At 40.6% G+C, this 570,312-nt stretch overlaps 11 protein-coding genes and 1 long non-coding RNA gene across 23 annotated transcripts; 4 read left to right on the top strand and 8 right to left on the bottom strand.

The window, feature by feature from the left end:
- Window positions 1–1,677: 1,677 nt before the first annotated feature.
- On the bottom strand, window positions 1,678–45,061 carry ctbp2l (C-terminal binding protein 2, like). 2 transcript variants are annotated; one of them, XM_026178441.2, is made up of 10 exons: window positions 43,222–45,061; window positions 21,591–21,745; window positions 17,717–17,861; window positions 15,014–15,220; window positions 8,960–9,174; window positions 7,497–7,627; window positions 5,736–5,863; window positions 5,171–5,288; window positions 4,795–4,869; window positions 2,416–3,482 (listed from the first exon to the last, which is right to left on the bottom strand). In XM_026178441.2, exons 1-9 carry the CDS (start codon window positions 45,044–45,046, stop codon window positions 4,806–4,808), a joined length of 2,988 nt encoding a protein of 995 aa, XP_026034226.1. In that variant the 5' UTR covers window positions 45,047–45,061; the 3' UTR covers window positions 2,416–3,482; window positions 4,795–4,805. The 2 variants fall into 2 exon arrangements, with proteins under 2 accessions (XP_026034225.1, XP_026034226.1); XM_026178440.2 differs by lacking the exon at window positions 4,795–4,869 and having other exon boundaries at window positions 1,678–3,482.
- A 10,134-nt stretch (window positions 45,062–55,195) lies between these two features.
- LOC145430384 (uncharacterized) lies at window positions 55,196–95,986 on the bottom strand. The gene is made up of 3 exons (XR_013910949.1): window positions 95,669–95,986; window positions 94,685–94,807; window positions 55,196–55,335 (listed from the first exon to the last, which is right to left on the bottom strand). It is a non-coding gene; the product is annotated as an uncharacterized LOC145430384 (long non-coding RNA).
- Window positions 95,987–134,938: 38,952 nt separating this feature from the next.
- Window positions 134,939–142,583, bottom strand: LOC113028284 (matrix metallopeptidase-21). Of its 2 annotated transcripts, XM_080305429.1 has the most exons (16): window positions 142,335–142,583; window positions 141,809–141,880; window positions 141,638–141,721; window positions 141,451–141,547; window positions 141,240–141,314; window positions 140,308–140,382; window positions 140,118–140,201; window positions 139,902–139,987; window positions 139,751–139,823; window positions 139,581–139,629; window positions 137,680–138,587; window positions 137,011–137,150; window positions 136,764–136,905; window positions 136,373–136,630; window positions 136,111–136,283; window positions 135,032–135,671 (listed from the first exon to the last, which is right to left on the bottom strand). In XM_080305429.1, exons 2-16 carry the CDS (start codon window positions 141,869–141,871, stop codon window positions 135,366–135,368), a joined length of 2,613 nt encoding a protein of 870 aa, XP_080161555.1. In that variant the 5' UTR covers window positions 141,872–141,880; window positions 142,335–142,583; the 3' UTR covers window positions 135,032–135,365. The 2 variants fall into 2 exon arrangements, with proteins under 2 accessions (XP_080161554.1, XP_080161555.1); XM_080305428.1 differs by lacking the exons at window positions 139,581–139,629; window positions 139,751–139,823; window positions 139,902–139,987; ... (5 more) ...; window positions 141,809–141,880; window positions 142,335–142,583 and adding an exon at window positions 138,709–139,508 and having other exon boundaries at window positions 134,939–135,671; window positions 137,680–138,601.
- Window positions 142,584–142,602: 19 nt separating this feature from the next.
- bccip (BRCA2 and CDKN1A interacting protein) lies at window positions 142,603–147,034 on the top strand. Of its 2 annotated transcripts, none has more exons than XM_080305430.1 (7): window positions 142,603–142,879; window positions 143,163–143,237; window positions 143,325–143,405; window positions 144,329–144,418; window positions 144,536–144,723; window positions 145,324–145,492; window positions 145,685–147,034. In XM_080305430.1, the coding sequence occupies exons 1-7, from the start codon at window positions 142,739–142,741 to the stop codon at window positions 145,718–145,720; spliced, it is 780 nt and encodes a 259-aa protein (XP_080161556.1). In that variant the 5' UTR covers window positions 142,603–142,738; the 3' UTR covers window positions 145,721–147,034. The 2 variants fall into 2 exon arrangements, with proteins under 2 accessions (XP_080161556.1, XP_026034221.1); XM_026178436.2 differs by having other exon boundaries at window positions 142,611–142,879; window positions 145,708–147,034.
- Window positions 146,730–154,135, bottom strand: dhx32a (DEAH (Asp-Glu-Ala-His) box polypeptide 32a). Of its 2 annotated transcripts, none has more exons than XM_026178435.2 (11): window positions 153,567–154,135; window positions 152,757–152,950; window positions 151,157–151,529; window positions 150,828–151,067; window positions 150,650–150,743; window positions 150,145–150,294; window positions 149,392–149,583; window positions 149,069–149,209; window positions 147,455–147,645; window positions 147,180–147,367; window positions 146,730–146,937 (listed from the first exon to the last, which is right to left on the bottom strand). In XM_026178435.2, the coding sequence occupies exons 1-11, from the start codon at window positions 153,825–153,827 to the stop codon at window positions 146,739–146,741; spliced, it is 2,223 nt and encodes a 740-aa protein (XP_026034220.1). In that variant the 5' UTR covers window positions 153,828–154,135; the 3' UTR covers window positions 146,730–146,738. The 2 variants fall into 2 exon arrangements, with proteins under 2 accessions (XP_026034220.1, XP_080161553.1); XM_080305427.1 differs by lacking the exon at window positions 153,567–154,135 and adding an exon at window positions 153,079–153,233.
- A 2,654-nt stretch (window positions 154,136–156,789) lies between these two features.
- On the bottom strand, window positions 156,790–231,918 carry adam12a (ADAM metallopeptidase domain 12a). Of its 2 annotated transcripts, none has more exons than XM_026178433.2 (23): window positions 231,500–231,918; window positions 220,760–220,881; window positions 215,962–216,035; window positions 194,072–194,150; window positions 189,045–189,121; window positions 186,863–187,049; window positions 180,124–180,189; window positions 179,463–179,534; window positions 178,892–179,061; window positions 177,813–177,897; window positions 176,136–176,284; window positions 169,676–169,853; window positions 165,681–165,770; window positions 165,306–165,501; window positions 165,105–165,213; window positions 164,381–164,579; window positions 162,827–162,904; window positions 161,102–161,210; window positions 160,742–160,880; window positions 160,369–160,483; window positions 158,999–159,259; window positions 157,091–157,266; window positions 156,790–157,008 (listed from the first exon to the last, which is right to left on the bottom strand). In XM_026178433.2, the coding sequence occupies exons 1-23, from the start codon at window positions 231,603–231,605 to the stop codon at window positions 156,939–156,941; spliced, it is 2,907 nt and encodes a 968-aa protein (XP_026034218.1). In that variant the 5' UTR covers window positions 231,606–231,918; the 3' UTR covers window positions 156,790–156,938. The 2 variants fall into 2 exon arrangements, with proteins under 2 accessions (XP_026034218.1, XP_026034219.1); XM_026178434.2 differs by having other exon boundaries at window positions 160,742–160,877.
- A 2,512-nt stretch (window positions 231,919–234,430) lies between these two features.
- On the bottom strand, window positions 234,431–250,550 carry c8h10orf90 (chromosome 8 C10orf90 homolog). Of its 3 annotated transcripts, none has more exons than XM_026178428.2 (11): window positions 250,381–250,550; window positions 249,495–250,262; window positions 247,601–247,664; window positions 245,292–245,383; window positions 242,167–243,388; window positions 239,713–239,865; window positions 239,263–239,387; window positions 238,722–238,893; window positions 237,774–237,837; window positions 236,721–236,808; window positions 234,431–234,974 (listed from the first exon to the last, which is right to left on the bottom strand). In XM_026178428.2, the coding sequence occupies exons 2-11, from the start codon at window positions 250,074–250,076 to the stop codon at window positions 234,936–234,938; spliced, it is 2,601 nt and encodes an 866-aa protein (XP_026034213.1). In that variant the 5' UTR covers window positions 250,077–250,262; window positions 250,381–250,550; the 3' UTR covers window positions 234,431–234,935. The 3 variants fall into 3 exon arrangements, with proteins under 3 accessions (XP_026034213.1, XP_026034215.1, XP_026034217.1); XM_026178430.2 differs by having other exon boundaries at window positions 239,263–239,381; XM_026178432.2 differs by lacking the exon at window positions 237,774–237,837.
- A 2,306-nt stretch (window positions 250,551–252,856) lies between these two features.
- dock1 (dedicator of cytokinesis 1) lies at window positions 252,857–449,700 on the top strand. Of its 2 annotated transcripts, none has more exons than XM_026178424.2 (52): window positions 252,857–253,067; window positions 277,322–277,405; window positions 277,724–277,764; window positions 277,901–277,956; window positions 278,752–278,848; window positions 281,638–281,786; window positions 282,390–282,525; window positions 284,607–284,764; window positions 285,017–285,098; window positions 285,601–285,736; window positions 286,894–286,966; window positions 289,500–289,579; window positions 290,966–291,091; window positions 292,570–292,694; window positions 295,548–295,646; window positions 296,079–296,151; window positions 301,075–301,178; window positions 301,749–301,932; window positions 315,902–315,999; window positions 317,667–317,756; window positions 318,529–318,629; window positions 318,722–318,850; window positions 320,695–320,803; window positions 325,467–325,537; window positions 326,976–327,082; window positions 333,607–333,734; window positions 338,549–338,644; window positions 388,234–388,335; window positions 390,112–390,206; window positions 404,526–404,604; window positions 405,583–405,683; window positions 410,873–410,931; window positions 411,577–411,725; window positions 413,479–413,564; window positions 413,844–414,000; window positions 414,681–414,721; window positions 415,077–415,167; window positions 417,759–417,878; window positions 419,063–419,152; window positions 419,881–419,985; window positions 425,368–425,509; window positions 427,254–427,335; window positions 429,273–429,357; window positions 432,084–432,170; window positions 433,541–433,717; window positions 435,600–435,683; window positions 440,857–440,994; window positions 443,147–443,289; window positions 443,761–443,959; window positions 446,016–446,190; window positions 446,836–446,987; window positions 448,818–449,700. In XM_026178424.2, exons 1-52 carry the CDS (start codon window positions 253,025–253,027, stop codon window positions 448,911–448,913), a joined length of 5,610 nt encoding a protein of 1,869 aa, XP_026034209.2. In that variant the 5' UTR covers window positions 252,857–253,024; the 3' UTR covers window positions 448,914–449,700. The 2 variants fall into 2 exon arrangements, with proteins under 2 accessions (XP_026034209.2, XP_026034207.2); XM_026178422.2 differs by having other exon boundaries at window positions 289,440–289,579.
- On the bottom strand, window positions 346,162–377,852 carry insyn2a (inhibitory synaptic factor 2A). The gene is made up of 4 exons (XM_026178426.2): window positions 377,349–377,852; window positions 365,669–366,902; window positions 359,048–359,119; window positions 346,162–347,205 (listed from the first exon to the last, which is right to left on the bottom strand). Exons 2-4 carry the CDS (start codon window positions 366,895–366,897, stop codon window positions 347,022–347,024), a joined length of 1,485 nt encoding a protein of 494 aa, XP_026034211.2. The 5' UTR covers window positions 366,898–366,902; window positions 377,349–377,852; the 3' UTR covers window positions 346,162–347,021.
- A 13,756-nt stretch (window positions 449,701–463,456) lies between the features above and the next one.
- Window positions 463,457–465,401, top strand: foxi1 (forkhead box i1). The gene is made up of 2 exons (XM_026177688.2): window positions 463,457–464,240; window positions 464,520–465,401. The coding sequence occupies exons 1-2, from the start codon at window positions 463,643–463,645 to the stop codon at window positions 465,053–465,055; spliced, it is 1,134 nt and encodes a 377-aa protein (XP_026033473.1). The 5' UTR covers window positions 463,457–463,642; the 3' UTR covers window positions 465,056–465,401.
- Window positions 465,402–485,124: 19,723 nt separating this feature from the next.
- On the bottom strand, window positions 485,125–487,148 carry clrn3 (clarin 3). Its single transcript, XM_026178277.2, has 3 exons — window positions 486,772–487,148; window positions 486,130–486,315; window positions 485,125–485,992 (listed from the first exon to the last, which is right to left on the bottom strand). Exons 1-3 carry the CDS (start codon window positions 487,001–487,003, stop codon window positions 485,715–485,717), a joined length of 696 nt encoding a protein of 231 aa, XP_026034062.2. The 5' UTR covers window positions 487,004–487,148; the 3' UTR covers window positions 485,125–485,714.
- A 1,102-nt stretch (window positions 487,149–488,250) lies between these two features.
- Window positions 488,251–552,133, top strand: ptprea (protein tyrosine phosphatase receptor type Ea). 4 transcript variants are annotated; one of them, XM_026178415.2, is made up of 22 exons: window positions 498,373–498,674; window positions 519,390–519,644; window positions 534,855–534,932; window positions 535,542–535,632; window positions 536,111–536,184; window positions 538,283–538,327; window positions 539,548–539,684; window positions 540,557–540,647; window positions 541,946–542,022; window positions 542,164–542,200; window positions 542,308–542,405; window positions 543,999–544,118; window positions 545,211–545,374; window positions 545,676–545,811; window positions 545,962–546,111; window positions 546,954–547,047; window positions 547,238–547,314; window positions 547,442–547,576; window positions 547,795–547,920; window positions 549,857–550,008; window positions 550,151–550,286; window positions 550,413–552,133. In XM_026178415.2, the coding sequence occupies exons 3-22, from the start codon at window positions 534,860–534,862 to the stop codon at window positions 550,485–550,487; spliced, it is 2,088 nt and encodes a 695-aa protein (XP_026034200.1). In that variant the 5' UTR covers window positions 498,373–498,674; window positions 519,390–519,644; window positions 534,855–534,859; the 3' UTR covers window positions 550,488–552,133. The 4 variants fall into 4 exon arrangements, with proteins under 4 accessions (XP_080161176.1, XP_026034200.1, XP_026034204.1 ...); XM_080305050.1 differs by lacking the exons at window positions 498,373–498,674; window positions 538,283–538,327 and adding an exon at window positions 488,251–488,383; XM_026178419.2 differs by lacking the exons at window positions 498,373–498,674; window positions 519,390–519,644; window positions 534,855–534,932; window positions 535,542–535,632 and adding an exon at window positions 535,797–535,946.
- The last annotated feature ends 18,179 nt before the right edge of the window (window positions 552,134–570,312 follow it).

The raw sequence follows: 570,312 nt of genomic DNA, 5'->3' as shown, positions 1-570,312 counted from the left end.
AAGTTATGTTGTAAAGGCTCAAATTGAATATTTACATCTTGGCCATCATGGTGCTTGATAGTGGGGCTAATTTGGCCAAGAAAATTACACATTCAGGACAAGATGGGCCCCACATTAGCTTTATCATCATTTTTAACTCGGACGTGGGCCGTAATTTGCAACGTGCAAAACAACAGTTTAGACAAAATTAAATACAAATTTTTATTAAAGTTTAAATTTCTGAATAAGACTTTTAATATTAATTAACCTGCAGGGTTCTTTTTGTAGCCAAAGAGTTTCCCCCTGCTGGCAATATGAAGAACTGCAGGTTTAAGGTACTTTTCACTTATGTTCCATACATTCATCTTTTATATACAGTCTGTTATTTTACCCCCTCAGCAGGATTTTGTTTAAAACTTACAGAATTACTAGATCAAGAGAGGTTTATAAAAACAGACCTCCCCCCCCCCCCTCCCCTTTAAATTAATTGTTCTGGGACTAAACAATGTGAGATTGTTTTTGTTTTTCATTCAATAAGAAGTTATTTCTTGTAGCCCCAAATACTGGATTTCATTCTATTTCAGTATTGTCTTCATCCCCCCCACCACCACCAAGTATTGGGGCTTTACACTTGTGATAAAGCCCTGATATTGTGATTTTTATTTTATTTTATTTTTTTCATAATTATGAAATATACACTTGCTGATCACTTTATGAAGTACACCATGCTAATACCGTGTGGACTCTTTTTTTTGCCTTCAGAATGACCTTCATTTTTCATAGCATACAATTAAAATTGTATTAGAAACAGTGCTCTGAGATTTTGATCATATTGACATAATAGCATCACACAGTTGCTGCAGATTTGTTGGCTGCACGTTCATGCTAATCCATGATGTGACTCTCCCATTCTACCACATCTGAAAAGGTGCGCAGTGAGATCTGGTGACAAGCACAGCAGATTGTCACATTGAGAAACAAGTCTGAGAAGACTTGAGCTTTGTGATATAGTGTTATCCTGCTGGAAGCGGCCATCAGAAGATGGGTATACTGTGGTCAGAAAGGGATTGAGATGGTCAGCAGCATTACTCAATAATAAATTGGTACCAACAGGATCAAAAAGTACCAAGAAAATATCCCATCACTCCATCACTGATACAAGGAACGATGGATCCATGCTAGGAATTTGGTGTTATCATCTAAATGTTGCAGCAGAAATCAAGACATGCAAACCAGGCAACATTTTTCCAGTCTTCTTCTTCTGTTGTCCAATTTGACAAATCTTCAAATTGTAGCTTCAGCTTCCTGTTCTTATCAGACAGACACAGCACGCATGTGATCTTCTGCTGTTGTACGCCACCTGCTTCAAGGTTCGATGCGTTGCGCTTTCAGAGATGCTCCGTGCACGATTAATGCACTTTCACCCAGAGAAGTGCCACTCACCTTTCTTCTCTACTGTACGGGGAAATTCCCAGTAGATCAGTAGTTACTGATATACTTACTAAAATCACCTTTCTTCTGCATTCTGCTGGGCCTTTGAAGGCCAATCTTGACTGTACATGGCTAAATGTGATTATTTTCTTGCTGTGACATTTGCTGAGTTAACAAACAGGTGTACCTAATGAAGCGGCCAGTGCATGTACATGACAAGGGAGTAAACTTGTTTTACATGAAAATCAAGAAGTCAGTACAGACGGCTGGTTCTCAGAATCGTATCTTTATCTTTTTTTTTTCTCTTTCTTTTTTTTTTTTTATTTGAACTGCACTGAATGCTAAATGTTCACCTTGTACAAGAAACAAATACAAATACTCACACTAAAAACAAAAACATACTGCTGGCTGCCTCTTCTGCTATTGTTGGGACACTAAATAAGAGTTTCAGCTATTGCTCTTACAGAGTACAGGATGCCCCAAAGAACCTGGCCTTCATTAGAACAAAGGAAATATTAAGGAGCAGGTAGAGAGGGGGGATCACATAGGACTATGGTTATAGGAACATTTAACTAGGCAATACGAAGCTAACAGGACTCCTCAAAACTCTTTAACACCAAAAAATTGTGTGAATGTGTCCTTTTTATAAAAATACCACGATGGAGAGGATGATGGAGAGAAATATTCAATATTCAGACGAACCAGATCAGTCTTTGTGTTTTCTTTTTTTCCTTTTATAGACAATTATTTTGCGGGGGGGAGGGGCGGGAGGAGAAACAATATCTGCAAAAAAAAAAGTGTTATTCCTGAGTCATTAAGAAACCATGCTGAATTTAACCCTTTCCTGTCTTCAGTGTGAAATGTGCTCACAGAAGGGACTGGGTCACCATGTCTAACAAGACTGCCATTATGATTAGTTAGCCATCAGACGCTTCTCTGGAGAGAACTGGATGCATCGCTGAGCTTTTAGGAACTAAAAGTACAAAATAACTTCTTTTCAAAAGCTTCAGCTGCAGTTACGTGTTTAATGAATGGCTTTACGTTAATCACCAACTGCTTTAAAAAGTAGTAAGTTGGAGACACTTAAAACTCAAAAATTCTCACACTGTGTACAAGTGCCCTCTAGTGGTGAAAAGCTGGTACTCCAGCTGTGACAGGTGTCAAATGTACCACTGCCAGGAAAGGGTTAAAGCCCACTTTTGATTACTATAATTGATGAACAATCTTTTTCTTTAATTTGATAAATATATATAAGCTGATAATCCATTTTTAGTCATTCACACTGATGATAAAAAGAAAAAAACAATATTAATAATAATTCTCTTCTGAGGCATAATTGGGGGCCTAAATAACACACACTTGTTACACAATGAGGATTGGAGCTGGGTGAAGAAGAGGCGGGGAAGATTAGGAGCGCTGTCAGGGGTCATACGATCCAGTAACGTATGATGCCAAAGGTTTTTCTTTTTCTTTTTTTCTCTTGTTCAGTTGGTGTGTTTAGAAGTGGGCTTACATTTCCCATGAGCTCTGAGGTGGGTGGTACGGTGGGGGCAGCTGAACAGAGTCTCATCGGGTAATCCCGGAGCACTAAAAACACTGGACTCTGTGTCCACAATCATAGGCATGTCCCAAAGAAAGACAAAAATACATCATCATCAAAGAGTAAAGTCGGTAACTGAACCCAAAGAGACAGAGAGTAAAAACTAAAAGGGTTAAAAGTACAAATTTCCCGGAACACTTCTTTTGTTCCCAGTTGCTGGCTGGATTTTTAGCAGGCAGCCGCTTGTGTCGTTTCACTGTCTCTTGGTCCCAGTTGGTCAGTTGCTTTGATTGGTTGTTTCTGAGTGTCAACAGGCCGGATGAGATGCTGCCGTATGTATCCTTTCTGCTGCTATTGCTCGGTGAGGTGCTCTCTAGTGTCGCCGTGTTTAGAGGGCTGGTTGGGCGATGGGGCCTGGGAGGGGTGTGTACCAGAGGGCAAGGTGTGGGCGATGGGCACCCCACCAGGCACCATGCCCTCTAAAGCCCCTGGGATGCCGCCCGGAGCCACTCCAACCACACCTGGCGGGTATCTGGGGAGGGAAAAGGTCAGAGGTTAGTGGTGCCGACACGAGCCTAACCCCCACGTACAACCGTGAAAGACAGGATTCTGTGCAAAGACCTCATCATCTAGTGAAACTGCTGCTTCTTTTCCACCTTTTCAGGAACGTGTTTAAGAGTTACTTAGCTTTCAGGCTGAATTTTCAGATTCAGAAAGGTCCAAATTAATGTGAATAAAATTGGAATTTCTTGTCGTTTTAATATGTCCAGAAAAATATGCAGCCAGATTAGACTAAACATGAAACAGGTGCAAGATGGGGAAAGAGAGGGAGACTCAACAGATGGCCAGACAAAAAGAGTTTTTGCTGTTTACTAACTTTTTACACATCAAACAATTTAAAAAAGACATTAATTACTTCTCTAAGATCAGAACCAAGTTGCGGAAGCTACCAGGCTTTAATTTCATAAAGCTAGAAGCAACGAGGGAGCGGAGGTAGAGAAGAATCCATTAAACTTTGGCGTACATCTGGATCACATTCCTTAAAACAGGACGTGGGCATTGGTGGAGCATGAACTCTCCAGGCGATCTTCCTGTTTATAGAGATTACATTAATCAACATACTTTGGAAAGTATTTCTTGCCTTGCTTATTGATTTGTTTCTTCAGCTTAGATTAAATATGAAACTGTTTCAGTTTCATTATGGTAATTAAAATAAAAAGGCAAGATACTGTTTGGTCTATAAATGCACATAATCTGCTCATAGCTCGTAAAGTTTTAGTGCCTAATTTAAAGATGATTGGGTCATAATTTGATATAAAAAGGAGAAAACACAATCCTCTCATGAAAGAAGCAGCACATGTTCTATTTATCAATGAGCCACATTTTTCTTTCCCATCATTTTTCTTTTATTGTTTTAAAAAAATGCAGTTATGCAGTTATCTTAATACTTCCTGAAACACAGACTTCCTGAGACTGTTTGGTGGAAAAGAGCTAATATGTCACATTAGTTAGGGGGGGAAATGGGTGTGGAAATCACAGTAAAATCCATCAACCAGAGAAGGAGAAAATAGCTGGAAAGAACATTCCCAAATACCTATAAGAAGGAAACCACGAAGCATGACTCCATCCATGGAAGTGCACCTCAGTGGTTTCATGTCATGCTTTCTGTGACACTCAAAAACCCACATTCACTGCTACCCATCTCTATTCTGTGTTCATTCAAACAGGTAAGTGCTGAAGGGGAACTACAGGAGGGACACACATCAGGTGAGCTCAGGAGGTGAGAGGGTCTTATATCCAGGACCTCCAACCGGAGGCTGTTGGCCCCAGATGATCGTATTTACCTGGTCCTGATCTAGGCATTAATTTTGTCTTGGGGGATGCCGGTTGTTACGCCTGGAAGAGTTTGGTTCACTTGGCTGCGTGAAAGAAGCACATGGAGGTGGAAATGCTGAGATCAAGAATGGCGAAGAGTGGGACAATGTGGACAGAATTTATTTCTGCTGCTAAGGGGAAGCGTTAGCGGATGAGATGCTAGGCTCTACAGGAGTGGTGAACTAACCTATAAAAACCACCGATCTATCAAGACATCTTTTACAACTGTATAAAGGCGGAGCAAACGAAGGAAATTGCTCTAGTTTATGATACTTTAGTGTAGCTCACAGGTGATAAAACTGTTGTTCTTAAAATGAAAATAATGGCTGTATTTTCAGTCCTTACCTGTAGGCAGCGCCATTATGCTCAGGGTGAACGCCTGGCTGATCCATGACCGCCCACGGTGCCGTAGTGACAAAGAACTCCTTGTTGACGCAGTTTCGTAGGCTGTCAGGGATACGGCCTGTCACGAGACACGCGTTCAGCTTAAAAGAGCTGCATAAATCTAACACACTCGAAGGCTACGACTTGTTACAGGGCATGAGCGGCCAGGCTATGCAAAGTGTTAATGAGTTCAGACTGACAAACATATCAGGCTTAGATACACAAATGCAAATTAGGACCATTTAACAATCAGTTTTTTAAATTCTTTTTTTTGGCCAGGGTGGCGGCAAGGCCAGCCCCCGAGAGCCACTCTGTGTCGTGAAGCTAAGGATAACATCAATTAAGAGGTCCAGATCTAATAAAGGCTGCCGAGGGTCTATTGAAGTGGAAATGTGACATCTGGGAAAGAAAAGACGTGCAACAGGTCACGCGGGAGACTGCACCGAGGCGCGGGCCTCCATAATGAAGCCGTGGATGTTTAGTTTCGATGGATGTTGGACAACAAAATTGAAACGCGGCGGCTTACCGGTGATGGCTCTTCGGATCTCGGTAGCTGCGGCCTCCCTCATTTCCAGTGAGGCCTGCTCGCTGTACCAGGCTGTGTGTGGCGTGCAGATCAGGTTTGGAGCATCTTTCAGTGGGCCCTGAGCAAAACTACAGCACACAGTCAAATTAATACAGTATGCACATTTTCTCCAACAAGCACATGATGACAGAATTATATTAAAACTAACATCAATAACAGGCTGTACCGGATGTTGTGGAGGGCTTCACTAATTAACTTATAAAGAAATACAAACGTAGAATTAATTATTTTTATTTTGAGGCCAATGACAAAACATATTCTTGTATATCAAAACCATCTGATACTGTAACTATTTCTTTTCCTTTAAAAACTATTTGTGTACAGTTTACATGACAGTTGTCTGGAAATATGGCCAGTGGGGTAAAATGTCAGATCCTGTTATTCACAGATGCCACCATCTTCTTCCTGCTGCTTTGATACTTCCTTTCTGTCAGCCTCTTTCCTCTCAGGAGACTCACAAAAACAGATCAGCATCAACTCCCTCCTCCCCCTCCATCATCCTTGTAACACCTAGCCTGGTTCTCTGCGTGTAAGCTTTGCAACGCGTCAGCAGCGTCCTGAAATCGGTGTCATGCCGCGTGGGATGGAGGTCCAAAGTTATGAAACGCTCCCCCGTTGACATGCTGGGTTAGCGGAGCATGAGTTCCAGATTCATCGGGTTCAGTTTCAGCCTTCTTGAGCAGCCACTCAGCTGAGCAGCTGTCCAGAAATAATCAGCCTCCAAACTCTCTGACTGCCCCCGACGCGTGAACAACACAACACCAGTTACCCGCTGAGACGGAAAACACGGATCTTAGGATGGTGGAGAAGTGGGACGCGTACCAAGCTGTTTGCCTTCTGATGAAAGCAGTTCATAGCTCAAAGCTAAAACACGGTGTCAAATCATAAGGGGAACAGGTGAGCTTTGGGAAATAAATCTGAAATTATTTCATTTACAATTATTTCAGACTGGTTACCCAGTGTCACCAGTATAGTTCATGATGAAGCTGTTACCAGATTTTCCAATTATTCATATCACCAGTACTTAACTGAATTAATTTGTTTATAATTGACAACAAAAGTAACAAGTGTCAAGATGTCATTTGAATAGTTATTAAATCAATTCAGCAGTACTTGTAACTCATTCATTCATTTGCCAAAATGAAGAAATTATAGATTTATTGATTATACTTCAAATTAAGCTGTACACTTTCACTCTTAATTAGCTGATTGCATGTTATGACACACTTACTGATGCCTTTTCACCTAGTTTTGGCCTTTCACCACTTTGCCCCCGGCACTTTCTCACGAATAAAGCGTAAGGAAAAATGTCCAAGAAGGTCTGTTTTAATAATCCTGTATAAATATGGTCTTTTCTTGGGTTATCGTTGTGTTTGGATACCAAAAAATGGAGATTATTCACCTCTTTTTGCACCTCTATTCAAACTCAAGCATACACCTGTACCTTTAAATGTTTTTAACTTGCTCTGACAAGAATAAATCCAGCTCTCCATCTCCTCAATTCTATTACACACAGGGCCCTGAAGGATCCTTTTAGAAGCACATGATTTCTCTTTTATCTCATTATAACTATATCTGCCATTGTTCCTGCCTGTCTGTCTATCTCTTAAAGGTTTTCTGTTTCTTTGTCTTTCCCTTCCTACACACCCATCACTTTGCTTGCCTATATCTGTCCAGGATTTGGCACATGTGTGCATTTACCTGAAGGGCTCGGTCTCATGGACGTCTAAGGCAGCTCCGCGTATCCTTCCCTCCTTTAACGCCTGGGCCAGAGCTTTCTCATCCACCAGACCTCCCCGTGCAGTATTGACCAAGAATGCACCCTGACGCATCTGTAGTGCAAAAGGCATGCAAACACAAACAAGTCAACACTAGGCACAGATGAAGCCAGCTTTTTTACAGCTCATGTATGGACTTTTGTGTGTATGCCAGCCTGGCAGGCAAATGAATGTGTTTGATCTAAAAGAGAGCATCAATCTGGATTATATGTCTTAAGACATATTAAACAGGACATAAATTGAGAAGAAGGAATAAAATGGTGACATCTCTGTTTCACCTGACACCTGAAAGATCTAGGAGACAGAAAGGCAACTGGGACAAATGCTGTCAGATGTGGGATATAGAGCAGGCTTTGTTCAAACCAAGGAGATGAAATGAAGGACGAGGGATGAGCTGAAAGATGAAGTAGCACCGCCACCCCTTGCTGCTTACCGGGGGGGGGAGAAAATAAGGCACAACAAAAAGTGTATGAGGGAGGAAGAAGAAAAAAATCAAATGAATATGCTCAGAAGAAAGTAATCCCTTAATGTTGACAAAAGCTGAAATCCAGGGGCATGAAAAGCCTTTACGCTGGCAGGCAGTCTTTTATTAGGCCTTGGTGGTTTTGACACACAGAAAATACACAAACATGCACACACACGTTTCCACTTTAAACGCTAAGAGCCACTGCCAAATTCTGGGTGAGGAAAGACAGAAAAGTGTTCTTTCATTGCAGCACTTAAGAGGCAGCTGAGAATCTTGTGCTTTGGAAAAGACACAGAGTTAACTGGGTTAGGCTATTACCCTACACCCACTCCTCTTCATCTCCTCACATACTGTAACTCAGGAAGAATGGAGCGCGAGGGACAAGACAAAGAGAGAGAGAGAGTGTGTCACAGTGCGGGGTGATATTGACAGAAGGAAGATGCGTCCCCAGCTTGTGCAGTTCCTCAGCTGCCCTGCAGGTGTCACCCCAGGCAGTGCCTCAGAGTGCAGTTATTGACTCAGAGAGCAGCACTTTCCCCTCACACTGTGCAGCCTAGTCGATATATTTGCTGTAGCCGTGGGCTGGCACTAATTGCATTTGACAGAGCAAAGGAATGAATTTGTGTCCAGCTTTGGTGGAGCTTAAGATAAAGAGCAGGGAATGTACAGGCAGGAAGGCTGCTGCTGTTTCCAGTCCTTTTTTTCTTCTTCCTGCTTTCTCTTTCTGCCAGATATAATGCTCTTTAGGACAGACACTAGGCTGACAGAGTAATAATATACCAGCATCTCGACTTGTCTACCTGCTAGATAGCACCGCATTAAGCCCACATCAGGTCACAGCTGTTCAATGGGATGTTCAGCTCTGTCTGGGTGACACGTGTGCGGGCGACGCGTGTCTGTGTTTGTTTTGAGTAATGCACCTGTTTGATGGTGAAGTCGTTGATGAGGTGATGGTTGTGTTCGTTCAGGTTGCAGTGCAGGGAGACGCAGTCGCTCTGGTAGAGCAGGTCCTGCAGGGTGTAGACGCGCTGGACGCCCAGCGAGCGCTCCAGGCCGTCCTGCAGATAGGGGTCGTAGAAGATGACGTTGAAGCCGAAAACCTTGGCTCGCACTGCAACCGCCTGGCCCGAACGACCTGGGGACACAAACAAAGAGTTTATAAAGTTTGTCAGCGTGCTCAAAGACACAGAGGGATTTCTCGTACGTTAACAGAGCGTGTCTTCTCCAGAAAAAGCCAGGCAAGTTCAAAAGTTGCACTGTTAAATACCAGTTCACTGATCATTTACATGTCTTGTTAACTATTAACTCTTTAAGTAGTCTTCCGAAATAGTTCTCCAGGCTTCTTAAAGGACATTCAAAGCTCTTCTTTGAATGTTGGCTGCCTTTTGTTCTGTTCGCTGTCAAAATAATCCCACACTGCTTCAGTAATGTTGAGGTCCGACCGCTCCATGGTTTGTGTGTGTTTTCTATCCAGGTATGCTTTTACTGAATTGGCAGTGTGTTTCGGGATCACTGTCATGTCACAAAATTAAACTGCTCAGATGCCTTCCAGATGGTATTGCATAGTAGCCAAAATTTGACGGTACATTTCTGTGTTCATAATACCATCAATTTTGACAAGATCCCCAACACCACTGGTTCATCTTGGTTCATCATACCATAAGACCTGTTTCCAGTTCTTGTGTAATTTGTCATATCTCAGCCTTTTCTGTTTCCCTTGCTTAAGTCTTCTTGACAACCACCCCTTCCATTGAGACCATCCCAAAAGGTTGATTCTGATCATCTGGATGTAGCGTTTTCAGTGGGTGAGTGCACGATGACTGAAACTAGCACCACTGAACAATGGGCTGGGAGGTCAGTTGTTGATCAATGGTCATGAGAATTTGCACATTAATGATCAAGGAACTGACCTCCCAGCCCATCGTTCATTCAGTGATGTTAGTTTCAGTCATTGTGCAATGCACTGTTTATAAGGTTGGGGAAACCTGCAGTCAGCTGAGACTGAAGAAGTCACTTGGTTGAGTGACGAAATGTTTCTCCCACTGAAAACACTACATCCAGATTGGGATTTACTTACTTGGATGATTGAGCATGCATCAAGACGTATTAGACCATCTACTAGTTTGTAGACATGTATCAAAAAGATGTAGGACGTAGAATTGCGTCCGCAGTGTTTTCTATCTAACATTCACACTCCAGTGAACTCATTGGGTTCAGTATCTTGCACTCACAATATCATTATGCAGAGGAGGACCAGGGATTGAACCATGAATCTTCCAATTAGTATGGGAACTCCACAACCTTCTAAGCCACAGCCATCCACCACTCTAACCCTTTGACGACACACTGCAAACAATGCAGAGATATAAGTTTTTGTCTTATAGCTCTTCAGAAACCACCTTGCCAATCCAAAAAAAGGGGGGAATAGGTTTTATTATTGTGATAGAATACTATTGACAAACTGCCTAAAGATACAATTTAAAATGAGTTCTTTGCTAAATTGAGCACTGGCTCATCCCCTGATTTGAGTGCTTTTTTATGCTTGAATGATAAAAAAAGAGAAAATAATCAAGTACAAGTTCTGACCTGAAAATGAGCGAAAAAGAAGCCAATGTCTAAAAAAAACTTCACAAAAAATAAACCTTTCATTCTTCTAATAGTAACAGGATGTCACTTGAACATCTTTCATGTTGCAACAGCCTTTTCATGTCGGCTTTATTATATTAAAGTTGTGAAAAAGGCTACTTTTAATATCACTAAGGGAAAAAAGGCTTATGATGAAGACAAGGAGCTATGATGAAAAAATTAAAAAACAACAAGAACAAACAAACAAAGGGCCTCATTCACCGTGTGTGCTTTTAAATTTGTGCACAAAATAAGCACTCAAACAAAAGTCAGGTTTGTGGATCGTGCAAAAGCAGCCAATTTTACTCTTACTATCGTGTGCACGTTAGAGAATCACTGTAAATCAGCAGGTGCACGCACGTTACTTGCAGTCAGCATACTTCCGTGGCCCCATTTTTCTCTATATAAGGAAACGTGTTTGCCTAGAGGCGGATCACAGAGAAAGCTGTGAAGCTGTTCTAAGAGAAAAAAGGTCACTTAAGCAAAAAAAAAAGTTGTGGACTGAGGAAACATAATGTCTAAGGTGGAAACTGGAAAGACACACCAAGAGACTCGGGTTGCAATCACTGAAGCGGTAAATACTGAATCCTTGACGCACAGACCGTGACTTAGATATAAGAAAAAAGCTTAAGATACAAGTTTATGGAAAAAGGAATAACCGACCAGATTATACAAACATCCGTAAGTAGGACATTGTTGAAACAGTGGCGAGGTGACGGCGATGACGTCCAGCAAGGATGAAAGGCAACGGATTTGTGTTTATTTTATGTAATTGGCCACTGCCTTAATAAATTAAAGGTTTTTTAATTGTTTTAAGTCAGTTTTAACCTGCTAAGCATTTAGTTAAAACATGTATGTTTATATTTTCTAAGTCTGAGGCAGCTCTACGTTCGTTTGCCGTGCACCAACCACTTCAGGCACGAAAACACGGATGGATCCCGGATTTGTGAGTAAAACATTTGTTTGTGCTGATTAGGCACACGTTTGTGCAAACACACTGTTTGTGAATGAGGCCCAATGTGAGGTGAAGTTGTGAGACAGTGAATCAGAAACTGAATGTGCAGCATTCGAGCCTCTCCCTCTGTCTCTCACAGCCATTTGTTGTGTAGGATGCGAGTATCCACTCTGTTGGCTGGAGACGCCAGTTTCTGCTCTGCAGCAGCAGCTGAGAGAGAGAGAGGGACAGAGTAATGGAGAGGTGGATGTTGCTGCTCGTAAAAAGGATCGATAAGGTCCTTTACACTCTCAAGGTCCCCTCTTTGTGATCGAGCATTATATCCTGCTCTTACACTCCACAGCTGAAGAGAATCACTCCTTCTCTTCTTCTCCTTCAATGTCAGCCGATAAGAGACGTGCAATGCTAAAGACCCAGATATAGCTGCAGCTATCGCACAATAAAACTACAAATTTTGCAATGATCACAGTTGCGCACTTTACTTTTCTTCGAGTGATTCATCTGTCCATTTCTTTCTGCTAACGTTACTTTTCCTAATTTTCACAGGCCACGTTTGACACAACACAGAGCGTGGGTGTGAGCTGCTGTAAGTGCAAGCTAAAAAAGCGATGCAGACAGCAGCAGTAAAGGAATCAATTTTTTAAAAAGATTTTTCTTGTCAGTTTGAAACAGACCAGGTCATCCTGCAGCTGCAGTACGATGTGATTTACTAAACCTTTTGGAGCAGCTGTGGAAAGTTGGATCATCACTTCTTCTGCAATGATTTCTTCTGCCTCTCTGATTGTTGGAAAATGTCTGCAAAGAACTGGGTTTAAAGAGAAACTAGATCTACACAATCTTGATTTACAATGAGATCAGTTAACAGCTGAAGTTTTTGGCATCTAAAAATACCTCTAACTTTGTTGCACTGGGAAAAAAAGAATTTGTATTTTTTTTGTGCGGATTTTTCCTTTAATATGTCAGCTCCTCTGTCGTCTCTATTTCTAAGCCTCGCCCTCCCGTCCCACACTTATCAATGCCACATGCAACGAAAACCAGGGGGTCTGCCACCCACTCAGGTGGATCTGAACATTTTGATCTCTGTCATTTCACTCTCGACTCGGCAGCAGATGTTTGCTTTGCATTGCAAATTTTTCTGCTGACAAAGGTTTCAGATTCTGCAGTAAAACACGAGGCTGAAGCACCAATTCTTGAAATCAGCCCTGTCTCACCCAACAGTGAAGAGGCAAACATGGTGGCAATTGGCCAAGAGGTCAACGTTTTTTTTTAAAAAACATTGTTTCAAAAGTCCTTGTGCACAGCAGGCAGATTATCTCTGTTTTTACAAAAGGAACCAGGCGACATCACAATATCACTGGAGATATTTTCCATATTCTGCAAAGAGATGCAACAAGTGCAAAATCCAATAACGTGCAATACGGTTATTTGTTCTCTTTAGCTTTCAAATACTTGTCAGTTGTGTCTGTGTGCAATTTGGCGCAGGCGGGTAGTGCGCAATCGTCTGAAAACAGCTGCCTGCTTCATGTGGAGATGATACTGATCATAGTGGTGAGAGTGAACTAAACCTAATCACTCAAATAAACTGGTTTGAGTGATTAGACTTTTCACTGTGAGCAACTTCAAGATGGATGTAATGGGATTCTGTTAATTAAAAATTTAAGTGAGTACAGTTAGCATAGAAAAATGTGCAATTACCAGAGGCTGTCAAAAAGTCCTTATTTACCTTGCGATTGTGTCTCTTAAAACATGGAAGCATAACTTTGGCGGTTGGATATTCAGTTTTTATGTTTCCTTGACACATAATCGGCTAATGTTGCAGAAATATGTGGGAAGGATTAGACTTGGGTAATGAATTCCAACATTTTTTCATCGGTCCTCATCTGCATCTGCTGCAGTATCAACACTGTCTTTGCACGGCTAATTTGATTTGACCAACTGGAAATGCTAAATATGCAAGTGGAATTTTCTTTGTTTTGAATTTGCTTTGAGACGTTTCAAGAGAAAGTAATTATACTTGTCTGCAATCACTTTTAGTATAAGATGCAACATTTAAAAATATCATTTTTAGGGGAATATAATGTGTTAAAAATGTTGTTTTGCATTTAGTAACTAAAATGGCATTTCAAGCTTATCACACTGAACCCTGATGATCATTTAAGCCTTCATTCATATAAAAATGCTGATTAAAGGTATCTTAGATGTCTCTTCCCAGACTAACATATTCCCCAAATTCCAAAGTTGAAAATGAGTTTTTTATCAGATCAAATTTAGTTGATAGGATTATCCTGGATATTTACTGGAGGTAGATAGGCAGACCACAGCTACTTGGTTACATTTACATATGAGAAATAACAGAATAATTCACAACTAAAAGGCTTGAACTTATTTTTGAGAAGAAGATCAAATGGTTGGTTGTTTGGTACTTCAAGTCCTCGAGTCTACTGTCACCCCAGAGCTAGAGGGTTTTTTTTCAGTCTGTGTATTTGCCGACAGTTGTGCAGCTGGCTGAATATGCAGAGTCCTAGAAACCAACGCCAAGAGGCCTTCGATGTCCCCAACCTCCCACTGACAATGGATATTGTTTTGGAGACAGCTTGAGCCAGAAAGACCAGCGGAGGAGGCTGGAAATGGGAGGACTGGATGAGGAAGGGAGAGACAGGGGGGAGAAATCTTCCCTGCCAGGACCCGCTGTTCAGGCACAGTTAGTCCAGGCAGCTGTCTGGGACCTGTAGAGGAGGAAGGAGGTTGTGTGTTTGTGTGTGTGTTTGTGTGTGTGTGTGTGTGTGTGTGTGTGTGTGTGGGGGGGGAGGTGTATGTGGACAGAGAGATAAGGTGGCACTCAGGAAAGGCTTGTGAGAAGACAGAGCATCTGTCGGCCCGGTGATGTTGTGACAGGGCAGAGTGACGCACAAACACACACAATCACCACTAAAACAGGTGCAGAGAGGGAATCAAGTCAGAACACACACACACAAACACACAGAGGAAGAATCTAGTCTGCCATGAGGCCTGATCATGGCAGGGCAAGATGTCGAGGGACCGTGGTGACAGAGAAGAAGAGTTGAAAACAGAAGAAGAGAGTATAATAGAGATATAATGGTGAGCATTAGAGCAGTGGGATGAGAACAGTGAGGCAGAGAGAGGAAGTCAGCCCGCAGGGAGGCGAAACAGACAACCTTGAGATAATCTGTGGGACGGGCAGAGGGTGAAAAATAACCTTATCAGAGCAGGAAAACAGAAGGCACACTGAGTGGTGAGAGGATATGAAAGCACAAAAGTGGAAGCAACGGAAGGGGGAGTAAATTAAAAAAAAACATGATGAAAATAAGAGGAAAAAGCAAGAGAAGGAGCCAGAAAAAGGCTAAAAGAGGAAAGCGAATAACTGAATATTCACCAAAACCGATGAGACCCAGGGTTTCGCCACGTATGCGGGCGGCACCGGATGCCACCTCCCGGATTTGCTCCACGCTCTGGACTCGCGTGCCCTCCCGCAGAGCCTGGTAGAGCCAGGTGTTCCGCCGGTAAAGGTTGAGGATGTGGCACAAGGTCGAGTCTGCCGTCTCCTCCACAGCTGCCGAGGGAATGTTGCACACGGCAATGCCTAAAGATAGAACAGTAAACACACACAAGGCAGAAGGGTTGAAAAGCACATTAAAGACGTATGTGACACGTGAAATATGAGTACAGAGGGAGATTTTATTGTCCAGGGCGAAAAAACCAACATGGGTCACTATGATTTCTGATATTCATGGTCAGCATCTCAAGGGAGTGTGAAAATGACATCAGAATATGTCGGCTTCATTGGAGCGTGACCTCCAGCACGCATTGCAGCCGAGGATGAAACAGACCGGTGGATTTGGTGTGCCGGATTGATGTTTTTCATGTACCAGTCAGTCTACATTCCAACACTCGCTTACGGTCATGAGATCTGGGTCATGACCAAAAGAGTAAGGTCACGAATAAAAGCAGATGAAAATAGTTTCTTTTGTAGGGTGGCTGGGATCAGTCTTGGAGATAGAGTGAGGACCTTGGACATACAGAACCTGCTAGAGAGATTATACATCTAGCCTAGTCTGGGAATCTCAGGATCCCACAGGAGTAACTGAAACGTGTTGCTGGAGATAAGGACGACTAGAATACTCTGCTTAGGCAGCTGCAACCCCTAACCTCACTTTAGACAAGTAGAAGATGATGGATACGTGAATGGATATTATGTACTATAACACAGGTCATATATTATAAAAACTTCAAAGGAAGCTTTTGGTCCAAAAGTATATTTTATTATATTTACCCATATAGGGGTGATATCTTCTGTAGATCTTCTGGGTCGGGGATGAGTTCCTGCCCCAAGTGGAGGAGTTCAAGTATCTCGGGGTCTTGTTCGCGAGTGATGGGAGAAGGGAGCCGGAGATCGACAGACGGATTGGGGCTGCAGCTGCAGTAATGCGGATGCTGCACCGGTCCGTCGTGGTGAAGAGGGAGCTGAGTGTAAAAGCGAAGCTCTCAATTTACCGGTCGATCTACGTCCCTACCCTCACCTATGGCCACAAGCTGTGGGTAGTGACCGAAAGAACGAGATCGCGGATACAAGCGGCAGAAATGAGCTTCCTCCGAAGGGTGGCTGGCCTCTCCCTTAGAGATAGGGTGAGAAGTTTGGCCATCCGGGAGGGGCTCAGAGTAGAGCCGCTGCTCCTCCACATCGAAAGGAGCCAGCTGAGGTGGTTCGGGCATCTGACAAGGATGCCCCCTGGGCGCCTCCTGGGTGAGGTGTTCCAGGCATGTCCCACCGGGAGGAGGCCCCGGGGCAGACCCAGGACACGCTGGAGAGATTATATCTCTCGGCTGGCCTGGGAACGCCTTGGTATTCCCCCGGATAAGCTGGAGGAGGTGGCTGGGGAGAGGGAGGTCTGGGCCTCTTTGCTTAGGCTGCTGCCCCCGCGACAGGCCAGAGGAAAAACATGAAAAGTTGATAATGGTGTGAACTGATCCCTTAATAACTTGGGTTATCTTTAATTAGGTCTATATTTGGGCAACGTAATCAGTATTCCAAACATCACCTGCTAAACGTCAATAATAATATGAAGATACACACGTAAATATGTAAAGTCAAGATCTTATCCAGTGCAGTGTTCATAATTTTGTTCCTTTCAGCCGATATACAGGCCTGACCTTGTGGTATTACCTTGCCGTTTCCTCCAACAACACAGACTACTTTTTTTTCTCTGTTCTAACACTTAAGCACTTCTGCCTGCCCTCATTCTCCTCCTAATGTCCTCATCTCACTCTGTATCTCGGAATAACAGCGCAGTCGTCTCTAGACAGCAAAAAATAGACCGAGCCTGCTCAATCAATGGCCCCTTTTTTCTTCTCCCCGAGAACAGCCGTCATATCAGCGCCGCCTTCTCCAGGCACGATAGCTTTTGACTCCTGTGTTGCAAGGCAGAGCGCCTTCGGTGAGTGGGTGGCAGTTAGACACAGTATCTCATATTGGCAGGGAAATGGCAGCTTTGTCAACTGTAAGAGCTTTTTGAGCCACCAGCCTGCTGATATAAGCCTGGGTGGTGTTTCAGGGAGAAAACTGAACTCTTCTCCTTCCCCGTGTGTCTTTTACTCTGTCTCTTTGAACATTCTGGCTCACAGCGGGATGTCTGCACTTCATCTGACTATTTATTCAGCCTTTGATACTATTCAGAAAAAATCCATACAGTAAAAACAAGGAAACGGTATACGTGGTATTCGAAGTAGTCCGCTTTAGGGACAACGACTATTAGCTCTATTTCATCGCTGCTTTTCTTTTAGATGGTCAGTCCAATTTTAACGCTGCGATGTGATGAATCTTCCCTTCAAGATTCACCTAAATCTGATTACAGGCACCTGAGGTATCGTTTGTCATTAACAGGCAAACAAACGATCAAACAAGCAAATCAGCAGACCTGCTCCCTCACAAGAAATCAATGCGACGCAGGATAGTCGTATCAAAGGAGCACAAAACACATTAGAGCTTTGCTCAGATGTAGAAAAAGAGGCTGTTACACGAGCACAGATGTGGAGAAGAAAATGATTATGATTTAGTAGCCGCTATTTAAAGAGTTCATACCCAGCTCTCCAGCAGCCTTTATGTCAATGTTGTCGTAGCCGCTGCCGATGCGGATGATGATGCGTAGAGCTTTGAACTTTTCCAGGTCCTCTCTGGTCAGGGTGATGGTGTGGTACATCATGGCACCCACTGCCTCATTAAGCACCTGCAGACACATGTATTCATAAAATTTTGCATGACACAACTGAATGAAATGCTTTTCCCTCCTTAATCTGTGTCTTCCGTTGGCCAGTTTACTCGTTTGCTCATGCAAAACACGGCTATTAAATCCACTTGGGGATACAAGAGCTCATGACAATCACACTGTCGCATTCCTTTCAGAGATGCTGTGAAAATCACACGCCTGCCGTGACTTCCGACATTTGTGAACATTATAGATTTCACATCGAGGGGGAACTACAGACATCACATGGCCGCGAGCAACACTGACACATTGTCCATTTAACAGACCTGCACTGGAAGTAGAAACAGTCATTATATTGTTTTGCGGGGGCTCAGTTCTGCACGGTATTCACAATTGCACCAAGAGCGTTTACGGACACAAGATCTGGATAAGTGACTGGATAGAGAGGTACTGATTGCAGGATAAGCCTTATAAATTAAATAGAATAATAGAATTAAAATAGCCCCATTACAAAGAAAGTAACTAATTTACTACCCAGACTGTACCGCTCTGTATTTCAGGCTTCAAAATTTCCCGATTCCTGGGAATGTATCCCGCATTTGCCCTAGTAGCTTGTGTCTCCAAAAGTTGATTCTATTCATCTGGATGTAGCGTTTTCAGTGGGAGAAGATGAACAGAATCAACTTTTGGAGATTTACTTACTTGGATGATTGAGAATGCATCAAGACTAGTAGCTTGTGGTTATTTCTTCCAAATGTTCTTACCTGCTGTACTCATGCATTGAGTAAAATTTTAGGCTGCGCAAACTCCAGCTTAAAGATGCATGTCAGCTAAGTGTAAGTGAAAGTGGTTGTTACTTATTTTAAAGCAGGTAAAGGTCAAAACTAACTGTGCTTTTAAACAACCACATGGTGGCGTTGTTGAATCTACCTACCCAAAGACAATCCATTCAAGTTAAATAAAAAAGAATAAATAAAAACAATCTTAAGATGTACCAAGTGAAACATTTCCCAAAAAAGTCTGAATTCTGTCACCTTGGACGGGGGGGGGACAATCACTGTGAAATGCTGCTCATGCTGCTCCTCTGCCACTTAACGTGGACAAGGTGACCTGGCCTGTGATGTGGATCTAAACTATTCCCCTTCCGTATCAGCCCCGGCCCCTGTCAGCGCCTAAATAACAGCTCTACATTCACCGCCAGCCAAGCTGCATTAGCTTTCCTGTGATTAGTAGATTAGCTCTGAATTTCCATACTGCTTTTATTAGAGCAGTGTCCTGGACAGGCCTTCCAGATATTAGTTCAAGGTTAAAACACTCCTTACACGCACATGCGCGACCGGCCAAAATGCACACATACATAATTGTCTCCCTCTGCGCTGATCCTGAAGGTCTTGTGTTGTTTTTGAGCTGGGGGAAGGAATCTTCTAGCCTGATTGTAGTTGATGTTAATGGAAACTCTGACCTCAGCTACATCCCCCTCTCCACTGTAACCAAACCCTTCTCGCTTTAAGGATCTATCATTTCTTATGACGCCTGGACTTTTCTGACAAGGCACAAAGCCCGTGCTTCACATTTAGCCTGGCTGAGCAAAAGATAGACTGTTTCAAGGGAGTTTTGATTTGGTGATGTGCACACTGTAGTGCACACTCCTAGCTTCTAGGAGGGGGACTTTATGGCAATGAAGTCATCCCGTGAGTGATCCGCAGGGATGTTGTGCTGCTCAAACTGTTGCTTCATAAAACTACAGACTACTTAAAACTTCTTACAACGAAGGTGGCTTAGCATTTTGCAGGACAGCGTCACAAAATACTGTGAAATATGTCATAACACAACAAGCTCTGACCCCACTGGCCATTGTACCTTCAAAATCCACTTTAGCAGTGCATCGATTCCACAAAATCTTTCAATACTTCTAAAACAAATCCGTCCACACGAGATGTGCTGATTTTACAGAAGACTACATGCCAGGTCCAGCCGCTTAGGTCAGAGGGAGGTTACCAGTTTTCCTGGTTGCAGCCTCAGTGCTTATCTAAAGCAACGTGGCTTCTTGCACATTTACCCCAGTCCCCCACCTAAATAGTGAAATAGCAGCAAGAAAGCAAAAAAAGTTATGTCTTAGTGCCAAAGAATAAACAGATGTTAACCAGTATGTCCACTAAACTAGTCTGACACCTGGTTCCTCCAGTATGCACCTTAAACTGTTTTCGTGCAAGAGCCTGAACCTCCTAAATGCCCCCATTCATCCTTGTGTGTGTGTGTAACAGATAAAGCACAGCATTTAATATGTGAATGTGAATGGGTGAAGTACTTTAACAACAGAAAAGTGCTATAAATATCTATATAACCCCATTTAGGGTTTATTAAAGGATTTACTGCTTTGAAAATTTATTGTTTCTTATAAATGGAAAATAGTAAACATTTGCTGATATTGTGAAGACTTTCTATTCACAGTTTAACTAATGACGCGAGACGACAACACGCAATGTATGGCTCCCCCCCCCCCCTGCATTTTAGAGATTGAACTGTTAACTGAACACAGTATCATAATTTTTCCATCTATCATCTTTTAGTTACATTAAGAGTCATTAGCTGCAAGCCCCAAGCTTAACACCTCTTTTGGATGATCACAGTCAGGCGGCGCACAAAGTAATAGGCCAATATTGACTCCCTGCCATATGGGCTCTCATCCAACTTTTACAAGCCACATGTGGTTATGAGGCGCGACGACTGTGACAAAGACGAGGGATCAGAGACCTTGGATTATGATGCTGGAGCGCAGGTGCTGCATACAGGATTTGGTCTCACTGAAGTGGTATTGTAACTTGATCTTGATTGGTATTTGCCTGTGTGCTTTATTGTATCCCTATCACTTGAGAAAAAAGAGGATTACCAGGTAGAAGACTTCACATAACCTTAGGCAACTTTCATATTCAATCCTCGGCCAATCTTTTCCATAAGATTTTTTTTTTTTTATTGTTGTCTAGTGTATATGTACGGGAGTGTGGCAGCTGCTGTCCGCCCTGACAACATTGAACTGAAACACCCAGAGTTATCAACACTGCATCTTCGCATCCATGCTGCAGAAAGCAGAGATTGGACATTTTCAATCTATACCGCCCCTCTGGGTATCTAGACTGCAAGTTATTATTGCAAACTGCTGAATATGCTTGCGAGGTGAACATTACAATCATGTTTTTCCTGATAAGGCAGTGTTAAAACAAACAAAAAGCTACCCACTTTCCCCCCTTCTCCTCACCGCCCAAGGTCTTTGATTGAATTGATCTCTATGCAAATGCTTCTTTTTTAATATGTCCCATTTTCATAAAAACAGCGCGATGGAAGATATAGCAGCCCTCACTCTGTCTGCAGATGAAGAGATAGCACTTGGGTGATACCCATTTCTGTGGCCATATATTGTTTTGTAACCACGGCGCTGCATAAAAAGCAATAAAGAGCCTCTACAAGCCAATGTAATTACACCGCATCCCCGCTGTACGAGATTCTCTATTAGAACAATGGCACTGATATAGGCGTTACAGTCAGTGCTACAAAGTGACATTAAATCATAATGAAGCCACTATATTTTAACTGGCAGGTGTGTATGAGGCCAATATAACGCACTTCACATATCAGCGCTATAGAAAAAGGAAGAGGGAGATATGAGTGACGGGTAAATTCCGTCTCTCCATCAAGGTTCAGCTGCGATGTGGAAGACACTGAAAGTGAACTACGGTGCGTGCGTCTTCCTACCTTCTCGTGGATCTCCTGCGTGGACTGAGCATCACAGAAGGCAACGGTTGCTAAGTCTTTAAGGATGGGCATCTCCACGGTGCAATCACGCCCGTCCAGCAGGGCCACCAACGGGCGGGGATGCATGGGCCCGTTCATGATTTGAGGCCGAATACCTGGAGAGATACATTCAAGAAGAGGAAAGATTATTTTAAACAGAAAAGGTATTAAGAAAATCAGGAAAGATGAAATCCAAATAAAATATAAAATGTAACTATCACTAAATTGCAGTCTTCACTCAGTTAATCAACACTCAGATAACAATCATCTGCTGTGTGTATGCATGTGTGCACTTGTGTGTGCTGATTAGGATGTAGCAGGAAGCGGGGCTTCTCCGAACTAACAAAAGTTGCTCAATAAATCAATGCGCCTACTCAAGACTGGATTAGAAGACGGGCTCACTTGCAGGAATCCTCTGGGTCTGGCTCTCAAACGCACACAGAAACATTTACATACACTGACACAGATAGGCGAATGCAAGCAGACAGAGTTTCACACAATCATATGAAGGGGAACAAATTCCCCTGTGTGCATACTGACACGCACACTTTGGTCGTTCTCTTTTACCAGTTAAAAAACGGCAGTGTGAGTGGAACCAGCTGCTGTGGAACAGGGGTGAAAAAAAAGAAGAAGAAAAGAGAAACACTGTGAGGACACCTTTAGAAATGCCTCATAAGAGCAATGCATCATTGAAATGAAGAGCATTGGAGAAAACGCTACAAGCCTGAAACAAACTCGGAAGCGACTCGCAGCTGCACTTCGGCACACTTGACAAAGTGCGTGTCGTAACTCGGGTTTCTGTCGCCGCTCGGCTCTTTCTCCTCTCCTTACTCGCTACTTTTCTCACTTGAAGTAAAATGAGTCAAGAGAAGCCGAACTCCCCAGCGGGATCGACCTTCTCACACATCCCACTGAAGAGGACGTGTCGCGCTTCGAAGACAGACAATTACCAGCCCCTGCTTCATACAATGTTAACAAGTGAGGAGCATCAATATTCATGCTTCCCTCAGATGCTGGCCTGTGGACGGAGAGACTTTAGAAGAAGCAAAACTGCTCCTTGCTAAGAAACAGCATCGCAACACTGCACAGGTCACCATATTCACCCCGACAACAAGATCCCCTGCGGATGTTTCCCTGTGACTTCACGACATCACGTTTCTTATCTAGGTTTGCTGCTAAGATCTGTATCGGGATGCTCATGCATGACCTCACTCTGTGCACGCACTAGTGTATGCATAGCTCTCAAAGTTATCCTGAAGATTACAATGACGCCATGTGATAAGGAGCAGGGTGGAGAAAGGGAAAGGAGAGCAAAGGTGGAGGAGGTCTCATTAGGGCAGTGCTCTTTGGGATTACAGCACACAGCATTGGGACCGATATAGGTGAGATAAGGAGATTTAAGATGAGATGTGTGTGTGCACAAACAAGTTAAAATGCACAGTGAGAAAAACAACAGGTGGGAGGGGAGGAGGGGGGAAGAAAAAGAGGAGCGATTCAGAGAAGAGTGAAATTAAAATGTAAAACAAGGAAGCATAAAAACAGACTAAACACTGCCTGTTAGCTTAAAGAGCTCCCAGGAGACTTATCAGGGGAGAAGGAGGCTGAAAGGAGAAGGAACACATAAACGACAGCAGAGACGCAGAGAAAGCCCAGCTGACAGAAAGCGAGCAGTCCAGCAGTGTAGCCTCTTAGGGCAGGGGGGGAGGATTGTAGCAAAGATGTCGTCTCCGTGCGCCTTCCGCCTGTTGTCATGGTGATCACTTAACAGGCTTTGGCTGCCAGTTTTAATGCACTTTATTTTTGGCACCGCCGGCATCTGCGCCATGAGTTGGGGTCGGAGGCGCAAACGGCCGTATCCACCCCACTCTTGCGGTGCAAAGGGCGGAGGAGATGTTTTCTCCCCTGACATACAGACAGCCGCCTCCTCCCCTCTCCCTCCGCCTCCTCATCTCAAGCCTTCCATCAAACGCCTCCGTTGCTTCCTACCTCCTTATCAGGCTCCCTGTTCAAGACAGCTGACATGACGGTGGGAAAGGTGAGGCTTACCAGCTTGGCTGTCGCATCTGTATGTGACAGCTTGTTGAATATTAATAGAGGCAGCTGGTAAAGACTGGGCAGCAGTGGTCAAAAACATCAACACCAAACTGGCGAGGGTGTGTCAGAAACACTCCACGAATGGTGGTTGATCGATCGAGTGAAACAAATGACTGGATTGTTTGTAATGTCATTGTAAACTGAACACGTCTGGGTTTTGGACTGTTGAAAGTTATGTAAGAGGCCAGTAATAAGTCATTTCCAAATACTTTGGCTTATTTTTCTTCCCAAAAATCACACAAACTCTATTCAAGCTTATTCTATTCAAGATTTTCTTACATGTCCACTAGAGGGCAGAAGAAAACATCTCACAACTATCAATAAAAGTTGTTAACAAATAGTCTATCATAGGTGGCAACATTAGGATTCAGCAGATGTATTTAGTTGCTGATGAGCTTTTATTCTTGCTCAGAGTCAAGGTGCAAATGTGCACTAAAGTAAAAACAATAACCTAAAACAGGCTAAAAACTAAATGCCACTTGTTACTTGTCACTGATTCAGAGATATGAAGAAAAATACTGATTATGGCTTCTCCCTGCTTCATCCTACCAGTGTGTACTTGTATCTAACAATTATTGGCGCACAGTGTGTGTGCACGTTAGAGAAGCTGTAGATGAAGCAGTAGGAGAGAGGAGTGGTTGACAGGCTGTGTGAAACCCTTAGGCAGAAGTTAGATAGGCTGAACTCCATGAATCATCCACCGGGTTCCTCTGACCTTTCAGTCTCTTACTCAGTCTCTTAATCTCCCTCTTGTCGACTTCTTCCTCTGCTACATTTTAAAGTATCGTTGGCACTGTTGTATTTTCGCAGATCTCTCCCTGTATGATAGCATCTTCTGACAGCTCCTCTTTGCTGCCGATGTCTAGCCCTGAGTGACTGTTTGCTCACTGCGCATCTCATTTTCTTTTTCTCCCTTTTCACATAAATTCCTCCCCGACCTCTGCTATCATTCCTCAGCTGTCTTTCAGTAATCACTGCCCCTCCTTTCTCTGTCATTCTTTCACCTCAACTGTCATTTCTTTTCCTCCATTTTCTATTCCGACCCTCAATTCCAGTTGGTCTGTCTGTCTATAAGCCGAAGCGCGCATGTCCTCCTGTGTGACAGATTGATTCTTACACTGTTGATTTTGATGGAGAGGATATGATATATTCAGGCAGGGAAAGCAGGGAGGTGACAGGCAACACTCCCTCTGTGTTAAATTGACAGCAAGTACATCAAACCAGTCTCAACCGGAACCGCTGGGTTTGTCAGCTGCACAACACCACAACACCCGTTTCTGATAGGTGATGCGTTCATGACACCTTTCTCACCACCTCTTTTCTCCGTGGTGATACTCAACAGCATCCCTGTGCTCTGTGCATCTATAACAAGTCTGTACCAATCTAAATTAAGTAGAATATAGAATTGTGTGTGTTTAGATGTGTTCATACATCTGACAATTTAAAGCTTCATATTTAAGTCACAATAATGGATGGGGAGTAATAGTCTCGTAACCAGGCAACAACGCCCGGGGCTAGAAAATGAGGGCAACGCAGAAGTGCCTGAAAGTATCCACTTCCTCGAGTGTCCACTCGAGGCTGGCTTCAAAAGCGCTAATAAACTCTCGTGTTAAAATAAACATGTTCACAGGCTGTTTCAAAAGACAGTTTTCACGTCAATAGTTAATTTTCTCCTTCGTAACATCCTTGATATGAGGGTTTCTGTTTCGCCATCTTGGTTGCAAAAAATGGATGTGATGAGGAGGGACGGGTCTGGCACCCATTAGCTACCGACGTGGGATTGACAAGATGATAGCCAATGTGGTTTCATGACATTTTGAAATGTGACATGAAAAAGATGTTCAAAATAGGAATAATTTTTTACTCAATCTACAGGTATCGCCACCTGGTGGCAGCAGTTTGTAAAGGGTCTCTTTTTACTGCCTGAGTGGTGCCTTACGGGGTATTTTTCATGTAACCTTCTTATTTTTCAGTTAATGTACATTTGAAAGTACATTCAAGAAGTCTGGTCCTGAGAATTCATAATGGGATTTCATCAACCAATGAGGGATGGAATGGAGTGACTATCATTTATATACAAACTATGCAAATAGTCGGGGTTTAAAAAACTTAACATCGATCTAAAGGCTTTTTGGCTTGCAAATTATGGGTGAAAAGGTAGTAAAAATCCCCTCTAAAGTGCCATAAACTAGAATAATTTTGTGCTTTGAAGCCACCAGCAGTTTTCTCAAGATTACGATTTACTGTCAACCTCCAATTTATCTTTTATCTCAGCATGAATTTAACTCTTTGGAACAAGACAATCTCAGTGAGAGGCACTGCAAGCCTTGGAAACAAGCTTTAACCTCCACTGTGACAAGCACTCTCTAAGCTCACTTGTTTTAACAGCTGTGCAACACCTTTTCAGAGGCAACAGGCAGGAGTAAAACAGCATTTTCAGCAGGTCTACCATGTTCTCTGCAGGTTTACGTCCTGGCGCCTTGGCAAACGCGGCCGCTGGCCACCTGACTGCAAACAGCCAGAGGATTTGAACTGAAGCATGAGCACAGACTTTCATACGGTGCACCAAATCTCAACAAATGTGTTAAGTGAAGGGCAGGGGATTGTGGAGTATTGGAGGTAATGTCAGAGCCGCAGGAGGCAGAGTGCTCTTAATTTCACTCACTCCTCCATTAATTAATCTCCCTCATTTCCTTTCCTCCTAGTTCTTGCGTCCTCTGCTTGCCGCTTAACTGTTGCCAGGCTGCAAATGCATGCGCGTGAGATGTTTAGGGATGAATTAATTTTCTTTGAGGGGGGCAGCTGCTGTTGTGGGTTTACCTGCCAAAGGAAATAATGCATGTGATGCATGTTCACACGCATACACACCTCCTGCTGTGGTGTAATATGTGTAATGATAGATTTGGGGCTGTAACTAATGATTTTCTTCATTGGTGATTAATTATTTGATTTTCTTCAACTATTTAATTAATTGCAAATCTTCGACATGTCAAAAATTAGCGACATAAGTGACATTTTCTTATTTAATTTAACCACTAATCTAAAAACATTTAATTTACAGCCTGATAGATACGACACTGTTCTGTACAGGTATCCATGGTTTATCTGCTGGTTATATTATTCAATTAAATACCTCTGCTTTGTGATTACTATACTTTTGGAATGAAACTAACACACAAACACATCTAAAATAATTCTCCCTGCTAAAAGCACAGACATATTTATCATGAGGGCTCCAAGACGCTGAAAGACGAGCCTTGAAATGATTTTTTTTTAAAGACATCCATGGCTGCTAGATATTATGTTACTAAAGTCTTTTTAATTCCCTGTAATAAAATGTGGGGGCTCAGTTAGCGGTCTAAAAACAGAACATTTTTCTCAATTAGATTGCACACCAGTTGTGGAAAATGAGAACTGGGTCACAATGGAAATTATTTTGGAAATCTAGGCCTCCAGTAAAAAAGCTTAAAACCACTTGATGTAGATTACCAAACTTCATAAGATCAGTGTTTTTCCTCTTTCTTTTTTTCCAGTAATCTTACTCAGTATTTAAATCTGTATTTAAATTCTAATCATTCCTTTAGACAAATACAACCCTAACTCAGTCCGGGCTGGAGGCTGCGGTTTCTGAGCCAGAAACACTTAGTCAGAGTCTGGCAGCAGGAAGTAGCAGAGCGGCGTACCGGGAGATGAGGCCAGTGTTTCCATTATGTGGTGAAGGGAGCTAGGAGTCTTATCCTACCACTGGCCTCTGCTGCTGGTGCTATGTTGCCTCCAGTGAGGGGAAGGGGGACTAGAGGGGCAACGGGGAAATGAGAAATTAAAATCAAGAGAAGAGCAGAGAAACAGAAGTCACTTTAGTGCTAATGAGAGACAAGCCCTCCGCCATACTATAATCATCTTCTGCCACAGGTTACCTAGCAACCCCAAGCTGCTGTTTGCAGGTGGCTCCATCTCAACAACAAGGTTGGGTGGGGGTTGCTGCTGACCGCTAACTGTTACAGCCATTTACTGTGCCACCCTGAGCTAACACATGACCCATATACTTTCCCTGCTAAGCCCAAAAGGAGCAGGCTGCGTGTGAGAGGTGGGGCATGTCGATGGTGGCGAGAGAAGGGTTATAAAATGGTCACGTAACGCCTGCTTTACATGCGCGCTTTGATATTAGAGATTAGATGAAACTTTATTAATCCCTCGGGTGGGTTCCTCCGGGAAATTCAGTTCCAAACCATATGAACATGTGGTTTCATTTGGACTTTCCCAGGCTGGCAAAATAGTTGACAATCTACCTTTACGTTTAGCGGAAACAGTTGCCGTTTAAATAATTTAAACACTCTAAAGAAAATATGGAGGCATTTTGACAAGGATTTCGTTTTGATTTAAATTCAAATTACAATCAAATCATTGCTGATTTTCTTGGCAAAAACGATTCTACAAATCATTCAGGTCACATGCGCCACACAATAAATCAAGACTGAATGCCTTTTTTGGCTATTATAAAAGAAACATGTCACTCGCAGTGGATTGCTTCAGCTGTTCTTAATTAAAGATAATTCTCCCAGAAACTTGCCAAAAAGGCCAAACAAAAGCCTACTGCTGTAGTAAATCTCACGTCCTCACTGCAAATTGGCATCTCTACTGTGAGTTAGGGAAAAAATGAAAAAGTTTTAGACAACTCTGAGAAGAAAGTTGAATCTTTTTTTTTTTTTTTATATTAGTGGAACAATCTTGTCACGATTGTCTCTCAGGTTTGACGTTCCGGTTAAAATTTTCATGCAAATCATATTAATAATTTACTGATTCCCTACATAACCTGACTTTAGTCACAACCCCGCTGCTTGCATTTCCTAACAGTACATGCCAAATCACCCACAGAGTGCAAAACAGCATCAACCAAAATAGAGGCCTACAGTGGTGCACACACTATGTAGGCCAACTTTATGTTACAAATGTTTTACAGGCACCGAGAGGCCAGCATGTATACCCTATACCTGACTATAAATACTACTTTTCTTTTTGATAAATCTTATAGTTATGGCTGGATCAGGTGATGCTTACCCCTCAGTTACACTGTAATAGACCTAGGCTGCTGAGTGCTTCCTATGATGAACTGAGCCTTTCTTCTTCACTCACCTCTTTTCACTTTTATACCACTCTGCATTTATACAAGCAACTGAGGTGATCTGCTAGAAACCAAAGCAACTAAAAGGAGGTTGCAGTTGCAGCCAGTTGGGCAATACACATTTTTCCCTCATGACTGATAGTTAAGGTGGGCAATTCTTGAGCAATGTGATGTCACATGAGAAAACTCTACAGAGGAAAGCCAGAGCACATAGGATGGTCTGCTGTGTACCAGATGCACTTTAATTGGTAACAAATTAATTAGGAAGAAGATTCTAAACCACATTCATGTTCAACAAAAGGCCTTCAAACCACATTTCCATGCTGTAAATGTTCTTGTAGAGGAAAAGGTTGCAAAGGCAAAGTGAGATTTTTATGAAAACGTTGACATGAGGGTCGATAGTATGTAACTGGGAGGTAATGAATGGGACAGCAAACCTTGGTGAACAGCCAGGAGGTTGCTGCGAGGTAAAGGAGAAGCTTGCTGTGCACAGGTTACAGTGCTGTTAGGTCAAACAACACTTTGTGTTCCTCACTTAAGTTTCCCTCCATTTCACATGGCGCTTGTACTTTTACTTACGTGTGCACATAAAACCTGTCTAGAACACACGCAGACCCAAAGTCTGCCCGTGACATCACGAGGTCATTGCATGAGTTGTAGTAGTTGAAGAGAGCGGGTGTGGAGGGCGGGCATAAGCACCCTTTGTTGGCAGCCTCCTCCCTGCCCTTCCCTCCCTTCACTTCCCCAAAAGTAGCACACAAAGGCCACTTGTCCTCCGCTGCCAGTGCCCCACCCCTGTCACCACCCGGCTGCCCGCCACACCAATCCATCCCCTGCCAAGAAAATGAGCGCACGGCTGTTTTAAATGGTACCCTCTGTGTGCACTGGCGGGCCGGAGCTCGCACTCCACTGCGGGACAAAAGCGAGTGTCAACAGCATCCATGGCAGAACCACGCCGGACCTCCCATTACCTCCCCTTCCTCTCTCTTTTTCCCGCTCTTTTATTCTTCGGCGTTGCCCTGAGCTACAAAGTGCAACTCTGAGCCCAAGACTGCAGAGGCAGCAAAAACCTAGTAAGCCCAGTTCAGCAGCACAAGTAACAGACCCCGAAATGACTACTCCTTACCGGGCACGCAATGCATCCACACACATACACACACACTCTAAAACACTGCTCCCCTCCTCTCCTCTTACCCATACTCCCTCTACCCCTCCCCATTCACCTACTTCCCTCCCACCTCCCACATGCCAGACTTTATTAGACATCCAGAAGAGAAAACAGGAAACATGCTGCTTGCCTGGAAAATGTTGTCTCCACATTATTCGTTTTTAAAGGCTATGCATCACAGCGAAAGCAGGAGATGACTGAGGCGAGTAGGGAGTGGAAAAAACAAAAAACACAAAAAAAGGAAAGTGAAGGACCCTCTGCAATCATCCATGGAGGGTACCCCCCCCCTCCACTTCTTCCTCTTCTCCTCCTCCTCCACTCCTCTAACCCCCCTCCCCCTTCCCCTGGAGTTGCTCCTCTCGGTCTGGCCCTGTTGGTGAGGGGAAGGGGTCTCTGCGGTGCGGGCTCTCACTAAGCCCCTGGCTGCATCATCTTTAGTCCATGCCTTTGAGGGCAGGGAGAAAAGCACCATACACCCGCGGCGTCCTTATATGCACGCTTACTCACACACGCTGAGGTCAGAGCTGATGATCGGATGGTAGCAGGACGGAGAAAGACGGGGGCAGGAGCTTTTGTCCTTTTCTCTTTTCCTTTTTTAAATCTCCCAGGAAGAAAAGGCTGCTGCGGTCGGGGAACGCAGTAGCTGGAAACTCTCTCGCTGCTTCCTCTGCTGTCAGCTGCGCAACATTTATTCGCTTTGCGTGTCTCTCTATCGCTCTCTCTCCTTAGCTTTTTTTCTCCTGCCTTTGTCTTAGCAGATAATAAACCAGAAGCTGCAGAAAAAAAGACCTTGCATCGGGGAAAAGAGAGGAAAAAAAAAAAGATCTGTCTAAATCAGACGTGCCAGCTTGGACATACAGAGCTGGACTCTCTGGGCTTGCACAATTTACGGCTGTGTTCAGTTCACTTCACAGGATCCACACGCATAACACACTCAAGCACAATTCCTCCTCCCTTTTTTCCCTCCTCCTGCCTCTCCACTTTTTTATGTTTTATTTCTGATCTGGACTCCATGGTGTTTTGAGAATGCCTGCCCCTTTTCCCCCCCCCTCACACGCACAGACACACACACTGGTTTGCTCCCAGCCTAAGCCTCACCTCCCTTTCCCTGCTGATTATTTGGTTTCCTTTTCTTCTTTTCTACTTTCATCTAGACCTTCTCCCCACTCCCCACCAAAAATACTGAACATGCACACAAACTCACTCCACCCTGATATTTTGGGGGCTTACTGGAAAAACATTGGGGAAGTGACATACACACTCATACCGCCTACCTCCCTTTGAAAATGCACGCGCACACACACACACACACACACACACACACACACACACACACACACACACACACACACACACACACACACACACACACACACACACACACAAACTGCAAGAACAATGCAACATTCAAGCCACTCCAGCAACAACATTACAGCTGTAGACTTTGCTGTTCTTCACACCATCAGGGAAGTCATCAGAGCCGAGCGTGTTAAGTTCACAGTTTGGTCCCTGTAGGGGAGAGCTGACAGATCGCCTTGCTGAATGACTGTGAGGATGAGTGGCTGTAAACACCCTGTTTGGAATAACAAAGCAATCGGAGCCTCCCTGCTACTCGCCAGAGCACGGCGACGAACATACACATAAACACACGTGCACGCACACCGTCAGCTGCGTGACAAGCGTGACCAATACAGCAAGAGTCCGGCACGGTCACGCGCCAGAACTGATCATCACTCACAGTGAAAGCAGAAAGGTGAAACAGCACAAGCAGTGTCCATCTAAGTGTAAAGCTACTTCTCTTTTTTTGTCTGTGTGTAGGACCATGATGTATATCCGCTTAAAGTGTGTGTGCTTGCTCAGGTAATTATTGGGGCTGTTGTATCTCAGCTGCAAGAGCCCAACAAGCGGAGACATGACCTGTCATCCGAGCTACAGTCTGCAGCAATGACACATCTGAGAGAGTTTGACCATCAAAGGCAGTAGCAACCCACTTCCTGCCAGCCGGCCAGACATGCTCACACTCCTTATAAAGTGTGGGGATATGGCTGCCCCTCTGATCTTTCTCTCTTTAATAATATTAAAAAAGCTGGGGTGGGGGTTGTCTGTCTGACAGCAGTATATTAACACAAGAATATCACAGAATCCCAGAAGAAAAATTTTTGGGTTAAAGCAGGGAAGATGCAGCTGCACAGAAGCAATAGGCTATGCATGGGGAACCACTGGCCCAGTTCAAAGAAAGCGAGATGTGCTCCAGCACTCGTCCAAAAGCTGACGAGCATGTAACGACATGCTTATTTGGAAGAGGCGAGTGAAGACTAGTGACGACAGATTGGCACTGCAGCATCCCATCCCTGCTCCCCACACCATTTCAGTTTTGCTGCCCAAAATGTATTTAATTGAAATTCTGACCAAAAAAAACCTTAGCGCTGAATTTCTGAAATATTCAGTGCGATAAAAATCTTAAAGTCAGATTTAATCAATTCCATTTGAAATCCAATTTTTTTAATGTCTACCGATCTTTATTTTAGCCTTTCATTTTTCTCTTCACTTTACACATAGTAAACACAGTCTTTGTGTAAACATAAGTGATCAACCTACTCTCAGGTGCTTTGAGTTGCACAAGGATGTAAATCTGGGTTTTTATATTAGCTGCCTCTTTAAAAAATTAGTGTGGCTTTCTACGGAAAAAAAAAAAAGAAATCTGTTAAATTTTAAATCAACCACACTTACAAGAAAAGCAATAGTGCTGCTTTTCCTGGGATGCATAATAATACTTGAGGTTTTCAGTCTACACTCCTTCCTGCTGCATGGTTTCTCTGAGCGCCAACCTTTAGCATAGTAAGACATCAAGGGCAGCGTTCACGCTCTGGAAGACCCAACAAATGTTCCAAGCCTTCTTACAGTCCATGAGAGGGAGCCTTCTTCTTTAACCAGCCTAATTATACTGTGTGCGTCCTTTTAATGTAAGCGCTAGAACTTGGCTTCTGAGAGCACAGTGGATGTAGAGGCCCGTTAAATCCCCCTAAAGCAGTTAAAGGGATTTTAAGAAAGTAAGTGGTAGAGCGAGCCAACCTGCCGCTTGGAGACGAGGCTTGAGCTGACCACATTATGACCAGAGGTTCAGGGGTTCATTTCAGATGCTGGACTTGGGTCAAAAAGAGGTTCAGCTCCACAGCAGTTAAACCCCAGAGAATATCACCAGACAGCTTTTACAGTACGTTTTTCTTGCTTTGATTTTTTTCTCCTTTTTAAGAGCTAAGTGTTGGTGTTCTATTTTTTATTTTAGTTTTAGTGGTATCAAGAGTTTGTGCATTCTTTAATGCAATTTTTTTCTAGCACACTGTAAGACCATGATTTTCTCCTGTACTGTACTTCTACTTATGCTTGATCTGCTCAAAAAATGTCCGCAGACTTTACGGAACAGTTTTCCCAATGAATACTGCTGGCTTCCACAGAGTGCTGAGCATCACAAATTTAATTTACCATACCAGTGGGGTGAAGAGATTTATTTCAAAATCTGTACTAATATAGCCACGAGTATCCCAAAAACACTGTGACTTTTAAGTTTACAAATTGCATATCTTGATTCTCGCTGGAATGCAATGTTAATGAAGCAGACAAGACCTTTTTTTCTTTTCATTTCAGCTACAGGTTCAACTACAACTACAAGCTCTGCAGGTAATTACAGTCACTGTGCACATTCGTGAGTTCAGATGTAGCCAATTCATTCCAATAATCAGAAAATCCACCTAAAAAAAAGATCTAATAAGCAAGAGAATCTATTAGTTACACAAACAGTGGAAGAAGAAATCTTCTGGGGACCAGTGGAGGAATGCAATCGTTATTATAAAATACCTCCAAATCACAATATTCAATATGTTTCCAAAATGAACATCTGGAACAGCTTTGTGGCCAAGGTAACTGCAATAGTAGGGAAAGGTGTTCTTCATGGAGTAAGGAAGACACACAAATGAGAACTCACATGTGTAGGCTACAACAGCACTACATTCTGATTGATTCTACCTATAGAATAAATGACTGCTAGGCTGTTATAGTCTAACAAGTGGCAACATTGTATGCAGTTTTGTCCCGAAACATGAAAAACTATGCGAATTTTTTGTGTCATTACTTTTTCACTTGGAAAGACTCAGTGAAATTAAGGCTGAAGGCAGTTTTGTGAAAGTAAAAGTTTTATTATAAAGCCCTGCTTGACTTAAATAACAAGAGGACAAAAGGAAAAAAAAAAAGAATTACGGGTTGCAAGATTTTTGGTGCAGCGGGAATTGTGTGACTTTTTCTAGTTGGGCAGTCTTTGAGTTCCTCCAGCAAGAACAGCGTGCCTTGGCAATTAATATGTTCTGATAACACATTCAAAATAAATTAGCACAAGCGAATAAAATGCTCTTCCTTCTAGCATACACTCTCAGTGCATCAGGAATGTTTTTGGCAGTAAACTGACTACTGCAAACCTCAGCAGACTCCACTTCCCAAAATTGTAAATCTGAAAAACTAAGCCCTACAAACATGGCTTAAAAAAAAGTCCACACCTTTCCATTGCTAACTTTACACTGCATGTCTTTAGTAAATCCCAACATGTTTTTTTATTCCAGAAATGAGCTGGCACTGCCACAAACCTTTAGTAAATCTGTCCCTTATGAACGCATTGTCTGCTTGAATTTATTATGTGGGGGAAAAAGACCAAAGCAAACAAACTAAGTCTTCCGTTCAGACCAATAAAACAATTTCAACCCTCATTCACAGGGAATCAGCAATGCAAAATAACTTTAGCCAAAGATCATGTTTGTTCACTTCACAACTTAAAATGAGAGCTGAAACCTCTGATCCCACCCAACCAAAATATCAGGATGATCGTAAAGCCAGTCACCATGCAACATCAATATATGGGTGATCTTTAGCGGTCTGGACATTCTTCAGAGGGAGGGAAAGAGGGCAGTATTAGTTTAATTTTTGGTGATGCAAGTCTAATTTCACTGCAGTGAATATTTATTTAGGAGGCCCAGGTTTATCCACTGGGAGGCACCTGCCGTGACAGTGGCAGCCAGGGTAAATAACCCCCCAGGCATGTATGCAGACACACAGATACCCACAAGACCCCCCACCCCCTCACCGGCGGTCCAGATAACAACCCTGAGTCAACACTGCCTCTTCGCCTTTGTTTTCTCTGCCTCCCTTCCTCTCTTCCCCTCCCACGTTCAAGTCCCTGCGGAACTGCAAGGACCGGGGCTGAAAAGATGCAGGGATGAGGGACAGAGATAGTGAAAGAGAGAGCAAAGGCAGAGAGAGAGTGTATGTGTGAGAGAGAAGGGCTAAATTACAGCATGGGAATGCAAATGAGTGTATTTTATTTGGGGGGAGCCAACGAGGGCAAGCAGGCTTTATTTTCCAGGCAGGAACAGCCCCCCCGTGGCCTGTGGATCAGTTGCAGCAACGGCTAAGAGAAGAAAAACGAACATTCTCACTCTGTCTCTTTACTTGGGGAGGAATAAAAGAAGAAATACAACAAATACAAAACCCACAACTCTCAGAGGCTGGTGCAGTCATAAAATAAAATGATATTTTTCTATGCTCTCACGCCACCTCCTCTTCCCATCCCTCCTCAGCTCACTCCTTCCTGCACCTCCTCCACCCAAAGCACAGACACTAAAGTTGCTGAAATATAGGCACGCAGCCTGACCAAACACACCACTGCCACCACCGCCACCTCCCCCATCTGGAAAAACAGAGTGAGAAAAGTGAGCGTGTGCAAGAGCGATGAGGATGGAGGAAGCAGGCTGAGCCAGCAGCAGGTGGTCTCCAGATGTGGTGGCTCTGGGGACAGGCCACTCTAGCGCTGTTAAGGGCGACTCAGAGCTCCATCCTTCCCCTTTTTCCTTCCATCGCTCCTCCTCCCCTTTCAGTGACAGGAGCCATCTGGCCTGGCAGAGAGAGTGGAGCACAAAGTCCCAACCCTCCCAAGTGTGGCCCCTGTGTGCCACTCAACGGAGTGCACGAGTAAATAAAATGCATGCACATACGTGCACAAAATACCTCCTGCCTACCTCCCCCCAACCCCCAAAAGCTGTCACATGGCTATTAACCCATCGAAGCTGCAGCCCAGCTGTGCTCCATTACGATAAATACACTGGGGTCATGGGGGTCCTGTCAACCAGGAGTCAGCCATCAGATACTATGAGGTGTCCACTTACAGCCTTTTAAAGCTCACTTTGCTAAAGAGTTACAGCCATTTTCATCATCATAGCCCCCCCCGCTTCATCGCACTACACCCTCTGAAAAGAAACTCCCACCCACCTACTCATCCACCTCCCTCTACCATGGCAAATGATATTTTACACTTCCTGTGGCAGCACAGACCTCTTCCCCACAAAATATAATACCCTGAAACCTACTGTAACCGGAGTTCGCATTTTGGGCGCACAATTTGACACCTGGAAAACCTGACACCTTAAAGCCACAACGACGTTCCCACGCAACTTGTACGCCGTCACAATTGATGCATTTCACTCAAGCTAAAACACAATTACCCAGAGGTAACGGCGTGTTCCCAAATATGAGTTTAAAGCAAAAAAAAAAAAAAAAAGAGGCTTTCCTGGAAGACAAACAATTTGACTTTCTCTTTTTTTCATGGGAAAATAAAATATCTTTCTTCTCTCCAGTTGTCAGTCATTATGACTCTGTTAAGAACTGTTGCTCATAAAAAATAAATAAATAAAAGCCGTTTGAACCCCTGGCTGTTTCCTGTAGGAACATTTGTAAAGCTTGAGAATACCTTTAAAAGCATTCCTGCGTAATTGTCTGTGCTGCAGTAGAAATCAGGAATGGAGGAAAATGGACCAAAATGAAAGGAAGCAAAGGTAGCAGCCAATGGGAGCAATGCAGGGTCAGCGCTGCCTGTTCTCTCAGGTATTACTGAACAAATAAAGCACTCCATCTCCTATTAGTGTGTACAACATAGGAAACAAGGGATGAGGGATTCGCTGCTGAGCAGATTATTTTGGTTTATTTGTTATTTTAGCATTTGCTCTATGGCAGTAAGGAGGATGTTTCACATCTTTGTCCTCTGGAAAATCAGTATTCACTTACTTTTTAGGACGGCAAATGGGAAACAAAAATATTCGACCGAATTTTTAATTTCTACCTATTATCCCTGCCCATTACAAATAAACTCACATGGGAAATGTTCTGAGAGCCTCTGCTGTGTTTACTGGCAATTGTGCTGGATGAATGGCAACCGGTAACATGGATTTGCAACACGGGCAGGAGATCAAACCACAGGACAAAAGACTAGCCCGGAAGACAATAGAGAAGCACAGAGGACCACATGGGGAACGAATGACAACTGATCGATCAGGATGACCACAACCGGCCGAAGTGCAATTTTTACTGGAAGAAAATAGGCCTCACAACAAAAAAGGTTAGTACATCAGCTAGGCAATGAGATCACCCACTATATGGTGGTCAGAGAAACAAGTTCTTCCAGGAAAAAAAAGAACAGAGATTACTGTTACACCTTTAAAAAAAATCCTGTTGCTTTCATCTGTCTTCCTAGGTTTTATTCTTCATCCTCTGTATTTCTCAGTGTCTCTCCTCCTCCCTCCTCCCTGACCACAGACCATGAAAGAAGTAAATATGTGCACGAGGTAAAGCAATCGGTTAACCTTTGAAATACCCTGGCAATGAGATCTGCCTCTCTTTACTCTTTTCAGTTGCAAAAAAAAAAAAAAAAAAATCGAAGAAGAGGAGAAAAAAAAACACAATGTTGGCCACCACTTCAGAGGGGATATTCAATATCCATGAGCTTTTTCATTTCACACTGATGAATAATTCAGGGTGACCTGCCCACCACTGAGTGAGAGAGAAAGAGGGGGAGGGATAAAAAAAGAAAAAAAAGAAAAAAGGAGAGAATAACTGGGGAGGTATGCAGAGGTAGTTGTCTGCTTTAGTGGATGCAGCTGTTCCTCTGTGACAAGCACAAAACCAGTCTCCTCCCCAGCTGCTGTGGAGAGAGGAATAATATACAGCGGAATTGACGACAGATAATTGGGGAGATTATATCAAAGCGCTGCCATTCTTGCAGCACGAGCAGCAAGCGCACGCCGTTGCTATCCTGTAAACAAAACTGCCATGGGATGGGGAGACTAGTAGAATAAACATGACAATGCAGTCTCTCGAAATAGCCAAATTATTCTTCCCACCAATCATAACAAGTCATCAGACGAAGACCCACAAAAGCTGGAGAAAACCCCCCGCACATACTCACACTGTATGCATCGCACCATCGCAGTTACCTTTAGCACTGAGGACGACAGCAAATTGATCACCACAAAATAACAGAAAATTCTCTCAATAATGAAAAACACACAAACTTGAAGGGTAATTACAGGGTAATTGCAGAGTATAAACAAAAACTTGTGTTGCAAACCCGTAATACTTAAATAGGCCTATTGACAGTACTGACTGGCATTTATCAGCAATGCAGAAGAGCGGCAACATAAACTTTGTGTTATTTCGGAGCAGGAACACCTCTGACCCTGCGCAGAGGTCAGCTGCAACTATCGCACATATACGCACAAACACACACTCAAACACTCAAGCTGTCACAAGCAGGGGGAGACCAGCTGTTCCTCATTCGCTCGAAGGCTCCATTCCCTCCACGGGTTGGCTGGCTTTGCAGAAACCATTAATCCCTCTGTGAACGCAACCGATGGTTTGGAAAGATCAACCATGAGAAAACACAGAGGGAGGGGTGAGTGAGGATGGGGCTCGAAAACACTTTTTTTTCCCTTCAATTTTTTTTTCTCTCTGAAATAAATACTGAAGTGGAAAAATAGATTTGTCGTATTTCCTCGGGGATACAAACAATACGGATTTTTAATGGAGATGGAGCAGCAGACAGTTCATGTAACATCTACCAGGTTTTAAAGGAAACTGGAGATACATGACAGAGAGACTGCAAACAGGCAAGTGTCTAAGAATCCCAAAGTTACTGTGAAGCACACAGGGTAGGAAAGTTTCTTACCGATTACCACCGATCATGTGTTTTACTTACTACAGAACAAATTGTCCAAATGTTATGAGTTCATTCAGTTTGTTGCACAATTATTTTCAATAAAATTACAGGTAATAAGCACAAAGGCTACAATTACTACACATTTACTCTTTTATGTGAACAAAAAAGGGAAAAAACTAAGAGTTAGCACTGAATAAATTGCTCTGCAGCTTTAAAGTAGTGAGGGTTTGGCATGTGCGTGATTATAAGGCGTTAATACAAAAGCACATATAGATGCTTATTACAGCTCCACATAATAACTTCGTACCGACGATGTGTGAGCTGAACCTTCTTGTCTGTCTCCCTTCATTCATATCAGTGGGATTAGCGAGGATGACACACTGTCAGCAACACGTGATGCTTGTATAGTAGCATGCACAAACACATACATGTGGACAGCAGGCTTCCACCTCTCTAATTCTGCGCCTATTCCTGCCTTAATCTATTAGCCCTCCACAATAATAATGTGTAACCCATAATTGCATTAAGAACAAGCAAGGAAAGGGTAAACATGCAGTTCAGCCAGGAAGTATTAGGAAAGTTATTTTTGTGTTGCCTTAACACCGCAGGGCATTTGAATTTAAAGAAAACGGAGCCTGGATCATACATGTTTGCACATACACATACACATCAGAAAAACAGACGTTTTCAGCTGTGCTCCAGTAGCTCGTGATGTGCCTAGTTTTTAAGTTAGCTGATATTTTTTTTAAAGCAGAGCTAAAACAATTCTACTGCAACACTTCCTGACGGCACTTTATATGTATAGTAGATAGTGCTAGTAAAAGGAAGAGAGAGACAAATAGAGGAAACTTAAGGTCTTGTCTCTGTGTCCTGCTGTCAGCTTCATCACATTCAGCCATCCTGATGAAAATGAGCACTTCCTGCTGTTGAGAGACGGGCATCTGTTGTCTGTGTGCATGTGTGGCAGCATGGTGGATTGTGCCAACCTCGTTCATTGTTCCACCAGCGCGCACACACACAGCCATATATCGTAATGCATGAATATCTGGAGTTATGCATGTGTGACCATGTTAGCTATAAATCAAAGCGCTTTGCTCCCATAGAATCAAAACCAGAGTGGCTACGCAGGAAGACAGACGCTACCTTGTTGCTAAAGCATTTGCAAGTACTAGTCTAGGGCCAAAATGACACACAGGGAGTTGTTTCTTTCCACCTAGCTAGGGGGAAAAACATGTACGAGTGCACAGTGAAATCAACGTCAGACACCTGAACACAAAGCAGTTTAGCCAAGGACAGCTGAGTGCACATTAGGCATGCATCCTCGTGAATGTCCTTCCAAACACAGGCAGGGAAATTAAAATCCCATTCAGGCCCCCCATGGGAACCATGCACTGGAAGGTTGCATAACTGTCAGCCACAAACAGCAATGGTTTCCTCTCAGAGGCAAAAAAAAAGGTGATCTGCTGTGTTTTGACTACAACCTGGGCACCGAGTGTGTCACCAAGAGAACAGACTTATTCAGGTAAACACATCAACTGACACATCCCATATGGCTATGAGGCGCTGCTGCCAAGTTCTGGTCTCACTCCTCCCTGTAAGTTACAAGCTCTGCTCCCAAAATATACCCCGTCTCCTCCCCACACTGCCTGCTAATTCTCCAGCCCAGAAAAGTACAGCTGAAGATGTTCTGCGGATTATCTCCACAAGGAAACCACGTGCAAGTGTCCACCTTTGTTAATCTACTGAGCACGCACACAATTCAGGCTACAAGCCAATCGCACATACAGCCAGGGAAATGGCTCTTCTGCTTCACGTGACACTGAAAGTTTCACCCACCTGTGCCGCTCTGTGGGATGCCACTGACGGACAACTCCATGGCCAATGCAAGTGCTTCGAGGCCCTCTCCCTACTTAAGGTTGAAGGAAATGGTGCAACAGAGCTTGACTCAACCGTTTAATGCCATTATTAACACTACTTACAGCTTTAGCCAACCAAGACAGCGCCCAGCGGAGAGGAGGCAGGGCCCTCCCACCTGCACCTACATCTACATAAATATTTTAAGAAAGCACCGATTTCACTTCTGCTCACGTCTTTGTTTTTACAACTCTCCTTGGAGAATAAATTTGAATTTAATGGTACGATAATGTAGATGCCTTCACGCTATGTGTAAACGTCCACTTTAATGTGAGACGATGAAAAGGACAGTGCTTCGTATTGGGAGGATTTATTCAGGACGTGTAAAAGGAATTACGTGTCAACTTTTCATCAATATGCATGTTTTAACATAAAACGCCATGCATGTAATGCGAGAGGCTCTTCACAGATATACAAGCGCCTCTGCAGAAAAGTGACTAGCAATTTCTTGAGATGTACACTGCTCAGGGGGAGCGGGTGGGTAAAAGAAATGGCCTACACCGTCTTATTGTTTTCACTCAATTATCTCTGCAAAAAAGTAACAAGTTTAAAAAAAACTAAATGTGTAACACTGAATGCGGAGCTCCACTTTCCTGTTTCCTTAAATGTGAAGATTATCTGCCTCTGATTACCACTGAAACCTATGTTGCCTGGCAACACACAATTAAGAAGTACGCTTTCCGATCAGCAGCAAGGGCCGCCCATTATCAGATGAAGTTAGTGAAGCAACAAATGTCAGCGCCATGCAAATGAGTTTGTTTGCTAAAAGTGTTATGGGTACGTTCGGCCGTCGCCGTGACCTTGGAGAGACGCGTACATTTCCGCGAAACTGCGAGAGGAACCCTCCTGCCTCCCCCACATCTCCTTCTCCCTCTTCTGATTCTCACACCTCGCTTCTTATTTCCTTGACAACACATGAAGGGAAGCCACTTCATAAAAGTCATTACTCTATAACAAGTGCAGCGGCCCACGGACCCATTAGAGAGGCCGGCAAGATACAGGGTTACACGGCTGAAAACAAGGTTAAAAGATTTAATTCCTCCCTAAGCTCATCAGCTCTCATCAGCCGGGAAATATATCAACTAGTTAGAAGGAGAAATCAAAATAAGCTGAGATGATGCCTCATTGGAGAATTCACTTGCAGTATCTGGACATAAAACGCTACCTCACTACTTGTGTTAGCCTTGTTTGAGGCCCATTAATAACTGTATTTCCGCAGATCTAAATATAAAAGCACACTTAGGAAAGCTCCAAAAACATATTAATTTAGTAGTTATTTCCTTAATGGCTCTGTCACTATGAAAAAAGCTATAATGAAATTTCGAAATGAACATCAACTGCTGTTTATTAGCAGTGATTTTACAATCTAAACTGTATACTGCTTCTTGGAGCATGTTGGAAAACGTGTACAATGCAGATCAGTGGACATTTACTTAATAAACTCAATATATTAGTTAAATTTGAGTTTATAACAAAAGAAACACTCTTTTAGTTGCGCTGCACTGGAAGCAGGATTTGAGTGGAAGCGTGGAGTCTATAAAAACAGTTACCTCCTATAGTCGACGCAAATATACATCCAATTAGTGTAATTGGATTTGAGGCGGTTAAGCCCCAGATTAGGAGAGAGTGCAGCGTAAAATAGAATGACAGTAGCTCTGTATCAAGGAAATAAACTTTTACATATAAGACAAGCTTAACATTGATGCAATTCTGTCACTTAACTCACTCTGTCTAATATCTTACACTTAAATAATCAAAAGTGTTTAAAATGTGCTTTCTAACTTCACCAAATCAAGTGCAGGCAACCTTGAAAAGCAAAACGGAGCTGCAAACCACTCCAAAAGCACATTCGTGCCTGAAAATAATTCTGACCAACAATTTTAAAAAGAAATAGATGGAAAAAATGTTGACCTCAATAAAAGCAGTGCTGCTCAAAAGAAATATTTCAACTTGATGATGAGACAGGATCCCCTCTGGCAAATGACACAACTCTCTTGCAATACATGTATAAATAGTTGCGTAATTCAAAAAAGAAGACCCCTCCGAGCATAGCTACTTAACTTGTCAGATGCATCTTGCATGCTACTCCTCCATTCAAAAACACTGTCAGTGTGATTTTTTTCCTAGTATGCCAAAATCCATGTCAAAATATGTAGAACTAATATACAGAAGAAAATTATTACCAACTTACAAAAAAAAAAGGTTATTCAGCAATAAGGATGGAAGGTTTGCATAAATTAATGAGAAAAGTGAGGTTGGACATTACTTGTGTCAGGTGTAGTGACCATGGTTGAGACTATGACAGGTGGACCGGTGCGGCGTCCCACCATCTTGTTGTTGTTAAGGTTTTGCGCTTGAAGAGTGGTGGCAGAGCTGACGGGAACTATGGTACTCTCAGGAGCAGCATTGATCCCCTTGCGGAGAAGTTGTGGGCTGTGAAGGGGGCTTGCTGCTCCTACAGGTGATGCTGGGGGAAAGTTGGGGGCTCTCTTCATCAGTTCCATCGGGGAATAGGAGCCAGAGAAGGTTTTAGGTGCAGCTCCAGGGGTGCCTGGAGCAGGTGGAGGCTGGTTTCCGAGAGCAGACATGGCAAGACCGGTGTGGGCATTATACATGGAGAAGGGTCTTCCCTGAGTCACAGCACTGCTATATCCTCCAGGGCTGACTGGAAAAGCTCCAGGTGCCAGCGGCCGTGCTCCTGGGTAGGTGGTGGTTTCCAGGAGATGTTGGGAGGGTGCGCTGCTCGGTCTTCTACCCAGAAATTCTCCCATTCTAGGGGAAACTGTCTGGACAGTGGTGGGAGGTTGCTGCATCAGGTTGGGGTCCATAGTCAAACCCTGGGGCTGCACGTAGAGGTCATTGCGATGGCTGAAGCTATTAGATCGGGCACGTGTTGCCGTCCCAACTGTCTTGCAACTGAGCACCACTCGTGACAGAACACGGGCCTGGGCCAAATTAGGGGCCACAGACCTAACATCATGGTCCTCCATCATCCCCAGTGTGGAAAGGGAATCAAAGCCATGTTGCAGCAGAAGTGTAATTGTGCTTTCAGCCAAGCCTTCCCCTCTTAAGAAAGCCAAGAAAGCAGGGTCCACCATCTTCTTAGGGTCTGCAGCACTGGGTTGGTGAGGAGGCAAGGTGGAGACCATTCCAGCTGTGGCAGCCACCATGGCTGAGCTGGGGTCATAGTTTGGATCATAAGGCAGCCTCTGGGAGGCTACAGCTCCGTAAGCCCTGGGGAAAGCTGCGTCCATTCCCTGAGAAGCTGGATCCACCAATGAACTGGTGGCAGCTGGCTGAAGGGGATCCAGGCGCAAGCTGTTGATACTGTTGTAAGTTTGACGAGCAGACAGCGGTTCAGCAGCGTAAACAGGAAGCGGGGGCTGAGCCCCGAAGATCGCAGTAGCGGGAGAGCTGCCACCAATACGCTGGACGTCTGGGATCATCTTAGATCCCAGAGTTTCCCTGTACAAACGGCTCAGCTCATGAAGCGGAGGGGGAGGTGGTGGCGGAGGAGGCGGGGGAGGAGGGGGAGGAGGAAGAGGCGCGGGTGTAGGTGTAGAAGCAGAGGCCAGTAAAGAGGGTGTGGCTCTTGCTTGTCCTTGATCCCAGGAAGACCTAACCCCCCCAACGCTGGGCCCATAATGCAAGGCTGATCTGGTGAGCAAGTGCTGGTTATCCCTGTAAAACCCAGACTCCTTAGGTGGATGACCAGATAAGGTGGCGTCAGTGAGGTAATAATCCTGAGGTGGTGCTGAGGCCCGGCCTGCCATTAGCTCCTTGAGGTAGAGACTGCTGCTTAGGTCAGGTACAGAGGTTTTCTTCAGTGGTGGCTGCCCATGCTGGTCCTGCTGGATCTGTCTGTATAGAGAGGAGTGGAGGACTGGATCCCGTTTTTCCCCAAGATCTAGGTGACCGTGAAACCAAACGTCTCCGTCTTCCCCACACAGTGCAGAAGAATTTCTACACCCTGCAATGTTACCGCAGTAGTGACAGCGACTTGCAGCCCTATCGTTCTGGCCTTCACTCCATTCAGGACCACGCTGGCTCAGAGAGCCACCAAAATACGACTGTTCACTTGAGTTAGGCATCAGTGAAGACAATAAAGAGGGCAGCTATAAAGGCGGAAAATAGAGCCAGGTGTTGTATTTCAACTCTCCAGTTACACTCAGCCCCAATCAAAAGAGAGGAACAGAGAGGAAAAAAGGAAAGGTGAAGCAGGAGGTACCCTTTTACCTGATGTGCAACCGAAAGCCCCCCTCCCCTCTCAGTCTATGCTATCATGTAGCTCCCTGCTGGCAACCTATTTAAATAATTCAGTCCTGGAAACATGAGAAATCTGTGGGGAGAGAGGCCCAACATGATAAAAACACAGAAAGAATACAAACACACAGAAAATTAACACACCTTTAGGTTGCAGCTCTGCTCCATTCTACTGCAGAGGTCATGCTTGTGCTGGGTATCACGGTTACTTTCCAAGCTAAGACTGAGGGTGAGAAATTGGGGTTAAAAAACACATGCTGGACAATGGCAGCAGAATGGAGGAGGGGACAAGGCGAACTAATCCACTGGGGGTTGATGCACGCCATTGGCAGGCGTAGTCTTCTTGTCCACTGCGTTTGCCACAAGGGGATTAGCATCAAACTAAAACCTGCTTAAATCCACTGCCCCTTGTGACATCACTTGAACTAGATAGTATACACAGCCAACATACTGCTGATACCTCTGGATGTGTTTATAGAGAGTAAAGCTCGAGTGTTTACCGCTCACCTCTCCATTGGCTTGCAGCCGGTATCCCTCTGGGCATTAATGGATCTTCCCAAAGGGACAGAGGAGGTTGGGGATTGACATGGTGTATTTCCCTTAAGAGAGGGGGAGGAGATGGTTACAGTGTCCAGTCACACAAGTACTACTGTGGGCCACATTTTATTTAGTGACTGGTAGAAAACGACAGGAAACCACTGGGCAAGTTGACATATATGAATGCCTATAATCAGCCGTGTTCTAATGATTGTTTTCGTCATGACTGATTTATACTACGATGAGTAGTGTCTATATGGTCCTTGTAATGCATGATCCTAGAGACACCTACTGCAGTAGGCTGGTGTGTCAACATAATAGTATCTCAACTGTGCACAAGGCACTGAAAGAACATTACAGGTGTGTAGCAGAAATCTAAATACGTGTGAACTGAATTAGTGCATTATTACATGGTACTAAGCCACTATATCTATCAGTTTGTCAGCAGGCATTCTGGTCAATGTGAGCCATCACAATATCATCTGTGCGCGTCATTTTTATCCACTCACAGAACTTACACTTTGCTACTGCACACCAGATGCGCAGCAGAGCAGATGTGGCTTATGAGATGTCACCATCAGCGAGATAACTGCCAGTGTTTACTTGCTGTGATAAGAGCAATGCAAACAGTGGCAGGAGGAGAAGAAAGGAGCTTTGATAAGTGTCTGATAGGAAAAAAGGCCGATAAAGTGAGAGGCTGCCAGTTTTGACTTTACCTCGAAAACAGATAATGTGAAATAGGACAAGGAAGGAAAGGAAGGGAAAATGACTGGACTATACCGAATAGATTGTCACATCTAAATGTCTATAGGATTGTTTCTGTTCTGCGTTTTACCCATCAATGAAATAGACACCTCGGGTTTAAAGGAATACCTTTTGCTGCAAGTCTCTAGTGACATCATCTGGATGCTTCTGAAGCTAAGACACTGAGACAGCGTGACTGAGACGGGCTAAATTTATTCCAGTTTAAGACTAACAAGAAACTGCTATAATGCTGTGTCTCTTTATGTTGTCCCACTACCTGTCAAACCGCAAAGCCAAATGCTAGAACCGCCTTGTTTTCGACTCCAGGCTTAAATGATGCAATAGTGATAAAATATCTAAACAAAACCAAAAAAACAACAAGAGAATTTTTAATTATGGAACATCTGAATCAGAGAGCATTAAGTAGGTCAAACAAAGAAGAAATCAGAACAGTTTTGTTTCTGCCTGCAGCTCTGTGCAGCGCATGATGTCGCACATCTGAAGAATGCTTTCTTTTATTAGAGGTAACCCATACCTAGCAATTTCCGTGCAGTGATTTCTCAGTCCTGTACTCTCAGGTCTGAGTCTCCCTGCGCCTTTTTGTCAACTGTAAAACACACCATTAATCACTGTGTTGTATCTCTCTGCGGCGATCGCAGACAATAACTTCTTTTAATAAGCCCCTTTCAGGGCTGTGTGTCACTCAGTTCCCGCTTCCTGACAAAATATTAATAACAATAATAAACATCTCAAGTACGGTCGGACTGGTGTTGCTTACAACGAAACAAGGACGTGGCTTATCATATCTCCCGCAATCTATTAGCAAAAGAAGCTGTGGTAGCAAATTCATCTTGTGCATTTTCCCTGACAAGCCTTTCTCTCACGAGAGTTGCTCCATAATTAAGTGAGCATACTACACTGCACTCATCAAGCAACAGGGATCCTGTGTTTGCTTGTATGAATAATACAATAAAGGGAAACTCCAAATTTAAACACTGGATATGTGGTGAACGGCATCAAAATTAATGCCAAAACCTCGGCTTGCTAGCTCACAGCCAGTCATGCGGCTCTGTGAAAGATCTCTAGGTACAATGTGTTGAACAGACGTCCAGCAACAGTCGTGCCTTTGGAGCAATCTGGCCATCTTTCTAGGGCACAGGACGCTAACGGCGGGACTTGGCAGGCAGTGCAGGCAGAGATAGCTGCAGAATGATTTAGATAGCTGCGACTCTACAACTGCTGATCCATTAAACTTTCATAGGGACTTCATAAATTAAAACCATGACTGGAAGAACTTGAAAATTCTACTCAATTACTGTGATTGTACAGTATATTAAAGTTTTAACGAGCCTCTGGGCCTTTTCTCACTCAAACACAAGTGCAGGCAGGAAGGAGGGGCGATGAGGAAAGAAAAACACATGGTACCAATTCTGGTCTGATGGCTTTCAGAGGGTTTACATCTGCTGTGTTATCAAGACGCTGTCCTCTGCCTCTTTACCACCTCGCATCTCTGCAGTGCACGGCTCAGCATGTTACAGATTTCAAGGATGGGAGGAACGCAGGGCAGAGAGAGAGCCGCTACAGGGCAAGACCTCAAGTAGACTTGGTGAAGCAACTGATTAGAGTTTTGTCTTCCATTTTAGCAGGTTGGTATTTTCCATCTTTGCCTTGTGCACAGCCCCACGCTCCGCCTGCCTATCATTATCAAGCCAGTGGCCCATACTGCATCACAGATGGGGCAGACAGAAGGGAGAGACGACAGCCCGCTTGCATTTTGGAGCTGCAGCTGAGTGAAAGAAGAGGGAGGGAAGGAGAGAGCAAGAGAGAGAGAAAATGTAATTTTTCTCTAAGTCGTTGGTGAAAAATGATTTGGAGTTCGGCTAAATGAAAGAGCGCTTTTTGTAGTTAAAAGCAGAGATGTGGGGGAAGGGTGGCAATATTCGTATGCGCTGAACGCTATAGAAGGCGAACGTTATTTATTTTCTGTAGTGTTAATGCATAGTGTATAAAGGTCAGTACGTCTTCTGGCACTTTTTATTTAAGAATAGCCGCAATCTATGTTTCATCTCCCAAGATAAGCTAGACTACTCATTCATCAGTGTCTTAGACAAGCAGCTGCACGTAATCCTGATAAAACACCTATAAAGAAATATAATGCAACAGATTTCTTACCCTTAGTGATTAAAATTTTAGCTATAAAGCAAAAGGAGAAGGACATAAGAATTACAGCAATTTTCAGCCAGTGGATGTGTTGTCAGTGCTGCAAGTGATGCCAGTGCTAGCTAAAAGAGACTTCTGCGGTAAATCTTTGTCGAGCCTATAGCACCAACAGTTCACGACACCATTACCGGCATTCAGGACTTTGTGTGGTTTTTAATCTGTTAATTACCTCATGGTTGTGTCACAGTGTTTTATATGTGGTACCAGCCACAATAGGAACAAATAAGATGCTTTTCCCTCCTGGGTCCTCCACTCTTTTTTGGGGGGTCATTCCCTTACGTACATTCCAATAATTGCAATTTCTGCAATCCTTCTCCAGGACATATTTGAGTCCTTATATTGAGATAATCATTCCTGTTCTCTCACTGACAAATTCAAAAACTGCAGCAAAAAATTACTTGGAAATGCACAGAATGAATCGACGGTACTGAACAGGCCAGTCGAAGCAACATGTACTTACATTTCCAGGGAGGTGCATGCTACCATGTAGGATTTCAGAGATGTCTGCGATGTACCTACAGTGTAAATTCAACATTTAACAAATATAAATCCACTGACAGGCTCCAGCCTCGCTACAACAGCCTTGCACTGTCCACTTTCTGCTGTGACAAAACAAATTTCCCACGTGTGGGACTAATAAAGGTTATCTTATCTTATCTTATCTTATCTTATCTTATCTTAACCCTGAACTGGATAATGGGTAATAAATATGGACTATCCTGTTCAATTAATGTACTAAGTGAGAAACTATATAGCATATATACTGTACTACTTGAAAGCATGCCACAGCTGTAGTCTAAAAGGAAACATATTCTAAGTTCAAAATTAATTTAGAGTAATCAACTGGCAATAAACTGGCAATAAAATATAAGAAACGATTTTGACACCATTCCTGGGATGGCAGTCCTCAATCCTCAATGCTATAAATTCATTGATTCATTCATTATGAATCAGCCAACAGATATATTTTTAAACCTTTCATTCAAGCTGTATCGATCGGGTTCTAGTTTAAAGAAAACGGCCACAAAATAAGCTTCATTGAATAATCAGTTAAATAAAAGATCACCAAAAATATAGTTTTCTTAACTGGTGACTCTAAGCTTCTCTGAATCAGTAAAGCTGGTAAGAACACCCAAACAGCTAGTTACATGACTCACGTTATTTTTCCTCAAGTGCTCAATCCAGTTCAAAGTTCACACTAAACAGATTCACTATAACAGTTATGAGCAAATGCAATCAGAAACTAGAAAGAACAATTCTGCTTCTGTGTCTGCAGTACTACTTTTGTTTTGCATCTAATAAGGATAAATTATATTCCTAATTATTCCACCATAAAGTGCCATCATGTTGCACAACATGAATAAAATGCAGATGCTGATAAAAACATTATCTGACTAGATTAGAGCGGCACTAATCTAACCCAGAGGGAAAAGAGTAATGCAGTCTACAAGAAAAACAACAATCTTTGCAAAGAAAAAAAAATGGATCAGGAGCAAAACTGTCCTCCCTCCCAGCCACTCGGCCCAGTTGCTGCAGAATGATAAACATTGGTTCAGCTCAAATTAAGCCGAGAACATGAAAGGACCTGAGGCTGGGAGGAACATGGGCCGTGGCAGATCACTCCTCATCTCTTCAGATGACAGAAATGAATCTCTCCACCCCTGAGAGAGAAAGAAACAGAACAAGAGAAAGAGTGAGAAAGAGAGATAGAAAGCATCTCTCTATTTCTCATAAAGCCGAATTAAGGCTGATGCTTCCCAGCAGCTGCTTTGATTGAGCTAACTAGCAGCTTTTGATAAAACATTTGCAACCAGCTCCCTGCCTTCTTATTTGCAGACAGGCCAGATTATGCTAAATACATATCAAGGACTTTAATGGCTTAATCAGCCTTGTCATCTAGCCACCGGGTTTTCAGAGATACAGCATATGTGATCCCACTGCCATAAATGCTAATATAAAGACAGCCAGGATGAACAATTTGGGAAATGCTATAATATAAAAAAAATTACAATTTGCACCTTGCGTGGCAACGAGAGCTGACTTGGATATGACAAGAGGTGTATTTTAATGTTGGGAAAACAATGGAAACAAAGGCAAAGGCTCTGTTGGACAGTGCAGAGAGAGTGTAGTCTCAGCAGACGTTTTCCAAAGAGGATGTTCCAGATTTTCACTTGAAAGAGATTGAGAAGAGACAGCGCAAATCATGGCTTCATCTGGTCTGTATCTGTTTGCCAACTGCGAGTCTGGTTGAAGTGTGAACCTGGATTAAGATGAGTTACTCCAGACAGTAGCCAAATAGGTCCTGTGAGGCTTTTACCTGCGTGTGAAACCAAAAGCAGCAGATCGCTTCATGTACGCTTTCTCCTTGCTCAGAGACAATCGCCATAGCAGCCTTATCACTCCACTACATGCAATCAGTGGGACAACTCGGCCTGGTCACTGGCTCGTGAACAAATCACAAGCTGTCTCCCCCCCCCCCCCCCCCCTTTATGCCCTCACAATAGCAACCAGGGGACTGATGCACTGATCCTGTATGACGGCCATCTGGAGATCTTGTGTGAGTTTTCACGCCGGCGTGCTTGTGTTTGCGAGTGTGCGAGAAGGAACGTCGGCAGGTAAGCTCACCATGAAGCAGCTCTGCATGCATCACAGCAACACCTGTTACCGTCTCTCTATGCGTCTCCTGTGGGCTTTGCGCTCAAGCCAAGCAGACAAACTGTTGTTCCCTCAGGAATGACTAACTACCTCAGCTGTCTGATTCATGCAAATTCAGCAGCTGGATCTGGACTGCAATGGTAATCAGGAAGTTATTTCAACCAATAGAAAAAATCCTCCTGTTACTTACGACTCACCTTTAAGGTCAGGTGATTATTAAAGAACTATTGTTCAATTTTATTTTTTTGGGGGGGGGGGGAAGAGAGAACTTTTATAAGGAAATCTCCTTGTTGTGCTGTGTATTATAAAATTTATTTGTAATTATAGCCCATAAAAAAAACTTTAAGGAAATCTTGGAAATTTCATTGCTTCATTCATTTATTAGTTAAAAAAAAGATTCATAAGGCTGTCATGTTGGTTTGCTGAGCAGCACTAAGAAAACTGCTATCACTGCTTTGTCCAAAGGAAACAGCTTGTGATCAGCAGCAATCCTAGGTAGTGAAAAACCTCCATGTTAAAACAACAGTTCAGCAGGGGGTTATGTACTGTATTGTTTCTTGGCTGGGATAAGTGACTTCCTGGAGTCTTTGCATGTTGACTGGCAAATAGTCCTGGCCAAGAAATCTCCGCAAGTTTTACAGGTGGTGAAAGTTGATTTGGGCAAAGCAAAAGCAGCTTTCCCCCCTTTCCAATCTTTATGCTTAGCTAAGCTATCCAGCTTCTGGGGGCAGCTTCCCAGTTTGGATTTTGGAAGGCAGAGACTCCCTCTCCACCTTCCCTTATCCCTTAAGAATGCTGCTTCAGGCATGTATTTATATGCCACCACTGCTTGTCATTACATTTTGTCTTCTCTCTCCTAAAGTTAGTTTTTTTTGTCTCAGTCTCCATTTGTTCTCCCTTTCCCCCCACTTCTCTTTCTGCTTAACCCCCCATTCAGCCATGGCAGATGATGGCCCCGTTGAGCTTGGTTCTGCTGTTTAAATAAAGCATGTGGTAAAGCATGTAGCATGTGGTATGAATCTTCTCATGTAACTCTGAGTGCAAAGGGAATAAACTTGCTATTGACACCTCCCCCCCACCAAAAAAACAAAAATATAAATTAATTAAAATGATTTGCCTGTTCTCCAATTCAAGGTCATCTTCTTGGGCAGCACTGCACCATGTATAACGTTGATGCTTTCGGGGTGATCGTGGCTCAAGAGTTGGGAGTTCGCCTTGTAATTGGAAGGCTGCCGGTTCGAGCCCCGGCTTGGACAGTCTCGGTCGTTGTGTCCCTGGGCGAGACACTTCACCCGTTGCCTACTGGTGGTGGTCAGAGGGCCCGGTGGCGCCAGTGTCTGGCAGCCTCGCCTCTGTCAGTGCACCTCAGGGTGGCTGTGGCTACAATGTACAATCACCAGTGTGTGAATGTATGGGTGGATGACTGGATGTGTAAAGCGCTTTGGGGTCCTTAGGGACTAGAAAAGCGCTATATAAATACAGGCATTTACCATTTTACCCTGCTATTTTCAGATCTCCCTGTGAAAGTCCCCTATTAAACACTTTTCACTTCTCTGTCAGGGATTTCATCATGGATCTACAACTTGCGCACAACACAACAGACATCAACGTCTGGGTAAAACTAACCCACCTGTCACGTCAGGGATCATCACTGGTGATCAGCGCTGGTTCTCCTGCTACAACCATGAGACCAAACAGCAGACTTCTTTACTAGAAAAGCCGGATATCTGGTGCATAAGATTAAAAGCACAGCCGGGAGCGTGCTTATTAAGACATGCACTGTTATTTCATCCCCCAGGGTCAAACGGTCAATATGGAGTTCTACCCAAAGGACTGAGTTATTTTCTATTGGGTGCTTTGAAAAACACAGTATTGTAGCCAAAAAATACCTTTGCTCATCAGCTGCCCTATATATCAGATATGCCTCCCTGTGACTGTCTTTTCCCAAAAATAAAAATTCAAGTTTGACGCCCCAGGTTTTAACACGCTAAAGGAGGTCCAGAGTGCGAGTGGTCAGCAGCTGTAGTGGAAGTGGGCAAGCACTGCCCTAAGAGCAATTAGCCAAATTTAAGTCAGGTGTTGTGTAGTCAAAAAACGTTATGATTGCACCTCATGGCATTTAAAATGTTGTTTTAAAACTCAGGTTCTCCCTATTTCTTTCTCTCTCATTAAATTTTAGCTGTCAAGATAATACAGAACTGCATACCTGTTAGTGTAGTCAAAGCTATAAAAACAATACTATTATTATTAAACTTGTAAAACTGACTAAATAAATAATGAAGGGGTTGATTTCGTGATGACTAGTTATTCAGACAACTTTTTTTTCCAAAAAAAGCTTGATTACACTCGAGAAATGCTGAACTTAAAGATTTGCTTTTATTGGTTCAGGGTTGTAAGGTAATTTCCTAATGCCAGTATATATTTCCAAATGCTACATCACAGACAAGGTTTCTTGGTCCTGACTATATGCTGGAAGTGTGGCATATGTCCTTCATTTCATGTGCATAAAGCTGAGGTGGTTACATCATGCTGCAAAACAAATATACTGGCACTGGGGGTAATGGTGCGTCTAGCTTCATTTTCCAGCACTGCAGTCATGTCTGCCTCTCTCTGCGCTGGCTCCAGGAGGGCCTAGCAGCTTAACAAGCCTCTTGGGGACCCAGACAGCAGAGAGGAGATGATTTTACCTCAGGACACAGTCTGACAGACCCATACGCACAAACACGCATGCACACACACATACACACACAACACAAAACACACGCTGGGCAGTCAAACAAGTGGATTTAAAAATGCACATTCACAAGGCTTCAGATACAGTTTATACACCCACACAAAAACTCATATTCCTTGTTGCCTAGGCTTACTTTGTAGCTATGCGTGCAGCAGGGGGTTCCTCTTGTATGTTCAGGCCTTTCAATACAACACCACAGCTCTATAATCCACCACCTAAAGCTTAATAATCACTGCAGTTCATGCTGTAAAATTGGCTGCTTTTTAACAGGCGTGACAGGATGGAAACCATTCAATCCCCTGCGGTAATCTAACTTGAGTTCAGATGTTTAGAGATTCTCCTTAACCATAAGTCACATAACAGACACTCCTACACAAACCAACCACAGCTCGCAGAGAGGCCAGAGTAAAGCAGTAATTTCATTTACATCCACTAGATGAATGTTTGCTGCTGAGGTCAACATTCATAGACTGGTTACTGTAGTATCTGACATGTGCGGCGTGCCAGCAGAAAATTATAGCAATCAATAGGCACTGATCGCCGATAGGTGCTAGGGTTTTGCTAAGAACAGCAAGAATAGGCGGTCAATGAAGACAGAAGGAAAAACATAAAAGTGAGGATTTATTTTCCAAAGGAAAGCAACAAGGAGATGCACTTAGCAAGAATTCCATTCTCTGCAGGTCAAAAGAAATGCAGATTTTGAGGTTAAACCCAGGCTAAACCTGTATTCTAAAAATGCTCACTTTTGACCAAATTGAGGTCACTTTAAACCTCAATATGTAGACCATCAAACCAGGATTTTGGTTCAGCGCAGCTCCAAATATAAAGAATCATCATCACACCCAGTTGACACCCAGTCAAAGTTAATTTACAGCAAAATCTGGAGGCCTGCTTGTACGTACTGAAAGTAGCTCTTGAAACAACAAAAACTGGCGCGAAGGTAGAGAGAAGAGCAGTGCAGGAAAATGTGAGTCGGGAGTGCAAAAAAAGTTTAAGATGGGTACATACACAAAACTTTACCTTCACAGATTCGGTCCAGTCGCTGTCTCTTCACTTTGTGTTTGTCAGTCAGGGACATGGCGTCAAACGCGGCACAGCACAGGACGGCAGGGCTCTGCTCCGCACAGCAGGGTATCTCTCCTCCTGAGCCACCAATACTGACAAGGTTCAGACTCCTAGTGCACTGTCAGCACTACTCCCCGGGGCATACCGCCTCGGCACATACACCTACACAAAAGGCACAAACACAAAGAAACTTGGCTTAAAGCAACGCGGGCGCACACAGACACACACACACACGTAGTTACTGTATATACACACATCATTGATGTAAAAGCACCAAAAAAATCTCTGACACAGGAATGCATTAAAGACGCCTTGACTACAAAGTCCCACAGTCTTCTTCACAAAGAGTCTGGGAAGCTGCAGGCAATAGATATACAGGAAATCAGTGAATCACACAGCTTCACACACATGCACTCAGACACTGCTGGTGACAAAGTGCTCCATTTGCTCTAAAAAGTGACAAAACTTCAGTGCTCTAAAAGCTCCACTTTTCCCCTGTTTGAAGTGTGTTTTCTTTCCTTGACAAATACTCATGTGAAGCTCCATCTAACTTGTCACTCATCACATTTCTTATTGATCACTGTGACATTTGAGGTATCTCAACTCAGTCTACTTCTTCCCTTTTTTTGCCGTGAAAGTTTTTCAAAACAAAGCAAGCGCAGAAATGCTCAGTCTGACGACAGTCGATGTGAAGGAAGCTGATAAGACTGGAGAGGGGAAATTTATCATCTGATAAAGTGATGTGTCGAACCTGAAGATGGACTGTCATGTAATGACACGTTCAGACCAATAGAGGGTAGTTAGAATCTACCCAGAGAGAAACACATGTTCACATCCACACAATATGAAGCCAGATGATTACTGAACTTCAAATAACTTTAGCTTGGCCACGATTTGGCCTTGCACACATAATCACAGTTGCCATTTCAGATAAAGAGAAGTTTGTAACTTTGAGCTGTCTGAAAATGTAACCCGACAAAGCCTTTTTAATTCGCTATCACTCACAGACATGCAGGCAATTATTTGTACAATTGCATCTTTGTTACAAAGGAAAGCGGGGAAAAGCATCTGAGTCAAATGGAACTAAATTATTGCAGCACAACAGGGATTAAACGTTCTCTCTCTCAAAACACTCATATCCCACATTGTGCTCATCCAGGACCAGAGCCTGAGGCGCCTTTGCTCTCACAAAGTGCTGAGATCACTGAAATATCTCTTTGTGTCAGAAAGCATCACAGCAAAGTCATTACACAAAGTCTTCATAGGTCCTGTGTGGTCAAATATCGAGGGTAAAAAACACGAGAAGGGTGAGAAGGTAAAGATTTCATATGTTGTGAATCTGAGCCGACCTGTGCTATTCATCAGAACTGGCTATTCAAATGTGAAACTACATGCTACTGTGGGTGGTGCTGAAATGTGACATTATCAGGACACCTCTGCACATATGGGACCATGCAGAGCTATCACACCAGGAGGTATAAAGACTTGTATGCAGCCTTTCCTTGAGGAAAAAATCCTCCACATGTTCCTATTTAAGCGTACATTGCCACACCATTTTGTCCCCTCTAAAACCGTTTTCTGTTTATAAGCCTCCTTTAATGATTTCAGTTCTTTCCCTTTATGGACTTATGGGAAACCTAAATGCTTAAAGATCTTTAGCAGGTCATAAATGCAACAACATACAACCTGGATAAAGAAGGGTCCATTAAAAATAATCCATGCAGAGGTGGAAAAGGCTAATCATTTTCCTGTTCAGCTGAGTAATCTTTAAGTTACTGTCATGGCAGAGAAAAGAATGATTTTGACGAGAGGAAGCCGCACACAAGGTTACTTCCAGGGTGCCTTTTTAACAATATGGTACCCCGGCTGGAGTATGTTAACTGCTGCTGGAAGGCCTCACCCTGTTACTTCATTTCAGTCTCCTCTCAGTCCCTCCTCCCTCTCCCCTTTCATCTGTCCATCTCTCTGTAGTGCCGCTGCCTCTGAGGTCTCTCGCACAGAGTTATCAATCACCGGCCCTTGTTCCAGGGCCATCCACTTGTGTGTGTGTGTGACATAAAGAGTGAGAGCGACAGAGAGGGTGGGAAGTTGAGAAGAGGAGGATTCACAGAAGCTAACAAGACCCGCACAGAGGCCAAACCTTCCCCATCTATATGCCTGTTTCTTTTCTGTTAGACAATCAACTATAAGCTGTGGTTTGAGAACTGTTTCATTTTCCAAAAAAAAAAAAGAAGAAAAACTCACATGAATCAAGAGTTCAATTTCTCAATACTATAAAAGAAAAAGTGAAACAAGCCTGACAGTGCAGCCAGCAGTGCATGAGAGGGTATTTAGGCAGGAATTTTGCACACTCAATTCAAACACAAAGGTCATATACATGAATCTTAATATTTAAGAGCTATTAAAAGTCAGATGATCGATAAAACTCCCCCGCTTGCGTGGCCACAGCTCACTGAAAGGGAAACATTTGCGCGCGAGACACCAAAACATTAAATGAACGAATCCATATCTGTGACAGCCGGCTCTGTCTCCCAAGGATGGCTTCACCCGTGAGCACAATCACAGTCTGCAAACTCTGCTCAATGTCAGGGGCACACAGAGATCCCTGTCAGAGTATGTATGGTACGCAGATGTGGGGGAAGGGCAGTCAGTTAGCGGGGGTTTCGAATACAGCACAAAGACAAACAGTCTCAAATGACTGATCTCGTTGTAAAGTGATTTATGACAGAAGAAAACACCAACAAATTAATAAGAAAAGGCCGTCTCAGGACCCCTTCATTTTTTCACACCTCCTAGTATTATTACAACTGAAATAGGGAGATTGTTTGCTAAGCTTAAGCATATTTTTAAAGTTTTATGCAGCTGCTGGGTGCTGAACTTTTGAAGTTTTAACCTATAATCCATTATTATTTTCTCGACTTAAATTTAATTTTTTATTCAATGTTATTCTTTTATCTGGCTCATGTTATATTAATTTATTAATGTATCGGTTTAACAAAGTTAAAGGTTACGTGTTTTTATCACACATATGTGAATAAAAAAGTAACACATATGCTGCCATAGATATGTTTAGTGGTTTTAATACCATTTAACTTCCTGAGTTGGCACTGACATAGGGGGCGTGTCTAAGCTTAATCTATGTGCAGCGGCGCAGCGATCAAGCACAACGTTAATGACACAGACATGTGAAGTCAATAACTCTGATCATCTTCCTAGAAGGACTCTTTGGTCCTCGTGTGGCTATTAACCTTCACATTTATATGGAGGCATATGTGAGGTTACAACAGAGAGCAGGTGAACAGTTTATAGACACCGCATGTTGCTGATGACAAGTCATTGAATTGAGCAATAATGCAGGTGGTATAATGGAGATTCGGATCTGTGCAATTCTGGTTTTAGTTATCAGAAAGATGTATATCAGATCAGGAAGTCAATAGCCATGTGACTCTCTAAGCCAATCGTCTGCCAAACATATGACCTCTATTTCCTTTAATGTACTGAGGAAGACCACAAGGCTGAGACATAAAGTAAGTGACATCATTTGGTTTTGTGGCTTTGTTTGACCTTTTTTTAAGGCAGAAGAAACTGTTAGGTGATCTTGTGATTGGCATTTTGCGCTCTACTTTGATCTTTTATTCACCGAACAATTAATTAACACATCAAAAACCCAACGTATACAGTCATCAATAATGAAAGCATTAATTCTATTCTGTCCTGGTTATTCTCCACCCAACATTGTGATTTTAACCATAGGAGGATGTGAAAAAAAAAAATAATCCAAATTAAATTCATTTGTTGCAGCATCATCTTGTAATGCGATGAAATTTAATGATGATGAAATAAGAAAATAATTTTGCTTTGGTAAATAGATATGAGCAACGTCCCTGACCGACTTTCATTAGATAGCAATAATTACATGCTTTATCAGACAGGGTGGGGGTGTACAGACTGAGCAAAGGCAATCTCACACTGTCAAATGAGTCACTCGAGTTACAGCATCACTTCATGTGTTGACACAGATCAGTGTGATTAGAAAAGCTTTAAAAACAGAGCACACAGGATGTTTTATTTTAAGAAAGACAGAAATATATTTAGACAGGCAGGAGTAGTTAAAAAGCTAAACTGAAAGCTAAACTGAAGGTTGGACGGTATGAGAGTGTCTGAGGATGAGTTTGGGAGATTGAATAATTAAAAAGGTCAGGCTACCTGCCTGCTGCGTGTCGCTTCACACACGCCGGCATGCACACTCGCGGTTCTAAGAGAGACGCAACGCACAGTAGGACAAAGACTGAAGAGAGACATCATTTGGGGGAATGATCATTTTCCCTAGAACACAGTGCAGTTTGTGAACTAATTGGGTGAATCCATAATTAATTTGCTGACATTAAGCCTTGGGGTCTGCTCCAGTAAGGCTTTACTTTCTAAGGATTTGAGCAAGTGCTAGTGAAGCCCTGGGCTTGCTGCTGAAGGGGGAGTCTCTTTTTTCTTCACCAGACAGGTTCTGACATTTATATATCTAACGGTGATACATTTCCACAAACGTCAGTTAATGCCCGACAGCGTGGGGATTCATTTATTGGGGATTTTCTCAATGAAACATTTAAGTGATAGATAAATCCAGAAAATCCACACTCAGCATGTTTCCAATCCACATCAAAAGCAAACAGGCCTAGGTTTTATTTCTCAGGGTCAAAACATGAGAGTTTTCAGCCACTGACAATTGCATACACTGACTCTTAATGCTTAGACTAAAATATGATAGCTGCTGAGACTTCTGCTTGATTATTCTAAAACAACAAGTTGCACTTTTTGTCTAATTTGTCGGTCAATATAACTCACTGGATGCTTCAGATTAGGGCTGTTATAATGATATATCGTTTGTTTCGCGGTGTCTCAAAATAAACTGTTTACGGCAATATTTTTTCTCAGTTTTGATGGTCACTGTAGTGGCTATATTAATTTCTTAAAGTTCTCTATTTCTCTTATATTTATTATAACCACACTATGGATGGACAAGCACCTGTTTTTATGTTTTGTCGTTAGCAACAACGACGGTAACACCATCGCGTCCGCTTGTTTATGTACCACATAAACCTTTCACAATAAAGCTCAAGATCCTGTTGAGACTTTTCAAAATAAACTGAATCACGTGAAAGAGCAGATTATTTATGGATAAGAAGTAAAAAAAAGAGCCGCCAGGTGCTAAAAAATAAACCTTAGACTCAAACGTTAGAACAGGCTTTTCCCCGCAGCACGCCGTGTAATAAATACTCACAAAGAAAACAGCGGCTGTTACAACTTATGTCTAAAAATGTATAGTTTCATGCATCGGTTAAAACACTCGACTCCAGCTACATGACGCGCAGCTGGAAACACTTCCCACAAGACGAGCTGCCCGAGATTCACATAATTTACAGAAAATGTTACATTTTTATATCGTTATCGGGATGATAGAATTCTTATATCGGGATATGAGATTTTGGTCATATCGCACAGCCCTACTTCAGATATAACAGTTGTACCTGTTTAACTGTTTGTTAATCCAGATTATCTAATCAGCCAATCAATGGCAGCAGCTTGATGGCTTTACGCATGTAGACATGACAAAGATGACATGCTTTAGTTCAAACTGAGCATCAGATTGGGAAGAATACCCAGACTGCTTCAAGCTAACATGAAGGAAACAGCTACTCAAATAATCATTCGCTACAACCAGACTATGCAGACGAGCGTGTAATGTTGTGGGGGATCATTTCTTGGGAAACCACAGCCTCCTTACTATCAATCAATCAACATATAACTGCAACAGCCTTCCTAAGTATCGCTGCTGAACATGACCACACAGTACCCATCCTCTGATGGCTGCTTCCAACAAGATAACACACCATGTCACAAAACTCCAATCATTTCAAAATGGCTAACTGAATATGACAATGAGGTCACTGTTTTCAAATGGCCTCCCCAGTCACCAGATCTCAATAGAGCATGTGATGCTATCATGTCAATATGGACCAAAAACTCCAGCAACTTGCTGAATCTCTGCAATGAAGGATTAAGACAGCTCTGAAGGGAAAAGGAGCTCCAGGCCAGAACTAGCAATGTGTGGTATTGCATATGTCAGAATTATAACAAAAAGTTGCTCTAGTAACAAACCAATCAGCGATTAGTTTTCGGTGCTTATCTATTAGACCTGAAACCATTATTAAATAAAAATGAATGACAAACAGGAACAGAATATTAATCCAAATCTTCTGATAATGAAAACAAATGGAGATCGCAGCTCATAGTATTTGTAATTGCTTTAAAAGGATTCCCTTCATATGGCACTCGTTTTCTCACACGAGCTACTGCACTTACTTGATTGAAACAAGAAATGAGCCTGGCACATACATCCCACAATTGTTTATCATGTCTAATCCGATAAAGATCCAGATTACAAACTTGTGAACATTTTCTATTAGGAAAAACAAATGTGGAGACTGCTGAGGCTTGGCACAGGTACACGCTCGTAGCTCTTTCTAGTTTGAGCTGATTTCAATATTTGTTTAGTAATTATGACGAAAAATCTTCAACAGCTGCTGCGGTTTTTTTAAAATATAAAATAATAAGACGCGTGGTGCAGATCTTCAATGATTAAAATGAGGTACTACAGGATTAGATGGGAATAGTCTCTTGATTTAGAGTTGTTTGAATTGCATTATGTAACTACGAACCCATCCACTGTTTGGCAATCTTTTATAGTCAATCGATACACATTTTCAGTATCTGGCAAAAACACAGAAACCACAGTGAAACAACAAGGATTTTATCAATCTTCAAATGGAATGAATCCGGACAATGGGGTATTGATTTACTTTTGATGATGAATGAGTTTCTGAGTAAAAAAAAAACAGCAGTGAGAGGCAGTGTATTTTATCTGTATTGAAAGGATGGTTAGAAAGTTAGATTATCTAACTGGTTATTTTTAGTAAGTTGCCAAATTATGTCTCATACAGAAAAGCTTTATGTGATCTTTCAAAAGACATGTCAAATACAATTTAAAGTCTGTATTTATCTTAGTTTCTTTCCCAGCTGACGCTACAATTTCAATGCAATGTCTCAATTTGAGCTCTGCGAGGATCTTTGCCAAAACAGTAAAAGCACAAAATAGCAGCTTTAAGATAGAGTTGGACAACTTATGCAGTTACTTCTCCTGACTTAATTTCCCTGTGGAGTTTGACAGGAAAATTGTGAGACGAGACAACCGGTTCAGGTTATCTGACAGTGTGCAGCAGGAAAACGCACAGCAATATCCATCCCTCTTACTGCTGATTCCTATCAAAAGCTGAAGCTCAGCAAGCCTCTTCAGAGACTCCGAAATGAAAACCTCCTCAAAGCGAGCTAAAGTTCACACTTCCAGCCAAAGAGGCACACTTCACTTGGAAAAATACCTCTATCCTCTCAATTTCCTTTAGAAATAACAAACACTAGTCTCAATGACAAGGTTGTTTACTATTGAAATCTCAAACCATTATTACCCCCTTGTTATTTTCTTCAAAAAAGGCCTGTGTTTTCCTTCCACTAGAGCCCCCTTTGAACAATGGAGACCATTTTTCCCTTTCAAATGCTGGAGTTCCTCTAGAGGTAAATCTGTCAGCAGTGGGCCAAAACAAAGAAAGAGAAAACAGGAAGGTGTGGACACCCTCCAGCACCAGCCCGGCTCAACTATTAATATCAACTTTCATGCCTAAGATCCTCAGCACCTCAGGCTGTGGAGAGTGTGATTTCCATGAACCAAACAAGGCCTGTGACAGCGTAGGCAGGTGACAGCTTGACACTTATATTTAGCTTGGTAAGCATGCTAAAGTGAATGCCTTCAGACTCCAGAATTGTTGAACTACTGCTATCAGTAATGAAAATTTAGTCTCAAAATGTATTCCACTGTAGCCCACCTTGTGCTATTTACGTCCAATCAATAAAATCTTGTTTCTCAGTGTTCCAAAGGCTGGGGTTATCAGCACACAGCACAGCCAGAGCCAAAGCTGAAAACACTTCCCAGTACAGGAAAACGCCTGCAGCGTGCCAACCTGGTGAGCAGAGGGAAGGTGTGGCCTGCCTTGTGAGGGTGAGGTAAGAACTGCACTCACCACCAGCCTGGTGTCAGTGAGAGGCCAGGCTCCGGCTCAGACAGCCTGCCAGAGTCCAGCCGGCTCAGCCTGGCTCCCTCTGGGTCCTTCCAGGAAGAGCCAGCATGATTCAGAGCTTCCTGATCCAGGAGAACGAGGTTCTTCCACTCCCCCAAGAACGTGCCCATGAACACGCCACACACCCACACACCCACACACACACACACACACACACACACACACACCCTTCTCCCTGTGGACGATGAAACCGCCAACTCCGTGCTGTTCTTGGGCTTACATTGGGTGGAAGCCAAGTCAAACAACATGTTGATAAAGTCCAGAGCAGAGTGGTGAGAGGAACACAGAGAAAGAGAGTGAAGGGTGTGCTGCAGCAGACATGAGATTCACACTGCCATGAACATTTACGGATGATTCCAGATTGTCGAACGTTTTGTAGTTTTGACAATCAATTTGTTTGGTAATGTGTTCAAAGAAAAAGGAAAACCTAATTGCTGAAACGTGGTAACGTGATATGTGTGGCCAGGAAATTCATGTTTTAAATCAACTCAGTCATTCACGCTAACTGTAACATTACTACAAACCCTGTGCACTGCAAACATCCACCACTGTATAAATACTGACTTCCTAGTTCACCTGCCATCTGATGTATTTGGCGCACACAGTTTTCACCCACTGATTAAGTGGGTTTGCTTGCCATTTATTATATCATCTGACTGATGTTATACGTTATATAACTAACATCAGTGATGCTCATAACTACAAAAAAACTCATGCATTGTAATTAACGGATATTTTCCTTTAAATGCAGCATCAGCAGTGTGGTTTGTCTGCTCCCACAGCAGTTTTACTGGCTACATTTTGGAGAACCACAGCCAATAATTGACTAACAGGAGAGCTTTTCATCCGAGCCCCCTTGGAAGGGCTTGCAACACAAGGTTGGCCTACCTCTCTCTTTACCACCACATCCTATCATTTCAAGCTCTACTAATATGCCATGCTTCAAGGGACCAAGACTGACAGACACACATACAGACACACACGGCTCAGTCAATTAGTACTGGCCCAACCTTGCAGCTGAGAGATAAATGGTGTAGAGTCTCAGCAGGCTTTTGCGTGAAGCTGTGCTCCTTGTCCGCCGTATGTAGAACAGCTCTCTGGAGGCAGGCTAGCCGCAACGCCATGAAGCGATGCGGCAAGCGCAAGGCTGAGGAGGGCCTCAAAGTGCTCAGGCTTGTATTAATATATGACCACAAGGATTCTGAACTCCCTAATCAGAGCTAGTCTGAAAAGCTAGAGAAATGAGAGGTGGTGAGGTTTTCTGTTGGGGTGTAAAGCTCTGTACAGAATTTCAGGTCATTCCACTTACACCTCATTAACCATTTTTATGTGCAGTATGCTTATAACCCGTCTACTGCAAGAGATCTAATGTAAGTGACCAAGATGTTTTTTGGGGGGTGGAGTGGGGATGAAGACGGCAACTCAGACTGCATTTACACTGAGCCAGCTAAATCTGAAAATGCTGTTTAGCGTGTGTAATAGTGGGTTTTTTGTCCACATAACGCATGCAAACAAGGTAACATCTACATTTGTTCTTTTTTTTAGTAAATACACAAATCCCAGCCATCATCTAGTAAAGAAATTCTGCTCTCCTCATCTCATTGTTCTCATTTACATATATTCCCATCTTCTGTAGCGAGAGCTCATCGAGAATAAAATTGTAAGTTTATTAAGGGTTCGTAAAAGCTGTCCCTGCTCTGCTGCATTGCATCAATCAAACATCAGATTTACGATTTTCTTCAGTGAGGACAGGAAAATCCGCTTTTCCTGTCTTGAAGAAATGTGAAGTCTGTGGGGTCCAGCTTCATCTAACTGAAAGCTCCACCACAGTTTCGGTGTAATCTTGAAACTATCAGGTGGGGATCATCTGTTCTTCAGTAGCCACACTTTACCATTGAAAATTTCCAACAGGCTTTATGTCATCAGATCATTTTAACATAGCTGATCTCACACCACAGCTACTGCTTACAGATGCCCGTTTTGAGCTGTGGTCATAGCAAGTTTTAGTCAGCTCATTAAAAAACCATAGCACTTTTGAGTGGTTGATCCCCCATTTAAAATTATTTCTTGGGCATTTCAAAACTGCTGACATCATTTGATCAATTTTATCATTCTTTTTTTTCTATACACAAACACCTTTCTCACCCCGGCTCAACCACATACACAAATCTTCATAGCAGCACTCAGTCCAGAAGGACTCTCAAATAAGAAATAAAGATTGCCATTTCTGCACAAAATTTGTCAATACATGCCCCTAATGTGTATTTCATTTTTTGTGTTTAAGAAAAAAACAGTGTCCTTAATCCAGTGAGCTACAGAAGTAGGATTAGAAGACTTTCATTCTAGAAGAAGGCAACATCTGGCCAGTGAAGCCAAAAAACTCTTCCTGTGTAAAAGGCGGACTAAGGGTCCCAAACATGGTAATCAACCAATCAGAGGAATGGAGTGTCAAGGATTAAAGATGCATTAAAATAACCAGTTCAAATGTTATGCAGTTGTGGACAGGAAAAAGACAAACTTCTATATCTGCGTAAATATCAAAGTCTTGATGGAGAATAATGAACCTTATGTAAACTGTAAACTGAATGAGTGGAAGGCAAGCAAAAGATAAGACTTTGTTAGTATTATGAATAACCCCCCTGCCACCATTCCTCGTTAACGATGGCTGCCATTTTTCAGACATTCCTTTAAAGTACAGTTCTGACCACCACATTTGTGCATCTCCAACACATACTGGATCTCCTCCATTATGTCAAATGCTGACATTGAATTTCGTTTAAGGAAGAAGGTCCAAGAAGCCAAATTTGGCAGGCAAGTTGTGACTTAATGTTGTGTTGTTAACAGGTGTGCAATTTTCCCTTAGAGGCTGCCGATGTTACAGCAGAAGTCTGTGTTGACAGACACATTCATGATGCACGACCCTGATCTCCTGTTCGTGCCTCTTTAGGGCTGGGACACTGAACAGTGCTGTCTGGTTGGCTGGCATGAAAGTTAATGTTGTCTCTCTGTGCAAGGTCAGAGATAAATCCACAGATTCACATATGCAAGTGGTAAGAACAGAGAGATTTAAAAATAACAGCTATGCTGGAAGTGGTCCAGAAGTGCACAAAGAGACAACCTTGAAAGGGAGCTCTGCAGTCAGATGGAGTCACAGGAATGTTTAAATATTACCAATCACAATAGCTCAAACATGTGACAATAGGAACACCATGTGTGTTGACTTTCAAAAACACAGGTGACCACAGACTACAGGACTTCCTAAATTCTCATGTGAAATTCAAGCTTCTGAGCTTTCCATGGACCCACTGGAGACGTTCGTGTTGGGAATAACAGCAGGAGATTGTCTCAAGCAGCCAAGCTGGAGCCAGATGGAAAAAAAAGTTTTTCAATGTATCCAATCTGCAGAATGTTTGGTAAAATATCCATGTCTGAATGAGAAGAAAGATTGGTGCATGCAGAAGGGCACGATAAATGGAAAAAATGGGTTGTTAGCTGTAATTATTTTAGTGCGGACATGGTCTCAGTGGGAGGTGAGCCTGAGCAGAAAGTCCAGTATCCACTGATGTAGTAAAACAGGTGGATAAGCTGCATTATCTGTAACAAGATTACAATCCTTTTAAGACCCGACCCATCTCAGTAACAGGCGTTTCCCCCCAACTAGTGCATGCTGACATGTTATATATGGCTCTCACTCCCCACTAACTTTTCACAAGATGCCAATCCTATCAATGCACACACACACACACACACACACACACACACACACACACACACACACACACACACACACACACACACACACACACACACTTTTAAATCAACCTCCAATCCCAGCAGGGCGGAGCACATGCAGGTGTTGTGTTTGTGTGGGAGCATGAGTCCAACCACTGACAGCAGGACAGGGAAACACACACAAATGCACAAACACAATCTCACGCAGCAAGGTGAAAAATTACAGCGGGGAGGTACGCATGGCCTGGCGGATTAACTGCAGAATAAAAGTGCTGATGGGCAACAAAAGAGAAAAAACAGCTATTCATCACCCTGGCACAGGATCAAACTCACACACTTCTCAAATGCCCGCCTTGAGTTATTGTACAGCGTGGCTCTGGTGGCAGCTCCACAGATAAAGCTGCCCTACCTGAATTGATTAGAGTGCAGAAGCATCCACTCTTTCCAAAGATGGAGCATGTCTCTGCATCTCCTCAATACTAAAGTGCGAGAAATCAGTTAAAATGCATTTAATAGATAGTGTGGGATTTGTTTTTTTTTACTTTGTGTGACTGCTTTTAGGAATCATCAAACATGTGGCTGCATTGTAGGAGCTCTCACGAACAAATGCAATCTCTACGGTGTTGTCGCGTTTCTGCTGTTCCTGCATTTCTCTGAAGCTGACATGTGAGAAACTTAAATCATATATTCCATATCCAAACACCAAACCTTAACCTCAATCCATATAACCACCTCTAAAATAAAGAGAAATAACAAAGACAGATAACAAGCAAGTGCTTGATGGAAAAGCAGGCCAGCCACTCAGCTGAAACAGCTAGAGAGAGAGCTTAATCAAAGTGGTAAATGCTTCAAGTCAACCTTGTAGAAAAGAACTAGTACGTCCAGTCTTTGTGAAGGAGATCCAAAGCACTTGCACAAGCTTCAATTTATTCAACCCACTAAATAAATATAAGTTTAAATCTAGGGGTAAATGCTAAAGAATAAGCAGCCACAAGACTAAAGTTGGGGCAATGAACACTACTACAATGCCAGGGCAGGGGCTCTACATGCTGCTATTACACAATATATTTAAACACATGTATAAAAAATATGAATGTATTTATATAACCAGAGGAATCCTTTCAAGGAACTTTTCAGTCTACTAGTTTCTATAATATATTAAAATGTTGTACACCACTCTCTAAACCACTCACAATTATTTCGCTGCGGACAACTACAAGTGACAAATAAAGGCTTATTCATAGATGCTTCAGCTACTTGACTAATTTTCTAGGCACTAACATAAACTGAAGAGAAGTTTGGCAAACTTTACACTGCAAGCTGCCATCTGTTACAGTTAAGAGTCGCCTTTGAAAGACCAATCAAAGCATAATTTATCAACCATCAACACATCAAAGGCGGCCAGTAAACCACTATTATCAATATAATGTCATAAGCTTTATCTACAAATTTAGTATTAGTGTTCCGCATTTTAAACGCATCAAGTGTAGGATGAAAAGGGTACATAAAGATGTGCATATCTCTGTATTAGTGCAAGAAAAAGTCAATGAGATCTCCTGAGAGTACACAGTCCCTAACACAACGGACGAGGACACGAATCATGGCATTGTATTTACACTAAAGTCACACTGACCACCTCATCATTTAGGTCAGTTGTGCTGTCTGAGCAGCAGTGACACAGACCTCATGAAAACATACACAAAAACAATTTTTACACTGTTTAAAATCTAAATCGCCATCCCACAGATGTTTGGGTTTTTTGTTGGTATTTTTTTTTATAAGGAAACCATTGCTGCCAGAGATTTTTTTTTCTTAATCAGGCATGAGAGTTGACAGTGGCCTCCATTTCAACTCACTGGGTCACGGGGGTCGTCACGCCTTTTAAAGTGCAGAAAAGCCCTTGTCACTGCGCTAGGTTTCTCTCCTGTCTGCCACAAAATGTCTCCTGACACAAAGCCCTCGCACTCGTATCAGTGCACTCCCACAGCACTGCCAACAAATGTGACCTCCTTTTTCCCTCCCACTGCTAAAGTAAAACAGAAAAAAAAAACTTAACTCACCCCTACCTTGCCAACTGAAATAAAATAAATGAAAACAATGTGCTCTGCAACTCTGCCAGACCACGTAAAGAAGTAGGTTTTTTTTCTCTTTCTGCTAACTCCAGCTCGAGAGTTTCCATGTAAAAGTGAAGGTGACGGCTTCGACTTTATATTGAGTTGTGTTCAAGGCCTGGGGGGAAATGCTTTTCAGTGTTTATCTTTGGCTGGCTGGTCTTAGCCAAGGCCTCTGAAACACTGCAGAAACCCAACGCTGCCACTGCTCAAACCTGAAGGAAAACAAAGCAGAGCTTGCAAAGTGATGGCATGCCTTTGAACACAGAGTTACAAATGTGCAAAACATTTGTTTTGGGTTTTTGTACCAGATTGAGATTAATTAGACCTTTCTGCTTGAGCTGCACTTGTAATTTCAGATGACTTAATTGAAATGTCAGAGCAAAATGCCTGTTAGTGTAGTTTGTTAACTACAGTTGTTTTTCTTCATACACGCTCATAATCAAATGATTTTAGCAGGGCTCAGCTATTCACTTAATTGTTCCAGTCATTTATCAAGCACACATACCAAACATTCATTGGTTCCAGCTTCCCAAATGTGAACATTTGCTGCTTTTCGTCATTTTCTTTTCACTTCCTACCAACACAGAGAACATCTTCTCTGACAAAACATGCAAGTTAAACACATTACATTATTCTGCAACCTTGTGCTCAACGTATTTCACATGTTAACTGCAGCTCTACATTTCAGGTACTTCTGTATACACTATGTGGTATAATATGCAAACAATGCCTTCTGAGGTGTGACCTTATCCATCTGCTCACAAAAGCATACAACAATCCTAGAGCACTAACACATGCCACCCCCACACACCACACACAGAGGTCTGCCCAGAATAAATAAGTGCACACAGAGCAGGGCCCCATTGCCCTGCAGAAGCCACTTCACCGGTTGCTTTAGTAGCCAGCATTTCCCCCCGAATTATAAAAGCACAAGGCTTAAGTCAGCAGGGAGGTTGGGGAGGGGTTGGCCCCTTGTGGGGATGACCTTAGTGAACTTGGTGATGGGGGGTGATGGCAGGATGTGACCGCAGGGCGAGGACCAGGAGACTTTAGAATGGAGGTAGGGAGAAAGATGGAGCGTTTGAGCGTACTGGGCTGTTGTGCTGGCATCGACCAAGCTTAGTGGTTTTTTTTCCTTGCTGAAAAGGGACACAAACTGTTGAAACTGCAAGAATTACTTGCTGAAGACGGACACTCTTTCACCTAAATTAACTTCCAAAGAGCTGAGGAGAGGAGCTGGGGGTGGGGACAGTTTGTAGAGTAGGTGACAGGCAGAACAGAAGTGTGTGTGTGTGTGTGTGTGTGTGTGTGTGTGTGTGTGTGTGTGTGTGTGTGTGTGTGTGTGTGTGTGTGAGTGAGGAAAGAGGCTCGCAATCTCTACAGAGAAAATGAACAAATCCACCCCACACTGCATCTGCATCACAGTGAATGCATGAAACGCATGAATTATTGCACAGAGCGGGTTGAATTAACTCAATATATCAAGCCAGGCCAAATAGTTCAGGGGTGAGGGGCTGTGTGCCTAAGCTGATGAGGGGGGGAGGGGAGTGCGTGTCATAGGGAGAAAGAGGAAAAAATAAAGTAACTCAACATTTCTATCTCCACTCATTAAAGTCAACCACTTCTCCCTCTCCAGTGCCATAAAGCTGTCAAATGGATCTCTGATTTATTCTGCCCTTGCCCAGGCTCCTGTCCTAACTATCGCAAGCCTCCAATTAATTTTTTTTTGTTGCTCTTCATCCCTTCCTTGTAAATGTAATGAGATTGCAGCACTGGAAACTGCTGACTCCTGTTAATGCACAATTCCTTAATAATACCGAAAGCTGGCCGCAAAAGCAGAGAGAAGATTCATGCTCACCCAGTAATAGCATTTTAAAGGTGCAGTTTTGTCAGGGATGTAATTAGCATTATTCACTGCAACATTTATTTAGTTTTTTACATCTGAACACTGCAGACTGACCAAAAATTCAAACTGGCTTAAGTAAACACGGAGTGTAATGTATGAAAGACTCCTTTGTGACAAATACAATTCTAGATGCCATCAGCGCTGCATCCATTTGCCCACCTACTCTTCACCCACTCAGCTGCTCCTCTTAACAGAGACGGATTTGATTTAGCTGTGAGCAGCTGTCAAGAGAAGTCCAGGAAAAAAAAAGAAAAAAATGTCACTATTTATAAGAGGTAAGATAATGAGGGGATCAGATAAGATAAAAAAGATTGCAGTAATTGCATTTGGCCAGAGATACTGTACAGCATCCTAACCTGCAAACAAGGTCAACAGCGCAGGGCTAATTGAGTCAAGATTTTAATTGCCCTAATCATAACTTTCAGGAATATCCAAAAAGAGACAACCGCCTACTGGCTGTGTCGATTGGTGCGATCCGAGTTGACCGTTATGGGTGGGCTGCAGGTGCACAGCAAGAGGTATTAAATAGAACTGGTCAAAGCTGAGCGCAGCTGGCAGGTGTTGGTGTGGAGGGAGTTTATTACCCTATAAACTATCTGAGACAATTCACTCACACTGTCTTCTGTGGGCAGCAAAAGCCCCGATTCAATTACTGCTGAACCTCAACACGGAGAGCCCTAAGAGACCGGTGAGGCTCGACTCATTGTTCTTCGTGTCACCTTCCTAAGCAGAAAGTACAATGCTGAATGCTCCAACTCGGCTGAAGAGAAATGAAAGAAAACTCCGCCAGTTGTAACCCAAGACACGAGCATACCTCTCGGAAATCAGAAGATTTGTGTGTTCACATGGGTGACTAATAACCCTTTTGTCTGCATAGAAAGTAGACTCGAGCAAGCTGCTGTGATTGACTGACATGTTTAGGACAATTACAAGCTTAAGGAAGTGAGCGTTTCCTGCTTGTTTTGTTTGTCCTTTGTTTGTGTACATGGAGAAGATTCATTAGGCCTCTGCATGGAGGATTTGAGGTCTGCGGAGCGAGAGGGACCCAGCCCAATTGAAGCATGTCAAATTAGGAAGAGAGGGAAAAAAAAAATCAAACCACTGCTACTGGGACTCATTAGAACCTCAACAAACAGTATTTTGTTGTGTATGTGTGTCTGCTTCTGTGTGCATGTACTAATAAAACAGAGGGGTAGCGTTGGCTTGTGTGGGGCTTTTTTTAGTTGTTTTCATCATAGTTTGTTTTACGAGGCACCGAAGCTGAGAGACTCTCCAAACAACTTTAATGAAAGTGAGGATCCAGCGGTCTCGTGGGAACAAAAGCGCTAAGAAAGAACTCCAACAGAATAACCGACGCACTGCGAAATTAAAAGCATCAGGTGACTTCAGGAAAATACCCAAGTTTCCTGGCTTTGAAAAAACAACAAGGACAGACAGAGTCACTGATACAAAGCAGTAGCCTTTCAGTGAAATGCTAGGCTGGCTCAATAATAAACATCTCTAGATGAGGTAATCAACGTCAATCCTTGTTTAAACATGGTGGCTGTTCTGTTTTCAACACCTGTGTTTCACTCAGCGTGGCTCCTGGCTATTTTGCACGTTTATAATTAGATAAATGTGAAGTGTGTTAAACATTTCTGCATAATAATGTGAAATTATCACAAAACATTCTTTGTGTAGCACACACGCTGATATACACATGTACCTTTTTCAGGCATTTCCTTAGCAAAAAAGGAAATATACTCCTTGTAATCATAGAAAAACTGCAGCTGATGCATCTTTAGTACCCATAATGAAACAGAATAGGCAGCTAAGACGTACTTACGAGAGGTACTTAAATTATATCCATCACATTTGGATGATTCTAAGAGTTACTGAGTGCTAAGCTATATAAAGTGGTAGAGTTATATGGAAATGTAAAAAAATGTAGGCCTCCACCCACTCCTCCCACGATTTTGTTGTTACATAAGGAAGCAAACATAGGGAGGAACGAGTGAAAAAGACAGCAACTACAAACTTTTGGAATTCTAAATGTTTTTGAAGATAAGCTAAAGAGCTGCTACAAGACTAGCAGTTAGCATAAAGTGCAGCTTCAGCATATACACTGTTTATAAAAATGGCCAGTACTACCGTGATGTCATCCTATTATTTATGGACCGATGTCAGCCTTGACTACCTTTTTTCCCTGTTTTTATCGAAAGTCACCATGTTTGAAAGAGCGATAGGAGTGATATGTTTTCAGGTAATGCTAGCTAGCTTGATTAGCAGTTAGCAAGGCACATCCTATAACTATATGGATGCAATTAACAGACACAGATATCTAAGTAGTTGCATTAAATGCTCAAAGAAAGCATTTGATATAAGTTAGCTGATGTTTCTTTGGCTTTAGTTGGGCATTTTAACATAGGAGACTACATTTCTCAAATTTCGGAAAAAACGATATATTGCATGGTGGTGCAGTGGTTATCAATACCGCCTCACAGCAAGAGGGTACAAGATTTAAATCTGCCAGCCGGCTGGGTCCTTTCTCTGTGGAGTTTGGATGTTTTCCCTCTGGAGGAATTCCTGGGTTCTCTCCAGTTACTCCTGCTTCCTCACACAGTCCAAAGACATACATGTTAGATTCCAAGATGGCCCTAGGTGTGAATGTGAGTTTGAGTCAGTGCCTGTTTCTGTGTGTTACCCCTGCGTTAGACTGGTGTTCTGTCTGTGGTCTACCCCACTTCTTGCCCTGTAATAGGTGTGACAGGCTCTTACCCCCTAAAACCCTGAATTAGATAAGCTGAGGAAAACGGATGGAGGTATAGCTATACAGCTTACGTTCCAGCACAGTCAGTCCACAGCCACAGAGACAAGTACAAGTCATCACTTGCTCTCTCCACCACTGCAGTTGGGAATTCCAGATGGCTTTAATGCTACAACACATTCTGCATTAACAAAAGCTTTTTTTTTAATTGCCGCAGCACAACACAAAGTTACCCTTCTTCTGTACACTCAATGGCATAAAACAAACACACTATTGTGCCATTGTTTATAGCAATATTCTTGCTGATAATGAATGTAATCTGCACCCTGCTGTCTGAAGTGATTTAAAGAGAGGTTTAAAACTAACAAAACAGACTAAGTAGACCTACCAGATGATTTAATGCCCATGCAACTAGTCACAGAGCGCAGCTGTGAAAGTTAAGAAAGCTGAATAGCTGCAGGGGAAGAGAAGTACTTTAAACATTTACAGGAGTAAGTCAGGGTGCACCTTTCCGCCTAAGTCGGCATCGTGCTCTTTACAGGGGCCGCCAAGCATGGCAGATATGAGACTTACATCTAGAAGTACTTCAGCCTCCTGTGATGAGAAAGTGAAGCCAAATTTACTATTGAATGGGGAAGAGGCATACGCTGCCCCATTGATCTCTGGGGATCCTGGGAGGCTAATCTATCCTAAGGCATTTTAAAGCTGTGCTCACTTTACACAGTAGCTGCCGAACAACTCCCACAACCTCAGTTACTATCCAAAAGCTTACCACTGCAGACTTCCCCCTTCTCTACAGCTCTGCTTTTGCTGCACTCTGTGCAAGTATACCTGTGATATCTCCCCTCTAAACCCAGAGAGGCGTGGCATTTCCTGTCCCTGTCTCACCTACTTACCCCTGCCCCTCCCTCGTATCCCTCTCCCTCATTCCTTAGATCATTTCAAAGGGCCACGCAGATCAAAGCTGGTCCTTTTTTTTTGGACCTGGACAGGAATGGGAGATGTATTTAGTTAATCATTTATTTGATTTAAAAAAAAAAAAAGAAAGGAAAAAAAAGACCCCACCCCTTCTCGCCCATGCAGTTTCTGTCTTACCACTCATTTTTCCCCTGCTATCTGCATCCTCCTGAGGCCCTGCCTGCCACCTCTCCAGGCAGTTTTTAATATGCAGAGAAAATAAGCTGGCCGTTCTCTTCAGGCAACGGATGGGTGAAAGGCCTAGGGAATATGGTTCAGCTACACAAGAACACTCGCTTCTGATGGATTAACCCTTCCCACGCTGAGATATGAAGCAGTGTCTGAAAATTACCTAGCTGGGACTGAGTGTGCGTAACTCCAAATGACAGACAGATACACCATTAGATTTGATTTAGGTTGTTTGCTGTGCTGCATTTACAAAGTGTACTTACTGCTTTTACTGCTTTGCAGCAAAGCCAATAATGAATCCATCATCTTGAGCTGTACATTGTCAGTGATAGATATTATCAGCTACAGACAATGTGAATCAGAGCAAATCATATGTATGGAGTGGTTACAATACAAAACACATTCCTCATCCTGTGCTAAATCATGATTAGTGTCAAATACAGGTGAACAATCTGTCTTTTGGTCTTTCTCATCACATGCACGCACACACACCTCAGCTGACCGGCCTCCAGCAGGAGGGGTGACCCCGTGAAAAAGCTTCATCACTCTCTGCCCGGCAAATGGACTGTGGCCTGAGGTAGATAATGGCATAATGAACCCACAGCAGCCTGGAGTGACATTTTTGGCCATGGGCGGCGAGGAGGTCTTAGATGGAGGCAATGAGTGTGCAAACACACACGCACACAAAGGATGATGACGTGTCTGTAGTATCCATCATTCTGGCACTCTCCTAGTTACCCGCTGATGTGTATTAGCTGACTCCTAATTCGGTCTCAAGGCTTAAAATGTTATCATGTTTTATAGAAGAGCTTTAGCCACGATATTAAAATAAAAAAAATTCCAAGTATAAAAAATGTTCACATTTTCCGTCATTTAGTAAATAGGGGAATATTTTGACATTTTGTTAAAAGAGAAGGGCATCTCAACTCTCACGTATAAACAGTAAACCACAGGTTGGAGATGATTTGCTCAGCCTGTCTGTCTTGGTGATGCAGTTATTTTGAAGCTTGTATCTAACGAACTGGGAAAGAGCCAGAAGATAAAGACTGCATGAAAAAAAGAAGCTTTTTTTGGCCTTTCAATCCAGAGTGCCAACGTGATAAATATTACAAATTTTCATAACAGAAAGCCAAGAATCTGCATCTTGGCTATGATGTCAAATAGATACCCTCACCACAAAACAGCTGAAACTGGAATGAAATCCAAACGTAACCCCTGATACAAACGATCTGTAAATATCTGTATAAAATTGATTTAATTCATAATATAAGTCAAATCTACAAGAAAGCTTAAGATTAAGCATTTAAATTACACCTAATTGGAGACCATTTATATAATTTTGTGATCTAAGAGATAAAATGTAGACAGCAAGAGACTGATAATATATAGTCTGCCAAAACCAAAAGCGAAAGAAAAAAAAATGCTGCTTTGCTCAACATCCTTTCAAAGTTGAAGTGCATTTTCTTGGGACCTGGTTCATTCTCAGCTCTGCTGTACAATAAATGATTGACAAGTGTTCTACTTTACTGAGACATCAACACAAACCCTTCTAGCACCTGCTCAAAATGAACACATCGTATCCTGCTGAGCTGTCATTGTAATAACCTTCACATGTTTTTGACATGTCAAATATTAATAATACCAGCATTGAAATCTCTGAATACATAATCATTGACATTCATTCGCCACATTTATTTAACTTACTGTAATTTTTAGAATGAAACGTGGCAAATGAAAATATCTGTTAGTACTTTATTTTGGTTTTATCGTCATTTTCCGTAAAGAATACAGCTTTAAATATGTGAGTTATATTATATGACCAAACAGAGGTGCACAATTAGAGATGTTGAACCTAGTGTAGCGTTTAGCAGCCTAATGGCCTACTTGACATTTGACAGCAGGTATTCTGTCAAGTATTCACTCTACTTGTTGATGTAATCTCCATCCTTGGTAGTGAGATAAAATGGAGCCAAATACAAAGGTTGAATCATTTACAGCTTCTCTGGCTTAACGTACCACTTGTGTCTGAGCTTTAGTTATAGATGACGGGGAGGCCATATCATCTCACACAGCCTCAGAGCCCCTGCTGTCTGTGAAAACAGAGCTGGCATGATGTAAGCTAAAGGTTCCCCCCTTTCTTCCCCTTTCACTGTCTGACCTAGATGTGTATGTATGCATGCACTGGTGTGGAACTGTATGTGTGTGAATCTGCACTGGGTGGTCCAGTCTGATTTCGTTGTACACGCTGACTGTGAGCTAATACTTTCTGTCCGATTCACCTGGGACGTTCTACATCTTCTGCGAGCCTTGGTTGGTCTGTTCTGAATATCGAGAAGAGACATGAGAAGTGGACCCCACGCAGGGAAGAGACGGACGGAGTGTAGAAGAGAGAGCAAATTAAACAAAAGAGACAGGAGGGAAGAGCCCAGATGAGCCGTAGAGTATAGTCGGTCAGGCAGAAGTGGGCCAAGCTGGTGTTCCACTCGTGAGATGACACACATACAGACTGCTCCAACTGACTAGAGACAAGCCTTGCAGTCTACCTCTTCCTTTTTCTTTTTCCCTTATACAAACGCACATCTACAGATTTCAAATCCCAGGGGTTTTCAGGGCTCCATGCTGATGTTGAGAAAAATCAAGCTGACTAAACAAGGAGACAACTCAATTTAGGTGGGATGAGAAAAGGTGTGCCATGCCACAGGGTGATGCCATGAAATTATATGCTCTTATCTGACAAAGCTATCCCAACTTTTGCTTCCTCAGCTAAGCGGGAGCCCAGGGATGAAACCAACTAGCCTGCTTTTATTATCAACAAATCTCCCATTAATTATTCAATAAGAAGTAGACAACAAAAGAAAACTATTATTTAAGCTTCACTAGTGCACATTAATATGCATATTATTTAAAAAGAAGCAGAAAATCTTCCCTTTTTGCAGAGTAACAAAGTGTTAGGCACATTTGCTTGCTAAATGCTAATATCTATAAACAGATATCTGCATATGATTATGCAAATCTTTAGACAAGGGAGACGATTTATAATAGCGGAGGCTTTCTGGTTTCCATTTGCAGCATGCTTGCTGTGTGGGTTGTACTGACCAATCACACTTGAGCAGTCTTTATTTACATTAAAGTAAGCAATTTGTACTTGTTCTTGGGCTTAAATGAGAATGCATTTGGTATTAACATACACATATTAGCTTTTTTTTAAAAACATTTTTTAATGTATCTGCCTTTGTCAACAATAAACTGTGAACAAAACAGCTTATATCCATCATATATCCTCTGACTAAACTGAAAACTCTGAAGCAGCCTTGAAAAAGTCAGTAAACTCGCTAATAGCTTTACAGACTGCCTTAATGCCAGTTAGCATAAACAACAAACAACCAGCCAAACTAGTGATAATTATTTTCCTGCCATTTGACCAATCCCCTGCATGGTAATTAAAAGCCAGAATAGTAAATACTTTCAGTGATAACACTGGTGAAAATCAGCCTATCATAGCATCCACAAACAGTACCGTGCAAAAGTTTTGACTCACCTTTCTCTTTTTTAGATATTTTATTGGAAAAAATAGGAGCAGCAATTTATAGAAACATGTGCAAACATAGATGGAAATACAGCGTATATGGCAGAAATAGAGTTTGTATAATTCTAGAGGGCTTGAAAGTCTATCCATTATGCTTTTACTACAAAGGCAGTGAGTCTGGGTTCATTGTCATGCTGAAAAATTAAGCTGTTGCCAGTCAGACACATTGAAGATGGACCAAAATTTGACAGTACGTTTCTGTGTTCCATCAGTTTTTATGGCTGTAGACACTCCCTATTCTATCTCTCTCTCCTGACCTTCTCCATACATAAGGAGGATGATTTGTATATTGGAGATTATTTGTATCTGTCATCTGAAATGACCCAATAAAAAACAGAACATACTGTAACTCAGATGCATGCTTTAATTTCAAAACTACTGCAGTATTAACAGTGGCCCAGTAGAGGTCTTGTAGACAGAGTAGTATCACAGCTGAGCAGACAGTAGCATGCAGCGTTTGTTTTATCTTTATGATAAGATGCCAAATAGTTTGTTAGCATTAAACCTAATTAAAAGTCTCCTTAGCATTTCTAAGTATATAAAGTAAATTGGCATATTCATATTAATTTGTGCTTTATTGTTAAAATCAATATTGACTCCAAAAATCGAGTGTTTGATGGCGCCAATTAAAAGCTAAGACCCGAATGTTATCCATGCACGATTTTATATCATCTCAGTACAAATGCAGGCACGCTTTTTTCTCAGCCATTATAGCTCTACATGAGAGCAGAAAGAATACGAGGTACTGAGGCTGCTTAGTGCAGGTCATGGAAGCAAAGAGGACAATAGCCGCCTCTTAGGCACAGGTTAATTAAGCCATTCAGAGGGCGCCCGTTTTGAGCCTCTGCAGGTTAATTACAAAGCAATAATGACAGGCAGCCAAGTTGATGTTATGCAAAGCAGACTGGTTTAGAAAAGTTGCGCTGCAGTGAAAGCGTGCTTGTCAGACTTCCCATGTATCCACCTAACAGGTCGCTCCAAGTCAGGACTCGTGTAAAGTATCAGATTTTTCTGTGCATTTGTGACCCTCCTCAAATGAACTACTAACACACATTAGAGGATGTCAGTCTAATAAACAGGATGCCAAATTTAGAGTTTGTATTTGTTCATATTTTCAGCAAAAGCCACAAATTTGATGTTCAAGTTTTCAAGGAACATAAAAAAAGGCGGGGACATTCACTTCACAGCTGGAAAAACATGAACAAGAAGGTTAAAGTGGAATGGGTCACTCAGCTTGAGCATGTCAGACAGTCACAAATCAGCACAACAAATGGCAAAAAGTCAACAAAGCTGCTCTATCTTTGACACAGATGGAAACAACAAAGACGATGTGATGGGTTAAAATGATTTTTTAACAAATATATAGCGTATAAATATCTAATAAGGGTCTAACACTCACCTTTTGTAAACTTGAAAGGTGGCTTTAAAAATACTGGTGGGAGTTCAGGGTACTTACGACTGACTTCAACAGCAGCCCTAAAATAACTAATAAGAAAAGTTATTAAACTAACCTGAAACATATCTGGGCATACTGTGTGTCCACAAGAAAATACATAATCCACTGTTACCTAACATGTAAAAGAGTCCAAACAAAGGCAGAACGTGGTAAACAAGCCCGCGATACCACAACAACAAGGCAGTGTGGCTGCATTCCCAGCAGACTTACTACAAAGCAACAGACACTACTCGCTCCGACCAATCCCTGAGATCAACTCCTGGGTGGTACAACCAGGAATTGGGCCATTTGGTTTCCAAAAGCACCCAGTCCAGGCCCTAATGGAGCTGACTGATCACATTTCACAACAGGGCCAATGCAACCAGCAGAGCAGAACAAGGACCTGAACAAGGCAGAGCTAGTGGCCCAGAGCCCAGAGGCCCACTATAAAGACCAAAGGACACTGTGCTGCCTGCGGCCTGGAGAGCAGGGAGGGCAGGAAGGGACCCTAACTGCACACAAACCTCTTTCAGACACTGTAACTAGCTTTAAGTATTCATTTAAGTCACAGTTTTGCAGCTTGCAGAAATAAACTGTCACTGAATGTGTCTGTATCCAAACGCCCTTTGCGTAGACGTCATGCATGAGTATTGTCATGGGAAAAACGGGTTAATAAAAATACAAATTTGAAGATATGACATGACATATTCAGCATTGCCCTATCTTTTAATGGTCCAATTGTTTATCTCTTCCAAGCTGGACGATGCCACACCTCTCTGAAAACTTTCCATGCAAATCCATCCGGACCTTTTTTAATAATCCTGCTAAGAATCAGACAAAAAAACAAACACAACACAACAAAGAAAAAAAACACACAAACACACACTGAATCAGAAAAAACAAATATAACCGTAACAGCTCACAATGTGTGTATGATTTTATTTTAAGTATTTTAAGTATAAGAAATCATGGCATTCAGTGGCATTCAATTCAGTCTTGAGCTGCAACACAGTCAGAGCCAATGTGAGACAAAGTGGCTCTGAGACCAAAATGGCATGTTTACATAATAATTGCATATATAAAAAAGGTGGCTCCACTCAGCAGCACACGCAGAGAGAAAACAGCCAACAGATGCTCGGATGGACTCCTGCGCATACACGTGCTAGTATACACAAACTAACAACCTCATCAAAACTCTCATAATGTTTCCTCTTTGCAATTCTGACCATAGCAATAAACAATACAGGCAATTTCTGGAGAGGAGACACGCTTCTCAACAGTTACAAACTTTTACTGCGATATTTGAAACCATTAAAGTTTTTTTTTCGTCTTTTTGCCTAGCAATTGTTTCCCCATAAAATTAACAGACAAAATTCATTTACCAGCTTCCAACGCCGAAGCGACTCCCTTACAGCAGATAGCACGGAGTACACCTCTCGCTCAAAGATGACAAACACTGTTACCTTGACAGAATGCAAAGAGGAATTTCCCACTAGGAAGAAGAAATAAATTTTCAGTCACAGATAAGCAGATAACTGTCCTCAGCTGGAAGCTGACAGTCAGGCTGTTTTGTTTACCTAAGAAAATGGACTCACGGTGAACTTCAAATGAACCAGATCTAATGCAGACGCACCCACAGCAAGTTTATAACAGACAAGGTATGCTGAAAAATAATGGACGTCAATCATCCCAGCTAAAGAGGTCCACTAACACGCTGAAGCAGGTTGAGCTACATCAACAAACAGATTCTGTTATTTGTACACATAAAAAGAATATAATTGGAGGAAAAAAGGAAGCCCATTTATGTGGATTCAGGGCATGGAGGTCATAGCTTGGTAAACACAAGCCCCATTAAAACTTGTTTTTGCAATGAACTTTTGTTCTCTGGAGATGCTGTGTGAAGATTCATGAATGTTCACAACAATATATATAGTAAATTCATGGTTTAACAGCATTTATTAATTAAACAAGATAAACTGTGTACTTTCAGACAGTAAAGTACTTTTATTTGCTTGTCAAGTAAATAAGACACAGAAACTCCACAGCAATGCTATTTGTAAGAGAATTGTAAGACCTCAACCGACAATTACAAAGACTGGCATCCACAGACAGAATCACCAGGCATCCATCGTGAAGTTAATCCAGCCATCAGCCATGGTTTCATCCATATCGATGAGAGATATTCAATAGTTCTACTAAAATATTTACTCAGATCCATTTTTAGTTTATTGTCTTGTGATGTGTTTCTTATTATCTCAGATGCAGTATTTACATACATATCTGCAGCGAGTTGTCTGCCAGATGCAAAGACCAAACACGTGCTTTTTGCATTTGGTGGTATCTCTGTGGTTAGGCTGTTGCAGAACCAAAAGAAGAAGGTGACCTAAGCTAAGATTCATGAGAACGTTATGAAGTATATTCATAAGAATGTACTACTGAGGTATCTGCACTGTCTGTAAAAACCCTGAAGGAGCTATAAGAAATAAACCTCATGAAAAGTCATTAGGAGGGTTTAAAGTTATTATTATTTAAAGTTGTTATTGCATTTAAATAGTAGCTGTTATGTCTGTTAAGTCTGAAATGCACTATTATTCAAACCCTTAATTGAAGTCTTTTTATTTAACAAGAAAAATAAGGATGAGGCATTACATAGAAAAAACAAACTGAAACCCTCCTACACTGCTTTAAGTGCTTTAAAGAAACTAAACACAAGAAATGCCAGATGACAATTTCAACATCAGATACGCTGCATGTACTTTCAAGATTATCTAGTAATAAGATGTGAAGCTGAATAAGGTCACAGAAAAAATAACTAAGAAACAAAGAAAACAAAACAAGTCTTCAAATCTTCTGACAATACCAAATCATTCATTCACAGTGTCATAAGAACTATGTTTGATTGTAAATGCAATTTGCATAGATAAAGTGCTCTTACTCATACATTAAAAATTAATACCAGGGAAAACAGCAAAACCTTCATCTTGCATTCACTGTTGCATCTTTTATCAATTTAGTACACTTTTATTCAGAGTTGGTCCAATATGAGCTTATTCTGGCTATTGCTAGCAAATTAAAGTTACGCTATCTGGACACAACTATTCATCACCAATGGGAACATATGCTATGAAGTTCCCCGTGCACAGTTTTTGTGCTGATGTTAACACCAGAAAAGGTTTCAAACCTTGCAGTTATTCAGTCAGCAGCGTGTTGGCAACTTTGACGCACCACACCCTTCAGCGCTTACAGACCCCAATCTGTAACTTTGCGTCTGAGTTGCTGTGGTTGCTAAAGGCTTCGACTTTGCAATAATACCACTCACAGTTGACTTATTTATATTTACTTATTACAACGATGGCATCCTTTTATAGTACCACACTTAAATTCAGTAAGCTCTTCAAAACTATTTTTTCACAAATGTTCCTAAAGGCAGACTGAATGGCTCGGTGCTTGATCTTATACACCTGTAGCAGCTGGACTGAAGGATAGAGATCTATCCGCTGCAATTTTCTTTTCAGTTCGAAGCACTATAACTGACAGCATATACAAAGAAAACCCAACTTTTCTTCAGTTCTAATGGTTTTCATGATAAAAGAAATGATTCAACTTTACAATTTCCCACACACTGCAGTAAGTTGCAGGATCTACTCTCACTTACATAATTGAAAATAAAACTAGCTGTACACCCGACTTTACCTGACATATTTTAGCTTAACAAACAAAAGCAGGTACAACAGTTATTTGCATTGACATTGACCCTGTTTTGACCCATCTCCGCAATTTTCCTTGCAACTGCATTGGTCTTTTCACTGCTTATACCAAGGCTCATATCGAGCTTTGGCTACTTCAGATTTAGCCACTTTCCTTTTGCTATCATGTTCAAACTGGGCATGTTCAATTGGGTGAGGGTGTTTAAGTCTCTCAATAAGGTTGCTTCATGGCTACAGCACACAAACAATATGTTAGCATATAGCCGTAACTGTGTGAGCAGCTATTTTCTGCATGAAAACGACATGCATGAAACAGACCAGCTCATAATTGGACATATGTGAGACTCACCAGGCAATCTGGGCCAAGCACACGGAAAATCGGCCGATCCCGACCCCTGGCCGGTCGATCAGTGCATCTTTACCAAAAAACACCAGAATTCGCAAATAAAGTAAAAACAGTTGATTTTACTTAATATATAACTAGAATTCTGTTAACATGATACAAGATATTTGAGGCATTTCCTGCACCAAAGCAAGCATAGCAAAGACACAAGAATGTAAACAACAAATTAATGCTTTGCAGCCAGTCACTGTTTTAGGCAAGAAAATTATGACAGGGCTTAGTCACCAGCTGTCATCCTTTATGTTGTCTTTTTGCCTCCTTAATTGCATACTTTATGCTCCCATCATAAAAATTACATAAAACACTAATTTAGATTAGTATGGCCTTAGTATTTCATAGCAGGAGACACTCAAATCTACGCCATCTAATCCAAGTGGGAACAGTAGGAGGCGTTCTTTCTAGAACAGGAAGCAATGACCCGTGATGGTGGAGGTGCCACTCTCTGTAGGAAGTCGCACATTTTCTTTTTCCTCCTTAGCCTTACCTCCTAGTGATTAGAGGAACATCTGCAAACACCGACAGTCCTCTCTGCTTCCCTCTTCATATTTTACACAAGCAAACTCCAGGAATCATTACCCAACATGAGCTCATCATTAGCACATTCATAATTCAGTGTAATGGATTATGTAATTGCTCCATTAATCACGGGAGCCACCCCAGCATACTTTCCTATGCGTTAGTTTAATTATGGGCAATGCTTCTGTTAAAACAGGTTCTGTTTGCAGTAGCTGATTCGAAAAGTCTATTTTCTACTGTGGGAACTTGTGCAGGCTGCAGTTTAGAGACAGCATAGAGTTCTTGTGGTACGCCCGCAGACAGCTCTTCAATAAAATGTGTCATGGCAGGAGGACACAATGAAAAAGTAGGCAAAAGGGCACATGCCTTTCAGGAAAGCAGTTGTCAAACTCAGGCATCACTTAAGTCACATAATTTACTGGCTTTTGCAACCTGTGTGATAAATATTCCAGTTATACACGACGGCTGGAAGTGTCTGAAAAAGATTAAGACACGTAGACATGGAGGTACTTGTCATCTGATTCCAGCAGCTGGCATGACTTGTGAGGACTTAATCCAACAGTGTCATCAGCTATTTGTCAAGGAAAAGAGATAGGGGGCTCTGCATTCCCTCCTCTGTACTATTGTTGGAATCTCAATGTGAAAGTCTGGCTACAGTCCTTTAGTTTGAGTGACATTTGGCTATCATCACCGAGGGACACTTGGTGTATTTCGGTCATCTCATCCTTATTAAAAAGGTCAGTGACAGGCAGAGCTCCCTGTGCACTCGTAAGTGCGCTGAGGGCTGACAAGAAGTAACAGCCTTTGTTGGGGGGGAAAAAACTGCTGTTACATAACAGAAATCACTCTGGATATACAGAAACTGCAGCATACTTATCAGTTATTTTCCTTGTGTGCTTTCTTCCCCCAGATTGTACTCGCAGTGATGTCTTTCTTACTTTTGCTTGCAGAGAGAGCGCAAGAGTCGGAAAATTAATATGTATTTTATACTGCTGCATATATGGTCCAGAATAAACCTCCAGTCTAAATAGGACCTGAGTGACTGGTCCTTCAGTCACTACCTACACAAAACAAACAACTAAATGGTTTGTGGTTACTGTCAAGATGCTGGCAAAGCTTCACAAGGCATAAAGCCTCCTGCCAATAACACCGCCTGAGCCAAACAGAAAGACGGTGAGAAACACACACAGAATAAAAGATGGCAAGAAATGTTTTTCCATTGTGAGGAATACACATGTAATGCTTGCGGGGGAAAAAAGAAGCTTAGGCATTCACCTTGCTGAACTGACATTTAAATAAGCAGGAGCCATTTTCTTCATCAATCTCTGCATCCCTCCCCTTTCTCCTGCTCCCTCCGTGCCACTGTAATTTGAAGCTGTCACAAACAAATCCCTCTCGCAGACCTTTCCAAATGTCAGGTTTTCGTCAAGCTCCATGACGGCCTTCAAGAATCAGACCCGCGGAAACTTTTGTCAAGAAAAAAAGAAAAAAAACAACAGAAAAAAGAAGCAGCAGAGTTCAAGTACGTATGCATATTTATGGGCATTCACAAATTCACTCCTCGCAGAGTTACCAGAGCAGGGATGGGACAGAGCTACTGATCTGACAGTCACTTGACTCCACATTTTACAAGTATTGCTCGGGTTTTGTGCTCGTTCTGTGTCACAGTTGAGAAAATACTAGGATTTTATTTATTTTTTTCTCAGGCCAGCGGGGTTTTTCCTGGCTCACAATGTGCCCTTGGTGGGTGACTATACGTGGTATTTGCCCTGCAATGAATCTGTGTTATGTGATAGAAATATATGCATTTCTCTTTTTTGTAACTTTTCTACATGATAAGACAAAATGATCCGAGGTCTGTCTTTTGCAGAGATTATTAAAATAGCTGAGTCTTTTGTCCTCTTTGTCAACCACTTCTAATTTCTCACCAGGGAAGGCTTTTTAATATCTGGAATTTTGGTACCTTTGCCCTTTAAAGGCTCGGAATCGTATTATTATTTTTTATTAACTTTTTAAAAATTCATTCAAATTTTTTGGAAACAATGATAGGGGGGCAAAAAGGCAGTTTTGACTCCAGTCTGCAGTGGCTACGCTAGAAGCCCAGAAAAATATGTGATTACCCTCAGAGACTAAGTTTTACATGTGTATAAAAGCACATGTGCACTGCATGCCATTTAGGAAAAGTAGAAAAAAGAAAATATTTAGAAACAATTCCCCAAATCCCATAATAAAAATAATAATAACCATGTAATTACACATCGCTGAAGCTTCTTTTCAGCAACTGACCAAAACTAAACAAAATGGGGAGGTTGGACAATCTTCATAAAGCCTGCAGTTTGTTCAGGGTCAAAACATTTGGAGGAAATACAAGAAAAAAGTAACAAAAAATACTTCCTTCAATAACAGACAGACATTGCACAGAAAGCTTGGCACAGGTCAGCGTCAATTCAGCAACTATATATTCAAACTGCATCATTTTAATAACCTCTGACACAAAGAAAGTTAACAAGAAACTGTTATCAGAGCGTGCGAATGTGCGAGAATGAAATGAGGGGAGAGCAAGACGAGCTAATCAGCTCTCGCTCTTCAGTGGCATTTCACGAACTCTCTGCTAGTAGTTCAACGTGCACAAAATGAACCCCGTCATCAATAAGTGAGCACGCTGATATAGCACGAGTAGATCCAGGCTCCTTCGCCATGAGATGGGAGGAACATCCTATAGTAAAAAAAATGGTAAATGAATTTTGAAGATGAACTGCTTAAGGGATAAAAAGTAGCTTCTTTGAATATGGTCATAGTAAAAAAAAAAAGAAAATCTAGAAAGGAAAAGAAAATTACCCTCCCAGCATGAGTTTCTGGTATAGCCCGAACTGTAACATCTGCCTTTCTTAAGACATAGATCCTACCTATGAAAAAAGCTCCCCTTTCACAGCAGCATGTGCAAGATGCTGAGCAAGTAGTGGTGATGGACAGCAACAAGGACTTAAGAGAGGTTAGAGCAGGCAAAGACGAGAGGGGAAAAAAATCTTTCTTTTCACTGTCAAGACGTTTTACTGCCATCTTCTAATCTATGCAATTGCAGTTGCACATTGTGTCAACATGTCCAGAAGGCCAGGCTGGTTTGGGATTTTTTTTTCTGCCACCCACCCCACTCCTAAATTTTTCCTCTTCGTTGCCTTGCATCAGGCACAGGATCTGAGGCTTTAATATGGTTGCCAGTGAGGCAACAGCCATTTAATAACAATGCAATAGTTCCTCACAGCAGTAGTCCAGTGTCGCTCATACACCCCGCCGGGTGCAGATGGTACATTGTCTGTGATTTACGAAAACATTCTCCTTTCAGAGATGTTTTTCCTTTCTCCCCAACACATCCGCTGCACCTTTTGTCAGCAATATTTAAGTCTCTTCTTGATAGAAACAACACACTTTTTGTCTGAAGCCCATGAAGTCATATTTCGTAACAGGTCAGCTAAAGTGGCTACCCCCAGAGGTGATGTGAGAGTGCATGTTTGTGTGTGCATGTCTGTGTGTGTGAGAGTGTATGGTTTAGTAGGAAGCCTCTCACATTTGCCTCAAAGCCTCCCGCAGTGGGGGACATCTGGAGGAGGCGTTGCCGAGTAAACAGAGAAAAGAAGAAGAGTTCAGGCCTGAAATATCATCCTACAAGGACGGAGCTGGCTTTCATTAACATACAAAGGGGGGAGAAACGGTGGTGGAGATTTATTCAAATCAAAATGGCTAATGTTGCCATAAGCCAGTCACCTTGCCAACTTACCCTAAAACTCATTCTTTTTATCAGTGCCCCTTCCCCTGACTCACTGCTGAGAGCAATTAGGGCAAAATTTGATGAAAATGACCAGTAATTCAGTGTAAAGAAAAAAGCTTCCAAGTAACCATTTCACAAGGTAGATGTTCATTATGAGCCAGCAGGAAAGAGCCTCCTCTTAATAGAGTGCCAGCCATAAACATCCCTCATCATCACCGGGCCTGCCATTTGATCTCACCTCTGGGGATTCTGTGCTGGGCAGCTTCATTCATTTCTTCTGTGTTTCACTGTCTGTTTACTCAGTAATGGACTCTGCCCAGAGAGTTGTTAAGGGGAACAAAGTGAAAGTGCCCGACACTCTGCTGTGGCGGTGATTAACGACTGAATTAGAAAACAACTCCGGGTCACCTTCTTTAACATTGTGATGGATGATCTCTTGCGAGAATTTGATAGCAATTGTTATAGGTGTGCCAGAATCTGGATCACAGGCGGGGCAAAGCGACGGTGCGTTTACAGTGCGGATCAACTTTTCCACGAATCTGCGAGCGGTAAACACTGTGCTGTAATTAACAGCTAAATGCAATAAAACGAGGCTTTCATAGTAAGCACCTCACTGATGAGGGTGCATGCAATTGTGTCCACCACTGTCTGTAAAGCTTTAGTTAGTGTTGCCCTACTTCAGCTGTGTATATGCCATCTCGCCTGTCACAGGCAGTTTACAAGACTGGGAACGAGGGTTGCCATCTGTCCCACCTCTATGGGGTGCACAGAGGGACGTTTTGCACAGTTTTGGCATGCCTGACTTCCCCTAATGCTGCACAAATGTTTAGAGACATTACATAAGCAATGAGACCTCCACTAGCATGGGGGAGGGGTGGGGGTGTGGAGATGGATATGTGCATTAGAGGACAAGAAAAAAGCCAAAGAGGAAACAAGATAAGAAAGTGTGAGACAGCAGCCCTGGTCTTTTCATTCTTCTTACCAACTGCACTTTCAGACATATAATAGCGCTACAGGGCTACATTGGCGTTGCTATAGGGTGTATGTGAAGGGTAAATATGAATAAGTGCAGTTTGAAGGCATTTGAAATGCCAATACCTCACATGGGGTGTTTTTCATACCATCAAAGCACAGCTGCAATACTTTATACCACAAAGTATCTGGTAAGTGACGTGTTCTACTGTGTTTGATAAAAGCAGTGTGTTGCAAGATGTTGAAATGCACTGTCTCAAAAGCGGGGGCAAAAACAATTTGTTTCAGAGATCCTACAAACAAAAGCTTCTTAATTTCCCTAATATGTTAAATGCATCAGCCAGCGCCCTATAATAGCATCAGCAACAATTCCCTAAAATTAGGGGGGTGAATGCTTAAGGATAGATCAAAAGATCAGATCTAATTCTTTATCTGACTGTAGCTGAACTTGGAGAGGTAAAAAAAAAAACTCACACAAACAACAAAAAACAAAATTCACTGGTGATACTGACGCCACTTACATTTATATTTTGCAGGAAATTGAGAAGGAGAGGAACAGCAACTTGATGCACAGACCACTGAGCGCACCCCTGCCAAGGAGAGGTTTAAAATACTACAACATGTTGCAACAGACAGCCTAAACTCGCTGTTCCCTACTCATTTTACAGCTCATTATACTCACTGCCCTCACTGAAAGCTACCTAAGGAGAGACTGGGAAAGAAATGCCCAGCTATCCACACGTTAAATTTACTCAACCCACATCCGAACTATACACAGTCCACACAGGTGTACTGAGCTGCGTCTTTCACCTCGAGCATCTTTTGTCCGCACAGTGTATCACATTTACATCCCAATTTAGAGAATGACCCACATGCTGCTGATTCCATTTGGACAGAAATCTTAATCTAAGTACCAAAACTGAGCAGCCCCAGTGTTGATGTACTTCAATCACTGATGTTGCAGCATGGCAGTAATGAGATGGTGCTACTTACCCTCACCCACCCACTCACCCACCAGTATTACACCTCAAACACTCCCTGCAGTGACCTCAGTTGCTGATTTTATCACTTCCTTGTATTGCAAACGTACTTCAAGTTTATCTGTGTTAATGGTGCCATATGAAATGTGTACATATCTATAAAGACATCTGTATGTATAAGATGAGGCAATGCAATACAGTTTCATTAACTGGGCTGATATACAGATACACACGGCTAAGCTGCAGATGCTGTGTGATAAAGTGTTGGGTACAGCATGCTTCTTAGGCCGACTCGCTGCTGTTCTCATGGTGGTCCCCCTTCCTTCGTAGCCTGCCCTGCAATTGATAACGTCCACTAATTTTTGTTTTTCGGGAACCAGCGCCCATCGTGTGATTGCGCTTTTTTGGGTGTGTGTTCTGTTATTTTATATTTAAGCATATGTCTGTCTGTGGTTGTGCGTGCTAGCATGTGTGAGAGAAAGCTCATTTTCTCTGCCGCGCACCAAAGGAATAACCTCTGAATTAGTATTCAGTAATGAGACAGGGTGTGGGAATGATGGTGAATTTGTAAGCACGCACCATCTTCCCTAATTCCATTTAGGAGTCCTGTAAACACTTATAAATGCAGCAGATAGTTACAGCAGCACCCCCCCTGTCCTCCCCTCCTGCTTTCAGCTCTCATCAGGCTCGCACATCTCCAAAGAAACCAAGGGCAGGAGAGGAGGAGATACTGCAAATCACATTATGGGACATGAAATTAATCCAGCCTCCCCAAACATTTGGCCTTCACACAGTTTAACCTTGAAACTGCTTTTTACTTCCTTGCATGAAGACTTTATAAAAAAACCCTCTGTCACATCCAAGAGAGCAAGCCTGACATTACAACAATGGCGCTGCCGAGGTAATAATTCAATAGGATCCTTCACCGTGCTGATGATATGTTGTAATTTCATTTCACTTACGTCTGTTTCATATTGTAATACACAATTGAGTAGGGGCACTTTACGTCCCAAAAGACCACTTCCTCCTAAGATAATAAAAGCCTTTTGTGCTTGCCTTTGAGAAATCCTTGGTGGATTATGTGAGTGCAGATTTGGGAGCACATCAATTAATATGCATTAAACGAAAGTGTATTAAGTTATGAAAAAATAATTAATAACTCTAATTGCTGTAGTGCTGCTTTGCCAAACGACTCATACCTTAATGCTAACAAGATGGTCTCTGACACGGCCAACAGGGGCCAAAGTACAAGCGCTGCGTGACCTTTTGCACTGCTGAAAGACAATGCACCTACACTTTATTACACGGGCACATCGCTCTCCCCTGATACTAATGTAGAGTGGTGCAAGGTAAAAGCACAGAGTGGCTGTTGCAGTGCATCCACTCCAATAACAGCAGGGAAAAAAAACTGCCAGCCAACTCAGAAGCCACATGAGGTTCAGCCTTACTAGTTTCAGTCAGAATAAAATACATCTGTTTGTGTTAGCGAATACTGTAGATCTCTTATGCACACCCTATCGCTGGATCTTGTCCCTTTGTATAGTACAGAGAATAGTGCTGGCACAGGGTTCCACTTTCCCCGTTACCACGAAAAAGACATCCACAGCTCCAATTATCCTTTACCCCTGTGTAGCTCTGGAGAACACAACTGCTGCTACTGTCAATGAAATTATAGGAAAGGGTGGGGGTGGGGGTTGGTTAGCGATGATAGTCCCCCTCTAACCACACCCACACTGAACACACGCGCTCTTCAATGTGCGTAAAAGTGAAGACTCACAATGCCTTAAGAGAAAAAGCAAAGAAATGGGAATGACAAGTAAACTATTTCTTTGAGATATCTTTTCAATACAGCATTTCTAAAGGTGAGAGGAGTTTTCAAAGCATGAGATAGTACCTCTTGCTGAGTAATGACATCTCTTGTTGCCGTGAGTAGCAAAGACCTTGTTTCCAAGTTCTCTGCTTTGACCAAGAGCAATCTGGGGCCGGATTTACCGTCTCGGTCAGTTTCTACGGCCACGTTTTTCACAGCAGAAAAAGTAAACATTAAAAACACTATCCCAGCTTTCAGCTAAATCAATCTTCACTTTGCTTGGAAATAATGAGCACGTTGAGCGAGCTTCAAATGAACACCGTTGCTCCCGGGCTCGTCAGCTCTACGCAGTCACATCACACAGGCACTTTTGAGGAACGCAGGAAAAAAAAGACGACTAGTCTTAGCCTTCAGAGACCAATTAAAACACATATTCAAATTGACCTAAAAGAAGCGTAATAAGGCATTCGTTTATGGTGCTGTCCCATACCCATGGTTTCACCCGTTTTTAGATACACTGCAATTGTTTTCAACCCTGACAAACAAATAATCTCAGCAGAGTGGAAAACTGAAAAAAACCCTCTCCCATCTCATCTCTGCAGGATCAAAGACTACATCGAGATGTAGCGAGCACGTAATTTTCACACAACATGCACACAGGCTCATTCAAAGGACATGAAGGCAGAATTTACCAGCTCTGTATGCACAGCATGCATACATTAGTTGATTCTTATTAAAGCCCACAGTGAACATTAGATCAGCATCATTACTATCTACAAAGAAAATACACTGAAAATAGACATCTTGTTAGCTTCACAATTCAGCAAATATGGGAATTACACAGCATGGTGTATTAAATGCTACACGTGTCACTATAGCACTGAGCAAGGCAGCTGCAAATAATCAGTTGTTTTATCTACTAAAGGTCAAAATAAAGAAAAATGCCAAATGCAACTTTCCAGCACTTCAAAATGTTTCCCTCCACCCAAAACCAAACACATTCCATTCAAAGAAGGTTTAAAACAGTGAAAGAGTGACATTTTCAGGGAAATTTTCTTCCAGTCTACTAATTAATTAAAGCAATAGAACCTATTAAGAAAACAAACTTGAAATGGAAATGAGACATTCAGGCAGCTCTTCAGCCAGTCAGAATTTTAACCATGACATATTTGGCAGCACAGCCCAGCGGGCAGGCTACGCAGCAACTCTAAAACATGCTCCCTCTCCCTTCCACAGCACTTCTTGGGAAGCCGCTCTCATAAATCCCTTCTAATGGTTGCTGGCGAGGGAACTTTTTAACACAGAACTTAGCAGCCACTGTTATTCACCCATATAGCGAGAGTCTTGGGATGATGGATGGTAATAAATATTGCACGGGGCTAACAGAGGTCCCCTCAGAGACGTTCAATTGCCTTGAGTGATAGGGTGCTGCTCGGCAACACAGGAGAGGATGGCAGAGGGCAGGCTCTTCACGGGGTCGGCTAACTGAGTCTGTTCAATTTCCTCTGTGGAAACATGACAGGTCCCATTCTAAATGATAACACTGACTCACAGTGTGGGAAGGTGAGCCTAACAAAGGGTGCCTTCTGCAAAAAAATATGTATCTTAACGTATGTGTAGCGATTTTATTGGTTATGAATGAGGAATTGATCCACTGTGGACCAGGAGTAATTGTGAATGTAGAATACCGCTCTGTGTTAGGAGCTCTTTCCTGCTGCACTTTTGCAGTTTATCGTTTTTTTCCTGACAAGGGAGCTCTGTTGAGCTGATCTGCCCACCATCTTAACTGCTTCCTTGACAATGGCTGACAACGGAGCAGATGTCCAAGCTGCACACATCTGTAACAGTCTGATATTCCTTAAGGCGCACACGCCCCCCTCCCTTCTCAGTCAATACATGCACAGACAAAGAGGTCACCTCTTATTTAGCTTGCAGTGATCTAATTATTTACTTTGATTATATCAAGCTTATACTTTTTCTTTTGGTGTGGGTGCTGGATGGAAATTATCTTAGTTGACAAGAATTAATTACTGACGATGATGTTTTTAATGATGAGCGATAAGGAATTGGGATAACCCCGGTTCTTCATTAATCCAACACGTGTCCTGTTGTCATATTTTCAGAGTAATCAGTGAATTAATTAGTCCAATAATATGTAAGAATACTTTAGTGGGTGTAATTAACAAGTTAACACAAGGCAATTAGCAGCTCATTTATACGCTGCCTGCACCTAAAGGTGGCTGTAAACAGAGGAAGCACTTTCTTTACTACTTTTTTTAAAGTTTACCCAACCAGAAGTGATACTTTATTCCAGCTGCAAATAACAGCTCAGCAATTAAAATAATATACACTCACCTCTATGTAAAATACAGCTAACTGATTAAGAGCAGGGACTACAGAAAACAGCTCATTATTCTCCTCTAGCGGTTTTCAAGTCACATCGTCTATGGGATCAAGAGAACGCCATCCACTTAACAACTGTTAAGTTAATCAGTTTCTAAAATCTTACTTTTATTTGGCAAACTGCACCTCTGCAGCTCCACACTAAACCACCAAATCCTTTCAGGTGAGTTTCCTCGGGGCAAAATGTCATCAGATGCAGGTGTTTGATCTTCTATCTATTTGCGGGGCCCTGCAATTCAAAAAAAAGTTTAAGGGGCCCTCTGATCCTCCGTAACCATGCGTAACAGCTTATTGCAAAGCGTCTCCAAAAGAGGTCTTAAAATGTGTGCAAGGACACAAACACGTGAATGGTCAGTGACATTGTGATGCAGCAAATGTACTCCTGTTGGGATGACTTGTGTGCGTGCGTTTTGCGCGTGCGTTTCTCTTTCTTTCCTTTTTCTTTTTTGTTTTAAGAGACACAGACTGAGCAGCGAGGAGCGCTGAAGATTACACAGGATGACGTCTTCTACAACACTATTATGCCTACAAAAACTCAGTCATTCGGATCAAGCATGGGGTATTAGAGGATTTATGAGCAAATAGTCTCGCTGGAAAGCACAACACAGCCTGTACAACTCCACAGCCATTCAACAGACACTCTACTAATGCACTTCCTATTTTCTTTTAACCGACACGCACTCCGTGAGGGGTCTGGCTGTGTGCAAAAACAATACACTCCGCATGCCTTTGCCGAACAGCTACCTTTCGCCATGTAAAGGTGAGGAACGTAAATGTCAACACTGTAAGGAGGGAAACGCGGTCCGGTCGTGTCCACATTTGACACAGCGTGCTATATACGTGGTCAGAAATAATTTCCCTCCCGTGTGTACAACCCACCCCGACCGACCATTCCCCCATCTTCATGGCGCAGTAAGGTGGACACACATGGTCAGAGCCGTATGCGGACCCGAAACCCAACGGCGGCCAACTCTCTTTTGAACCCCCCTCCTCACCACCAACACCACCAACACCACCATCCCTCCTCCAAAACTGAATTACACGAGTTAAATCTGCACGGCTGGTGTTGCTTCTGTAAATGCAGTCTTACCTGGATGAATGGTATCAGATAGCAAGTTGAGAAGCCGACTTTTTTTTTTTTTTTTTTTTAGGCACACGTCGGCGGCAGCATCATCCGCTTCGGGGACACGAAATAAGATTTGGAGTAATTCTGATTCCACCTTATTATTAATCCTCCGCGCGCTGCACGAGCGGCTTCTCTCGCGGGCTCTCTCTCTCCCCCCCTCTCTTTTTCTCTTTTAGGGGCAGGCGAGAAGAAACAACCGGATAGAGAGGAGTGATAGCCGAGCAGGGAACGAGCTACAATGTGTTGAAGCGAGTCCTTGTTTATTCAAATACGACGGAGCATAAACGCCGAGTAGGTGTCTAACTGCTTCTCTGCTTTATTTTACCTCTCTCTCTCTTTCTCTCTCTCTTTGGCTGTAGTCACACTATGTCTAACTCTCTTTTTTATAAAGGCGGGGTCTTGGGTCGTTTAAACCAATGACATAAACCAAGAAGAAGAAGAAGAAGAAGAACACCCCCCCCCCCCCACCACCACCACCACAAACACACACACACACACACCACCGTCTCTCTCCCCCCCCCCTCTCTCTCTGTTAGACACACACCTTCCTCTACCGCGGTGAGCATAAATGATGCGGTCATTTTTGGTTTCTTCCTCTGGAATGACCGCATCTCTCTCTCTCTTTTTAAAAGAGTTTTTAAAACTGAGATAGTTTTAGTTTCAGGTGAGGAGTGCTTTTCTTGGGGAATGCATGCCTTTTTTTTTTAATTGTGATGCTCAGAGCATTGAAGATAAGTTCAAGAACTCTTAAAAGTTAACTATCTGATGTATTGCTATATGTGGCTTTTTTGTCAAACTTCTGCTTCTCAGTTCTTAAAAACTGTACCAACTATTATTATTTTTTATTTTTTTTATCACTGTGTTGAGGCTATATTGTTTTTAAGTATAGTTCAGTTTCTCTGAGCTCATTGTTTTGGTTCCGTGGCCTGCTGTTATTATTTTTCTTTTATTAAAAAAAGATGATTTCACCTTTTATATAAATCACAGTAGAGTGCTAGTCAATTCAATGCATGTTTAGTTTTATAGTACCAAATCATATGATCAATAATATAATGCAATCTTTCAAGATTCGGCTCAAAACTAAAATCTGACTCTGTTCTGCACCTTGTCTTTTATCCTGTCTTTATGAGCCTGGTTCTGCAAGGGATTTCTTCTTGTTGAAAGGGAGATTTTTCTTCCCACTGTCACCAAGTGCTTACCCAAAAGGTTGTTTTTTGGAGTTTTCTCTTTATTATTGAGAAATTACAATATAAAACACCTTGAGGTGACTGTTGTTTTGATTTGGCGTTATATGAATAAGACTGAATTAAATTGCTCTACCCTGCATTTTCTAAGATGATTCCTTAGAAGCAAGCACTTTGCGACAGTGGTAAGGAAAAAAACTCTCTTTTAACAGGAACAAACCTCTGTCCTGCAAAAGTCTGAACCAATAGTAGAATAAGAAAGGGGTGGTTCAGGGTTCAGGGTCACCTGATCCGGCTTTAAGTATAGTTGCAGTAGCTAAAATTAAGCAATAGGAATAGGGCATTGACCAATGGGATCAAATCAAACATATTGGAATCATAATCTTAATCACTTAACAGCACCACCACAACACTTTCATCTCACTGCTCTGATCAGCGTTGTTTGGTGCACCACTCAGCCTTTTTCATTGAAAAGTTACAATAAAATCCCTGTAAAATTCCTGTCTTTCGCCAAATGGCAGAGAAAACCAGCATCTAGCCAATCATGAATAGTTTAGGAAGTTCTTTGCCTTTTATCTTCATTTTAAATCGCTGGCACGTCAAATCTCAAATACTTGGCGTTAACTGTAAAATATGCCATAGCAGTCAGTTCTGGCTGTTGGTCTGCCAGTGTTGCCTGAGAGCCAGATTATCTGTGTGTGGTCCAAATTTCAACTAGATGCGATGTCTGAGTGCACCGACCCCGACTTCCACTAACATGGATGACAAAATGTTGCATGCCTGTCACATAAATTCTACCCAACTTCATAGGGTGATAAAAATTTTACAAGCAAATATGTCAAAATTATTCTTTCTTTCTCTCCATACAATGCTACCACACAGAATTATGAATGTACCAGCAGTGCTTTAGTCTGCAGTCAATGTATAATTTATGGAATTGCTTTAACATACTACTAAGATGTTATAGGAGACTGTACAAGGCTGTGATATTTGTGTTTCACCCCATTACATTGTACCGATGATTAATGGTGCTCTTTAGTATGGATCACTGTGGGATGCTGCTGACTGAAAGCTCATAAAACAGCACAGCCAAGTGAGTAAAAGGTGAAGGAAGGGTAAACCTTGTAGATCTAAGGAGAGACACACTTAGATTTTTTTATGTTCGCTCTGTGTAGAGAGAGCGTTTTTACAGAAAAGGAGTTGTACAAATCTCAACAACCCAATATTGATTATGTTAGGAGTTCCTTTGCTTTCTCTAAAGTGATTATTCTGCAAGTAGTGCCGTGGCTTTTGTAAAGGCAGAGAATTTAATTTAGTCCTAGACATGGTTTAACTGTGCTGTACACTGGACTCACCCATGCTCAATTGATTTGACAAGAATATACAGCAAAGAGCACGTCCCCAGTTTTTTTGTGAAAGCGTGGGGCGCATGGAGGACAGCACATGATTGATTTTTACTATCTTTTTTTTTGGAACTTGTTGCACAAACGACACACATTGATTCATATGATTAAACCATGAAGAGGTTGCCTCTGATAAACATTTTGAACGCTGCTACAGATTCAAGAAACCACAATGCATTTCTATATCTCATTCTCAATCTCATTACATTACAGAGCAAGCCATTTTTTTTTAACTTTCCTATTGCTCTATTCTGCCTGACCTCCCTTCTCTATTGGTCTCTCCATCAGTGATTGCCCACCTTTTGTCAGAACACTGGCTATATGTGGGGGCTGGGCAGCTTATAGCACAAGAAGACAAGAATTGAACCGAACTCGGTGAGATAATTGGAAAAACGGAAAATGGTGGCAGAAAACTGTGACTATTTTATGATATCAGATACTCCATTTTCACACTAAAGGAAGAAACACATCTACAGTAGTGCCACTTTGGAAATCCTTAATAATTTTCTATTTTTCCTTACAAAGCTGACCTGAAAACGTTTCGCACAAGTTGCAAAACAGAACCCAGTTAATTAAAAATGACAAAGTAGTGGTGTTTTTACAGAAAAACCATTGAGTGTTATTTATCTTTCTAACCCACCTTGTTTCCTGCAGCAGCATGCCTGTAGATCGCAGTTGAAAATTATCTTAATATGAGGTTCAAGTATAAATATGAGGCCTCTAAAGAATCCCTAAAGTCTGTCCTTCACAACACATGTCTGTGGAAATGTATCATGGCCCAAACAAAAGAGATTTCAGAGAACCTAAGAAAAGGAATTGATGCTCATTGAGCTGGAAAAGGTCACAAAACCATCTGTAACCATCTTTGGACTTTGCCTGTTATGTATCACAATCAGACAGATTGTGTACAAACGAAGGAAATGTGAGACCATTGTTACTCCCCAATAGCAAGATCTAGAACAGCCTCTGACATGCTGCATCTGAGCCATTACAGGTTGTTATCATAGATGGACAAATGAATTGTGAATTATATATAATTCTAAAGGAAAACTGCTCTCGAACTGAATGTCAAAAGAAGGTGAGTCATGCAGCAACCATTAGCACAAATGTTGATCCTGAAAAGTTTTGGAGCGGCGATGTCAAAGTCCTGTTCTTAATTTAGAATAAATGTTGAGGAAGTCCCCGAAGCAAGCAGTTTATGTGAGGAAGCTCACCGCCACATCACCAGTGGGCTAAAATTCTTCCAAGCCAGTATGCAAGCCTGATCGACGGTACTGGAAACCTTTAATTCATTTGTCTTTGTACTTTACTTACTTATAAGAAATGCTGATGCCTTAAGCCATATTTATGCAGAAACATAGAAAATTCAAAAGGATTTACAAAGCACTGTACTACATGGCTGCAAAAACATTTACAAATAAATGACAACCCACTGCAAAACGGCATACAATAATCACAAGCAGCTAATGTAATCTGTATATAGAAGCAGAAATCTCTTTAAATCTTCCATTCCCACTGCTCATGCTGCATGCTCTCTGTTTTCCTTTGTCAAACTTAAAGTTAAATCAGAGCCAGCAATAAGATTTTATTGTGCTCTTTTATCATTTTAACAAAAGAATCGACAGCCTCAAGTCAAAAAAACACTGGAGGGATGCACGCTATCAGATCCCCTTTAAAGCAACATTGTAAACAAATAGGAAAGTGCCATGTTACTTTTTTTTTTTATTGCTGAACATGCAAAAAACTGTGATCTGCATTTCACATCGAATCCACCACTGCATCAACATAAAAGATTGGTGGAGATCTGTGGGGAGTTTTGAGTACTGGAGGAATTTATTCTATGCTGTAAGAAGAGGAGGTAGGGTTCAGTGTAGAGCCATATCAGACCTTCTCATGTTGAACCCTGAACTCAATCTCCATACTCACAAATTCACATGCAGAGTTCATGGCGAGTCCCCTGGAGAGCTGTGCAACATGCTATCTACACTACGGTCTCTGGAGACACACATCTTTCAATCTCCAGATGAATTATTGAAGGCACACCACCCCCACCATGTTTTTTACATCGGTTGGAATTAGTTGTTGCTCCAGAGTACAAGGACCATGTTGCACTGGAGGTTCGAGGGGCGAATTTATTTAAATTTCTTTTTCCTCATGTTGTGTTTCTAGTCATCCCCCCCCTCCTATATTTCAGTTCCCCTCCTATGAATCAGTTGCTTTCCCTTGGTACTTTACTTCCACCTTGAAGACTCTTTTCAAAAGGATTTTCCCCACGTACTCAGCTCAATTGCAATTTTCATGCACCTGCTCATCGCCACACTTTCCATTTCTTGGTAAGTTATTACAGTCTGATTTCTCTGTTTTTTTGTATTGGTTCTTTTTTTTGGTTGAGTTGTAAAATATATTTATTATCTCTAATGAATAAAAACAAATCAATAATAACATGCACGGCTGCCAAAGCATGCCCCAGCACTTGTTTAAGTTGCAAAGATCAGTATGCATCATTGCTCCTACATGCTCAACATATATGAAGGCTGCACCACGCACCCACCCACCTACAACCTCTTTTTTTTATTTTGCTAATAAGGAAACAGGGCTTCACCATGCAAGAATAAAGAGGGGGTGAACGGCTCAGACCCCCAATGGGTCTCCTTGAACTTGTGAAATAGGATTGACACCACTCAGAATGAGCTCACCATGTAGGAACAGCAGACTGAGCCCCCCCAGGATGCTAAGCTGATTCAATTCCCCTAATGATGTTTGTAATTTAGGAGGCTAATGACATGCACTATGAACTGGAAGATTGTGTTTAGGAGATGCCTCTCGGAGTCAAGTGTTGCCTTGGCGAATGCCTCCTAAGAAATTACACAGAATACGGGAACAAATTACAGAGATGCCACAATTTACATTTTGGGACTTTGATACATGGATTACAACAAAATTATTTATAATAAGTTATGATGTAATTTGTGAATAAAACCTTTTTTTTTTTTTTTTTTCATCTCTTTCAAGTGTGAGTCTGATATCCTTGAGGGGAATCCAGGATTAAGTCATATAAGAAACTGAAATATGCAGATATTTGCATTTGTACATTTTCTTGCATACGTTGAGTGATGTTGATAGTTTGATGACAACTTCTTGCATACCTTAAAGAATCTACTGTTATGCTTAGACTGAAACTGAAACTGAAATACGCAGACATGTAGTTTTCAGTGGTGCAAGATCCAAAAATGCTGGATCATGAAATTAAGCTGAAATTTTCTTTTCTTCAAGGTGGTTAAAATACCTTTGTGGTCTGACCCAACTTATTTGTTCACATCAAATAAAGAAAAAAATCACAGTCTTAGAAGTCTCTGTGACATATTGAATGAACCCAGTGTAAAAACGGTACCCCGCCCCCTTCTTTAAGTCGGATTTTATGGCCCAATCCGAAGTGTACAGTTTTTACTTTGCAGGTCAAGACAACAGCATTTTCTCATAAACAGTTTACATTTTGTGGCATCGGTGCTAAGAGATCCAATAGATCTTTTGTAACACCCCTCCCCCCTCTCAATTTGGCTTTGTGTACTCTAATTCTGCTAATTTGGTGTTTACCCTTTGGGTGTACTGAAGCTTACTTCCTGTGTGATGAGGATGTCTGATTTTTAAAGATGTTTCGCATTGTCTATAGATCGGCAAATACACGTGCACGCACGTGTCCTTGCGTGAACACGTGCGTATATCTAAATGTGTGGCAAAAAACATTTACGCCAGAGCAATCACACAGGAGATATGGCGACAGTACTCAGCACGATGTACATACACAACATATTGATATGATTACTCCACAGGCTGCTCCCTTTGTTTTAGGCTGGTCATTAACAACCTATTTGAAGACTTTGTCAATAGGTGCCAAGACAACAAGAAGCAACATCGCCCCCTCCGTGCTCGACACCCCCCCTTCATCCACTTGCCTTTCTTTTTTCTCATTAATATGGAAATGAGCTGCTTATTGTTGTTAAAGAAAGGGAAGAAAGCTGTCATGTCTTTGGTGACAGACTCAATGGATGTGTTTGGATTGCAGGGTTTGCTGTTTTCTGAGAGCATGTCTTATCTTTGTTTAGGCAGCGAATCAAAAATGTAAACATCACTTCATTAGCATCTGTCAGGAAGCTTAACACTATGATTTTTAATGCATGGCTAAACCTCTGAATAGGCCTTGTTATTCTGTCTCTTCTTTTATCTCCACTTTTTGTACTAGTTAATTTCTCAAAGGGAAACTTACTTAATCCTCTGCATTTGTTCGCAAAAGCTGTATTGTGTAGCTCTGCTTTCTCCTTCTGCTAGAACACCATTTACTAGACTTGGGTTATTGTACTTTCCCTGTTGGCTGGTGATCGCTTTTGGCATTTTTTTCTCATTCAGAGATCAAAGAAATATTCATTTTCTATTTCAGTCAGATGAAACTCCAAAAACGAGTTTTTGCTTTGAAAAAACAAAAGAAAAAAAGAATTAAAGAGAAATTTGATGCACTATTCTTAACCTTTACATGAGATCAAAAGATTTATATTTTATCCAATCACGGGTGCTATCAGCATCCCACTTCATCAAGGCTTACCCCACACCCAGCAATTACTTCAAGTGTACCTGCACATTGTGGAGTGATATTATAATTACTAGGACAAGACCGAAAATAGTCAAGATTAGGTAAATGCAGCTACTTATCTCAATTAAGGACTTTGTTTATATCTAGATTTGCCCGTTGCAGGGTTGCATACGCATCAGAGCTTATTTTCAGTTGTGCAAAAGGATTTGACCTCCTCAGGGACTCATCAGCTGCTTGTTTTCGCAGCTGCAATCTTCTAGATTTCATCGCTAGGCTGAAGCACTTCTCAGATTGAGTTACACTGTTAACGAATGCATGCTCAAAGTCAAAGTTCTCCCCACAAAACACTGTGGCATACAGATAGCTCCTGAGATGACAGATTTACACTAGTAAATGTCAGCTGCTCCTTGAGGAAGGTGTACTGGATAACGGGCTGCGGACTCCCTTGTGTAACAACCACTGGGTAAATCTGTGAGTTTAAATCCAACAAAATTGACAAAGATTGTTGATTATGCTTGTCTGGGAGAGTGATAGAAGTGTCAGCGTTGTCAGATGCAATGTAGTTTAAAATTTTATTGGAGTGTATGAAGGAAATTGACTCAAAAATAAATGAACGTGAGGGGAAGAGGATATATTTGTAACACATCAGGGTATATTCAAAACAAAAAATATCATGGTCAGACAAAAGAGAAGCCGTGTTCAAAAGGTCAGTGATATCCATCTATCCATCCATCCATCTTCTGACAAGTCAATGACCATCTCCAGTGTCCACTCTCTGTCAGATTGTTTGCTACATTTGAGTGTTTAACAGGCTCTTCCATGTGATTTTCTAAGCCTTTTAGTTTTTCTTTGCGTTTCCCTGTTTCCCAGCATTCCCTGTTTGGTGGAAGAGTGGCTTCTTCATCAACTTGGTCCTCCCTCTTTGAAATCCTTCACTGGAGAATTTAGCGGATCACCTCACCTGCCTGCTCACCTTCCTAAACCTCTTTCTCAGAATAAAAAAAGACCAATGCTCAGGCAAACTAAGCAAGCAGTTAGCTTACTTAGTTTCGATCTCAAACATAATCACCTGAAACATTTCTACACCCTTGCCTGTGGACTCACCTGCATGGGCCTACCTCTCGTCTCTCTCAGTGGATACTGTACCTGTGAATTGAACTGTCCCCTGGGATCCCATTGGCTGACATCTCAATCTGCATTTGCTTGTTGTTGCAAATGACTTCATCTGCAGTTGGTCTTACTTTAGAGTCCACTTTGCTTTATTGCCTTTTTGCAAATGAAAGTTGGAGCCTATCCCAGGTTTCACAGGGCGAGAAGTAGCGTACACCATAGATGGGTTGACATTATTTTCTTATAGTTCATTTTTAAACAGGCAATTAAAATGCCACTTGTGCTTGCTGTGTCTTGCTGAGCTAAAGATAACGTTTCAGTTAGCAGCATAACAGCTTTAACTTCACTCGTAATTAAAAAATATTGCTACGGCTTGGTTTTTACACAAAGTTGCAAAAGATGGAAGGAGCAAGAAGTCCTAAAAGTAACCACGTTTGCATGAGTGGGTGGAGTTCCAATTTTTTTGCTAATGCTAATTAGCTAGAGATGTACGCAAACTCCATTTTTGTAAACAAATCCAGACAGCAATTTCGCTTACCTACAAACACAATTCCTGTCTGGACTATTACTACAATTAACTGCACAACAAGCTGTATTATTGAAAAATTGAATATATAAAATGTATAATTGAATCAAAAGTGCCCCCAAATGCAACAAAACCACAAAAAAACTTGTGAGGTCCGATTCTAGAGTTAGAGCTAGCAGATATAGCCTTCTGTCAAAGCTTCCACACTCTTACTTTACAGAAGACTATGCCTTATAGTATAAATAGGTGATATATAGTTACAAATAAAGGTTGAGTCACCTCCTGTTCACATGTCAAGAAGGGGAACATTAAACATAGAGAACTAAAAATAATTCTTGGACAAGACTGTGACCTCATTTTTAGCCTCCTCATGTAAAGGTGTGAACGTTAGTATTGAATTTTCTTTGCTTATGCTTTTGGAGGGAGCTTTAATCAAGAAGCCCAAAATTTTGGGGTGTTTTAATGTTAGCTTCATTTTTCAACTCACGAGGTTTCAAACCTTTTCTTTTTTTCCTCATTTTTTTAGGTTCTTGCAGAAACAAGATAGAGCTTATGAGTATTTTATTATTTACTACCATTGTTCCAAAACTTAGATATATAAGTTATATTATTTATAATTTACCCATGCTCAGCGTAGGAAGAGAATGAGAAGAAAACTTTAAATATGTCTGTATTTTTGACCCATGCAGGTGTGGTTTTTTGAAAGAGACTGCAAAAACCTTGCACAAACACGAGACAAATGTAATCATTGTCTCAGTAATCAGAGATCTGTGGCTTTGTCACATTTGAACAAAGAATCAATGAATCAAGACTCAAGCTGCCATCCTGTGAAAACACTGCAGTGTAGCACAAGTGCCCTCTTAGATTTTTTTTATCCTCTTTTAAATCACTTCAGGTTTTTGTTGCATTTCTAATTGTCGATTCAGAAATTGTTCCAGTTGTTGAAATGCCTGCGTGTGAAGCAGCGACGAGGAGGGCGAAGGGATGAATGTACATGTAATGTTTTTGCATTTGTTTTCCTCTATCCATCTCCCTTTTTGTCAGGACAGTTTCATTTCCATGTCAGTGATTTATGAAGGGAGATAGGAGAGAGCCTGTTAATGAGATATTTCTCCTCATCTTCTCATGAACAACAACATGTCAAAATAAAGATAAAAAAACAACAAAACTCAAATGCCTGCCGGGGGAACAAATTAGGTCTTGTGGCAATACTGCAAAAAAAATGCTTTTCCAATGTATCACTCTAAATTCAAAAACATCCAGGCATCCTGTATTTGATGCACATCTTCTCATTTTGAAGAATTGGACTGTAATTGAGCCTTATTCCATTCCAAACTAGAATATTTTACCTTAGAAAAATACTTAATGCCTTCCTGCTTACCACAAAACTATAAAACATAGTAGAACACAATGCTATTTTTGGATATTGCAAAAAAGCTCGAAAAGACACACAGACACACACACGTGCCACAATATGGCTGTGATTGTACAAACAAGTCTAGTCTAAGAGGTCTTTTAAAATGGAGTTCCAACTTGTATATGAAGATAAATGAAGAGAAAACAGGCACTGCTTCTTCGATTAAACTGACTGTGAGCCTGCCATCGTTTTTGCAGTTTTCCTGGAGGTAGAATGGAGTGCCTCAGATGCTTGCGGGTGGCGCTGACAGAATCTGAAGTGGGTCGTCCACTAACCTCAACCCCCTGGAGTACCGTGGGTCTGGGCCAGAGCGGAAGGAAGCGGTGTCCTGCTGAGACGTAGAGTCTGGTCTAGAGGTAATGGGCAGAAGGGAAAAAGAGCGTTGCCTGTGGCGTGGCACAAAATGAATTACTGCCATCTTTCTGCTCCTCTGCTTCACAGTCAGAGTAGAGTCTGGAGGGCCAGATAACAAGGGCACAGAACCACAAACTATAGCAAAATGGAGAACTGCCCGAGAAAAAAAATAAATAAAGCTGTCTGGCAGAGTTAATATCATGTCACTTATGATGATTTGGCTGAACGTATGATGAGGTCATTCTCATTTCAGTGTTAATGTCGGCCTAGACTGTAGTACAGGGTGGTGGCAATGACTGGAACGTTTTCTTTTATTTCTCAGCTCCCACTCTTCTCATTTAGGTTAACACGCCATGGTATGAATCTTTTCTTTCAGTGGTGTGTTACGGCTTTTGGAAAGAAGCAATAAGACGGCCACAGAATAAAAGGAAAAAGAAAAAACTCCACCAAGCACACATAGCTAGTTTAAGCATAAATTTCATTCCTGGATTTCATGAGTGCAGCTTAAGTGTCTACAACTTTTTTTTTTTTTTTTAATAAACACAAAAGCCTACAAGCAGTCACATTTCAGACTGTATTCTCTGTGCCGGAAAATAGCTGCTGCTTTGTTATCCAAAAGTCCAGACAAGTGCGGTGACCCTGAGACCTTGCTGCACTATGATTTGAGAAAACACATGCAAGCAGGCAAATTACAAGCAAAGTGAGAAAAACATCTTCTCCGACGCTTTAACGCTGCCTTTAGGGGAACCCCTCCCTGCTAATTCAAAAAACACAACTAAATAAAGCAAATACCACACACAGGAACAGGAAATGCTATTAGGCCAGGACACAGTTTCTGCCATCTGGTTTTAGATTTAAGTGACTTTTTAAGGTGCCACAACGACAAATGTGTTTGTCACCTTTTAGTGCCCCTTGGGGGGGAAAAAGCCTGTTCCTCTGTATGCAGGTTGTACTTTCTGTATTTGCATGTGTTTTCTTGAGCTGCACTGCGTTAAGCTTGAACCTGTACTTTAACTTGTCACTTATATTTTATAGTTCAGGTTCAATATTGCACTCAAATCAGTGATTTTTTTTCCTTTTGCACAATGCTCGCGCTCATATTCGTCTTGGTAAGACAGCATCTGTGGGGTCATCTAAGTAATTTCCTATAAACATGATTTTAATTTCCTCTGGGATCAATACTCCACCATCATAAATCTGATGCTCTTTGATGCTCATTTGGTCTGCGCAAGTATAGTCTTCTGCCCACTGGATTTGTCTGTTGTGGTTAGTGTGATGTAAGATGATATGTCCAACCTTAAGAGCATCCTGAAGGGGAAATACTCACTAATATAGCTGATCAGAAAGGGAAAAGGTTCGTCTGGTCTCTGCGCAGCTTATGGTTAAGCATTTGATCTTGCACATTCTTTTATAGACATCAAATCTTCCAGTAAATTTAATCTAAGGCAGACACAGAATCAGTGAATCAGCAGAGACTTTTCCATCAAAACCAATCCTGCATGTTTTTGGATTTGATATGACTAGCCAATGTGGAGGGGGGGAAAAAAGTAGGCAGGAAAAATGGGTGCATAATTAGGTCAAAGCATTAGGGAAACTGTTGAGTTGCATTTTGATTCATCTTGCCTTGCCCTGTTTGAACATGTCACCTGCATGCAAATGATTTTCTTTCTTCTCTACCCAAGAGGGGGGGAAAAACTACTTGAATTCATTGATGCCATTGTCTGTTATGAGATACAATCAATCTGGTGAGTGGGTGGGGAAGCAGGATGAGGGGCCCGCGGAGATTAAACAGAAGCCTCACCACGGATGTTCCAAAAACAAAATAAATCCATTCATCCAATTAGGGACTGCAGATTTTTTACTTTTATTTTTATTTTTTAAAAGACACGATTTGGACGAGTGCTTCTCTACTAATTTACTCTCCGCTTCGATCTGAATATCCTAATAGACTGGACAAGATTACAGGCCACATCAAAGTCTGCAGGACGTAGAAACAAATAAGCCAGAGTGACTAGGTTGTGCCGCACAAGCTGAAAATATGTTAAACTGCGTACTCACAATTTGCAGCTGGGCTTATTTAATGAATCCTTGCAACGTGAATCTCAGTTGAAGTTAGAAAACTGGAAGGATTTTTCAACTTTTTAACATAATTATCTATGTCTTCACACTTTTATGTCATCTCGTATGCACTGCTTTCATAGACAAGACACACTATGCAGTCTCTGCTATTCCCCCGCCTCGATCCGTCTTTCTCCGCTGGGAATAAAATGAGTTGAGCTGTTCAACTTTGATTAACACCCAACGTTCCCCCACCCTGCTGAGTAACTCCCCCTGTTTGATGAATCTGGCCCTGTTTGTTTTCCTGCTTCTCCTGGTGTATGATGCATGACAGTACTCCCCCTCAAAATGCAGCTTTATTCCACACGGAGGAAAAAGGAGGCAGAGGCAGGCAGAATCCCCCCCCTCCCCTTTTTCTTTACACAGAAGACCTAAAAACCTTGTGAAAAAGAAAGGACATCGCAGAGATGAATACCACTTTCTGCAGAGGCAGAAGAGTGGCTTTTAGTGGCCATTTCTGTATCAAAGTGATCTACTGTATGTAGAGAAGTAAACAAGAAATATATGGTACCTTGGAGGTCTGGATAAACTCTTAACCCTGGAGGTGGATTGCATCAGGTGGCTCACAGACACACAATGTCTCATAATATTATACTCTTCATTCTGTATACTGTGAGCCATTTATATATGCCTTTTACCTGCCTATCAATACAAAAATGGAAAGTGCCTTAGGTGAATAATTTCTTTATATGAGGAAAAAAAACTAATGGCGGCCCATTTCAATGGCTTTAGACTCACACGTACTTCAAATGTAAGATACAAATGAATAAATCAATGAAAGAACACAGCTATAAGGTATTTTGAGAAAGATAATTACTCATAAATAAAAAAAACAAACTCCCCAAATTATCCATGCATTTTCTTCTGTTGATCCAATTCAGGGTCACCGGGTCCATCCCAGCTGCCACAGGGTGAGAGGTGGGGCGTGCCCAGGACAGGCTGCTAGTCTGTTACAGGGCTGAGACAGACAACCAACTCACATTCACACCTATGGACCATTTCTAATCATCGGTTAACCTAACCCAAATTAACTGCATGTCTTTGAATTGTGGGATAAAGCTGGAGAACCTGGAGAGAACCCTGACACGGGGAGAACGTGCAAACTCCACACAGAAACCCCAGTCAGATTTTTTGTTTTTTAACTTAACAAAAACAAAAAAAAGATGATTAGAATCACATAGCATGCAGCACCTTTTACCCAGAGGACTGTAGGGGCAGTGGTGCATGTAAGAAGGGGGTCTAGGTGCACAGTGAGTCCTCTGATGTCATGCTGCTGGTAATATGTCCTGAAACAAGAGGAGAAATATTGCTGCGCTGTCACTGCAGTGTCAAGCCTCTCACTGCAGGACTGATTTCGCTGACACGACGCATCCTGAAAAAGTGGCAACTCAGAGCTATTCCCAGCAGGGCTGAAATATGCCCATGGAAAAAGGTGGAGAACACACTGTATATTTTACTGTACATGTGAGCAATAGTCACTAACTTTCATCCCTGTGACGCTGTGCTGCATAAGCTTCCACCAGAATACAATAGGCAATAAGGCAATTAGAATAAGCCGTGCTGTGTGTCTTTCCAATGAGCACCCCCCCTCCCTCCCGCCTCTGTAAAGGAGCCAAGCAGAGCCACCATCCAGAAATCAATGAAGCGCTCCTCATAAAGGGATTGTCAAATTCAAGTCTGTGCAATTTGTTTTGTGATAACTCTGCAGGCTCATGCATGGAATCAATATGAGGACTAGTGGAAAAAAAATGGAGAGGAGAGGGGGCTGAGCGTGTATTGATTCATACTCAGTAGCATTAAAAGTACAGAGTAGAGGAAGTGTTAACCTTGGGTTGTACGCACATTTAGATCAATGTAAAGTTTATCTTTCACTGAAGTGTAGGCAAATTTAGTTTCCCTGAGAGGATAAAAAAGAGAGGACATGTCAGTAATGCCAACCACTTTTGCCCTGCGACTTGACCTTCTCGTACGCTGTTTTTTAAAACCCATAAATCACAGAACAGACTTGGACAATTGGCCAGTAATTGTGGTTAAAAACATAACCTGCAGAGCTGGCATTATAAAACCTGAACGAGCTACCGAAAACAAGTCTCCAGGCAGGAGGTCATCATCTAAATCTCCTACTGAACTCACTTCCTTTGTCTGGTTTGAATTTCTAATGACCGCTTGACTTCTTGAATCCATCTGCTAACATGCAAGGTCACAAATATGCTCCCAGATTAGAAAATGAATATGTAACAGAGCGCGTTAGGCCTGTCTGTATTTATTATGCTTTTATGCTTCATGTAACATATGCACAAAGAGGCCTCTTGTGTATCCCCACCCACCACCCCCCGGAAACACAACATTTTCAATTTTTATTTTATTTTAGCTACAGTTCGTGTTAAAGGAAAGGACATATAATACATATACACTGAAGTAGGTGAATGTCGGTTCATATCTTCTCTGGTAGTCAAACATTTTTTTCATGCTTACAAGGCATGTCAGTGTGAAGGATATAAGTCAATTAACCCAAAGGACCGCATTCTTGCTACCTCCTCCCCTCATCACTCCATTAAAAAGAAAGCTGCAAAGAGGAATAGCAGGCAGCACTCTCGCTTGTGGAAAATCATTACACAATCTAAGAAAGAATAGAATATTCTGTGCCCAGGCTTGCCTCCTGTTATTGCACCATTAATAACTTTTGCTGCTGCCAAACAGACAACACCAAGCTTGGTTAGAGAGGAGCCGACTAATGCAGTCAGTAAATTAAAACCATCGGTGTTCGTTTTCATAAAACAGACCAGTCTCTGTTGTCAGAGGTTGCGCCCCCCCCCCTCCTTCCCCCTCACCTCTTCCATCATCCTTCTGTGCAATACATCTATTTGCGCTGTATAGTTTTTGAAAGAATTACTGCATTTCTCATTTCCCACTGAGCAAACAAACCCTTAGAAGTGCACTACACATCAAGCTACTTTATGACCCCTACGCAGGCTTTAAGTTGGCAGGAGGAATGAAAAGTTTTCATCAGAGAAGGTGAAATTATAACGTGGGAAAGAGGCTTGTCTCACAGAAACACAAGAAAGCCTTTAACAAATGACACTGTACCCATTTCTGTCAGGGGCTGCGACGACGAGCACAATACGCTCAAGAACAATTCATCTTTTTTCTGTTTTTTCAATTTTATAATTAAGACTTTGTAATTAAATAAAAATGCTACATAAGACTTGCATCCCATTCGCGCTATATGTTCATATGTTCAGTTTAATTATGTGGACCCTATAGCTACATTGTGATTTATGGTTGTTATAGAAACAACACTTGTTCCAACAAGGTCTTTGAAATTAAATAAAGCAGGCTTATGGAAAATACACTAATATGCAAGCGGTTTATATGGCCTTCATAAGAATTAGTGCACAGATTAAAGAGTGGAAAGGTTAGATAATATGAACATGTATATATATATATATATATATATATATATATATATATATATATATATATATATATATATATATATATATATATATAAAATTTGCCCTAGTTGTGTGTCTTGTGTGTTAGTGTGTCAAAAATGAAAGCTAAAGAAACATCAAGAATGCAACCAAGCAAAATTTTGCAGAGAGACCACAACTCCTAATCTGTGAAATTGGATGAATTTAAGTTGCCTACAAAATGGGATTAAATTGTATTGGCTGTAGTTTACTGAGAGGGGGGCATGTGTGAAAGGAATGGATACGGATGTTACAGTATTAAAGAGGCCCCCTTATATTTCACCCAGGAAACACTGTGGAGAGCATCCAGGGGGAGTCAATGGGCTCAGGGAGGCTGGAGTGCCAGCTCAAGAGAGAACGCTTAACAAAGGCTGTGTGGGAGGGCTTCTCTACAGTGTACGCTCATGAAGTGGACCATTGTCTCAAGTTTTCCCCCAACTGCCAACCCACACGTGTAGTCACAAACCTACCACCCTAGATACACCTAATCGCCATGAAACAGCCTGCGTTGTCATGGCTAGACGGTCCTCACTGATCGTCTTGCCAATTTGTTGTGGTGTTTGTGTGTACTATGTCGTGTTCTCCTCTCCATCCTGGGCATGTGTTTTTCTGCTGGAACATGTACTTCCGGAAGCCGTGGCACGGAACGGCAGTTGACCGGAGGGGAGTGTACTCAGCTAGAATCATCGCACCTGTGCAGAATTACCTTGCCAGCGTAGACCTATTTAACGGGGCGATTGAGTCGCAACCAACGCTGGAACGTTGAACTAAACCGGGTAGCGTAGTCATGATTAGCATACCCGGTTTGTGAAGGAGAGGACGTTTCGTTATTGAGCGTGTGTTTTTTCTCATCTGCCTCCAGGGTTCAAGGATTGGAGGAGGAGCCGGCACCAGGAGTTGTTGTGGATTATTACTGCACTGTCACTGTGAGGAGAGGTCGCCGTATCACTGCACTGCCCTTTTTTGGATTATAGACTTGAACTGTTAACTCACTTTTTTCACTGTAAATAAATCCACTGTCATTCTGCAAGGAGTCTCGCACCTGAGTCCTTTAATCCAATTCACCATGACAGAACGTTCCAGCCAAGTGGACTCAGCGGACTCGGCACCTTGGCGGCGCGAGCTGTCGCTCCAGGCGGCGCTACTAGAACGCCATGAGAACATGTTACAACATTTCTCCAAGGAGCAATCAGCGCTAATCCAGGTTGTGACAGAGCTAAAAGGTATGTTGCTATCTCCACCTGGAGCTGCTGGGGGGCCTTTACCAGTGCCACCTCCGATCAACGTCGCTGCTGCTTGCCCACTGCCCCCCTCCCCTCCTCCGCCACGGCGTGAACATTTGTTGCCAGTCCCAGAAAAATTTTCCGGAGATTTGGACAAGAGTCGGGGTTTTTTAATGCAGTGTGCCCTCACGTTTAGGCAGCAGCCTCAGGCTTACGCCACTGATTGTTCTAAAATCACCCTGATGGTGGAGCTGTTGACAGGTCGAGCCTTGCAGTGGGCACAAGCGGTCCTAAACTCCCAGCCTCAGATTTCCTACACTGATTTTTTGAGCAAGTTTCGAAGTGTTTTTGATAAAGGAACTAACCCTGACAGTGCGGCACATAGGATGTTTGTTTTGAAACAGGGCCGGAGGAGTGTCGCTGACTTTTCGGTGGATTTTTGGATTCTTGCTGAGGAGACTGGTTGGGAGGAGATGGCGCTCCGGGGAGCTTTCTTGAACAGTCTGAACGAGGGACTGAAGCGTGAGTTGGCTTCCAAAGAATTGCCTAAAACCTTGAGTGCGTTGATTAATTTATGTATTAAGTTGGACGATCACCTTCGGGAGTTCAGCAAGCGGACACCGGGAGGCGCTGGGTGGCGGACTGGATTACCGGCCCTGGAGTGGAAGGGGACGGACCCGCGGTCAGCGGAAGAGGAGGAGCAGCCGATGCAGTTAGGCGGAGCACGGTTGAGCTCCACAGATTGGAGGAAGAGACGCCAGACGGGTGAGTGTTTTGCATGTGGGAAGAAGGGACATTTTGCTGACGCATGCCCCTCTCGGGGAAACGACCAGGCCCGTCAGTAGCTGTGGGAGTACTGACGGGTGCGACCATGAACGTTGCTCCCCATCTGAGTTGTCCTGCTAAGTTGGTTTTTCAATCTCACACTCACCAGTGCCGTGCATTAGTGGACTCTGGAGCTGAACAAAATTTTTTGGATGAATCGCTCGCTAGGCAGTTGGGCTTCCCCGCGGTTCCTCTCCGGGAGCCTCTTCAGGTTTCAGCTCTTAACGGCAGCCCGTTAGCGGCAATAACCCATCGCACTGTCGATCTGACTTTAGTTCTTTCTGGTAACCATGTTGAGAGAGTTTCCCTGTTTCTGTTTAAAGCCCCCGGCACCCCTTTGGTCTTGGGGTTCCCATGGCTCAAACAGCACAATCCGCAGATCGACTGGGCTCAGGGACGCGTGACAGGCTGGAGCGAGTGGTGCCATGAACATTGTTTACGTGCAGCGGTGCCCAGTTTAGTGCCCCTAAATCCGGCGGCTCAGGTGAAGGCACCCGATCTCTCAGCCGTCCCTCCAGAGTACCACGACCTGGCTCAAGTATTCAGCAAAGACCTAGCAGTGTCTCTCCCGCCTCATCGCCCTTATGATTGCGGGATAGATCTGCACCCTGGCGCCCCATTACCCACCAGCCGGCTTTACAGCATCTCAAGGCCTGAACGTGAGACGATGGAGCGCTACATTACAGACTCTCTCGCTGCCGGCTTAATTCGCCCATCTACATCCCCTTTGGGGGCTGGATTCTTCTTTGTACAGAAGAAGGACGGGTCTCTCCGCCCCTGTATTGATTTTCGGGGCCTGAACAAGATCACCGTCAAGAACAGATATCCCCTCCCTCTTCTTGTCTCAGCGTTTGAACTACTCCAAGGGGCGACTATCTTCTCCAAACTCGATCTCCGTAATGCATACCACCTGGTTCGTGTTCGTGAGGGGGATGAATGGAAGACTGCGTTTAACACCCATTTGGGGCACTTCGAATATCTGGTCATGCCATTCGGACTCACCAACGCCCCCGCTGTCTTCCAAGCAATGGTTAATGATGTGCTGCGTGACTTTATTAATCATTTTGTGTTTGTCTATTTAGACGACATTCTCATCTTCTCTAAGACTCGAGCCGAACATGTGAAACAGGTGCGACTGGTGCTGCAGCGTCTGCTGGAAAATCGACTGTTCGTCAAGGGTGAGAAATGCCAGTTTCATGTTCAGTCTGTGCCGTTTTTGGGGTTTATTGTGGAGGAGGGGCAGCTACGAGCCGATCCTGCTAAGGTGAAGGCAGTGGTGGAGTGGCCCGAACCCAAGACGCGTCGAGAACTGCAAAGGTTTATTGGGTTCGCCAACTTTTACAGGAGGTTCATCAGGAACTTTAGCCAGGTGGTTTCTCCCCTCACACAACTCACTTCTCCCAAACTGCCCTTTCTATGGTCTAGTTCCGCGCAGCAGGCATTTGCTCGTTTGAAACAACTGTTTTCCTCTGCTCCCATTTTGATCCAGGCTGACCTCACCCGACCATTTGTGGTGGAAGTGGACGCATCGGATTCGGGGGTAGGGGCCGTTCTCTCCCAGCGGGTGGGTGGCAAGCTGCATCCATGTGCCTACTTCTCTCGACGGCTGACCCAAGCGGAACAGAATTACGACGTGGGCGATCGGGAGCTCCTCGCCATTAAGCTGGCCCTGGAGGAATGGAGGCACTGGTTGGAGGGAAGTGAACACCCCGTTGTGGTTTGGACGGACCATAAGAACTTGGCGTATATCCAGGCAGCTAAGCGTCTTAACGCACGTCAAGCCAGGTGGGCCTTGTTCTTTACACGTTTCAATATCACTATAACCTACAGACCAGGATCACGCAACACGAAACCCGACGCTCTCTCACGCCAATTTGCACCACACACGGATGACGGAGAGAAGCAGAGACCCATTCTGCCCGCCACTTGCATCGTGGGAGCTATCACATGGGAGATCGAGAGGATGGTTAAAGAGGCCCAGCAACAGGAGCCGGACCCAGGGACGGGCCCTGACGGACGACTGTTCGTTCCCACAACGGTCCGGGGCAAGGTTATACACTGGGCCCATACAGCAAAGTTCTCCTGCCACCCTGGTAAGAACCGCACCGTGAGTTTCCTGCGACGTTTGTTTTGGTGGCCCTCTCTTCTCAGGGATGTTCGGGACTACGTTGCGGCCTGCCCTACCTGCGCTCGCAATAAGACCCCCAGTGCCCCCCAGGCCGGTCTCTTGCACCCTCTGCCAGTCCCCAAGCGCCCCTGGTCGCATGTTGCTTTGGATTTTGTCACTGGTCTACCGTCGTCATCAGGTAACACGACCATACTAACTGTTGTAGATCGTTTTTCCAAGGCGGCGCACTTTGTGGCGTTGCCCAAACTCCCGACTGCCTTAGAGACGGCTCGGCTTCTTACCGAGCATGTTTTTCGGTTACATGGGATTCCACAAGACATTGTTTCTGATCGGGGCCCCCAGTTTACTTCCCGGGTCTGGAGGGCGTTTTGTTCAGGACTAGGGGCCCGTGTGAGTTTGTCTTCAGGTTTTCATCCTCAGACGAACGGTCAGGCGGAGAGGGCGAATCAGGAGTTGGAAACCATGTTACGCTGTGTGGTTTCCTCGAACCAATCCACCTGGAGTGACCAGTTGGCTTGGATTGAGTACGCCCACAATTCCAGCACGTCGGCAGCCACTGGTGTGTCTCCGTTTGAAGCGTCGCTGGGGTACCAGCCACCATTACTTGCCATCACTGAAGGTGAGCTGGCCGTTCCCTCTGTTCAGCATCATATGAGACGCTGCAGGCGGGCGTGGCGCGCCACCAAGGCGGCTCTGTTAAGGACGACGGCACAAAATAAGAGGTTGGCCGATCGTCGCCGCACTCCGGCCCCTGCCTATCGTGTTGGACAGCAGGTGTGGCTCTCTTCCAGGTATATTCCCTTACGAACTGAATCCAAGAAGTTAGCCCCGCGTTTTATTGGGCCCTTTTCGATCCAAGCTGTGTTGAATCCGGTGTCTGTTCGTTTGGCCCTTCCTCGCAACATGAGGATTCATAATGTGTTTCATGTTTCCCAGGTGAAACCGGTCCGGACCAGCCCTTTGTGCCCGCCTTCCAGGCCCCCGCCGCCCGCCCGGGTTGTTGCCGGCGCTCCTGCTTATGCCATCACGCGGATTATGGATGCCAGGCGTCGCGGTAGGGGCTTCCAGTTTTTGGTTGATTGGGAGGGGTATGGTCCGGAAGAGCGTGCTTGGGTGCCGCGGTCTGCGATTCTGGATGGTGCTATGGTGAAGGAATTCCGCCGCCGGCACCCTGACAAATTTGGTCGGTCGCCGGGAGGCTCCCGTTAATGGGGGGGTACTGTCATGGCTAGACGGTCCTCACTGATCGTCTTGCCAATTTGTTGTGGTGTTTGTGTGTACTATGTCGTGTTCTCCTCTCCATCCTGGGCATGTGTTTTTCTGCTGGAACATGTACTTCCGGAAGCCGTGGCACGGAACGGCAGTTGACCGGAGGGGAGTGTACTCAGCTAGAATCATCGCACCTGTGCAGAATTACCTTGCCAGCGTAGACCTATTTAACGGGGCGATTGAGTCGCAACCAACGCTGGAACGTTGAACTAAACCGGGTAGCGTAGTCATGATTAGCATACCCGGTTTGTGAAGGAGAGGACGTTTCGTTATTGAGCGTGTGTTTTTTCTCATCTGCCTCCAGGGTTCAAGGATTGGAGGAGGAGCCGGCACCAGGAGTTGTTGTGGATTATTACTGCACTGTCACTGTGAGGAGAGGTCGCCGTATCACTGCACTGCCCTTTTTTGGATTATAGACTTGAACTGTTAACTCACTTTTTTCACTGTAAATAAATCCACTGTCATTCTGCAAGGAGTCTCGCACCTGAGTCCTTTAATCCAATTCACCATGACATGCGTCCTCTGCACATCGGTGAACTGTGCCCATTTGCACATGCTAACTGTTAGACAGTTTGAACTTAACCTCGCTAAGTGCAAGAGGGCTCATACTAAAGCTCTTAAAAAGACACTTTGAGAGCACAAGGCATTATTCTAGATCACTATGCCTGTGTGCTGTCTGAATAATGGAGGGTTTGGCAGCATCATTTGGAAAATGGTGGTATTTTCCAGTGTTTGTTGGCTGATGTTAAACGGGAACTTAATTTTCCTGAGAAATAGTACTACTCAGCCTGTGGGCACAGCTTTTTTTTTTCTTTTTCGTCTGTGTCATCTTTGCTTGGACTTTATAGACACATTTTTATGGAAAGCCAGTGTAACAAACAAAAATGTATATTTAGGAAAGTGTAAGATCTTTAGAGCCTGCCATTTGGCGCTCGTGACTAAAGTTAATAGTTTCACAGGTAATTTAATTAATCAGCAGCTTTCACTGTTCACAGCAGTTTCAGTGGAAACTGCTAACGGTGTGGTCTACTAATCTCCCAAAAATCAACAGCACATCTTTCATTAGGAGGCAGTTCTGTAAAAACACATGCATAGACACACACACAGTACATTTCACTTCTATTGTTCTGTTATGGAGGGAGAATCTATATCTAGGTAGACTAGGAGCAAATTTAATTAATGACTTTGGTAAGTTCGACTGGCTAATCAATTCAGAACACAAAGCTAACACAGAAACAAAGACTATGCCAAAAGTTCAACATCTTTTTTTTAAAGCACCCCCAAATACTGATGTGATACAAGCAACACGTCAACTGAGCATCATAATTTGTAACTCTCCATGCTTATTAGGTGGTATCTCAGGCATTATTGGCTGAAGTAATTAACTCGAGCCACCCAAGGGTAAAGGTGTTCATGGTACATATGAGGGCTAAGCCAGCCAAACTGGGGCTAATAATGAAATCAGATACAGTCCCGGAGTCGGGTCACGTGCCGCCAAGCTTGGTCACGGCTTGCGAAAAGTGTCCCGTAAGACAATTAAAATGCTGCATCAAATAGTGAAATCAGCCAACAGTAATTACTCCCTGCTCTTTAATGATACAGCTGCACAGGATCATAAAAGGATCATTTTGCGTAGTTAATTCTAGGAGCTTAAAAGTGAAAATATAAAATCATATTTTCCTCGGTGTAATTTTAAAATGATTATTCTCACAATTAGCTAATGGTATTAAGAGATTGGAATCTCGACAAATGGACTTTGTCTGCACCCCTCTTGTGTTGTGTCAAAAAGAACACCGGTATGGGCATTGACTTCCAAAAATAATGAGTTTCTCTCCTGACTTGATAATTGAAGATATAATGAGGAAGGGAGAAAAAACAGGGAGGTGAAGAGAGAGAAAGGAAGTGTGTGTGTGTGTGAGTGTGTGTGTGTGTAGGAGAAAGAAAGAGTGAGAGTGCCCCATATTTTTTGTAACAGCCCTGGGGGCTGGGCACATACACCCCCAGCATTGCAACCTACTTTTTACACCCTTTCCTTGGGAAAAAAAAGGCCCAAAATGCCCAAATCCAATCTGTTTCTTGTGACACCATTGTCATTTTCACTCTGCGCCAGCTCTGCCACTTCCCTAAATGTGCGCCTCTGTCTTGTTTGTTTGCATGTACTAATGTTGACTGTGAGTACATAAATTACTGCTAAGCAAACATGTAGACATGAAGCAAAAAAGCAGATAAACAAATCGTGAAACAAGGGGCAGCTTAGTCATACGGTAGATGTATATGAAATTTCCTCTGAGCAGCTTCAGAAATGATTATTTTATGTCTCCACATGTATTCTTTAATAATGCACTTGCTGATGTGAATGGTTTTTCGCTTAATATGAATGTTTTATCAGCTCAATTCATATGAGAGACATATAAAAGTAAAATGATTATTTTTTTCCCCTTATTGTTATTTTTTCTCTCTCTCTCTCTTCCTTTTCTTGGGGGATGAACCTCCATCACACTTATCGCTTCTGTATCTGCATTGTAAATTAAATTGAACAAGGGCACAGCATTAGGATGCAAATTAAAGACCTTCAAAAAGCATTCAAATAATGATAGGGAGTAGAAAACCAAGGGGGCATTTAGCAAAGTATTGAAGTTTTGCTTGGCTGCCTTTATGAGGCCCTCATAACCATATTCTAGGACTTCTGTCAACATGTTGATAAAATGTATTAGTCTCATTTACAAATGTTGTTTTCATAGAGAAGGTGCTGCTTCCAACCAAATATTGAGTCATTTAAAATAATTGTTTGTTCCACAAATTGCTAAATTTAATCCATCAGCACACATCGGCTCCTCCTGCTGCAGATGATTTTCTGCCATTTGTTCACAAGATGACATTTTCACTGCTAGAATTTCATACAGTGTTCATCTCAGATACAATATAAAAACATATATATCATCCTTCGTTGTGAATGATGTTTCTCGTGTCTTAATGACAGAGCATCTGCCGACTTTTCCTGTCTAGCTTTAACAAACTGTTCCTTATGGGTGGATTAATATCAAACCATGACAAACATATATACATTTTCGGGGTTGTTAGCAGGTCTGGGATCATTTATTGCAGCAGTTCTCAGTTGGTTTCCAAGAAGCCAGGGGCACGTGCAACCGATTGCTTATGGGGTCCTCAAAAGAAGTTTTCATAGATCAGAAAGTAGAGCTCCGATATTAAAATGGTTAGATCTACAGATTAGCTTTGCGCAGGTGTGATTAGAGGGCTGATTGTGTAAAATGAAAAATTCTGTTCACAAATATAAATCCATTGCAAACAATGTTTTACTGTCAGTGAACAGCTTGAGTTAATGAAGGAAAAGAGTCCTCTAGTAACTTTATAATTTATGTCTAAATGTCTTTTTCATGATATAAACAGATACATATTGCGTAATGAAGGATCCAGGGGTAGTAATGAAACTCAAATGAGATTTGTTGCAGCATGAATTTTGTGCAAGTTGTGATTTATTGTTTTAAAAAACCCATTCCACGCTCTCCTCGTCTCTCCGTGTATGTGCAGCACCTTTTGTTTACTGCAACTATCATCTCTCTGTCAATCACGCTAGATTTATGTTATTTTCAGCAAACACAATAAGCTCGAAAGGCAGAGGTAGAGTCGCATGAGAAAGACAAAGCGTTTCTCTTCTTTCATCTGTTCTCCGTCTTTATCTCCACCTCTCGGCATGAAAGAAATTGCTGCCAGCAGGTAACACATTCAATTAATCACCTTATTCTTAGATACAAGTAAAACATGTATTCCTTGATAGCGTAGATACAATTCGATACATCTAGATATTCCGAAAGGCACAATTCTGCATGCAAATTTAAAAAAAAACAACAAATCAATCTTAAGCTCTTTTTTTCTGCAGAAGATGTGTAGTGCTTTAACAGGCAAGAGAAGCAATTAAAAGCTGGCAGAGGGTTAACTAACACCCAGTGGAGCAAAATCGATGAGCGGGCATCCTGCTTGAACTAATCACAGTACTGAGGTGAAGCCAGCCAGCAGACACGAAAAGTACAGGAAGCAATGACAGGGCTAATGGTTTGGAAAATGCTGCTGATGAATGAGGAGAAAAGGTTGTGACTCTGTCTTTACCCTCGTTTATTTACCTTGCTTCTGGGCGCCATTACATCTTGAATATGATACCAAAGCGTTTTTGGATGACACGGCGTGAAGGATGGTTAGATGCCTGGATAGATGGGTTAACATGCACTTTTGAATGTCAGCTACTTTTTACTTATATGAACCAGTGACACTACTTGCCTTGCAGGTAGTGCTCAAGGAGGCTGGCAGCTGCTTTTGTAGACATTAAGTCCAACCGTCATTTAGACAAAATGTCTCAATACCATTTTCTTGAATGTCTTCTGTGTAAATTACTGCTTACAGCCTGTGAATCACTTTTTTTTCCCTTTCACTCATTTCACCGAGTGGCATCATCTATCATTTTGGGAGCAATGAGCAAGCTAATGGAACCTCTCAGCATTAACAAATAGGACCACTGAAGAATGCGCTATTTGTATCAGGTCATTGTTTGATCCATAAAAGAAAGGAAAAATGATGAAGGAGCGGTAAGGGTGGGTGTGTGTGTATGCGTGCGTGCGTGGGGGGTGGAGGGGTGTTTAAAAAAAAAGTCTTCGTTCCCTATTGAAGACAGCAGTCTTGGCAAAAGAGTAAACAATGCAGCCCTGCATACAGCTTGGAGACTTTATGGAGCCATCTCCATGGCAACCCCATTTTCTAGTCATATCTTTAATGAAAAGGTAATGAGAGAAACATAACAGTCCCAACTTCATTACCGGAGTAAGATTCAGTAATAAAAACTGAATCAGAGCGTCTGTCATTTGAAGGAGCAACAACAGCAGCAGGAGCAGCAGGCAGCTACCAAAACACACTTTGGTCATCGAGAACGAGGAGACACATGCCTGTTCTGGTCAGCTGCTGATAAGGAGACGGGGGTCTCATTTCAGAGTCATCACGTCTTATTTACCTGCGTTACATTAAAATGAATTTAACTTTTCAAAATGTGTAGAGTCTGCCTTTGGCTTTATGGTCACACATAAGTTGCCATAAATTGTGCAAAAAGAAACAAAACACTCCCCCGAACAAAGTGACATTAAAAATGTCATTTTCTTGTACAAAATATGTTTATATTAAAGCAGATTCAATTTCAATAAGAATTATATCTGAATACCAGTTTTAGTCAGAGCCTGTTCACTTCCTGTTGTCCCATTGTGCTGAAAATGTCACAAGTTCAACAGGAAATGATCATGGACGGAACAAGATAGTTACATTTTTTTTTAACGTTTAAGGTAATTGTATTGATGATTAGATGCCAGAACTGAGAGCAAACAATGCCCTTTTGCCTTATGTTTTTCCTGAGTTCCTGAGTGGACTCACGTGTCAATAACATCATCTAGTCCCCATCCCCCTAGCCTTAACGGTATAACTCCAGCCTGAGTTCCTGTTTCTCTGTAGGTAACAAAGCAATCACACACCTCCAGCCCACCTAGATGGGTTGTTAAGCGGCTTGCAGAGGGAGCAACATTGTAGGCAGATGCCTCCTATATGAGATTTTAACAGGATGAGCAGAATTTAGCTGAGCCATCAGCTGTTGTGGGCTGGAATTGAGATCAGCTGATGCACTGGGAATGTGGGCTGAGCTTATTTGTATATTCTGGGTTAAACAGTGGATTTATTTAATTTTTAATTTTTATTTTTTTACAGCTGCTGTTGCTTAAAAAAATAAAGCAACCCAAACAATATATTTGTGGGCTTAAATTAGACTTAAAAAACTGAGGAGAATTCACAGGCTGGTGAACAAAACCTCTCATTTCACATAGCTAATGTGAAGAAACGCACGAGTGTACTTTTAAATATAAAACAAATCGTATGCCACTGTATAAACTGTAAGAACGATTAAACTTAGAAGGTAAAAACATAAAAATCAACGTATATATGAAATAAAAAAAAACCTTTTTTATATTTCAGATCACATTTCTCTTTCATACATTGCTAAATGTTCATCAAATGCATGGCTGCATATGAAGCAGTGTAAAAAATGCATTTTATGAGGGCAATGTGTTTTAGTACTCCTTACACTCTCATTACATACATATTTGACAGAAAGGATATTACACACGAGTGAGTGGAGGCGTGGAGTCGGGGGTGGATCAAATCCTCTTGGACAGTCTTTGCATTTTTACACCAGTCTGGGGATCGCCTCTTTGCATTTTACCGAAAAGCTCTGCATTCGTTTTGTTTGTTTAATTGGATATGACCTCTGGAAAGGGGTCGCCCTCCAGAAAATGAGATGTGGTCCCCTTTTGAAAACCCTGTGAGGTAAATATGCGTCACATTTGAAACCGTGTCTCACTGCAGCAGTTTACCTTGTCGTCCTCTCCTCATTATCACAGTAACCTTGTGATCTGGCCAATTTTTCAGTCGTAATGATGCATGATATTCTGAAAGTAATTTTAATCGGGACCGGGGAGATCCAGCTGCCAGGTATCAAAGTCTTTGGCTGCCTTCAGCAATGCACTCGAGCCATGCGAAGTCCACCAGTAGCCATCCTTTCTCACCTCCTCCCCCCACAGCCCTCAGACATCTTCCATGCATAATTAGGTAGAGTCCTGTGAGAATAGCGAACATTTTTTTTTTTTTAACCAAGAGGAGGATTTTAAAGAAGCACAGTGTAATGTATTATTGTTTCAACAAGCAGTGGTCCCTGTTGGAGCCAGATACTAAGACAGCCCTGACAGATCCCTGACATAAAATCACCCAGATTTGGCATTTTGTCAAGCACTGATGCGATGTATTCCTACCATGCTGCAATTTAAATTTAACAATCTCTTCTTGAGTGCAAGCAAATGCTAACTGGGGGTTATACTGGAGTCAGCTGAATGATAAGTCGTTGGTATAATAAGAATAATGATTAGAATGACTACAGTCCAGATCTCCTATGAATACGTTTAAGGATAATTGCGCACAGTAACTGGACTACTGTGTTTACAAATGCACAATGACGCCAGAGACAGGACAGTCCGGGAAGAAAGAGTCTACAGAGCAGCAGAGGGATCCGTTTGCATGAATACATTCTTTCCTCATTGTCCTCTCAGACAGGAGGATCATTACTGGCTGGACACATGCTCTGGCAGCAACAGCCTTCATTATGATGCAGCAGTTGACACAGGTTTAACAAAGAGAAATTTGTCTAGCATTTATTTATCTGGAAGAGCAGAGTCTGGCACAATAATGCTGGCAATGGTTATACCAGGCTAAGGTGGATAGACACTCAAGTAAGTTGGCAGTGGCTCACAGTGCTGCAGCCTCCCCTTCCCCTTCTCTCTACCATATCGCCCTCTCACACTTCCCTCAGGTGCAATGCTTTCTCCACCTCGCACATCAAAGAGAAGGCTACAGAGTGAAAGGCTAAGGCGCAGCGTGGCACACAGTTCATCTTCTGTTGCATCCCGTTTTCGTTATTCATTTTTAAATTTGGATTTTTCTTGATAGATTAAAAATATTGGTTTTTGTCCAAAATTTCATCCGCAGCAAGATTTATTAATTAATTTTTTTTATATCATTAATGATTGAAGGCAGAGAACTTTTTCCTGGTAAAAGTCTACACTGAAGAAAAGCAGAATTGACCTTCTCATCTGTGGGGAAGGTGTGTTTATTAAGTACTGAGTTTTTGAGGTCTATCTTCTTCCTCCCAAGCTTTGCTGGAAGAAGAGGGTGGAGTGTTTGGCTCGTCCTTGACCTCCCTGTGAACCAAATCCACCAGGAGTCTGTTGCTGAGGAGATTAAAATCAAGCAACAATGAGGCACTGCAGGAGCAAAAAAAAGAAGAAAAAGGGGCCAGTGCTTCCTATATGTGGCACCAATCTGAAGCTGTGGTGTTTTAACCTTTTTTGCTTGTAAAAAGCCAAATCTCTGCTTCTGCTATGACAAGTTCGGTTTCCTGTCGGAGCAACAAAAAGGTCAGCTCCCCCCATTTTTTATTTATTTACGGAGACCCAGGAGGAGATAAGAGATACGTGTGCTCTGTATGTCTTTGAGGCATCATCGCAGTGAACTGTGGTATCTGTCGAACATCCAGGGAGTGCTGTGAGTGCTGCACCGTCGTCTTATTACAGACAGCAGGTGCAGATGGTTAAAGGCAGGTGCTCTGAGAGAAAAAAAAAAAGAAAAGCAAGAAGAAGGGGGGGAAAAAGAACAAGCACCTGGTCCCTCTGTTGTAGCAGTCTGGGGCTGCTCTCACTATGATTAGCTTTGTTTCTCCAACAGAGCGCAGCAAGGAACAAGACCTACAACTTCATTAGGGCGGAACACAGCAGCCCTTCTTTTGCTTTTGTCCTACACTTGACTGATCTAAGTTAGGATAGTGTGTCGGAGAAGATCAGCTTTTTATTATGCGCCACAGCTCTATCACAGGCATCATACCTCTTGACAAGAAAAGAGCTACAATCTGATGCATGTTCGATGCTCTGACTCACAATGAGCGTGCACCGATAAAACCCTTTTCTGATTTTACAAACACCAGTGCGGAAAGAGAGAGACAAAGCCCTCAGAGCTGACCCGACAAGCAGATCGCTCCTGCAGGAGTTTGGCTGGGATTCAGTGTATGATTCTGACCCTCTACTGACTTTGTTGCCATTACAGGTGGTGAGACTCAAAGCAATGCCCAGGAAAATCTCTATAATTACAGACTCAGGATACTGTAGTGTATCTTCAAGGACGAGCAGAGGAAATGATTGCCGTACAGTGTTTGTATTGTCAGAGTTTGTATGCCCGCAGATTTGCTTTATTCATGGCCTCACTTCATCTGCCAGCCAACCATTTAATAATTGAAGGAATTATCAGGCCAGTGGATCCAAAGCCCCTCAGAAATGTGTCATGCCCCTGAGCAAAGCCTGCAGAAAAGGGGAGGAAAAAAATGGAAAGAGGGGCCTTCTAATTCAGTACTCTGTGTGTACAACTACGCATAACAAAACCCTGCAATGTTCCACCTACATACAAAGACACATGCACACAAAGTTAAAAGACAGAGGTTGATGATGCCACAAATGGCAAGCTTTGACTGGCAGAATATCAATACCTCATAACAGCGGGAGCCCATGCATGTCAGATAAATTTATGATTCCCTCCAAATGCTGCTCTCCTATTTTCCTCTGCATCAAAATGGGTGTTTTTGATGTAGCTAGATTTCACCATGCAGTTTGGCTAGTGTCCCTCATACAAAGAATGTGACTGACGCAACATTAATCTCCAAACAAAGACACTGGCACAACTACTCCACACAATTTCAGGGCTATGAGGTGGCAACGTCAGTCTCGATTTCTCACTGCTCCTTCACAAGCTGCTCCACTTTCTCCGAATTCTCATTTAGATCAAACAAAACACTCCAGAAAGGAGGTGAAATGGTACCGTTTAAATCCGTGACACACATGCACACAGGGGACCTCCTTCTCATTTTCTAAACAGAGTCGTGGCAAGAACTTTTAAATTTGCCATAATAAGGTGTGACCTACATGAGAGTGAGCCAAAGCCCAAACTCCAGCTCCCAGCAAGATTCCCGTCTACTGAGTATTCCAAAATGTAATGCATGAACATTAAGGAGGAGAGCGCTTCTCCTCTAAGACATAATTCTCTCATGGTTGACACACGACACTTCCTGGAGCATAGGTTAGAATATACACCGCATCCTTCAAGGCGAAAAGCATGCAATATTTATTTTATTGATGCACTGTTTGGTACATTAAAAACACGTTACCGACACCAGCCAGAGGTTGTAACATAATATAATCTCTTTGACAGTGACATATGAAATACACCCCTTAGCTGACATTCATGAATAATGGCAGCTGTTTGGAAAAACTCTGAGGTTTATTTTCAAATAGGTTTCAGTTGCAATGCTGCAAAACAGCTATCCTGCTGTTTGGGTTTAGTGAGTAGGTGCTAGGAAATGCATCTTTTATATATTGTATGAGCGCAGGACATTTTAACACGTGTTTAACAAAAAGAACAGGAAGTAAGGGAGGAAGGAAGGATGGAAGGAGAAGATTTTGAGATAATGACGACTACACATTTACTGACAAATTAAAAACTAGAGACTTAACATTGCAGAGATATTTCATCATGTGCAAGGTGCTTTGTGTTATTTTTATGGCAGAGCTCCCTCAGAATAGAATCTCTGGGTTAAAGTGGCAGTCGTTCACTCTTTCCAGCGTCTGTGTGAAGGGGTAGTGTATTCTGCGTGGACTAGGGGCTTCGTTAAGGGTGGCAAGCCCAGGGAGTGCTCCTGAGGCAGCTGAAAATGAGCCGAAGCACTACCAAGACTAAGTAAGAACATACCAGCCCTTTGCTCACATAGCTGCCAATAATTTTCTAGCTCCAGACCATAATCCTGTAAAGGTTACGATAACACTGGACTCTATAGATAACTTGTGACATCTGAAAGTGTTCCTTTGGCAACATTGTAACAACACAGATCGAAAGTTACAAGAAAGTGGTCGGTGAGATTATCAGAAAAAATACCTGTTTTACAAGAGACATTTTTCAGTTATCAGGGTAAGTAAGAGAGAAGAACTGCTCAAGTATCCTTAAGGGTGAGTGACAGTGAACCAGCATCTTCAATGCTGGGATACTAAAAACTGAAGCATCCATCCATTCACTTCTACTAACCAATTTAGTGTCAAGGTTGGCCTGGAGCCTATCCCAGAGGTCATAGGGCAAGAGGCAGGGTACACCCTGGACAACTTGTTAGGGTGTACCCCAGTAGGGTGTTAGCTAACTCAGACACAGGGACAACCTTTCATGCTCAGAGTTACAGTCAATTTAGAATCACTAGTTAATCTAACATACACATCTTTGGACTGTGGGAAGTCAGAGAATCCAGAGAAAACCTATCCAAACACAAGGAGAATGTGACAAGTCAATGCAGAAAGGCCCCAGCGAGCTAGTGGATGTGAACTCTTAGTAGATGATGATCATGAGGTAGGGCTGGGTTGGAAAGTGGCATGCAGATGTATAGCAATTGCAGGGAGTTGCTATAACTCAGCGATCCCCAACCTTTTTTGCGCCACGGACAATATTTTAGGCCCGACAATATTTTCACGGACTGGCCTTTAAGGTGTCGCGGATAAATACAACAAAATAAAACTAGTACCGGTACTGAAAAAAAGAAGATTTATTCATAATAGACGTGAAAAGACCCAGGAAAACCGAGTAAACGATAAAAACGATAACAAAATAACGCTGAAAACCGATAAAAACTCTGAAAACCATACATTTCACCCCTGAGCCTCAACTCTCGCGGCCCGGTACCAAACGACTCCCGGACCCGAGGCCTGGGGGTTGGGGATCGCTGCTTTAACTTAAAACATCTATCCAGTGAACCATCAGCCTGGGTGGGCCAGGTAGCAGGAACTGCAACTCAGCTTAACTTCTGTGTACGTCTACAATGATATGAGTGACTTTTTAGTCACCCCATTTAATGTTTTCCAACCTAATTTTAAGCTGAAAGTGAAACCTGGACACAAAAACAGGACTGGCATGTAACACAAAGTGTAGCAACCTTGTCCCCCTGTTAAATTCAAACCCAGCCATCATTCCCCCTCCCCTGAGTTCCACCCCATCTGTTCCTCTGGTAGAAAAGTGAGGCAAGAGGGGGAAGGAGGAGAAATAGGGGTTGGGGAAGTGAGGTGAGGATAAAATCAGGATTCGATCTTCAGATAGAGGAGGTACAGATGATGGTTAAAAGGTGGTGGGTGTTTTGCATGTGAAAGGAGCAACAGAGTGAGTGAGGAGGAAAGCCAAAATCCAGTTGTCAACCACTTGACAAATTGCTTGTTTGGTTCTTCTGAATGTGCAAGTAGTCTTATAAGCAGATGTGGCTGTAAAATGACTGGAGACAATTTTGTTGACAGGTTGTAACAACATCACACCATATTTTGTGTGAATGTGTGAAGCTGGAACTTGTGATCGCTGTAAAATGAGGACGTTTGAAACCGAATAAAAGAACTCTGCTGCCGCTGATGTAGCTATCAAAAGGCTTTCGGTAACAGCAACAGTGCATAACTCCTTTCGGACTAATTAAACGTCTGGTTTCTGCAAAGGTTTAACTTATCAAGTGTACCAAGCAATATTAGTTTAATTTCAAGAAACAGTGTCTTCTTACATTTGATCACCCACACTGCGATTCTACAAATGTTAGTTTTCAGAGAAACCACTTTGTGTTGAATAAATACTTCCAGTACAAAAAAATCAGCACAGCGAGATTTTTTTCCTCCTTTAAAGTGCATCTTGAATATACAATAAAACACAAAGATAGCTCAAGCATTAGGTGTTCTTATCTGCCTCTAGCCCAGTATTCAGACTGCTTTACGTTTCTTATTTCCTCCCTTTGTTTGTCTGCCATGGCACGCACAACTCCTGTCACTTTCCCAGGCTTGTAAATGAAAGTGGTGGCCTGGTAGTCACTTCTGTGCGGCCATGCATAAGAGAACCTCCTCCCTCCCCCCTTGACCTGCAGTTGCCACTCAGACTGACATGTCTTGTTTTGTCTCCAAAATTCCTCCTTAGCCAAAGGTCAAGGTTCAGTTTGCAGCGGGTGGGAGATTCCCCTGCCACATATGGAGGCAAATTAGCGAACTGACTGGATTTGTTGGGAAGGTTGCTTGTGGTATGACAAACATATCCTCCTCCACACTCACAGTATTTGTTTATCAGGTATTTAGTCAATACCTAAATTCTGCATTATGCATGAGGCTACACAATACTTAATTACACTTGCATGATTTGGATTCCTCATTCAAATTAGGCTGTTTGATACATGGGGTATTCTCTAGAGAAGATTTGTAATTACTGTACTATTTCTATTTGGCATAGAAACTCCTGCTTGCATGTATAAACAAGAAGAAATGTGAAGGCAAAGATACTTGTTCTGCCATATAAAAATATGGTTTTAGTCCACACTTACACAGTTTTCAATCACACAAATGGAGTTTCTTCTTCTCCACAGTATAATGAGAGCATGAAGGCTTGGGTTTATGAATTCAACATCCTATTTACCTTTCTACTACATTAAAGATCCTTAGCGAGGAGCACTTTGCGCCAAACTATTTGATGATAAAACCTTTGAAATAATGATTTAAATTTGAAATTGAGAAGCAGTCGCAAAGGATTCAGTCAGTATTTTTCTCTTTTGAGCCAAACTTCTTCATCTGGGGGCAAGAAGAGAAGCAGAAAGGATGGACGGGAGGAAGAGAGACGTGTACGAGGACATCTGTGTGTGTATGAGTTTGTACGTTTTAATTGTAATGGGGGTGTACATGTGTATGCATTTGCAAAGTCAATGTTTGTGAGCATCGCCGTGCATTCCTGTGTGTAGTTTGTCTCTTGCCGAGTGCTTGATTTTTTTGAACCACTGTAAACACACCAGAGCCTTGTTAACGATGCCACTCAGAGTTAATGCTCAAAACAACTTTCAACTGAAAATCCGCTTTTCAGGAAAGTCTGAATTCCACGCTTATTACTGCAGAATAAATGCTGATCCGCACTCCACCTCAACGTGGCGTCGGAAATCTTTGGCAGAAACTACAAATTCCCTTTTTAAACATAGCACAGAGTGTGTGTACACCAGGTAAACTGTATTTCCATAAACTGTCATTTCAGGATGCACTCTCGCCCCACGCACGTCAAAATTTCCACAGTAGGTTGCTGACAAGGGGTGGGGGGGACATTTGCAGTACGTGGAATAAATCCTATCTTTTCTTTTTCTGCTGTTAAAATATATCTGACATATTCAAGGAGTGAAAGAAATGCAACAGAGACATGCATCCGCTACCAGTAAAACCCACAAAGATGCCTCAAAAAACTTCATATGGATGCTGACAACAGTGCACTGTGTGTTGAGGTTGCCCTCTGCTGGGCTCTTTTTTGCAACTTTGGAAGATAAGTTTAACTGCTTCAAGGCACAATATAATGTTACTAGATTAACATTTTAACAGAGCATTTACACCAGACTTCACTTCATAGAGGGAGGTGCTAAGCTATAGGCTGCCGAAGGTGCAGAACAGTTTGACAAAGATTAAATGCTGGCGTAGATGCATAAGTAATTGGAAGGATGGGAATGTAAATACCTCAGAGCAAATTTATTATTATCAGGAGATTGACTTCTTGCTCTTATTGCATTTGCTGTTTAGAATAAGAAGAAATAATAGCTTCATATTTTATTCTGAAAGTTGTTGTGTTTTTTTTTTAAATATTTGCATGTTAATAGCTGTAAAAAACCTATTCAAACTACCATAAGAGCCCTCAATCAATCATAGCAGTGTACTTATGATAAGGAGCACAATTCCGCTTTTGTATGTATCCTGTGGAGCGTCGCCTTGACTTTGAGAACAGATTAATAAAAGAAAACCTGCCCGGAAATGAATAGGTGTGGAGCCTTTGCACATTGCATTGCCTTTGTCTTTGATTTGATTGCTGTCACACAATGCTTGAGCTATTTGATGTCAAGACACCGGGAAATTCGAAGATTTGATCACAAATAAAATCAGTGAAGAAAACTAGCATAAAAATGATTGCCTATGATTTTCTGATGATTGTCTTATTACAGATTTGCTATGTGAAAAGTGACTCCGGAAATCTCCCTTTGTGTCGGATAATTGGTTTAAACAGTGTTTAGACCTTTTAATTAAGTAATAATTATTATCATACTTAAGCAGCTTAACTGTTGTGCACTGCTTAAAAGTCCCCAAATTATATTTATAATATACAATTGAGGTTTTTTTTTCCAGATTAATAAAACCTAAATTATTTTGGATCAATGGATCATAGTTACTGGTAAATAAAAAATCACTGATGTGCATTTATCTATTTCATATTTCAGCTGTTTTCAGTTTTAATTCCTGAGATGTTGCTTGATAGATTAATTGATAATAATATGATTAATCTGCAAAATAATAAGAAATACAAGTTTTCAAATAAATAATAATAGTAGAATAAATAGATTAAGCAGATTAAACCTGTACTTGAGCAAAATACTCAGTTAGTACTGAGCTATCATCCAAAGGTATTAGGTACTGTAAGGTTAAGCAGATAAGACTAAAGGGCATAGATCCCAAAGAAGGCACAAAGCGCACACACAACAGAAGGTAAACAGACACTCTGACAAAGGATTGAAGGGAAGGGCAGGGCTATGAATACACTTAAGGGTAATAAGGGAGAATGGAAACAGCTGGGGAAGAAGAGGCAGGTGAAGTAAATCCATAAATAATGATACAGGATGTAAAACAGAAGGTAAGACACACAAAACAGGGAAACTCAAAAGGTAAAATGAAACTGCATTTCAAAAGTAAGAATAAAGAAGCTTAAACTTACCCCCCTCCCCCCCAATGGAAAACAAACAAACAAACAAAAAACCCATAAGAAAATACTATACAAAAGCTCAAAAGGTCCATGACAGCAATCAATACTTTATCATTATTTTTTCTAATCAGGCTACAACTTGGTGAGCCTTTTGTTCTACAAGGGAAGGTGGTGAATTGGACACGAAAGATTTTTGGGTGAATTAATATAAAGCCCATTTTTAAAGAGACTGTATTTACCATTCGCTCCAACAAGATGTGACATTTGTTATTTTTCTATGAACACACTAACAGTGATAAAATTCCTGCACTCATTATTAATTCAACCCCAGACACGGGACAGCAAGGATATCATTAAAACACTCACAGACAAAAATCTCTACATTTAAATGCAACACACAACCTACATGCAACAGCTTGTTGAACTAATCCCTTGACAAATGCAAAAACACATAATTGTATGATCCTCATTTGAAATAACACCAGAAATCATTTATTTCCATGTTTTAAGAAAAAAAATCCCTTGGAGACATATAAATAAGGCAACAGTATTCAAAGTTATTTTTATGTCTTGGAAGAGTTTGGGGATTTTCAGTATATGGATGTGCTGCGGGAGTTTCATCCCATTCTCCAGTTTCTAAAGTGCCTCCCATGTGAATTGCAACGACACAGGTTTTTGTATTTCTCTGGGGCTGCTGCAGCTTCATCAGCATGACTGATCTCATTTATCATAGTCGCATTCAAAGAGGCCCGAGGTGTAGGGAAGGGAGTTTCAACGGCAGTACCATCAGTGCAAAAGCACAGATCAGTGAGCTGCTGGGGACCATATGAATGCATGAATAACAGTTTGTATTTAGGATTTTGCTGCATGTGAAATTCCAGGATGGAGGAGGTGTATGGTGCCTCATAATGGGATAAACAAACAGATCAAATGGCTGCACTGCACTGCATCATCTTATGTACTGAATTCAACATTCCTGTGTCCATATTTTATGCTGAGATTTGCAGAATAAAAGCTGATTTTATTCAAACAACAATACCCTGGGTATATGTAAGTGATTTCTCTTGATTGTTAATATTACAATATAGTATTTTAATAAATACTATTTTCTAATTTTCTTTAACTTTGCGTTTTAAATATGAAGTTCGTGTTTATAATAATCACTAAAATGTTGCCTAATCCTGTTAAATCACAGAAATCTCTTTAATCTTACAAGAAAAAACAAAACATTATCTCAAAAAACAAGCAGAGGTATGAGCAGACAGAGAAGCTCCTTCTATAGCTGTGTGAGTACACTCATCATCCCATGATAACCCTCTATGTAGCTCCACTTACCGCAACATTTTGTTCCTTTGCTTGTAATTGATTTCTACTTTAATTTATTAATATAGCCTATAGAGCGCCTACAGCACAATGCTAGTTATCTGGGGCCCACCAGGAGCCTAATCTCTTAAGATGAGCTGAATTAATAAGCGTCTTCAAGTAACATATTGATTACAGAATCAATGCCTGTTTCTTTGCATCATGCTCAAATCATTATTATAAAATATAACAGTATTGTGGCACCTTGTTCAATCGTTTTACTTCAGTGCGCATTTCAAAAGGCTTTCTTTTGATTGATAGTGTGTCTTACATAATGAGAGGGCATTCAAAAATACGATGTCTCGATAGTTGTTTTCCACCACCTCCAGGTTGTTATTGATAGGGGTTATCTGATTCCCTCAGCCAAAAAACCCTATTGTAGTGGAAGAGTTGCTCTTAACTTTTAAGGGTTTTTAATAAAGACGAAGTTTCATGGCTTCCAGGTCACTTCTTTCGTTCTTTCTTTCATGCCTACAGGCAGATGTGGATTTCTACAAGTATAATTTACAGGAATTGAGAGTTTCGTACAAATATAGAATTATCAAATCATCCAGTCGTGCCAATAGGGACTAGTACATATCTACACCTCGATCATCAATCTAAGTTGAGAGAATAATGTTGTATCCCTTCCAGGCACATACTGTACCAAAAAGAAACAATCCGAGGATACAAATCTGATGTCTTTTTTTTCTTCAATATTGTTACGTCAAAGGAAAGATGCTTTCAATCTGTAATTTTACCCTGAAACCAGCTCTTCCACTTTGAGCAAAATTCTATTTTTATACACTCATAATACCACAAATCTTCTTAGAGGTTTTCTTAAGATTACATGTGACATAAGAAGTCACTTCACAGTACGCACAAGCCTGTTTTAATGTTATTTTGCACATTTGCCATTTGAAAGCATTTTCCTACACAGTGCACTTACAGTAAGCACATCAAATATCATTTTGAGCAGCTCAGCAAAACATTTATTGGCTTTATCTACATTATACATACATGTATTCTCTGAATATCTCAATAATAGGAAGTCCTTTAGGATTGTTTTTGTGGCAGAATGCATTCAGCACTGCTCCGAAAAAGAGAAAAGGAATGAAAGAGCAGCTGTTACATATATAAATAACACACCTCGGTGAAAATTAGCCAACAAAATTCAAAATTGTTGTTGTCTCCTAGAAATTAGACAGTTATTGCAGCTTGACAATATGTGTACATAAAACGAAATCAGTAGATCACATATGCAAACTTTAGCAAGCTCTATCACATCTCTGCTGCAACACTCTCAGCGGGTTAGTTTGAGTGCAGTGGGATGAACATTGCAGATATCAAACCAATGCTGATCCACCTCCTTATGTGGCAGCAGGCCATTTCGTGGCAGAAAGGGCCGTCGCCAGCGATCACGACTGCCCACTACTTGCCAGAAGCGTATGCCCTTGAGTAGAAAGATGGCATTGTGAGTGTAGGAGAAGTAGGCAGCGTCAATGTTGCCATCTGGATGGTCTGTGTTCACCACAGGAGGGAAAATGTCTCTGATGTTTTTTGGGAACCCTCTTGCCAAGTTGTTGGCTTCCATGCTGAATGCATACACCTGTTCAAAGAGATAATTGCTCTTTTTTTTGTTATGCAGAAATCAATTCAATTATACAATGCAAACAATTCACAGAGGAACTTTAGTGCATTTGTTTGCTTGAAGACATTCCCTCATAATCCTAAGAAACAATTAATTAGCTTGGGTTTTCTCCAGGACTCTGCTTTTTATATCTGCATGTTCTGCTAATCGGTATTGCTAGATTGCAAACCACAGATGGAAACAGTTTGATTAATGACCATTAAGCCTAAGCCACATTTTAAGTCTAAATAATGTATAATGTATAATGGTCTGTGTGTTTTAATATCGAACCACATCATTCCAGCTTGTCATTTAAGCACTTCATGAATATTTCCTAATTTACTTTCTTACTGAACCTCATGTCTTTGCTCTTGTATTAGTGTAATAATATCTGACAGCCAGGTAATATTGCACTTACAAGATTGTTTTTAAAGAAGTAGATGTGGGAGTCCCTCCTGTCATAAAAGGCTGTGTCAATAGGACTTGGCACCCCTGGGAATCCTTCAGAGATTAACCTCGGATAATGGTGGCCTTCAGAGTCTTGTCCAAACACCTGGTCGTTCTCACTATCATACCTCCAGAACTGAGTACCTGTAGATAAATAAGTTAATTACATTTTCACCAAGTATTCATTTGTTCACTAACTCTTTTCAAACAGTATAACTCTCCACTTAGTGTACCTCTGAAGAAATATACAGCATCTCTTCTCCTGGACCAGACATGGACATGTGCATCTACTCCATCCATTGGGATCCCATGCCAGCCAGTTTGCAGCGGAACTGGATCACCATAACGCGTTCTATTATTTCTGTTCTCATACAGCCAGTACCAGCCATCTCTCATGAAATAGGTGTTAAAGCGGATCACCACCTCCCCATAGGGTGTCTTCTCCTTTCTGATCCAATCAAACACCGTGTTGAACCGACCTTTACAGCCTCCTGGTGTCAAATGCAAGCACAACAGGTGGGGCAAAAAAAAGGGTTTGCGTCAGACAATTAGGGCAAAAATACAGCAAAGTGCATTTCTCTAAGAGTGTATAAGTAACCACTAGATGGTGCTGTAACCATGTACCATAGAGTTGCTGTATAGCTTTTCTGTCCATCCAGTCCATTTCAAAGCTGGACTCCTGCGGTAGATAGCTGGGCTGCATTATGGATCCGGGTCTATATATGTGAGGTAGACCCAAAACATGGCCAATCTCATGAACTGCTACCTGAACGGGTTTAATATTTTTAAGGCGTTGTTAGAGCAATGCGTTGTTAATCACTGGAATTATTTCAATCTGGCAGTTCCTTTGATCGTGCGGTAATATAATTACTTTGAGAAGGCTGATTCCACTGCCAACATTGGGAGTTGTGAAGTGCTCATCATCATCAAAGTGTATATCACCCAGGAACCAAGCATGGGCAAATTCTTGACCAGTGCCATCGAACTTCTGATTACATCCCAGATGCCTTCCTATGAAAGAATTTCACAACGATGCAATATGTTATTTGGCACAAAAAGGAGGTACAGTGGAAACATTAATGATCCTCTTCAGACATACATACACATGACCCTAAGAAGGGCCAGTCTAAGAAGACTGGTGGTGGTTTACTTAGTTTTTGTGTTTAATAAGCCTCATTAACAGATGTTTTATTAGTCTTAAACATATATGTGGCCAAGGAGATAACATCCTTTAACTTTTTTATCCTGAAATGAGAAATTAACCTTCACAGACTAGTGATGTGAAGGATCAAATCTAAACATTCCACATTTTATTCAGAAAAATAGTGATTTACATATCCACCTAACAAGTGAAAGATCCCCAGTGTCATCTCAGGAGAAGACACAAATCCTTTTGGGGTTGTGTCAGGAAGGGCATCTGGCATAAATCTCTGCCAAACCAGACATGCGGAGCTACCTGCTGTGGCCCCTGTGAATAAAGGAGCAGCCAAAAGTAGCTTTCATGCTGCAATGAAGCAAATAAACATTGACTAAAACCCACCTGTACCAAATCCCAGCCTGATGTCAACATCCTCCAATGGGGCATGTGTATCCTCCACAAATTCCAGTGGCGACACCTCACTCCACATCCTGAAAGCCAGTCTGAAGATATATCTCTGGTCGTCAATAGTCAGCTGGCTGCTGTAGCCTTCTCCTATCAGCCTCCAGTTTAACACCTTCTTGGAAAAAGCCATGTGGCCAGTTGGAGTCAAATCTCTCTTCCGCCTGCTTTTGGATATGAGACTTGCGAGAGGTTCCTTCTTGCGTCTCACTGCTTCACTCGGATGCGCGTTCGCACTGATATTCCCCGTTTGGCTGCCCGGTCTGCTGTCGTGCGAGCTGTTTAGGGAAGTGATCTTTAAAAGCTCCGTTGTATAATTCATGCTGGTGTCATTGGAAATGGCTGTGAACACACCGTCTGTATCATTAAAATTTAATATGTTGTCTTCAGAGAAATTTGCAGTACCTAAAGAAGTGCCACTGATTATGTCACTTGCTGTGTTGTTCCTGTTGGTCTCAGTAAAACTGTCAGTGGTACTGTTTTCAAAATCAAAGTCACCACTGCTCTGAGGTGCTGTAGTGATGACAGGGATGGTCAGACCAGTCTCTTTATCAGGGACTCCACACCTTGGTTTGTTCATTGCTAACTTGGTGGCCTCATCAAACACCCCTGTAACAGGCAGACCTGAAACCCTCTGAAACTCTTTAAGTGCTGAAATAAAGGCTTGGTTCTCATTTTGACGGTTATAGCCCTGCTGATCACCAGCTCGATGAGCAGCCCTCGAGTAAGACGCTGAGGTTCCCTCCTGGATTGTGGCTTGAAGATCGTCGAGGAAGTCACCACTGAAAGAGGTGTCTGAATCCTCAAACCGAACCTCCTCCCAGTTAACTGGCTTGAGGAATCCATATCTAGAGAGAAATAACTAAAACAAGACACGGGTTACATTAGACAAATCCTGTGTCTGGTTAAATGGATGCTGACGTTTGAGAAACACAGGAAGTCAAAAAAGAAGAAAAAAAAACAATATACCTCAGCTGTGTACTTGTCTGTTATAGCCTGAGCTTTGTGAGAATTAAGTGTCTGTGTATCAGAATGATCCCGATTATGGAAAAGTTTCTCTGCATCAGTTGCGCTAATGTTGGTCAAAAAGAACATAAATATCAGCTGGATTAAATTCAGCATCGTGTCCTTTAGCGGTGTACTCCCAGGTCTATATGCAAGATGAGATGATGACGAGTGAGGAGCAACGCTGCTTTATAAGCAAATCCTTTGCTTCTCCACACCCCTCAGAGGTGTGACTCTACAGATGTAACCTGCTTTCTTCACCTCTGCGTGAAAAGTAAACTTTTACAATCTACAACTGCTCAATTTGACTCTTTCTCTGTGGTTATGTTATACAAGCTTCAGTGGTTTTAAATGGACTGCAGCTGATCCGTGGAAAGATGTTAAAACCTTCACTTTCATGTGGACAGTAAAAGACAGGGATGACCCCTGCAAGCACTGTGTTGAACAGGAAATAAACACACAAACACACACAAGCAATTACCACAGACAAAACCTTCAATATTATCACAATGATTGCCTTTTATTTTCTCAGTCATTTTCTTACATCATATAAAGCTAATTATAATTTTATCTTAGACTTTCCTGGCTCTGGTGCTGCAAAAAATAACTTTTTTCTTTCAGTGCAAAAATAGCAGAATCATGTGTCCAACAACAATAAAGATGAGCAGTAAACCAGTAAAATACACAAATAACAGTACATATTTACATGTATAATAACAACAAACACCAAAGATGAGGCAGGTGGATTTTAAAAGCTGGTCACTGCAGAGTTTTAGCTATCGCTATCGCCAGGTGTTCAGCTGTTGGCTTTTCTGCAGTGCAGCTGACACAAAGGCCTTCTGCTGCTATTGCATCTTGTGTAGTAGGCCCTATGGCTGCAAACTGGAAACAAAGACATTTATGTGAGTAAAGCTCTGTTAAGCACTTCAGATTCATGCATTATTTAAATCTATCTGTGTATGACTGTGAGGAAGATGCACCTTTATTTGAGTCAGCTGTTCAGCCGAGAGCCTCCGCACCACTTCAAGGCAAAACTTCACTCCTGATGGACTGAAGAAAGCTATGCTTGCTGGAATGCCCTATAAGCACACAAACAAATGAACAGCTGCTATATTGAAACAAATAAATAAATACAAGCAATAAGAATGACACTTTACCTGCTCTTTGAAATAGTTCTTTAGATTTTTCTCCAGATTGGGATGCTCTGCTGTTTGATAGACAGTTAATGTCTCTAGGGGCACTCCTGGAAACAAAGAAACAGATCCCAACAGTGATAAAGATAGTGCAATTATTATTTTATAATTAGAATAATCCCAATGGGAATTTTATCACCTTGACTTTTAATTGTCAGGCACAACAGGGGGAATGCTTACCATTTTCCCTTAAAGCCGTGGGCAAGACTTCCCTTTTGATTGAGCCACAGGGGAAAAAAAGCGGTGGGATATTGGTGGCCTCTCCTATGACGGGAATTATACGTGAGATCATATGAGTAATAAGAGCAATCATAAAATTACTATTAAAATTAAACTGTGAGGAATGTGAGACTCCAAATTTACGCCGTACGTTCAATAATACGTCGTGATAGCACCTCTGCTGTCCCTGTGTCCTCTCCCAAAGGGTTCAGACCTAGATTCTGTACTGTATGGGATAAAAATCATGAAAAGGAAAAAAATTGATAAGCTTTACAGTAATGTGGTAAATTCTTGAACCACCCCACATTTATTTATATTTTGCTAGAAAATGGGAAATAGGCGCAGCGATGTTTTTAAAAGCAGAAAACACTAAAAAGACATTACGGTCTAGTCTTTTCTAAGTTATCTGCTATGTGTAGACACAACAATTGTTCATTCCTTGACTTGGGTGCATTTTTTTATACTTGATGCATTCATAGGCCAGTGTTAAGTGGCTTAACAACCAAACCACATTCCTCTGAAAATGGCACAGTACAAAGCCTGGATTGAAAATAAGTGGAAAAACCAGCAAATGTCAAAAGACAAATTTGAAAGACTTTCTGAAAGCCTGGATGAGTAACTCAAGAGCACTTTGAAGAATTACAAGGACGTCTGAGTCCTTGGAAGTAAAATACAAAGAAATGAGGGTGGCTCAATACTTTTGCACAGTCTGCTAAATACTGACATAAGAGTGTGGCAGAGAAAACACATTCAATCGTTTCAACTAATTCAATAACTAAATTAGAAACTCACTGAGAGACTCAAAATAAAAACCCACTGTCAAATGTTACTGAAAAGAAGAAGCTAAAGCACACATGTAGAAATTGTTGCACCTGCTTGTTTTGTAAAGACACAGAACAATCACTAACGACAAACTGTCACTTGTGTATAACAAATGGCTGAAGGTAGACAAAGCATTTCACACATCACTATGAGCACCAGGTGCCCGACACACTCTGGTGCAATTAGCACAAGTTTACAAGGAGCTCAAGACGCAAAGGAGGATTCTGGGAGAAATTACCTTTGTCCATAGATGTGACTCACCTAATGAAGCGGTGGCCTTCCCAACCACATAGATGGACTTGGTGTTCCATTTGTTTTTCACTGCTTTGTGCCATTCTCAAAAGCACAACATACACTGGGCATTACAGAAATGTACTACACAAACTTAACTTGTATTTTTAAGATCTTTACCAAAAAAAAGTCATTTATATCAATGATATACAGAAGCTTGGAGAAAAGTAATGTTTATCACCTTCCCTTCTTTCATCCTCTTCCAAACACATCCTTACAGCCTCCACTGCTCTTGGACTGGTAAATATGAGCCCACCGTATTTCTCTGGTTGGAAAAGCTGGAATAAGCAACAAATACATAAATCCATTGAATATGCAAACTGTTAAAATGAACGAATTAATGAAAGGACAATGGAACAACAATTTACCTTATCTGTCAAAGTGTTTAATGACACAAACTTAAAAGACAGCACCGGAAGTAGGGTTCCTTTATGTCCTCGTGATTCCAGCTCCTTCGGAGTGAAAATAATAACTGTTCAACTGACAAATTTTAAGAAACTGGTTAAAGGTTAGTTGATTTAACTGTAAAGGGCGTGTACCTTAATATAGGGATCAGGTCCAGACTCTCCATCTTTTGGTTCTTTAAGCAGCAATACACGCATCTTGAAACACTGGATTATTAAAATAACAAAGATGGTTAATTCCGAACAAACTAAGGTAAAATAGGTTTACTAAGGTCTGCAATAATGTAAAGTCACAGGCTTAAAGCTACAAAAACACTGAGGACAGTGGGTGTGAAGGCACTTTAAGCAACGTTACACCCTAAAACGGTCACATGCTGATAAGACTGTTGTTGAGTCATGATCATAAGACTGTACATGAACAGCGAATAAATTAAGCGAATGGGCCATTTTAGTTGAAAGTGTATGTTTAGTGTCTTCTTCCGTAAGAGTGTTCTTGTTTACCCTAGCAAGAGACGGTGCATGACAGACTATCTACGGTAGCCATTAACAGAACCTGTCTGTGATAAAGTGTGATAGAAGCGAATATTTTATCCGCGTATAGCTACAGTGACACGAAGTACAAACGGTGAAAAAGACGAAATATTAGGCAAAATTTATGTACCTCTAGTGTTCATTCAGACTTTCATCATCCACGGTCGAGGAGGGGAGACAGAACACTGTCTAATTTACTAACCTTGTAAAATAATCGTATTACAAGTAATATTACAAGAATGTGTTTATTTAATTTAAAAATATAGTATCAATAATTTAAATTAATATCTACTACACGTGACAAAGAGTTCGGGGGCATCTGAATTTATTTTCGTCCCCGTTTTATAGAATGGTTTATTCCATTTCACCAACAGGCGACAAGCCGACATTGAAGCTCTGAATGTGGATTTAATAAGCGGCAAGCCGTGTATATGTGGAGCCATAATGGCGGCTTCAGGGTTTTAGTTTCGTAGCTGATAGTTGCTAGTCTTTGCCCCGCCCACTTAGTAGACACGTGTGTTTTAAGTTTGCAGCATGGCTTCATTGGCTAAGAAAAGGGCAGTAGGTTTTGGTGAAAAACCCGAGGAAAGTGACAACAGCTCCGATGAGAATCCAGAGGAGGAAGACGATTCCGGAGAAGAGGACAGTGAGGCGTCAGATGAGGAAATTAATGAGGTAAAAGAACAAACACGTCTTAGAAGGGAGGCATGGCCTTGCTAACTAGTTAGCTAAGTCAGCAGTAGGGCTAATGTGAACGGGAATGCTCATGAAAATACTTTTTTGGTTAATCATGTGAGAAAAGAAATAACTAATATACTAGAAAATGTTATTTCGAAGATACTGTACTTGAATACGCTGTAATAAGTTAACCCTGTGAAACTCATATCGGAAAGTTTCGCACAACTAATCAGAGAATGGGTTACAATAAAACTTGCAATTACGACTTCTACGCTTTCAGGAGGTCGTTGTAGACTTTGAAGCTCACACCATCTCAGACAATGACTTCAACGGCATAAAGAAGCTGCTGCAGCAGGTTTGGGTTCACTATTGTTATTTCACGTTTCAAATACTGTGTGCAAGCAGCTGTCACTGACGTCATTTCTGTTATGTTTGGATCCAGCTTTTCTTAAAAGCTCATGTGAATACATCAGAGATGACAGACATCATCATCCAACAAAATCATGTTGGAAGTGTCGTCAAGGTGAGTAACTCGGTAGTTAAATATAAAAAGGATTTGTTCATTATTTTTGTTTATTTCTCCAGTTTCAACCCAAAAACAGCTGTGCTCAGAAGTTTACATACATGATCAAGGAAATATATGTTATGAAAATTTGGGCTTTCAGTGATTTCTTTGAACTGTTCATCTTAATGCAAACTATGCATACTGCACACATCTTAATGACTTAAAAAAAACTGCATTTGGGAGTGCATGTTTGAATTTCTTTTGGAGTTTTATTAATCCAAATGGGATCAGAAGCAAACATGAGGAACCAAAGGGCTGAAATATATACATACATTTATTTACATTTTTGATTAGGGGTGTTGAAGGTTATACAGTGTCTTGACTAGATGAGGCCAAGGCCTATTTATCTTATTTGTAATCATTATTTACTACAACTGGTAGTTTATTTTTAACAGCAATACTAGAGCAGTTATTCGAATGTGGGACTACTTTGCCAACATCTGGACAAAGACTTAAACTGTCACCCTGAGATGAGTTGTTTTGAGAGTTGTTTTGGATGTTCAGGAACCACCAAAGTTCAAGCCGTGAACTGGAAACTGCTGGAACACCAGCGTCAATTCACTGTCCACAGAGAATCCTTTGAACCTAAGAACACTATACCGGTACTTTCAAACATGGTGGTGGCAGCATGATGCTCTGGAGCTGCTTTTCTGCTAACAGCATTGCTACATTGTACAAAGTGGATGGCAACATTAGGCTGGAATAAATTCAAATTTGTGCACCAAAGTGTTTTCTTTTTTAAAAGATTTATGTTGTGCAATCATTCCACCAGGAAAAGGAACAGGGAAAAAAATCATTTAAAACCCAAGCTTGATATTCATGCTCATTCACATTCATTTCTTAGCAGCTGTTTATTTACTTGTCTCTCTACTATGCTCCAGCAAGCTGAGGTGCCCGAAGACAGCGACGATGATGACGACCCAAATGAAGTGTTTGGCTTCATCACCATGCTCAACCTCACAGAGAGAAAGGTCAGATGACTAGCAAACTAAAACGAATTAGTCTTGAATGGGCTGGAATATGTCAGTGTTTTTTGTTTTGTTTTTTTAAATATAAATTGTCATACCTACGTGTGGAACTGTTCACAGGGTGTACAATGTGTGGAGGAGGTGAAGGAGCTGATTGTGGATCAGTGTGAGAAGAATGCTTCTCATATTGTGACAGAACAGCTGGAGAAGATCTTTAATGATAACAGCAAGCCTGTGGGGCTGCTGCTAAGTGAGCGCTTCATCAATGTGCCTCCACAGATTGCCCTTCCACTGCACAAACAGCTCCAGTAAGTTCTGCTTTACCTTCTCATTCCATCTTTAGTGTTTTGTTATTGGAGTGAGAGCAGGTAGAAGATGGTCAGGATGGTGTTTGAAAACATTGAAATAAGACAGAACATGTGCAATACTTTGCAAATCTTATAAATCAGCATTTTATTCACAGTAGAATGTATGAAATATATCAAATGTTTAAACTGAGACCTTTTTAGTATTGCATGAAATATATTAGCAGCAACACATCTTAAATGTTGGGACAGGTCCATGATTACTATAGTGTAGGATCCCCTCTTAACAACTGTTGAACATCTGGGAACTGATATTTACCAGTTAACCTAATTGGCTATAAATGATTCCAGCTTTTTCTTTTTAATACCACTTACTTTTCCACCTTTTTATTGCTCTCATCCCAACGTTTTAATACATGTTGCGGTCATCAAATTCAAAATACTTTTTTATTTTATTTATGAAACATTTGATGTTTTGTGTTCTATTAATAAAATATGGTGGTGAGATTTGGAAATGATTCCATTCTGTATTTATTTTTAATAAAAACTAGGAAAAACATCCATTTGTGTGGGTTAAAAGATTTTCATGTTACGGTCCTTTAGGGAAGAAATCGCTGAAGCTCAGAGGACAAATAAGCCCAGTGGGAGGTGCCACTACTGCCTGATTATCAGCAAGACCTGTAGAGAAGAGACCAAGAGCATCCCAGCCACAGGAGGAGCTCCCAAAGAGGAATACATGTTTGTCAATGCAGAGGAGGAATTCTTTTATGAGGTAAAGCGGGGGGAAAAAAACCTGCACAGATTTCAAGGTTTTAACTAAATATTTATTATACACAGGGCTACTTACTTAACAGTATCTGGGTAATAATACAGCATTTCGTTAACTCATGTCAAACTTCAGATAAATATTTATTTAAACAGCCATCTGATAACCTATTCAATATATTTATACTCTGATTTCAAGCCTGGTCCGTGTTTGCCTTACAGCAAGCCATCTTGAAGTTCCACTACACAGTCCAAGAAGAGGCAGACTCCTGTTTAAGTGGGAGGTGGTCATTTACGGATGTGCCCATGAAGCCTTTTAGGACTGTGATGCTGATACCCACAGACAGAATGCCTGCCATCATGGAGAAACTCAAAGAATATCTATCAGTGTGACCTTCACAATAAACCAAGACACCTATGGACACAGTGACAGCTTTCAAGCTTCTGAAAAACATTCAGTATATTCAATTTTTGTACAGTTGACTTTAGGAATGCGTGTATTCATATTTAGAATATGTAGGGCGATAGTTTACCCATTTTTAGAAATTTTAAAGACAGTTTGTACAAATTGTAAAGACATAGGGAATAATCGCATACTTGAATACTGGAAGAAACTACATGCAACTGCATATCAAAGGTGTTTATAGGAAGACTTCAAAATGAGATGAGTTTGGTGTTAAGTTGTGGTAAACAGAAGAATGGGAGTAATGGCTACAGAGCAAATGAGTGGTATTGTAACACTGTAGGTATGTGGTTTTTAACATTCAGCTACGTGTTTCATCCCTTCAAGAGCAGACTTTCCTTGATGTACGTTCTAAGATAAATGAGCAAAGCACAGTTATTCTGAGCAAGTTGTTTCATACGTATTTCAGCTTTAAAATCAGATCCTTGGATGTGAAGGTATACTGGCATTTACAACTTTGCATAATAGGGAAGTACATAGGAGACAAATTACTTTCTGCTCGAACATATTTTTTTTTGCCTGTGAGGTATATCAAATGACAGTGCGCATAAAGTCCACACCTAAGCAGTGTTGCGGAAAACCCCCTCACTCATTGTTTTTAGATCACAACTATTAAACTGCAAACTTTTCTATATTTACAGCACAGACATCTTTGCCTTCTCAGCACTGTAAGCACATTGGGTAGTACACATGAGTAATTTAATGTAATAAATTAAGCTTTACTGTATTAATTATACAAATGTCTTACAAGCATTCATGCATTTGCAGTCTAAATTTGTGATTTTTCAGTTTACTGAATCATACATCTGTCATACGTCTGTGTCACTGCTGCACAGCCACTGTTTACGTCACCACTTGTTGTTGCAGCTTCCTGTTTCTTCTCTTTGCGGTTTTTGGATCCCTGTGGGTCCAACATGTCTTGCAGTATATCTTTGCTTTCGCTAGGGGGCAGATTGTAGAAGAAGTACAGTGGTGCAATTTCAACGAACCTAAAAGAGAAATTTGAAAACCAATATTAAATGTAAAACATTTGTGTCAACACAAGATATTGTGTAGATAAAGAGATTAAAAATATTCAAATTAAAATGAGATCAAATGGCTCATGCTTACTGCAGTAATAAACATGTTTGTTTTACCTCTGCACTACACGACAGGTAATCCTTGAGACCTCAGTTCTAATCTGTACACAACTGTTCTGATGGGGATTTGGGGTAAAAATCAATTGACTTACGCTTGCGGGGAAATTTCCGAGACTATTCTCATGCAGTTTTCTGAAAGGATGTACTCATTGAAAACAACCCACTCAGGCAGTCCCAGCTTGTGTGACTGAGCCCCGTAGCAGGAGTGTGGGTGCACCTGGGCCATGTGCTTATGTGCAAGAATGAAGTAGTTGCCTGATCCGTCCACATCTCGAGCAATCTGGGAAAAGAACAGGCCTCGTAAACTTGAACACAATTGAATTGCTGGAGGTAAATTCATTGATATTGACATTTTGTTTTTCTGTACCTGCATGAAGAATCCAGCCAGCAGAGCTCTTTTGATGTTGTGAGTGTTGGTCTTGGTTCCAAAGGAGGGTTCAGAAATGGGGAGCTCAATTCTGTTCAGTGTGTCAGTCAACTCTGATCTAATGGAATCGGCTGTCCTCAACGCAGAATGATCTAGAAAATAGTCCTGGCACCACTTTTCAGTAGTCAAATCTGGGAGAAAACATCATGCACAGAGAGAGAAGCGCTGTGGTCAGCAGTATTTACGTCAAGTTTCTATCACAGTAAAAACAGTTTAATTCCTAATGCCTTTTAAATAGATCAGATTGAGTGGAAAAATGACAATGTGGAGGTAATTAATTAATTAATTAATTCAAGAGTATCGTAATATGATTTACTAAAATTTCAAGCAGTTTGCCTCTCGGAATCGAAAGTTTGTTCTTGGGCTTAAATGAGAATGCATTTGGTATTAACATACACATTTTAGCTTTTTTTAAAAACATTTTTAATGTCTTCTTTTAACTGTTTTTTGCGTTAATTTTTAGAATAGATAGTTTATTCTGATCCATCTGGTTATAATTCTTCATGAAACTGAAATGTAACATCTGTCCCATAGGATAACACATTCTTTGAATCTAGTTTTAATTTACCACAGTAGAGAACAAAGATCAAGTCATCAGTTATTTCATTAGGTACACCTGTTTCACCACCTGCTCATTGATGCAAATACCTTAATTTATCAAATCACATGGCAGCAGCAGCCCAATGCATTTAGGCATGGTCAAGGTGACCTAGCTGAAGTTCGGAGCGAGCATCAGAATGGGGAAGAAAGATTAAGTGACTTTAAATGTAGTATGGTTGTTATACCTGACGGGCTGGTCTGAATATCTCAGAAACTGCTGATTTTGCCAAAATGGGGATTTTTCCACACAACAATCTCTAGGGTTTACAAAGAATGGCCAAAACAGTAACAACAAGTGAGGGGCACACTGTTTCGACCTGATACAAAAGCAACAGTAACTCATATAAGCACTTGATTCAACCAAGGTATGCAGAAGATCATCTCTGAATGCACAAATGTTGAACTTTGAAGGAGCAGAAGACCACACCAGATTTAAGAGCAAAAAACAATTGAACTAAATTGCTACAATTTGCACAGGCTCAACAAAATTGGACAATGGAAGACTAGGAATGTTGAGTCTGTTAAGCTTTGGTTTCCGCTCTGAAATTTGGATGGCATAAACACCACGAATGCATTAATTCATCCTGCCCTGCATCAACAGTCCAGGCTGCTGGTCTAAGGGATATTTTCTTGGCACACTCTCCGCCCCTTACAACCAATCAAGCATCATTTAACTGCCGCGGCCTACTTGAGTATTGTTACTCACCGTGTCTATCCCTTTATGACCACACTGTACTGGCTCATTATCTTGGCTGCTTCCAGCAGGATAATGTTCAAATAAATAAAGCTCAAATCATCTTTAATCTGTTCCTTGAACATTACAGAGGAATGTTTCCAGCACCTTATTGAACCAATGCTATGAAGAAATAAAGCTGTAAGGTATAAATAATGAAGTGGCTGATGAGACTTATCTCTTGAAGAGAATAGATTGGTTCTGTTCAATGACAGTCTTACATTGTTCTCTCTGGTTTTGTTTGTAGGCGTTGTAGATGTTTATGAGGGTGAAGTGATCTCCTTCAGGGTGCTGGAACTTCCTGTGACACTGGACTGCCTCGTGGCTCATGGCAGCAGGCGGCTCCACAAAGCAGCTTGGTGCTAAAACACAACAACAAACAAGGTCGACTTCACTGAGAGAAACCACTCTCACCAAAGAGCATCAGAAACTGCAGATGAGCCAATACTACGCTGTCCACCTGGTGATTCTACAAACCAGTCAAAGGATCCTCACTTGTAACTAATCTTAAATTCTGGAATGGGAAAATGTAAAACGTACGTACCTGACAACATGGCTGTGATTGTCAGCATCTCACTCACACAGTCAAACTCGCAGGATGCTAGCAGCGCTTTGGCCATCTGAGGTTCCAGAGGGATTTCAGACATTATGATGCCAATTTCAGACAAGTTGCCATCATCGTCTAAAGCTGCAAGGTAATCGAGCTCCTCCAGTGCCTGCATGAGACCCTCTGGATCTGCAACAACAAATGGAATATTTTAAAATTTCACACATTTCATTGCTATATCTATTAAGGGGGATAAAATATCAACAGCAACTTGTGTCATCTGAATAATCAAAGACACACTCATCACAAATCAAATGCCTTCGGCTTTTATTTCTTTCCTATAGAGAAAATATAATTTATATAGCAAGTGCCTTTTGTCCCACATTTTCAAAAAAATATTACAGCACTTTTGGCATGGACTTCCTTTTCATTGTGCTCGTCTGGCACTGCAATACATGAGACATGTTGTGTAATCGTTAATGAGCTGGCCTCTTCTGTTCATGTTAGGGTGGGTCAGAGCACAGACAATGGTTAGTAGCTGGGCTGTCAGCTCAGCTAAGTCATGGATGACTGGGCTCAAACAGCTACACAGAGCCCTTCCTGAGTCAAAAACCTCCCACATGCGAATCTTTGGCTTGGGTTGTGAGAGAGATGCTGTTAGTGGGAACCAGTAAAAACTAAAATAAAGAACAAAACTTCTTGTTGTCCTGCATGTGTTCCAGTGGCAACACCTCTGGACAGATATTTTACCTGGTCTGTCGATGAAACTGCACTGTCCAAGGCCTGCTATCTCCATCCTTTTGAGGAAAAGAACTGTCGGTGTAATGTTGGACTCCAAGATCTGTGGGGAGTTCTCTGCAGAAGTTAGGCTTGCTTCTGGATACAGGCAGAAGCATTTACCTAGAGGAAAAAAATCAGTAAAACCGTTGCACTTAAATTTTGTGTTTGTTTATTTTGCTTTTTTTAAATAATGCTGGGAAGTTTTTTCTTTGGCTTTCTTAAGTCCAAATATTAATTAATATTGTAATATGTCCAAATCTGCAAGTATGAAAATTATCCAAATGAATGAAAGGATGATAAATTAACCAGTCTGCTTTAGTCTTTTCTGTTGTTTCTAACCCAAGAAGCATCAGATTTAGTTACCAAAGATGGCAGCTTACATTTTTTCAAAGAAGAAACTTTTTAGATAACTGCTTTAAGTATTGCCAAGTGAGGAGATGACATGACATTATACCATATCAGATCGTCCTTATACCTGATGGTCCAGACAGCTGCTTGCGAATGTCTGCCTGGCATTGACTGATGGGTTGAAGGACCTCTGAGCTAGCTCTTACTCTCGGATTGTACACCTTTACATAAAAGTAAAAACAGTGCTAATTAATATCAGAGGAATGCTCATTTAAGATTGCTACATCACTTTGGAATTAACTTACCATTTTCTTCTGGACTCCTGTGTCAATGACAAATTTGACAGACTCTGTAGCCCACCATGCATCCTCACCTTGACGGGTACTGAGAAAAACCTTTCTGGACTTTGTGGAGCATGACTGCTCAGGCAGGACAGGAAGTAGCCCTCCTTGGCCTGAGCACAGGACTACAAGTACCATTTGTCCCAACTGTCCACCCAACCTGGTCCCTTCTCTTTGGAGTATACTATAGGCACAGTGGACCTCCTGCAGGAGGTAGTGGGAGCGAAATTTAAACCAGATCACAACAGGCATTAGCACAGTCAAAGAGCTGTTTGAAATATAAAATCTTTTACCTCAACTGAGCCTAAAAATACAAAAACATCTCCACCCTCTTTGGTCCGATGGATCTCCAGCACGAGTCTCAGTGTTGAGTAGAAGTAGTCTTTGTTGCCGTTGTTGCTGTGCACAACTTCAGCAGTGCATGAGGACTCTAGACTGATATGCAGGACACTGCCATAATGTCTCAGAAGCTTGTCTGTCATGGGCGGCACAGTGAGAACCACCACCCTGAGCTCAGGCCTCTGCAGCAGGATGTCCTTGAGGAGACCCAACAGAATGTCTGTGCCAACCGTCCTTTCATGGGCCTGGTCAATGATTATGACCCCGTAGTGCTCAAGAAAAGGGTCAGACATCATCTCTCTCAGCAACATATCATCAGTGCAGTACCTGATAAACCAAAGTGATCAGGAGGGTTAATAATAGAGGTTTATAAAACAGGAATAAGATACGGTCAATTTGCCACCATTTTGCTTGAGCCTGTTAGTTAAAAGTACACACAGCACAGCCCCCCCCCCCCAACACACACACACACTTGGGAACAGCTAAAACCCTTTTAAGTTTTAAGTCTTAATTTTTTTGCAGCTGCTGATTTAAACATCTAGCAGTAATATTATCTTTTATGTAAAGTGGATCTCTGGCTGACTGGTGAGACCAGTATTTACCCTCTTTTAGCTCCCTTTCATTTCTCCGTGTCATACTCCTAAATATTATCTGGCTCTTTAGCTTTACACCATGCTGTGAAAATGATGCACATATTCTATAAAATAAGTGAGAATAGGGGTCATTTGCACATGGCACTGTAGGAAATAACACTCAGAGATGATCGTTTCTATTACTAACATTTACTTGATTAAAACTAGATCATGTGCAAAGCCCAGCACAAGTTTCAAAAGCAAAAAGTGTTTAGTGTGCATTGATATATTAGATGCAGTACTGTGCAAAAGTCTTGAGCCATCTTTCATTTCTCTCTATATATACACATCTCATTTTACTGGGAAAATGGATAATAGGATACTGTAAAAACAGAGTTTGTACATTTCTAATGTGGTTAAAAGTCAATATTTGGTGCAACCACCTTCACTCTTCTACATACCCTGAACTCTCTCAGTCAAGCTTTCACGTCATTTCTTTAAGTTAGCTTCACAAACAGTTCTCCAGGCTTCTTGAAGGACATTCAAAGCTCCTCTTTGGATGTTGGCTGCCGTCTGACCCTTAGTATCGACTAAGGGTCAGACGCATCTTTCAAGCGTTATGGCAGGTCTTCTTAAAGATTTACATATCTTTAGGTCTACCACTTCCTCTTTTGTCCTCCACTTGTCCAGTTTAATATTGCAATATTTCGGAGGATTCTACTACTGAGTGTTTGACATTTGGGACAATAACATAACATAACAAGAGTCGTTGAATATTAGGCGCATAATTTCCTTTGAACTGGTCGACTTTATTTAGATCAAGAATGAGCTCTGTCCTTTGTCAGCAGTGAGCTTCCATCAATTAATAAGGAATAGAGGAAAGGAAAAAATTTAAGAATGAAAGGGGAAATTTGTGGATTATATTCAAATGATAGTCCACTGCTGGCAGTGAAATAGACACAGTAAGAGCTCATTAACAAACCTCAAAACAGTGTCAGAGGAGCAGCAGGTCTCCAGAGGGATGGTGTAACCAACTTCATGGCCTATGTTGACGTCCATTTCATCAGCGACACGCAAGGCCAGATCTACAGCCTGCTGTTTGCCGGTCTGAGTGCACACAACCATACCATGCTGATACTGGGCAGACAGACAGAACTCTGCACACCACTGAGGGATCTGAAAGAAGATCATTGATAAAAGCTTAAAAAGTCTTTATAGTAAAATATGATTCAGGACATCAGTACTACCTCAAATATTAAACAAGAGAATGTTTTCTACCACATCAGCTGTTTTTTCTCACTCACAAGAGTCCTTTTCAGATTATCCCAACAGCTTTTGTTTGAGCACACAGCAAAACAAACTGTGACAGGAGATATCCTATGCTATTATCGCTCATAATGCAAAACTGCTTTGGCAGCATGTGTCGGCTCCAGCGGATCAGGGCTTAGCAGCTGGAGGTCCCCTAACACCCCTGCTGGAGCCTTTGTGCAGACTGATGGTCAGGCAGACAGGAGTTTACACAGCTTCACAGTGACACAACATCATCTGCTGAGCTGGGCAGCTTCTGTTCACACAAGCATGGCAACACTGAGTGACAAACGGTAGTCCTAAATATATCAAATCGCAGGGAACATTGGATTAAGCATGTGTAATTTATACAATGTAGGTTATGCTCTGGTAAACGCCCCATTATTATGAAGCTCCACATTCATCCTGTACATAAGTCCAGGTTCATAAATTGAATGTAAAAATTTCCTTACTAAAATAATAATAACACTGACTACACTCTTACCTGTGTACTCCTGCCAGTCTTTGCTGCCCCGGACACAATAACCAACTGGTTGTTTGCAAGAGCATCCTCAAACTGACATCTGACCTTCCACACACTCAGAGTTTTCCTCTCCTTCAGTAACTTGTAGTAACGCGAGGAAAAGGGCAATCCATCGAACTGATTTAACTCCAGATCATCTCCAAATCCAAAAGTGTCTTCTGCGGGACTTTCTTCACGGTCAGGACAAACGTTCGGCTCTGCCAAATTATTTTCCTCCCACATGACATACGGGTTTATCAGGACTAGTGCGCATTAAGTTTTCTTCTTCCACTCCAACTACAGGTCCATTCTTCTCAAATCGGAAGCATAGAAAAACAGACTGTGTGCCTTTCCATCTGGCGTTTAAAAAAACAAAAATCCCACGCTATGTTCGCGTATTTGGACGGAGTACAAGGTGAGAGAATCCTTTTGCTGAGGCTTTTGTTTTTAATGTTTTACTTAAAGCTGTTCAAAGTTCGCAGCTGTCCACTTTGGAGCTTGGTGCGCGCAATGTCCATCGGTGCGTAATTTCATCTCAGCGTGGTTTCACACGTGTTTTGATTTGCGTAGAGCTTCACATGCACCAATAAGCACGTCCGAGAGACTGTCATAATCGCCTGCATATTATCATGAAATCACGTGTAAAGCAGTGAGGACACTTATGGCGTCGTTGTTGCCACCAGTAACAATATCTCTAAAAATATCTTTTCATGTAACGTTGAAAGGTACAAGCTCATTAAAGTGTATTAGAATTTCAGCAGTAGTCAGCAGGCTGTATATAGATGATTATTATTGTTTTTATATTTAAATGTTAGCTGGAATTCCATTTTTAACTTTATTTAATGTTACAATTATATTCTTACATAATTGGCGTTCATTTACAAATCACCTTACCTTTATCAGAGTAATAAATGAAACTATTTCAGCTCCTGATAAACAGCAAATCTGTAAAAAATAGAGCTAAAGCTCCTGAGAGCAGCCAAAAACAGATATGTCAGTAATTTTGATCATTATTTAAAGCTTTTAAACCCAATGTTTAGACACTTCACTGAGGTGACACTACGTCTCACCCACTGACAAATAAAATGTGACTAATTAGAAAATGCTGGCTGAGGCTGATTTCAAAAGCTCATCAGAAACATTTGTCTTCGTTAGCGCGCGGCCTCAATTTCTTATCAACAAGAGATTTCCTCCCCAAAGTTTCCTTTCAGTATCCTTTTAATTACACACAACCACTTAACTCCACCACATCACTGCAAGCGAATCCTGATAGTAAGCAGTTCTATTGATTTAAGCCTTATTTCTATCCCCTATGGAGACCTTGTCAAATTGCTTTAAGAAAAAGGCTCACAGCATTAAAATGAGATAAGCTTTTACAGCAAGTATGAAGCCTTAGACTTTTCTGAAAATAAATGCTGCTCTAAAATGTTAGATCACCCTTATTATAATGTTTATTATTTGAAATGTAATTTAAAATTGGTTTATTAAGCATAAAAAGTGCCAGAGGGTTCTGACACTGAGGTTTTGAAATGTGAAGCTGGATGAAATCTTTTTGTATTTACACTGGCTCAGGCTTGTGGAATGAACATGTCATTGTTTTTTTCAGTTTTGAATCTTTAATTGATGAGTTCAAGTGTCGCCTGTGTTTCTGTGAATGTAATAAAAAAAGCATAAAAAGTCAATAACAAATGTTTTCAGTGTAAAAAACAGGTTTACTAATACTGATTGTTTAAAATACCATGATCAGACACAGACACTTTAAGTGTTTTTTTGTTTTTGTTTTACATATGATGCCTTAAAGAACAATCCTTAACAAAAATTCTCCATGAAAAAAATGTGCTCACCTGTAACACAACATACAAAGAACATACAATGTAACATACAAACAGGTCTCTATTAGGCATAGACAGACAGCATTGAAAAAGCAAAGTAAATAAAGCAATGCATGTAAAACTAGTGCATTATTATAAAGAGTATCAAAAGTAACAAAATTCTATCCATATCAGTTTTTAGCAGACATATTTGTGAACAACAGCGGTGCTCAAAGGAAATGTTGCTCATTGTGGATGTATATATGTATTTATATATGAAGCACTGCAATCCAGCAAAAACATTAAGTAAACCAAAATGATAAAACAGTGTTCATTTTTTAAAAGATTATCTAAAATATGTAAAGTAGAAATGTTAAAAAAAAAAAAAAAGGAAAACTAAAAAATGAACAGAAGCCCAGATACACTTGAGTGAGTCAGCATATACTGAGTAACCATTAAACATCATTTCTGTGGCAGAATGAAATCTAAAAATGTTTTCTTATCAAGTAAAACTGTCCTTTCCAGTTAGATAAAAACATGACTTAAAATGCACATATGAACACCGCAGCCAGACTTTGGCTGTTTACATGCGAGGAACACCTTTAAGCAAGTCATCAGTGATTCCATGATTTAATCTAGTCCTTGGTGCAGCAAGCATAGAAGGGAAAAAAAAATTAAAAACACACATGACCTTTAGCAAAGCAAATATTTCAGATAGGTTTACTCTTTCTGAGGGATACTTTCTTGATCTTGGCTCATTTTAGATCTCTGTACCCGGATCCCTCAAGAGTGCATATTGGGCCTTGCAAATGAAAAGGAAATGGCAAATCAGTGACATTTCACAGTTGAATTTGTTACCTTTCCGTGATAAAAATGACGAAGAAAAAGGAACAGGCCTGGATTTCATTTTTGAGCCAAGAAACGACCCGTCTTCTTGATTGCAGAACGCATCAAAGATCTGTTGTATTAATATCACAATCTCCTTTGCTGCAGTTGTTTCAAGCCTTGTCAGATGGCCCAAAGTTGCTATGCAGAGCGTTACCCTTCAAGAAAACCCCAGTGGATTAAAAAAAAAAAAATACTACAAATGTTGTTTGATGCTCCCATCTATCATTGCACAACTCTTTTGAAATTCTTCACTTATGACGCAAAACAAAACCACAATGTAAAGGGTTCCCTTCATTTAAACACATTCCACAAAAGCGTCTCCGTTGGCACAATTTCACAGATCGCTCTCCTTCATAAACGTCGGCTGATGTGAAGGCGCGAAACGAAAACAAGTAATTCAAAATTCAAAGTTGCTACCATGTCTTAAAAGTGTCTGGCACAGTGCACTGCGTGGCAATAAATACTGAATATAAATACTTTACATGTACCTGAGCTCAGACTCGTAGCACCATTCAGAGACAGAGCACCAAAAGGGACACGGCAGGTCTCCTGATTCAAAACTCAGAGAAGCCACCACCTTTTTAAGGTTTTTCAGAGTTTTCATAGTGCAAATCGTTTCAGTCTTATCATAACAATGTCCCTTCTGGCCAAAATCTCAGCTGCTGTATTTGACGTTGGCAATAATGCAAGGCTTTGGTAGTGTTGGGGGGTGCTTGGGACTCGGCCTAGAGGAAGAGAAAAGTGGAAAAAAAAAGTAAAAAAAATGTTTCAGCGAGTTAAATATATCCAGGTAAGGTTTGAACCCACCTGTTGAGGTGTGGGATAGGACGTGGAGGTCTGGGTACGGCAGGCACAGGGCCACAGACACTAGGAGGTCCTTGGCCTGCGGTTTGGCTCTGCTGAACAGAGGGACTTCGCACCAGTCGAGACCCCCTTGGATCAGCAGGTAGAGGTTTCTGAGGAGGACTGGGCTTCTCCAATTCCTATTAAAGGACAGACACTTTTAAATAATGATGGAAACTCACCACCAGGTGGCACTAACAGTCAGATAATTATAGCCAATGCCTGCTTTTCTTTGAGCTTTTCTTTGAGCTTCTCTTTGAGGCGCCGACGCGGTCTTCTCTAACCAACTAATAACAGGAAAACTATCATGCTGTTTAAATCTTCTCTAGAATACAGAGATCATGATTCATTCCCTACTCTTCTCCTGGGCTAAGGAGACATTTCCACAAACACCACAGAGAGAAAGGATCAACAGGGATGAACCTCAGACCTCACACACCCACAAAACAGTCTGTCTAAAACCCCGCTCACTTACTCAGGTGGAGCTCTCACATTTAACAGTGCTTCAAAGCCCGCAGCAGAGAGATTTCACTCATGACTTATGTTCTTTGTTAACATCCTGGAGCTGCCAAACAGCTGCTAAAGATACAGTTGATGAAGCCTGCTGCCAACAGGAATCACTTTGCCATTTAATAGGAGCAGCTGAGAGGGCCTACTTCTTAAAGTAAAAACAGCCAAGAGCTTCTGTACGCCACATTTTGAACAGGTGTATGAGCTTTTATGAAATCGACGGGTGCTTTTTAAAAATTCTCCAGCAGTCAATACTATATATTATCAATCTGCTTTTTAGAAGATGTTATCATGCACGCTGTATTGTGCTTTGTGTCTCTGTGTGTTTTTTCTGGCATCTTGTGCAATACACAGCATTTGTCACCTATTGTAACTGTCACCTGGAAGACATTTGTTATATGATTAAATCTTTGTTTTCTCACGTTGTTATTTGTTTTTTATGTATATGGTAGTTTCAACATAAATACATTATAGATATTTAATGCAAAAAAAGAAATTCGGCAGTATTCCTGGGGTCGCTGGGGTTCAATTATGTTCAGTTTTCTTGATCAATTAGTAACAATGGATGACCTTTATGCTTTTTCCACAGGCAAAGGTGACATTTGCAAACGTTTTCGATAATATTCAATGTTACAGAACCGAAACATAAAAGCAGCCAAGGCTGGAAATGAATGCCGACAATTTTTGTCTGAGATCCAACCTTGTTCATCTGAGCCTGAAAGAATCGTGCACCAATGATCTCCAATCAGTTTCTGTCTTTTTAACAACACTCAAACACTCAAATCATTTAGATTGGCTCTTTTTACTTCTGTCTCTTTGGGCTTGAGTACCTCCAAGAGTACAAATCAAATCAGTTTAAAGTCAAATAAGAATTACTATTTGGCTTTCTGTTCCTCTCAGTTTTGAAACCCTGCAATGCCATAACTAAAGCCCATGCAATAACAGTGGCAATAAGTTTGCCACCCTGTGATATTTGTACATACTTGCTCCTTGCAGTTGCTGCCCTCACACGCTCCCCTCCTGTGAGTCTGGCTCCATTTTTATTATTTATGTTGTGGTTTTTGTTGTAGAGCTCAAGCTTTGCTTGGATGGCGCTAGCTCCTGGGCTAACCTCGTTATTTTATGTGACTGTGCATAACTGTCAACATGCCTCTGCTTTTATAGCACACGAAAGAACCATGAAAACAGTCGACATCAAAAAACAGCAATTTGAAAGTGCATCGAACATCATCATTTCCCCGGTTGGGTATTACAGGCCTGGGTAGCGAGTAAAAGCTCCCCAGACACAGCGGTGGCGAAATTACAGTAAGTAACATCATCGAATAAAATGTTTCCAACTGAGGAAACAGGAAATTCACTCACCATGACCATCCTGCAAGAGTTGTGGTGTGATGCACTGTGAAATGACGCCCCTCTGGGTGCGACGTGGATGTGAGGTGGAGGGGCTCGGTGAGGAGGAGGGACTGGGGGTCTCGGTTGCCCAGGGCCAGGGGAGAGGGACACGGTAAGGGAAAGAGGGACTGGGTGGCTAAGGTGAACTGGAGGGCACTGGGGCAGTCTATGCAGGCTGTGGGGAGGGAAGGGGGCCGGTGGGAGCCCCGCCTCTGGCCCTCGGTGAGGAGGCTACAGAGAGATTAAAGTTGAAAGAGTTTGTCAGAAGAGAAACCGTCTGCTTCCTATCAGAAACAATCATGATAATCTCCTCGTCTTCCTCTGCTGTCCTTCCTGATGCTTTCAAAGATACATAAATCAAACACTCCCACTTAGTTGCTCTCTATTCCCCCGAGTCGACATCAGGTGACTTCATAAAGGGAAAAGACCACGACTATCCCATGAGCACTCGCTTGGGCTTCTTAAAAGATGAACACAGCTAAAGAGCCAAAATATGAGTCTTGCTTGATATTTAAACCTGTCCAGATGTGCACAGCTTAAACACAATATAAGACATACAAAGGCAGGCACACATGCATTCAGGCGGCAGTTTAATGCAGCTCCCAACAACTGGAAAATGACCTCACCTGCTCTGTGCCTACATCAAACAGCCTTACATCCTCTCTCTTTTTACCGTTGACCCCAAATGAAAACCACATGCCACTAACTGAAAACACCAATCTCATGGTAATGCACAACAGCTTACTCCACTTGTGTGCCACCCTGCAACACAAAAGGCTCTTCTGACACAGTTTCTCTTATCCTTCAGCAGCCCCTAACTCGATCGATCACGGGTCACTTCCCATTACAAACTAAGTCAGGGCAATAATGTAGGGGGGGAGGTAAAGGCATACAGCGATGTAGGCACACAAGTACAGCAAAATGCGGTTTCTGCCTTGCAATTACGAGCAACAAGATGGCTTTAGAAGTCAACTAAGCAGCTGCATCAACATTCTTCATGTGCAGATGAATCAGTTTCTCTCTTAACAGACAGTTGTTAATGACATGAAATGTATTAGAGTGCCTGAACATGCTGCTCGCCACAGACTCCATTATCACAACCTCCTCTACAAGTCCATATGGAAAAGGATGATTTAATTGGATTTGAATGAGCTGCCATTTGTGTGAAAACAGCACGTCAATCTAGTTGAGAATGATGTGCGCTGTCGAAACAGCTGCGGCATTCCAGGAAAAATAAAACAGCAAGGATAATCTATTGCTCATCCTCCATTTGTCAGAGCCACATCTATTGGTGTGTATGCGATCGGCCGGTCAAAAGCAGATGTGTGCAATCTAGTGACCTTGAAGATGGTGGCACTGTGAGGCAGAGGCGGTGCCGGTCGGGATGGAGAGGTTAAGCTTGCTGATGGAGGCTGGTTAGGAGCTGTTGGTCCACTGATTGCGGCGCTTACTGATCTGTAATATAAAGGAGAAATTATATATCTGTAATTAAATACTTTATTATATTAATCATACACCAGTTACAATAGTAATATAATTTAAACTGTGCAATCAAAAGTAAATTCACCACTGTAATTGGATTCACAGTGTGACCAATCATAAAGACTCGCCCGCTCAATGGCACCTGTTGTTTTCATTTACGGACCTTGATCTGTTACAAAAAAGATGCATTATATCTAGAAATCATTCCACTATTACGGGCTGAAAACACACCTGATCTTCTCTATTGGATTTTTTTTGCTTGTAAATAGAAGTCTCAGTAGAGTTTTTCTCTTGATGCACATGGTCAGACCGGCACCCAGGACGACGAGTAGAGCTACCAGAATGCCCACTGTCAGATTCCCATTGTCTGCTCAGAAACACACACAAAAGTTTTGGGAGTATTCTCCAAGTTTATTCCATTATTACTTCAGAATTTCAGGATTTCTCACATGGAGTTTGTGTCTAAACATAAGTCCACAATTTATTGTATATTATGGTAAAAATGCTGAAAAATGACACTCTGAAAACCTTTAAATTTAATGACCTGAAATGTAATAAATCACTCCTGTGGTGTAACAGCTACTGACTTACCTGCTTGCCTGATCGGACCACTGTCCACACTCCCACCGAAACCTGCCTTGTCACAGAAGGGAGGCGCCCAGTGAGCCTCACAGTGACAGTTCTTGTTGTTATTGCACACCTACAGTATATTAAAAGGACAGTTAACTATTATATGAGACCAAGCGCCCCCCTATTTTTAACACCTTTTACACTCCATACATTTATTATGCTGCTTAAATTTAACAGGTTACAAATGAGTTATGTTTATGCAAAGGGATGCAGAGTGATTCAATACAATATCATAGTAAATTTCTCAATGTTAAAAAAAAATCTCAGAAATTAGAAATTGAGTTGCCGAAAAAAGAAGTAGTAAATTTTCATTTACTTTACAGCAAAGTAACAATTTCTCAAATTTAATACGATAGAATAAGTAAATGTGGGATTTTTGCTTGAGATATAAAGTGGCAGAAATAAGCTTCCTCTGAAGGGTGTCTGAGCTCGCCCTTAAGAGATAGGGTAAGGAGCTCAGTCGTTCGGGAGGGGCTCAAAGTAGAACTGCTGTTCCTCTGCATTAAAATTACCCAGCTGAAGAGGTCTGGGCATTTATCTAAGATGCCTTCTAGACATCTCCTAGGTGAAGTGTTTCGTGGAGATTCGGGACACACTGGAGAGATGTAATCTACATCTCTCTGCTGGCTTGGCAATGCCTACTGAAAGAACTGCAGGTAATGGCCAGGCAGAGGGAAGTCTGGGCAGATCTGCTAAAACCGATGCCCTCCTACACCCATGACCCAAATAAGCAGTCGAAAACTGATGAATGAACAGATGATAAAATCATTTCCATTCTTTATGTGCCGCATGAAGCAGACAGAATCGACCAACAGCCAGCCCTGCTAGGCTCCGCGTAGCAAAAATGTCTGGTATAAAATTCAGAGCAGACCCTTTCTCTTAAACCACATTTTTATAATCTCTCTCTCCCTCTTCCTGTCGTGCAGGAATGGTGAAGTCTAAGAGGATTCCCTATCTGAGTAATATGGAACAGGTGAGGGCCTCTCTCCAAGGCAACATCTTGATCTAATCTGTACATGCAGAGGTGCCCTGTCTCTTTTTATTTCAGCAAGTAAAACATTCCTTAAAATTTCATAGACATGTCTTATGGCGCTACACAAACAAATATCGCTGTATAACACCCGGACACGTTTCACTTTAACAGACAGTCGCAATTCTTTCGTCTGTATGCATTTGATGAAAGAGCAACTTAAACAGTCACAGTCACAGCCAAAGCCTCTGGGCTTCACCAGGAAATTTAATACTACAAAGCCATACATTTCATCTCTAACAGGACCACCCGTAGACATTTGATGGGTGGCATTTAAGAAAAATCTAATCTCTATTTTCCCCAGCTCAAAGTCAGACTGTGTGTCATTGCTCCGAGGGTTTGGCCAAACAAAGCCGGGCCTTCAGATTTCAACAGATTTTTCGGGACAAGGAAGACTGCCTGATGGTATGATGAATGACCCTTTACGCAGAACGGAAATGAAATCATTATGTCTAATTGATTGAACCTTTCAGCATTCAGAGTGATTGATTGCAAGGCAGTGTAATGGCTCTCTAGCCAGTGTGTACTGGGCATTCTGAACACATTACAGCCCAAACGAGCTGATGTGAAGACGGAATACGGTTTGTTTTAGGATTGACAACTATCACATCGTTTTTTTTCAAACAGCGAAACAGGATGAAACGTACTGTACTCACCCCTCGACCGCTGCACTTGGCCGAACAATCGTGCACACCGAAAACACTGACGTTCTGGCACTGACGATTCAAACACATCTGAAGCAGAAAACGACACGAAAAATCAACAGTGTGAGCTCAAAAACAATGTCAGTAAATTTCCAAACCCTTTCATTTTTAAGGTAAAAACAGATAGAGGCGCTATGCCCTTTCTTTTAATTTGCTTCTGACAGGCACTTCAGCGGTAAATCAGTATAGCATGAAATAAAACGATGTCACCACTGACGGGAATGTATCAGAAATGTATTATATGTCTCCTTAAAGGCACCAGAAACAAAGAGAGTATAGCACAGCAGAATGTGAAGATGAGCTTGGCAGCAGCGGGCACAGAATGTAATGTCTTTGCAGATGAGGGCGGAGGGTAGATCCTCCTTAAGAGTCGAGGCTCATAGAGAGCTAAATTAGACTAAATGGACTAACTGTATCAGCGAAATGACCAATGGCTAGATTGATGAACACTAGGAGATGCCAAATAGACTGAATAATGTTAAGTCAGTTAAGAGTCTGAGCCAGTGCAAGTCTGAAATGACAAAAGGACACGGCTTAAAGAACTCCTCAAAACATCTTAGTCATGGCCTTTCACTCCACCCCTTCTCCACTCTTATTTCTCAGCAATAAGTTTTGTGTTTATATCGACTTACAGATTAGCATTGGTGCTATTACTTTCATATTTGTTTTTGTTGTTATGATTTTGAACCACGTTTTCTCTGTTTTTGTCTCTGTCTGTAGTTACAACCCAAATCAGGGACTGCAACCTATCTAGGCACTCTTCCGAATTATACATCCAAAGAATTGGGACGCAGATTCAGTGTGCTTCCTGTGTTTTACTACAAGCCACTTCCTGTTTTATTTTGGTAACCTTTTTCCATGTATGTCTTTTGTGCTTTTTTCACAGCATGTTTATGTTGGATGGAGTTCTCCACCCTGACTGGAAGTTAATAAGCACTTCTCCTTTTCCTTTTTTGGTATGTACCTTAACGCATACATTTTTAGGACAGTGGACCAACCGTTTTTCACATTCAGTGGTTTGATTTGATGTTATTTCATTTCTTGATTACAATGATGATGTTTAATATAAAAGAAAATCACCCTCTCTTTCATTTATAACTGTTCATTAAAAGATCTACCAGTTCTTTCACTGGATAAAGCAAGCCATTTAAGCTCCATTCCCCCTTTATATAGGCTACATTCTTCTGATTGACTGGTCCTCACAAACAGAAGGTCTGAACTGCAGGTAGGTGGGAGTGCTGTGCCCTTGAGATGAGAGTAGACAACCTGTCTGAAACTAATCTTTTAGAGCCTTCAGAAGTCTGAAATGTTGGCCCATAGGGATTATCTGCACATATGCTGACCTCATTATTAAACATGAGGATCCATTGTTGTAACAGTATATATGAACGAAGATATGAAAAGCACAATAGGCATCTTTCATGAACTGCTCATAGAAATAGCAACATCTACTTAATCATAACTGATAAATGTAATGAGACTGAAAGCACAAGCCTTAGCTCTCACCATTTCATCTCCACACTTGGTTCCTGTCAGGACCAAGCCAGGATCAGGCATGTCATCACCCAAGTAGACATGCGTACCTCGGCACAGTATTCTTCCCCCTTCCTGAAGGGGTATGTTGGTTTCAATTGAAACAGCGTTGGTGCCAATTACTGGGCGATTAGCTCCTCCTTGACACTGGATTTTGCCACATTTTGCATCTCTGTAAACAAACACCAAGGGGAATAACAATACAATAATTAAATTACATGTCACTGTTTTGTGGATACGAGGAGCTTTATTTTCATTTTCATCTTTCTCCTTCTGTCCAATTAAAGAAACTGAAGAACAGGCAGCTCGTTTACGCCGTTTCCAGATCACAACTGAGATTTTAGAGACAGAACTTGTTGCATTACATCAAATGACTCTGCAACCCTCAATTAGGACTCCAACTAATGATTATTTTCTATCATCTAATGGATCCGCTACTTGGGGGGAAAAAAGCTTCATAAAACTGAGACACCAATCTGGCATTTTTGCTTTATTTTTCTTAACTACTGAGAAAACTGTGTCAGCCTCATTCAGTCACACAGAGTGGTGCCTAGCATTGAAAAAGTGCTCCTATTTCAATGAGGTATATGCATTTTTTATGAAATAGGTACAATATGCTTTATGTTCCTAACTGCATTCCATAAATCACATGCTATTGAATACATTCACTAGTTTCTATGGCGACATCAGGACTTACCGCACTTCACATTTGGCAAAGGAGCCTTTTGTGTCCTTGCCACAGTTGCCATAAGGGTCTCCTGCTGAGTTGACCCTTTCAAAGCAGATGCCTGGAGCTGGCTTGGCTCCTGCAAGATGCATTAAACACATAAAAAGAAAAAAAATCGCAACAATTGTTGAACTGTTGAGTGTGACGCAGCAAGGGGGATTTTTCACGTACCGTGGCCCCACAGTGTTATGCACTGCTGTTCATGAGTCTGACAAATGCCATTATAACAGTAGCCGTCCACGTTGTGGCAGCCATGGCCATCATGAAGGTAGACGTTGGAGGGACAGTGAGGACTGGTACCGGTGCAAAACTCAGGCAGATCACAAGAGTTGCTGGATTCACGGCACAGTGTGCCTGATGGCTTCAGCTACACGACAACAAAGACAAAGACCCACAGTGAAGCCCAGAGAAATGTGAATTACGCCAAAAAACACATTTCTACTACATCGGATTAAAGGATGTCAAATCAAGTTAATCAGAGAAAATAACTTTTTTGTAAGATGTCTGTAAAAATACTTTGTACTGAAATACTATAACACATATTACCTGACAGTCCTGGCAGCACTGTCCATGTGCACAAACAGCATCTCCTTTCAGAGTGCAGGTGGTGGCATTGCAGCAGGGATTCATACATTCCTTCCGATGGAAAAGAATAGTAAAAGAAGACAAGCAGAGAAAGGAAAAGTAAATAAGAGGGAACAAAAGTGAAGAAGAATTAACTCAGCACAAAGAGATCATATTTCACCCCAGAGCAAAAACTCAAATTTTGTTATCAGAGGGGATGCAGCCCTAGCAGGACTGTGTAACGTAGCAACTAAAAAAACCTGAGTGAAGAAAGGAAACAGCAGTTTCTAGGTTTCGAAAAACATCTGACAGGATTTTTTCAGACCCCAGAAACCATGTTGAACTCAATAGTAAAATGAACAGGAGAGAATGGTATTGTATAGCGCTTTTACTAGTCCCTAAGGACCCCAAAGCGCTTTACACAACCAGTCAGCCACCCATTCACACACTGGTGATGGCAAGCTACATTGTAACCACAGCCACCCTGGGGCGCACTGACAGAGGCGAGGCTGCCGGACACTGGCACCACCGGGCCCTCTGACCACCACCAGTAGGCAACGGGTGAAGTGTCTTGCCCAAGGACACAACGACCGAGACTGTCCAAGCCGGGGCTCGAACCGGCAACCTTCCAATTACAAGGCGAACTCCCAACTCTTGAGCCACAATCGCCCCATTCCCTGAGAAAAGAAAAGGACACACCCTGCAGAAACCCTAAATAAGCAAGCAAGTGCCAAAATACTTTTTTAAGTTAGCATAACGCTCAAGAATCCAACTAAGACAATGTCTGAGAAGATAACAAAGAAAGACGTAAGTTTAAATGAATGAAACTTTAGATTATATAAACACAGACGATGCTACTTTACAAGCAAATTGTAAAAGACTGATTTGCACAACACTTCCACAGCTAATAACTCCACTTCAGTTCAGGCAGGTGTGACAATAGCAATCAAAAACTTAACCCACACTCTGCTGCCATGATATAAGGCTCACTCAGGTATTCTTCGTATTTTCAGATGCAATTCTTCTGAATACAAATGTAAGCAATCTACAGTAATTACTTTGCTTACTAAACTGGCTCGATAATTTAAATAGGCAAAGGTTATCTTAATTTATATACAACTATTTGGAATATTTATGTGAAACTTCAGCAATCAACATTCCAAACTGCTCACTTTTTAGCTTGAGTAAAAAACAAACAAACAATCAGGTACATATTTAGTATTGATAAGCCAAGCACTTCTGCAAGGAATCTATAGCAGCCTTAACTCTTCTGGGAAGGCTTGTCTTTCCACAATGTTTAGGAGTGTGTTCGTGTGAATTTTTGACCATTCCTCTAAAAGCCTCTCCTCTATTTCATCCCAAAGCTGTTCTTTTGGATTGAAGTCAGGACTCTGTGCAGGCCAGTCAAGTTCTTCCACACCAAACTTCCTCATCCATGTCGCTATGGACGTTTGCTTTGTGCACTGGTGCACGGTCATGTTGGAACAGGAAGGGGCTGTCCCCAAACTGTTCCCACACTACACTGTTCTTGAGTTAATCTGAAGGCCACGGGAAGTTTGGAGGTCTGTAGCTATTAACTCTGTAGAAAGCCTCAGCACTATTAGCCTCAGCATCCACTGACCCCGCTTTGTGACTTTACTTGGCTTACCGTTTTATGCCTGAGTTGCTGTCATTCCCTGTCACTTCCACTTTGTTATAATTCCACTATTAGTTGACTGTGGATATTTAGTAGTGAGCACATTTCACACCTGGACTTGTTGCACAGGTGGCATCCTATCATGGTGCCATGCTGGAATTCACTGAGCGCCTGAGAGAGTACCTGCCTAGGTACTTGATTTTATACACCTGTGGCCATGGAAAAGATTGGAACACCTCAATTCAATGATTTGGATGGGTGAGTTAATACTTTTAGCAATAACGATTATGGTTTAGAAAAATTAAACTCCATTTGACAACTTTTGTGAGGCTGAGGCATTTCGGTGAAGACTGTACAACATCCTGAACATGAGGTGTAGGGCAGACCCAGGATATATCAGAGATATTAAACCTATTAGTGCTCCCCTGGAAAAGCTGCAGGTGCTGGCCAGGGACAGAGAAATAAGGGTGTCCACCCCAGACATAAAGCAGAAAATTGATGGATGGATGGATGGACTAGAAAACATCTGTGGCATGGTTGCGATAGATCAAAGCGTTGTGGAAATATAACCTCACTTTAATACACATTTAAAACGATTTTGTGAGCTTTTGAAAAAGCCTTTGCCAAAAGGAGGTTTAAGCTCAGCATACAAATATGCCCTTTTTTTTAAACTATGGTTATAAATTTACAGGCATCTCCAACTTTGTCCAGTTTCCCAAGAACGTTCCAGGTGCAGATGTGGAGGCTGATGAAAAAAAAAGAGGGGACTGTTCCCAATCAGTGCATTAATTTAAAAAAATATTTTAATCACGCACTTTTAGGGGCAGCTATAGATTCCATTCCATTTATCTGAAATAGAGCAGGTGCGATACGATGACTGACATGCTCTGTTTACATTTTTGTCACTCAGCATGCCATCACTTATTTCATTGCTCTGGTTGGTTTAGGTCACTTAGATAGCATCCAGAGGCATTTTGGAGGGAGAGAGAGAGAGGGCAGATCTACAATAACATTTCCCATCTCACTGTTGAGCACCATCTGTTTCCTGTTAGCCTCTATCGTGACCCATGCACCGCACCAATCAGTAACACTGCTTTCCAATACACATGGAAGCAAGAATTCAATCAAGACTCAGAATATACGATATGCACTGTGTGTGTGTGTGTGTGTGTGTGTGTGTGTGTGTGTGTGTGTGTGTGTGTGTGTGTGTGTGTGTGTGTGTGTGTGTGTGTGCTTGTGCATATATGATCTCATGCAGGTTGTCTGGACCCCCGAGGGTCAGCTCTTTTCCTTTTGCCATTATAGTCTGAATATGCTGCAAGAGTTGGGAGGAAGTGGATGGATGGAGCTGGCAGGGGACACAGCTGATATGATGGGCCTTCCAAAACTTCTTTCAGTCTGAAAACCATTAAGGGCCTTTCCCATGGTCCCTGGGGCCAAAAAGAGGCAGAGAAGTCACGCTGAAAAGAAGTAGCCAGTGATTGTGAGGAGCAGGACCCAGAGTTTTTAATGAGGCTTTTTAATGGCGGAGAGGGGTGCTGGCTGAGAACTCTGATCTGGCCTGAGTTGGCATGACTCTGCTCAGTTTTGTGGAGAGCTTTATTATTGTTGCTGGCTCAGGTCAGCGGAGCTTATGTTAGCGCTTTGTTTTTAAGGACAAGGCCACTTTCAGTGTGACCCTGACTGAAACTTGAGCAGCTCACAAAAGAACTCATGGGGCGCAAAAGCATAAACAAATTACAAAAGACAACAAGGCGTTCTCTCATTTAGGCTATTATGTAATTCAAAATATCCCTCTAAATCACAATAGATGTCGCCTTCATATTTCATAATTCGATAAGCAGCTCGCCTCTGCTAATTGTCAGCCGAATCACGATTATCTGTTTTATCATCCTGCAGTTGTAACAGTTGGCAACATGCACTTCCATTAAATATGTGCATGCCAATGCAGATTCATTTAAATAATTCACTAGTTGACAGTGTGAAACTGTCAGCAGTGCTTCTTCTCAGTGTACTGTATCACAATTAGACATCAACCCTCGCAAACATGTCTTCTTTCCACTGATTGAATTAATCCATACTCATATCTTTAACCTAATTATCAGAAGAATGTGTTTGCAATACAAAAGCTTTGTGCCATTAGATTTGAAGCTGAGGCGAACTACTAGTGTCAGGGCAGCACGCCCCTCTAGCATGTCTCCTTATTTAATTTGATGTAGAATGGAAAACATAATTAACAATGATTTATGAGTAGCAGCTAAGAGTTTTTGGCAAAAGCTGCAAGAGACCTGAAAATAAAAACATTTTTTATTTTTTTTATTATGACCTACAGCACCCTCACCTCCAGTTCTCCACAGTCACACTCCTCTCCCTCCTCCACATAGCCGTTGCCACATTTCTGCCCACCATACAGCACTTTGACCTCTGGCATATTGAAGAGACACATTCCAACGCCTTTTTCGAAACTAGCCGTGAGGTCCTTCCTGCTGCAGCTGCTGAACACCGTAGGAAAAGGATACCTGCGAGTGAAGGAAATGTTACGTGAGTCACACAAATAGAGAGAGAGAGCAAGAAGACAACTGAGATCCCCCCACGAGAGCCCTCTTTAGTCTAATGTAATCAGGGCTAATTGCTGCTAATCACAAAATCAATTAACCACTAGAGCTCAGCGAGCTCTCCAAAGTTCCATCAGCATATGAACAGCACAGGGCCCCTGTGACTTCTCTCTCCATGGAGAGTGGGAGATCTGATTAGACATATTTTATGAGAAAAGGATTATGAACACTCAACCCAAAAAGTGCTTCCTCTGCAAGACGTACAACACCCATAAATTTAGGAGGAATAGGGGATTGTGTGTTTTTAATATTGTTTTTGGAACAGAGAGAGAGGGTGGTCTGCTCCGTGGGGAAAGCACTCGGCCCAAGGCTGTGTCTGCCAAAAGCTTTGTTAAAGACCTCATGTGGCTTTATTGAGCTTTTCTGTGATAATATAGTGCCTTAGATGACAGCGTCTGTGTAAAATGTGCATGAATAAGTCCAGATTGTATCTCATTCTTTGTGACTCCTGATACAAAAGCACCATATGAGATTTTTAATACTCCACTGACACAATAAAACTCAGCACAAAGCTGGAATGGATGAATATATACGTAATCTTCAAACTTATATCAGTGCTGTGCTTCATAGATAAGTACATGCATGAGACAATTCGTGGATGATTTGATACCCAAATGTCTCGTTCAACCGGTGTGATGAAGGACCCTTGAATTTTTTTTAAATGTACATTCTCATCAGGGCCCCCTCGACTCTGGAGAGACCCGCCTGAGATAAGCAGATAAGTCTCACTGAATAAGTGACCTCTTTAAAAATCACTTCCTCTTTTATGTGAAGCCATCTCTCACAGTCTCAGTTTTCCATTATTCTCTTATCGTTGTCTTTCTTCATTGTTTATTGTTTCTGCTCTATTGCTTTTATTCTTTTATTGATATTTATTATTTAAATTGTCATCTTGTATCTTGCATTTTGCACCTATCCCCGCCAACTTCACCGTAGATTTATCTTGTTTTGTTGGACCTTAATGATCGGCTTTATTCTGCTTTCTTGCTAGTCTGTAAAAGCCCTTTTGAAAAAGGGTGTCATTTAAATAAAATGTATTATTATCGTGCCATTTTATTATTTATGCCATCAACACTAATGCTGACCCTTTACCACCTCTGCCACCCACGTGCCTGTTCGTGCCTGTGGCTTTAAAAGCCTGATTTTCTTTCCTTTGCATGGGAAAGAGAGACCTTTTCTACCATATAAAACACATCTATCTTGAACCTGGCCACAGCAGCAACGTGCTCAACAACTGAATATTATAGACACAGTCAAACATGAAATCCAGATTAGTAAAACTTTACTGGCATTAATTTGATGATATTTTTATGTAATTTTTAAAGGTTTTTCTGGTGGATTGTTGACAGGAAATGTCACAACTGCAAACAACCCACAATTCTTCACTTCACTGAGGTCAGTATGAATGTAGTAGAGCTGTTGAGACCTACTGGCTGTATTGCACACAAGCTATAAAACACTTACTCTTTGGAATCTTTGACTTCTGAGAAGGAGAAACGTCTGTGTAACTTAATGCTGGCAACTCTTTCAAATTGTGTTTCCCTCTGATTGGGTTTTCACATCTAATACAGCTCTAAATATGTCATGACACTTTGTGAATGTTTGGCACGGCCTCATTCTTGGCTTGTCTTTGATTTCCAACATGTGCGGAGGCGGCTTACATCACCCCTCGCTGCTGACCCCCCCACCCCGTTCGCAGGTTGCATTAGGTAAAAGTGGGTTACCTCGAAGCAGATCTCCAGACATTCTGGATTAAAGCAAAAGATCAGAGTGGCTTTGTAATGAAATGAAATGGTGAAAGGAAAGAGCATTAAAGACAGCTGTAGTAATAACCATAATTGTGCCCTCTTTCCCCCTCCTCCTCCTCTCTGATCAACAGCTGTCAAGACTGCTGTTCAACAAGCAGGGCACTTCCTTAGCAACTGCTGTTGTTGATTTCCTCCTTGCCCCCAAAGCCTGAGCCAAAATTGCCCGTTGAAAAGTTGAACCCCCTCCTTCGTTGCATTCATTCAGTTTCCATGAACTCAGCCCTGCTCTTCAATTACCAGCCTGTGCAATGCATGACAAAACTCTCACGTCCGTCTTTTTTTCTTTTTGTAACTCTTGAGATACACGAGCTGCTCAGGGATCCAGCTGTTCTTTATGAGAGGCAATACACAAATAATTGGTATAGCCTAACAATCTGGAGGTAGGAGGAGGAATAATGACTGTGAAAAGGCAGAGGCACCAATGATTTACAGTGGATGGCATTTAGCAGCTGCAGTCCTCAGGGTTAGCAGGCCATTGCCAAGGCCAGTAATGGCTGGCACATCTGGTGCATACGGTGAACTGGAAATGCTGAAGACAACCACTCATCGTCTCGGCCAAAAGACCCAGTTTGACTCAATCTTGTTCCCAGCTGATCCCATTCTTGTCTTGGTTTAAGTCGAATTGCCTTGCCTTTACGACAAATCTTTGTTCCGTCTTATCGAACTCAATGTTTCCCACCCACTCATGCTCTAATTCCAGTATAGATTGAATATTTTTTGTGCTCTCTGGTTCATCTCCGACTTATAGTCAGTGTTTGACAGTTGGCTCCTAAGCTTCAGAGGTCCAGCATTTGATGGTTGAAAGAGAGTACAAAACAATCACTGACTACAGTGTAGCAACATCGATGCAAATGGAGAGAGTGGGGATCGGTCTATGATAAGGAATAATTTCTGCACAGCGCACAATACAGAGCTGGAAGCTTTGCTGCTCCAACAACAAGGTAGATAAACTGTGACATTTGTTTGTGTTTGTTTGTTTTGTTTGAAGAGGTGAATGAAGTAAGTAATCTTTAAAGGAAGATATATCTGACAAAATGTCCTGCCTCCCTACATATTTCTTATTAAAACATAAAATAACCAACACACGAGCGTCATCTTAATATGAGCGTTTGCTGTAAACTATGACCTTAAAGCCAAACCCTATTATACCAGTGATTAGTTGCAACGTATCACATTAAAATTCAGAGAGCTGTTAGACCCAAATTTAGCTCAGCGGGGCTTTTTCCTCACAGCCTTTCCGTCCTTGCAGTTCAGATCACAAAAATTCAATTTATACTGCATCTTTTCAGCCACGAAACAGCGATGAGGTTATGAATCAGATCTTCTGCAATATCCAGGGGGAATATTTTTAAAAATACCAAATTAGTCTATTACTGACATACATTTAGGAAGACCTAATGTTCTGGCACAATTGTGAACAAAGAAAATTTGAAGCTGAACATGACAACTGACGAACAAAACGACTGCTGCTTCACCAGATATTTCATATGGATTTTTACAGATTCCTTAATGCAAGTAGAGCCCGAGCTCTAAGCGATGCCATTAGGTCATATGATCTGCTGTTACTCCTTGATGCCATGTCAGCAGGGCCTTGTTGTAGATACTGAAGAGCACTGTTTTCCCCACGGAGCCAATTAAACAAGGCACACTAGTGAGTTCCTGTTCATCAGTGGGGCATGAGTCACATTTCCATGGCATGCCTTTGACTCACTTTCTGTGATTTCTAATTATTTAATGACAAAACATATATATCAGCTTTGTATTACAGTCATTTTGCAACACACTCTCTTTCAGAACATATCAAGGACATGCATGCCCAGAAAATCAGTGCTATCTGCATATACCTAAGAGCCAATATGTTTTAGCTAGAATGACATGTCAGTTTTTCTAAAATTATGAGAATCATTCATCTTTTTTATTTTTGAAAACCAAGACGCTCTATCCCATTTTGATTTGAGCCAAGCTGCTGTTCAGTCAGAATGTAGTCTATACTCTCTTTTTTCATTCTCATGTCCTGCACACCCTGCTGTATGTTTTATGAGCTCAACATCTTACTTTATGGCCCTTGCGATAAACAGCTTCCATCCAGAAAGCTGCACTTTCTGAATGAAAGCACAAAAACCGGTCAATAAACAGTAAACCAGATCATCAAACCTGGAGCTCGGACACAACGGAATAAAATGGAAGAGGACTGGAAGACTAATGCACAACTGTAGTTTCTGCATTAGTCTTTCAAAAACATGGATTTCTCATGTTTGTGCACACACACGCACGTGCTCATATGTCCGCAAAAGAGTGATGAGCTCATTTGCTGTGTTTGTGTTTGTGCGTTTGTCGAGGAGATATAATCTCAAAGGATGAGAAATACCAGCGTGTTCTCATTTAGAGCTAATGGGTGGATGCAGAGATGGATAGAGAGGAGGACGCAACAAATGGCCGTGACCAGTGTGAACAGGAAACAAGCGGTCCTCTGTGCAGATGTGTAGTTGGCACTGGGTCAGCTTGCAGTTTTATTGCCCGCCCCCATCATCTACCCCACAAACACTCTCTACCCCACAGTAACAATGACAAACTGGATCTCATTATCTCCTTTGCCTTATTCCTGGAGCCACAGCAAGGCCAGGAGAGTCTGAAGGGCACCCGTATATAAGCAACAATGTTCCTGTGAACCTACAATTACTCTGTGCCATTTAACTAAAACAAAAGAGACTTATGAAAAAAAAAACGGTACTCGTGATTGACTGAGTGTAGGCGAGCCTTGCCAGTACTTTCAATTACAGAATGGAGGGGCTGATAATCAGACAGGCATTTGTGCCAGTTCTTTCCAGAGCAGGCCTTGAGTAGAGGTGTGTAAGATAACACGGTTTCGTAAAAATATCTGATTTTCTCTCTAAAAAGAAAAACAGAATTCGGGTAATTTTAGCAAAATGTTTGTAGAAATATAGTGCTTTTAAGCAACTGCAGGGGCCTTGAACTGGACCCATGGGGGAAACTTTATGGTACTGACCTGGAATAAATAAAGAGGCAGAATGAGAGAATGTAGAGTTCCTAAACATCCTTATTTAAATGTATTGGTTCCTTAATCCTGGATTAAAAAGCAGGGCAGAAATATTGAGCAAAGAGGAGGAGTAGAGGGGATTATTTTTAAAACCAAGGACTAAATAATTTATTTCTTTTGTCTGCTATAATAATCAAAAAAAAGAAAAAAAAGCAAACAGTCTCCGTGGAGAAAAACATGCTAAATATTCATGTATTATTTAATTTGCCTTTATTTAAAGTGTGGCACAAACACCTTTTTTCACATTCAGAGAGGTTCATCATTGCTACATGCAACTTCAGATTCAAACAGTAAGGAGAAGGTGGTGGGTTTTGCCTACATTAAAACTACCGTTTTCAGGGGTCTTCAATTATTTACTTGGGGCTGCTAAGAGATTTTCCAGCATTAAAGTTGCATGTATATCAAAGAATAGCGTCACTGTAACTGTCTGTGAAAAGGGGAGAGCCAGACGACAAGAGGAGGCGAGCAAAGGAAACACAAAACCATTTTATTTCTACTTCAACAAACATTTCTTTCCCTTTTTAATATATTCACTCTGTTGCCATATTTGGCAAAGACCTTGACCAGGAATACCCTCAATCAGACTATAATGTAAATCTACACTTCTTAAGACTCGGTTGTTTTCTAAGTCTATAATAAGGAATACTGTTATGGTGTTTTTCATGGGCTTGGGCCAAACCAAATAGAGAGGGATGTTTCCAGCATAAACACCAGTCGGAGGCTCCCACAGACCACAAGGCCTTGGCTGAAACAGACACCCCAATGTTTCTTCTCAGAACGTCCTCTGCATCTGCTGGGTCTACTATAAGATGTCAAGACTATGGTGAGCAATTAGATGTAATTGAGCTGTTGAATTTTAAGCCATTTTGTCACTCAGATACTCTTAATGAGCAACTTTCTTGTTTCCACATGTACAGTACACATCTTTAGTCTGCAAGACATCATCTGCATTATGTCAGGGAATAAGTCAGTCAGTGTCTTGTGCTGTCACGGCCATGCACTGCCACTGAACTACTGGCTTCCCATTCGGAGTGAGTCATATTGCCTTGGGGCATTAGCACAGCTGTTGAATCTGCCATAAACCCAATGGCCCAACAGTTAATTGGCATAATTTGCTTACTGCTCAGCAAACAATAAATTACAAGGGAAGAGCATGTGGAATTATGTTTACATAAGATCGCAATCAGGGTTTTTTGATGACACTTACTGTACTTAATGAGTACATTAATTTAAATTAGTGATAGTTTTATATTATAATGATGTATTTTAGATGTGTGCCTGTGTTTTTTAAGATGGGGTGGAGCTGAAACTGTGACTCACCCAGTGGAGGGAGTCATGATGCAGCCTCCACGATCCACAGTCACTCTACAGCCGCACCCCCGTTCTGGCGTGTCATGGTTCATCCCAAAGTTGTGTCCAAGCTCGTGGGCCAGAGTGACTGCAGCACCCAGGGGGTTGTCTGAATGGTCCTGCAAAAGAGATCAATCACAAAACGTGCCGTCTTACCTCATCTCCCCTCAAACCTCTTTACCTCGTGATTCAGAGCTATCTCTGTATTTCCAGGCTAGGCATGAATCCATGAAGCAATATCCATTATTAAATTTGCTCAGTATACAGATCTGTCGCAGCAACAATAGCAGAAGCTAATTAAGAACAGACGTTTCTGATTGCATTCTCCGAGGAAAATACCAAATAACAAAAAAATTAACGCAAGCCAAATTGTTGTTCCCCACAGGAGCCACTGGAGAAACATTACTCAAAACAAGTGAGTCTAATTGCATATTGCCAAGATTAAACAAACAATTCTGTTGAATCTGTGCTTATCAGAGCATTTCGTCTGCTCGACACTGAGGCACAGAAATGAGCTATGAAAGCAGACTGCGGGCTGTCACCTTCAGCTCGCTCGTCAAACTCTGACAGAGGCAGATGTGCTGCTTCATCTTCACAAATAAAGACATCCTCTCGGCAAATAGGTTGGAAGACAAAGAAAAACCAAACGGCCTCGGTGAAAATCAGACACTCAATTTTGGCAGGACAGAAATTAAAAATAGACGGTGTTAGCAGATGCACAGTAAAGATGAATCTACAGTGGCACACAGAGTGAAACCTGATGTTTGCTGGGGATTTTCTGCAAGGTGTTCAAAGCATTAACCCACAAAGAGGGCATATAAATAATATACAGTAGATGGCTATCATGGATGCAAAGCTGTACATGTCAGACCACCTCACTTTTGGAGTCTCTCGTCACAGCACGTTATTTTGTAGCACTGTGCAAATCAAGCTTAGGCTGCTGAACTGCTCTGCTGGGGGCTTTTGAAAGAAACAGTCAGCTATTTTGAGTGCAATCCAAATGTGCAGCCCAGATTCATGCAAATAAGTTGGATTCTGTTTCCTGGAAAAACCCCATTCAGACTCATTTACCAACAGATGAGGCTGAGGAGCTCAGGAGGGCACGTCACGCAACCGTCTGTGCTTCGTCTCACCACACCAATGAAATGAATATGACATTTAGGGCTGGTGAATTGAGATTCCTCATGTCTGACATGTCTAAGATTTAACTGCCTGGAGAGAGAGCAATGAGACCCACAGGGAAAGCCTAACTAATGAGTTCAGAGGTAGCTGGTAAATGAAGAGACACAACCCGGTCAAACACGGTCATCAGTGGCTGGGGGTTAATCCCCATTTCTACAGCCTTAAGTATGTGTGCATACAGTACACAGTTCTATCCTAATGATCCACTCCCTACTTTACCATCTGCAGGACAAGAGTGAAGAACCATCTGGCGACCAAACCTAACCAGCCAGCCAGGCCTTTAAGACTGAAATAATAGGATGACTTGTGCTAATGCAACACATTAAAGTTCTGTAATGATTCATTATTTATGACTTGCATTTTCATTCAGCTTGTGATCCCTTAAAATGTATTAAATGCGATTCAGTGGCGTTTCCCATGTATACCCTCCTCATACCCTTCTTAAAAACACACTTATTAGCCTACCATGACGATTCCTCCTGACTGCTCCGCTGTGCACATACTCATGATGGGTGCCATACCAATGGTGGTTCCCTGGAAATACACCCCACTGAAAATGAGAACACAATGGTTACTATATTGCTCAAATATGCAGCCATGCATGTGTTCACACTTCTGTCATCAAAGGCGCCGTTGAGGATTTCTGACCACTAGCAATATGCGGCGTTTCCTGTAACAGAAGATGATGTTTTGAAGACTGCTGCGGGTCCACCAGTGCAAATGTGCTCTGGCAGCTGCATTTCAAAAACATATATTAAGGCTTTCATACAAGGGCAGGAAGCATTTCATTTGCTTCTAATTTGTCGTGAATGCCAAATAAGCTAAAGCTTTATTCAAAATCGGGAGCATACGGCCAAGTTAGCAGCTGTGTGAAATTATACATCACCTTAGATAAATGCCCACACATCTCAGCTTACAGTTTTAAGTCTTTTACTGACAGACCAACAACTACTGTAACACTGCTACTGTTAATATCTTTCCACTGACTAAAAATGATATATTCGTTAAAAAATTCCACCTCATGTTTCTGTTAACATTTGTTTCACTGGCAGCTGTAACAGAGCCATTGTTCTCTGAATGTTTTCTTTTTTAGCCGTGGTTGTTTTGTTAACATTCATCTACCAAATGAGAGGGGTAACAACTGTGTAAAGACCCAAACACCCATCATGTCTCCTTGACAGCGTCTGTGTGGCTAGCATCTACCCACATACCGTAGGATGGGTCGTTCTGTAACTGGTGGACAATGTAGGCTATAAATAATGGTTAAAAATGACCTTTTACTTTATAATTTTGTGTTGTGTATTTAAAAAAATCAAATATGTTGTGCGCTACGGGTTTTGCAGATGTTTTAAAAGGTGGGAGTTCAATTTTTTGTAGTCATGTGTTTATTTTAGAAACTCTACACCACCCAGTAAACTGGGTAGCTCCAAAGAATAACCATCAACTGTACTACTAAGCATCTTTTGTTTAGTTGCGAATAAAGAAAACCTTTCATACAAAGGATTTATCCTAAACACAGGCATTGCATCTCTATGCTACAGTACCTGATTAGCTGGGCGTTGTCATGTGGCTTTTGAGGCAACAGCTTGACCTTTCTCCAGTCCAGGAACTCGTGCAAGGTAGTAAATGGGTCTTGGGTTATGGGACACTTGTCCACATCACTCCACACCTCCAGCCCCACGAGAGCCACACGGATATTCAGAGCCCTGTAGAACTAACAGTTTGGAGTCGGAAGCAGGGAGAGGGATGCGATTATAGATGTGTTTAATATTTTTGCCACTGTCTTTACTGCAAATTACCTATTAACCACAAATGCTATAGAAAAAGTCACTTAAAACCGAAAGTGGCTCTGTATAAGTCCTTAAATATTTATCAGCGTATGGCTCTCCAGATGAATAAATCAGCTTTTTGCTTCTGTTGTGTTTAACAGCCACCCACGGCACAATCTATTAAACTGGCTGCATCACAAAATGCCCAGCCAAGTTATGAAATTGATCATCCATTCATAATCCAATCAACCTCTGCCCGCAGGTCGGTCAATTCTCACCAGGCTTAATGTGACCTCTAATAAATCACAATCCACCACTGCATTCCCTCTTTGGATTCAATTGTTACCTTGTCCACGTAATTAGCAATCTCAGCCAGCCGCTGCTTGACTTTGTCCATGTCCTTGCCTTGCTTCTGAAACTGAACAATACAAGTAGAGAGAATGAAGCAAAGTGCTGCCCTCTTGAATGCTTATTACCCTCAAAGATAGTATTTTGGACATATCGCATTATAGTGTAACACTGTATCAGTTGTAGAAATGTCTTCATAGGGTGCGCTCTAACCCCCATTCTTGCCACTGCTGCTGTAGCTGTTATCATCAAAAGGCTCCTCGGTAAAGGTTATGCTGAAAAGATAACCTCAACTGCTTTGTATTATATTCAGAATTTATTCAGGCTCTAAAGCATGTGACTTTGACCCATGTGTCTCAAACTAGTGAGAAACTGTTTCTTCTTTTAGCTTTCTTAAAAGGTCTAAGAGCCCACATAAGGAACGGTCTCATTTGTGAGTCAAGTGGTCAGTGATGTATGCAGCAGGATGTAGATGGAGCTGGAGAGCGAATTGGGGGAGCGAGTGGACGCATCAGAGCTGACACAAAGGCAGTGGTGGCACCTTCTTATCTGTGTCTCAAGAGGAAGGAAGCTAGCTTGGGATCTGGTCTTTGAGCCTCTTTACTTTGGAAGTCAGCAGGAAGATGAAGAGGATGATGAGACGTTTGACCTCTGCTTACCTCTCGGTTGTCAGCCACAATGATCAGCTCCACATACTTGGTTGTAGTCTGGGCATGGCGTTTATGCTGCAAGAGATAAATGAAAGGGAGTGGACAGGCAACAGTTGGATGGAAAGCAGAAAAGGATGAAAGATGGAGGAACAGGAGATATGAATCCAAGAAAAGAAAATGACAGAGGAGGTGGAGGGTGCAAATAACAAAACAATAAACCAGGGGATGAGAAGAAAGGAGTAGGAGGAGAGGGTAGAGAGAGAAGGATGTTAGTAAGGAGCACTTTACTGCAGCTTTCTGGAAAGGGCAGCCTAAATTCAGCAGGTGGCCACTGGAGATGGCTTTTCACCTGAACTGCACTCTACACAAAAGGCAGCAGAAATGAAAATCAGCAAAAAACAATCAGCTACGCTTCACATCTGACCCAGTAAGAGCCACTAAGGTCACACAAATCTGATAACACTCCAAACGAATCGCTATTGCTTGTTTAGTGCAGTGCTGCATGGTCTGTTGGCACACAATATAAAGAAATGAATAGATTTTCTCTATAAAACGTAAAAAGATTTTTGATTTGCTAAATAGATATAAAATAAAATTTTCAGACAAATTTATGGGGATTTTACCAGCTTTTTTTTTTTTTTTTTGCACCCAGAGGATTCTCCCCCAGATGGTTATTATAAAGAATGCAGGTTTAACCCTCTGGGGTCCAGGGTATAATTGGCCGTTTTTGACTACTTTTGATTTTACCTTTATATTTCACTTTTAAAAACTGTTTATCTTGCCTTGTTTGGAATCATTATTTTCAGCACAACCTCAAATATCTGAAATTGGAGTTCTTTTTTCATTTTGACATACTATATTAGCACAATTGATCTAAATTCAGACAAAAAATTTAAAATCTGAGTAGAAGAAAGGTATATTTTTACTGTAAAAACCGCAAACATGTCTAATGAATCATTTTCATAACTTGAAATGCAAATAGAAATTGCACAATTCTAAAAATTATGCACAAGTTTTGCAAACAACAAAGTTATATGGTACTATTTACCTAAAAATACAGCCAAGGCCTCAGGCGTTTTTATATAACCATTTAAAACTATTTACAGAACAATCAGGTGTTCTGCATCAAATAAGAAGGCACACAAAATATTTGTGCCACTCCAAAAAAAGAGTTTCTGTCCATTATAAGACAGAGGAGAATACCACAGGCCTTAATCCTGCAGGTCTGACTGTTGTCAGACCTGCAGATGTATCAGATGTATCAGGTGTATCAGTCCAGTTTTCCACGCGCCGGCGCGTCCGTCGACCCCAGAGGGTTAAGTCACTGGGCAGGGAAGCTACACCCATCGTTTATATACAGTATATTGAATATTCAGCTCTTTTTTTGTGTGGTCAGAGATTGTGAGTGTTCAACCTGTTTTGAATAGACAGGAAAATGGTGTGAAACTAAAATGAAAATTTTTGAAATAATATCAGTTACAGCAGCGAGTATACTTAAGACACAGCATCAAGTCTTGTGCCACCCCTGATTTCTTTGTGTTTTGGTAGGAAAATGAGAAAACAAAGTACAGCGACTTATTGAAACGTTTATAAATGTATATGGAAATACAAAATATAAGGAAAAAAAGGCTTAAAAATCAATATTTAGTTGATCACCTTTATTCAACAGATGCTGGATCAACGTTTTCTGACAGGTCTTTGTGGATTTCTGAGAGCAGTAAATACTGCTGTAGATTGTTGTTTAGGTCTTCCACTCCACTCTGCCCAATTTTCTTAATGTTTTTAAGGACAGACTGCACACCATGCCCAGATATGCCAAGTTTTTGGCTAATAGCTCCTTGGGAATCACCTCATTAATACAAAATGCTACTTTATGTCTGTGAACCTATATTCCTTTGGCATTTTTCATAGATTGAGCTAAAGAAAAAGAATACAAATTGTGTGTTTTGTGACAGGCTGCTAGTAACAAAATGCCTTAAGAAATGATCTCTGTTATGTCTAGACACAACATTGGAGTCATCCCTTAAATTAGGTGCAGTTTTTAATGCTTGAATAAGCATTAAACAGTACTTGAGTCTGACTCCTTGGAAGTAAAATATAAAGAATAATGGCCTGGCTGAGGATTTTTAAAGGTAAAATTGTTATTGCTAAAATTGTTAGGCTGACATTTTAATACTAAACAGGAGTGTCCAGTCCTATTTAGGTTATTTACCATTACTGCTGATTAGCAGTAAATTGAAAAACATTGAATGGAATGTCGTTAGTGTTTGGGCATAAATTGGTTCATTAAAATTTTGATCTAATATTTATGAAATGAAACTTATAAAATCACCATTGTGATGATGATGCAACTTCTATAAATCCAATTGTAAAAGAATTCACAGCCTGTGGTCACAAAGTACATACTGATCACATGCTTTGGCATCAACTATTTGATACAACACGCGGCGCTACAGTCTGTTTCACCTGCATATAGGTACACACATGCACACAATCTTGTTCTTTCCACTCACACACTTGCAGATCCTGCGAGCTAAAGGTTCTGACTTCACACCATGGCCCTCTTTCAACCTGAGCCTCTTTATCCTTGCTGGCCTGGCAGCTTGGATCCTCTCTGCTCTTATCTGCCTCCTCCATAGATAAGCCAGGATGGGCAAGTGTGCTCTAAATACACCCTATGGTGATTAAGTCTCTAGGAGGCCACTGGGGAGGAAAAATACACACAAATACTGTTCTTTCAACTCAGTGAAGAGCAATGTTGTTCTGGAGGAGAATCCAGTCAGTTAGAGTCATAGGTCTAAATGTACAAAAGATACTTTCTAGCATCTTTATCAAAATAAAACTGAAACTGCTATTGGAAGAGGAAAACACTGCTAATCTAAAGTGGAAAACAAACCTGTTATCCTATTTATAGCATCTATCTTATCTAACATATATCTGGAAAATCTGCACGACACACCCTTTATTGATGAAACTTCCACTGGTGTGCATAAAAAAAACTCAACCTAGATAATCAACCTATAGGTAATGGAGTGAAAGAAGGATGCATCTACAGGGCAGCAGATGCCGATGTGGTATACACCCTCAACCTACCAAAGGAGGTGATGTGATGTCTGTAATTAGTTTAGGCTAGCATGTATAAGCTCATAGTTCTTTAATATGAATTAAAGCACACTTCAGACATGACTCATCCATGTGCTATGATCTGTTTCAAGCATGAAAGACAAGACACTCAAATCATGGTCATTATGGATAGTCACATTTTCAACATGGGTCCTTGTTAGAATTCATGTTGCAGACGTGCTGTTCCTCTCAGCAAGCCATCATATCTCTCTACCCTTTTCAGCCTCATCTGATGTTCATCATCTAAGGGCACTCTTGTCAACACACCTTTTAATCTTTAGACCCTCAAGCAGGGTACTTTGCAGTTTATCAAAGCTACAGTGCACACCTCTGTGCCCCCGTGTAACATGCTGAGATGAACCTGCATGCCTTCTGCTAAGTACAGCAAATAAGGCTTTGTGCTTTTTGATGTACTTCTTCTCTCTTTGCTACACTAAACTCTGTTTATTACCATACTCTTTGCTATATTAACAAGACTGCTTGCTAAGCTCTTTCGCCATTAGTTAGACATTGATGTCTAAAACATTGTCTCCTCTGTTTTCACATTTTTAACTTGACAATGGGGTTGCGACATTCGACATCCTGATGAATAAACTACATCTTAGTGGAGATGATTTGCATTCTAATTCTGGCATCTCTTAGCATATAATGAGTGTTAGGGACATAGTGCTTTAAATGAGAACATTTTGATCCAATAAAACAAATAAAAGTTCATTTTTCACACGGGTATAATCCATCTGAACTTCTAAATTGCGTTGTTGTCAGGGTTTGTTCATTTGTGCTAAATCTTTGTACTCCTCTTAAGATTTAAGACAATGCTTGCCACTAAAGCCAGCGCTATAATCATTTGCAGATATCAAGCTCTACAATAAAACATCAGAAAATCCCTAATACCGGAGAAATAAATAAATATAACAATGTGAAAACACAGGATGTTTCAGTCAGTATACCCATATGTTTGGTCTGCGTCCCACACTGATCTCAATGAAATGGTTGCAAAAATAAAAATCAGTTTTAACTAAAGCCCTGGAAAGTCCCTCACATTTTTTCTGCATTATGATTTTAGTATGTTTGCTTAGCCTCCAACTGGAACATCTGTTTCATCTTATGCACCACCTATATCCGAGTCCTTCCCTGTACTAATCTGCTTAATCAGCCATGTTTGTCCACTCCTGCTTTACCTCACCCCAAAGATAAAGATGACTGGAGTTTATGTTTTTCACTTATCAGTGCTCATCATCTGTAAAGCTTATGCTTTCTGAGGTTAGAAACTCCCCAGGGCCGTGCCCCTTGTGATTTATCTCTATGCTCAGTGTTGTAGCAGGGGGCAGAGTGGGATGGGGTTTCTTAAAAGCAATCTCTTTAATTCTGGATGGTCCTGCTGGAGGCCGTAAGCACAACCCAGCAGTTTCATCTCACATTAAGAGCAAATGCTATTGCTAAACAGCGAATGTACTTTTTTCACAGGCTTTTTTTTTTTTAAACTGCTCTCCTAACACACTCCAGAGCATCTGTCAGAACAAGTACCGGCTTCAAAAATATATATCCTGTCACTGTTCAATTCTGCATTTTATATTCTCTGAAGTCCAGAAAATCAAACTGAAATATTTCTCTCTAGCTAGTTGATGCAGCTGGTCATCTTTACATCTTTTTCAGAGCCTCACGTGATTATAATATCATCTTAATGCATAAAGAAAAAACAAAAAAACAAAGTGTTAATTTCTTACTGGGAACTGTAATGTTCTCTATGAAACAGAGAGAGTTTTGCCTGTGGTAACTGCTCTGTGAAGACATATTTAATAGCTAACTACTAATTTTAGCATACTGTCATAACCATCAGTCCCATAAAGAGGCTGCACAAAAGAACTTGAGAGACATTTTTTAAAGGGGTTAATATATCATAGAGTGCTATGAAAAAAAATCACCTCTTATTTCTATATATTTTGCTTCCAAGGAGCCAGACTTCTTTAATTGTTTAAAGTAGTCTTTAGCAACAGTTCTTCAGGCCTTATCAAAGGTCTTTTATCTCATCTAAACATTTTGCTGAACCTGACCATGTTCAGAAAAATGTACTTAACACTGACCTATGAATCATTCAAGCCTAAAAAGGCTTGAACGGACTCAACCATGAACCAGGATGAACCAGTGTTGTGTTTACACATAGCAGACAACTTAGCAAAGAGCCCATTTTAAGTTTCTTTCCATTTATTTGGTTGAATCTACAAAAAATGCCAAAGATAACACAATTATCTTTGATTTTCTTTTGGACCAATAAGGTGGTTCCCCAAAAGCTATTAGCTAAAAACTTATATCTTGGCATGGTGTTCATTGTGTCCTCAAAAGAATTTCGGGAAACTGAACCAGTGGATGGCAAGTGAAGCAGTTTCCCACAGCAGATGAACCGCATCCAAAAGTCATGTCATTAGGAAGGGAAAAGAAATTTAATAAAAAAAGACCTGATACAAGACCTAAGAAATGCATCTGGTCGTTTAATTAATCCACATACTGTTCACCAAAGCTTCATCTGAAATGATCTCAGCATGAACAGTTGCTGTAAATAAGCCATTCTAATGGAAGGAAAACTGAGAGAAAAGTCTGAGGTAGCCAAATCACACATTAACTGCACTGAAAATCAGTGGTACTATGGAGTGATGAATCTTTATCGGGAAGTTAGAAATATTTTGGTTCAAATTGTCTTCAATATTGTAGAGCGGGTTAGGAAAAGGTACAACAATGAGTGTCTAGAAACAAGTTAAAAACATGGCGGAGGCTCTGTCATAGTTTGTGACTGCATTTCAGCCAGTGGTGCTGGAGATTGGAGGAAAATTGGTGGAATTATGAATGCAAAAAAGTACCATCAGATTTTGATCCACCATATAATACCATCTGGAAAGCACTGATCCCAAACACACTTCCAATGCAGTAAAAGCATACCTAGATAGATAGATAACACACACAATGGAAAAATACTGGTTATTGACTGGCCTCCCCAGAGCCTGAACTGCAATATATTTGAAGCAGGGTGGGATCATCTTGACAGAAAGCGGAACAAAAGGAAGCCGACATCCAAAAATGAGGTTCGACTATCCTTCAAGAACTCTGGAGAGCTTAGACTAAACATTGCAAGAAAGCTTACCTAAGGGCGTTCAGGCTATGATGAAGAAGAATGGTAGTCATACTAAATACTGACCAGAAAGCTCACTAGAACTGTACAAACTCTGGTTTTGCCTTATATACTGTATTTACATGTGTTCCTATAAATCCCATTTTCCCCAAAAAACATAAAGAAATTGATAGTGGCTCAAGACTTTTGTACATTACTAGATAATTTATCCAGGTATAAATAGTTAGTCCTATTAAAGCTACGTCTTTAGGTTTCACTGAAGTTAAATGTTTAAACTACAAAGAAGGCTGAAAGCTAAAACTTTTTCTCTGCTCTGCCTGATTTTACGATCTGACTTATTTGGAAAGGAAAGAAAAAAGACAGGTTGAAAGGCCAGGGATCTAAAGTTCAAACCATGACCCAGTCTGAGAGTGTACCTTTGTTGAATGAAAATAAAATCACATACTACATACTGAGAGTTTACTAGCTGTAGAAAAAAAATATGTGTTTAATAATCCTTACCCTTGTGCTAAAAGCCTTGAATGGGCTGCCGTCTGTGTGCGCAGATGAATAGGTCGTGTTGAAATCATGGCCACAGGTGCCAGGAGCAAAATTGAGGTGTTCAGCTGTGTAAATCCAGTGAGTCCCATCAGAGCGATCAGCACATGGTTCCAGTACATAGGATCTTTCGCCAAGAGATATAAAACCCCTGCAGAACGAGGAAGAGGCTATCAGAGGTGCAAATATCGACAATGCAATAAAAAATAATCAAACGTGATGACCAAGATGACATGTCATTAGCGATGAGTGTACCCATTGTGCATAAGCTGTAAGATTCTGTAAACCTTGCACAATGTTCACAATCACACAAACTCGTGCTGAACCAACTCCAAGCCTGACTGCTGCAAACACAAATGGGGAGCTATTTGTCTCTGTGAGCAGGTCAAGAATTGTGTAGCTTCCTGTCAAAACTGTTCTGGTGATCTGTTATTATTATGCAGACAGGTTTAAGAATAACTGAAATAAATGAATAAATATCAAGACTGAGGTCAGCAGAATGAGCTTCACAATCAGGCATATCCCTCTGCAGAGGGTGTCGACATCTGGCTGCTTCATGAAAACATTCTTGATTGTGTCCAGTGATATTGCTGCAATCCTTACTCCTCACTGACATTTGCAGTGCGCTTCGACAAGACTGAAATCCTCCACGTGCCTTAAAAACCTTAATGAATGTCAGGTTTAAAGATTTGCAACAGTACTACATACATGGGGTTTTACCTTGGTTTGCATGGTTTGCAGAAAATTCAGTATTTACTAACACAAATTAAGCAGCCTGAGAGGTTTTAAACAAACCAACAAATTAGCCATAATCTAAACCATTAAAACTTGGAGTAAAGCCATTAATGCATCATAACTATTGGTTGTAACTGTCCTCTTTGCACAGACAAAAACTTGTGCACAGCCCAAATTTTACCTGGAAGCTGATGTGTGCAGCTAAACTGGGAGCTTGTTTAAAACTTGGCCAATGCTATTAAGAGTTTTCGCCCAAAATGTACCACTCCAGCTTCAACAGTTTAGTTGAGGGGGTTAGAGGTGTGGTGTACTCAGAATATAGCTATCCACCCCAAGTGAATTTAGTAGTGGTTTATTTCTAATGACAGACATTAATAACGTGTTCCAATATGTCATTTTGGGCATAATAGGAAAAAGATAAATTAATTATTTTACTCTATACACAAAATATAATAGTGCATCTTTTTAAATAAGACAATACTCAAAGAACTGTCAATTACATCATGCTTGCTTTACCATTGTTCTTCCTTCAAAACTTCAAATTTGTCAGTATACAAGTTGTCGGCTTGGTGCTACTTGCTGCAGGAGAGGCTGGATCTTTGGATGGTTAGAGGTTAATCGGTGACAAATGCGGCCCCGCCCCCCACAACACTGAATTGGATGAGCGGGAGAACATGGATGACGTCTTATTTTTGTGTATTGGACATTTTAAATATTTCTTTCTTTCCTAACATGTTATCTATTGTCATCCAGATATAAAATATGCTGACGTTTCCATTTAATAATCCAGAGCATTAAACATAATATTTACATATTTGCTTTTAAGCAAAGCAGAATGCTTGGAAGCTAAGGCAGGATTAATTTAAACATTATAATATAGTAATGCTATCCAAATACTGTATACTAAAACATCAACCGATATTACCTTATTATTATGAGGGTATTACAATTTTATAACTATGTGAAAATTCAAACTCACAGACATTACCTTCTTATTTCTAGCAGCTTATCAAATTGTTACCAAGCTATTACGCTAAACTACGCTGTTTGTTACCCTACTATTACCACTTTATTACTCAGATGTAATAGAAAACTGCTACTGAGGGATTTTTGGCAATGTGGAGAACAAAAAACAAAAAAACAAAAACAAATTAAAGCAATCAAACTGTGTATAGAACATTATATTATGATAAGCAATTTTGCATATTTGCATATTGCATTTTATGCATATTTTAAGTGACTTTAAATCTACACTATGTACCGTTCTAGCGACACCTGGCACTACAGTATAAACTTTTACAGGTCCCAAAGCAGAGAGATCAGGGTTAGCTTGTTGAATGTATCACTAAGCTTTTACACCAGTGGTGTCATGTCAAAAAATGGGAAACAAACTAGCGCCTGGCACACTTACTTAATCCCAGTGCAAGTGCTGAGGCTCACATCCGAATTGTCATGACCCTCCACCTTACCATGGTAGTAGCAGTTTGCCTGAGGGAGCACAAAACAAACAAAACAATAGGATTTTAAACTCAACACAGAAGGAATAGAGCAGCAGCGTGTGAAACAAAACAGGCGTCGGGTTTTAAGCAGAGTTCACCCCAATCAGCCCCAGGTGTTACACTGTAACTGTGAAATACGAGTAAATTAACTATAAGGGAATAGTATTTTGCCAGCTTAGCAAAAGCCATTCCTGCTCATCACCACAGGCTAATGATGGTTGAAATCTGAGTTCCACATTTCCCAGCACAAGCTTTGCTTTCTGCCGTATTCCCAGGTACCCACTTTCACGGACCACCTGTCAAGCTGCAGCAGGGAGTAAAGAAAGTGAATTAAGCCTGTGTTTATTGAACAAGGCCTAGAGGGTGTGGAGGAAGCGTCTGGTTTAGAGTGAAAACAGGCCTTCTGCTACAGCTAGACAGCCTTGCTCAGGTGAGGTCCTTCTGCCACCCTGTTCTGGAAAACAAGGAAATGTGAGTTTTCCACCCCACTTTGACTGCCTCTAAATATAGAGTTCAGGCAGTAAATTTGGATGTCTGGCCTTCTTCGAGGTGGTTACTCTCTATAGGCAGCTGAATTTGCATGCCAAGTGTCTCAGTGGGTTTCTGGCATTAAAGGCAATCCTTGCTTAATACTGAATCCCAGCACTTTTAGCAGTAATTCTGTTATGATAATCCAATTAATATCACACTTCTCCGAATAGCTAGAGGAAAAGGGCTTACCAAATAGCATCTTTCAGTCTTACCATCACCTTAATTTTGGTTGACACATGTAAAATGCACTCAATCCCTTTAACTACATTCATGAATATTTCATATGCAACTAACTCTTTAAGAGGGGTTAGACGCAGTGACAAAATCACCATGAATTATTAGGTGTAAGCATTGTTTTTCACTGGGCTTATAAACACTGAGTTGCAAGGAAGCATCTCATGAATATTAATGTTGTTCAATATCTATTGGGTGGAGGTAATTTCTTTTCTGACATGTTATATGCCAGTTGACGAGTTGTTCTGCTGCCTCCAAAGTATTAAAAAGACAATAAAGATGTGAAACACTATGTGGATAACTCTCAATCTTTGCATTCAGGTGTTTTCAGTCCCCATGGCCACAGGTGTGTAAAATCAAGCACCTAGCTAGCATGCTTTTGGAAACACCTGCGAAAGAACGGGTCATTCTTCACAAGTATGGCACTCTACTAGGATGCCACTGGTGCAGCAAGTCGGCTCAGGAGATTTCTTTTGTTTCTAGATATTTCACTATCAACTGCAGTGCAACACAAAAACTGTCCACTGGGAGTTTCATGGCATTGGTTTCCATGGCAGAGCAGCTCCTGTAGGTGTAAAGCGTAGGTGGTTCGGTACTTTTGTGCAGCGTATTTCACAAGAGAAGTGGACCGAAACCTTGGAAACTTTTATGCGGACACTTTCTGATGGTGGACTGGACAGAAAAGAGAGCAATCCATTATAGTCGGGCAAAAAGGTGCAGGGACAGGAAAGCACATTACATGAAATATGAAATTATAGTTTAGCAGAGAGGAGTAGGGCTGGATTTAGTACACTCAGTTAATGCTCGCACCTCATGTTTCTTTGATGAGATCATGACTATGATGCATTGATATAAAGGATATGAATAGACTTTTTGTTCCTAAGGTTTCTGCAGGAAGACAGGAAAGTGCTTATGCATTCATATTTGAAATACAGAGGATTAATAACCAGAATCCAGATTATTGTGGGTGGAAATCCTGGGTGTGAACATTACATTGTTTATTATAACCACAATCTTATTATTCTGTTACTGCTTTAATAACCATGGAAATCATTCATATTCCCAGTAGATGGCTTTTGTTACATGCTATGTATTTATTGGATTGTACGTGGACTTAGATTTAGTGAGAAAGGGAGACTGTGTAAAACAGATAATGGGAACGATGGTGGGAGAGCTGACTCATACTCAAGTCACTCCCAGCAGTACCTTGCCTTTGACACAGAACTGAACCCACAAGATCCCTTGCCCAGATCACTATATCAGTCTCCTCCCTGCCGGCAGGACAAATAAATTAACTACAGATCAGTCTCGAATGATCTGGTTGTTTCCAGTAAAAAGATCCTCCCATGAAGAACTGGCTGTGGTCATGAGCGAGGAATGAGAGAAGGGACGGAGGTCAGAAGTGTCCGCACTTTTAATCAACTACTGCAGACTCCACAAAAGTCTCCACAAAAGAAATGCAAACATGAGGCAAAATGCCACATTCCTGCGTCTGGCTTCATCCATTCTCCCAAATTTTTATTTGTATATCGGCTGTAGTCACACAAAACTTGTAACATAGACATTTATTCTTTATTTTCTGTGTGTCATTTTTATTGTTATGATCATTGTTACTCTTTCTGTCCACATAAACATTATGCAGCTTTTATAATTAATGGATAGCTATGGAAAATGGGAAGCTATTTATCCACCCACAGCTGCGGACTCTGTATCTCACACTCCACTACAACTCCTTCATTGTCTTTGTGCTCTGGAATGGCAGCAATTCTGATGAGCTGGCCAAGTCCTGCCAGGGATGACCCAACTCTGGTCTCGAGTGGAAAATCATTTTGCTGTGTGGGTTGGACGTTACCGAATATAATAATCTCATCTTTTTGTGCATTTCAGCTATAAGTCTGCTAGGCCTTTTACACACAGACCTCATAGACCGTTTATTGTTATCGAAATGAAAATGCAACGTTAAATTGCTTTCCAAACTGCTGATAATCAAATCCCTGAAATCAAGCAAGCTGGTGGCAGTTTTATTTCATAGGGACTGAAACTGCTCCTCATGGTTCAGCAGCATCAAACTCATTCATTACTCTGTGCTATAATAGCCTTTCTTTTTCTGAACCTCAAAAAAAAAAAAAACCTTTTCAAAAGATGAATATTTTCTTTACATCCATTTGTAATATTTTAGAGTATTTATGGATCCATAGAAAATTTGAGAGACCGGCAGCATTTAAAAGCAGAACAAATGTTGCTGGAGAAAACCTATTTGAGCTTAATGAATATGAACAATATTTATTACAGCACTGAAGCCAAGAACAAAGAAGGTACTTCAATTCTATGAGGTTTCATTTGTGCCAAGAATATGTTCCCAATCATGCCTTCTGTGTCGGATATGAAGAAACATTTATTTTCTGTTTTTAATACTGACTGGCCACTTTATTAGGCACACTTGTTCAACTGCTCGTTATTGCAAATGTCTAATCATCCAGCCACAACGGAGGAGCTCATTGCACTTAGGTATCTAGACATGGTCAAGACAAACTGCTGCATAACATGTTGAACTGTGAAGCAGATGGGCTACAGCAGTACTGGGTATCATGCATGTCTGCTAAGAACAAGAAACTGAGGCTACAATTTTACAAACCACCGGACAAAAGGAGACTGTAAAAAGATTGTCTTGTCTGACAAGCCTCAATTTCTGCCGCAACATTCAGAATTTGGTGTACACAACATGAAAGCATGGACCCAACCTTCCTGATATCAACAATTCGTGCCGATGATGGTGTGTAATAGTGTGGGGGATATTTTCTTGGAACGCTTTGGGATCCTTTGTTGACCAAAACCATTGATGCTGACCATGACTACAGTGTACCTAACTTCTGATAACACACCATGTCACAAAGCTCCATCTCGAAAATCATTTCTTGAATATGAAAATGAGTTGCTTGCATTCAAATGACTTCCATGAACATCAGATCTCAATTCAATTGAGCACCTTTGGGATGTGGTGGAACAGCAGACTTGCATCACGGCCAACAAATCTGCAGCAACTTTGTGATCCTATCGTGTCAATAATGGACCAAAATCTCTGAGGAATGTTTCCAGCATCTTATTGACTCTGCAGATTAAGAATTAAGCAGACAAAAGGAGGCCCAAGGCTGTATTAGCAAGGTGTATGTGATAAAGTGGCTGGTGAGTGTTTACCTCAGTTGTAGCAAAGCTGTTTGACAGATTGTCCGGCCATATGCTCGCATAAGAAAACATTTGTCTGTGTCAGTGCAGACAAATTCATGCTTTGCTCTGCTGTTTCGCATGTAGTCCTGACTGTTATTTGTTGTGCTGTTTTTCACATCACATGCACGTTCAAATAATACAATCAAACCACACATAGTCAACACAGCCAAGTGAGAGGAAGTAAAGCTGCACTGACAAAGAAAGACGTTCTGTCTGGTGATCACTAGACACGCTGTGTATCTAACGGTCAAAATATTTTAGTCACAGCTGAAGTAAAGTTTAAATTTGAACTGGCAGACAGTGTGTTCCTCATACGGGAGCATCATGCAACCAACCAGAAGCTTTGCTTTTCTCTATGTAATCCCTTTATGTCTAAATTGATTTCTTCATGGTTAACATTTACAAGTGATTTGTTATACTTTAGAGATATATTTTCATATCTATATATTCTTAATTTTCAAAGTGGGAAACTCATGAATGCTTGATAGGTGCTTAATATTTCATGGTCACTGTGGCTTTCAGATTGCACCTAGATGATCACCAATTCAATCTTTCTTAGATTCCTTCATAACAAACAATTCTTTAGGATTTGTTTTGATCCAATCCATTAAAAAAGAAAGAAAGATCTGAGCTGTTGCCTAAAACAGAGTGCATTTTCTGACCTCTATCTGCCTTCTCATTTCATCAAATATGAATCTGTCGGCTGAAAATGGCCCCACTCACCTGGATTGTCCTCTATGTGCGCATGACTGCACAAAGTTTCCTTTACTTTCTCACGGACCCTAATATTAGCACAGCGAAGGAGAGTCTATCCAGAGGAAGAGTTTCACAAAAGGTCAACATTCATATGAGCTGCTGGGCAGGTAACATAGAAGAAAATGTAAGAATGTTCGAAATTCAATCACTTTGTTTTGTCACCCACAAACCCAGAAAATAAAAAGAAACATACCGTGAAGTTGTGAACGCCTGTGACAGCGCTGCCATCTTCCAGGTAATGGGTTTCTGTATAGTTACTTGCAAAGAGCCCCCTAGAAAGGATAAACAAAGACAACAAACATTCAGCTCTGACCCTTGGGGGCTTCATCCAAAAAAACAAAAAATCAATCACAATGTCTTAAGCCATTCAACCACAGCCAGACCTGCATGGAAGATAAACAGTCTGATTTAAAACTTTAAACTGCTTTAGGATAGCATAAATTGATTCGAGAAGAAGGCATGAAGGGGAAAAAAACACATTCAAAAGAGGCCGAAGTGACGTTTTCTATTAATTCACTTTCCCAACACCATGAAGACGCATTCAATATCAATCAATAACTCATTCCATGTGAAATAAATGGCACAATAATTAGTTTACACATTGCAGACAACAGCAAGTCATGAGTTGATTTTTTTTTTTCTTTTTTTAACGACTGGGAATAAATAACACTGTGCTTTAAATGAAGGAACCATATAGGTATAACCACACTTAATAAAAAAATGAGCAAAAAGTATAAGTTAGCACTGAGAATAAAAATACAGATTCAATAAAATGAAGAGGTGTATTGAGATACTTGTAAAACTCAGTCTACCATCACAGTTCATTTATTTTTAACCTATAAATTAAAACCAAAAATAACCTATGACCCAACAGTCATGCTAGTTTAATGCTTCAGTGTAAGTGAGTCCTGCATGTTTTACTATTATCAAGACATTTTGCCTTTTAGAGGATTTTTTATCATAAAAGAAAAGCTGTTACCAACCCACTTAATATTTTATAAGGATTGTCTATTTGACACAAAGACGGGTAGAAAATACAGGATGGAATTTGATTGTTATTCACTGGAAACAGAAGAAATTGCAATAGTGTGGAAATGAGGAACCTGCCACCTTCTTTCCTCTAATTTTGACAAAGCATCTACTTACAGTATCTCTGTCAACAATAAGGCTACATGGCTGGTAGCAAACTCAGTTTACATTTCATTTATGTTTTTCAGTCAAGTTATAGCTCCTGGCAGAATCACACAGACATCACACATGAGTTGGTGAAGTCATATTTTTAAGCCTAACTTGAGAATTTTGGTCCTAATCACCATTAGGACAGCCAATAAGCGATTAGCATATCACTAGTTATAATGATACGCTTGTTATAATTTCAAATATGCGCATCATATTTTATCATATAAGACTTAAATCTGGTGATTGGGACCATAAACTATTTATTGAGATTATAGATTAAGTGAGAATTTCTCATAGACTTCTACGCAGTTTGACTTCTTTTTAAAAGCCAGAGCCCCCTACTGGATAACAGAAAGGATGCACGTTTAAGGCACTTTCACATTGGTCATCTTTAAGTCTATGGTTATTTTTTAGCATTAATGGCTCTGTGGTATAGTGATTAACATGTTTGTTTTACACACCTAAGATGTCAGATTTTGTGGAGACATTAACGGTTATGTTTTGTCAAATCTATACATTTTTAAAACACACTAAAATGCAGCATTTTGATTTTAGATGCTTTGTGCTGTTCCTAGTAGCTACTTGTAGAATCAAAGTTTAAGTCCAACTTCTCTTGAAACAAAAACCCACAATCCTAAAGAGCCTCCTGTGGCCTTTATGAGCCAACAGGGTGAGATTATGGCATGAGTACACCAGATAACCTCTGGGTTGTGCTCTCCTCTTACCGCAAGACAAAGAAAATACCATCACAGCCTTATTATGATGTTGGCTGCCTTTCTCACCCCACCTAGAGAGGTTCCTGAGCACTAGGCTTTTCTCTGGTGGAGGAAAGGATACTCAGCTGGGGTGCTGTGGATCACATGCAGAAAGAAATCAATGAGCCAAAAAAACTGTGTGCACCCCCTCCTGTGTTGATGAGAACATATCTCCATTTGTGCTCAGTATTTGTGCAAACAAACATGAGAGTGTCCATGTACTGTACATACAGTGAGCACATGTGCTGTATTACTCTCCAGGACATTAGCAGATGCTTGGCTGGTGCTAATCCACAGCAGAGGAACAAACCTCAGCAGGCAGCTGGATCCTCTTACTGACCTCACCACTGACAACCCAGCTGGGAGTTTCAGCTGTAACAACCCGGGTAGGGGGGTTATTTTGTTTGGGAGCTGTCAGCATGAGACACAATGCTTCCCCACCCTCCAGTCCTCTACAGAGCCAATGAACTGGTAATAATCACTAGATCAAAGCGAGGACAAAGAGGAGAGAGCCAAATAAAATGATGTGTTTCTACAGTCTTAATTAGGTCTATGCACTCAGTTGAACACACGAGTTCAACATCTGCCCACAACAGACAATATGATGTGGTGAATGCGCGTATGCATTTGCCTCGCCGCTTGAGTGTTGGCATGAAAAAACATGTTGCAGACCTCCATGTGTCATCCATATGTTACGTTCTTGTGGCTTTCGATGAATAAGCGCAAGGGAATTAGTGGTTTCCTAACACAGGAGAATCACAGGAGAAATCCTTTAAGGGTTCACTCACTGCAGAGTGTAAGTAACAGAAAAGTTAGGACCTAAGCTTACCAGACTGCTTAACAAAGAGAATAGTCGTTCACTTTTGAAGTACTGTAGCCCTTGATTTATACTCATTTGACTCTCTCAGAGTTCGGAGCATCCTTGACCGCAACAGTGAGGATCATTTTTAAAACAGAAGCTGCTCACAATTCCATTTAAACACAGAGGGAATCCAATTAATATCTCCAAATAAAGACAAGCAAGTTTCAGCTCACATCGGTTTCATGCAACAATACATCAACAACAACAAAAAAAAGAAAAGAAAAGAAAAGAAAAAAGAAAGAAATATACAGTGTGGTCTGAGATTGGTTACAGATAAATTACTGGACAGGATCTGCTTTTCATTAGTGTACAAACTATAATATCAGCTGACAGCTATGATTGGCCCATATTTGCCAATAAAGAAAGACTTTAATGTTCAAGCTGGTGAAATCTTTTTACAAAGAACATTTAAACATTTAAACACAGCTTTTTATACACACACACACACACACACACACACACACACACACGCATACACATACATATATATATATATAAACACTCGCCTCAATGTACTTTATATTGTAAGGTAGACCCTATAATGAAAAACTCAACAATCATATGACCCCCTGTAAGCAAGCACTTTGGCAACAGTGTGAAAGGAAAACTCCCTTTAAACAGGAAGAAACCTGCGGCAGAACCAGGCTCAGGGAGGGGCAACCATCTGCCGTGACCGGTTGGGAGTAGACGCAACAGTAAATGTGAGATTAGTAGGCTGAAATGCCAGAGAATCAGAGAATGAAGGTGGGTTTTGAGCCTAGGCTTAAGAGCAGAGAAACTGATTCCACAAAGATGGAGCAGTGACCGCAAAGGCTCTGTCGCCTTGTTGTCTGAGGGGTGCCCTTGGGACATGTAAGAGATGTGTACCAGTGGGTCTGAGAGACCTAAGAGATTAATGTAAATCTTATATCATAAGACTGATGATATAAACTGGGGCCTATCCATTATGAGCATGAAAAAAAATCAGTAATATCTTAAACTGAATTTTAAAATGGACAGGAAGACAATATAGCTATGCCACGACTATGATGTCCCCATATGCTTTTGCAGTCTTGCTGCAGAATGCTTTTGAAGAAGCTGCAGCAAATGAGAAACATGGGGAAACCTAGTTGCTTTTTCCAGACCATGAAAAACAGAAAAGATTTCTGTTTTGTTATGTTTCTTAAACTGATAGTAGCTATTTTTGACAACAGAACAAATCTGTTTATTAATGCAAAGCTCATCATGAAACTAACACCCAGAGCATGAGATGAAATGATCTAAACTGCTTAGTAACCTAACCTTTAATGTCTGCAAGTATTTAGTATTTTAGTATTTATTTATTTATTGTCATTGTCAAGAACAATGAAATTGCGTTTGGGGCTTCCATACAACCCAAAAAAAAGAAGAAAATAATAAATACCCCTTAAAACCCAAGTGTACATATTTAACCCAGTGTGACTCCAATGCAATAAGACAATCCTTAGCAATAATGTTCGTAGAAATTCAGACAAAGACCTGAGACTGCCTAGTAGAAGCTACAGGAAATATAGCGAAGATAATTGTTAAAAATGATCATCATTGAAATGAAAGAAGATGTTATATATCATAATATTAAGTGGAAGCAGATACAAGCTACAGTGCACATGCAGATTCGCTAAAGGGGAGGGTCTGTCTACTAACAAGAGTATCAGTCTGAGTTTAGCATCTTGGATAATTACAAATTGACTCCAAGAATCCTAATCAAACTGTTGATCTTAGTGATGTTTTTAAGCTTTGGCTTTTAGTTGGAAGACCTATATGGAGATATGGAAATGTTTTCTTCTTCTATATAAAAAAGTAGTAGTTACAATAACTTAGATTTGTATGCCAGGTTAAAGGAGGTCGAACAGGTACTGACCGGCCAGGGAATTGAGGGATTTCTAAGTGAGAAGAAGGATGTGTGACTTGACCAGGAGCCAGCATGGGGATGATATGTTGCCAGATCTCTCTGCATATTAGATTCTACTTTCGGCTGCTCTCTTTAAGGTTGCCATAGCATCCTCCTCTTCCTTTTTCCGCAGCCAATAGTAGCACAGTTTCCACTGGCGACCTGTTGGCCAACAGCACCAAAGGCAGTCATTGTTAACCTGAGCCCAACCGATCTGGTAGAGAAATCTCATATTCTTATGATCAGCGTGTTTAATTTAGCTACGATTTTACTCCACATGCCGTTCCTGATGAAACCCTCTTCATCTACTTGGACTTTGGACTTGTACTAGTAGCACACTGGCTCAACACAAAAAATGTCACCTGATATATCAACAGCAGAATTTTCTTGCTCCCTAAAATAAGTTGGAAAAATCTAGTATTGGTTATCATGAACAACACGGATGAAATATTACTGCAATATCAGTGGAGTAATTTTTTTAAATGGTGCTAGCAGCAGGAATATAAAGCATACATGATGCAGTGGAGCAAAGTGAAGTGGGAAAATTCTGTTTTAAAATGGGTGTAACTTCGGAAGATATCAGCGTAATATGCCTAAGTGCTAAAACTAGGACTGTGAATTTTTGTCCCTCATTACTGACACAAAGTGTAAGGTGGGGATTTTTAATCAAAAACTGGAGAAATACAAGAAAAGCATAAACACTGTATGAACATAAGAAGGTTTTGTAGTAAAGAGACTAGAACATAATAAAGTGCTAAAAGTAGAAGAGCACATAAGAAAGATCTTTAATGGGTTTTACAACAATGAGTCTTCAAAGTGCAAAAAGCCTTCCGCTGCATGTCACCCAGCTGACAATACTTATGGGTGCATCTAATCCATGCCAAGCAATGAACCACCACCCAACTGCATTAAGTGTCTGAGCCACTCGCCCTGCGTGGCTGCAGCAGCAGCTCACTGTTTATCAATCAGCGCAAAGTTAATGAGGCATAGGCAAATGGAGAGAGAGGAGGGTCACGCCCTCCCATTTAAAATGCATTACCCAGAGGACGGGCTTCCAGCAGGGCTCTGCTTGAGTGACAGGGAGTCAGCAATGAGGGAGAGGCGCTATGAGTTAACAAGTTTTCATGTTCTGGCTATTAAAGCTACAGAATCAGTCTGAAAATGCAGGCAGCCTGAGAACCAGACAACCACAAAGGCTCAGCGACTTCAAAATGGGACACAGTGCGAGGCAAAATATCACAGACTTTGTGCTACATCGACTTGTTTTCAAAACACTCAAACCAGAGATGTGTTTGTTAACTTCTCTGCATCTGTTCGACAGGTACACATAATTACAACTGTCATGTTTTTACCTTGTCATGCTGCATCCATATAACTTTCTGAAAGAAAATGCATTAGGTGAGGATAGAGTTGGATTTGCTTGTCAGTAGTTTTGACACTGCAGACAGAAAGACAATGAAGTCGCTTCACACTAATCCTGAATGCCAGCAACTAAATGTCACTCCTGTTCTTTCTGCATTAAATTATATATTTTTTTTCTATGTTGTATCTCTGTTCGGCGTTGTCAGCCTCTTCTGTCAGGATATACACAAAGTCTTATATAAAGGGAATTTTTAAATAGAGGACTAACCTTTCAAACACATTCCTGGTTGGAAATGTAACTGAGAAAACACGAGGCTTGCTGACCAACAGTGATGTACCAATAAATTCCACATTTTTGTTGCATGCGGTCTTCTTCATCAGGGTTTCTTCTGCTCGCATGCCAGGGGTCTAAAATGGGGAGGTATGTGAGGTACATTAATTGAAACAGACTTGATGAATCGGTGCCAGAGCCTAATCAATCAACAGGAAGAGGGAGTCTCATTTGTGGGTGAAAGCTGACCTCAAAAGAAAGGTCCTAAATGTCAAACATTCTGCTTAGAAGTCATGCTGGAGAAAACATTTCAGAGTTTTTATATGTTAATGAAGCACCAGTTTTTTTATTGATTATGACACACAACTGTAGACTTGTACTGAAAACTTGTGATGTGATTATGGCAACAACTAAATGTCAAAGCATACAGGCAAATCGAGAGCTGAGCTAAAGTCACGCACAAGTTGTTAAAAAAAAATACAGCAAAATACTGCGGAGAGAAGACTTCAAACTGTTTGGAGACTTTTGATAAAATCTTGGAGAAACAACAAAAGTTGAGAGTGAGAATTGTTCTTGTGAGAAAGGAAGGTTTTCCTGGAAAACCGTTTTTTTGGATTAAGAAATATGGGAAAAGCGTTCCATTTGGCAAAATACAAAACAGTCTCTTTTTCAGTCAGGGATGACAAACGCTCTTTTACTTCTCCATTTAGTTAAAGCAGCCAGTATAATTAAGCAAGGAAAAGGAAAGAGTAGAGTAACTTCCCTTTTTGTGTTACATGAATTCAATACTCTCAACTGACTTGAGAAGACTACGACGTTGGCAAAACAAGCTGAATTTCCCAGTCACAGTCTCCGATATGTCTCATTAAACTCATTAAACTCAGACAACCTAATAAGAGACTTCTGTAGAAATCAAATCCTGGAATTTACTATGATAGATGAGAAGTGAGGTTTTAGGCCTCAGAAGGGCAAGTTGCTCTAAAGCTCTTGGAAACCAAAGTCTCTAACGGAAAGTTATTTAGAACAGATGTAAAGATAAACATTTAGAGCAAATGAAATCGCCATCAAAGAGAAACATTTCTCATAAAACTTAATCTGGGACCTCCAATTAGTACATTACATTTCAACTGAAAGACTTGTGAGGGATTGTGGGAGTTATAATGTCCCACTGCTTTTATGTGGCAAATGGCAAGAACCCAGTTTCACTTGGAAAAAGTCAAGGGAAAGTGGGATTGTGTGCATGAAAAACTACAGTGCAACTCCCTCAACACCACCAAAAAAACCTTGTCTCAGTGTTAGATTTTCTTTTTCCATGAACAAGTGAAGAGGGCCAGTCTTTCTGGCTGTGATGTGTCTGACATCAGGCGGTGTTGCAGGCTGGTGCCAAGTAGAGCAGAGAAGCATGAATTTCCCCTACTTGCCCTGTACTCAATACAACTCCTAACCTTCATGAAGCATGTCATGAAGAGAACCACTTGAGCATGCCAGCCAATGATTACGGCTTAAGAAAGGGGGAGGAAGCGGAAAAACAGAAAAAAGAAATCAACACGGCTGGTATTAGCTGTGTTTATATAGCCTGCCGTGTTCAGTAGAGAGTTAAGATGCTGCACAGTGCTGCTCCTGGCCTCAAGACCAATGCTCCAGCAGCAAACACGACAAGGTAAGAACCAAAAAATGATTGTGTCAAGAAGGCCAGTTGCCCTCCGGGTACAATAAGAATGCTTATCCTATTCATTTCTACACCAAGCAGGTCTCTTTGGCCTTCATCCCAGCTTCACCACATCATAAGAGCCTCATTATTATTCTTTACACCTGTGTAGCATCCAGGGGTGGTTAATTGGTCAGCAAGATGGTCAAACAGAAGAGCCATTAGCAGCAGTGGCATGCAATTATTGCAGTGACTGTCACCTGGAGATTGATGTGGTTAAGTCCAGGCACGCCCCGTGAAATCAATAAAGTGTCATTTCTGAGCAATGTCTGCGTGATGGATTATTCCACAGGATCCCAATTAAAGAAAGGGAATGATGAATACCACCCCAACAATAGATGAGATAATTGGAATTAGGGCAGAAATGCAACACGTATCTTTGATAAAGTGTGAAGATAATGATCCAGACTAAAACTAATAAGGAAAATAATTGCAGAAAATCCTTTGAACATTTTCAGTTTTAGAACAGAATGAGACACAAACCAAAAGGTTCACTGACCTGTATTTAAAAAAATGGCCCAATGAAATTAAGTTTACTTTAACTGTAAAAGTTACTTTTAGCTGCTCTATTGTTACAGGAAAACTACAGCGATTAGCTCCGCATGTTTGATTTAGAACAACCCTAAAGGAGATTTGTGCCATACTGGAATTGAACATGTGACCTTTTGCTTGCCAAGCATGTGTGTAAACCATTACAACTGACCAGTACAAAATTTTACAAACCGATACCAATGTTTGGTATTTTAACCATCTCATATATAGGCCGAGCTTTATTTTTTTCCCTTTCAGACACACGACACATAAACAGATTTTCCCAACATTTGTCAGCATGGACAAACTATGCAACATCAACACTCATAACATGGCTGAAGAGTGTTTCACACATGCACGACGTTTCATTTAATAGTTAATAGTTATGAGTCAGGCTCTACTTGTAGGTAGGAAGACGTGTTTTCTATTGGCTGTACAATGCTACATTTGCATCCTGTTCAGATTCAGAAAACACTGATGCAGCAGCTCTGTGTATTTACTGTTTTCACTAAGCCGTGGTTCAATGGGAAGTAATATGTATTAAAAAGATATCTGTATTAAAATTTGCAGGCTAAGCAGCAGAGGGGAAAGATTTCTGGGTACCAGAAACCTCTTGGCTTCTGTTTGTATTTTGAGCAGTACTGACCACTCACATTAAGGCAGGCTTTGGCCTTATACGGTTAAATAGTCCGAATGCAATTCCAAAGCCATCTCTATTGTCTGGCTATCAGTTTATTTTTTAAATAAGTAAATACAATGACTGTAGCACAGTACAGGACAGATAGTCTTGGCCTGGATATCAGTTATACATTTTCTAGAAATCCGATGGCAATAATGAAGGCGCTTGGCCATTGCCCCCCAGAGGCTAAGTCATCAGACCATAGCTGATGGGTTCCAAGATTGGGTGTTAAGTGGCATATACCTCAATATTCCTGTCTGAAATGCATAAAAAATATACGGTTAATTTCCTCCCAGTTGCACAGTCCTGCGTCTTCACATAGGTGTGCTGTAAAATTCAACTACAAACAGTCTCAAGCAGGATAACTAGGAGAAAGGTTCGACTTTGATTCAGATGTAGTCTGTTGTTTTTATGCATCCGTTCTCTCTTTTGTCTCTTCATCATTTGTCACTTGTTGACATGTAACGTCAAGACACATCTGGCTCTCATTTGTTTTGCTTATGCCACGGTCTCTGTCACCCAAAAGCCTTCATGCACGCGCCAAATGGAACAAATGGTATCTATGACAACAGCCACCCGGAATATTAAAATCACCCGCTCAGTCATGAGTTCCAACGAGGCAAGACTCTCTTATTTCTCCCAAAAAGACATAAATAGTCATTTTATTCCTCATGATACTGCTGATCCCAGAGGGCTACGGAAAAGTAATCACATGTGACTAATTAAAGGCAACTGATTGGTGCGGTAAAAAAGACTAAATGTTGCACTTCGGGTCGAAAATATATATGAATCTTTTGTATTCGTCATGACTGCAGTTAAATGAGTGATAACAACCAAAGGGAAACTGCAGGAAAACAATTAAAAATAGTCTTTTATTTTTCTTTTCTTTGGCATGGGCCAGTGACATTGTTATCTGAAACTAATTATGTCAGGTGCCTAAGCAGCAGCCTCTCCAATTGCCTTTGTTGCTGTGGATCAGTGGAGAGGAGATCCTTCATCCTGCTTTCTACTCCCATCTGCCCCCAGGGCTTCTGTTCCTCTGTAGCAGAGACGGGGCCTCTGCTCTGCCGCTCCTTCTCCCCTAGGACGAGCTCCCGTTATGTGTCTGCATGCGGGGGTGTGGGAGAGATGGAAAGAGCGTGTCCCTGTTTGTGTGCAGTAATGACTGTATGTGTTGGTAGCTCAACATGATTTATGCACATCTATGTGGTAATTTGTGTGCATGCGTCCATGTGTGCGTGCGAGTGTGTCATTTCACATCCAGGCATAGCTGCAGATTGCGCTCGTGTTCCACACACAGCAGGCTCATGGCTTATAGATCATGCAACACATTCTTTTCCTTCAACACTATCAGCAAACCACAACACTTTCTGCCCGATTTCTAAAAACTACTTATGCAGAGCATCCTGCATTGGAAAAATCATGAATGAATTATAGAACTTTAATGTTTTTCCTAAAAACTCCTCTGAAACAAAATTGTCAAAAAGGAGCCAATAACAGCAAATTACAGCCAGCTGCATTCACTGGAACTACATTTTACCACAGGAACAGTTCCCATAATAGTTCTTTTCAATTAGATCTACAGGTTATACAAAATTAAAAAAGGACAAAGCTGCTAGAAAATGTGTTTTCCACAATATTGTGTGCACCACAAACAAAATTTAAGATTAGCTGTTTCGTGTTAAAACGGAAACAACTATGTAACAGACTGATATTGCAAAATCTGGACTAGAAAAATGAGCAAGAAAATCAAAAAAGTTGTAAAATCTTTTTCTTTTCTTTTTTTTTGAGTGAAACACCCCTTTAGAGATTTTGCAATCCATGTCCTTTTGTGTTTTGCAAAACCAGGAAATGATAAAAGCTAACAGATGGAGATGGATGCAGTTTAATGTATATTCCCTTCTGTGAATATATTCAAGTGTAAACAAAAGGCTTTATGTGCAGTTCCAAAACAATTAACTGTGAAACAGACTTTTGTCTGTTGTCTACATCATTTATTACTTGGCTTTTTCTTCTGATTATTATGTGGGTGAAAACCAAGAATAAGAGGAGATACCGTGGAGAGGTGAATGCAAAGTCATTTTCGGGATGGGTCAAACAAGCAGACTAGCTTTGAGCATTCCCATCATTTCCAATGTTTTGCAGGGAACTGGCCCAAGGCACAAAGCTCATGCATCTATATTCACTGCAACCTTGTGCTTTGACTAATGAGCGACAAGGGAACTTCAAACAATCAAGCCTATCATTCTTTTCACAAGGTAAATGCACACAGAAAATAGGAGCATTTCATTTAATTAAGCCTGTCGGTACTTGTACAACCACATAGTTTTCGTGCCTTTCTCCTCTGCCGTGCATTCCCTTAAGGGAAATCAAACAATTAAGACCTGAATACAAATGTACTCTCCCTCCCATCCTGTTTTTCACCCCTCTGATATCTGTCAGTGAGAGAGATGTCTTCACTCTGTCTAGAAAAAGTGATGTATTAAAGTGGGTTTGCTTATACACTGTGACCCTGGGGTCCTTTGCAAGATTAAAGCTACAAAATTTAAGTTAGAAGAGCGAATAAGCAACTGAATTATCAGCAATCTTTGCCAAAAGGTGTGGTCTTATTTTATGTCCATTTTATTAAGCGATCTTACGTACAGCAAAGTATTCATTTATCTTTAAATGGACAGTTCGCATCAAAATCCAATTATTTATCAAAGTATTTTCCCTCTGGCCTCTGGTGCTATTTATCCATCAAAGTTGTTTTGGTGTGGCTTGTTCAGTTTTGGAGACAGCGCTTGCCTTGTAGGGCTCATAGTACCTATTACACATTTAGAAAAATCAGCAGCAATGACGCCAGAGGTCATTACTAAAGAAAATCTTCAAATCTTGCTGCCAGCAGTTTCACGTAGGAATTATTTTCTTTCCATACACAAACCAAAGGAAGTGTGCAGATAGCTAACATTACAGCTTATCTGAGGGTCAGCACCATTAATGTTGTACATCCTGTCATGCTGTCAGTCTCTTGTCACAGGCAGATGGACGCTTCCTTCTGCAAAGTCACACAGTTGGTGCAGAAAAAAGAAAAAAGAAAAAGTTGTTTTCTGCAGCGAATACTGATAAAAGACTTTATTGTGTCTCAAAATCATTTTACCCCGTTTGTAAGGTTGGTTACTGATTTTCCAATAACGCCTTACTGAATCATCCATGGTCCATTGATCATTGGGGGAATAATACTCCTGTATTTCAGGTGACGCACGCAGGAAGTGGAACATAATTGGCTCTAAGACACTGTCTGCAAACATCCCATCACGGAGCAGAGCTTTCAGATGAAGCACACAGCTGGGATTCATTCATTTTTACAACATCAATGACCCATTAGGCACAAAGAAAGGGAAAGTATACCAGATCTGCCACCACACAAATCACTCATTTATTACATTTTAATCGCATTTGGAGGAAAATCAATCACAGGAGCAGGGCCAGTCAGACTCATAGAAACTATGAGGTCATGATTGAGACACTAAAATTATTTTGTTTTTTAAATGTTTCATAATTTATTAATTAATTTAACTTGGTCTTGTGTGAAGTTTGCATGATGTTACCTTTCGCATTCATTTCTCCAAATCCATTGTTTTAACTTGCTGACTGTTGCTTAACTGCAAAAAAAAAAAAAAAATTGCAGGGAAAAAATATAAAGGATGTTCTCTCAGTGTCCTCGATGATATTTCCCGTCATTAGTCAGCAAGTGTAGTTTCCTGCTTAACCCTATATGAATTTACAACCTGCCTTTGACCCCTTTTCTCAGAAACGCTGCTGATGATTTGAAGGAAACTGTGTCATGGAGTCCAGCTTTGATTTCATTGGGTCCCTGCACCCCAAAGCAGTCCACAGCCTCTTTATCAAACCCTAGCAGCTCCTATTGTTGTTGGCAGCTCACTTCTCAGTGCTTGAGGGATTGGGTGAGAGTGAGTGAGGAGGAGTACAGGGGCCAACCAAAGGAGACCCTATCGTGTCCCATACGCCAACAGGGAGTTATCAGAGAGACAGGAAGGCTGGTACGAAAGATGAGGGGGAATTGCCTTCACAACCTATCTGGCAAAGCAAGAACACCAGAGATCTCCATTTCATTCACACATCCTCCCCATACTTTCTTTAACTCCCTGTGTGTCCACCACAACAACCTGGAGTCATACTGTTAATGACGAGTGGGATGTGAAGCCAAAAGCATCTGCTTTTTGCATGACGTGTAGAGAGGGGTTTGCTATTTGCTCCATGTCCTTGACTTTCTTTGCACCATTTCCTTTTATCACTAAGCTAAATTTAGTGATAAAAGAGCTATCTGAGCTCTAACTCCTACACAGGTTTCCCACTGCTACTTGTGTAGTCTTGAAGTTTTAAATGAGTCAAAAAAAAAAAAAACAGGACTGGAGAACATAAAAAAAAAAAACTAAACTAAACAAATTACCACAAGTTTCTCAATAGACACGCTACCTTGTAGGGCAAGGAAGAGAAACTGCTGCTGGTATTTTTCACTGCTAGTCAACTGGAACAAATGCTGTTTTTGCTTTTCATTCAGCATTCATTTTTCACAAGGACTCTGCTCTGTCTAAACATGTGCAAGGCAGCAGAAGGGGGTGAAAAAAAAACCCTGGATCAGCTAAAGGAGACGGCCAAAATCCAACCGTCTGACTGATGACCACACGTGGCATCTTCGCTCAGCCAGTGACCCCATACACAAGCAAGACTGGTCAAAGGAAGGTCATTGGACTGTGAGAACGGAGAGAACAGGATGGAGGATGAAGTAAGGAAATACAGTGAGCATTCCCACCCAGCTGACATTAACTCACACTGTAAAACCAGCAAATCTGTTTGTCTGTCAGGAGGAGGATGGAAGCCAGGACTATAACTCTCGGGTTGCATATCTTCATGGTCAGCAGCCACAAAGGTCAAAAACTTTGGCTGCTTTTGTTTGTTCTCTTTGGCACCCCTGAGCCTTGAGAAAATTAGATTTCACTAGAATTTATGAAGACAGTTTGCTTAAGTAGGTGAAAGGGAAAAGCTGTGAAGCAGAGGTAGAAAGAAAAACAGATAATTAGAGGCCAAGAGAAGAAAACAAACAAAAAAAGATAGATGCATAGATGAAGAAACCTGGAAAAGTAAGACTAAAGCTAGCTTTTGTACTAAAAAATCCTCCAATTGTGCTCTAATAATACTCTATTTTTTGCATATTGCGAATTCTGTAATCAAAGATATTTCTAATGATTTCTGGCTGTTAAGATTCACATGACTGCATCTTACACATTTGCAAACACTACCAATGTGGCATTAACTAAACATTTTCAATGTGTGACAGTCATGGTGACAATGTATGATCAAGTGAATAAAGAGCCCAGGCAGACAGACCTAGAGACCACCGGTCACGAGGGAAAAATTAGGATTCCCCAATAAGTTGTAAGTGGCTACTTAAGGATGATAACAGTCGCAGAAGGTTAGGTCACTGGATATTTTGCATCTTATTTTTTAAATATATGTTCTTCAGAAAATATATGAACTAAACTAGACCTGAACACATTAACAATAGGTGTCAGTAAATCTTCCATTTTCAACACCATTTAAGTATGAAATGATCTTAAATGCTAACCTTGTTAACCTGGGCATCTGTCTAAATGTTAAGAGTTGCCCAATAGCCATATTAGCCAACTGTAAATAAAATAATAACATCCTGCACATCTGCAACATTAATATAAAGTGATAATACAACATCATTTGTGTCTACAAAGTGGTAATAGTCCTAGATTATTGCCGGATTTTTACCTTTACAGAGAGATCATCTTAACCCTGGAGAACCCATGGGGTCAAATTTGACCCCATGGTTTCCCTAGAAAACCAATGGGGTCGGCTCTGACCCCATGGGTTCTCCAGGGTTAATTGTCATATTACCTATTGGTGCCATTTAAGCCTTCAGTACATTTGTGACATGAAGTTTATGTGCAAGTTCAGTAAGAAAGATTTGCATTCACTGGTTCTCTCGCATTCCTGAGTGTTCAGGCTGATCTAATCTTTACATCGCTTCCACTTTCCCATACTGTCAAACTCAATTCTGCCGCGATCACTCTGGCCAAGTCATTTACTTGCCCGTCTTCTGCAACTCATTCAACCTCAGTTCTGCCTTCCAGACTTTGATTCGTGTGGCCCCCTTCATATCCTGATCAGCTGGAGAGTCATGCCTCCACCTGCTTCATCTCCGCCACCGCCAGCATCTAAACTCTAGGGGGTCCTGTCCTACTTCTTATCATTGTTGGAGTCCAATCTGCTATATAGCTTTATCTGAGTTTAATCACCAAATAATTTATTGCTCAAATGCTGTACTTTAATAAATTAATCAAAACAAAAATGTAACTATGCTGTTCAATAATGCAAGACGTAAAAACTAATATATGCTAATATATCTGATGAAGCTATGGTGCTGTTAAACAGGGCTGAAATTTGATTAAGCTGATACTCAGGGGACGTGATTTTTCATCACATATTCACAAGATGGATGGAGAACTGAAAGTAGAAGACACCTGAGATGTGCTGAAAATTACATTATACTTTCTTAAATGTTAGAATGCAATTGCATATAGGTGTGAAAATAAAACACGTGGCCTAGTCTATATTTAACAATCCCTTTTGTTCATTCATTTTTATTTAATCTTATCCTGAAAGATGTACTGGAGTCTGTTTGAAATGACAGGCTGGCATTTACAGGTAAAATCGAACAGGTTATTGTTAAGACTTTCAATTCATGGATTAGCTGCAAAAGAGTCATACAAAACACAGGATCAGGGCTGTCTAGTATTTTACAATTCATGTATTTCCAAAACCCTGAGCACTACACACAAGCAGCATTCAGAAAATCTTTGCTCCTTTGTACGGGATGGCGACTAGTTAAAAGAAACCAAGTTTTTATTTTTAAGAAATGCTCCCCATCCATCATCTGCAATCACCAAGAGACACCAAACCAGATTGGTCCAAATTTAAAAGTAGAGGCATCTTTATTATTTGCAGGAGCTTCTATAAGTTCTTTAAGGAGGAGTGACGGCTTGTTCGCCAGAGAGAAACTGCTACTTTCAGAAGGTTTCAGCTGGCTGTGTACTTGATGGTGAGAGGAGGGGGGCTAAGGAATAGATCTACCAGCTGGAGCCTTGAGACCCCTGTGGTCTATCTGGAAAAATGCTCCGGGTTTAGAGCAAAGGACTGAAAACGTCCCTCACAACTTAGAAAAGTGTCCTTTGCTATTGTGAATTTTTGTTTTGACATTTCAAAATCACAGCGCTAAACGGTCTACATGTAGAGTTGAACCTTGATAACTGAAACTCCAATTATTCCAATTCCAGGGGGAAAACTACAGTATATCAGACACAAATGACATCTTAAAACATAGCAAATATCAGCCTTTATTTAGATGTCATGTACATTTTAGTAAGAAAAAAAAAAGGTGACAAAGAAACTCGAGAGGAACAAGGTTGCATTTGGTGAATGGTCCCAGTTCTTGTTGCACCTTGAGCTTTGAAGTGAGCTTACAGACCGGAGTGAAAGGTTTCAAGATCACCAAAACACACATATACAGAAATAATCATAACAAAAGCCCGTTTCATTTTCTTTTTCCCCATTCTGAAAGAAGAAACAAGCTTTTCTAAGACCTTTCAAGTGTAACTTTCTAATTAATTAGGAACATTGAGTCCAAGTTATTAATTACAGCTCTGAGCTTGAAAATAATTGGAGCTTCTGAGAAGGTAATTCAAAAGAGGGAAGCTCCTTCCAAAAAATTCCATTTTGAAGGAAGTAGTTAAAAGGTGCAGGCTCTGGAAAAGATGAGCCTATTTCCAAGGCTTGTCTTTGAAACTAATGAATCACAATGTATCATGGCCTTGCAGCCGCAAGGGTAACAAGAAAGGTACAAAGGCTAGTTAAGCTTCAGTGCATCCTTCGCTGAGAAAAAGGTTTCCTGGTTCTGAATGAATTTTAGACTATAGTGTGTTTGTGTGTTTCAGTGATAAAAGAAAGCTCATGTATATTTCTGTCTATACATGAGACACATTCTTTCAAAAAAATACATTTACTGGATCTATGCAGCATTAACAGGAGGGAAGATGTATTTAGGTATCGCCTAATGAAATTAAATTCCACCTTACTTTTTCACACTTTTGTACCGTAGGTAGCAATAGGGAGAAATTTAATAGGTTTTCAGTATAAGTGCTGCTCAAGAAAACTGGTTATCACTGGGTTTCAATCACTGGTTGTTGGCTTAGCGGGACACAGTCTTTTATTAGATCAAATCGTCACCTGAGCAAATGCACAGTTCGTTACGCACACAAAACACTTCAGCAGACAGACAGCAATTTAAATGCACATAAAGATCAAATCTAAAGTCAATCAAGTCACGGATGAAAATTCATCGCCGTTCACTGGCGTTGGAATCGTCATCGCCGCTGATGATGTCGCCCGATTTCATTGGCTAAAAATAGGTTTTCTTGTTCATCCCTGAGATGATCATTCAGGGTGATGCATTAAAGACTTAGGCCAGCATAGTTTAGGATTATTCTTTCAACCTTTACCAGGGGGGAATAAAAAAAATACAGTGTAGGAGCTGACTATAGTTACCCATTCATCTGTGCTGCAGTGAAATACAAACTGCCAAATATTGCATCAATCATTAAAAAAAAGAAAAATCACCTTTAAGAAAAAAGTTGTCATGGAGAAAAAAAAAAAAAAGAGTATATCTGCAAGGTGCACTCAGAAACATTATCGTTAAGATGTCGTTATTTCACACATTCTAGTCTTGTATAAATCATAATGAGAAAAAAAATAATCCATGTCGTTTCATGTATATACTGGTGAAAGATTTAATGCTCTCTTTGTCTCAATCTTAGCTCTATAGCAAGAGCGACGATTTGATACACATGAGCATCTTTGGTTTTGATGTTCCTTAAACAATCTGTGTGTGGCTTAGACGAGAACAATAACACTTATGCAGAGTCTTTAGCCTTTTGTTTGTTCAGCTCCCCAGGAGAGACCCATTCCTAACCGTGTTTTCAGTGAGACATGAGAATGTCTTCGTTGAGAGAAGCAACAGGTCACAGGCCAGCAGTGGTCCAGTCCAAGACATGGAATCAAATAACATCTTAACGTCCAATACGCAAACTAGGACAAACTGTGTCTGGACTCTGTCTCTTTTGTTTTGCCAAGCACCAGAGTGATAGAAGAAGTTTGCAGCCAGGAAACATTTCCTGTCTGCCCTCTGTCCAGGGAAAGGGCCAGTTTTAGGATTGTGGATCTGCATCGATGTGTGCTCCGTTGTGATTGTTTGTCTGACAACACAAAAGACTCCAGAAGATGAATAGCAAACCTCCAAGCACATTATGCTCAAGGCTATAAGCCATGATGAGCAGCGAGAAACCTCAAGCGAAAGCAACCAAAAACATTCTCCACCCAGCTGATGAGCCCCAGGCTTTCTTTCAGTCTCTTGCAGTCCATTTAGAAAGGGAAATATGGATGGAGAGCATGCTGCCTGCTTAGCTTGGGACTCATCTTGATATGCCTGGAGGCTTCACATTCAAAGGCACAAAGCAGCAAGAGCTGCTATAACAGCTTGACCAGAAGTGGTTCAATACGCTGAGGTCAAAGCTCAGTAACTGTCACAACTAGACTAAATGTGCATAAGCCTCTCTCACCCAGCAAAGGCAAGAATCTGAATGAATGCTTCAAACAGTGACAAAGGAAATGAGAACAGAGAGTATATGCAATAGTAATGAGATATATACAGTAGTATATGCTGTGCATTCTGTTTACTTTCCCTCTGAGTATTGCCACAGCCTGTAATTAAGGTCTTTAACCTTCTAGTAATAAGAAACAAAGACAACACCAAGTCTCATTTTGACTGTCTCCTATTAACAAAACCGATCCAAGAAGACGAGTCTAGGATGCCTAGTGGCATCTCAACAGCCAACCTCTTTGCAGTAAATGAAACAATGTGTTGCTTCATCATGTTCAACTGGAGCTTTTAGAGTCAGAAAATGTGGAATGATGTACACCCACCGGGCAAATAGTGCGATCACTTAAGCTTGCAGTGCGATACTCATCTGCTGAATATGCATTTCACATAAAAACAGATTATTTTTCACAGGTGGGAAATGTAAATCATGTTCAACATCTGTATTGTAGGGACTTTAATTTGTCTGCAGCGGGGGATGTTTAAAATGTCTTACCACTGCTAATATTATTTTAGATGGAATCCCTCTGCAAGCAATACCTGCTGGATGTTTCAGTGACTTGATCCACATAAAAATTTATTTGATGTGCATACATCCAAAAGCATAATCTAAATCAAATAGGTAGCAGTCTGGAGCTTATTTCATTCTGCTTTCATTTCTTTTTTACTTTACATATTTTAGTTCAACAGTGCGCTCGGGCAGCAAGTTTTTGAACTGCAGTTAAAAGTGCAAGTTCACACATTGACACACGTTGACATTTTGCTCCAGGCGGCAAGCGCCCTTTCCATCCTGACAACAGGCTGCTTTGTGAGTGTGTCCGGGGATGTTGTAGGAATATCTGAAGTCGGTGTCTCGTGCTTCCGCAGCCCTTAATGCCAAAGAGCAGACACCAAAGCATTTTCCGTACCGCCGCGCACAACACATTTCAAGAATCACAAAGAGTTTTCATCATGTTGCAGGCTTTCCAAATGTCATCAGTGCCACAGACACTACGCAACTCACCATCACAGAAACACCAGAGATCCTCTTAAATATTGACTGAAACTAATACAGTAATTGAAAATGACAAGGTGCCAGTTACAGCTGCATTTTTTAACTATACACCAGAGTTGTTACCGTACCGTTGGCTCAGTTGTGTCTAAAGGTTTGGGTTCCTGGGCTAACACCTTAAAAAAAAAAAGGATGAAGATATACGTTATATGTTTTTAATCTTTAAGTGAAAAACAACCCGGTAATAGTTGCAAAAATGTGTTTTTTTGACTTAAGTTTTGCAACACGTATTTAAAAAATGTGAAAGAAAATGCATTTGATGAACTTTGTGAAAAAGGCAGCAACCGCTACTCTGTCACACAGATCACGTTCACCTATCATTACGGCTGAACTGATCACATTCAGCCGTGCAGTGAAACCTCAATCATGTTTTGTAGCCAGCAATATTTATTAACAGATTTCTGAAAAAGAAAAGAAACCCCAAAAATAAATAGAGAAATCTGGGTGCTTAATTCAAATCTCTTCATCCTGGAACATTTTTTTTCCCTACCTCTACAGATGTCGGCTGTGTTTGAACAACTGGGTTTCATCAGCGACGTAGAGCCAGTCTGCCAGCAACCTCAGACAAGAACCTTCACTAAAAGTCAGCACAGCAGGTTCTGTTCTCGCTGTCGACACCGACCAAAGCCAACACACTTATCAACACGTCTCTTTCAACTCATGTCCTTTGTGTGTGTTTTGTCTTGTCAAACATATATGGCATTAAGTAGCTATTTTTTTGATGAAGTATTATTTTGACTTGCGACAGAACACTCATTGATAGTAATTAAACCTTTTTCTCGAGACTTGCTGCAAGCGTTGACAGTACATTGTGACAGATTGGTATTTGGAAAGCACGGAGGTTTGTTTGACTAAAGTCGTTCCATCATGCTCAAGCTCATTAGAAAGATCTAGATTGCACCTCTCCATCATCCCTGTTTGTTCCTCTTGGCTATGGCTTTGAAACTAACACAGGACTTTACATTTCAAGCCACAGGACAATGATGGCAGTCATACCGAATGAAAATCAGATGGGCGATGTATGAGAACGTAAGGTGTTTCCACTGCTGCTGGTTGTGGGAAAAGCTTTGTTTCCATTTTAAAATGAAATATAGCGGAGGAAAATCTGACAATCTGAAAGACAGCTTTGCAAAATCCCCACCTGTGCAAAGCATGAATATTCAACAGGAAAAAAAAAACGAGTGTGATTTCCAATAAAAAAATATTTTCAGCGCAGGCAGCCATAAAAATTGCTGTAGCTAGTGTTGAAAGCTTTGTCCCACAGTTTGCAGGTGGAATTTACATATATTAAGTCTGGAAAACAAGTGAGATTCATGGCTAACGATGGTATAAAAACCCTTTCACACTCTCTCTCAGCTTCCCTCGCCCGCTTTCTCTCCATCACACAGACAGCTCTGCTTGTTTCTGGTTGCTCATGTGTGGCAGCAGGCTGGATGGAAAACATATTGCTCCATCAATCACGCCCCATCCTTCTCAGCAGTACGCTCAACTCCGACTGTCTGAGGCCACATTGAATGAGTCCTTCTGTAAAAATGCAAAGATGACAAATATTCCTCCTAACACTTCCACAGCTACATCTCTGTCAAAATCTATCTCCGCCAATGACCTCATCTCTTTCAAATGATGTTACTCCTCCTCGCCAGTCCCTTAACTGACATCATGTTGACAGTATCTTAATACGCAGAGCGCTGGGTGTCTGCGGTGTTCAAACAAAGCCTCCTTCTCCCCCGTCTTATGCCAATAGATCAAATGAAAAGATAGAGGGAGAAGAAGGAAGAAGACGTCGGTTTTCATCAGTCTGGCTGATGCTTCCAGGAATTTCTATCTTTCAAGTCTTTGTTTCAGCACACAAAAAGACTCGAGCACAGAGAGCCCTGGCATGCCCACACCACAGCGCAAAGAGACACTTCCTCCCTCTCGTTCTTTGGATAGATCCCCAGTTGTAGCCCCTGGGCACCGCATATGCCACCTATTTGTACTCCAGAAACCACGCAGTTGTAAGCTAAAGGCATGTATGAAAAGAGGGACACTTACTCATTTTTCTCTAGAGCCAGGAGCAGCTGTTCACTTTCCACTTCAATCAGGAGCTTCAGTGATGCTGGGTGGCTCTGAAGAGACAACAAGCAGGAGAGGAGATAGGAAAAATTAATTCTGGACTCTCACACACAGATTTTTGATTGAGGGAAGACTTGTTGTGACACTTGTTGCTGTTCGAATGCCGCAGCATTAGTTAGAAAATAGCTGTGTGGCAGTATAATGAAAAAAAACCAACCCCAAAACACGAGAAACTTTACTCCAATCAGAATGAAACTTTGACTGAACCACCCAGCACTGTGAGAAAGGATGCAAGACGACTGTTTTCAATTGATCAGAGGAGTCGGAAATCCTTACGAAGCTACTTTGTATCTTAGAACAAGAGCTGAGAGGATTAGCGTTATGCTTCTATTGCATTTGACATTAATCCTGCAGAAACCCATGAGTGTTCACACCCAATGAGTTACAACACCGTGCGTCTCTGTTAGAGTCAGATGAAGGGTCATATATATCACTTCTGTCAGTCACGCTGTGCAACAAACGTGCCTTCCTGTCTTCCCTCCGCCCCACACATGCGTGCACACACACACACACAACCTCTCTCTTTTAGTGTGATACCCTCACTCATACACACAAGCACAAAAAAAGAGAAATCCTCCTCTGCCTCACATTTTCCAAATTGCCAGGGCAACAACAAGCACACACAAACACATTTGACGCATGCAGCTCAATCTGGGTCAACTGCAGCAAAGAGCACTTCTCTGGGTTAAGTCATCCATCACCCCCCATGAAGAAGAATGTCTAGTGGATCATAAGAGGATGTGGAAGCAGAACACTTAAGGTTTCAGGCAGTAATATTGTCTGTGGGACTAAACCTTCCGCTATTTTCTGCAAACACATTTTTCCAAACACATGGTTAGGCTTACACTATATAATGGGTACAACCATCATTGTCTTCAGATGAATTACAGATGATGCAGAGGATATTTGGATTTGTTACTAGGCAGTTGCACTTAAATTCGCCTTCATGGCGAGTATTCATTAAGAAATATTGTGGCACCTTGATCGTTTGGTTAAGACAAAACAAAATAATGCACAAATGAATTCAGTCAATAACACAACCTGGAAGCTTAGCTCAGCTTTGTGCTTTTATGTCTGCTTGCAGCCACGTACTTTGTTTGTATAGTCTAGGATTATATCAACAAACTGAGCCAAGGAGCCCACATTTCAAACACTTCATCGATGTTCCAGCGGGTCATTTAGCGCTTTCTTCCATTCTCAGATGCTGAATTCGAACAGCTGTCTGTGCTTGAAATATTAACATAAAGAAATGATTATGATTATGCTGACTGTATGTGATCCAATTCATTTAAATATATTTTACCTGACTGCTGTTCCTGATCTGTTAGTAAGTGATCTGTTTTTTTTTTTGTTTGTTTTTTTTAAATTCACTTCAGATTGCATCGAATTTAAATGACTCCTACACTGAGACTATCTGTTAAATACACAAGCAATGTTACTTGTCAGATTACATTAATAGGAGATGAAAAAAAAAACTGTCAAGATAGTTAGGCTAGCCAAAAAAAAAAAAGAATATCATATTCAGTTGTGTTTCATAGTCAGTTTTGCAGAGACTTGGTTGGAGATCCAGCAGCGAGGCCCTGGGCCATGCACTGACAGGCTATGTCATCTTACTAGCCCCCAGGATTAGAACAACCAAACCTAGCACACAGATAGGTCTTAGGCCACCGAAGGTTCTTATCTATATCAGATATTATTAGGTCAGCCATGTTGCCTTGCAGTCACCTAGCAACAGGCTAAAATGACGTTCCATACACTTATACTTAAAAAGAAAAAAATCAGTTTTACGTCGTTACAATACCATCTCATTTATATCTACAAAAATCTGTTTAAGGCTAAAATAACTCATTTTACTATATAAACAACTCTGGCCACCCCAAGTTTTTACTTTTCTCAATCTGATTAAGTGTACTAGTTTCCCAACAACACAAACCTGCTAAACAATACTAAGCAATACTGTAGCATGGGTACTAGTGAACTTACCTCTGAACATAGATTACTGCAGAAAAGATACCTGTGCTAATTTAGTTTCCAGATCAATTTGATTCAAATTTGAATCATTTTGAATTTGATATGATACTGTTAATAATATTCTGCAGCACATGCAGAGTATGCATCATAGCTCCAGATAAGTATTCAACATAGCATTTCTACACATATCAGTTTACTACAGAAAGCATAAATCATTGCAATCAGCATACAATAACACGAAAAATACTAGGTTCAATATTACTGGCCACCTGAAATACAGATTTTTTTTATTGAGCGTTAACAGAAACAACTGCTGTGCAATGATGTGCTTTAACTTTGGAATGCTCAAACCTTGTAACAACAAGTTACAAATGAGCGTTATCTTCCACTTTACACACGGTATAAAAACTCAAACCAGGGTTTGGAGCTGTCACTTAAGTGAGCATGCCAAAACCAAAAGAAATCAGTTTAGATTTTGTAAAAAGAATTGTTGACGCTCACAAAGCAGAAGATAAATATACTAAGTTATCACAGTGTTTTCAAGTGTCAAGAACTGGAGTGAAAAGTATGATCAAGAAATTGAAAGAAAGCCACAAGCCTGGCAGAGGTAGTAAGAGGTTGGCAGTGAAAGATTTCAATGACTCTGGAAAGAAAAATAGTGAGATATGTGACTAAAGACCCCAGAACAACTGCCAAGACACTAGTGAATGACTTCAGGAGTTTTAGTCTCAAAGTAGACAATCACAAGAACACTGCACAAGAATAGACTGAGCTTGCAGACTGAGGAAAAACACAACACCACTTCTGCAGAAGAGATCCTTTCAAGGCAGACTGAAGTATGCTAAGGACATTCTGAAGAAAAAAATATGCATATTTGAAGCATGTTCTTTGGTCAGGTGAGACGAAACTAGAGCTCTTTGGCCATAGAAATGCTGATTATGTTTGGAGAAGAGGAGTACAACTAGAAGAATAGTCCCCAAAGTGAAACATGGTGGTAGAAGTATTATACTGTGAGGATGCTACAGTGCATCTGGAACTGGGAATCTCTTCAAGGTGTAAGGAATCATGAAGAATATGAACTAAAACTGTAAGCAATCTGCAGCAAAAGTGAGTCTGGATTATCACTTTGTCTTTTAAAATGATAAAAATAGCCTACACGAAGCCCTGACTTAAATGTCACTGAAAATCTGCAGGGTGAAGGTCCATCCAAGAACACCATCAAATCTGGAGGAGCTTGAGAGTAGGACAAAGAAGAATGGGCTTGGATTGCTCAGGAGGCACGTTCGAGACTTGCTGAAAACTACAACAGGACAAAAGGACTGCAGACTGTTACCCAGCAAAAAATGGAGGCACAAATAACATCACAGAGACTAATAATTTTGACGCTGGTAGTCGTTGGTTTTTGTAAAATCGTTTAGTTTTTGTATGGTAAAAAAAATAATGGAAGCATGCAAAAATATATTGGGATATATGGAAAAGCTGTGTTAAACTGACCCCAATGACCCCATCATTTTGCCTTCCATATAACTTTAGTGTACTAGGAGTCGAGTTGCACTTTTGTTTTTTTGATAGGTGTCAGTTGATCCTGAGACTTTGAACATTGGCTGATTTTTGTATTCATTTTCAGACCAGTTCCTCACCTCACCATTTAAAAGGAATGTACTTTTGCTTTTTAAGGCACTTAACCCTAACCTATGAATTATTCAAGTGTAAAAAAGGCATGCAAATCAAGGGATAAACAAGTGTTGCACCTACACATAACAGAAAATTTAGTAAAAGAAAAATGTTCACCTTTAGGCACATTGAATTTATTAAAAAATAAAAATAAAAAAAAGAAAGAGAATAACAGTTTAATAGGCAAAATTATGATTTGTGCACCATTAAGGTGAGCTATCAGCCACAATGTACAGGACAAAATAAGAAGTTGGAGACCTAAAAAATTATCCATAGCAGATAAACTGTGTATGTAGTCATGTCCTTAAAAATGAGAAAAACAAGTAAAAATCAAGAAAAGACTCAACTCTGACCCTTTGGAGGAGTGCCTGTCAAAAAAACATTCTTAAAGACAGAAAATGGAAAACAAAAGATTGAGGTATGCCAAATTAAACAAGAAGTGGACTGAACATCATTTGAATCAGGTGGTTCAAATATTCTCAATATGGAATATTGGAAATGTAATTTTTCAGCATGACAGTGATTCCAAACATATTGCCAATGCAATAAAAGCATACCTGAATATAAAAAAAAAAAAAAAAAAAACACACACACACACACAATGGATCACTATCAGTCATGGATTAGCTTCCTCAGAACCTGGACCACAATGCATTGAAGCAGTGGTAGATCATCTTGACAGGAAAGCAAGTAAACATCCAAAAAAAAGCTTTGAATTTCCTTCAAGAAGCCTGGAGAACTATTTCTGAAGACTTCTTACCTAAGAGAGTTCGGGCTGTGTTGAAGGATAAAGGTGGTAATACCAAATATTGACTTTCAAGGTTGTTAAAATTGCACAAACTCTTGTTTTTGCCCTGTATATCATTTCCCATTTTCCTAGCAAAATATAAAGAAATGAGATGTGGCTTAAGGCTTACACAACACCATATATAAAAACACACCTAGGTCACAGGTGACACAGTAATACTAATATGCAAAGACAATTGATCCACTGTACGATGAACAGATGCTGAAAAGTAGACGAACAGTAAAATAAAAAAATATAAAAACATAAACGGCTACTATTGTCCACCTGGGATTTGAGCTGGCTGATTGGTTTCCAGTCTTTTCCAACAAGCTGAAGAGGTACTGTAGTCCCATAGTGTTTCTGCCTTGCTGTCGGTCTGTGTGGAACAACAGTGCTCGGAGGATTTCCTATAAAAGAAAATATAAAAACCAAGTGAGAATGCAGAGAAAACTTCAAAGTGTTCTTTATTCTAAATTCTCTCAGTATCTGCAAAAAAAAGAAAGAAAGAAAGAAAGAAAGAAAGACAATGTCCACATTGTGTTCTGTGTTCACAAACTAGAGGAACATTTTCAAAACTGATTTTCTTCAAACAATACTGACAGCGAATTCCTCCTCGCTATTAAATCCTGAGCCTGGTGTTCATTAATAGCATCAGTCAGAGCACAACCTGACAGTGGAGCTGCCTTGTAATATAAAGTGTCACTTCAACAGAATCACAGCGTTTGTATATGTGATGACTTTTCTGCACCACAGCGTGCAATTAATGCTCCCTGAATGTATTTGTTTTTCATAGCTAACAATTATCTACGCTGACAAAATTCCATTTCCATTATATCTAAGCTGTTCCCAAACATATGTTTGTCTTCTTTTTATAGACCATCAGTAGAATGGAGCCCCTCTCCTCTGCCATAAAGACATAAATACAACAACACTAAATGGCACTCTCAGACATCAAGCGATGAAAACTGTTAACTTGTGGCAAAACCGTAACCACCCACTCTCACACTCGAGCTGCATAAATCTCCGTAGTTCTTGACTAATGGAGAGTTTTGAGCGAAGACGGCTTGACTTGCTGCTGCTGCTGCGATAACTCCTAACACAGGGCCAGTGTCCAGAATGCAGCGCAGGGATTAGACGTAGCTTTGGGGCATTGTTCCCAGCACGCTTTTATCTCCTCTCTCACTGTTCTGACAGGGTGTTAACTGAGCCTCCGAATGGCTACAACACTTGGGGCGCTGCTGTATTGCCAGTCATTTAAGAATATATCCGTCTCCAAATCCAATACTCACGTCCCCAAAGTGAGCCGACAGGAAACGGCGGGAAAACAACCACTACCCGAGCAAGTCTACTACCTTTAAGCAAGACAGAAGCTGCAGCTTTTCTAAATAGTACATTATGAGCACGTACTGAGCCAGAATGCAATAGTGAGCCTCTGGAGGACACTGCTAACAGGGTTCCTGCAGTAATCAGCTCCCCGCATTGGGGAAGTTATTTTTCAGCTTGGGTCTCTTACTAAAACAGCAGGGGTTGTTAGAACCATTTGTTTCAGAGCAAACATACTAAATCAATTGTTTGCTTGCTTTCTGTTTTCTCCCAGTGATACTCCATTGAGCACTTCCAAACAGCAGAGAGACAGATTTAGTTTGAGTTTGATGTCAGTGCGTTCGTGGAAAGTTATGCGTGTGGTCGGTCTGTGCATAATATTTTGAACTTGAAACTTTACTCCATCTTAATTTTGAATAACATTCTAAGCACACATAAACATAAAGCAAACTCAAGGGAATATACTCATCCTTGATTATTATTTCCAGCAGATTCAAGGCGCTTCTTTTGAGGTTTCTGTCCCCTGCTGTCTCTCTACACATGACTCACCCATCTAAATTGCTGAGTCTGCCTATTATCCAGCATTAGTAAGCCAGGTCAGGCACAACACACCCCAGCTGAGCTTTGTTCTGGTTACCCTCTGAGGATACCACCACTCTGGAATACATCACAGACCCATTCCAGCTGATAGCAGAGAGCCAGAGGTGACCTGCTCAGCAGTTTCTATGCAACTTCATCCTGATGATGAGAAGCAGGCTTGGGCAAGGACGGAACGGCATAATACACAGAACAACAAGAGAAGCACTCCTACTCTAATTAGTCCCAGAAAACCACACTGTCTGGGGGAGGTGGACATGCTGAGTAAGGGAACAGATGACAACCTCTAAGGAAGGTATGGACAAATAAACACAAGAGACAAGGGGGAAAACTGTGGAAAGCTTTGACAGAGAAAGGTCAGGTTCACATTGTGGTTAGCCGATTTTTGATTTATATTGATGCATGAGCCTCATCATCTTTGGAGACGAGATTCACAACCATACAGCGTTGGGTTCCTTGACTTCAAAGTCCACAAGTGAATAACCCTTTTGCAAATGTGGTGTTCTTTGAGGTTTAATTCCTGCTTTTATGAATGGCATTATATTAGTGGAAATAGTCTGCAGGCTCATTTCTTTTCCACATGCTTGAGAAAGACATTAGGTAAAACTGAAGCATGACAGGACTGCAGTGTATGCAATGTGCAAGTGACTTTTGTTAGCTGGAATGTTATAAGAGCCACTAGAAGCATTAAGGGAGCGGTAAAAGTGGCACCAGATCCCAATGCCTTATTTATATACTCAATAACAGAGAGTGTAAACAGGGGTCTTAATAAAGCAGAGTTTTGGCCATGTTCACCTTCCTTTATGTTCCAGTGTACACAATGAGAGCTTGTACCACTTATATTGCCTCAATAAAGTCAATGCTAGGTGAGAGGTGTGCCTGTGTACTGAGAAATATGACTGTGTGTGTATTTGCCTGCGGGTGACAGAAACGTGATACAGATCCGTGACTGGATAAAGCAATAATTCTGGCTTTCCCTAGCAGCGTTCTTAAGAAAAATAACCAAAAATCTATTACATACTGAGCATGTGTAGTCAGTGTTTTATTATTTTACAGAGCATTACTGTGTTTGACTGGTTGATGGAAGGTGCAGAATATTCACTCTAAGAATAAACTGAGCGATTTGTGGCTCAAGTGCACCAAAGATTTGAATCTGGGATAAATTTGACTCTAGTTCCCGACCCTCAAAGCACAGAGGTTGTTTTAAAAAGTTTTTTAACAAGACTTCGGTCAAGGATTGCTGACGATTCTATCAATAAACCCTGTTGAGAGGAGGCCAGAGTAGCTGGGGAACACATGCAAACTTTATATCATGCACAGTTGATCCAATGACAAAAGATACTGTACTCAAAACTGCAGATTCAGTTTCATTATGGTGCAGAAAGAAAAGTGCAAAGCAAGCCTGTAGGGTATCTTGTGGCAATCCATCTAAAAGACAGATATTTCAAGTTTAAAGTTAAACCTTTTGGTAGTCAAGTCAAAAATATTCCCCCGCTAGAGACAAAAAAATATATCTTTACAAAATTTCAAAGCAATCCATCCATCCTATATTTAATACCTTTCAATTTCCAACTGTAGAGCCATGCGCCCTCCAGGGTTCTAGAAATCTAAGGAAGATCATTGTTTGTTTTCCTGCTGCATTGATAATCTTAGGGACCCTTGAGCAGAAAGCACTGATTTATTGATCTAGAGCAACAGAATCACTGGTGCTAAAACTGGGCAAAAGTCTGGTTGTAAAATTTGCACTTTTTAACATTTTGGCTTCATTTATGCATCTCTGAAAGAACAGCCACAAGACCAGTTTTATCCTAGACATTAAAGAGTCTAAATGTACTTTTTTCCTGATGCTGTTTCACAGTGAAGCATTTCTTGGCATTGTCAGTGCTCCTAAAAGAATGCTTTTCCACAGCCTTTGAGCTGCTGGCCGCAGGGAACAGATGACCTTCCTCAGTTCTTAGCAGATCTCAGACATATTCTTACCAGCCTGTCACAACTCCAGCTCTTCCCTTTTTCCTTCTATCCATCACACTAAAACAAATCAACACAATTCTTCCTCTTTATTATATCCCAGAGCCCAGTTGTTTGGAACCACAACTCTCTCTTTGACAGACAACCATATAATAATGTATTCATAACAATTGTGGTTTTTCCAACACAAATGGCATGCTGTTCTTTTTATCTGCGTACTTGATGAGGCCGTGCCCCTCACATGCATGCAGGTCCTCACTGAGATGGGATACAGGCTTCACATATGTGGATACATCAATCAAGAGCAATCCAAATGACAGCCATTCTTAGCCTGATGACTGGCACAACAAAAGCCCACAAGGACACACTCCAAAGTGACTTTGACAGCAATTCTCTCCGATCTTGAAAATGTTAAGATTTGAAATGGGAAAAACAACGCCTTTGACAGCCTCAAGGAGACTCTTTGACAAGCAAAACCCCATCAACGGTACAAAAACAAGTGAAGAGGACACATACATCCACAACTGTTTTAGACAAGTTTATAGTGGTGTGAACCAAGCAACATTAACTCAAGCACCATAGTGTCAAGTACCATCTGAGCTCCTTGTCCTTCACACCACTACAGTTTAGGCAACACTGAATGCCATAAATCAGTGCATAGTGAATAAGCATTTATGTACCAATATAGATTCTACTTGTATCAGTGATAAGTTTCGTATTTCTACACAATAAAGATAAGGAACAGCAGGAAGAAAACAATCTCAGTCTAAATCTGGAAACCATATTTCACTAGGATTGCAAAGTGGTAATATTACTCATTACAAAAACATGGCTCTCTCTGACAATGTAACAACACCCTACGTTTATGCAACCTCTATGGTATACAGTATCCATCATTTTGCCTATATATTGCATTAAACATTAAGCATTACTGGTATCGCTGGTCCTGCTGTGGAAGCTGTTCAGAGGGGCATATTGGAACAGTAGAAAATTAAAATTCAAAAATGTTCTGCAATTTGTAACCAATTATTGCCCTGAAGCTTATCTGCTCTGCCAAAACTGGCATACACACACAAAAAAGATTTATAGAGTTGATAGACTTTTTATAGGCAGCATAACCTGTAGCTCTAGGCTGCTGTTAATCGTGACATAACTTAAAAATCATTAAGGCTTCTACTTTTCTACTTTTGTCCACCAGAGAAAGATCCAAAATCTGTAGAGATAGCATTTTTTAGCACTGGTAACTTCCTGGTTTCGGTATGTAATTTCACGAGTAGGGACCAAAAACATTTAAACGTGCTTGGTTGCATGCAGATCGAAAGTCCTGCTTTTATCTGACAGTTCAGCTTAAATGTGTCTTTATTTACAGTGTGAAAATAAACAATGCAATGACTTGACACATGGAACAGGAAGTCTTGGAACAGATTTACACATATCTCTTGGCTACCCTGGACCCCTGAAACACTGGCCAATGCCCCCAGAGGCAAAGTCAACAGCAGAATCAACTAAAATGTCTAATGTCATGTAAAGTAATGAAACATTAGCCCCATCTTGAACAGCTACTGCAATAAAATTTTGCTTGACTATTATTCTAACAGTAGTAGTACAAAGTAATACAGTACAGGGTGTATTTAAATGCTTGAATACTTGCAATGGATTACTTTTAAACTGCCGTATAGGTGACTTAACTAAGACTACAATGGAAAAGCAAGAAAATGGACGTGAAATAGGAGCATGTGGGATTAATTAATTAGAACAGAGTAATGAGTTCAGTCGACCTTCTGCATGTGGAACTATGACACAACATGAGGGGGGGAAAAGCATGAAAATGTCATGTCCTTGGATCCATATGGAAATGTGTTCTTGATAAAGCAAATCAAATAAAAAGAACACTTTTTTTCTGCATCAAGAGCATGTGTCCGCAGATGCTTACTGTCTTTAATCAGAGCTCTGACTGGATTGGGGACACGATCCAGAAAAGTTTCTAAGCCCAAAATTGGTTCTGACATCAGGCCATGGGGCAAGAAAGAAGAAGAAAAAAAATTGGCTATTGTTCATTTATTAATGGGTGATTGACAAGCATATCACGAACTCAATTTATCCCCAATCAGAGTGGGCAATTTATGCTAATTCAAAGAGAATGGGAACAGAATGATGAACGATACATCGAAAGGAAGATCCATCAAGTAGACACTTTTTCGTAAATGACCTTGACACTCAAAAGCACTGAACTTTGATCGTGTTCCTTATCTCTTTGAGTCCTTGAAGATCTTCTCTAGGTCCAGGGTGAATTATTATCGTGGCATTACTGACTTTTTTCTAAGTTTCTTTTATGCGTGTCAAGAACAAAAAATGCCCATCTCAAATTCCAACAGTCCAAGATGAGATCAGACTGCTTGTTGTGGTTAGCCAGCTGAGTAAAATCAAAGCATATTCAGAATTAATTCACATTTTTTATATTCTCTAAATCGTTCCAAAAACAAAAATCAAGACTGGCTTCTTTTTTTAGGTTCTCTCATTTTCGTTGTAGAAAGAATATCCCTATCAGCTGAACAACCGCCCCACTTTGAGCTCTTGAAACTAAGGACTGTCACTATTGTCAGGCTTTTTCTTTGTTTTGTTTTTACACTAAGAAGCAGATATAAATGCTAAAAGTAATTGGTACTTGGATCCACATGAAAAAGAGAAAGCCAAGAAAGTGCCACATTTCAAAAACAGGCCTTAAGATCGCGCTCACCACTTTATCGACAAATCCTCTGCTTGTTACCTGTAATTTGTTAGTGGAGCCACAGCTCTGAATTCATAAAGACTGTTCAGCAAAGGTGAAAAGTGCCTGGTAATATTGGCTCGACTCCACGGTAAACACTTCACTCAGTTGGGGGGTCATTATGTCAACACCCAAAGGGTTGCATTAGGGAGCATAGAAACCTGTATGTGACATCATGGTAACAGGAATCTACACATACTGGAAAACAGGGCCTCCTTGAATTAAATCTAATTAGGTAGCAATGTGTCAAGAGCCACAGCAACGTAGGCTGTTAATGGTTGTCATTAATGGAGGATACATTTTTGGGGTGTATATTTAGGGTCATAACCAAATCATTTAACACTAAGCTCCCTCTACCGGTAAATAGCTCTTTTGTATGCTCTCTCTCTCATATACTCAACTCATTTACTGTCACACTACCCTGATGTCAGCACATAATTACTCTATGGGAAATAGATGGTCCTGCAGCAAAAATTTCCCCTTGGCTCAGCAGGAGGTTAACTCTGTCTGAGAAACCAGTGCTGTTACACCTCCGGCTGGGTGACAATGTTACCCTTCCTCCCTCCCAGTCCCTCCCTGCTGCATGGATTGTGCTTGCTGCCTGGTTTGGACGCTTTGCCTCAGCATCGAAGGTCAGAGTCAGGTAGCTTTTAAAGTGGAGCTGCGTGAAAGCTTGTTAATATGGTTCCTGTGATAGATTTCATTTACAACTCCCTAGAAGACCTTTCTGCCATGGGAAGCACATGCCTGGCGCACAATCAAAGCCGCCTAACAAGTCATATAGCTCAAGGATTACAACAGCAGGGACTGACATTTAAGTGTTTGACGAAGCCAAAATAGCTCTGGCATGGTTATTTGATTAATCAATTAGCGCGTCAACAGAAAATAATGCAAATCAGATTTAAATATACATCAATTCTGTTCATGTAACTAATTCATTATGGCAAAAGTGCAAAACATTCGTTTTTTTCTTGGGAGGTTTCATGAAGGGAAAAAGTCATTACTAAATCATACTTGCTCTTGTGCACTCAAGTTAGTAATTTGTGCACACACACTCTTTTGACATTCCCAAATACAAATGTGAGGATTCACATAATTATTCGTCGTATCAGTGTAATTTGTACAGCTTTTGAGGTTTTGTCACACAGAAACAATTGAAGGTGTATCAAATTACAATTTTAAAAAAGGTGCTACTATTTTCTTTATTATATGAAAACCAAAAACAACCAACCCAAACTTTTAACAAGGCTGGACTGGTCAAGGTTGTGCTTCAAACTGTCTTCAGTTTGAAGCACATAGGAGCATAGGTGCCACAAGGCATGATGAGCTATAGTCTGTTGACGGTTTTACACCCATGCATCATGCCTTTATTGTCATTGTACATGTACGGCAACATTATGGATGCTCCTAGCCAACTGTGCAGGAATAAAACACAAATAGTAAGACAGCAGGAATAACTAACAGGAGAAATATATACAATCAAGACAAAGTTACACAAAGTGCTTCGAAGTAGTGCAATGCACTTAGTCTGAAAAGAGTCCGTATGTGAGTGGCCTGAGTGATGTGGGTTACTCAGACCACGGCTCAGATTGGTGAGGTAAGTGGGCAGAGGCGGTGTGTGGGGGATAGTGTTTTTTAACAGTCCGAATGTCACAGGGGAAGAAGTTGCTTTCGAGTCTGAAGGCGTGGGATCTGCCCAGAGGGCAAGGGGTCAAGCAGGTGGTGGGCGGGGTGCAAGGGGTCACCTGTAATGGCCCTGCTTTTTCTGAGACAGGAGGATCTGCCAATGCCCTTCAGAGGTGGCAGAGGGAGGCTGATGATTTTTTAGGGCAGTGATAATTACCCTCTGCGCAGCCATTCTGTTCTCAGTTGTGGCCCAAACACCCAGGCAGTATGAGCGCTAGGAGTGCTAGGAGTCCAGCAGCAGCTCCCAGGTTATGTAAGATAATTTCTAGTATGATTTCTTTCTTTTTTTATAGAGTAATGTATATAATAACGTGATGTTTTTGGGGTGAAATACTGATGGGGTGGAACTTGAATTACCACGGACAGATTTGACACTGGCAAGACATATCACAGCCAACTGACCTCTGACCAAACAAGGGAAGACAGACTCTGGGAATGACATGCTGAGTCGAACTCTGACCTGTCTGGGTGTGAAAGCCAAACGAGAAAGTCCAGAGCCAGGATCAGGTTTCAGCTCGTGTTTTAAACGTTTGCTGGAGAGGTCAAACAAGTCCACGGCAGATTTGAAGAAATTAATGTAACACATGTAGGGTCAGGCCACATGAGCACAGTCCAGATATTTTCCCTCTTATATACAAATATCCCCACTGCGGAACGACGACTGGTTGATCAATCTGTCTTGATGCACAACTACAGATCAGCCAGTTCTTCTTACCAGTCTCCTGGGTCTTAAATATCCTGAACAACTCATCTGGAAGAACTGAATCCATTCGTACTGAGAAGATACTAAATGCCTTAGACCTGAGATGGGTCACATCACGGTGATAATGTCACTCTAGGGGAGGACACTGTTTGCTAAAGGAATTTTTTACTACAGTCCAAAAATATATTCACAGCTCAGCTTTCGTTTGTCAGAGGGTGCAGCACGCAAGCTGCATGCAGCGCTCAAGGCAGAGGCAGTCATGTTGGCCGAAGCAGTACATCTGGCTCGTAAATACTCACTGACACTAAAATGTGTCAACCAATGGGAGGAAATCATTCATAAACGATGCCCAGCCAGGACAGGAACATGCATAAGACAGACAGGGAGAAAATCGACATGAAAGTTGAAGGAAGGGTGTCATTAAATATGTATGCAAACACAACATTGCACTGAGTCGCTCCTTCAGCTGCCTTAGATTTGGATGAAACCCACAGTCTAGAGACGAAGTAGAGCCACATGAAAATGAGCAGTAATTATCCTCACTAATTATGCTTTGCATTAAGTAAGGCTACAACTAATTACTTTCATTGATCACAAAAATTATTTTTTGCACAACTTGTCCAAGAAATCATGAAGAAAAAGAACCCCTCTCAAGTTTAGAAAGTGAAATATACCATCTTTGTTTTGCCTGTTTTGTCTGGTCAGAAATGTCTTAATGATTAAAGGGACCACCAAAATCATGGCTGCAAACTTTTTTGTGGGTTGTAATGAAGAATACCCTCCATCAATTTTCCCCATCAGCCCAAATTACTTAAAAGCTGGTAATATTCTGCCGATACAGACAGTCTCAGACTCTCACAGACCGATCAACTGACAATGATGGTTTTCGATGAGCCCGGCCCCGTGGGAAATGCACATCAAGGCTAACGTCTGACGATGATGAACTGTTGATGAATAAATGAACAACTTCCTTATACTTCAATCCCAGTCTCACACATTTGCCCTTCCTGGTAATTAATTCCCAGGATTCACACAGTGAGTGTCGTGACTGTCAGTGTGTTTAGAAGTTACTGAAATGCAGCTCCTCGACTCACCACAGTTGCAATTTTATTGTGTGTGGCATCCTTGTTGAATCTCACCTAGGGCGTAGAATGCTGGTGACTCAGATGACACGAGCCCAAAGGCTTGCAGTCACAATGCCAGATAAACAAACCAACAAACAAACAAGCACATACTAGTATATAAAAACAACCTGACTTCACATTTGAACATCTCCTCAGTACAGCCCCTTTGTCATGCTGCTGCTGGGAACCCATACATATAATTCAGGCTTCATAAAAGCTTCTCACTTGATTAACTTCAAATCAACTATGGGCTTTTATTTTTAAATTTAACACTAGAGAAACCCTGGAATTGAAAAAGTGAAGTATGCTTAAAGTGCCTTGAAGTATGCTTTTAAAAGCACCAGCAAAACGCCAAAAGTGTTACAACTGATTACTAAAGAGACTTTCAGCACCATCAATTATACAGCAGCTCCTCTTTTTTGCGGTACACAGTGGGTGGACTTGGAACAAAAAATAAAAAAAATCATGTTCTGCTGCTCACACATGGAGAGAATGAGTGTGAACCATGAATTAAGCAAGTTTTTGTACTTGAAGATGTATCCCTGCACCCCAGCATGTGTTACATATCTGTCGGTCTGATGTAGCAACTAACAGCTGCATATATAAAACACGATGTATCCCACGCTGCCAAAAGGGAGACACGAATGAAGAACAGAATGAATCGGAAAAACATATACACAAGAAACACAGTGCATATAGACGGATGCTACAGGGTCATTTAAACTGACAAAAAAAATAAAGCTTTTTCTTCGCGTTTAAAAGAAAACACAGGAAAATAATCTGCTACTTTTACGCACGGACTTTCAGTATACCCTCCCTGGTAACATATGGCAAGACCCCTTCTTTCCCCTTCTTACCTTTGACAGATTTTAAGAGCATCCTGTCACACACCGACAAAGTGACAGTTAAAGCCTGAAGTGCTGTCAAAATAACAAACTTCACACTCCAGCTCTCGGGGTTCATGATGCTGAAGCGTGGAGGGGGACTAGCCAACTGTCTTTCACTGCAGCGCAACCATCATACAGTTCCAGTCCAACAACAGCTGATGTGCAAGAGCCTCCCCACAAATGAAACGACTTCCTGAAATGTGATCAAGTATATGACCGGTGCTTTAGGAAATCCCAAAGACAGCTGATTCGAGTCCACTCACTTCGTCCCCATTCAAAGATGTCCAAGTGCGAAGCCGCTCGCGCGTAAGTAAAAACTGTGGAGAGCGATGAAAATATTGACAAAGGCACGAGCCGCTGCTGTCTCTCAGTCGCCCCACTGGAATGACATCAATTCCACAGCAATTACTGGCGAGGAGTGTTGTCTTATGAGTAGCGACCATGTGCTTCAATGATGCGCTCCGCGAGGTCCTAAAGCCACCGCCAGGGCACACAAATGGCAACCAGGCTGTCAAGTTAGACGCAAAAAACAAGCAATTTCCGGTCCCATTTTTCAACAAGAAGGCAACAGTTCCATGGAGAATAAATAAATAATTTAGGGCAAAATCGATTCTTTTGATGGAAAAAATTTACTGGATTTATATCCTCAAGTTTCATTTAAAGCCATCCTTTTGAACACAGTGTGTTCCAAAAGCTACAGCAAAAACCTGCATGAATCCAATTTAACCAATTTTGTATGCATTTGTTAAAGCATAAGTCTGGCAAGTGCACAGGCTGAGAGATATTATAAGGTTTTATTTTGAAGTTCTTAATTATCGTGAATCATCGGCCCCCATCTCACCCTAGCATCCTCTTGTGTCACCCCAACCCCCTGCATCTTCTCTGTACTCTTCCTGTTTTCCTCCTACCTGGCAGCTCCAACCTCCTTTGCCCAGTTTATCCACAATCCATCCCCCGCACATGTCCAAACCATCTCAGCCATGCTTCTAACTTTGTCTCCAAACCGTTCAACTTGAGGTGTCCCAATACTCATTTTTAGTCTTGTCAGTTCTGGTCACTCCCAACCTATTGGGACTATTATCTTTCTGTCGCAAATCGCCCCTGACACTGGTCCCCACCCACTCCTACCTGCCTGCATTCTCTTCTTCACCTCTCTTGCCCACCGTTCGTTGCTGTAGACGTAGACACCCTTTTATTCTGAAGGTAAACCAGGTTATTTCATTCCTCTTTCCTGGTATTCCTTGATCAACTTCACCCAGGGAGCTTAACAGACCAGCACACACTAAGGCCACATTTGACTATAGCCTCCCTGGGAAGGTGTTATAAGGTAAATCAATTACTTGTTACTCAGCCAGAAAAAAAACCCAGACTCACTCGTGCGCATGCCACAAAAAAGTGGTTTTACTTCATCACATTTACATTTTAAAATGCCAGAAAGCCATCTGATAGACCCAAAGCGCTCTGCTCAATTATGCTTTTCGCGATGTGCACTCTGCAGTGCGCCGCATCGGGTTGTTTAGCATTTCAGGTAGGGCTCCAGCATGCTTCCAGCGTTAAGGCTTAAGGTAAAGTCACTGCGCCGTATCCACTTGTTATCTTAACGCAGTGTGAAAGCATACACCCTCACACAGAAACCTCTCAAAACTCTGCCTCCAAGATGAAACATGGAAATAAATGAATACTGAGGAGCACTCTGCTTGCTTTTTAAGAACCAAGGGGTGCTTGCAGAGCAGGGCTCTCTGTTGGTGCTAGAACAGATGATTAATGAACGTCCTTCCATCTTACCTATGCAACAATGAGAAAACGATTTTGGGAGAAACAAAATGGAAAAGAATTTCACTTCCCAAAGCACATTTACAAAAGTTGAAACACAAAAGTTGTTCAGATATAAAACACATAAATGTAGAATCAAATAAGAGTCAGTTGATGTGTGAATAATTTCATAACGGCTATTTTTATATGCACACACTCAGTTGCAAGGGTAAAATAAGGTAATCTTTGACTAAGGCCTCATGCATGCGATCAATTATCTTCTTTAAAGAACATCCATGGTACACAAGTGTCCTTCTAGTCTCAAATTATTATCATTGTGCACCATGAATGGTGTTATTAACGCACTCCCACTGTCCAAATACACCCACACATGCAATTGCACAGACATGAAAATAGGTTTATAAAAATAGTAGCAACCATCTGTTTTCTCTACACACCAATGAAAATTACAATGGATGAAACGACTGGACTACGGAGGAGCACAAACCTAAAGACAAATGAGGAAAAATGACAATTGAGAGTAATGAGAAGGTCTTCTGCTCTGTTGTCTGTTGTTCTAAAAATAAATATTGACACATTGCTTTACCCAGAATCATCACGTTGTTGTGCAACACCCCTCGCTCACTGCATATTCATTCTGGATCAAAACACACAAATTTGAATATGCAACAGCGAGGCTTGGTCCATCATGACACAATGACAGAGACAAAGGCTCCATTCAGTTGAACTGTCCATTAACAGGGGGGGGGCTTCCACTGTAAAGAGGTCACATTCCTCCATCTGGCATCGAATGGTGGCAGAGCTCACTTCACATTTCTTTCAGCATTGGATGTTAAATGAAGACGACGGATAAAGACTGTCCCGGATTGGACTGTGAAGCATAATGGATGATTTTGTCTTACATTGCTGCTTCACATCACATGGTATCATGTGAAAGTGACTGTCAGAAGACGCCACTGCTACAGTGAGACGCTTGTTCTGCATCCAATTACATGGAGTAGTCTCAAAACAAAGGCAGCTTGCAATCAAGTGCAAACAAGACAACAAACTGCATAAACAGAAGTTAATCGAAACCATATCGGCGAGGCTGATGTTTGATTAAAACCACAACAGACTGTCCAGACATGATTTCATACTTTCGACCTTCAACAACCTTTATTTGAAATTGCATACCACAAGGGTGGCTAGGACAACCACGTGACAGAGCATAGAAAGGTCATTTAAACAGCAGGCACTGCTGATTTGAAGATGTTTCTAGAATCCATAAGGACCGTGTCCGAGTGTGTTCACTGCTCGCTTTTCAAGCAGTTTTAAGCAAGCACAGAAAGACATCCTTACCAGATTTGCATAGAAGAGCAAAAGAATGAACAAATATGTAATTGGATTTATCTGTGATAAGGTCACATAGTGAGATATGCTGATTTTGCTTACTACATATTGTTTGATCAGGAAGTGCAATAAATTTGCATTAAGGTTAAATGTCTTTTTTTTTACTTTGTATGAGAATATATGTTTTTAATCCACATAAGAAGACAGGTTCTAGAAAAATAATAAACTAAACTGACAAAGGGCAAAGTTCACTGTCTCAGTCTTTTATGCCTTTCTCTACATCTTCATCCATGTGTTCAGTTGTTTAGTTGTTGCTCCTTTGAAGAAGTTGATCCAGCAGTTTCTGTAACAAGAAAACACACAAGTGGCTGACGCATATCACAAAATAAAGGCTATATACAGACAACCAATCTGGTCCATACAAAAGTCTCCTAGCATGCTCCTTAATTTTCAGAGGTCATGTGCAGAAACAGGACCGATTCCTGGTACATGGCACCCTCTCACCCAAACTGTTAAGCTTTCCAGCTCCTTTTTCAAGACCCGCTGGATCTTCTGGCATCATAGCCCTTCTTCCCTGCATTATCTGCCACAGCAGCAGTGTGGGAGGAGCAGCTGTGTGTGGGCACCCACTCTGTCTGCAGGCTCGGCTGAATGGTGGCACTGCGCTGTGGATTTCTCTGCCACTAAAGGGCCTTTTGTTTCATGAGGAACACGGGCTCATACACTCAGCACAATGAGACTGTTCACAGTCTCTCTTCATAATGAGAGGCAGGGTGTGGGGTGCAGGGTGAGAAAGAGAGACTACAGTTCCTCTAAATCAAACTCACTTCTATAGAAGGTCAGAATTATTGACTATAAAATGGCAAAAAAGGAATGCTCGCTAGCAATCGCTAAACATGACAAATATGCCTCTGAAGTGCGTTTTTTAAGATCGGGTTTTCTCACGGAACCTTTTGCAGGCGTGCAAGAAAATAGAAAAGTTAGGCAGCATCGCCCTCTAGTGGAAAATAAGTGTAAAGGAAAGTTTAAGTAATGCAATGGCGTAAAAAGTCAGTCTATTGTAGGTCTCGCTGTAAACAATCAGAGCAGACATTTAATTATGTAAAGAATTTTTTACATTGCTACATGCTTGAAGCTAGTGCTCTAAAAACTGTATAAAATTGAAAGGTAAACCATTTAAAAGTAGATATTTCTCCCTATAGCTGGATTTTTATTGCAACACTGAATATTTGGTGGATCATGCAATAACTAAAGTGTAATTTTCTACTTCAAAACAAACCAAAACATTGTCCAGATCTCCAAAAGCAAATGACAAACCTTATCAGTAACTGTGGGTCTTTTTATCTGTTATAATTTGATATTAGGGCCCCACAATGTGATATGCCCCCTGATATTTGCATCAAAAAAGTCCTTTAAACTCAGCCTCGTGCGACCCACTCAAATCCATTTTTTTCAGCTAATTATAATGGATTACGTGCCCACTTTACTGCATTATTTTCAACAGCGGCATCGTTCTGAAGAGAGACAAGGGTGCATTATTAACATAGAAACCCTTAAGTGTTTGTCATTACTGCAAAAATGTTTCACTCTTTCCAAGGTTTAATTGAGCTGTAAGGGAAAGGTGTGTTATTACTTGCTCAATTGCCTGTGGGTCATACATGCTATTAATGTTCTGTTCAGTGTCTCGGGCAGATAACTACCAGACAGGAGTTATTTGCTTTATTCTCCATGTTCAATGATTTGATGACGTAAGTTCTACCTAAATATGTGTTTGTAACAACGTCTGGTGCTGATATTTAATGAGATGACAACTAGAATTAGATGGTTTAAACTCATGTTAGGTGGAGTTGTCTCATTAACTGATCATCTTTTATTTGCCTATTGTTGTTATCCACAAACTTTAAAATGTACTGTTTTACAAAAAAGCAGAAAAAAGTAAAGCAAGTTGTTATTTTTTGGTTAAGATGTCAAATTACATTTATTCTCTTGCGTTCCTGAACAGAAATCAAGTCACTTTGATTTTTAAACATTTTTTTTAATTGATAGATTCATTTGTGATTGTTTTGTGAAAAATAGGTAGAGGATTTACCTTTTTGTAAAGCTCAGCTCGATATCTGTTGTTCAAACTGACCTCCCTCCTTTCTTCTTCTTTTTGTCTCTTGAGATCTGCAGGTGTCCTGTACAAAAATAAAAATGGTGTTTTAGATCTGGAATCTGCGGTTCTCAAAAAAAAAAAAAAACCTAAAACATTTATTAGGAACTATATTACTGTGCAAAAGTCTTGAGCCACCCCTTATTTCGTCATCATTTGGTAGCAAAATCGGAAATTTTATTGAAGATTTACACAAACATGTGCCACATTGGCAGCACAATAGCATAGTGGTTAGCACTCTGGGTTTGAATCCAACATCTGTCCAGAACTTTTCTGCGTGGAGTTTAAATGTGTCCCTGTGGGGGGGTCACACTTATATGCGGGTATTCTGGCTTCCCACAGTCCAAATATACAGTTAGTGGGGTAAGGTTAATTGTGATTCTAAACTGGTCAAAGGTGCGAATGGTTGTCTGTTGCTCTGTTTTGACCCTGCCACAGACTGCCAACCTGCCCAGGTAGGCCTTTACTGCATTAGCAGTGTGTTTAAGATCATTGCCATCCTGAAAATGAAGCTGTTTCTAACTAGACGCTTTACAGATGGTATTGGTTTTTTGGATCAAAATTTAGTGGGATGACATAATTTGACAAGATTCCCAACCTAAAAGCACTGCCTGCAAGCCAGAGCCTCCACAGGCTTTTAGTAACAAAGTGCTTCAAGACACAATTCAAAATTGGTTGGCTAAGTTGGCTCTTATGTGTCGACACTGGTTTATTCCTCGAAGGTATACCTTGAAGCTTCAGTGATTCATAGGTCACTGTTAAGTGGCTCAGCAGAAATATATATACATATATAAATGAAAAAGGGGTGGTGCAAAAACATCTGCTCAGTATTTATGTATATAACTATGTCAGCTTGTTAATTTTTTGTGAGTTTGCCAGGAAAATAAGACAAAGCCTAAGGAAAAAATGCTCAAAATGCAGGAGTGATACAAGCCTAAAAAGTAAAAGCATCTGATAGTGAGCCAAAGTAAAAACATAGATGGCGCTCACAGCTTGGATCTGGGCTGCATGTCTTTCCTAGAAAATGCTCTTTCTCTGTGAGTGAAAAGGTTACCTAGAAACACACACACACAAGGGCAAAGCATTGCAGTCAGTCTTTCTTTTACACAAGTTGGAATAGACAAAACACTTCCTTTTTGTTTGAACATAAAAAATGTCACATTGAATTTGAACATATAAGATTATCTTTTTTTAAAAAGTATGTAACCTTCTCTTTTTGTTTCTTAAGGCACTTTGCACCATCACATTTGCACCTGTCAAATTCTGCAGGGCATTTGTAATTACACCACTGATCATTTTGATTTCTCAGCTGGTATTTTGACATTTGTGCACCTTTCTGTTGTAGCCTGTAGAGGGCAGAGAGAGCCATAAAATCTCTGCTAAGTCTTTAAAACCATTTATTTAACATCTTACTTCAGGTTGCTTTTATTATATTTAGTCAAAGTTTCACAAGGTGTGCCACTTTCTGTTTCCAAAATCTTTAACTACATTCAAAAGAAAAGAAAATGTAATAAAGTGTATCAGGGTGATTTACTTTAGGATATCAGTCTGTTATGTAATCCATAAGATGCATGAAGCTACTTTAACATTTTATCTATGTTATTAAACGTACTTATCCAGGTTTTTCATTTCATAATTTCAATTAAATAATTCCTGAAGAAGCTACTGCAAAATCTTAATGTAATATTTGCTGGTTGTTGTTGATTGTAGTGGATTTGGAAATATTTGTAGATATTATTATTAACTTTAATTAGAAAAGAAATATTTTCACGAATTCAGAAAAACAGCACTGACTGACAAACACCCCTTTGCCCCCCTTTTTTGTCTAAATCTGTATCCGTGTATGATTAGTCGTGTGGCAAAAAGCCACTGCAGCTGCACAGAAACAATGGACAGTACACTGGAGACAAGAAGTGAGGCTGGCTGCTAGTGCATTACCGTTCAGAGAGGTAGACCCAGTGCTGAGAGCTCTCCTCTGCCTGGGTGCCTTCTCCAACTGTGGGCCTACTGAATTTGACAGTTTCCTTCTCTCCTGTGCCTTTCGCTCCAGCTCTCGCACTCTACCTTGGGAACGACTAATGAAGTCTGGTCTAGACCTCTGCAACGCGTCCTGCCAAAACCACAAATACATTGCTCTTCTTGAGAAAACATTTAAGCACAACCCTTGTTTCAAACTCCCCGTGCACCTGAGCATACACGGTGAGGCATGTCGTGGAAAAAAAACCCCTAAAGCCAGTATAAATATGTCATTCTTTTTTGTTGATATTGAATTGTATTACAGTGGTTTCTTTATATTGTTTTTGGAACCTTTATAAGAAAACACTGGCTAGTTTTGCCTTGTGAGTTCTGTAAACCTAAAACAAAAACTCTTAGGAGAGGAAAGTTACTCTGGCTGGTTACACTGTGGCTCTGGACTTTTCATTTAGAAAATGAAATCAATTTCTCAAAATTGTTTTATTAGCACAGAAAATAAACTCACCTGAAGAGAAACAGCTTCAGATGACTGTTCAGCATCTAGACTCAGTGGAACAAATTCAGCATGAGGCCGGTTGAGGCGTCGGCTGTGATTAGGATGCTGCTTTGCACGCTCTCCCTCATCTGTCACTATCAAGACAGAGGAAATCAACTACTTTGGGTTTTCATGTACACATGGCTTAGCTTCACATGCCTGACTGCAATGCACAGTTCCTCAGGAGCCCCCTGGGTCTCCATGACATATTAATTACTGGAATGAACCAGGTTGGCATAGTATGTATAAGTCAAGGAATTTTACCATATTAGTATTGATAAAATTAAGGATGTATAGGTGTGGGGGGAAAATGTTGAACCACCAATAGTTTTACTTTATTGTAATGAAGATAAATGCTTTATACAGTGAGTATTATGAGTATATATATATATAATTAGAGGAAGAGAGAAGTAATAATACCAGAATTTCCCTGGGGTGATGCAGTGGAATCCGTTTCAGAATCGCCACTTGGTTTTTTCTCCTTACTAAGTTGTCTTTGGAGTTTGATATTTGCTATGATCGCAGCCGCATTCAGGGCAGTCACTTCCTCTGGAGACTGTTGGGAGTGGGGATCTGAAATCCAAAAGGGCTTTGATGTAACTGAAGAGTGAGTAAAACATTGACAGTGGCTGTTTCGGAGCTATCATTCCTGTATAATATCCTGCCTCATTTGGTGGTTGACTGTAACAAACGTTGAATTTAAATGATGTTGCCTAGGGCCTTGTAATTAATTGATGACACTCTTAATGAATGTGATTAAAGAATAATTAATAATTTCACACAGAGAAAAGACATCATGAATCAAGAAACACAGTTGCTCAGCAGAAGACTCCCTGATCTTCTTACTTATTCACCTGGATATTCAGATTTTCCAAAAGATAGCTTCAGCTGAGTCTTTTAACAACTGCACACTGTGAAGACTTAACTTGAAATTTTGAGATTTTTGGAAAATACACTTATTTGCTTTTTTACCAAGAATATTTTTTGGATCTAATATAATGCTACAGGCAGAAAGGAATTAGAATCAGTGTGAGGACAAAGCTTTTGGCTCGTATAGATTACTTGTAACAACTTTAGCTTCATTATTCAAAACTTTAGTGGTAATATTTATCTAGTAGTAGTATCCATCTCTCTGTGTGCATACAGCACTGTGTAAAAGTATTGACCCACCAATCATTTCTTTATCTTTTTCTTCTGAGAAGCCAGAGTTTTCTTGTAATCTTTTTAAAGTGGCCTTGCACAATAGTTCTTTCAAATGTTTTTCTTTTGACATTGACTGCTCTTCACTCACTTTCAGTCCAGTCCTTGTGGGCTTTTTTTGCTTTTTTTGTTTGTTTGTTAAGTCACTTAAAATTGATCTATTAATCATTCAAGGATTAAAAAATACACATAACTCAATGGATAAACCAGTGTTGTGTCTACACATAACAGACAACTTAGCAAAGAATTAATTTTGAATAGGATCTTTAGGCAATTTGTCACTGGCAGGCAGCCTGTCAAAAACACAGTATTTCTCCTTTGTTTGCTGAAGCTATGAAAAATGACAATGATAACACAGTTTGACTGGCATAAAATATTATTTTTTGCAACAACAAGATATTCCTGAAGTGCTGCTACCCTAAAACGTACTGCATTACTTTTAAGTATGTGTAATTACGTTTTTGAATAACGACTCCTGACACTGATCACAACAAAGAGGGGAAATACTTCAACAAACATGCACAAACATTGGACCCACAGCATGCAATTAATTTGCATGAATGTAATTTATTTATTGCTGCTTAGCAATGGTGGTTACTTGGAGCCAGTGAGATCCCAACGAGAATCGATAAGAAAATTAATAAGGAATCGCATTGATAAGTGATATCAATAATGGAATCAGAATCCCTAAATTCTTATGGATTCCCATCTCTAATCTTGACAGGTAACAGAACAAAATGTGGCCAATATCCAAAGAAGATCTTTGAATGCCCTTCAAGAAGCCTTGCAGAAAACTCTTCCAGAAGACCACTTAAAGAAATGACAAGAAAGCTTGTCTGAGAGAGTTCAGGCTGTGCTGAAGAATAAAAGTAGTCATACGACATATTGGCTTTCAGGCTTGTTACAATTTTACAGACTCTCTTTTTGCCTTACATCCTTTTTTCCATGTATGTTGTTAAAAAGTCACTGCACCTATTTCCTATTTTCTGAGCATATAAAGAAACGGTGATGGCATAAGACTATTGCACAAAACTGTAAATATGACAGAAGGTGAGAAAATGCATGTTAGATCTATTTTAAAGTAAGCAGAAAACTTTTAAGACTTATTTTGGGCACCCAGATGGCCCGATCACAACCTGATTAGCGCAAAGAAACACATACAAATAGAACTGCTGCATTGCAGGGCTTTAACGCCAAACCAGATTCTAACACATTCTAATACCTCATTTTCACCATGTTTAGCAGCTTGTGATTTCCCTTCCTTCCCTGTGCTGCCAGTGAAAAGGGGGCAGTAATAGATTATGCATGCAAAGGCCTGCGTGGGAAAATGAAAAAAAGGTGAAAATGAGAATGCATATCTAGGTGCTGATGGGCACCTTTGCGTCTAGCTGATGTTGCTCGACACAGGCGAAGACATCTTCCGTGAGTGACAATTGGGCTCGTGTCAGCAGATCAAGAAGTAATATCATTGCAATCTAATAATGCCTATAAAACATCAAAAGTGAAAGACTGTATCAAACCTAGGCGGGTGTGTAATAACTTCAAGCTAGAACACACAAATGGCACAAAGGAAGTGCATATTTAGACATTGCCATCCTTTGAAAATGGAGATCAGAGACTGAGGGAGTATGTGTGCTGACAAGAAGGCTCCCAAAGTGGGACAGAGAAACCTACCCGGGGCCTTGATGAGAGTCAGACTGGAGGACTCTGCCTGCAAAGTGCTTCTTGGTAGAGGCAATCTTTCTTTTTCACCGGCCTTTGACTTGAGTGTCTCTGCCACAAGCTGACCTGGTCTTTTCACTGCTTTTCCAGGACTGATGAAACTATTGTCCGAGTTCAAAGGGTTGACATCAGTTTCTTTTGGAAGTCCAGCGCTCCATTTCCTGGCAGATGGTTGTGTCAAATTCTCCTTGCTTGTCTCAGTGTGTCCAATCACATTGCCATACCAGCTCAGTGGTCTGTGCAGCCTCCCCGATCGCTGTCCAACAGGCTTTGGAGAAATCTCTGAGGATGTGGGTGCTGCTACACCAGGAGGGTTGTTTAGGAAAAGGCTCAGTGTGGATCTGTGCCGCGAGCCATTTTTCTCTGGATCTGAAGTATATGTATTTGGTGCTGCAGAGTTTGGGATAAAATTCAGATGACAATAAGAAGGTTGTTCATTATTTTGTGAATGATTTTCCTGACTCCATGTGTTGTTGCCCATATATGTTCCCTCACTATAGCTGTGTCTATACTCTGGGTGTTTGGCCCTCAGTCTGCCTGGACTGTAGCTTTCTCTGTGTTCTGTCACTTTGATGATGGTGGCCTTCCTTCTGTGGACCACTGTGTCCAGACCATTGCTTCCCGGTGGTGTCCGTGCTGTGTTTGTGTTTGATACAGGACTTGAAATCACCCTTTTCTCTGTTACTTTGACTATAGTGGCTTTCCGTTGCACTGTTAAATGCCTGGAGTTTGGGTCCATGGGCTGGTGGTCCAAGCTGTTGCGTGGAGAAGGAGACTCACGTGACTGGGAAGAGTGGTTGCTGGTATCAGAGCCAGGTAGACTAGCTGTTCTGCTCACTTTTCTGGAGGAGATGGTGATGGAGGAGAAGCCAGGTTTGTTTTGAGGGATGAAGATTCCCACAGCGGAGTTTGTCTGTATGTCTGAAGGTTGCGGACTATAGCCTGTTGCAGAAGTTGTGCGATTCAGCAGAGGATGCCTGAGGGCCTCTGTGCTGGCTGTTTTCATCAAAAGGGATTTCCTATTAGGGTCTGAGTTGGTCCCTGTGGGGAGCTCAATGGTCTTACTGCCTCCAGGGAAAGCTGACACCCTGTTGGTATTCCAGCCCCTTCTCAGAGCTTGCCAGCCGACAGGTCTGTCCCCTTCATTAGCAGGAAAGCTAGGCTTTTCTGGCACCTACAGCGTGTGGACAAATGAGATTTTATGTGATAACATTTTTTAATTATATATGAAAACCCAGTCCTACCCTACTGTTGTTGATGATGTCTTATGGTTAATGATTTGTCATACATCAACACATTAAAACACGTGCTTCACATTCATCTACATTCAGTCTGTGCTGCTGCTTTTAAGTGGCATATGGAGAAAATGAAACATAACTTGGCATAAAATATTGACAACATGACATCTTTCTAATATTACATTTCAACAACAGGTCAACTGTCTTGTCTTTCTTCAGGGCTTTGCTGTTTGTTCTTTAGTCAGATGACTCTCCCCATGCTTGACACACTAAATGCCCCAGTGGCAATGGAAGCAGCAGCAGGCAAAGCCAGCATACAGCGTGACTTATCCCTCACAGAATAACAATGAGACTCTATCCTCAACAGGCGAAAAGCAAAGATTCTGGTCCTTAGGCTGGAGCATTCTGATGGTGTTTATGGAGCATGGAGAAACACTGATATGTCCCTCTTTTAAATGATAAGACATATCTCCCTCGTTTATCAAAGGTGCATAAACCATAAAGGAGTTTAGCCATTTCAGTTTTCTTTTAAGGAAGTCCACACCACTGCTTTGACCATGATTTTGTGCTGTGTTTGTAAAGACTACCTGTTAAACTGTGTTAACCTTGGTTTCCTTATGACATTACTGTGCCTTCTCTCTTCTGTAGTATGTGCTTTTGTCCTCTGTGTTCTTTCCCTTCCTGTATTTTCTGCAGGTTTAACTGAATCCACAGCTTCATGTTCCTGATTTGTTGTTATGGGCCTAAACAACCTGCTGACTGTTTCTACCTATATTGTTTGTTGTATCTTTGGATTTCATTTTTTTCTTTGCTTCCCCCTCACTCTAACTAGTCACAGCAGATGACACCTTCCCAGAGTCTGGTTTAGCAATAACTTGTGGCTTCAGCAGCCAGAAATTTCTGCTGAAAGGAAGTTTTTATTTCTCCTCACTGTTGGCAAGTGGTTTCTCATAGGGGTTTGTTGTGCCACAGGATTATTATCTACAATGTTGGGGAGTTTTTACCTGATTTGAAGTGACTATAGCGATTGCACTCTATGGCTGAATTTTAAGGAAAAACAAAACAATTTGCCAGAAAGAAAAAGCATCTAGCACAACTTTATAGATCCATAGAACAAAGAGATCACTTCATGACATTCATTCTTAACTTTGTCTTGATCAAGTCAGATACTATTTGTAGACTGCAACCATTTCTCTCTCTCTCTTTCTCTCTCCTTCCACTGTTCCATTTATTTGTCTGTTTTTAAGCTCTAGTTCAATAAATTAGCTTTAGAAATCCTTTAAGGGATTAATTCTATAATCTAGTTTCTCCTGCCATTAGAAAAAAATGTTATTTATGTAAAAATGTTATTTCACTTATATGTCAGGCCTAGTACAGTCTTGCAAGAGATCTTGCGAGAGATACTTCCTGGTTAAATAAAGGTTAAAAAACAACAACAACAATATCTATCTATCTATCTATCTATCTATCTATCTATCTATCTATCTATCTATCTATCTATCTATCTATCTATCTATCTCTCTCTCTCTCTCTCTCTCTCTCTCTATATATATATATATATATATATATATATATATATATATATATATATATATATACACACACATTGCTGTTTGTATATAGCCAATCCTGGTTAGAAATGGGAGATTCTGGTTTAAGCAAAAGAGCAAATGTGAGCATGATAACAACAACAACAAAACTTCATTATATAAAAAGAAATACCTTGCATCTCCAGCCATAAATGGGCCCAATAATAACAATCATCATCATATCCTTCCTTTGTAAAACTGTCTCCTAACCTATGTGGTACTTTATATTTCAAAACCTGCTATCAGTTACCTGTTTAATAACAGGAGCGCCTTGATCAGGTGTCTGCCACGTCTTCACACCCAGAGCAGTGGCAGCGACGTGACTTCTCTCCACCTCTGCATCTGTGTATCAAGGCAAAACAAATGATCCACTGTCACAGTCTCTGCAACACATACTCTCACGTCCTAACTCGCCCGCACTCTCTCTCTCTTTCTCTGTCTTTGCCACACACAAACATGCAAGTCATCCATTCCTGTGACTGTAGAGCAATGTTGACACTGTCAATAATTGACACTGGCACAGCAAAGTGAATTTAGCACCACCCCAGAGTCACTTGTCTCCTTACCCAGGAGACACAGCAACTTGACTGGTCTGCCTCTCAGCCCTGACTGCCACCCTGACTGCGTTTCCACCTGCTACTGTTACCATGGTAACATGCTCTCACTTTGGGATAACCCTTGTGCGTGTAATCTGTATTGGGTTTCTTCTTTTTTTTCCGTTTGAGGGAGAAAATGAGAGCGCAGGTGAAAATTGCAGAGCTTTGCAAACAAGACCTAAAGACAAATGTCTTCCGACTTCCTAAAGGACTTTGGCCCTTCTAACGCCTCCTTTCACCTGCTTTAATCGTAACATAGCTTTTTTCTGTCTGTAGAAAGCCCCCACCCCAACACCCTGAAAAGCTTCTCTCATTACCTCTACTAGCTGAGCTCAAATTGCCATTTCCCTGAATCAACAGCTGACCTTAATATCCCAGAGGAAAATAAAGAAGCAAGGCCATATGGCAAATACCCATCTGGAGTTCCCGCCCTCCCAATTTATTCATCATCCTCATGAGTTTTATCGAAAAAGTAAGTGTGAGCAGGGTGAAAATTAACCACCCTGTCCAAACACGAAGGCCCTTGAAGCACACAATCCAATTTTTATTATCATTTGCTCATTAACACCAGACCATTTCAAGTTTGTTAAATGTGACTTTTATGGAGGCAGAGGGCACTAAATGTCTGCAATGAGACCTCAGCTCTGATTAAAACTATTTCTGCTTGTTCTGTTGTCAGCAACAACCAGAAAGAGAGAGAGAAAATAACGAGAAATACATTTTCTAGTTCCGGCGCAACTGAGTTGATTCTTATTGGAATAACTGCGATTTAAAATTCATTTGGTTTCAGGTGTGAAATTGTGTACTTAAATCCACTGGCGGCTGAGCAAAAGTGACTAGCAATAAAACAAATTTGGATGCAGACCTTCATAGAGATAGTTGTTTCCTGTTTCAACTCACTGGTGGTGATTGATGTTGAGTTCAGCCATTGTGTGCACCTGACTATTTATTATTTTGTTCAACTGAACTATATTTACGGATTATTTAATTGAGAGGTAATTATTATTGTTTTCAGAAAACCTTGGGAAAAGCCATGTGTTAAATGCAGTTTTTCTAGAAAAAGTATGTGTTGCACAGAAATTATAACTAAACGGTAAATAACAGCTGGATTGTGAAAAGGCAGTCTAACCTATATCAAAGACTATTTGAAAATGGTTAATAATAAAAAATACAAAATGTCATGCCACCTTAATCGGCACAGCTTAATTAGGCCTTTATAAGATATTAATGAGGTTTACTTATCTTTGAAAATATGCTGTCTATCGAAGTCATGAATGGATTACTTTGATTTCTGAGCCTGAGCCCTGTCAGGATAATCTATGTATAAACAAGAACAAGGCTGAAAGATCAAACCTCAGATCAAATCCAGATGGAGCTAGATGTCATGCTCAAAGATTAACACGGCCACTTTTCCAGTCAGTCAGCATCTCTCAGTCTTATCTTTCTGCCCTTTCGTTTCCATGCCAGCCCCTACCTCTTTTTCATCAGCTTTTCAGGCCTAATAGTGCCCATTTCCTTTGCCTGCAATACTGCCAGAACACCGTGGCACAACAGTCACGATCAGTTGTTCTTGAAATTGACTTTGTTTTAGAAGATGTCGTTTAAAGTGATCATCCAGCCAGTCGGTGTGGAACATTTGAAAAAGGACAGGGGCAACACTGCTGCAAGGAGCTGATTACAGGCAAGTAAACTGTGTGGCAAGTCAGCCCTGAAATAAGCTCTTGTTCTCCTCCTAGCTAACCCAGCCCCTATAGTTACCCTATGACCATATTTATTATGCCATTAATTACGTTTCTTGGTGACAGACAAATAGCCTACTCTTTACATTTTTTAAATCTTTTATTTTATGTATGGTTTTCAGTTATAACACTTGCATAATGTATAGATTTGCATAACTGAATTTTGTTTTACTACACTCAGCTGAAAGCCCATCTGTTATACAAGTGGCAAATTGCATACGTACTCTGTGCCTTAGGTGTTGCTTGATTCTTCTGAAATGTTGGAGTGATGGGTTGTTTCAGTTTCAGCTGGAAAAAGAAAGAGTGTGGCAGAGAAATTACAAAAAACTACTATTACATTAGTAATAACCGTCTTGGACAGTGGTTCTCAAACTTTTTACATCATTCCCCACATGGCACGAAGAAATATTTTCAGCCCCATCTAAACAAAACAATGACAGAAAAGCCTAGCATGACCTAGCATAGTTCCGCATGACCTTTCTGCCAGGTAACTTGCCCCCCCACCTTTAAGAACTCTGTGCCCCACCAGTGGGCCGCACCACACACTTTGAGAACCACTGGTCTAGGAGTACAGATTTTTTTTCGGTCAGTGTTTGATACATTCAAAAGAGTGGGAAAAGGCAAAGCCCCATTTTTGAAGTGTTTTGGCTGCTAGCATCTTAGCTTTTCCAAAAGAGATGTTATGTCAGGTGGATTTTAATCTGTCTGCACTTTGATAGGGTAGTTCAGTTCAGTTTGATTTATATCACAACAGCAGTCCCCTCAAGGTACTTTATATTGTAAGGAAAAGACCCTACAATAGTAGAGAGAAAATCCCTGGTTGGGGGGCAATGGGAGGAAGATGAAAAGAAAGCCAGAGATTAATATTAACTAACAATTTAAGTGAGGTGTCACTAACAAGGAAGACCTGCTCTAAAGCACACCCACCTTTATTGTCCTTCTGGATGCTAATGGTGGCCAAAATGTTCAAAATGTGCATCATGTTATATTTAGTAAGATTTCAAACTAATAAACGACACCATAAGCTCAACGGGAATATATTTACTGGGAAGATGATCAAAAAAACGGTCTGTTTTCCCCATAAACTTCCCAGATTTATTCTCGTTAGCAAAAGATTTGCTTCCAGTGGCCATTAGAAAGGATCCATGTTTAAAGCACTTCCAAAGTTGCTTATGTTTTCAGTCAAAGAGGCTATGTCTATTTTTGTATACTGACTAAGACCTGCATGGTAAATACGATGCTATCACAGCAGCCAACTTCTAGCTAACAGGTTTTCTCAGAAAGACTGAAAAGGGAAAAGGTATAGCTAGTCCATGTCTGTCCGACAATATCAGGTTAGCTGATTCCTCTGGTTTTCAGTCTAACTGGCACCAAAGTTAGTCAACCAACAGCCATGAGAGTATCTATTTTCTTAAATAAAGCACATCTCCCTTAAAGTTTTAAGTTTTAACCACAATCATTCAGAGCTTTTTTTTTTTTTTTTTTAGAGTGGAAACAACTGAAAATATAAACAACCTCATTTTGATCAGTCAGGAGTCTAGGAATCTGCTTAATGCATCAGTTCAGTCAGATCTCTACAGCACACCAACTTATCAATTCAAAGCCATATTATCAGATTACTGATGCTCCTATTAAATTATTTCTGTACATTGACTTGCTTCTCTCTTTGGGCACAGAGCACATAGCTCCAAATGAGTCGTAAACCTTTTGAGAATGCACTGAGTTCCTGCAGAGTAAGCTGTTTTCAAAGGATGCCAGAGCGCTGCCTTCTTCCTGGGTAACAGAGACTTGACTACAAATGGCTCTCTGTGGCACTCTGTGTGTTTTACTCTACAGTGCCTGCCACAAAGCAGCGTCACTTTCATGAGCATACACAACACTAACATGCAAAAGTCCCACAATTCAAAATGTTGCCAAAGCCAAATCCAAGCTAAATCTTTGCCAGTGCTTGTTTTAGAATTGTGTTACTCTAACTGGTTTTCCAGAAAGGTGCAGAGTGCAACTGCTCAAATTCTCTGCATTCTTCAGTCCTCACTAATTTAACTGCAGATAAAAGAATTTCATAAAATATTCTATTGCCAAATGGGTTTTTTTTGTACCAGGTGTTATGTGTCTTACATGGCCGGGAGCATGGTCCAAAAATTGGTTTTGGTTGCAAGTGTCTGCAACCATCATCACTCTTCTTTGGATTGGCAGCCATCCAATTTTGACTGGAGAAAGATAACTAAGTTCGGCTTGTTCCTTTTCTGGAGCCTGCATGATATGGGCTCTCTCCCAGCTTCCTCTGCGCTCCGGAGGTGAAAAAACCCCAGTCTGGAGGGACTCCTGGCTGCCCAGCGAGCTGTCACATAGGCTTGAACTCTCACATGAAGATGAGACCCTGCTGAAAGAGGGAAAACCCGTGTGTCTCCAAGCACGTCCAGTTGGCTCTTTGTTCAGAACAGGCATGGATGTTGTTCGGTCATTGAACCCTCGAGCCTGATTATGAGCTGGGGCTTTAAGTTTGCTCTGCATAGCCTGCAGGTGCTCTAGCCAGCTGTCCAGCTGGCCACCTTCAATGGCGCTCTGGGGCCGCGGTGCACGTGGTGGATGAGAAACAGCGGGCCCTTCTGACATCAAGCTCTCCCAGTAGGACTCATCTCCTGATCTCCTCCAACCTGGAGTCCTCCTTAGGTGGGCAGCTGGCCTACGGAGAGTCATCCCTCTGCAGCTTAGGTTACCACTCACAGCTCTCAAGTTTCAGCTCCTCAACAAAAGCCGTTTACTGTGGAGGTATTAATGAGAAACTCCCGGCTCAAGCCAACTTCTTGACAAGAGTCATCCTAGAAATGCACTGCAAGGAATCACCAGTTACAGTAATGATCAAGGTCATCTTTGTCACAGTTCCTGTTTTGAGAACATATGAGAACAATGTTCAGAATTAGAGTTTCAGATATATTATTTTAGGTTATAAGACTCACAACAGTTATTATCAATTTCATTCCATGATGGTGGTGTTACTCACCAGTCAATGACGTACAGTCCTTTTTCACTTGAATCCAGTTCTTCTCACTCTTTAGTGTTTAGGAAGTAAACACTGCCTTTGTTGATATAAAGTAGGTGCTAGCGGGTACTGTCTCCACCCAAGCAGCAAGTAGCAGTATAAGGGAATGTTTGGAGGACAAAAGAGTTACTGAGCACAAGGGCTCAACATCCAATACACAGAGGAAGATGGGAAGAGACAGAGGGAGAGGCGGGCCGAAAAACAAACACTTGTTGATGTGATGCCTGACGTAACAAGAGCTCCATTTAAACAAAGTTAACATTCATCTTGAAGGGATTAAACCATCTGATTTTAGGTTACAGCAAGCCAAATACAGTATTCAATATTTTAAAAGGCAAACTTCCTGACATTCAAGAGTCCTTTCAAATGATAGAGCATCACTAATGAGCAGATTATCCATGTTAATCCACGACTCACTTACTGCTTTGGCAAATCCTCTTTGTTCAGTTCCCCCTGTTTCGTCTCTTCCCTGTGATCTCGTGGTTGGTGGCTGATGATGAGGCATTGCTATCCTCAAGCTTCTATCCAGGCCATGTGACTTTAGCAAGACTGTCTTAAAATGGCCCAGTGTTTCTTGGGTAAGTAACTGTGACCCACATGATGTCACGCAATGCACGAGAGAAGAATATTTACAAGTTGGGAAAACTTGCTGGGAGAAAGATTTTGCTTCAGATTTTATTCAGGGGCATGTTTAATCTTTAAACACAGATCTGCAAAGATGCAACTTCTTCCAACAACAAAAAACAGAAAAAGAAAAGAAAACTGGCACCCGCTTTGACATTTAATGAATTTCACTGTTCTCGGTGGATTACCAGTCCCTACATGGCTTTCAAAACAACTCAGTATCACTGGGTGGAATTACATTTTCCAAATGTATAAAAAAAAGACAAAGATAAGACAGAGATGTCATGTCTATCATTTGCAATGGCCTGCTTTGAGGGAACGTTTTTAAGCTGAGAAGCCGCATGTAGAATGAAAATGCAATGATTTGAAGCAATTTGCATAATTTTGTCTGCTCAGCCTGGGAGATAACACGAAAACAAATGGAAAAACTCAACTGAGTAAAAGACAGAATTTGACCAGATAGACGAAAGGCAACTTTTTTCATAGGCGAAGAAGTCTGAAAGCGGCAGCCCCCTCTGCTGGCACGACTTTAATATGACAACCTGAAGAGGAGGGAGAAAGCAAAGGGGATGGAGAAAAGTGTTTGTGGGATAGTGAACCGTGGGAGGGTCATCATAAGTTGGGAGACTTGTGCATCTAAGAGTAGGATGCATCAGTTGTGCAGAAAAGATAAATAAAGCTGAGCAGATTCGAGCGTGTGAAGCAGACGCATCACTTCTGTATCATCTGTTTAGCACCCTCAGCTTTAACCTCCTAGGACCTGGCGTCCACGTATGGGGACGTCACATTTTGGGTTATTTACACCAAAATACTGAATTTTGCTCTACAAGGGCCTGGTATCCACTTATGAGGACATTATACTGCTACTGTTCTATCACAATTTTAAATGAATATCCTCATATGTGGCTCTTATTTTTTATTAATAACAAAAATAAGGTAAAAATAAATAAATAAATCTGGTAATTCTTTGTTTTTACATTCATCGGGCCCCAATGTGACCAAATATCAAAGACAAATTAAAAATGCATGCAGTGGAAGAGTTCGGGTCTTAGGAGGTTAAGAGGCCACTTCTATTGCTTAATTCGGCGCATTGCTACTCAGAAATCTCACGGTCGCCTTTAGCATTAAGCGCAAACAAGGAAGGAAACCAACGCTGACCACATGTATTTTAAACCTGCGGTCGAGTCAATCAGATGAATATAGTGTGTGTATTTGTGAACGTGTTTTACCTCAACACCATGCACTCTAAGGTCAAAATAAAAATAAAAAAGTCTCCCAATGCTACAGTCAACTATTAAACGTTAGGACTGCAGCATGTTTAATTTGTGCGTTTATTCTATTATTTTCAGTGACTCTCTAAAGCACATGAAGCACTTATTTAAACCTGACACAAATGGATGTTACTATCACTATTAGTGATATTATTATTAAGTTTAGTCTTCTGTAGTTATCATCGCATTTATTAATTCAGTCCCCTGTTGGTAAAGTTGATTTTCTTATAACATTTGCATATAGTAGTCTTCAGATGGCTTTTTATAATGTTGCATTATACAATTAGCAAATTTTTTATATTAACATAAACGTTGTAGCCACGTAATGTGGATATTGAAACAAAATAACAAAAAATAAATTAACATCAACCTTGAATTATAACTACTTTATGATATAATAATACCTCTACGCCCTTGCAGATTAACCTGCAATCATCTAATCATTCATGCAGCTCAGTAGTCATGTAGCAGCGTCCGTCACAGCACGACCAGCGCCGCGAGTTTCACAGGACGCCTGCAGGGTGAAAAAGTTGTGTTCCCTTCCTCCCCCTTGCGGAGCGTCCTGTCACTGGTGGAAAATGGCTGCTCGGAGTATCTCCCCAAAGCTCAGAGAAAACTGAAAAAAAGAAGTCTACATTAATAACAAGAGGTCACGTCTGGACCTTTTTTAACAGGCAGAGCGACAACTCGAGGAAGCCTCGACACTGAGAATGTCTCGCTGGGTGCCCACTAAAAAGGAAAAGTATGGAGTTGGTACGTAAGAAAACTTGCATGCTCCATCGCTAGCTCGCCCTAGCTCTCTGCTCTCAGATTGAACAAGTTAGGGAAGATTTGTGATTAGAAAGCGAACGGCTGAGTTTTTCCCATCCGTGGGGTTGTACGCGGGATCTCGTGGTCAAATTTGCCAAAAGCTAGTGGAATGCAAATATTACGAGTGGGGAATGTGCCAGCTGGTTTGCATGAAATGCAAAACAAGGATTGTCTGTCTTTTGTGAGGAAGAGGACTGTGTGTGTGTGCGCGTGTGTGTGGATTGGGAATTGTTAGAGGCGCGCCTAGTACGGCGGTGTTTCCTGTGTTATGGGGCCTCCGCTACAAACTAACTAGCTAGTTTCAGGCTACGCTGGACTTGTAACTGTGAAGTTTGATGCTTGCTTTTGTGTTTTCGTCTTCTGTACCAGGGAAAGCCTTCGCTGTTAGTTGCTTATTGTCAGCTCATCTAAGAGTTTGAAACCTGGCTGAAGAGCATTGTGCCGTTTAGCTTCCACCATCTCCTTTAGGGGGGATTTACTCAACAGTATCGAACCTCGTCGCAAAAAGTAACTGTAACTATGAATGATATGCAGAAAAACTTAGCTTTAAAGGGAAACTGCTACAAGGGCTGCGTTTGCTATGTTTTCCTGTAGGAAAAAGGCTTGATCAGATACATCCAGGAGATGTTAGAATTATATTACTGATATGTTTTTTGTCTTTGTTTACCAGGTTTACCATGCTTTAGGCACTAATATGCAGCCTTTAAAAATGACACTAATGGCACAAACCACATCTTTTCACATGTTTACTTTTTGGCTTTAGATACATTTGAATAATACCTATCCAGGTGTGCAATATAAAAAAAGAAGTGCTTTGAAATTTCTTTGGTAATTCCACTTGACTGTGGGATGGAACAGGGAACAATAAAAATAAAAAACCACCATGAGGAAGTTGAGGTAAGATGAAATCTGTAATGCACAGAATATAAGAAAAGAGTTGCATGACTTGTTGAGTTTTGATGGATTAAAGTTGCTCATTGTGCCACAGGACAGATTTTTTCTTTAGAAATCTTTCATTTTAGCCTTTATTTGTAAGGACAGTGGAGAGAAGATGGGGAAGCTGGAAGAAAACCAGGGGGAAGTTGCGTTGTAAATGTCCTTGGGGGCGATTTTGAACCTGGGCCTTGCATTTGGGCTGCCTGGGCTTGCCCAGTGAGCCAAACCAGTGCCCCAGTTTGTTATTTTTAATGTCCCACAACATACTGAATTACTTTTGGCTATGTCCATTAGTGGGACTGAGGGCTTGCAGCTGTATGAGGGTTACTGAAGCTGACTGATGGATGAGTTCAGCCAGTTACGTGAAAGCACTATTTTTTTGGTCCGTTTGAAGTGTGACAAGTTTACAGTTCTGATGCTAATGCTTGTCTGTTTAGTCACAAATATGCAACGGTTCTTGAAAGTTGAGATTCTTCAAAAGCCATGGAGAAAATTCTCTCAGGGTTCAGTGAATGCAAGAGTGGATGAGTCATTAGTAAAAAGAGAAGCAGCTGCCACCTCACTGCTGCACAGTATTGGTTGGGTGCGCAGCCATTGCACTTTTAATACTTTATGTGTTGACCAAGTAGCACTAATGAGCAGTCGGTGAGACACCTTATGCTAGCAGCGCTCACTGAGGACCTATTTCTGTTTCAGCAAAACTTTTTTTTTTCTCTCACACCATTTACTACTCTCATAATGGTCTCACTGCTTTGTTTGTGTATGTGGGAAAAGTGTCTCCTTTTGTCTTCCCACAAAAGCATTAATAATGAATGGCACTGTCTTCTTGCATAGAGCATAGCAGTGATTACGCATGTTTTTGTCCTCATACTGGTCGATTCACGTTACAGTATTTATGCAAGCAAGTCTTTGTATAAAGCCATGTTAGATTTGTGTCAATAATAACCAGAAACAAAATAAATCTTTGTTTTTCTCATTTGTTTTTGTTTTTCGGTGTCATATTGCATAGCTTTCTGCTCATCGTTATGCTTCACTGCGTGGAAAGCGAAGCACTTCAAACCTGGAACAAAACCAGAGGAGCTTTTTAGTAAACCAGCCGTTTTTGTTGCATGTAAAACTTAGTAATATATTAGTAATATATCCGTGTTGGGTAATGATAATGTGTGGGTTTCTTAAATTTTATAGCAGTATGGCTCTAGTCTCAGGATCAGCTGGTCAGTTGTTTGGGCAGCACGCTCTTATCGTCTTCTTGGTAACAAGTGTTACTTTGGTGATGAAAAAAATGCTACATCAGTAGCTTTACAGGATTGGTCCATTGTTATTGTCAACAAAGGGGAACAGATGATTTGCGTTAGGGTTGAGGCTTATAGTGTGAACACATCTGAAGTGGCATATTTCAATGTGCTTGTTCCTCCAGAGTCTGTCAGCAGCAGCAGCAGCTACACCCACACCAAACTGGATGTGAAGGTGTTTTTAAAAACTGAAAAAATGATTGTACAACAAATCTAATGCTCGGGATATTAAGACCATTAGCAGAAAGGTGAATCATTCTTCATGAATATACATGAAAATGATTTATATACTGCAAACACTAACTTTTGATGTCTTTTTATCATTTAGATAAAGTGGACTCTTTATAGGTAACATTGTTAAGACATTACATTACAGAAAATTCAAAAGTGAGTCTTTAAAATGTTAATTTACCAAGATAAAGTTAGACTACGCCTTTATGTGGTTCGAATTATACAGCTGATCTCTGTTAATAAGGTGAATGTTTGCTTGCAGAGGTTCCAGGTTACTGTCTGAGGGCACTAACATGTCCTCCTAAAAGGATTGTGCACTTAAGAGTTCCTGCTAAACATATGTAACTAATATAGTGAGCAGGGAGCAGCTTTGTAAGCCATAATGTATGTTAATGACTGAGTGCCTTCACTTCCTGTGATTTCTTTCTTTTGAGTATTCACATTGTACTAACCTGCCAAACAAAACTTTGATTTCTCGTCACCTGACCTTCAGTTGACTAATGGACCCATCTGGAAATAAAAAAGGGAGGTGTGGCTCAATTTCCTGTGGCAAGGTTAGTGGCCTCAGAGTGAAGGAGTTTATCCTTTTAAGTTTTATTCTTTGACTCCATTGCATCCATCTCAGCATGCAGCAGAGCAACCTCATCTTCAGCTGTGCTTCAACCTGTGTTCAGAGCAGTTTCTGCTCTCATCTCTGCTACAGTTACCATAATTCTACCTTAATTCTACCATAATTCTCTGATCTCATGGTAATAAATGCCAACACTACAGGTCATTATCACAAAGAACAGTGACGAAAAAAAACTTTTCTATGAAAGAATTAGGTGTCAGAAGCTTCAGTAATGCTGTGCAAATCGCATCTTGCTAAGCAGAAGTCGTAACTTCACATATTGTAAAATATAACATTTTACAATAGTGCAAACATAGTGCATCCATGGAAACACTAGGGATGATATACATATACATATACAGATGACCCCCATGCTGCAATAATGTTGACATTCTGGCTTTGGGGAGGCCAATCCATCACTGCCAGTGTGCATGTTGTGTTTTTTCTATCCAGGCATGCTTTTCCTGCATTAGCAAGACGTTGAAGAATGAAAAATGAAGCTATAGTGGATCAAAATCTGATAGCCTTCATAATCAAACGGATTCTATGAAAAGGACAAAACCACCAGTGTTTTCTTATTCTCCCCTCGTCCAGTTTCCTCAGATGTTTTAAGGACACTCCACACAACGTAGACTAATAGCTCTTGGGGAATACCTGCCTGTCATAATGTATTATCTTCAACATTGTTCATAGATTCAACCGAAAAAAAACTGGAGCAAATTATGTGTTGCTTTTGACAAATTGCCTAAAGATACTGTTTAAGATTGGTTCTTTTGTCTGTTATGTGCAGACACAACACTGGTTCATCCCTTGAATTAGGTTTTTTTATGCTTGAATGATTCACAGGTCACTGTTAAGCGGTTTAAAGACAAAAAAGAAAGAAAGAAATCCTCTGACAATGGTCAGATGTAAGGACTGGACTGAAAGTGTGTTAAAAAGCAGCTAATGTCCAAAGAAAAACCTTGTTGCTCAAGACCACTTAAAAATGAAAAGTCTAAAAAAAAAAAATGACCAGAGGCTCAAGGCTATTGCAGAGTATAACTGTGTTTCTAGTCTTAAATCTTTTCTCCACTTGTATATGGACATAATTTGGGGCAAAACTCCTTTTTGATTGGACCTGGTTGTACTGTGTGTAAGCACCTTGGCTTTATGTTAATAACGCCTCTAGAATTCCCCCTGTCTCACTACAGGCAGCAGAGTACATAGCTTTTTCTGTTTCTTGTAAAGATAACGATTGCCCCGAGGCATTAGATTAACTTCCTTCTTTAAACAATGTTTTCAGCTTCAGCGGCATTTGCAGAATGCTGCAAACTTGCCTAGACGTCACTCAGCTGATTAGACTAGTTTTGTGTTTTGTTTTGGGTTGGTTTTTTTTATGATGGAGTGAAATAAAAAGAAGTAGTAGAGTTACGTTTTGACCCATGCTCATACTTAAAAGAGGAGAAAGGTCAATCACTTACATTTATATCTCATTTGACCCTGAGCTAATTTTCAGTACACAGTGCTTTCCTTGTCAAATGCCAACCAGCCCAGCATAAATTAAAGGGATGAGGAGTTCTGAAGCCTAGTTATTCTGGTGGCATCTCGAAAATGATTTAACATGGCCCTAGGGAAAGGTTGTTTAGCTGTCTCCCATTTCTGTGATGAATTAACCGGAAATACTTTTTGATGCTAATTTCAAGGGTTGTCTCATTAATTCTGTTTCATCGTGGATGTTTCTGTTCCTTAAGAGAGACTTCAGAGGGTTGCGGTTCTAGAAAGTTAACCAGGGAACACTATGGAGGACTATTTACTGGATTCACACATCACTTTTGAGAATTCAGCGCAAATGGTGTATGAAAGCATGCGCTTTCCTGAGAAATGTTTTCCACGCGTTGATGCTTCTCTTTTTGTAAATTAACTCTTAATCTAACTTAAGAGCAGTTCAGAAAACGAAGCAGAAACAAATGCATGTGAACTGCAATTACTCAGCTGTAGGTTTGGTGGAAAAGGAAGTGCTGATTCCTGCAGGTTAGATTGCACGCTTACAGAAAAGGACAAGTGGACACATAAGCCGCCGAGTTCTAAATTTAAGCTCTGGTGGGGGGTATGACTGGTATAGCTGAACTGTTTCGTGGAAGATTGACAGCCTTAGATTGCTTTTATTTAGAATAGGTTAGTGACAAGTAACACGCTTGTGGCAGAAAATAGAGATGCAGTCGTTGTGTACGAATTGTCATGCAAGCAGTAGGACAAATATGGCCTCAATTAAAGGCTAGTTTGGGTTGCTTCATGAATAGCAACCATATGTTTTAAAATTCACTTCTCATATTTTACTCTGCTTGCGTAGCCCTCGCTGCGGCTATTTGGTGTGAAATATATATAAAAAAATCCTCCTGTTTTTAGCTGTTGCAGTCATTTACATTCCATTTAAGAAACGTCGTTCTCACCTTTTCTAAAGAGGAAAGTTCTTTGTGGTAAACCATCTATACATTGAACCGTAGAAGTTCATTTGGCAGTGTGATGCCTTCTTTATGTCTCACCTATCCATTTGGCAGCATGACCAATGTGTCTGCGTGTGTGTGTTGGGTTGTATGCTAACAAGTGTTTTTTTTTTAGTTTTTTTTTTATTTGTGCTGACTCTGAGGAGTGTGCAACTAACTCTCTCGAGCAGTCACCTGGAGACTGAATACTAAGCTAACACCATTAATTCCAATTTTATGAGTTTGTGCATCGTGCTTTCGGATTATTTGTTTTCGTCTGCATGCGGAATGCAGAATACAGCCTCCACCTGGGACTTCATCCTGCTGAAGTTTTTCTCCCCATTTAATACAGCTGTACTGCATTTATTGAGCTGCCCTACAGATCTGTAAACAGAACATCTTCCTCTTTCTGCGAGCCAACTCTACCTGGATGTCCGCAAAGCTTGAGGCTGCCAGTTAGATCACACTGATGATTCATATCTGGTTTAGGTAAAGCGTTTCTCCCAGTAGGTTTCTGTTATTTGGCTTTTTGTAGTATGCGAAGCTTTTTGACCCCTCCCACCCCCCCCCAAAAAAGAAGGTGTATTGTTCATTGACTCTATATTTCCTTAGTATTAATTAGATGATGTTACATAGCCAAATCTTTGCCCATCATCCTCTTGGTTTCTCTTTGGAGGTCAGTACGACTTTGCTATTGTTCATTCTGAAAGGGAATTATATATTAACTATGGCTCATGCTGCCTGGTGAGGCAGTTCTAATAGTACAGCCCCCAGTGGCTTGCTGTGAGATGGTGGATAAGACAAATGACAGCTGGCCTATTCAATCAGTGCATAGCTAAGTGGTTCCACGCTATTCCATCTTGGCTCACCAGCGAGACAAAGCTAGAGCGCTTCGACGTCTTGTTTTAAGTGTTGCTGTCTTTGGGACGGCCCAGTTGAGCGGAGGAGAAAAAGTGAGGTTGGGTAACGTTAACCTTGGATTTACACACATCTGAATTTTTTCAAATTAAAAACGTTTTTCAACTTCTATTTGTACTGATTAACACGTTTGAACTTTCCTGCAAGTCTTGGAGTTCCTGTGGTGAAAATGAAACGAGTGTATGAATGTGATGAGTCAGAAATCATCAGCATCCTGTCATATTGCCATTTGCCAGTGTGGTTCAAACTGTATTGACTTGTTCTGGAACCTCTGGAGAAAACAGATGCTCACAAATCATCACGATGCCTGTTACATATACCTGTTTGTCAAATGTTACTTTGTTATCCAAGGACGCAAAGACGTCTAGCTTAGAGCTGTAGTCATCGGAAAGTGTTTCATAAACATTGGTAGATATGTCCGTTTTCAGTAAGATAAAAACAAACTTCCTTTAGCTAAATGTATGAACACACCCATGGTTGCTGAAAATTTTGAATGCCATTGGTGATAGGAAAGTTACATTTGTGGAACATCACATTTAAATGGCCTATCTGTATTTGTATCTATGTAAACACTTAGGAAAATTGCGTTCCTTTCATATATGGGTGCCCTGGTCACATTTCCTCAAAAGTTACTCCTGTGTTAGAGTTTCAGTGAGGCTTCACACAGACTTCCCTGTGCATTTACATCACCTTTTTTCCGTAGTGTCTTGTCTGCACAGGCACTAGTGCATTCCACTGGTAATACAGCAACTACACGTGTCGTTCAGACAGGCTCCATGCTCACGGTCTCCACAAGTGATTAGAATCCTGGATTAACTAAGTCTAACTAACATTTAAGTGTCAAAGAGTTTGAATAACTTTTCATGCATGTCGGAGAGTGCAAAAGACATTAAGTTGCTGGAAGAGCATAATCACTGATCATCTTTCATTTAGCTTATGTTTTTTTTGGTTTCAAACAATTGTCATATTGTTTCCTGCCCTCCTTTTAACTGTTTCTTTTTTATTCTGTCTTATGCTTTACTAGTCCTTAGGGACTAGTAAAGCGCTATATAAATACAGGCCATTTACCATTTACCATTTTATGCTATTGCTCTGACCAACTGTGAAGCACTTTGGTCAACTTTGTCTGTGAAGGTTCTCAGTCATCCAGGTCATCGTAGTCAAAGGAGCTTGCAAAGAAAAGCGTCTGGACTTCTTTAAGTTGCTTGAAGACGTTTCACCTCTCATCCGAGAAGCTTCTTCAGTTCTAAGGTCAAATGGTGGAGAGTCCCAGATATAAACCTAGTGGGAGTAACCCCCCACAGAGGGACAAAAGGACCCCCTGATGATCCTCTAATCGCCTGAGCCAAGGTGTGAAACTGTGAAATTATTGACCACCTTACATATCACCGCCTTTACCCAGGGGATGCCATACCCTGCATCTATGGACTTCCTAAGATCCACAAGGAAGCTGTCCCACTCAGACCCATAGTCAGTAACATAAACTCAGCCACTTACAAGATTGCTAAACACCTTGCTACCATCCTCGCGCCTCTCGTGGGGAACACCCCACACCACATCAAGAACTCCACCGACTTCACCGACAAGGTCCAGAAACTTACCCTGGATCCAGATGAAACCATGGTGTCCTTTGATGTAGTCTCTCTTTTCACTTGCATACCCACCACGGAGGCCGTGGAGACTGTCAGAAAACGACTACAAGAAGACAGCTCCTTGGAGGACAGGACCAACTTCACACCTGATCAGATCTGCACACTGTTAGACCTCTGCCTCACCACTACATATTTCAAGTACAACGAAGGCTTCTACAGACAAAAACATGGCTGTGCCATGGGCTCCCCCGTGTCACCTATTGTAGCCAACCTTTACATGGAGGAAGTGGAAAGGAAGGCTCTTGGCTCTTTCAAAGGGAGAGTACCCAGCCACTGGTACAGATATGTGGACGACACCTGGGTCAAAATCAAGACACAAGAAGTGGAATCCTTCACTGCGCACATCAACGCTGTGGATAAAAACATCAAGTTCACCAGGGAAGACACAAAGGACAACTGTTTGCCTTTCCTGGACTGTGCTGTGCACATTGAAGAGAACGGCAAACTCAACATCGAAGTTTACCGGAAGCCCACACACACGGACCAGTACCTCCTCTTTGACTCCCATCACCCTTTGGAACACAAACTTGGAGTAATTAGAACCCTACACCACCGGGCAGAACATGTTCCCTCTAAGCCTGAAGGAAAAAAGAAGGAACACACACATATAAAGGAAGCACTCAAAACGTGCGGCTATCCTAAATGGGCGTTCTTAAAGTCAGCAAAGAGGCACAGAAAAGAAGACCAGACACCAGCGAGGGAGGATAAGAAGGACAGACGCAACAACATTGTCATCCCCTATGTAGCCGGTGTATCAGAGAAACTCAGGAGAGTTTTCTCCAAGCATGACATCCCAGTGTATTTCAGACCCAGCAACACGCTCAGACAGAAACTGGTTCACCCAAAAGACAAAACGCCAAAACACAAACTTAACAATGTGGTGTATGCTGTACAGTGCAGCGGTGGAATGCTCAGACCTCTACATTGGAGAGACCAAACAGCCACTTCACAAGCGCATGGCACAACACAGAAGAGCCACCTCCACAGGACAAGACTCAGCAGTCCATCTGCATCTTAAGGATAAAGGACACTCTTTCGAGGATGCCAATGTTCACATTTTGGACAGAGAGGACAGATGGTTTGAAAGAGGAGTGAAAGAAGCCATCTATGTCCACTGTGAGTGACCATCTTTGAACAGAGGCGGGGGTTTACGACACCAACTCTCTGCCATCTATAATCCAGTTTTGAGATCCCTTCCCAGACGCCTTAACGCCCACTCACATCCTGGGCCATCTGACCTCAGGAATTCGCATGATAAGGTGGGGCCAGGTTTCACAATGAACATACCCGAAACTCTGGCTGATTGGGACCCACGCTCAGTTTCACACCTTGGCTCAGGCGATTAGAGGGTCATCAGGGGGTCCTTTTGTCCCTCTGTGGGGGGAAACTCCCACTAGGTTTATATCTGGGACTCTCCACCATTTGACCTTAGAACTGAAGAAGCTTCTCGGATGAGAAGTGAAACGTCTTCAAGCAACTTAAAGAAGTCCAGACGCTTTTCTTTGCAAGCTCCTTTGACTTTGGTCAACTTTGTTGTATTATTTTGTGCTATAGAAATTGATTGATTTGATTTGATTTTTGCCCTACTGTTGTAGTATAAATTAAATGTGTATAAAATACTACTTTAGGGTGAAGATGAAGGCAGAGTCTCTGACAAGTCACATGCTTCATTAATGACTGTAAAGTGGATTTTGGCTAAATGAGCCTGAAAAGGACTTTCATGCTCTTTGTTGAAGTTCATTATGTATCAGTGCATCAAAATACAGCTCACAAGCTTGTCAAAAGACAGTCTTGTTGGGTTAATTGGTGATGGTCAGTTGGCTGTAGGTGTGGGTATAGAAGTGTGTGGTTATGTCCCTGTGCTGGATTGGTGACCTGTCCAGGATTTTTTCCTGGTTCTTGCCCCATAACAGCTGGGAAATGCTCCCGCAGCCCTAGGATGGATAATCTGTTAAGAAAATGGATAAACTTTAGATTTTAGGCTAGTTTTCTTCTTTAAGCTACAGTTTACTAAATCTCATTGTTTATAGATGGTTTCCTATAATTGCATATAGGATGTAACCTCTCTTTTTGTCTAAGTCACTATCATAATATAGTGACTGTGGTAGTAAAACTCTGACGGCATGCATTGCATGTAACAAATTTCCATGGTTCATGTTTTTGCGTGATTACTTGTTCCGTGTATTTCGTGGTTATGACCCAATTAAAGCCACAAGGATCATTAAAGGAGAAGTGACCTATGCCTAAGCTTTAACATACCGATTAAGCCAGAATAGTGAAGTATTCGATGTCTGAAAATGGTTTATGGTTTCACTCTGCCTTGACTTTATGGCAACCGTTCAGAGGCAGCGAAGACGTGCAAACGCTCGCTGCTGAACATGTCTGGATTCATCCTTCGGCTTGGTTACATAAACAGGTTCTCCACCACACTTAGGATTGATTGTGGACATGCCAAGCAGCATGTGCATTGTCTGAAAGGAGTCCTGCTGTGCTGCTTTGGCTAGCTTGACAGATGGTTAATGGTGTGTAACACATCTGTTTGAAACAAAGGTTACTGATGTGGACATTTGTTATTACATCATTTAAATTCACTTGGCTAAAATTAATATAGAACATAATGTATAAAGCATTTATTTGCCTCAGTTATTAACTGTATAAGAAATCAATTCAAAGGATTGTCAGGGATTTCCACAAGGATATTTAGTAACCATCTAATGGGAAATATTTTGACTGTAAATGCTTTGGCAGGTCATTTTAATACCACTATTTAGTTTGAGTTTCTTAATAGATATTAATATTTAAAATGGCATTTTCTTAAGACTAATCAGTTTTTCATTGATTTTCATTCAATCCTATTATTCACGTTTTATTTTACATATTGAAACCTTTATTTTTTTTCTTGACGAACTTAAATTAACTTTAAATATTTTCAGAAATGAAGTATTTGGAGTATATATGATATATAATATACATATTTATACTTATTTCAGTGCTATTTTTAAATGTGTTCCTTATTTATTACTCTTGTCTTACACAGAATCTTTGTTTAATGATTATTCACATTTAATAATCCATCAGCAAGAGTGGCTGACATTAACAAGATCAAGAATAATTAGCATATAGGTGGACCGGCATGGCTTTGCATACTCTAGGTCCTATTCAGAGCCTACATGGAGCTTTTCAGAACATTGTGGACATGTTAGCTGGGGACTGTCATCAGGTGGCATCGCAAAAACATGCTGAGCAACCAGTCTGTGGGCTACTGGGTTAGACTTTTAGCTTAGCCTGTGCTGTGGACAAGACAGAAGCCTTAACATACAATGAGCATCTTTTTTATAAAGTGAAACAGTGTTAAAATACTGAAAACCATTGCCGTCTTTCTTATGCTGCTTTTTTGATCATTGACTCAGGATATACGAACTGCTTACATATACGTCTGTCTAGCTGTATCCTCAAAGTGCTTCATTTGGTTAATCAAATACTTACAGAAATGGATGCAAATGCAGTACAATCAATTTCACATCACTTTGTTCTACCGCAAAGATGGTCGACAGCTCACTTTACTCTGGGTGTTAGAGCTCTGTTATTGTGTAAAGCACAACCTTAGAGTAAAAATTGTAATAACGCAGTATGATAGAGCACGTGTACTATTTTAGCTGACATCCACATTTGAGCATTTGATTTTATTGTGTTGTAAATATGTAATTTTGATAAAGAGCGAGAGATCTTTAGGGGTTTAATCAGTGCCAGGAGAAGGACTTTAAATTGTGAAATTCAGGTGAATGATGCGATGGCCAAATGACACTTTGATTCATTCGTCTTGTTTCATTTTTTAAACAAAAGGAGACAGAGTTGTCAGGTACAGCAGTGAGACATCTTCATCTAACTCCCTAAAGGTTGATCACAGAGTAGAGCTGCCACTCACTGAAATCTCAAACTGCCTCCAGGGCCCGCCAGCATCTGAGCTGCGAGGTTCTGGCTTTATCAAGTATTTAGCCAGACACACACACACACGGGTGCACACATGCACACACACAAAAGACCATTTCATCAAATGCCAGCCATACAGAAAGGCTCTTTTGCTGCAAACCCCAGCCCGTTTGCAACCACAATCAATGCCTGACACCTCCATTAGAAGCCTGCAAAACCACCCGCGGGACGTTTTAAAGGTGACAAATGCAACATTAATATGAACTGCAGCTGACATTAATGCTAACATTTTTTATAACCACGATAGCATCGGAGATGCTGAGCATTGTGATTTTCACCATGAATGAATCCCAGCGTCTGGGATTACAAGTCTCAAAGCCAATACACTGTAATCACTCGAAGACTTCACTCTGAGGAAGTTATTTAGGTAAGATAAATATGTTAAGTGGAGAATGTGCTTTAGCTTATGAGACTTGAACAGCTTGTATGTTGTATGTGGTTAACTTAGAAGCTTAAGATAAACACTGTCTTTTGAGATGCAGGCAAGTGAGTTCTCTCAGGGAGCTGATCCTTTTAGCCCATGCTTGACCCTCTGAAACAGAGAGGTCATTGAGTGTCAGCTCACCCACTGGTAGGCTGGCACATCCTCGGCTCAACTGCGAGCTCTACATTCTGGCAGGATAAAGCCTGGGCTAGAGTGGTCAGATGTTAAGAATACTCAACACAAACTGAGCTGACAGTCTTGCATTTACTTCCAGTTCTTTCCTCTACTTTTTATTCCCAGACATTAAACCTCGTTTTCACAAAACAATTGTGCTGCTTATTCTCGAGTTTGCTTGAAAGAAACGCTAATCTAATAAAATTGCTAGATTTTAAATGCGGCTGAGTGTATTTGAAGTAAAACCTTAGACGCAGATGTTAGTAGCTCGTAACCAAAGTGACAAAAAACATTAATGGTGAGCCTTAGTGAGGTTTACTGCCTTATTTGTAATGGTTTTCTAATAGTTGTGGTTTTATTACATATTCCCACTGTGATTATTAGTGTAGGGAGGTGATTTTACTCAAAACAAAGACCACCTCGTTTAACATGATAGGCAATAACTTTAATGAATGGTGATGTAAAACGGATTTGGCAATAATTGATAAGAACTACATTGATTGCACAGACATCGTCGTGCATCGTCTACTTTGGGAAACACCAGTTGCAGCAGTCTATTGTGCACCGAGCTTTTCATGCTGTCTTATGAGTTGAACGTGGTTACGAGTTGGTCCAGAGTCTATACAGAGCTTTGCAGACTGGAGCAAGAAACGGGTCAATGGGCTTCTCTTGCTTGGTTCCTCAGCCAACTGCAGCACTTTGAAGATGAACAAAGTTTAACACACAAAGTGCTGAAGTCAGATGAGAGTTAAAAACAATGAAAGTATCCAGCGCAGCCACTGTCTGTACTTTTCGTGTGGTTTTATCTTTCTTTATTCCTACGTCTCCCTGTTCTTGTTCATGGCCACTTTTCAGCCAGCTTTTGACGTGCGAGCGTGTTGAGCCACGTGCAGCAAAACCGAATAAACCTTTCATCACAGAGTTTCAGATTTTTTATATTGTCTATTTTTTATATGTTTACCTTTATTTTTTGATGATAGACTGCATCCACCTCTGCTGCATGGTGGATACCAGTGTTATACAAGTTAGAGAGGAGTTCTGTCATTCTTCAAAGACAGTTTTTTTTTTTTTCTTCAGCTGTCCTTTACTGAACTAAGGGAGTTGTCTGGTTTTAGGACTGTGCTTTGCTGGAATATTCCTCTTCTGTCAGGCTCCCGGAGACTGGGCATTATTATGTCAGCTAGTATATTTATCCAACATCCATAGTGCTCTTACCTTTTGCACTCAGCCAGCCCAGTATCATCACATTTCTACCTCTGTGCTTTGTTAGGACCATTCATCGGCTGTGGCAGCCCACGCTAGGTTCAAACCAACTCCATCTGATCAGAAAAATTCTATCTTTATCTCATCTGACCAAAGAAAGTGCGTCATTGGGCTTCTTTTCATTTTCTTTATGAAAGCTTAATAGTGCCATTTTGTAGCAAAGAACAACCAACCAGTTTATTTCCTCAGCAGCCATCCAAAAAGCTGCTGTTATGTAATGCCCCCCACACTGTCTGAGCTATCATCGAAACTCTCATTGATAACATTTCCGTTAATAACCCTTTTGCAGAGTCTTGTTTTTCGGAGCTGGATTATACAAGTAGCGCATTGTTCATGCTGTAAGGATAATAGGAGCCACTGCTGCTCTCACTAGTGGGGCTAGCGTTTCTTCTCTGCCTCTTGCTAATTGTGAAAAGGTTTCAGTGTTGAATAGGCCGAGTGCTTCACTATAGCTGCAGATGCTCCTCCTGTCTGGCTGACGAGGCAGCGGGGGGGTGGAAGCAACCAAGGTGGATCTGGAGAAGTTTTTCTTCTGGAGCTAACGCCACGTTCCAGACACCTGGGAGTGGCATCACCTGCGAGTTGGAATGTTCTGGAAGTAAATTTGGAGAATGGTTCTTAGCAAGGTAGAGCCATTCAGGTATCCCTAGCAGAACAGAGCAGTGCTTCTTTTTTGGTGCTTAAAAACACTGCTGCAGCACTTTAATACATAGCTTGGTCAGCGCTTTCTCAGCGGCTTATTTTACGACTCACAAATGTACAACAGCGGCAGGACAGAGTAAAAGTTTTTGCAGTTTTACTGCTCTTTACGTTCAGTCAACTTGGGATACTTTGGGCAGCTTCAACTATCTGATTGGGAAATCCAACTGGAGGTAGTGTTCCACAGAAAACCTCTGGCTGGGAACTCGGATATTCAGGCTACTGACTTTTTCAGAAATACAGAAATACACTATAATTGATGTGATTCTTCTTATTCTAAGCGCAATCAGAACCTGTCGTCAGTCACACAGAAGGACAACAGGATTTTAAGTGTTAAGTTTTAGTGACAAAAACGACAACTCGAGTGTCAAATCCATCACACTGAGTAATTGTAAAATGTGTGAACACTCAAAATGTTGTATTTTATCTCTACTTTATACAGTGTGTGGACCAAAAAAATAACAGCCACGCTTCTGCAAGCTTTTTGGAGTGATGTTATAAATACCTCCCCTACTCATGAAACCAACCATGCTTAGTCATTTGTGAAGCCATCACCTTTGAACATCCATGTAACTAGTGAGATAGTGAAAGTGGATAAAACAGGGTTTTGAAAATGTGGCAACAGAACAAACTATTTTAAATACGCAATGCATAGTACAAGAATTTGTGTTCGGATTTTGCTTCAATTGCTCCCTTTTTATAATTTAAATAACGTAGTAGCATAGCTGTTCATAATTTCATAATTAATGATGATCTTTTTTAAAACAAAGCTTTAGACGTCCTGTTATAGCGTATCCACATATACAGTACATCAAATAGCTTTACAAATAATCTGGAGCATTTTAGTCAACACTTTCGAATTTGGAAAGTAGGTTTACTTTGTTCAGCACTGGTTGTTTAATAATAATAATAATAAACTTGTACACTGTGTCTGCTCATTTAGAAAGTATTGCAACCACAGAGCAGAGTGGTCTGCTGGGTGACTAAACCCGATCCTTGGGTGGAGCTGGTGGTTCTGTGGATTATGCTGGAAGTTAATTGCGCTCATCTTTTCCAGCAATTTAGCAGATAGAATTTTCGGAAGCGCGCATGAACTAAAGTACAGCATTTCTACTTTCTACAGCTGAATGTAGGACTGCAGTTTCTGCTCATTCACCAGTCACCTCTTGAATATTCCTCCTCTGCAGGAATGCTTTTTGTACGAGTAGTTGATGTTTTGATGTTAGGAGTTAATAGCAGTTGTTTAGTGTGTTCTGATTTTCTGATTATCTATTGGAAATCCCATTGTACTGATTTTATGCTGATGTGAGCTCTGACTTCTGTTTTAGCAGAGCACAGCCTCATGCCGGTGATTATAAATAACAGTGTGAAGAACAGGTTGTAGGCATTTCCTGTTGCGTGTCACGCATATTTGTGCTCTGTTTGCGGGCCCAGATGCAGTGGCTAGTATCTGGTGACGCACTGTTTCATTTGCTTGTCAGTGAGGTGAAGTCACATTTTTTGCTGCCAAAGAGGTTTGAAAATAAACTTGATGATTCAGTTAGAGCGTTTTCCAAATCTTTGAAGGTAATTATACATCATCAGGATACATTTCACAAGAGATGTAACACAGGGCAGGAAACAATTAGCTATAGCTTGTTGTGCAAAAAACAAAACAACTTTGTGGATTGTGCCAGTTTACTTCATCTGTCTTTGCTTTAGTGTGGCTAAGTGGATGGAATAACTGCTATCCTGTGATCTCTTACAGTTGTTTAACAAGTGATTTTTGATGTTACTGTCCTTGATAAGCTGTAAAAACAACCTGTAAGTGCTTCCATTGATTATTCGTTTAAAGGCTCCTGAGGCATATGTGCAAAGGGCAGGAGGGTTTGCTTTGCAGAGGTGTTGCAAAGACCACTCTGTTGAGAAGCCCTGTGCAAGGCTTTACTCAGCGCCCTGTAATGAGCTGTGCTGTGCTCTTTCCCTGTTGTATTGGGAAGATGATTTTCAATTAAAGGAATAACTTGGCTCTACAGAGGCAGTGGATGCTGAGTTATCAGCCTGCGTTAGATTGCACCCCAAGGCCTATGTTGGAGCTGGGCACATGGTTGTAAGCGCTGCCAAAAGGTATTATAGCTCTTGGCATCCAAAACTGGCACAAGTGCTTTTCTCAGATTGTTCTTCCCTTCACCTTACTTCACTCTTCATGCCACACACCCGTCCACTTCCCCAGTTGTACATCGTCGCAATTTTTTACCGTGTTCTGTTTCTCCTGCTACCCCCTTTTTAACACGGCATTGTTAATCTTCCTGTAGTCAGAAACAGCATCAGTATTTCCTTCTTGCCTACTGGAAGGGCCCTATCTATTGTGATACAGTAATATCTCAAGTGGCATTTCCTGTTGATTTCCAGAGGGAGTAAAAATGTGGCTCTAGCACGGAGAGAAAGACCCGGGCCTTTCCTGTTTCCCAGCTTAACTGCTGTTGTATTCATTTCAGGTTAGTTACAACAGTGTTATCTTATGTTTCGAACTGCTGATGAAGCCTAATGACTGCTGTATATAATTGGGCTCAAAGAAAACAGGGTGATTTTGTTGGTATTTCACAATCCTAAGATCACTGTCTGAATTTGCCCCTAAATTAGAATCATCAGGCTTCTGTCTAAATGCCTAAACCTCTTATTAAACCCTATTAGTGAGGGACTTGAAATTAATTATCCTGTTTTCCCTGCTTTGTATGTCACTGACAAAGCTTCTCTCTCTGTCATTTGATTGTTATAAAATGCTGTATAGTTGATTGTCTTCTTTCTCAGTGTATGCCACTGAGAGACCGAATGCATTTCACTACCTCAGCCAAATCCCACTATATTACAGTATATTTTAATACTTAAAGGTTTCTATTTCACTTCAATGAAAATTCCTCTAATTGTCTAGTGCTTGAAATATTATTAGACTCCCTTATATGATAAGGCTTTAGTTATTTGTTATAAGTCATATCTGCACAAGGTTTCCAGAGGGTTGCCAGTTTCAAACTAGCTGCACTTCTACCAGACTCAGAAATGTTTCTCTGCTGCTGTACTGCATGTGCACAATAGATTGAGCCCTTCTTCCTCACGCACAGCATAACAGCTGTGGAGAGAAACTAGCATGGCTTTAAATTACTGCAAAGGTGACACTTGTATAAAGAAACAACATATACATGAGCGCTCTCAGCATTATGACTATACTGTTAATATTCCCCTTTTGACTTAATGTGCATTTATTTATACACAGACTTGGTTGAGACTAAATTTGAGTGAAGGATGTTGACCAATAGAAGTGGCCTCTCAAATTAGGACTTCCTGTTTTGTTTTGGTTTTTTTTGTTTGTTCACTATTATTATACTACTCAAGATAGATATCTTTGTGTATTGGAAAGGCGGTCAGACGAAGCAGATTTTTTAAAAATAACTTTTTGATTTCCTGTTATTTCATAACATCAGTGTATTTTGTCGCATATATGTTTGCTTTTGGCCTTTTTTGATTCCCTTTAATGCACTCAATAGGGAGGAAATTAGAGGAAGGAATAGATTGGTAAGTCCAGGCAACAAAGGCTGAAGGCTAGATCTGAAATGGGGGGGCCTTGAAGTTTACAGTTAGCACTTTAATCTTCAGTTTGCCAGAGCAACCCCTTTCCTACTGTTTTTACAAGTTGTGGACAAAACACTCATACACCCATCAACTGAAGATATTGAGCGTAGACATTTATGAGAGATAAATACATTCAGAATTTTTGTGTTATTCTTGAAGTGAATTTAGGAATGCTAGAAGGAGGCTTTGTTTTTGCACCATGTGTATACAAGTATGTACATGTAAACACGGTTCAAATTCCTCCCACTGACTTTTCATTTTTCTCTAATTTTAAAAGTGGCAGTAACTTGCCAAGAAAAGTCAAAGATTGGGAAACTAGTAAACAGATGTAAATGAAGCAGGTTTCAAAAAACAAAACAGTCAAGGCAACGTGCTGTGAAGATGGAAATGGAAATGCTCGAGCGTATAAATAATAAATTCTTCTGGCTAAAATGTAATGAAAACTTAAATGCTATTCTGTTCACACGAAAACTGCCTTTGAGCCATTTTTACTTTTGTTATTTAGAGTTATTTGCACATTTGGTACTAGATTGAGACTCATTTGTATGCTCTAAGTCACTACTTAGAACAACCGCTTCCTTTAGTGTGTATTATTGTCAGCCTTGGTGAAATCAGACAGAGGAGCTGCCGCAGAAGTCCACAGGTGTTCCAGAAATGCAGTACAAAGGCCTGGTCCTCGGCCCCTTCCCCCAGACTGGTGCTCTCCCCGTTACCTTAATAGCACATGGCAGGTCCCCGAAGAATACCTGTGATCTCTGCTGCAGCAGTGCTCGCTCCAGCCGACTGCATCTCACCACCAACTGGGCTCGTCGGGAAAACACAGCAAACACCTGCAACAGCACCTCGCTCGGATCATACTCGCCCATACTAATGACTACACAAGCTTGATCTGAAGGCATGCTTGTTTTCGGCTCCTGCCATGTCCTCCAGGACACCCCGTGTTCTGAAGATGTGTTCACAGAAACAATTTGTATGCAAGATGTTGGACACTGAACCAGTTTCTAGTTTCTAGTATTTGAAATCTTGCTTTAAACTATTACTATTACACCACCAATAAGACATGTTGATGTTTATGCAAATGAACGACTATTTTCTTTTTAAATTTGGCTGCGTTTGATGCTGAATATTATTATTTGAGGTCTGGTATGTCTCATTGTGTGCACTGAGGTGATGCTTCACAGAAACTTGAGTTGCATCAGCTTTATAAGGTCAGATGTATAATGTAGTCTGATGCTTTTAGCTAGTAAGAGCTGTGTCATTTTACATTCAGACCACTTCAGTTAGTCTGGAATGGTCATATATATATATCCTTCAGAGACTGCGTGTGTTTGCGTGCATGTAAAACCCCTCTCTGCTGACTCCTCCGTCTTGCCTTGGAGACCTGTAGTGCGGCAGGAGTATAATAATCATCCTCTATTCAGTCCTGCTGCCTGGAAAAGGTTATTCTTAGCCCACTGTGTGCTTATTAAAGTGCTCTTTATTCATCCCGATTGTCATGCTCAATTTCAGTGTATATTATTGTTTTCTCACAGTCCACATTTTTTATTTGTATTGAATGTATTTATAGAAAGTCTTTTTAATAGATAGATGTTATCACTGGTGCTGGGGTGATCGCTGTAAACGTAAAGAGATTTGTGCCTGCCATTCTGGGCCTGGGTTAGGTTTCTCCAGGTGTTCTGGCAGCTTCCCGCATTCGAGAGATGAACACGTTAGGTTTTTGCTGTTTCTAAATTGTTGATGTATGTGTGAATGCAAAGGTGCCACTGTTATCCCTGTCACTGGACAGTAGCAGCACTAACACCTTCTGTTAGTGAGAGGTACACAGTCAAAAGGAAGATGACTTAAAGGTGTGGCGCCATAAAGAGAGCTACAGTGTCCTCTTTCAGACAGTAGATGAACTGTGGCGCTGTGCCCTGGCCCAGTATGAAATCAATCATGAACTTATTATTTTAACTGTCAATTGCGTAAAGCTACTCAAGCAAAGTTCAAAAATAAAAAAATACAGAGCTAGAAATGTCAATAATAGGTCCACTTTGAACATGACAGAGGTCGCATTCTTTTGTCAGAGAACACAAACTTTCAAAGTAAGGAAGTACAACCACTAGTAGGTTCCAGTGGGTTTCAAACAATGAAGTATGGAGCCCTGCCTAGTTTGTCATTGTTGCCACTCAAAACGACTCGCTGGAACGATTTGCTTCACATTCTTTGCTAATTATTTGGCTTCTCATGCTCAAAAAGGCACAGGAAGGGACTTGCCTTGAAGTTAACAGTTGATTGTTGAGAGTAACATGATAACTAAAGTCTGCTAGTTGTTTAGTATTTGGTTTATCGAATCTGGATGTTATGAAGCTGAAACTTACTACAATGGAACCTGAAGGCTGTGATTTATTTCCTTTTGCACTTACTGTTTCCTGTTTGGTTGTGTTTAAGTATGAAAAACTACTATTGTAGTTTTCATTTTCTTTTACTTTACACAAACTAATGGCAGTTTAACCCTAATTATGTTACAAAAATTGGATAAGTTCCTGGGGGCCTTTTTATTCTGAAGTTGCACATTGACTCCAGTGCTGTATAATCCAAGCCCTTCCAGTGCTGAGAGCTGCCTTATGCTCCACACTTGTCTTTCTCTGTTGTCTGGGACTTCCTGGCTGTCTCTCTCTGTGGGCTTACAGCCCATGGGGATTTTACTCAAAACATCAAGAGGCTCAGTCTCTTCCCACTTTTCCGTGCACTTCCTTTCCCCTCTCCTTTCAAACCCCTCCTTCCTCAGCATACTGTGTTATCGTTTGAGTGTAATGGTATGTTGTGCTTCACGTGGATTAGTGCCAGTTATTAGTGAGTCCAAAGTGTAGAATTACAATCAGTCCAAATTTTAGACGATGCTGCTTATAATTGTGTAGAGGGCGTAGACTGCTGGCTAAGTGGAGAGTTCTGTAATCTGATTCCTCACTTGTTTCCTATGATGATAACGTTCTCCGAGTTTGCACAGCCTTATGCACAACGTTATGTATGGTAATGAGCCCCGTCCAAATGATGCTACTGTTTATCCCGTTCCCAGAAAATCATTTGCATGCCACACTCTAGGGAGAATACGGTCCACTTCCCCATCCTCTTCGTCTTCTTCCTCTGATGGATTTTCTCTTCCTCACTGCTTCCTAATTGACATCAGATTACTCGAGTATGCAAATACAGGTTTATGAGTAATCAGAGCTGTCATTTAGCCGCCCCCCCCCCCCCCCCCCCAATCCTCACGTGACAAGAAGCATTTTAGTTTCTCTGCTCAATTGCACCATCTTCTCTCATGTCAGAGTTTGATGGTCGTCACTCAGTCAGCATCTTCCCAGGGTGTTGTTTGTGTTCATTTTACAATTGTACCTCTTGCCCAGTGACGATTTTGCCAACTCTCTAAACTCTATTAAACTTGTCTCATTGGCACTGATTATAGAGTTCTCATTTACTGATAAAATGTCATGCTTTATCTTTTTATTGGAGCGGTTCGTGTCTTGTTTCTCCCTCGGATCACCTGCTGCTCGTGCTGAATCAGCTGGCCCTCTCGCCTAGTTTTAAACAAACATACATATGCAGTTGATGGCTTTACAGACGTTTCCAGCTACTCTTAATGATAGTTTAATTGAGCGCGCAGTGCATGCGGAGTGACTGGGCTACTCTGTGATGCCTCGACACAGATTAATCCCACCTCCCTTTTTGATGTTTTGTTGCTTTCTAGGCCTCTTGGTGCCTTTTGTATCTCAGTGTGGTACCATTGAATTCATTTCCTAGGGCCTTTGTTGCTCCATTGTCAGCCCATGGGTCATGTTCTGGTAGATTCAGTGGACTCGTTGGATTGTTCTGGGATGCGCAAAATGCACCGTGGATATGCACGCGTACATGCAAATACACACAGGCCTGAATCAAATGGGTACACATGCGTTTTTATGCTCTCTAGATGCAGTGAGGTTCTTTACTGCATGCACTGTAACGATTAAGGCTGCGTGCACATGCTGAACGTCTGAATTTGTCATTTTCTCTGCCACATTACCTCAGTGCTTTTCACACGTTTAGAGTATTCGTTGCTTCTCTGCAGATATTTTATTTGCCATGTGCTTTGTGACAAATGAATAGCTGAACAATATAATCACCAGCCTCAGTAACGAATATCACATCCTGACAATTAAGTGAGAAGCTGGTTTGAGTGGCAATAAAGCGGATACGCATCTCCAGCCAGCTTCGGTCCAAGACAGTGGGGTTAGAGTGCCTTCCAAAGCAGGTGGAGATCCAGCTTTGAAAGGTGTCATAGATCCAGCAGGTAGGGAAAACATGTGACAGAATAGGACAGGACCAAGGGGATTGTTATAAAATGTTCCGACTTATATTCTAGCTGACACACATACTGCTAATTTGAACTTTGCATAATCAAAGCTGCTTTGTAACTATGATCTGGCATAAATCACTAATTGTGTTCTTTAATGCTTTTACCTTATACAGAATAAAAAATCCCAATAATATCACAGTTATCATTAATTGCAAATTATCTGAAAATGACCTGGACTTTCCAGAAGTATTTAAATTGCTAACTGACTGTTTTTCAACATAAAAAGAGCTAAAATGCTGTGTGATAGTTTAATGAAGTACAGTGAACTCTTCAGATGGCAGGTAATTGAGAAAGGAAATGGTTGATTCACTTGCTTCACCATCGGCATGCTGGGAAGGCTCCAGTGCCTGCAGTGAGGGTCTATTTTAATTAAGCAGTCACTCACCTCTGGAAACCTTTGTTGAAGCACCTCGGTGTGCCTGCTCTCAGCAGGACATGCACACGTGCCTATAGATGCACACAAACATGTGTCTCCACAGCCCCTGTCAGTTTACTTTTTATGCAGTGTGTGTGTGTCTGTGTGTGGGGGGGTGGGGGGCAATTGTGCACTCTTAGACAGACAGGTGCTGGGCTCGGCTGTTTGACAGTGACATATTGTTTACTGCTCACTGAATGAGAGAACAAGTGTCAACAGTCAGGATTTTATTGTCTTTATAATTTGACCTTGACATGTTGATGGAGCTCTGTGTGTGTGTGTGTGTGTGTGTGTGTGTGTGTGTGTGTGTGTGTGTGTGTGTGTGTGTGTGTGTTGGCACTGGATTCAGTGGCTTTAGAGTTAATAGCCTGCGCTCTATTGGTTGACTTCAAGAAACGAGTCCTTTAATGTCCTAATTGGGTATAAAATAGACATTAGATAGGAAGATTTACTTTTGCCAAGCTGATGTTATTTTGTTGCCCTACAACATATGTTTTCTGTTTTCTTGGAAGCATTGGAGACTTCAATAGATTTGTTGGAAATTTCAAAGGATCTGTGATTTGCTTTTTGATCTGCGTGTTAAAATGTCCACATTCGTTCTCTTGGTCTTTTAACATTCTTTTTCTTTAAAGTTGCATCATACAAATCATTTCAAACTTTGGTGGTTACTTTATTAATCATTACACATAACTGAATAATAACCGGTAGAACCCAACACAACTTTTTCTGTTATAAATTCATATGATTTGACAGGTTATGTTTGTCATTTTTCAGACAATTCTGAGAGCACTGTATATTTTTCTTAACATATAAATCATCTTCTTGTTGTTTGAGAGCAGTTTAAAAAAAAATATATATATCAGGAACACCATAAAGTTACTGTCATCATTTTTGTTTTGGCATTATCCATATTTATTGGTTTGTTTTCAGTAGGTGGGAAAAAAATGTGTTGATATTACAGCGTTGAAGGTGCCAGGCCCAAGCATCACTGTGTTAGACTGTGTGGGTGGACATCCAGTATATGTGTGATGCCTCTACTACACATTGCAGTGGCACACAATTAGCGCCACAAGGGAGCCAAACACTTTATTGCCTTTTTCCTCCTGCTGTAATATCGCCTCCTCTTATATTGTCTTCTCTCGTCCTTCTCCAGCAATCTATAACTACGATGCCCGGGGAGAGGAGGAGCTGTCACTGCAGATCGGAGACACAGTGCACATACTTGAGACATATGAAGGTGAGAACAGGCTTACTGATGCCACGTTTAATCGGAGCTGACACGACAACATTGGACATCGGCTTTTCTGTCAAGTTTTTGTACATTTCTAAGAATCAATTGTGTGATAATGATATTTAGTTGCTGTAAAGGCAGGCGATAGTAATCCCAGACCCATGAGTTGGTCTGATGTTTTGCATCGTGGAAGAACTGTTATTTCCTTCTTTAGTGTCATCCTTTATTTAAACAAAAGAATGTTTAGTGGAGCAAACTGTGATTTGTTTTAGGAGGGTTTTTTTCTCCTTGTGTAACATGGTTTGTAACCGTTCTCCTTATTAGACTGGTACAGAGGCTATAGGCTGAGGAGAAAATCCAAAAAGGTGAGCAAAAAACTACATTTTAAACACTTAAATTTGCTACTTACACATTTGAACTTTACAACTTCAGTTTTTCAGTTCTTCAAATGCTCTTTCGGCTTTTACACTTACGTCTCTTTTCGATCTCTTTCTCTTCCAGGGCATATTTCCCGCTTGCTACATACACCTGAAAGAGGCCACGGTCGAGGGCAGCGGGTCAGTACTGCTAAGTCAAATTTCTGAATGCTTCTTTATTATATTATATTTATCAGGAGCAACAAACAGTGTTAAAGATGGCACCAGAGATCAAACAGGAAGCAAGTATATAACAAGTTTTTTAGTTGATAGACCTGCTGAGAAAATTAGGGACTAGATAAAGTGCAAGTTGTTTGTAGACACCCTCGGAGGTTGTTTCAGTGGAAAGGTCTGCGCTTGATGTGATGTGACATGTGTGTTCGCTTTGGCACAACTTGCGACGCTGTTTTTGTTTTGGTCTGTCTTCTTTGATTTCACCAGCACAACACAAAGATGAAACCCAAACTTCAGAATCTTTGAATTAAATTGAGAATCTTTAGGCGCTGATATGTTTTTAATAGTTGGATTTTACTGATATAGTATAAGGAACATGTATGTGATGATTACGCTCGACGCTGAAAACTCTCTTCTTCTCACACAACTTGTCCGTTTATGAATCTTATACCTATGTTATACTTTGTGCGTCCTTGACTATTTAATGGTCTACTTGGGTCCAAGTGATGACGTGACTGTGTGGATTTATCCACCTGTTACAGCTGCTACAATACAGCTAACTGAGAGAGAGAACTTCCAAGAGAACTCCGAGCAGAATGGAGTAATATAACAAGAATACCTACTTGTCCATGCTATCTGCAGCTCTCTTTGTGTGTAAGGGAGTATAATCCTGGCCTTAATGTGGAGAGGAAAGGGCAGACGGGACACAATCACTGTAAAAAAAAAAATTAAAAAAAATAAAATCATTCTTTGTCACTGCAGGCAAAAGGAGACAGTCATTCCCACTGAGCTGCCCTTGGTTCAAGAGGTTACCACGACACTGCGGGAGTGGGCTACAATATGGAGGGACTTATATGTGGTAAGCCAACCTTTGCTCCTCCAGTGGAAACACACACACATTAATAAAATGATAATGTGCATTATTTTATGGTTTATTTGCCCTTTTTTGTGTTTATTTCTATTTCACCAATTGTTTTTTGTCATATTTTCATGTTTATTGGTAAATACTATTTGGAGGATTTCCTGTAAAATACAAAAAATCTATTATTTTATGCTGACTCAGTGGCTTTAACAGATTTTTGCTTGTAACCAGCTTACCTGGACTCACTTGTATCTATAGAAATAAAAGAAAATGGGTAAGAGAAAAACATAAAAGTATAAGACTATAAAAGAAAAATGGAGCCACTGTGCCGTCACCTATTGGTTAGCAAAGCCCTGTTATGAAGCCATAAACACAGCAGTTTGCTTGGTACCAATAAATCCCCAGCCACACAGACCTAGAGGCCAGTAGGTGACCCCTACTAAGAAAAAAAAGTGTATTTCCCCAACACCAACCCCCTAGCAAATTGCACTTAGAATTTCGTCATTTAGCAGTCGCCGTAGGTCACAAGAACTTTGTGTGGTTGCCAGGGGAACATTCAGCAGTTTCCTGTTATCTTGCTGTTTTAAAACTGGACATGACGACTGAAGTGTGCATTTAACTGAAAAATTGAGGGATGCTGAGTGCTCAGATGCTAGCAACTTATCACATGGTGAAACATTAAATGTTATCGTGTTCCTAGGCTATAACTTATAGGGTGAAGTGATGTTGTATATTCAACATGAATCTAAACCGATTCAGTCCATAAACTAATCTTGAAACTGTTTACTAGGGCGATAGACAGGGCAGGGCTATCCTTCCACAGACTTCTATAAAATCGGTGTTGTTTTACAACAGGGGTGTCCAAACTTTTTTCACTGAGGGCCACATACATAAAAATATAGGAGGGGCTGGGCCACTTACTAGAAATTAGGTATATAACCTTAACTTTAGTGTATTAAAGTTAGAAAAATCACTTAAAAGTGGTCGAATATGTTATATTGTTGAATATAATTAAAGACGAAACTGCCTTCATCACAGCTTTCCATAAATGGATCTTTATTGATTTATTCAGAAAAAGCTTTGGTAGCTCATTCTCAGAACAGCAGCCTCAGATTTCTTCTTAGACAGAAGATTTACAGCACAGAGAAAAAACAACAAAGGGGAAAATGGGACGGGTACATTTCAAGTTTGTTATTTAAGTTATTAGGCTTAGCAACACACCTATTAACGTTCGTTTGAAACCGTTATCAACATTAACAGACTGAACTGGACTTAATAACAGGAGTGCATATATTTTAGTAAATTATTCTGGTGAGTATCAGCTGCGCTGGGTATGTAAATCGGGCCATCCAGCTGCGGTGCTGATCGTATGCCACTCGTGCCAAAAATCCGGACAAATGTCACTTGATCAAGGAGCAAATCTGCATCAGATGAGATCAGCTGACTACATGTGCGTGCGCTGTGCACAGCGGTGTGTACTCTGTGTGTTAACAAGAAAAGCGCATATAAGAAAGTTGTGCGCAAAAGCACGGTAGTGACAGAATTGATGCGCATTATTGATATTTGAAGCATGTGTACCTGCACATTAACACACGGGTACTGTGGAATATATGTTTTTACTCACCTAAAGCGCTCGTGCTCTCGTCCACTCCCCGCAAAAAAATAGCAGCTGTGCGGCGTCTGTGGCATCGGTGCTCTCATCGCATGCGATGGTGTAAAAATCAAAAGCACAGCTTTATCAGACAGTTGCAGTTTAATGTTGGCTGACGAGTCTTCAATGCGTTGCACAACCGTATCTCTGGACATGCTGACGTTGTTGAAGTCCTGCACTTTTTCCGGGCACATTATTTCGGTGACTTTAACGAGGCAGCGTTTTATGAGGTCTCCATCTGAAAAAGGCTTGCCATGTCTTGCGATGAGTTGGGCGACCTCATAGCTGGCTATTGTAGCCTTTTCCTGGACCTTTTGAGCACGAAAAAAATACTGTTGCTGACCACGCAGGAGAGCTACCCTGTGCTTTAATTTCTCCTCTCGCTCAGCACCAGTGTAGGATGCATAGGCCTGATGTTTGGTTTCATAATGACGTCGTACATTATACTCTTTCATAACTGCCACAGTTTCAGTGCAGATCAAACAGACACACTTCCCCTTGAATTCTTTGAAGAAATATTCGCTCTCCCACCGTGTCTGAAATTTTCTGCATTCACTTTCTACCTTTCGCTTCTTTGGTTCTGCCATGTTTAGTAACTTGGGGTACATTTCTTCTGTGATTGTCCTTTTTGGTGGAGCAACTGCCTTGATCAACAGTAGCTCCCCCTGGTGTTAAAACTAAGAAGTGCAATACACTTAAGCAAAAGTTGAAGTGCGGGCCATATTCTATTCTATTTATAAAATTATTTGCGGGCCAATTAAAAATGGATCGGAGTTTGGACACCCCTGTTTTACAACCATGGGAGTCGCCCTCTAGTGGTCATTACATTTGCTTCACTTTTTATGCCTGGAAGCTACATCCATCTTATATATACAGTCTTTACATGACTTCTTTAATAAATAAAAGTTACATTTAAACTAAAATAAGTATATCAAAAGTGTAGAGACACACTTTCAACAAACATTGCGGATACACAAAAAAGGTTTTTATTAAGTCATCATCTTCCCTGCCCTGGCTGGTGCTTATCACCACATTATAGCCAAAAACTGAGGTGCAAGTTTCTACTAGAGTTCAAACTTTTTTTCTTAGCTTTTCCTAATGTGTCTAAGCTGTACATTGTTGTTCTGCCTAACAGGGAGACAAGCGTGAGATGTTCAACTGTGTCCGTGACATGATCTACGACCTCATCGAATGGCGTTCACAGATTCTGTCCGGCACCCTCCCACAGGACGAGCTGAGTGAGCTCAAACAGAAAGTCACCTCCAAGATAGACTATGGCAACAAGTGAGTCTTCAGCTGTGAGAGTGTTTTATATTTTTCCTTCTCTCCCTATGGCTTATATCCCTTTATCCTCAAATCTATCCGGAAAAAACAAGTCTTGTTGGAAGAGGTCAGCAGTGTCAGTCAATAGAAAATGACAGGTCATCACTTAGCTTGAGAACAAACTGATGGGGTTTAGCTTCAGCAAACTGCACTGTATTCCATCATGAAATGACAGCTCTTGCACTATCTGCAGTGGGCCTAGAAAATCAGTTGGAAATGAAAATCGTGAAGCTCTTTTCTGCTCCTGTGATGAAATTTTGAACCTTTGGCCAGGTAGAGAAATGAATTTTCCCTCAGAAGCAAGTAGTGATCAGCTGATGAAATGCAGCACTGAGTATATGTAGACATATACTGTTGTTTTTTCTGGCTCCCCTGCATAGCAGAAAGATAGGTTTCGAAAGAAAACAGTGGAGCCGAGGTTATGAATATGAAGTAGAATTTGGGCAGGAAATAAGGTGACAGGAGTACATGTTTATAAATAAAATGTGTTGTTTCCTTTCTGACAAATGCACACTGTCTTGGTGGGTCTGAGCGCTTGTTAACTCTACCCTCTATTTATGCAAGGTACCTGGATCTTGATCTGGTGGTCAGAGACAAAGATGGGAACATACTGGACCCAGAGCTCACCAGCACCATCAGCCTGTTCAGGGCACACGAGGCAGCTTCCAAACAAATTGAGGACCGGATCCAAGAGGAGAAGGTAAACAGACAAACTCAGTAGAGAGAAAAACTGAATATATTACTGTTATTTGCTTGTTGGAAAGACATTTAATTTGCAAGTTTTTCGATTCTGAAATTTACTGTTGCCAACTTTGTGACTTTTCATAAACCAGCAGCAGCTATTTTTTAAGTGGCTAGCAAATATAACAAATCCAGGGAGTTTAAAAAAAACAAAACACTTTTGTTGGTATGTAGTTTAGCTGTCCCGCTTCTGATATCAGCAGAAATCAAAGCACAGCACCAGTATCTCTAGTTAAGTCTCATTTAGCAACTCCTAATGATTATTATTGTTCTTGTTCAGCACTACTGAACCTCCAAGGCCCAGAATATGGTATTTGGGACAGCTCTATTATCCAGATACTATATCAAAGCTTAGCAAATGCCCATTAGCGCACAGTGTGAATGAACACAGATCACATCATGATCTTGTTCCTTCTGCGTCATCGAATCTCAGCTGGTCAATCAAGCACGATTATAGTGTTTGCATTAAAAAAGAAATAAAAACAAGAAGGGTAATCACAGATTTCCACAGTAAGGACATCTGACAAAAGTTGTTTGGTTTTCTGTGCAGTTTGGGCACAGCTGTTTCAATCTTTCTTTTTATTACTTACTTTTTATGTCACTGTAAAAGATGATGAGCTGGTCTTCTGCAATAATATCTGCCATTCTTCATCCAAAATAATATCTGTAATTTTAGCCACGAAATGGCTAAGATTAGTGGTGATGTGACTTTAGCTTCCATGGTACACCCCTTTGGTCCAGTCTCAACTACTAGATAATCTTTACTGATTCAGTTACCAGTAGTTTTTGTGTGCCTTAGACCAGCGGTCCCCAACCCCCAGGCGTGAGTCGTTCGGTACTGGGCCGCGAGAGTTGATGCTTGGGTATGAAATTTATGGTTTTTAGGGTTATTATCGTTAACACGGTTCCCCTGCGTTTTTTCCCCGTGTTGAAGTTGTGTGTCTTATTTTGAAAGGAATATTTCCGCGTTACCATAGCGATTAGAGAGCAATAAGGAGCAGAGAGGAGGATGTTACTCTCAATGTTCAGGAGGACGCTGCTAATAAAGTTACACAATTGCACAGTGAATTTGTGTTTATTATTATAATTATAAAATACCACAGTTTGTGTCTTGGTCATATAATTTTATTTTGTTGTATTTATCCGCGACACCTTAAAGGCCGGTCTGTGAAAATCCGCTGCTATAGACTGTTCACCTGAAGCGGATGTTTCACTGTATCCAGTACCTCAGTTAATGACAAATTACAGCGACATTCCCTGTGATTTGTGTTTATTGCTAAAGTGTGCGTGTGTGTTTTGATAGCATGATAAAATGCTAAACTAAAGGGGTTAACATGTTAAACACATCAGCCATTGGTATGATAACACTGTCACTGCCTCTTTTTAACCCATTGTTTTACCGTTCCGTTTTCCAAAAAGATGACCTAAACCACTTTGATTCAATCTGCGATGGGGTTTTGGCATTTGAACAACTTTGGATTAAAAGTAGGACAAATTGAGCCAATCCTGGTACACTAAAATGCTTGATTTCTTTAGAAAGTCAGGAGCCGTGCCAGATTCCCAATCTATTTTACTTGGCTTATCAGTGGTGTGCCACACCTGAATGTCAGTTTGCAGTATGTAGGGAGTGCCAGCCACTAAGTGCCCTGCAGTTATGTGGTCTCATCGTACGTGACCTTTCCTTTGGAGGTCTTTAATGCATATGGATGGCCAATAAGAAAGTGTCCAGGTCAACACGATGAATATTAATGACGTGACCGCAGCATATTTTTGAAGGACGCTAGGGAATAGGTTCTTTTACTGTATATGCAGTCCTGGAGATCAAGTAAATGTAAAGGCCTTTTTATTCAATGTGAAAGATATTAGGAGCTTTTTAACTTGTTAGATTTTTTTTGTGTGTGTAAAAAAACAAAAACCAACCACAGTGGCTAGTTTTAATCCAATGTACAGCTGGCATCAGCACTGTTTCTCTCTCAATACACTGCTGCGCATGAACAACGTGTGATACTGCTGATTCCCCTCCGTTTCTCTGTTTCTCAGTCTCAGAAGCAGAATATTGATCTGACGAGGCAAGCAAAGTTCGCTTCCACGCCAGCTTTCGCCCTCTTTGTGACTCTGAAGAATGTGGTGTGTAAGATTGGCGAAGATGCAGAGGTGCTCATGTCGCTTTACGACCCAGTGGAGTCCAAGTTCATCAGGTAAACCCTTTCATTTATTCACGCTTCAGGATTGTGACAGCAAATTATTGTGTTGAGCTGCTCAGCTGAGGAGTGTTACATATGCCTCCAGCATTAGTCAAGCAGACTAATGTCTGGATTAACATTCAAGGTTCTGTAGCTCTGAAGGAAACTGATGTTAATGCTGTTAATCTCGGTGTCTGAATTCACTGTATTGTTTTTGTTTCACCTGTGAACGTCATGCTCCTCCCCCCTGACGTCTCTCCCTTACAGTGAAAACTACTTGGTAAAATGGTCAAGCTGTGGCCTAGTAAAAGACATCGACCAGCTTCATAATCTGCGGGCAGTCTTCACAGTGAGTGTTTGGATGTGTAAATGCATGTGATTATAGTGTGCGCACACTCGCCTGTAGTTCACTGTTTATTCAGCCATGTTACGAAGCACGTGCGAGCCTGTTTGCAGAGCCTGTATTTGTTAAGCTCTCTCAGAAAGAGCCCAGCTTTCTGTATGTATTTACTAAGACCTCTATCTGATGGACGCCCAAGGGCAGAAGGGTCAGTGTGAGCCCACTGGGAGGACTTTCCAAGGTTTGGAAAAATGAATCTGTGGACACAATCACATATGTTGCTGAAGCAATTTGCGGTAAAATGTTTGGCTTTTACGTAAACTCATTTTCACCGCAGAAAGTGCTATTAATCGATCAGATAAAGGCTGCTGTCAGATGGGGCTTTAAATCCAATTGTGTTTTCCAGAGGATTTTCATCCCTATGTTGTACAATCTGATTGAAACAGCCCGGGATTTGTAGTGACTCTAAGGCGCTTTGTTAGAACTTTTTTTCTTCTTTACACCTCTTCAGGACTTGGGTAGCGAAGATCTGAAGAGAGAAAAGATCAGCTTCGTGTGTCAGATTGTAAGAGTTGGACGGATGGAGCTACGAGACAACAACACCAAGAAGCTGACGTCAGGTCTGAGAAGACCCTTTGGAGTGGCAGGTACAGAAGACAGCACGGAGACTTCATGATAATCTATTGTTCTAAAGATCTGCGTGAAATAAGCTGCTCTGTATAGAGCCCCGGCTTTGCTTGAATATCATAATGTGTACCAGTTCTTGTTTTGCATTGTGGTAAAAGTAAGTATTGTGCCTTGCGTGGCTGAGTAAATATATTTGGGTAAAATTGAGAGGTTTCCAGCTAAATGAAAGGGGGGGGGGAGAAAGTTTTGATTTATTGCCTGTTGGCAAGCTGCCAGGCGTATCGTAAACTAATTAGATTGCCATTTTGCCCACAGTTATCCAACAGAGAAAATTACGCCCCTCTCTTGGTGTCTTTTTTTTTTCCTTTTTCCAGTGCCACTTGAGGGGAAGGTAAATGACAGCCTGATTTATGATGGCCTATCTTTAGACATCATCATTATTTGCCGCTGTACACAGCGTGATGGAACGCTTTTTGAGATTCGCTCTTTTTTTAGGCACAATTATAAAGGTTTGCTGACTCTCACACAGCTAAGGTGACCTGCTGTAAACTTTGGCGTCAGTGTCATTTTTATGTTTGTGTTATCTTTAGTTGGTCTGTCCAACAGACAGACTTGAGAATGCATTTCCTGTTTCGTCGGCAAGCTCTGCTGTCAGGTTTTTCCGACTCAAATGCCTGCATTCAAACGCGCAAACAAAGCAAACTGGAAAAAAAAAAAAATAATCATGCGTCTTGTTGTAAAGAAGGACTCATCATTCTAGCATCTAACATAATTCTGTTTAATATTACACCATGAGGCTGCTACTCGCATCCTTGCGGTGGTATCTTATTGACATATTGTGATAACTCTACTCAAAGCCGTATGCTATGTCACCTTATGATCTTCCTGTTCATTTCGCTGTAACAGCTATTTAAAGAAACTTCATTTCATATTTAATCATTGTTTGTTTTAAGCTTCAAAAGGCTTGTGCACATCGTAACCACTACTCAGATTTTCTCCTCACAGCTCAGCCTCTGACTTAATTAGTGCTCATCAAAGAAAATCCCAACATTGGCTGAGACAGCTTTTACCCCCTGATGTGGCCCACCATGCAGTTTTCTGGATCTCTTTCATAGCCACGCTACACTCTGCAGGCCTTGAGAACGTTTTAACCCCCACCTCTCTCCTTTTTCCACAGTAATGGATGTCACTGACATCATAACAGGCAAAATGGACGACGAGGATAAGCAGCACTTTATCCCATTTCAGCCGTAAGTGCATTGTGCTGAAGCACAAAATAAATCACATTTAACATAGAGGTCCTTTAAGTTTTGGATAAACTTGCCAAAAAATAAATAAAAGAAGCAAGACTGATACATTTTATGGCTTAAAATTTCATCCATTATTTTAGGTATACACTGTATATCCGAAAAGGTAGTGTCGTTTTTCTTTCTACAAGTTTTGTCTCCTTGACGCCAGATTAGAAGGGGTTTTAAGACTGTAACACTCCCCTATTCCCCGCTGACTCAATTAAGGCAATCTCATTAACTGCTACCATTTTTGTAGGATAGTGTAAAGAGGCAGAGCAACCTTTTTTCTTAACGTGATTTCCTGCATAATTGAAATGCCTCACATTCAGGCAGTTTAGCTTGCTGATCACCTCACTTAATGGGCTTATCTGTGAGCATAAATCATGGAAATTAGAGGAGGTTTTACAAGGAGTTATTTATGTCCAAGTGTGAATAATTGCCATTCAAAAACAGAGCAAGTTTTGAAACAGAAGCTTAATAATGTGTTTTCAAGGAAGCGAGGGAGCCGTTTAGAGAACGTGACACAGTGGTGTGATTTAGCTTCTGGCAGCCAAACAGAAATTTAAATAGGTTAAATTGGCAATAATCTTACAGACATTAGATTTGAGACTCAATTGAGTTGTTGTAAAAAAACAAACAAGCTGTACTGACATGTCAATTCAGTAATAAACGATAGTTGAGTGGCAGGAAAAAGAATGACAGCTATTGTGAGATACTGAAATTGACGGATATTCTCTGTTTTAGATTAATGATGTTAGCCAGCCAAGTCCCTAATTTAAAGGCATCCTCTTGGGCTCCAGGAAGTTCATATAGTGACTGGCCACTTTATTAGTTACACCTTGCCAGTATCAGTTTAGAAGCCCTTTTGCCTTATTCTTAGTTGCATAGGTTCATCAAGGTGCTGCAAAATTTGCATGATAGCATTACAGTTTCTGTAGCTTTGTCAGCTACACATCCATGATGCAAATCTCCTGTTCCACCACATACCAGAAGTGCTCAACTGGATTGAGATCTGGTAACCGTGGAGGCCAAGAAGTACAAATAACTTGTTATTTTCAAGTCATTTGAGCTTTGGGGCGTGGCTCGTTGTCTTGTTGGAACAGCCATCAGAAGATGAGTACACTGTGGTCATAAATGGACGGAGATGGTCAGCTACAATACTTGGCTGTGGTGTTTTAGCGGTGCTCAGTTAGCACTAAGGAGCCCAAAGTGTCCCAAGAACTTGAAACTTGGATACAAGGCAAGATGGATCAATGTTTTCATGCTGTTTACACTAAATTCTGACACTGCCCTCTGGGTGTTGCAGTAGAAATTAAGACTCATCAGATCTGGCAGCAACAACCGTGTCATGTTCAAAGTCTCTTAAATCATCTTTCTTCCCTGTTCTGATGCTCATATTGAATTTCAGGAGGTCGTCTCGGCCATTTCTACATGGTTAAATGCACTAAGTTACTGCCATGTGTTTGTCTGATTAGATATTTGTATGAACAACCAGTGGTGTAACTAATCAAGTGGCCACTCAGTTTTGACATTTTGAAGGTTAAAGGTAACATAATTTTAGAAATGCAAATTTAAGTCAAAATCTGTCTTTTGGTGGTTGTTGTACAATGTTTGAGTGAATTCAGTGTCTGAATGTGCAAATGTTTGTTGTTGCTTATTCATCTTCCTTGCTCGGGCTGATTTTGGTTTAAGATGGGAGACACTGAAAACAGTGCGAGGGGCAGAGATTCTTTATTGCTTCCTCCGTGCATCACTACAGTCGTCTTCTCCATGCTCATCTCCTTCTGCTTGTTAAGAAGCCTCTACACAGCAGACGCCATCTTTGCTCACAACACACTTTCCTGTGACAGCTGCCACACATGTGGTGCCTCCCAGATCACATCTGCTACTTTTTATGCTCTGTGCATCAGCTGTTTCAATGAATTTGTTGCCCTACGGAGTACAAAACATGTTATACTTGGTACTTATATTTGAGTGTTTTTCTGATGCTAAGCAGAGTTTGTTTCTGAGATTGGATTTTTTCTGGGGTTTTCTGGGGGGGGGGGGGGGGGGGGGGTTGCATCTTTAAAAATAAAAGGGAAAAAAACCCAACCAAGATCAAACTTGGGAAAGTCAGCATTCACTCTGATACTGTTGCTCTATGGATACTGACTGGACTTAATTTCCTAAATGATCATTTTTCTTTGTGTTTCTTTCATGACCCATCCTGGCTCGCTGTTAACTGCTAACAAGTGGCTTTGTGTCTGTCATGGTATTCGCATCACTCTTCGGTGTGTCTCTCTTTTCTCTCTGTCTGTCCCTCATCCCACTCCCCTTCTTACAACCATCACTTTATGGCTCTTCCTGCCCCACTCCTCCACCTTCTCCTCTTCCTCCTCCTGTTCCTGCCACCTCTCCTTCTCCGTGGTGTTTGCCTGGTGTGTACGTACTGCAGGCTAGCGTTGGATGACGCCATTCGCCACAAGCAGCTGAACATCTCCCGTTTTTCACCCAGGGTGGCAGGGGAGAATGACTTCCTCCAGACAGTCATCAACAAAGTTATCACCGCCAAAGAGGTCAATCACAAGGGCCAAGGTACAGTGCAACAGTTCTGATAGAGGAACCGAGGCCAAGGAAGAAACTCGCCTCACTACATCGGGCGTTTGTACACTTTGTACAGGCGACGGAAAAACTGTTATAAAATTATTATTTCTTTCTTTTATTTTCTTCTTTCATTTAGGTTTCATTTAGTCAAGAATTTTTCTTTTAATTCAAAACATCAGAAAAAAGCCCAGTTTTCTGTCAAATTGTCCTTGCCATCGTCACCTCACATGAACCAGGAGAAAAAAATCTATTTTATCTTTTGATTAAATCAGATGCTGCTAAAAATCTTTTTTTGAAGTCAGTGCAAGCCTTATTTTTTTGTTTTAGATCTTTTTTTGTACAAGGTACTATTAACCCCAACATACTTGCAAGGCAGTAAAACTGTTCCACTTGCTAATGAAAAACACAATTTACTCTTAGCGCTCACACCATAAATTACTGCTCACACTATAAATAGTCGGTCTCATCGCCAGGACTACAGTATCCAAGCGATCCAGCTGTTAATTAAGATGTTGAGACTTTTGTGAAGAATGGCGCTTATCAAGGACTCGACATCTGTGCTGAGAAGAACAACCTTCACCATCTGAGGGATTTGTGCTGCTGAGGAGGGGAAATAACATGACAGTCTCCATGGTGTTGTCACGCCCAATGAAGACGTACTTGGATAAATGTCAGGTCTGCCCTGACCCTCGCTGGGAAGAACAGTGGAGTACTCGCAGCAGCTGTTTCGGTCATGTCCGCATATCAAAAGACTTCCAGCTAACCTAGTGAGGGATTTGTCACTCATAGCAATAAGGGGCCCATAAAGTGTAAGTGAATAAAGTCTCTAAGGTTCACAAGGACCACTCATTCTTGTGGCCTGTGAACAAGGGCACTACAGACTGCTTTAATTTGATCCATTCAGTCATTTCTTCTTCAAAGCTGTGACTCTGTGGGTCTTTTTTTTTTCCCCCCCCTAGAGAATATTAAGAGTGAGTGAAGCCACCTTTAAATGTGCTTACAGAGCTGAAACTGGCTTGCCATGCATTTTGGAAAAAGAGCCAAGGATTTCTCCCAATCAGAAGAAAGTCAGAGCAGCTACTGGTGTCAGATTGTTTAAAAAAAGAAAAAAAGAAAAATTAAAAGACTTGGTACAAACAGATGAAATGAAAACAATATAGACTATAAATAGTTCAGAGATTTTCTCTCTAATACAATAAAACCGTACTTGTGTCGTAGCTTTTAGTCACAGCAGCTTATCACACCCAACTTTGAACCAAGCAAAACGCACAAAAATGAATCACTTTCCCTAGAGTTGATTCATGCCTCTTTACCTGTCTCCTCATGACATACTGCTTTACTTGATGCCTCACTTCCTTTTCTTGTTTCCATTACCAGGCCTGTGGGTCACTCTGAAGCTGCTTCCTGGAGACATCCATCAGATAAGAAAGGATTTCCCTCACCTTGTGGACCGATCAACAGCCGTGGCTCGCAAGATGGGCTTCCCTGAGATAATTATGCCAGGTTTTAAAAAGCTTCCCCTTTGCTGCCTGCCTCAGAAAGTTCCCTGGCTAAATGGCTGAATGCTTTCAGTGGGGTTCATAACCCTGTTACAGAAAAAAGTCAGGATTCAGTGTAAAATATAAATAAAAACAGACCGAAATGATTGAATCCCCATATTTAATTGAGAAGCTCGACAATATTTAATAAAAACATTTGGACGAGGGCAGGTGTATGACCGTCTCGCATCACCTCTGATATTCTTTTTGCGAAACACCCTTAAAGGATTTTTAAGACTGGCTACACATTTCATATTAGAGCAACATTCTTCCTTGATATAAGATTGGAAGCGACTCAGTCTGAAGCCTCCTTTGTTGTATTTTTCATTTCACAGTTCTTCAAATGTTCTCAGTTGGTGACAGGCCAGGACTGCAACCCTGTGTCTCAGACAAGCTGTGATATACTGTGCTTTCTCAGCATGGCGCTTAACTGATCAGGTCTCCAATAAAGCAAAGCGATGCACAATTGTATTCCTTTGCTGCCTGTCAGAATTTACTAATTGTAATATTGATGCTTTGTAGCTGATGGAGTAACCTGAAATTAGGCTCACCACCATGAAAAAGACACAATGTGGAAGGTGACACGTCCAGCTCCAAAATAGATTTTTCAGCATTAATAGTGCTTCCAAAACTTGTACAAGTTGTGCATTAGTACACCCTCATAGCATCATGTGCACTGATAACATGCTCTCTTCAAAGAGAGACGAAAGGCTTTCATATTTTTATTGGTCAGATCACAAGACAGATTTCCATGTCACCTCAATACATCATAAATGAGCTCTGGCCCAGAGAAGGATCCGGTTCTTCTGCGTCTTCTTGATATGTGATTGTTTGCATAGTGGAGTTTAAACTTGCATCAGTGGAAGCAAGGAAACGATGTGTTAACTCACAATGGGTTTGCATTTTTAATGCAGTGCTACCTGGGAGATCCCAAATTCTTAAGTTGTTGTAGTATTTCCCACAGAGCAGTGAGCCTTTCCCATAATACTCTTTTTATACACAGTGATGCTACTAAATAATTTAATGAATTGTCATTTTTTTCACCCAGCAGGTGTTTTCTTTTAAAATTTTCAGTTGTCCCTGTTCAGTTTATAAAAAAAGGGGATCAAACTCAAAATGAACATTTATTTAAAAGTATTTATTTATAGTAGTAGTATTTATTTAAAAAAAAAAGTAGTTAAATATGGGGTTTAATTGATTTGCAAATCAGTGTTTTGTTTAGATTCCTACTTTACTGAAAACTGTTGCAGTTCATAAAATATTTGTAATACAGAAAAAACCCAAGACATTATTTATTTAATGGGGCAAAGTCAGTCATACATATAATATCCAGTGTTGCTGTAATATTAATATTATTGAAAAGGATAAAACTGAAGCCCTAAGAAGCGTCGAAGCGTTGGTGGTTTCTCATTTCTTGTTTTTGTTTTTCTTTATTTCCTAAAGGGGATGTGCGAAACGACATCTACGTGACTCTGGTTCAGGGGGATTTTGACAAAGGGAGTAAGACAACCCCCAAAAACGTTGAGGTGACCATGTCGGTTTATGATGAGGACGGCAAGAAGCTCGAGGTACGACCGAGGAATGTTAACCTACTGCTTTGGTATTTTTCCTGTGCTCTCAGCATTCAGGACACGAGTGCTGTAACCAAGTGGTTTCTCAGACAGACTGTGATATTACCCGGCTTCCTTTAGTCTCACACTGCTCAGCACTGCGCTTAACTGACCAGGTCTCCTATAAAGAAGAGTGATATACAGGGAAACTGTATGTCTTTGCTGCTTGTCAGGATTTACAAGTTGTAATATTGTTGCTTTGTGGCTGATGGAGAAGCCTAAAATTTGGCTCACTACCATGAAAATCAGCCGTTGTCAGAGCCAGTAACAAACTCAGGCATGTGGACAGGCAACGTGGGCAGCATAATGATGATGTGAAATCAGCATTTTTCTTCTGGTATAATTAATTACCTTTGCTAATGAAGTTAGAGGGATCATTTCTCCCCTGTCTAATTGTTTGTAAGCAAGCTGTCTCAAAATCTGTATTTTTTTTAATGCAATCTGCAGCGCTTGGTAAAAAAAATCTGTTAATTAATCTTACATCAGAGGAATAATCAATTCTTGAGTAGCTTCTGCTTATAAATTGTATTTTTATAGAATGAGGATTGGAATCTCATGTGCACTTGTTGAGTTTTTTTTTTTTTTTTTTGAATACCCATCAGAATATATAAGATGCATAGATAAGCTGTTACACCTACAAAGCAGATCATTTGGTCTTGCAGGGAGGTGCAAGTATGACATTTGAGTGAAACCAACACTTAATGTAGGTGCAAGCTTATTCTAAGAATTCTAAATATTAGCAGTTGTTAACCTCAAACAGCAGTTGAGAACCTACCCCATATACACTACTGACTTCTTAAAGTCTATTCAAATATAAGAAGTTAACAGCAACAATACAGGTAACATCTGTTTTCTAGTTTATTGTCAGTTACTTTGAATTTGATTTGAATTAAGTAACTTAACTTTTGGATTGGCCTTTGGTATGCTGTGCGGCAGACTTATTGCAGATTTGTTTTAATAAACCACATCGACTTTAATCAGTCATACCTAAATTTTAGCCACTGACTGAGTCATAACCCTCGATCAAGTAAACTGAATTTTATACAAATCAATGCAGCCAGGTATGAGAGAGAGACTTTTCGAATTTGTAGCGCTCGATGAAGCAAAACTGTGTGTATTTTAGTGAGAGTGCGATAAAGAGAGATTTCTCAAATAGATTAGGGAAGCATATAAGACATAAAAGACATTTATATAGTGTCTCAAGCTTTTTAGAGCAGAATGGTGGTGGAAAATTGTACCATTTCCTCAAGTTTCACATTTTTAGCTGTTAAAGTTTCTTTAGAAGAAGGAAACGCTGCAACTTTTTGAAGCAAGAACCTAGTATGAGACAAATACAGCTATGATAAGCTGAAGCGGATACAAATTTGATGTGTGAATTCCCACCCTGTGTCATTATGTTTTGCTGAAGGTCTGTGTTCAAGGCTGTCTGAGCCTTTGCGGTATAATAAATAAAGTCAGTGACAGTAGAGAGCAAAGATCAAGAGAGATCGATCCTATCTAGAAGTGTTGTCACCATGTTGCTGTTGCATTGCAAAAGCTCCCTTGTTGCAAGAAATGCAAGAAGTGGTTAAATTCTTCCTTACCCTTCATGGATTTGATGGGCTGAAAGTCTCTTTCTTGATAATGAAACTTGGTTTTTCGACTTTTATTCCAAAATAAAAAATGTCTTGTTTTCATTTTAAAGATGTATATGTATGTACTAGGCACTTGAAATAACTCTCTCCTCACACAGAGTTTTTTAACAGGTTAAATTTGTGGGTTTTGCTTTTTGTGTGTTTTTTTTCTTTTCATTTCTGCCTCCCTCAGGCTTCTGATCCTCTCTATTCTTCTCTGTCCATTCTTCTCTTTCCGTGTGACTTTCTGCCTCTGGTGTTTGTCATCCTTCCTCTTTCCTCCAAATCCTACAGGATTTGTGGAGGCTGGACAGTAACTTTTTATTACCTTTGACTTTGATTAGCACCCCTCCAGAACTTCTTCTCACCTGTAGTTAGACCCTAGCCACTTTCACCCTCTGTGAAATCTGGAGCTGTCAGAAACCCTGGCCACTTAGAGAAGGAGCAGCACTGCTAGAGCTACCACCTGCCCCCCAGAGCATGGCTGGGGGAGATGAGGTCTGTTATTCCTCATAATTGCTGGTTGTCAGAAACCATTAGTGTAGGAGTATTTCAGCAGCAGTACACTAGCAGGCCAGGGAGTCAGCTGGAGTAGTGGGAGGAAAGAGGTAGGCTGGCTGAACACAGATTGATCGGAAACAAGGCGTGCGCACCATCCGCTGTCACTCCATCCCTCTTGGCGAATCCTCAAGTGGGGCACGTAGTATTTTACATACGCACCCTGACCTGTTGTAGAAACGCAGCGGACCCGCTAGGAAGACCAATTTACACGTTTGGATCCATCAGCACCAGCTGGTCTGCTTCCCTGCTCTTGGCTTCCTTCCACGTCCTGCTGCATGGGAGCCACTGCTGCTCCTTCTTAAATAATTAATTTCTAATTTATTTCTTATTTCCACAATGCTGTCATGAGATTGACAGGCAGCACACAGGTGCTCATGCATAAAGCGCATCCAGACTTTTAAAGGCCATTCTGCTAGATTAAGGCTTTCTGCTCCAGGGGCTCTGCTTTATGAAATAAGTGCTAGTCAATTTTCCACATACTGTGAGCGTGCCAATATTTTGACAGAGTGATGATAAAGCAGTTCACCCATCACAACTATAGCACTTTATGCGAACTAAAAGCTAAGCAAGGATAACCAGATAACCAGTTATATTGTCTGACTACCTAATTGCTCTGTGTCTTTTACCTTTTATCTAGAATGTGATCTTTCCCGGAGCTGGAGATGAAGGGATCAATGAGTACAAGTCTGTTATCTACTACCAAGTAAAGCAGCCCCGCTGGTTTGAAACGATAAAGGTTTGTTTTTCTGCTTACTTCTGCCACTTAACGGTTTTTTCTTTACTCTTCTAAATCATTTTATTTTACCTTTACCTTGATGCCATCCCCTTCATGTAGTTTCCAAAGTTTTTTCATTACGCCGCAGGCTTTTATTGCCAGTAATTTCTATCACAAGACTTTAGTGGCAAATGCGGTGGTGCAAAACTGTATAGAAGAGTGAAGTTATTCATCACACTTAAAGAAAGGCAAACTTTCTCTCAATTCCTGAAATCCCATATAATTATATAGCAATTTTTTGCAAAAGTGTTGCAACATGTGAGCTAATTTCTGTACAGCATAAAATCCATGAAGTTTAGAGTTCACTCTGATTTCAGTTTGTCCTTATTTTCTGTGAGTGTGTGTGTTTATGTTCCTGGCTGTCAGCCAATCCTCTTCCGTCCTTTGTCTTAGGTTGCTATTCCCATTGAAGACGTGAACCGGAGCCACTTGCGGTTCACCTTTCGTCACCGCTCATCACAGGACTGTGAGTATAAATGTCAGCTTGTGAATAATCAGTTTTTCAGATGACCAACTGCACAGTTGGCTCCTAATCTATCCCCAGCAAATATAATGGAAGATATCCAAACCAAGCAGATGTGTTGCACAGTGATAAATACTTTGAAGCTCACCCTTTGTCACATTAATCAGAGGTATTAGTCTGTCCCCCGCACAAAGCAGCGTCATGGAGTGGCTTGTCAGAGACTATGGCTGGGATGTGAAAAATGCCTGAGGGGACATATTTGTTTATTGGGACCAGTGTCTAGCTGAATGCAGCCAGCGTTGTACGCCCTTCTGTTTTCTGTTTTATTTACACCCTTTCTAATTTTCGGGGTGTAAAGGTCAGGGAAGCCTGGCAGTGGTAGTTCTGCCAGCCCATCTGCCTGCCACATGGCAAGGCTTTCCTACAGCCACAGGAGTGGTGCAGGAAAAAGGGTTTGGGGAGCATGACAGGTGTATACAGTATATACAAAGCAATCAGCTCAAATGGCACAGAAGGCAGAGCAGAACTTGGAGGACGTGAGGATTGGAAAGTATACCCTTTCGCTAATCTGCAGCTGCTGTCATCATCTACTTCCAAAATCCTCTTGCTTTGTTTGCTTCTCACCTGCATGCAGGTGGTTTGGAGGAAATTGCCAGGTCTCAGAGCTCAACGCTGGCTTATAATCCACTTGGAGAGCCTTCTTGTCATGCTCGGCACCTTGCTTCTCTGGAGACTAATGCTGTTACGAGACATGCCTTTGAAACTCTGACTTGCGGTTATCTTGGTGTAACGGTTACTTTAGAAACTGGCTCACCTCAAGTGACTCTGGGACTGCAGGGACATGCTGATTCCGCCAAACTTCAACTTTTCTCTGACAATTGACAATAGCGACATGTTAAAAAAGGTGTAATAGCTGGATTCTTTGGATTTGTGCATGGTGAACTGCTGCTGCTGGTGAATGTGCTTACAGTATAGAGACCAGGGTTTATTTTATGTTGGGTGTAAAGGTGATATTCCTATGTACATTGATCTAATTTTATCCATGTTTAAGATTGTATGCATCCGTGCAGGCATGTATTTCTATAATTTTCTGACCAACTTCTCTCACTGCCTCACTGTGTACGACTTAAATTTTCATCTCAGTTTGCAATAGATTGCTTTTAAGAGCAGAATAACACCTCCTGAAACTAGCATATTTGCACGTAATATCACAGACATACCGCAGACCGTACCAGAGGTCTGATCCAGATCTAGAGAGGGCATTAAGGGAAAACTCTAAGCTCGATAACCCGAAGAGTGAAGAAACTCATTTTTCATTTCACAGAGGAAGTTAACGTAAAGTCTGGGTCAGACTCTCTGAACCTAATATGCTCAATGAAACAAATCCTTACTCATCCACTCTTGCTGTGCTTGAAGGAACTATCCAACAAACCGTTAGATTTTCTCGTTTGTACAGTCGATATCAAAGCACATAATAGAATTCATTAATTTCCAATGTTTTCCATCCTTTAGACACGTTAAGATCTCATAAGACTACCTTAAAGATAACTGTTTTTGTGATCTGTCATCCATGTTGGCCATAGACTGCAATCTACGGTCGAGTCTCACTCAGATCAGAGTAAAATCTCTCTTATATTTTTTTCTATTACTGGGAGTGTCTGAGTTCAAGATACTTACTAGATTATCAGCCAGTTTCTCTATGCTGAAAACTTTAAAGTGCATTTCTATAGTGATCACTGTTTTAAATCTTTATGACGCTTTGTTCACTGATCCGTGTTTCACGTGTCTAATCCTTTGCCATACTGTGATTGGTTACAGTGTGGGAACATTCTTTATATACTTAAATATGCCATTTGGGAGATTATGTGAATATTTTTGAGCATGCACTGGGTAAGGTAGTGCTGTCCACCCACAGTAATGTGTGCTGTGTAGCCCAAATGCAAAAGCACAACTGCTGCTGGTAAGTGAGAAAGGGTGATACATTGGGAAGCTTATTTTCCCCACTTCAAACATCAGCAGGAAAGGTTCATTTGCATGCGTTGATTATTGACCATAAGTACCATACAGTACAATACAGTTTTATTTGTATAGCACATCACATCAAAATAAATCAATTAACAAAATACAGGTCAGGTACTACCAGTAGCACAGACAGAAGCGAGGCACTAATAGACCAGAAGAGTGAGGTAAAAATAGGTATCGGACCTCAGTTCAGAAGGAAGGTCAGTTCATAGATACAAAATATCAACTAAGAAGTTAATTAGATTAGGGGGCACTAACTGGTTGGGAAGGCCAGGTTAAATATGTTTTCAATTGTGATTTGAAGGATTGGATAGAGTCTAAGGCACGAATAGTGGGGACGCTATTCCAAAGATAAGGTGCAGCTGAAGCACAGGCACGATCGCCTCTGGTCTTCAGCCTAAACTTAGGTTGGGCCAGGAGTAATTGACCTGATGATCAAAGCGACATAAGTGTGTGTTTATCAGTTGAACAGCTAAAATGGTACTGTCCAAACCTGCATTGCTCTTATTAACCTTTTAAACTCTTTTTTTTTTTTTTTTTTTTGTGTTGACAGTGGCTGTATGACTGTTCTGCAAGTGTTTTTGATATAATTATTGTTATATATAAGGAGCAGTGCACATTAATTAACATGAGCGTTTAGGTCCATTATGTAAATGTGCCAGATTTAGTCATACAGGCTCATTTTAATACACATACCGTTTCAGATTGATGCCACTAATAGAAAGAAACGGAAAACAAAAGATCTAAGGTTATCTAGGCACATATAAGGGATCGAAACAGATGAATGATAAAACAAAAAACACATCAGTGGACAATCAGTGAAAAACAGCGACGTAAAGTGATATTATTTTAGACTATGACAGTATGTTGCGCTGCTCAATAAGAAAAGACTGACTAACAAAAGCTCTTTTTCTAAAAGATACTGTATAATCGCCTTTAGGAAATGCTATGCTGTTTAGAGATGTAAAAATAAACTCTAGCATATCATATTAAATTTAATATGAATTTGATAATACTTATGATTTTCATTTAAAGTATTTAAAGGGAGTACAAGCTCGCTAACTTGCAAGCTATTGATAATCAGCTGTCAGCTGGCGCAACCTTAACCTGTTGCAGGGCTCCACTGATGATCATACATGCACTTAACTCAGTGGGAACAACCTGGTTTAATTGTGTGGTTTCTAGCATACCTATTACCTGTGCTATAATCAGCCACTTTCTTATATTAATATTAATATTTGAAAGGGTGAACAAAGATGGAACAGCTGTGTGTACGGGCATAGATTTTTGTTCCTTAACCTCTCTACATGTGATTAGTTTGTGATGAAAAGCAGTGCAGATTTAGGCTGTCAGGCCTTTGTATTGCCTGCCTGCGCTGTCATGTGGCCGTGTCCTTCCTGCTTCCTTCGATGTGCTCCTAGCTAGAGCTGAACTTTAAGGGGATACACAGAGTGACAGAGCTGCTCATCAAGACCACTAGTGGAGCTCATGTGTTCAGTATCTCAGCCCTCTGGTTGAGAATTAGGCCAGCTCGAACACAGTGCGTCAGAGTAGCACTCTAACATTGTCAGGCCTCATCAGGCTGATGGCTGCTGTCACAGATGCTGCCGTAGCTGTAAAAGATTCCTGCCATCTTTTCACTTTTGTTTCATCTGTCTTTATGCCTCTGCTTCGTGAGTCAGGTATGCTTTAAAATGTGGAACAGTTTAGTCAACTAAATTTGAAGTGACAGCCCACCTTAAGGGGGAAATTTGCGAAACTTGCACACAAATCGGACTTCGATTGGTTTAAAGAAGTAGCTCTGTCCTGAAAGTGACCTTTTTTGTCCAAATTAAGAGTTTTCAGCTCTGTGCCCTTTAGGAAGTCACTAATACACTTGGTATTATTGGATGGCATGCCTACAGTGTTCTCCCTCCACTGGTTCATCTCAGCCTAGCAATTATTCACCGGTGAGTTGCGGGCAGCAAACCAATGAGGGGATTTATGCAGATAGAATGCAAGATATATACTTCGATGAATCACGTCTCCCTGCGCGTAAATCCGAGCTTGTTGATCCGCAATGATGATGTATGTGGCCCCATCCAAAGTCCCGGTTACAGGACAAAGTCGTAACTCTCTTCCTTGTTTATGCAGCGCTTCCACTCAACATTCCCAATCACACATGTGTCTGCACTTGCACACATAAACCACGAGCATCTTTCCTCCACTCTTACAGGATTATACAAATTGGTCACAGCTGCAGCAGAGCACAAGTGCAAGTGTTTATTCATTTGATAACAGCAAGTGTACATTAATCCAAAGCCTGCCACTTGAACAATATTCCTTTTTGTAATTAGCAGGTTTTTTTTATTTTATTTTAAGGCACATATTGTTATATAACAACCAACTGTGATTGCATCTCCCACGTCCCTCGCATTATATTATGCACAAGTCCTTCAAACCTATGCATAATTGGTCTCAACAGTCGGCGCGTGTACATTTGCTTCACTTCAGGGTGAAAAATAAACAGTTCACGGACAGATGCAGCCATAGCATTAATAAAGACATCAGAGGGGAACAGTAGTTTCTTGTGCTAACTCAGGAGCTGACTCAGGGAGTGTAGTGCTGAGGTTAGCGTTTGGATTATCACTTCTTTCAGACTGCTGGTTTGTTAATGACTTGTTGTAACGTCAGCAGTGCTGCATGGTTTACTGCAATATGATCTCTTTTTTGTTCCCGAAGACGAACACTGTTCACATAAGCATATTGCACACGTACGAAAGATGCGGTGTGTTTTGTTTTGCAAAATGAGACAAAAAGCAAACGGTACAAAAAAGCGAACTGTATATATGAACTTAGTCTCAAACGTAAACACCAATAACCAAGTTGTCTTTATTGCTTGCGTGTTTCTTTTTCCTTCCACAGCCAAAGATAAATCGGAGAAGATATTTGCCTTGTCTTTTGTGAAGCTGATGAGGTATGACGGGACCACTCTGAGGGACGGTGAGCATGATCTCATCGTGTACAAGGTAAATGTAAAAAAACAAAACAAAAACATCCCATAAACACACTTAGTCTTTGTTTCTTGCTGCCTACTCGTCAGACAGCCCGCTGTCCTTGTGAAATGACCATGAAATAAGTTGTAGGTGAAAAACTGCCCTATTGTATCGGCGACTGTCATCATAACAGCCTGCCATCAGTGCTTTGTATGTGAATTGGGTAGCTGGTACACATCAGCCCGCACAAGGAAATGAGAGTACTTTCCAATTAAAAACCCTTGCATAATGATACCTCTGTGTTACGGTGCCCATTTATGTTAATTAAAAAGTTCATATGGGAAAAATCAATCTTGTTACATTTGTCTTGTCATGTTTTCTGGATTGTTGTTTTCGTCAGTCAACCCTGCATTTGGAAATGAATGATATTTTTCTCACATGCAACAGCTCGGTAGAAAAACACACAAATTGTTTTGTTGATAATATATATCAAAGGGAGATCCATTAAAACCACAGCTATAGAATGCAACATTGTTTTAATGTGTACACAGTAATTTGGGGTTTCTACCAATAAACTGACTGAGACTTGTTCTCTAAAACCAGGCGGAGGTAAAGAAGCTAGAGGACTCTTCTCTGTACCTAAACCTACCTTCCACAAAGCTGGAGATGGAAGAGAAAGGCTACTCCACCACTGGAAAAAATACCCAGACCCTGGGCATCTGTACCATCAGCAAGGATTCCTTTCAGATTTCCACCCTGGTCTGCTCTACCAAACTTACCCAAAATGGTAACAGCTGCTATATTTTAATGAATATTTGTCTCTTTTCCTGCGCAAGTTGTTTTTTTAAGCTAAAAATTATGCTCTTGTGGAAAACGTATCAAAACGTCAGTAAACACATGGAACACAACTTAGATATTATATAAAAAAATGAAAGCAGCTACTGTGACATTTTGAATCCTTAAATTAAGCTTTTTTTTATAGTCGCTGTCTTTGTCTTAACCATGCCATCCATATTTATATATTTTATCCTTTATTGATCTCTGTTTTTCACCTAATTGATTTGCACTAGCTTCACATAGTTACCACATAGTTTCTACTTTCCCTGCTCTTAGTCTCACAGCGAGCACACCTCCCTGCACAAACGCATCCAGCGGAGCTGAAAAGAAATGTGGGGAAGTCAGTATAATATTAATTGAGTTCAAGAGAAATTACTTTATCTTAATAAAAGCTTCCCAACAACTGTTAAATCAAAGAAAACAGCACTGAAAACAATCAAGAGAGAAAATGTTGTCATTGGCGCGTTTCAGTCTGGACCACTGTTTGCGATTAACTCGACAACTAAAGCAAATAAAGGAAATCAGTTGACTGTTCTTGACCCTCTTTTCATTAGATTCTTCCATGCTATGGTAGCTAACAACTGTTGCACTTTCAAAATAGAATTTACATAATTAATCTTCTAGTAGAGCTGAATAAATAACTTCCTAATTAAAAATAATGAATCTAGTTAGTTGTTTATTCCAGTGTGAATTGGCTAATCCGTTCCTGCTGCCTGATATACAGATATACTCTCACTGGCCACTTAAAGAGGTACACCTTGCTAGAACCCCCTTTTGCCATCAGAACTGCCTTAATTGTTTGTGCCGCAGATTAAACAAGGTGCTAGGTTTTGGTCCATAGTCATATGATAGCATCACACAGTTGCTGCAGATTTGCACCTTGCACATTTAGATGTGAATTTCCCATTCCATCACATCCCAAAGGTGCTCTACTGGATTGAGATCTGGTGACCGTGGAGGCCATTTGAGTGCTGTGAACTCACTGTCATGTTCAGGAAACCAGTTTGAGATGATTTGAGCTTTGTGAGATGATGTGATATCCTGCTGTAGGAGTCATCAGAATATGGGTACACTGTGGTCGTAATGGGATCGACATAGGCAGCAATTGTCGAGTTGGCCCAAAATGTGCCAAGAAAATGCTTCCCATGTCATTATATCATCTAAAACAGCAGTCCCCAACCTTTTTTGCGCCATGGACCGGTTTATGTCCGACAATATTTTCACAGACCGGCCTTTAAGGTGTCGCAGATAAATACAACAAAATAAAACCAGTACCGGTACCCCCCAAAAAAGATGTATTCATAACACACGGGAAAAGAACCAGGGAAAACAGAGTTAACTATAAAAACGATTAAAAAAACGATAAAAACCCTGAAAACCATGAATTTCACACCCGAACCTCAACTTTCGTGGCCTGGTACCAAATGACTCACGGACCCGGGGATTGGTTACCGCTGACCTACAACATCCAGAACCATTGATATAAGGCAGGATGGATCCATATTTTATGTTGTTTACCATCCAGACAACACTTTCTCAATATTTCATAGTCCAGGTATGGTGAGCATCTGTGAAGTGCAGTCTCAATTACCTGCTCATGTAACAGGAGTCGCATCCAGTGTGATCTCTCCTGTTGTGGCCCATCTTCTTCAGTAAATTCAATGATGCTCTTCTGCATCCTTTGGTTGTAATAAGCAGTGATTACTGTTGTTACTGCTTCCTGCCTGTCAGCTCAGAGCAGTGTGGATATTCTCCTGACCTCTGCCATCAACAAGGCATTTTCACCCAGAGCACTGCTGCTCACTGGATAGTCTCTCTTTTTGAACCGTTCCCTGTAAATCCTAGACGTGGTTGTGTTGAAATCCAAGTATGGAAGCGGCTTTTGAAATAGAGCCATGCCACGTTGACAGGCACTTAAATCACCCTTCTTCTTCATCAATCAGATACTTGTTTTGAACTTAAAGAGGTTCTCTACACGAAGTCCTCATGTTTAAACTATTGGATTGCCACCACCTGATTGGGTGCTTAGATCATTTGTATTAACGAGCGGGAGATCAGATGACCTAATGAAGTGGCCATGAGTAGGTTTTACTGACCACTGCTCTCTGATCTCTTCTTTCTTGAGGTGCTGTATAACAAAAGTAGCACACATGAGAGAAAATCCTAGCGACGTATGTGGATTTACTTTTGTTGTAGCACAGAGAAGTACAATTCCAGCTTGATGAAATGCCTGCTCACATCAAACAGAGCTCTCACTGGGGGGAGGAAGGATTTCTTTACTGTATCTTAGCCAGGTAGACCCTGAATTTTGAAACCACCGATGGACCGTAGCCTCTGGCTTTGACAAACGGATCATGGGAACATCATTTAATGTAGGATGCCTTAGCTTCAGCTTTTTAAACATTTTTTCTCATTATCTGGTTTTTCCTTTTCCACATTCTGAGCGCCAGGAATTGTTTTCCTCCTCTCTATTCCTACTTCTAAAGTACTTTCTTTTCTCTTTACTCTCAGTACGCCAGTCAGTCTCAGTTAGATTCCAGTTCATCTCTGTTGAGCGAACAACAGCCTTTTTATTTCCCCGTGAAGATCTACTCTTATTAAGCTTGGGAAATCCTCATGCCTGCCACTGTGGCTCATGGATTAAGGATTTTAGCATCTTGTGTTCCCACCAGCCTTTCTGCATGTTTATAAATCCCCACAGATGTCAGCGTAAACCCTCTTGAGCATGCTGGTATTTCTTAGCTGTGTTCATAACGTTGTAGTTAGATTGTGTGAAAAGCTGTTCTCTTTTGTGTGAGTGGTCAGATGCTTCTAGCTCTGATTTCACAGAGCTAAACCAAACCAACCTAAATGTCTCCTTTGATTTCTTTTTCACTGGTTGTAATTTGCTGCTTTGTTTTGGGTTTTTTTTTTTTGTATGCAAGAATGAATCACAATTTTAATTAGAGCCACAATTAAAGCTTCTTTTGTGTTTTTGGCCACAGTCTGAAATAAATAAGTAACAGACACACTGCAGGGTAACTTTGACTTGAATTGAAATTAATTGTTTTACTCGCCAAGAGCAATGCCCTGTTTAAATAAGGAGTGCATCATGCCCTTTCATTTTTGTATTCACGTTAACAAAAAGATCATTTTAAACCTCCAAACAAGGGCAGAATGAAGAGAAAAGCTTGGAGTAAATTATTGAAGCAAGATCATGTGTGTTTGTGGTCTTTAATCCTTTGAATAATCCTTGTGTAGGCCTGTGAAAAGAAAATCCACTGTAAACCATTTTTCGCTTTCTTCAGATTTGAAATATTATTTAAAACTTCCCTTCAGGAATAAGTGGCCTTACGCAAAGACTAATAATATAAAATCTTAAAACGTCTTTCAAAAAGGCCTCTTATCAATTTTAACGAGATCCCCAACCCCACTGGCCAACACAACATAAATACGTAATCAGCCAATCACATGGCAGCATCTCAGTGCATTTAGAAATATGGGAATGGTGAAGAAAACTTGCAAGTTTAAACTGATCATAAGAACGGGAAGAAAGATCATTTAATTAACAGCTGATTAGTGCCCAAACACTGTTTTTGCATTTCAGTAAATTACTGTATGTATTTCCCATTTTCCTAACAAAAAATGAGGAAATGAGGGATGGCTCGAGACTTTCGTGCAATACTTTACAATATCCATAGAACCTCTAATCAAGCCAGCAATAAGGCAGCTTTACCCTTTTTATGAGGTGGTGAAGCTAAAGCACTCAAATAGGCAGTAAGACTCTCTCATTGCAGAGGTCACATAAAGCTACAAAACATTAGGTCAAAGCTGAACCAGAAATTTTTTTCCTGAAAAGTAGGATCAATATTTGCTTTCAGGTAGAGATGTTTCCAGCTTGGTGATTATCCGACTGCCCGACTATGGGGAAAAACAATCTGCATGTAAACATTAAGACTACTAGGTAAAAAAAATTCATTTCAGAGGGAGATTATCCCAAAGTTTGACAGATGCCTTGGTGAGATCAGCTGTTTTCTGAACGACGATGCATGGTCTTGGCGTGCTGGCAATTTAAAAACTACAGCTGAATCTCTGACCTGTCAGCAGCACAGGCTTTATGTGACACTTGTAATGATTTTAGTGCTTTTTGTGCTAAATCATTGCAGTCTAAAAAAGACGTGAAATGCCGATAAAGCTAATTGTCCGGGATACAACCTAATAGCATGCGCAGCAAACATTTATAAAGCCTCATTAATGGGATCACTGCAGACCCCACAACAGGCTCTGGGCATTTCTCTAAGACAACGGGAGGTTTTTGTTGTCAGAGGGCTTCTGCATATAATGTGTGAAAGCGGTGGGTGTCGCATGTTGTTATAGTAATGTTCCCTTTGAAGCTTATTAAGTTTAGTCTGTGGTATAAGTTGTCATTTAAATACAATTGTGCGTGCCCTCCTACTCGGCTCAGGGGGTGGTGATGTCAATGAATGAGTCGTCTCAGTTACAGGAGAGCCTGCCTCTCCTGTAAGTAATGATAGTGGCTCAAATGGTTGTCTCAGCTGTTATGTAGATGCGTAGTATGCAGCATATATCAATCAGCACTATTCTCTGCTCCTATTTCTCCTCCCTGCCTGCCATTTTCTGATTTATCTCGTTCCCTGTGCTAGAGTGATGGGGGGGAGGGGGAGTATGTGTCCTGGTCTGTAGATTCACTCCTGTAGAGCAGCTCCGCTCTCCATATTTACCTGTCACTTTGTGCTGATAATTTGCAAGGTGCCGGTGGGTGCTTGGGGATCAGATGGCCTCGTCGCTGCACAAAGTTTGATTAAACTTTGTGCAGCTGTGTGTTGTATGGGATATATCATCCCACGCTAAAGCTCGAGGAAAAGGTTCCAGCTATTTTAATAAAGCACTGTACACAGAGCAGCCGCAACATTAAAACCGCCTCATTTATATTGTGTAGGCTCTTATCCATTAGGGATGCAGAATTTGCAGGTGGCATGAGGACATTGGCAGCTATTGCTTTGGGTCTAGTAACTTGTGTGGCTCGTTTCAGTGGTTTGGACGGATGCTCTGAGTTGGAATCCAGGGAGGCTGGATGCTCGGTCAATGCCTTGGGCTTGTTTGCAGGCTCCTTTAGCCATTACTGCAGTTTTTTTTGCCTGTGTCCGCATGTTTAGTTTACCATTGTCATATGATTTATTTATTTTTTTACCCATCCATCCAATATCCCTTCTACAGAAAAAAAGAAAGTGTACAAGAAACAGCAGAAACATTGCATTGTTATTAGAGGATCAATATTATTTACTTACCTGTCTTTGGTTTTGATATTGTGGCTAATCTATCCACAATATTTCCCATGATACCAGATTCAGGCTTCTTTATTAAAAACCCAGAAGCTCTTTAAGATCTAGGTGTGTTTGTCCAATAGTCATCTCTGTCCCATTTTCTGCATTTCTGTAAATGAAATGATCACATGATTCCAGCTCATCAGATGTGTTGGCAGTTTCCTGTTTTATACAATATCAAACCAAATATTTCGGGTTGTTTTGACTGTTGGTTTGCTGAAACAGCAATTTGATGTTTACGTTTGGAGAATATGTGACAGTATAATTAATATGATTAGTAATGTAATTGCGGTAAGATCTGTTTCTGGATGTAGAGCAGGTCATCTACTAATCAGAAGGTTGGTGGTTCAACCCTTAGGTTCAAGTTGCTTTCAGATCCGTCCACCAGAGTGTAATTATTAGATGGAAAGCACTTATAAAAAAGTGCCTGTATGAATGGCTGTGATGCCTGTTCGCTCACCAGCAGTTTATCCTGAGCACTTATTCTTGCAAAGGGAAAAAGGAGCCCTAGAAATGCCCCTTGCAACAGACTGCATGCTTTATACTGGCTCCTCACTGCTGATCCCCACATCCGAGATGAAACACTCTTTTTAACTAAGCTAGATTTATGCAGGCGGCCTCCCAGTGCTGTGAGCTCCCGTGAAGTGGCTCCTAGCTCTTCCCTGGGCATTTACAGTGTGCTTCGCTAAACAGAGCAGAGATTCAGCGACAGCACACGTGGGAGAGAACCTAGCCCAGTGAAATTGATTAAAATACTCTTCCCACCTCTGCTGGAAAGAAAACACATTTTTATGAACAAAGCAGCTTTAAAACTATGGAATCCATGTTCGTATTGAAGCTACTCCAGCATCAGTGCGCTGAAGAAGCCGGTACTTTTAAACGTTTAAACGACTACATACAAGGCTGTCACTATTAACGGCAAAGAACAAGCTATCAAGACTCCTTAGTGGTTGTGTTTGCTTTTAAAAGTGAACAAAACTGATTTTGTGAAGGAGTTCCGTAAACAAACTTTCAAATGGTAATGTGAAGTCTTTTGCATTTCAGTTGCGCATTGACAATGTAACCTATTTTCTCTGAATTAATTATTCCACTGCTCTCCATCTGCCAGTTACTTCCACAGTCTTTTAAATTCCCACTGCCTGTGGAGACATCCGTTCTCAGACAGATGTTATTTGTAAAAGGCTCTCAGTATTTTTCTCCAGAACAAAACTGATTGCCCCCCACCCGCACAACACTGTGCCTTACAGCCCCATGTGCTACACGTAGTTGGCCTCTTAACACCACTGCCCCACTGGGACCAAGCTGCCTGATGATTTATTCTCACATTATTCCATTTATCTCTGAGGTGCTGAAGCATCAATTTCCAAATCTATATCTCCTTGGGGACGGAGGACCCTGGTAGTTGAGACAGGTTCTTGTGATTGAACCCTGATAGGCTGTCAGGTTTACAGATGATGGGCATCCATTACTGTGTTGCCATGGCTGATTGACTCTTCCTGAGCCAATCAGCCATGGCGAACGGGGAGAGGCAGCCCCTAGGGACTAGGTTTGCAAGAATGCCAAAGAGATTCTTCTTATTCACTTCAGTCAGATGAGGCTGAATATAGTATATATTCATGAAAGCTAATAAACCATCATGAATATACTATAAAGATGTTTCTGGGAATCTCTCAGGATTATACCTGAGAAAATGTATATGAAAAATCTGTTTATACGATAAAATGAATTAAAATTAACATTAAATGGAAACTTTTCTTAAATGATAAATTGTTTATTTTGGTTTTTTGCTTACTCCTGGTTTCGCCCATATTTGCTGCTTTTAACCCTTTAAAGCCGGTTGGAGCGGGCACGCTCTGTTTTGCGCAACTATTTTTAAATCTCGGTAGCACTGCAACCACGTAAGCTAGCGCAATAATTTTTTTTGCATATGAAACCGGAGGAGTTGTACTTACATCTTATGCCATCAGCTTGTCCTAAGTCACGGTTTCCTTCCACATATGGCTCACATATGGCTTTGCAAAAACTGCATAAAAAGCGCTTGCAGCAACAAAAACATAATATTCCAGAAACACGCTTTGCCGATCCGATCAGCTGTTTGTAACACTTCTTACGTCCATCAGCGTGAACTATCGCATGTCCGCCATGTCCTGGCCGAAACCGGAAGTGACGTCATTTTGCGGAAATGTAGTTTTTTACCATCAGGGCCTTATGAGCCTATACTGGTGTTTTTAAAAGTTATATTTGACTTTATGACTTTCTGTGTCGTTTCTGGGATGCTTAGGACTCATATTGCACTGCTGGAAATAGTTTATTTTGATGCATATGCTGTTTTTTTTTTTTGTTTTTGTTTTTTTTTTCAAATTTGCATTATAATATTTATTTTCGTTTTTCCTGCAGTATATAAAAATTGGTGTATTTCAAAAATAAAACTATGAAGACACTTAAAATAAATTTCCTGTGGTGGGAAACTATTTTGTGCAACTTTTTTGTATTTACAGTTTTGAGGGATAAGCCTCTTAAATTTCTCTAACTAGAAATATATGTTAAAAAAACAAAAACGATTTTCAATTTTTTTTTGTAGTTTATTGCACCTTTTTGCAATTTATGTAATTACTATGCACTTAATGCAGACATATTATTAAAATTTGGGCTATAATGGTTGTATTGATGTATAGCAACTTGAAATGCTCCCAAAAATGGCACTACAGCATGTAAAAATATAATATAAGCTTGGTTTAGGACTTGGTTCTCTTTCATAGCATTCGTTTCGTGTCTCACTATGGGAACGCCTCCTGCGTGACCTCATCAGAAGCTCAAATACCATTATGCCAGCCCTTACAGGCTGGCTAGGTGACGCCCATGTCAGGAGGGGCCAGTGCCTCCCTATATAATAGGCTGACATAGCGTCAGATGTCATTCAAAAACCTCTTCTCGCTTCTCACAGAAGCCTGTAGACAACTGTGCTATTGGGCGCTAAAGCTAAACTGTCCACAGATTCGAGTGAAACAACTCGGTCGCCGGGCGCTTTGTTCCCAGCTTTTCAGTTGTCCACTAGCATACAAGCAGTAGCAATACTGTTCTGTAGCTAGTGCTGGTGCCAAGTAGCAATACTTTCACCCAGGGAAGTAGCAATACTTTCCGAAAGCGAAGTAGCAACACTTTGCTAATAAAGGTACCCCTAGCTTCACCATCAGGTAGCAATATCCTTCGACGCTAGCGGTTTTACACATTAGGTAGCAATACCTGTAGAAAAGTAGCAACACTTTTCAACCCACGTTAGCGAGGAATAGCAATATTCTCCGCACTCAGTGTCAGTCTCTCTAACGTGCGCAACCCTCTAGCTAACCATGGCTACGACGGCCAACGAAGTTGCAAAACTTTGTCCTTGTGGCAAGAAGATTTCTGCCTGGGATACACACCCCGTGTGTGCGGCATGCCTGGGCTTATCTCACGCTCAGGCTGCCCTGACACCTGCACACGACTGTATCCACTGCGTGGCTTTCCCACGCAAACTACTCCGCCGCAGGCTAGCTCGCCAGGCTAACCTGTCGGGCGGCGACCCTTTGTTGTGTGAGGCTGCTGCGGCGCAAGGAGAAACTGAGATGCCCGATGATTTGGCCGCAACGCCAGGGCCGAGCTGGGCAGAGGCAAACCCTCAGCCCATCGCGACCGCTTTCCCGTCGCTGCAGGCACACGGAGATCGTGTGTTTTTCCGCGATGCTGGAGTCACCTGGGGAGGAGATGCTAACGAGGACGGAGATGAGTCGGCTGACTCGGAGCTCCTGCTGTCTGACGACGGCGAGGAGGAAGATTCCACCTCCTTGGCTAGCATCAGCTGGGCTCCAAAGCCCTCGGCTACCGGCGAGGTTGAAAAACCGACACCGCCGTCTCCCCTGGATCTCGACATGCAGGACATGTGCAAGCGCGCAGCCGCTAGGCTCAACATCCCGTGGCCCGCCATACAAACAGAGGTTGTAAAGTCTCGTTTTGACGGTAAGAAATTGCCGAAAGCGAAAAAGACGGGGAAGCATGTGTTGCCTGTTTTCCCTGAGCTACTCGATGAGATAGCGGTGACGTAGAAAGCAAAACCTTGCAGCGAGAAACACCCCATCGTGGGGAGCTCCCTGCTGGATTGTGAGGGGATGGAGTCTATCGGCCTCCGCCGGATGCCACAAGTGGAGCCGTTGGTGGCGAGCCATCTTCACCCGAAGACGTCTCTGTCCTCATCGGCCCCATCTCTCCCCTCCAAAACAGACCGCTTCCAGTCTAGCCTTACAGATAAGTGCTACAAGGCAGCGGCTCTGTCAGTAAGAGCCCACAACGCCTCTTCTATGCTAATGGCTTACCAAGCTGAGCTAGAAGAGGGCATGACAGCTAACACAGATACCACAGTGTGGGAAGAAATCTGCGTTATAACTGACCACGTCCTCCGCCTCCACAAGGTAGCCATACAGGCTACTGGGAGAGCCATGGGCCTCATGGTTCTTCAGGAGCGAGCACGCTGGCTCGGGCTCACCAACCTGACGACTAAGGAAAAAGAGCAACTCCTCGACACCCCTGTCGTCCCTCACGGTCTCTTCGGTGCGGCTGTTACATCCATGCAGAAGAGATGTGAGGAGAAAAAGAGAGATGATGAGGCTCTGAAACTCTGCCTGCCGAGGAGGGCCCAGCACGCCACCCCAGCAGCGCCGCGCCAGTCATTCGCGCAGGCAGCGTCTCGCCCGGTCCCCGCTTTCAGGATTCCCAAAGTGCCTAAGACGCAAGCAGCCCCCCAGGCTGCCGGGGCCCCTAAGAATCCATGGACTCGGAAGCAGTCTCCCCAGGCCAGACCTCAAGCGGCCCCTCCTCCCCCCGCTGCCGCAATCGTGAGGAGGAAGAAGCGGCCGGCCTGACAGCCTCCCCTCTAGGCGGGAGCGAACCCAGTTTCCCCCCTTCATGGGCCACCCTCCCGCCTCCCAGCTCCGTTCCAGAGCAAGTTCAACGGGACATGTTCCACACAGAGTGCTTGACTCGGGCCGGCGTTCCTGTCACCGGACCCGCCAGAGGGAAAGAGAGCCAAAGTTCGCAGTGTTGTTTCACGAGCACTTCTCTCATGCATTCTGTATTAAAAAAGCCCCGACACGCGCATCCAGGCAGTTTGCCGAGGGCGCTGTCGAGTCTTGCAAAACACATGAGAAAATCAAACATGCTGAAAAACGGAGCACCGTCTGCCATAACGCAGCCCGTGGAGACTCGCGTTTCCACAGCTGTGATTATGCAGATGAGCCCGTCACCTCGCTCGCCTGTGACAGAGGTGACGGGACGCCGAAATGACGTATGTTTCGCGCTGCGACCACAAGGGGGCGCCAAAACGCCATATTCGGTGGAGTGGCCAGTGAGCCCTCTGTCTCTCCACATGAAGAGCTGGGCCACCTGCACTCAGTCAGCATGGGTGCTGAGGACATTGAAAAAGGGCTACAGGCTGCAATTCAGTGTCGCTCCACCACAATTCAAAGAAATTGTTTACTCTCGTGCTCCGGGCGAGTCTGCCAGTTTTCTCCTGGAGGAAATTTCCACCTTGAGAGACAAAGGAGCTATAAGAATTGTCCCTCCCGAGGAAATGCACAGCGGATTTTATTCAAGGTATTTCCTTGTGCCAAAGAAAGGGGGAGGGGGATGAGAGCCATTCTGGATCTCCGTGCCCTGAACCGGCATTTGAGGACATACAAGTTCAGGATGTTGACGCACGCCTCGCTGCTACGGTTTGTACGAGCGGGCGACTGGTTCACATCAATCGACCTGAGGGATGCTTATTTCCACATCCCCATATATCCCCCACACCGAAAGTATCTGAGATTTGCTTTCCAGGGGATGGCATACGAGTTTGTAGTCCTGCCTTTTGGTCTCTCACTGAGCCCAAGGGTGTTTGTGAAATGCACCGAGGCAGCAGTGGCCCCGCTCAGAAAAAAGGGCATTCGGGTGGCCACGTACATCGACGATTGGCTGGTGGCAGCCCCAACCCGCCAGGGAGCGACTTGTCACACAAATGCTCTCATACAGGGGTCCCCCAAGTTACACACGCTGGCACACAGACTGATAGTCTGGAGCAGTGTTCACCTGCTGTCACTGAGAGCAACTCACGTGCCGGGGATCTTGAACTTTGGAGCAGATCTTCTCTCCAGGGGCAACCCGCTGTATGGGGACTGGAAGCTTCACCCGGAGGTGGTGAAGCAGATCTGGCTGCGATTCGGTCTGGCGACCGTGGACGTTTATGCATCCAGGGAGAATGCTCCGTGTCCCCTGTTTTACTCGCTGAACGTTCAGAGAGCTCCACTCGGGGTGGATGCTCTAGCTCACGAGTGGCCGAGAACCCTCCTCTATGCTTTTCCCTCAGTGGCCCTCATTTCTCAAACCCTGGCCAGAGTGAGGGAGAGAAGTCACTATATGATCCTGATAGCCCCGCACTGGCCAGGGAAACACTGGCTGGCGGAGACTTTTCAGCAGCTGTGCTGAGTGGTAACAGCGTAGTGGCTGTTACCACTACGCAGAGACCTCCTGTCTCAGGCACGGGGGGAAATATTCCACCCCCACCCAGAGAGGCTGGCTCTGTGGGCTTGGCCCGTGAGTGGTTTAACCTGAACACGGTGGGGCTCCCTCATAGTGTTATCGACACTATTCAGGGTTCTAGAGCATCGTCTACTCGGACGCTATATGAGCATAAGTGGCGTGTGTTTGAAGGCTGGTGCTTAGAATCACAGGCCATCCCTTTTCAGTGCTCTGTGGCTGTGATTCTGTCATTTCTTCAGGCCCTGATTAATAGGGGTAAAGCCTTCTCCGCCATCAAGGTGTATTTGGCAGCGATTTCAGCCTGCCATATTGGTTTTGAGGGAAAGACTGTTGGCCAGCATCCCTTAATATGCCGTTTCATGAAGGGTGCACGGCGTAAATTGCCTACGTCTAGGCCATTGGCTCCATCGTGGGACCTTCCCACAGTATTGGCTGTGCTCTCCTGTTGCCCATTTGAACCCCTGGAACGGGTTGAGTTGAAATTTCTGTCCTTGAAGACGGCTCTTTTAATTGCTTTAGCTTCTGCTAAACGTGTGGGAGAGATACACGCTCTCTCAGTGCATCAGTCATGCATTCAGTTCTCCTTGGATAATACGAGGGTCTGTATGCGGCTCAACCCTGCCTTTGTCCCGAAGGTTGTCGGCACATGTTCCCCTATAGAACTGCCGGCCTTTTGCCCACCGCCTTTCTCCTCAGAGGAGCAACAGCGGCATACCTTGTGTCCAGTCCGTGCTCTGCGCATTTACATGGACCGAACCCAGAGTGTCAGACAAAGTGACCAGCTGTTCGTGTCCTGGGCTAAACCACATATGGGAAAGCCTGTGTCTAAACAGCGCCTCTCCCATTGGATAGTAGGAGCAATTGCCTTGGCCTATACTAGCAGGGGCCTTCAGCCCCCTGCTGGCTCACGTGCGCATTCCACTAGAGGTCTGGCGACCTCATGGGCTCTCTTTAGGGGAGTTTCTATTCAGGAGGTGTGTGCAGCTGCATGCTGGACCTCACCTCATACATTTGCTAGGTTTTACAGGTTAGATGTGACAGCACCTAACCTAGCGCGTTCAGTCCTCAGTGCAGGCTCTTCCCGGGTGGGGGCCTCTCCCCTGTGAAGTGCTGTTGGGGACAGTTGTCTTCTTAACAGGCATGTCTGGCAATCCGGGAGTCAGTATTTCTCCCATAGTGAGACACAAAACGAATGCTATGAAAGAGAACTTAAGGTTATGTATATAACCACGGTTCTCTGAGTAGCATGAGTGAGTGTCTCACCAGACTGCCCTCCTTGCTATGGAAGCGAGGAAGAGGTGGGCTTGTTTTGAATGACATCTGATGCTATGTCAGCCTATTATATAGGGAGGCACTGGCCCCTCCTGACATGGGCGTCACCTAGCCAGCCTGTAAGGGCTGGCATAATGGTATTTGAGCTTCTGATGAGGTCACGCAGGAGGCGTTCCCATAGTGAGACACTCACTCATGCTACTCAGAGAACCGGGGTTATATACATAACCTTAAGTTCTATGGTAGGTCTTAAAGGGTTAATGGGATTCTGTAGATCATACAGCCACACAATCAAAATAATAAGGTTGTTACGACAATATGAACTGTTTTATTAATGCACATTTTTTATGTTTGGGACTCGAATTAAAAATCCTAGCCAAAATTTATGCTGCAGAGGCGGAGATACCCAGATCGGCAGAATCTAGAATGGCTCAAACGCAGCATAAGTTTTGAGCAAACACTAATTTTATTTATATTTAGTCTCCAAGGAGCCAAACTTTTTCACTCGTTTTCTGTCCACTTCTTGCACCTGTCCATTTTCAAAGGGATTTTTTTCCTTTTTTTGTAAGGACAAAATTGCTAACCTTGTGTTTGGGAAATTTGTAAACTGATGTGAACGTTATGGCGACGTCTTGGAAAAACATGCTAAGACCTTAATCTCATTAAATGCAAATAGTGGACTTTTTCTTGCACAGTCTCCTTACCCGCCGTTACTATTTTCTGGGTGAAAGCTATGCATTGTGTTGACAGCTTTTTTTCCCTTTTGTCTTTTTCCAGTGGACCTACTTGGGCTGCTGAAGTGGCGCTCCAACACCAGCCTTCTGCAGCAGAATCTACGTCAGCTAATGAAGGTGGAGGGTGGCGAGGTTGTGAAGGTCAGAGGCCCAAAATTACCGCTCGGTTGAGTTAAACCGCTTTCAGTCAAAGCTTAAGTAAACATAAATAAATGCGTCTCACTTTCTTTTGCAATGTTCATCGCCTTGCAAATGTACCTAATTCCTTTGCTTTGACAGAGATCGGCACAAATGGACGAAAAACAGATCTTAACAGCTGTTCAAATAAACATTCAGTCACAAACGATGCATACTCTTCCTGAAAGCTACAGCTTCCTGGCAGCAATTTCACAAATGATGTCGCTGCCTGTCATAAGGAGTTGGCTGCCACTTTTTTTGCTTTTGTTTTAATGGCTTTAGCAAGGAGGGAGTGCATAGTACCCCACACTGTCTACAGACAGGGAGGAGATGACACGCTGTCAGAGATTTAGGCAGGGCCTTTAAGTGCTCAGCATGGGGCAGATGAATAATCATTATTTAGAGAAAGTTTTGCAGGGGCAGGTTGGGTGCCTGGCAGCTTGGAGCCTATCTAAAGAAGTCCTTCACCTAGACAGTTTTGATCAGGCCAGATAGATGTCTACCACAGCTGGACTAGTTCATTAAACCACAGGAGTGTGATTATTATTACCACCGCATTAGCACTCAATTGCTTCAAAGCGCTTCAAGGCTGTCGGTGGGCAATTAGATAGCATTTTCATCTTGGCATTTAAAAGACTATTTATCAAAAGAGTATACATTATTTATTCATCATTTCATTTTCCCCCATTGTAGTTAACATAAAGCACAAATATGTTCATAACACATTTTTAAAAAATGTTTCCTGTTCTGTTTTTTATTTCCCATCTCCCTAATGTGACACCGTTTGAGCGAAAAGGTCACTGCGCCGTTGTCCTTGTCATGCGGTCCAGCCTTTGTGAGACCGAATTTCACTTTAAACGCCGCATACCGTACAATGTGTTGGTTTCTCGTTGAGAAGATGATGAATCTCATCCATTCTGAGATGACAGACCAAGCGCAGTAGAGAGTGATGGCTCTGTTCCCGACACTTTTACATCTGTTTTTACATTGCTGCAGAATTGGCTGAGTAAATGGAGCATGTTTCCCCAGAGAGGAAGGGTGTATATAGTTAGTGTTCCTGGAGGTGCTGCTGACAGGGAAATGATCACTCTCTTCATAGAACTATTTTGGTGTATGTTAACAGCTGTAAAGGGTGCGTAATGGGTAGCATGGAACCGTCACAGCAGGAGTTCACTTGCCACTTTGGTTGCGCCATTCAAATGATAGAGGCGTATTTAGGGCCGGGGTGCTAAACATATTTTTGTTGTGCATTTCTCTATTTTTATTTATCAGTTTGCTTTGAATCATTATAGGATAATGTCTATATAAAAACCTAAAAATGCTATTGCACAGTTTTCCCTACACAAAAGTTAAAAATCTCCCAAAGACTCACAATCGGTTTAGCTGTTGTCATTCCTTTAAACGTCGGATGAATTAGTTTGTCCTAATGTTAGTTATCACTTTAATGACACAAACTGAATGTGCATGCCAGAGGAAAGAAATCATGATCAGCTTGACTCGGTTTATTTGACAGAACCGTGTGGACTTGCTGTGAGATTAGGACTTAGCATATGCATGTTTTATTTTTTATTTTTTGAATGACACGCCTCATTGTTGGCCTGCCATAACATGCCGTGCATCTGTCATTCTAGTTTCTGCAAGACACTCTGGATGCTCTCTTCAACATCATGATGGAAAACTCTGACAGTGACACTTTTGATACTCTGGTGTTTGATGCCTTGGTAAGGAAGAATCCCGCTGTAACGGCAGCGCATAATTTATAATAGAGTTCCCTGTCAGCGCCAATAAACATTTGGACATGTTTGGAGCTCAGAAGCAAATATAATAACTTGGGAAATACTTCATGTGTTAAAATGGTTTTTGACAGGCATCCCTGCTCTGTTTGGTACCCTAATTTGTATGCAGCTACCTGTTTTCTGCCCTTAAAAGTGAACAAAGCAATTTTTGGTTGCTTTTTTGGCTATATTGTTTTAGTTCTAAAATTTTTTTATTCCATTGCTGTACGTTAACATTGAACTCCACACATTGCCACTGATGTTCGATAGCTGCTGCATTGAATTGCATGAATTCTTAGTGCCTGTGAAGCATTTTTATTGAACATGCTCACATGCTTATTGCAATATATAATATAAAAAAGACTTTACATTGGGGGAAAAACAGGTTATGATTATTAACCTTGTCCTCTCATGGGCTGCAGATAATGGGATTCAAAGTATTAGCCTGAAACTTGTCTAGCATGCAGTTCAAAAGAGCAGTTTTTGTCATTCACAGAAAGCTGGTAGTAATTGTTTTTTGTTGAGTTCCTAGATTATCTGCAGAGCAGAGAATTGAAAGAAAATGGTTTTCTGCCCAAATGCAACCTTGCTTAATTTCCCAATCTGTTTTGATATATTGAGCAAGACGGGTAGTTTTGGGGGGCTCTGAATTATTAAGTTAGGCTTTCCTGGTGCGTTTAATTTACTTTTTAATAACTATGTCTTTATTGTTTGATAGGTGTTCATTATTGGGCTTATAGCCGACAGAAAGTTCCAGCACTTTAATCCAGTTCTGGAGACCTACATTCGAAAGCATTTCAGTGCTACACTGGCATACACGTGAGTTTAATTTCTTTACAGAAACATTTATAAACATGCGTGTTCCACTTTATGATTAACACATTAGCCATACTCTGTGTTTCTATTTGCAGGAAGCTGACAAAAGTTCTGAAAAACTACGTGGACAATGCAGATAAGCTGACAGAACAGCTGCTGAAGGCCATGAAAGCTCTGGAATACATCTTCAAGTTCATCGTCCGATCCAGAGTCCTCTTTAACCAGTACGTGTGGTATTTTTTTTTTTGCAAAGTGTAACATTGCATCATAATGCATGCAGTTTTGTTATAAAGCTACTGTGAAGAGTATTTTCAGTGTAACTGTGCTCAAGTATGAGTCTGATAAGCTGTCTTATCAAAGTACAAGAAAGCTTTTGAACTTTTTAAGATGGTCTTTCTAAATTTATAGTTTTTTCTCTTTAATTGCTGCTGTTCCTTTAAATAATTTCTTGGCTTCAGTCGTCTTTTATAAAAGAGCAATGCGTTTTGTAACACCGAGTTCTCTGCAGCACACCTCAGCTCCGGTGTAATAAAGTTGAAACAAGTAAAAGCCAATGGTCTTTGGATGAGGTCATTTCTATGGATGTATTTATAATAGGCTGTGGGGACGTTAAATGAATGATAATATTCGAGAGTCGTGAAATAAAGCTGTTGGTGGCTGAAGGCCTGATGTATGATCCTGGACTAATTAAGTGTGCAGAGTTTGATTGGTTTTCTGTCCAATGTCTAGAGGACACTCTGTCCTTTACCTCACAGAACACAGCACTGCCATTCTTTTCTATGTTCCAGTTTGTGCCAAGTGGCTTCTTTCGTAGATATCTGAGAGAGAGAAAAAGAAAACTCAAGCTTTATGGTGGTCCCACTTTGTGTTAGCTCTTGTTGGAGTGGTTTCTTTGGTTGGTTGCAAGCCATCATTTTAAATTCTTATGAACTTTAAAGTTAGGTTTGATGGAGCCTAACAAGAAGGTGCCAAGGTTACATCAGCAAATGTTTAGCCTTTCACTGTGGGTCAGTGAAGAACTTTTATGAAAGTGCAGAAGAACACCTTAATTGTAGATTTGCCCCCACCTCATTCAATTCGACTGTTATAGCTTTCCAGGGCTCACTGAGCTCCTTAGTGTTGCAGGTGAGCAGCGGCTTTAAGTAATTGTTGTTGCGGGAGCTCTGAGACGGATGCCTCTAATCCCACGATTTCTGTAAGCCCTCAACAGTGGCTATCCTGTACCATGTAATACATCCATTCCCTTGAGATATTGTAGCCACACAAAACCCACGTCTGTGCAGAAGGCCAGTAATATCTGATGGAGTGGGAATTTAAACACTTTACCTCCATTTCACCTTGCACAGTTTTAGTTTCTCTTGCGAGTTTTGATTTTATTTCTCTAAAACTGAGCGGTTGCAACGCTAAATTATTTGAAGCCGCTGCTGCTGCTCGGCTCATTTCCACTTAATGACCAGTTTTGTTAAGATTTACGGTCTCTGTGAGCACTAAGGATTTTCATCTTTGAGGGATTATGTGTCCTTTCTTTCTGTGTGTTCCCATACACTTGGAAAAATGGGGGTAAAGCGTTTTCTGTCGCTGTAGTGTGATCATTGGCGTTTGGTTGCTACAGTCTGTGGGCAGCATTTGTTCCACATAACCAAGCTAGCGGAAGGAACATTAGTAATTCGAGTTGGAGAAAATATGAGAAAGTAAAGCCACTGAACCCTAATATTTGCTTGACATTTGCTTTCTGTTCCTTGTATAGTGTTCTGGGAAAGTCATTAGCATAGATCATTAATTTTTCCGATTTTTGTTTCCGCATGACAGCAGGCAGGTGCTTCGGGGTCTTGTCATGTTGTTTTAAATGCTAATCTGGCTGGCAGCAAGAGTGATGTCTCTGGTTCTGATCCAGGAATATTTGCATTGATAAAACAGGGCCTTTCTGCTGGCTGCTTTTAATGATTTAACAGGGAAGCATCAAACCCTTGTCATTTCCAGTGCAGGTGGGGCTGTTTACACAGGGATGAAACGCACAACAGCCTTGTGATCATCTGCCAGTGTAATTCTCTACTTCATCTCCTCCCAGGCTCTATGAGAACAAAGGAGAGGCTGACTTCATGGAGTCCTTGAGGAACCTTTTCACATCCTTTAATGATATGATGAACAGTAATTCAGAGAACACTGGCATGGTGAAGGTAGGCTGATTACCACTCAAGTCCAACTGCATACTGTTGCTCAACCTCACTGCCAAGAATCATCTGCTGCACTGTGAATAGTAAATAAATCTGATGTGATTATCTTGGGATGACAGATTCTGTAATTGGAGATTAATGTGCCTTGTTAGATTTAAACTATGACAGCAGTTTATTAGATATTAATGCTAACATTCCTTCAGATCATTGCTGCTTACTGTGTTCTGTGCACTGTGTTTGTTTTCCACGTCTTTTTCACGTGTCTCTGTGCAGATTTTTTATTTTTATGTGAACTTGTTAGAGCTGAGAATCTGAGAAAGATAATCTAGCCACTTAAAGTAGTAGTTATAGTAATTAATGACTTCTTGATATGCTGTGAGAAAATGGGACGATACAGAGGAATTAAGGAAGTATTGATTCAGCATAGTATAATTCAAAGTCAATTAAACTTTAGAGATATCAGTGGTGCCAGTTTAGCTCACTGGTGCCTGCAAAGCTGATGCAGCAGCCTGGGTTCAAGTCTAACCTTTGCAGCTCGTCTTCCCTGACTCACTTTCTCTGCTTTCCATATCCAATCATCACTGTGCTGTCAAACAAAGGTGAATGAAAACACGCACTTCAGGGATGTCAGTCTGTCCAGATAGAAAGAATAAACCATTGTGAATTCATTTCAGTTGTTTTGGTCCAAATAGCTACACGGTCTCACCATAGACCATTGCTATCTCTTTGTCCTTCCTGACTGGTTTTCTCTAGTTTTGCTTTTTCTTTGTCATTGTTGATAGTATGAGATAGTACCTGCAGCCCACACAGGTTGCAAATGTAGGCCACCTCCTCCAGAATGGCACATCCATGCGTGCTGTTGCAAAAAGGTTTGCTGTCTGTCCCAGGACAGTCACAAGACAGTAGAGGTGATACAAGGAAACAGGCTGTTACAAGAGGAGAGCTGGGCAGAGCTGTAGAAGGGCCTTAATCCAGCAGCAGGACCGGTATCTGCTCTTTTTTTGGAAGCAGGAGCAGAAGGTTCACTGCCAGGGCCCTACAAATTGACATCCTGCAGTCTGGTCATGTGCATGTTTCTGAACAGACTGCTAGACTCATCTGCATCTTTTAGTGGGTCCAGCACCAATGCAGCTCAACTGCCATTTGTCAGAGAACACCAAAATCAGCAGGTGTGTTGCTGCCACACTGTCAGACCTTATGTAGTTCAGAATCGTGTGATCAGAATGCACAGGCAGCCCCTTGATGACAAAGGCGTTAATGCCATGGACATTGCCAGTGCCACAGGCTATCCAGGAGCTCAGGGATGCCCAGATCCACCATCACCTTTAAGAGCATTCCCAAATGTTGTTGGGGGCCAATACCAGCGCTTGTGGGCCATTCATGTTACTGAGCCACATGTGGATATATCAGCTTGTGATTGCAGTGTACCCCTCAGCCTGATGGGGTATTGTCGTGAGCAGGTGACGTGGACACCCAAGTTTGTGAATGCAATAACTCGAGAACGAAGCAACGTAGGAGCTTCAAAATCTCCAACAGGTTCAAATCTCAGTGGCCTGGACTTTCAAGGTCAAGGTTAAACTTTTCCAAAACTCTTGTGAATGCGATACGTCGAGAAGGAAGTCACCTAGGATTTTGAAATTGATGCAGAGTCAGAAAAATAAAGCGCTTTCAAATAGACAAAAATGCTTGTATGAATGTGTGTGTGAAAAGCACTCTGTAGCCGTCCATTTACTTGTTTTATCACACCAATAATTCAGGTTTTAGCTGAGCTGGCTTTTCAGGATTGAAACAGAGGATGTCAGACCGAGTTTGAAAAGAGGTCAGAGATCGAAAAGAGGTCAGAGATCAAAAAGAAACACATAACTAAAACTGTATTTATTTTTAATAATTAAAGCTTTAAAGCCATTCTACATTTCAGATTTCCTAAATAAAATCACAAGACTGTACACGGGCATAATACAGGCACGTTTCAAAGCAGAAACAGTCGAGGTATTAAATGGGTTATTTGCTTGACTATTTTTGGTTCCCACTAAGATATAATTCATGACATAATCCACTGGAGAGTCACAAGTTCACAGTTGTAACCTTCTGAAAAGATTAAATAAACAGGATATTGTTAATGCGTTTTAGAGGTACTATCTTTAGTCACACTATCTGTTATCCACCTGTTTCCTGTCTAAGCTACGATGACTAACTGCATGCTAGCTGTGGCCTCATACAGCAGTTCATTTATAGACTGCTGCTTTTTTGTTTGTTTGTTTTGTTTGTTTTTTTGGTGGGGGGTTCTCAGCAACATGTCAATAAAAACGTTGTGTTTTTTCCTTTTGGTTGGTCAGATATTTCCTAATTTTAGACTCATAATCATAACCGAGATTGTATTTATTCCAAATTCCTAGGAATTCGAAACATGCAGCAATGTTTGGCTTAAGTTTCCATCTTCAGAACATTATCTGACTTGTCTTGAAAGTAATTATTGGAATCAATTATGAAAAGATAATAAAAAGGATAAATGTATATATTGCACGAACTATAGAAGAACTCTTAACTCGTGGAAGAAGGTTTAGGGTGTATTACACAATGAAGTTATTGAGATATACAACTTGGCTTTTCTTGCATCTGTACTTTTAAGTGTGTTTGTTAATTTCTGTTGTTTGTCTATACCTTTTTGTGTGTGTTTGTGTTTTTCCTTTTCCTATATTTCACTCTGACCTTGACTGTCCTGATGCTTGGGTCTTCTCTGGCCTTCTGCTCTTTAGCTGCTCCTTAAGGTATTTATTTCACTCTCTTTCTCCTTCTACCTTTAAACACTCTTTTTTCCCCCATATTTACTTGCTTCTGACCTCAAACTCGGCGACCCCAGATTAGAAACAGATACATAAGGATGTTTGTTTATTTGTGTAGATACTCTAAAAGACCCGCACACAGACTCGTGCACACTTGTGCGCACCCACGGCTATGCTTTTAGAGATAACATAATCACAGGGTACATGCACCTTGGCACACCTACAGTATATCCATGTGCACACTCAACCATATGAGGAGCTCAGGAGTCAATTAGGAGTCAGTTGCTGTGTAATTGGGTGAGATATTAGCTTTACTGTCAGTAAATTAAAAACTGATCTTGAGGAACGGCCATGAAACCGAGGAACCCTGGTTTCTTCCCAAATCCACCCCTGTGAAAGCACTGTGACAGGTGGAAGCTAATTAGTAGTCCCATTATGCCTCTCTGGAAAAAAAAATTGGAGTACTGATGAACATCTGGACAGACCAGCACACATGCAGCTGAAAATCTAATAAATACACACACATTCTCTCTCTTTCTGTTTCTTACTCTCACACACATGCACATGCACAAAGCATTAACAGATGCAGATGACTTTTTATTAGAATAGAGGCTGAATTGCCAACTGAATCAAAGTCAAACACCACTGAAATCTGCCTAATTCTTTCTCCCTGCAGAGAGAGGTGAATGTGAAATATAGAATACTTAATAAGATGAGATCGTATTAAGATGACAGCAGGAGTTTGTTTGGAAGTCATGATTATATCCCTGAAAAAAATCATTCTGAATCCTACTTTGCAGTTAGTCTCTGCTGTTCAAAAATGTGTCCTTAACAAAATCCAATATTTAGAAATCATTTACTAAAGTCAGTATTTGCTCTCTTGCCAACCTCATTTTAATATTGCTAATTATTCCTCCACATGTTTTCAGGAATAAACCATGAACAGTTTAGAAAAAACCCAATGGATTGTAATATCCAATGTGCTACACCTGTAACCCCATTGCAATGAGAGACAATGGCTGAAATGCACCAATGCAGTATAAAGACACAACCCACCCTGGCTGAAGTTTAGCAGCAGTCAGTTAGAGAAGAAGTTGTTGTTTTGGCTAAGCATAGCAGTTATGTTACTAGCCTTTGCATGCATGTGCTTGACGACTTACTGACACTATTGATGGACAAATTTAGATCCTATTTTTGTTAATTTACCATAAAGTAAAACATGGTTATGGCTAAGTCCATATGTTTTTGGGCAATGATGCCATTTTAAAATGTTATGCCACCACACTGGATTTAAGGTCAACAGTCAAAATTGAAAATTGATTGATCATAGCCATTTTTATACTTCTCCATTTTCAGAAGCTCAAATCCAATGTATTTCAATATGACTGCCTGAGGTCTAGAACCCATGGCCATCACCTAGTCCTCTTTTTAACACTGTACCAGAGTTTTGATTTGGCTATTCCTAAAGTTCCTGCAACTTCTCTGTCAGGTTTATTTAGGATTTTTAACCTCTTCCATTTTCTTCTCCATTTCTTCTAGTCGTATATTGAAGGTTGTGTTACTAAGTCAACTCTAAATCCCTTAGATAAATCAGAAACATCCATCCTCGCTCGTCCATGAAACTGTTTATCAGTCAATTGTCTAATTAATTTCTAACCTCCAATCTCTGTAATGTATATGGCAGAAAATGTGCACATGTGTGTGCGCATTCATGAGAGAGAAAGCGATTTCAATTGGTATTGGTAGGTTGTTGCAAATATTAAATAATGACACATTAAAACTCTTGTTTATTGACTCCTCTAGTGGCTCACTGAGGGCATGCTATATGCATTAAGATGTGAAATGATTTTGTCATATTTTTTCTTTTTGTTCCTCTCGTAAAGGGTGCTGCACTGAAATACATTCCCACTATCGTCAATGATGTCAAGCTGGTCTTTGATCCCAAGGAACTAAGGTAATTTCATGTTTTGTTACATATTCCTAAGCTTTAATGTCATTAAAGTGACACCAACAGCTATCTAAGAGACTTAAACATTAATACAAGTGAACATGCCATTAAACAGATCACACAGTTCTCTGTGAACTTCAAGATTTCTATGTGGGAGTTCTGTAATAAAGGATCATACAGAGTACTAGAGCAGAGCAGAAAAATGCTTAAATCCGTTGCCTTTTGCAAAGAAACAAAAAGAGTCATTTGCTTCAGTTCGATTGCTTTGTTAAAATTTCATGTGCAGATTATGTTAAGACAGGCTATTGGAATATTGTGCTTTTTCAAAAGCACAGTTTATTTATTTTATCTGCCTCTCCACCTTAAGTTGCTTTTATTCAAAAACTCAACATTCACTAGCTGTGCTCTGATGGTTGCTGCTTAAAGAAGTTCAGGTTGCCTTGGAAACTCTCCACTCAAATGTCTATTTAAGTTTACGTTGTCTACTGCGCATGTCGCCAGCTGTAGCTTAATACTGTTTTATATAAAATACAAACATGCTCATGGATTAAATAATTAATTCATGTTCATGTTTGACCAAACAGAACATTTTATTTCATCGACTTCCAAAACCTTGCCTCCCCTCCTTGAGGCATAGCTTGCCAGCATAATGAGCATTAAGCTTCTTCATTTATGGGGGAAAAACATTATGCATGTTTTGTATCTGTGCTCAAATGTGGATTTTGATTAATAAATGTGTTATTTGTAAGGAAAACCTTTTTATGATTTATGTATCTTTTCATTTTCTTTTTTCATTTGTGTGTTTTTTTTTGGTTTTTTTTTGCAATGCAGTTAGGTTATACTAATGACTTTATAAATTTTTAGTTCAGTAGAGTTCATTTGCATTCAAGCGTCTTAAATATCAGAAGACATTCAGAATAATGGCAATGTGAGTCATAGGAACAAACTCAAAGGTCTACATGCACCTTTAGACTTATTAGACGCGTCGTAGAACATATGCGGGCATACTGTGATTAGCTTTTTAAGTAACGTCGTCATCCATTTCACTAAAATCCACTGATGAAGCTATTCTGTGGCGCTGAAAGCTTCAAAGCATTTCTAGGACTTGCTTTTGTTCAGTATGTTTAAGAAAAATAGTTATATGCAATACCGCATGATATAATGAAACCTTTAAACAAAGTAGAAAATGTTTCAGCAAAACAGAAGTGCCGTACCCAAATAAGAAAGTTCCTGTATCCAAACTCACCCAAGAAACTCAGTTATCTAAATCTTGTTTACTGTGTTCAATGCCCCAGAAAAAGAAATAAAAACCTAGTTAATGCAACATTACATGCCGTTTAACAGCTACAAGCCAAGCTAGAGAAAACAAATAGACGAGCTTAATCAGTTGGACTGTTTTTTGTTTTGTTTTTTAATTTATATTGTCCTCTTTGTGTCTCCATAGCAAGCTGTTTACAGAGTTCATCCTTAAAGTCCCTGTGGGTCGCCTGGTAAAACAGAAGCTGGACTGCCTGATTGACATCGTACACAGCGATCTCTTCAATCATCACGGTGAGAGCGCGCACATACAAAAACTGTACCCATAGTTCCTCAGTAAATTCACTCATGGTTCGGTAATTTAGGCAATCACACACACCACCTGCCTCCCCAAGGCAGCCTTGTGTGGGCTCACAGTAAAGGGTCTCTGGTAGAGTGGAGTAGAGTAGAAATTGTTCTTGTTTTCTGCAACAAGTTAAGCTTGAGTCACCTAGATGTGACTGGAACTGATGTTCAGGGTTCCCATCTTCATAGAGTGTCATGGCCTTATTTCTGTTTTATTGTTTAATCAGTTTTCAGTCTTGTTTCCTGTCTTTGTCCTTTCCCTACGACACAGTCGTATATTTACACCAAAGGTTTAATGATACCCTTGAGCACCATACTATTGTTTATTTTGGTCATTTTGTAGTAATGTCACATGTGAAGGGCACAGTGTAGAGGTGGCTAATTAGAAACATGCTTATCTCCAGACAGGCTAGCCTGTGGCATCCCAGAGACGAGGCTCAACCATAGAGATGCTCCAGAGCCAAGAGTTTTGCTAGAGGCACCGTGCGTTCTGGGGTTATTTTTGGCTTGGTCTTGATTTAGAGACAAACATTCTCACGTACTGACCTGTGATTTCAACTAAAGATAAAATCCCTGTCTCAATAAAGCAGTAGTAATTGAATTTAGTTGGCAGAGAGCGACCACAGGAAGTGAAAAATAGTTAGCCACCAATCATTAGATTAATTTAGCCACTATGTTAGTACGGATGATCTGATATCCTCGTGTTGGTGTTGTTCCCAGACCATCATGAAAATGTTGTTCCAGGTTCAACATTGCAAGTGACCAATCACATTGTTGTGACGTTATTCTTTTACGCGCCAAGCCATTCGTGCATTTATGAAATTCCAGTGTTGCAAGGACAATATCAATTCTGCTTACTGTTTATTAAAGGGTTACGGTTAGGGTTAGGGTCCGTTGATCGGCGGACAGAGGCGGTTTCTCGCAGCTTAAGTACAGTTTTTTGTTTTACGCCGGTTTTTCCCGAAGTCGCAAAAGTATGACGTCACAACATTCTGATTGGTCACTTGCAATGTTGATCCTGGAGCAACATTTAGTATGATGATCTGGGAACAACACCAACACGAGGATATCAGATCGTGCATGTTAGTACACAATGCTTTCCTACTACTATCTTGTTGGTATTTTGAAGCCAGAAGTGATCATATTTTCAGGAGGGGGTAGCAAGTTTTGATAGTAAGCTACATCTGTAGATTGTGTAGATAATTAATTGCTAATTAATACTAAGAAAAATACAAATGAAATACAGCATTTCACTGATCAAAACAATGAGCTGCTGAGCTACTACTCAGATAAAAGCATTCAAATGCTAAAATAAAAGGCACCACAGGAGGTTTAGTGGCGTTTTGGTGACTGAAGCTCAGGGGACAGCTGGCGGCTTAATAACATTTAAGAGATGAGTTATAAAAACAACAAAAAACCCACAAGACCTTGGCTGTTCCAGGGTATAAAGATGCTTATATCTGTTGTAAAGTTGGGTATTTTGACATTGCAGCCTATAAAGACTGACTCATTTTTGGAGACGGCGTCAAGCAGCAATTTGAGTATCTGCAACTACGTGTTTCTTTACCTTTTCCATCTCTGTAGGTTGCTGCTTTTACACACTTATAGTGCAGAAGTCTATGTGCGCTTGTCTGCCGCTGTTCAATTCAGCATGGCCGTACAGGAAAAGATGATGAGGGGGACACTTTGTGTGGGATGTAGCAGGAAGTTGTGTTTTTTCCTAGTCATTAATGTCTGATATTGAGCATAATGCAGTGTAAATGTCACTGCTTTCAGCTTAATGATCTGCTCCTTATATACTTTACAAACATAAAATTGTCTCTGTGTCGGTAAGTAACTATTGAAGGCCAGTGCTCAGTGCATGGTCCTCTGGTCATTACTATTGATCTGTTGGTATAATCATGGACAGCCAAGCCCCCCCGATGTTTGCGAATGGACTGCTGATCAGCGGGAAGAGTTGTTGCTATAATGTAGATAAGGATCATCCCGCTGCTTTAAAAGCATGTGTGCTGCTCGATTCTGACAACAGTTCCTGCACTGGTGCTTTGAACATCTGTAGCAGGCTCTGAGGTGCTAGCTGGTTTCAAGCTGTGCAAAAGCACTGACAGAGAGGGCTTAGTTGCCAGGAAAATGTGTCCTTTCCATCAGTATGCGACAAGCAGTCGAATTAGCCAGACAGTTTTTAAGGTGGTGTAGTAAGCTGTAATAAGTGCCTATTCCCAGGTGGTCCATAAAAGGTTCTCTTGCCAACTAAACCCAAAATGAAACGTACTGGAATGCTTGGAGTAAATCAAGGCTCAGTGAGATGCATCTTACCTTTCTTAACATTTTCTATCAGTGCAATCTGAATGCATTCACGCATGAAAATACTTTATTTCCTGCAGGCTGCACAGGCATTAACATATTAACTATTTTTGCTGAAAAGCGTGTCTTAAATTAGTTTATTTTAGCCCCCAGTGGGCTTAATTCAGTTCAAAATGACAACTTTAGAGAATAAAGAGGACATCTCTTTCTCCAAGGGTTTTATATATATGTCTGAAATTCTCTGTGTGAAATGGAATTGGTATGGGTATACAAATCTTTGCTTCGAATGAAAACTGCATTAATTTAGAAAGTTTTTCATTCGTTTATTCTTTTTTTTTTTGTAAGTTTTGGAGGCAAAATGTTGTTTCACCTTCAGTGCTGACGATGTAAAAGGAGCGTGTGAGATGGGTGCATAAATCGCTTTGAAATTGGCTCATTGTAAGAGAACAAATATGTCAGCTGCTCTCTTGCTCTGTGTTAAAGGGGGAAATTACTGTAGCGTCTAAAATCTGTTTGTGCTGGAAGTTTGAGGAAAACACTCATGGCCTAGCTTGATATAATCCACTCAGTCCACTTAAAGCACTTAAAGTTTTTAAGCAGATACACACAAAAATCTAGACAATAGATATATTTAAAATCGTATCAGGTGGCTGAAGCACCAAAATCCTTTCCCTCTAGGCACCATTGTCAGTTTCACCATACATTTTCTTTGAGGTTTATAAAACTAAAAGCTTTATGTGAATAGAGCAGAATACCATAAGAGCTGCCAGCTCAACCTTTAATCACAATCTTTTGTGCCAAACAATGGATATGTCTTGATATGTGATATGTCTTGGCATGTTATAAATGAGATGCAGGACTGTGCAAAAGTCTCGAAACTTCCCTCATTTCTTTATGTTTTGTTTCCAAGGAGCCAGATTTTCTTGCATTTTTTTTTTAGAAGTTTTTCTTTGGAAATAGTTTTGTTTTTTTCAGTGTATTCCATGTAGATTTCCCTCCTTAGAGGAATGTGTTTGGTTGTTGTTGTTAGGCTACTGTCATTCAAGCATTAAAAACAGAACCTAATCTAATGTGCTGCTCACTGAGGCCTCATCAGAAATGGTCTCAGTGGTAGGGTGGATGTCGAGCAGCCATTTTTAAGAAGAAATCATTGTTAACAGGTCCGATGGAGTGATGCGTGTCACATTTCTGGTTCAAATTGTCGTTAGTGTGTACAGAGGAGTGCAGAAGAGAGACAGAACAATAGCCTATAGTCATATGGAAAGCACGGTGGAGGCTCTGTCATGGTTTGGGCATGGGGAGCTTCAATTCACAAAATTATAAATGCAGAAAAGAACCATCAGATTTTGATCTATAACACAGTAACATCTGGACACCGTCTCATTGGCAGTGCCTTTATTTTTCAGTGTGTTAATTATCCCAAACATATTGCCAAAGCAGTAAATGCATACCTGAATAAATCTTTGCAGAGTACAGAACAAAAGTGAGCCAAACTCCAAAGAACAAGTTGGAAAACAACTCCTGAAGACTACTTAAGGAAATTGCAAGAGAGTTCATTTCAATAAATTGCTTCACCTAATTCCTATTTTCCAGGAAAATTATAAAGAGATGAAGGGTGACTCAAGACTTTTGGAAAGTATTATACTACTAAACTGCATCTAAATGAATTGCATCAGTGCATCACTTCTTTTCCTGTATTTGGAGCACTATTTAGTTTAAATACTATTATCAAAGAGGAGCTCCAGCTTAATTATTTTTTACATTAGAATCATTAAAAGCCATTCAAAGTCCATCAGCCATTCAGTCCAGCAGCTACATGAGATCTCTTAGATTGCTAGCAGGGAATAAGGTTGTAATTGATGCACTAATCAGACCCTGTAAAATTAAAAATGACATTTTTGATTCTCCAGGAGGATTTATTTGTTACACTGCTAGTTATGCATAGTGCATTCATTACCCGTTAATTAAAAAAACAGCATCATTATGCTTTCTGTGTGGGTCTGTGGCTTACAGCTAATTTCAGTATTACCAAAAACAAACCGCTTGTGAAGACACGCTCGCTTCTGTCAAAGGTGGCTTTGTCGTGCTGTATTGACAGAAATTTTGTTGTTTGGCTTCATGAAATCATCACATACTACCCAATTAGACACGCACTACATTTAGTAAAGGAGGTCAGAAAATGCTAAAGATTGTTCACTTTCTGTGGGTATTATTCATAAAGAGGTCACAGTAGTTCATGCTATTCATTAGGTTACGTGCAGCATTGATGGAAACTTTTATGTGTGTTTTGATGTGCAGCAAAGTAACAAGTTTATTTTCTTCCAGCTTAATGTCTTATTAAAGTTATCTGTGAAGCAAAGAGATTGTATTGATTCTGAAATAAAATCCATTGCTTGGTGGCCATTTAGAGCAGCAGCATCTCTCCATCTTGAAGTCATAAAGATTTTTATTTGAAGAACACAATTGTTGCCTGATTCTACAACCGCACTGGGGACAATTTCACTTAGTGTACTCATTGTAGAAAATATGTCTTTTTTCAGTACTGTCTCATAGGGATTACCAGTTTACATTTCTACTTGCTATATGTTGTAGCAGACAGACAGCTACAGTAGGATGGCTTTCTACTTCATAAGTCTGTTAAATATTTACTTTACGAATTGATTAATTGGCCCTGATTCTTTTAATTACTACCAGGATAACTCCAGTGTTTGTCCCTTGACTTTAAATGTGATCCCCACACATCCATACACAAACTCGCAATGAAACCAATGAGGTTCAATTAAAAATGTGATAAATCTGCAGCAGACTGCCTCGGGTTTACCTTCCAGCAGTACAATGGATGTCAGCTCATCACTTCTGTACTCTGTGTCCAAATTGACAACAAAATTAGTTAAGAAAAAAAAGTTAAAAGAGAAAGTTATGGTTTTCAGCTCCTCTTAATTGCTGTGTTACTATTAAATTAGTGCAAACAAGCAGAAAATAACTTTCTACTCACATAAAACTTTGCCTGTTAAGTGAAAGTCCTCATATGTTATCTTTTCAAAACTCCAAAGATTTACACTGACACCATCATTCAATGCCTCTTTCATTAGCTCACCCAGCCATCGGTCAGATGGGCTTATGCCATTGAGATGTGTCTGTCAACCTTCCGTCCACAGTTCACAAGAGTTGCCGCAGAATTGAAGCTGTTTTCTGTGTAATTTTTTCACATTATTGTTTAGGACTTTTGACCATTGTTCTTTGCAATGTTGCTTGAGTTCATTGAGTTTTGCAGGCCCACCACAGCATTTCACAGGGGTTGAAGTCAGCGCTTTGGAAAAAGAAAAGAATCACTGTGCTGCAATGGCCCAGTCAGACATTCTGTTGTGCTTTGCATTATTGTTCTGTTACATGAACCAATTTTGGCCAAGTTTTACCTGTCAGACAGATTGCCTCACATTTGACTTTGGAAGGCAGCAGAGTTTTTGGCCGACTGATTGCAAGACATTGTGCCAACACACACCTGAATGCTTCTGACCAGCAAACTGTGGTTACACAGCTAATCAAGTGCATTTGATTAGTACTGTATGACTGTTACTTACCTTCTTAATTCCTGTGGAAGCAGTATTGGAGTACTTTTTCACGACTGCACATCTTTCTGGTTTAAATTTTTATGGACCAGTTTAGCCAGTTTATCCATATTTTTAGGTTTACTATTGTAATCTAAGGGGTGGTTTAATAAGACGTTAATAACATAAGACGTTTCATGGCTGACTAGTCTTGCAAAATGATTATGGCTGCAACTGGCTTTTGTTTTGATTGTGTTGCTGTCAAGTACTTCCTGTTTCCATGTAACTAAAAATGTATTTGAACTACAAAAAAACCAGGGTGACCCTGCGACAAGTACAGCTTTCTTTTTTAGAACAATAAAAGGGATTAAAAGTGCAACAGGTCAAATAGGAGCATAGCTATTCTTTGGGATTTTGGGAGTTTTCCCCCCACAGTTGTTTAATTAATAAATGTATGTTGTTTTAATTTACTCCTCGGAGATGTGGGAGAGTCATTAATAAGCTACATGTTTCTGCATCGAGTGTGTCAATAACATATGCTCTACCGCTTCGTGCGATCTATCATCTGCTCCATGTGTTGAGTGTCATCACGGATGTGTGTATTTATCGGCGTCCCTGCAGATTGCCGCGAGATCCTGCTGCCACTGATGACGGACCAGCTGAAGTTCCACCTGGAGAAGCGGGAGGACTTGAAGGCTTGCTGCCAGCTGCTTAGTGACATCCTGGAGGTGCTTTACAGAAAAGATGTGGTGAGTAATTCAACTCTGGAGCTTTACATATTTTTATTTCCCTCTTGAATAAACAGTAGCGTAATAAGGCAATCTAGGAATACCTCCATTAAAAAAAAAAAAAAAACAACCTCTTTTGACTGTGGTTATTGTACTTAATAACTGTTTATTAGTATGCTGTTCTCAGTTCGTTTTATTGCCCTGCATGCTCTGGAAGGAGCACGTTTTACGGCAGTATTAATTTACTAACATGTAGAGGTGGCTGTGCTCAGTAATTCATTTCTATGGGTTGCTAGAGGCCATTCAACACTGAATTTTATCCAATAGCATTGTAATGAGTTCTAGTTATCTCCGTGGTGCTTTGGAATAGAGGGACTATTCATTATCAGCCTAGCCAGTTATTGTATACAGTCTTTTTCATATTATCAGTATTTTTTTTTTTAGTTTTTTGCATTTTTTTAAATTAAAAAATGCTGAAAGTTGTTTTAAATTAATCATTTGTCAAACATAAATGTCCTTGATATTAGTTGACCTCTAGTTTAGAACCATAAAGCGATGTGGTCCATGTGATGATGAGCAGTATCAGTGTTGGTCACAGAGCCAGTTTTGTAACCAGTAAAAGTTAAGTGTTCTCTGCCTCGGTGCCAGTGACAGCTGTGACTGCTGGCGTTAGATTTTTCAGGTTGTCCATTTTTATGGAGACTGGCTAAAAACGTCCACACCGTTCTCCATATCTCAGAATCACTGTGTTTTAATTAGTCTCAAGAATGAACTGATTAGAATTTGTTGGTCAAAGATGACTGCCTGTGGCCATCATAACACATCGACTAAAACGCTTTCTGGCTGTTATTAAATGCTGTAACTCGGGACTAGAGGGAGAAATGGATGTAAACTGGAATTTGACTAGTTGCCACATGCATACAGCTGTGAGTTATTCTTTGTTCAGTGCTACTTTACATTGTTTTGCTTCTTTACAGCCAGGTCATTACTATAATGAACAGTACAAATCCTTAAAATCATTACTTTTATTTAATTATTTAATTTCAGAAAAGTAAGAAATGCAACTTATTTTTATTTCTAAGCCGATCAAACAGTTTCGCACTTTCTATCGGCTCATTTTTTAAGCACAAAACTCTTTCTAAAAGTTTTAAACTTGAGTCCGCGTCTCACACACACGGGTATCGGCCCCTTACCTCAAAAGCTCAAATGATAGCAGACACGCTCACAAACACACTGTTTTACGAGTGCGTTTGATCCTCTTCCATGTCCAGACTCCTGATGTCCTCCCTCAGGCCCTCTCAGACTCTCGTCATTGATCACGACCGTTCAGCCTCTCACACTCCACTCTGCTAGGGATTATCCACCTCTCCCACTTGCTCTGGTTTTTACACCCCTCTCTTGCTGTTTCACAAATTGCTGAATCCTCTCACTGTCTTGCTCTCTGTCGTATCTGTCCTGCTGATCAGCACAACCAAGGCTTTCAGAGACTTAGATGCTCGCAAAAATACAGAGAGCGAAAACCTCTGTAGATATGTCTGTCTACTTAAATTTCATCAAACAATTTATGCCTTGTCAGCAAGAAGTATCTAACTGCATAGGCCTCTTTTACATAGCTTGATGTTTAAACAAAACTTCCCAGTCCATTCATGCTCTGCATTTGCTTGGTTGACACTGGTCTAGACCCAGGCTGAACCAGTTTATTCTCACAAACACTGTGTGCATACAGTATTTGTGAGTTGTTCAGCTGCAGACTGGATAATCTAAATTATTGAAAGTTTTGGCTGGTGTTGGAAAGATAAGCCTCCTTCGAAAAACTCCCCCACGCCAGGTACAGACAGCAATAACAACAACCAGGCGATCTGATCAAAGTCGTGGAATAATCCATGACTTGGTGTGACAGTAAAACAAGATTTTAAAACTGCATTGTCATAACATCTTAGTAAGGATTCATGTAATAACTGCACGTAACACATGTTAGGGCAATCTCTTTGTGTTTCTGGAAGTCTGGAAGAAGAATACTTAGCCGAAATCTCAGTTTTTTCCAAACTGACCAAATATCATTAGTGCTCTTAAATTTCCTATCTCAGTCATGGTCTACTCCTTGTTTTTTGAAGTACTGTGCAAAAGTCTTGTGCCATCTCTCATTTCCTCTCACTTCCAAGAACCCAGATGTTCGTGTAGAAGAAAAAAAGAACTTTTGACATTGGTTGTTTTATCAGTCATTTTCAGTCCAGTCCTGCTGCATAGCTACTTTTCAAAGAACGATTTGTAATTTTGTTATGCCACTTCACACTGACCTAAGCGTAAAAATGGCGCCTAACCCAAACGATGGGTCTGGACATGAGAGACAGCTTGGCAAAGACCAATTTTAAATGGTATCTTTAGGCACTTTGTTGCTAGCAGCCTGTCACAAAAATACATCATTTGTTGACATTTCTTTAGCTCAGTCTATGAAAAATACCAATGATAACAGTTTGACAGGTCTAAAATTGTATTTTTGCACCAAGGAGGTGATTCCCAAAGAGCTATTAGCTGACAACTTGAAATATTTGAGTAAACTGGGCAAGTGGAAGACAAAAAAGAAGGGGTAAGACTGAGGAAAAGAGCTATCTACGGCAGATGGATGGTGTTGAAAAAGAATCTAGCAAAAGCCCTCCACAGGACCTGAGAGATGCATCTAGCCCTTCAGCTTAACCATCTATTGTTCACTGAAATCTCATCATAAATGGTCTCAGTGGAAGGGTGGCTGTCAAGAAGCCATTCTTAAGGAAGAGAAATGTGGAGGAAAGGCTGAGGTATGCCAAATTACACAAGAACTGAACTGAAAATCAGTGGCAGCAGAACTTATAGAACGATGAATACAAATTTGAACTTTTGTGCTTCAAATTGTCATCGGTATGTATGAAAGAAGACAGGAGAGAGGTACAACAGTGAGTGTCTGCAGCCATCTGTAAAACACTGTGGAGGCTCTGTCGTGGTTTGAGGCTGCGTTTCGGTCACTGTTTTTAGCTGATGGAATTATGAATGCAGAAAAGTGCTGTCAGATTTTGACAGAACAAAAAAGCCAACATCCAAAGAAGAGCTTTGAATGTCGTTCAAGAAGCCTGGAGGACTATTCCTGAAACTGCAAGAAAGCTTCCCTAAGAGTGTTAAGGGTGTGTAGAAGAATAAGGTGGTGTTGACTTTCTAGCTCATTATATTTGTACTAGAGATGGCACGATACCACTCTTTTATGTCCGATACCGATATCATAAATTTGGATATCTGCCGATACCGATATGAATCTGATATAGTGTGTTTTTTAATCAATAAAACTGTTTTTTTTTTAAATATCTTGCTGCATTTTGTATAAGTTCATACTCAAGTTTTAAAAAACAAGAGACTGAAGCTATTCTGTTATACCTGTATGCAAAAAATACACTGCACCCAAAATATTTCATAGTTCAGCAATACTGATCAATCTAATAAACGTAAACCTACTCCATCCTCCCTATTCTGGTATTTTACCGGAGTAAGCAACCTAACTAATAGGGTTGCAAACTCCCAGCAAAAAAAGAAAAAAAAAAGAAAAAGGGAACACCCCACCCTCCACCTCATGATGTTTAATCGACGTAATCAACTTTAATTTGATGCAGTGTGAAAGAAAATGCAGAGAAATCAATTATTTTTCTACAATATTTAAATAGATTCAACATCTTTCTTCAACAGAATTGCAGACTGCACAGATCGTACCTTCCCAAAGGAAAAAGTACTATAGCTTACTAGGGTATATTAGACTTAATAGTTACTATATACAGTAATGGACTTCTATACATTTTACATCAGATTAAAACTTTGGGTGTAAGATTTAGATAATTATTTATTAAAAGCTCGACATTTTAAATGATAATAAGAAAGAAAAGTATGTCTTAGGGCATGAACAGGGAAAAGGGGGCACAATCGGCCCCCCTGGCTAAACTTTGCTAAATCCGCCCCTGCACAGTTACCAGCCGTCAGCTACGTAGAAAAGGATCCTGGTGTAGAAAGTAATATTAAATAAATTCTAACAACAGCTTATCAAGGTTAAACGTGCTGCTGTTGTTCAGCCGCTGGTTTCCTCTTTCTGGCGCGAAGTGGGCGATAGACAAGCAAGAGAGAAAAGCCGATCAGCTGATCATTGATCATTGAAGTAGCAACAGGAGAAGGAGGGAGAGAGAGGCAGTCGCTCCATATATCGGTGATTAAGCTTAACGCTGGAATGCTTTACAAACATTCAGAGATGAACTTACACACTTGCTTTACTTCTCTCTGGGATAACTTTCTCGGAGATGAAATGCCGGATTGGTAGCGAGGCTCCAAATGCTCAACCAGACCGCTGACAGGTCTTGCGCGCCACAGCCGCTCTATACCTGATGCATACTGCTCCGACGTGCTACGGTTATGAGCTGAGTTATGCCATGTCGCAAGTTTTGTGAGGTGCTTTTTTTGATATTTAATGGATCGGATTACATTTTTTATTTCTCTCCGATATCCGGTCCAGTAATTTAGGTCAGTATCGGTCCATCTCTAATTTTTACATTCTCTATTTTTCCCTTACATACTATATTTCCATTAATATTTGCACCTATTTCCCATTATCCTAGCAAAACGTAAAGGAATTACTGATGGCTCAAGACTTTCATCATCATGTATTTTTTTTTCTAGCTGTTCACCCGAATGACCACAATTCCCTTGAAATCTGAGCTTCTGTCAGGCCTCATAAGTTTGGACTGATATTCCATATTCTTTCACTTTATTATGTTTTTTTTTTATTCCTCTGTTTTTAAGTGATGATATTATTCATGTGTTATGTACAGGGTCCCACCCAGTGGCACGTCCAAATCATCATGGAGAAGCTGCTGAGGACCGTTAACAGGACAATCATTTCTATGGGTCGCGATTCACCTCATATCGTAAGTGTAATTCTCTGCTTGGATACCAGGCAGTATATCACGCTAAGCACGCAACTCTCGGTGTTTGATTTTTGTGGTTGTTTTTTTTTATACACATACATACACACAATTTTAGAGGCACATGTACCGCAACCAGATTGACTCCCACAGTCACGCAGCAACCACAGTTCCAATCCAAAAGTATCATTAAAGGTAAAGCCTACCTTGGCAGATTGCTTTCACACTCCCTCAGTCTAAGAGAGGCTTTGATCTGCTCATATCTTTCTCCAGCCGGTTGTTTTCGCGCCGGCGTGTCTGTGTGTGTTTTCCTTTTGCTTTGCTTGTGTGTCTTATCCTCACTTATTACTACACTTCTGGTGCTCTGTGCTGTAATCTAATCACTGTATCACCCCACCGTTGCCTTTAGCATTCATCTTCCCATCACTCTCTCAGCCAGAGCTTGGTAGCAATTAATGCACTTATCAGTCATCCTGTAAATATGTAGTCTGTCTGATGTGTGCGAATAAGGCTTCACCCATTTTCTTCAGTCCCAAACGCCAATTAGTACAACTGTATTTTTAGTCAGAAATGTGAACTTCTGTCTTGCTTGACTTGTTCTTTTTCTTCCTTTTGAATAATGTCTTTATTAGAGCTGCGTGTAGATGTGTTGTATCGTCTTTGAAAATTAGACTTTTTTTCATGATCGACATTCGTATTCTTACAGCTCTGTAAAATACAGCTTAGTGATGAGACATTTTCTTATGAGCCTATAGACATTTAGTAATGACAAATATTCACACCGCTTCCATCGGGGAGCACCAGGATTCACCATCACTTGTTTAAATGGAAGCTTTTATTACCAGTAACTGAGCCACGCCGGCAGAGAATGATTCCATAAAGCCCGGAGTCGCCACTGAGTGATCATCTAGTGTGTTTGTGTATGTGTGTGTTATATCATAGTGCTGTAATATGTCCACAGCCCCGACGCTTCATCTCCTGTGTTGGGTCTTTCTTTCTGGGTTGCAGCGAGGGATTTTTGCAGCAGAAATTCACTAACTGCTTCTTTTGTCTCTCTCTCTCTTCTAAAACTATTCCGGCTATGCACCAGCTAATCCCATAGATGGGAAGCCCTCCGTTGTGTAACAGATTGCTAAGCATGCATCACACTAAATAATGTCAAGCTAATGAAGCTGCGAGTTGAGCTAAGGCCGTCCCACTGGCCATTTTCTCCCAACCAGCTGCCTGGAGGGCGTCTAGGGCTCCCACTTACTCTCCCACTATAGTTCTCTAGTCGATTCATTGTTATACCAGCTATTCAAATAGTGTGCTGTCCTGCCTAGCTCATAGTCATACAGTTTTAAAAGTAAAATCTGAAGATGGATTTGATCTCTGTGGATGTTTTGTTAGAGCCTGGGTAAACTGAACAGCTCACCATCTCCTCACACCATTTCCTGTTTGTTGTTTTTCCACTGTAGTGGCAAGTTTCTAAAAGGCTGTCAGTATGAAGGCATATGCAGGCCTCCTTTTCACAGTATTACACTAAGTGCATCTATTTTGGTGTCCACCTGTGGAGTAGTTGAAACGGGTTTCTTGTTTCCAACAGCGAGTGCTGGCATGTGCTGTGGAAGACCGACCTCCTTTCTAGTTAATCAAACTACTCTACCCACGACCTGTTTTGGCCCGTGTTGAAACGATCTACTCTGTATACATATGCTGCCACTGGCCTCTATTTTACTTTGCTCCTCGAACACAGCTCGGGTTTATTGTCCCTACCGACCCCGACCTTTTGTCAGCGGCTGCCTTTATAGCTAGCTAGCATCTGCACTTGACTGCCTTGACATTTTAAGCATCTGAATATGATTTTGCATCAATGTGCAGAGTGTCCTTTTACTCAGTGGGATTTAGAGGTTACATGAAAGCCTAAGGCTCTTTTACTCAAACACATTATACATTATATAGTACTTGGGACAGAAATTGCATTTGAACTAAGTCCCCAAATGATTATTTAATGATGAATAAGGTGGGCGTGAATTTTTAAAAGCTATGAGACCCAGTTAGTGCTGCTAGCAGTGTTGTTGCTTTCTAATCAGAGGGCTGTTGTTGCTGCCTCTGGGTACAGATGCCTACTCTGCAGGCAGCTTGCACGCTGCTGCTCACACAACACCGCATCCAACCACCGACCTTGTTCTTCTGAGTGGCAGCCTCTTACATTTAGATTTATGCATTAACGTTCTACTCTGTCTCCCGCCCGTCTCTCGTTCTCTTCCCTTTCTGCTCTCTCCTGGCAGCGGTGGACACAGAATGTTGATGAGAAAGCACGCAGTGACGACTTTGGGGGCGTTGGTTTTGTTGCGTGTTGTCACTGCAGTGCTACGCCTGTTAGCAACTTGGACACAGCATCATAGCATCATCTCGCAGGCTGTATCTTTGCATTCATGTCCACCCTCACACAGGTTGAAAGAAATCCTTGAATCGAATACATTTAGATTATGGCTGTAGCAGAAACATTTAGCCGCTTTCCGTGGAAAGCACCAGGTTCTCTCTTTATGCTCTTATTTCTTCTAGTTTAAGTTCCTGGATAGACGAGAATAGGAAGCCTTGCAGATAGACAGAAATAGGAAGCTGCAAATGTATTTAAAAAAAGAAAAGAAATCTATATTTTCCATGCAGCAAAACCACAGAATACAACTTTGCTGTATAAATGTGTTACGTTAGATTTTACTAGTTTTTGCATAATTTTGTTATGGTTTAGGAAATACCTAAATATGCTTGCTGACAGAATTGATTAAAAGACTTGAGTACATATTTGACAGCTAGGTTTCCCATGATGTTGTCAAGAAAAAAAAAAAACCCACTGCTGAACTTTTTTGTGGACTCAAGTTCTCAAGACTACTCAAAACATGTTGTAGTGATACTTCGCTGCAGTGCTCCACAGTTATCCTCATGATTTTCCTGCAGTGTGCAGAGGGAACGAACTGGAAAGCTGCAGGGGAAGGACTCTATGTTATTGATTGACAGTATGGGGCTGACCAGCTATAGGGCTAGAGCTTTTTTCCTTTGCTGCGTGCACTCACTGACTTGATAGTGTAAATTGCGACACGGTCATTCCAGGTATGCGTGTCTAGTTCAGAATCTGGTATTGCACATTCGCTTTATCTCTGTGTTTGGATATTTTTCTGTTCAAATATTTTTCTTAGCACCTCCTTGCATCTACCGCTCTGTCTCCTCTCCTCTCTCTTTTTTCTGCTGGCCAGACTACTGCAGAGCTCTTACAGAAAAGAAGCATAGTGAGATATGGCACTGCATCATAATGCCTCAAACATGCACTTATCACTCGCTACACCTCGCGTCTCCTCACCTGTTTTGAAGCTTCGACTGCGCATCCCTTTGGGTTTATTGAGCCTGCAACAAACCATGTTGTGATGTGTTGTGATTGTCAGGACTGTATAAACCGCTGGGACTTCTTTGCTGTTTGTCACCTTAAGACCACAGAAGACTTTTAAGTAAGAATGCAAAATGTTAAACTGCAGTAGGTGTCGTGTTTGCGCTCTCAGTTCTTGGGCATACGCAGTCACTCATCAAGCCCGGTGGAGTCGGCCAGGCTGTGGCTAGCGCTGACCTTCAGCAGCGTTACTTCATGCATCAGTGTGAGGGTGACTGTGCATCTGTGGGGGTTTTGCTCAGAGCTTTGTTGCTGGTTTACCTCATGTTTGCACTTCAAGACTTGTTTGTACTAACATGAGGCAGGTGCAGGTGCAGATGCATGAGCACACGGACATGCCCGAAAACAAAATCTGTATTAGAGTGAGGATGGTAAGGGCAAAGACTGGTTCCCAAGCAGGTTGGCTGTGCACAAAACACTGCTGCTTACCCTTCTGCTGTATTCTCCTCTCGCCTCAGCCCACCATAGTACATTAAAGAGATGTATGATTTCAGCCTTATCTTGTACCAAGTGTTCTGGTCAGATACTGATGTTAAATTTGACAGTTGAGATACCGATCTGTTTTTGTTGTTCTTTATTCGTCCAAGAATAAAACTAAGTAAATTTACATGATATATTAAAAAAAGGGTAGCTGCACTGTTTTAAAGAGCTTGAAATCTTAATCAGGGTTTCTTTAGCAAACTTAAAGTTGATCCAACACAATAGATAAGACACCAACCCTCACTTGTAGATTTGCCCGCATGTTAAAGTCGGTCAACAAGGCCAATACTGTTACTTTATCAACACTGGTCAGTACTGGTCAGTCCACTGTTGATATCAGTGCATTAGCGAAGAATTTTCCACAGCAGTGCAGTCAGAAATTGGTTTTCACAGGGATTGTTCATCTAAATTACAAAACACATTTCCCCACTAAACCCTGGTACTAGCAACCAATGTGCTAATACCTAGCTAATACTAGGTATTAGCTATGCAGATTGGTTGCTTAGGATATGAGTGCTGCTTTATTCAAAATTTGAGTTGTTCAAAAGTACTGCATCTTTCTAGATGCTGTGATCTAATTTCACAGTGCAGACCCATCAAGCCTGGGCAAACCTATTCCAAAGCATCTGCTAAAAGTTAGGGAAACTAATCCTTTACTTATAATGTGACTGAAGAAGGTAGGAAAAAAAGTATCATTGTGCTTATAGCTCCACAAATTAAACTCGGTCCAGATCAGATTTCGAGAGCTTTGTCGATGTCTTTTTTTTAAATTTCTTTTTTTCATATTTTGCATATTAAATATCTTTATTTTTGTCTTTTTAAAAAAACTGTATAAAAGACACAGTATTGCACATAATAAATCAATTGCACTTCTTTAAGATACAGATAAACATCTAGTTCTCTCTTGATGCTACAGTATAACTACTGAAAGAAACCAACCTAGCATATACAAGAGTGAAGTTGTGAAATATATGTAACTAACAAAATGCAGCATGTTGGAGCTTGTGAAGGTCAAGCCAGTGATAGCTAGTAGTTTGCTGGATATTGTTGTTGTACATTTTTTATGTCCTTGAAACCACTTTGGCATATTTCCTGTCTTCTAGGGCAGTGGTTGTGTCTTTTAGAGTGATCAGCTATTACGTTTTTGTTTTTTCTCTTTAGATATTGGCTGTTATCCCACACTTGAAATGTTTTTAGCACTATTTGATATTGTGTAATATATATTTACATACAGTGATGTGAGTAAGTAAGAACATCCCATGGAAACTGATTACTTGTTTAAATATCTGGACCAGCACACACTAGATCCTCTTTGAATTGAAATGGCTCCTACAGATAAAGGTAGTATACTTAAAGAACATGATAACCAAAAACATACAATAAAATATAAAGTAATATGTTGTTATCTGTTTAAACACAAGTACATCCTCAGCCTTAAGAAACTAGAGTTGCCATCGGCCGGACAGGCCGAGTCTGGTCAGTATATCCTGGGCAACCGTTGCTCACTAGGAAAAAGTGTCTATTCTGAAGGTTGCTGGCAGCTGCTAGCGTGAAATTGGTCACGGTGCATGGAGATATGCAGTGCTGCACCAAAACCCTCTTTGTGATTGGTCACTTTCAGGTTGCCGCGGTCGCTTACTGTGCATGGAAGACGCCGACTTGGCTGTAAAGACTTGAAAAAACGTCTTGCCAAGCAGTAATAAAACTGTGAAAAGTGTGGCACAAACTGGAAAGAGGCCATTTGATTTCAAAGTAAAAGTTGTGCCTTTTGAAATGTTTTGGTTGTTGGTTCAGGAAATAGACTTTACCAAGTGTCGGGCAGCAACTTCCAGCGAGCAGTCATCAGCAAGTCAAAGAATACACACTGTTCCCTAGCGATTGGAGGGGGGGTTGCGGACTGGTTTCTAGGCCTGGGTCAGCAAGGCAGTAATCATCTAAAAGTCTTTGAATTACTGAAATTTTTGCCAAATCGTCAATGAACAATATTTGATGTTTGAACTTGTTCTGCCTGTTTCACATTCTTCAGTAAGATTAAAGACCATTTCCATACACTTTATGTATACTTTTTCAGGTCCACTTCTAGTTCAGCTTCAACTTTCATTCATGTATCTTCAAATACTCCTTTAAAATTCTTTGATATAATAAAGAATTCACACTTGAGAAAATGTGAGCTGCCCAGTCCCGGCAAGCAAAGTGTCCTCGAAGCATAACGACCCGCATTCACATATTGTAAAAGGCTTTTCTCTTCAAAAATGTTCTCTCTACTGTTGTGGCCAAACAGCTCTCTTGACATATCTCTCATGCATGTCATGATTGTAGACATGAGCACTTCAACGCTGCAAGAGTTAAAATTTAGTGGTTCTCATAGACTGCTCAGAGATTGTTGCTTTGTGGCACCTTAATCAACATACCCTCACAAAGCCTGTGTAGGGTCTAATCACTGACAACAAACCCGGAAGCCCAAATTGTTTTGGTGTGTTAATAGAAAGTAAATTCGACCGATTTGCACTTGGGTGTGTGCATGTATGTTTCTGTTTCTTTTTTAAAAATTTCAGATTAGCACCTTTGTTAATGAGCACTATTTCAAAGAGGATAAAATGTTTGTCCGTCCATATCCGTCCAAAAACGAATCATTCTTATCGGATGTTCTCACTTTTTCACATGAAGGTGTAGTAAATGTTTTGGCTGTACGTAATTGTTGAACCCGCTGTGGAGTTACTGCACATGGTTTTTACTTTACAGTCGAATAGATGCAAAGCAATGAGCAGGAACTAATTATAACAATAATAAAGGGAAAGGGGGGGGGGATTTTGTCAATCTCATTAAAAATTGTTTTAAAAGCTAGAAAATATCCTGCAAAGTTCAAAGGTTGTAAAAAGCATGCAAGGCTATAAGCCTGCCACCCTGCACTGTAGAAGCCCTGGTTGTGATCAGAAGTGGCACATTCAGTTTCTCTGGCTTGGTTTCAGTAGCTATTGGGCGACCGTGGCTCAGGGGGTTGGGAATCGCATCTGTAACCGGAAGGTCGCCGGTTCGATCCCTGGGCTCTCTGTCCTGGTCGTTGTGTCCCTGGGCAAGACACTTTACCCTACTTGCCTACTGGTGTTGGCCAGAGGGGCCGATGGCGCGATATGGCAGCCTCGCTTCTGTCAGTCTGCCCCAGGGCAGCTGTGGCTACAACTGTAGCTGCCTCCACCAGTGTATGAATGTGAGAGTGAATGAATAGTGGTATTGTAAAGCGCTTTGGGTGCCTTGAAAAGCGCTATATAAATCCAATCCATTATTATTATTATTATTATAGTAGCTGATACAGGATACTGCAGCAATACAATCAAAGCTATCCTCTGATACCCTTCGCGTGTGCTGAAAACCAACTGTTTATTATAGTTGGTTTCGTAACAGTTTTCTCTGTGTGTCTATGCTTTTATACCAATGGTTTTTGTCTTTTCTTGGTGTTTAATGACCATATGCATACGTGAGGTTAGTACGAACTTTGCGATGCATGGAAACGAGTTGAGAATTGTAAAATGATCGACTTCCTTTTGCACTGTAGTGTTTGAACTGCACAGCTCCCGTCACTGCAGCTCAAATAAATACATTTTGCTAAATCTTAAAGTGAATGTATATAGATATATTTATATAGAAAAAAGTACATGGATGTTTAACTTTGCAAATATTAAGAAAATAAGTGTTCTTTCTTCTTTTGTTTTGTTTTGTTTTTTTTCTTCAAAGTCAGTGGATTCAAGGAGACATTTTAGCGATGGATAAAAAGTTGACTGTAGAACTCCAATAAACATCTCTGATATTTTGTCCTTTAGGTCTCTTCTTTATATAGATATGAAAGTCTTCACTCTGCATGGTTAGTAGACAATCTACATATGTGAGTTATTACTCAAAATAGGTCTTTTTAATTATTCTGGAGAAAATGTATCCTGAACAGTTCTAATTGTGCTTTGCAGTACAGTGATATGCTGTTTATGGAGGCCTCAGAGCATTATGGTTGATCTGCCAACCTCTCCTGGAGGCTGGGAAGAAAGTCCCAACTGATGAATGGAAATGTGAAGGGCACAGAACCATTACAGAACAGAACCCCGTTGACGTCAGCTAGAAGAAGAAAAAATATATATGCAAATAGACATCGGGAAATCAAATTCATCTTCTCACCTTGCCGATCTCCAAATATGTTTCCTTGGTGTAATTTCACACCCTGTTTGAAGAAATTAGTTCAAAATAACTCAGAATCCATTTTTGGTAAGCATGACATTTTGAATTTTCCGTGGGATCCACACTCGTGTCTCATTAAACATCCTGTCATCTCAGAAAAGGGTTCGGTATCCAGTCAAGGTCTCCATTAATACCAGGTCTACATCCAAATAGATATAAAAGAAGTTGATGAATAAACCAAACAAAAGCGGATGATCGGATGGACACTTAAATCCTGTGCACGGTGGTGGAGGGGAACATGGTTTTTTGTTGTCACAGGAACCAAAGTTTCCAGCGAGCGTGTTTCTTGGAGTCAGCTTTGGACTTGCGTTTTGGGGTGGAGGTGAAGGCCTCCTGAGGGTAAGGCAGGGGGGGAAAGTGGGTGTCCTCTGTTGGGAAAAGCCTCTTCATCAGTGGTTGTAGCTTGTCCTCCTGTTGTTTGAAATCCAGTTCAACACTGCAGCGAACAAAGACAGAAAGGTGTTAGCTTAAATGACTGCCAGTTGCTGGCTTGCTATTAACAACATTGTCTCCAGGGCATTTAATTCCAATTTAAACAGTCATTTACGTTGGGACGGACTGAAGTAGTGTAACTAAGATGAATCAAAATGGGACAATTATTTTTTTGAGATTTCATCAACAAAGCATCCTGTGGGCTGAAGTGGATGGAGACCAGCTGAATACTTATTAGCACACAGTTATAAACCATGGCATAGGTAACATGTACATGTGGGAAGGCACCATAAAAGCTTGAAGGTTTGCAGCCCCACACATTCATATGTGTGAGTAGCTCAGCTACTCGGCTACTCAGTACATTACGGAGTTCTTCTATTAAGACAAACTATTATGAATGTATTAAATACAGTCCAGACATGTCCCTCATTGAGGACATTGCATGCATTAAGATGCAAAGACTATGAAAAGGGAGGCCTTGAAGTGCTGAGCAGCTGTAAGTGGATCAAGAAAGAATGGGGGGGAAAAATTAAAACGACATCAAATGCTTATAGAGTTTTAAAAAGAAGAGGTGATGAATTATCCAGCTTTTTTTAAATGTGTCAAAGTAAAAGTGAGCATGTGTTTCTCAATATTAAAATAATCAGAAGAAATGATAAATAAATGGTCTAACAGACTTTGAAAGCTTTGTCTTCTATTATAATTTAAATTTGAATCAAAATTGCAACAGTTTTGGATACAGATTTGTAGAAAGCTCCTTTTTGTGCCCATTTACGCCCGTTGCTTGATTCTTTTACTGTAGCCCAAATCTTCATTTTCTAGGACACAATTGCCAAATTAATCATAATGAATGAATTGCAGGGAAAGAATGATAAGTGTGGCAGTTTTATCATATTATCGTTGAAATGAATACCATGTAAATGGGATTTTATTACCCAAGTCGTATAGTTCATTTCTTATAATTCATTAATATTAGAGTGCTGGCTTTTATTTAATGCCTTTTATTGTTTATATTCTTCTTTTATCATCTTTGAAACCAGGGTTGAGGTTTGCCCTTAGTGCTTCTTTTAATCTTGACATTTTTTGGCTGTCGCATTCCCCCGACAACCATATTAAGCATCAAAGTTATGGCCTGTACTCACTTGACCCCTGCGCAGGCATCTGTCACAGCACTGCTCAGCCTGGTAAAGCGACCTACATTTCCTGGTTGCTTCATCTTTATTTCCCAGTAAAACCTCCAAATTTAGACATTTCTTGATTGCATCTGGCTGCTCATTTTGGCCCACTGCTTTTTCTTTTTCTGTCTTTCTTTTGTTATTTGCCTTCTCATTGTGAATCATAGAGCGACAGGGAAGTCCATTAGTGTTTTTCCCACTCTCAGTTCAGTCTCTGGTGTTGATGTTGAACTGAAGATTATTTGTTTAGCTGGACCTCAGATGAGAGCCTTCGTATTGATGTGAGGATGTCACTTTGTTTTATGTCGCTTCAATCCATGCTCAGTATTACAATACCAGAAAAAAATAGTGCTTATAACGAATGCGTTAATTTTTTGTTTTTTTTCTTGTCCTTGTTGGTTCACTCTGTATTTACTCAGGGTTCAAGGGTATTTATCTGGACCAAGCGTCATTGTAATCCCATACTTGCAAACTGACTGCTAGGTGCTGCAAAGTGAAACTCAGATTACTTCCTCAGCTGTGCTTTAATCTGCTAAAGCCTTCGTCAGCCACTACATAAGTCAGGCTGGTGGCAAATCTGATAGACAGACTTGCATAATAGCAGCAGGCTGCCTGCTCAGATTTAAGTACAATGCATCTGTTGGGATTTAAGACTTGAAGCGATACATAGTTAGATCATTATTAGTATTCAAGGGGAATTGCAATTGCACATTATTGGCCGTATAGACTCTGAAAGTGCAGTCAAATAGTAATAAGTTCTTAAATCAAGTCTCTGTAGTAAAGTGACATTTGTGGGGAGTTTTTTTATGAGGAGACATTCATGTGGAAATTTCTGACACATTTGAAAAAACAGTTAATCACCATTTAAACAATACATATATATCTATAGGCAATATATTTTAGCAAAAAAAAGAGAAAAGAAAAAGCCTCTGTTATACAAAATTTAACATTTAACAATATTGAACATTTAAGCAAAACCTACTTTTAAAAAATGTAGTCATTTTGGGCCAATATGTGTTTGACATGATCTGAAAAAAGCTTTTGAGCAGAAAAACAGACAAGAACCTTTATGTGATCTGTGATTCCTGGTAGTACAAATGTTCTGGGTTGTGGTTATGAAAAGGAAATGAAGGTTAGTGGAATGGAGAAGTCAAAAAACAGCTAAAATTTCATGAACGTGTTATGGAGAGATTTGAAACAGATAAGAAAATTCTTGCACATTTTGCAAATAAAGGAATTTGGAATGCAAGGATGGGAGATCTTTCAGCAGACTGATGTTTGACACTGGTGGACCGTAGTGCAGAATGCATTTAACTTCTGTCTGGTGTACTGTTTTCCAGACCTGCATCACATCTATTCAGTTCAATTTCAATTTTATTTGTATTGCACCAAACCACAACAACAGTCCCCTCAAGGCACTTTATATTGATATGCATTTTTTGAATGAAATATAAGAAAAAATCTTTCCTTAGCGTGCTCCTCAAGTTCACCAACTTTATCTGTCAACACAGTTTCACAGTTTCAATGAGGAATTTACTTGTCCACACAAAAGAGTCAAACATTTCCTTTGCATGTCATTACTTTCTCCAATAATTGCAAATATGAGCAACTCAAGTGAAGCAGACACTCAGAATTATATAATTCTTTGACTTTAGGCTTTTATATAAAAGGGAAAGCGCAGCCACTTTGATCAATAAATCACTGGCTGCTAATTACACTGGTAAAAATCTATATCCGTGTTTCTGTGTGAAATTAGTGGAAGTTTGTGTGCACAAATGATTACATGTGGAAACAGCTCCGTGTTGCAAGCAAATGCACTGGGGATACGTTTAAAGAAGGAGCGCATATATTTAAAATCATTTAAACTGTCTTATGAACAAATTTACTCAAAAGGTCAGATCAATCCATGTTCGCAACCTTTGGATTTATTCAGATTTGTGCATAAACAGCTAAAAGGCGAGCTGAATCATATGCAGTTCTTTGTTTTGCTCTGAGCCTTTATTAAAAAACACAAAACGAAAAGAAAGAAAAATACGTGCAGGACCTGAACTAAATGTTTAGACCAGGACATAAAAAGACTGTTTCTTGTTTGGCTCACAATTACTTTTCGATGCTCAGATTTTATCCCTGAGGGATTTTATTCATCTCTGTAAAATCTCCAAAAAGATTTTGTGCTTTGAACACATAGAAAAAGTACAACAGCACGTGCCTTGATATTATTTTAGCAAGATTACACCTGCACACATTGTTTGAACTTTTCCATGTCTGTCATACAGTTGGCCCAGAGCTTCAAAGTTGGCAGGTACCATTTAAAGAGTCCTCCTTCGAGGCCTCTTGGGCCTCAAATGGCTAGACCAGAGTAGATTTTAAAGTTTGCCAAGAATATTTCCTATATATGAATTTTAAGTGGTCATAACAGTTGTTTTATATTCATTCTGAAAAATTTGATTTTTATCCATTCATAAAAATAGTTCCCAAATGTAGTTCACTTTGTCAAACTCTGACATGCATATAAAACAAGATGCATAGGCCACTAAATTAACAGGCTCTTGCAGCTCAGATAGAAGTGGCATAGATGTAATAAACGTGGGGGTGACACCGATGAAGCAAAATGTTGAGCATTTCCCTGCATGCTTTGCACGTCTTTAAAAACCTTTAGTTATTGCTGCGATAAAGGCACAGCAAAACAGATCTCCTTGGAGTTTTAAGGGAAGGGGGTGCTCTAGCTCAATGCTGTGTCATTTTCTGTGGATAAGTTTCTCCTTCTACACATACACATAATCATGCACATACACACATATACAGCAGCAGTGATAGGATTTTCCTTGCTCTTCAGCGTAAGCCTCTAATACTGCTGAGGCGGTTGTTGCTTCACATCCATGGCTACAGGTGATAGTCCTACATGGACATGTAGCCATTTAACCTGATTAAAATGCCGATTATTATGCTGTATTGTTGGTACAATAATAAGAGTTAATTAATGCTCTTTATGGACACTGTACATTACATGTTGCACAGATCAAGATACTTATGTGCAGCAATCTTTGCTTTGTACAGCTGTTTCCATCTGGTTAAAGGTTGTGCTTCTAAATTCTAAACTTTAACACATGTAAATTGTTAAAATAATCAATCAAGTAATCCATGAAAGCCAAATGCTCAGGTTTCAGATTTTTCTCTATTCTGGCTCTCTATGATGTCGTAGAACGGGGACGACCAGGTTGGGCAAGGTCATTTCAGCCCCACCACTCTGGCTGTAACCTGCCCCCTCTGAAAAACTATTCTTGTAGACCCCAAGAATAAAGAATCAAGTTGGAAATGACCATAATAAGTCAACCTTAAATTCCAGTTTCAGTCACATATTAAATAATCTAAATGCAGACTATATCTAAAACGGCGGTCCCCAACCTTTTTTGCGCCACAGAACAGTTTAATGTCAGGCGGTATTTTCACGGACTGGCCTTTAAGGTGTCGCAGATAAATACAACAAAATAAACTGATACGACCAAGACAAAAACTGTGGTGTTTTGTAAATAAAATAGTAAACGTGAATTCACTGTGTAATTGTGTAACTTTATTAGCAGCGTCCTCCTGAAATGCGCCAACAACATTGTGAGTAACATCCTCCTCTCTGCCAATTAATGCTCTCTGTCGCTATGGTAACATGTAAATATTTAAAATTCATAACACACTGGAAAAGACCAAGGGAAACCGAGTAAATGATAAAAACCCTGAAAACCATAAATTTCACACACAAACCTCAACTCTCGTGGCCCGGTACCAGACGACTAACGGACCAGTACCTGTCTGTGGCCCGGGTGTTGGGGACCGCTGATTTAAAAAGTCTTTATAGTAGGGTTGGGTGATTCCATCCTCTCGTCCCCCTGTGGCATCGCTATTGGATGGCAGAGGAGGTTAAAGCACACCCATTGTGGTGGCTCTATTCATCTTCCATAATAACAATATGTGGCCACAAGGCAAAAAACCTCCAAATGAGCTAAAGTGGAACATCTACATTGGGAGTTTTTTCATCCAGTAAGAAGAAACGTTTATAAGTTGACTTAAAACACTGATTGATTTAGCTTTATCGTAATTAGTTAACCTAATGGACAGGTATCAGTTGAACAGCTAAAAGAGTATTAACAGACTTTAATACTGAGACGAGACAGGAAGTTTAGGAGACGAATACGTGTCTCTGCACTTTACAGTCTCAACGGTCACATTTGCACACATTTAAAAATCAAACCAGCAGTCACAGATATCCTGCTGTTGTCTCTCTTTTGATGATGACGATAGATCAGTGTAACCTCTCCACACAGACGCACATTAACTTCAAAGCTTGTAGAAGTCCGTGCGTGAATTGTGGATGCGTAGCCACGCACGCCCAAGTAAGTCTGGGTTGCAAGTTCCTGTTATATGTGGAAGTGCAACCAGAAACTATAATGAGGAAGATTCAGTTTATTATACACCTCATAATAATTATATCAGTTTATTGCGTCAGTGGAGAAAAAGCACAAAAATTGCCCTGATCTACGAGCCGTCGTCAGTAGTTTTGACCATCACCATCCATAGACACAACACTACTTTATAAGTCTGTAGTCTTCTGATTTGACTGTGAACCTCATTGGAAGCTGAAACTAAATGAATGATCTTTGTTAGAAAACACCCCCAACCACCCTGGACACTACCCAGTCGAACTTAAATGCTGTGAACGTGATTTTTATTTTTATTTTTAAAAAGAGGAGCGTTTGCACTGACGTATAAAGTCACATGATGCAGTACCAGTTGACAATATCAGCATAGAAACTAACAATGCTGTACTCAAAATAGCTTATGAAGTGTTTTCATTCCTTTTCAAGCCTGATATTTTTTAAATATTTCGTTTTTAAAGTTGAGTAATACACGTAGTAAATGTAATGTAATCAGACTAATCCCCACAAACAGCATACATATTTGAACAATCAAAAGTTTCTGGTTAGTCATCCTTGTAGCTGTGTGTTGTTACTTAGCCTTTGTGTGAAACTGAATCTGCGCAGCTCTCAGGAGCCAGGCGAATCATACAAAGTAGATGTAAAGTGCCCCGTGGCTTGGGAACAGCATAGCAAGGAAAATTAAATGTCACTGAAAAGAGAAAAAAAAATCAGCATAACTTCATTTGGAAAAAAAAGAGAGAAAAAAAGATAATCATCTCATCTTTGAAACCTACTCAAAAGGCCTTGTAATGAAAGATTTATTAGTCTCTACCCAGCCCAGTTATCAGCATTGCCTTATAAAAGTGTCACGGGCCCCCATGCGTCACTCCGCATTTGGACTTTTTGCTGAAAGCAAAAAGTGAGACGTTGTTGGCATTTACTGTCCCCTATCTGCCACTCCCTGGAGGGGGTTGTTGGATCAGAACAAATTGAAGAAAGCACTTCGGACCTTGTCAGTCTTTAACCTCTGTCCCTCACTTGTTCCTCCTCTATCTTTGTCTTCCTCTCTTACTCCCATTCCTTCCTCTCTACAGTGTGTGTGTGTGTGTGTGTGTGTATGTGTATATATATATATATATATATATATATATATATATATATATATATATATATATATATATATATATATTAGAAAAAGAATTTTGTCCAATTCCACGTACAATACATAATCTCTCATTTTAACTTATTCGTTGTTATACAAACCTCTCACCTGCCCTTTATCCGTCTGGGTCTTTATCTCTCGTTGTCTCTTTCATCCCCTCGCTCTTACACATTCTCACTCTGCCTTTCTTTTTGTTCCCCTTATCTTTTCTGGGTGTGAATGTGCTCTTCTTGACTGTCCTCACTGTCCCTCCACACTATCTGTCATACCGAGGATCACTCTTGTAGCTATGGTAACCGGCTTACCACCATGTTGGAAAACATCATTATGCTTGCAGAAAAAGAGATATCTTCCCCCAGCACTGCTGTGCGGTAGGACAGCCTCGCTGCTCAGTAATTTCCATATGTTCTAATGTAATCAGCTCTTCAGCCTTTAGCGACGCTTAATTGATTTTCATAGCCTCGCACAATAGATTGGATATTTGTCCTCCTTTTAAAAGCCCATTCCTTTGTTGATTTTTTTTTTTTTTGCTATCTTATTGCACTGCACAGTGTTATTCAAAGAATGTTTTACCATCAGATAGTTAGTTTAATGATCACTTGTAATGCTCTGCTCCAGAATTAATCGCAGGACTCGGAAGCTAATGAGAAAATTTAACTGTTGGGGAATATTTGTAGTCTGTTGTTAACAATGTAACTCAGTGATGGGGACCTCCCAAATCGACTTCCTTAATCACAACCACTTAAATCTATCTCTGTTTTTGATCAGCACATTAACCCATATAAAAGCAATGTGAGGAAAATGAGATTACAGGGTTTTTGCGTCGAGAAGCATCAGCGGAATGCATTTCGAATCCCGACTTTTCCGCACCATCCTGTCCATTGATGTCTTTTTATCCAGCTTCTTTCTGTGTTTGTCTCTCATGTAGGGCTGCCACGATTAGTCGACTAGTCAGGATTACGTCGACTATCAAAATTGTCTACGACTAATTTAATAGTCGACGCGTCGTTTGAAGCTTTGTAAGATCCCAAAAGATGCAGGAATAAGTAGTAGGATTTAAGAGTGTAATAACGGACTGAAACAGAAGATGGCAGCACTGCATGTACAAGGATGCCAGCTGCTGTTAAACCCCGAAGAAGAAGAAACTGTGTCCCAGAATTCATAGCGCAGCACAGCTCAGTTTCCAACAATGGCGGCATCTAGTTAGTTTTAATGTTACTCTTATTATTCTTTCTCGGTCACAAAATAAACGTTTAACATATTTTCAGGCGAGAATGTAGCTGTGTAAACCTCAAATATCTGCTCAGTTTATCAAGACACCACATATTTTCAAAAGCGCTCCGACATTTTCCGAGACATCTGTTACCCACTAGCTCGATAGCTAGCCGGGGGCTAGGCTCACTAGAGCCTGTGAGAACACCGGACACCCGGCAAATCTTTTTCAACCCACCGCCGTCTTTTGCTACTCAGGTTAAACATGACATATAAGTCACTTGGATAACTTTAAAATGTTATTGTTTGGCTTTTTTCGGTATTTTATTTGTTCCTGAGTAAATCGATTTGGCTGAGATTAAAATTATAGTTTTTACACAGATGCTCGAGAATATACTCCGGTGTCCCGTTATATTTTAGATAGCAAGGAGCAGACGGCTGAGTTTATTAAACTCCACCGAAACAATCTGCAAATTTCATTCAAATTTAATAAACTATCATCTTGTCTTTATTTTTTGTTAGCACATACCGTAAACACTTAAAGCTGTAAGCTAATGATAGTTATATAAGAGCAGATGCATGCTGGTGCAATAAGCTGTACGTTTTACGTCCAATGGATGCACGATCTGATTAGTCGACGATCAAAATAATCGTTTTGGGCAGCCCTACTCTCATGCTTAGTCTCTAACTCCCCCCACCAAACTCCTCTCTCCTAACCCTTCTCAGTAACAGATGTTACGTCACTGTAATAGGCAAGACAGAATATTGTTTTTTCTGCCTTTTTCCTCATTCTGTTTCAATGTCATGCACATTGTATTAAGCTTTGAATCCCCAAGTTCATTTGAAAACACACTGTTAGCTGTGTGGAGGAGATAACATATTCTGGAGAAAAAGTGAGATTGAGAAAGTTACTGAGGGAGGATGAAAGAGAGACCGACCGAGTTCAAGATGGTTAAAAACGAGGAAAGTGGGACCAGACAAGGACAAGAGACTATAGCAGCTTTTGTATTCTGTTTGAAGTCCATGCCCATAGACTGCAGCATCATATTGATCTGGTGCTGTTGTTATGCTAAGGTTGGGTTGGATGATGCCAGATACTCTTGGACGAATTGATTACGTTGAAGAGTGCATGGCTTCTTACTTGGCGTTAAAATGATTTATGTATCCATATTTCCAACCCTAGCCTCGAGACCAGGTATATCACATTAACATTTAGGAGTTTACTCCAGCATACTCACGAGAAATCCTGATATCATAGACAACTATTCTTCCCTTATACACAGTGTTCCTTCACGGCTCTGCCTCCTATCCTGTGTTCCTCCACCTCCAGAGAGGTTGTTTTCATGGAGATCTAAGTAATTAGATTGCCATTTAATCCCCCCGCCTGTGTGAATACAACTGCTATATTTGATTCTGTGTCTAATCAACACAATTTACCATGCCAAGCGAGTCTCTTAAAGAAGAACTCGGGTCAATTTAACAGATTTTAAACATCACATTTAAAAAATTTTTGCCCTTCATCAAGCTAAAACCCTGCCAGACCCAGACAGGGTTTGTTAAAAATGAGCCTCCTGGGGTTTTTTTATTTTTATTGACAGCTATTTTTCCAATATACAGTCTGTGTTTTTCTGCACTTCCTCCGCAGGTGAAGAATTTCAGTCAATTGTGGCAGATCTAGGAAGCCGAATGTGGATATTTGACGTTAAAGACAGTTGTCAGTCTTTCTGCAAGATCAACACCTGCAAAATCAGAGGGAAAATCTGACCTTACTTTGTGTCAACTTTATAGAACAATCAGTTTTTCTTTGGGCTTTTTTAGTATTGAAAATCTCCATACGCGTTCTATTTTGAACAACTCACTCGTATGTATAATTGGCTCATATTCAAATGGCTACACTTAATCATAGCTTTTATTGCAACCTGCATTTGCATATTTAATATCTTCAGTGGGAATTGAGGTCACATTGATATACACACCAGGAGCTACGTTTACAGAAGCCTAAAATTTGAATTATAGTCGGTTTAAAAGTGCAAACAGAATAAAAATACCCAATCTGAACACTGCAATCAAATTAAACAAATGTCATTTCAATTTTTTTTTTTTTTTAAAGAAATTTTTCACTTTTGCACCTGTCAGCACATCACTGATTAAATATCGGCCACATCTAAACACCAGAGCATTAGAAATCACATTGATGTGATGACTTTAGTAAAAAAACAAACTAAAAAAAACAAAAGTGTGCAAGCATCATAGGAAAGGTAATTTCTTCTAAGAGCCTTACAGGGAAATTGCTTTTATTTGTTAAAATTAAGCATTTTGCTACACAGTTTGTTGCTTGCAGATTGAGAGCAAAGGTTAGCAAACATCTTTGTGGTCTTGTCTTAGGAATGGAGAGTGGAGAAAGAGCCTGTGTTAGAGGGAACAGGGGTGCCTATTCTCCATGGGCAAAGCTCTGCATTGACACTGTACATATTAACTATATATAAGAGCGAAATCTCATCTCAGGAGTCAGTTCTATTTCATTCATTTTTTAAACCATTGCCTATTAATTAGTTCTGTCTTGTGTCCTTCAAATTCTTTGCCATCAGTCAGCTCAAATCACCCCGTCGTTCTGTCATTGAATTGTTGTTAAAGCACCATTCTTGTTGTCAACCCTGCGGCTATGCAGAGGACCTGCTGGGATCCTAAAATATTTTACGTTGCAATGCACCCTTCCTCATCTCACACATCAGAGGGAACAGAGTTATGCCCTGCTCCTTGATTTTCAGGAGCCGATTGAAGTATGGCCAGAGGCTTATCAGTTATTGAGAGCAGTAGATAGAAAATGATTATAAATGGCTTCTCAGAGGAGAAAAGTAGACTGAGTAGAACAGCAGTGACCACTGAAAACACTTTTATTGATTGCCTCTCACCCACCTACTTTTTTAAATCTCCTTTCTTTTCCATCTCTTCCCCATCTCGCTCGTTTTGACCGTTGTCAGCTTACTTCTTGTAATCACTGAAAAACAGAAACAGCTAAGCTGCATGCGCATACGCAATTTAACCTTGTGTCTTGCCATTCTAACTGTGAGTAAAGAGCCTTCATGGGGGTCATACTGACTGTGTAAGAACATGGTACAAGCTTGACTTAATTGTCATGCCCTACAACAACTCACGTAGACTTAATAAATGAAATTTAGCAGCAATCTCAGTTTGGTAGGGCACTGCATCTTTGCAATTTATTTCAAAGTTGGGCTTTAATTAAGTATTGCAATAACTTTTAGCTGGCTTGTTGTGAGTTTGTGTATAGGGATTCATGATTCTTAGAGGCTATATCTGAGAACCATCGCTGAATTTAGCGTTTTTGTATGAGAATTAGATATTCTGAAGCCTCCAACAGAGCAACTAAACATTGTTTAACATACAAGCATAGTGCCTCCAAATTAAGTTATGCCACGTGTGTCTTCAAAAGAAGATACTTTCTCGCCTGGTTGACTTTGCACACGTATATTAGTTTTCAAATAAATTGAACTTTACATTTAAGTCATTCAGATTTTTAGTTGGCTTGGAAACAGCGCACTGTGATGATATTTCATGATGTGTGGACGGTAATTAATTTCACCTTTTGCAACCCTGTGCTCACACGCTCCATTGTATTTATCCCCTCTACTCAGTGAATGAAGCAGTGTGAAGGGACAGTATGAGAATCAGAAGAAGACATATAGCTTAATGGACAGCGTCGCGTGTAAATGTCACATGTCCCCATGCGCTCATTAGCAGCATTCACATTAGTAATAGCCCTTCCCCTCCTCTCTGTGGTGTCTCTTTTCCACCTGTTCACTTTCCCTCAAGGAGAAAGAGCAGGGCGCATTTGGATCATCGTGTCTTTGAAGAGGAATGGCTACTAACCTGTAAATAATGCATGCGCTGTTCCGGCATGTGTCACAGTTGGCCGTGTCCTGTCCGGTTCGATAGGAGAGTCTGCGGGGAAGATAAGAGTCGTGAATGAGTAATTACAGGACTTGTTAGGCTGCTCCCTCACACCTTCCTTTCTCATCTTATTTGTCATCCCTCGTTAGCGAGAGCGAAGTAAATGAGGGTGATGATGAGGAGTCACACTGCCCTCCTGACCGTGACACCGGTCAGGAGCCAGGGCACGGTGTCAGCCATTACTTGTGGTTGACTGATTAGTAGTCAGATAAAGCTAAAGGGTACACAGGGTGAGTTTTTGACCTGCGTTTAAAGAGGATTTTCATTATAGACTTGTTTCAGGATTGTTGAAATACCTTCCAATTATATTGGAGTTTTTCATGAAGTAATAACAAAAGTACTGTTGGGCTGTAACACTACATTAGTGTAATTATCATTTAATCGGCTGATTATTTTATGTACACTGTGATAGAAACACATATTTAAACTGTTGATTAGAAGTGTAAACTCATAATATATCAAACAGCGTTTATAACCCAAATGGTTCTTGGCTAATAAATTAAGTAATCTTTAGTCAGTTTTTACCAAAATGAATAAAGGTTTTTAACACAAAAATGTTTTTTTTTTAACTTGGTCTTTATTACTTTTTATTGCTGAATTGATGAGCTCCTCCTACGTTGTACGCAAACCCTTTTTACTCACGCGAAAGAAATCCCTTCATTGATTAATCCTTTCTGTGGAGCATATTTTTTGTAAAGCAAACAATCTGAGTTATAATCTGAAAGTAACAGAATCGTTTAGGTCCTCTAAGGAGATGAAATTGTACAATTTTGGTTGAGAATGCGACCCATTGACGTTTTATAGTTTGCCTCAATTTTATAGGCTAAAAACTAAAGTACTGTATTATATGATATGCTTTATATTGTTATCAGATGTTTTAACAACATAAAACAGGAAATGCTGATTGTGCTGATTAAAGATTATTTTCTAAAGGTTAACTGATGGGCCTGAGTTAAGAGCTTCAGTAAGCTTAAAGGATTTCTCTGGCATCTGTAAATGTGAGTAGAGTATTGATTTCAATGGTGTTCTTGTAATTCATGACATAATAGAATGGATGCAACTTTGGATTTTACCAACACTATTGAAAAGAAGGCAATTCTGGTTTTATGGTAATTAAACTTCTGCATCAGAAGAAGCAGTTTGTAAAAGTCTTGAAACATTGCTCATTTCTTTAGATTCCGGGTAGAAAAGGGTGAAACATTGCAGGAATGAATTGAAAGATGTAAACATATAGGGAACTATATAAGGCAACAGCCGAGATTGTACAATTCTAACAAGCCTGGAAGTCAATAACTTAGTATGTCCACCTTTATTCTTCTAACACAGCCTGAACTCCCTTCCCTTTTCCTGTAATTTCTATAGTAGTCTTTGGGAGTAATTCTGCAGGTTACTTGAAGGACTTTCAAAGATCTTCTTTGTTGGCTTCCTTTTGTTCTCTACTCTTTCAAAGTGATGCGACACTGTTTCAGTAATGTTTCGTTGTGTGCTTTTCTATTCAGGTATGCTTTGACTGCATTGGCAGCGTGTTTGGGCTGATGGTTATGATGAAAAATGAAGATCTAGATTTCCACAATTTTTTTTTTTTTAGCCAGATCCCCAGCATCACTGGCATGTTTTACAGATGGCTTTAGAGAATCCGTGTTAAGACCTTTGTCCTCCGTACCTAATGATCTAACCATTAGATCATTAGGTCTTTTTCTTAAGGACATGACTTTCAAATTAAAAAAAAAAATAGGTTCAAGGTTTTCCACTTCTTCTTTTATTCTCCATTTTTTACAGTTTCCTTTAATCTCTTAAGGGCACTCAGCGCCCCATACAGATGTATGTGATGATATATGACATAAGTCTTTGGCAAATATAAGGTCTTTTTTTTGTGTAGACACAACACTGGATCATCCCTTGGGTTAAAGGCCTTTTTTATCCTTGAATGATCCACAGGCCAGCGTTCAGTAGCTTAGCAAGCAAAACATTGCTCTGAAAATGGAAAGTAGTCATGTATAACCATTGGACTGAAAATGAATGGAAAAGCAGCCAAAGAAAAACTTTGAAAGATCTTCGGAAACCCTGAAGAACCATTCCCCCAATATTACTTTTAAAAATGACAAGAATACCAGGCTCCATAGAAGCAAAATAGAAATAAACGAGCAAAGGTTCAAGACTTTTGCACAGTTCTGTTTACCACATAGAGATGCCATGCATAATTTTTAATAGCTGTGCTCTTCTTCATCAATCACTGGCAGGTATTTGTATGTCATCACGCATATTAGATACCACTCTCCTGCTAACCAAAACAGCTTATTCGGGTTATATCAGTGCCAGCATCAATAACGCCGTGGTACACAGGCATGTAACCTTTGAAACACAGTTTAAAACTTGCTTACCAGTGGATCAGGTATTTTTATCTGTCAAGGTTTTGAGATGTCTAAGGTTTCTCTCTTCACCCTTTCTGTTAGAGCTCATCCCAGTGATGAACAGCTGCACATTTTTCCAGACAAAAAAAGGCCTTTGTTACTCGGTTTAATCAATAAAACATATGAAAACAGAGAGAGACTGCTCAGAGTGGGGTCTGTGGATTAGTCTCAGTAATGGGGGCACTGTTTCTGGAGAGAGATGTTGCTGTTGAACTTTCAACAGTATTGTTTTGTCAAGTAACACATCAGCTAAATACCAATAGAGATTAGCGAGAAGATGTTTTTTCTTCTTTGTGAGGTTTATTTAGATGTGATGATGCTTTCACAGACAGTTACACATGTCTGGTTTCTCAAGTGAACCTTAATGTTAAAGACACTGTGTTCCATTCATCATACTTCTAATGGGTAACTTTTGCTTTTAATCCTCAGCTTTCATCTTTGCAGTAGAATAGCCGTTTTTCATTTCTCTCACTACTACTTTTGCCAGGCTACCCACAGGCTGCGGCACCAATAAAAATTAAAGCCCTACCATAAATTTCCCCTCCTTATCTACTGCACTGCTTTCTGCGCTGTGTGCTCTGACAGGTATATTGGATGTGTTGACATCAATATTGTTATTTAAGACTGTACCAGACTCGGGAAATGGGATGGATGCAGTGATACAAGATTTACGTTTACATGTTTACATTTGCAACTGGGATTAATTGTAATAATAGGCTTGGAAGTGCAGTGCAGTGCAGTGAGGAAGACCACAGCCACGCTCGCTTTTCGCAAGACGAGTCAATCAATAAACAACTGATGGGTTACATTGTCAACTGAATTGTGCCCTTTGAACGACTCCCTATTTTCTGTCTTTCTCTAACCCTCATGCTGTCTAGGTCTCTTTCCCCCTCAATCTTTCATAACTCCTCACCCCCTCTCACACTGAGTTGATAGGAGAAAATAAGAGAGTAGAGCTCATTTCGGCAAGCTTCCCTGGGGAGCGCGAAGCCAAAAGTGCCATTAACAGTATATTTACACACCTCCCTCGATTTTGCTACTACGTGAAGTCTCCCAAATGTCACCGAGTGGGTGGGATTCCAGGGGCATAAAAACATGCACACATACACAGTGCTAATAGACACGCTAGCAACAAGTCCCCATGAGTGTGATTAATTGGGTCTGGGCTGCCAGCACTATCTGATGATACAGCATTATTCCCAAGCTTTGTGTTCTTGGGTCCAGCCAATGATGTACTCTAGAATCCTTCCCACTGTCACGCTCTATGCTCTGGGCAAAACTGTAGTCGAGGGACAAGTGTCTGTGTGTGTTTGTGCTTTTCAGAGTGTTCCCTTTGTAATAGCTTCTCATCCCCAGTCTCGTCAGACTTTATAGTCCCAAGTTTTTAGTGGTTTTCTTCCCTAACTGTCTCATTTTTTTGTTAATAGCCAAGTCGAAGAAGTCATTTTCAATGCTGAGGCACTGGAATTGCTATTCCAATATATAGTTTTTTGGAGGAAGTAACACTTTTGATGGGGATAAAACCACTCCAGTTGAAACATCAGTACCAACAGAGAAGTTACAAAAAAGGGTTAACTTTCATATTCACCAAAGGATAAAAGTCATCAAGCCAATAGGAAAAAACAAAACAAAAAAGCCTTCTATGTCTTTCTTTCAAGAAATATGTTGTTTTGCAAATTGTAGTTTCTTTAAGATCACTGCTAGATTTTAAGGCACATAGAAGGCTTTGATGTCTGCCATGTTCTTGGGTTGATGGAAAGCTCTGTGCCCACCTGCTGCCTGCTGCACTCTCCGCCTCTTGAACTCACTGGGGAGAGCAGCAGGCAGACTTTTGTAGCTTCTCTTTAAGAAGTAAACAGTGATTTTTCTACTGTGCTTTTGGTTTAAGATTTGCACTAACAAGACCCTCAGAGGATGCTGTCATGCGATATATTTCTGTAAATGTAATGTACATCGCAGATTGTTGTTATCTGGAAGGTCCTGGCTGCACATGGGAAAGATGGTGCTGACTTTTAGCTTCAAACTCGCTCCAATACAGCTGGTGACATCACACCTCAATATAGTTACATTTCAGTTCGAGACATCCAATCAGAGGAGTCTAATAATTTGAGTTTGTGATGAATTTGTTTTGATGTGAAACTGCCAAGCAGTTTGAATCCACCACCACTATGTTTTTCTCTGCTTGCTGTTTTTTTTACGATAAAATCTGAAACTCATCAGGTTATATGTAGTTTTGTTCTATTTTGTAACTGTATCCTTCTTTCTTCCTCCTAGACTTTTGTCTTTTGCACCCCTATTTTCTTTCTCCTGATGTCACACAGATCAGGAGAAACAAAAGATTTTTTGCATCAGCATCACAGCCACTGTAGACATGCACGCACAGTGATTAATGCAATAGTTATAAGTTATATGACTTAATATAAGATGCAATTCACCTATAGCCTATGGGCAGTCCTATTGCTTGTGTCAGTGACATTTACATAGGGGGTAAGTGAAGCTAATGTAGTGTGAAAAAAGTGACCTTTGAAATACAGAAATACTGTATTTACAGGACAAAGATGACTATGCTTGAATAGATAAATAGAAGTTCACTTAGCCTTGGATGGATTACACGGGGCTTGCACTGCTCACTGGCTTTAGCTTAATGTAGGAAGCACAATGTGAAAACACAGTGTCTTTGTGTATGTGAACAGATGGTGCCATTAAAGAGTGCTCACTTATTTTTGTCTATGAAAAGCTTCTCCTCTCCTTACCTCCCCACTTCCCACCTGCCACTTTAGACACACCTGATAAGTCAGATGTGCTCGGCAACGCATTGAAAGTAGTGTCCCGCATTATGTCACGCGTGTGCTAACTTTTTCAATCGCATTTTTCTAAGTTTGTCAACTAGGAGATTAAAGTTGCATTGTGCAAGACTGAAGGAGGATAATTGCCTTGTTAGAGGGTTGCAAATGCTACGTGCTATGTTTGAAGTTGAAATTGAGAATTGCTTTCTTACACTTGGAAGTACTTGTACTTGTGTCCTCCTTGTTTATAAGCTTGACAGGTGTGTTTTGGATATGTTGATTACATGGGGTTTCTCGCTCCATGCCGTAACACGGCTACTGGTCAAAACAGATAGGGATCTGGGTGCCGAGCCCCAGCAATTCTCCCAACAAATTGCCCATTTTGTTTGCCTCGTCCCTTTAGATAGCATCAAACCCACTGAAATAGAGGATTGTCTATCTGCAGCCCTTTTGTATATACTCAGTATCTTTTGGACAGTAAATGGCTTTTTCACAGGCTGTGGCTTTTTCACATGCCTTGGACTTTTCTAGATAAACTTATAGTCTGCTGCTGGATAAAGCCAATCGTTAAACGTTTAGTATTTTCTTTAAGTAATAAACAATCTTAAATTTAATGCCATTCTGTAATTTGATGCCCTGCTTAGAATAATATTCATGTCTTGAGCATTTTAGTGTTAAATTACTCAATTAATAAACTGAGAGAGCGTTGCTTAGCACTGGGTTTGTGAATGAAGGTGACATACACAATGGCAACATGTGATTTAAAGCATGTACGTAATGCAGCAGCTGCACCATATCTAAGGAGAATTGTCACAAAAGGGCATTGCACTGTAATAGCACTGCAGGGCACATCCAAGTGAAAGCCACATCACTACAGCTACAATAATGCTCTTTTGGTGCCTCAGTCAAGGCTCTGCTGAGCAGCTGTCACACTTATAAGATTTTTACTGTAATAAAGAAATAATGTGTCACACCAACATTGTATTTTTGTTGTTGATACTGAATCATGAACGTGTTATGTTTCTCTTGTTTTGTAATATATTCTTCTCTCAGTTTTTATCTGTAGATTTATAGCATTCCTTTGTGGCTAACATAAGACCCGCGTCAGTGTACGTTAAGTAGACAACTCTTGCTAAACCAATCAATAGATGCTTTTGTTGTTTGTTTTGTCTGTGTTGCGTGTTTTGTAATACATCTGTAGTTCCATAATTCAGCCATGGTTGGCCACTGAGTCATTTTCAGTGCTAAATCGATCTTTGGGACATCAGTGGGACCGGTACTGTGCATCTGCAGCAGGGAGAAATAATCGTGCATCTGTACACGATTCGAGTGAGATGGCTTACCCTTCTCTGTGGGCCTCTCCTTTTTCCAGTTCCTGGATGACCCCCAGCAGCACCTTGATGGTCTCTTGGCTGGAGCTGATGAGATTTTCCATGGCCTGGAGCTGTGCTTTAACGTCCCCGTCCTGATTCATAGGCACTATTTGCTTACAGGCTTCCTGCGTTTGGTCGGTTGGTGTTCCAACAGCCTCACCGCCTATGCAGGGTGACAGAGGTTCCTCCATGCCCCGTATAGGCCGGGCAGATAACTGCCCCGTGTGGCACTGTGCCTGTGTTTTACAGCCTCCACGGGATCGTGGTAACGTCTCACTCGACAGCCCGTTGAGCTGCAGGCCTTTCTTTCGCTTGCTCCGTACAGACGGACTGTCCAGGCACTCCACCTGGGTGAGGGAGTTCCAGGCGATGGGGCCCGTAACCTTGGAGGCCCTGTCCGGCAGGGTTCGGGATGAGCCTTCCTCCAGATTGAGCAGCTGCCTCTTGGCCGAGCGGTCTGTGTCGGCCTCCCTGTGTTGTAATCCTGTTCTGGCTTTGGAAGGTATGCTGCAGAGCTGGTACTCTGCCTGTGCTCCAGGTCCGCTTCCTCTCGGTGTGTCTGCGAGGCAGTCTGTGTCTGCAGTGCAACTGAGCAGCAGAGCATCAGAGCACAGGCCATCAGGTGCAGTGTGCTGCTCCACTGTGGCAATGCACTCATTAGTATGGAGCAGAGCCCTGGTCCTCAGGACTCCGCTCCCCCCACAGGCCCCCTCCTCCTCCTCATCTAAACCCTGCTCAGGTGCCTTAGACTGCTTCACCTCCATGATAAAACCGTTATTCTGACCTTTATAAGTTTCCACGGCCGCCACATGCTTAAAGGTATGTCCTTTTTTGCGCTCGAAGGGAAACGTCTGATACCGTTTCTTCAGGTCGGGTGACGTCTGAACACCTGTGCTCCTTGTGACGTTAGGAATCGATCTGCGTGCAGGGACAGTCATGTATTTGCGGTATGCCACTTTGTATGACATTGGTTTGCCACTTTTCCCCGCTGCCTGCAACTCCGCCTCTCTTTGCTCGTTCTGCGCCTCGCAGATGTCCTTGAAACGCACTTGCAAGGCCTTGTTTCTCTTCCTCACCTGTCGATTGGCTTCCAGGGAATACTTTACCTCCAGCGCCAGCGAAGTGGAGGGCACGGGCGCTGCCTCCGAGTCAGACTCTGAGTTGGTGAGCATGCATTTGCCACCCTCCTTGCTCACCATGTTTCCTGAGAGGCATAGAGGAGAAACACTGTTAATCATCAGTAATGAGGGGCTTAGACAAAGACCCTTGCCTGACTATTACATCCCACTTGATAAAACACACATTCTCTCTTAGCTTAGGGAGAAGGGAGGAAACGGTGTAATTAAATAGAGCTAAAGGTATATGATTTAAAAAAAGCTTTTATCAGACACTTCACATTAAAATGAAACAAATAGACATTTTCAGTGAATATCTTTGAAAAGCTGAGGTTGATATTTGATATGCTTTCTTTTCTTCTAGAGCTAAAGGTGCAGCTTAAACTATGGAAGTCAGTTTTTCATATGCATGTACTGCAGATTTCGTTCCCTTTTTATTTCTTTTTTTTTATTGCCCGATTTCATGGCTCTTTTATGCTTGGCAGTTATTTACTGTTTATTTGCTGAATCACAACTCAGTTTAGGCTGTAAGGGTTCCCCAAAAATTATCCTATCAAATTTCCATGATACATTTAATCGCCTCTGTGAAACTAATAACTCCAGTTTTAAATAATTTTCCTTCGTTTATCATTGTCAGTTAAAGTGTCTTTCATAACGACTTCCTCCTTTTCCTACCCCACTTTCTACATTTATGAGTATCTGCTGCTCTAGTTGCGTTCGCCTTTTGGGTTTGTATCAATCACCGAGCTTACAATATATAAGGATGATGTCTGATTTTCCTTTCCGTGGTTTATTAGCTTCAGCACGATTCTTCACTGCCTCACCTTTCCTGCTCATAGTTAATAATTAATTCCCTGAATATGAAAAGTAGTCTCTTTTCTGACTTAACTGAGAAAATGTTAAGAAAAACATGAGGTTGACATCTGCAAACAGACAACTCTTTGTCAGAACGCTGTACAACAAGCCTCTGAGGAGAAACAAGCGGAGATAACGAATTATCTTTCCTTAGTACCACAGGTATGGTAGTGGGATCGTGACTCTGCAGTGTGCCTCTGAGGCTCTGACAGAAATATATTTCACCTTCTGCCTCCTCATTTACAATAAGGAAACGCTCCACGCACTCATATAGATGCTGAATCAGATAGGCCAATTATCCTTCTCAGCTTATCTGCCATGACTGTTCTCTGTCACCAGCAAATGACTTCCTATTTCAAACCTGTCTGTTTACTTAGCTGGGAGCTACAGAACAGTTTTCTTTTTTCCCCCCATCACTGTCTTCTTCGCCATCATCTATCACTCCGTAATATTAAATTAGCACGCTGGGTCTCTGGCTCCATTAGGCGACACCTATTTTTTACTGTCTCACCTAACATCTAGCTTAAGAGTCTTGTCTACAGACATTAGTCAGTGGCATCTGTAAATGTGATACTTTTACAGTGTTATAATCATTCAGTCATTTTATGCAAAAAGGTGCCTCATCCTCAGTTGCTTTTTCCTGCAATGAGAATGAGAATTTAGTTTAGCTGTGAATTATATGTTACCCGTTACATCCTTCGTTTACCGGATATGTCATGCCATATGGTATAATTGTCATTATCATAGGCTTTTTTCATAAAAGAAGCTGATTTTGATTGAAACAGACAGATTGACACTCTTCCCTTGAAACTGGTCAACCCTCCTCCAGTTGTGTAATTGGGGAAGTGAGAGCAGCATGCACACATAGACAGGGTTGAGATGAGATGCTTTCTCCTGTGCAAACAGATGTTTGTTTGATTCTGATGTGACCAAGTGACCAGGGAATACAATCTAATGCAGTTTTTTGTTGAAAATGTATAAAAGCCCAGCACGGGGCATGTTGGTAAACTACAAAAATCCTCCGCTGTTAAGATACACTTCCCACTTTAACAGGGGTATATAGGGAGTAGCTTTTATTTACTGTGCATCGTTCAAGAGCGGATGTTATAAAATACTCCACAACAAAAGACTAAAAAGCAAGTAAGAGACAACAAAAGACAATAAATGCAGACAACTGGATAAAAATGTAAGGTGGGGGGATGCAGGATGTGAGAGAGAGAGATAGTTCTCCCTGCCCTTCACGCAAAGGCAGAGCGGGATTGCCTCATAATTCTCCATCGTCAAGAGCAGAATGTCAAAGGTCATGGATACTACAATTTTAGCCCCAGTGTCCCTTTTAAGAAAGGATTTCTGTAACCCTTCACATAGAAGGCTTTAAATATACATTTTGGTGCCGCTACATATAACCTGAACCATAAAAACATTATTATTATTATTACATACATAGGTCCACACAGACATTAGAGTTAAACTGTAGCCAAAAATAATGATTGAGAGATTAAGGATATGCAGGGGAGTTTTCAGCAGCTGATTCAGCCAACGTGATGGGCCGAGGAAATTTAGGAACTCTAACCTTAAACGTTTGTACGCCTCTGGCTTTATTAAAAAAAGAAGAAAAAAACATGCGATAATTAAAGACCCTGATCAGATGATTGCAGAAGAAAACTACTGCAATTAGTTCTTAGTAGCTCTGTTATACATGCAGGAACCTGGGAATATTTGTTTTATTAATAAAAAATGAATTCTGATTTTTACTTGAACCCAGTGAAGGGAAGGAAAAATAGGGATGATGTGCGAGTGTTAGGTTTTTTGGGGTTTTTTGTTTTGATTTTGTTTTCCATTCTGGACCAACTGATGTACACGTGAAATGAGCTGCAATAATCAAGACAGGACACAATTAATGTTTGTACTAAAAGCTCCAGATTTTTGGGTGCCAGTAAATGGTTTTTCTTTACTTTTGTTCCTCAGCTGCAGGCTTATAGGTACAGTGCAGGAACTATTAGTTCATTATAAGAAAAAAACATGATTATTTTACTCTCTACTGATCATATCACAATCTTTGTGTAATAGTTACATACGAAACGATAAATTTTTTCCAATCCTGCACTCATACAACACTCGTTGTGTCTCCTGATACTTTTTACCACATTTAAAAAGTCATTTAAAATTCATTTTAGTTTTATTTTTTAAATACTTTGTTATATTGTTGTTGCTGCCGCTCTTTATAATAACATATAAGCTGCTGTAACAAAATAATTTTGGGTAAAAAAAAAATATATATATATAGACATTTTGTTAATATTTTTCCAGTATGTGGAAAGAAGAAATGATCAAGAAGAAGCCAGGGAGATCTTTGTTCAGTTACCAATGGAAACAAGTGTTACACTTGTTATCACAAAATGTCCAATTATAGCAAGTGTAAATCACATAAAGGCTCCTGACCCCTTTGCCATGAGGCTGATTGAGCTGTGAACATTCAGGAAGTTACAGGAATGTAAAGTGGAAGAATCGGTACAGCACCTCCCGGTGAATTATTTCCTCTCGTTATTACCCTGTTTATCCCACATTTAAAAACCAGCAACTGAACAAAGGCAGATAATATTTTTTTTTAATTCTTTTGACTACTTGCCATGTTACATTTATTCCCAGAATATATCTGTTTGCTCGCTTGGCTGTGTTCCATCACTGTCAAGAGACCTCTCCATGTTTGTTCAGTGGATGACATTTTCAAAGAGAGTTTAAATCGCTAACCTACATTCCCTCTCTCCAAATGAGGTCAATAAATACTTCGGTGGTATTAGCTAGGTCTAAATTAAACATTATATTTAATATGTGCAAATTTATGTATGATTACATTTCAAGATGTCACCCTGTTCTGAGCCATTAGGTAGGAATGTAGTTTGTCAGCACAAACAGCAACAGTGTTGCTTCTCTATTACTCTCTATTCCTCCTTTCCTATGCGGCGGCATGACAACGTGTACAGTTTTGTGATATTGTCTCATGTTCACATTTACATTTGATCATATTTGACATGTCAGCACCGTAGGATGAATGATGTCTTCCTGGCTCCCCGTATCTGATTTGTTACCCATTGGGTGCAGACACGGGCAGCAGCACTCGTATCTCCCCTCCAGCTGCAACACCACCCTCTGGCCTTTTGCATAAACAGGATGATTCAGCACGCAAGGCTGTGACAACTGCCTCTTTTCATATGGTGGCCCTGGTCCTTTTTTTCTATTTAGAAGCTAATTGGTGAAGTGACCCACAATTTTCTACCCAGACCCCCCCACCCAAAAAAATAATCAAAAACCCAGACCTCACAAGGTCACATGCGCATAGCAAAGCACACTGACATTTTAATACTTGACCTGGTTTTAGCAGCGCTGCTGTCATAGCTGTCACGCTGGCCCTTTAGGTCACCATTTGGAATTTCTAGGGACACAATCACATTTGGCTAAAAGCGAGCCCGTTGAGCATTGCTAGTCTGGGGGCGATATTCTTCCCTTTAACAATTATATTAAGTTCTGTAATGGTTCGAGGACAATCCAGGTTACTGCAGTAATGCAATTCATTATCGTGGTATGATAGAAGAAGTTAGATAGAAGAAGAGAAGTGGTGCGCTCAGAGCACGTCCTCGCTTACACAGTGCACCTTACATTAAATGGAACCCCAATATTTGCCCTATTTAAAACTTTATACAAGTCACTTATTTGATGAATGGCAGCCTCCTAATTTTGCTTTTGCTCCCTGGGAGGACATCTTAAAAGGTGGAAATTTTCGTGTCCTGACTCAGCCTGGGGATTGAATGTTTACCCTAACTTCGAGCCTGACTAATTTTGTTTTATCGCTTCTGCTCTACTGACAGGAAAATTCATTAATATGGTATGCATCACAAAACCGGTGAATCGATTGAACGCTGGAAATGCGGCTATACATGTCAATTAGCTGCAGCAATGTAAGCATCCTATCTCGTTTAAGCATTTAATGGTATGTTTCTATTTTAGGGATTTCCAATCGTGCAGCTGAAACATACGCTCGGCAGAGAATGTAAAAATATTTTCCTGGCAGCTTGGAACAAGTAGTACAACTCTAAGCTATTTACTCATATAGTAAATGACTATATCCTTTTACTCTGAGACGGTGGGGCTTTTTAGAGCACTTAGTTTCAATTCTGAGAAATATTGATGTCTCCAGTTCAGTGATATTTTTTGTAAAGTATGCTTCCCTGTATGTAGCATTGATCTAGGAAAGGCTTGCTCATTTTGGGGTGAACTTGCATACACAGACTCAGCTCTCCACCCTATTCAGGACCTTTGGGATGAACTGGAACGCCATCTGCAAGCCAGGCCTTGTCACCCAAGCAACATCAGTGGCTGACCTTGCTAGAGCTCCCACGGCTGAATGACTGTTTATTCCTCCAGCCAGCTTTCCACATTTTATAAAAAAGCCTTCCCAGAATATCAATAATAGTACTTTTTATGTACATATTAATTTATATAGCTGTGTGCTTTGTGAGTTTTTCAGACTGTATGAGCTTGAAGTTTGGTATTGAATTGCACTGCAGTTTTACACTATTAAAAGTCATTGTGATCTCAGAGGCTGCTGAATGAGTGGCAGTATCATCACAGTCATGGACATTTTCAACTCTTTAATCTAGTTCCATCTACTCCTGCTTTGTTTCCCTGTTTTCCCCCCTCCACTGTCATAATTATACAGGGCTTAGTGGTGTTTTGCAAATTCTTTGATCTGCCTCTTAAGAGCAGACGGATTACGCAGTAAAAAGATTGTACTGGTAAGGTTATTTGACAGTGTGGGTTTATTGCTGGGTTATTATTTTCTGTCTCTTTGTGCCGTGTCATGTGAGCAGGCTTGGCTGTACCCTTGTTCATAGAGTAGATGTGAGGAGGATTGACGGCTGGGTGTTTTGACAGTAAGTTGGTATTGAGGGAAAATATTAGGGAAGTGCATTTTCCTGGCATCACATGCAGGAAATCCTTTGTAAGTAAACAGTAGTTTACTGCTGTGCCATTGCACTGGAAATGGCTGGATTTTATGGGATTGGTTTCAGGCATGTTTAATTCAATGATGCTTCCTTCCATTATTTTTTTTTCTACATTAGTTATTATCTATATTATTATTTCAGCAATGAATAAATACTATCTGTAGGATATCTTAAAGCGTAATATAAAGGCGTATTTTCACTCCTGGTTACAAATCATGTTGAGTTTAAGGAGAACTAAAATTACACCCATCATCTTGGATAACATAGCTTGGCTTAAAACCAGATCTTCTTAAAGTGGACCGCAAGCCAAATGGCTGATTTAAAATGATTTAGCTTACTCCAATAGCAATGATAATAATATCTTAACTGCAGTATTTGTTTCGATGCCAGAATCCTGAAATTGTGACCGAACCAATCCAGATTTGCTGTTGATCCACGCTGATCACAATATCCTTACTTTATATTTCTGCAATAAAAAAAGCTATGTTTGCAATACATATGTTATTTTTATGCATTGAGGTTTTTATTTCTTCCACTTAATGATCCCAAAGTAAACCATGTGTAAGTAAGACATTATATACACATGGTTTAAGTATGGTGCTAGGAATAACTCTCACAAAAGAACATAGTGTACTCTATGCTGGCCTGCTGCTTATGTGGATCTTCTTATCCTCGGCCTGTAGCCCCCAGACTTTGTATCCTAATTATTTTTTACGCACTCTGTCCCTGCTGAATTGTACTTAGTTGGCTTTGCGTTGTGCACACTCAGGTAGGACCTTGATTAATTCTCAGAAAGTCTGTCTGTACGTCACAGGCTACTCTAGAGGGAGATCAGACCTCAGGATCTATACTGCAGAGACTGCCCGGCCTAATCACAATACATCATTGCCTCATCACCTTTTTTTCTTTACCACCTTTCTGCAGAACATTAGATCTCTTTTTTTTGTCTTCATCCCCCTGTTTTGTGCTCGTCTTCTCGTTGCTTTCTCTGTGTGTTTTTCTGTCTCTTTGCCTTCTAGACTGAGGTTTCAAAACTGATGGGTAACTAGAGAACTCCCCTGCTGCTTTCACATTCCTCATTGTCATCCCTAGCAAAGAAAAAAATACCCACACATATACACAGCTACACATGAAGATGGAAAAGACGAGAAGAAACAGGTGCAGATAGAAAGAACATGGGGCTTATACTCGGTTCGGATATTGCAGATTGAACGTGGGTAAAATAGAGACAGAAATGAAAGGGGAAGATGAAACCATGGAGAAAGATCCATCAAGAAGAATAGTCAGAAACCACAGAGGAAACAACAGCTAAAGCCATTCTGTCTTGTGTCATTTGGTCAGCTCAACTGAATCTTAAAAATATTGTGACGACAGTAACATCAAAGCAGTGTCACAGAAAGTGAAACTTGATATGTTCTTTGAAGAAAGTTTTATGTTTTATGGATTTTCACATAAAAAAGAAGGTTTTGTGAGGGTATATTTCACAGCACTGACGTGTGATGAGGCAAACAAGTTGGTTTGAGTGACAGTGTAAATAACTATTAAGGTAATGACTAAATACTTGGGACATTTGTGGTTTTGCTAACTGTTCTGGATACAGCAGGAACTGTGCATACGATCTTTTGACAGATGTTAGCTGGTGAACAGAAACCTTTTTAACAACAAAACCTAAAATGTTTACAACACATTTGCTTACCTTTTCTTATAAAGGTCAAAATTTGGGGCTTTTATGTAAATGAAAATTTAATATCTGGATTTTGGGATGTTGGTCAAACCTGTTTTACACCAGATAAAAACAAGAGAAGGTAATTTCTCATAATTAGTAGACTTGTTAATTAAATATGAACTTTATCCATATAATATATAAATACATATACAAATTTATATACTTTTTCTAAGGGAAAGTCCTTGCTGATTTCAGCAAAACAATGCCGAGTTTCATTTGGCATGCATTACAACACCATGGTCTGTTAGTGTTACTGGCCTCGAATCCAGACGCGTCACACAATAATTAAAGTTATGAAAAAGTTATGACAAAATGATGAACGAGACCCCAAACTTTTGAGAAAATCTGATATCAGGAGAAAACAGGAAAATATTTCTCTTTCAGAGGGTCTTCTCAGTTCTCAAGCTCTTACAAAACACTGTCAAGAAGAAGAGGTGATGTAACACAGTAGTAAACATGGCCTTGTCCCAGCTTCTTCTTTCTTTTAGCATGCCGCTCGCAACAAATTCAAAAGGCTATATTTTAAAAAAAACAATAAAATGTTATAATATTTGGTGTGTTGTCTTCCACTATTTTCAGGTTTTACATGATTTGTAAATCACTGTAGTTCCCCCACTGATCACCATAGTGAATAACATTCCTCGTCTTGTTACAGTACAGTGTTATACTGGGAAACATTGATCCTGGCAGTGGATAGCACTTTGACACATACCACTCATGCAGACATCACCCATCAGACTCAGCACATCCCCAGCTGCTGAGTGGGCCTTCAAACTGCAGAGTTTCCAATAACACTGAACATTTCCTACCCCAAGAGGTGCCCTTTTAAATCCCTGAGGAGGTGAAGCTGTAATTGGTAGAACAAAGGGCAGCTACACAATATTTAGTTGTTGGTTTTAAAGTTTTGTCTCATTTTTGCCTCAAAAAATCAAAAAACTCCTCTTCTCCTGCAGATGAATAGGAAAGCACATGTTTCACACACACATACACTTGCAGCAACACTTAGGTGAGATCAGGTGTGAAGTGCCTCCTTCTGTATTCATGTGATGTACAAAGTCAGCCACACATATCTACACACGGTCCCATCTTCAGCGACACACACACACAGTTCACCCAAACTGCATTACGTTGCTGTGGTCCTCCCAGTGAAAATACTCATTCTTAATGAATAATCCTATTAGCACATGAAAGGTAACATCTGGTAACATAGGAGAGTCATTTGTTTTCTGGATGAATGAGTACCCCTCCCAGTGAGCGGGGTGATGGGAGGTGAATGCACACTTCACCACTCGTTTGGAAACGCGTGTACTTTTTGCAGGCCACCTCTGTTTTTTGTTTTGTGTTTTTCCCCTCCCCTCCCTTACCATTTCTCCCTTTCTGTGTGCACACGTAAAAGCTTTAACTTTGTTCCAGCTTTAAATCTCCAGGAACCTCTCTGCATTTGCACTGATAGGACATAGGTGATGGCCTGAGCGTACTCCTGTCTCGTGTGTTTACGTGTGGCAGTTGTCCCTCTTTCTTTTTCTCTGTAGTATTAGAAGGTGAAGTGTTGCTTGATGTCTCCTAGAAATAAAGACTAGCTTTGAAGCGTTTGGCCATCGCATCCATTACTCCTAGACTGTCATCCCCCAGGTCTCATAAAGACATCAAGCGTCAAGGTTAAAGTAAGACAGCCAGTTAAAGTAATCATATTTTTTTGCTTTTTTTGGACTCTCACCTTTATTCCTACCCTGTAATTTCATATAATGGAATTATAAAAGCAAAGAGAAATTCAATATCCTCTCCTGCCTTATTCTGCTATTCCTTGCAGACAGTCTCTTTCCCCCTCGCTCTATATCTCTTTCTCTTTCTCCATCCATCTTTATCTGTTTCCCTCTGTCTTCTTCTTAGTGTCTGCTGAAAGTGAAATAGAGCATACAGGAGATTGTATCAGAGCGCTGATGTGAGCTGTGGTTAAAGGGGAGACGGAGAGCGATAGCAAGAGGTTTGTAGGAATGAGTGGGACTGACATGCGTTTTGTGTGGCAACTGAAGGACAGTTGAGATGTGAGGGCTCTTGGCAGCCCTTGTTCCCTCTCACCCCCTAAACACCGGCAACCCAGTGCCAACATCTTATCACCCCACACACACAAATGCACCAATAATCTTTAAGGAGATGGTGACTTCACCAACTCCATTAATCTAGATTAGTGTCCATTGGAGGTCCTTCATCAGGTGCAGCCAGCTGTGTGATGCCCAGCTTTCACTACGTGTTTCTCTGTGCTGCATGCTCCCTGCTTTTAAAACACTGCTGCAGCCAAACGTGGGAAAGCAGCTTAATGCAATAATTCACAAATTCTTAATTTGAACATCGATATCGGCGTGTTTTATGTAACTCAGCTCACTTAGCTGAGAGGAAATGCAGCATCATGCAATTCCTCATACGCAAGCACTGTTTTAGCTTTGTATGCCGCTTCAGTCAGGTAAAATGTGGTTCAAAATCCTCTTGGAAATGAAAAACTGACCTTCGAGATCTGATAAATGTCAGCAAGCATTGGCATTTAGTCCACCCCCTCCCCTCCCTCCAGACGCAAAATTAACCAATAGTTCAAATATTTTCATGTGTAAAGTTTTCCGAAGTGAGTAAATTGTCTGTTAAAGTCAGCACCAGCACATTCCATAAGCGCTCCCTGAATTTTCCCTTCACCCGAGCAGAGGCATCTGAGTGTAAAATCCATCTGAGATTTACCTCCTTTCATCTGTCACCCAGATTTGATATTTGATCATCTGACTAAAGAGAACATTTTGACTGAAAATATTCCTTATGGCTTATCCAGGGCTCAGTTCCTCTGAGCAAGCAGATTTCTTGGATTTCCCACTCCATAGGTTATATGAGCAGACTTCCCCCCCCTTTCAGATGCAGACTAAGAGGTGAAATGGAGGAGAGGACAAGAGCAGAGAAGAGCAACTTACCTCAGACTGTGAATTACTGACGTAAAGGATGTGATAGCCTAGATCCCTGGTTGTGCCCATGCATGCCTGTTTCCTCAGTAGATCAGAAGCGAGCTGGAAGAGGAGGCTATGCCATGGCAGAAGTTAAAGAGGACAGTCAGGCAGTGGCACGCAGGTGGAGCAGGGGCAGCAGTAGTTGGGAGTAGTTGTTGCACATCGGCGTCTATGATCCAGTAGCGTGAGCCTCCTCTAAGCCCGAGACAGAGTCAACACTCCCCCTCTTTTTTTCTTTTTTCCCCCCCTTCTCTCCACCCGGTCTCTTTTCGTCTTCTTCCCTTTCTCCACACGGTGTCGGCAGGGGCTTTCACTCACTCACACATGCATGCATGCACACACTCACACACGAGCAGGCACACACATACTGTGGCTGAACTCCGGACGGCTCAGCGACGGAGCCCACGCAGGCTGAATATCCCCATCGTGCCGCCGCAGTTCTGCTCTCTGGCTTTCTCCTCTATTCTGTTTGTCTGCCTCTGAGCCTGTGTGTGTGTGTGTATGAGTGTGTGTGTGAGTGAGTAAGTGAGTGAGAGAGAGAGAGTGAGAGACAATGAGAGAGAGAGAGAGAGAGAGATTAAGTGAAAGGGGGAGGGAACATGAGAGCGAAAAAGAGAGATGGAGAGTGCAAAGGGAGGAAGGGAGGTTGCAGTGGAGAAAGTAGAGCTTTAGTTTTGGCTACATCTATCAGGTTCGTGCACCATCCATTTATCTTATAATCTTATAAAGCAGTTATATCAGTGACATCACAAAACCATATGCACAGCTTTACCTCATATCCTCGAAGCCTTGCTTTGTTTGTCAGGAGCAGAAATAAATTCCAACTTTGAATGGCTTTGTTGAGGGCCACCTTACCTCACACACAGACCGATGTTTTTGAGATTTGTCATTCTTCACACCTGTGTTTTTGATTCTTTTGAGTTTCTTGGCATCCGTATGCTGATGCTTGTCATGTGTTACCCTTGAGAGTTTTCTTGCAAGTCCATTCACCTTCTGTCACCTCCCTACAGCTTTTTTCTTTGTGTGAGGGGAAAATTTCATTTGCTTTCCCTCCCTCCCAACTGCCTATTACAGAGCTTCTATTGCCCGTTCCCCTTTCAGGTATTTATCCATCTGTCACAGGAAAATACCAGTTTTCATAAGGGAATATGCAGCTTTATTTAGGCTTAATTGGATCTGTGGTGCATTTTGTATTATTTAGTTACCATAATGGGGAAGGAGGGAAATAATACACTCGGTGAAACCCTGATCATGTAAAAGTGTAGCCGTGTATGCTTGGTCGGATGTTTTTGGAGCCATAGCTCATCCTTATTCACTGACAGGGAAAACCCAACTTCTGCTATAAGCCTCAGGTACCATGGTAATGAGCTGCAGCTCTCCAGACAGCAGCTGCTGTGAAGTAAGTGTGCGTGTGTCTGTATGTGTGAGCATTTATATAAATATATATATTACAGGTACCAAAAGCAAATAAAGGGCACACATCTTTCCTTACCAAACAGGGTAAAGAGTCACTTCTTTCTCCGTTCATGCAACTGTGAAGTCAACATTTGTTACTGAGGGCTAGAAATCAATGATCAGGAGAAAATGTAAAATATGACATGAAATTTAAACAGTTGTAAAACGTTTTGAAATAATAACATTGATTTGTAAGAACGCTTCAATAAATGCATCCATCATTTTTCTTAATAAATGGATGTATTATGAATGAGAAATACATTTAAAACATTCCAAACTGATTGAATGAATCCATTTGTAACAATCTTTTTCTAGGCTGGAAATTAGAATTATAATTTAGTCAACTTCATTTAGTAAAAGCAAGTTTATATAAAGCTATTCTATTTTTTTTTTTATCACACTGTTTTTCATGTACTGGATCACATTTAATGATTTTTATTTGATCATGGAAATACTTCCTGTGTCACCGTTAAATGTCTTTTATCCTTGACAGCAGGAACACAGTTCAGTTTCAGCCTAATGAGCCAAGTGGACAGCTCAGTCATTTGTGGCAGAACAGGCCCAAATATTTTTATAGAATAAAAAGGGGAGATGTGTATGACAGTTATATTCAGTTCACATTTACATTCATCAGACTTCCTTCCCGTTGTTTATCGCCGACTTACGGCATCACAGCTCTCGCCGCAAAGTCCTTTATGACACACAAAAGAAAGTTTTGCTATTCTTTTTTCCCCCCTTTGCCTCATCTCACTTTTCTGCAACGTCACATAAGACACCCCTGCCTCCCGACTGACTGCACCTTCCAGGTGCTGAACGCTGCTCTCACAGCACGGTTTTATGAGTCTGGGTTCTTGTTTTGGAATGACAGTAACGCATCTGCTTCACAGCCTTGTTACTGCTCAGCCAAGCAGCGAAAACCTGCAAGTTTAACACAAAGAGCTGCATTATGTTTGTAAAGATTTGACCTTGGAACATCTCAGTTCTTGGAAAGTGTTTTAGATTTGAACCCAGGGTAATGGCATTTGTTTAATGGGTAGAACTCCTCTGGGAGATGATGTCTACTGTTAGTAGGAACAGAATAGGCTTTGCCATTTTCTTTTATTGGAATCTGCTCTGCGATCTGCTTGTGTAAGCAAACTGTTTCTCAGATGGATAAACTGGTGGCAAAGGACAAGTCGCTGGAGTGACTCTCCTCTCGTATTGATTTCATTACCTCAAAGCTAAATCCTCAGGGGCCTCCTGTTTGATGTCCTTGTCCTTACATGCACACTATAGACAGGACTGTGGTCAATGGAAAATCCAGACCTAGTTTTTTTGCTTAGCCTGTAAATAGATTTATAGATTGTGTGATTTGTAATTTTGCTGTGATTGTCTACTGTTGCAGTAAAATCTACTCTTTGCTTTCATTAGATAGAGTTCTGTTTTCCTTTTAATATTTCTTTGGATTTGGACGCTGATATCTCTAGAATTTGGCTACCAAATAACTGTACCTTTTAATAACATCACATGATGTCATTAAAGGTACATTGTATAAAATCTCACCACTAGATGTCAGCAGATTGCAGTTTGCAGTCAACTTTCTTACCCTTCCTCAAGTCCTAGCTACGGTGGCTGCATTAGTACAAACGTGTTTCGGTCATCCAAGAAAGATCATTGATACTAAAATTTAGACTTTACACCATAACGGCCGTGTGTTTCTACTACTGTGATTTTTAGGAAACCCAAGCCTAACACCAGCTGTTAAACTGAGATTCATCACTCATCCAAGTGCTACATCCAGATGAAAGGAATCAATCTTTTGCGATTTACTTACCTGAATGATTGAGCATGCATCAGCAATTACATAAATGTTACAAAACTAACTTAGAAGTTGTGCATATGTGGCTGGTCTCTAGCAACATACATAACTCGATTAGGCGGAACGACGATGTCCATCTCGGCCACTGTACTCAAGATGATGGGACATGGCAACATGGCAGCTTCTGCAAACCGATGCCCTCTTCTGTGTACTTTTAATGGTTTGATTCTAAATTTATGAGTATGTATTTGTTTGTTGGAAGACATAAGCACAAACCAATTTATGTATACGGTACTCTTTTTTTTTTCTATTCAAAAACCTCAGAGAACAACTTAACTTTACCTTGTGAGAAGAGACAAAGTGATGAAAAAACCAAATGTTAGCATAGATTGGAAGGAGCAGTGAAATGCAATGAACTATCACCGTACTTGAATATATTTACATAAATTGTGGATTTTTGCTTTAACATTTTAATGTAAATTTGCCTCACCTTGTGGTCATACCTTTGTCCAGAGAGGTCACTGATTCGATAGGGCCGGATATCTTACTGTCACTACTCTCAATGATTTTTCTCAGGTCAAATTGCTCTCACACTAATTGCCAAACATTTTGTTAGCATTACCTTGTGGAACAATTGTTTGATTCGGTTCTTTTCCTTTCATTGTAATCCTTATTTACTAAATTTGATCAAGTCTTTTGACAGAAGACCTTACCTGTTCTTAAACTACACATTACCATATAGCATACTGCATACTAATTTAGATTAGTAGTCACCTCTAAACCCTATATACAGTTTTACACATTGATTATTTCGATCATTTCATCCTTAATAACATTTGATTTTTAAACAAAGTGTCAGGGCATCTGTGGTGTGTTTCGAACAGACTGTGCATTGTGAGCTTTAAAGCTTCTTCCAGAAATCTGTCTGATTTTCTGTCTCTGCCTCAGGCTCACTGACCACCAACAGCCAATTGAAATCGTGGACTGTCTTCAACCACATCTTTTTAAAAGCTGGTTTTAATCTTTAATAGCAAACAGTTTCGGGTCTCGTGGCATCAAAACATGGCAACATATTATTGACCTTCGCTATCCCACTCGTGCTCTAGTTCATCTCCGAATCTGTCACACTGACCAAGCAATGGTCGGTAAGATCTCATTCCTTTTCGGTGGATGATGCGTGTTTGGCAGTAGAGACGGGGCTTTCTTGTCAAAGAAAGTCGCCTTCATTCAGTGGGGTTCCCTATATAAATTAAGTTGTCTGTTCAAGGAAGTGTATTGGCTTTGATGTGAAAGTGCTTCCTCAAGCTTGTCTTAGCCGAATCCCATCTGAATGAATGAATTAACGGGTCACTTTCATGGCTGGCTGCCCAGGTTTTCTGCACATATTATCTACTGTCAAGTGTTTATCTGGACATCACCAAGCACCAAACCCACTGCTGCTGCAAAAAAAAAAAGCCCAAATGAAGTGTGAATGGCTTCAGCTGGCTCTCCAACTTGTTTCCATTGGCTGACCCTCCTGCCTGCCACCTTGTTGGCCTGATGTCGGAGCCAAGCGGGTTAGCTGAATTGTGTAGCGGTGGCCAAGTACATTGTATGTGTCAGCTCTGCCTGCGTTTGACAGACCAGTGTGAAAAGTGCTGTTGTCTTTGGTCCTTTGTTCTTTTTCGATTCCATTTACGTATATTTAGTTTCAAGAACATGAATAATATATGTTTGTGATGAAGGAATCCATGACCTATAATCATAATATGAGTATAATAACAGAAACTTTTAATTGGACATTTTAAATATAGTTGACGCAAAGCTAATTTCTGGATTTCTCTATCTTTTTGCATTCCTTCTAACCTGTTTTTCTCTTGTCAGGCACTACTGATGCCAGTCATCTTTTAATTTGAATTCTCCTCACAAAATCACCTCATTGGAAATGTTTGAATCTCATCTGCAGCAACCCTTAATGCTTTCTCTGAGCGAGGAGGCAAATTGGGGAGAATTTAAACTGGAATCATTTTTGTGTGTCGTTGGGTGCGTTGCACTTTCCTTACAACCTCCGTGACTTAGCAGCCCAAATCACTTCTGCTTGCACAGGTGTTGTTCTTATAAGATTAAATAGCATGGTGCCCATGCGAGGTTTCCTTTGTGCTGTTGTAATTTCCATCATAATGAGCCAGTAAAATCATATTGCATCAAGCTTGAATCTAATGGAGAGGAGGAGGGAGTAATTTGGATCCCTGTTGGTCATCAACCCCTCGTTCTCATCTTTTTTTTCCCTCTGCTATTGTGTCAGTTTTTCCTCGTTCAGAGACTCGTTGAGGCTCTTGGTACGACTCTATATACCGCTGTGCCATTTCCCCACTGGCTTAATTAAAGGCTTAAAACAATGCTCTGTTAATAGGGCAGCCCTTCAGAGCAAACATCAATTTTTGCTCCTCTGCTGTCAGGCGCTAAAGTGAGATGAATTATCAGGGAGATGCAAGCTAGAGAGCCGCATATGATGGATCAGGCACTGCCCTCTAATCACCGCTTTTTCATTTCCTCTAAGAATCTGTTTCATTTGCCCATAAGACAGATATGGAGGCAGGGTTTGGGAAATCTCCAGCTCCTAGACTCAGTGATAGATATCACCTGTAAACTTTTTGTTGACTGTTGTTCAGGCTGAGAAATTGTTTCAGTAGATAAATGAATTGAGATTGACGGCTCAGTTGGCGGCCATTAAATGACTGTTTCCATAAGCGTCATGAACAATTTGGTCTTGTCCTTCTGCTGCTTCATCATCTCCTGCAGTAGCTCAGTGAAGAGGCTAAAAGTTATGGTTCCTTTCAGTTTGAGGCCATGAGATTAATATTTCCTTTTATAGATTTAAAAAAAAAAAATGCCTTGCTAGCATGCACAATGTTATATTGGAGAGATTGATCAGTAATGACGGTGCTCTATTATCAGCACCCAGCTCACTTAATGAGCTATCATTATGTTAAATTTCATAAGAAAGATGGTTAACTTATAATTGGGTAGTATTTTAATTGGATGGGCTGCTTGTCTTTTAGATACTTTTGAGATATGTCGTCCTTTTGATCCGAGCGCTCTGTGATACCATTTGCGTTCTGGCTTTGGTTGTCTATAATTTGTTCCTGATCATTTGACTGTAACGCAAACTATCCATCTCATTACTGTTTAAAAAATCAACAGCCAGAAAAAAAATGTTATTTAGATATAATACAAAGTGCAGATCACTATAAATTCTTTCATCTGTTATCTTAGCTTCAAACAGGCTTTGGATTGTGAGATTTGTTTTGCAAAAACCAGCTGATGTACAAACCTTTGACATTAACTTGTGTTGTGTTATGAATTTACTTTTGCTCTACTGTTACTTCTTATACTTTTACATTCTCTTCACCTGAAATAGCAAATGCCAAACTGTTGTTTTTACATTTTTCATCCTGGTAATAGTTTTTTTTTTTTTCTGGCCTACACTGCTTCAAAGAGCTTTCAGCATAATTCGTGATTTCAAATCCTTTTGATTTCAATTTTCATTAATATACAGAGTGTCATTTTACCCAGAATATTTATCATAAAATAACTCCTTTTTATAAAGTGTTTAGTTCAAATAATTTCAGCCTTCGAGTTTGAATACAAACCCCACAAAACATGCCGGACGTGTCACATAATTAAAGTGACCCTGTAACTAAAATGCAAAAAGATATATTTCATCATTTCTAAACCTTTCAGTTTCTTTTCTCTTAGTCTTGTTATTTTTTTGTGGTTATTGTTCTTCGTTTCGTTAGGCAAGCAGCCCAGTAAAATGCATTTTCTATCACTTCCTCCTCTGCAACTGGTCTGTTTGGTGCTCCTCAGTGTGTCACATACCTTCTCCCCTCTATAACAAAATCAGAAAAGATCGACCCACTTCTTACCAGTGAGGGACACTTTTTTTCTCTTTTCTTTTCTGAACCTTTCTTCTCTAACGCTGCTTTATTCGACTTACTTCCATTCTTTTTCTCCCCCTATATGAAATAAAAGAGTTGTCATGGTAACATTACTGGATTCATCCCAGTGATAAAAGTGAAGAGTTTGGTTGGTTGGCCTCTAGAGACCTCCTGGTTCCCTCCAAACACACATCTCCATTGCTCGCATTACGCCTTAACAGCTGGTGTGACTCATGTTTCTGCCTCGCATCTAGATCTTAATTGCTGCACAGAGAGCCGTCTGTATTTCTTTTGCTGGGAGGGCCTCTCCCTGTGTACCACGGCAATTTGGAAATATGGTTGCAAGATTCCTCACCTGTATTTAATTTTCCATCAGGATTTGCCAGCTGATCCTAGTGCCTCCAGCAGAAATTGTATTTGTTTGGAAGCTTAAGATCCATTCATGAGCAACAAATTACAAGAATAAAATCAATAGTAACATTGGCAGATATATGGCTGCGCTGTTGGCGGTCTTGATTGAATGTTGGTAGTGAGCTTTGGGGGGGCTTATGCTACTGTATGCAGCCTCGGAGCCTTATGGCAGTTCCCACAATGAGGCTTGCAGCATGTACAAAGTTTGCTGAAGGCTCTTTATCTTGGAGATTCATTCACAGTTGAACATAAGAAAAAGAACAAATGTGGGATATCCTCCAGCTCATCCAACCATTTGAGTCTGTATGGACTAGGGTGTTGCTGGAGCATGCATCAGTGACTGCTGGCTGCTTTGAAGCTCCTGTGACATTTATTAGCAAACTCTAATAAACAGTGTTGGGTTCGTTAGTCAAAAAAACATTCAAGTCATCATTTTTTGGAGTAATACATTACTTCTTTGGAAGTAAAAACACTACTTTTTAGATTACTTTTGTTTTTCTCCACAGCATCATTCAATATCTGTTGCCAGGTAATTACCAGTTAATTTATGCATGTAGAGGAGGCTGACGTGTTTTGTTTTTTTAAATGACTGCTTCTTTGTAATTTGAACTGCACCAGCATTTTATAAGGATTTTGTCATCAATAAATGATTGGGTGGTCTCCCATAGCTATAGATAGCTCATGTAACCTTTGCACTACAACAGCACTTAAATAATTATTTGCGCTACATATACATATATTTATATTTTATATTGCATGTTTTCCCCATATTTTGTTCCCTTTCATATATTTATATGGAGTAGTTACAGTCTTTTTATACTCAAGGAAAAAATTCACTTCAATTTAATAAAGTCCAACCTTTTTCCACTGCAGCTAGCAACACTACCCTTATATTGTTCTGCAGCTTCAGTGAGCATTGTGTAGTAACACATGAAGCAGCCTTTCACCTTGCTCCAGGTTCTGTTTAAGGTGGTGCTGCAGCTGACAGCAGGTCTCCAACAAGAACAAGTGCAACTGCAATACATATGAAGTACTTATGTAAGCATTAGGTAGTGTGTTTTTTTTTTGTTTGTTTTTTTTGCACACTGTCCTTTTAATTTTGTCCCATATATCTTAACCTTTTGGTCACTGAATTTTCAAACAGTAGTGCATTACAGATGCATATAATGTGTAATTCCAATAAAATGTATTTTTGTAATGGGTTGTGCTTTTGTCAATACCCCACATCTCCACCACTTTCCATAACCCAGACAAATATAACAGACACAAATGAACAAAACCACAACTTCCTTTCTGGAGGTAAAAAAGGCCATTATCATCTATAACTCAGTATGTGGGAATACCCATCCATGTATCTACTCCCGAATACGATTGAGCAACAGAAACATTTTTTCCTCAGTTAGTAGCATACAAAGATAGAGACGGGCAAGAGAACCACTTCTTAGGCACTTCATACACTTTGTAGACTTTGTATGTACACTTGTCTCTTTGGTACTTTCTAATCAGTCTTAGTCTGAATGTGCTCTTCAGTGCTGAAGAACTGAGACTAACTGAAACTTACATGCCCTCACAGATGAAGGAGTCTGGTCCTCTGTGTGTCAGAGAAATATTTCCATTTTAATATAACATGGTTTCTGTGAAGCGTTACAGAGAGGAGAAGTGAAACCGTCAACAGCATTGCATAGCATTAAGGGAAGGCGAAGTAAACATGATGTTTGCATTTGAGGATTATTTTGGTGCCTTTGCATTATTATCTTAATGTTGTTAGCTATTATAAGCATGATAAATGTAAATGCAGTACAATATATTATATGGATATTAAGGCAAAAAATAACCATAAAATCCAAGTAAAGAGGGGGGAAAAAAATCAGAATTGGTAAGACAGGTCAGGTGAGGTAAGAACAGGAGTTTGTGTGTGTGCGAGCATCCCTTCTGCTCAGCTGTGTTTTGTGCTTTGGTAGGTCAGGCCTAATTAAAGCTCAAGGAGAAGTTTTCTAGCAAAGCCTTGTGAGGATTAACTACCATGAAGCAGCAATGTTATATCAGTTGCTTTAGAGCTGCTCAACCATTCCTCGCTTCACTGAGGTAGTCAAATTAAAATCCCAATCAGGAGTTTGTTCACGTGATGATAGATTATGGAGACATGGTGATTTCACTGCTGGTTAAGGTCTTTCTGTGTCTCGTGCAGCTTGCTTTACTGCCAGTTAGATAAGTGTCAAACAGGAAGACCTTACTCTTGGCCTTATTTTGAATTGTTCTTGAAATATGTTTCGTGCAAGATTTTGCCTTTAAATAAAGATATGCACGAAAAGGGTGCACTATAAGTCGTCTCATTTAGCCAGCATTCTACTTATTTTTGCAGACTTTAGAGATAAAGAGTCACTCTTCCTGCTTGTGTATCTTAATGCTTATCAGACCTTATATTCATTAAGCTGGGTGTGCTTTCATGCTTTCTTTTCAGAGTAATTTTAATTACCTTCTCTTTTCATTTTTGATTAGCTGGTTGAGGTAAAACTGTGGGAACAGTAAATCATTACAGTATGCTTTTATTCTTCAAAAGTATTTAAGCAAATTCTGTAACTTTTTCTTTAGATTTCCTTTTAATTAGCCCCAAATCTTTTGTTAGATAACAACAAACATCTTCTCTTAGTGTCTTACTGGTTTTCTTTTGTTCTTGTATTGGTCTCTTGGTAGCTGATTATTCTTATCCTTTGTACAAATCTCTTGAGTAATCCATCTTTTTATGTGAATTTCTTGTGCAGTCTGTCAGCTGTAAACAGTACGAACTCTAGCCGTTCATATCCATGCCTTTCCAGTCGTCTTCCACTTGTTTTTTTTTTCAGTGTGTATCTGGCTTTGTCTATTCACATCAAAGGAATGACACTTGACTGGCAGCAGCAACCTCTTTTCACCTAGTCTTGCACACATTGCCATCCACTTATCTCTTCTCTGCAGCACATATACACTGTACTAACCAGAGGCAGGATAATGCTCTGCAAATGAATGACGGCACTTTGGGGACCTCATGGGTATTATAATCAGTGGAGACAAAGAGCTGACGAGTGGAGGGCAGCAGGTTAATGAGATCACCCATGAGGTGAGGGTGCCTACCTTTTTAAACCTGGGAGGCCAAGCCTGCTTCAGTACTCTGATCCAATCCAGTCAAGTCAGGTGGTCAGTGGCCAAAAAATCAAAGACAGAATCTTTCTGTCCGATCCTTCAATTTAAACTTGATTGTGTATTGAATGCACTACTTTCTCTTCTCCAGGGAAGCTTCGTGGCCAGCATGACTGGCGTACTGAGGCAGATGGACGACTATCATTATGCTCATCTGATCAGCACCTTTGGCAAGATAAGGAGTGATGTGGTGGTAAGTACACTCTGTCAGTGTTTCTGTGTCTGCTGGATCTTCAGGCCACATTGTCGTTTTATAACTTAAAATACTTGCCTGTGCTTCAGAATGATTTTGCTCTGTCTTATCTAGAAATCAAAAGTCAGATTAGAGCTTTTATAGAGGGAAAAAATACAATTTCTTTTGCAATAAAGTATGAAATTGAATTTTTCTTAGTCCTTGCACTTGGGCCGATACATGTATTGCACTTCCTCTTGGTGATAGTAGCTCCTGAGGGAAAATGATCACTTGTTGCAACCAACAAGCTGTGGAGGAGGGATAAATCTCGCAGAGGTTATGGGTTTCAGCTCAGAATAATTCTGCCCTCAAAGCAGCCTTTCTCTCCTATCTCCTGCCAGATTAGCATTCAGTTACTCCACTCTGTTTGCTTTTGCTCTTTGGAGATTTTTTCATCGTATGAACACGAATCTGAGTCAGGTGAAGCTTTATAAAACGCACACTGACAGATACGTTGGCATTGCTTGTAATTTGAAAAATCACTTTTTTTGTACTCGTGTGACTGAGTTGGCATGCACTGACATCCCATTCTCTCTTAAAAGCACTATTTATTTTAATTGCATGTTTTGCTTTTTGTTTTTTTATTGAGGCTTAAATGTAATATTTTCAGTGGATTTTAGAAGAAAATCCAGTTTGGGACTCCTTATCCAGTTCCCATAGCAGGGTAAGGAATCACTGTAATGAACGTGAATCTTTCTGCAGGTTTGTGGTACCTGAAGATGGTTCGGCTATGGGTCACTTATAGATCCTGATGCTGGCTGTAGCCCAGATGAGGATATCTTTTTGTTGTGTGGCGTCACTGAACATAACAATTGTAATCACAATTAATTTGGTAAGACTCATAAAAAGGGACATCGGCACCAGATGGCAATAGTAAACATGCACAGCTGTGTAGCGCTGGTTATTCCTTCCGGAGAAGAAAGCTGTAACCTGAAACAAAAAAAAGAATTTGCTGATGGTGCAAGTTAATAGGCTTATCAATATCACTGGCCCACCAATAAAGCACAGTGAAGCTAAACGTAATTACAGCCGTGTATTCCATTACATCAATGGGTTTATTTGATGTATTTTCAAGGCTTGTACAACTATTTCAGCCCATGTTCTTTCTGCTGCAACCCTGGTGATGTTAAACTGTCATGCAAACAATAATTTTTTTAAAAACAAAGAAACTATATAAAGCAGTAGTAGGAATTGCTTTTAAATTGATATTAACAGGCAGTACATAAAATAAGCAACAAATGAAGTTACGTAAACCCTAGAGACGGATGTGTGTGGAAGAAGATGAGCAGTTTGTGAAATACTTAAGCCTGTCTACACGCCTAAATGCATTGAGTTTCTCCCATGTGATTGGCTTATATTTGGTGAATCCAATAATCTTAGTGGTGAGTGCGTGATGCCTTTTAATTGTGACTTTGTAACCCTTAAAACATGTAAAGTTAGGGAGTGCAGACAGAGTAGATATGACTAATGCTATGTTTTAAATGGTAATGGTCATTGTAGGTGTTACCCAGATATCTGATGAATATTAGTTGTGTAATATTAACAAAATACTGGATTATTAGTTTTGTGTGCTACCTGCAAAAGAGAAATACACGAGTCACCTTGACCTTTAAAACGAATCTAAAACCCGTTTCTGCCTGAAAGCCACGGACGACAAACCGTTCATTTCAGATTACTCTTATCTTGGAAGTAGGAAGAATAGCAGTTCTCATTTTGAAAACTTTCTCTCTTTCACAGGATTTCCTAATGGAAACATTTATCATGTTCAAAGATCTCATTGGAAAAAATGTCTACCCCTCTGACTGGATCATAATGAACATGATGCAAAATAAGTAAGTACGACACTGCTGGAAATGCACACGCAAACACAAACCATAAACTATACTGCTTTCAACTCGCTTCACTACGGTTGCTAAGGAACAGCAGTCGGAAGCGGGTATGAATATTTTCAAATGTTTTTCTCTTCATGCAAATATCGGCACAAGGCCTCAGCAGTGTAGCAATCAGATGAGCAGTCAGCGCAGCCGCAAACAATCACATGAATTATAGATGCTCTGGTATACGCTGCTAATCTCCAAACTTAGTCTCAGAATCTCTCTGCTTTTTTTGTGCTGTTCTGCAGCAGGCTTCTGGGTTATTGATGCAAACCTTTTTTAAATGCAATTTTAAAAATTTAAAGCAAAGTTAGATGCTTTGCAGTTTAGTCAGTAGTGGGGTTTTTCTGTAGCTTTCAGTTAAGTTTAGAGTTCTTTGTATATTTTGGGGGATTTCTTAGTGATTTTTTTAAACAAGGAAAGTCAGCATAGCCAACAGTTAGGTTTTTCTTTTTTAATTTATATAAAATATTCACTTTTAAAAAAACAAGACATCAGAATGAGTTGCTGAGCTCTATTATACAGTGATACCAAAACAGCTGTCAGATGAAATGCTTGAATCTTTTTTCTTTTTCTTTTTTTGACAAAGAAAATTCTCCCTTCTCCACCATCATTCATGTATTATCATGATCGCTGGTTAAATTCTACATTCAAATTCCCCATGGACAGATTACTCTGCTAAATTTAGCATTATAATACTGTCTGAGTCCCAACTGACAGGGGAAACAAAAAGACAAGAAACAAAAGGCGTAGTTAGAGAGATGATAGCCAATGCAGATGTGCCAAAATCTGCCGTTCTCCTCGGATGGCTTCTTGATGCTGGCTTGAAACGTAAGCTGATCCCTGTGGAGCCCCTTGGTGAAATCCTCACAGCAAAAATCAGCATGTTTACAGCCTGGTGCCTAAAGTGGGTTTGGACTCACTTTTTTCCACCAGGATAATGTTTTTGTAATTCATCTGCTAACTAGCTACCTGTTCTAGCTTCAGAAAACAACCTTTAAAATCTTACACACCACATGCACAAAACGGGCCACCTACACAATGCATGGAGCTTCCCTCTGCTTTTGTGCTGATATCAGTGGTAGAGGACGTTTTGGAGCTCTGTAGGACTTAGCAACCCACCTCTGTCATTTTATGTAATCTGAGGGACCAAAGATCAAGATCATCCAATACTGATTTTCAGTCTTGTCCCTTGTGTACAGAGATTTTTCCAGGTTTCCTGGAATCATTTTATTATTAGTTTTATTTGTGGATGTTGAGATACTTCATGTCAGTGGTACATCATTAAACATGAAACTGAAATTATTGCAAAATTTGTAGATGTAGTTTTTTGCAGATTGGTGAACCTCTGCCCATCTTCACTTCTGTTAAAATCTTCTTCTCCAAGATCTGCTTTTTATACCCAGTCATCTCCCTGACCTCTTGCCAATTAACCTAATTAGCTGAAAAATCTTCCTCCATCTGTTTCTTTTACTTTTCCAGCCTTTTGGTGGCCCCATCCCAATGTTTTTGAGATGTGTTGGTGTCATTAAACTCCAAATGAGCTCATATTTTTCATGAAATAGTAAAATGCCTCACTTTAAACATTCAACATGTTTTCTATCTTAAGTGATCATTGCATTCTGTTTATATTAACATATATTAACATTTTACACAGCATCCCAACTGTTTTAAGAATTGCGAAAGTTTGTACTTTCTTCCACAATGCCATCAAAAATACCAGTTTTTAAAAGCATTTAAGGTAATATGCATCTCACACAAACAGAATTGTATAGCAATGCTTCGAGCTTAATCCTTTTGGGCACCTTGAAAGTGGCCATTTATGGCAGGTGCAGAGCTCATAGCAGCAACCTCTAGTTTACTGTGAGCAGTTTTCACCCCCTGCCCAATCTTTCTAAAACCATTCCAACATCATTGCCAGCGAGGACATTTGACTAGAGATTGCATTGCTTTTCAATTTAGATTCTTGTGCTTTCATTAGTCCGTCGGATTGCTGCAAGCCAGATTCCTTTTGGAATTCAGAACAGACATTGTCTGCCACCTGAGTCACATTGCTGAAGTCTTTGGCATAGCTTCATGAGCGTGTTCCCCGGTATCCCGCAGATGTGAAAATCACATCTGTTCTGCTTTAACCTGAGCAAAAATACCAGGGAATAACTCAGTGCTGGACCCTACTGAGCCACACGCAAAGCACACCAGCAGTCGACGCCATGGTGTGTTGGTCTCACAAGCTTATTCACACACTCCATACCGATTGTGATCCTTTACTTTTCGGAACAGCTTTGGGGGTGTGAGGAGCTTCACTGAGCAATTGAATCTAAGATCACACTTTGTAGCACGCGTTTGAATCTTTGATTCACACTCAGTCTCCTGCCTCAGCAGAATCTTACCCAACAAGCTTTTGCCTGTTAGCAAATAGCTGGAAAGAGATTAATTCTGAATACTAGTTTATATATTCAGCCACTTGCTGGAGTTAAATTGCTGTTCAGCTCAATGAAAAATAAGCTTGTCAATGTCTGGCTGATCTCACAGTCTTTATACTCGAGTCTGTTTGAATACTGCAGGTGTTAGCTTTGCCGCAAATTAGAAAAACTCTTTTATTTGTCGCCATCCTCCAGAATGTGTTTGATCAATGTTTTTTTCCTGCTCCTCACACTGAGAACTCAAGGTGACATAAGAGAGCTGTAAATGTTTTACATTAACAATCTAACAGAAAAGGGAGTATTTGGTATACCTCATGTGCCCTTCCTTTTTTGTTTTCTTTTTCTGAGTACAGGATTAAAGACAGACTAAATTCATAACATCCTCCACAAACTTTGAATCATGTCTTTATCTCGATCTGTGTTCTGAAGTTACTTTGTGTTTTTTAACAAATAAACTTGGAGATTTCAGTCCTGGTGGATTAAAACTTTTGTTACTGGGGTTAATTATAGTTTAATAGTGCAGGTCAGACAGTTTAGGAAAACAAGCGACTATCATATTCATTCATAACTAGCCATTTTAAATCATTCTGCAAACTGTGATCTGAATTATGCTGCACACGGCATGAATCTGCCAACAATAGGGATACAACTGGTAGCTCACAGTTCTTCATCAGCTCACAGTGGCTAGTGGCTGCTGGGTCTTGTTCCATAAGCCCACTACCCCACAGTATCTAAAACGTATCCACATTTGAAAGATGCAGAAAATTACCATTCATTGTTTGGATGACACCTTTTGATGAACAAAAAGAGACCATCTATATTCACTGTAAGCAGAGGTAGTGGCTTATAGCACCAAGCCTTCGGAGCACTCATTTGATCCCTTTCTAGTTGTTTCCACCAACATTTACAACTTCATGTGACCTCAGTGACCATGGACTTACATTGACAGCTAAACCATAACCACCTGCTTTACAGGGGTTTCACACTTTGGCCCCATGGACAGTAATGACCCATGGCTTTTTTTCCACACTGTGGCTCATTTGATGACTTGAATGAGTAATAGTGGGTCAGCAACTCTAAGGAAAAACTTCCAAGAGGACAAGAGGGGTAGGGGTTAAGTGGAATTTCTAAGAGAAGCCATTTTAAGCCAGAAGATCTCACAGAAAAACCTTTTTTTTTTTTAAAGTTAAAAACCCAAGAATCATTGTCAGATTGGTTTTGTTAACACAACAATAATTTGACATTGCCTTTTATTTATCAGTCGACATGAAACAACTTTCCAGTTCAGCAGAACTCATTTATTTTATGTCCTTATAGCTGTCTGTTGGTCTCCACCAACATCTCAACAAAGAAAGTCTTTCTCTTCAGCTTTATTCACTAGTTCATTTTTAACTCTGTCAGTCTGCTACTTTGGCAGGTTATGTGCAGTGGGTCTTTTAGAACCTTTTGTCTGAAAAAGCTTCCTGCTGCTTCTGGGAATGATTAATGATAAAGGTGATATTAAAATATGCAGTGAATGTGTCATAACTTCAGAACAATTACCTTGTGATATTTGAGCTTTTTAGTCCTGAGGGCAACTGAAGATTATGGTGATATCTATCCATAGGTTTACCATGACTAAAATAAGGAATAAAGTGCTTTAATTTGCCATTCATATTAAAATAGACCTTTAAAATAATTACTTTATTGCTGTTTTGTCAAGTGCTTGAAAATGTGTGCAAAACTCTCGAGCCACCCCTCATTTTTTGTTTTGTTTCTAAGGACCCTGACTTTCCTGTCATTAAGCAGTAGATCTCCTGGCTTTCTGAATGTCTTTTTCCAATTTTGTCTTTGGATGTTGGTGTGCAGTGTGTCCTTTAAAAAAGTAAAGGAAGATGGACAACTCGATGGCAAAAGTGGCAAAGCCGAAAAAACTATCTACAGCAGAAAATAAAGGAGGTCATACCAAACATTAACTTTTAAGTTCTTTATAAATAGAAAGAAATTAGGTGGCTCAAGACTTTTATACAATATATACCGCTGGTTCCTGAGCAGTTTGCACATGCCGCATTCAGCATGTGGCTCACCAGCACCAGCAGACAGCTCTTTCTTCTCCACACATCGTGATAGCACCACTAATGAGATGAGAATCACGTCCAGAACAATGTGCACTGGCAGTGTTTTTTTCAGCTGTAAGACACAGCACTTGAACAGCTGTGAATGTTGAAGCAACCAGAAGACTTGATTGAGAACAGATTGAGTAAAAATTGTTGATCAGCTGTAATTACTGCAAAAAAAACTCTCTAAACACTCTAAACTCTCTAATTACTGCAACAACAAAAACATATTTAACAAATTGGGTGATATATTTTTCAGAGCCATAGCTAAATCAATTGATATATTTATATATATATATTTATTTACATTTTTAAAGGGCATTGTATATAGATAAAACCAAACTGTCTTCTGTATTTTTGCAACACACAATTGAATATATGATATACCCTTCATGTCTCAGAGGGCTACTTCCATCATATTTTAATGCTGTGATTTGAATTAACATTAGATGGACTTCTCAAAAGTTAATTCCACAAAATAAGACCAACGATTTGTGGCGTTGTGTTAATTGTGACTAAGAATAGTACTTTGAGATGAATGGGTTTTTTGAGAAGCTTGCAAGGCAGATGAAAAGATGAAAGCCTCAACAAGTTAAAGAAGCAGCTCCTTAACTCTAACCTACTCCATCACACAGACTCATTAGGATCGGGTTTCTGGAGCTGGATGGTTGCCATTTGGAGTTGACTAATGACTAAAGACTAATCCTAGTCCTTGAGGGCAGGTCTATGGGAAGAATGATGAAGGGCTTTAAAAAGACTGAAACTGATGTTGTTGTCGCCTTTGTCCCCATGTATAAATCAGCACTCACCAAATAAAATAACAGTTCTTGTGGTTTTGAGGGTGTCTGATTTGAAATCTTCTTGTTGTAAAGACAATTTTATTTAACGAATGCTATTTGAAAACCTCTGAATTGATTGTGGTCTAGTTGCAGAGAAATTTTAGGGTTCTTTTAAAACATCCCTTAGTCAGTTTCAGCAGTTGTTGAAATTTTTGTTAGCCTTGAAATAAGGATGCTGTTTCTGTCTTTAAAGACAAAGCTCACACCTGTCACACCTGGCACTCTTTATTTTTCCAATTGACTACACTGTGCAAAAGTCTTGGGCCATCCCTTGTTTCTTTACATTTTGCTTTCACAGAGCCAGACTTTCTTGAAAATGTTTAAGTGGTCTTGAGCACAGTAATCTCTTTATAATCTTCACTGTTTTGGTCATTTTAGTTAATAGTATGATGCAATTTCAAAGAAGATTTTTTACAAAGTAAAAGCAGTTGGTGAATAAATCTTCCAGTGTATGTCGTTACATAGATGTTTTATACCAGACCTTCCAAACACCCTGTCCACACTCTTTTTCACAGCATTAGTGTTGTCAGCTGAAAAGAAAGGTCTGACCTTTCCATAGCTTTCAAACCATGCCGCTTTGTTAAATCTGTGGAAGTTACGCAGTCACTCTCCGATGTTTGGTTTTTGTCTGCTTCCTCATTTGCAGTTTAGAATTAATGACATCTACAATCTGTTGCGGTGTCATTACATATGGTTTCATGATATAGCGTTGCCTGATGTACTGCATAATGTTATACTGCTCTATGCGTTAAAAACTGTAAGGTGATCTTACATCTTGATATACACTCAAGGATTTACTATTTACATGTCAGGCACACCACTCTCACACATCAGTCAGAGTACACTATTTGAAGTTTGTGTTGATGTCTGGCACTTTGTGTGTATCTGCTCGATGATCAGCCTTTGCCCAGGCCAGTTTTTGCCCATGGATTGCAGTATACCGGAGTGAAAGCCAGTTAGCCTTTGAATAGTGCCCCCTAAAGAGTGATAACACCCACTGTTATTTCTCTCATTCTGATTTTATCTAAGTCATTATCAAAACCCAGCAGGGCATCTTTTTGTGTAGGAAAGCAGTCCATCAGCTACTATACTGGAGCCCTAAGTAGGAATACTTCTACTTAGGAAGGAAATGTACAAGAACTACAATGTGGAAATACTCCATTAGAAATCACAACTATTAATTTAGTTATTATTAATGCTGTCAGCCTTAATCTTGTTAAAATGAAGTTTACACCATAACCGCATTAACACGGCAAATCTCCATTAGCGAGTTATCGCAGATCGCCCCATGCGTGGGGCTACATGGCGTCAACGCGTTAGCGTTGTTAGCTCAGCTCGTTAGTGCAGTTAGCTCGTTAACACATTAGTGCAGTTAGCTCGTTAATGTGTTAGCACGGTTAGCTTGTTAACGCGTTAGCACGGTTAGCTCGTTAACGCGTTAGTGTGGTTAGCTCGTTAGCGCGGTTAGCTTGTTAGTGCAGTTAGCTCGTTAATGCGTTAGCGCGGTTAGCTCGTTAACGCGTTAGTGTTGTTAGCTCGTTAGCGCGGTTAGCTCGTTAACGCATTAGCGCCGCGGATCGCCACTAACGGGGCGATCCACTATAACTCGCTAACGGAGATTTGCCGTGTTAATGTGGTTATGGCATAAACTTAATTTTAACGAGATTAATGCTGAAAGCACTAGTTATTATATTTGAAAATAATATAATAATAGTTCTGCTATATTGATCAAAAGGTATTCCCATCCTATTTAGAGTGCACATGGGCTTTAAATAGAAATTAAAGTTTGTACAGTGCATTCCTTTTTCACATCAGGTTTGTAGATGACTGGGACTTATTACTATTTACTTTTATTGTCAGACAAGAAAAATTACTTTTTCTCTGTTGTGTATAATGTAAGTATTGCTTAGTACTCTATGGCAGATGCTTCACTGGAGACATTGTGAATATGTTGCACCTCATCTATGTCTGTCCTCTCAGAACATAACTGACGTGTTTGTAGTACACCCGACAACTGCGCCTTTCGCACAATTACTTCTGTCTTTAGATCAACAATATGTCAAACTTAATAGCCTCATTTAATGATGTGTATTTATTTTGGCATTCAAACGAGCACTGTTGCACACTGCACTCAGCATCAATTAAAAGCGTACCCATAGCATGAATGCCCATCTGCTAACATGCCCAGGCCCCATGTCATCTTTAAAACACTGATACGCTTATGGAACATATATTTCAGATCAGTCAGTATTTTATACTGAGTGAAACATTGTGGCCTGAGAAGCATTTAAGGTTTCATCTAATTTTCTTTATCTATATAGGCATATCAGTAGTTTTTAAACCATAAAATAAGCCAAAATGTTGAAAAAGTTTGCTTTTTAAAATCCGTTATAATTGTTTCATGACTCATTTGAGAAATTTAACTGTGCCTCATTATCTCATCATTGCTCAACATGAACTTTGCCAACACTGCCTGACCCCAGTTCACAAAGTTTCTGTGCTCACCAGTGTCTGGAGTTCTGTTGAATCCTGCTTGTATTACCTCATTAGTAATCTTCTCACCTCCTTGCAAAATTTTCCCCCGGATGAAAGGCAGCGCATGCTGTCGTTGTTACATCTCAGGTCTCTGTGTTTATAGGCTGCTGCATGGTTGATTGCTACAACACTAACATCATACTGCCTGGTGCTGCAGAGTCAAAGGGACTGCAGCTTTTTATCACATTATTTGCATAACAGACAGGCCCTCACTGGCCTGCGAGTTCATCCAGACAGATCTTTAAACACTGAGTTTTTTATCTGATAGCACCATGAGGGCCATATTTCAGTTTGTCACACTAAACTAAAGCTGCTTTCACACATAAACTGCACCCCTGAACTTTTCTGGTTCTGACTCTGGGAACTGATAAAAGACCGGATCCAGATGACCTGAGGGATCTGGATGGTTCATACTGGGTCAGGAGGTCATTGATGTATTTTGGTCCTAAACCATTCAGAGCTTTATAGGCCAGCATCAGAACTTTAAAGTCTATCCTCTGACGGACAGGCAGCCAGTGTAAGGACCTCAGAGCTAGACTGATGTGGTCCACTTTTTTGGTCTTAGTGAGGACTCGAGCAGCAGAGTTCTGAATGAGCTGTAGTTGTCTGACTGATTTTTTAGGTAGACCTGTAAAGATGCTGTTACAGTAATCAAGCCTACTAAAGATGAATGCATGGACTAGTTTTTCCAGGTCCTGTTGAGACATCAGATCTTTTATCCTTGATATATTCTTGAGGTGATAGTAAGCTGACTTTGTTATTGTCTTAATGTGTTTTTCTAAGTTTAGGTCTGCATCCATCACTACACCCAAATTTCTCGCCTGGTTTGTGGTTTTTAGATGTATAGATTGAAGTTCTCTGGTGACCTGTAATCGTTTTTCTTTGGCGCCAAAGACTATTACCTCAGTTTTGTTTTTGTTTAGCTGGAGAAAATTGTGGCACAACCAGTCATTGATTTCCTCAATGCATTTACCAAGAGCCTGTACAGGGCCTCGGTCTCCTGGTGACATTGTGATATACATTTGTGTGTCATCTGCATAGCTGTGATAGTTTATTTTGTTGTTGTTTATAATCTGTGCCAGTGGGAGCATGTAGATGTTAAACAGAAGGGGTCCCAAGATGGAACCTTGGGGAACTCCACATGTGATACTTGTCTGCTCAGATGTGAAGTTACCTATTGATACAAAAGGCTTAATAAGTAAACAACAAGCAAAACAAAAAAATCCTTCTCCACTCCTGAAGAAAGAAATGTCTAAAGATACAGCAGGTGGTTCATCTTTTGAGTCTGCTCGAATGATTCATAGGTCAATGTCAAGTGGATTCACAAAAATAAATAAATTTTAAAAATCCTTGTATTTAGACCACTTTAGAAATCCCAATAAAGAATGGCGTTTAAAATATAAAGAAATGAGGGCTGGGTCAAGGCTTTTAATTACTTCTGTAATATTTCTAATTCTCATTTGATTAGCTGTTGATTGTTAGAACTTGAAATTATGACAAATTTTATAACATTTTCAGGCGATTACAAGTCACTACTTCAGATTTGTGAATCCAGATTTTGAGTTTTATATTTGATGCATTGATTTTTTTTTTACACCATTATCCTTGTAGTTTTAAGAGTTTCTTAGAGAAGTGGTTTAAACATTCAAATGGAGTGGCAAAGTTTTTCCCTCATTCTGAATGTAAGGTCTAACACATGATAGCGATACTTTGACTCACCCCAGTGATATTTCTGAGTCATTAAAGCTTTCCTAGGGTGAGCTGTTTGGTTTCTGACAGCCTATTGGAAAGGACATCAATTTTAACCAGAGTCAGCTGCACTTTGCATTAGAGGAGAAGTTGTCACACAGAAGAGAAAATTGGGTTAAAATATAATGACAGTTAAATAGATCTGATATTATATCAGGTATGTGAAATAAAGGTAATCTAATTTAATTAATTGGACAGATAATGAAGGTTTTTGACCTTGCATTATCTCAGAGCACAGGCAGATAGGCCGTCTATTCAGCAAACCTATGCAAATAGCTCATGATCATTATCGGCGATGCTCTTTGAACTCAATTACCAAGCATGATCTGCTGATAAATTCTCATTAGCACCTAAGCTAGGTGTCTGTGCTGCAGATCATCTGACAGAGCTCAAGTCATTGTATCACAGCTGCAGGAACTTACCTGATTGTTATTTTTTTAAAGGCAACAATGGCATAAAAAGCAAATCCTCTGTTTTGCTGAAATGTACAGCACATCCATCATTCAGCAGTAATGGGGGTATTTTTCTGACGCTGACAGTTTGATGGACCATATTTATTATAATGATACGGTATGTGTACTGTATCAAAATGACTGTGTAGGAGGTGCTGTGTTGCCCTTGCGCTGCCTAATTAAAAAGTTAGTGATGTTTTTGTCTTCCTAAGCAGAAGTTAAGGAGGTCTTGTGTTTGTTTTTTTTTTTGTGTTTGTTTGTTTTTTGTTCTTTTGCCGATGATTAGAGGTACCCTGATTTTCCCTACTGAGCCTAACATGAAAAAAATGGGAAAAAAAGCAAAAGGACCAGCTGTTTTATAGGAATTACAAAGTTGTAGCAGTATTCCAAGAAAAGTATAAGTTCTTAGCCAAGTAAAGACACAAGTCACTGATTAGTAGTAGTGTATATGCAAATCACCATTGTTTGTATTGTATTTGTAATGAAGTTATAAAGGACTGGTTTGTCACTGTCTGTCTTCATTTTGTTTCTCTCTGTTGCTTAATGACTGACCATTACTGTTTTTTAAATCAGCCAAAGCTCTTCTACAAGAATTTGGCTTTTTTTCTTTTTTAGATTAGGAAAAAAAAGCTGTGGCACAACAGACCAACAGATGGTATAATTTACACTTAATGGTACTATGCAGACACTCATGATTCACACTCCGATTGCTGTGTCGGTACAAAGGATATTCCCTGAAATCAATATGGCAATTAATTATAGACTGTACAGAAATTACTCATTTTTATGAATAATAATTCTTCACTGACTAACTGAAATACAGACAGAGATGAGATTTTATTACTCTATCACATTTCCTTTTAAGGACCATTATCTTATTATAGTTAGATATTTCATATCTTTAATGTCACTATATATATAAAATACACACACAGACACACACTTAATACTAAAGAAAATAGGCCTAAATTCCTTTAATCTTCTTTGAAATGGTCTTAGTCAGGAGTGTCTTAGTCAGAACCCACTGTGAGGGAGAGTATATTCTATTTTCATCCACCTCATTAGGTTTTTCACTTTAATTAATGGCAGGATGTGCTCACAGAGGAACTGTCCTGTCTGTTCGTTAAAGCCAATTATATGTCTGTGCAGAGGCAGACTGGTGGCTTCAAATAGGTTTTTAGATAGTGGAGTCTACAATATTGTGCGAACTTGTTTGTGGGAAGCAGTTCATGTTAGCATACGTTAGTACGATTTAATCACGTTTCAAGCCCAAGAAACTTCATATTCCCTGGATCATCATGCAGGTGTAGTGGAAACATGAAGGTAAGCTTTGATCAGAAAGGGAGATCAAAAAGGAGTGGTTGGGCACAGCTGCGTTTTTGCATGCCGAGCCATATTTTGCTGAAAACTATGAAGATCCCGGATATTCGTATTTTATTTTGTCGTTTGACCCAGCGTTTACAACTGTTTGCTACATCACTCATGTTTACAAAGCGGCAGATGTGGTGTTTAGGATATTTCATGCCCTGTACCTATTATAAACTCACCTTCATCAAAATTAAATGCAAACCACAGCCTGTGATTAGTAAATTTGCAATTACCATGTCTTGTTGTCCCACTAATATGTAGTTGGTGTAATGCAAATATAGGTCATGTAGGGCTGTAGTTGTGCCTGTAGGCATCCATTTAAACACTCCAGTCTGGCTTTTTCTTGAGTTTAATTGGAAAATGTGTCACTAATAACCCATGCAACTTTGAGTTGCATTAGTTATTGCTGCAAGCCTCTAAGAAATACATATGGAAAAGGGGAAAAAAAACATTTAAGTTGTGTTATTTTAACGGGGCAATCCATAAATGTTTAATAAGCGCTTGTTTTTTGTTTTTGTTTATACAGTAGTATTCTTCACTTAAATTAATAGCTTAAATGGGGGCTCCCCAGTAATCTACAAAATAATGTCATAAATTAGCCAAAAGCATTAAGCACTAAGTGTTTTCTTTGCCCACACATGCAATGGAAGAAAAGCCATTTTAGCGTTGGTCCAGTGTTAAGTGTATCAACTATATTGGCATGTTCACAGCTGCAGAAAATTGAGTGAGGTGTGCAGAGAGGGTGCATGTGCTCGTGCAGACAGGGTGGTAATAGGCTGTCTCAGTGCTTAGGAGATGGCGGGGGTGTTCTGAGAGGGCAGAGAGCCAAAGAAATGGACTTCTAATGGCATATCCAAAGGTGTTCAATGACAGTTAACCTTTCCAGCTAATGATTAAGGTCACTCGTAATGTGTATCACACATCAGCCCCAGATAGCATTTAGTCACCAATGGAGATAAATGTGGAACATGAATATTGTATAACTTTAAAATACCCCGGGTCGTAGAACATTGCTGTTTTAACAGTGATGGTTATTCCTGTTCAAGGTCAGCTGTTTGGGGCAGTGGGAAACCCCGGCCCGGTCTGTACAGCAATGAAATTTCGACCTTCCAGCCCAAAGATTCTTACTGCCACAGAACTGAATTTTAAAGTCAGAAGCAGCTAATGGATGTGGATTTGCTAATTCCCACAATGAGACCCAGTTCCAGTAAGGATTTAGCTTGGACAATGACAAAAGCAGAAGGCTCTCTCGGGGCTGCCTGTGGAGCAGATGTCTGCTTACCTGCCAGTGTCAGTTACACGAGCGTTACATCTTAATGCTGCTTTATTGTCTGCTCATGAAACCCTGATGCAATCCACTCAAGTGGCATAACAATCGTCCTTGCTTCACCTTGCCATTTTTATTCCAATCTGATATATCTTCATCCACTATTGCAGGCAATCAGCTGTTGCTGTTGTCTTATTGATTTGTAATTGTGCTCGCAATAGCTGAAGCAAGGACTAAGCTTGGAAAACCCTAAATGAAATGAGCCAGATTACTGAATTTGCTGTGTTAGACTGTTTTTTTTTTCTTGCTTGCTAATTCTTAGAGATGGTACACACATTGTTGTGTAGCAGGTTCTACCAGGAAATTAAGTTAAATAGCGGATGGACCTCTGACTCTGCGAGTAGCAGTCATAATTCCCCTCTAAAAGCTTCATGCCACTTAAGTTATTAACATTTAATTCTGCAGCATCACAGTGGATTAACCCATCAGACAGTGTTCTCATTAAGATCTACTCATCAAATGTTTTTTCACCGGTGCCTCTAGCCTACTGTACCTCAGTCTGTCAGAGAGAGAGATTCAACCTGCTTGGCTATTCTGTTATAAGCACACATTTGTTCACAAGAGCAAACATCCATTCTTCGTGATAGTGCATACTGTTAATATTTCTTTCTTTGTGTGGTCACAGCTTTAAAACAAATGAGTTCATATTGGGTAACTCTGCAGTGAACAATGTTAAATTCATGCTGAGTTTCAGGACCAGCGCAGCACGTAGGGCAACAACAGGTAACTTCTGAAGGCAAAACTCAGATGAAGAAATAATTCACAAATATGAATTGCATCACATTAAAATACGTTTTACTTACTCTGCTTTTTTTTAATTTTATTCCAAGTAAAGTGGGCATGACCTTTTCAGTTTTATTGCCCCACTGTAGAATGCATGTCACATACAAGTAACATACAAGTTTGAAATCATTTTCATGTCCCTTAGTGATATGTCTGTCACTAAGGCTGGCCAAGGATGTGTTTGGATAGGCACCTGGGAAAATTGACATGTTCAATGGATACAGCCACAACCAGTGACCTTTGCATTATATAGTCTGTGCTCATCCAGGAATGGAGAGCGATTCCTCAACACCAGATATAGACACGTGCAGTCTATTCGCAGAGGGGTGACAGCTTGCATCCCTTTCAGAAGAAGCCATATCTTATGTTAATCATCCTGTATATAGTTATTATAGTTATGTTCTTTAAAATCTATTCCAAACACAATCTGGTGTTTATTTTTTTTGACTAGTATACATACTTGTTGAGGGCATCCTGCATCTTTTTTTAACACTTTCCTCTTTTTTTTTCTTTCTTTTTTTTCTCTCAGATGTTTTCGTTGTTAAGCATTGCTGATCATTTTAATCAGGTGGATGTTTTTTCGGTGGTGCAGTTTTATGAAATAATTTTAGAAAGCTGAATTTCAGTAAAAAGCTACTTACATTTCTTCTATACTCTTGAAAAACTTTTTTGTAAACAGCCAGCATAATCTTCTTATCTTTGCAGAGTGTTCCTACGGGCCATCAGTCAGTATGCAGCCGTGTTGAACAAGAAGTTTCTGGATCAAACCAACTTCGAGCTACAGGTAGGAACTGAACCATTGAATAAATATCTTGATATCAGCACTTCACATCTCAAGATAATGTTTTTTGTAGACAAGGCAGCACTGACATTTTAAGCACTATTACCCAACAGTTTTAGGAATAATTTTGTGGCATTTTTCTTATAGCCTGTAGTTTTATCTTGGGGCTGTTGGAGATGCCGCATTGTTGGATTTTCTGAATTGGAAAAAGATCACTGAAGGCAGCAGACATAAGAAAATAAATAAATAAAAATTGTGAAGAGGGAACATCAATTACCCTGTAATGGCCAGCAATTTTATGTGCATTTCTGAATATTTTAACCTGCTCACCCTGGAATTGAACAGCTTTTTCTACTTGTTTTTTAAATGTCTGAAATGTGGAAAAATGTTAATGTTGTCAACAACTGAACTGCTGTGAGCTTTGCTTTTAAAGCTTGGTCATTGTAACAGTCTTTTTCTACCGTTAATTGCATACAGCATTTGGAGCCGGAGGCCTCTTTATGGTTTAAGGAAAAAGCTGTGGGGTTTTCTCCATAGCTTAATGCACATGGGTTGGGCAAAGAGAATTTAGAAATTATCAACATCATGAAGAGTTGTGTTTTATACTCATGCATGGGCTGGCAGTAAAAAAAAAAAAAAAGCCAGACACCATTGCACTTTAGCTTCTGTCATTGTCTGATGTAGTGTGTTCTCTAGACGATGTTGGCCTAAATCAGCGCCCTCTTCGTCCACTTGGACAGATTCCATCTCATCATTACATTGCAGTGTAATGAAACTGCAATGCTTTCCTGCTCACGTAGCATAGTACTGGATAAGACTGTTGTTAGAGCTATTTCTTAAAAATGTCCAAACTTTGTAATATATTGTATTATTTATTTAATCCAGTCTGTTACTGTTATTGTTTTGGAACAACTGTAACCAGACATTCTGAACTATTCTTTTGCTGCAATCTCCCTGTCTTTCCGTCTGTGTCTGGGTCAGCTGTGGAACAACTACTTTCATCTGGCTGTGGCCTTCCTTACCCAGGAGTCATTGCAGCTAGAGAACTTTTCAAGTGACAAAAGAGCTAAGATCTTCCACAGGTGAGAATGAACACTCTCAAAAAAACACGATGCCCTAATTTCCCACCAGCACAGCTCGAGTTCCCTCCCCAGCATGACCATGACAAGACTATGTATAATTCATCAGATAAACTATTTTCACACCCAGATATTGTCCAGTGTTGAACTCTCTCGCATGCAGTGCACAACAGGGCATTTTACACCGTGGTAAACCTGACATTTCCCCTGACAGTTACCTAAGTTTTTATATTTAACTATGGGCTTAATTGACTTTATATTGGGGTAGCTGTTTGGTTTAAAGCCATTTCTGACCAATCTGAACATGTGCTTTCTCACATACATCCCAGCAGGGTGATATCTAAAAATGTTCCAGGTTGTAGTGCATGTGCAAACACGGCTTCCTGTGGTTCTGGCAGAGGCAGTACAGGCCTAATAAAGCTGTTTTAGTACTGCTGCTTTTGTCGACATTACCCAGCAGAGCTGTTTGCAAGAACACAAATGTTCAAATCAGTCACGTCGGACATTAGCTAGTGTTTACCCTTCCGGCCCCCCAAATACAGAGTCCCAAAAATCAGGTAACAGTTGTTGAATTCAGAGCGAGGCAGTGGGTGTCATTAGTCTTTGTCTCTTGCACACTGTACCTTGGCGACACCTTTGCCACCACAAAAAAAAGTATTTCTAATGGTAAGAACATGGTTATCCTGCTGTTGGCTGCTACATGAAAGAAAGAGCCGTTATGAACAACATCCAGACTAAATTATTCTTACATTGTCCATGTTGTAAAATTGCAAAACTTTCAAGGCTAGGAAGAGGCATATATTACATTCAAAATGTAGTTACTGGGTAATGTTCGATATTCAGGTCATCACTCTTCTGGGGGTTTTTTCATTTGTTGAAGACAGAAACTGAAGGCGAAATAAAATTGTCTTATTATACCGCCCATAATTTTTAAATAGCTGAACGTTTAAATCCTTGAAATTTAGACCTTTTTACTGCTTCTAAAATCTACTTAATTGTGCTTTCAGCTATAAATTCAGGGAGCTATTCATTTCGTGTTCATCCGGCTCCCTTTATCCACAAAGAGCCATTCATCTACATTAGTGTTTCTCAGAAACTGTGATAATGCATCCAAATGTGTAAATGTTTTCTGGGCAGACATAGCGCATATTGGCTCTCATCTTCATTTTGAGGAGCTTTTGACACTGAAATATACATCACGCTGGCTCACGCCCGACAGGCAGACTGCTCGTTTGTCAGTGCTTTATTATTGGCCGCGGTGAACTCCCAATAGATAATAAACAATGTTCTATGCAGCACAACAGCCAAACACAATGCAAGATCCAAGCCACCCCCACCAAGTCTTTTTCGATTTGTTCTAAGCAAAAAAACAGGAATATTATCGGGATTGTCATTTTTTTCCCACAGTCTTTACAACTCTACCTGCACACTCTCTTTCTCCACCGTCCCTCCACCTACTGCTCAATTTTTTTAGCCTCTACCTCTCTGCATCCAGTATCCTTGTCTGCTTGTGGCTGAATTGTAAGCTTTCCCTGCAATACCAATTATTGTGCCTTGCTCAGAAGCAGAGAGCAGAGGGGTGAAATCAAAGATTTGTGAAGCACAGCTCTTTAGCACTTTGCATTGGCTTTTTTTGTTGTCCCTGCATCACACATCTACTAGTGCTGTTTGTGAAGTTCTGCTCCATTACTGGAGCCTGTGTAATCCTAATGCCATTCTCACACTCAGACCACCGAGGCACAGATAACAAGCTTACATGTCTGCATGCCCTGAGTGGGAGGATAAATATATCTATGGCAGTCTGGGTCTTATTTTTCTTAGTTTCAACCATCATTCCCAACACCCATTGTAGTCATAGGCTGCTGATTATAAAAGATGGACGTAGCCACTGACGTCACCTTTGTGGATTCCTCTGTGGCTTTGGCTTGTTTTCAAGAACCCTGAGCAGTATTTGAGGGGAAACTGCATGGTGATACCATAGCAACTTGTCAGTCACAGACTTAAAACTACAAAATAAAAGCATAAACACATCAGAATAAATATTTACATAGTAAAAAGTGATAAATAAAGCAAGATTTGCGGTGATTTTCTAACAAATTTGCATACATTCTGACTTAACTGATAAAACCTCACAACTATAATAGAATCCTTTGGCAGAGAAAAATAATATTTAAGTTTTCTGTACAATAAAATATTGTTATTGACATTTTTTTAAACAATTTGCCACAATAAAACAGGGTGTTAATTATTTGTCTGACCTTAAAAATCCATTATAATCCTTGTTGATATTTGTTTATGTCTTAATAATGGCTATAATTGGCAGAAACTGTGCAATTAATTTTAACCATCATTTCCCCTTTACTTTGAAATATATGCACTTACGCAGAGAACATGGAGACACAGACACATGTACTCATAAATGAGCATGCAGAAATGTCATTGTCATAATAGCCACTTTTGAGTGATGAGGAGAAGGAGCATCGTATTGACAGGTTTTGTGAATATCTCACACTTCCTTTGCTTCAAGCTTTGATCACAGCTGAGCAGCCCTTATAGGGCTCTGCTTGTCAATCTGTTTTCTCTGTATTTTAGTCACAACCTCTACTGTTTTGTTTTTTTTCTTCTCTGCCTTGATGTTTGCCCTCTGACCCAATTACATTACACAACACAAACTACAAGGAGCCCCCAGTCACACACTACTGTCTCTCTCCAAATGTTTTATTCTTAGTTAACCTCTCCTACAGGTTTCTGCCCCTGGCTGACAGGTATATGTTGTAGGGTCTGACAGCTGACAGTCATAGCTGCCTGTCCGCTGCCTACAGGAGTGTGACAGAACAGCACCGTACATCTGTCTCAGCCGCAATGAGGACACGCTGCCTTCTGCACAGTCATCTGAACGCCCATATGTGGGAACAGAAACGCACTTCCTACGACTGATTCATGCAAGCCGTGAGCCGTCATACTCGCAGATATACACAGGACTATATTTCAGCCCCAACAAGATGCAAAAACAGTCAAACATGTAATACCTGATACATAAAAATGCAAATTGATTTATTTTTATAACTTTGCCAAAAACTGTGAGGATTAATCCTCGGGCTCTACCATTTAACAAATAAGTATGGTAAATTGTTTTGACCCAAACCAGTGTGTAAAGAGGTGATGCAGCTGCTTTTTCAGGATTCTGTCAAAATACATTAGTGTGTACGGTTGGAAATTCAAAGGCTGTTTGGCAGTGAATATGTATGCTTACATCAAGTCAGCAAATAGTGGCAAGCTCCAGATGGTTTTCTTTTTGCTAGCTGTGGTTGATCCAAAATGCACAGAAAAGCTGGAGGTCTGAAACAAAAAGTTTGTCCAAAGTCTGCTACTGCCACATCTACTACATCTAATAAAGATATATATTTAATATAAGAAAGAATCAGCAGTAAGTCAAATGTACATGTCACTGGGCTATGGGAGGAAGCTGGAGTAGCCACAGGAACCATTTACATGCACAGAGAACATGCAAACTCCACTTAGATGGAACCCATATTCTACTTAGGCAAGGAGGGGTTTTGAGTTTATTTGAGACCTTTCAGCTATTTTTCAAATCTCACAATCTTGTTTCAGTCACGTCAATATATTTTTTTCTGTTTTATCCACATTCCCCAGGAGATCTGTAATTATCTGCAAGTGCTGTTTGACAATTAAATCTCGATTCTTGCTTAAATATAACACCCCCCAAAAAACAAAACAAAAACAAAACATGGCAGCGCAGCACAGGTTTTCATACCAACAATCAGAGCAGGGGTCAACCACGCAGGATTGTTAAGCAGACACTATGATGGTTTAGCATTGCATCCAAACAGAGCCGCGGTATATTAGTTACTTGTGTTGGTCTGAACGTTGTAGGGATGTCACCAGAATCCGTACTTAAGGTACCTTTTGATACCAAATTTGTGAAAATGCTGCAGGCCTTTTTTTTTTTTTTTTTAAACCAGTTTCAGGATTGGCTTATTCTCCTATGAAATGTTCAGTCTGTCAAAGGAGCAAGAGCCATTCAGTTTGATTCAGGTGATCGGATTCAGAATACCCTTTCTGCCCTTCTGCCTGCTGTTTCCACTCTTGTTAGCGTCTCCATCATTCACGCTTTGTCTTTTCCTCTCTGTCCTTTTTACTTCACTATATGTCCTTTCTGTGACCTAAGGACAGTACGATAGGCAGCGAAGACGGGCACCAAACTGCCATGAAGATTGGTTCATGACCCAGACGTGGCAGAGCTGATCAGCTTATAAGCCCACAATACGCACAAGCTAGACAAAGAGTCAGGGCAAGAGCTCTCCTTCTAGCTTCTTCTGCAAATCTTTATTTTATGTAAGGGCTCTTGACACACAAAGTCGACCTAAAAATACTAGCACCAACAAAGATTGTTTGATCAAACACTTTCCCTTGTGTCATCATCCTTGGATTTTTTTTTCCCCGTCTTCAAATATGTACAGAGAGCAGAAGACAGACTAACTTACTGTCAGCTTCTGTGTATGTTGCGAACTTGCATGGAAACATCTCATTAGGGTGTGTTTGTATTTCAAAGAACATTGTGGAACAACAAAACTAAACTAACTCACCATGATCCCAGATCAATGAATCTGTGTCATTATGAATTTCATTATGACAGTCTAATTTTATGCTTTTGAAGCGATTATCATTCAGACATAGATGAGAGAGATTGATTTATTCAGCTCCCTGCAGGAAGAGAGTGGGAAACTATTTACTATATATTTCAGATAAATTTATTTTGTGTTAAGCTAGGTCACTGCATAAACTATATGGACCTCGATCAGACCGAAAAGCCCTCATCAGGGCTATGAAGTACTTTTTTAACTTTGTCACAGCTGATGTTGAAAACTGTGACCTGGACACTTTAAAGAAGGCCTGTTTACTTCTGATTTTACTTTATTCACTTCTCCTTCATGATCTTTCTCTCAATTCAGTTCACATTTTCATACTACGGCAAACACTGACTTTGACTCAGGCGCAGGACGGCACAGATGAAACAGGACAGCTATTTAAATTTGGAGTATATTGCATTTTTTAGGCAGTTGAAATAGTCACAAAGAACTGTTTGTGTTTATACTGCGTATATCGAGTTTCTCATCTTCTGTGGATATTACAACAGCCAATGTGACATTTATACCTTGTTTGTGTTTCAGGTACCAGGACATGAGAAGACAGATTGGCTTTGAAATCAGGGATATGTGGTACAATCTAGGTAACTAAGCTCATTCCATGTGTCGCTATCGATGTTTCACTTTCAACTGATAAAATCCCTTTTATGCATGAATTTACTTGTTGAAGCAGTGTTTTCTCAGTTTATCTTTATTATTATCTGCCAACCAAGTAACATGTCAATCCTGCAAGGTATATGTTAACAGTCGTGTGTTAATTAGTGTTATTTTGTGCAGTAAGAGAGAGACACGGCAGTCAGATCTCAGTGGAGTGAGATTGTTGTATACAGGGATTGGAGTGTTAAGATTTTGGCATTCATGTCTACCGTTTCATTGCAACCCACACCATCTGATCCTCTAATTAGAGCTTTCCACTAGATTAGATTGATTCATTTTCTGGCCATATTATACCCATTGCTTCTTTTTTTTTTAACCAAGGTGTTTGGTTTTCACTTATTTACTGCTTGACTGATGTGATGAGAGGAGATTTGCTAAACATCAGAAGACACATTTCCTTATTGTTTGAAACTGCAACTGTTAAATCTGGATTAAGGATTATCTATGCCTTGTTACCTCACTTATGCTATTTGTTCTGTCAAATTTAAATTCTGCAAATGAGCTGTGCAGTTAGGTTGCACTTACATGTTCTGTTCTCTCTCTCTCTCTTTTTTTTTTCTTTCCTCTCAAAGGGCCCCACAAGATAAAATTCATTCCGGAGATGGTGGGTCCTATCCTGGAGATGACACTAGTTCCTGAGATCGAGCTGCGAAAGGCCACCATCCCCATCTTCTTTGACATGATGCAATGCGAGTTCCACTTCACAATGCATTTCCAACGGGTGTGTCATTTAAAACATGAACTACAGCTCATCTTTACTTAAAAAAAAAAGATTATATGTAAGATGAAAATGAATATACATGTTCATTGGCCAATTTATTAAGTACATCTTTCTACTACCTAGTTGGACCTGTCGTCTTAAGCCTCCAGATTAAAGATGCTGGAAACGTTCTTTAAAGATTTGTTCTTTAAACGGCATTTTCACCCAGAGAAGTGGCACTCACTGGCAATTTTGAAATACCCTAGAGATGGTCTTGACTGTGTCTACAGTCCTAAATGCATGGAGTTATTGCCAGCTGTTGCAACTGGCTGATTACATATTTGCATCAACAATCATTTGAACAGGTGTCCCTAATAACTTGGCCCGTGAGTGTGTATATGCAGTGCATAGTGCGTATAATCAGCTATGTCATAGAAGACACATGTATATATGGGAAAAAGAAACTTTTTATTTTTATTTTTTGAATTATCGCACCTATTGATGTTGGCTTTCTTTCTTATTTTTAGTACATATTACAAGATATTTTCTGGATGCTCTTAGTTTTTCATCTTTTACTAATATTAATATTGTAGATGATAAAATCTTCAAATTCATTGGACAGGTACATGAAGAAATATTATTTTAAATTATGAAGTATTCACTCACTGGTGCACACCTCCCAACTTTAGTTCGGAAAGATGTAACTGAGTTTCTTGCTTATTGGAAACAAGGTTTTAGATGAAGCGAAACAATAAAGGAATACAAAGGTAGAACACAAGTAAGGAAGAAGTTTTGTAGCCCACAGCTTACTTGTAATTCTGCAAATCTCATTTTGTTGTGCTGCGATTATCAACAGCCATGGTAAGTGGAACTTAATGTTATGCCTCGTTACAATCCAAAATTAAGCCTTTCTGCATGAGGAAATCCATTTGGTTACAGCTGTTCTGTCATAAAATTTCACAGGCTGTTTTCAGCTTTGGGATGTTTTCTGAGAGCTGCCGAAATACGTGATGTGTACTTCACTTCTATCATAGTAAAGAAACACAGCACTTTCCAAATGTCTCTTTGCTCGCCATTATAGTCTTGTGAAAACCAAAGCACTCCAATATCATTTTTACTGGTTGCACAGCCGTGTCCTTTTATAGTGAAAGTGTGCAAAGCTTTTATATCTTCTGTCTGGATCAGGATCATTTTGGGCGATTGCTACTTTCCTATCATTTTCAATGAATTGTGATCAGTAACGTTTTGATTACAATTGTGAGAACTAGTATATTTCCTGTACTAGTTCTCTCTCTTTCTCTGTGTGTTATAAGTCCTTGGCTTTCCAGAAAACAGCATTCATATCTTTTTCTACTTTGCTGCACTTTTTTTTTTTCCTTTACTCGTGTCCAAGACACACGTAAATCAAAAAGTCAGTGAAAAAAGGTTTGTTTCAGCACAATGAAATTCACTTTTTTATACAGCTGCTACATACAAATATTGGAAAAATAGATCCATGCATCACTGTCAGCAGATACAACAACTAAAGAGCAAAAAGTACAGGCAAGGTGTCTCATGATGCAACTTTCAGTTGTGTCCTAATAGAATTTCAACAGATAAAGAAAATCGGAACCGGCTCACAGCCAGTTCTGTTGCAAATAAGGGCCGATTTAAGTTGAAGCGTAAACCCTCACAGCTGGGTTTGTTGGAGAGAGAGAGAGCAACAGGGAGATGGCGTTAATGAATTGAAAAATTAGCTACACTGATTATTTACGCCTGCTCTGTCTAATTGCAGTTTGAGAACGAGATCATCACCAAGCTGGATCACGAGGTGGAAGGGGGCCGCGGAGACGAGCAGTACAAAGTTCTCTTTCAGAAAATGTAAGTGCTGATTAATGGGCAGGATTATGCCTGAGCCTCTCGCAAGTTAGATAATGCTAATTGCAACATAGCACTTCTCAAAATAATCACAGTGTGCTGATGATCACAGGACTTGCCATCGCAGCTTGCCTGCATAATGTCTGCTTTCGGAGCAGATGCTAACTCTGTTTTAATGTGTAAAATAGACAGCTTCAAAGACCAGCTGTCAAAGACCATCTTAATACATACTTCACATTTGTTTCTCTGTGTCCCCATCCAACCTCATGACACAAACACCAGCTTACTGGAGCATTGCAGGAAGCACAAGTACTTGGCCAGGACGGGTGAGAATTTCGTCACTCTGGTGGTGCGTCTGCTGGAGAGGCTGCTGGACTACAGGACCATCATGCATGACGAGAACAAGGAGAACCGCATGAGCTGCACTGTCAACGTGCTTGTAAGATCTCTGCTTTCAATCCTGAATGCGCATAAGCCGAGTGCTGGTGATACATGCATAATTAGATTTGAACCCCCTGCGTGAAATGATACACATGAAATGTATAAATAACAATACAGGTAATTGTTTGTGTTATCAGCGCCTGGTTGTCTGTCATAGGTTATTGTTGCCGGTAAAAAACACCGTAATGATGTAGAATTACATACAGACGGCAGTAGCAGGCATCTCGACATGTCAGTGCATTAAAGTGTTATCCCTGAGCTGTTCATCTAAACCACCCTGTTCTTTAAAGTGACATTTCATCTGGAAGCACCAAAATGTCACTTTTAGCTCACATGACTAGGCATATTGAAAAGACTACAGACATATGGCCTATATTTCATATTTTATCTGAGCGAGTCTGCACTTTAAATAACTTTGGTTTCACTGAGAATGTGACAGTGAATACGACAGTGCCAGTCAGTGTACTAGGTGCTTGGATGTGTGCCCGCTACAAGCCCTGATACTGTTGGGGTTTTTTTTTTTTTGGGGGGGGGGGTTGTTTTGTTTTTTTAATTTTTAAAATAATCCACCAGTAACTTCTTTTTAGATAGTTAAACAGAATGCAACCATAGTTCTCAGTGGAAATCTGCTATGTCTTTTAAGCCCGTTTTAATGCTTTGTCTTTCTCCACAATGTAGAACTTTTACAAGGAAATAGACAGAGAGGAAATGTACATCAGGTAAGCTTCTGCGTGTTAACCATTTGTTATATTTGAAGCGTTTTTGTCCCTGTGAGGCATTTTAAACACTACAACATAGATGTAATAAGGAGTCTTAGTTGAGCTACATTTTTGCCTCCCAAAGATTAAATAAAGTAGGTCTCCAGAGACCCAGAATAAAATATTTGATTTTGATAAAATATGTTTCCCAGTCTGCAATCTTACCTGTCAGTTTTCCATCTATTTTTCAAGCGGTATTTGAACTAGAAGAGCCTGTTAAGACACATCCGTCTGGCAGAGTTAACCCTCTATCTGTTAAAGTGTGAAACCCCCCCCCCTGTCATGACCCATAAATCATTGCTTTTTTCACTGCCAGGTACCTTTACAAGCTGTGTGACCTCCATAAAGAGTGCGACAACTACACTGAGGCTGCTTATACTCTGCTTCTGCACGCAAAACTGCTTAAGGTACCCATGCACAAGGCCAACAAAAAATAAATGTTAACGTGCATTCTCTAAAATATCTGAAGCTGCACACAGAAACACTGAACCACTCTTAAGCTGCTGTCAGGCAGATGTTAAACGTAGGGTTAACGTGTCAAGCAAATGACTTGATTGGGCTGTATCCCTTTAATTCCAATGTGGCACATGCGACACCTTTTAAGGAGGCAAATTTGCACAGCAGCCTTTTATTTGCACAGCCAGTGCAAGTCACAGCTAGTATCTGATCTTTAATTGAAAAGAAAAACCTGCTCATGTTCTAAAACAGAGACAAAGGTAGCTTCAACCACCCTGGATACTTGAAGATAAATGTGTACTTTGGCGATCATCATCACCTCAAGCATCAGTGCAAGGCATCCCTACTTAAAGGTGCAAAAAGGGCATCTTTCTGACACAACTTGAATTGAGCACATAAATATTTATAGATTATCAAGAAGCATTTCTTTTATGTTAGTACCTTTTTGTTAGTAGTCATGCTCATAGCCTTGAAAGTTTCTATCTCCTGCCAAAAATACACCGCATCCACTTGCAAAACTCCTCATACAAAGAACTGCAGCGTCTATTCCCAGCTGGGGTTTGGTACACCCTAAATTTGAAGTTGTTCCTCTCTGCCTTTTATCCAAAATGGATGCATCCAACATCTCATCTGTTTTTGCATAAATAGCTGGCTGCTTCAGTCTTTGTGCAGGTCTCGTCAGGGAAGAGGAGGCTGTGACTAAATCACATTTTCCTCACTCGGGAGTCACAGTAGCATCTGTAGCATGAGTTCTATGTTTTATTATTATTATTGTTATGATTCTGCTCATCTACAAGTGACTGATCTTTATTCACGTCGAGGCCTGTGTAGACAAGAATGAATGAGAGGGAATGCCATCCATCCATCCATTTTCTTAACCCCTTATCCCATTTGTAATTGTCTGGAAGAGGGAAGTCTATTCAATTTGTCATAGAGTGAGAGGCAAGGTACACCCTAGACAGGTCAACAGTCCATCGCAGGGCTAACACAACCATTCGCACACATCGATTCAGCAATTATCCTACCATGCACAGTTTTGGACTTCACGAGGAAGCTGGAGTACCTGGATGGAACCTTAACACGCAGAGGGAGAACTACAAAATTCCAGAGAAGGAATGATTTATATATAATTCTGTATCCTCCAGCATTTATAGAGTAAGACTGGCTATAATTAGTGTCCCAGTAGAGTACCTGCAGCAGTGTAATAACATTGATGAATTCACAACATTTTCTTCATAGTCAGAGATGTATCAGCACTTGGGTTTTGTCGATACGGGGTCACTGCTCGTCCATGAATTACCAGAGATCCTTTTTAACATATAAATGCAGTCCAGCACTAAAGGATCAATAACGTAAGCCAAGTCTTCCCAGAATCCTTCCTTATACCACAGCAACGTGGTGCAATTTATTTTTCACCCATTGTCCGTGAAGGCTATGCAAATATTGAAGCTTTGCTATTCAAATGTGGCTATCACAATAACGGAAGAAAAAAAAACCTGGTCAGAGATCTTAACTCTTCAGGTTACTCACAACACCATAGAAACCAATTAAAATTGGCCAGTAATGAATCAGCCCTGACAGAATCATAGGATTACGCTTGCTGTACACAGAGGCCAATCAGATTGTCTGTCTTTCTGCCAAGATGCTATAGGCCGTCAGAAACCTTATTAGTCTCTATAGTGTGTCAACAATAAGAACAAAAGATTCTTTCATTGTTTAAAAATGAAAAAGCTTTTCTACTAAACAAGATTAAGTAAGTGTGTGACTCAGTTGTATCTAGTGTTTACACTGGTAGTAAAAGCCCAGCTTCTCTCTACCCTTGGAAACTCCTGGTGCACTAATCTGTAGATTCTCATTCTAAATGCTTTTTATGGGGGGGGGGTTGATATGCTTTTTCTTATCTAGGTTTTAGATATTGAGGTCAGCATATGTTCAAGTTGAACCTATGAGGCAAAAGCTCAGGCTTCTAAGAACTCTGTTTCAGACACACGCTGTTGTGCTGAACATCTCTAACATGGTTCTGCCAGGCACCGGCTGTGAGCACAGCTCCCCCTCCCACATCATGTTCAAAAGTTCTGTTGGTGAGGTACAACTACTCAGAAGACATTTGGCTTCAATGCAGAAGGAAAAGCACTAAAACGGCTGCAGCTAAGGGGCAGCACCGAGGCCCAGTATAAGATAGAGAGGGTTATTCTGAACTGCGAGTCATGCAACTCTGCTTCAGTTGCTTTGTGTGACTCAGTAAATATGGATCTCCGAATGTGCTTATAGTTCCCCTTTAACACTAAGCATTAGCCACAGGAATGCTACACTTTGCACTGATGCCATCAATGATTCATTCAGTATATACTGATATGGGTTTCTTGCAGAGTTGTTTCCATCTTGCATTGTCAAAGTACAGAGCAGCTTATAAAAAGAACCACACATCACTCTAACCCATTTACACTGGATATAAGTCAGCAATTGATTTCTTGTCACTTTTCCTTTTTACTCTGTATCGTATTGTACAGTGTTGACCCCAGTGCTAACGTGTTTTCTGTAGTGGTCAGATGAGGCATGTGCAGCCCACCTGACACAGAGAGACGGCTACCAGGCCACCACTCAAGGACAGCTTAAGGACCATCTCTACCAGGAGATTATTAATTACTTCGACAAGGGCAAGGTAAGGCATCCATACACAGTTACTCACACTCATAAGCATAAGTGGACATAATGATTTTTCCTCGACTCCTGAGATGCTATTTTTAGATGTTGTCGTCTCAGCTAAATAGCCTTCCTGGCTTGAAAAGGCAGGTTTTTAAGACTGAATGGAAGTTTAATGTGCTGTTTCTGCAGAACAGGCACTGATACAGTGATAATCCCCTGTTTTTAGTTTCTGCTCTTATGGATGAAGGCATGTATCCGAGCACACAATGTAGCTCTTACACGTTCCATTTAAAACCTCTTTTCTTTTATATTTCTCTTCACTGTTCCCTTTTCTCCTTTTCCCTCATAGCATGTCAGGGACTTGAATGCCATCTCGTCTGCCTTAGCCAGAAAAATCTTCCAGCTTCATAGGACCAGAGCTGCTGTGTTATTTTGGTGTATTGCCTGTTATTTGTTCCAAAGGAGAAAAGTGTTTTTCAACCTGCAAGCTAAGCCTGGAACTGAATCCGTAGGACTGAAGCCACAGCTTCTCAAAGATGATGTCCCAAAGCTTTGCATGTGTCATGAGTGTTGGGGTGCAGTCGCCACTTTTGGTTCTGCAGCCAGCTGTCACTCAGCAAGATGTGGCTAGGGAGACAACAGTTTGAAAGAGCTGTGGACAAACATGCGCATACAAACCCACCAGAGTGATCAGTAAGTGTTACAGTGGCTGTAAGAATACATCAGCACTCCAGAGAGAGTGGAGTTTAAACTGAGGACAGTACCATGGGTGTCAGATGTGTCATCTAGAAAGCAGTCCCAGATGGTGTTGCCACCACCGCTCTCACTGATGGGAGGCTAATGTGAATAGCAGTCTGGACTTGGTCCACCTCCAGGCTGCCCTATATCAGTTCAGTCCAATCTAGTCTGTCAGGAACCCACTTAGAAGCTTTTCAACATGTTTGATTGGTTCACATGTACCTGTGACACAGTTCACTGTACTGAGTCAAGGAAACATGCATGATGACACATTTTCTGCTTCTAAGGACAGGTTCTGGATTTTCATTTCAGAGAAAGGGGGGAAAAGTGACAAGTTGAAGGGATTAATTTATTTTAGAAGGACCGTAATACCTTTGTCTGGGAAAGAGTAGCCGGTACCGAATGAATGCTTGATTTTTATTTATTTTATCTTATTTTTCTCACTATTTATGTATCATTTAGATGTGGGAGGAGGCAATCATTTTGGGAAAGGAGCTGGCTGAGCAGTACGAGAATGAAATGTTTGATTTTGAACAACTCAGTGCATCCTTGGTAAGTAATGTTATGTTGTTAGTTAGCTTTACTTTCAAGTTGCAAACTGCAACATTATTAGGAGATTATACTGACCTTATGCATATGCATGTTTAATGGATTTAATCAATTTTAGGGAAAGTGACAAAAAGATCAAAATGCCCTACAGAGTGCTTTTTAAAAAAAACCCATTTAAATCTGGAGCATCAGGAATGTTGATATTCAAGACCTGCAGCCCGTGTCTGGAAGTACAAAGACATGACAGCTACAGACAAGAAGGGGCACTAAAAACTTGGGTTAACCCTTTATTGCACAAGTATCATACAAACCCTTTGGAGTTATTTTGCAATTTTAGGTGGAAGATTATAAAATTATTCTGATGTTTAAAAAAGGAAGGGTTAATATTTTGGAAAGGCCAAACCTTTTATTTTCCTTTTGTGTTACCAATTTTTATAGCAAAGAAAGTTAAATATTCAAGTTTGAGATTTTGAATTCTTTTGGACTGATTGTCTAATAACTGTGCACACTGTGTATAATGACTATAGTTACTCATATATCACAGATACATACAGGTGATGTAAATATTACTGTAGTATGTCTAATTTGTAATCTCTTGAGACTAAAAAAGGATAAGGGAGAAATTTACCACTAGTTTGAGATAAAACACAACTGCATCTGTAAAATATGCAAGGAAAATGCATGTGCGTGCTGTCCCTGCGTCTAAAATTTATCTTTGATTCTCTCAACAGCGGAAACAGGCGCAGTTCTATGAGAATATAGTGAAGGTCATCCGGCCTAAACCAGACTACTTTGCTGTAGGCTATTATGGCACCGGGTTCCCCTCCTTCCTACGTGTGAGTATATACACTGACATACTCAAGGCGGATAAGCACAATGTGGGTGAGCCACTTGTCAAAAAAAGATGATCAATAGATTTAATAGATTTACCGGTGCCTGCTTGGTTCTCAGCCTCAGCATTCAATACATACGTGCTTCACACATATCTCTCCCATGAATATTGTTTTGTTGTGGCGAGGCTCACTTGTTCAAAGCCCCACCTAGTCTGGCTTTAACTTACTCACTCACTGAGACAAACTCTGAATCATAGGCAGCTGCTCCATGTGTGGGTTGCGGAGTAGATCAGAATTATGCGCTGAGTGGATCCCCTTCAGTGTGGGAAAATGGAACGTTTCTCTTGGAAAAAGGCAGACAGCTAAGAAAGATACAAAAGCAAGAATGAATGAATACATCAGTTTCTATCCCCCACTTCTAGCATGTGTGCCTCGCTTTCATTCACCATGTATCACTTTTCCTCAGTGTTAAGAGACCTGTGTAAGTCACTGTGAGCCGGTCCACTCAAAATCTTTGCCTGCATTTGCAGTTGCCAGGAGTAGTTGTAAAAACTGCAGAGCTTTGAAGAACAGCCAAAAAAAAATCTTGTCTGTAGTAAAAGACTGATCAGACGGCAAGCAAAGCACTTAAGTCCATTTGCCAAACTACAGCTGGACACCATTTTTCCAACAGCACGAGCATCACAGTGTCGGGAAGATGGTGTTCCGGTGAAGTTCCGCTCAAGGTGTCCCATCACCACCTGCACAACAAAACCATGTACCCAGCACAGAGTGAAAAAGGCTGTCTGGTCCCATTGTAAATTGCTTTCAGTTGCTGAATCACAGGTTACATTCCCCTTACGTTCAGCTCTAAGCTTGTTTAAGCAGATGGAGCTGCAAATGTTCTTTAAAGTGGTGGCACCACAATGAGAGACACTGATTTCTAAAATGACCACCAGAACGAACACTGATTTTTCTGAGCTGATGGAAAATCCGCCGCCTATTTATAACATCTACCAAGTAAAGCAGGCTGCTTAACCTGAATTGATCTCTTTTTCCTCTGTAAATGTCCCGGCTGGCCTTGTGCCAATCTGATCACGGCATATCAGAGATTAAATACGTGTTTAATTGGTGTTTGATATCTCAGCACAGTGTCTGAGGTGCTGCTGGGTGCATATCTGCCCTCTATTTCATTTCACTTGCTCAATGATGTGTTTTGTCTTTTTTTTCTTCTTCTTCATTTTAAATGTAATCTATATTAGATCATTTTTTCTGTGTTGCTGTGTCACAGTAAGCTTAATGTTAGGCCTGAGATTTTTTTTTTTTTTGCAAGAAGAAAAGTAACAGTGCTGATTAAATTTGCTTTTAATGTATGACCTGTTATGGCTGTTTTTCAGACTGTCATCTGGCATCTTACTGAAGGACATTTTATTGTACAATCAGCCACTAAATGGCCTAAAAGTCCTCGTGGAATAAGATGATATAAAACTCTAGTTTTAAGAACTGTGATCCCCGATCATACTCTTTTCATTCTATTATGAAGAACAGCCATTTCTCAAGGGCTTTGGCTACTTTCCGATCTCCGCAGCCCCCCCGTCTAACCCCTTTCATCTGGTAGGGCAGAAACTCCATTATAGACAGGGCAAGCTGCACTGGCCTAATCTAACAGGCTCTTTAAAGAACCTTTGAGGATAGCTTGGAGCTCTTATTTCTTTCTCTGTTTTATTCTTTTTTCATGTTTGCCCTTACCTGAAATAACCAGAGATGGTATAAAAACCAACACTTAATTTACATTTGTATTCTTCCATCTTTTTAAAAAAAAAAAAAAAAAGCTGGAGCATTCTTTGTACTACATTAGATGCAAAAGAGTTTACAAGCTGGTCATGGTTACTAGTCCACTGTCGTTAATTTTTTTTTACTTGTTAAACATCAAAAAGCCAAAGATTTATGACATTTTAAATGTTGTTATGGCGTTGACATTGTTCTCTTATAAGGGCCCATCCTGAAATACTTAATAATTATATTAAAGGATTTCTGTGTAGGTATATTGGAAATTTGATGAGGTTTACTAATGGATAAATACAGTTATAGAAGAAGGCTTTCTCTATTGTTTGGCAAGATAGCTTCAAAATTATATCCCAATATGTTGAGGAAATGAGCAATAATGATTTTTATGTCAATATAGAAAAGAATACTGATCAAAAATAGATGAGTGCACCTTGCAGGCGAGAGCATTTATTAGTGCACACAAAAGAAATGCAATTTTCCATCCGTCTTTCCCAATGAGCTACTGTCACTGATGACAGACTGCCTAATTTGAATTGTGAATCTAATACCATAAGGTGCCAGCAGCAGAAGCATTATAGTGCAAAAGTAGGGACATAATATATGGAGTGACACAACATAAGCCAAATGTAACCACAAAGTATTTTGTACCCAGAATGTTGTATTTTGGGTCAACTTTTTTAACTGTTTCCTTTGGGAACCCTGGGCAAGATACTAACCATGAGTTACTCTCCATTGGATCCATCGGAGTGTGATTGTTAGCCAGAAAGCACTTAAGCATAGAAAAATGTGATTGTACGAATAGGTGTGAATAGGTGAATAAGACATGTTGTGTAAAGCGCTTTGAGTGTTCACGTAGAGTACAAAACTCTCAAATGGAGCGCAGCTAGCAAGACTTGTTTACTCTTGGGTCATACACCACCAGCTGTTTGTATTCCTTCTTCCCCACTTAATAGCCTGGTTGCGGTAAAAGCAAAGCGGTAAAACAAGTTTGTTGTTTCCAAGCAACACTTTTTTGGATATATTTGGCAGAGTTGGATGTTGTTGAAGGAGCTGCTTTGTTGGGTATTAAATTGTCATCAGCAGCTGAGACTGCTTTCACTCTCAGACATGCCTGGGCTTGTCTCATTGGAGTTCTGGACAAGGAACACAAACATATGGTGTTGCTATATGAATGATGATATGACACTTTGTCATGTGATAATTCATACTGGTGTTAATGTTGGACAATATGATAAGGAGGACCCCAAATTATCAGTCACGCCTTGTATTGCTTTTTGTTGCAGCACTGCAGTGTCCTCAGGGGGAAAAAAAAAAATTCCTCGATGAAGACATTTCGTAACCTCCCTCCCACATACTAATTGATTTTATGCAAGAGTACATAATTCAACTGCTTATGATTTATTAGTTGTTAATATAGTTAGTAACTAAGGTGCTAGTGGTAAAAGGTTACCGATAACATTTTAAAACATCAGACTCGATTAGGTCATTGACTCCAGTTGCTGTGTGCTACAAAAGAATATCAGAGTGGTTTTAGATTGTTTTCATCAATAGGTCTATATTGTATAAATGGTTATATTATTGTACAAAAAGATCAAGACCAGAATATTTAACCAAAGTTGTCTTTTTAACCTTGAAAATTACTTTTCCAAAAAGCTTTGTATCATTTCATTTTTTTTGTTATATTTATTTTCTATATTAAAAAAACCTTACGGAGCAGTTTCAGCTTTCAAATGCTTAGTATTTCCTCTAACCATTGTTTCCCTCACTTATTTATTCCTTTCTCCTTTCTCTTCCCATCAGTCCTAAACTTTACTTAATCCCCGTATTAAGTTTCCTGTGACAGCTCAGCTTATAGAGTGGTTGAGGGTGTGAGAGTTGGTTTGAAATATGTATCCTAAGACTCCACATTCGGAGACACTCTGATATGAGCTGTCATGTTCTATCAGTCAAAATGTTCCTCAGACAGACTTCTGAGCACATTCAAGCAGCTGAAGGCACGTTCATGGCTCATGCATTTCTAGGAGCATTCCGTGGACTCTTCTCTTATAATTTATTTTTGTTTTGGATTAAAACAAGATGACCTTTTCATCAGTTTATATGCCAATCTATGTAGTAGATTCAAAGGAACTATCCATCCATTTCCGTTGGCTTTTCTTTGTAAAGAGGGGTATGACACAAAGACCTTAAGACCTCAAATCCTGACAACATGAATTTTATTTAAAGTCCATGGCATTAAGTTATGTGACCTGTTGCTGTTTTGTCACTTGACCGTTGGAAATTGCTTTTTACCCACTAGCCAGAAAGAAAAGACCATTTTAGTATGACTCATTATCTCACTGAAAGTGGTTTTCTTTTCCAGAACTAGCCAGTGTGGGTTTGAGGGTAATGAAAAGGAGAATTATGACATTGAGATAACTGTTCACACGACCTGAATGCTCAACGAGCATAATGCGAATCTGCTGTCTTCTTATGAATAAGAAAACAATATGCAGTGCTGGAGAAAGACTAGCTGTCTTCGTCCAGATTTTAATCTGTCTTAGAGAAATGCAGACTCGTGACAAATTAAAGTAAAAAAAACAAAACAACTTGGATTGTCTTTGTAAAGTTTTTGTGCCCGAGGTGTTTATCATCCCTGCAATTCATCTCACTAATAAATGAAAAGTGCCTATGTATCACTGTGTGTATTCTTTGGCTTTTATGGATAGTCATTCACGAGGTTCGCTAATTTTTATTGTTCTTGAAGCCCAAGTAAGGGCAGTGTCAAGTTTTAAATCTTTGCTTTCTGCAGCATTCTGCTCAGAGGGGTTGCACATGCACAGTGAAACTGAGAGGATGAGGAAGAAACTAACGTGATAATTAAGACTCTCACGCAAGTCTGAAACAGAAATGTGCTCTGCCATCTGTGCATGAGAACAGATAGCACACATGTAGCTCTTGTGCCATGGCTTATGGGAGAGAAATTACTAGACTTATATTCCTATGTGTAACCCTTACTTGTAAACTGTCTGTCGTCTAATTTCCTTATTATGCTTATAAACTAAGTCATATTCAGCCTCATATCCAGTGCACCACGTCATGGTTTCCAGAAGACACTTAACTTCTGTAATGCAAAGATGACATGTCATGTTACTGCACTAATATCTGACGGGAAAATTCTCTGTGTCTGCCTTCAAAAACATTACAATGTTTCAACCACATTAGAGGTTATTGTTAGAAAGAGCCCACAGCAAAATGCATTTGTATGTCAGTTGGGTTAAACAGAAATACTCCTCAAGCAAGCCAACTCTGATCTTGGCTAGGATTCACTTAACCGAATCACTGAATCGGTTCCGAGAACTTTCTGTCACGTGCATTTCCAAATGTTTAAAATGGAGATTATGATGATGCATTTGAACCCAGCGACAGTACCAGGCAAAGTAGATTTGCAAATCAAAGTGCTTTTCTCATTTCGTCATGGTCTTGCATGCTCTTTGTGTACTATTAGTGTGTGTACTTTAAATATATATTCATATTCATAAAGTAGTGTACCTCATGCATATATATTGCAAATGTAAATTCGAATTATGCATTCATGAAGATGTTTTTTACGATCTTAGTGTCTTCTTCTGTGTCCTTCAGAACAAAATGTTCATTTACCGCGGGAAGGAGTATGAGCGGCGAGAAGACTTCGAGGCACGTCTCCTGACACAGTTTCCCAATGCAGAGAAGATGAAGACAACGACACCACCCAGCGAAGACACAAAGTCTTCCTCTGGACAGTGTATCCTTAGCACATTTACTAAGCAAATCTTTATTTTACTTTTATTTTTTTTTTAACTTTAAGGCGTAATTTTCAAAAGGTTGTTTTTCTTTTTTTTTTGGTGCAGCCACCATATTAAATTATATCAGTGCACAGAATAAGAGTATATAATTTTTATTTTCCACAGAATGGCTACATACTTGCACAGGAAGAGGTTTCTTAGCTTTTAAGCAAAGTGAACCACGGACATTCTGGCAGTTCATGACATCACCCCATTTAACGTGAATGACAAATTGGACTGAATCATGATGCAATTACAGTCATGTGAAAAGTAACATTTTCACATTATTTCATGCAGTGCAACTGTAGCTTGCCTTCACCAGTGTATGAATGTGAGTAAATTAAATAGCTGGGCAGGTGCTGTTAATCAAACATATGTGGTGCGCGTGATCACCTTTGTAAAAGCAAAGTTTGTGCAGTTTCCTGGTCTGGAGCATTCAGGTCTATTTTAGCACAATGCTACAATTTTCCAAAGACTGGATGTCTCCGCAAATTCACCCCAAGATCAGACTCTGCAGTGCACAAAAAAAGATTGAAAAATCCCAAGAACTACATCTCAGACACTACAAGCCTCAGTTAGGATGTTAAATGTTAAAGTTCATGAAAGTATAATTAGAAAAAGACTGAACAAATGTGTCTTGTTTGGAATTGTTGCCAGAGGAAAACCTCTAGCCTTTCATGCAGCATGGCTTAGGTTTGCAAAGTTGCATTTGCACAAAACTTGTGGAACAATGTCCTTTGGACAAGACCAGATTAGAGGTGTTCACCTATAATGCACAGCACCACATTTGGGAACAACCAAACACCTTGCAGTCTCTTAGTTGAACTCGTCAAAGGGTTCAAGAGTCAAATATCAGGCCACCTGTCCAACAGCAAATGACTGGCCAAAATTAGGTCATATCCCAAGCACAGCAGCAAATCTATGAAAAAGAAAAGAATTGTGTTGTTGCAGTGGCCCAACCGAAGTCCAGGCTTAAATAGATTGAAATGTTGAGGCAGGATCTTAAGAGAGCTGTGCACAATGCAATCCCCACAAACCTCAATAAGCCTAAGTAATGTTGTAAAGAAGAGTGGGACAAAATTCCACAACGGTCTGAGAGGCTGATGAAGTCAATACTTGAAGAAAACACTTCAAGTCCAGAAAAAAAAAATTTTTATGAAAAAAAATGTTATTGCTTTTAAAAGTGCTTTGGGTGTACTTGGCTTTTCACAGGGCTGCAGCGAAAACTGCTCTGAAAACTATCTTTTTCAGATGGCTGTATAGGTCAGTCCAGAAGGTTAATAATATTACTGTCATTACTATGTCATCTTTTTTTTCCAGTAGCAATACATTACAACAAATTGTCAAGCACAGTCAGCAGTTGCGACAGATTAGCTGACCTCAGTGCCAGATGAAAGCTCGGGGCATGTTGTTTAAACTGCATTAGCCTGCATACAGTTATAAGATGCTTTGTAAATCCACCTCCACCCCAGCTTCTCCATTTCGTATCATTTCTGACTTGATATACAGCATAGCGATTGCCATTGATGTGTGCTGTGTTCTGTGAGGGCGTTTCTTCCCGAAGTCCTAGAACAGAGCTAGACTGCAAAATGTAAATTACTGCAGTATTAACTATAAGGTTGAATCGCCACCAGCTTCTGAGTAACTTCTCTTTAGTGATGTGTGTACAACAGTTTCATTTATTCCTTGATGTTTCTGCTTAAGACATCCAGTGTTTTACCGTGAAGCCCATTCTCGACCTGCCTGCCAAGTTTCAAAACAAGTCTGTCTCTGAGCAAATACTCAGGTAATAACAAAGTCCCTGCTCTTCACTTCTTCACAGTTACAGTGGATAACTCAGAGTCACATAAGATTAATTTCAATCTGGCAAAGCCAAGTTTACTTGCCCCCAGTCATTCAAACGGGTCAGCGAGCTTGTGGTGACACACGAGTCCAAGTGCATTCGCATTTTCGTGTGGCGTTCTGACTTATGCTATGGAGAAAGGCGATTAAATCTTGATTTAAATGTGGGTCTCTGTAGAACAAACAGCGCTTGACCTTCTTGTCGTTCTAGTGGTTATTACCTTTCAGCAGCCATCTGCTGTTATCAACTGTGCCAAGTACAACATTGTTCCTCTGACATCATTAATACCATTGTGTGGCGCGTCAGGGCCACAGCAAACATTGGGCCCTCATGCTCCCCTTTGTACACATTCTGTACGCCAGCCATGTGCTGCATCGCTCAGCTGTGCAAATTCACTTAGGTATGCCATCCAACGCATCAATGGGCATAATTAAAAGAAGACATTTACATGGGAAAGCCTTTAGGCAAATATACCTGCGCAGTGATCTTATCAGAAGCCCAGTCAAGGCACTGGTCATATTCCCCTGCATTGATCTTTTCAGCACGCTGTTGTCTTGCTCGCTAAGTGTATCTGATCAGAATATGTAACTTTGTTAAATGGCCTAGATTAGACAGCCGTGTTTAGAGACTGACAGAGGATTGCTCCATATAAACTTTCCATGATGCGTTTTCAGCTAACTCTATAACTTCTTCAACTCGCAGTGCTGTTCTCTCTGTCCCCCTCTCTCCATTTTCTCTCATTTATTCCCTCATTCAGTGAAAAGATCAGTGGTGCATAGCAATGAGACTGAGCTGTTTGAGCCACAGGGTCACAGCAGCAGGCAAAGCATACCCCAATCTGACCTTGCTTTGCCAGACTATGCTACTCCATCAATTCTAGCCCGCCAGCTAAAGACATGTAAAAGGCGTAATTGGGGTAACGCGGCTGATTTTAAACTGCTTTAATAACCTGTTTATTAAAGCAGAAGTTCAGAGGCTTCATTTTTTACGTGAAGGCCGAACTTTTTCAGCTAACTTGGGAATAGGTCTTATGTTCATTAAACAGTGTGCTGCCCTTTGCGAGTAAGCATAGACGGGAACATCTGGTCCTCGGTATAACATAAAAGGCTCAAATGTTGGGGCACCTGAGTCCAGCTTTTCTGTGTAGTCACAAATGGGTTTTTTGTTTTTTTGTGGTCTGTTCATCAAAAAGATTATCGGTCCTTCACAGAAAAAGTTCAAGCATCCCATCTGCACACATTGATCGCCATTTCTTTAATCATTATAGGGTTGTGGCTCTGGATTGGCACTGATTCAGTTCATATTTTCTTTATAATTATTTGCTAATAAAGCCAGTTCGCACGCTTTGAACCATATGGTGTGGTTTTGGAAATGGGAAATGCAATATGGTGTACTAATTTTCCTAGGAGACTGTGATTATGTCTCTTTATGCCAATAAGTGAGACAGATGAAGGTGGGCCGAAGAAAGCAAGTAATGAGCCTGTGTAAGGGAAGCCATGTATCCACAGCCACTATGTAACACCATCATTTTCCTGCTGTGAAAAGTCTGTTAACCTGATTTGGCAAATTTCCTCCCTGTTAGTCATGTGCCCCTGTCAGGTGTGCTGCAGCTTATCTGCATGTCTGACATCTCAGGCTAACTTTAGGGCCTCCCAGTTATGTGTGGGAGCCGAAAATGAATTTATTTCCCACAATGAGGCCATATCTCGGATAGTTAGTCAAAAGCCAAATGCAAATCACAATAATTCCTGTCACAGCTGCCCTGGGAGGCGGTTTGTCCTGTGTTTGACCTGAAGCAAAGCAATCAACCTTTGAATCAAGCTGTGGATTGCCCATAACAGTTTTAATTTACTCAGGTACTGATTTTTCTCCCTCCCCAGCTTCTACACGGTAAATGAAGTCCATAAATTCCAGTATTCCAGGCCGGTGAGGAAGGGAGAGAAGGATCCCGACAATGAGTTTGCGGTAATTCCCGTCTTTTTCTGTTTGTTTACTGTTACTTAGTTTTTCCCCATTTATTTGGTTAACTTCAGACATAAAATTAACATAAAGACTGTGTTACTGGACTACAGTAGAACATGTGAGTCTACGTTTACAGGAGCGGTAGAAATGGTAGGTTTAAAAAATGTGTACCAACCAGTAACTGTTAAAGAATTCCAGTTATACTGACAAAGAAAGAAAAATCTTTTTTCTTTGTCATTTACACACATTCAGAGATGAAACACAGGAAAAAAAATACAAGTAAATTTATGAAATAATTTCCCAGGAACAAATGACTCAGCTCCATTTGCAAGTTGCACACTTGCAAGATAATGTACTTAAGTAGGTTAAATTAGAGTAGGTAGGTTAGTAGCCTCCGAATCAAAAAGCTTGTCAGTGTTTTATGCTGAGATGTGGCAAGTGGAGTCGAGCTGAAAATGGATTTTCATTTTTGCCTGTTCTCATCAGGTTGCTGTTGTGTCACGGCCACCACCTTGAAATTTACTAGCGTAGGACTGAGAAATCTTTCAAGTTTATGATGCACGTATACTTACGTAGATATTTTCAGCACAGAAAATCAATAGCACCGCAGAACATAGAGCTAATTTACATAGGCAGAAGAATTTACACCGCAGAGGAGGGATAGACGGAGGATTTTATTCATCTTTGAACACAGGAGAAGGTGGTGCCAACAAGAGCATCCAAACAAAATAAAATCGCTGACAGTGATCTATCTCCAGTTTAGTAAATGCAACTATTACTGTCAAGTCGTTTTTTAGTTTATCTAGAGAGTTATTCTTTGTGCGCACTTAATAACCAGGTAGCAATAACAAGGACGACAAATTAAAGCCAGTCACGCTTTCCTCTGTGTTTACTGTGGCGTCACTTCAGCAGAACAGGGTGATGAATTTCACTCATCTTAGACTTGCTTCCCTTGTCAGACTGATTGGACTTTCTCTGTCCTGACAGAGCGATTATGGATATCTATTGCCTGACATATTGTGTCTGTCACATCTATTATGCATGTCAATAAACACAAATCCTTGTCATTTGCAGATGCTCCTGAGTGAGTAGTAAGTAGATTTTAAAGACAACGCAGTCTCTAAATATTTAAATAGAAGTATTAGTTTTCTTTTCAGATGTGTTGGTTGTTAAAAAGAGGCTGGAAACTACATTTGGAGCAGACCTCACTTGCAGGTGATCCCTGCCATGCAAGTTCTTTTTCTCAATGTGTACTGTTATTTGAGATTATAAATATTTGATGCTTTAGAAGCTATCCAATTTCATATCATATCCCATATTACAACTCCAATAACAAAAAAGTTGGGCTGATGTGTTTGTAAATAAATAACAGAATGCAGTGATTTGCAAATCGCACAAGCCCAAACCCAAGAGGCGGAGCTTCTCAGAAGTAAAGATGGGGAGAGGTTCACCAATCTGCAAAAAAACAAACACATCTACACATTTTTGAAAAACAGAATAATGCCCGTCAATGTAAAAATTGTGAAAAATTGAAATCTCTCATTATCTGTAGTACATAATATCATCAAAAGATAGAGGAAAAAGTGGACAAATCTCTGGGACAAATGACAAGACTGAACATCACTATTGGATGTCTGATTTTCAAGCTCTCAGGTGCATTTAAAACAGGCACGATTCTCAGTTGAAAGGCCTGCATTAGTGGTTTGCATTGGTGCTTTTGTAGACCACGGTCAGTGCAGAAAGGTAACTGCAAGTCTTTTTCAGGGACGGGCTTGCATATTTCAGTAAGACAATACTGCATCTGTTGCAATAGTGTTGCTTTGTAGTGGAAAAGCCTTGAACCTTTGCCAGCTGAAGACATTTGGTGCATCATGAAAGGAAAATTACGACAGAGGAAACCCAGTACTGCTGAGCAGCTAGAATCCATATCGGACCGGAACATTCTTCTCCCAAAAATCCAGTATCTGATCTCCTCAGTTGGCCCTGTGCCTTTTTAAAAAAATGTCTTACTGCCATCAAACACAAAATGAGTTTCTTTGTTTTTTCTTCAGCCATAAAAAGGTGGATAATGGGGTGTTGTCATTGTCACCTGGTTGAATGTGCGGGCAGGCAGGCTCAACACCCGAGTTTGAGAATAATTTGAGAATAAGGTGACGTAGGATGTTTTAATTGATACCATAGATTAGTCTACTTAAAATCTCAGAAAGTTTCAAATTCCAGTGACCTTGTTCTCAAGGTCAGGGGTCAATTTTCTGAACTTTTCTGAAATTTCTTACCATCTACTAGGAGGGTGACTGGTAGCACTGACAGCATAAACATTTGATTTCTATGTTCTGTTGTGAATAAAATATAGGATATATGAAATGTGGAAATCATTGCATTTTGTTTTTATTCTTTTTTTTCTTTTTTCTTTTTTTTTTTTAAAGTAAAGTGTGCGTGTTAGTCCCCATAGGGAAATTTTGTTTTTATTCTAATGTTACATTTTACACATTGTCTCAACATTTTTGGAACTGCCCTTGAGCACTTGAGCAAATGAGCTCCGATCCAGACGGGGAGGCAGTAGAGCCGTCTTCCAACCAAATCCATTGCGTCACTAAAGTCTCATCTATGCAACAGCAGTCTTGTTTCATTGCGATATCTTGGCACAGCTGCAGCTTGATCTGTTTAAAGAGCCACATTATCTTGATTTGAACTGTGTTCCAATTTTGTGTCTGTCTTTGTGTCTGCAGAACATGTGGATTGAGAGAACCACGTACTCTACAGCGTACAAACTTCCTGGCATCCTGCGCTGGTTTGAAGTCAAGTCAGTCTCCACTGTGAGTATGAAGGGCCTGTGTGCCAAGCAAGGCTCCTAATCAGATGAGGATCTGCAGGCTTGCTTAAAGACAATCAATGTGATTTGTCCACTTAAGCAGTATAGACGCAGGGGTGCCACTCCCCGGGCTAACGACAGGGCACGTTCTCTCTCTGCCAGATGGCCCACATTGATTCACCAGGCACTCCTGTTTCTACTGAAAATTGCTACACAGCACAAATATAACTGGAGAACAGTTCAGGCTTTGCTCTCCTTTCACTTTTTGTACAATTACCTGGATTACAGTATTGAAAACCCTTCAGACAACAGCAGAGGACCTAAGTGTTGACTGAAGCTTTATCAAAATGTAATTACTTTATCAGTGATTTTTTTTAAATGTTCATCCCCGAGTACGGGGAAAAAAAGTGCACCATATAAGTCATGAGCACAAGGGCAGATTATAGTGTCAATTAAGAGTCCAAACAGGCTTTTTTTTTTTTTTCATGTGTTTTTAGTTTGTCCCAAAACAAATGCACTACTTAGTGCGATTAGCCTTCCTTTACCTCCCAAACACCTGAGTCCATGTAGCAGAGTTTTACTCTCCATTGTCACACTAATTCGGAGCGGACACCTCTTCCTTCAGGCAGAGTTAGAATTTACTGTCAGGAGCAGCTTGCCCTCCAGATGAGCCAGGGAGAGGCAAGGTCCCTGAGGTCAGACTCTCTATTTAAAGCTTAATGACTGGGCTGAGATTCACCAGGCCTAATCCTTCCATCTGACAATTCTTTTTATCGAGCTGGCCTGAGACATACCGGAGCAGATTGGAGATTTGTCTCGCTTGTACAACATCTTTACTTTTTTGGCTTGGGTCTAATTCTGACATTTACTTAACAGTCCATGCATGTTTTCTCTAAACTCTTAATACAATGAAGTGATTTTTTTCATCCATCCAAGAGATGAGATTGCCCCTATGTGGAGTTAAATAGATTGTGTCGAAATTAGCTTTCACACCGTAGTGAAATGAATGACAACAGTTCCAAGTACTTCATTCATCTTTTCCTCTAAATTGCTAGTCTTTTTTTTTTTTTTTTGGCATGGGATTTGAAGTTCTGGTACATGAACACACTATCCATCTTCGTTTGACAGTTCCAGGTTTGTATATGGGCACGGTGATCAAAAATTATTCATTGTTTCTGTTTGATTTATGTGTGTAGTTAAGCGATCCTCAGCCTATCTTCTTATAACCTTTCTGTAATTCGTAACACAAAATGTTTCCCTTTGATTGTTGTAATCGCAGGGATGAAAGCAGTGTACAGTATGTGTATTTGCACTGAAACAGGCGAATAAGCACTGGGAATATCTGATATCACCTTTAACTTCTGTGCTACACAGGAGGAGATCAGTCCGTTGGAAAATGCTATTGAAACAATGCAGCAGACCAATGAGAAGATCAGCAGCATGGTACAGAGGCATCTCAATGATCCCAACCTTCCCATCAACCCGCTCTCCATGCTGTTGAATGGGATTGTGGACCCAGCTGTCATGGGAGGTTTTACCAACTACGAGAAGGTAGACAAATGAAAACAGTTCTGGATGTGTCTAAATCATCTTAACTTTTATACATTCATGTCCAAATCTTTAATTTGAACGTTTCCACAATTCATGAAGCTTTATTTTATCTTGTTCTAAATGCCGTGAAGGTTTGTTAAACATAAAGCTAGAACCAGGAGACTCAAATCTATAGGGCCAGTGCACAACCTTAAGACTCGGTTTCTAGCCTTAGGTGTTGTAAAGTTGAAATAAATGATGCCCCTTTATCTCTCTGGGCAAGATTGGCAGGAGCCTACCACAGCAGACATGACTAAAGATGACCCTAAGATGACCTTGAGACAGTTCAATACACAGAAGCAGGGGCATGATATATAAGATTCATACACTGAGAGGCAAAGCACTTATTTTTTTTCATTAGCCTACAGTTTTACACACCAGTGCTAGTCAGGTATTTTTATATTTTGAACAAGCTAAGCTAACAGTTTCCCCATTTTCCTTCTTTGTCGTAAGCTGAGCTAAGCATCCACTTCTCTAGCTTTGTAACTGCCATAAAGAATTCTAATAGACATGTCTTATGATCATCATCATCATCATCACAGAATCATCTCACACATTTTCCAAAAAAAGAAAAACACGAAACAAGAGGAATGCCTATGTTATTTATTGTTGCTTATAGTATATATTTTTGCATATAGTACACGTTAAGGATAAAAAGGTACTCCGTGTCTTTAAATTATCTCTAAGATCATCAAAGTATGTTTTAAACTCATTCAAATAAAAACACATTAATTTCCAGGTTATATTATATGATGTGAATTGGGTGTTATTATTAGAGTACCAAGTACCAAAACCCACTCATTTCCAGACCAGTGACTGACCAGTTAGCTTGATATATATCTGATTAGTAACTGGTCTGTTTAGCATCACTCGCTGCCCCATGCTGGTCGTCTCCGAGTGCCAAGATAAACTACATGTGGGCCACCACAAAAACATTCATAACAACAAACTTAATCAGACACTTAAATCACCCTAACCCAGATGAGCACTGACATTTTTAAGAAGTAAGCAAAGGCCAAGTGGCTAAAGCTGTCCAGAGTTCAGAGCCAGCAACAAGCCAGCAGACTCAGTAAGAGCACAGCATTAATGCAGTTTAAGTAACTGAACATCCTGTAATTTGTTGCCTAAATTCTAAAGCTTAAACTTTTTTTTTCCTGATCTGAATTGAAAAATAAAAGTCGGAATCAGAAAATTGCAATTAGCGCATCTCTACTTCTTCCTACTTCTTATCATCGTATGCTTGCTGCAAATTCTTGAATCCCTATCACTATGATGGTTAATGTTTTATACCTTTTTATTTATATCATGTTCCTTGTAGGTCATCATAAATCCATTATTTTTTCCTTTTCCAAAAGCCCAACTCAGTCTTCACTATTTCCTGTTTTTCATCATTTTTCACGTGTAATCCAAATACTATAGTGGCTCATGTGGTCTTTTTTCAGTTTTTTTTAACACAACCCTTTTACCCTTTTGATTATTTTAAAAAGCGATAGCCTATTGGGTTCTCTACCTGAAATAGAGTTATACCGGTCTTGAGGGTGCCTTCTGAGTCAGAGGAGAAGCAACGGGAATTCTTTGCCCTCAGGTCACTCCTTCGTCTCAGTGAAATAGTGCGAGCAGTGGATGAGAGATGGTTGTCTTGACTACATTTTTCACATCTTAACAGACCTTCCCAGTGCTTCACCCTTGTTTCATCTTTATTTCCTCCCAGTTTTCTTTTTACTTATATCGCAAACATCTTTACATTTTTACCTTTACCTAACTTTACTCCAGGTTTTCCTCCTTTCTATATAGTCATACTTACTCCAGTGTTTTTCTGTCTGCCATCTTTTTTTTTCTCCAGGCCTTTTTCAATGACAAGTACATCCAGGAGCATCCAGAGGACCTTGAAAAGATAGAGAAACTAAAGGACCTCATCGCCTGGCAGGTAAGACCATACCACTGAAGAGCCATGGGACACGTAGGTGAAAATGGCAAAGCATCATACGGGTCCAGGATTCAGGGAACAGTGCTTTTGCCAGTTTGTTTGAAATTATTTACTTTAAACGATGTTACATTCTTTGCATTCTTTTTCCATAGCACAAGTAAAGAGCATAGGAAGACATGGCCGACAGGCAGTCAAAATGCTGAGTATGGATTAGATGGTGTGAAGGAGCTTGGGAGGCATGAAAATGTGCATTCATCCCACTCAGTCTTTTAACATCATTGGCACTGGTTTGCATTCATTTGCTTTGGGCAAGTCACTATGGTTAAAATTATTAGAGAAGTTTATTAATGGAATCAACACCAGAAATGTTCAAACCTTGCACCACCATCTACAGCCTTCCAGACATTACGCTGTGTGATTTTGAAATTTAAAGTAAAATTGCATTTATGTGTGACACTTCATTAAAGTGATTATACATAAAAAATAAAAATGAATCAGTGTGAAACTTACAGCTGAACATACATTATTGTTTGTGCAGTAGCAGTAGTTTTCAGTGCAGTAACTCTTACAAACAGGGGAAATGTGAGCCTCTGTGAGCATCACTGCAACACTGAGCGAGATGCACATGCAGCAGGCAAGAAATGCACACGAGGACTGCTGGAAAGCAACATCCTGTTTAATAGAGTATAACTCTCTGGATCTGAACTGTGGGTTACTTTAATACTCAAGAAGTTGTGGTTTCCTGCCTTATGGTTCACCCAGGATCTGAACAGATACAAGAAAAGTCTGCTTCGTATTCTAAAGTTGTACCTCTCTCAGTTGTTTGTAAAATAGGTCGACTTTGTGCTCCGCATCTTTGGTGGAACTTCGCCGACTCTAAAAAGGAACGCTCTTTTGTTTTTGTTGTGCCTTTTGACTTTACATGGTTCAGTGATTCACACAGAAGAATGTATCTTGTATTCGTACCTCGCGTCTGACACTGATGATGCTGCTCACATAATTGTTTTGCTGTATAGCGAAGACTTTTTTTAAAAATACAATTTTCCATGTGTGCCTACTTTACTTAGACATACAAGTGGCGCGTACGTGGGGATCTGTAGGAAATCGCTGACTGAAGTAGAGGTTGACACAGCAGCGGCAGGTTACCTAAAAATAAGCATGTTGCTGCTTCATCACTCCTGGAACGTTGTGCATATCACAAAGGCGTTATACATGACAGGGTTGGAGCAAGCAGCTGGATTTCATCTCTAAGACCTATCAGTTATTTTTATACTTATCATGAAGCAATGGCAGCAAGCAGTAATCTTGGTGTGATTACCTTTGTGGCATAGGCTTTTATTTTTTAATTCCAGGGTACTACTCAGATAAGGAGCCATTTCAAAAAGTGTCCTTAAAATCATTGTTTCAAATTATTTCAAGGTTATTTGGTGTAATCATAATGCACACATGCCATAGAGGAAAGCCTATGCCAAACATACCCACAACAAACTTTAGAGCGATCACTAAAGCAGATTTGAATTGGTGTCAGCTGTCTCTTTGCCAGAGACTGCAGGCTTGTTTATCTTGTGTTTTGAATCCATCTAAATGAGACAAATGAAGGCAAGCCGGCTCCAATGAGCAAACTAAACGGGTAGAAATGAGCCGTTGTGCACTGCTATCCTGAAATACCCATTGTCCTCATTTAGTAATTAGAGAGAAATGAGCAAGTGGAAATCAGGAAAATAGGTGTTGTAAAAAAACAACAACAACAACAACTCCCTGGCAAGTACGAAGTAGGGTTTTTAGAAATGTTTATGTTTATAATTGGCTCTGGAAAGATGCCTAAATTAGTTCCTGAAACGCCTCACTTCTACATCGTTCAGTCTGTTTATGGGGAGCTAAACGATCAGGGGAATTTTCACCAGGGCATCAACATTGTATTCACTAGCATAAAAACATCATCTTTTAATGGCAGGCTTGTTTCCTAATAGGACCCTCTAACAGAAGCCTTTTTCTTTTGGTCGCTTCATCTCACATAAAGCGGAGTCTGCTTATTAGTCTGTCTGACTCGCCAAATGTTGCGTACGTCTCCAAGACCTGCGCGACCTTCACGAAAGGTCTTAATATGTCATCGCAGCTTTAATACCAAGCATCTCGAAGTCAGCGTGGCTGTCCTACCACCGCGGGGTGTGGCTCAGAAGTCTGTTTGTTGTGAATCAGAAAGGCAGTTGAATGACAGGGTTCAGTTAAGAACAGTAGGCTCTGTTTTTTTTTTTTTTTGGGGGGGGGGGGTTTAAACCACAGTGCCATTTCATTTATAGCTGTCAGCTGATAATACTGGCATTTGCCTGTTTATAAATGGGGCTCTAGCGTGATTTCTAATCGCTGCAGCCCACTAATTATGATGGCACAATATGTGAATTCGGGACACATTAAAAATTATTAAAAATTATTAAAAATAAACTGTTATAGGTTCATGATAGTCCTGGTTATTTTTTCAACCTTTAAAGCTTCTGACAAAAATTATCTTTTGTCATAAGGGGGTTAAAAAAGGACAGACGTGGCCACAATTGTACATTTGCATTGCCTCAGTATTGCCGTATTGTATCGCCTCTATGTAATTTTAGACACGCTTGTGTCTAGTTTCTGTGTTCACAGAACAGCAAAGTCATGCTGTTAGGCTTGAACTGTGCATGTTCTATTTAATAACCACTCATTTTCTTGTACTCGTGACTCCTTTGTGCTCAGTTCGTCTGACCTTCTCTGCAAGCAGTCTGTAGTTTTACAAACTGCTGTGTTGGTTTAGATACACTCTTCCACTGTTTTTGCTACCGTCATTTATCAATATCGGGGCAGAAAACTCAAACTACCCACATGTCAATATCCTTCGTGCCATTTTGATTGTCTTCTAATATATTAATGAATGCTATTTTCAAAGCTTGCATGAAAGGGGGCACTGTTAGTGACATGTTATTGTCACTGTGACTTATGATCAACAACAACACTCTTAGCTTTGCCTAGCCTCCCCAACTAGCATGTCATCTCTGACACCTCAGCTTTGCCTCTTTATCCCGTAAAATAACTCAAATGTACCTCTTCCATGAAGTAAACTAGTTTTTACAGTTTGTATTGTCATGACTCTGTAAGATAATGTTTACCGTGGACTTGGTGTTGGCTTTTTATGAATGCAGAACCAAGTCCCCAGTTTCTAATAATGACATTCACCTTAGCATCACGAGAGCTGATATCTCTTACTGATATGCCAAATTGTGAAACTGATAAACAGATATCTCTCTTAGACAGCCGGAGAGGATTAAAAGCATTTTTTAAAAAGTTAAGTTATGTAATTAGACTCGCAAGTTTGTGTGTGTTTGTGTGCGCATATACGCACGTGTGTGTGTTGACAACCTTGAGCCTAAGTGTCTTCCGCAATGAGCTTATCGCTGTGCAGCCACCAAGCAGAAATCTGTTGCCATGCCTCAACTCAGCCGCACTCAATCATCCAAAGGTCTATAAAAAGATGTGGGTATCCTGGGAGACGTGAATCTTGCCTCAGCTTTCACTCTCGCTGTGTTTTTTCATTGCTTTTTCATCTCACAACACTTCGTCCTTCAAAAACTCCTCTCCCCCCTCCTTTCTCTTAACCTTTTTCACCTTCTGCCTCTCTTTTCCTTCCCTTTGCCTTTTCATACCCAGACGCATCTTTTCCTTCTTCCGTGAGATCCCAGTGGTGATGATGCAGGTGCTCACTAACAGGGGGAATGCCTGCATGGTGTCTGTGGCCTCCATTTCATTTATGCTTTCGGGCCAAAGGTTTTGTGATTCTCATATCACAGGATGCTGTTTATTAGCACATCGTATCACATACCTGAGAACATATAGCTAGGTGGCTAGTATCTTTTAACAGGTGTGTTTCTGCGCTGCTAATCTTCCTTTCTGACAGAAATTCTTATCTTGACATGGGTGTAAATAAAATATAAATGATTTGGGGAATATTATGAAACATTGCATCACAAAAGTGCATTGGTGTTTTGGACAAGTTGAATGAAGTGGGCTCATGATATGATATGCCCTGGGAGGAAGTTTGTCCTCGGGGAATATAAAGAAGGGTAGGCTAGGGAAGGTCAGGTTAGCACACACACAAACACTTTTCTTTATTATCCCACCTATCCAATATGTCTCACGTCTCACAGATTATTTCTTCCATTTGTTCAGGTGAATTTGTTTCATTGTCTGACTGGGATCAGTAAATGCAGATGTTGAAATTAAATCCCGTTTAATGCAGTTTTTTTTTTAAGCTATTCATCAGAGGGGAATTACAAACACCTTTTTTCAGCTTTAACTGTATTTCTCGTTTATAGAGGTAACGCGGTAAAGTAATATTTTTACAGTTGCTATGGGAGAGAAGGGATCTGCTGTTAACACAGCTGACTATAACATCTTTGCTTTTTTCTGCCAAAGATGGCATGAAACACCTCTGCAAAAAAAAAACAGAAAACCCTCAACCTGTGATTTTAACCAGCAGAGAGGAAAATAACACTCAAATGGTCACTCTCCCAAGGGATGGTGCGTCCTCCTCTTACCAGATTTAGTCAGCAGAGCTGTGGCACTGGGGTTTCCTAATTACTAGTTTTCAGCAGTTTCAGTCTTCCCCCCTACTCTCGCTCACTGCCTGTCTTTCTCCCTTTTCCTCTACCTGAGCTGCTTCTGGTATGTGTTTAGATTTTGTTATTCACCAGCTTCCTACAGAGTGGGAGGCAGCAGTGTTCCTGAAAGGATGCATTATACTGTTTTTTGCAATCAGATATGGAGAAGAAAACATCCAACCAAACAAAGTAGATGCCTGTTTTCATTGCCATGTTTTAATTTATATGTTGCATTGATGTTGGTGGGGTCAGGAAGGCAGCGGTAGTGTCATGGCAACAGCTTTCTGTAACATGTTCCTGCTTCCACCTGGATAAGCTTGCAGTGCATATGCAAAATTACTGATGTACTTTTACTGCTGGTGCTGAATATGCACATCCAAGAGGGCAATGAGCTAAAGGACATGTGCATGAAATTAAGTTTATGAAGTTAATGACAGACGCTAATGCATTCCTCTGAAGGAAGAAGCAGCATGTAGCTGATCTCTCATCTCTGCAGTCCAGGGTGTGTTTGATGAAGTTGTCTCACGCTGCTGTTTTTCTTCCACCAGATTCCGCATCTCGCTGAAGGTGTTCGGATCCATGGAGAGAAGGTCACAGAGGCACTGAGGCCTTTTCATGACCGCATGGAGGCGTGCTTTAAGCAACTGCGGGAGAAGGTGGAGAAACAGTATGGGGTAAAGTCTCTGGTAAGAGCTTTTTCCTGTACTAGAGCTTCTTTTTTTTTCTTTCTTTTCTTTAAACACAGACAGTGCTTTGTAGCTCAGTGTGCTAATTTTAACAGGGACTAATGGGATCTGCAGTTCTTTCTGGTGCTTGGCTAACGATTTCTGTGAGATGGACTTTCTGAAATATTTTATAATATTATTTGTTATTGTTACATCTCTCATACATCCATTATGTAGGATGTTGATCTTCCTTTTTCTGTGGTCAGATTGTAGTTTGTACATTTATTCATGTCTTTAATATTCAAAAGGTAGCACTAATGAAATTACATGTTCTTTCTTTAGTATTTTGTTAGGTTTGTGTCATTAGAATATACCTAATTACGGGTGTATTCCCAGAAAATTTAAAGGCTTTCTTGACCCGGATTAAAGTTGCAAAGAAACAATGTCCATCTTCGAATGACGCTTTCATTTTCATTCAAATTCCAAATTCTGTCTCACAGAGCTGTGTTGGCAAAACATGTCCATAGATGCATAAACGCCTTTCAGAGTGCTCAAAACCATCTTTGTGGAAAGCAGACAAGATGTTTGCATATATTTTTTTCATAATGACACAAAAACGAGGTGCAAACAATTCACTTTTTTGGTTTGTCATTAAAACAGATACAGGTGTAGGTTGCACACAAACATGGCAACTGAGAAGGACTGACTCTTGTTAGGACTTACAGGATTTTCCTGTGTCATAAAGTGCTTCCAAACTTTTATAATCTGGCGTCTGAACCAGAAAATAGAGCGAAACAATTCGGTGAGATTTCTAAGTCGAGATGCTCGGGCTGACGTGATAAAAATGGCAAATTCACAGTTTAGTTTGCTGTTGTGTGTCACGTGTGTTTTTCTTTTTGCTCCAGTCAGCTGTGAAGTTAGTGTGTGTGTGTGTGTGTGTGTGTGCGCGCATGGTGGGGTAGCCTCCATCTCTCTCTTCTTTTACAGATTTAATTGCTGCTTGACCAAGCTTTTCACTCAATCTTGCCTGAGGTAACGGGGCACCTGCCCATTTTTAAAGTAAGAGGGTGGTGACCTTTCAAACAAGAGAAAAGCTATCTCTTTCCAGGGTGTGATAATGAGGTTACCCTATCAGGTGTGTGATGGCCCCTTTCTTTGGCTGAAAAGACTCTTTAAATGCAAAAGGTTCCTTTGTTAGAGCTGCTGTTGCGAGATTTTTCTTTTGTCAGATTTCAGCAAAAATTAATAGTCCTACAAGATTCCTTCTTTTTCTTTTTACCGCTAACCTTGTATGTTCAGATAAGCGGCTCTGTTACGAGCTCTGTACTGGACATCGGTTTAGGATAAAACTGCAAAAGACCTTCAGCTTTACAGTTTTCCTGTCACAAGCCAGCTATATATTGTGGGCGGTTTTATTGGCAGCTGGAGTGTTTTTAATGCTGTGTAAAAAAATTATCACCTTTCTTCCTGGTATGGAGGTGCTGACCATTCGAGTGACTGCAAAATGGTCGAGCTGGCAGTGATTATACAAAAGTATAATCACTGCCAGCTAGTGAAAGAGTGACAAATTAAAGGGGAAAGCCAACATAAAGTGTCTAAATGAAGTGTTGTGCCACCATGTGTCAGCAAAAGGCCTTCGGTGTGCCTTGGGCGTTGATTTCACAATTCTTTGCTGCAGTGATGGAAGCCATTTTCCCCCTCATTTGATGTTATGATGAGCACCACCTGACATCAAAGTCCAAAATCTCTCCCTAGGTGTTAATTTAGGTTGCAATCTAGTGACTATGAAGAAGATTCCTGTCATTTTCTTGCTTAGTATTGATTTGCAGTGACCCTTCCATCTAATGGGAGAAGTGGGTCTAGTGTAGGCCTTCTCCTGCTCACTTAGATCATTTCCACTTGTAGTTTTGATGGAAAAAAATGTGATTCAGGAGCCCCCATGCAGGATTTTTATATATACCACAGAGGATGATTTCATGGTAATTGCTCCTCTGTACCATGCCATATATTTGTTCTTTCTCTACTCTTTTAATCTGGGATTTCCTGTAATTTGTCACCCACTGCTACCTTATTCACCGAGCACTTTCTAAGTAACTACAAAGCAATCAGTAACATTTAAACTAAATAATTTTCTGTTTTTTATTTGTTTGTTTGTTTTCTTCTCTGCTGCCAGCCTCCAGCAGATGAACGGCGGGGACCTCGTCCTCCCTCCATGGTGAGGTCCTTCACCATGCCCTCCTCCCAAAGGCCACTGTCAGTAGCTTCAGTCACCTCCATCTCCTCTGACAACTCACCCTCCAGGCCCGGCTCAGATGGGTAACACCATGCTTCACTATTCTTTGGGGCATAAATTATGTCATCTCTAGCATTCGTTCTGTTTTTTTGTTCTTGCAGGAATCAATGTTGTTTTTTTGGGGGGGAGAAAAATCGTGTCATTTATACACAGAGGTGCCACTTTGATTTCTTATCTAAGAGAATTTCAGAGAAAGTGCTTGAAAAATGCATCTGCTTTCTTTCTTCCAGTTCACATGCAGGTTGAAACTTTAACAACTTCACATTGAAATTGTGACTGAAGTATTCTTTGCGCTATTAGCTCTGTTTGTTATTTAATCAGAATGTACATAAAACACATGCATGCAGCAGATTTGTGTAGATCTTTGAAACTGATTACTATTGATAAAGGAATATTCCCACATGTTCTCTGGCATGAGTCGGGATATACAAATTAACACATTTTGTTTGAGTTGATGTATTGTTTTTATTATTATTATTATTATTATTATTCAGTTTTGCGCTGGAGCCTCTTCTACCAAAGAAGCTGCACACCAAGTCTCAGGACAAACTAGACCGTGATGAACCCGAGAAGGACCGCAAAGAGAAGAAGAAGGAGAAGAGGAACAGTAAGCACCAGGAGGTCTTTGACAAAGAGATGAAAACAGCGGACATCTCTCTGCAGCCAGCTGAAGCTGTCATACTGTCAGAGACGGTACGTTTTTACGTCTTCTGTTTGGGTCGGTCATTCTCGTAACTCTGCTGGCTTGTGTCAAACATTTGGACTCTGGGATAGATTGGAGTTTGAGGTCAGAGGTTACTGTGACCACACAAGGCATGATAAATTAAGAATTTATATGCTAATTATGACCCAATAAGACATAAATGTCAAATAGAATGAAATGGGAAGTGATGAAGTTTGAATATCCAAAAGGCCGAGGGTCAACTTCACTGCGACATCATAATGTGCTCCCAAAACACTTTTCTTGTTGTTATTCAGCTACTTTATAAATCAGGAACAGAAGGAGAAATTCTAACTGTATTTATAATTTGATCAGATACTCATTTGGTGACACTAATTTTAGGCGCCCAAATAGAAAGTGTCTCTTTTCTAGCTGTCACCTGACATAGATCCGGGTGAGAACAGATTTCTAAAACGACGACCGTCTTTAACCTGCTAGCTCACAAGTAGGAAGACCAAATGATGTTTTTGCACCAGTGTGCTAAAAAAGGTAGCTAACAGCCCAGTGCAATCACCAATAGAAAATGGATGTGATGCGAGCTGTGGATACTCTCCAGGCACCTCGCTTGCCTAGACCGCAGAGTATTTCAAGTGGTGTGATCACTGTGGACTGCTTCCTGCTGGGTGAAAACAGACAGTTGTAGAAAACATCCCAACTTGTTTCCCCCAAAGTTCACACGGGAAAACAGGCATGTAAGTGCAATTTCACCGATTGGAGGAGACGTGCAACTGCAAGGTGAAAACTGTGGTTTCAAATTATTTTCGTTTGTTTTTACCAACCTTCCTTATACTCTTTTAAACCTTCTAAGAGAAAAGTATTAAAGGCAAAAAAATCCAGAAAAGTTTGGCAAGTAAACATGTGATCACCTAATGCAATCATAACCTGTCTTTTTCCACTTGCACATAAAACATTGTGCAATATATGTCGCACGGCAAACATCAGTGGGCCATAGAATAGAGAAATATCCCTGCTGTGTCTTTTGGTGTTACTGTGAAGGTGTTTTTTTTTTTTTTGTCTTCCCTCTCATGTAGAGTAAGAGAAGCTACAAACAAGAGTATTTCAGTTATGTTTTGTTCTCTTCAGATCTTTGACTTGGTCTTTATTTTCTTGCCTTTTCCTCTCTCCATGATGTAGCTCACAATTCTGCTTCTCAACTGTTCCCTCGGTTCTCTTTTTACTCTTCATATCTTCATCTCTCCCCCTCTCCTCTCTCTTTCTCTGTTGTGTTCATGTCCCTCTTCACCACCGCTGTGTCCATTACAGCCGAGTGGTATCACTGTGTTCTCATTGCCCAGTGGGAATGCTCCCTGGCTAACGGCAGTAAGATAAGGGCAGGAATGGAATCCAAAAGAAGCCCCTGGCAACAGTGGAGCCGTCTGGCTCATGATGCGAGCGTCATGCCCCCGGGGTCAAGGGTAGAGAACCTATTGGTCTCCGGTGATTACCACATACTAGGATGTAGTAGCTCGGTGTGAAAGTATAATCTGGAATCAAGAAATTGCTTTTTTCACCCACAATGTGAATTTCATCTTCAGCATTCAAGAGAAAATTAAATCCCTGAATAAAGTGTGTTACTTTTAGTGTCTCCCTTGTGGCTGACTGTTTCAGTTGGCCAATTACAAAGTTGTTTGTTAATGTCGACTACAGAGTGGAATAGCCCTCAGGATACAGCTTTTCATATTCAAATTCCTGCTATACCAAAGTGGAGAAAACACAGTCTTGCATGCAAACAATTATTTGTAGCCACAAATAAGTTCCTGCAGTCCAACAAGAACATTTATCTGAATGGTTTTTGCTTTCCTTCACATATAGCCCGTTCAATATGGCTGTATATACACACATGTGAAAATAAAATGTTCCCCTTTAAGGGATCTTTTATTGGCTCCCTATGATATTTAATCAAAAGTCTCTTGTCAGTAAATTTTATTCTCAGTTCTATTTTATTGACTTCTGTAACTTTCGTTGTTTACTTTGAGCCCGCTGTAATATCACACTGATATCTTGTTTTCTTTATGTCTGATCACACAGATAAGCCCTCTGCGGCCCCAGAGACCAAGAAGCCAAGTCCTTAATCAAATTGTTGGAGACCGCCGTCTTTCTGTGTCACCTGGACCCCCTACTTCTTCCTCCAGCTCCTCCTCGCAGTGCCCCCCACCCATTACACCAAGGAGCAAAGTTTCCTACAACCTGCATGCCGTTTCCAGTAAGACGTCGTACTTTGCTGCCATTCAGCATTATTTTTGTTTCTGTTTTTTTACCGTGACACGTTGTAACTGCAGTATTTTAGGGGTTTCTGTGTGTATATTCGCACACCAAGTAGTTTCACGGTAACATTACCATTAGCATTTTCTGTCCATACAGCAAATCTAAGGCTGACACTTGTCTTTATCTTGATGACAGACGCTTGTCTTTATATATCTATGTATAGATATATCTATATCTATATATAGATATATCTATATATAGATATATCTATATCTATATATATAGATATATATATATATATATATATATCTATATATAGATATATATATATATATCTATATATAGATAGATAGATGTTTCATAGGACTCCATACCTACTGCAGAGCCAGAAAATCCATTATTCAGTAGAGGTATACTGTTCTGTACTGTAAATTCCCCTCAAATGTGCGAAGTAATGACTGTCTCCGAAATTTAAGTCCCCTTTCTTCTAGTTTCTTTGAAAAAAAAATTAATTAGTCTCAATCAACATAAATTTCTCAGAAATGGACCCTTTTTGAACTCTTCTGGGTACCAGCCCTGCTGTGTAAGATATTCTAATGTAGTTCAATGACGAATGTGAGCTGATGAGTGCCCTCTTGCACAGGTCTGGAGCTGAACGGGATGGGTTGCCCTGACAAAGGTGAAACCCCTCCTCCGCTGCCTTTGAAAAGCAACACAGCTGATTACGGCAACCTGCTAGATAATCAAGACTTGACGAGTCCCTCGACACCTCCACCACCCCCTCCACATCAAAGAGTAGGTGTTTTAATTAGAGCTGAGAGCAGCTTCTTAATGATGCATGGCACTTGTAATGAAACGAGCGACCGCTACACGCACTTGACATTTGGGTCAGCCTCCTCCACTATCCCCTGCTCGTGTACTTCCTGTGCTGACGTGTGCGAGTTCGTGCATGTGTGTTTTTTGTTTACATTTGGGCTCGTTGTGGATTTGTCCGTCATTTTTTAGAATGTGTGTCACAGAAAAGTGTAGACATCAGTCAGTTAGCAGCAAGAGCCCACACCCACCTGTCCACCCAGTGTTATTTATACTCATTGCCCCTGGTGCTCAGACGTGATTGATTGGATGATTACTTTACCTCTCACATCCATCAGAAGCCCTCGTGTTGTTAATCAGCGGCTCATCTCTCCACGCTCGGCGACTTCTACTCTAGCCAGCTTCACCACTCTGTTAACTAATCTTATTTATCCACTGTCACGGCCCACAGACAGGTAGTAAAACAGAGCCACATGCACACCGTGTGGCAGCAAGCTGACAGTAATGTAGTGAGCGCAGATGTCCTGAGACTGAGTGACAGCCATTCTTCATTTACAGTTTTGATGGAGGCAGAGGTGAGGTCACTGACTTGCATTACTCCTTGTCTGTACTCTCTGCTGGGAACTCAGGTGTTTGAGGAGGAGAATTCAGGTGGAGAGACAGGCTTAAACAGCTGAGACATTTTCCATCTGGATTAAATAAGACTTGAAATCACCTTTCACTTATCTCAACACACCAGAAGATCTCTAGCCACTAATCTTTATTCGTACCACCTCCCCGTTTAATTCTTTTTGTTTTAAAATGTTATCCAATTTTTCTGTCAAATTGTTCAACAGTTTTTCAAATTAATTAATAATACAAAAATTCTAAGTATTAACAATTTTAAAAATGTCACGGCATTTTTAAGAAAGTAATGTTTTTTTCCTGGATATTTTAGCTGTAACTGAAAATATCTACTGCCTGATGACAGTTTTCTCAAATGGTCAGTGGGACTGTAAAAGCAACATAAGACTTGGCAATTCCAAGATCATAAGGACACCCATCTGTTAAGAACATTGAAATTGTTCAACAAGGTTGGAAGCAATGTGTCCCCAACCCTGGTCCAGAAAATTGTGCTAAGATGTTGCATTTATCCAAGAATCACCTCCATCTTGAAGAATTCGTCAGACTATTGAATACAGATTTCAGGGTCTAAACTTCAGCAAAGTCTTGATATAATGCTAGCCTCAGAGGCTACTAATCCATTGCTGAAGCCCATAAACCTCAAGGTACATTTGGCATTTACAAAGCAGCAGTTGGAGAAGGGAGAAACTTTGTAGTCATGCAGTTTGTGCTCTGATAAAAAAAAAGACTTGCACACAGGGACACAGTGAAATGTGGTGAGCCCTTTGGCAGGAAAACAGGTTTCTGTTTCCTTCACAAAGCATACAAACAGGAGTCTGAATAATTGTGTGCTTAACTGTTATCATTGGTTATCATTATATAGTAGTTTTATCGCTTGATGCAATCAGGGTGGAGGATTGAGTTGGTGAAATAATGTGTGTTGTAAAAGAAGGTGAGAAATCTTTGCTCTGTAAACTCTATCTTACTACTTCCGTCATTTGTAGAGCCATGCAGGCTGTAAGATAAGGTATGACCTGTTTTAATAAATCAAAGCCTTGTGTTTAATAAATTATTTAAGATGATCCAAGTATTAACCTCTTGTAAAAGAAAAAATAATATGGGAGCAATAGAACATGCTAATCTTGCGCTTTAAATCCAAAACTATTTTGCAAAAACGAGGTTTCACGTTCCCGTTTTGTCTGTTCGCAGCAATTTCCGCCACCTCTTCCGAGCAAGACTCCTCCTCCACCTCCTCCCAAGACCACCAGGAAACAGGCCTCCATCGATTCAGGAATTGTGCAGTAAACAAAGAAACTTGACAGTAGGACCAAACAACACACTGACAACGCAACAAAAACAACATCAACAGTAACCCCAGAAAAGTGGTTGTTTTTACCCACACATTCCTCGCTTCCCTGTCCCAGCTTGACAAGATGAATACCTCACCGCAGCCCGCCCCCTCGTACCATCTTTTCTTTTCCTTTCTTTTTTTATGTTATGTTTTTTTTGCCTGCTGTTTGACGATGATGCAGTCTGCAGCTGGGAGCATGTTGCACAGAAGCATTCACTGAATTTGCAGATGCTGTCTAGGACCGACACAATGCCGCATCGAAATTTTATTGTGACATTGTGCTGAGACAGACGAGCTTGGACCAACGGCTTTCCAGTACTGACCCACTCTCAAATATATGAGAGCAAATGGCTCATTAAAGCATTATTTCCCTCTTTACTCATATTCCCACTGTGTACAGAGGTTTGTATATAGGACTATTTTATTTCAGGTTTTTTGTATGTGACTTGATTATGATTTTTTGTATTAACGTGTCATTAGATTAAGTGGCATTTATATGAACAAAAAAGGGCTTGTAGGTTTTGAATTGACAGGGGCTTTACAAAGTTGGTATGTGGAAAAAAAAAGATGGATTTTATTGGTAAAATTTTGGAGTGCACATACAACTAACTCCTACCACGTTATCATTGTTCAGATCTTGTCCTTGATTGCTGTAACCTTGGATTTCAGTAATAATGACTGTTCCCAATTCACTACTGACATGACTTCTGAATAAACTTTCAAATGTATGTATTTTTAAAAGATGATGTCTTCCTCATTATTTCTGCGCGCGGCGAGAGGTGCTGAAAATAGACGCGAGTGTTTGCACATTTCAGAAATCCTGAACAAATTGGCAATCTGTATGTTTCCTCACTTCAGCTGAGCACTAACGAAGCTTTCTGCTTCTCCTGCTTAATTGACAGCCATCGCCGCAGCCACTTCTTTATCAGTGGTGTGTTATCGGGAAATGCCGCTTACATGTACTCAAATGCATTTTCATTTGCATAATTTGTCCTCTCGCTAAACGATCGTTTCTGTTTTCGAAGCCGAATGTGTGAATGCGACCCGTGTTTGAAAGTGGCGACGCGTCAATAAGCCAGCAAACAACAGCTGCCAGCTTTGTCCTGCCTCGTACGATCTTGAATTCTCGTTTTATGGGAGCTGCTGAAGGGCACACCAAGATTTTCATTTTTTCTTTCTTTCTTTTTTAGTCTGGGTGGTTTCCACGCTTCTCGAGTATAATGACGTGTCATCTAAATAAGTGGCTATCCTTGAAACTTCCTGGGATTTCTGTCCTGGACAGATTTAATATATTGTGACTCCAGATTAATAGTTGGAGTGGAAAGTCGGTGTATAATTATTACTTGGAGAGCAGCTTTAAATTACATTGCGCTTTAATTACATTAATAATATGCATTCTTCTGGGTGTTGGTGCAATAACTTAATATAAAGCCTTGTGGCAGCATGCCCAGGTTTAAGGAAATAACTGTTGTTATAATGTTCTTTATCAAATGTTATAGAGTGCTGTTTTAATCAACAAATTACAGACTGGAAGGTCATATTGTGACAATTTTATTAATCATTTTAATAACCTAGACATTGATAATTACTGTTGTTTTCCTGTTTCTTTAACAATGAAAGAAGTTTTAATAGTTACTGAATTTTAAAAAACAGTCGTGTTTGTTGTAAAGTGCAAAAATTCGCCGGGTGCCCCTCCAACCAGTTTTCATCCTTATTATGTTATAAATAATATGACGCCAATAATATTAATATCTTTCAGCCTGTTAGCTACACTAACAAGTCGACTGCTGGTGTCCTGAGACTGACTCCCAGCAGTGCAAAATCAACTCAGTCATGTTAAGTCTGATTCAGAGTTTCCATTGTTTACACCAAAACGTTTATTACAAGACAAAAGTAATATTAGGCAATCACTTATTAGTTACACCTTGCTAGTACAAGGTTGGACCATCTTTGTGTTTTGTTTCTCCCATGATTTTTCATTGCATACATTCAACAAGGTGCTGGAAACATTCCTCAGAGATTTTGGTTCATAACAACATGAAAGCATCACACGGTTGCTGCAGATTTGTCAGCTGCACATCTATGATGTGAATTTCCCATTCCCAAAATGCGCTTATGGATCTTATTCCAATAGAGCACCTTTGAGATATGTTCTATTGCATCCCATTTAAGGGCAGTTACCTCATTGTCATGTTCAAGAAACCAGCCAATTACAGCACCAACACCATTACACGGCCAGCAGGAGCCTGAACTGTTGGACCCATGTTTTCATGTTACACCAAATTCTTACCGTCCAATCTGAATGTCGCAGCATAAACCAAGACTCATCAGAGCAGGAAACATTTCTCTAATTTTTTATTGTCCGTTTTTTGGTGAGCCTGAGTGAATTGTAGCATCAGTTTCTGGTTTCCTGCTCTTTTGCATATCTTGGCTGTAACAAGTGGGGTTTTTTTAACAGTTACTGTTGCCTTCCTATCAGCTCAAATCAGTCAGCCCTTTCTCCTTTGACATCAACAAGGCATTTTTACCCAGAGAACTGCCACTCGCTGGGCATTTTCTCTTTTTCTGACCATTCTCTGTAAACCCTAGAGATGATTGTGTGGGAAAATCCCAGTAGGTCAGCGGTTTCTGAAATACTCAGACCAGCCTGTCTGACACCAACAACCACACAATGTTCAAAGTCGCTTAAATCACTTTTCTTCCCTTTTTGATGCTCAGTCTGAACTTCTGAATTTCTATAAGCCTGAATGCACTCTGTTCCTGCCACATAATTGGCTGATGAGATATTTGCATTTAGAAATAGCATTTAAACAAATGTAGCTCCTGAGTCTACAGTGTATAAGTAGTACTAGAAATCTAATGGCTTTCACTACATTAGCTTTCATTCCACGGTAAGTCGACATTCACCCAGCGCATTCAGTCTTGTAATTTTTTTATTAACGGTGAACCTTTTTTTCTTTTCCGGCTCTCATTTTGCTCCGGTGGCTCACAGATGCTGTAAAGTTGTGTTGTTGCACCTTAATTCTCACATTTGGTGAGAACATTCACAGACCCTGTTGTCTGCACATTAAAATGAGCTTGTGGGACCTTTTTGAAGTGCTTGCCCCAGGTGGCTCATATTCCTCTGCTTTCCTATTCTGCTGACACTTTGTGAGTGGGCGTGTGCCTGAGGAGAAATACTGCATCTGTTGTTTGAAGGTGTTTTTATCTTCAGAAAGTTGGGGATTACAAAGCCTGTCCTAATTAGGAACACTGAATGACATCTTTTCCCTCAGAGTTTTTTCTGGGAAAAATAGTCATGAGACCACTTGTAGAACTGTAGCTCATGGGTGGTGTTAACATATTTTGTCAGACTATGAAATGTCTTATTAATGTGTTGGTAATTCACCCACGATCAGTTGCTTTTAAATGCTTTAGCAATAAACATATTAAGTATGAATCCCTCTACAGAGTCAGTGTCCTAATGGGTTAGAAATAAGTTGAATATTCATATTTACATAATTCTACACTCACACAAACTCCCCCAATCTTCATATTTGCACATAATTGACCAGTAAAATCATTTTGACTTTAACACACATGTATGTTACCATTTCTGGATTTAAGGTTTGCTGCAAGGTATGTGAACTATATGACCTTCATTTGGAAGTAGTAGCTGTCAGGATGATAAATTGTTCTACAATGACAGAAAGAAATGGAAAGTAATATTCAATAAAAATGCAGGCTTTAGTGTGATAGCAATCATATCATCTTTCATTGTTTCACCTCTTTTGTCATTATTTCTTCCATTTCCTCTAAAGAGCACACTTTACATTCTTTCTTTAAGAAGCATTACCTTCATACTTTTCTTCCCATTGTGACTTATGGTTTCACTAGTTGCAATCAGAGAAAAGGTACAAGAACATTTCAATTCCATACATGGCTAAAGGAATGTATAGGGAGACCTAGCAGGTCATTGCCTACAAGAAAGTGCAATAGTGTTGGCCACTAAACTCCTAAAGGAAATAAAGGAATCTGCAACTAAATGATAATCTGAATGTCAAACTGTTAAAATGATTGTTTAATTTGATTCCATATACAACTAAAGGGGTGTATAGGGAGACTTAAAACCATCCGATCGATCGCTGCAAGCCAACGTGTAGTGCGCTTGAGTGTTGGCCACAGAGCTGTTAAATGACACAAATGCAGTCAATAAGAACATTAACAATAGCTCAGTTCGAGTAGCCTGAAAATGAAGCCGCTAATTGCAGTTCAGCCAGCATTTATTATTTACACCTATCCTCCATCTACTGCGACCTAAAACAGTCTCCTGTGAAAGACTTACATAACCGTCCTTTCCTGGCTCAGTTTCAATGTGACACACTTACACGTATGAGCAATAAGTGCGGGTGCGTTCATTTGTTAAATAAAGATTGCAGCTGACATCCAAGTGACGTGTGATTTTAGGTTGAATAGCAACAGCTAAACTTGAAAATTCCATCAGCTAAGAGAAAAAAAAATAGGAAAGTTGCAATTAGAGAAATGGTGCAGTGAAGTAACTGATTAAAAACAACTGCACAGCCTGAAGTCAGACTTCAGGTTGAACCAGTGTCTTCAGAAAGAGCAGGTGGTACTATAGATGCATTCACATAAAAAGCATAGCATCGCTGCTAGAGTGTGTCAAAACCTAAAAATCCTGTTTATTAAAAGTATTTTTTCTCAAGCTCATCAGTTTGGATAGGGAACATCAGTGCACAGCTGTTTTCAGATCTCTGTAAAGAGTCGGTCAGGTTCAAGGCTCTGGCTTGGCCACTTAAGGACATTTACAGAGTGATCCCAAAGTCATTTGTTTGTTGTGGCTTGACTACCTTTTTACATGCTTTGTCCTGTTGGGAGATAAACCTTTGTCCTCTTGTTCGAGATCCAGCGTGCTCTGGAGCAATTTAGCATACTGCTGCATTCATCTTTTCCTGGACCTTGACTAGTTTTCTGGTTTCTGCTGCTGAAGAAACATCCCCACAGCATGATGTTACCGCCACCATGCTTCACTGTTACTATGGTATCCGTCTAATGATGAGTGATGCCTGGTTTTCTTTAGACTTTAATACTTGTTTCATCTGACCAGAGAATTTTGGTGCTCATGGTCTGAGAGTTCTTTAGGTCCCTTTTAGCATACTCCAGGCAGGCTGCCATGTGTCTTTACTGAGGAGTGGCTTGTGTCTGACCATACAGGCCCGATCGGTGGAATGCAGTAGAAATGATTGTCCTTCTGGAAGGCTCTCTTCTCTCCAAAAAGCAATGCTGAAACTCAGTGAGAGTGACCATCAGTTTTTGATCACCTCACTGACTGAGGCCCTTTTACCCATAATCACTCAGACTGGTTTGGCAGCCAGCTCTAGGAAGAGTTCTTGTGGTTCCAAACTTCCATTTACAGATGAGGTGGGCCGCTGTGCTCACGGGGACTGAAGGTTCCAACGACGCAGGAATAAATCTGTACCTTTCTCCAGATCTGTGCTTTGACACGATCCTCTCTTGGAGGTCTACAGATAAGTCCTTGGACTTCATGGCTTAGTTCATGCTCTGACATGCAGCGTCATATACAGGACCTTATACAGACATGGACAGATGATCCATGGAGAAAAGATGCACCTGAGCTCAATTTTAAGTGTCTTGGCAAAGGTTGTGAATACCCATGTCTATGTAATATTTTTGTTTGTTTGTTTTTGAATACATTTCACATAATTAATTAATAAAACTTGTGTAAAAAAATAATGTAAAAATGTAGTTGAATCATTTTTCTTGATAAGAATGGTTAAAGTATTGCTGCATCCACGTGTAAAATTCATGACTGTGCCTCTGCTGCAATCGTTTGATTATCTATTTTTTTGCCTGATATAGATAACATTTTTTTCCTCCTGGGATTAAAACAATTTTTGGTTGAGTGTCATCACTTTATTAAATTCACACTGATTCAGAGTTGTAGAACAATAAAACCTGAACAAGTCCAATGAGGGCCTGATACTTCTTTTTTTTAAAATAGTCACTCTAACCTGGTTATTGGATTCCAATGATAAATCCATTCACTCCAATCTGTGAGGTGGGAATAAAAAGTTTCATCAGTGATATAATTCACTTATCAAGAATACCCAGTGCACACTCAATATCTAGCCTTGCAATTGAAAAGGGATAAAGGGTGAAGCATTTCAGCAGTGGTAATATTACATAGTTAACTGGCAGCTTTTTCAATAGGCTCTTGGTGATTTGTGCTCTGCCATTATGCTTCACCCTCTCTCTCCTCAAAGCATGGGGAAATGCATCGCTTAATTGAGAGGATTTCCAGAGGCTTTGTTGGGGGAGAGCTATGAGCTAGCTCCTCTCCAGGAGCAATGTATTTACAACACACTCTGTCCCCATCTCATTTGTCATTTCAGCCAGGAATAATGTGTATATTTTCCTTCTCTCTTGACACACTGTCATTTGCCAGAAGGCAGCAAGTGTGCATGCTTCCTTCTAAATGTTTCCTTTGCATAATAAAAGACTATTTCCATAAATCAGCAGCCACTGATATATCCAATCACAACTGTCTGCAGTTTACATATGATTATTTTTTTCCTAAATGCAGCCCCGGTGCAAGTACACTAATGGAAATGGTTAGTGTCTAACTTTTAATAACATAAGCTTTTAGGAAATTAAGTTAGTTATTCTGTTCTACAAAATGATTTTTTTTTATTGACAACAGAAATTCATAAAAAACAAACACTAATATACATCTGTTTATAAGCAGGGCTGCTTGTTTAGCATGAAATTATTTAGAAAAACGTGGCTATAATTACTTTCAAGCTAGTCCATCTTCTATATACAGTCTATGTTACAGAGAGAGTGGAAAGCCATGTCAGTGGCAGACTGACACAATGCACCTTTATCAGTTTAATTTCACTCTAAAATAAAGCATCTGCCAACTGATAGTTCTGATGTGAAATCTTTAGGATTTATCCTCAGGGAACCTTTGTTGTTTGTTCATAATTTTATGACATCCAATAGTTAGAACGTTTCGAGCGTGGCAGTTATGGTAACATTGAGTAATAATCGGTAATATGGGAATTACTTTATGGATAAAAATGTCAAATCTTCCAGTTGCCTTAGCCAGTGGTTGTCAGACAATTTTTAATAATTATTTAAACAAAATATACAACCACTGCAGTACTCCAAGGAACCCCTAGGGACATAAGTATCTCTAATATCTCTACCACTGCCTGAAGAAATGCTAGTGCATTTAAAAAAAACTGAGAATGGTGAAAAAGTGTATTTTTCTTGTCATTTATTTTAAAAAAAGGTCAACTTCAGGTATTTTTATTACCTTCCTTATCTGTTACCTTACATGTTACATGAAATATCTTTTGTTTAAATTTTGATGATTATAGCTTATTGCTCATGAAAATACTTAGAGCATCTCCTAAGATCAAAGTATCCAAAAAGGATTTGCAATACAAAAAGCCAAACTTCTGATACTTAACTTTGGGCTCCATTACCATAAATTACTGCATCATTGCAGCGTGACGTGGAAGCTTGTGGCACTGCTGAAGCATTACTGAAGCCCAGGCTTTCATAGCAGCCTTCAGCTCATTTTTTATTTTTTTATGTAGGGTAGCATTTCTGGTCTTCCTCTTTCTTCTTTTTTTTAAAGATAGCTTTCTTTTTTCTTTTCTTTTTTAGTATTTTGCCTTTATTGGATAGTGAAGATGGACAAGAAAGTGGGGAGAGAGAGAGGGGGAAGACATGCGGTATAGGGCTGTGGATCGGACCCAAATCTGGGCTGCTGCTTTCTGACATTTGCTATGTGAACGCCTGCTCACCCAGTGAGCTAAAGAGGCACTCCTCATTTTCCTCTTATTGCCCCAGAGATTCTCTTGGGGGGTTCAGGTCAGGCAAATTGACCAGCCCATCGAGCACAATAATAACATTGTAAGCAAACCATTTTCTAGCAGCTTTGGCACTGTGAGCAGGTGTTAAGCCCTGTTGGAATAGTAAATTGATATCTCTAAAGAGCTTGTCAGCAGGTGGAAGCATGGAGTGCTTCTGGTAAACACTATGAAGACTTTGGACTTGATGAAACACAGTGGACCAACCATCACCTACACCAGGAGATGACATGGCACGCTAAATCATCACAGGCTGCAGAAACTTCACGCTGGACTTCAAACACCTCCACTTTTCCTTCAGACTCTAGGAACTCAGTTTCAAATGAAATGCAAAAAAACTTACTTTCATCTTAAAAGAGGACTTTGGACTACTGAACAGCAGTCCAGTTTTTTTTCTTCTCAGCCCAGGCAAGATGCTACTGATCTTGCCTCTGTTCAATGGCTGCATATTAGAAATGTGAACGCTGTAACTCCTTGCCTGTGTGGTGGCTCTTGCTGCTCTGACACCAGTGTCAGTCCACTCCCTGTGGAACTCCCCCAAGTTCTTGAATCAACTTTGTTTGACAATCCTCTCAAGCTTGCGGTCATCCCACCGCACCCTTCCGTCAGCTTTCCATTAATATGCTCTGCAAAGAGCCAGCCTTTTCAGCAATGACCTTCTTTGGTTTAACCTCCTTTTTGGAGAGCATCAATGATCATCATCAGGTCAACTCTCAACTCAGCAGTCTCCTCCCAGTATAAAAGGAAATGTCGTGAAATCGTTGTAAACGTGTAGGCGATTGTCTCTATAACACTAAACCTGAATAGAAGCCCAGTGCCTTCTAGTTTTAAAGCTGCGTGCTGTACCTCCTTGTAAACAAACATGGCACTTCACCAGCAGTCGATAGACGTCGACATGACAGTGCAGTGTTGTATGTAGCTGTCACAGATAGCGTCATGCAAGAACCATAAGGCCGCTTCTATCTCTGCAGAGTTGTCACTGAGCGCCTCAGTAAACTGACTGAATGAATTGTGTTCATCGACAGAGCAAATATCACTTGTGTCAGGAGAACAAGTGGTGTGGTGTTGCTGCTCTATTGTAATAGCTTCTCCATTGCACTGGAGAAATGTGAAACTAAGCATCATCACTGAGTCACTGCAACTACTCCCATCAGTATAATGTTTACTGTGGATTAATGAATGGATTAATTTCTTTGAAAACATAATTTAACTGCCTGCCTTCGTAGAATTAACCTACTATTATGTTAATTATATGAAGACAGAGTTTTAGTTGCATGTCTCTGTTACTCTAAATTAGAGCTGCATGAGATAGCTATGGAAACATGAATCAATTAAATCACTAATTAACCTTTGAAGTAAAAACGTGAGACATTTTAATAGAGCCACGCTTTCACATGTAAAAGTTTGCAGTTTGCAATTGAGTGTGTGTGTGTGTGTGTGTTTTGAGCTTTTGGACTGCTTATGAGACACAATAAGGTATTTCATCCTCATGGCCAAATTAACCCAATTAACCTCAACGGACTCCTCTACCAGTAAATTTTAAATTCTGTCATTGGATAGCTGATAGAACCAAAATCAGTTTGCAACAATTTTGCTTCTGAGTTAGAGAAGAAAAGCATCTTGAACGTTGCTGTGGACTTGAGGAAACTGATGAGTATTCTTTTTTTTTTATTAAACAGAATGAACACACTCCTGTGAGCATGTTTCTGATCTGTGGGCAAACTTTATAAAGTAAACACCTGAACTGGCAGCCATGAGACAAGCCTTTGATTGAACACTTTAATGCTGTTTTTCTGTACTGCCTCCAACTTTACACACTCCAGACAGACACTCCATCACTCTTATCAAAAGCGCTTGTGAGACCAGTCGACAGTGAATATATAGAGCACAGGAGAGAACTGATGGCATTTTAAATCTCAGGCTGTAAGTGCAGCTGCTATTTTGTGCTGCATTCAGCACTAAATACAAAATGTACATTCAGTACACACGTTTATTATCTAGATTTGAGGGAGAGAGCCAAGTGGTGCTGATCTATATTAGCTGAGCCTATTATGAAGCACTGGGTTTTCCCAGGCAGTCAGAAGGATGTGTTGCTAGGAAACATACCTAGAGATCGGGGGTGGAGAAGTGGTTTGATGAGAAAGCAGAGTTCCCTGCCATTTTCAGCTTCACATGGAAATAACTAAAAAGTGCTACAGACGTGTTGTCCCATGACAGAGTATTGAATTGAATCAGTCAATCAAATCTGGGTCATTTGGACTTGTGATCTTGTGTCTATACTTTTGAGGTTATTCACAAGTGTTTCATAAAAATCAAATAGATAAATCTTTTCATGGATTCCAGCTAATATTACTAGCAACTGAGATTCTATTGAGAGCTGGGACCTCTCTTCCCTTTTCACTGTTTAATCTGCTTTTCACACATGCCAGTGATTACGCCCAACTTTAAAGCATAAACTGTAAATAAAAGATGGACACAGTCGTCATGATTAATTTGTGAAGCCCTAATTTAAAGCTTCAGCTTTAGAATCTTGACTATTACCACGTTTATTTTTTTTGCATCTAAAATTACCATATTATGATGAAAGGGTGGAGTGCTAAGTTATTAGCTAATGCTAGCGTGCTAGTTTAGCAAGGTGCATTAAATGTTAGGGTGCATCACATACAGATGCAGGTGTCTTGGAAAAGCTGCCAGAGCAGTTAACCTCACCCTGAGCCATTCGCTAGATCTGTGAATCACATTAGCAGAGAGCTGCCATCTGCAGATGCATATTTAGACATCCACCTGTCAGTTAAAGTGATCACCCTTCCTGCATTAAGTGATAATAAAACTTGAACTATTTTGTTTTTATTTATTCCCTGTTATAATTATATTAGTTATAAACAACGAAACCATTTTTTCCTACGAGGCTGTAACTATACTCTTTTTTTTGGCCATGTTGACACAGGAGTCGATTGGGTTTGGAGCCAGAGAGTCAGAGGTTGCCACTTGCATTCTAACTCACCTGTATCTTTCTGTACCAGAGTTACTTACTCTGAAAAAGCTTTGAGAAATGGTAAATCTAAATTTTGTTAGTAATATTCAAGCAAAAGTAGTTAATAAGAATTGTTGCATGATGGACACAGAATCCCGTGTTGTTTTTTTAAGTGCAATTACGTTTGTCTTTCTTGAACTTTCCCATGCAGAATGTGTATTATTGTTGTGTGTACTAATGTACATAATATACAGTGGAAATAAAATTGTCAAACTGTAAATGTCAGAGGGAAAAAAACCATTAAAGTGCATTCAGAGAGTTATGTTCCAAACAGTTTTCATCACTTCCCCAATAAATTCCTGGGTTCTGTGCCATTAAAATCAATACACTAATCAGATTCTGGGGTTTGATGTATGTTGCTTTCCAGAGGGCTGCACAGCATGACTGATGTGGTTTTGGTTTGTTTAGCAATGCTGAACTGTACCATGTTTAAGGTAATGCTGCCCTCATCTGGAGAATACAGTTAGTGCAGCCATCTAAACACTGTTTAGATGAGCAATTACCAAAGTGACATCAACTTAGCCTTGTTTAATATAATGAGGCGATATTAACAGTCTTGACAAGACTAGCAACCGACGTGAAACCGTAGTCGTAGAAACAGTTGGAATTCCTGCTTACAATCACATTTAACAAAATTCTAACTGTGCCTAGTTTAGATATGTTATATGTTTAGATATTTTATACACCACGCTAGGATACAGTGATTAGAGCATACCTCAGCTGCCTGCAGCTGACAGTGAACCCAGCATAGCTATGATTTTGGCTCTCAGAAACCAGAAAAGTCTGTTCTCTCCAAGGATGTAATCAGTAGTAGAGACGTAAATCAGAGGTTCAGAGGAGACTGAATCTAAAGGCCCAGCTGGTTGTATTTCTCTCAGCGTGCAATCTTCTAGACTGCCTGCCTAGCTCCTGGAGGCAGACTGTCAGGGCCAAACAGTAAGTGGTCAGAGGGGACTTCGCAGAGATGAACATGTAATTACAAAGAAAACAGATTCTCCCAGTTGGGCCACATAAGGAGAGTGAATATCCTGAGACACTTTCACATTTATGTGCTAACAAGAGCTAATTCGGTGCTATATAAACTAGATAGATAGATAGATGGTACAGTGCAACATTGTTCTTAAAGTTATCCCCTATTAACCCTTTTAAAACCTAGAAGTGAAGTTGAGAAAAAGCACAAACCTCCGCTAGAGATCCTATTATAAATGCTTTTTTGCAGTGGATGTGCCATGTTGAAGAAAAAAGACCACTGAGTGCAGAAGTGAAAGATGCTCTGGTGCCATACTGTTACTCTGTCTGCCAAGTTTGAGATCAGAACACTTAAATTCTATTTAATCTCCTGCACACTGTCAGAGAAAGCTTTGTGCAAAGTATTCAGCAAGAAGGGAAAAAAGGCCTGTTATTTTCGCATTGGCGTGCGGGCTGCACATTAATAGGCACTAAAACCGGCAGTTCTATTGCTAGTTTTGCTTCACTCGTCCACTAGGGGGAGACGCTGAGAAGGACAAGCTCCCGCCTGCACAAAGTCACCTTATTTGCACAGTCAAAATTAATATTTGTATCATATTCTTTTGTGTTTTTAATGGTCTTAAGTGCATCTTTGCCCGGTAACAGTTAGCAGATAACCCCAAAGGCTTTTGTTGCTCCCAGCATGTGTTTAGCTGCAAATGCAGTGGTAAAATGTGCTGAAACAGAGCGAATAGAGAAGAAGCAGAATGTTCCATTCTCCCATCACCTGCAGCGCAGATTTTAAACTGAAGCTTGTGTGACTCCGTCTTTCCTCTCTGACCTTTCCATGATTGACACGAAATCCTAGAGAATAGCTCCCATGACCTTACAAAGCTTGAGGAAACAGGCGATGAAGACAGACATGGGCGAACAAAAGAACCCTTCCACCCCCCAACCTGAAAAAAAGGCCCAGCATTATTATTTTACAACCGAATGGAGGTTGGGGATTAGGGAGGTTAGGTTGTCACGTCGAGCCACACCTGACATCTTCAGTGTTAGTCATACATGTGGCACTTTAAAAACCCAATTATTCACTTACAGATATTACGTCACGGCGTACCAGAAGGTACTGTAAATTGTAAATACAGATCTTTGCAGAGTTTGCTTGAATTTTTGAGATTGGGATTTCGAGTCAGCAGTAATTAGCTGTACTCGTTAGACACCTAACAGGTTGTGTTGTTTTCATCTGGGGGTTAAATGCCACTCCTCCCCCGTGGAGCCAATTGCTTGCCACTGCTGTAAAGCCTGTGGTCGGGACAACACCTTGGAGCCAAACAATTACATCAAGGTCATGGAGAGGAGGAATGTTCTGCCGATTAGTGCAGGAGTCCGGCAGCAAACTGCGACTAAAGAATTCAGATGAAATAATAATCTAAAAACGTGTTAGATTCGCTTGAAATTCAAACTTCGGCTGTGTCAGCGAGCTATGAAAGAAATCGCAGCTCAAACGTTGAAACTCTTGAGCTACTTTTATCATTTAAAAAAGGCGAACGCGAATTATTGCAGTGAATAGATTTCAGCTACTATTGGCCTGTTAAGTTCCAGAAAGGTTTTAAACACAGTGTTAAGAAATAAATGGTGCAGCACAGATTTGTCTGTCATGGTTGCGCAGTTAGGTTTTGATTTTTAGCACTTAAACTGGAAATAACCTCACATTCTGGACGCCTGTAGTATCGATGCTGTTAAAGTTGTTCCACTTTCCCGTCAGTCGAAACAAGGACCGTTTGCCTGCTGTTGCAGCCCCCCGTCTGGGTCGGCTACACACCACCAGGTGATTTCCCTCCAAGCAAATACACCAAATAAGTTAGTTCTGGACCAGATTTTAGTTTCTGTGTGCTTCTCTCGGTAGAATTATATACCTTTATACTTGTATGTACATGTAAGTGAATGGAATGTGTTTTTTTTCTTATTCCTGTTTTTCTCAAAAGTGCCTATAAAATAATTTTAGTAGAAAAAAGTGACCCCGCCCCCGTAGCCTAATATAGGCAAATTTTGATAATGCAGAATAATTAAATAATGACATAATTAGAAATATAATTGTTCCTAATTCGCAGTGCAGCTATAACCCGTTTTCCTGGGGAGCTTGCAGTGAGTATGCTTTCCACGAGTCACTTGTTGACACAAAACTTGTGGCACTTGTGAAGTGTTTATTGCAAACAAAATTCTTTTTAAGTTTTAAGCACGTGGAACTTCCTTGTTTGAGTCTGACACGGATACCAAGTTTTAAACGAAACTGATTTAAACGAGATACGTTTGTGACCTGCAGTTTTGATCACAATATTAAAGAAAATTCAATAAAAAATATTATTCTAGTAAGGAACAATTATTAACATCGTGCCACAACCGTGCTTTGTATTTCACTTTGGATTATTTGCGAAGGATTCCTTTTGTAACGTCTGTATACACTGTCACCCAATTTAAGCAGCGGTGCGTAATTACGCGTCGTTATTGAGAAAGTTCGAAACCACTAACGTTCCTTAATGTGGGCATACTTTACAATTAACACGAAGTTCGTCGCTGCATTTAAAAGAAGTATCGATGCTCATTGATAGGGAGATTGGGTGAGTTGGGTGTAGCAAGACAGAGAAGGGGGGTGTGACCAAATCAAAACTTTTCTTCAATGGGCTACCTGTGGAGGACCCGGGCGCTGCGCATAAATACTCCTGCTTCTCCGAATAAGTTCTGTCCTGAGGGAGAGACACAGAGACGAAATTAGGTTTGGGGAATCTGTTTAAGGCGGATTATGAATGCTTTTGGACACCAACCATCTAACCCACAGAGCAGCCCTATTCAGCACCACAGCGCCCAAGAGCTCCTGGACATGGCCGTGTACTGCGACAACTACGGCGTTTACCAGCAGAATCTGCATCACCATCACACTCAGAGGCCGCCTACTCACCCCTCCGGTTACGGCCTCGGAGAGTACTCGTCCCCCTCTACAAACCCATACCTATGGCTAAACGGACCGAGCATCAACTCTTCTCCTTATCTTCAAGGGAACAACGGCACGTCTTATATTCAGTCTGGATACGGGTCTAACCAGAGGCAGTTCTTACCGCCTCCCACCGGGTTTGGTGGAGCAGACCTGGGATGGCTATCCATATCCAGCCAGCAGGAGCTCTTCAAAATGGTTAGACCACCTTATTCTTACTCCGCACTGATAGCGATGGCCATACAAAATGCCCAGGACAAAAAGTTGACTCTCAGTCAGATTTATCAGTATGTGGCCGATAACTTCCCTTTCTACAAGAAGAGCAAAGCTGGGTGGCAGAATTCAATTCGCCACAACTTGTCACTGAACGACTGTTTCAAAAAAGTGGCACGGGACGAGGATGACCCTGGTGAGTTTTTTTTTTTTTTATAAACCTCTCATAATTTTCTGTGATTATATATCAGAGAATCATTACTACTTTTGTTTGTAAACTTTATCAAAAGTATTTCTGAAATACCAGAGACGTTTAATTATTGATTTTTATTTATTTATTTATTTATTTTTAGATTTTAATGTGAAAAGTCAAGTGAACTGTTCAGTTGTGAGCAGGAACAAATTTGAATTCAAAGTATTCGCATGTCAGCGTTTTTCATCCCCCCCTTCTTTATTTCTTCTGTTTCTTATACAGGTAAAGGAAACTACTGGACTCTTGACCCAAACTGTGAGAAGATGTTCGACAACGGGAACTTCAGGCGTAAGAGAAAGAGGAGATCAGATTTGAACGGAGCTGACAGCACAGCTCTTCCACTTAAATCTGAAGACGGCGCACACAAGCTCGCCGACACTGCCAGCCTCCTGAGTGCCTCCCCGCCCAGCCTGCACGGCTCTCCGGCCTCCACTGAGCCCAAGTCGTCCCCGTCTCCCTCCGCGGAGCACAGCCCCTGTTTCAGCAGCTTCTCATCCAGCGTGAACTCGATCCTGGCGAGCAGCGGGGGAAGCGACGGGGCCCGGGGCGTAGAGCGTGGAGACTACGGCTCCGGGCACGTCGGGGGACTATCTCAGCCCAGAGAGGGCATGTCTGGACTGGGCTCCTACTCGCCTTCTGTGATCTCTCCTCTGAACTCTGACAACAGCAGAATGAACTATTACACATCAGTGCAGAGCCTCTCCAACCATTTCAGTGTGAATAACCTCATATACAACCGGGAAGGAACAGAGGTGTAGACTGCTCACAGTTCTTATGTAACCACCCGTTAATACTAATTTTCTGGTGTGGTTGGCCACCTTGTAGTATGACTACTGGAACTAAACTGGTGTTTATCACAGTGACTCTCTCAAACTGAGAAAATTTGTCAGTGCATCTTCCCACTGAGATCTGATGGGTAGATTTAAAAAAACAAAACAAAAAACAACACACTGTAGCAGCTGGATTGGACCAGTTAGTCTTTAAAGAAGATGCCTATGTACAGAAATTATTTTCATAAGAAGAACCATGTATGTTAGACTTAATTGTGTTTTATTTAAACTTGTGTCCTCTATGTTTGAATAAAAGTCATTTATTTGAACTCCATATTCAAGGCTTATGTGTCATTTTCCTGTTTTTCCTCTGGAGAGCTGGATGCACTAGTCAGAAATAGTCAAGGCTTTGACTGTATGAAATTCTATATAATTAATGAGAGTTACTATGTTTTATTCCCCACGTGAATCTGGCAGTACAAAGCATTTTCAGACTTTTTCTGGATTTTTCCTCAAAATAAATACATTTATGTGTTTCCTTGGACACCATGTTGTCTGCTGTAGGGTCATTCATTGATGATGTATCAACATCAGCACATGGGGCCATTATTTATTAGTGTGTGATTCGCCCCTGCTTTGTTTGTAGATGTAAAGTTCAAAGTATTTTGGAGAGCCTGCTTCACTGTTGCTCAGAGTCTCAGTCAGATATATATATAAATATATTTTAAAAAAGCTTTACAAAACCTCATTAGGTTCTCAAATCCATGAAAGCATAAAGTTGTACAAATATTTGATGGTCTGTCAGGAAATCTGAAGTCAAGTAGCTGTAAGCTGTAAAGTGTGTAAGACAGAGATATTTTCCGCTTGTCACTTCCAATAGACCCATTAACAAGTAATCAGACCTTTAGCTTGCTTCCATGAGGTTCAGAAGTTCAGCTTTTTGTCTGGACTGGATTTGACTCAGACTGAGACTGCTTGATTTCAACCTTCATTTTTCTTTTACTGAATATTCCACCTGTCTCCATCTATTCCCAAAGTCTTGTCACGCAAAAGGCCGACTGTCTGTGTGAGGGCTTTTTGTTTGTATTGGAGAGCACTGTGAAGGAGCATCCGCCAAACAACTGACGAGAGAGTTCAGCAGCATGTAATGCGCTTTTGTCGTGCTTGTGACCCAGGGGACACAACAGAAAGGTTGCTATTGGGGGGAAAGGCTATTAAACAACTCATGCGGGGAAAATGTTCAAGTGATTTTACACCCGGCTTCTGTCTTATTTTCAAACAATATGGATACGCACGGAATCAAAGTCTGTAAATAAAAGGAAACACCTCTTAATTGGTTGATAATTGAATTCACCCAGGCGCTCCGTGGTCTGGAATAAAAGAAAAATTAATTGACAAGACTTTTGTGCCCCTTGTTGGAACACAATGGAAGCTGGCAACTCAAGAGGTCCCCTCCTGGGCTCAAATGAAAATATTGCGATCTGAAGATCTGGGAACAAATTATCTCCCTCAGGCCACATTTTGCTCCATTATCTGTGGAGCAGGGCCACGGATCAGACAAAGGGGATTTTTGTCATACAGGAGGTTCTCACACTAACAAGTTTTCTGTTGAAATCCTCATCACATCTAGTGAATAGAGTATAGAGCCTTTTATATTCTCAGGCCTTTCTGTTCATGGTGTAATTTCTTGATCCCTTAGTTCTGTTCTCAACTTCTTAGACTCAGTAATTCAGTATTATTTAAAATTGTATTAAGATACGTTTTTTCCCCCACTAGAGCAACCAATTGATAAATAATGATGTATTATTTTATATTAAGCTACCCTGCAGTATATAAAGTAGTTTAGCATTATTACCCATTAATGCATCATTAGAATAAAATATAATGTTCTGAGTATTTTTGGCAGCTAAACTGCATTTTAACATTTGCATATAAAGTTGTGCACACTTGAGTATTTCTCCATGGTGGTCTGGCTAGTATTAATGCTTTCTCAGAAACTACTATTAAAGCACCACCATATGAGTGTGGATGCAGCAAACTGCAGAGTACATCTCCTTGCTTTCCAAGTTTGCCTCACCTTCCCATTTCTCAGAAAAGTAATGCTCCAGTGCCCCATGCCTGAAGGGCACATTTACCTGGCCCACATGAATATCAGTCAGGCCATGTCTACCTGCTTGAGGGCCCCTTGCTCCAGGAATAAAGACTGAGACTCAGGAGAATGCCTCAGCATAAGGGTGGCCTCAATCCCCATGCCTAGTGGGCTAAATCCATAATGATGGGTTCCATCCTCAAAGGGTCATGTCTCGAAAGGTGAGGGTGGTTCATAATTGAAGGAGTCAGTGTTTCAACATTGGATTATTTTAATTCTCTTTCTCTATATGGGACTAGATACACTGGGAAGCTTTCTTCATTTACTGTGTTTTATTGAATGACGATGAATCCAGCTGAAGAGTTACATAAATAAATGCATAAATAAAGATATTCCCCTGTTTTAATTTCATTTAATTTTATTTAATGTAAAAATCACAACAGGAGTGCTGATGTCTGCTGCCTGGGACAGTAGTCAGTGAGGGACATGAAGTAGTGATGTATCATTTCCAGATAACTCCCATCAGCTGTCAACCAAGATCTCGACTGATACACAAAGATAACAAGCTGTACAACCTTTAATCTCCCCATAATCTGCCATTTTTATTTATTTATTTATTTTTCCCATGCCATGTGTTGTAGGCTTACTTCTGTGGTTTAGAGGTTTAGCGTAGCTTTTAGATGTACTTTGTATGGGAAATGATTACTTTGTAAAGCACCGGGAATTTCAAATAAAATCAGAGCCTTTTAATTCTCCACAGCCCATATAACACTACCTAACAGACAAATCTGAGGGGTATAATTTGAAAAGGGAGACTGTGCGTCTGACCTCGGTGAAGAACATGATAGCTCGTCCATGGGGGGGCTAAACAGAGTCTGGGTCTACTTTGAAATTTCACATCTGTTTGTAGCAGTCAGTGGGCATTATAGGGATGATTTCTTATATTACAGCTCAATCTCTTGAGGAAGTTAAATATTTCATTGAACAATATGATGACAGCTTCTGGGGAAGCAACGCTACACCTGTAAAGATAGAGGCAGCTCTCTAGACTTTACTTTAAAAGGACTGTGTGTGCAAGTGATAGCTGAGGAGAATGTCTATCAATTGGCATGACCTGATTTGGTTTCATCATTCCCCGTCTGAGGCCCATAAAAAGACTGATGTTTGAGCCGCTAATAGCATGGGATCCTGGCTCTGGCTGAGCAGCCATATGGATGATTTTATACAGAACAAGAGTCATCTCAGTGCAAATTGTTCAGCTATTGAGAGCACATTGAAAATGTCAAGACAACTATTCTAACCACACTTGATAAAGTATTCATGTAGTTTTTTTTTTTCATTTCTTTTCTAATTTTGTAAAAAAATCTGATTTTAGTATATTATAAGCAGCTGTTAAGTCTTATCAAAGATGGGAAAAATAGATTTTCTCAACTTGTTTTTGCACCATGTTGATTTGGTATTTTTCTTCACGTGCATGGAGTTTCCTGAGATTATTTTAATCTTGATTTTTCCTCTTTTCTAGCAGTGGAAACTGGCTCATTTGAAAATTAATGGCAAACACAGGAAAGGAAGCCACTTCAGAGCCCCATGAGGCTTTCCAGCTGAGGAACCTGCTGAAAGAGTCAAAGAGATACAAGGATTAACAGACTAGAACGAGTCCCAGTAAATCCACAGCCAGGACCTGTCTTCACATCACTCTGTCTGGAAAACCTATCCCCAAAACAATGTAACCTATCCCCTGCTCACTCTACTGCTGGAATATATTTTGAAAAAGTCTTTGTTCTCGCATTAGGGAACTGTAGGCAGATCATCCTTTATCCGTGACCTTTGTCATAACAAACCATGGCAGTGTTTTTACACACTGCTGGAAATCCAGAAAAGAAAGCTTGCTTCAATCATTTGATGCTTCTAACAAGTTTTACGTCTGTTTCTGGCTCGCTTGAAGCCAACCTTAAGTAATTAAAGAAGAAAAAAATTACAAGTATCACAGCGGAATATTTTTTCAGCTATATTTCCTGATTATCTCAGTACACTGAAAGACTTACTCATAAGCCTCTCAGTGAATCTGCAACCATTCATCACTTACATGAAATTCCAAACCGTGACCTTCCGAGAACAATATCCAGGGTTCGTGGAACATCAATTTCTCTGTGCAGTGCAGCAGAGCAAATATCTGAGTAACAGCCAATGTGTAATCATTTTAGCCTGGTTCAGGGACTACTTTCACATGATAAGGGTCCATCTGACCTCGCACAAAAACTTGGAATTGTGATTGCTTGAGCACATGGATGCATTTAAACAAGAAATTAAACAATGTAATATTGTTTTAGGGAAAAATGGCATGTTTTGTGCTTCTGACACTTTGTAGTGATACCACCCGGCTTGCAGCACCTGCATGCTGTCATTACCTGCCCCTTACAGACAGGAAGTGGTGACAGATAACAGAGGAAGTAGCTACCCAGAGGGAATTCATTTAACTTACTCCAGCCTGCACTTTTGGTGGCAAGACGGAAGTCAGGTCATCATTTGGTACTCAGGGGACCCTCAAAATAGCTACCTCTGTTCCACTTGTCAGTCATTGTCAGTAGTTCTAAAGGAAGCCATCTCTCAGTTTGAAAGTCACATCGGATGAAGTTCCCGCTGTTAAAAGACGCAGCCCACCTGGAGTACCACTGTATTTCGAGACACGTCTTTCCGCAAGACATTTTGTGTTTTTGCGAGTTGTGTTTTGCTGCACGAAAGTTTGCAGAACGCCAGTGAGAATTATTTCGTTTCACCTGCTTCCCATGTTCCTTTCTTCAGCTTCACTGCTGTGTGATGATGGTGCATCTGCCCCGAGGAATTCATCGACTGCTCCCTCCCAGAACAGCTCTCCCCCGGCCCCTAATGAGACCCCCTGCCTCCTGCCTCTATTGTGAGGGATGCATACCAATAGAGAGACAGGAGTGGGGAGACAGACTGAAGCTCGGAGACCTTTGGAGCCTTCCCTGGCCTAAACCATCAAACGCACCCCTCACAGAGACAAATAATGGGTATGATCAACATTTAAAGTTTTCACCATGTAAACTGCAGATGATCTATGGCTGAAGGCTCTAAATGATAGCCTTTCAAAAGAGACAGGCATGCCCCCTTCAAATGCTCCTTTTGTGTTTGCTATGGTACTAATCCCAGCCCACACTTCAAGGCCTTGGCTCTCTTCTAAGCCAGCTGCTATCATCTTAAAGGGGAGGGAAAGAAAGGCCGTGCTTTTAAAGTGCTTTAATCAACAAGATGTAATACTTTAATAGGTTGATCACCCCCTTAAGAAGGTAATTACACCTCAATCGCACAGTCAGTGATTCCTATCAACATTTATTGTTTTATTGCTGATGATTCTTGACACACTAAAGTTTTTGTACAGATCAAGGATTGTTCCCTCTTTTAATACTGTAAAATATAAGTGATATGTGGATTTCTATTTGTGTGGGTTCCTCTATTTCTCCTGTTTAGGGGAAATAGAGAGACACTAGTCATATGAAAATCAGCTTGGCTTGTGCAGCAGCAATCCAAGAAGCAGAAAGAAGACACATGTTTGCCAGATAAGTGTTTAAACAAGCATCAGCACACAGCAAGTGCTATGTGTTGACTCTGGTATTGAAGTCTATCAACCCCAAACAGCTTGGGTGTCAACTATAAACACACGACATGCATGCTGCCGGGATAGAGAGTCTTCTCTGCTTCTGCTGCAAAAGCTTCTCAATTAACACGCTAAATTGCCGACAGTGTGGCACTGCTGCCCATGTTGTGTTTGTATGTAACAAGCGAATTGTGTGTGTCTGTGTTATTTGTGTGTGTCTTGCTCCAATGCCGCGTAGCTCTAACTCATTTAATACAGTCTCTTCCCTTTTGTCATGCGATGGCATTCCAGCACTGTGACATAATTCAGGATACACACGCACACGCACACCCATGCATGTTTTTATGTGTGTCTGTCCGCTCAACACCGATGCTGACAGCACAGCCGAGAGGCCAACATCATCCAGAGAAGTGTGTTGACATGCCCCCACTTAACAAAGAGGCCGTTTTTTATTCAGCATGAGAGAAAATGGGTTTTTACAAGCCTGAGATAATCTGAGGGACACAAAGGAGCAATTAAAACATTGACAGGGTAGGGCTGTATTTAACTAATGACGATGAGAGGTGTGCTGATTATTGTGCCATTTAATGGGCCATTCTCATGCCCTTGGTTTGACTACAGCACATTTATCTTAGGGGAGCCGAACAACAACAACAAAAAAACAAGCATTAAAGAAATACTCGCTTTTCTTAGAGACACAGAGGAGAGCTTGGCATAAATTACAAAAATTGCAGTGGATTGTGCTGAGAGTCGGAGTATAATTATACTTTGTGATTTGAAAAAAGCATTTAGTGATTTGTAGGACTTAGATAATCCCACAGTGTCGTTTTCAGTCAGCTGTGTGTGTGTTTTTCTTGCAGTGTTAGTTAATTTTGAGATTTGTGGTCTGTTTGGTTTTAATAATATGAAAAAATAATCAAAACAATCAACAAAGGTGTTTCTCATCCGTTAGTTACATTTTGTATTATCCAATAAAACACAGGAAGCAGCTTTTTAAAAATCATTTTTTCTTTTACTGTCTGCCAAAAGTCTCAGTGGTACACTTACCAAACTTTCACTCCTGTTTCTGTCCTTAAGGTGTGTTCATAATGTGATTTATATAAAATTCTATCTTCAAATAAAAGAAAAATAAATCAATACCATTTGAAAATAATTAATAAAATTAAATGTGAGTAACAAAGTGGGGACGTTTCATGGTCATTAGTGATTTTATTATATATTGCATTATAACCTATAGTGTATGCTTTTAAGGGGGCTCCCCCCCCCCCACGAATCTCAGTGTGAAGTAGGATTTGAAATTGTCGTTAAAACATTTGGAAAGCTGTTAAAAGCCAATGAATAAGTGAATGATTGTGACAACGTAATATTGTTTTCTTTAGGCTTCTTTAATCCAGAAAAATACTAAGTAGTTTTCTTTGGATTAGAAAAAATATGCAGACTATGTGTCTTATGGGCTATTAAAAACTGCTGGACAACATTCATTTTTATGTATTTTAAACTGCCAGTGATCAAATCTTTGACAGGGACATCAAGACTGATGTCCCTGTCAAAGATTTGACGGGGACTGTTTCTTAATTAGGTAGGTCAGACCTTAGCCAAATAGCTTTGTTTAGCTGTCAGTGACCCTCCCTGTATAAATTATATAATTATCCCTTTCATTACACTCGGCTTCAAGGCTACCTGGTAGAATTCAAAGGGAGGTGTCACTACATCTTATCATTATGCTAATAGCTCTTGTGTTCAACATTTAAATCGCAATGTGTGTGAGTGTATGTGTGTGTAGGTGGCTTGGTGGGGGTGTATCTAGGGGGTGTCTATAAAGGTAGTCTGCCTGTCTGCTGTAGTATCAGTCCCTGTCCCAGTCAGGTAGCTCTCTGTCTGCAGGCTGATGTGTCATGACATGTCTACAGTCCCACAGGGGATTCAAACCAGGAGGTAAGACAAAAGAACAAGTCCTGGAGGGCAAGTTCCCCTCTTCCCCCATCTGCATACTGGTGATCTGCTCAAACGCCTCTTTGAGAGTCATTTAAATATGATTAGACTTTAACGACCTTCACAAATGAGCAGTCAGAGGATGCTTTGTTTGGGTATATCTCAGGACTTCTCTGGTGTTGAAGCATGTGTAGCTGGATTTTTAAGGTACCCTTTGGAAAAGGTAGCCCTTGTAGTCCAGCAGTGTCAAAAGTGGATGCATAGCGCTGTGGAAAGACTGTGATTAAGGGAAGGTGACAAGAGGTTAATTTCCGTTCTGTTAAATAAGCCAGGCACACTGCCCTGTGCGTACATGTCAACACTGGGAGCTCATGTGGGTCCAGCACTAATGACTAAATTTACAGCTTTGTTCTCTTGTTTTATGGAATGAACACAAAAACGGTGCAAGTTCCACATCTTTAAAAGTCTAAATATATCATAATTGCACATCTTTGTTTTGAATTGATCAGACCCTCTGTGCTATTATTCAGTAACACAGAGTGCCTGCATGGCTACACATAGATGACACATGTTGAACTATGCAGGGGTCGGACTGCTTTTACAATTAGACCAAGCCATCTATCCAATAAATATAATGAGGATGAATCAGAGAGTTGTGATGTTTTTAATGGTCTGTAATGGTATGAGCGCTGACAGCGTAATAGCCCCGGCTCTACTGACTTTTTTCATTACACGGTGGTAGAGGCCTTGTCCAACCACTATATTTAACCACTGCAGGGGCAATCATCTCAGGCCCATATTACTGGACAGCCTTTAATGAACAGCACAGCCATCGGGCATTTAGGTTTAATGAAAAGAGCCACCTGCTAAAGTGCACAGATAGACCTCAGAGACAGCAGACTGTTTAAAATGATCTTCAGATGAAGCATGCTGCTCATGGATGTAATAGAAGCAATAATTGCATGTGTTTTTGACTGCAGATGCATGAAAGCCTATGTGTGTGTGTGTGTTCCATGAATTGGATTGCTCATTTACTGAGATAACCCCAAAAAGGCTCCAGATATTATGGGCAAAAACTGGTATTTTGAGATAATGTTGATGTTGTAGCAGCATGACACTGCCCTGGTTCTGGTGTGAAAAGCCTGATCGGATGTACGCTGTTGTTTCTGATTAAAAGCCAGCCTCATGCTAGAGCAGGGGAAACTGTCAGTGCAAGAAAAGATATATAGCGCTTACTTGATTACACTACTCTGCCAAAGTCAATATCATATATCTCAAGGCTTTCCAACAGAGCCCAAGTGCTCATTCATTCTGCCGTGAAAGGCTGTTAAATAAGTCAGATATGAACTTATTGAATGAATATCTGGGAAAGAAGATTCTCAGGCTAAATTAAAGCCTGACATTGCTTAACAGATCTGCGTATGAAGTGATGATTTCAATTTTGAGACAATCTGATTTCCTCTCTCAGGTGTGGATTACATGCAGTCCTTTTCTCACTTTCCTACAACACAGTTAGAGGGAAGAGCACCTGCATGTCAGGATCGACTTTAGTTTACAGTAAACGGCATCGGAGATTCACATAGGGGATGGCTTGAGAAATTTTATATTCTAATAACCTTCCTGGGTGATGGTCACCTCTGCTGCAGTTTAGAATTGAAGTCATTCATAATGTAAAATGTTATGTGCTTGACTTCAACTTGCAAAATGAGTCAATTTCATGCACCTGTTAAAAAACACAAAATAAAGAGTTAAGAACAAGAGAAAAAAGGAACTTCGAAAAATGTGACAATCAAAATCAGAACTGCCATGAATAATCAGTTTTTTTCTATAAATTGTCAGAAAAGATTGGGAAACCTGTATATAAGCTATATATTTCACCCAGTGTGTATTTGGCTGTTTATTTTATCACTGTTGGTTCGCACCGTCCTTGTTTTCCTGGTTACACACTCTGGCTTTGTCACAAATCATGACCAGCTCTTTGAGGCAAAGCAGCTCCTGAGCATTTTGAGCTGATTATTTTGACATCTTATGGCAAGTAGAAGCCTCTTCTCAGCGGGTTGTGCTTAATCACAGAGAAGAAGCATTCCTTTGTTAAGTATTTGTGTCATACTTAAAGGATTAGAAAGCCTTTAAAAAGGCACAGGCAATAATGTTTGGAGTCACCTACTAAACTGTTTTTCTGCTCGTGTTATCCAGGTAATGAACTAGAGATTCATCCTGTGGGGCGGGGTATAAAATGAGCAACTTTTTGAGAATACAGCAAGCAAATACTCCCAGATCACAGTATGGGCACTGTTCCAGGAGCTGGCAGGGGTTCATTCTATGGTACAGTATGTGTTACCCACATGATATTTTACCCTCTTTGACAGAATGTACATTTATGCTCCCATATTTCATAGTTTCAGTCGGGGTCATCTTGAATTTCCTCACCTGTATCTCACATTTAAATCTTCACATGTAGGCATGTCTGAGTCGAAACTGGGAAAGGCACGCTGGGATAAATCACTGCAGACATTTCTACCTCAATGGTTCCCATACATCTCCTATTTTATTGTGCTTTAGGATCCTCTGTCTCTATGCTGCTTTGGCATGGAGAGGTTTTTGGTTTCTGTTTAGAGGGAGGAAAGGGGTTGGGGACCTCTGCTGGGCAGGTTGTGTCACTGATTAAAATTAGAGTAACTATAAAGCTATTGATTTGCCCAGTTGTTTCTCTTTAAATGAGTTTTTAAACAGTAAACAATTTTTCCTGACTATTTTATGCTGTGAACTAAAACTACATTCAGAAAACCAGAATTTAAAAGATTTAATTTTCTTATGCAAATTGGATGGCTTGTACTTCCCAGGAATTGGAATCCGACTGCTAATACGTGATGTTTTCACTGCATTCAAAATTTTCACAGAGCAATATTTTATTTTTCAGGAAAATCTTTTGCAGCCTTTTGTTCACAATGCAAATATGCACTCTGCACACTGACAGGACAACATCCCCCAAACAGGAGTGAGCACATTAAAAAAAATCATACTATCTGCATGGCTAATTGCCTTTCTGAATCTTTAAACACACAGTGGGATTCTGATAAAACAGATTTCTTAAGAGATCCTGATTAAGAGCTCTCAAAGTGTCAGGCACATTCTCCTGTTTCAGCTCTGAATGACTGAGAGGAGATGGACATCACTTAAGGATCCCCAGGGGAAGAAATTCCTCCAGGACTTAGTTTTTTTCCCTTGCTGTTACTCACAAATGAGTTCCCAAGCCATTTCCATTAAGAGAACCAAGCTTCACAAAATGTATAACCAGCCAAAGGGCAGGGTTTTGTCAGACAAACCTCTGAAGGTGTAATCCAGAGTGTTAAAAGCAGAATGACTGACCTTTCTATTTAGCTATCTGATGTCTATTTTCATCACTTTTATTTATATGTAAGTTTTTAAATAAATTTAGACCCCTAGTGGGGCTTTCTGTCAGATTTTTACACATAAGTACTGGTAGGGTGAGCATCCAGGCTGGCTATAAATCACCAGAGGAGAAATGAGTGACGCGTCTTAAATGTTTACATGCAGCCCCCATTCTCCTGCTCAGGATCTGAGAAGCAGGTTGGCAGTGCAGCATTTTCCCCCCTATGCCTTCACAGAGGTTGTGTTACTGCATCCATACATCACCCTGACATGGGTGCACTCATTGAAATGGCCCGGTTAGACCCTGTCTCAGGACGATGACATATTTGCCATTCCAGTCAGTGAGGTGTGATTACATCTTATCACTCTTATGTCACTGGCATATATTCAGCAGCTGAAATAATGTGAGGATATGCTTTTTCTCGTTTATTATGTCTGATATTGTTTGATAGATTTTCTAATTAGTGGTAAGATGCTGACATTAAGGATTCGACATCGATACTCCCTTGACCCTGCATGGGAGTTCCCTCCAACACATCTCCTGCTCCTCCTGGGGGTAATGGAGGGAGGAAGAATGCAGAAGGAGGAAGTAAGTTTCCTCCAGGCAAGATTTGTGGACGGAGAGACTGGCTGAGAGACGGACAGATGACAATGGCAGGGAGGCCAGGGCCTGAGTGTCGCCCCAGGGAGACCTACACATTGCTAGGTGTTGGCTCCGGCTGCTACACTAAGTGCACAGAACAGAGACCTTCACAGCGGATTTGGCAAGGTGATCCCTTCACCCACCCCCATCCATCTCCTGCCAGCCCGCTCCCCTTCTACCTCTTTCCCACTTCACCCCTCTCTGCTCTTCTTCCCTTCGTTGACATCCAACTAGGAGGTGATGAGTTGACACAGAGGGTGAAGAAAGGTCAGGGAGCATTATCTCCACCATTATTACTTTTGGCTGGGTTTTTTTTTTTTTAGGGAAAAGCACAAAAAAATCCAGCTTTTATTTAGACTACTTTTAATATATTTTGCGCATGGCTGAGTTTTTTCCTATTTAATCTTTGTGCTTTGTGTGCATGTTCCTGTGCATAATTTTTCATGCCTCACTTCATGTATGCATGGGGCAACTGATTTTTGAAGCTGACACTGGAATTGTTTCAAAAATCCAATATTCATGTGTCATGACATTAACACACAGAGAAGCACTTTTAGATTTTAGAACCAAGTTACAGATTTCATGTTAAACAATTAATTTGCCATTGCTATCTGGTGGGCAAACCACTGCAAATCACTTCATACCTATTGCATTTTTTTGTTAAAAATACTAACATTGGCCTGGCTGATCAGTCTGGTATTATATGTAAAAACTGTGCTTCGACATGCTTCGAATAACCTACTTACAGATGAACTTTTTTTGTTTTGCACGTAGCCACCTCTCTTGATTCTTAACAAAGACTGTATGTTAAAGATGGTGGTTGCAACTGTATATTAAAGATGGCGGTTTCCAACGTCATTTTGCTTTTTGCTTGATAGCTCAGACAGAGCTGAGAATCAGGGAATGAGTGGGTGAAGGAAAAGCTCAGGTAGAATGGGAAACAGGTTACATACAGCCAATTGCTTCATGCTGTCTATGCTTTGTCTATGTCAGTTGTTTCACATTGAAATATAAGAGTTTATTTATTTCTGGAGAGGCTATAACTTCAAAAAAAATATTAAATTTAGCCCCATTTATCTTTTAGTGGATAAAGGTCATGGCTGTGGTCAGGAGGAGGTCAGTCGGTTATATTGGCTGACAAATTGTTTCATGTACATGCAATCAGCCCTGAGGATTTCTGATCAGACACCATGTCTCCACATCTGACACGGGACATTGTCTCCTGAAGAGAAGCTGCATTGTTTCTTATGCAGAAGTTAGAAATTTAAAAAGCAATATCAAGTTCGACTTTATTCAAAGAACCTCTGTTTCTTAGAAAGACAGACGCGTGATTGCAGCTTTCAAGGCTTTGCATCACAAGTTAAAATGCCACAGCAACTCAGCAGACGAGATGTGGAAAACCTGATGAATAATGGAGTGTGAAAGTATTGAATTGCAGCAACATTCCCAAACATGAACTTCATCGACCGAGGCGCTGTGATAATCTGCAGTGTCTTATGTCATGGTTTAAATCTCTGCTCTTGTTGCTCAAGGTGTTGATGTTAAGCTGAATGACTTGACAGATTAAGTTATACTCCTTGTGACAACATCGCAAAGGCTCTTCCCTCCCCCTACAGTCGGTGCTGTAAATTTCAGGCAGGTGTGGCAATGATTGAAGGCCTTATGACAGACCTTTGCAAATCCTTTAATCCATTCATGAAGCACAATAGGGGGCACTTGATGCACTTTATTCTGGTACTTCTCCCCATCTGGCTTCTGTAAAACACACTCAGAGGCTCTGAGAGCCTTGACAGGAGCCGATCACATGACATTTTGAGTGCTTTGACAGTTCAACATGGATTAAAAAACCCAAATTAAACTATTATTTGGACATAAAAATATAAGAAACAACTTTTTTCCCTGCATGTATTATTTGTTACCTTAAAGCTTACATTGCTTTTGCACATTTTTTTTTGGCTAAACTGCACAGATTCTTTGCACAGAAAAGTGTTTCATTCCCAAACCAGGGTAAGAAAATACTGTAAGGCAGGCGAGAATTTATATGTCCTGTCCAAGGGTGCAGACTGCTGGAATCTCTGTAATTTTATGACCATATGGATTGGAGAGCAGCTTGCTATCTGTGACGGAGTGTCAGAATTACAGCTGAGTGTTTATGATCTATGGATTTGTGTCCCACTCCAGTGACTCTTAGGGCCGCTCCTTCAAACAGAAGACTTGTAATATCTCACTGAGAAAGAGAATAACCTCAAAAGTGAAAACATGAAGGGAAATGAAAAACTGCTAAGATCCCACATGTTTTCTGGAACATCACAAGCCTATTCCACATATATAATTGAAGTTATTTACTCTTAAATGTGATTTCATGCAAAAAGTATAACAATTAAAAACTATTCCCATAATCAATTCCCGGGTATTTGGCTACAAATCTGCATCTATGGTAACAAAGGTGTCAAGGGGTTTGTTTCATTCAGTTGATCTAGTTATTGTATGCTGCCCCCTTGAGCTGTGCTTGAGTACCTCACTATCCTGAAAGGTTTTCCTCCTGTGTAAAAAGTGTGATTATGTAGACTTGGTATATTTTGTTTTAAAAATTCAGTGACTTTTGGAAGAGAAGCAATGTGTGCTATATATATAGAAAAGTTTCTTGACAGATACAGTGGGGCAAAAAAAGTATTTAGTCAGCCACCGATTGTGCAAGTTCCCCCACCTAAAATGATGACAGAGGTCAGTAATTTGCACCAGAGGTACACTTCAACTGTGAGAGACAGAATGTGAAAAAAAAATCCATGAATCCACATGGTAGGATTTGTAAAGAATTTATTCGTAAATCAGGGTGGAAAATAAGTATTTGGTCAATAACAAAAATACAACTCAATACTTTGTAACATAACCTTTGTTGGCAATAACAGAGGTCAAACGTTTACTATAGGTCTTTACCAGGTTTGCACACACAGTAGCTGGTATTTTGGCCCATTCCTCCATGCAGATCTTCTCGAGAGCAGTGATGTTTTGGGGCTGTCGCCGAGCAACACGGACTTTCAACTCCCGCCACAGATTTTCTATGGGGTTGAGGTCTGGAGACTGGCTAGGCCACTCCAGGACTTTCAAATGCTTCTTACGGAGCCACTCCTTTGTTGCCCGGGCGGTGTGTTTTGGATCATTGTCATGTTGGAAGACCCAGCCTCGTTTCATCTTCAAAGTTCTCACTGATGGAAGGAGGTTTTGGCTCAAAATCTCACGATACATGGCCTCATTCATTCTGTCCTTAACACGGATCAGTCGTCCTGTCCCCTTGGCAGAAAAACAGCCCCATAGCATGATGTTTCCACCCCCATGCTTCACAGTAGGTATGGTGTTCTTGGGATGCAACTCAGTATTCTTCTTCCTCCAAACACGACGAGTTGAGTTTATACCAAAAAGTTCTACTTTGGTTTCATCTGACCACATGACATTCTCCCAATCCTCTGCTGTATCATCCATGTGCTCTCTGGCAAACTTCAGACGGGCCTGGACATGCACTGGCTTCAGCAGCGGAACACGTCTGGCACTGCGGGATTTGATTCCCTGCCGTTGTAGTGTGTTACTGATGGTGACCTTTGTTACTTTGGTCCCAGCTCTCTGCAGGTCATTCACCAGGTCCCCCCGTGTGGTTCTGGGATCTTTGCTCACCGTTCTCATGATCATTTTGACCCCACGGGATGACATCTTGCGTGGAGCCCCAGATCGAGGGAGATTATCAGTGGTCTTGTATGTCTTCCATTTTCTGATGATTGCTCCCACAGTTGATTTTTTCACACCAAGCTGCTTGCCTATTGTAGATTCACTCTTCCCAGTCTGGTGCAGGTCTACAATACTTTTCCTGGTGTCCTTCGAAAGCTCTTTGGTCTTGGCCATGGCGGAGCTTGGAGTCTGACTGTTTGAGGCTGTGGACAGGTGTCTTTTATACAGATGATGGGTTCAAACAGGTGCCATTCATGCAGGTAACGAGTGGGGGACAGAAAAGCTTCTTACAGAAGACGTTACAGGTCTGTGAGAGCCAGAGATTTTCCTTGTTTGAGGTGACCAAATACTTATTTTCCACCCTAATTTACAAATAAATTCTTTACAAATCCTACCATGTGGATTCATGGATTTTTTTTTCACATTCTGTCTCTCACAGTTGAAGTGTACCTCTGGGGCAAATTACTGACCTCTGTCATCATTTTAAGTGGGGGAACTTGCACAATCGGTGGCTGACTAAATACTTTTTTGCCCCACTGTACACAGTACCGTGCAAAAGTTGAGCCACCACTCACCTCTTCATATTTTATTTCCACAGAAACAGACTGTCCTTTAATTTAAAAAATACTTTTTCTTAAAGTCTTTTGGACTTCTTCTTTGGACACTGACTCTTTTTTTAACTCTTTCTTTATTCCAGTCGTTGTACTTGACCATTTTCAGAAAAATGTGTTTTCGTTTGTTATGTCATTGCCAGTGAATGAATCACGAATCATTCAAGGATAAGAAGGAAAAATTAGACACCATACTCAAGGGATATAAAACATCTTATCAAAGAACCTTCAAAAGAATCTGCAGATACTTTCTTATTAGCAGCCTGTTAAAGATATCAGTTTTACAGACATAAAAGAATATTTTTGCACCAACAAGTTGATTCCCAAAGAACTATTAGCCAAAAACTTAACATATCCTGTCACGGTGTGCAGTGTGTCCTTAAAAAAATGAGGAAACTGGACATATGGAGGTAAAAACCTACCTACAGTAGATGAACAGTATCTGAAAGTCCTGCCATGTTCTTTAATGAAAAAAAGAAGCCCTATGAGATTGACTGACTGTTTTTGATGTTAACTGTTTCTGTGTCTGGGTCAAATGGCTCCAATTCAACTGAACCTCGTGTTGTGTCAGTAGGTTAAATGTATCCATCCTTCCTTGAACCAGTGATCGCACCCGCCAATCAAGACCACATTAATCAACCATAGTGTCATGCGGCATGGGGCAGAGAAAGTGGTCAACCCTGCATCCATCCATCACTCTGGCTGTAACATGTCAACAATTTGCATCTTGTAGGTATAGATACAAATACCATACAGACAAAATGGCGAGTAAGATTCTACACAGAGTGACTAAATCAATTTGTCTCCATCGCTGTTTGGGCGAGACTGAGCCAAAAACCCTTTCTGTCTTTTTCTCCTTTTCTCTGTCTGTGCAGGTAAAGTGGAGAATTGGCTTCAGGTGATTTGGGGAAGATCTTATCTTCTGTTAACAGAGGAATGACACCATAATGGAGCAGCAGGGGTGCAATTACCTTTCAGCCCTCCTCCTCCTTCTTCTCTTTTTTCCCGCCACCTTCACCTCAGCCTTCTCTGACAAATTAAGATTAATGATGGAGATAAGTAAGAAACCAGCCTGCCTTCCAATATCACACAGTCGAGTTGAGTGTGAGAACACCTTATGATCACAGCAAGACAGACTCAAAGCCATGCGCATCCATTAAAATGTCTTAAAATCCAACTTATGTCCAAATTCATTAAAAAAACAATTTTGAAATCACATAGAGCTGCTTTTCTGTGTCGACAGAACAAATTCATAAAATACAGTTTATTACAGATCCACCAGCGCTATAAAAGTTCATTACATCATAGAGAAATGCAACAGGGAGGCACACCTTGATAGACACACCTACCTTACTGCCACAGTGGAAGGAAAAAAGTCACGCCACTGTAATCACGACATCAAATAATCGAGTCTTGGCACATGACTCTATTTTTCGGGTTGATAAGCTTTATTATTTTGTTTGTACCACTTGGTTCTTCTTCTTCTTCTTCTTCTTCTTCTTCTTCTTCTTCTTCTTCTTCTTCTTCTTCTTCTTCTTCTTCTTCTTATTATTATTATTATTATTATTATTATTATTATTATTATTATTATTATTATTATTTTGGGGTGGTGGTTCGGGAGGTGGAGCAGGTCATGAGCTAATCTGAAGATTGGTGGTTTGAGTGTGTGTGAACGTTTAATCTTAGATGTAGAAAAAAATTCTTGCACAAAATAATGGGTGAATATGACATGTTGTATAAAGCTATTTGAGTTCTTCACTAGAGTAGAAAGTTTTATACTCCTACATGTATTCACCATACTGCTCACTTGCCAGCAATATGTTCCTAAAAGTGGAAGGTGGCCAGGCCTTCCCCCATTCTACTATGGCCTAGCACCGTTTACTCGACATGGCTGAATGTGTGACCCCACTTCCCCGCAGCTGGAGGTGTCTGTTTCACAGTCCTCTGTAATTCAGGACCTTAGTGGATAATGTTTCACAGGTACAAAAGTTTCTGCTTTAATCCTATCACACAGAGTGAGTGGTCAGGGCTTAGGGCTTCTGCCTAATCCCAGGTTTATCCATTCTGGTCAGCTCTGAGACCGAGAGTATGCAGAGAGGAAGAGATTACCGTCCATCACTGATTTTATTCAGTCAGTGTTTGCACAGCAAACGGCAAGAAGAATCCGTTATTAGTAGCTATTCCACACCTCAGTGCACAAAGAGGAAGAGCAGTAATAGTTACAGTTAAACATCTCTCCTCTGGCTGCTGTTAAACCAGCTGATGTTCAGAACTGAGGAATTCTACTGTGTATCAACTTGAAATGACTGAAAGTGAAAGTGTGATTGAAGCTGTATATATATTTGCTAACTGAAACTAACTAAATAAATAAATGATCATTTTAGAGATCAAGACAGGTTTATTGCATTCTGTCAGAGTTAAAGTAAAACATAAACTAAAAGGGTCTCTAATGGCTGGCAAATCCGTGCTTTCTTGTGAAGGGCTTGTCATCTTCACAGCAGGCGGTTTTGTGCTGAAACATGCTTTGACGTGGCTTCCTCTGGAGAACACAACCTGTCGCAACTTCACACTGTGTCCTTGTCACAGCTGCAGGTTTAAGTCAGTCTACATCACTCTGCAAGAAGGATATTTGGCAGGAGCTATTTGGTGGCATGTTATAAAACATAAGCTACAATTTGAAAGGTAATGACTGTTTTTTAGACTAAAAACTGGCTTTTTTCACCTCAAAAAGCATGGTGAGTTTTCTTGCTCTACTAACAGAATTTCTGTTAGGCCTGATATGTCTCTGCAGAAAGCATGCAAATGCATGAAATTTAATACATATTCGCGCTGACGACAACAAAGCAAATTGCTGCATCCTTCCACAGGTCCCTTGAAGTGTGAGACTTTAAGGAAGAGTGGTTCTTTTGAAGGCAGGTAGAAGGCGTTGCAGGGCTGAGAGGTGCTGCAAAGGGCATGTCCAAACAGACTTTAGGCCCTGAGTGATGGGACAGGGGAAACGGTAACAGGACACCTCACCCTTGCTCTCATGTCAACACAGCCATGTGAATCACAGCTGTGAGAATGCCCGAAGATCCAGGAGACAATAGGCGCCAACTCTCAGCAAGATCTATCTGTGATCTATGTTTTTACAAAATCTGCAAGCTTTGTAACCATCAATACGTTGGTCAGCATCGGCTGCGATTTTTCCAGCCCTTTGAAATGTTTTAAACAGTTGAGTAATAAATCTTTATCTCTCATCAGGGGTTTCTGTAGTAGGTCTCACGTGGAAAAGGATAAGTTAAGATGCAATGCATCACTGGAGTTTAAAGGGCTCAACTTAAGCACCGCTTCACTGGTGAGCCATGAATTGATGAAGGTAAGAAAGGTAATCCATATGGCTTCTGTAGTAATTCAGAAGGTAAGTAGCTGTGTAGTTACCTGCTGGCAAAGCACATTTACTGGAAAGTAGAATAAATAATTATGTGCGGTGTAAATATATATTCACACTGACTCCAAGTGGAAACAGTAGTTAGATAAATGCAGTTGATTGAAACAGGGAGAACCAAAGGTAATATAGAAACTGACTGAAGAAATAAGTATCACAGAACACATGCTGCTTTTCAGTTATCAAGTTTATTGGCAGGTCTGTGGACCAGAACCAATGAAAAGGTGGGTACCAGTGGTCTAATCCATGTTGGGTAGACTGGGTGTGCCTTAATTCTCCCTTCTAAAGATAAATTCGAGCCTTCAAATGATTGTGCCAGCAATACATAATAGCAAATGAAAGACTTTAACTGAAAACAAATCCCTTTTCTTTTATTCCCGGTTGAAACTGTTGACTTGTTGGCATCTCTTTGCAATTACATAATTTCAGAGATAGAGGGCAGCAGACATCAGTAAAACCCCCCTCAGTGGGTTCATCCATTTTTTTGACTCGCTCTTTAGATTTTTCCAATAAATGTAATCATTTTGCTTGTTCGTAGTGAATCTGTAATGCAGTACCGCAGTAAATGTATAACATTAAATTGCAAAAATTCATTTTTTCAAGTAAAATCAATCCAATCTCATCACTTTATTCATGTTTTCTAATGTTTTATTTTGCAAGCTGATGTTAATGGACACAGAACACAGTAAAATCATTGAGGTTTTGTCTGCCTGACGATCTGTAAAGCATGTTTTGTGATGATTATATTACAATGATGGTTTTTTTAAAAAGAAAAAACAAACTAAATTGATACATTTAATCCAAAAAGATTACACAAAATTAAAAAAACAAACAAACAGAATAAATAGTTATTTTTTAAGAATGGAATTTCATGTCAAAAACATATGAATGAAAAGAAATTTACATGGTAATATTTTTACTGTATCAGCAAACACTTTGCACTGTCATACCTTGATATCAAATTTGATCAAAATGCTGAAATTACATAATTGTTGCTCAAAACATGACATTTAAGTGTAAGGTACTTGATCCGACCAGACTATTCCTGATATAGTAAGACTAAATATTATAAATCTATCATACAATGAACAAGGCTTTACCGTGTATCCAGACCTTACTGTGTATAACCACAGTCGGTTATCTTTCATTACAGTAGGTTTCTTGAGAAAGTCTTTAATATATCAGTAGTATTGAAAACTCCATGGTCTCTGTTGCACTAATACATTGTTAAGTCCATGGGTGCATCCTCTGTAGGCTTCTGCTGCTCTTTTTTGCGTGTGTAGGCTGCATGTTCATATGTGTAGATCAAGGCGATGGCAATGAGAGAGAGCACTGTGTAAGGGATGACCAGGTAATATCCTACCTGCATCACTGAAGCCTTTCCCTTCAGGTCTAATGTAAAACCCTCAGTATACTTTTCTACAAAGGTTTCTGCCATATTGGTCGCACTGATGTTCACCACAAACAGGATGAGGACTATCACAGACAAGCATGCTGCAGGAGAATAAGTAGCATTAGAAATATCACAAACAAAAGAATAGAACAAAAATCACACCTTATTTTTTCATGGAAATGCCCCAGCACTTCCGCTTGTGCAACATGCTTACTGCTATAACATATCAGTCACTTACCACTGAGAGAGCTGCAGATGTAGACTCCAACAGGCCCCATGTAGGTTTCATAAGGATTGCTGACACTGTTGTAGAGAGAGATGAGGATGCTGCATGCCGAAAACAGCAGACAGAGGGCAAGAAGGCACAAAACCAGACCGTGTAGGACTACTGAAGCAACTTCTCTTCCTGCCAATGTAGGAATCACTAAACACAGAAACACAGGTCATTATGGTCCTACATTTAATGCTGTACTGAACTTCTATGTTTATTGAGTACAAGAGGCTGGTAAAACTGCCTGAGCAGTTTCATAGGATCTAATTCTCCTTCACGATGGAAGTTTTGATAGCATTTGTCTTTATTTTGAGATATCTGTCTGGGACTTCTAATCATAACAGCTTGTGTCAGAAGGAAAAACTGTTGACAGGGTGTTCTTTTCATTATGCACACTAAGAGCGACACAGATTCTAGAGTAAGACCAGAAGCTGGTGGTCAAAATGAATCAAATTAAATTAAATTTTCCCCATTGCTTGAAGGTAGGATGTGTCAGCGACTGAAATTTATTAAAATAAAATAAAAACAGCCAACATTGTGGAGATATATGAGAGAACATCGTTGTTTGAGTCTGTTTCTAGTTGGTTGAACGGGGCTTTTGAAAATTACCTTGAAATGTATCTGTAGCTCCAAAAAAGGGGCAGGAGGATCTCTCTAATATTCCATCAAAAAGGGTCAAGGTGATCTCAGCAGATCCATTGTACAAACCAGAAGCCTTTTGTGCGCACTCCATGGTTGTTATAACCCACTTTGTTGACATGCCATATCCAATAAGCCCAACAGATATAGATGTAGCCAAAGCACTGGATATGAAATGCAGAGTCTTCTTTGTGGAAGGCATTATCACTGTATTCCAGTTACACTAGTTAAACACGAATCCCAGAGTTTCTTCTCTAAAGCTCTGGTGAAGCCACAGAATGAGATCAAGGTCCTCTGAGCCTCTAAAGATTCTCTAAGTAATTCTCATTTACCTTCCTTGTTGGAGGGGAATATAGATAGCTGGTCATAAAATGTCATGTTTATGGCTGCGACCTTTGGTTTGAAGGGAAACATGGAGCTGGTTGTCATAGTAGAGACACCTGTTTCACCAACAATAATACTGGTGCCATGCCATTGTCATGTAAAAAAAAAAGAAAAGAAGAAAAGAAGAAATATACAGTTTATTTGTTTTTGAAGTAAATTATTGTAAAGTGCAGATGATGAATCTGAAGATCTGAGCCAAACAAAACCCAACAACTTCAAAACATGTAAAAGAAATATGTCAAATCTTTCAAGGATTCTTGATCCTGTAATTCAGGAACTTCACACACCTTCTGCTGGACTTATTAAAAAAAACGTTTGCAGCCTTTGGTTTCAAAGTCCTTTCCTTGATATTGCAGGGCAATAAAACTTATTGCAGATGAATTATTTATCTTGCATGAGAAAGAAAATTACTGGAAGAGGGCTGTCACTTAATAACACGCATACGTCATCAATAAAGCACTAAAGCTATCAGGGGAGTGTCACAGATTATAAATCACATTTACACTATATAAAATGTCAAAATTACAGAGAAATCAGATTAGCGTGTTTCACTGTGGATCACATTTCACAGTTTTTTTTGCTATTTGCTGCTTTCTGAGAATAGACAGGAAGAGTGTTCTGCTTTTCCAGTATGACTGGAGCTATAAACCTCAGGGCAGGGATACATGCCTCCTGATAAGGACAGATAAGCAGCTACAATGATCGAGAGAATCATTTTTTTCCATTCCCCTAAACCATGACGCATTCAATTCTTTGAACGTGTATTTGCTCATATTAACAAAAGACTCTTGTGTCGGTCTATCACCCATTGTTGCAGTTCAAAAAATTATACATAATTCATTCCCTTTATTTAAATCACAAATCCCCCTCGTTTCATCTCTAGTATTAACTGTAAAATGTAATCCTATTAAGATAAAGCACACCTTCAGAAGGAACCACACGACTTTGTAACAAACAAACAAAAAAAGTGAATCTGTAATGCAGAAGTCCTACACACACGTTGTAATAAAGTTTGTGGCCAGACTGCGGCTCCCTCTCTTCGCCAAAAACAGAGAGGATCCGTGCGGTTGCTGACAGCTCTGTTATATTGGAGTAAACACAAACTCCTCCCTCCCGGTGACAGGCGGCAACACTGAAGCGTCGCCTCGGCTTTTCCAAGACAATCTGCGCTCAGGACTGAATATTAAAGCCATCTAAGGTGAGTGATGAGATTCCTTTATGGCATTGCATCGTCTTTTTTGCACCCGGACACTTGTATATCGAGGAGGTGAGGGAAACATCCAAATTTTCAGTCATTTTCCCAGTCACGTCAAACGCCGTGTTACCTGTCCGTTACGCACAGCAGCGCGTGGAATTTTCACATTTAGCGTCCATTTCAGGTGCGCATTCAGCTTTACCGTTGCAGTGAGTGAATTCCTCGTAGAAGTCACCATGTTTATCGTGTGCTTAAATGCTCTGAGCTCTCCTTTTGACAACCTGCAGCGACTTCTGTCAACCCGGTGCGTCAGTGAATATGGGTTAATGGATCAAGCGTTTGGAGTTTTATCCTGATCCCCTGTCTTGGGGTTTAGTCTCCCCCTTCTACCTTGTTTAACCGTCATGTTTTTATTTAGAAACCATAACAATAAAAATGATCATTCTTGTCTTCATACTTGCTAGCTGACTCTTACGTGGGCTGCAGTTGTGCCAGTTTCAACATGTCGGTGACCACGGCTGCATTACTACTTCAGATATCATGAATGGTCTCCTTAGACTTGCAGTCATAGGAGGACCCAGGTTTTTGAGTCAGGTTAAAATTTGACTCAAGTTTAATGTTATTTGGTTGCTGAATGCTCTGTTGGCTCCGAAGCATTTGAACATTGGTTTTAATGTAATGATCACCAGAAATGACATTAATCCCCAAAGGGAAGAACTCTCCCCTGGGAGGTTAGAGGTCAGGGCCAGCAAAAAATCAGCATCCCCGGAGCAGATTGCTTGTGGCAGTTTGCCAGTTCAATGCAAGGGGGAAGATGCTGTGCTGTATTTGGCATTTGATTCTTATCAGACCATGGAAATTAAAAATTAAATGAACCGAGAAACAATTGAGTTTGTGCTCTGCTGACCTTCAACAGGAGCGGTCACTTTGACATCCTGTACTGATGGATGGACTTCAGTTTAAACACCACGCAGAAACAGATTTGTAGTCTTGCACTGAAATTAATTCTACATGCTTTTCATGTCACATTTTTCATTTCTTGCTTGGCCTACAGTGGACCAAGCTGCCACTGTACTGTCACTACACACTATTTTGGGCCATAACATTAGCCAAGTTTATAGAGGTGCTGTTACTTGTATTAAGTCTGTTAGTCATCCTGACACAGCCAGGTTCTACAGCCAGAATGAACTTGGATTAGTATCGAAAATAACAAATGTCTGTAATATCTGGTTCATTACAACATAAAGGAGCTTAAGGATCTTGCCAGACAAACCTGAATACTCTGTCAAGCAAAGGTTAGTTCTTTGAGGACCTACCAAGATTTTCTTGCTACTAGACTATGAAAGACAAATCAATTACATGTTCTCTAGAAACCAGAGAAAAATTCTTAGAGGGAAGGTATTATGCTCGATTCTTGCACTGTATTCTGTATTCACTTTATATAAGGCCTTGGTGCAAACCCTTAGGTCATACGCTGTCTGAAACAAGCCATTTTTAACTTTCATCTTCTTCCTTTTAAGCCAGCTTTTTTTCCTGATTGGTCGCCCGTTGCAAACAGAAGGTTTGATCTGTTAGTGGCCAGGACTTCTGCTCCCAGCAGGAGCTTTGTGACTGGGATGACAGAAACAGATTGTCTAGAGCAGTCTGAGGCCGAGGTTTTTTATTCTTCGTGATTAACTGCACATACCGACAGCTTTTTAATATGAATATCTTCTATATGTATGACAGAAATAGGAAAACGCATAAAGGGTCTCTGTTACATTTGAAAAATAAACTGTAATGTGTCTGTATTGCTTCATTTTCTTTTTATTTTGTAACACACCTTGCATCATTCTGCTGGTTCAATATTAATGCAGCTGTCATGCAACATGTTCTCCTTAATGCTCATTTATCTTCTCTTTTGTCTCTTATGTAGACAGTCTGTGTCTGAATTTCATTTAAATTATACAGCATAGACCCAAGGAAGATTCTGACACTGCTCTGGCAGAAGCTAATGAGGATGCAATGAAATAAACAAATAGTTTGTGCTCGCCAAGACAAATGAGTCTGTGTAAGGGAAGAAATAACATTTGACTGCTGAGTGCTGCTGGCAGATTGATTTGGCTTTCATCTTCTTGCTATTCATATTTGACTCGAGCGAAACGCTATTCGTTGAGGGTAATTTGTACTTGCTCTGCTGAAGGATACCGGATGTAAGTTAATCTCTGGCATAATCAAAAGGCCCTGTCCGTGGTATGTTCTGTACCTCCTTCTTTGTTATATCTCGAGAAATAAGTGTGAGAGCGCGTATATGTTGTTTGTAATAGCGCCTTGGTCTCGTAACTACTCAACAGTTACTAGCTGCAGCAGTTATTGCCAGCTTACATTTAATTGGTGTTTTTTATCACCGCCAAGATGTTCTTTTCTAGTTCTGCTCTGCTATAGATAGAACTGAAAACATGGTATGTTGGAATGTGGTGAATGTAAGTGCCTTTTAGTGTGGGTGTGCTGCGTGAAATGAACAGATGTGATGATTAATGAAATCCAAAGTGAGGTGGGTAGGAGTGTGATGTCCATACCTGTAGTTTCTAACAGCTTGCTGGATATAAACCTTAAATTGCCAATTCAACTATCTGCCACTTCTCTCTTAAGTTCTGGAAATGCTTAACTTTGACACATCATGTTGTGCTCTCTCCTAGACTGCAAATACATTAACTGCACTCTGCTTGAAGGTTTTTTTTTTTCAAGCACATGTTTTTTCACGCTCTTTTCAAATAGGCGGAGAAGGAACTAATTGGTATAAAGTTGAAACATTTAGGGATGAGTCTGGTCTGACCCAGAACTCATCAGATATTTGCCAGCGGAAATGATCATAGCCTTGAAAAAGGGCTAATGAATTAGGCATGGGAATTGTCACAGTAAGATCTTCCTTTTGATGCAGATAGTATTTGTATCCAACCTGCTATTTTTTCTGCTTTCCTTGGTGGAAGTTTATTGAATCCCATTAAGCTGCAGCATGTTGCAATCGTAGGCTTGTTTGTGCTTGCGGCGAATGTTGCAGAATTCAAACCCTGCAGTCTTCCTTCTAGATGTTGGCTTCATCCTGAAAACACTAAATAATGAGAAAACATATCTTTAGTCATGCAGTGAGAGAAGATGGAAAATTAACCCTTGCTTTTAACCCTGCTATTCCATTTTACATCCAAATACATAAATGAAAAGTAATGGGGAGGATTAACTGTATAGATCTTCTGTTTTTAGATGTGAGCTCAATCGACAGTTAAAGCAAACTGTAACTGAAAGCACTGACATAACAGTCAAACTAAAAAAGCAGAAACGGCATGTTAGTGGTGTTTTGCTTCCTGCTGTAGGGCTTTGGTAGGATACAGACAGGCCTGTAACCTCAGTGAGCTGGGACTTAAATGACACACAAAGGGTTTTCCATGGAAGGAGGCCTTGTTACATGGATTAAACACATGGCTGCTACAAGGGCAGACAAACTGCAAGCTGAACAAACTGGTACCTGCACTTGTATCTTTCTGAATCACAACAGTCCTCACCACCTGATCTGTTACACCCCAGACCAGCACAGCTGCAAGGAAACGAAGAGACTCAACATCTTTTTTTAAAATAAGTGAAAAACATTTAATCATGTTAACCTTCAAGGTTGCCGCTCCTTTTTTTTTTGTAATAGCCTAATTTGGCATGTAGTTCAGGGTACAGCCTTGCTAACATACTTTTGTTTTTAAAGTGTGTAACTTTCAGTACATTTTGGCCCAGTATACACACCACTACTGTGTTTTAGGCATCCTTAAAAAAGAGCGACTTGTCAGAAATGCTGCTGGCCTACGTTTAGTCTGAAAAGTTAAAGATTGTTTTTGTCTGACTGAAACGCAGACTTTTTGTAAACAGTGATGCAGACAGCCACGTCCACTTCCTGATTGGTCTGCTTTTTGTTTTTGTTTTTCAATTTTTGTGTGTACTACTTTCCCTGGCAATGGATTTCTACTAAAGAAATCTTGTTTTGCTATTGTTGTCTTTTCTCTGTAATCATACACTATATGAGCAAAAGTACTGGGTATCACACAGCAATGCCCAGTACACTACACATTATGTATCATATCTCCAGGACCTAGTCCGTCATGGCATGGCCACATGTCGTCTCCATCTGCTGGGCAGCCTGAGGTCTTTTGGGTTCTCTGGACATTATTGAGGACCTGTTACGACACAATGACGGCTTCTGCAATCTTGTTGTCTGTTGGGGAGCTGATAGCATAGAGAAGGACAGGAAAATAGCCTTGTAAATAGGGCAAGTTCTGTCCTGGCTATTCCTTCTAGACTATATAGAGGATGTGGGTGAGAGGAGGATGTTAGCTAAGCTGATGTCCATTACAGACAACACCCTTCATGCCTTGCATGAGACTGCATGAGACGAGGCCCTGAGCAGCTCCTTCACTTGTAGACTGCTATAGCCACTTTGTAGGACAGAGTGCTTTCGTTGGTCCTTCATCCCGACAGCAGTCAGACTGTGCAACACCCACATAGGATAAATAGAAGCTAAAAAATACATTTGTATCCATTACTACTTCCACTGCACCTTGTGTGCAAGTAAAAAGAAGATATTTTAGTGTATTTTGTCTTATATAGTAACCATTTGTACATAGTATGGTACACTAGTCTGCTTAATTATTCTATTTTTATATTTTTAATATATCTCTAATTGATTTTTTTCTTCCTGACCCTTGTGCTGCTGTAATCACTGAAATGCCCCCAGTGCAGAATTAACAAAGTCCATATATACCATGTAAACCCATGCCATGAAGCTCCCAGCACACAGTTGTTCTCCTGATGTTAATACCAGACGAGGTTTGGAGCTCAGTTATTGAGTTAGCAGAGTGTTGGAGCGTTTTACGTACAATGTGCCTCAGCACTCAGCAAACCCGCTCTGTAACATTATATGGTCTGGCACTTTATGGCTGACTTGTTGCATCGACGGCATCCTGTTACAGTACCACACTCAAATTCTTTGAATTCTTTAAAATGACACATTCTTTCACAATTGTTTGCATAGGCAGACTGCATGCTCAGGGTCTTGATTTTATACACATGCGGCAATTAGACAGAAAACACTTGAATTCAAAGATTAACCCAATACTTTTGCTCATATAGTGTTAAGTTGCTCTAAGTCGCTTGTGTCTCTTCTTGCTGCATGACTCCTTGTTGTTTTTGTGGCTGAAGATATCTTTATGACTCAGTCTTGGATGTTGTTGCCATGCTCAAGAATGGATTTTGTGGCTGATCAGATGCTTCAGTGGGATAGATAAGAATCTAAGTATTTTAGCGTCCCTGTAAGGCCAAATTGAAGTTGGGGAAATTTGCTTTTGTTTACTGTCAGCTGTGTTAAAGAGTCAGCTGGATAGTTGAAGCATTGAAACAGCTGGATAGAGATCAAAGTTGCCTCTTTTCAGATGCTTCGGAGCTCACTCACCTCTGTTCAAAGGAGGATTGTAAGTTGGCCCTGTGAAAAAACAGTGGAGCTGAACACATGAGACACAAAAGAAGAGACTTTAAAATTATATTATTTAGGCCCTCCCCTTGAAAAAAACAAAATCACTAAAAGAGCTGCTTCCTGTCTCATTTATGCACCTCAATTATGTGTACCTACAATGATTATTCACTGGCATGATGATAATGATAACTGATTAATCATGTGAGTCATTTTCAAGCAAAACTGTTTAGCCTGCTAATTTAACAGGGGTTTGTGATGGCTTTGTGCTCTTAGAAACAGCAGTGGAAAAATTCAAGGACAGGAAACACATCTTAGCAGTTAGTATGAAATAATGTCTACTTGTGATGGTGTATCACAGGTTAAATCCTGAGCATGACCCTGGATTGTAAGCATCAGTAAGGAAGCTTTTTACCTCAAAGATGGAGCCTCAGGAGAAACTAAAACTGAGTTTGTGCCAAAAAAATTATTATGTAACCATCTCATGATCCTTACTATTCATTTTAGGATACAGACCGCTAGGTTCGGCCCATCTGGTTTGAATAAGAGAATATAGCCCAGGGACATACAGAATTATGTCACTCCACAAGTAGTAATGCGGGTGTTACCTACCCCAGACAACGCATAGTTTTTTAGTTGTGTTTATGGAAGTTGATACATAAGAGCTTTACAAAGTAGACCACAACACTTTTAGATGACAAGGTTTTTGGACAATGGTATACACATATTTCTATAATCTTTTAAGTGTCTTTATGCTGGTGCTGGCTTGTGTTTTGCAGGAAGTGCAGCAGATGGACAAAATGTATTTTTTAATAATCACAAGGCTCAGCTGGCCAGTTTCTTAAGATATGATTCTAACATAAAAATTAAGCATTTTTAGCTGAAAAATGGCTTCCTAAATCGGTGACCTGCTCAGTGCAGGTAGGGTGGAGCCCAGAAGAGATTAACTCCCTGCACACTGTGGCGTGACTTAACTGAAGGGAAAGCAAACATATACCGCTCTTGGCTTAAAACATGTTCAGTCCATTTTACTTTATCCGAATGGATGACTTGGAAAAACAAATATTAGATTTTCGATGGAAAACAAAGGGCAGCATAGAGGCTGGGTTCACATTGGCAGCTAAGAAGAAAAAAGACTCGGCTTTTGAGGATATCTTTCCAGGCTCGTTTGTTTATTCTTAGCGTGATTCAAGATGCAGTCATCTTGGGTCCACAGATGTTACACCTACACATTCCATTATAGCTCGATGTTTATGATAATGTGCAATGTCTCCAGAGTCAAAAAAAAAGAAAAAGAATAACGCAAAACTGAACCTTCCCCCTGTCTGTGTGTGGAGATTAGTGATGTTTCTAAATAGTATCTGGAATTACCTTCTTTTTAAATTTCAACCTGTACTGAACTTCCATATTCTTGCTTAGATGCATTTTAAGTGGCTTTTAATTGAGTCTAAAAGTGGCTGCGTCGCATGTGATGATAGCGCATGTAGAAAGCATGATTAACTTATCTCATCTCTTCTGCAGCACAATTTACAAAGGGCTCACATGATCTTGTGACTTATGTTATCAGTCCTGTATAATGTCAGGTAGGTTTATTCTCTGCAATATGTCAGCATATGCAATAGCCTTTCTTTTGCATCGCCATAAACTGCTCAGTTGCAGTGGCTCTTGTCTTTACTAAAACATTATTGCCGGGTGCTACTCTTTCAGCTAACATCAAGTGCAGTTAGTTTACTAGTTGTTGCATGTTGTAGAGTTTATCTAGTGTAAAGCATTTGGGAGCTGATCGTATGGCGATAACATGAAAGCTGGGTGTAACTGGTGCGAGAGAAAGAGTGAGTGATGGTGAGAATAAGGAAATAATGGTTTGGCTGTGTCACTACAGAGGGTGTCGACATGGAGGAATACAGTGCTTAATGAATAATGGATGCTTACTAAAGAAGCTCATTTCCTATTCATTCTTTCAAGGCTGCTGCACAGGGAGTTGTTTGTGATCATTATGTCAGTCCTTCAATATTTTCATTGTGTGTTTTCAGAAATATGATGCAGTTTGACGGCACTGGAATAACACCAGCAAACAATTTCACCCAAATACAATGGGGTAATTTAAAAGGATGGCTTATTTTCTTTGATCGCTTCACAACAACTACAGAACAACTATTTTAACACACAAGTAATTTTTTATTAGCTGACTATGTGAAGAAAAAAAAATCAGAGTCACGCTGTTATTTTATTCCTTCAGAGTCACAGCCTTTCCTGGGTTTCTTTTTAACATTGGTATGCTGAGACTTGTAAAAATTGCAAATGTGCTGATCATCACGAAGGCCTCCAGTGACAGAGACGAGCATTAATTCAATATCTGGGTTGTCAGTTTTTGTGTCGAGCTGAAAAGATGTGGAGTATAGAACAAGGCTGGATCTCGTTCATTAAAAGCACCTTTTAACTTTTGACTTTGGGAGGCTGGATAGTGTCGAGGCTTCTTCTTTTTTTGACTATGATGATTGTGTTGAAATGAGTTTCAGCAGTTCGATGCTGCAGTGAAACAACAGTCAGGGGTTAGCCAACATGTAGTGTGTGCTGATAAGCATAAAGCATGTGCTATATTTTCACTCCAGCCCTTCTGTAACAATTCTACAGGGTAATATAATCACTGGTCTGCTCCTCAAAAATGTGCTTATAGCTGTTTGAGGTGTTATCACATGAGATGTTTTCCATTAGAAAATAAATCACCAGTTTGCAAAGGCATCAATAATAATTTAGATGTGAGAGTATAGAAGGCATCGTGCTCTAGGGGGTAGTTTGCATTGATTCATCTATGTAAGAAAATACGTGCCATGACATGACTTTGTCCCACTGACCTTCAGCTATGGAAATCTAATCTATAACTGCTGAAACATTTAGACTTTAGAGTGTTTTGAATGACTTGCAGCTCATAATTCCATGTCTATTCTCTTGATTTGTATCCAGAAAGATTTTTATGCTAATGAGCAAAACTGTGCCGTACTGTCTGTGTCTGATCATTGCAACATTTGGTCATGCAGTATGTTTTCCCACTGGGAAAGCACACTGTCAACAATAACACTCCCCCAAACGCTGCCAAAGCTTTTTTGTGCTCAGTCACAGACAAAGCCACATCTACACCATTTGCTTACAATGAAAGGACATTTGTTTTTCATAATTACTGTCAGCTTCGATGCCAAGTGAGATACAAAAGTGGAGACAAGCCACAGAACCACAAATCGCATCGCTGTAAAAGTTAAGAATCTAATTTAAAAATGTTTATTCGTGATATTATAAAACTATAACTGGTTATTTTGACTTCTACTCATTATTTTCAATCAGCAGGTTAACTGTTGTGTTTAAGCTAAATATCTGTTATTTTTAAATGCTGGGTACCTAAAATAAACATTGGGTTACATTATAAACTTTACAAAAAGTAGCTATATCTCACAAATGATAACTTCAGTAAACACCTTCTTTATACATTTATATGCTCAATAAAAAGTCTTTTTCATACAACATGATGTTTATTTTGTAACTTACAATTAAAAGTTACAATAAAATAGAAAGAAGAATATGATTCAGGGTATGTGGCTACCTTTACAAGTTGCTACCAGTTGGCCAGGCAATGTGATGTGTTTCAGAATTACATTGCCTGGCCAAGTGGTAGCAACCTATTAAGGTAGCCACACACCAGAATAAAGATTTAATATTATACGAAGTAAAGAATGCATCTTGCTAACAATTCAGCTACCAAGTGCTACAGTCAGTCAAATGTTTGCATCCAAATGTGGTGGGCAACAGTCAAATAGCTAAACTCAGGGCTTCAGAATGTTGGTACACAAAATACAAATTACAATGTGACTTTGTCTTTTAGATCATGCCTCCGATGTTTATTGATATAAAACAGAAAAATGGAAAGAGGATCAGCAAAGCCTCAAAGAGGAGAAGCTAGAAAGAGCAAATGTTTGACCTTTTTGCTTAAAATATGATTCAGTTTGTTAACTGATCGCTAAAATGGTTGCTGATTCAGTGTCTTGATTGGTAGATTAGATAGTTATTTCAGCTCTGTCTGCACCTTTTCTCAAAAAGATGTTTTTTTGTGAGAATAAAAAACAAAACAACACTATGTTGGTGTATTTTTTTTCATATGTCATTAGTTTAAATACATTCTGTTGGCTAGGAAAAGCATGCTTTTATTCTGAAAAAATCTGTTGTATGGAAAGTAAAACTAAGGCATCCCCCTCTAATGACATTTCATCATTTTCAAAAAATGCATATCGTATTCCAGAGCCAACAACTTGGATGTAAAGGAAATGCTTTTCATTTGCTCTAGAGCTGATAACAACCTCACTCACTGATGCACTACAAGCCCTGGAGATACAGTGATTGCAACATATGGTGATAATAAGTGAGCAATGCGTGCTAGCAGACTGCTTCCTCCTGTATTTGGCGGCTTGCTTTCGTGGCCTGCCTGTTTCATAATGTCTCATAGAGCTAGATAGTTGTGTGGCAGTTAACAGGGAGCAGGGATCACAGTCAGTCATCAAAAAGCAGAGTGGTTTCTCTCATGGAGAATCATGGCAAGGAGTAAAATGAGGTTGGAGATCAGGGTGATCATAATAATGATGTGTCTCAGGGCCGAGTTTCACAGTGAGTCTCTTTGTGGGCCAAGCCTAGTCAGTGGGTGGCTCTTCACACAAACGTCTATTTTACCGCTGGTGAACTGAGGATTGTTCGAAACTTCTTCCTCCCCACGTTCATTCTCTCTGCATCTGGAGACTAAGCAAAAGACAAATATACACCATAGGGGTATGTATTTTTAATGCTGCTACGCTATATGGCCTATTTTTGCAAAATAACAAATTTGTTATTCGGCTGCAAATGTCATTCGTCCTACTTGAAAACACGACCTCATTTATGCTTCACAGTTTATATTATTTTCCCTGGGGATGTTTGTGGCTTAAATGCATTAAAAGAAGTGGAAAAGGGTGTTTGTTTGCTTTTCATCATTGTTATACCACTCTGTTGTTTTAGATATTGAACATATGGATTTTATCTAAAATTTGTTTCCTTGTTTCCTACATTCAGCAGTTAGGCTTTTTATCAAAACAGTTTGGCAGTAGTGGGTGACACATGGCTGGCATTAGAGAGGGAAATGCGCTCCGTTGCAGAGAGAGGGGCTCAACAAGGAGACAGGAAAGGATTTGATCATCAGATCTGTCTTCCCTTGAGAGGGAAAACGCCTTGCTCTCTGAACATACTGAGAAACCCCCTCATTTGCAGTCTTTTATGACTGCCTACTGTAAGATGAGGAGGAAGACAAGAGAGGCTAGGACTGCTGGTTTTCTTTGAAGCACAGCATGCCATCAAAGAAATGCTAACCTTTTTTGCATTGCTGCGGTGCTTATTTGCTGGGCCGAATCTGATACGAGGTAAATGTTGAGTCTGTTGTGTGCTGAGCAGGATTTTGAACCAAATCTGACACATGCGCTCTGAGCCATCAGTGATGTCTGTCCAACTTGGCTAAATTACAAGAGGAAATAAATAAAAAGAGCTCTGTACTTCTGCCAGTTCATCGCTGTACTATCGCATCCAGCAGCTGGGCCACAGCAGGGGACTAGTTAGCTGCTTAGTTAGCCATAGAGATGCCTTCAGCTTCATTGCAAAAACTCATTAGTGCAGACTAGTTGGAGTCCATTTTCATCATGTTCAGCTTGAGTGGCACACTGTTTCTCATGTGTAGCTGCACCAGCAGGTGTTTGGTCCTTCGGCGCTTGTGCACTTTAATCCTGTAAAAAAGCCAAAACTCCTACATATCTGCTTGGTTGTTTTTCATTAGTGCACGTCCAGTAGCTTGATACTTCTGGCTACCAGAAATATCAAGCTACTGGAAACGTTAGCGTGGTAATCAAGGTGAAGCAGAGGGTTGTTTTTATAGTTTCCCCACCCTTGTCGTTACTACCATACCGGTGTGGGGTCTGATATAAAATCCTACATGCTCCAGGCCACACATTTCATCCTGCATTCCTGTGTCTGTAATTGATTCTTGTCAAAATATGGAAGGGGGTTGGGTGTACGCTGTGAAGGGAAATGAAGACGCAGAGAGAAAGAAAATAGGGAGTGGATGCACATTTGACATCATACAACAAGCCCAAGCTGGGGAAGATGAAATTTATGGAGCTATGGTAACTGGTGCCAAAATGCATCCCCCAATGATAAAGAGGAATTTTTAACACATCTTTCATTTGCATATGTCCAATTAGGTTTCCTTTAAATCCTGCTGGGGTGATGTCAACGGGGGGTTTCTGTTTCCGGGTTCCCTCCCCCAGAGACGTCATGGGGATGCCAGCCTTTTTACATTTTGATCCTGAATTCATTTCTGTGGGGTTTTTTTGGGAGAATTATGTATACAGTTAGTTAGCACTTGGCAAATCTACATATGCCCCATAAGCATTTTTATAAGGAACCAATTTTGACGTCTTTATTGCACAAAAAGCACAAATATTTGCTTTTAAATGTGAAGAGTTGCAACTTTCCCTGTTCTAAATTTGACATTACAGTAGTTTGATTGCTGAGAAATCAAAATAAGAAATCGAACAACCTCTTTTTCACACATGAACTTTCAGTTTTGGTTTAGGTGATAGTTCTGGCAAGACGATGTGCAGGAAACTGCGCACACAACATTGCTTTCTCACTGGTAATTCAACTGATAATTAATTATTGTGTTCAGTTGGCTTACACGCACTCTTTGGTGCTGGGGAGCTTGCAGATTGAAGACCGTTTGATGTCCAATCAAACCTCACGTGACATTTGCTTTCTCACATCTTCACACCTCAGCACCTCTGTTGGGTGACATCTAGAATAGTTCAGGGCTGCAGTCCGTATTTGAAAATGGCATATGCTGGTCTCTCTAAAGTTTAGAGAGTTTAATTGTCACTCACACTTCCAAATTACATTGTTTAAGGAGACTAAATATGTCATAATTACACACAGTTTTGCTGTCTGGATTTACTAATATGCAGTAAATATATTCTACTGTGGGCCCTTATCACTAGACTTTCTTTCACTTTTGCACACCCAGTTTGTCAAGTATAGATGAGATATCTGTAGCACATCATCTATCTCACTCTCAAACACACTGCATATCATTAGAAGACGGTTAAAGTTGCTGATTCAGGCGTTTGCTTTTAAAAAAAACAAAAAAACCCTTTTTCATTCAAGGAAATGATGCCCCCTACTGTATTCATTGAAATGTTAATTCAGGCGCAGTGGATTACAGAATTGATTAATTTGTATTTTATTTCTAGTGAAAGATGTTGCAATAGTAAAACTTTCTCTTAAGGGCTTCAACTGCATTTTATCATTGAAATCAGCATTGATCTGTTTCTATAGAAACCGACTATTAAAACGTGTTCAAATTGTTGTTCTGGAGCAGAGGAGAACTTGATTAGCAGGGGCATGTTTTACTTTCAACCTCTGGGTTCTCACAAGAAATGATTTTTTTCTATATCTGCATTCCCCAGTGTGTAGCACTGAGAGGATTTCCCTTTCCAATTTAAACAAAGGGTTTTGTTCACATCTCATTTATACACAATCAAATTTTGAACTTTCAGATAAACTCATAGTCGAGCTACAAAATAATAACACAAATATACAGATCTGATATTTACGATTAAATTGCTAAAAGTTCAGAATGCAACAAAAATGGATCGTTTTGCTAAGCCTTGCCTGAATAATTGTCACTTTTCAAGCTTCTGTGATGATTTGCACAAAACGTTAGAAATGCTGTGTCCTTGATTCCTTACAAGAGTAAACAAAAGCCGGCCTCTCATCTCTGGTTTGCTCTAAAGCTAAACAGTGATTCCACTCAATAAGAGGACGGTGAGATTGTCGGCTTCTAAATGGCAGTCATTGAGAATTCCTGTTGCGCTGCCATTTGTGATGGTTTTTGCATTGTCACCAAAGATGCGTCTAATTAAAGCAAGCCACATTAACCAGAGTAATTGCATTTTTTTCTCGCTGTTAATGTGTCTGCGCATGAATTGGAGTGAAACGGTTGCCGGATTGGTTTACATAAGCTATATTTTTGCACAAAGAATAAAAAGGCTGTGGGTTTTTATTGTAATGAAACAATTAGATTCTATCAGAAGGCAGATTTTTAAAAATTCAGTAATTAAAACACTGTTAGCTGAGTTCAGTTTACAATAATGTGCAGTGTGATTACAGTTACCCATTTGTCTCCTTTTTATAAAAGTTACAGGGAAGTGTCAGGAACAGGAAAATAAAGCTGGAGTGAATTCTGACAGCCTCTCTGAGTCACATCAGCTGATTGGCAGCCACCCTGATGTCATTTGTTTTTGTGGGGCAAGGACAGGTCACACTGACTGATCTGTATTCCCTCTTTCTTTCCTTCTTTTTGTCTCTCTCTGTCTGTTTCTGAGATTGTCTCACTTCCCCCTCTTTACCTCCTCAGGCTTTAGATTTTCATGCCTTTTTTTGTACCAACTCCCTCTGATACCCTTTGTATCTCCACTTTGTTTCCTTCTATCTTGTGTCTTCCACTGAAACAACGCCTTTTAGTTTGAGTGAAAGAATGCTAATGAAGTCCCAGATATTAGAACAAGAGTTTGTTTTAATGCTAGAGATTATCCTGTTCCCAGTTCCCTCTTCTTACATGTCTCTTTGAAGCCATAAGAAAGGAAAATGGGTGCTGTTTATGCCAGAACAACACAATACTTTGTAAAGGCGACCTTTGTGTCATTTATATTTCTGAGCTTTAAAGATGTAGAAAAGTAAACAACTGCGTTACGACACTGTAATCAGCTTCAGCGTTTAAATTTGTGGTTCAGTTTATTAGAACTGAGGGTAAAATTCTTAGACTTTTTTGTGGGAGGCTAATAAATAATGCATCAAAAGCATGACTGCAATCACAATAGCCAAAATGGGTGGGCTGTCATCACAAGATATGTGATGATGTCTAGACAGACGGGTGCCATTTGTATCAAAGCTAAGTGGTCCTGCAAAGATGTGTTGTGTTAATACTAAATCTGTTTCCACTACAGCGTCATGTTGTAATAAAACATCTTCAAAGGGTAGGCTGATAATTTAACTTGTTTTACAACGGCAAGCTGCACTAATAGGCTAATTGTAGTTAGGTCATCAATCGATCTGACAAATCTTGTCTGATACTAGTGGATTTTGGGAGATCTTGGGTCTCTCTATGAGCTGCCAGTTCTGCCGCTTGTCTAATCACTCCTGACCCTATTAGAAATGAGTCTCTCTTTGTTACTGTGCGGTACTGTCAGTTCTAGGAGAACAAAAAGTGCCATTGTCTGTCATTGCCCTTGCTGGGATAGAAGTAATCTGTGGCAGTTGAGCTGCCTCAGGATTGTTATAATCCAGATTCAGTATTAATGACAGTCTAATCCGTGCATTTTTGACCCTCCAGAGAGGCTGACATGGCATCTCTGTTGTTATTTGCTTGTGTAATGTCACTAATTCTAAAAATGGAGGGGGCTTGCTTTCAGCTTATGTCATTTGGCAAGCGTTACTCTGTTCAGATTTTTGTACCGCCAAGATGCTGCACTTGCCGATACCGACAGACAATGCACCTCTATGTTGTTGCTAGATTTGCCAGATATATCCATAGATTCACTTTGAATTTTAGCAGCTTTGAGAAATGCTTCATGTCCTTGGTTTTCTTCCATTCCTGAAAATATTCCAGCATGAGACCCATGTGCCTGAAAAACATTAATTGTACCCCGTAGCACCACGGGGTGTGTTTGCTCACCCATGCACAATGTGCATTGAGGGCAAATGACATGAATGGTAAAATAGTGCTCCTCTTCATCAGAATGCACTCAGAAGGGGGCTCTTTTGCTTTTTGTTCATCACAAAGGGATTCAGAGATAGATGAGAAGATGTGTGCGAAATCCATCACACAGCTCCTAGCTTGGCACAGTGATCAGTAACCCCCCCCTCCAACCAGAATCCCTCCTACACTTTCTTATCTTCTGTTCTCAGAGCTGTGCACGTGGGGCCTTTTGTTTACAGCTCTTCGCAACGATTCACACCAGTAATCCCTGTGACAGATAGCATGACTGTCTGACAAGCCCGCAACCTATAACATCCTATTTAATAAAGCCAAGACTGATGACTGGGTACAACTTAGTAATAACACTGTGCCTAGCCACAATATGTTTTCACGTTGGTATTCATAAAAACGGCTTTCCACACTTAAAATTGAGAATAAAAGGTCATATTTAACCTATTTTTTTTGTTAAACTCCACTAAAGCATATTTTCATGATTCAAAATAACCCGTTTACCCTTTAAGGGAACCATTGACCAAATTAAGCTATCCACACGCAGTAATGTTAAAGAGCGCAATGAACAAAAAGAATGCCTGAACAGAGCGTTCAAAGCAGTATGAAGACTGAGTTAGCTCACGACGATCACGTCTACATTATTTTAAACTTTGGCTGTTTTTATTACGAGCATCCAACAACAACAAGTCTCCCTTAATCAAATAAATGGCATTTTTACTCGACTCAAAACCTGCAACCACAAAAACTGTCCATGCACTAGAAAATGAAACGCACACTGAACTGCACTGTATTCTACATGAAACACAGCAAACAAATGAGCTCATGTTCTTGCTGTCAGGAAGTGAACCTCAAGCTTCTGTGGTGCTTGTATAAAGAGTGTCTGCACTCACCACATACTGCCTTTTTTGTTTCTGGAAATGGTTTAGAGGGTGAGGGCGGCATGCAGCACTGACCAGGCCTGGAATCAAACCAAGACCACTGCAGTAAGGAGACGACCAATACCACTGAGTTCACTCATTTATTGTGCTGTAAAAATCAAAGTATTGTGTTATATTTCTGATAATATTAAGACGTTTTTAATCGGTGGAAGCTCGGTGGAAGCATAATACTTTGTGACATGACAAGTACTGTGAAAAATGTCATTAAGTGGGACTGTACTTCACTGGGAGTACACAATATGAAGGCTCTCGATATGTTTATTACTAGGAAACATTCCAGTTTACTGACAACAACACCAGTGTTTCATAGCAGGAATGTTCCAGCCTTGTGAATAATCTCTTTAGAAGTCAGCGGAAAGCACACTAGAAATGAAAGTACACATTTGATGATAGACTGTAAATAAATAATGAACAGCACCAGACAAATAAATCACTATACTGGAAATAAATCTCATTGGTCAGTGTGTCTGAGCTTGTTTATCAGTTTAATCTTCTGAATTTATCGCAGCAATATCACAGCAAAGCCTTTAAAAATGTAGCATTATCTTGAATCAGCAGTCTTGGGTTTTATGAGGAGGAAATCAATGGTGTCGCAGCTCGAGTGTGACTTGCCATCCATCAGTCTGCAGGCTGACTGGAGCAGCTAATGTAGCTGATATGCTGAATGGCCAATTTCCTGTTACCTGTTAAAGAGGGTACAGCAGCCCCTCTCCCACCTCTTTGTTTCCCTGTAGGTCACTGCAACACAGATAAAAAAAACAGCATAAAGTAACATGCCGTGGCTTTGCATCTGTAATCTGAGCATCTGTATGATTTGCAATCCAAGAAGAAATCCTATTTCTGATATTAATTAAGTTGTGGCAACCAGTAAATGCTATACCCTGAAGAACTAGGCCGAAATCTCTCAGGTCTGTTTGGGATATCAGGATGCAACACTATCATTATTTTTATTTTCAGGATTATTGACATTGTGGTCCATGCATCCTGCATATTTGATCTGCTAGCCCTCGAGGCTGGGGCAGATCTCCTCCTACACGTTTCATGTTGCATGTCAAGTGATCACACTACAGAACATTTACATCACTCCTTCCTGGAAGGAGAGTAGGGTGGGGGATGCAAGGTTATCTCCGTCTGATGACTAGATTGCAATATTTACTTGTGCTTTGCTCGAAACCAGATCAGCTGATTTGATGCTTTTGAAGAAAAAGATTCAAAGAGGTTTCAGAACTTTTTTTCAGGCTACTCATTGCTCCTGAGTGCATTGAACGTTATCCTGCAAATCATCCATATCCTGTTGACTTAGATTTCCAGGATGTTCTTTCCATCATCTCCTACTTCCTGTCTGAAAACACACTTTGGTTAGGACCATATAGGGGTGTCCAGCTGTTGCATGGTGATCCCACAGTTGACTTGAGTGCTTTTAAGTTTGCAGGTTATTACACCATGCTTTCCACAGCTGTTCTTTCATCTTTTTAGCTTAGACAGAGGAAAGATGGGCCACATCCAGAAGAGGCCAATTAGATCAATCGGTATCCAAGCAGGAAATCATTTAAGTGCCTATGAGCAGAACCTTTTATATAAACAATCGATCACATTATATAAAACTTTACTTTAAAAAGTTTAAGCGTTCTTGTGGCATTGGTTTAACTGCAGCAGACAGCTTTTTTTCACCCAGATTGCAGTAATAAACTGAATATTTGCACCCACTTGGTAACACTAAGTGTACTAACTTGAATGGCCAGTTGAGTCTGTCTCCAAAAGCATAGCAAACCCAAATGACGTCCATGTTTGTAGAAAAGCCAGAAAAAATGTTTGCACACAGTCTATATATGCTCATTGCTAAGAAAGCTTACAATATGTTCATTACTTCTAAAACCATGATGACTTTGGCTGTAACGCTAAACTAGATGCTACAAAAAATGTACAAGCTGTTATATACAGCCTTTGTATGCAGCCTGTATACACGGTGAACATTGTGCAGTATGTAGCAGCTAAAAGTCAAGCTATTTTTTCCTTCTGAGGTAAGTGGATCATTATGATGAAACGTCTGTAAATTTTAAACCCCTAGGATTTTGCTTGTGTGTATTGGAACAATTTAGCCTTTTTTTTTGTCACTCGTCTGGTATTTTTTAACTCGATTTTATTACAACATGAGTAATCTTAGACAACTAATTCTTGGCCTATGACTGTGTGGCACACCCACAAATAAATATTACTGTCATAGCTCAAAAGTACACAGTTTTATTGAGCTATTCGGTTTTATAACGTGGCTTCATATGCTGTACAGCTGAGCCAATGCTGAGGCAGAGATGTGTTAGTTTAGTCAGTGTTTTTACACTCAACAGTCACTCAAAGCTGAACCAATAATGGCTCTAGCGCTTTTCCTCCCCATGTTCTTTTATGTTCCTTCATCTGATTGGCCATTCTGTCTCTTCTTTCAACCTCACTCTTTTTAGTTCTCACAGTCCAGCTAATTTTACACACCCCCACCCACTTTTTGCTGTAAACCACAGTTCACACACAGGATATGATCTGTTGTTTCTCTTCCTGCTTGTGGACTGCAGGTTTTCTGAGTCGGCTGCATACAATGACAGTGATGTGATGCTTGGGGAGTACTCCTGACCAGTGGTCAAAAGAGTTAGATTTACCCCACAAGCTGGACAGTGGTGTTGAGGTTTTGGATAGGATTATGTACGTGCACACCACATCAAGAATGTACCTTTCACTAGTTTTGTGAAAGGTATTCTAGACATGCAGCAGATTAGATATAAATATAGCACTTGTGCCTCTTACTAATCATTTAAAAGACTTTTACAAGGCTCACGTACACACTCATATGGTTTTCCCCCCCGCAGTAACCACAGATGATTACATAAGATTTTTTGTTTTTTTTTTAAATTTAATTAAAAATAGTGACTAGTTATTCTTTTGAGACTTTCTTTACTGGATACTTTGATTTGATTTGATCCATATCTTTATGTTGGCATCTGATAGACAGCCTGAACTATGTTTTTTTTCCCCCTTTTTCAGTAGCAACAGTGTAAAGTGGATAAATGAACAGTTATTGTTATATATTAAATCACAGCTAGACATTTTAAAAATTCCTTCCCACTCCCTATTTTTGGCAGTTTTCTTGCGAAAAACGTGTAGGCGTTGGTGGTTTTTTTCCTCTCTAGCATGTGAAACATCTCAGTTCCCAGACAAGGTTGCGCAGATAGACATGACTTGTGGCTTATACACACACACACACACACACACACACACACACACACACACACACACACACACACACACACACACAGCATGAGAAATCCTCAAGAGTTTTTTTCCTCCCTTGTGTAGGTGTATATGTTTCTTACATGCCCTATAATGTCAGTCTACTGTTCACGGTTGTTTTGGCTTTGTCTGTACTAGAAGATGGTTTGTAGATGCCTGTGTGTGGCGATGTGTTTGCTCCCTCTCGTGCTGGAATACCACTGTTTCTCTGTTTCTCATGAATATTTACCACTTGGGGTTCACGGAGTTTATATTTTGCAGGGAATTCTCAGCTGGGATCTTGTATAATCTTAACCCAGTTTTGTCTGAGGTGCTCCCAGGCTCCTGGGAGAGCAACTTTGGGAAGGATGTGAGAGGAGGAAGGGAAGACAGACACTGCCACTGTGGCGATGTGTGTCGGATTATTGGATAGAAGGCTGAATAATAACTGTTTTTACATGCTGTACTTATAATGAACTGAGGATTTGTAAAGGTTTTTTGGGCAGCTGTTATGTCTGTCACGTTGTGTCTGGGTTGTGTGACTGAAAATTTGGTTGACAGGCTGTCCAGACTGATCCTTTTTTTCTTTTCTTGTCACAGGCTGGGTCTCCGACCCAGCACTCTGAGTTTTCTTTGTATTTGTCTCATTTTGTTATGTGATCAGTTTTGTGTTATTTCCTATTTTCCTTTAGTTTAGGCAGTTATTGTTCTTGGTTTTCTATGTTTTGGGGTTTTGTAATTATTCATCACGTATTAGGTCTGTTAAGTTGTGTTGTCATGTTTTAGTATTTCCTGTTTTATTCTGGCAATGTCATGTGTTCTTTGTTTATTGTATTTAGCTTTCCTCTCCTGGGGCCCGTTCTTCGTACCTCGCTAAGTAGGTTAGCCGGATTAGATTGTTGACGATTTCGCGTGATCCTGGATCAGTCGGTTCCCCGAAGCTCATCCGGGACTTGCTGTCATAGCAACAGAGCCGTAAGCGTAAACCTGCTCGGGAGCAGGTTTACTTTATGTAAACAGGATTAGATCGCGGCCACGCAGGTATGTCCGCTTCATTTATACGAAAGCAACAGCGATATTTTTCCACTGTTTCACCATAAATAAATATTATCAATGTAACTAAAGATAATGCAGCACTTGATCCTTTTATTGATGTCACACAGATACATACAGGTCATTTCCTAAAAAAGGGAAATGAACTATTAACATTCTATTACATGTATGTGATTATTACAGATGTAATTCATATTTCAGAGTAGTAATTGTAAATTACTTCGTGTAATCAAGATGAGAGACCACGGCTATAAAAGCGAAGGTGGATTTGGGAAGCCTGTCGCAGCCATGTCCTGTCCGTATACGCGACCAACCCATTGCGGAAGGTGCAAGATTGATAAGGAGAGTCCTCAGAATTCAGCGTATATTGCGGGATAGACAGGATCCTTTAGCTCAGCGCGACAGTGTGCTCATAGAGAGATATCGATATTCCCGTGAGGGTATTATTTACTTAACCAACTTGTTGACGAGGGGGTGCAGGACCACCACCTGTCTTTTTTTCCTCTGCCCTTTTCTTGGTTGCTGTTATGAACAAACTAACAGAGTATTACAGGCCAGTATTACCTTGCCAAGAGACGCAAAGCAATCTAAGAGATAAATATTACCATTCTGTAGAATACTCCTGTATTCCACTTTTACTTGTTCCCATGTTCTTGTGGGTCCTGTTGTGGCTCTAATGTGAAAGGGGATATAATATAACATATTATAATATAATATAATGCCATATGATATTGGACAATATAGTGTCATATGATAGATCTACCCTACCGCCTACTGGTGTTGGCCAGAGGGGCCGATGGCGCGATATGGCAGCCTGGCTACAACCGTAGCTGCCTCCACCAGTGTGTGAATGTGGGAGTGAATGAATAGTGGTATCGTAAAGCGCTTTGGGTGCCTTGGAAAGCGCTATATAAATCCAATCCATTATTATCAGTATTATTATTAAATTACCTACGAGTTTGATTTGTCAGCAACTTTCTGCCAGCCCTCTCTCCTTGCTTTTGCAGCCTTTGCAGTGTTCTCTTGCGTTTTAATTAAACTCTGAAACTCCTGAAATCCCTCACTCATGAGTTCTTGCTCTGCTGCCGGAAAATACCGAGCACGCCCCTTCGACATTTTCGCCGACCAATCAGCGGGTTGCCGATCAATGTTTCTACTATCGATGCGTAGCCCCTTTTACGACACCCAGTGATGTCACATTCCTGCGTCCAGCTGTAGTAATCGTCAACAGCAGGTGTGTTCGGGGAACCGGATTAGCGAGCTCACGGTTAGCGCGATGATTTGATCTTGGATGTGTCATTTGATCTTGGATGTAGTAAGCGACGTACGAAGAACGGGCCCCAGGTCCTGTCATTAGGTTTATGTCTGTCAGCTGTTTTCCCCCATGTGTCGCCACTTCCCCTGATCACCTCATGTCTGTATTTAAGCCTTTTGTTTTCTCCATGCCATTGTCGGTTCGTCTGTTTACATCACCGCAGTCATGGTTATAGTTTTCGTCTGTTTAATCTCACCTCAGTCATAGTTATAGTTTTTTGGTCTTAGTACCTTTAGTGTTTTGTTTCTTAGTGTCTTGCCAGCTTAGTGTTTTGTTTCTTAGTGTTTTGCCTGTTTGTTTTGGTCTCTTGGTTTATTTCCTGCCGGCATCGCAATAAAGCTTCACCTTCTGTTAAAACCTTACTACTCCTCATCGTCATCTGCTTTTGGGTCCTGTTTCCACACACACACCCCGCCGTGACAGAACGAACCGACCAGTATGGACCCAGCGGATGCTGCTCTCACCGAGTGTCTGGAGGAGACTGCTCGGATCCAAGTGATCCTCGACCGCATCTTTACAGCGCCCGATTTAAAGAGCAAGCAGGTAATGATTAGCGTTGCTGAAGCTATCATGGAGAGGGATCCCCGCCTTCTCCAGCTCCCGGACTCACCTGCCATACTTGATGCCTTTACAAAGATAAAGGAGATGCTGCAGGCCCAGGGATTGTCGAGTCAGGAAAAGGCTTCCAGCACCCACCAGTCACAACAACCCCACAATCAGTCATCTCCATTGCTGCCTCCGGAACCTGAGTGTGTTCGTGTCGGTTCGCTGAGATTCGCCGCAGCGTCACCACCTCTCAGCTCACCAGTTTCCACGCCCTCATCACAGTTTCGCCATACTCCTGTCACAGTTCAGCGCGAGGAAGCGCCGGACACCATAGACTTGGACGACGACGAGCGCCAGTCTATATTCTGCGCTCTCTTGGAGGAGGAGCTCCGGTGGAAGCCGTGGCTCATTCCGGAGCACGAGCACTCTTTCCGGGGAACTCGACTGGCTCTCGGGGGACCTCGGAGTTACCAGGGACTTCCACCTATTTCACCGCCGTCTTCCACTCCTAAGAAAAAGCGGCGTGCGCGCCGCCGACGCTCCATTACACAAACACAAGTGAGTGACTATATCTTGGCACCTCATGTTTTTTCTCCGGAGGTTATGGAAACTGACACTACTTTTCCGGTTAATGAGCCCGGCTATACAGAGACTGTTTGCCTTGGAAAAGCTAGCCATCAGGCTCAGCTAAGCTGCTGTGGGACTGCTATCCAGGCCGGTTTGGAGACGGAGGTACAGCTGGTGCAGCCAATTTCAGTGTCAGTCGGAGGGCCCGGGGAGCCCGTCCGGCCTCATGTTTCGTTTGCTGGAGGTTCAGGAGAACCCAGCCAGCTTCATGTTTCGTCTGCTGGAGGTTCAGGAGAACCCAGCCAGCCTCATGTTTCGTCTGCTGGAGGTTCAGGAGAACCCAGCCAGCCTCATGTTTCGTCTGCTGGAGGTTCAGGAGAACCCAGCCAGCCTCATGTTTCGTCTGCTGGAAGTTCAGGAGAACCCAGCCAGCCTCATGTTTCGTCTGCTGGAGGTTCAGGAGAACCCAGCCAGCTTCATGCTTCGTCTGCTGGAGGTTCAGAAGACTCCAGCCAGCTTCATGCTTCGTCTGCTGGAGGTTCAGAAGACTCCAGCCAGCTTCATGCTTCGTTTGCTGGAGGTTCAGGAGAATCCAGCCAGCTACATGCTTCGTCTGCTGGAGTTTCAGAAGAACCCAGCCAGCTTCATGCTTCGTCTGCTGGAGGTTCAGTTGAACCCAGCCGGCTTCAAGTTTCGTCTGCTGGAGGGCCCGAGGTGCCCGTCCAGCCTCATGCCACGTCTGCTGGGGGTTCAGGAGAACCCCTCCAGCCTCATGCCACGTCTGCTGGGGGTTCAGGAGAACCCCTCCAGCCTCATGCCACGTCTGCTGGCGGGCCCGAGGAGCTCGTCCAGCCACCTTCTGCTTCTGCTACGCCTGTTCCAGCTTCAGCCTGTGCTTCGCCTGGCCCAGCTTCAGCCTGTGCTTCTGCTTCGCCTGGTCCAGCTTCAGCCTGTGCTTCTGCTTCGCCTGGTCCAGTTCCAGCCTGTGCTTCGTCTGCTGCGGCTCCGGCCTGTGCTTCGTCTGCTGCGGCTCCGGCCTGTGCTTCGTCTGCTGCGGCTCCGGCCTGTGCTTCGTCTGCTGCGGCTCCGGCCTGTGCTTCGTCTGCTGCGGCCTCCGTGTCTTCAGCCTTGTCTGCTGCGGCCTCAGCCTCTGCAGCTCCGCCTGGTCCGGCCTCAGCCTCTGCAGCTCCGCCTGGTCCGGCCTCAGCCTCTGCAGCTCCGCCTGGTCCGGCCTCAGCCTCTGCAGCTCCGCCTGGTCCGGCCTCAGCCTCTGCAGCTCCGCCTGGTCCGGCCTCAGCCTCTGCAGCTCCGCCTGGTCCGGCCTCCGAGTGTTCAGCTTCGTCTGCTCCTGCTCGTCCCGTCCGGCCTGCTCGTCCCGTCCGGCCTGCTCGTCCTGCACGTCCTGTCCGGCCTGCTCGTCCTGTCCGGCCTGCTCGTCCTGCACGTTCTGTCCGGCCGATGACTGGACGTCGTTGCCGTCATGGACAGCCCTCTGAACTACGCCGCCGTCATGGACGGCCCCCTGAACTGCTACGCCACCAGTGCCTCCCGCCCGGCCGGCCTCCTGACCTGCTCGGTCGCCGTCGCTGCCTCCCGCCCGGTCGGCCTCCTGATCTGCTCCGTCGCCACCGGTGCCTTCTACCTGGCCAGCCTCCTGAACTGTTTTCTGGGCTCTTGGACCGTTGGCCTCCGGGTCGGCCCCCTGAGCTCATGGATTTTGGACTGCTGGACCGTTGGCCTCCTGGTCGGCCTCCTGAACTTTTGAACTGTCTTTTGTTTTGTTGTCGGCCTCCGGGGCGGCCACCTGAACCGCTTCGCCATTCGCTCCTGTTCTGCCGGGTTCATGGTCGCCCTCCTGAAGTCGGGTCTCGGACTTTTTGTGCCATTGTTGTGTTTGCTCTGTGTGTTTTCGTTTCTTTGTTTTTTGTGGCCTTGTTTCTGGCCCTCCGTCCTGGGCCCCCGCCGCCCGCCCTTGGTGGGTTGTTGTGGTTTTGTTTTCTGGGTGTTTTCGGGCGTCTGGAATCCGCCCTTGAGGGGGGGGCTCTGTCACAGGCTGGGTCTCCGACCCAGCACTCTGAGTTTTCTTTGTATTTGTCTCATTTTGTTATGTGATCAGTTTTGTGTCATTTCCTATTTTCCTTTAATTTAGGCAGTTATTGTTCTTGGTTTTCTATGTTTTGGGGTTTTGTAATTATTCATCACGTATTAGGTCTGTTAAGTTGTGTTGTCATGTTTTAGTATTTCCTGTTTTATTCTGGCAATGTCATGTGTTCTTTGTTTATTGTATTTAGCTTTCCTCTCCTGGTCCTGTCATTAGGTTTATGTCTGTCAGCTGTTTTCCCCCATGTGTCGCCACTTCCCCTGATCACCTCATGTCTGTATTTAAGCCTTTTGTTTTCTCCATGCCATTGTCGGTTCGTCTGTTTACATCACCGCAGTCATGGTTATAGTTTTCGTCTGTTTAATCTCACCTCAGTCATAGTTATAGTTTTTTGGTCTTAGTACCTTTAGTGTTTTGTTTCTTAGTGTCTTGCCAGTTTAGTGTTTTTTTGTTTCTTAGTGTTTTTGCCAGCTTAGTGTTTTGTTTCTTAGTGTTTTGCCTGTTTGTTTTGGTCTCTTGGTTTATTTCCTGCCGGCATCGCAATAAAGCTTCACCTTCTGTTAAAACCTTACTACTCCTCATCGTCATCTGCTTTTGGGTCCTGTTTCCACACACACACCGGCGCACCCCGCCGTGACATTTCTTTTTTTTTGCTGTTACAGACGGGCTAAATGCACAATTCAATCCATAATTTAAGGTGCTTAGGCGAATGAAATACAATTAAAAAGAGTCATATAAACAGTTTGCTCATTTAAAACGTAAATTTTACTCACAGATGTGTCTGTGTGTATATGTGCATATGTGTGTACACACAGTCACCGGCCACTTTATTAGGTACACATATTAAATGGCTTGTTAAGGATAATGCAAATCTCTTATTAGCCAATCATGTGACAGCAACTCAATGCTTTTAGGCATGTAGCCATGGTCAAGAAGACATACACACACACACACACACACACACACACACACACACACACACACACACACACACACACTATATATATATATATATATAGTGCCTATTCTCTCAGCTTAGAACAGGAAAACTGAGGCACCACAGAATTATTATTGATTTGTATTACAGTTCTAGTTTCATTTTGACTTTTTGTTTTACATTTTGTTTAGTTTCAGTTAAGTCTCAATGAACGTGCCCATCAGCACCTCATCTGGCGAGCTGTGATAACAAATTTGACCTGACTCCTTGTTTCCTCCTATCACAAAATCCTTTCAGTTCTCTTTTTTTTTTCACATTAAATTTGTATTTTTATTCTAGTTGAATAAAAGTTGTTTTCCTCATCGAATTTTAGTTTTTTCATATTTTTTAGTTAACATTACTCCACAGTCACCAAATAGAGAAGGGGAAACTTTGATCTACCCTATGTAAAAAGCCAGATACAGTTATTAGGTTTCATCCATTGATTGTGTTTTCTTTGTTAGGGCAAAGCATCCAATAGATGCTCAGAAATTTCTCTAAAAACAAACAACGTATGTCATTGTGAAACTAATTTGATTAGAAATATCTTAAATTAATATCTGAAAGGACACCAAAGATCTCCACAGAAATCAAAGGAAAAATGAATTAGCGGTCGTGACCCATATCTCAACAAAGTATGCTGTATTTTCTTTCAGTTCTGTCTGATTTTGGTTTCTGTGTGCATTTTGGCATTTCATATTTACATTCACTTATGTCCCTTTCTTTCTAATGTGGGACCCAAATAAAAGGTTTAAATGAAGGGATAATCATTCATGAAGTGGAAAATCTGGGCAGACCAAACACACAGGGTTAGTGTTAGTTTCTGCTAAAGGTGGCCTTGCTTCAGCGAATCCTCATCTTGCAAATAACCTATTTTCTGCTATATTAAGTTCAGCTTTAAGTTCATTGTTTCCATCTCACCCCACAGATGCTCAATTGTTCTGAGCTCTGGGTAATTTAGTGCCCTATCACGGTATTGATTATCGATCTGAGAGAGCCACAGGTGCGTATTAAATCAGAGTTCTCATTTAGCTGTCCACTAAATAAATATCAGTATCAATGTGGTCATCCACAGTCTGTCTGTAAAGGATCTAGTCCTGACTGGCCCCTTTAGGAAATTTTGAGATACTTGATTATAACTCCAAATGCCAAGTTTGGAAGAGCTGCTATATGATCTTATCACATTCATATCCTGCTTACTTTGGCTGAGGGCCACTTACTGGTGCTCATCAAACCTGGATGCCAAGATCCACCGGTGTGTTTGGAAGTGACACAGACAGGCGAGGGAGTATCGGATAACAAAATCACACTCTTCATTCCTGCCTGACCTCTTGCTCTGGATTATTAAGGCAACAGTGTGGTGACGGCTAATCAGGGACACGGCTCCATTCATAACAGATCAGAGAGCTGGCACACATGCTTTTATTTCTGAAGTGCCATTCATTATCGTTTCTGCTGCTGCAGTTCTCATAAAGGCTGATTTTAGTCCCTTTCAAGTTTGACTCTAAACACCATAAATCACAGTGCACCTTGCCACTCTTCTCACTTTTACATTTCTATAACACTTTGTAAAACAGCTGCTAAACTGCTCTCATCTCCTATAGGCCTTAACTTTTAAAGTTTACCACCGTCTTTTAATAATTTCCATTATGTAGCACTTAGAAAATACTCAAAGCGTCAGGGCTCTGTGTGCAGGCGGATGGAGAGGTGGATCCAAATGCAGGACTCAGACACTAAATTGAAACTCAAAAACGTCAGCTTTATTGCTGGTGACAAAACATGAACTGACACTGAATCACTAGAAACTGAAACACACAGGCAAGTCTGATGGCATGACACAACACTGAGCACAGGAAAAAACAGGGCTAATATACACAGGGTGGTAATCAGGGAATGGGCAACAGGAGGGAGACACAGCTGGGAGAAATTGGACTAACGAGACAGGGGAGCAGTAGAACTGAACACACTCAAATGAGACACAGACCTTCACAATAAAACAGGAAACAAGAAACCACTAAACAAAGACGCAGACAGAGAGGCAGACAGAATATAACACATGCAACTCAAACTATACATGAAACAACAAATCCTTAAACATGGATAAACAGAAACATGAAAATCATCATCATCATCATCATCATCATCATCATCATCATCATCATCACCACAAGCACTACAAGAGAATAAGAAAACAATCCATAATGCAAAAACACACCAAAATAACTGAAACACAGATTCATCATAAAACCCAACAAAGCATCAGAGAAACATAAAGAACAATCCATCATTCAAAAATGAACCAAAACATAACAACTCAAAATACTGGGTCAAACTGACCCAGAACCGTGACACAAAGGTCATATTTTCCTTATTGCTTGGAAATGAATCAGTCTGTATCAGTCTTTGGGAAAGTTGTGAACTGTTCATAGAGGCTTTGTGTTTTTGGAAGTGACACATAGTGGCAGGTCAGAGAGGACTTTTGTGCTGGACTGATGCTGGGGCCCGATAGCAGCTAGGGTGAAGTGACATCTCTCTCCTCTCTCATTCTATGTGTATGTGTGTGTGTGTGTGTGTGATGGGAGTAGCTGCCCGCAGAGCTTATCTCTATAATTGGATTTGTGTTAGTGTATTCGGAAATCTCAGTGTGATGCTCTAATCTGATTGACCACAACCCTGGAGAGGTAGATGAGTCAAAGATGTCTGCTACATACATATTGGTGTCCATCTGTGTTTGACCTGCTGTTTGTCACCTTGGTTCTATTTGGGTTGAACTTAACAGGCTTTGGCAGGGAAAATGACAGCTGTATGCGAGATTTGGTGCAGAGCTGTAAATCTTACACCTGCAGGAAAAGCACATATGTTGCACTTGCACAATCTGTTCCTCGCTGAGATGAACATCAGAGAGGAAGATGATTTTTTTTATTAAGTTTCTTTTCTATATATATTCCTGTTTGACTATAGTTTTAACTCTATTTGCTTTTAATCCCAGTAGCCGAGCTGTTGTTTGCGTATCTTTGTGGAACACATGACCTTTTGGCTGTGTTTACTTATAATGCATATTGAGCTCAGAATGTATTTTATACCCCTCTAGGTGTGCAAATGATTTCGTACCCTAGCATATTTTATCTGACAAGTACGACTGATTATTTATGGGCTGTTTTATCGCATGCGCTGTTTGACGAAGTGAGAGCTGTATGCAGTCATCACGGACAACCTGGCTTGCTAAATACAATTGGTTATATTGGTCTTGCTTTAGTTTAAATGATATTTATTTTGCAGCTGTAGTGGAGAACAAGACATTTTTTTTAAATAACAATAATAAAATGTGCACGCACGATTGACTGACTCACTTCATCGTATTTCCCCCCACCTGTCACAACTATGCATACTTTGCCTTTTTCATGTGCCCCGTAAGAGATTGAGTTAAATATTGTATCTGACACAAAATTTTTGATGTATTACTGCTTTTCACAGTAATTCAGTTTTACACGTACAAAGTTGTACACGTTTGTATTCTGCTTTTAGCAGCTTTCACGGTTTGCAGTCCTTTGCTCTCAGTGATGCACTGCATCTGATTGCATTACAGGAAGGTTCTTCTATTATTCAACAGTTTTCTTGATCTGGCTCCACACTGTCAGACCTTATATTATTTATTTATGCACTTTGAGACGATATGAGATTTAAAGCAGTCTCTCATGGTGCTTCCCAGGAACTTTGTTATAATCTAAAACTATATTGTGCAAACTTAACAATATGATATTTCCTTTTTGGGGGCGGAATTTGGTTTCTGTTCCACTTTGTCCTTCCTGAATCTGGATGTTTTGGCTTGTGCTGTTATTTGATTATCATGGGAATCCTGAAGTGTGGCAATTCATTTATTACAGCAAATGTTGACTGCCTGTTTTCCAGTGGGAAAGGGCAGAACAAGGATAGGGCTTTAGGAGATGTTTCTATTAGTTTATTGTAACAGCCAGAGAGAGGGAGAGAAACCCCTCCATCCGCACCTTCCTTTCGCACGGCTAGACGTGACAGTCACCATAGCAACCACTCGGCATGCATGCTCCCCATCGCTATCAAGTGAAAACTGCTGAAATCTTTTCTTTTCTTCTGTGTTTTTGTGTTTTTCTCTTTCTTTTTTAGAAATGTGATTTTTAAGAATTAAAGTTTTATCCAAGAATCCTTCAGCTGAAGGTGAAACTTTATTTATAAGGTTTCCACATAAAAAAAAGCTTCCCCCAGATTCTCAGTTAGATAAATTGTGTTCCTTGTCCCCATTTCCTCACCCATCCTCCCCTCCTTCTTTATACCCTCCTTTCAGGTCTCCCATGGGTAACGGAGGGTTTTCTCACACATTCAGACTGAAATTGTTAAAAATGTGTTGGCAGACATACAGGAGGTGGATTTATGTAAACCTATGCTCCATTTCTGGCACATATAGAAAAGATGTGGAGCCTTTTTTTTTTTAAATTTGCAAATAAGGTGAGCTGGGATACCAAGTGTTTTGAAAGAGTAATTTGTATTATAGATGGCTTGCAAAATGGGACTTCCCAAAAATAAACTAATGAAAGTTTTTCCCAGTGTGTGTGGATTCAGTGCATAGCCATCCATTACCACTGTCTTGGACTTTGTGCCATCTCCACCATTCTTCTTTTTTTTTTTTTTATGAAGACAGTGTTCATGCTTTCTTCTCAATTTACATCAAAGCTAAATAGCATCATTATGGATGAAAGGCAAGGTGTTACTGTCTATATACAGTACCATATACTCATTACTTTGAGGAGGCTATCCTCTGAAATTTGTGCTCTCCTGCTTGCCACATACCATTTCTGCTTAAGACTGGAACTACATCACCCCTTCCTCATCCTCTAGCTTCTCGTCCTCATGTTTCTCTTTGTTGTCAGTTGTTTAATGTATTCTGTGTCCTTCTCCCTCTCTCCTAAAATAAAGGTGGTGAGAATCCCTTTAAGGCTTACAGTGCTGCTCCTCAAACATTTTGGCTGACTCCTGCTTGATAAACTCCTGGAAGTGAAAAGCTGAGACCCACAAGTGATCCAGGGATTCACGTCACTCCAACATGCCTTCTTCTGTCTAACTACTCCCTGGAGATAACTACAACAATGTGACCACTCGAATCGATCAGAACCATGTGACCTGCTATTATGGATACGAGGAAAGGCTTACACTGAATTAAAACTCATCCAGGTAATTCAGCACATTGTGACCTTTGCAATCTGACCATTTGTACTGTATAGCAGCTGCTGACTTATGTTTAAAAAAAAATCTTTTCACTGTTGAGATTAGTGTTTCACATCTTTTGCTTGGTACAGGGCTTTTCATTTTCTTTGTATATTAATAGACCTTTTACTGCATTGCATCTTGGCCATTCCGTGACTTCCTCAATCTGGATATTCATGGCTCCAGCTTTTGTCTGCGTCAGCTAGTAAACAGTGCAAACAGGAAGTGGCACCATGGTGCATTGCTGTTAAAGCCTGGTCAGCTTAGTGCAAATTAAAAGGGTATGAATATAAAGAGTATAAAATGCTTTCGTTTGTATTTTCAGTATGAATTTGCCAGGTTTTTTTTTTTCTGCCTGAAAATGGACTTTAGGGAGTAGACTAAGCACATAAGTGCAATCGTTTCACCTAAAGTTAAAAGCAATGAGTGAACGTCAGGAGGGGCTGGAGCCTGTTCCAGCTGTTATGTGGTGAGAGGCAGGGTATAGCCTCGACAGATGACCAGTGTATCACAGAGCTCACAGAGAGAGATGCAGAGAGCCAATCACACCTACAGCCAATTTAGAATCACCAATTAACCTAACAAGCATGTCTTTGGGGAAAAAAGAATCTCTTAGCAAGAAAAGCCCTGCATGCAACCAGGAGTCTGGAACGAATCAAAGTCACTTTTTTGTAATAATAATAAGAGAAACCTGATTAGCACCTTGTTCTGGTTAGATTTGATTGTCTTGCCCTTTAAAAAGTATTATGAACCTCATATTTTTTGCTTGCAGAATCATGTTGTGACATTAAAGTCGGCAGTGCTAACACTGAAGACTCACTGCTTAAGGCATGAGAGGAGAACTAATGAAGACAGGCATGGAAGTGAATCCAGACAAAAAGGAATGGGTCTTGTCCACCTTTGATACAGATGACAATTAAGTCCTGCGGCTCACAGTTGATATTGTATTGTGCACAAAGCTTGAAAGCTGAGGGGTGGTGAGATGCATAAAACAGGGTAAAGAAAACAGACCAAACAACAGAGCCTTTAACGAGGCAAAAAAACCACAGAGGACGAGTGGGAAAACTCTTTTACGAAGTCAAAAAGCTAAGCTTTTTTTTTTTTTACAATGTTCAAGTTTTATTATAGTAGAATAGATTTATGTTTGTAGGTGCACTGACTAACTACAGAAGCTTGCAAACACATCCAAGATTAGTATTCCAGCAGCTAACCACATATGGAAGAGCAACATCTAATGTTCTTCATATTAGATAGCTAACCAGTAGCATTTTTTAAAATATATTTTTAGGGCTTTATTTGCTTTTACCACTTATGTGTTATGACCACAACGGGGCCTTCTGCATTACCTTTATATATGAGTCACCTGCTCAACCCAGTGAGCTAAACCATATGTAATAGAGACAGCACATGTTAATGGTCACGAGTATAAAAATATAAGATATAAAGATGCTAAAAGTTTTTAGCAAACCTGGTGCACGTGAACCAAAGTTTTTAGCAAACCTGGTGCACGTGAACCAATCGATAGGCCAGGGATTCGAATCAGACTGACTGGTAACCGGCTGGTTAACCACACATGTGTTTCATTACTTGCCCATCTAGTTCATGTGTGTACAACATGCACACAGCAGTGCAGACAAATAGTCATGCACTCATAACCACAAATTAAATTAATATAGAACTTATTTACTGTAAAACAAAGACACAATGCACACAAAGGTAAACCATGGGGGGAACCACCACGAAAGTGTAAAAACAAACCTTTTAGACACTTAAATCAAAGGTCACCGCTTTAAATCTTTGCTCAGTATGAGTGAAGCAGTTACAAGAAACTTTTGGTGATAAGTAAAAAAAAAAAAAGAAAAAGGATCAATATCCTGTTATCTGGTGAGGTAAAATATGTCAGGTAAAGTTAACTGTTTGTACCTCTTTGCAGTAGCAGAGCTCTTTATTTTCAGTTGTTTAAGTGAGAGGAGATCCTGTAACTTACTGCAGATTTTACAGCTGCAAAAGCGCCACAAAATCCATGCTTTTGACTTTTCTTTTATTTGGCACTCTGCTTTGTTTTTGTGCAGTTGAAATATCGTAGTGAGTAATGGTGATTCAAATAAGGAAAAGGAGAACAATACAGTCAAGGGCAGAAAGGAAGACAAGCCTGAGATGGGAGGAAGGAGAGAGAGAGAGAGAATCGAGAGACTATCTACATGCGTTTTTGTGGTACAATGCGTGGTTAAATCATCATTGTGCTTCCAGCTGCAAATGCATGTGCACGTATCTTATCCAGCGAGTTTGCAAAGAGTGTGTGTCTCTCTTGCTCCCGTTTCCTCTCTGGAGCAGAGCAGTACAGGAAGGCCGGCTGGTTGGCTGGCTGCACAGGAAAGGAAACAGTCTCTATCAAACAGCAGATGGAGGACAGCATGTGCTTACACTGCAGAAACACACACATAAGCACCGACATGCACACACATGTAGCCCTACATACACAACGAATTATGTGCGAAAACAGTAGCTTTTATTAGTAGTATGACCCAGATTGTACGTGTCAGGTGCTGGGAATCTGAACCTTCCAGAGTTGATTTGAAGGAGGAAAATTGCATTTTATAGGAACTTTTGAACTGCTTCCATAACGGCTAGGACGTTTTTTTTCTTCTTGGAAGGTTGTAATGCCCTTTCAACTTGTATCAAAGCATTTTTCCCCCCTAGCTACACATTGCTACAGTCTCTTATAGCTTTTCAGCTTTCAAATGTCTTTTCACGATTGAAAAACAGGCCATGGTCATAGAATAATTGTGCATAGACTTTTGTTTTCACCTGGTTCAGAGCATTGTTTTTGTTCAAAGTTGAAAAAAGGCAGATATGGAAATTATTCCCAAACAGTGTGTAAACTTCTATCAGTAATGCTCCACAGCTGTCCGACCCATTTCATGGGTGTAGGCATTAGCAAAGCCGAGATCTCACCTATTTGTTACGTTTGTGACCTGCTGATCAAAAGTGTTTGTCTGTTGCCAAGATTTAGTGATACCCAGTATGTCATGGCCACCTCTATGGTTTCTGATGCACTGTCATACCTCTGTCAAGAGTTATTAGCAACAGGATAGCTACCATACTGGCCTGGTCTCAACAAGCTTTTGTCAGCAATACGGAGACTGGATGTTGCACTTCCTTTTTCCAAACGGGAGCAAACTCTCCAAGAGGCTTTCGACTTAGGCTTGTGTGTGTGTGTATGTGTGTTTGCTCACTTGTGCAACAAGCCTGCTTAGGAGCAAGGACAATGAGGCTCACTATGGTGCCCAAGGCCTCAGTGAATGACTCATATTTCTATAGGATTCAGGCCAAACAAAAAGGTTACACAATCTTAATCAACAAAGTGGTGCTCATAATATGCTCAGCAGAGGCAGTGATCCCGTGAAAGAGGATTGTGAAAATTTGTTAGGTTCAAGTTTGGGTAACATAATTAGTACGCTTCCTCTTTTACTTTCTCTTAAAAGGAAGAGTGTTGCCTTCTTCTTTTTAAGAAGAAGAAAGCAGTCAGTGCACAATCTGACTTTCTAAATTCAGGATTATGCCACAAAAGACTGGTGTGTTTTGTTTTTCTATATGTTTGTCACCAGGTTCAAGTGACTGTTATTCCTGAAGATGAATAACATCTCTCATTGAGGAGCAATTTTGCTATGGCAACTGGAACTGTGCAAGAGTAAAATTTAGCTCTTCCTGCAGACAGTCAAGAGACATGATAGAAACCAAAAGACAGTCATGGTGTCTCTTATTGAAAGGATTGTTCTAAAGAGAAGGATTTTAAGGTCTGCGTCTGCACCGAGCAGACACGTCTGCTCAATCTCTGCAGAGCAGCAGAGGCAGGCTCCTCATCCTCTCAGCGTGAGCCTTTCACTTATCCCTTCTGGTCCCTCCTCTCTTTTCCTCGCTCAGAATCAAGTGGCTTTTTGTTCTCCCGCAGCAGTGCTTATCACTTGTTTCTCCACTGCTGCCCTCACTCCCTCCTCCCCGTCCTTCTTGTGGTAATGAAAGGATATTTTGGGGGATAGATCTTGTCTGCCCTGTGAAGATCCCAAAGGAGTGTGGTTATCTTTCTGTCTGTGTCTGAAAAAATGGGGTTCTGTGCAAGAACACCCCCTTCTCTGGAGGGCATTCTTCCTCTGAGAGCTAGGTCTGTTTTTAATCCAAGTCTTTGTGTCCGTGCGGATGTTAAATAACTCCCATACCAGAAGAAAAGCTTTGTGGACTCATCATTACAGGCACTAACACTGCACTTTATTTGAGTTCATCTGAATGAAGTGGGTTTGCTCTTTCCCACAGGATTTTTCAATTGCCTGTTATTTCTACGCTTGGATAACATGACATAGGGATGAGGCATACATTGTCAGGGGAAGGAGTCTGTTTGGCCGAATTACTCTTTAAAACCTGATTCCCAGATGGCATCTGACTCAGCTGTTGTTTTTCCACATGTAACTACAGCTTCACCTGTCTAATCACTTTTATTGACCATAAAACCTCCCAAAACAAATTTACAGTCAGTTAAGGAGGTTAACTTTCCATAATGTGACCGGTAGTCATCATTTTCTTTATAGCTTTTGCTGAGATGTTTGCTGAATAAAGGCAACTGCTGAGGCTTAGACTCAGAAAGGCTGAAGTTTCTCAATTGATTTCTTTCTATTAAATGCATCAGAACAGCTAGACCCATAAAAGAGAATCTAACTGAATTATTATTGTGTGGACGTGCAGAAGCTTTGTATGACAGCAATAGCTTTCCACTGCTAAACAGTATCTCAGTATAAGACAATTTCTATTAAAAGCAAACATAATATAGCATGAGCTCTAAATATGTCGTCATGTAGAGCCTCTGAATGGAGTCTGGAGCTGCTTTCTCCCCGCTTAATCACCTCTTGACTCTCATGATGGATGCAGATTGATAAATACCATAATTATCTTGGAAGTCATGCATTTTCAAGTAATGTAGGCCGAGCATACACTCAAATACAAAGAACCCAACAAATGGTTGCCTCATATACAGTAATTTAGGTCCTTATTTGACCACTATATGTTACACTTTGTGCTTTTAATGGCCCTACAGGTTAACAAAAAGATTGCTATATGTCATATTACTGACTAGCTGCTACCTATCTTCTTGTCTCTCTTTCCTTCTGCATGTCTTTTGCCTGTTCATAGCAGAGAGGGGATAATCACCAAGTTGCTGTGCAATGAGAAGTGTCACAAGCCCGTTTTGTCACTTGCAGCCCAGCTGCCATGCATTACTCAGACTATAGGTGGCTCTGATTCGAGGCCATAATTGCCCTGCCTCCGAATAATTGAAAGAGGGGAGGAGGTACATCCCAGAGGTGTCAGGATGGGAGAAAGATGGATGCTGCGGTGTTCAACTCTGTCAGGTTGGAAGATATAAGGGGCTGGGAGGACATGATGAGAGTCTCACAGGGCGCCTTTTTCACCTGCTCAGACAAACGCATAGACACACATGTTGTTGATGATCGACCACTAGCAAAATTATTTCTGACGCGGTGGTTCTCAAACGGGCACCGGCACATGTGTTTCCCATGTATCCTTATTGTAGCTCCATGTGTTTGTATTCCATGGCAGGCAGTGTCGCCTTGCCTGCCAATTGTTAACAGATTTGGTGTAGAAACTTATGCATGGAGAGTATCTGTGCAGGCGTGCAAATCTGTGGATCTGAAATGATTAAAAACCCACTGGCTCTTTGGAAAATATTAACTGTGACTGTGTGCATGTGTGTGACACGTACGGCTGTGTGAACACGCAGACTAAATGAGACTCAAAAAGTGTACGCTCAGATGTGGCGTATGCTGCAGACACCAGACTGGAGTAAATATTTACTACCAATTATGCTCTTGGTTTCAAGGCCTCACCAGAGTGTGACGGCAGCTTCTAAATGCTATAAACACTGGAGACATCAAGTCCTATGCTAAATTTGAGCTACTCTGATATGTTATGACCAGAATGTTTTTAAGAGGATTATCAATAATCGCTTCTGATCTCACTCTGTGTTATTTTTAACTAATATGTAGCAGATAAAAGCTCTTATTTTTAGGTAGGGCACTCTAATGGCATTGCTTTAGGGTCAGGCATAGAAACGGCCACGTCTCAGTCAGCAGGATATTTTGGCCTCAACCTGGCAACCAGCTATAACTCTCTTCCCCTGGCAATGGGTAACAGGGTTTTCTCTTTGCTATTTTGCTAAGTACACAATGCCTTATGCATTTATACATAACAGGATAAACAAGTGCAAGCTTTTTCACACAGCTTGGATCTCTGTAGGAGATGATACATTTGTTCACATAGAGGTAGAAGGCTGACACTGCGGAGTGGAGCCAGCGGGTCCCCAAGGTCATTACCGCTACCACGGCATCTGAGCGCCTTGGGAAAGGAGGCACAAACTGATTAATGACAATGCTAGGAACACAAGAGGGGAGAAACCCACTCTGCAAAGAGAGCAGTGCTGCAGAGCTAGAGTTGTTACTGTAAAATGGTGCTATAGATAGTGTGAGATACCGCAGAGTGTGTCAAAGTACTGAACTGCATCTTATAATCTCTTAAACTTGATGGACGCTTAATGCATTCAGTGCTGAATGGTTTGTAATTATAGCCAGTGTCTCAAACGTGCATTCTTTCTAATGGTCAGCCAGGGGTTGCAAAGAGAAGGCACATTGGACTGAAGTCTGATAAAATTACCTCAGGAAACACCTCCTTGATGTATTTATGGTCACAATTCATAGTTAGGATTAACATTTAATACAAAATTGTGTTGATTTTGTAAATTATGGTCACATTTACAGTAAAGAAGGTTATGTTTAAGGGTGAGCCTACCATGTGATTGACAGTTGTTCCTGTATGAGCCTGCAGTATGCCTTGCTTTTTCAGTTTGAGTCACCTGTTTCTTGTGACATGTGTTCACAAATACAAGATGACGCCAGTCAGCTGAAGCTTAAAAGAGGACTTGGGCAATGTCATGATGGCTACACTCATCTTTTATATACAGTGATAGTGAGCAACCAAGCTGGACTTATCTTATCTTGATACCTTTAGCACACTGTGCTAATATAAACCAGAAATCATTCCATGTCCTTGATTGACTAGAGACTCTTTGAAGTGCATTTTGTTACTCTGCACTGCTTGTTACTCCTAAACTAATAACATTAATATAAATGGCTTTATCTTTACTTGTCTCTGGTTGCACTGAACCTAGTTGGTGTAATTTAGACCAGTGATTCCAAAAGTGTGACTCGGGGCCCCCTTGTGGGCCACAGTAACAATAGAAATTCAGTTTGAAATTGATCAAGTATGTATAGTTACATATTCAAGGTAATTTATTCATTTATATAAAAAGTAAATTAAAGCTGGTAATCTTGCAAGGAACTCTATCTCGGATGGAGTGAAGATGTAAGATTGGGTGGGTCCCTTGTGGATTTTCTGGATTTTAGATGTGCTGCAACACTTGCAACTTTAGACTGTCATACTTTAAGGACCAGTAGTGTGGTGAATGGCTTTACCATTTTCCCTTTTTCATGCTGTTATACTTCAGTTTTGACACATGTTCAACTTTTAATTGACTTAGAATCTGTAGCTGATCAAGGAATCAGATAAACGTATGGTTTATCATAAGTTCCGTATAGAACAGAACTTAAATTTACACCCAGTAAATGAAACTTTTTCCCCCAGTTTTCTAATTTTCATTAGCCTTCATTAGACCTCTACTGACTGATACCTGACCTCATTAAAATGCTATTAATTTGCATTTTAGCACACATGAAAGGTGATTCTAGTTAGAATCAGAATATTTTCATTTACTACTGAATGATCCTGCCCTCTTCTACCACATAAACATCATTTTAGCAATTTTCAACCATTGTTATGTGGTTGCCAGGCAATGTGGCGGCATACTAATATATCAGATATCATAATATTCAAGTTTTGTGGGTGTAAATGAGATTTTATTGCCATGAAATGAAAATGCGATATGATAAATGACAATGCAGTGTTTTTATAACATGACACAGTAGTAGGTGGTTGCTAGGCAACATGATGTTATAATATCTGCTATGGATAAGAACCTTCAAGTGCCTAAGATGTACCTTTGTGCCAGATTTGGTTGCTTAACTCCTGATCATGTTGGAGTCTTGAGAAAACTGACAGAGATTTTGTGTATTTTAGTAAGACTTGCAGGCAAATATGTAAATCAGTGTCTAGACTTTAACGTTAAATAAATATGAAACAGAAATAAAAGTGCCCATAACCAGGGGTCATGAATTGTGTCTGGGCATGTTAAATGTTAAAACTCTCTCTTACACTTTTTACTAAAAGGCACTTTTCTTTATGAAACAAAAGGCTGGATTGACATCAGCTTTTCAGTTTTTCATTTAGTGCCTCTGTGCAGGATTTTCTTTTCTTTAAAAAAAAAATGAAGCGTACATGTGCAACATCCAACAGGTGCCACGCTGGTGGCAGCATTGCTGATCAGGTTGCCATGGAAACACAATTTGAACAACACCTTTATACATATTGGAACAAACTGGTGGTATAATAACTGAAATCTTATACCGGATTCTAATGGGTCAAAAATGGAGAAGACCGGGCTCCTGCAGTTTCATTTTAAACATTTGCATGGAGTAAATCGTGAAGCAGTCAGAGTTTAAAACCTTGTATGTTGTCTTGAAATCAAAGAGAAGCAGAAGTTTTAAAAAAAAACATTGAAAACCTTGTGTAACTAGGTTACATTGCGCGAGAAACCTCTGCACATCTGTGTGCACAGATGGACACTCCAGCACCATTTCCTCTGTCAATGCTGTGAATGTAGTGCACTGTCCTTTAAATAGCTAACCCAGCTCAGGTTTATACACTGCAGCTCCCCAGTGACTGAGACCACAGAGACAGCGAGACGTGTCACAGGCCGACTTACTCAAATAGAAAGTGTCAACTTGTTGACCGTGTTTTCTGGTCAAAACTGGTTGATTTAACACTTGCATTCTGCACATTTAGGGGCTTTATGACGTTCTATAAGTTAGGTACCCAAACACCATAACATTTTATTGCATTTCGCCAAAAGCTGGGTTGTCACTACAGAATAAACATTTTAGGAAATGATTAAAATTGATAGAGCAGCTGAACTATTCTAGGTTTCAGTCCACAAACACCGCGAAACATAATCATACAACTTGCAATATCACCGTTTATTTTCACACCTATTCCTTTTTTCTGCACCTTTCTGCCCCGATGGCAAAATATTACAGTAAAAACTTTACACAGACACAGAACTAACCACAGCATGTCACACAGGACAGGTCTTGCAGCTTTCTGGATGAATAGTGTTTGTTGAGTTCTGTTGTGGTACTACCGCAAAAGAGCAGCCGAAAAAAGAAAATGCACAAAGTCACCTGATCACTTTTATTCTTGTAACAACCACAATTTAAGTGTGTTGGCACTGCCCCCTGCTAACCGCGTCTGTATTAGTGATGTTTTTTTACCACAATAACACATGCACAGAGCAAAAACCCAAAGCGCATTATTCTGCAGATATGCATATAATTTACTTATTTTATTATCATCCAGCACAGAGCTCTACTGATTTCTAAATTCCAGAATTTATTATAAGAAAGTATCACCTACTTATATTTATGGTCGTATTTATTGTGTAAATGAGTACATTCAGTATAAATATTTTGATATTTTGTGACACAGGTTAATATTCTAGTAGGAAGTTTGAGAAGATTTCTTTTAAGTGTGAAGTCATAGATAGCAGAGTGTTGGCTTTAAGTGGGTATTGTACACTGATGCAGACACGTACAAAAGCAGCTGTGGACACCAGGGACAAGGCGACATTCCTGTAACAATACCTGAAGGGCTTTCTTACTTTGCATTGTAAAATAAAATCTCAGTGTACAAGTGCACTTGGTCAGAAGAAAACACCATCGGGCTGTCAAATGTCCACATGGATGTTAAAAATTGTGTTAGTTGGACTCAACTGGTGGATGTAGATTTTTAAATTTTTTTATCTACATGCTTACTTACATTTAGTCCGAGCTGCACTATGTCTAATAACTGTATTCAAGCTTGAAGACGTTTCATGTATTTTGTGTCAAAATTCTGGTAAAATTGCTGGATACAAAGTTTGATCTACTGTGTGGTGTTTGGTTATCAAATCTCTTGAAGTACAGGCTGGCTCGACACTAGCACCTGCACGACTGTGGTGTGCACAGTGTCTCTCCCGTTGTCTTTAGCTAAGCTAACCTTTGTGATAGAAGGTTAAATTAACTGACAGACATGAGATTGGTATTGATTGTTTAATTTTCTCCCAAAATGTAGTCTTAAATAGGGCATTTCTGAGTTATAAATAAGTTGATAATGTTTAAGTTTAGCAGGACTGTGCAGGAAGCAATGAAAAGAAGGCCTGAGATAACTTTTTCCCCTTTTTAATAATCTGCCCTGCAGATTTTGGCTATAAAAAAAACTTGTGACCTAAAGGGTAAACAGTCTGGCATTATTTTGCTCGAAGGACACAGTGTACCTCCCGCCTCTTCAGCCTGTCACATCACCCCTACACCCACAACCCATTCTCTGAATTCCCAAGCTGATGTATCTGAATGGACAGAGAGACTCTGTGCCCAGAGAAGCCACGTTCAGTAGAACTGACAGTCCCGAGAACACCGTTTCTGTCAAATGCAAGGACAGCCAATTTCTCTGTCTTATCTTCTAATTGTAACAAGCTTGTCTTTCTGACAGTTAAGATCCTAGGGCTAATTAGTGAGACAATGGAAGACCAGGGGTATCATTATGTCACTTCTGTGGTGTTTTTTTTTTAACCTAGACTGAAAGAATGGCAGAACATGGAGCACACCACAAGGAAAACACAATTCCACAGAGAGCAATAGCTCATCCTCCAAAACACAACTGTGTCAGGGAAAAACATTTATCAGACTACTGATTTGGGAATAGATTCACCATGACTCAGAATTCCCACATCGCCTTTTTACAAAGCCTCCCTGGTGACATGAATAGGGAAAATATTGCCGTGTCGCCACAAGATGTTTTTGCTTCACGCGATATTATCTCTACAGAGCTCTCCAGCTGTGGTCTGTAAACAACAGAATCTGTATCTTGTAGCCACGCATTATTAAGATGTGAACACAATCCAGCTATCACGTTCCCACGCCTTGTTAGCTCATAGCCAGGAGTCATTGATCTTGTTGCCTCACAACAATATTTTTTACCACTCATGTAACCAGGGGGCCTCCTTTTCATTTTTAGAGTTAGAATGAAGATCTTTATATTTGTGTGATTTGTCTTACTGATATCTGGGCATGTGTGCGTATGTTATGAAGTACGCTGGTTTTCAGAGGAAGCGGGGTATAATCAGTCAAATCAGTTGTGACTCACACAGTGCACACCACGTGCCAAAGGTCTCTGCTAACAGTTTCCATAGTGGTGACTTTTAGGTGAATCAGTTTTATGGTAATATGATAAAATGATTTCTTATATGGCAACGAACATATACAGGAAACAGTCAGGTCAAGTAAATCTATTTATAAGCACATTTAACTACACAGGTTGACCAAAGTGCTGTAGGCGAGGTTATTCAGACATATTGTGTCATAGCAATGGTTGTCATTTCCTCCTGAGATCCCAAGGCATTCTAAGACCAAATTAGATATGTAATCCCTCTAAAGAGTTTCCTGAAAAATCTCTAAAGAAATGTTGCTAGAAAGCCTTCAAAGCAGATGCCTGAACCAACTCAGCTGTGAAGTAATTCCTTCCTAACAGGATTTTTACGAGAAATGTCAAATTTGGGTCTTTTGTATTTAAGTTTGCCTAAAATCAAGTTGGTAAATTTATAGTTCTGTTAACACAAAATCTTGTTTAGCGTTTCCCTGCTCAGTTGTGGTAGAGAAAACGCAAAAAAGACATTTTTCCCTAAAGGACTTTGCTGTCTCAGATTGGCCTTAAATGCACTTAATTCCTGAAACAAGGATTGTGCCCACTAATATGTAGGCATGCTAAGGAAATAAGGTTCGGTTTTGACAGTGACCGTAAACTTCTTAATAGATTTAAAAAAAAAAAACAGCAACAAAAAAAACAAATTATTAGAAAAATCAAGAAAGTAGTGCGAGCTTAAAAATTTGATGTGATACTGATTTTTCCTGCTGTAACTTCTCTGTAAATTACATGTTCCATGTTCTCTTTAACTTACTCTCATATAGTGTGCCTCATATTAAACAATTTCCTGTAGTTGCACAAAACCACAGAAAGATACATGAGTTAGAGCCAGAAATCAGCCTTTGCATTCTGTCAAAGAATATGAGCAATGACATTATCTTTCCTGTCAGTGTCCACTAGCCCAGTCCACTATATGTAGCATTCATTTTTTTAAAAAGATGTGTGTGGTAAAGCAGCGCAGATAGGATAAATGGAATATACTAGAGTAAGCATAAAATGTGATTTATTTTTATAATATTATTATACATAGATATATATACATAATATATAGTAAGCATTTCTTTTTCCAGTATTCCAGCACATACACAGATGGTGCTTAACTAATATTGCATTGATTTATATTAGAAATCTCATCCTCTACTTTTATCACATCCCATCTACACAAGTTGTTCCTTTTCTATAGCTGATGCCTTCCATTCTGTAGCCCAGGATAAGCAAATATGCCACAGAGGTAACTCTATGCTTCGGTAACCTGGGTCATGCATGCCACTGAAATGAGTAGCTGTCTAGCTGGCCAAGACAATCCCCTTCCCCAAAGCTAGTTGGACATGTCTCCTATAATAAAATAAAGATGCCCCCCCTCCCCGAAGCTTCCATCTCCCATGACCTATTTTCTTTATGGCTAACGGTTGGTGGCTAGCTGCTGAGTGGTAAATGCACAAAGGACAATACACAGATGAGAGCACACAAAATGTGATTATAACTGTTTGACTAGGATCTGACCCTAACTAAAGGACAGCTGTTTTTTGCTGAGTTAGCTATCCAGAGTAATAGTCGGTAGTGTTATTAATAGTATAATAGTGTGAGAAATGTCCTCACAAAAAGAGAGGAAAGGAAGTTGGTGATCTCCTCAAAGATGCTAATGAGGTCAGACAGGAGACCACTGCACCGACAAGACGGGAAAAGCTGGAAAGCAGAAGCTGAACAGCATGTAGTCCCAAAGGAGTAGTTGAGTCACACAGGGGGTTGGAGGCAAAAACACGACAGGGTGACATCTCTGGAGATGATACGGGAGCCATAAACTGGGAGAAGCTTAGAAGAAGCAGCAACACTTAACCACAAGACACAGCCATAGGCCTGGCTGTGAGCACTCCGCTGGGTGTCCCTGCTGAGCCATCGTATACACAAACAGACAGAAGCAGGATACATAAAATTCAGTGCAGCCTGTGTAGAGGAAAGTCCCAAATGGTGCTGCAAATCTATTTCCACATCACAGATACACCAAGCCTACCCCAAGGATTCACACACTGTACAAACTCAACTCAATAACCTCCCCCCTCATCCGAGCCTGTGACATTTGCAGAGAAGACCTTAAAGAGGGGGATAAGAGCAAAGACAGAGCTGGAGAAACGGGGGTGGGGAGGGGCTCCTCCTCTTCCTCTTTTCTCATTAGAATTCTCTCATCAGTCTTCCCCACAGAGCAGGGGCTTGACATGTCAGGGTTTATTAATTGCTCCAGGAAATATTATTGACCTGGACCTTCTGCGCCTTCTCTCCCCACTGCGGTCGGTGTCTCTGCTCTGCTGCCTCCGCATTCCTTTGGTGTCCTGCCTGGACCCATTACAGGACACTGCGGCACAGCGTGGAGGCTTCAACACAGTGTCTTCATTGACTATGCACTTGGCCTGGGTTTTCTTTTCACTGCAGCTGCAAAGCTCCACCTCACACACACATACGCTCTCTCTCCCAGGCACACCTGCAGCCTTGGGGAGAGAAAGCGCACACTTCATTATGGTGTGATAGAAGCTCTGTGTTGGTGCCCTTTGCTGAAATTCCAACTTTTGGAATGCTTTGGTGAAAAAAAAAAATCTTTTTAAAGGTGCAAACATCTCAAGGCTTATTGGTTTTTAAATCCCACCAGTAGTTTTTTTTTCTTTTTTCTTTCCTTTTTTTAAAAAGAGGTGCTTAAATCAGTCCGATGTGAATCCAGTCTGACTGCTCAAACATTAGAATCAATTAAATTATCTGGTTCCATCTACGAACGGCAAAAAGATAATTCAGTTGCGACTCTTGGATGTCACTGTACAAGGACAATCTGAAAATCTGTGTGTGTGTGCAAGTCTTGTATATTTGTGAATTTGAACAAACATTTGTGTTTGCGAGCAGTGACAAAAGGAAGAGTATCTAATGTTTTTTGTGAAACCTCTTGGTGTGCGTCGCTTGATTTCATGCCTCGTGATCGTACTCTCAACTTGGATAGGACATTCATTTATAGCTCAACGTCATATGACATCTAGTGCTTTTGCTGGCACACATGGGGTGTGACTGTGGGAGGTTTCTTTAACTTTAAAGCCCTATTCTTGGTATATCCTGGAATTGAATTGCATTGGAAACTGCCGAAGGAAAACAGTTGTTAAGACTACTAACTTCTTTCCTAATCTGAAAATACATTGATGAGTCGAAATGGTTGTAATAATTGTGCTGCCATAACCTTAACCATCATGTGAAACCCCTTTCATATGAAATTACTTTAAATGAAAGCTTTAAAGGATGTGTTTTTCCTTGGCCTGTGTATTACCTTTGGATGCTTTATTGCTGGATTTATTAAGGAACTAGGTTTTTTTTTTTTTTTTTTTACCAGATTTAAAAAAAACAAAACAAAGAACAATAAAAAAAAACCAAAACTGGTCTATTGTGCCACCATGTGGACATGTTTGGCATTACACTGGGGTTTTTATGACAGCACTAATGAATGACCAGGATATGAGTGTGTTGTTCCATTGTGTCCCAGCGAACTTTGCACCGATGAGCACATTCCTGAAAGCAACGGTCATGAATAAAGAAATGAGCCTCATATCAACCAACCATGGCTTTTGTTTCCTCTGAATAGTGATATTATCCAACTCCCACATCCACATGAATCTTGAGTTTGCAGGCATGTGTGGCACTAAATTTAATATCCGTCTTCATTTTGTTTTTCTGCAGTCACAATGGTTCTACTTTTGTTTGTCACGACAACAACAGCAAACAATTCCACAACAGTGAACAACAACAGTAATGACGGTAAGAGCACAAACAAGGTCACTTCTACCTTAATGTGTGAGACTGCACAGCACTCAACAATCTGTGACAGCGACCAGATCCCATCCCCACACACTGCACTCGGTGCTTTTCCATAAGATATAATTATAATGCATCTTCTGCAATGCAGGCATCAGCTTGATAATAGCCTTTTTTTCTTACACAGCCTTGTTATTACCAGATCACAGTGAACTTCAGGAACCCTGGACAGTAATTTAAGGCTTATTGTACATCTTTATAAACACAGATAATGGTCGGCTGTGTGGCTGTGACTCTTGGTTGAGTCGCCACTCTAAGAGTCTGTTGTTTTCTGATCGACACTCCAGGAGGATGAAATATGCTGATGCTTATCTCTATAGACAAAATACTGCTAAGGCCAGTTATTAAATCAGCTCTGTGGCCACAAGAGTTTACTGGAGGTGCTTTGCTTCATCAAGTATTTATGTGATGAGTTCATGTGATGCACACATGAATGCTGCAGAGCATTTGCGCACACAGGCACATATATTATCAGTCTTGCCCCCTCTTCCTGTTTCTTTGTTGGTGGTGTTACATGACCCCTGGCTCTGACTTTCCTTCTCCTTTAAACAGAAACCACAGGTAACCAATACATCATCTCCACTGTGCTGGTTGTGTTCCTGCTGGTGCTCATCATCGCACTGCTAGCCTGGTACTTCCTCAGGTAAAAACTCCCACCCTGCTGGGATTCAGTTACTTCACCTTATCCCTCTCCCTGCTCTTCACTCACTGGCTATTAGCCAGGCTCAGGGGCAGAGCTCCGGTGACAAACACTTCCTCCTTTAGTCATTAAGGCGGAGCCCCGTCAGGAAGTGCTGTAGGCTGACTCCCTCTCATGCTTCGAACAGAAAAGACTGTGACAGTAGAAGTAGGCAACTTAACAGAGTGAATAACAAATTCTGTACCGCATTCAGACTACAACTCTGTCTCTCCTTGACATCAGCTAATGAGAAAAAATAGCTTCTCAAGTTTCAGATGGTAGGTTGGATAGCTTTTTTTCCAAGGTTATCTTTTGGCAGATGTTATAATTTAACTACAATGAAGAACTTTGGTTAAACGAAAACAGCGTAGATGATTTTACCATGTCATCATCTTTTCTTGTGTTTTACATCGCGGTAACGTCTCTGTTCTTTTCCTTGCAGGTTAAAAAACCAGAGGAAAGCTGTAGTCACAACAGTTGACAAGAAGATACCAAATGGCATCCTGGAGGAACAAGGTAACACTGTGAGACACATTGTAGGTTGTAGAGTTAAAACGTGGTGCACAGAAACAGAAACTTAAAGTGAAAAACAGGCTAGAGATTAAGATATGCATCGATAGGGAGCTGCAAAGAGGTTTTATATTTGTAACTGTATATGCAGGTTGTCCCACCATTGCCTTGTGGTTGTTTTAAACTTCCTGTGGTTGATGTGAAAAACAAAACGCTCTATTATCTTTACCACTTTGTATAGCTTTTTGACAGCGTATGTAAGATTAGTTTGGAACATTATTGGTACAAAGGGTAGTTCTTCTCTCTGAGCAGTTTTTGACAACTTGTAGCGACATCATAATAGTTTCATGTAAAGTACCACATGACAGGACCTATCAGCTCTTACAGGAAACTTGCTGAACTCACTGAACATGTTTCAATCTTCTTTTGGAAGTATATTTTTGTCTAACGCTACAGAGGAATGTAGAGAGCATGTTGTATTTATCCAAATGGGAAATAGTATATCACTGAGCTAAGGGGAAACAAAATACACAACACACCCCAAATTTGTTGTTATACCTTGTTGACATCTTGCTGCCGATCACAATAATTTTAAACATGAAACGGTGTCATATTACAAAAGTATTTTATATGAAACTGAAACTTTCACTCGATAGGGAAGTGTAGTACTTAATTGCTTTTTAATTCTAAATTCTACACGATTTGAAAGATTGATTAATTAAAGTAATATGTCTGTATAATGAAACTATAAAATATACACTGTATTGCTTTTTTTTTTTTTTTTTTTAATTTTATCGCTTATTGTTGTCTACATTCATTATACACTCACTGGTCACTTTATTAGGTATACTTTGCTAGTCTTTGGCTGGACTTCCTGTTGCTTTTAGAATGCTTTAATTCTTCATTGATTAGATTCAGCAAGGTGCCAGAAGCATTTTGATTTTGGCACCTTGCTGATGGCATCATACAGTTGTTGTTGACTTTTTGGCTGATGTGAATCTCCTGTTTCTTACATGCCAAACGTTTGCAACAGAATTGGGATCAGGTGACTGTGGAGGCCATTTAAGTACCGTGAATTCATTGTTATGTTCAAGAAACCAGTTATAGATGATTTGGGCTTTGTGACATTGCATGTTATCCTACTGGAAGCAGCCATTGGAAGATGGGTACAGTGTGGTCATAAAGGCATAAACATGGTCAGCAATAATATTCAGGCAGACTGTGGCTTTTAAACAGTGGTAATTGGTACTAAGGAGCCCAAACTGCACCAAGAAAATATCCCACACAGCTTTAACAACCTGAATTGTTGATATAAGGCAGTATGGATCCATGCTTGTTGTTTGTGTTTGTTGTTCATGCTGTTTATGCCATCTTGACCCTACCATCCAAATATCATTGAAGTCCAGACTCATCATCCTCCATTGTCCAAATTTGGTAAGACTGTGTGAATTGTAGTAACAGTTTCCTGTTCTTAGCTGGCAGGAGTGACACTGTATATGATCTTTTGCTGCTGTAGTCTAGCTGCTTCAAGGTTCGACATTTTGTACGTTCAGACGTGATCTTCTGTGTACTTTGGTTGTAACAAGTGGTTCAGTTACTGTTGCCTTTCTATAAGCTTGAAATAATCAAGCCATTCTCCACTGACCTCTTAAATAAATGAGACATTTTACTCCAGAGAACTGCTGCTCAATGGATAATTTCTCCTATTTTGGACCATTATCTGTAAACCCTAGAGATGGTTGTGAGGGAAAAGACCAGCCCATCTGGCACTAGTAACCATGACACGTTCAAAATCTCAGAAATCACCTTTCTGATGCTCTTCCTGAATTTCAGAAGATTGTCTTAAGGATTTCTACATGCCTAAATGCACTGAGTTGCAGCCATGGGATTGGCTGATTAGATATTTGTTAATAAGCAGTTCAACAGGTGTACCTAACAAAGTGGCCTCTGAGTGTATATACATACAAGTTTTTTATTTGTACACAGTACATCTATGAGGATTACATTATCACAATGAATGAAATGCAATGCTTGATCACAGTGCTGTGTTGTCCTCTGTACATGTCTGTGTTACAAGTGATGTGATGTGTGTGTTATGTTTTAGAGCTTGGACACAGTACTGAGTCGTTATACACCATTATACCACCAGGTCAAGTATACAGGGTGGCAGTATCAGGAACCTTTTACTAACCCTCTCTCAGTACTTTTCCAGTCTGTATTTTGCAAATTGTGACGCTAACAGAATGCCTTGCCAGTGCGCTGGCAAACCTGTGGGATGGTGTAAATGGGTTCTCCCTGGGGTTCCTTTTGGGTTTTTTGGGTTTTAATGTCTGATGTGTGGTGATCATCCAGTACTTGCACTCTGTTTCCTGTTTAGCAAACACGCACCAGCATCACATATGGGTGAAAAGCAGTTTGGTCATGATTTTGTTTTTTGATTCATTGTAAAGCAGTTCAGTAAACTAATTCAGTGATTCCCAACCAGATATGCTTCAGTCCCAAGGTGCGCTATTGTAGACTGAACTAGTCTAGTCTTTTACTAAATAGCGTCAGACAGTCTTCAGAATATGTAATGCTATTTAATAGGCTAGAATAGTGTAAACAGCTAAAAGGAGTGGATAAATGGTCATAATACCACAAAGAAGTAGACAAATTGTTGAAATTACAGCTGAAAATAACGTTAGCAAGAGCTGAAATGCATGGCTAATAATTAAGCTGTCAACATAGTCAGCTAAAGGCAGCTAACAGATACACATTCAAGATGTCAGCTAAAAGGAGCTAGTATACCATTGAAAATATGGAAGTAACACTAGCAAATAAGTGCTTTAGCTATTTAAAGTGTTTAAGTAACTACAGCATGTGTCTAAAAGTAGCTAATAGACAGTCAAAATAGTTAGCCAATGAGATCTGATAAAATAAAGTATTAGCTATTAGTTAAACCAATGATTTGCCTAAAATTACTGATAAAATTAGATTGGTAATCATACGGTGAACTGTAGAAAAAAACATATGAAACTAGTATATTGCATAATATTATATAGGTTGTGCAAAGTAACCCCCTAAAGTGAAATCAGTAATTGAGATATGATTCCCTTGCCACATGACAAAAAGGTTGGGAACCACTTTTCTAAATAAACCAAATCAAATGTTTTGCATTGAATTACATTCAACTACTCATTTAACATAGCTAAATATCACAGTGACACCAATTTGATTTATTAATAGCAGACAACTTTTAAATACTAAGCTGAATGATGCTAATGTAAATTTTATTTGAACACAACAAATAATTTAATGGCAAAATATTAAAACCAAACAAAGAAATCAGCTTAGGTTGGGTGATAAACCCACTGTCTCTTCTCCCCACAGAGCAACAGACGGTGGTTCTTCTGCCCAGATCCTCTTCTGCCTCCAAGACATACTTGCCCATCCCAGTTGACCACCTAGAGGAGGAATACAGGCTCCGCTCAGCTGATGATGGCAAGCTGTTCAGGGAGGAGTACAATGTAAGCCGCCCCACTTCTATTTTATTTATTTTTTCCTGGAAGTTAGATTAGCGGTAGTTAACGGTAGTCACAAAGCAGTTTTGTGTGGTTTAAACAATCAGAGTGATGCTTACATCAGGCATGTGAGGCAGGGCTATTATGGTGCATTCATGTGCATTTGTAGGTCTGTTGAAATATTGGTTCACTTTTTTCCTTTTTTAAACACACTGCAAGTGCCTCCCCACCTCTAATTCTATGCATGATTTACCAGTGAAATTTAGTTACTTACATTTTAAACCTTCACGCAGTGTTACTCAGTAACACTGTGTGAAATGATTTACAATGGTCAAACTTCGTCATATCTGTGTTGTGGCAACAAAACTATCACAAACTATCCAAAACTGGACTGAAAGGGTTTTCCCATAACTGTAATGTTCTCCATGTTCATATGTGAGCAAGAGTTCAAAACCATGACTTACATGTGTATTTTTGTTCAGGGAAAACTACGGGAGCTTTATTTATTGCACCTCCCATGACACATAACTGATCTGATACTGGTCTGATACATACACCCACTCAGATGGAAAAAATACCCCTTCGTCTATATGTGTCTATGATTTAGAATTTGTGTCAAAATAAAGAGTATGATTCATGCTTTATGTTAACACATTGAAGTATGATTTCATTTAGATGGTTTATCAGTACAGACAGAGGAAGCTGAAGTTCTCAGCTTTTAATGGAGAACTGTTTATGGCAGGCAGCAGAGGAAGTGCCTACACTAAGGCTGAACAAAGCCTTGCATAGAGCAGAACACAATGCACTGGCTGTGAGCTGCTGACGAATCATTTTTCATTATGTGCGCGTATATTCAAAACTATCATTTTATTTTGCAGTCCTTGCCAGGGGGTAATCCCCAAGGGACATACGAAGAAGCAAACAAGGAAGAAAATAAGGAGAAGAACAGATACCCCAACATCCTTCCCTGTGAGTATACTTTCTGTTCAGTTTTCTGAGTCACACCTACAAGCTTCCTGTCCCATGTGTCACATGCCTCAAACACTCTTGTTTCCCTTGCTACAGTAGATTCTTCAGAAGAGTTTGTGTGTGCAGTTGCAATGAAGTGGTTTCATCACAAATCTTTTTTACTTGCGGTTTCTGCTGTATTTTCACAATGCATCATGGTTTAGGTTTTTTTAAACTGTTCTTCACCTTAAATAAATGGTTTGAATTCCATGGAAACATGTTCATTTGCTTTCAAGGCAAGAGCTACCACTTATTTTAATACAAACCTTCTAGTCACCCTATCACAAAGACTTGAAATATATACTTCCTATACTTTTACGGAGCCATGTTTCTATTTTTGGACTCTTCAGAATAATCCTCATCCTCATCTTGGCCTTGGTGTAGCTCCACCCCCCACCCAGCTGTATTATGATTGGCTGCACCTTGCAAACTGAAAGTTTGAACAGCAGGTTGGAGGGGCTGCTGTGCTGACACAGTCAGAGCTATGACCACGTTAAAGACAGATTAGTGATTGTTGGAAGCCAGATTTGTGAAATACAGGTTTTATAGAATTTATAATGAGACTAGGTTTGCCCAAGAGCCACAGATGAATAGTATAAAATATAAATAATTGCTTAATTTCAAGGGGAAGTGGTAAACAAATTTGTAAGAACAAAGGTGGTTACATTCTACGGTTCTTATGTCATAGCGTTTCATATAGTCCTTGCTGTGTTAGCTCTGCAGATCAGTAATCACAGTACGTCTCTGTGCTATCAACAAGCAGCTGCGTTGTCTCTGCAGAGCCAAAACATCCAATTCCATCAAAAACACTCAGGTCACTGTACTTCAACAGACTCCACTGAGAGAAAACTGTTTCAGGCCTTCTTAAATGGAGACCAAATACCAAAATGATGACATTGGGAATCACTTGAACATACACTGAGTGCAGCATTTTCAGCTTTCTCCGGGTTTAAGGGAATACGGGTCTGCTGTAAATATATACAAATAGTGTAAACAAATGACAGTAAACCAGAAGAGCCTTAAAAAAGTTACTGCTTGTTTAAAGGCTTAATGCCAAATTAGTCAGGCAGTCTGCTGATTGTGGCTTCAGACTGCACAGACATGCTTTAATCTTCTCATCCAGCCATCTCCAAGAAAGCAAAAGTGTATTTCTCAATATATATATTTTATAATCATTTTTAATAATGTAGTAATGATACACATTGTAAACTGATTTAAAAGTTACATTTTTGCTAAATTTGTGGTACTTTTCATTGCAGATGATCATTCTAGAGTGGTGTTAACAGAGCTGGAGGGAAATCCCTGTTCAGACTATGTGAATGCCTCTTACATTGATGTGAGTCCTTTTTTGTGCCAAAATAGTGAATTTGAGCTTGAACTCTTGAGCATTTAAATACTTGTCTGATCTCTACCATTTCAGGTGAAAAACAGTGAAGATTATTAATCCTATATTTATTTTTGATTTTTTTAAAAATAGGGTTTCACGGAAAAGAACAAATTCATAGGCGCACAAGGTAAGCTATAGGGCATTTAGAAACATGACATAATTATCTCTCTATATATTTTTAGTTTTAAATTGTGGTTTAATTAAATTTTTTTTTGGGGGGGGGGGATCTGTTAGGTCCAAAAGAAGACACCGTAGCAGATTTCTGGCGGATGATTTGGGAGCAGAAAGTATCAACCGTTGTTATGTTGACAAATCTGAAAGAAAGAAAAGAAGTAAGTGATTTTAAACGTTGTTCATAACGGGAGTGCTTCAGTTGTCATGTGGTCTCTACAGCTATAACTACAGTGTTTGCTTCTTCCACCAACTCTCGTCTCTAACAGCATTTTGGACAAGGGAAGTGAAAAGTAAAGTTTCCCTTAAGCACATTTAAATATAGATTTCATTGGTTGTGGTCAAAGGTGGTGTCAGATGATGTTATCTTGTCTGATGCCTGTTTCTCTGCTACATGTTAAGGGAAAAAGTATTTTCCCTGTTCCTGATTTCCTGATTTCTTATTTACTTTCTTATTGTTGCACTTACATGTTTTGTATCAAAAAATTTCCATATTAAACAAAAATAACCGGATTAAATACAAAATGTAGTTTTGAATTTATTAAGGAAAAAAAAAGCTATCCAAACCTACCTGGCTCTATGTGAGAAATGGTTGACTGTTGATCTACTTAGAAAATGCTGCAATGTTTTTATACAATATGTAACTGTACACAAACTTTACAAAACGTTTGCACTGGATAGTGTCTTTCTTATATCTTCCCTCATCTTGAACACTGACCTTAACTGAAGCAAGTGAGGCCTGCAGTTCTTTAAATGTTGCTCGGGATATTTTTATGACATCTTCGATGAGTCTGCGATGTGCACTCGGAGTACTTTTGGTAGGCCACCCACTTCTGGGAAGGTTCATGACTGTTACAAGTTTTCTCCACTTGTGAATAATGGTTCACTGGAGTCACAAAGCCTTAGAAATGGCTTTGTAACCTTTTCCAGACTGATATATGCTTCTTTAGATCGTAGCATGATGCTCTCAGCGTACCACATTTTATTAAACAGGTTCTATTTAAGGTATTTCTTGATTCAATTACTTTTTCACACGTGGTGAGGTACGTTTTTATAGCTTTTTTCCTTAATAAATGGAATGAGGTTTTAATCATTATTTTAACAACTGCATTTTGTATTTACTTGGATTATTGTTGTCTAACATTAAAGATTTTTTTGATCTGAAGTAGGGTAAATATGCAAAACACTAAAATCAGGAAGCGGGTAAATACTTTTTCACAGCACAGTACTTGAAGTGTTTTTACTGTGAGCAAAGGCGACTTTATTAACAAAGGATCGATAAAAATAGGGAAGTATTAAAAAGGGTGTTAATGTGTTCAAATCAGCTGTCATATAACGTGTGAGATAAAGTCGTCCAAGGTAGTATCATAATCAAGTAAAAATAGATATGGAGTGGTTTCACCGCTCTCATATACTAACTGCTTGCTTACAGACGGAAGTCATGCAAGTTACCCGTTTGTCTTAATAAAGGAAACTTTTTTAGATGTGTCACAGACAGTTGCTTTGATCATTTATTCATTACAGCACAGCGTCTCCGTGGTTATAGAAAGAGGGTCCTGGGTTTGAACCAGGTTTCTCTGGGAGATTTGGTTTTCTCCTGCCATCAAAAACATGCTAATCGTGTTAATTTCCATCACTGCACCACTTACAAAGACACAGCTTTATATTTAAGATGGCAAAAGCCAGAGAATCAGTTTTGCTATGTAGATCAGTAAAAATGAATACTAATATTAATGGATATCATCTCTCTGCAGGACAAATGTTACCAGTACTGGCCAGACCAGGGTTGTTGGACTTACGGAAATGTGAGGGTAGCGGTCGATGACTTCACAGTCCTGGTGGATTACACCATACGCAAGTTCTGTGTGCAATATGTAAGTTTTGACCATTGACTCTGTTATTATTGCACATAGTATGCATACATTATAAATTGTGGTTATTTTTTTTCTGATAGCAAATATATCCAGAACTATGGATAAAATCAATTGCCACCATGACGCTGGTTAGCGTTAACAGCTTCCTGTCTAGTCTTTAAACTCAATTCATAACACTCAATAGTAGCACTTGTCAGCAACACTTGGCTAGAATTAAACAAAGTTCCACCACTCATAATAAACCAGAATCCATCCATTATCACGGCAATATATTGTATTTATCACCACCCATCCAGATTTACCAATCCCATAAAACAACCAATCTTTTGCTAAGTGGTACTGGGAACTGAAATCTCACGAACAGTTTTCTTAACACTTTCACAAAAACCTTGCACTTTGTCATGCAACCACAGAACATAAATGAAATTCCCCTTTTGAGACTTACATCTCTAACAGATTGGAGTAGCAAATGAAACTGGAAAAGATTTGTACTTACTTTTTGTGATATTGTTTTGATATACTTAATAACTACTCTTAACCATTTAATGTCATGTTAATGTAGTTTTCCCAAGTATTCTTAGGGGTAACATGGTTCTGTTACCCATATGCTGAAATAACATAGTAATACACTAAAGCCTTATGACGCTTCCCATAACTTAGTAGAACTCTATCCAGACATTCTACTTATTTTGGAGCCACTGTAACAGATCCAAAGATCCCCAACAGAAAATGATAAAGCTGCAAGTATATGAAAAACTAAAATTACTCTAGACTGCTGCAAGGATTTCAGTGCACCATTATAATATATAAATCCCCCCAAACTCTAATACTCTTATTAAGCCATTCCTTCCAGTAGTAGGGGTGGATTTACCTACATATAATTTTGGGCTCTACTAAATACTAGATGATACATTAAATATGAAGTCAAACAGTCGGACCACTTTGACCCAAATTCGTCTTAGAGGAACAATTATTGGGTTTGTTTTTGCTTCCCTAGCTGGTTTGGGAGTAAGACAGAGTTGATAATGATCTTCAACAGAATGCTCAACCAACAAGAGATAATGGCTTTTCCCCCCTCTTGTGTCTATTTAGCAGGCCAGTGACGCCGCTAAGACTCCCCGCCTGGTCACCCAGCTCCATTTCACCAGCTGGCCTGACTTTGGAGTTCCTTTCTCCCCAATTGGAATGCTCAAATTTCTCAAAAAGGTCAAGTCAGTAAATCCAGACTTCGCTGGGCCCATTGTGGTCCACTGCAGGTATGCGAGAGCTGAGCTAATGTAGCCTAATGTTCAGTATTTTACTGTTTACTCCTAATGGTTTTAATTATCCAATTTGTTTCTGTGGAGATCAGTGTATTATGCTTAAAAATCCCCTTTGTATGTGTGTGGGCAAGCAATCTCTCTGCTAAAGATGGAAACATTTGGAGTGACTATTGCAATACATGTGTTTACAAGCACAGATGTTGCTTTGTTCCCTCCTGATGTCTGTTAACGTGCTAGTGTCAGCTGAGGATTATGGTTCACTCAGCTCAGTGTGTCATTTGTTTTCCATCTCCAGTGCTGGTGTTGGGAGGACGGGAACCTTCATTGTAATAGATGCCATGATTGAAATGATGCACGCAGAGCAGAAAATTGACGTATTTGGGTTTGTCTCCAAGATACGAGAGCAGCGCTCGCAACTCATCCAGACAGATGTGAGTTGGAGAAGGATTATGTTAGCCACATGACGTAACGCTAACACCTGGCATGTGTGTGGGACATGTGAATTATCCTTTACAGTAAATCATCTGCAACTAGGCCCATGCATAGTGTGTGTTATTCATCTGTGTGTATTTTCACTCCAGATGCAGTACTCATTCATCTATCAGGCCTTGCTTGAATACTACCTCTATGGAGACACAGAACTGGATGTTTCTTCTCTGGAAGGTCATCTGCAGAAACTGCACAACACCTTTAATGATGGTGATCGGATTGGCCTGGAGGAAGAGTTTAAGGTAGAACCTCTTTTTACATTCAGACCCATAAAGGATCCCATCTAACAAATGCTCACACAATATTACAGACTAAACTTAGAAATCTCTAAAGAAAACCTAACAAAAATGCAGTTGTTTCTTTATTAGTCATTTTAACTTATTAAGCTTTTTATTTGTCAGTTATTGAAACACTTTTCATAAATGTTATGAAGCATGTGAAGGTTCTGGAAACTATGAACCTGCCCACGCAGGCACTAAAAATATACACTAATAATCAATGCAAAAGAAATTCTAGCTTTTTCAATCCCCTTCAGTCATATCACTTCTAAGAACATATAGTGCAGTCAAAAGGTACTTAGCTTCTTCCCCAGTTCTTTCTTTCTTTTTTTTTTTTTTTGCATATTTGTCACATGTTTCATATCAAACAGATCAAGCAAATTTTGATGATCTGAAACCACTCTTCTTCAAAATCAGCAAAGAAGACCAACTCATTGCAAATGATCACAAATGGTCAAAGTCCGTTATTAGGTTTAGACAAGACACGTACACATAGATAGCTGGTTTACTCTTAATAAATGAAATCATGATGTAAAACTGCCTTTTTATTTCCTTTGGTTATCTTTGTCTAAACGTATCTGAAATATGTGAAAGAAAAAAAAACAAAAATCAGCACACCACTGCACATATAAACCTGACTTGCATACATTCCTCTATTGCTGCATGAGAATTCAATTGTGCTACAGAATGGTCATTATGATTTATCATCAATACTGCAGCTTAGTTTATTTCCCCTGTTTTGATTCATAAACCAAAGGACGGTGAATATTTTATAAAGTTGTAACATTTAGATTTTCCTTGTTTAGAAACTGACTAACATGCGCATAATGAAAGAGAACATGAGAACAGGAAACCTCCCAGCCAACATGAAGAAGAACAGAGTTCTGCAAATTATTCCCTGTAAGTAAGATGAAATCCATATAAATAACCAACTTATGTCAAATTTTGAGCTGCAGATTACATTGCCTGCAGCTGCCTTTAGAATGTTTTTCTAATTCTGTCCCTTGCAATACTTACAATACCATACTACTAATGTAAACATGTTTTTGAGTTTAATCTGCATGTTCATGATGTACTGTTTCCATTTCAGATGACTTCAACAGAGTAATTCTTTCCATGAGAAGAGGTCAAGAGTACACAGACTATGTCAATGCGTCTTTTATAGATGTGAGCATATTGTATTTCCTAATTTGTTCTTTCTGAGGTTTTAAGGTATTTGTGTTAACACAAATAATTGTACCGATGAAGCTTTATATTATACTGATAAAGTCCTTTATATTTTGATTTGACTCAGGGCTACAGACACAAGGACTACTACATTGCCACACAGGGCCCTCTGCAGCACACAGTGGAGGATTTTTGGAGAATGGTGTGGGAGTGGAAATGTCACTCCATAGTCATGCTCACTGAGCTCCAGGAGAGGGAGCAGGTAAGCTGCAGTAACTAATCGCTGCAAGCCAGCTATGATTGATGGCTTTAATAAACACAATAAATACACACAACATAAAACGTCCCAGTTCTGATTTCCTGCCTTTGTCATGAAACTGTACATTTATTTAAGTTCATATTTATGAAGTATTTAACTTGTTAAACTACAGTTTCTTTTATTCATCGCTGTGAGTAAACAAATGTTCATCTGTTTTGCAGGACAAATGTTTCCAGTACTGGCCGACAGAGGACTCAGTCTCCTATGGAGACTACACAGTAGAGCTAAAGGGAGACACCCTGTGTGAAACCTTTAGCCTACGAGACTTGGTACTCACCTTTGTTCCGGTAAGCAAATTAAACCTGTCCTATCAATACAGGCAAATGTAACACGCCTGCTCTGCATCTTTATCAGTTATCGTGAAATAAAGGCTTTTATTGATCCTTCATGCAATTCCTTTATATAAAATAATTGGTTTTTAGAATATGAAAATTGAACAAGTGTCACAACACAACATAAAATAACTCCATTACAACTTCTGAATTCTTACCCAATAATAATGGATTGGATTTATACAACGCTTTTCAAGGCACCCAAAGCACTTTACAATGCCACTATTCATTCACTCTCACATTCACACACTGGTGGAGGCAAGCTACGGTTGTAGCCACAGCTGCCCTGGGGTAGACTGACAGAGGCGAGGCTGCCATATCGCGCCATCGGCCCTTTGGCCAACACCAGTAGGCGGTAGGGTAAAGTGTCTTGCCCAAGGACACAACGACCAGGACAAAGAGCCCGGGGATCGAACCGGCGACCTTCCGGTTACAGATGCGCTTCCCAACCCCCTGAGCCACGGGGCGACTGTGGCTCAGGGGTATCAAATAAATAAGGATAAGGATATAAAATTAAAAAATAAATAATTAAAAGCATCTTGCCATTAGCACGTCTTAAAATTAGGCAAATAGGACCTCAGATGAACACTACCACGTTATTTACACCACGTCATTTAAAGAAAACTAAGCCAAACTGTAGAAACAGTCGGTAAAATAACTAAGAATCATTTTCAGAATGGTTCTTAGTCATCAATCATACACTTTCTGTATGATTTTTTTTTAAAGCCAATCACTTTTAGAATATCTGCTGTGCATGAGCTAATGTGGCTCCAGCTTTAGCTTTTGGGCAGATGTCCTCATGTTATGAATTTGCTGGGAGATCCACTGGTGGGAAGATTGGTGGCTGTGTTGAATGTTGTGATCTAAAGTTTGACAGAGAGATACCGATAATGATTTGGTGATTTTCTTTCTTTTTTCTTCTTCTTTTTTTTAAGAAAGTCAATATATCTGAAGATAATTTTTTACCTTTTACAGACGTGAAACAAACAGATTTGTTTCATTCATTGGTCCTTACTAAGACGATATAGTGATGCAGTTTAAAAATACTACCGTTTTATTGACACAACGTTATGAATTACAGAGAATATGTGTGTACCCTCTGGTGGACAAACTATGTATTGTCTCGTTTCATTTATCGAGTGTTTTAAATGCTAAAACCAATAACAGCAGCAATCTCTCTCACTGTAGTTTAGTGTTTGTAAATGAACTTATAGCCCTTCCCAGCAGCAGCTGCTTACCTAAGATCCCTGCTGATGTTTTGTCATGTATGCTTGTATTTACCCGATTTTCAAACCTCTTACGGACAAGGTTTTTTTTTTTCTATTATGTCCTGATACATAAAACCTTACAACTGAATAAAGGTGTACTATATATTTTTTAAATTGCTGTATTGCAATGATTTTCAAATCATTTAAACTACAGATGTGAGTGAAAATGGTATAAAGATATCAACAAGTGAAATGACAGATTAGTTGCTTAGTAGAGTGTTAGTTAAAAGATGAGTAGGATTTTTTTTAGAAAGTTGAAAGTATTTTTATCTTTGTAAAGCTAGACAGGCTCTAATACAATTGGCTAACAGCAACAAATCTCTAAGTGAGTATATCGAGCTCTCTGGGCTGCCAGAGGGAAAAATAAGGATAGGAAGTGTTTAGGGTTATCAAGCGGGAGCCTCCCATCTCATATATTTTATTTAATTCGACCCGCCTCACCTCCCAGAGGCTTTGTAGTACATTCCTGCCTCCCTGGGCCTCACCCATATGTCCACCACTTGTCTGCTGCACGTTTCACCTGTACTGACGTCACACTTGCCATTACGCTTTCATATGCTGCTAATAAATCATATTTGAACGATATTATGATCTCTCAACCGCCTGTGGGTTTCCTCTCAAAGGAGAAGCAGACAAGGATGATCAGGCACTTCCACTTCCACGGCTGGCCAGAGATCGGAATCCCGGCCGAGGGGAAAGGCATGATCGACATTATCGCCGCAGTGCAGAAACAGCAGCAGCAGTCTGGGAACCACCCCATTGTTGTACACTGCAGGTACAACACATAGAACTCTATTCATATAAATATTATATACACTTACCTTGTCACATTTGTTGTCTTCTTTTTTATCTGACAATATAAAATATAGAAGGATTTTTGCATTGCAAACACTGTTCGTGCTTTGTGTGTCCTGCAGTGCTGGTGCAGGGCGAACAGGTACGTTCATTGCACTGAGCAATATCTTGGAGCGAGTCAAGGCAGAAGGCCTGCTGGACGTGTTTCAAACTGTGAAGAGTTTACGCATGCAGAGGCCTCACATGGTCCAAACAGTGGTGAGTGGTTCCCAAGTATTTAAAAGCACTAGAAAAATGTCTCGCTTTAGCTCGAGTGTCGCTGATTTTGTAGGCAATTATGTGTCCATCTTTAACCATCTTTTTTGTTTTCTTTCCGTCCCACAGGAACAATATGACTTCTGCTACAGGGTGGTACAAGACTTTGTTGACATTTTCTCAGACTATGCCAATTTTAAATGATGAGATTTGCCTTAAACACGGTTTTTAAATGTTGTTTTCTAAAGCCAGTTTGTCAGATTTATGCGTTTCCTTAACTTGGTTAAAATAATCTTCTATTTTGCTATGCACTTGTCCTACCATTAACTCCAGCTCCTTTCTCGCTGTAATATATGGTATGTCAGTCGATGAGAATTGTAAATGAAAAAGCTAGATTAATAATGTATATTTCACAACATGTATGATCATTTCTTCGTCATGAAGTGTTGTTTCAGAGTCCGATTTTAGTTTTGTTGTATAATATTGTACTTTAAATGTTTGTGTTATTTTGGATTGACCACATAATATTTTTAAAAGCTGTAGTTATTGTAAATGTATTTATGTATTGACAATGACATTCCTTTCTTTTATTTGGAGAAGATGGCAGGAATGTTAATATTTGTTTTATGTTGTAGTTAATTGTACACATACATTCTTTCATTTTGATGACTTCTGAGATTAGAGGTGATACTGAAACTGTTTTTCATTCTCCTCGAGCTACATGGCCATCACGATTGTGATGCTTTTTCCAATGGAAACGGTGTCTGAAAATGAATGAATGAATCACATCAACCATAATGCAGAGGGCATAAAGTTACGCTCCAAAGGCTGAGGTGACGATACATAGGTTTTAGTTTGTTTTTTTAAAATATGGACTGAGGCAGAAGTTCAACAGACGTAGCAGAATCGCAAAAGATTCTTAAACTTTAACGTTTTGTACCTCAAAAGGTCGTGTAACTGCAGTGAACATGGATGTAACATAACTAGAGTCTGCCTTTTGTCTGTAGACAGCAAAAAGCATTTTGCTAAAGTGGCTGCACATTAACAAGCACACAACTAAGCCTTTTACCAAGAACCTGTAATACTGAAGAGCATGTTTACTGCTTTATTTGTATTTTAGACTAGAGTTTTACACAAATTAGTGCCATATGTACTTTTTAAAGACAGGAAGTGTGGTCTCCAAATGTAGTAATTGCAGTATAATTTTACGATGCACAGTCACTATACAGGGAAGTAATAGAAGTTCATCATTAATCCTCAGTCCTGTAATGGCAAAAACCACAATATACCAATGTGGTGCTTCAGTGCCTGTCTAATGCCAGAGAAACAAAAACAGCCCATTATATCTACGTCTACTTCTTTGACATCTTTTAGATTCCATTGGTTTGTTTTGGCACAGTGGTAAAAATGAGGAAGCAGAATGTTTTAAATAAAAACTGTCCAGTGGAGTTTGAGTCTTTTGAAAGTATCTGAATGTTTGAGCTTTTCTGTGCATTTTTCTGAGGTAAATCCATCTGGTACTCCATTAGCAATTTTGTTGATGCTGTATGTAAATATAGGCTGACATGACAAAGTGCTAACATTGTGAAATTCGCTGAACAGCAAGAACCTGTCAAGTGATTGGTCATATTTTCGTGCGCTAAATGTATATGTCTGTGGGAGATGTGAGATTAAGCACAAGAAACAACCCAAGTCTATTTTTCCCATGGCTCCTTTTCTGTCCGTGCACCCTTTTTGAGAAACTCGAGGAGAGGCTGTTTAACCTACAGCTCTGCCTTTGCCTATCCCTTTTTTGACTCTCAGTGTCTTTGAAATGCAAATTGCAATATTAAAATCTTCTGAAAATGCTGCGGGTGTCTCAAAAAAATGTCTTCAATATGCAACAGCTTTTATGTTTCATTTCAAATTTAGGTGAGATACACAGGAGACAGCTTAAGCTGCCAGTTTGGTTTGTTTGTTTTGCTTTTGAATCAGTGACAGCGGGGTGTTCTTAATGCGATATTTGTGTGGAGAAAATGCTGCATTCACTCTGCATAACAGAGTTGCCCTTTAACTGTAAATTAGTACTATAACTTTCATATCAACTATTTGCCATGGTTTTTACACATAATTATATGTTGTATCTTACTTCTAAAAAAACAAAACAAAAAAACCCCACACAACCCAAAAACTATTAATCTACCTAGCTCAAGCTCAGGAGATAGAGCAGATCATCTACTACTCAGATTGGTGGTTCGATCCCTGGCTGTTACAGTACACATGCCAAATATCCTGTGGAAAGGTACTGACCCCAAGTTGCTCTCTGAAGGAATGTGTGTGAATGTTTGACTCTTGTATGAATGTGAACGTATGATTGAGGCATGTTGTATAGAGCACTTTGGACTGGTTCCTAGAGCCCTGGATGTCTGCACAACAATAGGCATTTCCCAGCATACATTTTTACTTAAAGCAGGAAAAACATATAAACACTGGCCACTTCATTAGGTACTCCTTTTCAACTGCTCCTTAATGTAAATATCTAACTCGGCCAACCACGTGGGAGGCACTCAGTGTGAACTGAGAATCAGAATATAGACGAGGGGTGATTTAAGTGACTCTGAATGTGATGGTGCCAGACAGGCCAGTCTGAGTATTTCAGAAACTGCTGATCTGAGTTGTCAGAGACAATTCCTTGTTTAATTCAGAGAAGCATGGATTGATTAGTTCAAGATGACAGGAAGGCAACATACAGGAAGGCCATGACGTTAACGCCATTTTATGTGAATCGTAAGACAATAAAAATTTCTAAGTGTGCAGTTTACCTTCTCTTTTTAAGCAACAGTGGAGACATACCACAGACGAACACTAGCCACTAATATGCAAACATCAGAGAAAAACTGTAATGTCAATGTCTATACAAAAGACTGTTTAAGAAAAGAAAGCGAAAACCTCAAACTAATTCAAAACATACACAGTAACAAAGAGGTTTTGTTTGTCCCTCCTTACTCTTCCTACACTTCCATTCTATAAACAATGAAAAAAGTCAGATTTTTTTAACTTGTATATTTAGTTTAAGCCAACAGGGGGCAGTACGCCTCAATCTATATGTAAAGAGTTTTTAATTAAAGGGGCCATTGATCCCCATTAACTGTAACTGCACATCATCAAAAAAGAAACTACAACAAGCTACACATAGGCATACAACACCATACCAAAAACATATGTAAAACAAACAAAACAGCTCCTTACAACACAAATTATTCCCCATATCAGGGTGAGCATTGTGAAAATTATACATTTATTGCGATATCAATTCATGTTAACAATTTCTACCTGCAGTTACGAAAGTCATAGCAAATACATACATTTGAAAAACTATTTTTCCTTTTCTTACACCAAATTAAATTTTTTGGGTTTCCCGGGTTACTAGTTTGGGGCTAGAATAATCATATCCCTCTATGCTGTTATGTGCATTTCTGTACAAAATAATTGTGGGTATTAAAGCAATAATATTTTTCATCATTTTTCTTTTTCTATTTGGACTAAGCGGGGGAGATGTTATCAGAAGGAGTGCACAACTGGCTGGATGTCTCAAAGCTGTGAGCACAGTGCCAACACTCTGACTCTGTCCTATTGTTCTTTACTCAGTCCTCATTCAGTGTTTGCAGTCAAGTCCTGAAATAATACTGATAATGTGATTAATATTACTATTACACTCTGTAGAAATGGTCTGCTTTGATAGGGGACTTTTTTCTGCTTTCCTTCAGTGCGTCATTTCCTTCTTCTTCCTCACACAGTTGTACCGGTAAATCTCTATAGGAGACACCCACTTCCTGAGATCAACAGCAGACTTTTGGAATTTGCGAGTCATTGTGAAAATATCTCTGGTCTCTAACATGTTTTACAACATCACAGAAGCATGTTCTCTTAATGATGCAGTGAATGACGGTTTATCTTTTCACCCACAACTGCAGCAGCTCCTCTCTACTGGCCAATCACAGCAGCTCCTCCATCACTTACAAAGCCAAGAAACGATGTGCCTGTCATTTCTTTAGAAAATAACTCATGGCAAGGTTTTCAGCAGCCCTAGTGCATAACTTCATTACAGTTTCACACACGGCAGAAAACCCAGAGCAATATGCATATTTACAAATGTGGCACAATAACAGTATCTTTATTGACACACAGCTGGCTTGGGATCTAACAGTAAATAATGTTTTGTGTTCTACTACATCATACATGTAAGCTGTTACACACAGATTTCCGCTTTATGTGAAAAGAAAATTGTAATAAAGCACCTCTTCTCTTGATAAATGCACTCCAACTTAGTCTGAGGGCCATGCATGGTCCAATAATTTCAAATAGACTTCACATGTATACTGTTGCATCATCTGAATATGTAGAAATATTAGCCATATATATGGCTAATATTTCCGACTTTCTGGCATTCATGGTGTATGATATTTCACCAAAAACAGCAAAATAATTTCACTAACATTTTCCATTTCTAATAAAACATCTAACCAGGAAACTCTCTGAATGCTGTCTACAAATTTATGTTTAATTGAATCTCTAAAACATCTTTTATTTGATCCCGTTCTGGGTACTTCAGTTTTTGATCACCATTTATGATCACTACACCCAATTGCTACACATATTCCTCTGGAGTATAATTCTGTAACACTGGTAAAGATGTGCTCATTTCAAATAGAGATTTTGGTCCCATCTGCCGTATTATTGATAAAACATAGATAATGTGCATTTGCTAGTTAGAAGCTCTGGGAAGTCTAATATTCAAGTCATAGATCTCATAATCAAGATGACACACCTGATCTAATATGTTACACATTGTATCCAGATGCAAGATGGATCTAGAGGTATAACAGAAACATAAAATATTTTTTTAAATTTCCAATACTGTTAATTTACAGCAGCTGTGGCATAAATATTGGACAAGGTGGTGGTTGCTTAAATTTGTTAAACTCTGTATGTGTGCTTACATAGCAAAAGGTTGCTGTCACCAGTCATTCAGGGAGGAGTAAAGTTAGGCTATTTTTGTCAAACAATTACATTTCCTATCCTTCAGAAAAAAACACAAGAGACAAAAAGCCTCTTTGTTGACAACTTCCTCGGGCAACCAGTGCCATGGTAACAATCCTCAGCGGGAAGAGTTGCTGCCCAAAAAAGGTCAGGATGAGTGAAGAAGTCACATGAATTATGTATTAACCCCCTAACTGACTCCATTACTTTGGTTGACCCCCAAGCTAATTCTATTTTGTCATTCACAGTGCCTTCCATTTTCTTTCTAGTATAATATGGAACATGAGCCATTTACAAGCAGGATGACATGAGATGTGACCTCTCTGCTGAAATGCTTTCATATGTAGCTTTGGAAAATAACTTCTGATTATACTGAGTACGTGTCAAAAAAAAAGTCTTGTCACTAGTTCTGTCACTTTGTCCAAAACAAGCTCAAGTTCCTTTGAAAACATCTCCTGAACAAAGCAACTCTTTGAACCAACAATGAGATTTCAGCATTTCATAGAAATTATGGTAAATTATGGGTATTTAATGCTTTCCACAAAGGAAGTACAGAAGGAAAGGTGGAAAACAACTGAATTTAACAGTATTTAAAACTCAAACTCAAGCAGCAGTCAAGAAACCATTCTTAAGCAAGGAAAACAGGAAGAAAAGGCTGGTATGCTATGCCAAAATACATAAGTACTGGAAATTGATAATCAGTGGGAACAGGTCCTAGGAAGTGATAAATCAAGGACTCAAAATTGTGGTTAAAATCACTGTCAAAGGAGGTCAGGAGAGAGGTGACAGTGAGTGTCTACAGTATATACGCAGCTAATCAACATTGTTGACAGGCTATGACAGCGTCCTTATGTGCCGACACCAGTGTTTTAGCTAACAAAGCGGTGTGGCTGATGTGGAGTGAAGCCACGTTAATGGCAACGTGTACAACCATTGGAGATGTGAGCAGGACAGACGGAACAATTGACAGAAAAAGTGTGGACTTTATAGAAGTTTTTAAATTGTGTTGAGGCCACGTAAAACCAGAGTTATGATAAAAATATATGCAATGTTTTTTTTTCCCCTGAATATTATCATTGTTTATGTTTACTGTGGGAAGCAACGGTAAAAACTGAGTTTTATAAGGAAAGTGCTTGAAAGCACTCTCTGCCAGGAGTGATACATCTCGGGCCTGCAGGTATCAGGCTGTTGTTCTCCTTTATCTCATAGTGGACAGAAATTATTTCTTGGAGTGACCCAAATAATTTGTGTGGCATCAGATTTGATGCAGAACACCTGATTGTTCTGTAAATAGTTTGAAATGTTTATTTTAAAAAAAATTCCTTGGCTGCATTTTTAGGTGAACAGCAAAAAACTTTGTTGTTTGCAAAACTAAGTTATCTTTTTCAAGAAGTAACTATATAATTCATTGCCCAACATTATTGACTGTATTTTGCAGACAGAGTTACAGGACTCACCCAGACCACAGACTCATACACATAATACAAGTCAGAGCTTATATATATATATATATATATATATATATATATATATATATATATATGTATATATATATATATATATAAAAAACACCCAGCACGCCCCTGCGGACGGTTTATCCTTCAAGCTCGGGTCCTCTACCAGAGGCCTGGGAGCTTGAGGGTCCTGCGCAGTATCTTAGCTGTTCCCAGGACTGCGCTCTTCTGGACAGAGATCTCCGATGTTTTTCCCGGGATCTGCTGGAGCCACTCGCCTAGCTTGGGAGTCACCGCACCTAGTGCTCCGATTACCACGGGGACCACCGTTACCTTCACCCTCCACATCCTCTCGAGCTCTTCTCTGAGCCCTTGGTATTTCTCCAGCTTCTCGTGTTCCTTCTTCCTGATATTGCTGTCATTGGGAACCGCTACATCGATCACTACGGCCGTCTTCTTCTGTTTGTCTACCACCACTATGTCCGGTTGGTTAGCCACCACCATTTTGTCCGTCTGTATCTGGAAGTCCCACAGGATCTTAGCTCGGTCATTCTCCACCACCCTTGGGGGCATCTCCCATTTTGACCTCGGGACTTCTAGGTTATACTCGGCACAGATGTTCCTGTACACTATGCCGGCCACTTGGTTATGGCGTTCCATGTATGCCTTGCCTGCTAGCATCTTGCACCCTGCTGTTATGTGCTGGATAGTCTCTGGGGCATCTTTACACAGCCTGCACCTGGGGTCTTGCCTGGTGTGATAGACCCCAGCCTCTATGGATCTTGTACTCAGAGCTTGTTCTTGTGCTGCCATGATTAGTGCCTCTGTGCTGTCTTTCAGTCCAGCTTTGTCCAGCCACTGGTAGGATTTCTGGATATCAGCCACCTCCTCTATCTGCCGGTGGTACATACCGTGCAGGGGCCTGTCCTTCCATGATGGTTCCTCGTCTCCCTCCTCTTTCTTGGGTTTCTGCTGCCTGAGGTATTCACTGAGCACTCGGTCAGTTGGGGCCATCTTCCCAATGTATTCTTGGATGTTCCTTGTCTCATCCTGGACTGTGGTGCTGACACTCACCAGTCCCCGGCCCCCTTCCTTCCGCTTAGCGTACAGCCTCAGGGTGCTGGACTTGGGGTGAAACCCTCCATGCATGGTCAGGAGCTTTCTTGTCTTTATGTCAGTGGCTTCTATCTCCTCCTTTGGCCAGCTTATTACCCCAGCAGGGTACCTGATCACGGGCAGGGCGTACGTGTTGATGGCCCGGATCTTGTTCTTACCATTCAGCTGACTCCTCAGGACTTGCCTGACCCTCTGCAGGTACTTGGTGGTTGCAGCCTTTCTAGCGGCCTCTTCATGGTTCCCATTTGCCTGCGGGATCCCCAGGTACTTGTAACTGTCCTCTATGTCTGCAATGTTGCCTTCTGGTAGTTCAATCCCCTCAGTTCTGACTACCTTCCCTCTCTTTGTTACCATCCGACTACACTTCTCCAGTCCGAACGACATTCCAATGTCATTGCTGTATAGCCTGGTAGTGTGGATCAGTGAATCGATGTCTCGTTCACTCTTGGCATACAGCTTGATGTCATCCATGTACAGGAGGTGGCTGACAACTGCTCCGTTCCGTAGTCGGTATCCGTAGCCAGTCTTGTTAATGATCTCACTGAGGGGGTTCAGGCCTATGCAGAACAGCAGTGGGGACAGAGCATCTCCTTGGTAGATCCCGCACTTGATGGTAACTTGTGCTATGGGCTTGGAGTTGGCCTCTAGTGTTGTACGCCACATCCCCATTGAGTTCCTGATGAAGGCTCTTAGGGTCCCATTGATCTTGTACAATTCTAGGCATTCCAGTATCCAGCTGTGGGGCATTGAGTCATAGGCCTTCTTGTAATCAATCCAGGCAGTGCACAGGTTGGTCAGTCTGGTCTTGCAGTCTCGGCTGATTGTTCTGTCTACCAGTAGCTGGTGTTTTGCACCTCTGGTATTCTTGCCAATTCCTTTCTGTGTCCCGCTCATGTATTGACCCATGTGCCTGTTCATCTTAGCCGATATGATGCCTGACAGGAGCTTCCATGTAGTACTGAGGCAGGTTATTGGTCGGTAGTTGGAGGGGACCGGTCCCTTCTTGGGGTCCTTGGGGATCAGGACCGTCCGGCCTTCAGTTAGCCATTCCGGGTGTCTTTCGTTAACTAGCAGCTGGTTCATTTGTGCTGCCAGACGCTCGTGGAGTGCAGTCAGCTTCTTCAGCCAGTAGGCGTGAACCATGTCGGGCCCTGGTGCTGTCCAACTCTTCATACTGGAGACCCTTTCTTGGATATCTGCCACTGTGATGGTTACTGGACCCTGTTCAGGGAGGCCGCTGTGGTCTGCCCTCAGATCCTCTAGCCACTGAGCATTGCCGTTATGGGTTGCATCCTTCTCCCATATGCTCTTCCAGTATTGCTCCGTCTCCAGCCTTGGTGGTGCTGTTCTCTTATTGTTCCCTTGCCACTGAGAGTACACCTTTGCTGGTTCTGTGGAGAACAGCTGGTTTATTCTCCTGCCTTCTATCTCTCTGGTGTACCTCCTCAAGCGGCTGGCCAAGGCTGTGAGTCTTTGCTTGGCAGTTTCCAAGGCCTCAGGTATGGACAACTTGCTGTATTTCTTAGGCACCTTATTTGTCGCACCTTTCTGCAACTCTGTTAGTTGGCTAACCTCCCTCCGTGCTACTTTGATCTTGCCCTCTAGCCTCCTTCTCCATGGAGGGTACTGCCCCTTGTGGCTGTTCAACTTGTAGCCAAGCATCTCACTGATCACTGCTGCCGTATTGTAGATCAGCTTGTTAGTGTCGGTAATCGTGGTTGTAGGTATTGCCCGTAGTGCTGCATTAACATCATCTAGCAGACCTTCTGAGGGTACTTCACGTAATCTTGGTAACTGGCTACGGGGGATCCAGGTTTCAAGCTTGGCCATGATCCTATTTTTCAGGTCAGTTCCTCTCGCACTCAACGATCCTTCTCCTATCACACTTGGGGCTATGTACCCAATCTCGGGTGGGGGTGATGATATCTCCCCCCTGACCTGGCGTCCTGACTCCTCCTTGCCGTAGCATTTGTGTTGTACCTCGTCAATCTCTAGCTGTGAGAGCAGTCCCTTCTTTCGAATGTTGGAACACTGAGCTACTAGTTGTTTCGCCGTCATTGTGGATGTTGGGTATCGAAGAATCCATAGGTCCCTCATCCTATTCATGTAGCCCCTTCCGCCGGGGTTACTTGCGTAGTAGCATTCCAACAACGCCCTGTTTTCGTCCCTTGCCCACCGATGCCTTCTTGTTCCAGTAGCCCATATATATATATATATATATATATATATATATATATATATATATATATATATATATATATATATATATATATATATATATATATATATATATATATATATATACACACACACACATATATACAACAACACCCAGCACGCCCCTGCAGGCGGTTTATCCTTCAAGCTTGGGTCCTCTACCAGAGGCCTGGGAGCTTGAGGATCCTGCGCAGTATCTTAGCTGTTCCCAGGACTGCGCTCTTCTGGACAGAGATCTCCGATGTTATTCCCGGGATCTGCTGGAGCCACTCGCCTAGCTTGGGAGTCACCGCACCTAGTGCTCCGATTACCACGGGGACCACCGTTACCTTCATTAAATAAATATAAAAGGAAGTTTTCACTTCCAATAGAGTTAAATTAATACACATGTCATGAACCAGTAGGCTAAAACACTTAGTTAAAAGTAGTCTAACATAAATGTAAATGCTGTAATTTCATTTCATTTATTTATTTATAAAGCACATTTAATAACAACAGGGATTTGATTATTTTAATAAACCAACAACAATGACAACAATAAATATTGTAGAAAAAAATACTCATATTATGGCTTCAGCTGGTCTGTTAACAGCCTCCAGCTCTAGTGTACCAGCTGTTGACCAATGCTAACACGGTGCCAAGAAAGCTAAAGAGGCACTCGAAAACAAAAACATTCCTTCTGAGTGAAATTTGGCTACATCAAAAGAGCACTGGATTGGAACCAGCAGGCAGCAAGGCCATTTGTTGGAGGCAAAGTATACGCCACCACAAACCACAAACAGGTTGTAGGAATGCCTTGGTCTCTGAGTACAATTCAAAGAAATCTGATGGCACATCAGATGGCATTGAAGCTATTTTGGGCACATATGAATACAAGTGTACCTTCACATTTTCAAAGCTGTCTGGTTTGTCATGGACTGTGACCTGGAGCTGTACTTGAAACAGATAGTTAACTGAGATAAATAGGCAATTTCTTTTTTAAATTCAGATTTCTCAAACAATAAGAAAATAATGTACAACAGAAAAATTCAGTCAACCACAGGCTAAAAGCTGCTAACAATGACGGTCACAAAAATTGTAATCACTGTATTCACCCTTTAATTAGTGATGATTAAGTAATAAATCAAAATTTTGCCACTAAATGAAAAGTAACTGATACTAATATGGTACATAGTGGGAAGATATTCTACTTAAAACCACAAATTTCAACAAACGTAGTGTTAAACAAAAAGACAGGGCAAGTATGATTAACAAATTTTAGCCATCGACTTTCTCATTCATAAAGCTATACTTCTAACACTGTTAAGAATGAAATCCCTTTTAGCTAAAGTAAAAAAAGGAGACTGGTTTAATTTCGCATGCTACAGTAGCATTGTTTAAGATCTTGGAGCAACTGTATTAGAACGCAATTTTCTGTAGCGTCAGTGTGGCCGTGTCTGATGAAAACAGACAGGCACAGGGTAAACCACGGAAACTGTACCATCAGGGGCATAATTTCCAGTGGGGTTAGGGGGTTACGACCCCCCCAATAATCAGACCCAACCAATATAACCCCTCCAATAAAATTATGAATTATCTTTCATAAATATTCTGTTGATTTTCTTTACTCATTTCTGTTATTGCCAGCAAAATAGTTGAATGTTTAATCATCTGGGAATTTAACCCAGAGTTATTTGGACAGACATCTTGACACCCCCCCCCCAATGTTCAGCACAAAGTTACTCTGATGTGTACCATTAATATCTGAGGAAAGAACCGGAGATCCTGTTGTCTGTCTGTCTGACAGGAGAGCATCTGTCTATCCTACGGGATCCTCACTGGCTTGATAATGCATTGCTGTTAGATTTGTTCTCACACACCCTCTTCCTCTTTTTTTTCTCCTTCACAGCACAGGGTCTTCCTGCAGAAAAAAACAAAACAGTCTGACTGTAATTCAATCAGATAGCTCTTACTGGAATGCTAATGTGACACGATGCCCTCTAAAGTGCGTTACTTGTGTTATCCTACTCCTTCCTCTGCCATATCAGGCTAATATGCTTTCAAGTTTCTTTTTTAGGAATTCCAGGGGATGCACTGATGAACCAGCTGCCCAATTTGGAACCAAAATGTTTAGAAATAGAAACAGAGTTGGAAAGGTTAGTAAAAGCCATTTGAGGCTCTCTCTCTCTATCTATCTATCTATCTATCTATCTATCTATCTATCTATCTATCTATCTATCTATCTATCTATCTATCTATCTATCTATCTATCTATCTATCTATCTATCTATCTATCTATCTATCTATCTATCTATCTATCTATCTATGTGCTAGTGAATACACCAACAGAAAGGGACAGTATGTTGGAGTTCTACTAAAAAATTCATCATAAAGAAGAAACTTGTCACTGAGCACTAGAGTTGTGTTTTGAAGCATTCTTAAAAGTGTGTCATCTGAAATATCGCAGAGGAATAAACCACATGAGAATCTGCCTACATAGGTAACAGGCAATAGTGTGCCCATGGCTTTGGTCTCAAAACATTTGTAAACAATAGGAAAAGGGGCACCATCAAAATTTTGGTGAAAGCTTGGGCTTGCTTTTCCCCCTCAAAAGATTCAGCACAGTCTTAACAATTCATCAGATGTTACTGAAGTAACGATTCTCAGCTTTAACTGAGTTTACAGTTTTCCTCAGTCGCTTTGGTGCGTTTCTCAGAACACCATTAACATTTGCACAGCAGTTAGTGCATTTCCCAAAACAATTAGTGCAAACTGCAAAACCTAGTGGATAGCCTGCAAAAGCACGTCACATGCACAGAATTGATTATCCATACCTCAAAAGCAAGTATCCATGTCAATGAAACTGTCAGTGCCATCAAAATGAAAAGTCTTGACACCATCTTTATGAACAAGATAGTCAAATGGCATTGTCATGTTTCCACTATGACAGTTTATAATTTCAGTGTTTCCCATTGCAAAAACAATTGGTGACACCTGAAAATGCTGACGACAGCACTATGGCCTACCTGTACAGCCATCTGAAATGTGCAGTAAAGTCACTGTAGATGTTATGGGAGTCTTGGGAGTAACTGAGACACTGAATACGTACGTTTCACATTTCCATTGTGTAGAAGTGTTTGTAATCCTACAGAATTGTGCAAAAGAAAAATATGCTACAGTCACTTGTGCACTGTAGAATACATGTAAACATAAAATCACCCATTTGGTAGAGCTGTGCACTAATGTGAACAATAAACAGCACATGTAACAGTACAGTAAATCATTCTGGCACATCCAGACGTTCCTGTCTGTCTGGCCACATATTTTCATCTACATCACAACAGATGTTATCCCTCGCAATGCAGCGAGGAAAGTGTCTCCTGGAGTGGTGAATCCATCCTCTGCAGGACCCTGTTGTGATGTCGTCACATGCTGCATCCATGGCTGCTAGCAGGGCCATTTGCTCATGTGGATTTCATTTTTCTTGAGTACTCTGTCAATTGTTGAAATTGAAACAGATTCAATATTGCCAAATACCGTGTAATTCTCTATGACAGCGCTTTGTATTTCTCTCAGCTTTATTGCATTGTTTGCAATGACCATTGCACAAATGGCTTCTTCTTGCTGTGGGGTAAAAAGGGGCCCTCTTCCGCCTCCGCGAGGTTGTCTTACAATCCTATGTGGTGCAGAGTGAACTTTTTGTGAAATTGCAAATACAGTACAGTAACATGTGATGTGTCTGAGATGGCACAGTACAGTACAGTGTATTACTGTTTGCATACCTGTTTTCCCTACGGAATGTTTGAATGATTGAACTGACAGTAGTTCTTCCAATATTGGGTTGCACCCTTCGACCAGCCTCCTCCATGGTGAGGCCGTGATTGACAACATGGTCCACAATTGTAGCCCTTATTGTGTGGATGCCTTAATAGGCATCCACACTATTGAGTTCCTGTTTCTCTTTATTCTTTATTATTCCGGGTGTTTCCGTACACTTTTTGCCGTGGATCTACTTCCACAATTTTTGTGCTATTTTCACCGTTCAAACTCTAAACTGTTCTGCTCTTTCTGCTAATGCCGGCTATGACTTTTGGTGTTTATTACTATTATACTTTTTAAAATATTACACTTTTTTCCTTTAATTTGTCCCATTGAAATGAATGGGAAACTTCCACAATTCTGCTAAAACTTTCTTGTCTTTGAAACTTAACTACTGCCTCATACTTTCACCTAGAAACTTCATTCAAACTTTAAAATGTTCTCAAATGATTTGGCTATTCCTGTATGATTCAGCTTTTTCAGATCTTCTACCGTTTTAATCTTATCCCTCTTTGAGTTTTCAGTTGCAAAATTGTGATTTTTCAGAAAATACATGCGTTGCTATGGTTGCTATGCAATTAACTCAGAGGGGACAGTGAAACTGTTTGAATTTTCTCTTCATGTCCAAACAACTTCTTGCTACTCGCTCAATTTCCACTCAAGCCCCACAAATTATACACCAAAACGTAGGTATTTTTGCTGGCTTTCAGAAAATGTCACTATCATTGTTGTGGGACTCATAGATATTTTGCAAATCTCCTCAGAGTAACACAAAGTCAGAAAACTCTCCATATAAACTCAATGGAGAGTTTGTTCAAAATCACCGCTGGATTTCTCTAATGAGAGGCATTTTCAAATTGTCATATCTCCTTAACGAAGCGAAGTTAAGACATGAGGCTTGTCCCCGTATATGTTCAGACACTCCTGACGCTCACAATTCAAGAATTTCTTTCTCACCTATTACCGTTCTGAAATGAGTTGGACTTGTTTGAGGGTAGGAAATTTGTCCCTCGCTCAGATTTCATCAGATTTCAATCTCTGGAAATGAACCACTTTTTTCTCTCGTCATATCTTTTTGATGGATTTCCACAGAGCCCTGAAAATTTCCATGACTGTTCACCAAAGCCTGCTGTTTCTTACGGTGAAAGAATGATTTTGATGCTCCATATAGATTTAGAGTTACCAAAGGTTGTTTGAGCGCAAGTCAAGGCAGTTTTTGCTTCGCCTCTACTCAGTTACAGTGTATTACAAGTCATATATCTTTAAGAATTTATGTTTTATCTCTGAATTATGAAGACCTGAAGATTCCCCCATCTCTTCTGAATAAAACGATGCCTGAATGACCGTTCTAGCCTCTACGGTTAGGAAATTATGGCCATTTGTTCGAGGGGAATCCTGAATGTCAGAAATACACTGAAGAAAACTCACACCTCTCTCTGTGTCTGTGTGTGTAAGGGCTGACTACAGCAGGTGCAGCTAATTTAACTGACCTACATATACCAAGCCCAGACTCTCAACAGCTCCTGTTCCCTTTACTGTCTGTGTATGTGTCTGTGTATCAATATTTCTCCTATGTTTAAGTATTACTCCTCAATCATAGTATTTCTGCTAAAGCAAAGTACTTCTACTACATCTTAGTACTTCTGCTAAATCATAGTATTTCTGCCAATTCATAGTATTTTTGCAAAATCATGGTATTTGTGCAAAATCATGGTTTTGGGGCCAAATATTTCTGTTATTTTATAATATATGTGCTGAATATATTATATGTGCCAAATCATAGTATTTATCCCAAATTATAGTATTTATGCCAAATTACAGTATTTCTGCTAAAACGCAGAAATAGTACCTTTTAGCAGGAATTTCTACCAAAAGATAGTACTTCTGCTAAATCAGAGTATTTCTGCTAAACCAGAGTATTCCTGCCAAATCATAGTATTTGTACTGAAACATGGTACTTCTGCCCAATCATAGTATTTGTACTAAATCATAGTACTTGTGCCAAATCATAGTATTTATACTCAATCATAGTATTTCTGCTAAATCATAGCATTTGTGCCAAATCATGGTATTTGTGCAAAAACATAGTATGTCTGCAAAACTATAGTATATCTCTTATGTTATAGTATTACTACTAAGGCATAGTATTTCTGCCAAATCATAGTATGTGTGCCAAATCGCAGTATTTATACCAAATCACAGTATTTGTGGTAAAACATAGTATTTCTGCCATATTGTGGTATTTGTGCAAGAACATTGAACTGTTATGTTATAGTATTACTACTAAGTCATAGTATTTCTGCATTGTTATAGTATTTGTACTAAAACGTAGTATCTCTGCCAAGTCATAGAATTACTGCAATTTCATAGTTTTTTTTAGGAAATCTGTTATGTTATAGTATTACTACTAAGTCATAGTATTTCTGCCAAATCATAGTATTTGTGCCAAAGCATCGTATTTGTATGGAGTCATAGTATTTCTTCTAAATCATAGTATTTCAATCAAATCTCAGAAGTTGTTGTTAAAACGCAGTATTATTGCCAAATCATAGTATTTGTACCCAATCATAGTATTTCTGCTAAATCATAGCATTGGTGCCAAATCATGGTATTTGTGCAAAAACATAGTATGTCTGCAAAACCATAGTATATCTCTTATGTTATAGTATTACTACTAAGGCATAGTATTTCTGCCAAATCATAGTATTTGTACTAAATCATAGTACTTGTGCCAAATCATAGTATTTGTTGAACATCATAGTATTGGAACCAAAACATAGTATTTGTCCCAAAGCATCATATTTGTATTGAGTCATAGTATTTCAATCAAATCTCAGTAGTTGTGTTAAAATGCAGTATTATTGCCAAATCATAGTATTTGTACCCAATCATAATATTTTTGCCAAATCGTGGTATTTGTGCCCAATTAATAATTCTGTTATGTTATAGTATTACTACTAAGTCGTAGAATATCTGTTATGTTATAGTGTATCTGCGGAATATAGTATGTGTGCCAAATCGTAGTATTTACACCAAATCACAGTATTTTTGCTAAAACATATTGTGGTATTTGTGCAAGAACATTGAACTGTTATGTTATAGTATTACTACTAAGTCATAGTATTTCTGCGTTGTTATAGTATTTGTGCTAAAACGTAGTATCTCTGCCAAGTCATAGAATTAATGCAATTTCATAGTTTTTTTTTAGGAAATCTGTTATGTTATAGTATTACTACTAAGTCATAGTATTTCTGCGTTGTTATAGTATTTGTGCTAAAACGTAGTATCTCTGCCAAGTCATAGAATTACTGCAATTTAATAGTTTTTTTTAGGAAATCTGTTATGTTATAGTATTACTACTCAGTCATAGTATTTCTGCCAAATCATAGTATTTGTGTGAATTTGTATACTGTAATATCACTGTATTATGTAGTGGCTAAGTAGGGGCTGTTTACTAAGTGCATCAGTGTAAATAGGTCATCTCTTGTGTTGGAGTGCCCTCTTGTGGCGCCTTTTGGGTAGTGCCTTAGTAAACGGGAACCCTGTAAAAAGTGGCATCAGACTGATTTGTAGTGGAGGAATTTGTTACCAGTTTTCTTAATCTTTAATCTGTATGCATGTTGTAATGCATACCCTGTTCTTAATCATAGAAACCACACCATATCACCTCTCCACATCCTCCTACTGTATGCCATACCTCCCTGTACCATCCATCTGACCGCAATAAACTCCACCTGTGGTAATCTAATCCCTGGATGTCAGCCTCTCCTTCTGACCGAGGATAGTTATAGTATTTGAGCCAAATCATAGTATTTGTGCTAAAACATAGTATTTCTTCCAAATCATAGTATTTGTGCCAAAGTATAGTATTTCTTCAAAATCATAGTATAACTGCACAATAAAGGTTCTTGAGCCACATCAGTGTTTGTGCCAAATCTTAGTATTTCTTCTAAATCCTAGTAATTCTGCTCAATGATAGAATTTCTGCTATGCTTTAGTACTTTTTTCCTAGATTGTAGTACTTCTGCTAAGTCAAAGTATTTCATGTAAATCATAGTATTTCTACCAAGTCCCAATGTTTCTGCTAAATCATAAATAATGTTTTAGTACAAATTGTATGATTTGGTGGAACTTTCTGTGTTCCAGCACAAATGCTATGATTTGGCAGGAAAAAAATATTATTTAGTATAAATACTAAGTTTTAGCAGAAATGCTATGTTTAAACTTTAAAAAATTCTGCTATTTCTGCTGATGTGTGTTATGACTTTTGACCATTGAAATGAATGGAACACATTATCAATGTGGTCACTGATTTTGCATGATGGGCTGAGCTGTGTTTTACCTCAGTGAGATAAGCATCCGTTCTCAGACTGGGAGGCCTGGGTTCAAATCCAGCTTATGGCAACATTTCTTTCACTTAACAGTTAAACTTTTTTTAAACTCTTTTCAACACAAATTTCATTTTTTTCACCCCTTTTCAGCAAAATTTTCTGTTTTTTTAACCCCTTTTCAGCACAAATCCAAACCTTTTCAGCTCTTTTTCAGCAAAAACCTCTTTTCAGCAGAATTCTGCTCATTCAACTCTTTTCAGCAAAATTTTCAGTTTTTTCTGCTGTTTTCAGAAAAAAACTCTTTTCAGCAGAATTCTGCTCATTCACCTCTTTTCAGCAGAAATTCTGCTGATTGAACTCTTTTCAGCAGAATTTTCACCCCCTTTTTTTTGCCCAAATTCTGCTAGCACAATTGTCAATCTCTCCACCTTTTCTTTGTGAGAAAGTGTTTGGCTCAGTGAGCTAAATAGCTGCACTTTGACCAGGAGGGCCAGGTTCAAATCCTGCTCAGGGCATCTTTTTTTTTTTTTTTTGTTTCAACTTTTTCAGCTTTTTTCAGCAGATATCTTCAGCCGTTAAGGCATCCACACTGCATTTTCGCAGGAAATGCAAATTTTTCTAGTTTCATTAGGAATCCGCCTATATCTGCCTCTTCTCCCTCTTCCCCTTCCCCTTCCTCCCCGCATCCTCACCCCTCTTCCACGGTGCTGACCTTCCATTTTGTGTCACAGAAGTGTAGAAATGGTACACACTAGCTCCTGCGCAGTTTATATATGCTTGCCAATTGGGGATTCACAGGATTCATCCATAATTGACAGTGAACAAGTTGTTTGTCATTGGTTACAACTAAACTTTCACACGCCTCCTCATGAGTGACAGCTGTAATTCACCCGAGATCAATTGTTCAATTTCGGAGACATTTCCAGGGAAAATGATACAGAAAGGTATAGGATTTGCTTGACAGATGGCCAATATTTGGCATGTGATAACTAGTTCAACAATTTTGTGTGTGATGACTCAAGCAATGGATGTATGACTATTAGTTTTTTTGGGAACGACTATTCAGCATCCATAGGTATGATTACTTTTGACTGACATGACATAAGCAAATGGAAATGTCAGAAAGCAGCAGGGAAATGTATGGAAACAACTGATTCATGTCCAAAATCATTTGCAGTTTGTTCAGAGAGAGGAGAAATTGCTACTATGATGTGCACAAATGACTGAGTGTTGTGGAGGTTGAACTAATAGTTATGAGAATTTCAATTCTGATCTGAGAAACGCACCAAAGTGACTGAGAAAAACTGTAATAAATATAATTACATTAGCTTCGTCAGCTATTTTTATACAAAGCCTCAAAGTAAGTGGATAAACTAGCATGATTTTTTTATTTCCAACTTTAAATTTCTTAACATTACTTTTAGTTAACATTAAAAGAAAAAAAACAGTAAAGAAAATTACAAACCAACAAACATACAAACAGGCTGGAGTTTACATTTCTTTTCCATCTATTCCATGCACATTTCTTGTTGTGTTGTTTTCTTGGTGCCACTTCGGAATGCTTTCCACTTCCTTCATTGTCCATCGTATTTACATCCCATCAGTCTTATATTGAATGTTATTTTTCCATCTCTGAGATACCCCCTACAAACTAGCATGACTTTAAATACAAGGATTGTTTTTAATACTTGGATAAAAATCGTTTGCTGTCAGTGACTGCCTGAGGTCAAGAACCAGTTGACATCACTGGTTTGCTGCCACGAAAATCTCTGCCAGACTTTCACTACAGCCACCTTCACTTTCTACTAGTTTGTGGGTCTCTCTACCTTCAGCTTTGTCTTGAGTAACTGAAAACTATGCTCTGTTGCACTGAGATCAGGTGACTGACTTGGCCATTGAAGAATATACAATTCCTTTGCTTTGAGAAACTCTTGGGTTACTTTGGGTCACAATCTATTTGAACTTTGAAGCACTGTCCCAAGTAATTTTCCTGGACTTGAATGAATTTGTGGACAGAATTCTGTGATCACCTACTTTAGCTGCCTTCTGTGCTCCTCTAAGCCTTCTGGTGCTTCTGAGCTACAAAGTGCATTC

Source organism: Astatotilapia calliptera, chromosome 8 (genome assembly GCF_964374335.1).
Source record: "Astatotilapia calliptera chromosome 8, fAstCal68.1, whole genome shotgun sequence".
Taxonomy (NCBI): Eukaryota; Metazoa; Chordata; class Actinopteri; order Cichliformes; family Cichlidae; genus Astatotilapia; species Astatotilapia calliptera.
The sequence above is the reverse complement of the archived record's forward strand: the minus strand, read 5'-3'. Positions and strand labels throughout refer to the sequence as shown.

What these genes read in the sequence shown, in the direction of transcription:
- ctbp2l (XM_026178440.2), bottom strand. Translation starts at nt 45,046, where the DNA reads ATGCCTAACTCAAGTGAACAGTCGTATTTTGGTGGCTCTCTGAGCCAG. An exon ending in AAAGGCTGCTGGAGAGCTGG is followed by an intron (nt 15,221 to 17,716) that starts GTATGAACTCTT and finishes TTCTATCTTTAG; the next exon opens with GCATTGCCGTGTGCAACATT. An exon ending in CATAATGGCGCTGCCTACAG is followed by an intron (nt 3,483 to 5,170) that starts GTAAGGACTGAA and finishes TTCCCTCCCCAG; the next exon opens with ATACCCGCCAGGTGTGGTTG.
- LOC113028284 (XM_080305429.1), bottom strand. Translation starts at nt 141,871, where the DNA reads ATGCGTGTATTGCTGCTTAAAGAACCAAAAGATGGAGAGTCTGGACCT. An exon ending in CACGGCTTTAAGGGAAAATG is followed by an intron (nt 139,988 to 140,117) that starts GTAAGCATTCCC and finishes CTTTGTTTCCAG; the next exon opens with GAGTGCCCCTAGAGACATTA. An exon ending in ACTTCTTTAAAAACAATCTT is followed by an intron (nt 135,672 to 136,110) that starts GTAAGTGCAATA and finishes CTCTTTGAACAG; the next exon opens with GTGTATGCATTCAGCATGGA.
- bccip (XM_026178436.2), top strand. Translation starts at nt 142,739, where the DNA reads ATGGCTTCATTGGCTAAGAAAAGGGCAGTAGGTTTTGGTGAAAAACCC. An exon ending in CAGATGAGGAAATTAATGAG is followed by an intron (nt 142,880 to 143,162) that starts GTAAAAGAACAA and finishes CTACGCTTTCAG; the next exon opens with GAGGTCGTTGTAGACTTTGA. An exon ending in TCAACCTCACAGAGAGAAAG is followed by an intron (nt 144,419 to 144,535) that starts GTCAGATGACTA and finishes AACTGTTCACAG; the next exon opens with GGTGTACAATGTGTGGAGGA.
- dhx32a (XM_026178435.2), bottom strand. Translation starts at nt 153,827, where the DNA reads ATGTGGGAGGAAAATAATTTGGCAGAGCCGAACGTTTGTCCTGACCGT. An exon ending in GCAGCTGTCTGGACCATCAG is followed by an intron (nt 150,295 to 150,649) that starts GTATAAGGACGA and finishes TTTTTCCTCTAG; the next exon opens with GTAAATGCTTCTGCCTGTAT. An exon ending in ACAAAACCAGAGAGAACAAT is followed by an intron (nt 147,646 to 149,068) that starts GTAAGACTGTCA and finishes GTTTTCTCCCAG; the next exon opens with ATTTGACTACTGAAAAGTGG.
- adam12a (XM_026178433.2), bottom strand. Translation starts at nt 231,605, where the DNA reads ATGAACCCCGAGAGCTGGAGTGTGAAGTTTGTTATTTTGACAGCACTT. An exon ending in CAGGCGTTCACAACTTCACG is followed by an intron (nt 189,122 to 194,071) that starts GTATGTTTCTTT and finishes GTGCTCCCTCAG; the next exon opens with GCAAACTGCTACTACCATGG. An exon ending in AGTGCTGCCAGGACTGTCAG is followed by an intron (nt 165,502 to 165,680) that starts GTAATATGTGTT and finishes GTTGTCGTGTAG; the next exon opens with CTGAAGCCATCAGGCACACT.
- c8h10orf90 (XM_026178428.2), bottom strand. Translation starts at nt 250,076, where the DNA reads ATGACTCTCCGTAGGCCAGCTGCCCACCTAAGGAGGACTCCAGGTTGG. An exon ending in GACTCTCATCAAGGCCCCGG is followed by an intron (nt 239,866 to 242,166) that starts GTAGGTTTCTCT and finishes TTTGGATTTCAG; the next exon opens with ATCCCCACTCCCAACAGTCT. An exon ending in TGGGTCTACCTCTCTGAACG is followed by an intron (nt 237,838 to 238,721) that starts GTAATGCACTAG and finishes GTGTGTTTCTAG; the next exon opens with GTAACCTTTTCACTCACAGA.
- dock1 (XM_026178422.2), top strand. Translation starts at nt 253,025, where the DNA reads ATGTCTCGCTGGGTGCCCACTAAAAAGGAAAAGTATGGAGTTG. An exon ending in TACCAAACTTACCCAAAATG is followed by an intron (nt 301,933 to 315,901) that starts GTAACAGCTGCT and finishes GTCTTTTTCCAG; the next exon opens with TGGACCTACTTGGGCTGCTG. An exon ending in GGTTCCCCTCCTTCCTACGT is followed by an intron (nt 419,986 to 425,367) that starts GTGAGTATATAC and finishes TGTGTCCTTCAG; the next exon opens with AACAAAATGTTCATTTACCG.
- insyn2a (XM_026178426.2), bottom strand. Translation starts at nt 366,897, where the DNA reads ATGGTGAGCAAGGAGGGTGGCAAATGCATGCTCACCAACTCAGAGTCT. An exon ending in GGAGAGGCCCACAGAGAAGG is followed by an intron (nt 359,120 to 365,668) that starts GTAAGCCATCTC and finishes TCTTCCCCGCAG; the next exon opens with ACTCTCCTATCGAACCGGAC. An exon ending in AGCGCATGCATTATTTACAG is followed by an intron (nt 347,206 to 359,047) that starts GTTAGTAGCCAT and finishes TGTTCGCTGCAG; the next exon opens with TGTTGAACTGGATTTCAAAC.
- foxi1 (XM_026177688.2), top strand. Translation starts at nt 463,643, where the DNA reads ATGAATGCTTTTGGACACCAACCATCTAACCCACAGAGCAGCCCTATT. An exon ending in ACGGGACGAGGATGACCCTG is followed by an intron (nt 464,241 to 464,519) that starts GTGAGTTTTTTT and finishes TTTCTTATACAG; the next exon opens with GTAAAGGAAACTACTGGACT.
- clrn3 (XM_026178277.2), bottom strand. Translation starts at nt 487,003, where the DNA reads ATGCCTTCCACAAAGAAGACTCTGCATTTCATATCCAGTGCTTTGGCT. An exon ending in AGCTACAGATACATTTCAAG is followed by an intron (nt 486,316 to 486,771) that starts GTAATTTTCAAA and finishes TTCTGTGTTTAG; the next exon opens with TGATTCCTACATTGGCAGGA. An exon ending in CATCTGCAGCTCTCTCAGTG is followed by an intron (nt 485,993 to 486,129) that starts GTAAGTGACTGA and finishes ATTCTCCTGCAG; the next exon opens with CATGCTTGTCTGTGATAGTC.
- ptprea (XM_026178415.2), top strand. Translation starts at nt 534,860, where the DNA reads ATGGTTCTACTTTTGTTTGTCACGACAACAACAGCAAACAATTCCACA. An exon ending in TGAATGCCTCTTACATTGAT is followed by an intron (nt 542,023 to 542,163) that starts GTGAGTCCTTTT and finishes TTTTAAAAATAG; the next exon opens with GGTTTCACGGAAAAGAACAA. An exon ending in CCCATTGTTGTACACTGCAG is followed by an intron (nt 550,009 to 550,150) that starts GTACAACACATA and finishes TGTGTCCTGCAG; the next exon opens with TGCTGGTGCAGGGCGAACAG.